Source organism: Tauraco erythrolophus, chromosome 2, assembly GCF_009769465.1.
Source record: "Tauraco erythrolophus isolate bTauEry1 chromosome 2, bTauEry1.pri, whole genome shotgun sequence".
In the NCBI taxonomy this organism is placed as follows: domain Eukaryota; kingdom Metazoa; phylum Chordata; class Aves; order Musophagiformes; family Musophagidae; genus Tauraco; species Tauraco erythrolophus.
In genome coordinates this window covers 64,073,230-64,566,697 of record NC_141466.1, presented here as the reverse complement: position 1 = coordinate 64,566,697, position 493,468 = coordinate 64,073,230, and the positions used below count along the sequence as shown (strand labels likewise).

General features: G+C 41.8%; 1 protein-coding gene across 1 annotated transcript; it reads right to left on the bottom strand.

Moving 5' to 3' along the window:
- Positions 1–9,459: 9,459 nt before the first annotated feature.
- On the bottom strand, positions 9,460–269,007 carry KLHL29 (kelch like family member 29). The gene is given in 15 exon segments (XM_086623548.1): positions 9,460–9,643; positions 23,383–23,527; positions 31,824–32,017; positions 40,901–41,081; positions 44,231–44,413; positions 47,105–47,303; positions 60,401–60,660; positions 68,400–68,599; positions 83,976–84,114; positions 150,922–151,464; positions 152,221–152,362; positions 162,622–162,735; positions 268,749–268,783; positions 268,786–268,989; positions 268,992–269,007. Coding segments are annotated over 15 exon segments (2,739 nt in total).
- Between the last annotated feature and the right edge of the window lie 224,461 nt (positions 269,008–493,468).

The window sequence follows — 493,468 nt, the reverse complement described above, 5'->3', positions numbered from 1 at the left end:
TAAAGTAGGTGGGCTATAAGGTTTGCTTGTCTGTTTTTCGTCTTTGAAGAGTAGTGATGGCCGTGTTAACGGAGAGAATAGTTTCAGACCTGATTTCTGACAGTGGCTGTGAAAATAATCGCTCAAAAGGGACAAAACTGTGCTTTATTTGGGCATTGACAAAAGGATTCTTGTAAAAATCCTTAGTGAACTGCGAGTGATGCTTCACATTAGTGAGGAGTAGTTGAATTGCATCATGTGTTGTTAATAAAGCCTTAGTAAAAGCTTGTGCAAGAAACACTCATAATTGTTAAGTGTTCACTGTTTAACGCTACTTCCTTCTGCTGTTTGGTTTCTGCCTTGAACGTAGTTTTGAAATGTAGGTTCTCATATTTCCTTAAATTTGCAGTGTTGCGCATCCCCTGTTTCTTTCTTTAAGCCCCTCAGTTAATTTAAGTAAAATACAAATGAGATCTTTTTGTTCTATATCTCTGGTAGAATTTGGATTTGGACTTGTAATATATGGGCTGTTAAGTTAGCACTGCACGTGAATAAATTCTGCAAGCTAAATCAGTAAACTGATTAATGAAGCCAAACATTTCTTTTTTTTTTTTTCACTCTTCCTTTTATGCATCACTTGTGGTCATGTAACTATTATGTAAAAATGAGGGTTTATGAACTTTAATTAATTCAGCCTCATTCCATTTCTAGGTGAGTAATTTTTTTACAGCGTGATCTTTTGCATAGGGTGTATATTTCAGTTGAACCCACTGCCAGTAAATGGCTGTGACTACTACTGAATCCCATTTATTTTAGGAATGCATTTGAGCTATGCTATATTGAGCCTTTCTTTCATAGTACAGAAAAATCCTTTTCCTTTAAAAATACGATAAGCTGCTAAGATTTAAAATGGATTCACCACTTGTAGTGTAATGTTGGTGGAAGCCTGGCCGTCTGCATTCGGGTTAGCTGATACTTGAACGCTGTGTTCGAGTTTCAGGTGCAAAAGTTATTCTGGAGTTAAGCTGTGTTAGAAGGCTCCTTCAGTTCCAAGAACGGAAGAATGGGGCAGGTTGAGAGCAGAGGAGGAGTTTTTCGGGCTCTGCATTTGGGGCATCGCTGCTGCAGCACTCGGGCTGTGTTGGCACTGCAGAAGCTGAGTCGGTTCTGCTGTGGGGGACTCCTCTCTGTGTTTTGTTTTTGTTTACTTCTGTGTCTTGGCAGTCGGGAATTTGGCAGAGTACGTGTGAGAAACGTACAGATTCCTGAGGCTGGATGGCTGCTGGGAATGCTCACGCCATTTGTCATCCTGTTTTGGTTTTGTGTTTGTTTTTTTTTTTTTTTTTGTGGAGATGAATTACATCATGATGAAAAGCCCTTTGCACCAATGTAGAATTTGAATTGTGCTATAACCCAGAGATGTGTCTGTATGGAGGTAGGAGTCCACAGAAGATATCCTGTCAGCTTTGGGACTGTAGATTGAGAGGAAGGAAAGACTTGGGGAAATTTCAGAAGAACTTCCTTTGAAATATTTCTTCAGCAAAGAAAGTAAAGCAGAAACCGAAATATTCACCCTAGAAAATATGTTAAATTTGGACTAATTAATTTGTTAAGAAATGGAATCTTTATGCTGTAGAGGGAAAGAAAATGATGCTGTTTAGTTAAGGATCTTATTTCTCATCTCCAAAACCCCAGCTCTAGTTCTGTTGTAAAGGTCTTGCGTTCTCTTGCTGACTTCGTTACACCTTGTAGAATCCCTTCTGTATGTGGAGGCTACCTGGAAGAGCAGTGATACCTGATTTTGGTGATAGGCAAGGACAAATTGCCAGTCTGTTTCAGGTTTCTAATGAATATATTTCTGAAATTAATTTTGAAGTGATGCCCACTGCGTTCTCTGTGACGTTACAAAAGGTTTAGTGAGATAAAGGAAATGTGATGTGAATAGTCACATGTTGTATGTGACTACGAACATCAGTTTAGTAATAAATTACTGTTTTGCATAGACATTTCAAGTATTGGAAATATAAACATGTAAGACTAGATTTTCACAAAGCACTGGAGATGTAATTGGTTTAAAATTAATGTCTAGCCTTTATATTGGGGTTAGGGTGCTTCAGAGTCTTTCCCTAAAAGTTAAAGCATGTCCTGAAGGCAGAAAGTTTTTTTTTTTTTTTAAATAAAAGGCTTCCTTTTCACAAGATTCAGAGGACAGCCACGAAAGCACAAGCTGAGTGTAAATTTTACAGTGTTAATCTTTTCAATACATGAGAATAAATTTTGGAAATGGAAATGAGCAGACGCCTAATGATGATTTAAATGTTTAGCAGAAAAAATCAGGTTTATGCATGGAGAATAACGTCAGCAGAAAACATTGTTTGTTGAATTTAATCTCATGCCTACACAGGGTCTACTAACTGAGGTATGGTTTAGGAGTCTTGGCAAAGGCAGGCAACTAGGCGTGATCTGTACATCTGCCCCGTTCTCTGAGCTCTTCATCGGGTCGTTACGCTCATGAGTAGAAACACGTGCCTTATTCCCCATTTGTTTTGGTCTGGCTTCTACTTCCAGGGACTGCTTCTTGTCTTCTCTTTGTGTTCTAGACTTTTCATACATAGATTTCCCCCCCTCCCCGAAGATACTAATGCACTGTGATCAAGTAGCCTCTCAGTCGTCTTTCCTGAGCAGAATGAGCTCTTTATGGCTTTCACTGCATTTTCTCCAGCCTTTAAGTCAATTTTGTGGCTCTTTCCTGCAGTAGGTCAATTTTTCAACATCATCTAAAACATTTGTTCACAGAGGAAATTGATGTGATATTCCAGCATTGGCCCCACCAGTGCCATATATAGAGCTAAAAATCACTGATTCCTATTTGCTGTTCCCCTTTTTACACATCCAGAGATCAATTTAGACCTCTTATGCCATGAAATTGGGCTGGAAGCTCTTGTTGCTTGACTCTTCTCAGGCTTACCGCTTTTCACCATGCTCTTCTCCAGCCTGTGTGTCAGCCTTCCTCATTCCCACCTCTCTGAGGTCCCGCTTAGCTGTATGAAAAGAGGTTTTGTTTTAGTGGTCCCAGCCAGCCAGAGGAGCCAGCGCGTTATGTATGACTTGTTCGGTCCTTATCACCTTCTGCTCTGCTAATCTCTTTTTCCACAGGTCTGTGACTAGTGATTTATGTCAGCGTTTTCCTTCAAGAACTTTGGAAGAAGAGGATCCCCCATTAGAAATACTCTGATAATACCAAATTGAGAATTACTTGAACGGATTAGATATTCCTCAATTAATCTGCCTATTCTTAGCCTGTTTAATATTTGCTGTCTGAATACTGTACAGTGAGAAAGTTGAAGTATTTTGTCACATGCTGTTGAAAATCTATTACCTTATCAATCAAATGTGTAATCCTGTCAGAGAATGAGATCGGGTTTGTGCGATACAGCCGATTTTCTAGAAAATCGTCGTATTTATTCTTATCTCTTTGATTCCTGATCAGTTTAGTTAGATAGCATCTTTCCATTTTTACTTGGGATTGATGTCAGGTGAATGCCCTGTAATTACCCAGTCATTTCACTTGCCCTTTTGATAACTGTCACACTATCAGCACTCTTTCTGAAATATCTACGTGTTATTAAAAATTAATGTCAGCAGGGCAGAGACTTTTGGGCTTTCTGGAGATGGTTGAGTGTTCAGTTTACCCCCTGAATTTGAAAACCTTTATCCCCTAGGGAAAGTCTGATATCCTCTCCAGGTAGAATGCAGTCTGGATGTCTTCATTCCCATAGGACGCTTCTTACCAAATAGAAAACACAAATGTGAGCCATTCCTAAGCACTCCCCGCCATGTTTCCACTCATCATTTTCCCTAGAAAAGCTGTATGTGGCATTTGTGTCCCATTACATGAATGGGCAGCTTGCAGAAAAGCTGGGCACAAATTGAAGCAGGTAAAATTGAACTCGGTGTCAACAAGTAATGGAGCACTGCCTACATTGAACGTGAAAGGAAATAACTTACAAAAAGACAATCTCTTTTAATGGAAACAGAGCGGCTACAGAAATTCCAGTGGGCTTGGAAATTTAGGCTTGCTTTGTGGGAACTGATTATTTTAACTTGAGTGGAAGGCCAGTGTTTCTGGGGGAGCATAATGCTCATAATACTCTTAAAGCATTTGGTGCATCGCCTTCACCGTTCCATTCACCAGTCCTTACTCTGATGCTGTCCACCAGCAAAAGGACATTGTATTACAAATGAGGGACTGCTTTAAGTTCCCAAGAAATGGAGAGGAATTGATTCCTTTCTACCTGTAAGAGCTATTATTTTTATAAACTTGTGTTGTTTTAATGTGTTGAGAAGAAGGGAAGAGCTGAAGCTTATGTAGGAGTGTCGCCAGTGACTTCAGTTCAGTGTCTGCTCTTCAGCCACGAAAACATGAGAAAAAAGTCACCAATGCTGGATGATGGAGAAATTGTGTATTGCCTGTGGCGTGAGGCATGACTTCAAGCAATCTTCAGTGTAGCCCCATAGTTGCCATCGCAATTCCTAGTTCTGTATAAATTTGCTTACAAGCCACATGCTGAAGTTGCCTGTCAGGCTATTAAACCCCCTGGGTTCCTAGTGCTGTTCTCTGGACAGGTCGTGAAAGAGTTTGATACCATTGCCAGTATGAATCTTGCCGTGTTAAGATCTGGGATATGAACTCCGAAGGAAGAGAGAAGGCTGTTCAAAAATAACAGATGATGAAATTAAAACCAGCAGGCAGCCTTTCAAACCTTCATTGTATAGACTGCCACTAATGAAAATTTCAGAGGCAGATTTGGCTTGATGACAGCACTGGAGCTTCCTTCTCCCAGGTAGTAACTGAGCCAAAACATTAAATTCTGTGTGTAAAGCTGCTACCGATGGAAGTAGAATTTTAGATCAAGAAAATTGCAATTTGTTACTTTTGGTTACTCTTTAAGAAATCCGCTAGCTAAACAGGAATTACGAAAAGTAGTGTGTGTTATCAAAAGAAGAAACACCGGTGACTAGCAAAGGGAGAGTTGTTTTTCAAGGTAGTCAGTCCAACACTTGCTTTTTTGTTTGGCTCGGCTAAGGAGCCTGTGATGGCAGCTCTTGCTTTCATGAATTCGAACCTCAGCGAGTGTTTAATCATGTCGCAAGCAGACTGGCTTTTCGGGGGAAAAACAGTGTTTCTGTTCTGGTATCACCGTCCAGCTTAATGTAGTGAGTGATGGAAACACTGTGCCTGAGACACATCCATCTGCTTCCCTCCAGACCATTTTCTTTCTGGCTTTTCCTGCAGTCTCAAGTTATCAACCCAGAACACTCGCCGATGATGGGAACTTAGCGCCGCCGATACGTGCTGGCGTCTCTGCTTCAGCCGAAAGCATGTTGCAGCTCCTGGTTTTGAGCCGGCTTGAAGCGGGGGAGAAGGCATTAAGGGATGAGCTCAGGGGTCTCGGGCAGTTTAACAAGCTTGTGTTAGCGTGACAGGCTGTGAAAGCGTCAGAGCGGTTACAGAGTCAGCGTCTTCCTGGGGACAGGTTGCAGCCTGCCGGGACTTGACGGCATACGCCGTCTGTAGGTTTATCCCCTGTTACATTAAATCACCTTTTCCAGTCGGTGATGGGGAGGCAGCAGGTTCTGAGACCTTGCCCTGGCGTTCGGGGCAGCGGAGAAAAGCTTCGGGATGGGTTCTGTTTTTTTCAGAGATGTTCTGCCGGAGAAGGCGGGCGAGTGGGTCAGTACTTGAAGCAGTTTGCCCCTTTGCCGACTCTGCTGGTGAAACTTACTGGTACTCGTGAAGTCGGGCGGGAGTGTCGGCTGCGGCTCCTCTCCCAGCTAATCCCCGCAGCTGCGGAAAGTGGGTGCTCGTGCTGGGGTTGGGCTCCACCAAGGGCAAGCTGAAGTGTAACGAAGGCTCTAATTAGCTTGCTCCGATTGCGCTGTGCTAAGCTCAGCCTTAACACCCAGCTGCAGTTAATTAAAAGGCGGGGTGGCTGAGGTTTTGTTAGTACAGTGTGTTTGCCTCCGGATGAAACGACGGGAGAAAGGCGGATGACTTGTGTAAATTGTCAGGGGTAGGTGATTACCTGAATGCTGTGAACAGCCCCATTTGGAGATCGCTCTCCTTCCCAGGTGCGCCAGGGGATAGGCAAACCAGCGAACAAAAGAGTTTTTATCATTATCAGGCTGCTGAGCCAGCCTGTCCCCGGAATTTCTTAAAGCTTCTAAGAAGAAAAATCTCTGAGCTGATCGTGCGCGTGATTCGTTTGGCGAAAGCGCTCAGCCAGCTTCCCAGAGGGGAACTAAAATAATTTCCACATACAAGTAAAGCAAATAGCCTGTGTCTTGTTCATCCTACCAAGTAGTATTGACTAGTGCTGAGTAAGAGATCTTTGCGGAGCGTTGATGAAAAGCTTGGCAACTCATTCCACTTGGTCTGGATTATTGCAGCGTGGTTGTGTAATACTGAATTGCAGAGCTTTTAGTAATCTTCCCAGGCTGTTCAACCTGAGACACTGAGCCTAAACCGAAATGTTTAAAAACTGCGGTTCACGCTCTTCAGTACTCGCATAGACGTGCCCTGTAACAACCCGAGACAATTTCCATGGATGTTAGATTCTTCCTGTTAATGTGTAGAACAGATATTACCTCCTCAGATCCAGCTGCAACGTTCCACTGCAGTGGTATTTGAGACCAGTTATATTTGGCTCCTCTTTGTTCCATGTCCAGTTTTACAACTACCAGATGATGCCCTAATAGAACATCAAAGAAATCGTGGACAGTTGCACTTCAGTGCTCTCCGAAAGATGCATCCGATGAGTTACAGAGCTCCTGCCCTGGCTAGGAAGGAATTTTGACCATAGGGCCAAAGTGGCTTTCATCTTTTCAACATCTCAGCAGCAGTGCGGTACAAATGCTAACTTTCATTTAAAATAAAACAAAAACACAAAAAAAAAGAAAAAAAGCCGTTTATCTCTGTTTTTTTCAAGACAGTTTCCTAAACTATCTTGAGCCCTTTTGTTCTTTACTTAATAGTAAGTTTGGGAAAACAGATGAAGAAGAAACAGTCTTGCTGAATAAAATCCAAAATCACTTCTAAGATTTTTTTTTTTTTTTTTTTCCCGAAATGAGAATGGAAGTACTTTGGAAGTTACTGAGCATTTAAACATTAGCAATAAATTTTTGGATCTGCAGGAGAAGCTACCTGGGTGGAATTAACAGATTTTCATCCATGGCTGATGAAACCTGAAGTCACCATTCATGCAGTGTTGTTTCTTGTTCAGTCATGACAAAATTAATCCAATCTGGATGCTGAATCTAGATCTATAAATATATTTATTATAATATAACAAGAACTTAACAGTAAACATAAACTATATACAATACCATTACAGATAACCCTGTTTTTAATATTATTCACAGAAATAGCCAGTTTTGTTCCAGTGTGAGAAATGAAGAAATAAGCTAAATTGGAAATGTTGAATGTGTTTAGGTCTTGTTGACAGGTAGCACCTCCTTTGGAGGTAGACACACACCAACACTAAAATTAGTCCTGCCCCAGGCAGTTAGAAACTTGTGCTCCAATCTTTAGGTTCACACTTGCACCCTGTTTGACATAAATACTTTAAATGACATACTAGTATATAATTTTGTTGTGCTTATTTTTTTTTCTTTAAAGAATAAATAAAACAACTGGATAACACAGGCTGGAACCTCACTGTCAAAATGAGAGACTTGAGTCACCCTATAGCTTGACTCAGCTGACTTGAGCACTTTTTCTTTAAATACTGCAAGATACAAATGTCTTTTTTTTCTTTTATTTTATAAATGATTATTAATAAAATAAGATGATTAGCTAACCATCTGCATTGATTTCCCCAAAGCTGTAGGCAGACCTCCCTCAGTATAAAAAGGCTAGCGTATTTGGTATGAAATTCAACTAGATATTGACTGTAAGATCTCACCCACGCCCTGTGTAGGACCCTTCTTCTTGAATTACCGGCGTGGCATTTGGGATTTGAGTCTGCAAAGGCAAGTATGGCAACTTTTTTCCCTCTACTTGGAAAGAAATCGCACAATCCTTAGCTTGGGGTTGCGTCTCATTTGCGAATTTTAAGATTCTTTCCCGTGCCCCCTCTTACGTTACCCAGTCCATCTCCCATTTGATCCTTTTATGTATAAATTTATAAAGAATTTCCACATCACAATGCTCTCTGGATAGACAATATTTTAATATATATAAAAATATAACCCCTGTGCTGTGCATATACTTACAACTCTACATAGTAATCACTTTAAGTCTCTTACACTGGGCTTAAGTCTATGCGTTCTTCTACTATGGGATTTAAACTTGTGTGTTTAAAATCTGTAAATAAGAGAAGTATAAGGTTTCCACACCTATGGGGAAACTTGAAAAATAACATAAGAAACTTCTCAGACTTTACATAAAACATAGTGGCGTGTATCCCAACATAAGGAATTTTGGTTGAGAGCCAAAACTGAGTGCGTAGCCACAACAGGAGGCATCTTCTCCATTTGCTGAGAATGTGGAAATCCCACACTATGCTGTGTGTTTTAACATGATCCCAATATGAAGCAAAGAGTGAGTTTATCAGGAGGATGCCTCTGGAATCGAAACTCCTTTCATTTTGCGGTACGGGAATCGAGCGCTGCCAAGTGTGTTCATCAGCAGAAACTGGGAGGAAAAGCTTTAGCAGCCCCCCCCGCCAGATGTGGGCATGGCCGCACGTGCCCACACAAGTATCACTGGGAGCAGAAACTCATCCAGCCCAACACAACGTTTGTTGTTTTGTTTTTCCCCTCTATCATTTTACATGGAATTTATTACTGATGGCTATTCTTCTCCCCAGCCCCCACCTCACCCCCCTTCTGGGCTCTGCTCTAGAGAACGGAAAGATTGGTTTGATCTGATGGAAGACTGACATCAGCGTAAGCCATCTGGCACACAAGATTTCTCTCAGTCATTGGTATTGAAAAGCATGTATTTGTTAAAAACAAATGTAGGAATCAAAGTGGTAAGGACACTTTGACCTTTCAAATAGATTGATGCCTAAAGTATAATAGTAAAACTAATCTGCATGGTTATTTTAAGAATCAAGCTTGAGCTCTAGAAGTAAAATGCAGATTATTTTTTTTCCTCTCTTCCCCAGCGTAAAAAATATGTGAAATTCTATTGCACCTGGGTTGACCAAAAGCCGACGTCCAGAACAAGTGCCACTATAACATCTAGTGACACCCTTGTAGTATTAAGTTACAATATCTTACATAGCACGGAGCTCTCTGCTCCTTGTTCACCAAAAGGTGAGGATGATTTTTCTACATTCAATGTAGACACTATTCAAGACTTTAGAGCAATATGTTCACTGGCTGGCTTTGCTGCTTTTGTTTCTTAAGTAGTAGTATTCTTCTCGCCTGCTTTCAACAGGTACAGACAGTTCTCCATCCAACTCCTGGCCAATGTCAGCCACTCTGAATGTACTTCTTGATTACTACACAGCCGTGTCGAAAAACAGGGCAGGGCATATTTGGTAGAAGTGTCCACGTGTTTGTTTTGGGGTCGTAGGCTTCCATGTTTCCCAGGGCAGGTCCTTCGCTGCTAACGATTCCACCAGTGGCATAAATTTTTCCATCCAGAACCACAGCACTGTATTTTAAAAAAGAAAAAAAAAAGTTTTAGTCTTCTTACCCAACAATTTTCTTTTTAGGCCCAAAACAAACCTAATAATTTGTAACAAGGAGTAAACTATGAATACACCCTTTATTCTTATCTGTATAAAGCTGTGTGGGCATTTTCTCTTCCTTCTCCCTTTCTCTCCCCCAAATGAATTCTTTTTGTGTTCCTGCCAGATAGGTAAAAATGTTGTCTCTAATTAAACAACAAAATTAGTTGAAGAAAGATGCTCTCCAGCGCACATACGGGATCTGCAGCAAATGCAGCAGGATGACATGTCTCTCTAACACCGTGCTCGTGCAAAAGCAATCGAAGCCTCCCCAGACAGTGTGAAATAAACCCTTGCTTCAGGTTACTCCTCTAATCCTCCATGAATGCTGTGAAACAGCGAATAAAAGCCCTGCAAAAAGTGCTCAATTGCCTCAGCCCCTTCCATGGTCACAAAGCCTGGAGGTCCTGTTGACTTGTCCTCCACGTGCACCTGGGAGGGGTGGTGTCAAAAGCCAACCTGGGGCACACGAATCTGATGGTTGGGATGTTCAGCTGAGGGATTGGCAGGGGAGCTATATGCTGGCCTCTCAAAACCCCCCAAAAAACCTTGCTGCTTTTGAAAAATGAAAGTGTTTAAAATCAGACATCTCTTGCAAATCAAGGGTAATGAGACTGGGCTCATCCCGTGGCGCGTAGGCTCTTCTTAGGAGGGAAGGTGCATCGGTGTGAAAGGTATTTGAAAGAAAAATTGTCCTTCGGCCTCTTCTCTTTCTCCTCCCGCTTAACCCCTCGGCCTCTCCAGCAGTCATGTGCAGGGCATGGCACTGGCTTTGGGCTGAAGACGGAAAACGAGGGGCTGGGCTCCCACGTGTGTATTTGGTAAGGGCAGAAGGAAGGCAAAGGCAGCGGACTGCTGGGTGGGATAAGCCTGTGCAGGGCTGCTGTGTTCTCCACGCTGCCTTCCCGCTGCATGAGGGGAACCCAAAAGTGCCAAAGTGGGTTTGCCCTCCAACATTTAAAGAAGTTGTTAAGCTGGATGGGGGTGGGTGGTGGCTCTTCTGGTGACTGGGGTCGATTCCAAGAGGTTTTCTTGGTGGTTGGGTCCCTTCCAAGAGCAGCCTGTGAATGGTTGTGTTGGGAAGGAAAATGGATACTTGGAGAGTGCTTACACACCAGAGGACAGCAGGGAGAAAAAGAGGGAGGAGAAGACAAGAAATTAATTGCAGCCAAGAAGATGGCCTAGATCTAAGAAGCTGGAAAAGGGTAGTAACCTTGTAGGCTTGGTTAAAGCAAAGTTATTTCTTCTAGCTAATCTTGGAGGACCGGGAAGAAGAATGAAAAGTGATACAGGCAAAAGACAGAGAGCGCTGGAAGACCCAGGATGAACCAAGGCTAAAATGGCACCGACAAAACCACGTGTTTCTGCAGAACACAAAACTCAGATGTCCTTGCGGAGAAGCAGAGCCTGAGGTTAAAAATAAACCCACAATGACAACAGTGAGGACTCAAATAAGCCTAGTCCCTGGGTACCGCCAGGAAGTAGGAAATAATGAGAATCTTGTCAAAATAACTGTTAATCTGAAAGGAGGAGGAAGGAGAGAGAGACTTGAAACACTTGATTAGAGCCTATCCACAAATCAGCAGGGCTGGATGATACATAGCCCAGGGTCCTAAGGGAGTTTGCTAATGAACTTACTGAACCACTGGTAATTATTTTTGAAACGTCAGGGAGAAATGGGGAAGAACGAGGACTTTAGTAAACCAAGTGTCATCCTGAAAGATGGCTCTGAAAGAGAACAAGCCCACTTCTGAAGGGTGGGCTCGGGTCCCTACGGCCAGGAGGGAGTGGAGGTGGCAGGACCAGCTGATGCAATAAATCAGACAAATGTGTAAATTAAGCCATGGTTTAGGACTAAGATATTTGTTGGGGGGTGAGAAGCCCATCTCTGTATTGGAATAAGTTACTATTTAAAAGCAAGACAGGCTGAGAATGACAGGTCGCAACATATGGCATAGGGAGAGGGGCAGCATGGTCCCACCCCATGCTGAAACTGTCTCCATGTGGTGGAGGGGCTTCCGAAACCAGCAGGGTGAGAGTTTAGAAATGAGGCTGTGGGGTAGTGGTTGCCCTTTGTGTTTCATTTTGTTTTCTTAATAGTGAAGCTGAAGGAGATGGAAGCTTATTTGAATTGGGATATGATTTGGGATGTGCCAGGCAGAAGAGGATCCAGTGTCAGAGGTGGACTGTGGTATAGAGCGGCTTTGCTGCCTTGGTTCTCTAATGAAATGCTGATTGGTCATTAAAAAAATGCCCCTAATGGTTTAATTTAGCAACTTAATTGAGTGAAGTGGGAAAAAACAAAGAAACTCCCAAAAAAGAAGAAAAGATCCCCAAGAAAGATCTGGCTGCAGAATTATCAATAAAAGGTAATTCAAAGAAGTGCCAGTGTGGTGCATGGAGCCGATGATCAAGGTCCACTGCCCATTACTGGCCTAAGTTTTAACTTACCGATGTAGATGACACCACCTCACACCAGCACAGAAGAGGACCTTAGTGGCTGTTACTGCTCACATTTGGGGCCTGTCTCATACTGCTTGTTACCCGAGGAACCTGCTCTGCACAGAGCTTTTGATCTGGACAGGAAGATGGGGATGGACAGAGGGAGGACTCTGTGCAGAGACCTTTCCGTCTGCAATGTAGGTGACACTGGGAAGAGGAGCCAAGCAACCACCAGCCCTTCCTAGCTGGCTGTGTGCTGCATAGCTGAAGTCTGGCCTTAAGTGCCCAGTATCCCCTTGGGCATCTAGTGTTAGGTCTTTAAACAGGGATGTGGGTGCTCTACAAATTCCACTGTAGTATCTCAGCTGCCCACGTTTCTTCTAGTAAATTCTCCTCTGGGGCATGTTTAGTAGCAGCTACTGTAAGCCAGAGCTGCTGCCACTGTAGAGCAGCCGAGTGGCCAACCCCACCTTTCTGAAACGACCTGGGTCCAGGTCCAGCCCACGCTCTGGATTAGGGGTTACAGCGGTGGGTAAACGTTGCTCTTGTTCTCCAGCACTTGGGCTACGGCACTGAAAGAAATTCATGGCCAGCACCAGAGACAAGCAGCTCAATACTGTAACTTCTCATCATGGTGCTCATGTGTGTGGGAAGAAATGGACGCTGAGTTCCACCCTCTGAAAGACTGTATGTATTTTAAACGGTGATGAGAGTAGCTTCTGCCCCCTCTGCATACAATTCCCATAGGAAAGACTGGCGTAAGGCTTCGCTTGTGAGCCATGCCTCGGGTTGAGAACGACAGGGAGCTACTCCTGCTATCAAGGACTAGGCAGTTCTAAGTACGCAGCAGGTACTTACGTGTGCAGGGGACTTTGGAGACATTCAGGCATCTCCAGCGCTAGAGGGAGAGGTAGGTACTTAAGACCAATTAGGAATTTAGTCCTAGATTGCTGCTACTTTCTAGTATTAGGACAATCACTGCTAATTTCTGGGACCTTAGGGAATAGGAAACTCAAGTAGGCTCTAAAACCTTGAGGAAAGTGAGTGGAAAAGAGTATGCTCGTTGCTCTCTCTTCATTACTGTGACAATATTTCTTTTCTCCCCTCCCTTCCATCTCGTCAGCTGTAAAAACATCGTTACCAAGGCTGACGTACAAAGAAAGAAATAATTACAATAATTAGGATGCGAGTTTATTGCTTGGTGCCATTAATCCTGAGAGATAAAATGATTACAGGCTGTCAGAGCCTGGGAAGGAGGGAAGCTCCGCACTGCAGAGCCTCACTGCGAGGACACAAAACCTGCGGCACCTTCAGGCGCAGCGAACTCCCCAGCTAAGGAGCAGCCAGACCTTCATCTCTCCAGCAGCATACCTGAGGTGAAGGTAATCGGCGTCAAAATGGAGGTCGCTTCATCCACTCCTTCCAGGAAAATATGTTTCAGCATTTTGCAAATTATTACCCGGCAGGTTAACGACCCTGCTTTCTACTCCCTGGGTAATTACTGCAGTTTACTAGAGAGGCTTCACCTATAGCCCTGCGGCCAAGTCACTCGAGGTGCCAGGGCATCCTCCCTTGCCCAAACCACGAGCAGTGTCAGAGGATCACGCTGTGACTATCCCTCGACACTGCCACCGCCAGTCCAGTCCATCTGCTGACCTCCATGAAGCTATGAATCACACTCCTAAGAAAATCCCAACAAGGCTGAGGGGCACCAAGGGCTGGTGGGGACCTGACTGTATGCGATTGGAGTGCTTGTGTAAACTGAACACCCTTTAAATCTCTCCTCTGCCTACCCACCTTGCAGTCCTTCCCCAGCTTGAATGAACAGGTGGCAGAGAAGATCCCTCTCTGACAGCTGGCCATTAAAGGACTTGATGGACAAAGGGAATAATTGAATAATTGAACCAACCAAAATAACCAAGTGGCTGGTGACAGCCAACATGGCTTCACTAGGGGCAAGTTGTGCCTGACTAATTTAGTGGCCTTCTACGACAAAGCTACAGCGCTGGTTGATGTGGGTAAAGCAACGGATGTTCTTTTCCTAGACTTGTGCAAGGCGTTTGACACTGTCCCACATGACATCCTTGTCTCTAAAATGGAGAGACACGGATTTGACAGATGGACCACTCAGTGGATAAAGAACTGGCTGGATGGTTGCACTCAAAGAGTTGTGGTCAATGGTGCGATGTCTACATGGAGACCAGTGTCAAGCGGTGTCCCTCAGGGGTCTGTTCTGGGTTCGGTGCCATTCAACTTGTGTCAGCATTGAGTATACGGCATTGAGTGCACCCTCAGTAAGTTTGCCGATGACACCAAGTTGTGTGGTGCCGTGGACTCACTTGAGGGAAGAGATGCCATCCAGATGGACCTTGATAGGCTTGAGAATGGGGCCAGTGCTAACTGCATGAGCTTCAACAAGTCAAAATGCAAGGTCCTTCACCTGGGTCAGGCCAATCCTAGGCACAAATCCAAACTGGGCACAGAGTGGGTTGAGAGTAGCCCTGAAGAGAAGGATTTGGGGGTATTTATAGATGAGAAGCTGAACATGAGCTGGGATGTATCAAGAGAAGCGCGGTCAGCAGCTCAAGAGAGGTGATTCTCCCCCTCTACTCTGCTCTCGTGAGACCCCACCTCGAATACTGCGTCCAGTTCTGGTGTCCCCACCATAAGAGAGACATAGATGTGTTGGAGCGTGTTCAGAGGAGGGCCACAAAGATGATCCAGGGTCTGGAGCACCTCTGCTACGAGGACAGGTTGCGGGAGCTGGGATTGTTCAGCCTTGAAAAGAGAAGACTTCGGGGGGACCTAATAGCTGCCTTCCAATACCTGAAGGGAACTTACAGGAAGGCTGGAGAGGGACTTTTTCCAAGAGTGTCCACTGATAGGACAAGGGGAAATGGGTTTAAGTTGAAGGAGAACAGATTTACATTAGATCTTAGGAAGAAATTCTTCAGTATGAGGGTGGTAAGACTTTGGAATAAATTGCCCAGAGAAGTTGTGGATGCCCCCTCCCTGGAGGTGTTCAAGGCCAGGTTGGACGGAGCCTTGAGTAGCCTGGTCTAGTTGAGAGACGTTCCTGCCCATGACAGGGAGGTTGGATTAGATGATCTCTTGAGGTCCCTTCCAGCCTATGCCATTCTATGATTCTATGAATCATAAAATCATAGAACAACCCAGGCTGGAAGGACCTCAAAAGATCATCTTGTCCAACCTTTAGTGGGAAAGGGACACTAGATGAGATTATTTAACACCCTGTCTAATTGCATCTTGAAAACTTCTAGTGATGGGGACTCCAGCACATCCCTGGGGGGCTTATTCCAGTGGATGATTGTTCTCACTGTAAAAAATTCTTACATTGAGATGAAACCTCTCCTGGGCAACTCGTATCCATTGCCCCTTGTTCTTCACGTGGCTTCTTGTGAAGACAGAGCCTTTGTCCTCCTTGTAGATACCCTTTAACTGCTGGAATACGGTGTGAGGTTCCCCCTGAGCCTTCTATTCTCCAGGGAGAAGAGACCTAACTCCTTCAGTTCTTCCTCCCAGGGCAGGTTCTCCAGCCCTTTGATCATCTTTGTGGCCCTCCTTTGGACCCTCTCCAGTCTGTCCATGTCTTTTTGTGAATTGTGGGGACCAGAAGTGGACACAGTGCGGCCTGACAAGCGCTGAGCAGAGTGGGATGATCACATCTCTGTCTAAGCTAGTAACGCCCCTGGTGATGCAGCCCAGCATCTGATTTGCCTTTGTTGCTGCATTTGACTTTGCACTGCTTTTAAATCCACTTTTTTTAATCACACCTGAGCATCAGCCCCGCTGTCTGCTCAATTGCTTGATGTCTCTGCAAACCCGGCCCTACCTGTGCTCCAGCTCAGGCATGGAGCACCAGGGCTTGGCACACATGAGCTGAGGCCCCTGCTCAGGTTGCTCAGCTGCCATTCACTTGGTGACCACCATCCCACCAAGAGCCTTATGGACCCTTCCCTTTTCATTCAAAATTGTCTTATAGTGAAAGTCTCCTGATGGGCAATAATTTGGAAGCAACCCAAAATGAGGGATGTCAGGGCCTCTTTTCTGTAGTGTTTGAGAGCGAAGTGCCTGGGAGCTCCTGCTCCAGTCCTTCTCTCTCCTAGTCGTGATGGCTAGACACAGCACCAAGCAGTGGGACTGCCAGCAAAGTTTGTTAATTTTGATTATTATTATTTTAAAATTTCCTGCTTAGTCCTAAAGATCACATCAGCTTTACCAGGAAATGTTAAAAAGGAAAAAAAAACCTTTAAAATCCTATCTTGTAATGTCTAGGGTTGTAAAAGAGATTTGAAGCAACTGAATTAGCATGTTGTTTTGATTCCTGGAAACTTAATATCTTCTGAGTCCACAAACAAAGCTCCTCTCCTCACTCCTGCCTATGCATGCACACATGCTCACTAATTTATTTGGAGCAGCTTCATAAAGGTTATTAAATATTATCAGTTAGACACAGAATCTGCTTAGAAGTAGAAAAAAAAAAAATCCCCACATTTATTAGACAATGGATTTCCTTCCTGGCCTAAGATTTCAGCAGGGCTTTACTGGAGGTGGAACTGAACAATGCTTGCCAAGTGGGTGGAGATGAGGAAAGCGTGCTGGGTACCAGCTACCATGGGTAGAGGCTCCAGGCAGAGCTGCAAGTGCCCTGTGTCCTGGTTTCGGCTGGGACAGAGTTAGTTCTTATTAGCAGCTAGAAGAGCTCCATGTTTTGGTTTTATTCTGGGACTCGTTGACAGCGCAGAAGAACATTGGCAGCGCACTGATGTTTATAGTTGGCACTGAGACCTCAAGGACTTTTCAGCTTCCCGTGTTCTTGCCAGTGTGTAGGAGCACAACAGGCTGGGGGGTGCATGGCCGGGACAGAGGGCCCACAACTCTCCTTATCATTTGACTTTAGACTTAGGACTGAGGGCTAAATTGGCCATTGAAGTATTCCATATCATGCAGCGTCATGTCCAGTGTATAGATGAGGGTTGACTGGAAAAGAGAGGCCTCTTCTCTTCCAGGGGTTCTCACTCTCGGAGTGCGCTCGCTCTCTCTCTCTCATTCTCTTTTCAGGCTTCTCGCTCATCCAGGATTGTGGTATCAGGACGCCAGGACAGGTGTTGGTCACCGGGTGGTGAGCAATTACACTGTGTATCCCTTCTTTGTATATATTGTTATCATGATACGTATATAGATATTCATATATTATTATTATTATTATTTGTTCTTAACTTACAAGCCTCTTTCCCTTTTCCTCTTTAATTCCCCATTCCCTGGGGGTGGGAGAGGGTGAGCGAGTGGCTGTGTGGTGTCTAGTTGCCAGCTGGGCTAAACCACGACACCCCATAAGTTTTTGGTTCGACTGGGAACCTTCAGGGAAACCTGCACGGTGGTTCGCGACACCGAAGTGAAAGGCATCGCCGCCTTCTCCGTGAGGGATGGTGTTCAGGGTGCCAAAGTGTTGTCCTGATTTTGCTCAGCAGTGCTGACAACCTCCGTGGTTATTCGCGGCCGGGTTGGCAGCCAGGTTGTTATGTTTGAGAGGGCTTGAGCTTGGGTGGCTGCGTTGTGCTGCCAGAGATGTCATCTTCACAATGAGATGGATAAATGACGGTCCAGATTAGTCATGGTCAATTAGGAGGATATCATGCCACTTCTTGGAGCGGGATTATTAGTGTGGGTGTTTTGGCCAAGCTCCAGTTATATTCTCCCCTACTCTGCGAGCACTTTCCCTTGCTAATGATCCAAAACCATCATGTGGCATTGTTACTTGTTGCTGAAAAACAGCAATGTTTTATTCCAAAGTCCGTCGCACATCAGTAACGGCCCGAGTGCCCTGTCTGTATCAGTTACGCTTTAATGCACACCGAAATCCTTCATGTCATCAACTGCTACAGAAATTATTGCTATTAGTCTGGTGCAGCAGTTCTCATCTGCTGCTTGTGAGCATAGTTCCAGCCACACGTTCCTTTCCAGATATGCTGGAAGATTTCGGTTTTTCCCTTCTGGACCACAAACACTTCCAGCTGCAAATGCTGCCTGCTGAACAGACCAGCCTTTACGTCTGCAGGCTTGAGAAATGCATGGCCATTAAGGAACTGTGCTCAGTAATAGCTTCACCTGGGAATATCCGTCCAAACAAGCTGTGCTCAAACCCCTTCCAGTGCCTGGAGTTACCACGAACTTTGCAACGAGGGAAGGAATCAGCTGGGGGAGTCTGCGGCTGGTGCTGTGTATTAGCAATGCCTGGTAGTTAAGCACAGGAGTCACCATGCTTCGCTGTTCAAGAACAAGGGCTTATTTAAAAAGAAGAGAGGGGGGAAAAAATAATCCACAGATGGACCCTGTTTTTTGTGCTGTTACAGCCTGAGTCGAAGTTTTATTAAAGATTTCCATTCGGCAGAACCATCTAATAAATCTTACTGGTTAACAGTCAGAGGAGGAGGAAGAAAATGCTTTTCTGGTGTCTGTTGGGAATTGCTGGTACTAAATTAGCTGCTCTGGAATTATTGCTGGCACCATCACGCTGCCGCTGTTGCCCCGTGGAGGCTCTCTGTAGCACTCGCCTGTTTGCACGCTGCCTGCATCCTAAACAAGCAGAATATGGAATTTTTAATCATGCACAGCAACGCGCTTGGTATTCTTTTTGCTTGTGGAAAAACAAACCCTTGAAGGGCATTGCGGGAAGGGAAAGTGCCCGCCTGTAAAGGGAGGGCCCTCCAGCGCTGGAGGAGAGGGATGAATTCGTAAATCTTTCTGGAGGGAGGTGTCCAGCAGAGCACGGTGTGATCACCTCAGCTCTGCATCCCTGTTGGCTGCCGTCTGCCGTCACCGCCTCCAAAGATCCCGCAAACCTGGAGCTGCCAAGCTGAGATGGGGTCCGTGTGGCAAACAGGACACGCTTGCCTGATGTTTGGGAAATGTCAAATATGTCCCTCACCCTCACACATTGCGTGGCAGATGTTCAAGACCTGCAAGTGAACTCTTGGTGAATTTTACAATGCTTCAGGGATATTATCGCTCTTTGTCTGCTGGACACCACCCCTCAAAGGGTTAATTCTAGGTCAACACGAATTTCTTATTGACTTCCATCAGACTGGGCTTAATCTGAAAATGATGGTCAATTTGCTCTTCTGTTGATTGTGAGCTGGAGACCTGAACCATTTCTTTTTAATTTTTCATTAAAAGTAATTTAACTTGATATTAAAACCATTTGAATGGACCTTAAATTTTGCACATGTGGGGAACATCACACGCTTTTCTTCTCCCTGTGCTCGAAGCCGTCATGCTCCCTAGTCACCAACGTGTAGAAACAGTGCGGATAGAAATAAAAGTGATGCGGTCAAGATTTTTCCCAGCAAATTCAGTATCGAGTGATTCCTGGTGAGAAGAGATCGATAGCATGCAGTTAATTTTTAAGTTGTTTATGTTGCTGCTTTTAAACCATGTTCTTTGTGATCCATGCTAATGAGTGGAATGAGGAATTTATAGATTCATAGACTAAGGTCAGAAGGGATCTCTGTGCTTAGTTAATCTGAGCTGGTGTATACACAGGCCATGGACTTTTCCCCAGGCAGCATCTCTCTTGGAAACGTATCTAATCTCCACTTAAAAACAGTGAGCGTTGGTGAGCTCGCCCCTCCCTCGCTGGTGCGCTGTTTAATTATCGCTGCTGTTGGGAAAGTGCCTCACTTCAAGGCTGAGATGTGTAACTTGACTTTCGAGCCCTCCTAACCTGCTACGCCTTTGTCTGCGAGACTGAAAGCTTTTCCACTTGCTCCCAGTGATGGAGTCACCTCTCAGCTTTTCTTTGATACACTCCTTAAATTTCATGTCAAAGATTTGATTTGCAACCCGGGTCGTTTTTGCTGCTTCCCTTTGAACTTCTGCTGATATTTCCACATGTTGATGCGTGGGCCCAAGACCTGCGTTCACCTTGCCAGCGCCGTACGCAGCAGCGCTCCCTCTTCCCAGCTTCAACTTGTTTTCGTTTCGGTGTTGTGGCTCATATTATATATCCAATATCGCATTGACCTTTCATCCACCGCATTGCGATGAGAGCTCGTGTTGTGTAGCTCTGAGCAGGCTCCTCTGTGTCCTCCTCCGAGTGCCTGACTCGTGGAGGGGAGCAGGGCTGTGCTGCAGGTACAGCCCACAATTGTGCTTCCTCCATGTATTACTTTGCATTTAAAATGCCGCTGCTGCTAGCTCGTCTGGCTGAGACATGCAGATAACTGGCTGGAATAGCTCCTTCTGCAACATTTTTTTAGCCACCAAGTGTTACACCACCTGCAACCTTTACCGGGGGACGTTTTCTATTACCTGGATTGTTGGTAGATATGTTAAATAGCATGGAAGAAGAATTGCGACTGGCGGCCGTGCTCAATGATATCTTCTCATTAACAACTACATTTTGAGATCTGTCAGTGAAGCAGATTTAATCTCTCTAATGTGTGCCTTGTTAATTCCATATAATACCAGCCAAATACCTTGGAGAAATCGCAGTACAGTATAGCATCACAGTTGTCTTTAGCAGCCAGGCGTGTTTTATTAAAAACCAAAACAAAGAACTCAATTTCCCCCCAAAAAAGCAAAAGACAACAAGCTGGCTTAACAAGACTCATTTTCCAGGAAGGCACATTGACTGCTGTTCATTATGTTATTAGTATCTAGTTATTTGTTGATGAAATCCCAAATTAAGCACTCTGGTATTTTGCAGAGGACCAACATCAGGCTAAGTGGTCTCACTTAGCCTGACGTTGGTACTTTGCAAAATTAATTGCTACGCTGCAATTCTCCCCTTCACCTTTTCAAAATACGGAAACACTTTGGAATGCCCTGATCCATCCTGAACCGTAAGAGTTATTAAAAATCAACAGTAGTGATTCAATCAGCTTCTCAGTGAAGTCTCTAAAGACGCCTGCATCTAAGACTGCCGGGTTTCCTGATTTGAGAACTTAATTTCTGACCTTTTTCATTCACATCTTTCCTTGCTGACAACAGTGACCGCTTTTGGTTCCTCACAGCAGAATATGGAACCAAACCTCCTTGCTTCCTTCCCAATATAGATGAGAAATATCCGTCCGATAGATCCGTGCTACGCTACTACCTCATCAGCCTCATCAGCAATGGTTTTATAACTGATGAAAATTATAAATTTGATCCCAAGAAGTTTAAAGTACCTTTCTTTTTGCTCCCATTAGTACTTCACTCGTTCCCTCGGCCTCCTGTAGCAGCAGCCACTTTTTAACCTATTTGTTACTGCTAACCTCCTGTTTTCCCTCTTTCCACACATACTGTTTTATTTAGGTTTTGTCATAGATTTTACATTTCCTTTTGGCTGAAATATTTTCCCTAGCACATTTAAGAGTTTTTGAAATTGTGCCTTTTTTGGCATCCAGTTGGGATGTACTGAACTATTCCTTTTTTCAGTGACTATCTCACTATAACTGTAGGTTTCCAGTCCACTGTTGTTTTAGGCTTTGGAAAAAAATATTAATTTAAAAGTTTGATGTTGCTTTTTACTGATAGGTGTCATATTCTATTTAAGCAAGTTTATTACAGTGCCTAGGCACCATCAGCTAATAGTTAGGTCACCAGTTTACTCTCCTTGGTCCATCACAAGGTCTCCCACTGGATTCCCTCTGCAGGGCGCAGAGCAAAGCATTCCTTCATGTTAGAAACCCTGGGAATTTTTCAGGTGAGATGCTCAGCCAACATCCCCTAGTTGAAATCACCCAAGCAATTTCTCTTCTAGCATGTTCCAGATACTTAATTAACAGATTTTTGTTATGTTTTACATAGAGAAATTCAAAGAGCAGTTCATCCCTCTCTATGGGATGATACAGGAATGTATCAAATGTGTAAGTCCCTCGCATTCCATTTTACTGGTTAGGGCTCTAATCCCAAGCTGCATCGTATTCTTTATTTCTGGCTTTCAGAAGAAAAATATCATTATCAGCTGCCTAAGCACTGCAGGCTTCGCCTCCTGCTAAAGCAGAGGGACAAGGAAGACTTGACCTCAGCTCGGGACACACACGACCACAGACGTCTGAGATGGAGCTGGCTGCTCCGATCCCTTTACTTACAACAAAATAGGCTTCAGCAGCCAAGGGAAGGTGCTCCCTAAATTAATAAAAGAAAGGGGGAAAAATGGACAAAACCAGATAAAACAGCAAAAAACAAAGAAACTGAGCACGCTTACTTAAAAAGGAATTTCCTCATCTCCACTAAAGTGGAAGGTTTTTCAACTGTAGGATGGGGGCTAGGGACACCCCTGGGGCAAGGAGCAGGGCTGCTGGCTGAACATTTGGGAGATACGGGTCCATTGTGGGCCCAGCTGCTGCCCCATCGATGCCATCGCTCCCATCCTGGCTGGTGTTTCACTCAGGTGCTCGCCTGGCACAACACAACCCCTCTGTCCTGATTTTGCTCAGTGCCTCCAGATGCTGCTGCATCAGACATGGATAACAAACCCACCCAGCACCCGCCGCCGCCCACCGCAGTGTTTGTGGTCCAGCGATGGCTTTTCCCCGTGAAACCAATAGCTCGGCCAGTCCCCAGCACGGGGATCGGCTCTGCAAGGGGCTGGCGCTGTACAAAGCCTGAAACGAGCCCGTCTTTCTGTAACAGCCACATACACTTTTTAAAAGGCCTTTAAGTTCTGCCAGTACCTGTGATGGGTGCCAAGTTTTATTTTTGTCAGCCAATTTGGGAAGTTTGTTAAACCTGTGAACGGGATGGGGGAAGCGAGCCCAAAAAGCAATCAAAAGCACGTAATAAATAATAATTAATATCACTGTGTGGTGCTTACTCAGTACTTTTTGCCCTTTCAAGGATCTTTTAGCTAGTCAGCAAAAACATGTTCCACGTTACGGTGCTCTCTCCTATGGCACGTATTTATCATCCTCCGGTTACACATAGCCAACTGAGGAGAACAGCGTTCCTGTAGTCACTGGAGGAGCCCAACACACGTCCCTCCCCACAACCCATCGCGCCTGAACGTGAGGAGACACGTGAACCATGGTAGGGTCCTGGATGTGCACTTTGGGAAATGCTGTGTCCCTGAACACGTACAAAAAATTGATGAGGAAAAACCCCAGATTCTACACACCTCCCTCCCCCTCTCCCCTTCACTCTTAGGTTGTATTAGCTTATTTATCAGCAGAAAATGTTAAGGCACCAGTAATTCAGTTTTAATGGTTTTTCTCACCTGCAGAACTGCCTGGAGTGGTTCATGTTGGGACCTGCTTTAATATTGCCTTTCTCTGGGTCATAGATGGTGGTTGCTCGTGCATAAGCTCCTCCAAGAATAAAGATGAACCCATTGAGAGTGACTGCAGGAGCATATTTGTTATCTGTCAATGGAAAGCAACACTGAGATCAGTTTTAGGCTCAGGTTTGGAGACTGGTTTTTTATTTATACATTCCCCTTATTTATAGATAGGTCACGTTTCTCTAAACCTCCAAGGCTAAGGAAAGAAAAATGAGGAAACCTTTCCTGGTTTTGTTCTTCTCTCTCCAAGTTCTCAAAGGCACTTTTAAAGTTCATCAGTCCTTCATCCCCCAGTACGCGCCTCCCTCTAAACTGGTAAAGTGCAATTATCCTCTCCCGAAGCCTAATGGAGTCACTGTGAAAGCTCCACTCTTACACATGAAATTAAGATGTCAAGTTGTTTCAGAATTTTGAATTGCTGCAAATTTTAACTCAGATGCGTCCCATGCCTGTGCAGCAGCTATGTACAGAAGAAACCCACAGTGCAGAGACCTGCTTAATAATATCCAGTAGTTGATTCTCTTTTGTATTCTGCTTTTGCTTGTGGGAAGGTCACCCACATAATCCACAAGATTTTCTGAGACCCCATTTATTTTCCCGTTCATCTGTCTCATAAATTCACCTGCTTTTTCACTTTCAGATGTGTGCGTACCTCCAAGCAGTCCTGTATTTTGGCAACGAACTGTGTGAGGTTGGAGTTTGAAATTGTGCAAGTCTCTTCTCCTAAGTCAAGTTTGATTGGACATTCCAAGGATGCTTTAGAATTCTTGTGTTAGCTGCGGCATTATTAGAGATATTGGTAAAACTAACCACAAATTATCGAATAAAATAATTCTAATTTAATTAGTTGAATTGCCCCGTATGCTGCTAGCACACCATATGCACATTATTAAATATGAGCCAGTTGGGCTGAAATTTCTCACGATGGTGTCTGTCTTGATGCAATACATTTTTTTTTAATCAACATTTCCGTGAAACCAATCGGCAATGTCTGGGAACAAAAGACAGGAAAATACACTGCTTTATTTGAGTTAAAATAAACCTCGCAACCAGTTCTCTAAGGAGCACGAGCCTAAGCCCTTTGGGGCATGAAGCAGACCTTTCCTGGATGGCTACCCTGGTGTGAGGGGACACTTCTATAAAAATTAACGGTATCTAGCTATATGTTAAAAGCTTCTCCAAAAATCTGCATTTTTCTATGCTCAGAAAAGGGTGATCCTCTTGCATCTCTAGTGGACAATCAGCCTGGACACAGTCCTGCTGCCTTCAGCCCCTGCAACCCTCCTCCCGAGTGCGGGGAGTCAGGGCTGCATGCTGCAGAGGTGCGATATCATCTTTACTGTGCTCTTCCATCTCTGATAACGGCCTCTACATAACATTGAAGGGGTCTTTATGTTCCTCCCAGACCTACGACTGTGTCCTTTTAGGAACACAGAAAGAGATGGGCTTAAATTAGCCCCAGCAGCTTTACTTTTAGCATTTGCTTACCTCTTGCATGGCTGGTGTTGTAACTCTGAAGTTCTTGTAAAACCACCTTATTCCACGAAATATTTAACATGAGATTTAATTTGACATGAATTAAGCAAAAGCTGATGTATTCCTCCAGAAGAGAGGTAATTTCCTTAACTGGGGTTTGAATTGGTAAACTAGAAGGAAAATAATGAGTTTGTGGTGTCTGCTTCTGTTCCAGCCTGACCATGGGATGAGTCTGGCTCAGTTCATCTCACCCTATGTCGGTGCATGGCCAGGGGGATGTATGGGGGTGCAGCACCCAGTGTGAAAACAGACAACACATGTTATGGGTTAAAGCTGGGCTTCTATTATGCTGAGTATCTACAGGCATATGTCAAAAAACCACGGATGTATTAGGAAAATGTCACTGATCCTTGGGAACAGATGGGAAGAAACTAATTCATCCAGAAAATAGAACAAGGAGTATTCAGTTTCTTCTCGGTGCCACTAAGCCACTATAATTCATCAGAAAGACTTATCTGTCCTAACAACCCGTCTCACATCCCTTTCCAAATCAGACTTGCATATGTGACATTTTTTCCAGTTGACACTCATCAGAAATTTTCCTTATTTAATTATCACATCTTCTTGTTTTTTTTTTTTTTCCTTCCACTGGCACTGTTTTGCAGAAGAATGATACTCTTTTGCATAAAAAAAAAAAACCCTCAGCTCCCAAATCTCACAGGGAAATTATTTGGGGCTCCCTCAAGGCAGAAACAGCGACGTCTCAGGAGACTGAATCACTGACTTCACATTCCTTTTTGTTAAAGAAAGAGGAGGAAACCCCTTGGTTATTTTTATAGTGACTTTCTTTTTTCTTTTCAAATAGGCAGACAGTCCGATACTCTTTTTCTTTCTTTATTTTAAGAGGCAATCATGTTTGATTCTCATCAATTTTTCAATACATCACCTATCTGCTGTCTTTTTACTGCTTTTGGCTTTTGCTACAATGTCATAAATTGGTATAAAGTAAGCCTGAGATAGATAGAGAAACTGAGAAATCTCTGCTGTTTCTTTCAGGAAGGGAGAAGTTCACAGTAAACAGTCTCCTGATCCTGATGAAGATATGGCTCAAAGACACAAGGGACACCCCTCCAGAGACAGGTAGAGAGAAAACTGTGTGTTTTGGTTTTGTTTTGTTACCATGGAGGCAGAAATTGTTCACAGATACAGGGAGCTTGGAAAACTCAAGCTGTCATTCCTGCTACCTAGGTGTGGATGACCACCTTCAGTCTTTAACCTTACTTCATCCCAGGTGCTATCCACACTCTCCCCTTGTTGTTGTCCTTTCCAGGCCTTTGGTAACCTCATGTGAAAACTCAAGAGACTCCAACTTCTGCTGCTCTAAGTCCTTAACAAGCTCATAGTGCAAGGTCAGTGGTTGGGGAGCTTAATTTTGCAAAAGCATGTTCTGGCTGGGCTTTTTGGTCAATGCCACTGGGCATGAACACGAGCTTCTATGGGTCAGAGACTGACTGTAGGATACAGCGGGGACACTGGTTATTTCTAAAGTCTGCCAGAGGGAAGGAAGAGAGGGGAGAGGAAGCATGGTAACAGAGAAGCAGCCTCCTTTCTCCTCCAAAATTCAAGTGTTGGGGCTGTTGGATACAGTAATCTATTTCAAGCTGGAAAATCTCAAATGAGATTTGTCCAGGACAACAAGCACACTTGAGTTTAAAAGGTAGAATAAATGTAAAGGAAATAATAGATAAAAGGTTCTCTTCTCTCCAAGTGGATAACATCATAGCATCACTCTCCTTTGCTCTTGCTATAGGAAAATACACAAGTATTTCTATTCTAGTGACAGGTCATTGCGGGAAGGGGTATGCACTCAACGACAACCCTTGAGCCGGGGCGTACTTCACATGGGGTAGACAATTCAACCTACCGATGTGCTCCTCACTTAGTAACGACAGTGTGCTGTCCGTGATGTGTTCGTATCTCTCGGTACATTACATGATCAAGTAGCACAGTCCTGCTTTCCTTTCCATGATTGCTTAAAGATCTTATGTTGCCTTCCAGTAAAGCACTCGGTCAGAGCCCGACGTGGCATTACAATGAATGGCGGCAGCACTTCATATGGAAACAGGTTATTAAAACCAAACTAGTCAAACATTTTAATCAAGAGAAAGATGAAATGGGTATGCCACCAGTCCAGATAGAGTGCCGACCGAAGGGTCTCCTTGCAGGCGGTCAGCGGGGGGGCTTGATGCACATGGTGAAGCAGATTGGAGAAAGGCAACTAGTTGATACAAGCTAAATCTGCTTTTAATAGTAAGTGCCTCTTCCCCCTCCCTAAATACTATGCAGACAAGCTCAGGAATGGCATAGCGATGGATGAGATGATGTCTCGTGGCAGCTGGGAGACTATGGTCTGATCCTCAACATAGCTTGTGAGGACGACATGCAGATATTGCAAATAACAGCGGGGTCTCGGGTGTCTGCCCTTCTGGCACAACACTCTCGGGCTAGTTGATTTCTTGTAACTACAGAAGCAGTTGCAGGGCCCTATGGTTTCCCCAGTGACCCTTAAGAAAACCCTCCTCAGAGGCCCCAAAGTTGAGTGTCCTCACTTGCAAACTCCATGTTTTCTGTAGGTGTGGCAGGGATCACCTGTGCCAAAGCAGAACGCTCCACCTGCCGTCATGGGGTAGTTTTGGCACCATATTTATGGGCAAAATGTTGATGGACTGAAAAGAGTTGGACAAAGCATGGTCACACAGATGAAGCAGAGGTAGGAGGTGAAAGGGAGGACATCTGGTAAAGGGCAAATACAAACCCATTGACTTTGCTGGATAGAAGGCAGAGTAAGTATGTGTAGGGGGAACACATCAAGGAGTGGAAAAAACCATTCTGAATGGAGGATATGGCATATGCAGAGGAGAAATGGGTGAGACAAGGAAAGTAAAATTCAAGCTCACTAGTGGGAAAAACACTAAGAACCAGTCATGGGAAGAAAAATATGTTGGAGGATGAGATGAAATGCTCATTGCTTTGAGACTTCTAGGTGAGAGCCGGCCAAACCCATCCATGGGTACTGAATTATTGGCCTTGGGGAGAGGGCCAAGACATACATTAGGATTTTTCTCTTAAAGTCCAAAAATAAATTCATGGGAATGATTATGCATTTTAACCAAAATAAGCCATGGGATGGTGCAGTAAAAATGCACAGATGCTGCTAACGCTGTTTTCCAGCTATTTCTTGCATTCTTAGCTTTGTGATTGTCCCACTTTGGTCGGATATCACTGCAGGAGTAAATGGTATGGTGAGGAATTAGATACTTGGATTAGAAACCAGAAATGCTCATAGATCTTTGACTTGTATTCTCATAGTTCTCACCAGATTTTAAAATTTAATAGTGATGATGATTAAATACTGGTTTTCTTACAATCCAGAAACATTAATGAAAACTGGTAATGCCACCAGAACAGACATTGACTGTTCAGGGTATCAAAAAAAGTATATTTTAGTGCCCTGGCAGAAAGGCACAAAGTGAACTAAAAGGCAGTGACAAGATAATTAGGCTTACTTACAATCACTGACTTCAGCATGTCTATGGCCTTCTTGTTAAATAAGACAAACCTCAGGAAGCTGGGCATGAAATACATTTTTAGCAGAGCTATATAGGACAGCCTGGCAAGAAACAGAAAGGCAGGTGCTGCAAGTACGTAGCCTGGGTTCGTTTACTATTAGAGGACTTTGGCTCGACTGCAGCAAACTTCTTAACAGCTCAAAAAAACAAGGAGATGTGCAAGGTGGTTTACCAAAAATACACGATGTTAAAGCTCTGCAAGGCTCTGTTACCCCAGTAACATCAATCTGTAGGCTGTGCTGCTGCAGGAACATCTGCCAACTTCAAAGGTAGGGAGGACAGATGCAGGACAAAGGATAGGGCACTGAGAAAGACCCTCTTCTCCACAGATGTGAATCTGTGTAATCAACACCTACCCAAAGGTTACCACAGCATCCCTGTGCAACATGTTGGTGAGTGTCATACCTACTGCACACAGGCATCCACATCCCAACACCTCCTGGCAGGTGAAAGCTAAAGAATAAGTGGAAACTGGCAGTGAATTCACTGCTTATTCCTGGAAGAAATCCAGGCAGAAAAGAGCAGGGATAGAGTTGCGTGGACTTACTGTTGGTCTCCATTCCATATCTCCTCTGCACAGGCAGGATGTCAGTATCCAGCCTGCTTCACCTCCATTCAAATTAGCCGAAAAATGACCCTCCCTCTTGCCATGGTTGATGCCAGTGTTGCCTTGGGTTAGGCTGGCACAGGATGCTTTGGAAGAGATGAACCTGTTGGGTTCAAACGTGTGCCATGCTGTGTTCAACTCACTACCATAAAACACCACGGTGACTTGAGACAGGTACTACTGGCCTAAAAAATTCCAGAGACCTTAGCTATTTTCAATACCTGCATCTGCTGTTGCATATCTGAGTGCACTTGAGGTGTTATTAAATAATGTGTTGTCTTACTGGAGGTGAAACAGGTTTCACTGATCTCTGGGGTGACCTTAAATAACACAGCTTGCCATCAAGTATCTCTGTTGACTTAGCTTAGGGGGACACCTTAAGAATTGACAAATCAAAACAAAAAGGCTCTGAGGCTGTCAAAGGCAGTAATCATATCAGGGTTCATCTCAGCTCCATTTTGCAAAAGCATCCCAAGTCTCCTTCTACTCCCTCTTTGTTTTAGACTGCACCATACTTGGTGTAGCATTCAGTTCTTGGACTTACTTGACAAATACAGGTGGTACCGCAGTTCTTGTACAGCTGGAGAATATACTTGTACAGTATATTTCCAATATTCCCACAGCCTTTTAGTGAAGATCAGGCATCACTTCAGCTAGTTTCCCAGGCACTCTCCACCAGGATGCAATTTTTTCAGGATCTGCGTTATTTTACTTTATTTGCAAACAAATGGATGTTATACATTTCCCAACAAAGGCACACAGTGACTCCACATTTCATCATATATTTATGCCTTCAACTTAAGTAATTAACTTTGTTTACACCAAGAAAACACAAATACCATCTTTTAACTTCACCAGTGTCTTTTGTGTATTTTTGTTAGGAAATAATAGTACATGTCCATTAGAACCATGGGTGACGAACCCAAATCTGGATGGTTTGGATGATTTTTTTCAAGCACGCATGGTGTTGACGCCTGCTAGACAGTATAACGAGCCCAGGGAATGATTTCTTAGCTCCTGTGACACTTGTACTATTTTAGTAAGGAAAAGGAATATCTCTTTGCATAATACATTCATTTTTGCAATGCGCTGTGAGTACAGGAAAACCTCATCCTGTCAGTCGGTGGATTAAATGAACAGCAGCAGCTGTAGCCACGTGGTGGAAAAAGCCCGGCAATAGGGTTGTTTGCGCTGCCATATTACATAAACATGGCTTTTGCCGGTTAACGCCCTCCCGCTGGGCGCTTCATGCTGCATCATATGCATGTCATGTTATGTTAGGCTGGACACAAACAGCAGCACGGGAGTCGGAAAGCAGCAGCGCTGTCTGCACAGGGGAGGCTACAGCCGTGGCTCTACCAGCTTCTCGTGACCTGATCTCCTAGAGAACCCCAAGAAAAGAATCATAATAATTGTAACAAGCTACAACAACAAGAGCAGCTTATTTTAGCTGTCTGAAAATGCTTAGGCCTTACCTGAATACCTTATATCTATGCTTCTTTACTCCTGTGGCTCTATCAGGCTCAATACTGAGATTGTGATTTTTTTCAAACAAAGCACCTCATCTCACAGTTTCCACGCAACTAAGAGGTTTAGGATGGTGAAACACTGGAACAGGTTGCCCAGAGAGGTGGTAGGTGCCCCATCTCTGGAAAGATTCAAGTTCAGGTTGGACGGGGCTCTGAGCAACCTGATCTAGTTGAAGATGTCCCTGCTCACTACAGGGGGGGTTGGACTAGATGACCTTTGAAGGTCCCTTGCAACCCAAACTATTCAATGATTCTGTGATTCTAGGATGCAAAAGCAAACCACTCCAAAGCAAGTTCTCTGTGATGAATGTGTGAGTGCTGTTTCTTTGGCCACCCAAGTACAACCAGACCGAAGGCTGTCCACAACCACCCCGTGCAGAGCAGGTGGCCCAGGCCAGCTGTTACCCTGCAGTAACATCCTCGTGAGGCTGAACGCTAAACCTTATTTCCAAAAGCAGCCTAAACACTCAGGGTAAAGCAAGTAAGTTGCAATCTTCTGAGTGCTATCCTAGGGCAGAAGGAAGTGTGCACCTCTGACATTGGCTGGCACGGTGGAAAGTTTGGCCTCTCATCTTGATCTTTATTCTGTAAAATGTTTGGTGAGCTTGAGGGCAACACAAACTAATAAACACAGTTTTAATAATCTATATGTCTCAGAGATTTCAGCCTCTGAAGCACATGTGGCTTTGGATAAATCCCAGTTAAGAATGACCGCCACTTCCCAAAGGACAGGCGGCATTTTAATGAAACCGCGAGTAATAATCCATTAACTCAGCAGTGTTGTAAAACCGCATGGAGCAACACATGATGCCAGGATGACGTTTCACTGCACTTTGCGATTTTTTGGATCTAAAATTACTAGTTGTCCATATCTATTACCTGCTTTAATTTCTCCTCTACTTTGAACTCATCACTTCTAGCTGATAACTAGATGTATTAATGAGTGACAATTGCCTTCAGTAAAGATCCAGATAATTGCTTCTCTGGTATGATAAACCATGCATTACCGCCAATCTGTTGTAAACATAGCTCCCCTCACCCCCAACTCATTTACTTTCTGCAAAGGCATTAAAATATCTGTAGCACAGAAATTTCTACTGTAATAATGGGTGTATTCTGCCACCGCGCATCCCTTACCGATCATCGGAGACTCTATAAAACTCCACGAATTAGTCTGAGGGATGTAGGACTGCAAGACCCCTGCGGCTCGGCCGGCTTCGTTCACCCCACCGAAGACGTAGATCTTCCCACCGCAAACGGTCGCAGCGGCCGAATGGACGGCCTTTGGCAGAGGAGCAATGGTCTCCCACTGGTTGGTTATCGTATCGTACCTAGGACGACAGCAACCGGAATGAGCTGAGATGACGCAGTGCTGGGTGGACAGTAAAGGCAGGACAGACAGGCAGAGAAAGCAGGCTGGGATACAACAGAAAGGCAGCTTGACAAGCAGAAGAAAAGCAGAGGTGGAAATGTATTTTTTAACATCCTGGTAATTCAGCCACTTGATAAACAGTGTAATTAATGCTTTTTTCTAAGCTTTTAAAATATTGAGAAAAAGCCCAGAGAAAGCTAGTTCTATTTTCTATATATGCCTCTCAAATCTCATTATAGTCCAAGCTAAAGAAACTCGGGACGTCTTTGTTGAGATGTCTTCCACTAATTAATTTCTATTAATGAGTATACAATGAGATTATTCTTGCAAATCAGTGCAGTGATATCCAATAGCAACCACAGGCAGGCAACTGCTAATATACTTCACTTGTTCAGCTTGTGGAACACATCTCACCTGCAACATAATGCAACACGATAGCTCTTTTTACTCTAGTTAACTGACCAGCAACGCACATTTTGTGCTTCCATTTAATTTTCTTTGTATGAACCAAACTACTGTGCTTCATTGCAGGATGCTGCAAACGTTAATGCTGGAATAAGATTTCACCATTGTATCCGTATTTGACATGAAGCAAACAGAAAAGAGTATGCATGAAAGTGCTAAATTAGTTTTAAGGTCGTCAGTATCTGATTTAATTAAGCCATTGACCATAAGGGATGTGCAGTTAATAATCCATGGATGAAGATTCATTTTAGACAATGTCACAAGTACAGACGTCGGGGTTTTTTTAAAGATAATGTGGCAGGGAACCAAATAGCTGCTCTAAAATGAGTCTTGGAGACAGTGGAAAATAATGTGATTTTTTCGAGGCTTCTATATTTCCATGTAATGGCACATTCAGTCAAATAGGAGTTTCCAGCATAGCCATTATTCAGAATTGTTGACTGCAAGAACAGAAGCCCTCATCACCCATTCAGGGCTTTTGCTCTTCTTATTAGTGATACGCAATATGCAAACACAAAATGAGTCCATGGCCATGAACCCATCTGTAAAAAAAGATACAGCGACAGGGGAGTTCTCCCTTTGCAACATGCCCCTCAAATTCTCACTGCCCAAAGTTGGGGAAAATAAAAGGGACAAAAGACATAAATGGTGGGAACAGCACAAAATAATGTGCTTAATGAAAATGCATTAATGAGTTTCCAAGTAATATAACTGAAAGTAATTAACACACTCATAAAAATGAAGCAAAAGCAAGAGGGAGGCAAACTTTAACTAAAAAAGATGAGGAAAGTGCCTTATAATGAGCATGGAGAACTGCCTTGTACAATGCTCTAAATTAGTTACTGAGAAATTAAATTCATCTACAAAAAAGTGATCAAAGGGGAGAAATATAACAAGATTAAACAACATGGTGCTGGGAGCATTGAAGGTGACACACTTATATTGGGCTGATTCTTAATGTTTGGTACCAAACCTGCCTGCAAATGCACGTTTGACTGCACAAGCAGCTCCTCCAGGTAAGGCACCATGTGCTGCGTCTCCTGCCTTTGCCCACAGTGCTCGGGGCAGCACTCATGCCCATCCCAGCAGATATGTAAAAATGTTGGGTAATCTAAAGTTTCAGACACTGCTTTTGGGTTACGCTTTGCTAACTGTTGTCATTTGGGGCTTGGTAATTTGCTTGTTGATGTTTTATTGTATAATAAAAGCTGGTTAAGAAATTGATTAGAATTGGTTAGAAACTGGGCAAAGAAATATAGCTGAGAACTGCCTTCATGTGCCTTTCTAGTTCCTCGGCTTCTAAGATATAAATTATATCTGTCACCTGATATATATCGTCTCACATCCTCCACTCTAACTTAGCACCACTGTTAGTCCAAACCTCAGGAAGGTTTGTGGCCAGTTGAAGTGGTCTGAGATGGGACAGTGAGCAGCCGTGCTGCCTTTTGCAGCACTGGCAGAAGTACCTGGGCAAAGCACAGTTCCCACGACTACCAATGACTTTTTGATGGTCCCAATATGTTTTTGGGAAGGAGGGGTTATACCCTTCACATTTGCTGGGGGTTGGGTGTGGTTGAGGACCACACCTATATAGGAATACTGGAGAAAGGTTCAAATTACAAAGACAATAGTCTCTTTTCTGGATGAATTTCACTATTGGGACCTCAAGTCTCCTAGACCCCATTTTTCACTGCTCTCTGTTTATGCTATATGATGACAGAACTAATCTTTCAGTCTTCTACTCTCCTTCATCTGCCACCAGAAAACCAGAAATGACCAGTTTCACTTTATCTGCTGAAAGCCAAGGGTTGCAAATCTACTTGATATAGGTGCAAGTAGGGCAACTTAAAAAACACTCTTGTCTTGAGGGTCATTTAGTTTAAAAAATCAGTGAACCGTAAAGCAGATGGAAGCTAGACCTTGTCCACCTAGCACAGGCATCTTATGTGGGTTTCACATAGGCTGCTCAGTGGAGCAATCCTCTTAAGTAAGGGTCTAACTTAACCCTGGGGCCAAAGAAGAGAAATTGGTGCCTTCAAGGCCTCCTGTTCATCAAGTCTCTCCATCCCCCAAGGAATTTGTTCCTCTGGTTCACTCCCTTGCAAAACTGTAGACCTGATTTCTAGTCCCTGTTTTGCTTCAGCTCCCACCCACCAGAAAGTAAAAGGTTTGTATTTTTTTTTTTTTTCTGTTGGATTATAAAGCTGTCTGCTATCAAATCTCTCTCTTTCACATACGGACTTGTAGAAAATAATAAAGTCACCTCTTCACTTTCTATGGGATAAACTAAGTAATCTAAGCTCCTTAAGTCTCCCACTGCAAGGCAGGTTTCCATCATTTTTGTCTATCTCAAATCAGCTCTTAATGTGTTCACACAAGAATTTGCACCAGATTAACTAAATTGGTTTTAGAAGAAATAAAGTTGAATCTTTGTAACCTTCCAGGACAGGAAATAATGACACCTGCTTTACCTCTCTGCCCTAGGGCCCTTCCATCTGTCGCGTCATCTCCAGCATTGCCATCGCTCCACTGCCACTAGTGCTGGTGGGGCTCCTCGGCTGCCTTTAACATCAGCTCTGCTCAGGGGCCAATGCAGAGGGAACTGATTTAAAGAATAATCACTTTGATCTCTTTCCATTAGTCAAGCTTTGCATTTGATTCCCCTGTTTGAAGTCATAGATGGAGAATTAATGGGAGCTGGCTTTAAGCCAAGCAAAGCTTTTTCTTCCCTCTCCTTCACTGCTCCCTCCAGTTCCGGTGTGTCCATGCCTGTCCTTGGCTACGGGCCTACCAAGTCCATCCCATTTGCTCAACCTGAAACTTCAAGGACATCTTCCACATGACTGATGCCTGGTTTTGCAGTCCTTGCATACTATGGACTCATGTGTGTCCTTACACAAGGACACCCTTACACACCTTCCTCTGCCCCCAGAGCAGTCCCTGCTGCCCTGTGGTCCATGGCCTTGCCATGCTCTGGACATCAGGCTTTCCACATGTGCAGGACACGTGTGTCCCTGCCTGTCACTTCACGTGCACTGAGCACTGTCGTCTCACCTGACCCTTGTGCAGTCACTATCTTCACGTTTATGTATTATTTATATACCCATGATGTGGGAAATGATCTGAAGCCAGCAGAAAATACAGCCCAGGCTTGAAGAGAGCAAAAGCAGAAATAACTGTGCTGGTTTTCACAACTATCCACTCATAGGATGTCATCTGTGGGCCTGATCCTCCTCTTGCTTTACTCATTTCATTCAACGCCTCCTTTCTCTCCCTACCACCTCAATATTAGCAGCAGAACACCCTTATTTCAAGCTGTGCCATTTGCTTCTCTGCCATCTTGACTTTTGATCACTTCAGTATCTGAAACCAGTATTTTTTTCCCCTCAGTCTCTTAATTTCTCTCCTTCTACATTAAACAGCCTTATGAGTATCTTCATTTATTCACATTATAAAATCCTTACATCACGGTCAGTCACTTACAGACATGCACCCTCCAGTTTCTTGTACATTATTTAGTTCTGTTTGCAGGAAAGCTGCTATTTAAAATAAAGCTGTACAGTGTAATATTGATCTGCTCTTCAGATGATTCACATGTTGTTTAAAATCATATTAATGGATTACTATTTTTTGCCTTTTTTATTTTCTTCTGACTGTTCTGAGGAGCTTAAGAAACTACCCTTGGACAAGGCTATATATTTAATTTTCTTAAGACGTCAATAAAACAGTAGGTTCTGAAGCAGTTTCTAAAGCTTATACAGCTTGTTCTTTACATCAAATTTTTTAGACTGTCGTTCCAAGTGCAAACTGCCAGCCGAAGTAATCTCCCAATTTTAGACAACCCTATTGTAAAAGTGCTGTCAGGTCAAGGGGATTCATCTTCTTCTGTCCTTCAAACAGATAATAACCGCAAAGCACCCACATTTCCACACTTTTAGTCACATACATTGTCTTGTCAGCATACGCAGTCTTCTCGGCTCTCAAATTGCATATATTACAGGGCCCATCCATTATCTCAAAACCTAGTTCGTGGATCCACTTCATTTCGCCGCCTCCCAGCTCAACTCATATCTCAGAAGAAGACAGAAAGTGTAATACCCTCTCGCCTAACACCTAATGACTCGCTCCCTGTCACACAGAAACTTGCCAGAGGGGCTTGATGGAGAAGTGCAGCCGCGCCGATATTTCCCTAAACATTCATTTCAAAAACATAACTCTCCCTGAACGTATACCCATGTACAGCCACAAAAATGGACTTATAACTCAGCCCCTCTGGCACATGCATATTGGTTTAAGATGAGCAATGAATTACTCCTACCTGTCTGGTTTTGATAGTCCTGTAATATTACCCGTCGAGCCGGAATTTTTACTGCCTCTTTACAGACAAATGGCAGATAAAGGGTAAAAAAATTTCAGCCCTATTGAAGTTGATGGGAAAACATCCACTGATTTAAGTGGCACCAGAATTTCTGGTTGAGGCTGCATCCTTCAGCATCCCAATGACACAACCAAAAGCCACGGAGAGAGGAGCACAGGAGCTGATGGCATAACCATTAGGAGTCCGGTGGTCCCTACTTGCTTTAATGCTTTCTAATGGTGCAGCAGATATGTTAGGTGCAGTCAGGTGGTAGCACGTACAGCTAAGATGGTCTGACAGATGTTTTAAAAAACAAAATGCAATAAAAAACATATTTGTAAAACGTTAACCATTTAGGATGAAATATTCCGAGAATTCTAGGAAAAACAGGTGGAGAACAAGAAGGAAACTGGGAGAAAATGTTATTTTCTCCATCTTCAAAGACCTGCTGTGATGATACCCTGCAGTCTCCATGATCCGGGGCTGCTAACTGATGAGGTCAAGGTAGGTCACTTTGGACCTACACACAGAGATGTGCCCTCCATCATGCTTGCGAAAACACATGGAAGCCTGGCCAAAGCTGGGTATGGTCACACTTGAGCTAACTGAGCAAGCAGAAAGCAAAATGTGGTTGGGAAAGATCAGCTGCATGTGCACGAAGGGAGGTGGTAGATGGCCCAGCGAGGGAGGGTGTCCAGTGCGTTGTCCTTCACACCGGTGGCACAGCCCAGGACCACATCGTGCATCAGGCCTCGCTAAGCTCTGTACCTCCATCTGGATGGGTAACAGGGCTGTAATCTCAGATGCCTCCATTGAGGTGAAAACCAAACCAAAACCCAAGAGTGTGTGACCCTGAAATGCAACACTGAGGGGAACAACTTTAACCTCAGAGGTAAATGTAATTTTTGGCATCACCTGACTTGGTGATGACAAAAATCAGGTGATCACCTGACTTGGATCATACAATTATGTAACTTTACTATGATTTTAATACAATGCTTTTGTAAGACCTGCTGGAATGACAGAGAGGTCTCCGCTCTCCCAAGAGATGGTATCTCAGTGTCCTATCCAAAGCAACACAATATTTGAAGAGGAATGTGCATCCCACAGAGAAATATGGTGGGAGAAGGCCGGTCACTTGTAGCTCTTGATGGAGGGAAAAAAGAAAGGGAGGACAAAGTCAAGAAGTAGACATTCACTGTGCATACAACTGCAGACAACTGAGCAAATAAAGGGGCTTTATATGTATGTTAATATGGTGGGGTTTTTTTTCTGAAAGTTGCAACCCAAATCCAGAAAGTCTTATCACTTGCAAAAGTTGGTGCAGCGGTCCCTGCTATTTAAATTCCTGAATGCTCACATAAATTAGCTGCCTGGTCCAAATGGGAAATGCTTTTGTCTGAAAAGGCCTGACTTGGCTCAGTACAGCTACAAGGGTCAGCTTTTTCTCACCTGCGTTTTTAACAGCAGACCCCTGGAACATCCTTTTTAAAATGCACAGCTTCAGCCACGCCATGCTCTGCTTCTGTCGTGTCTCACTGTCATTTTAATACAAAGGAGAAAAAAGAAAATGTCCAAACCCCTCTCTCTTTTCTTGGCATAACCCAAAGGAGGCCATGTTGCACTTTTTCCATAGCTGTGTTTCACAAGTCACTTTATAGACAATAGCAGAGTAATTATAACCACGGGTTTAGCAAATCCCCATGACAAGACATCCTTATTGCAGCGGAGACAGCGTGCGCTGAAATGATAGGGAGGAAATCAGCCCCTTTCTCACATAAAAGTCTCTTGGTGGGCTCGTTACAAGTGAAAGCCAGCACGGCTGCTGTCATGGAGCCATGCGGGGCACGCCGAGGGCCTGAGCGCGACTTTGCAGGCTGCAATGTCATTTGTGGCAAGGGCTTGGGTGACTTGAGATGATAAGGAAGGAGAGGGGGAGACTTTGCTTGATTTGGGGTTCACTCAACTGACTGACATTTGGATGCTTTGTTATAAAGAGAGATATGAGAATCAGAGCAAAGATTCTCTGAAATGAGACTCTGGGAAAGATAAAAAGAGATAATTTAATGTTATTAATTTCAATGACATCTATCAAGACACATATCCAGGATAGCATTATTTAGATGTTCCTGTTTACTGGGAGATGGAATGAAAGACTGCATCTCTTTCCTGGGCTCGCACCCTCTCACGTTCACAAAAACATTTCTGATAGTTAAACTGACTTAAAATACAGGACAAATACCTTCAGAAAACAGAAATAAATCTGCATAAACCATTGAGATTTCCTTCAAAGGAAATTCCAGGGCAGTGTCCACCTCAAGCTCAGAGTAAGCAGGGAAGCAACACTTGCATGTTGCATTCACCGCTAGGATTTAGCATTTGTTCTTCACTGTCTGCATCTCCACGAGTTCTCAAGCCTGTGCCCAGGCTGGGAGGAGGGAAGGTTACCTGCAGACCTTGTCCCACGGCACATGTCCTTTCCAAGGGCTATTTTGTCACGTGCTTGTCTCTTAGGCAAAATAGTGCCAAATTTGTGAAGACAGAGGAACCCAAAACTAGGGCCGTATGTGAATGGTGATCACTTAGCACAAGATAGGATCTCCCTGGCCATGCATACAGACAGCTGGTCTGTCCCATGCACTGAACTAGGCAGAAATCCTTTGGGGAAAAAAAAAGTCATTGCACGATTAAAAGTTGTACCAAAAAGCAGTTCTGTAGAAGGAAATTTTATTTTTGGCATTTCCTAATTTCCTGTGTGTTTGACTTTGAAACATTAAGAAACTTTTAATACAGGTTTTGGTATTCAGTATTTACGGTATCTACTTAAATGAAAAAATAAACACTCCCTGCGTAAACGGAACATAAATGTTCCAGTAGCAAAACCCAGAAATAACAGATTGAAAGCATCTTGAATCCAAACCATTTGAAAATATTTTTTTTTTTCTCCGAATCTTTCTTAATGACCTATCCCTTTTTGGCTCGCCTGTTAAGGCAACTTTTACTGGGAAATGCCTGCTTCAAAATGTTGCTGAAGAAGTATTCAAACTCAGCACTTTTAAAACTGACAAAAACAAAAAATCCTCATATTTTTGGTTGCCAGATTCACTAAGGAAAAATATTTCACAAAAACATATCATTACTCTATTGTCACTATGGATTTTTAAGTGTTTGGGTAAGGCTAGGGCTGTATTGATCTTTTTGGAATGGAATATTATACTGCATTTCAAAGTGGTTTCTATTTTTTAATAAAAAATTGATACGCATATAAAATTTATGGTTTTATTGAGTGTTATGGTTGACATGAAATTAGTTGGTTTTGGAATTCTACTTTGCGAAATGTTTCTTTTGTGCTTTTGTTCCTTTTTTTTTAAAGTTCCATCTGAGAACAGGAAAACTTTTATATCTGGAGTCTTCTTGAAAAGAGAAATTTCCATTCTCTTCCATCTCTATTCAGCCCCTCAGCCAGGAATTCAAAATTGTTTCCATTTATGGGTTGTTTTACTCGGAGCTTGGCAGGTTCCAGCCCCAGGCCAAGAGCACCAAAGGGAGGATCTGAAGGATCTTCCTTCCAGTCAGGTCAAGGCTGAGGTGCTTTACCAGGAGAACGCATGCGAGAAACTCACTTTGCTGTTGCCTTTTTTTTTTTTAAAAAAAAAAAGGATTAACATGGTCTGTAAAGACTTTCATCAGTACTAAATTCAAAGGAGGTTTATTAGTTCATTGTATAATCTGTGTAAAGTGTCCAAAGAAGCTTAATTCCTCTCTTCCCTCCCCTGAGCAAACCGACAAACAAACTGGCAGCTTTCGCCTTTGGTTTTGAAACAATGCTTTCCACTGATTCCACTGAAGCTTTAAAAAGAAATCTAATCCTGGATACTTTCCTCATTCCTTAACTGTTATAAAAGCTTATTTTAACAAGTACAGCCCGTTTGATGTGTCCTTTAAAAGGAAAATGGTCCTTTAGCATAGCATGAAGAAAAAGGTCCAGCAAACAGCATGGTTTTGGGTTGGTTTTTTTACCTTTCCACATGGTCAACGTTGCCTGCCACACCGACCCCTCCAATGGTATAAATTTTCCCATCGTACACCAGACTGTTATGTCGACACCTTGGGACTGTCATGCGGGACACGAGGTTCCAGTTATCGAGCAAGGACATGTAACACCAGACATCAGCGAGCGTGACACCCGACTCCATGCCGCCTGGCACCGACGGGCAGGTGGGGGAAAGAAAAGGGGAGAATTACGTGAGATCTTGGAACGGCAGCAGCTTTGCACACAGCAATCAAAGCCAGTTACAAAGTAAAAACTCTTCAAATGACATTTGACTAATTAAAATAAATCACCCTCAATACTGAGCATCTGTTCCGATGATGCATATCTGTGTCATTTATTCATGCGCCCCAAAGGCTGGTTTTTTTTAATAAGATGACATGAAGAAATCAAGATGTCAGACTACGAGGGACATGTACATAAGGGGATAGACCCTTTTCAGTGTTCATAAATAACTTCCAGTCTATTAAATTACTGCAACACTTGCAAGAAGGTGTCAGGAGGCAGAGCCTATCTTGGCTTGCATGGCACAGGCCAGTCTGAAATCTAAAATGCTTAATGCAGTGATGGATTGAAGCAACACATACAGGGGCAGAATCTAGTCAGTGCAGGCTTAATGTCGAATTTTCAGGGACAAATTTCGTATTTATTTTCATTCGCTGATAAAGGAAAGAACCAGCTGTACCGCTCCTGTAAAACAGCTCAAGGTGCTCCAGTGAAATATTTATATTGGTCATTTTTAAACTGAAGCTTCCAAGGTAGCCATTTAGTGGGTGTCTTACTATCCCCATTTTGAAGCACAAAGAGGTGAAACAATTTATTTGAGACCACACTAGGAGTCACCAGTCATGCCAGGAAAAGCCACTAGACTCAGTTCTGTGGCTTAATGAGAAAACCAGGCTTCCTCCTTGGCATTTTGCTATTCCAAATCTATACTACGCAGTGTGGGGTCCAGTACTTGGAGCTTGAAGGGGTTCATTCCCACTTCTGTTGGCTCCCCTTCCCTCTTTCGTGTGTCTTTTAGGTTTAAGCAAAGCAAAATATCCACCAACACTCAGCTAGGTTTCCAGCCATGCGGGATTTTCAGCTCTCCTATTGTAGCCACCAAATATCATCAGGTCACTTATCCAGATTCAAGGGAAAGAGCTGAAATAAGGTTTGAATTTAGGATTCAAAAGCTTTTGTTAGCAGGTATGGCACAGCCTAATATGGCTTTACACATTGGAAAGTACCTCAGCTAAGAATAACTAAAAGCCAACGTCTCACAAAAGCCTCCATAGAAGGCTTTTGCTCCAGTGGCAAAACAAGCATGGGCAAAAAAACATCAAGAAATAATTTCCAATCAATCCTTAGGGCCTCTATGCAGTATTAATGGAATTCAACACCACAGGCAGCAATTTACTGTGGAAAATGCAGTGAGAGAACTCGACAAGGGAAAGGCAACAGCTGCAACCCCTTACTGGTACTGCCTGGTGCATCTGCGCTCCCAACTACATCCTCGGATCGCACACACCTGAACCTTTCTGCCCAGGCTCTTCTTTTTATCATCAAACCTCTACTCAGCTGCCATCAGAGCAGCCTTGCATCGCCTGGTGGGAATTGCTTTTCCCCCTCCAGTCAAGCAGAGGTACCACCAGACTGCAAAAAGCAGACACTGTGCTGCTACGGGCGCAGTGTAGACAGTTACTTTGGGAGTTAAAGCCTTTTAAGGAGTGTGGTCTCAGTTTCATTGAAACTAAGAAGATTACAGGGCTAGTGACTACTGTCAAAAGAGAGGTCTCAACAAGAAGTACAAAACGTGAATGCTCCTGTAAGCAAATACTGTAAGTGTAGGTCACATATTCAGCAGTTCAGCCTGTCTGTCTCAAATTCCATAACCCACCACTTAGACTCAACTACAGCCAGTATTTTAAATTGTGTTTCTATGGCAGTGAAACCTCTTTGCATGCTTGATGGCTGTCAGCTCTATTTTCCTCATGTTGCAACTGCAAAATATTGCTGTTGACTGCTTTGAGAGAACACAGAGACATGGAGAATGATAAAAGCAGGGAAATCCCTCTCTCCCGGCCTCCCTCACACTTGTCTTTTTTTCCCCCCAGGAGCAGTTGGGTAAAACTCCCACATGTCCCTCTTTGTCTGCACTGCCTATGTTGTACAGAAGAAACTTTTCTCCTAGCCCAGTAAATCTAGGCAATGAATGGACTAAGAGTAGCCCTGTGGAGGACTATGGGATACATTGGCTGGATGGTTGCACTCAAAGAGTTGCGGTCAATGGCTCGATGTCCAAGTGGAGGCCAGTGACGAGTGGTGTTCCTCAGGAGACAGTACTGGGGCCAGTGCTATTTAACATCTTTGTTGGCGACATGGACAGTGGGATCGAGTGCACTCTCAGCAAGCTTGCTGACGACACCAAGCTGTGTGGTGTGGTCGACACGCTGGAGGAAAGGGATGCCATGCAGAGGGACTTTGACAGGCTGGAGAGATGGGCCTGTGAGAACCTAATGAAGTTCAACAAGGCCAAATGCAAGGACCTGCACATGGGTCGGGGCAATCCCAAGCACAAGTACAGGCTGGGCGGAGAATGGATTGAGAGCAGCACAGAGGAAAAGAACTTGGGGATGCTGGTGGATGAGAAGCTCAACATGAGCTGGCAATGTGCGCTGGCAGCCCAGAAAACCAACTGTATCCTGGGCTGCATCAAAAGAAATGTGGCCAGCAGGTCGAGGGAGGTGATTCTGCCCCTCTACTCTGCTCTTGTGAGACCCCACCTGGAATACTGCGTTCAGCTCTGGAGTCCCCAACACAAGAAGGACATGCAGCTGCTGGAGCGAGTCCAGAGGAGGGCCACCAAGATGATCCGAGGGGCTGGAGCACCTCTCCTCTGAAGACAGGCTGAGAGACTTGGGGCTGTTCAGCCTGAAGAAGAGAAGGCTCCAGGGTGATCTTGTTGCAGCTTTCCAGTACTTAAAGGGGGCCTACAGGAAAGCTGGAGAGGGACTTTTTCCAAGGGCATGTAGTGATAGGACAAGGGGCAATGGCTTTAAACTGAAAGAGGGCAGATTTAGATTAGATATAAGGAAGAAATTCTTTACATTGAGGGTGGTGAGGCACTGGAACAGGTTGCCCAGAGAAGTTGTGGCTTCCCCATCCCTGGAAGCGTTCAAGGCCACGTTGGATGAGGCTTTGAGCAAGCTGGTGTAGTGGAGGGTGTCCCTGCCCATAGCAGGGGGGTTGGAACTAGATGATCTTTGATCTTCCAACCCTAACCATTCTATGATTCTATGAAATCTGCTGCTTACCTGAGAGATAGATGTTGTCCCCAGCACTGACCACGCTGAAAAACTCTCGATCATAGAAGGGCAGGCTGGCCAACGGGTACCACTTGTTGTTTTGAGGATTTAAGCAAGTGACTGCTGTTAAAGCACGTTGATTCATGCCAATCATCTGACGACCCCCAACTAAGACTATTACCTCGGCTACACCTAGGATTCAAGTAAGAAAAATAATATTCTTAAAAAGTGACATCTCTCAACCAGGCAAGAGCCTATCAAAAAATTCTCAGCAGTCAGGGTAATTTTAATGTATCGTATAAAAATCTGTTTTAGACTGTGCAATCAAACCAGGAAGAGTGAGAAAAACAGGAGTGCATGTGTAAAGGAGGAGTGGTGGGTGAGGAACGACACTATCAACACGCTTGGGAGAACTTGGGAGGGAGCATGCCATCTGGGCAAAATGTGAAGGAGAAAGAAATAAAAAGGCAGTTCCATGTAAAGATGTCTATTGACTTCAACAGTCTTTGAGTGAGACCTGTGTGTAGCAAATTCCTGTTCCGCTGAAGCAAATGGGAATTTTGTTAAGGATTGTGATAGCTTTGGAGTTTGGCCATTGTCCAGGGAAAGTATGGTTGGACTTTAACCTGAAGGTGTTCTCACACTAAAAGCTAATGTCTGGAAGAGATTTAGGCTATAGTTATGGTTCTTCACTCTGATCTTTTCTCTGCATATTCTCTATTAACTTATCATTTTCTGGTGATTTTTTTTGGTGTGCGTGTGTTTTTCCCAGAGAAGGCAGGTTTTCCAGATGTAGATAATATGCTCAAGCCATGGATCAGGGTCTTTTGTGTACTAGGTGCTAGGAAACGTGACAGAGATAGCTCCTGCCCTAACACAGTTATTAACTGAGATTTATCTGTTCTTGAACAGCTCCCCCAAGACCATAATACGCAGCGTGAACAGCAAGTCAAATTCTCTTTTAGTGCAAAGGGACAAAACTTTGGCAACTGAAACCTCAGAGTTTTTATTCTCACTTTACAGCCAGAGCTGAGTCAAATCTGATCTGAGCGTTGCTCCAGACTCATCCCTGCAGTGATGGGGTTGCAGTTTAACTCTGGGACATTTTCTGGCTCCAAGGGAGCTAGGGATATTTTGGATTCAGCATTTAACAGAACTGTTAAAAATCTTTCCACAGCAATTGTAAGCTCAAGTGCAACTTGTTGCCAGGAGAGATAGGCTCAGAAGCAGGACCACGTGGCCATGAGCCGGAAGGATTTGCCATTTTGGGAGCTGTGCTCATGGCTGGACCAGTTGCTGTGATGTTTTTACGGTGCTCAGCCTAGAGATAAGTGTGCACAGGTGGGGAGTGGGGCAGAAGTGCAGAAGTGAGATTGCCAGCAAGAGAGATCAGGAGCTGCAGCGGAGAGAAACGCATCTTCAGAGTAATGGATTATCGTCATTCTTCATTAGCGTTTTCAAAAAATATATTTGTGTCATTCCAGCAAGGTTACTCTCTTAAAAGTTATTAAGTTAAAGTGCTGTACAGTTTTAAATAACTATTTCTCAGTAACAGGAGATCATTATTTTTCCGCCATACCAGAAAATCTAATCACCTGCGCAAGACATAACTTGATTATAATCAATGACCTCGAGAGGGCATGTGACATGCTGCAGCGAGTCCACAAAGGGTGTTTAGAGATCCTTTGTGCCTACATGAATGCCGTTGATATGCAAAATAACATGATTCTATATAATTAGACTCTGACCTAAAAAACTATAATCACCCTCTCTTACCCCGAGAGAATCACTTTTCCCTCATCAACAAGATTCTGGAAATGGTTCACATTACACCTACAATTTTATATACATAAAATAAGCACTTTTCAAAAATCCCTTCAAACATCACACCATTAGTCGTCTTCAATGAAAGACTTTTTAGGGTAGATTGTTATTGAAAGTCCTCTACGCTTCATCCTTCTGAAAGGTGCCTTGATGAGGCAGTCTCCAGAAGCTGCGAATGCCAAGGTTTGATATGCCATCTCCGTGCCACATTAGCATTAGTGGCAGCGACAGAAAGTTTTGCCTGACTTTGTGATTGTACTTACGGGAGACAGAAGTACAGGCAGCATGTTAAAACAATTCACCTGTTTCATCTGACTCCTTCTTGGACGCAGTAGTTCTACATGGTATTTGTGCCACTCTCTGCTCAACAAATATTTAGGGTATTTCTCACACTAACAGGATATGGGTTGTGCTGTGAGTTGGGCACCTGGGGTTTTTTTTTGTGTGTTTTTCCAAAAAGGAAAATGCATGCATTCCTCAGGTGAGAAACTTCTCGAAGCAGCACAGTTCTCCATAGTTGCTGGGTTTTTAAAAGGGAATATATCACATGTGATCCATTTGTTTTGGAGGCAGCGAACAGCCTGAACTGGTACTGTAAGACTCACCATATGAAAATAAATTTACACAGGGTTGTGAAAGTGAAGCTGTTTTATGAATATTAGTCAGATCCTCCCCACAAGAGGCTGAATGGCAAAGCAGCAAATTATTCACCTATTTTTGCAGCTAGAGAAACTGAGGCACGGAGGGCAAGGGGCTCACTTTCAGGGCAACAGGGGAACGTCACGGTCTCTGCCAAAGATAATAATTCCTAAAGATTAGGCTCCTTTTAAATCTTGTTTCAGAAGCACACATTTAAACACCCACGTCCGACCATTAGGAGAGGCTCCTAAATGCTCAAGCAAAGTAGAAATGGAAAACTGAGCCTGAGATATCACCATGGTCCGAGAAGGAGCCAAGGGAAGGAGCTAATGTCCGTGTCCCATCCCAGGGCATGTCCTGGCCATGCCCAGGAACCACCAGACCAGGAAGCTGGTGTCGTTGAAGGAAGTTTCGCTTTACCTGCAGAGAGCCTGGGCCGGGTCCTTGGCGTCTGCATCTCTTGTCTAGCGTGCGGCAGCATGTGATAACGTTTGGCTTCGTTCACTAGATCCCGGCAAGCCTCGGAAGACTTTATCAATTCCTCGTTGTCAACAACGTTTAGCAGATAGCTGGGATGGATGAAGGGGAGGCGCACCACTGCCAGCAACTCCGCGGCATACTATGGGGGGGAGAAAAAAAAAATAATATCACACTGCAGCCTTCGTGCTGGAGTTTAGACGCTCGGCATCTCCGCCTCCTTCCCTGCAAACTGTCCCCTGTCACCCAACCTGGAAAGAAGCTTGTCATGAATGCTGCATACCCCTGCCTGGCAATCCGGTGGGACAGAGACAACGCAGCCCTCAGTGCTCCCCGATCCAGGCTGGTGTTGGGGCCAGGAGACTGAAAATAATCTTCTAAAGGTGGCAATTCTTTTTATATAGCACTGTATGAAGGGATTTTTGAAATAAAAGCTCATTCTGAACTCAGGCTGCATATAACACCTTGTGCACTGGAGACACGGAGTAAGCTTTCGAGTTTTCTGAATTAACCTTGAAACGTGAGCGTGGTTGTTGCTTTGTAAAAAAACCCCAAAACAAGTCTTTTCTGGCACTATAAATGTAAAACAAAAGCTGGTAAATAGGGTGGATTTCAACAACTGCTGTGGCAGAGACTGAATAACATCAGCCAATTTGCTAAAAATCTTTTAATTAATAGGGTTTATTTGTTGGTGAAACAACTCATGTAGTTTGAGGTTTTGGGGAAGTCAGACTCCAGAGGGTGCTATACAAATACTGACAGTAAGTTTCATCTTCTAAATAAATACATTAAACCTTGGAGGGCAAAGGACATCTGAGCAAATGAAGCTGTCTGTCACTGAACACGGCTTTAAGGAGAACAAAACCCCAAGAGAGAAAACTGCAATCGAAAAACCAAGAGTCCATCCCCAGATTATTCTTTTTATATATAATTGGTTATATCACAACACAGCGCAAGAGTACAATGAAAAGCAGAGTAATAGGAAAACGTGATTCTCGAGAAGCAATGCACACAACCGGGATGCAAACTAAGGGTGCGCAGCAAGAAAATATAATCATCTGTTGTAATAAATATTCATATAGTGGCAGCATCCAAAAATCCCAACTGGGATTGAGGCCAGGATGCAAATAAATATTCCCGAGGTCCGTGCGACTGGTCCTGAGCAACACCAGGCGCCAGCAGCATCTGCTGCCCTGCAGATGCCTCCGGTCTTCCAGAAGCTACTTGGCTCTCGCTTTCTTTTTCAGCAGCGTGCCTGTCCCTGCAGCGCAGGAGAGCCAACTCACAGCAGGAGCAGGGACAGGAATGGGGCAGGAGCAAAGCGGGATGGAGGGCAGGGATGAGGCCTGAGCCAGCTAATGGGCTGGCCAGGCAGGTGATGATGCAGTGATACCTGGGACTGCTTCCAGGGCATCCCCTTTCCCCACCCAAGATGAAGAAGCAGGCTTCATTTGGGAGGAAAACAGAGGATTTCTCCTCCCAGCAGCGATTCATACCGCTTTTCTGCCGGAAAGTCATGTCAGCCTGGTGCAAGCTCAGTCAAAGCGAGGATGTGACTACCCGTGGGGAGTTAAATCCCAGACGTGCCTGTGGGGCCAGGGCAGGAGGGAGATGACCAGGGTCTCAGGCTGACTCCCAGTCCCCCGCTCACCAGCCTTCCTTGACACTGGGGACAGCAATTTTAGGTACAGCCTGAAGAGTTGAGGCCTGGCCAGCCTGCAGTCGTTTGGGGATAAAAAAGTTGTTTGGATGATGCAAAAGGGATGGAAAAATGACAATGCTCCTCTTCTGAAAAAAAAACAAACAACAAACCATGTGAGCAGCGAGACCATGGCTCCTCGTTATTACCTTCAGCATAGCATGGGGCTGAGCAGGGCTTGAGATCACTTCATCAGCCACCAAACCAGGAAAGAAGAGACTCCTCTCCTTTCTCGTGCTGAAATCCATTTCTAAGGCGCCTTCTAGGAGGTAAAACGGCTGCTCCCCTTCCCCGGAGTCACAAATGTCAGTCACTTGGCTGCAGATATCTTAATGTCATTAAACGGTACCTTGTAGGAGAGGGAGCAGTGGACATATGGCAGTGGGTGGCAAAGCTCTGATTTCAGGAAGTGCTTTTTTTAAGAAGGTTGGGGGCGTTTAACCTTACACGGGAGCCAAGACAAAATGTGGCATCGGGACACAGGAATAATGCGGATAGCGGGTATATGGGGGACGAGCCAGACAGCCCCCACGGGGGAGGTTAATCCCCACTACAGGCTGCTCAGGAAGCAGAACGAGTCACTAAAGGGCAGTTTAAATAAAGTGCAAATTATATGGAGCGTATAGCGGAGCCAGCGCCTTCCCTCAGCGTGGTGGGACACACTGGCACTGCCCCTGACGCTCTCGAGGCAGGTCTGCGCTGGAAGCATCCGTACCATGAACCAGGGCAAAACACAAACGCTAGCAGTTGTGCCACTAAATTAGGATACGGGGTCCAACGAGGCACCAGCATGTCCCAAAGTTGAGTGTGAATTTGCATTGGGAAGAGAGCTCCCAATCGCAGGGATGGATAATTCCCCCCCATGGGCCGGCAGAGCAACCGCCTCCGTCTCCCACCTTTCCCAGAATAAAGGGGGTAGCACCGCTGCCTGAGCACGGAGAGCTCTCCCTCTTGCTCGCCCACCTTGCTTTAATTAGATAAGTGAGAAAACGTGATTCTGTTTCTCTCCTGGATTTTTTTTTTTTCTCCCCATTCTCTCCTCTTTTGTCTGAACTCGTGGCTTATTTTGAAAGGGAATAACAATTAGAACCCGTTGCTCCCTTCTTCAGCTTGAAAGTTAATGTCACATATCAAAACCGATGTCACTTTTCACTCTTATTCTTCCCTTTGCTCAAACCGCTAGAAAAAGCCGGCTCTGCGTGCGTGTGCGTGTGCGTGTGCGTGTGCGTGTGCGCACGACAGCGCGCAGTCGCGGCTCATGACACGGGCTCGTCGCCGATGGCATTAAGGGTACATATAATCGGAGTGTTTTTCACCAAGGGATTTGAAGAGTATGTACCATCGCAGTGTCTCTAGAAGACAGGAGAGGCTTTTATAAACCAACAGCTTTTCGCACCAGCTCTTTTAAGCACTATAGTCAAGGGTGAATTTCATTTAGCCTCACTGATTTAAGAATATTCAAGTGATTTAGGCAATCAGCGTCCTTTTTCTTTTGGATTCTCCCTTATGAAGGCTTCCTAGCTGTGTTAGCTATGATTGTACTAAATATCCTGTTACTATTATCCTTTTCATTTAAGACTGGAATAAGCACAGTAAAGCATTTCAACCTCCTTACCATCTGTTATTTGCTCTCCATTCTCTCTCTTGTCTTTCCGTTGTTCCTTATACAGCTCTGAAATATCTGCTGCACCTACTGATGTTACTGGTTTTTATTAAAACAGCAGAATATCGTGCAGGGCACATTGCCAAATTCATCAGACAACAACCTCCAGTCCCTGGAGTTGCAGTTTATGCCTGTAACTCTGAGGGTGTTTTCTTCTCACTACTGACTGCAGGCGCTGGCTGGACAAGTAGAAATATTTCTCAGGTCTTTGCTGGGAATCACTTACAACTGCTCTACAACCTGCATCACACACCAGGGTGAAACAGAGAATATTAATGCCCCTTCTGGTTTAAAATTGGGAGTTATCAACTCATAGACATGGGAGACCATACCTCAGATCCTTGAAAATAGGACACCAATATGCAAAAATCCAAAGAATTTATTGCTTAAAATGCTAAGGAAGTTTTTGAACATCATCAGGGGTGGATTTTCAGGTGACGTGAATCTCAGCATAGCTCCTGTTGGATAAAGGGAGCTACTTGGGTTTGGCACCAGCAGAGGACCTAGTCCATAAACCCACTGCTGAGCGGTGACGCTGCGGATACCCCCGTGGTGCTGTGCACAGCTGGGGTGATGCTGCAGGATCTGCACAGGGTTTTTGGACAGTCGCTGAGGACATAGTAGAGTGGCAACATTTGAGAGATACTATCTGGCCTGCTTCAAGACACCTATTTCAGCGACACTGATTTCAGTAGCTGAACAGGGTCTTCAACCAGCTTGCAATCACAAGTAGGTTTCATAAAAAAAAGGAAAAAAGAAATTTTAAGAGATCTCATCGTTCCTTAATTCCCTAAACATTTCAGGGGAGAGATTCAGCTCTAGATTCAGACACCTAAATAGGTACATACAAGCAAGTATTTACTTGTCAGCTAGACCTGTGTAAACTCATGTTATAATTAATAGAGATTTAGTCAACACTCTTAACACAGTCCCCAGAGCGACCTGAGCTGAGCGGCTGCATCATGCACCAGGGGAAGCAGAGAATATCAATGTCCTCTCTTGGCCTAAAACGGCAAGTCATCAGCTCCTCGGCAAGCGAGTGTGTGTCTCAGCCCATGCCTCAGACCACGTCACATTGAGGTGTCTACAACTGGATGTCAACTCAAACTGGTGGGTGACTAATTCTCCTCTCTGGTGGGAATTTTTGTGTCCATGTGCCCTGGGTGCTGTACTTGGAAGGTCACAATCACACTACAAGGAAGCCTAAATGTTACCATTGGGTCAGCGTTGACTCAAGAGGAATATATGGTCGACATGATCCACTATACATTGAAGTTGATCCTTTCAAGCCTTTCCCTAATAATCTATTCATACATAAGTTTTAGCCTCGAGAAGAGAAGGCTTTGGGCAGATTTTATTGGGGTCCTTCAATACTTAAAGGATGTTTGTAAGAAAGATGGGGCTGGACTTTTTAATAGGGCCTGTAGTGACATGACAAGGGGTAATGATTATAAAGTAAAAGAAGGCAGATTCAGATGAGGTATAAGGAGGAAATTTTTTTACGATGAGGATGATGAAACACTGGAACAGGTTGCCCAGACGGTGGTAGATGCCCCATCTCTGGAAAGATTCAAGGTCAGGTTGGACGGGACTCTGAGCAACCTGATCTAGTTGAAGATGTCCCTGCTTATTGCAGGGGGTTTGGACTAGATGATCTTTAAAGGTCCCTTCCCTATAACTCTGTGATCAGTTACTCCCATCTCAGGAGGCAGGCCAGAGCTTGAGCAAACCAGATTACAAAACAGCTGAATGTTGTTTTTGTTCCTGGCTGGTGGTTTGAGTGAGAACATTTACTTTGCTAAAGTTTTTGTGACATTTCTTCTCGAACTTTTTATATCAGTATTATGAACACTTACATGCAAGTGGGCTTTGTTCTGATATCTTCTAAGTCTCAGTTACAAAACCCTCTTCAGTATCACATTAAAAATAAGCTTTTTATTCTCAAGTCTCTAATCCAGTAATACCTCACAGGTATTCTCCAAAAGGACTCTCAGTGTGCTCCTACATAGGCTTGGGCTACAACAGTATACAGTTTGTTTTAAAATGACTTTAAAAGGACTTTAAATTTGACTCCGTTTACTGCTACAGAGTCAAATTTCTTGCTCCTTAAATGCTACACTGGAAAGTGCTCAAGATTTTTAACATTTTTGAAGTAATGCCCAGAGAGGTTAAAATAATGTTTCCCTTATGCCTTATAACTCATCTGTCTCTCTAGTTTACTGTTCTTCCTACAAAGGACCCTTTGTGCTATTTGCCTACAGAAACAGGCTTCAGCTAGAAATACAAATACAGAAGTTAGATTACCCACATTACGATAGGGTTTTGCTCCAACAAACTGCTGTTTCAGCTCTTTACGCATAATTCCAAGAGAATTTTTAAAAACATTACGAAGTAGGAACATATTCGATTTATCTGAGAGCAACAAAAGAGATTTGTCATCTCACATAAACCTTGGGTTCAGACTCGGCCCCCATCTTGCACCGGCCCAATCTGAGAGCTGCAGCAAGGACCTGCTTGGATGGAGGAAGCCAGATCTGAAGCAGCATCAGTTCCTCACTGCATAAACCTCCTTCAGATGAGAAGAGGGCACTCTAATTAATAAAAACATCCAATTCTCCAAATAGCAGATGCTAGCCTTTGATGCCTATGCTGCGGCCAGGCAACGTACCACCCAGAGGGCTGTGCCGATGGTGATGGCTGGGGATGCGGCGTGGTGGCCAAGCGAGAAGGTGCACTGGAGCGGTGACGTGAGCAGTCCCTCCCCGCAACCATCTCCAGCCCAGCCCAGGCTTCCCCAGCAGGTTACTCAATCTGATATTAAAAATATTGTTGTCAGCTTCAAGTTTCCAAGAGCAAGCCCAGCAGGGAACTGGCTGGTTTGGGGAATCCAAAGTTGCTGATGCACTGCTTTGCCATTCTCAGAAATATGCCTTTTCCAGCTACCTTTTCATGGTACTGCCCTGCTATTTGGTAATAAGGGCACTTGCTTTGATACATCTAACCCCAGGTTATCACAAAGACATGCTGTGTTTCCAGTAACCTCCTGCATATTCCTACACCCAAGGTTGTATCCAAGCCCAACCTGAGCTCTCTGGTGTGCTCGGTACTTATTAATCACCCGTATTGACTTCTTGGAATTGCAATGCTGCGTTCAGATGAAACCAAAAGGTTCAGTAGCACGTCAGCCGACAGCCTCATAATATCATGAGATAAACATGTGGCAGAAAATCTGGTTTGCAGGCGCTGAGTTGACTCAGTGGCTTGGTGATGGGATGCCACATGCATAAATCTCATGCCTAGCAAGAAAGAGAGAGCAGCCTCTCTGTCTTCCTGAAATAAGGTTTCAACGTGACATCTTTATGGCAGCACAGCTGACTAAACACTGTAATGTCATCAGCGCTGCACAAAGCTAACTGCTGTCCTCTTCTCCGAACAGTTTGCAGAGCAGCACACGGTGCAGTAATACGATGCGAGATTTTTAAATACGCGGGAAGATAAATCATTGATCCATCATACTTGGAATCTACCTGATACTGAGGCTTAAAAAATCTGCGCTCTTACCATGAAATCTCTAGCTTGCTGACTAAATTCGATCAAATAAACCCCCTAAGTTCCCCCAAAGGTTACTGCAGCAGTGAGTGGCGTTTCTTCTGTTTCTGGGCAGTCACTTATTGAAACACCCATATGCACACAGATGTGCCACAAAAGCACGCTGCCAACAACAAAATGGCTCAAGCTTATAAGACGCTTCACAGAACCAAGTAAAGTCCTGATAGTTGGTTAGACCTGATACATAGATACTCCATCCCTACAACACATCGATGCACAAATCCATGCGCAGTAACTCTCCAAAATGCTTCTGCCCTACAGCGTAAAATGATTTTGTTTGTGGAGATCCATCCTGCACTCTGGGGCCACGTGCAGCACGAGGCAATGCAGGTGAGCACGTGTGAGGAGCTGCTTGTGGATGTGTGTCTTTGTGAGGCCTTTGCTTCAGAAACAGCAGAGAAATATTTTGTAAAAAATAGCAAAACATGTTGGAAAAGCCACAAATTAAGAGACCAAGAGGACCGGGAGACAAAGGAGCTCCTCAAACCAATTTAAAATTCTGAGAAATAATTCAGCAGATTTTAAGTCAAGGGTATCCCTTTAAAAAAACTTACAAGTTTAGTATGGGGGGAATTTAAGGAAGTGCATCCTCTTTTCTTTTTTTTTTTTATTTAATGCAGTTTCTTCCTTCGATATATAGCTGAGGGCATGTTCCTGCACCGATTCTGTTCCTGCTGCTGCCTTTTCTTCTCCCGCACTAAGCCTGTACAGGCTCTGAATGTGTCTGCAAAAGCTTCATTTAAATCTGAGCTCCCTGGGAAATCACAGGGGTTACCGCTCATCCCTGGTGTTTTTCACTTTCAGAGAAATTGGAGCTTCTTGCAGTTTCATTATGGCGTCTTTTGGAATGTGTCTGCTCTTCCCACAAATGGATTTCAAAGCATCACGGTAGTCTGGGCATTTCCAAGAAGCCTAATTGAACCATAATAGAGTGTTAGTGCCTAATTCACTTAGGCTCCCTTGGAAGCTTCCGTTTCATACTTATTCCAGCACTGTTTTCCTGAAGCTTAATGCCCTTAAGTACATTGATTGATCAATTAATTTCTTATTATGATGAACTTAAGAAATCTGTACATGCTGATATTGAGCATCGGCTTCTGAATATACAGAATCATAGAATGGTTTGGATTGGAATATCATTACCTCCTTGTCGCCGCAGAGCGGAGCTGGGATTGTGCTTCTTCCCTGTCAGTCTCCATTTTCTTGGAGCAAGTCGCTCTTCTGTGTAACTTTGGAGACTTTTTAAAACGTGCCTGAGAAACTATGCTACCATCTCAACAGCCTAACCGCAGAGCAGGGATCTTCCATCTGCTCTCTCACGGTTACCGACCCCTCGTCATCTGTAGGATCTTGCCTCCGAACTGCCATTCGCTGTCACTGCCAAAATATAGCTCATTGGTATTTGTAACGTTTTTGTCATAAATTCTCTTCTCTTTCTCTCCACCACTTTTCCTTACCCTCACCGACAGATACAGGGCTTTCAGGTGGGCTTTTGTGTTTGCTGAGACTAATTTGCCTAGTCTCAAATCCACCCCAGTGGTCCTTACTGTTGTTACACTCCTTGCATCCTTCCAGACAACTCGTCTCCTTGGGGCTTCAAACACTTGTAGACATTTATCCCTTTCTAGCTGTCATTAGGCCAAGTCATGCATATTCACATCTTTTAATCTTTTTTTTCTCACATCAGTTCCTTCAGTCTTTTAATCATTTGTGTTGCTCTTCTCTAAATTACCTCCAATTTGTCTATGCATCTCTGGTTCTCAGGCACCATGAAGATGCTGTTTAGACAAATCTGCCTCTGAGGACACAAGTTCATAGAAGGCTTGTTAATGCCTTTATGGTGGAGACATTTCATTTTGCTGCTGGACACTGATTTTAAACAGGGTTTATAACAGGGCACACAATTATATCCTTGCAGAGTGCAACAAAAGGTGACTGCCATTCAGCTGAGCCTCATCGCTGCAATACCTGCCTCTCTTCCCACTCTTCCAGGCAACTTGTTGAAATGTTTGCCTTCTCCTCACTTCTTGTCCCTCCTCAGGGTGAGAGGGAAGCTTCATGCAACTGGATGTCTTGTTTTCCCAGGCTTCCTGTTATTAATAAACATGCTTTTTATGTCAGAAAAGAGATACAACTTTGGACTTGGAGCAGAAGGTGGCAAAGTTTCCAATGAGTTTTGGTATGTCCATGCTCTGGGCAGGCAGCAAATTGCTGCATGTCCAACAGCTTCACATCTTCTCCATCCCATGGTGACACTGGCCATGACTGCAGCTCTGTGCAGCTCCAGCAGTCGTTAGTACCAGCAGACAATATGGCTCTTTATCCAGCGGATCCTCTCAACAGCCCACGTGGGAGGCATCACTTCCCTCCAGCTTATAGTGTAAGAAATGGGGGCAGAAAGGCGAAACAACCTGCCCAAGGCCATGCTGAGAGCTGGGGGATGAGGTCAGGTGAAGCTCAGGTGAAGACTGCTTAAGGCCTGGCAGAAATCTTTGCTTGTTTGGATGGCTCGGACCGTGCTGGTTTCCAGACAGTAAAGCCTCCATTATACAATATATTTTTTGCATGAGTTCACCAGAGTTGTAATAAGCTTATCAAGTGGATAACTCTTAGGATAAACCCTACAATCTTGTCCATCAGTCAGGAAGAGAAATAAATAGAAAAAACCCAGTAAATTCAGCTTTTTCAGATGTGTCAGTCGGCTGCAGGCTTTCCACTCAGTGACAAGCAATCAAGAGGATTCCTACAACCAGAGCTCTGTGTCCGCTGGTACAGGAAATTACCTACTCCAGACCTCGTATCACAGGCTGCTGCTTTTGGTTAGACCAATTTGATGCAACTGCACCACCAGCAGCACTAAAATAGCTCCGTAGATGTTACCATACGAGCGGGCGCACTGCTCCAACGCGCTGGATACAGTTATTTACCAAATCGTAGCTTAACACATGTTATTCTCTGAACTGCCTCTTTGTCTTATGTAGATGGATCAGTAACCTTTAAAGCACTATTATTCTCTCTTTGTAACAAGGCTCGGCTGTTGTGTTTTTGTAATGCCGCAGAGCACTTTTATAAGCACTGTAAGACGTCGTATGAGTGCAATTTGTGCAATTTGCGAAATTAAAAGTCAGCCAGAGCACAGCTTTTCAACCTGCCTTGCAAGCAAATCCTGCGTTCCTTCCCTGCCACTGCCCTCCAGCCTGGCGGGGAAAGAATTAACGAAAGCAGAAAGAATTAGATACCCAAAGAAGAGCTTTTAGAAAGGCAGAGAAGAGCTGGAAAATAACAAACTCAACACCCTTGCAGGAGAACGGGAGGCTCAGCTGAAAAATCTCCTGCCCAGAGGCTCTCAGAAAGGGATCCGGACAGAAGGGGAGGCAGCGATGGGCAGGTTGTCAGAGCTGCGGTATGGGGAACACAAGTGGAGAGATTTACTGTCCCTAGGCGTACGCTTGCACTCCAGAGTGACACGAAACCATTAAAGCAGAAGGGGTTTTGGAGGGCTGCAGCTGACCTGGGGGCAAAGGGTGCTGATTTAGAGAGAAGGCTCCTTCTCCAGTCTCCTCTTCAGGGATGTCTCTGCTGAGCTTGGCCAGGGAAGATGGACATGCAGGTGAGATAAGGAGCACAGACTTTTGCCTGTTTGTGCCAGACATCCACCTTTGGGAGAATCACTGACTCGGTTCTCGAAGAAGTTGCCAAAGAGGCATTTTAATTGTCTGCTGTTGAAGCTATTGAAAATGAAAACGTGATGATAGAGCCTGTCCTGTCAGGCAAAGGTAGATAGGGACAGGGGAGATGTAGAGAAAGTGTGGGCCCTGGAAATCCAGGCCCTGAAAGATTCAACTGCCAGGACTGCCTTTGGGATAGGGAAATAAAACCAAACCGGTCACCTGAGGAGTACAGCAGAGCAGAAGCAATGGCTTACCTGGTTAGTTATGTTTGGGGCTGTTGCAAATCATGGTTAAAACCTCTCCAACAACCCTCCCAACAGATACCACCGACCGGGTGCAGAAGCAACAATTCTGTTGCTGCACTGATGTCCTCCATGTGCGGGTTCCCCATTCCAAAGAGTCTAAAAAGAGCTGAGTGAATCTCAGCAAACTGTGAATAAAGTAAAATATCCACGCACAGCTCCTGCAAGAAAATCCACCCCACATTTGCTATTGCCATGGTCACCCAGCTCTGCAAAGCTCTGAGCAGCCTGTGCATCTCACAGGAGTTCAGGAACCTCCCAGCATGGTGGGCCTTGCTGCACACCAAGCACAAATTTTCACTCATCATCTTTATCAGAAATAAGATTATTTAGGTCTATCTTCCTTCCTATCCACCATCAGAGCTATTTGTTCCTGGGCTCTGAAAATACAGAAGTCATTATTGTAAAGATGGTACTTTTCATGGTAATTATGAGTTCCTACTTTTAGAAAATAAGTACCTATTTAACTAAGAGCTTTATAAGAGATCAAGCAGAGCACAGAGTACAAAAAAAGTGAGAGCTATGATACAAAGAAACTAGTTTAGTGGTAGAATTGGGCATGAAAACAGTTATCTGTTTGGTATCTTTAATATTAATTTATTCAAGACCCTCATTTCTGGACAAATACAAATTAAAAATTAAAAGCCCTTGTAAAGTAATGCATGAAACCAAAGCACCACAGAGAAATTTGGAGAAGCAAAGAAAACTGTAATCGTAAACAACAAAGGCACTGCAGAACCAGGACAGAGGGGAAGGAAACTTGGAAATAAAAAACCCCAGGAAACCAACCCAATCGCAACACGAAAGGAAGAGAGGAGGAGATGGTGGTGGTGGCAGTGGCGAGAGGGGGGCAAGAAAACCCACCACTTAAAAAATAAATTCATAACATCACCGCAGCAGGGCGCAGAAGGAAATATTTAAACCAGCAATTTTGAAAACGTAACCCAGACCACCTGGTGAGTGACACCTTCTGTTTGCAGCAGGCAAACAGGCTCCTGCTGCAGCACTCCCGTACTCTGGCCCCTGGGAATAATCCCTGAGGTTGCATTAGGTTCAGAGCTCAGAGCTGCACAGAGCTGACTGCTATCATCAAACTTTAAGGGAAGAGTGAAATACTCTGTAAAACAGGGTGTTTTTCAAGGCCAGTGAGAGGAGCCCGTTTCAGTAAATGAATGATATTGTGTAAATGTTTCAGGCAGTAATAATCTTGGGCAATACTAAATGGAATCCCTGGCATGTACAGGACATGGACGAGAATTGCAATTTCTCCCACTTTCCAGGTGAGGGACAGAGATACAGCTGCTCCGGATCACATCCAGTGATGTAGTTAATATCCCATTGCACATTTAGGTGTTTGAATTCCCATTTAAATCAAGAAGGTACAGCCTTCCATGAGGTGAGATGGCATCGAGAATGTGTGGCCAAGTGTTTCCCTAAGTACCAGTCTGGTCCCTATGCAACTGGACTGTCCTCCTTAAACTAGCAACTTTGACTTCCAAAGGAGGGGAAAAGGGGAAAAAACTCTTCCCCTTCTGGGGGCTATGGGGAGAACTGGCCTCCAAAATGAGAGATTTGCAGTTCAGACCACCACAATTCACTACCCACAACAGCTGACTTGCAAGGCTGCACCTGCCAGTGGCAGGTTTTTAAGTATCAGCAGGGAAATCTTCTGGTCCTAAGGACAATCATCAGCCTCCAAACAGTCATTGCTTCTAGCATTTATCTGGAGACAGTGCTGAGCAAACTAATACTCTTAGTTTCTTGAGTCAAGAGCAGACTGCATAGCTCAGATGGTTGAGGAAAGGCTAACTCTAATAAATATATAATACCCAAGGGGTTATCTAAGCAGCCAATAAAGATACAGAATCTTTTTTTTATGTACTGAAGTTACACTCATTCAGTATGTGATATCAAAAGAAATATAGATTTTCTGACAGATTTTTATTTCCCACTGTTACTAAAACGCATCCCTTCTTAAAGCAGCATCTCATACAACTCTAATCCTTCCCGATTTACCTCCAACCAAGCCTGCAGCCAACACTCAAGGCCTTCGCTTTGTACCATGCATGTCACAACCGAGATTGTGATTCTAAATGACCAGATATGGGGATCAGATTTTGAAATCACATACACTTTGTGCATAGCCTGCATTCCCTTTCTCTCTTTTTTTAAATCTTAACTGCCCATCCCATCTCCTACGCACCCTCATGCTTAAAATTGCATGGGGACAGTTTCTATTTTAAAAGAGGCATTCATGGGAACGGAACAGAGTGAGGCTGCTGAGATTATTTTTACCTGAGCTCTGATTGCAGTGTCCTTCTTAATCCACTTTATCACTGTTTCATACACCAACTCCTCCGCTTTGGTGTTCAGGCTGTCATTGGACATGTAGGAAATGAAGTCGTCTTTTGAGATATTAAGGATCTCTTCTTGGTTTGCCACCTCTGGAAAAATCTGCAGGGCGTACGCTTTGGCCATGTTGTATAGTTCAGTGCACTGCATGGCTTCAGCCATGGCTAATATTCCTAAGCAGTTGCTAGCAGTCAGCTGTTTTTCTAAAAGGAGTAAAATAAAAAAAATAAAAAAAAAGGAAGTGAGAATAATTAAAAGCAAGATTCACATTTTTACTGAGATCATGAAAAAAAGAAGTGCCATGGACAAACTTCCAGCCCTAATTAATTTCCGGGAGTTAATTACAAGCAGCACCCTGGGTTACTTTAGGATTGGGGCTTAAAGTACAAAATCAAAGTCTGTTCAACAACTGAGCTGGGGATGAGGAGAGAAATGCACTGAGTTTGCTTTCCGTGTAAGCCTTCACACGGCACTGGGGGAACCTACTGACATAATAGTATCCGGGGCTTCCCGAGGGACGGGAACCCAGCCAAGAGACGGCTGCTATTTCTACCGCCTACAATGTTGCTTTAAGAAACAGCAAAGATGTAAACGCCAGTGCAGACACTTCAGAATAAATGCAAACAGCACTAAGGACATTTCTGAGGATGCTGCAGTCGCTTTATGATAATTTTTGCCCTGTTCAGCTACTAAGCTACTTCAAATAAAACAAAAATCCTCCCCTCCCCTTTTTTTTTTCAAAGGAACTTTGTTGCTGCTGAATGTGATGACATCCTTTATGCAAAACACAGATTACACTAACGCCTTCTGTTAAACGTTGTGTAGTGGGTTTCAAAGAAAATCATGCACAGAGGAGACAGCATTATCTCCTACCCAGCAAACAGAAGTAACAGCACAGTGTGTAGCTTTGCATTAAAAGTGTGCTACACCACACATCTGACTGTACTTTTTTTCCTTTTCAGCTCTTCTGAATAAAAAACCCACCAATTTCATACATCTATAAGAGGAACTCTCAGATTCTTCTCAGCTTTTGTTAACCAAACCACTACTAATAGGCAGAATATATTCTTTTAAGATATAGGACTAAGAAAAAAAAATAAATGAGAGAGAGACAGACTGCAATAGATCACAAAAGCACCGATACCAGCGGCAGGCTTCTGCGCACTCAGAGGAGAAGTATATCACGTTTGAGCAGTGTCATATCCTAGTGCACTATTTCAGAGCACTGGACAGGAATGTGCGATATCCCCACATCTCTTCAAACAAAACTCTCATCACATTGCTTCTGCTGGAAACGCTCGTGGATTTTTCCCTACACCCAGCTTCTGCCTTCATCAGATTTAAAGCCCACACACTATCTCTATGTGGCTTTTATTAAAATAGGATTATGACCTACTTTATTTTTTTTTTTTAACCTGGCATGAGATTAGGAGTTTTGTGTTTTGTTTGTTTTGATTTGTTTTTCCTAACTTTTCTTATTTTCTTTTACAGATCCAGCAATCTTGAAACTAGGTTATCTCACTTTGCATCAGTTGATTGTACTGACTCCAAGGAGCCCGTTTCCTTAAGCAGACTGGAGCAGCGGCACTGTTTGCTGTCAGTAGATCTTGTCACTCAAAGACTGCCCAGAGACAGGCTGCAAACTGATAGCTATGAAGCACAAAGCTCCCAAAATTTCTGCTCTTCCAGAAAAGAAAAAAGAACATAAAACCTCTTCCAGGTTCCTTGGTTCTGTCTGTTGGCACAGTTTTATGTATATATACAGCTGGAGGTGAAATAATCACCTAACAGAACCCAAAACTCTCATCATCTCTTGGCAAACTCTCAAGACAAAACCAAATCTGACATGGCTCCACCTTATCCTCATAGGGGTTTATAATAAAGGCAATAATCAAGGGACTCATTAAGCAGCCATTTACTAGCACACGATGGAAAAGACTCGCAGGAATGAGTCTTCGCCTTCAAGGGGTTGGGTCTGCCTCTATCAATAGAGATTCCCAGGTCATTCCCAGCGGAGCCTGTGGTGTAGGGTAGAAAAAGCACTGGTCACAACTGCTTCTTCTGATTAGGGAAGGTTTTCCAACCTCTAACAATGGTGGGTGACTGATGTAGCCTGGTACACTGGCGTACAAGCAGCTGCATCTTGTCCCTTTGAGCTTCACTCTTTCCTCTTCCCCAAGAAACCGCTCGGTGGCAGATCCTAATGATGTTATCCATGCCCAATTCAGCAAGTATCACAAGGTCCTTTAGAGAGGGGTCCTGGGGAGATGCAGATTGTGGTACGTTCAGGAGGCTGCTGATACGCTTCTGTGCTCTTCATCACTTTTGATACGATAAGCATCACGGCAAGGTGGGCGCAACGATGTCTTAAGATGAGGGCTGGCATGTGAACTAGCGGGATTCATTGCAGGTGAGCAAGACAGAGGGTGAGGCAACAGCTATAGGACGTATGGAAAATCTCTATCTTGTGAACTCACCCTCCATTTTTCACCTCTGACTCAAAATTCCAGGGTGAGATTCATCTCTCTTGACTCCAGCTGGCCATGGTGCAACTGAGCAATCACATTAGTATCCCTGTACATTCATAAACAAACAATTCCAAGAAACAATCTGGTAGTACTTTGGATTAATCTGGTAATATTTTGGATAATGACTTCAGGATGAGCAGAACCATGCCTTATGAATGCCTGTAACTCTTCACTGACTATAAAGGGAGCCTACATGACTACTTAGATACAGACTTTTGCTATATGATATAGGTCATCCCAAGTGACTACAATCCGGGGGCGCTTCTGGATGCCGACACGACAAAGACAACTAAGGACCAGTTCTTTTGCTTCTGCTCCTGAGCTGTTTTCCTTTGGACACTGACATGTTTACAGTAATTCCTGGACTCTCCTATCCCACCCTACTCAGTGTTTTTTCAGGCCACACCTGGAATGCCGTATTGAGTTTTAGTCCCTGCTATACAAAAAACATGTGGACAGCTGGACAGGTCCAGAGAAGGGTCACAAAGATGACCAAAGGACTGGGAAGCCTGACATATGAGGAAAGGCTGTGAGAACTAGGTTTGTTCAGCCTTGAGAAAAGAAGGCTTAGGGGAGACATTCTCACCATGTTCCAGTATTTAAAGGGTGGCTACAAAGAAGATGGAGACTCTCTTTCTACAAGGAGCCACATGGAAAAGGCGAGGGGCAATGGGTACAAATTACTCCTGGAGAGATTCTGATGGGATACAAGAGGAAAATTTTTCACAATGAGAACAACCAGCCATTGGAATAATCTCCCCAGGAAATAGTGGATTCCTCAACATCGGATACTTTTAAGATTTGGCTGGACAGGGTGCTGGGCCATCTTGTCTAGAACATGTTTTTGACAAGAAAGACTGGACCAGATGAACCTTGAGGTCCCTTCCGATCTGGTATTCTATGACTCTATGACTTGTAACAAAATATTTCTGTGGAGTTTCACCTTGAGTCCGTTCAGTACATGACTGCTGACTATTAAGCTATTCCCAGTGCTCAAGGACAGATCAGAACAGACTTAGGAGTGGACTTCAGGATATCAGATGTAATCTAGTAGGTTCTCACTGGTTTGAGACACTGCTGGACAGCACATTTTTTTCTGTGTATGCCACAATATTGCAGATCAGCAGCCGGTATTCTCCACTTGTGTTAGATGTGATTTTGGAATGGGATCCTATGCAGAGTCATCATGAGATAATCAGTCAGGTAGACTGCTAAGACTGCACTTCTGGGAGTGGGATGACTTAAGATAAAGTCAGAGATAGATGGTATGTAGGAAGGATTACTCAGCAAGATTGCAGTAACAGTACGATGGAAGCTCAGTGGTTGATGATAAGCTCCCTCTGAGTGCCTCTAAGTGAAGTGTATTTTCACTTAGAGACACTTTCTAGATGATGACTTGGATATCACTAAAATTAGCATAAAATGTGCATTTCTTCATCATACTCCATGTACATTCTGATGGGGATCTTATTCCTCAGGTGTTCCTACTAGTGTCAAAAGCATGCAAAGATTGGAGATGGGTGAAAGACTTCTGGATATATTAATCATCTAAAAGATTTCACTTCCCCTCTTCCTAATTTCTCCTATTTCAGATATGTTTGATGCTTCAGTTTCTCCAGCTGGCTCCAAATTCTCTACCTTGGATGAACAAAAAAATAAGCCATAAAGCTTTCTCTCAAATTCCTAAGGACCATAAAGGCTTCTTCTTCCCTCAGGTCCATATGTCTGTGTCTCAGCACTGGTCTGTCATTCAGTTTTTCTCATTTCTCCCTCTCATACTCTTTGCAAACTTTGTCTTTGTGCTCTTTGCCCAGGAGACTAAGAAAATTCAGAGCTCCTGATCTTTCCTACTCTTCTCCATGAATCTAATAGGTTCCACCAGCTTCTTTAGACTTAAGGAAGAATAATTTTATTTTATCAGCAGCAGGCTGAAGTACAAGCTCAGATTTGTTCACTCCTGTGATGGGGGTCCCAGCATAATGGACCCAGAGATACTGATGAATCTCCTGAAATCTGATTTGAGTCATGAGTATGATAGCATAAAACAAATGAAAAACCAGAAAAAAAACACCCCAACACCCCCCTCAAGTCTTCAGCCATATGGATAGAGGAAATACCTATGACATTCTGACCGGTTTGCAAACATTTGCCCAGTTATCATATGGCATCTGCACAAACTTGTCAGCATTGTTGCATCAATTGGCACAAAATTGTTGTCATTTCTCATGGTCTAGACAAAAGCAGAGGAGACAGCATGTGCGAGAGAGAGAGAGAACGTGGCTATAATTAGCCCAGCGAAGCCGGTTAAGAAACCTGTTAAAATGAAACAATTTTCCTGACACATAGAATCATAGAATGGTTTGAGTTGGAAGGGACCTCAAAGATCATCTAGTTCCAAGCCCTCTGCCATGGGCAGGGACACCTTCCACTACACCAGGTTGCTCAAAGCCTCAGCCAACCTGGCCTTGAACACTTCCAGGGATGGGGCAGCCACAACTTCTCTGGGCAACATGTTCCAGTGCCTCACCACCCTCAATGTAAAAAATTTCTTCCTTATATCTAATCTAAATCTGCCCTCTTTCAGTTTAAAGCCATTGCCCCTTGTCTCATCACTACACGCCCTTGTAAAAAGTCCCTCTCTAGTTTTCTTGTAGGCCCCCTTCAGATACCGGAAGACTGCAGTAAGATCACCCCGGAGCCTTCTCTTCTCCAGAATAAACAGCCCCAACTCTCTCAGTCTGTCTTTATAGGAGAGGTGCTCCAGCCCTTGGATCACCTTCATGGCCCTCCTCTGGACTTGCTCCAGCAGCTCCATGTCCTTCTTGTGTTGAGGACTCAAGAACTGAATGCAGTATTCCAGGTGGAGTCTCATGAGAGCAGAGTAGAGGGGCAGAATCCCCTCCATTGACCTGCTGGCCACGCTTCTTTGGATGCAGCCCGGGATACAGTTGGCTTTCTGGGCTGCCAGTGCACATTGCCGGCTCATGTTGAGCTTCTCATCAACCAGCATCCCCAAGTCATATGTAGCATGTTTCCACCAGAAAGTGTAAGCAGATTCAGGGTGCTGCTGAAAGGTCCTGGAGAGAGATACAAGAGCCTGAACATCAACCAGTGAGGACACTGCTGGAGCTTCACAGCTAAAAAAGGATGACCTGAACTTCCCCTGAGATGGTGCTGCGCTGAACAGACCTATTAATTTGTAGCTTTTACCTCTTTGGGCCTCTTTGGACTTCCCTCAAGCTCTCTCACTATTTAGACATGGCCACTGATGAGACAGAATCATTGTTTATAGGGATGAATCCTCAAGAAACCCTGGAAAAAACCCTAATTTTTAGCATATTTTTGCTTTGTGGGAAGCAGAAGTGGCTGGGATGAAAAAAAAAACCCCACAGCTACAGAAAGAAGAAATGCCTTTCCCTAAACTCTTTAGATGGCAAATGCTCTACTATCTCTGTAGAGCAATCCAGTCACAGCTATAAATAAAAATAAGCAATTACACTCCATGAATTCTCCAAATGAGAATACAAAATTCCAGTGACTCCCCATATCACTGAACTTACAACCAACTCTACTATTTCATGCCATAACATGGTTCACTGAATTCAAATATTAACTATCGGAAAAGAGAAATCTCACATTGATTTAGTGAAATAAATGTATTTTGGTTTTGTGGCTGAGTCTTTAGAGATAGCGTAACTTAAACACATCTGTTCCTGGAAAGGCTGTAAGATGTAATCACTTTAAAAGGTGGTGAAGGGAAGCTGGGGGAAATCAATGCCAGAGGCAGAGCCCTCACTCAAGCTGCACAGCCAACATGGTGGGACTTTAAAGCATAGATTTCATTTCCTCAGTACCCACCCATTTGAGAATAGACTTTTAAACTGTGTGATGTATAAAAATCTGGAAAGAAGACAATACAATACCACAGATTCTTTACTGATGCCCGCATTGTACCAGCCTAGTCACACCCCTCATCTTGCCAGCAGGCCAGCTTAGCAGTGAGAATTAACACAGCAGTAAACTGGACTCATTTGAGTTTTTTGTTTGTTTGTTTTTTTTAATGAGTACAACACTTTCTAAACCTCATCTTTCACACTCTGCAATTCTAGATGTCAACTGTAAATGAGAACTGTCCAAGAAGAACCTATAGTTCATGGGAGTTGAAGATATATTTGGGGTCCAGAGAAAAATAACATCTCCCATATCAAGTTGAGGGAGCCTGAAGAGAAATCAGATGTCAAAAAAAGATATTTGGAACTTGGACATAGGAGTAAGTCACGTAAGATCAAGCTCACATCTTTTGTATTAACAAGTTTGTGTTAATCAAGAATTTATAAATGATTACTGTCTCATTAACCGATATGATAGCCATGTTAGTGATGAAGTGGCATGTGATACAGGCCTGAATATGAACCAACATGTGCTTCAGCTGAGCTCCAGTTCTGGCTCCTATTCTGCCACAACAGAAATGGGGCTGGCTAGTTCCAGTTCAGACCAGTAAAGATCAGTCAACTGAACTGAGAACCTTGGACTGCTATGAAATAGTTTATGTTGGAAAACATACAGAAAATGCAAGGAGCAGGATGACATGGTGCTCTGGACAAGAGCAATGGGCTTCTCCTGTGGCCATGGGAGGACAGACAGAGGCACTGGTTTATGATGTTGCTCTGAACACCTTCACTGAGGCAAATGGACCCCATGCATGCAGGGCACAACAGTTACCGGGGTGGGCATAGCAACCTTTAATTCCCATCCATCATTTGTGATGAAACATATCCATCAGAACATAACTCTGTATGAAAGAACAAATCTTGTGAACATTCAACCTGGAGTAGCTCAACCAGATCTGGTTTACAAGATCACTGGACATGTGAAGGATTTTATCATGGATGCAAGAAAATTGCAGATCTTGATTCCACTGTGGGAATCCACCTCCAACTCTTCCAGTGCTTGACCAAGCTGGCCTGGTGTAGCACCATCATTTGCTGTCACAGTTAAAAGCAACCTGTGCATTACAGCCTGGTATCTGTGCAGTGATCAACCTCTGGGAAACAAAATGTCATCATGATACCAAGTATGAACCAAGATCCAAGAAAAATGTCTTGCCAAGATGTGAAAGCACTTGCCACTCCAAGAACAGACTACACTTCTCTAGATCATTTTCCCCTGGCCAACGTGTCAGCATTTTAAATTCAAATCTGAACCCAAATAAACACTGTGGGTTTATTTTATTTTATTTTATTTTATTTTATTTTATTTTATTTTATTTTATTTTATTTTATTTTATTTTATTTTATTTTATTTTATTACATTTAATCTCTGGTTTTCTAATTATCTTTTAAGAGTTGTTAGAACGAAGGCTTACAAACCTTAAAATGAGATCTTAAAACCTCACTAGATGGAATGATTCTTACCTAGAAACGAAACGCAGACTTTACAGAAAGTATGAAACTGGAACTTGCTGGCAGCTTCCAGGAGGGTTTTTGCATTGGCTGAATCTATGATCAAAGAACCTGTATAAACAAACTCCAGGAGTAATTCCAGGACATCCGCAGTGAGGTTGGACATAGCCAATTCCAGCTTCTCCCCGCTTCTGCTACTGTCTCGTGGTGACCTGGTAACAGCAGACAATTAAATTATGGACATTACACCATCCCCATTTCGTTGGCATTTATTGATTAGTGAGGGCTAGAAAATCACTTTGCACCTCATTATATTTCTCCATTATTTTTGTTTACGGAACTGAAGAATATGAATTTTAAAATAACTGAACTTAAAAACTTTAACTGGATCTGAAAGAGAAGAGTCTTAAAGCAAGTCTTACGAAAATTTGTTTATTGCTACTCTGCATTTTCATGCAAAAACAGTTGCAAAAGAAAAGGAAAGAAAGGAAAGAAAGGAAAAGAAAAACGAATGAGCCAACATTAATGAAAATGAGGAACAAGATTAGCTTTCAAAGGGAAACAATACATTTTAACATCTTGGTTAACATCTCATCTTCTGTGCATAATGTAACTGTTAAGGAAAAAACATTCTCCAATTTCAAGAGAAAAGGTCATCTACTTTTTCAGGAATCCAGCACTGGAGTAATTTTAAATGTCACGTGCATTTAAGGATACATTTAAAGACCTTTTCATAAAAAAATAACAATAATAAATATTAATTTCTGTTCAGTTTGAACTTCTCAGTATGTTAAAGTATAGATATGATATGTGTATACAGACAGTCATATAAAATATATATATGCTTATTCTAAAAATCTATTGTTCCCTTTTAGGCACTAAAAAAAGGAAGCCCTTCATGGCAATTGCTTTGAAAACTGAAGACAAGACAAGATAGACAGACAAAATGGTTAGAGCAAAGAAGGGAGAGGGGGGAAAACAACAACCAGCTCTGCCACAGGAAGCCAGCAGCCATCCTCTAGGTTTCATGACTGTGGCCTACGGTTTTTCCTGCATGAAGTGCTGAACAATTTGGGGATCAAAGTATCTCCTGCATTTGAAGTGTGGATTAGTGCTCGTGAAATTATTGGACAAAAAGAAAATTATACTGAATTAAAGTAAGGGCCCAGTTCTTAATGCATAGTTGGCTGATGTGTCTGCAACACTAAAGACAGGTTACACCTGAAAGACAAAAGTGATAATAAATTTGGTAACATCAAGGAGGGGAGGGGAAATCTGTTGGAGTAAGAAAATAAACTCTTTTAATGGTTAGGACCATCCAGCACCTTCTCAAAGAAACATGAACTTCTCCTAGTGACTGGACAGTCAACGTCTGCTCGCTCCAATTCTGCTAGAGTACTTGCAAAAGCCATTGCACGATCGACACAAAACCGGCATACGATGCTGCGTGACTCATACGGACTGGCCAAAGCATCACTGTTCACAGGCAATGCCAGCTTTAAGCATGAGCAAGAGCACTACAAACCGCTGGGATTCACAAAGCTGCCTAGAAAGGTGATGGTCAGACCTCTACTACCACAATGGAGGAAAAGTAAACAACATATGAGGTTCAGTTTTCTTCCCTCATGACGCCCCACCCCACCCACCCCAATAACCCCTAAAATCATTTGGGGAAATGCTTAAAATTTGCAGTGGATGCTTTGTCACTGGTCTTCCATTCACTAACTCTGTTCAAGTCAAGGGTGCAGCTTTAGTTTACACAAATCTTTTCAGGACCGAAGCTTTAAAGAGGTTTTATTTTTCTACTGAAATTATTTAGGTGGCATCCGTTACCACAATGAAGGAGCAGCTAGCAGTCCTTAATTTCAGATGCTTCTCTAAGGTAGTGAACAATGGTTACTCCCATTCACAAAAGGAAACTGAGGCACAAAGATAAAAATACCCTTGTCTATGATTGTAGAGAAAGTCAGGGGCAAAGCAAGGAACTAAGCCTCATTTTTTAATTCTAAATATTGGACTATCCCTTCGCATGGGAATACAGGTGGGTGAGATCCTATTCCACAAGCAGAGGGATAAGAATATATACTGATTAAGATACCTGTGGCACCCCTACACGCACAGATGTGTATGCTACCCTGAATCCTTATGCTTTATCACACCACAATATTCTTTTCTGAACTCTCGGATATGGATCCAATTTTGTGCTCAAGGCAGAAAACCTCAGGTGTCAAAACAGAAGAGTTGGCATTTCCGAGATCCTCAAGAGGATGTCACAAAATGTTACTTTTTCTTTTTTTTTTGTTTTCTCACACTCACATACCACTAACATTCCCCATATCTGATTTATCTCCAGTTGTGCACACACCCGATGCTGCACCCTGGGCTATGGAAATGCCTCCTGGCGCCCACGTAATTCTTGTTGAATTGTTTCCAGAAGCGGTTTGTACCTGACGGTGAGCTCGTATTCATGCGGGCTGGTTAATAAGGACATCGTCTAAAATTTAAGTGTGATTTGGAAGCACCCAGCAAGCGACAGAATCAGGCTCTTTGCACTGTGGGAAGCCTCACCATAAGCAACTATTTATTTAACGCCACTAATTGCATTATGCTGGTGATGGCTGCGGGAATGACTGCGCGTGACCCGTCAGGAATCGTGTGCTCTCACCCCAGCGCAGAGACCAGGAGGCACAAAGGAAAGGATGACATGACACCAATGTCAGTGTAGACAGATACCCATGTTAGCAACAACTGCAAGCTGCTATTTTTCAGAATAATTAAGTAATAATCTCTTTTACTTTGTAATACACCAAGCAATAAACTGCTGCTGCAATTGATTAAACGCCAAAGAAAAGCTAAGGTGTTTAATCAATCACTAGAGCCACTTACAGCAAGTATAATACAAAGCTATAGAGATTATTGATATTACACAATAAACCAGAAAAGGGAAAGAAAAGTATCCCTATTCCCTCCTCTGCGATGCCCTGAATGTGTTGTGCTGGTTTGCTCGCCCTCTCTACGGAGGGAGCACCTTGGCTCCATGTTTAGCTGGACCAAATACTGAGCACAGGCTTGGTTCAGCCTGCACAGGGAAATCACAGCAACCTTGATTTCCATGCTGGGGATCTGGCTGGGTATGGGCTGCAGCAAGGATGGGGAATTGGTTGAAGCAGTTCCCAATGGATCAAAAATGAGTGCTTGAAGGAAGAGAAGAAAATAATGTAGGGAAACAGACTGATGTGATTGAAGCGGGAAATTCCATAGATTTCTTCTCGAAACGGTTTCAGTGAATCAGGTTGTAGCATCCCCCTCTAAGCTTGACTAAAGCTGTCTGTGTTCCTTGTTTTCACACGTATTAGAATATCAGTATTCTCTGTGCAGTTATACTTCATCTATTTGGGACGGAGCCTTCTCTCAGCTACTCTAGAGGAGCTGCAATGAAGTGGCTAAAGCTGTATTACAATAATAGAATATAGTCCTGTAAATGCATATGCAATGGACTGGGGAAAATGTGTATGAATGTATACAGCTGTGCCCCAAATAGCTCATCCTGTATCACATCAGGAGGAGCTTTATCAGTGGCATCGGTAGATGCAAACATTTAGAAAAGTCTGCTCTCGGAAAAGCACTGACTTATTGCCTTAAGAGTTGGGAAGAGACACAGCTCTACCCTGTGCACACACTCCTGTTCCCCCACTCCTGGCACAAACATGGGGTATTTTGGGGATGGAGATGCCTGCTTTGTGTTTCAGTCTTGCTTGAAGCCAAGCAATGTGCACTTACTGTCCGTGGACATCATTAAATGTGGCACATTCTGCTATTTGCCCTATGAACTCTAAAGTTTAACCAGAATGATGTCATTTTATTGGTCTTGTAATCATTGCTCATATTATAAAGGTCACACATTTCACATGGTGGCAGAAAATCAATAGCTCTCCCAACAGCCTCTGGGGGAAAAAGTTTTGCTTCTGAAGAATAATATATAATAAACAATTTTAGTCCTTACTTTATCATGGCTGTAATCTTGGAGAACAGCTACAGTAAAAATCTGGCTAAGGCTGATATATAAACTCATTAAAATTAGGAAGTGATTTAGAACAGGACTTTTGAAAAGATTTATCTTGAGCTAAACAGCAAAGAGGTTTGTTTAGGTCTACATTTAAACAAGCTCCAAGAGCTCTTTAACAGCTTAATTTTATGGTAGCTGTTGGGGAATTCTTTCAGATTTACAAATCATGTATTTCTCCAGCAAGGTGATAGACCTGAGCAATGTGAGCAGAACTGAACCCGCAGATAAGCAGGGAGCATAGATACACTCCAAATGGGTAAGGTGGAGTTACTGAAAAATATTTTGTATTGTCTGGAATAATTAGGTCTAACAGGGAAAAAAAAAAAAAAAAGCCAAGGCTTTTGAACATAGTCTGGCTACTTATCCTTCAACTTAATGACTTAAACTAAAGAAGACAAAGGCACAGGGAGCCTTTTAAAAGGAAAAGATGGCTCGACTGCACTCTCAAATAACAAATCAAAACCGGTGTCCCTTTCTGTTAACTAATATATAGAAAAGAGCTAAGACGTTTAAACACTGATAGCAGGCAAAATAACCCTAAAACTTCATCTGCAAGATTTAGGAGTGGAACTGACAAAAGAAAAAGTAGAGAACTTTACATTTTTGGTATTCATTTGTCCTTGAAAATCATTTCCATACATGTAATACACACAGACAAGAATCAGCACTAGTGTTTCCATGCTTAATAGTGATGCAACCGTGTTTTCCGCATCCTGAGTTATAAATTTATGTATATCTATGCATTTTCCCTGCATTATTCGTATCAACACGTTCACATAACAGAACTTCTGTGTGATTCAGTTCAAAACACTTAATAGTGAGATGCCTTCATTTGCAAAGCTGTGTTTCGAGTCTGGCTAAAGTAGCTGCGTAAGTGAAACACCGCTACCGCATCAATTTGTCAATTTATGGACAGTGCTACCGCCTCTAATTCCGTCTTCCCTCACAAAGGTTTGGATATGCTGCCTTTAAATGCCTTGCAACGTTATGTTGACTGACTAATGGTTTGGCTACAGCCTCACTCAATTTGAGATCAAATACGAAAAGCTACCTATACCCGGTGCAGATGCCAGCCAACTCTCTGTTTACAAGCTATAGTCACAAAGTCAAAACAAATTCTGGATGTTCAAAATGGAGCCATCTGCACGGAATAAACATGAAAAATGTGAAACATTTTATGTAAATGTACATTACTGCCTAGGAACAGTTGGTTCAGCTTCCTCCCAGGCTGCCTGGTTGGGAACAGGAGGACTGACAGAGTCTGTGACACCTATTTACATTCGAAGCCATATGACTCACTGTGCCATAGACTCAAAGGTATGACGTATATTTAAGCTTTGGGCTCCAAAAGGGCACAGAAATAAATGATTATATTTTAAAATAATGACACATCCAGAATTATCATTTGTGTGTTTTCCCCCACCACGTGGGAGTTGGTGTGTCTTTTTCTTTCTGTCTCTTCAAGGTCCATGACTTCTGCTTGTGGACAGAGAGCCTACCACCACTACCTGCTTCTCCCAACAGGAGACAACGGCAAAGAGCCAGCTCCATAATATAGCCTTCATTTTGTCCATATTACATTCAGATTTTTTTTTTTTCAGAAATAGGAAAATGCACTGATTCTGGTAGTGTAATAAAAAAATGTGCTATTTTTGACTATCTCTTGCTCAGGATCTCATACAACTCTGGAATCTGAGTATCCTCCACTAAAAGCACATTTGAGCTAACGGGAGGCTACGGGACTGCTGGCATGCAAGCAGCAGCTCCAACTCCACCCTGGACTGAGGCACCTGAAGCCCTTATTTTGGGGGTTGGTCCCTCCCTTCATGGACCAAAGCAATGGTCTGTCCCACCAGCCAGCTGCCTCCTGGCCTCTTCACCTCATGCCCTCCCAGGATCTGCCCCATCACCTCGACATGCTGATCTTGCTGACTTGCTTTCGTAATTAGGAATACAAATGTTTACCCTACATTAATTGTGTTACCATTCCACTAGAGCAAAATATTTGCTACCAAGATAGATAGGACAAAAAAAAAAAAAAAATCACATTAAATTGCTTTGTTGCCTGGACAGTGTTTTGGTCTCCAGAAAACAGGAAATCCAAGATTTTTATGTAAGATGAAGCACTTAAATGAAGAGAAGCTACTTCTTTTTATCTCTTGTCAAATTATTTTGATTACCAAAGAAAGGACTCCAGCCTGGGATAGGCAGCTTCTATGCGGCTTAAGAATCTGTTAGCTTTGTGCTCATTAGAAACTCCTGTTCAAGTCTATACAATTTAGACTGAACATCTTGTTTACAGTGGAACATAATCCTTAAAGCATTGAAACTCCAGGCAAAGAAGGGAGTCCAATGCCGCTGCATCTTAACTGTCCACTATTTGACTTTTCATCATCTTCAGGGTTATTAATGGTTCAAAACCCACACGTCTATTTATCTTGGGAGAAGCAACAGAGAAACTTCATTATATTGTAGCCAACCTTCAGCTATGAACAGAACAGACATGGCACTCTACACAGAAAGTCGTGTTTCGTACTGAAGAGCTTGATTTATCATAATTACATGCCCATGAGATACAAAAGCATAGATATCCAAACACACCAATGCACATTTCCACAACACACGCACCAAAACACATGTGCACACTGAGGTAACAGGTTATTTACTGAGTTATCCAAGTTTATGCAGCTGCAAGGTAATCAATCATGTAAATGATGACAGGAAGGGACATTTATACAGCAACACCATTGCAATGTGTATGTCGTAAGGCACTGAATGTTCTATTAAATAGGATTTTTAAAAAATAAATTACCCCTTAGCATCGCTTCTCCTTTGGAATTATATTATCAGCTCAGAATGTATTAACTTGCAAATCTCTGCCTTCGTTATACTATCTTGTAGATAAATATTATCTTTGAGCCTCAGCCACTATCCATCTGTCTCATGAGAGAAGAAAACATATACTGTAATGGTGCTATTGTACAATTACGATAAAGAACTAGTAAAATCACAAGATTAAATAAATTACACTGTTTAAACACAGACTTGCAAATTTGTCGTGAAAATTTACCTGACCAACAAATCCATTTGCTCACTTTTTACCAGGATGTTGATACAAATAACGTTCCTTGTTGCAGGCAAACAAAATTTGGCAAGACTAGTGTAACTTATTAGGGTCAAACGCTGCCAGTTTGCACCTGCTCTATCAGAAGAAAATCAGGAAAATTAATGGCTGTGAGCTGGGGCATGCACTAGTAGCTCCTGCTAATTCACCATCACAGAAATGATCATTACAAACCAAGACAAGCCACGGGATTAACAGCAAATGCTTTTGTTCACGGACAACACGGCCAGAATAAAATAAAACAAACAAAAGAGCCACGTCTCCTACAGACCCTTAATGCTATTCACCGACGGAACACAATCTCATTGCTCGGTCAAGACTGTTTCTAAAGGCGCGGGATCAGCGGCAGCCTGGAACGCTATAGTGTCGGAGATCACAGTCGGAGGCACAAATCTGCCTCCCTGCTGAGATTTAAGAAAGAAGATGACGAGTTTGAAGATGCTGGCTTAAACGACTAGCAAGTGAATGAAGAAGTGAATAGCAAGTGCCCTTGGAAGAACAGCCTTTCATGACCTAGACTTTTGCTAGGGACTGAGAATAAACTGAATCTCGCAAGGTACTAGCGGAGAAGTAAAAAACTGGGCCAACTTATTAGCAGTGTGGGATCTAACGTGTTTGCAACCATCTCTGGCAGCCTAATTCAGCAAATATGTGGCAAAATAGCCTGAGGTGAGAGTAACTATTTGTTAAAGGTAAATAAAAGATGCAAGCAGGTTTTGGTGGATTATATGGGAAGGAAAATTAAAAATAAAATGACAGAATAAAAAATTTATTCGCATCAAACTTAAAACTCACCACCTTAACCAACTCCTATCTGATTTGTTTTAATGATATTTATTACACCATCAAAAACCAGCTTAGCAGAGAGCTGGCATTATGCAGCTAATAAATCTGTTTCTTAGAATGTGGTGAAATTTATACAAGTAATTATCTAGGTACGTCTATCCAAGGCTTTCTCATCATTGCAACATCTAGAGGGAAAACAATAATAAAATAATGATAACCACAATTATTATTTATTATTGCTACTATGATTATGGTAGTGCCCAAAGATCCCAATCAGCATTTCAGTAATTAGAATTAATTCTGTCAGGCACTGGTTCTTTCGCACGCAGCTATAGGGTGCTGCTAGTGCTTTTCTACAGCATACATAGAGCCAGCCTGTGCTCTGGACATCAACGAAAGGTAACATATTGCATCACCTATAGCCACAGTATATACGTGAAAGGGCAGGTAGCTCTTCTCACCCCATCAATCCCTGCCCACATTATCCTGCAGAACTGCTCGGAGTATTGCAGTCATTGAAGCTCAGTGCTACGCAAGCAAAAAAGGGGGGGAGTGATCTGATATGATCATAACCTGGTCATATTAATTCAAATTCATTATCCCAATCCAGCAGTGGCTAATCTTTGATGATTTAAATGAAAGGAAGTGAACTGCTGATCCCTGGAGCTACCTGCTAGCATGTTGGAGTCAGAGATTTGATTATCCTCATTTTAGGGCAAGACTTGCTTTGGAAGTGGCCCAAAAATGACAGCTTTCAAGAACACGGCTCCAGTTTCTATGCCATGGAAGCTTTTTTCCATTATCTTTGATCCATTTAGTTTGAACTGCACCTTGTTAGATAACTGTTCCCTTTCACCCCTAAATTTCAGCACAGTCAAGCCTAGACAGGGCTGCGAGATGTAAGTAAATATAGGTAGGTCACCCACACCAGCATCTTATGAGTAGTTGTATGACAGCTGCATGGCTTGCAGATAGGTGTAGCCAGAGCAAGAGAGGTGATTAGTCTGTCATTCCTCAGATAAGATTTGCAGGATTTGTAGTTCTGTCTAGAAATTATGTGAGAAGCCCAAACTACAGTAAATAGAGATGCTGTCAATGAGGGAGAGGAGCGAGAGGTTAAGTGATTCTGCTCGGTGCCTCTGCAAGCTGCAGCCATTACGAGGCAGAAGCTTAATTTCTGTGCTGCACCTCAAGGCTTGAAAAGTAGCCCTTCTCTCCTCCTTGCCATGGCTTTTCTTCAGAGCAGGGCATTCAGAGCCAGCATCCAGCCCAATCCAGGGATGCTCCCATAGATTCACCCTCCTAATCCACGGCCACACTTGCCGGGCTGGATAGAGCTGGGCTGTGATGCCTGCTATGGGTTTTGTGGCAGTTCCTTAGCCTGGCAGCCCAGCAACACCACTGAGTATTTGGAAGCTGCAGTTCATTTAGTTGAAGACTGTACATTTTTGCTTGATGAAAAGATGTTTTCCGAGGCCTGGCAGCTGCAAAATTCGAAAGCCAGCAGGCAGCTCAGCCAGGCAGGCGGGAGTGCTCGGCCAGGCAGAGCAAGCGAAACACGCTCATGGAAAGGGGCCACCAAAAGCAGAAAGCTGCTTCCCATGCCAAGATTCTGCACCCAACATGCAGCAATTATTGGTCCCCTGTTTAAGAGAAAAATGCTGTCCAGAGCATAATTTGCACCTGCACTATGGCAGTAAAGGGTGATGAGTATTTTACACTCTTGCAACCTCCCATTCTCACAAACTCCTTTAAATGGTTTAAGAGAAACCACTGGTGCTGTCTGTCCGGGCACAATATACCTCTCCTGGCACCTGAAACAAACATTGTCTTTTTAACTCCCTACTTCTATGTTTTCAAAGAAATCTTAAAATTTGTTTCCACATTCATTCTGTTCTACAACGGAGCTGAAGCATGCAGATGTACAAATGCTGCCTGCTCCTTTCCTGGCGTTAAAAGCGAGGTTCTTAATAAGCAGGGAAACTCGAAGGGGTCACTAAGAGTAGATTTTTCTTTCATCTGCTATTTCTCATTTTGGGCTTTCTACAACGTAAACACAAACCAGACAGTCTGTTTTCCAGACACCTAAATGCTTTTGCAGTTTTGTCAGACTGTTTCAGATGGATAGCGGCAGGTTTCTCTGTCTTGCATCCAAATGCTGCCTTTCTACGCAATGGTGTAAAATGCAGAATGACATCTCTGTCTTCAGTGAGGGTGTGAAAAGAAAGAAATTTGGTCCTCTCACTCTAAATGCTCACTCTAAACGCCTTCCTGCCCTGCCTTCGAGCCCTAAGAGAGTATATAAAACCCTATTTTAGAAAAAAATAAAAAAGAAAAAAATCTGAACACTTACAAAAAGAGGCAAGGTATTGTGGAAAAGCAATCTGGCTGTGAAGTCACTGGCTCTGCTCCTTAGGAAAAGAAGGATGAACATAGCATGGCCAGATTACACTGCATCAAAAATGCTTGCTTCTTGTGACCAAATATCTTTGTGCATGTGACTCACTGCTCTGTGCTAGTGAAATTAGGCAGCCAGGATGACTTCAAGATTAGGAAGCATCATTAAAATCAAATCTTGAAAAGATTAAAGCTTGTAGGACAGGATCCGTGTATCTTTAGTAACTGACTACACAGAAATAAAACTAAAGTCTGCTTATAAAAGCCAGCATTTCGGCCAAGACGAGATTTTTATGTCAAGTGTTTCCTATTATTAATGTCATATTTGGTAGAGATTCCAGCAGTTTGGGTTGGATTAAGAAGAAAAAAGCAGCAAATTAAAATGTTCCGGTGAAACTCTCTTTGTTAAAGACATATCAGACATTCCATTTATCCTGCAGCTGTATTTGTCTATCCCAAATGCAGCTGGAAAAAAATGATGCCTCTTCATGGGATATTTCCATTCCTTCCTTCCAAAACACACACATCTTCCACCATTTCCACCACACAGAGCTCATTGCTCTCCTCCCCCAAACCAAGGAGCTGTAGCTACAAGATTGGTTTAAATAAGAAAATCTGTGCTCTAAGAAGGGCATTTTAGATATGGTGGTTTTGACGGATCCTGATTTCTTTCTGTGAACATATATGAGCACATGTATGTGACATTCAAACACCAGTTTCAGGGAGGAACCATTCATGTACTTTTAGCCAACTATGATTCAGGTGTCGAATCAGAGCTGGGTGACCAGGCTTTCTCTGAGAGCAATGAAAAATGAGCACTTCCAGAAGGCAATTCACGCTATTTATCATAAGGTGGGAAGAATCGCCCTACGGACATTCCCATCTTCCCTCACGACCGCAGAGGAAGCCTAGATAACTAGGTTAGGCTGGACCCCTGTAGGAAGCACTGTAACACTCATCGTAAGTTTACAGTCTAAGCAAATCACCTCAGCTCTCTCTTTATTAACAGTAAAGAAGGATGGTCTCCTCCTTCATCTCTTATCTTAGACATTTTATGGTGAGAGGACTTGCCTCCTGGAGAGGTCTGTCTCCCTCTCTGTGGACTATAGCAGGAGTCTAGAAGGCAAAGTTAGACTAAACTTGCCTTAGATATTGGGCCTAAATGTTGGTTGACTAACGGCAAGAGACAAGCATCTCTCCTTGCTCCAGAGGGATCTCCTACCTATCTGCACACAGGTACCTGAATTAGGAGAAAACGCTCCTTCTGGAAGTCTTCAAAGTGCTTCTCTTCATTGCCTGTGCCATAAATCAGGCCCTTGCTTTAGGAAGGCTGATTTATTAAATATTTAAAACACAGGTACAAATTAGAGGCCAAAGTCAGGCAGACTGGAAGCAACTGTGGTTGGCAGTACACTCAAAATACATAAGATGGTATTTAGGGGACTATTCCAACTGCTATTTGTCATCCATTTTTCTCCTGAAGTCCCATATTGCAGTAATCTTGTATGGGTCACAGTTTGAAGAAACTGACTAACAACGTGATTTCCCTAAGCACAGATAAAGTGCATCAACTCCTCTATATGCTCTGTGCCTGAAGGAGCAAGTAGTAAGGCCAAATACTGAACCTCATACCTGTCATAAAGTAGGCTCAAATATTTACCCCAAAAGAATACAGTTTAAAGAGGACTTTATGAAGAGAACTTAAGGAAACCTAGCACTCCCCAAATATGTTTAATATTGTATACAACTGTTGCCGAGGTTGTTAGCGAGAGCCCCACAGCCCCTGAGGTTACTGCAGTATGTCCTACTGTGGGATCAGCCGTGGGCATGCACCCATCCTCACACATCCCCATCCCTCCCCTGCACCTCACTTTCCTTCCTTCGTGGGTGCAGTGAAGTGGAACAGACGTCAGGAACATTTCACATCTGCTGTTCCTAATACATCTAATCCTAAGAAAAGGATTTCTTAGTCCTTTTCACTGAAAAGGACTAAGAGTGGTTTCTATGGTCAGCTGCTGTTGGGAGAGAGATGAACGTCGAGTCCTGGCTCAGGCTCGAGCGCTGCGCAGCTCCTGATGGGGACTGGTTGACCCATTTCAAATAGCACAGTGCTTGGTACGATGGTGAGCTTAAGCTCAGGACTGGACTAACTCAAACTCAAAAGGGTCATGTTTATACATTTAGAAGATAAATGGAACAAGAACTTTTCTGGATGAGGATCAGAATGCTCAGAACACTGCAGGATTAACCATTTTCTGAGAAACTTGTCTCAAAGTGCATTCTCATTATCAAATTTATTTCATAAAAAATAAATAACTTTAGAAATGTTTTGGTCAATCAAACTTGGTTATTATGTTTTCACTACAATGCAATAAAAACATTTTTTTCCCTGCTATGACTGATTTTCATCAAATAACCTTCCTCAAAATGGGCAATAACTCTAGTTGTATTACACTTTCTGACTATTTTTTTTGAGGAGGGCATAATTGATCTTATTTGGTTTTGAACATTTCAAACATTTCACTTTTGTTCTTTTGAGAAACTACTTGCTATTCTACCATCAGATACTGACTCCAATAGACAGTGGAATCAAGGGCAGAACATGAGGTTAACAATAACTAGCCTGTGGCAAAGAACAGTCGAAGTAAATACTTTGAAAGATATTCCTTTTCTGCATGTTTACATAGATGCACATAGCACCTTCATGAACAGATCATCTTCTCATTCACGTTTCTGGTGACCTATTGGTGCCTTCGGTTGGAATGGCATTAGAGTTTCACCCTAGCATGCACTGATTGCAGTGGCCTTTGTATTATACTTAACATAAAGAGATCTCCTTTATTCTTCAAGAATAACTGCCATTTCTTGCTTTGATTTTTAGAATAATACAAAGATAAAAATCATATAAAGCTTAAAGTACCATCTCAAAGGAGATGCTAACAAATATCAGGAGAGGATTCTAGACATGTTATATTTATAAGCATACTGACTCTGTGAACTATAATGATTTTGTATTACTAAGGGCACGATCCTACAAAACACTGAGTGCCTCTTGCAACTAGTGTCCTTGACTTTCATTGACATCATGAGGTTCCTAAAAGGACTAAGCTTTACTCTGCAAGTATCCTCTAAAAAGCAAGTCTTTAGAAATTCCACCCCACAGCCCTGAGTTTATTGCCTCGCAAAGAAATGTTTGCTCAGTTTACAGGTGAATATTTATTTTTCTCACCTGACAGTTTTGCAAACTCAACTAGACATCAAGCTGAATTTTTCCTTATTCAAGTGTCATCATTAGTAATAAAGGTATTTTTGCCTTGGATACACCTGTGCAACTCCATTAGCCTTCATCAAGGTTACATGTGTGCAACCGAGGTTATATATGGAAGACAACTGGGATGAAAAGACCTGACTGTGGACACAAATCGACCTCTGCAATATCTATTGCTGCTGATGATGTGCAAGAAGGCAAAAAGTGGTGAGGCTGGCAAATGGGCTAAACCTTTCACTATTTTTTTCTTGTACTGCTTGTGAGCCTGTGTGAGCAGCTAAAAGACAACAAATGCTGAAATCTAGAGTTTTGCTTTCATGGACTCTTTTCAGAGCATTTAAAAATGTTTTTCTTTCCATTTGTTTAAAATGAGTTCGTATCAGACCAGTGTTCAATCTAAAGTATATCTCCATTTGAGAACTAAATAATAAAGCAGCAACATTCCTCAGTGTGCTGCTAGAAATAGATGCTGCCTAGTGACTTCTGCACACAAACAGATATCTTCACAGCAAAATCCAAATGACAATCTTTGGCCAGTCAGTTATTGGATTTCTGTAAGTTGATTCTGAGATTTTTCCTTCCCTATAGATTCTACTTCTTATCACCCTAAAAAGCATATACTGTGGCCTTCACAATTAAATGATAATGAGCAGACAGAAGAGAAAGGACAGGAGAGATCTGGCATAGCTACAGCTAGCAATCATTAGATTTACAGAGGGGAAAAGACATGCTTCCTAGGCCAACATACTTTTTATGAATAATTGATAAGGCAGTCAGCACAGTTATATCATAGAAATGTAATATATATCCATAATTATAAAACCAGTTTTGTGCAAAAGGACATAATACACTGAAAGGAGATACCAGCCAATATGCCATCCTGAAATAAAATACAGTCACTATTGTGTTAGTTGGCAAAATTTAAATACAAGATCTGAAGCAAGCAAAACGTTCTTTAATCCCATTTTTTAGCACAGTCCAGGCTCAGTCTGCTCAGGAAAATACTGCAAGGCAAAATCAGCAGCTGCATTAATTTGCTGATGATTGAGAGAAAAATGAAAGTTATCCTCATGTTTTTTTTCTCCCTACTTGCTACTCTAACTTACTAATAATATGAGAGTACCAATTTATTCCTATGCAAGTATATGAAGCATACAAATTGAAAAATCAATGTAATGGAAAAAAAAGATTATCATGCACTGTTTAGAATCAATCAGCTAGAAACAGAGGGGGGAAAATGAGAAGGCGGAGACATGATGTTTAGAAAATGTACATATTGTACCTACCCTAACCTAGAGTGTTTGTAGGAAAAAACTACCCTTAGTCTAACACGCAGACTGAGCTATATCTTGACCAGAAAATTGTCTCATTTCCAATCTTTTCTAGAGAAATTCACCAGTTGTCTTTTCTTCTTTTAAAAGTCCTCAAATAATAAAAATATCAATCCCTTTGCCCATAAAAGCCACACAAAAGCATGTAACAAAGATTTCAGGGTGAAGGGATTACGGTGCTCAAAATGCTTTATTAGCACAACGTCTCAGCATCATTCACCAGAACGCTGATGGCTTATTGTAGCTCGAAGGACAGACTTTTGCTGTATGTGATGGAGTCCCTTGAAAACATTGACAGCAATAGTTTCTAGTTGTGGTCTGAATCACCATTAGCAGTTGAGTTTAAATCTTAAGAGATCTCAGTGGTGGAACACTTTCTTCGGCCAAAACCAGCCTCTACTGATCAGAAATAATTACACTGTACGAGTCAGATGTGTAACAAATGGGTCTGAGTCTCAGTTTGGAAATACATTCAGAGGAGGTGGAAAGAATGGCTACTGGCTCTGTGACAGGAGATTCAATCTTCATAAACCTGCAAGAGAGGGGAGGAAAAAAAAGCGACACAAATGCGCCCTACAAAAGAACAGAGCAGATCACAGCTGGAAGGAAGGCAAACCTTTTAATCAGGTCCTTGAAATACAAGCTGCAGGAAGCTAGAACATTTTGGTGGACTTCAAACTCTTTGCCTTCAACAATAATTTTCAGGTCTGTAAACTCTTTCGCTCTGCGTTGCTGGTTCAACTCCTTCAACATTTCTGCAGAACAGAGAAGACAGACAGTGCCAGGGTTCCCATTAAGAGTTTTTTTATTTTTACTTTTTACTTTTCTTTTTTTTTTTTGTAAAGAAGTAGAGAAACAGGAAACAACTGATATTTTTGTTGGTAAGATTGGCTCAACACAGACAGTCAGAAGTTACGAACATAATGTGTTAAAAAAGAAAAAGCAAAAGCAGGAACCAGTAGGTCTAAACAACTGAAATATATATACAGAAAAAAAGCAAAAACAATCCTAAATTTGGAAGGGTTAAAAACGAAAACAAAATATTTCAGCATCAGCAAATCAGAAACACAGAGAATGTATTATTACAGAAAAGTTAAAATAATTTGTTATAATAAAAATCAAGAGCTAATGAATTTCTATCCAAATGCAAATAAGTTTTGAACATACTAGAATAATATTAGTAAAAATATGACATTATGATGCAATATGAACTGGATATGGGTCAAAATAATAAAACCACAAAACCTGCAAAAATAACTTATCCTTAACATACGAAAAATGTGTTAAGCCTCTCACTTAACAGAATAGAAGAGTACTTCTAAATAATATATAAATTACAGTGCATAAAAAATTAGCCAAATTATCAATGCATCTTGCAACACACCTCGGCTCTATAGACTACAATTGTATATGTTTCAGAATTAGCTTAAAAGCATCCTTATGATAAAAAATAATCTCACACAGAGAATAAATTACTGCCTTTTATAGCAATTCCCATTTTTTGCACTCCAAGGATTTTTACCATCACAGCATTTTCATTTTTTAGCCTTCAATGGCTTCATTTACAGCAACAATCAACTTTCACACATCATGAAAGAATCGTAATGATTAAAATAACCTATGAAAAGTGTTTCCATCCTGCAATAAAGCACCTACCTTGCATGATGCCTCCTTTTACAAAGCCTATTGGTACTAACAGAATGAAATAATAGCATGCCACGTCTTCATGTGTGAATGTGAGCTACTAAGCAACCTACGTGTTTTATACGCTGGCTGGACTTTGAAGGGTAAGACTTCCCTCCAACTTTGCAGACCAAAGTGGCTATCAAGATGAATAATATACTTTTCACCTGGGCAATAGTCTGGCAGTTCAGAAGCCAGTGATCAAGATGATAAAAGAGCTGATTTTAAATACTAAAGGATTTTGGGTTTATTTTATGTTTGCAATAGGTCAAGGTTCTCATTTTCTCTGTGTAACACCCTGAACACATTCCTCTTCAGACAGATCTGTAAATCAACAACAGTTCTTTACCTGGAGTTCCTCCTTACCCAAAGTAAAAAGGACCTGAAGAGCGTGTAACTGTAACTGTGCTTAAGCCACTGTTGGGCTTGGGCACTGGGCTGCCAAAGCATCACCAAAGGGTCTTATGGTGAAATGAAGACACAAAAAATAACCTTTGTGCTCTCCTGCCTCCCCAGTGAAACTCAACAGGAATCATTTCAGCGAAGCACTAGCGGTTAAACAACAAGAAAGCATGCAAATATATAACTGTTGCACGAAAATAAATGGAAGATCTCCCAAGCCTCAACATCTGTGGTGCACATTTTTCAGGCCTAAGTAAATAAATGTCACCTTGCACATTTATGTCTATTTAATGGAAACACAGTAGTGTCTGAAAGGCTAATTATTCTGTGCTGAAATGGGTCAGTGCTCTCCAGAGAGCAAGCAGATCATTAGAGAGGGCACAGAAATAACAGCAGGCTTGTGTCAGATCTATAATAGGGGAAAATAAACCACTCTGTCCTGTGGGTGCTATAGCAGGGACTATTTTTAACGAATTCATCTGAGCTAAAGTACAATGATACATTTGGAGCAAAACTTAAAACAGGATCTGAATGTTCACTCTTCCGCAGGAAAGCTTCAGGCTTTTGCTGGAGGTGTGGTGCTGAAAGCCTGACTTGACCACGAACGCTTCAGGCCTGGGTTAAAGACCAAGGAAGCTTTGGACACAAGGGATGTCCTACCTGATTTAGGGCCGAAGTGGCTCAGGCCTCTGGTTTCACAGGAACAGCACCAGGTGCTTGCTTAGTTGCATATTTCTGGAGGTGACTGTAGGGGAAGTATTTTTCTGTTCCTTTCACATATGAACGACTCTTTTTTTCTATCTTGGTCCATTTTCCCCCTTTCACTTAGAGAAACTACATTTTCCTCCTGACCAATTTTCTATCATTTCATGCTTTAAAGGCAGTTACTTTTCCCTCTAAACTTTCTGATACTCTCTTATCCCCTACTTAATTTCATTTTTGTTTTCTGTCATTCCCTTTTTCAAATTTGCTCAGCTACTGTCCTCGATCCACGTCTGCACTTTTCCTATGCTCCTATTCAAGATCTTTTCCTCTAGTTTTCGTGGCAGCCCTTTACAATCTTCCTTACAGAAGCCTTTCAGGACAAGGGCTCCAATCAAGACTAAGTCATATAAATTTAAGATTACACTTACACAAGGGGTCAACCACCATCTCACCTCATTCCATTTCTTCCTTTTAAAGTTCATGATCAATTATTCTAGTGTTCAGAGAGCACAAATGTATGAACAGCAATCGCATGGACAGGTTCAGCCACTGCACCTATAGATGTTGAGCTCTCTGTGCTATCTCCAGTATTGTGAGAGCTGGTTTGAGCATCTAAGTCCCCAAATGCCTCCCCAGGTAATGAGCTGATTACTCGGACTTTACTGAGCACCCTTTAATTACAGCCAGTCCTGCAGTTCCTGGGCACGGTTTCTATCTACGCTCTTTACACACTTCGGTGTGCTTTATACTGCACGCACTCATTAAGAGATGCAAACCAGAAAACACAGGTCTGGAGCAGTGGTGCAACTTGACTCACAAAAAAAAAGAAATCAGAACAAACTAATCAGAAACTGAAGCTCCTCTTTTTTCTATAGACATTCGGAGGCCATAATTCCTTCCTTGTCCTCCTGACTTGTTACAGTGCTCTCCAGAGAGAGATGACTACGAACAGTCTTGTATTTTTTGTAGCCCAGTTTCCAAACTAGAAAGAGAAGAGGCGGGTGGAGAGGAGAAGGGAAGTCAGGAGACTGCATTGATTCATCGATCTTCCTTGCTGAGGCTCCTTTGTATTACTAAATAACTAGCAGGCATTAGTATTGGACACAAGGTTATATCAGAACGGGCCCTCACTCTCAGAGTATTTGTAATGCTCACACTGTGCTTAGCCAGGCATTAATGATTTATGAGGACTCAGGATGAGTTGCAAAACAAATTTTTTCACCAGGTAATAATGCCTGCCGATGAGTTGTAAAAGGAGAGACAACACAGTGCAGTCCTGGCAGTGAAAAATTATCTCAGCTGTCTCCTGCTAGTCCCTCTTCTGGGCTCCTCCTAATTTTCAGTGTTTCCTCCAACAAATGGAGTTTCCTGAAACCTTCAGAAAGGGATGTGCTGGGAATTTCCTAGTGGTTATTTATTCCTCTGGTTTCTTTGTTCTTACAAAGGATTTTTTCTTTATTTTATTTTTCTCACTTGATTTTATTTTTTTAAGAGATCCAGGTAAAACCGAAGTGCAAGGGCAGTTAAGGTGCAAGGTTTCAGCAGGGTGGGCACTGATGTTCGCTCTCCTCAATGAATCACAGCAAATGCTCTCGCGTCCACAGTGCAAGGGATTTTCCTTCCTGCCCCAGATGCACACACGCATTGGGACTGCAGAAACCAAGCCAGTCCTTTCTGTCTTCTTCATCATTACCGATGCTAAATCATTCCCAGTCAAAGAATAGTTGAATGTTTTCGTCATAAAGAAGTACACAACAGATACCCCCATGTTCTTCCATAATTACATGAGCCACATAGAGGTTGAACCTAAAGGGGACTTTGACCTGAAACCTGCAACTGAACATCTCTACGGAGCTTGTGAAAGGAAGCGCTTTCTGTCTTGCCATTATCAGCCTTTGTATTATTGCTTGGGGCCATTTAAACATAATTATATTGAGAGTCCCAGAGACAATATGGGCCAGAAGGTGCAAGTGACTTTCCTCAGGTCAGGAACAGAGCCAGGAAGAACTCAGAAGCTTTGACTCCTGGTCCCCAGATCCACTCATCACACTACATTTTCTCCCTTTTAATTAATGGACAAATTACAAATTAAACTGAAGAGCCCATAAGCCTTGGATCAAATATAGGACCAAGAACAACTGTGTAATTGTGTAGATCAAATAGAGGGAAGAGAAATTATATAATGAATCTTTTTTTTTTTTAAATTACTTATGATCAGAAATAAAAATGAAAAAGGAACTTATTCCCCAAGTTTATTTATTCTGTATTTCAAGCACAGAGGAGACTAGATACTCAGTCAAAGATCCTCTCTAATGCACATTGCTGTGGCATGATGGAAGCTCTCAGGTTCCTTTTCACTTAACAAAGAACTCTCTACTTAAATTCTAGTAGATAAGGCTTTAAAAAGGGGCAGCAAAAGCTAAAATATAATGAGCTGTGAAATATGGAAGAACACATTTTGCAAACAGTGTTTTTTAAAATTTGCTTGGAAAAACTAACCTATTATAGAACTGAAAAGGCTAATTGATGAAATATCACTAATTATTTTTGTGAAGAAATGTAAGAGACCAGTGCTTGCCCAGACAGCCCCATGCTTTCATGATTGGGACAGAAAATGTGGGAAAGCCAAGAAAAGCTACCAGAAAAAAAATCCAATTACTTCCTTGCCTTAAAAAGTAAGGAGATTAATTTCCAAGGTTATGCTCTAGTTATGTAAACCAAACATTTTAACCATTAAGTGCCAGCACTGCACACACTTGCTTGTTTTGATAGACAGTGGTACAGTGTGTGTAGCTCAAAGAAATTAAATTAAGAAGCAAAAGACCTAGCAGCCAAATAGGAGTTATGAGTGATGGGAAAGTGTGTAAGATGGTGAACCCATCCTATTGAACTATACCATAACTCATGATCTTTTGCCAGGTCTCTCTTTCTCTTCACCACAATGCTCCCAGACTCAAAGAGAACCCTAAAGCCTGGAGAGTGCCACAATAAACTGCTCCATCTACGCTCACGCTGTTGATACGTAGCTTGAAGCAGCTGCATAGAGGGATAACTAAATGTCTAGTTGCCTCCTTAGGCCAGTCTGATGAAGTTAAGCTGACACACTTGGTGCTGCAGTGGCTGAGGCTGTTCTCCGCTCCCCTGGGCATCTTGACACTGCAGACCAGCTGCCACTGAACATCATCCCTTAGGATCTCCCATGATTATTGGGCCGGGGGTTAGTTATTTCTCAGTTGACAAATACACCATCAGCTACAGAAGCTTCCATGTGGTGGGGAGACAAGTACACTCCTCTGGAAAACAGCTTCCTGCTTGGGACTGAGGACAAGATATAGGAACTTTATTCTCTTGTGGCCTGAAACAAAGCAGTAATAGAGAAAAAGGGGAATGAGGGAAGCCTTGTGGGAACCATAGACAGATGAGGGTATCTCAGATATTATCCTGTGATCTTCGGTTTCCTTCCTGGACCCTAAAAATTATATGTCCAGTTGTCTGGACTGTCTCTGTAGTCAAAAAGAGACAGAAACATGTCCCATGTACAACCCAGCCCCTTCTGCACACTCAAGCAGGTAGGATGCACTACCACGGGTGTCTCTCCCCAGGGTTTATCAAGGGAGGCTAGATAATTAGCTGAGACAGATGCTCATTTTTTTTTGCACAGAGGTGAGAATTTGTTGCAGATAAATAATTGAACCCTTTTTTCTTATTTGATCTCAATTCCATTTGAAATTCTTTGTCAAGAGCAGAAGGAGAAGGTGGCAGAACAAAGCTGGGACTCACCTATAAGAGGATCCTTGATTGGTGAGATGGAGGAGGCAGACAAATGGTGAAACACTCTTGCTCTGTGGAATGCCAAGGCTGCTAATGGTTTGGGATGGGTACGCAAAATACTGACTGTATGATACTGGTGTGCCCAGTCCTCCTCTCCCAGTCTGTATTGATTACAGAGCTTCCACAGGACATCATCCTGCCCCAAAGGCACCTGAAAATGCTTGACTGCTTGCGGCCATCTCCTGAACATCTTACTTTCTGCTCTTGAACCAGATAAAATGAACTGAGAAAAGCCCAATAGTGACTACAAAAGCACTAAAGCACCAAGGCGCAGCTCAGCAAGGCCGTGCTCTACTGTGTCTGTGCTACCCAGCTACACACCCTAGTGAAGATGGAGCATATGCCAACGGGGAGGTATCACTACTGGCACAGCTACACCAACCTCTGAACAAAAGGCAATGAGAGTCATCTTCTGCTGGGTTTTGTCAGCACAGCAATGTGAAATGCAAGGTGTGAAGCTGTCATACTCTGAGTTGATACAGCTATGGCAGTAGGACTTTGTAGTGTAGACCAACCTGTCTAGATCTTAGTCTCGTTGACACTGTTATACACCTGTGCTGCTAAAGAAAACAGTAACAGATGCTGGAGAGTGAGAAAATATTTTCAAATCTGATACTGAACAACACATATATGGCTGTATATGATAATTCTACTCAAAGGATTGTTGGCAATGAGATGTCCCATAGCGCTAAGTAATTTTTTGTTGTTCACACAGACAAATTCTCGCCTTATAATGAGAAAGGGTCAACAAAGTCAGCTGTGGTGATGACTCACTTGAGGAAGACAACTACAACTCTATGTGTCAATGGGACCTTTCTAAATATATTAAAAACTCTGGGAAGTCATCATATCATGTTTTGAAACCAATTTTCAGGCTATTATCATCACTAGAACTGACATTAGGCGGTACCTCAAGGATGCCTTCACACATTACAGAGTTGATATTTCCCTATATTAGGCTGTAGAACTATTTCAACATATTTTCTAACTATATTCAACGATGACCTACACCCCTAATTTCTAGAAAATCTACCTTAAATGCAACTTTGGAGAGATTTTGGTATCACAGTTATGCATAAAAATAATAAAAAGAGGACTTTGGGGACTAGAATGCCTTTGCTGATTTGATTTATAAAGTAGAGTCTTCTATGATATCCATGCCTGCTAATATATAATAATACAGGGTTACAAATGCATAGTGAGTGTATATGATTGGCTTTGAACTGCATTTAGATTACATATATGGATGCACAGAAAGAATGAGAAAAAATACAGAGACAATCTGATCTCTTTCGTTTTCCAACACAGGCTGTCATCCATGCAGGGACAAGCAGCAAGACAAACGATCCAACATAAAAATACTCACTGAGATGTTGAGATAAAGATGCAGCTTCCTATATCAGGATTTGCTGGATTTATTTTCAGGATTCACCCTTGATTAAATATAAAGTTGGCTGTAGCCTGTTCTATATTGGCCAAGGCAAACAAACCCCAGGGGATCCCAGCAAATTGCCAACTTGCCCCCCTATTCCATATATAACATGCCACTACTTCAGTTAGCACTGTAACTTGATTTCCAGGCAGACAATAATTTTCTCTGGAGACAAAATGAGAGAGAGAGACAGGTAGAAAGAGAAGGGGAAAAAAAAAAAAAATCTTTGAGCACTAGAAACGCAGAATAGCCCAGATTCAAAGAGAAATTTAGTTCTGATTGTTTTATTTACCAGCAGGCAGCCCTGAATATCAATACACACTTAAGGGAAGGCTAAAATATTTATTACTACGTGATCTGGGATGGCTTCAGTATTACCCTAATTGCTTGTAGCAGAAGACTAGCAGATAGCTTTTAGACCTTTTTGATCTCTTTATGTAGTGCAAGGCATTAGCTAAACGTTTCCTAGTTTTGAAGGCTTTGAACAAGAAGCACCCATCTGTGAAAGCGATAGTGTAATCAACAGGCTCCCCGACATGTCAGCAATAGTCAAACGCTGACCAGTTTTGGTAGTGGAAGAACAAAAGCTGTGAATTGTGTATTAACAGCAATCAGTCACAGGCGTGTGCATACGTACAGCCAGCAAACAAAACCCTTGCTTTCCGAAACGAGAAAATACGAAAAGACAGGTTTCTGAAAATAAATCAGTGATGCATCCAGGACAAATTACACGTATTAGAGTTTTTTAAAAAATAAAATAAAAATACAACTGTAAGGTCTAACACCTGACAATCAGAGACTTCAAAGCACTTAACATGCATTAATTAGCAAGGAGGCGGGAGGGGGTTCCTCTGCCCATTGAAAACGAAGGCAGTGCTGCCCAGTTTCAACAGGGGCAGGACTTGTTTTTTTTCTTCAAATGTATGTAAGTGTAATCAACACAATTCTTTGAAATATATCCATCTTTACTGACCAGTGGTAACGCACCTATTTTCTAGTATTCGTATACTGCAGTATAGGGTGCCTAATGAAAGAAAATAAAACCAACTCAAACCTCACCCTTTCAGAATACATTACACATCGTCTAGAAATAAAAAAATATTAAATCTAAGTATTTAGGCCTATATACTCAGTGGATGGCTTAGCACAGGGCATATGTTACACACTGGGTTAAATGCATGTGACAGCATCTCTTCGTCCAGTGGGCATTTCATATGATAGAGAACAGTTCTTTTGGTACAGACTGCGTGTCCGCAATGAGTCTCAGTGATTCATTACACTATCAGAACAGACAAGTGTAATCAAGTATTGCAAAATTAAAAAAAAAAAGAAAACTCTGCCAGTCAACTCTAGGCCCTCCCTCGGGGTAGTCTGCAACCCAACAACTCTGCTTCAAGAACCGGCTCCTGGCTCTACAGCTTCAGCATGTGTCGGTGGTTGCACCCATGTCCACTCACGATTACAGAAGTAACTCTAACAGTTAAATACAAGGCTGTCAACGTATCTAAGAATCACAAATGACTACAGGTTTGGAAAAAATGATAGAGAAGCTATTTTTTGTGCCCCATGAGCTTTAGGAACACAGTATCATATGTTAAAAAAGCCGTAACTTGTGTCAGATTTCCTTTGAACATTTCCCTACTTAGAACATTTTCAAATCTCTAGATTCTACCTGTCCTAAAGATGTGAAAGACTTTTAAATTTTTTTTTCTTCTTTTATAAGCACTGTAAAGTTTTCGAAGTCTAACAGCGTTGTAGCTGTTTAGGAAATGTTTTGTAAAATGTTCTCCTCACTTCTGCCTAACTCACGTTTCCCCTTAATAGAGTAAACCTTGATTTTTAAATCTTTGCTTTTAAAACAAACTTTTTGGAAGGTATTGTTGCTAATATTGAGTATTTTTGTATAAATCCTAGCAAGTCACTTCCTAGTATCTATGTTGCTTGAATAGTCAGTTTGTACAGTATGGCAAGAGAATATGAGCTGGGACTGGCTGATAATGTAAGAAACCATTTAACTGCAAATGTTGTTTATATTCATAGAGGAACAAGTTGTCAAGAAGTGTTTAAGTAGCCACCTTACCAAACTCAGAATAAATAAAAAAAAAAGACACTTTTAAGAAGTCTGTTGAGATTAAAGGACAAAGATTTACTTAATGAGTATTAAAATTTATGGGCTTTCTAAGAATTAAGCAAGCTTATAAAGACTATTTTGAGAGCTGAATGGCTTTCACATAATAAAGATGGTTGATAAGACTTGGCTAAAACATTTCAAATACAAACGAAAACAAAGGGAGACTTTGGAAAAGACAGTGATTAAGTCAAAATTTCACCTGTGAAGGCAATATACAAATTTTACAATCCGAAAATGCTACTAAGACCAACCCGCAAAGGTACTGAACCTATGAAAGGATGACAACAGGCAATTTTGAATCTAGACAAGCATGAAAGAAGCATGTTTTTCTCCTTCTGTGTAGTTATGGAAACAGAGAGATATAAACCCCCTCCTAACGGAACAAGGGCTTTTTTCCTCTCTCTGCTCCCATCCGCAACTTTACAGCTGTCACCACAAGTCATCCCGCTCGCTCCTGCAAGCCAGCAGGCAGCAAGCAGGCATCTAAGGCGAGGAGAGAACAAAAGAGGCTGCGATACAGCTTCAGTTCAAATGACAAGCCTCACCAGGGCTCCAGCTTGCAGTGGGAAGACAAAGTTGTAGAGTTTCACGAAAGAATTGAAGTAAATTTCTTTTCCAGAGGTCTTAGTGGGAAATCAAAGATCTATTTTAATTTAAAATACTAGCAGCTTCTCTTGCTAATGACCGAAATATCTAGACCAACTGCTCCCCAGTGGTAGTTTGCAGGATGACAGGGGTCCATAAAGCTACTTGCACTGTTCTGAAAAGCCATATACAGAGTGAAACATTAACTGTTTCCAGTTTTGAATCCTGGGCGTTAAAGACGGTGAAATGAAAAAATGTCGAGGGCAGACAGGTGCCTCTGAAAGGTGTTGAAACCGTGCAGATCTGGACAGGGACACGCTACAACTTTAGGTAAACTGAAAATAATGGGATCTAATTTAGACAGAAGATTCTTGATGCGAATTGATTTGTCTGTCTCGCAACGAAAATCGGAAATGCACTGGCATAGATGATGTAGAAATGTTCTTTGGTACACTGGACTTAGTGAAAGCCACATTAGTCTTCCCATTGATTCGTTTCTTGGGCTTAAACTAGAATATAATCTAGGGTGCTAAATTTAAAATGGAAAATAGATGATCATCCATAAGCTATTTTATTGATCTGTGACACACTAAAACAAGGCTACTACTACTTTGGAGAAGAGGGCTGCCTTTCAGGTCCTCTCAAAGGGCAGATGCTTTCTTGCAGCCTTAAATTCAGTGATGAGCTCTCCAAAAATGAACATACAGAACTGGAAATGAAATAACTACTGTTTATTGTCTGTGATCTTTTTAATTTTTATTTCACATTCTTCAGAAACAAAACAATTGGTGATTGTTTACTTTGTCTTCAGTGACACTTTGCCCTATGACACCGAGTAGAACCTCGTGTCTTTAACTAGTGTGAGCTGTGTGTCTGAACTGGTTTCAGGAGAGATAATTATTATAATTTCATTTATTATTTCTCATTTCTCTAGACCACTAATTTTCATATATCATATGCATATTTATGAAAATTGTGATACTTTGAATTAACTATATGGTATTAGCAGTTTATATGTACAAACGAACAACCCTGGGAATGAACTCATTAAAAATCTACGGCTAAACTTCAAAGGCTTCAGGATTTCACCTCTCGCGTACTTGCCCTCTCCCTGCTCTGGCAGTAGAAGGCTAACATGTATTTAAAAAGAACAAATATCTACCTGTGCAAAAGCTGCCCTTTACATTTCACAGGAAATGTCAATATTTCAAAAGTTGTTTTTGTCTTCCCAAGCATGTGTAACCCTTTCTGTGGACTAAAGATTTCATATACAGTGCTTTAAAACCAAAAATTGTTCTCATTTTTTCATTTGTATGCACATTTTTACATTGCTTAATAAAATGTCATTAATAGTGACAATATGGCACAACTGTCACGTCTCACTCTGCTGACGTCTTTAGGATAGTTTGGATGCATTTTTCTAGGTCATTATTTTTAATTAATACAATGAATTAGTATATTTTTATTCAAAATGTCAAATTGTTTTAATCATAACACAAATATGAAGCATTGACCTAGAAAATAAGTTTCTCTGGTACTAAATAGTAACAATGCAATTAAAAGTATGACATTCTAAATGAAAATAGAATATTTGACCATTTTACATCTTAATGAACTATTGTATCGACTTGCTATTTAAATTTTATTGAACTGGATAAGAAATGTAAAATACATTTTGAAACAACAACATCTCTCGTAACAAATTCTGGAAATATGTACCTTCTTAATGATCGTTAAATCACTTTTCTAAGTAGTGTGATTTGGCAGAAACTGACTGAAATGGTGTCTTACAACAAAATATAGTTTCAAGGACAATTTATTTCAGTGAAGGCACTGTCAGTACTATATCAGGCGGTAGCTTTTTATCTGTGAAAAGAGATTGCTTTAACTCACATACGTCTTGTGCAGTAAATAGTAGAGTTAAACTGGTACAAAGCCCTTTTATTGCCATTTCTAGCCAACATGTCGGCTTAACTGAGAACAGAATTTGGTTCCCACTACTATATTGTAAAATAAATACAGTAATACAAACACATCTTGCAATGCTATCAAAGCAACTTTGTTTCTTGATTTCCTGACACTTTTTTGATGCTGATTTTCTAGTCAGCTTAACTTATGTCTTGGGTTTTGGTTAGTTTTCCTTTTTTCCTTTAACTGTTACATCTTTGTTCCTCAACTCTCTCTTGTACACTTGCGATTTTCTCCTAGCAGAATTTTTTCAAAGGCAGTAATATATCATTGAAGAATGTGATTAAGATAATTTGGTGCATTCCTAAGGACATTAAATTGCTAGACTGAAGTGTAATTTGGATATGCTGCAACTTTTTTAAAAAAATACATAATACTGTAAGTGCAAAATAAAACTGAAGCTGAAGCATCAGCTCTGGGGTCCTTATCTGCAAGAACTCTTAAGAAATGAAAAAAACTCAGAAGATTTAGATTAAATTTTGTAAAATGCCCAAGGAACTTTTGAGCCTGGGACTTAACAGCTCTTGAAAATTGAACCTATCTATAATATGTCATAAAGAAAAACAATGATTTCTGCTGAAATAGGGTCAAACTGCTTTTGACTAATCCAAGTAATGTCAAAGGTTAAAAAGATAAAGCTGGAAGGAAAGGACCTACTCTGTAAAACAGCCATTCATCAGAGCTTCAAATCTCTGCAACGAATAGTCTGCGCTGACAACTTCACACAGAAATAAGACTTCCCCTTTTGTAGGGGACTATACAATTCTTGTCTTAATCACACAAATTTTACATAATTTTAACACCAATCTTTAATACTGGTTTAAATAAAAGAAGTCAGAGTTCAGAACTGGAAGTGTGAACTGTAGCTATTATTATGTTTTTCCTCTGTAGTTGATGGACCCAAAAAGTAGCCCAAAGGAGTTCTTTCATGGTCTTTAGTATTCAATCTATAAATGAGAAAAATGAATATAACTCTTTAAAAACAACTGTGGAGTATTGCTTAGAGCTTCTAGAAAGGAAAAAGACATTCGGTAAATGATTCGGTTTGACTCTACTTGAAGAACAATCCTTTTCAAGTCCTTTTTGAAAGTAAAAAGAGAATATGGTTGCTGTACACTCACATGTCTAGTGGTGCACCGAAACGTGTTCTTGTTGCCAAAAATTAGAAAACGACAAAGATTTCCAGTATGTTGAACTTAAAAAAAAGTTGAATCTTTTTTTAATACGTAACAAGCCAGCTGCTGTAGATTTGTATGGGATTTACTAACAAGTAAAGCTGTTGATTACATTTTTGGGTTATTTTCTTTTTTTCTTGGAAGAAAAGGGCCAAGTAGACTTACAGGCAAAATTCAGAAGAGTAAAGCTAGGAGTAAACCTAGTGAAAAGACATCTTGGAGCAGGATAACTATAAATTAAGTAAGCTCGTAAAGTGAGAAAATTAAAAAAAAAAAAAAAGAAAAAGAAAGGACCTGGAGTTTCAAGGAACTGTGCCAAACCACAGAAAATGGAAGGCATCTTCTCAAGCGTCAAAGGTAGAGGTCAAAACCATAATGAAAATCTGATACTATTCACCGGGCAAAGCAGGGTTGTTTCAGGACTGTGCCAGTGGCAGAAACCAGCCTGAAAATGATCAAAGATGTTGTTTTATATTGTGAAAAACACATACTACCTCACGTGCACATACTAAAAGTGATCCAGAAACATTAATAGTGTTATGCTGGAGTTAAATCCTCACAGACGAGGCTAACTCTAAAATAATGGAAGTATAAAAGATTTTAAAAAGTTACACAACTTCCTAAGTGACAGGTATGAAGAGAGAAACTCTGCTACATTGGACCTTCCTCAAAGAGACTTTTTTCCTCCCATGAAAACAGAATTATAACTATGCAGCTGTGGCAGATGTTAGGGTATGAATATTTATATATCCAGAGGATATTTTGGTCTACCTCACCAGGCATGTTAATATTTGAATAGATTAATCAAAGCACTGAGTTCACGAAGCAAAGTGCCCCCTCACCTCCTCATGGATGGATGCGGTTCACATTCTGAATGATGTGATGCTCCTGATGTACTGAGCCCCGAAACTCACACCTGAACCACCTCATCAGGTACCTCCAGGCCACAAAAGGGAGTGCAGGGTAGCAGCGCCAGGTTTCAAAAGGACCCAGAGCATTACAGAAAACCAGCAGGACACAGCGTGGTGATGTATGGGAATTGCTAGCTCAGGACCAAATGCAGGCTGGTGTGATGGTGCTGTGCTTAAACATATAGCTTGTCCCTCTAGGAAAGACTTCCAGCTGTCCCAATGGCTCAGACCCATAACCAGCCTGCACTTGGACCTGCGACAACAAAGTCCTCCTGGCACAGTACAGCATGGTTTGTCCCATCAACTTCAGTCTCCTTTAACTCAAACTGCTCTAAAACACCCTGCTGGCATCTAAAGCAAAGCACCACACATGCCCTGAATCATTGGCCGCGATGGGTTGATGGAGACTTCAGTAATAAACCTTGAATGCAATTTTTTTTCACGGAGCTATAGAAAATTTAGAGTCTGCATGAATAGTGGTAACACAACAAAACTTTTTTAACCAGAACTGAACTAAATGTCTTTTTTAGAAACACGTTTTGTAGACACTCACACGAAAGGTGCTGGCATTACTGTGAGAGGAATCTAAATGGCATTAAAGCAAGATTACACTTCAAATTGCTTTTCATGCCTTAAAAACCAGCAAAGGAGAACAATGTACTGTACATGCCTATTCATTTCTACTAGACTGGAAAGTAACACAACTCTTGCCCTTTTATCAGTTTCAAGTTGAAGTATTTACTTTGTATACCTACTTTCAAGTTCATAATTTCACATACACGATATACATGTGGCTGGCAATATATATTGTTAGCTCAGTCTTATTTCCCAGTATTAACGGCATCACATGCGGATCAATGATTTTAATAAGAAGAATCACAGCTGTCCTTGAGTGACAGAAAAATAACTGAGCTATCTTTATTAAAATCTTTTTCTTTTTTTTTTAAATGAGAAGTGGGTCATTCTTGGAAAATCTACAAAATATTTAAGGAAAACATCTGAGCGGGTTGCTTTTACTCAAGGCTGAGAAATGCTAGAAAGATCTTTGATGTGTCAGCTTTGACAGTTGTTTCAGTCCACCCATTAGCTTTGCAGCAGACGGCTGAGGATGCGACTGCTTTCCGTGTCCTCACCAGTCCCTCAGGTGGAGGACAGGAGAGCACTCCTCAAAATATCGCTTATTAAAGTTGCATCTTGATAAACACACTTGCATACTTTTACATTGGGTACACATTTTGGGCTGAAATTAATCAAACCTACATTTAGTGGTGTAAAAGGCATTTAGCCTGAAATTTGTTACCCAGGCTCCTTCCACAGACAGAGACAGGCATCTCCAGAGAGTGAGTCTTCTCAATTCCTTGGACACCTGTTTCAGCACAGCTGAGCTTCCCCCAGGACTGTCCATCTCTCTCTATTAAGTACAAAGGAAGGCTAGCTGATTAGCTTTGATTAGCCATCCACGTTTTTCAACTCCTTTGATCCAGCTGGGTTGACTCTTATCCACTGAAAGGCATAGATTGCTGAGGGCTGCCCACATCGCTCCCGGCAGATGGGGAGCACCCAGCACTGGAGCCACTGGCATGAAGGACACCATGTGTATGCTGGCAGCTGATTAGGACAAAAAGAGGTCTCCCGGTCTAGAGTAAATCAGCACGTGACTATTTTCACTATTCCGGAAGTCACCAGGAGGAATTGAAGAGGCTTCTGAAGCCATAAAAGCTCTGAAAGCTCTGAAAGAAAAAGCATGTGAACTGAATGCAAAGAGGGAAAGGGGAATTCAAACAGAAAGAGAAGGAAGTTTAGGGTTTAATTTTGACAACCAGGCTGCTGGTCTGGGCATAACTGAGGTGGAAAACTGTTTTAACCCAAAGGCTGGATGACTGCTTTTGAATAGTAGCTACATAAAAGCAAACCTTAATTGGTGCTGTTTCGTTCCTGGCCTATTCTAGTGCAACTTTCATTACAAAATTGCCATTCAGAGCCTAGGAATATTTGCCATCTAAAATCATGTTAAAGAAATAGAGTAATAATTCGTATATCCATAGGGACTGAGGAACCACAGTAGCATATCAAAGAGAGGCGAAAGAGTGTTAGATATGTATAGGAGGCAATTTATTTATTTAAAAGCATTCAAGAAGGCTTGTCTTTAATCTGAACTACTTCTGCCAAAAAATAATAATTTGAATGAGCACCGAATGAAGGGAAACTCAAGACTTTGATCTCTTTATTTGTTTACGCCACCCCACTGCTTGATGGCTTCACCATCCCCTGTCACATGCTGCTGGCTGATTTTCTCAGGAGCTGCTACTCATCCCTGGTCCCATCCTCTGCTGCTATGATCCTCAATGTACTGCTACCCAAGAACCCCCGATCCTGCTGGCACCAACCGGGCACCAAAGGCCCTTCCCACGACATTTTGAGGATGAGCACAGGGCAGTCTCCACTGCCTCATTTGATGATGAAATTGACAAATGACGTGTTCACTCTGGCTCTGGAAATCCAAACGTACCCTCTGTGATTTTGATCAGAGAAGCAGCACAGCTCTGTTTGCCTTCGAAACCACGCACGCATCATTTGGAACATTAAGAGCCACAGCCAGGCTGGGATTTCGTGCTCCAGCTTTACCTTGCAACCCGAATCTCCCAGCTGACAATGAAATGCTTCGTTTCTGCTCTGCCAGGACATAATTTTCTTCCCGCTCAGCAACAGGCACAGAGGCATTTGAAATCACACTGTAACCCTGACAGGCGCTCCGAAGCCTTTCAAGGCCGGCAGAAAGAAAAGACAGAAAGGGAGTGAAAGAAAGACAGAAAGAGTATGCAAGGATGGGGAAACTACACTGAATTAGAGTTAATTAAACCCAAGCTTTGACAATGTTTAAATAACAGGATTTTACACCTAGCCCCGGAACGCCTGTACGAGCTGTCATTTAATTTAAAAGAGCACAATAGCTAAATGTCAGTCTCTAGGCAGATCTTTTGCATCTTTCTGATATTGTATTAAAAAGTTATTATAAAGCAGAAGTTCAGAATTTTTTTCAGAGTTTGATAATAGCCTTCTCAAACTTCACATCGCAAACACTTGATACGGCACTTGTTCTTGTGAAACCGGGAGGAGAGTTATCCTGGCTAGCTCTAGGAAACCAAAAAAATTAAAATAACACAGTCTCCTAAGCTAAACTCACTCTAGCAAGAGAAATAATCTAATAGTAAGATGCCCCTATAATAAAATCAGTTTATAAAAAAGATCAGAATCCCCTCCCCATTTGTAAAACATTTGATCAAAACTTAGTGACTATTTTTTGCATGTTTTTATAACTTCGTGCTAACACTTGGCAGTGCTATTTTCAGCTTTTCATTTTCAACATGCTTTGGGAAGGATCTCATCAGGTCTTCCATATCCTATTCAGTGATGGTTGCAGATCTCTTCTCAACTGCAAGTTTTCAAAAATGATTTCTCAGCTTGAATTTATTTGAATTAGCATTTCTGATCAAAATCATACCAATCAGAAATTAAGTATCATATTTTAATATAAAAAATTTTCATATTTTAAGCTACTTACTTGAAAACAGTGTATCTTCAATAAAATTTGGCTACTATTTCTTCAGCTATTCAACATTTAAAATTTTGCTATATGCATACTGTGTTTTGGTATTTAATTTCATACTACTCCTAACACACTCAAAAGCAGAAACATGCAAAATGACCAAAATTGTCAAATCAGTGCACAGGAGATATATGGAAGAAAAATACACCAAGGTAATATTTAGTCTCTCAATAATCATCTTGATGCCCTGTAGTATATTAAGAATATTATTAAGAGCTTCTGATGACAAACTTGACCGTTTATTTGAACATATTTTTTACAAAATTATTAAAATGAAGTAAGGTTACAGAGGTAATCCGCGGCAGAGCTGGCAATTTAGAAGAGATGCTAATTTAGAAGCTCCTCACTCTCAAAATCAGAGAACAACCTTATTTTGCAGTAGTCAACTGGAAATATCACACTGGTGGATGCCTCTCCAGGTATGAAATCAGAGGATGGCAGCTGAGCTTCAAGTGATCTCGGTGTAGGTAACACAAATAGGATACTTTAGTTCAGCCAAAAGTACAAGCAGAAATTTAATAACCAAGGACAAGATTAAAGTCACCCAAGGACTTGGGTGGACACAAGCTATGGGGTAAGCTAGAAGGCGTGTGCATCAGCACTGCCTGACAGTGGAGCATCCAAAAACTCACTGGGCATCTCCCTTGGGAGGCTGCAGCTCCCTGGGCACTAACCCTCCAGCTTTCAGTCCCGAGTCCCAGACTACACCAAACTCCACTGTGGTCCAGAGGGTGGCATCAACCTCGTCCCGGGTCCAGAGGAGCCCAGTCTGGAGGATATCTTCTGTGAGGATGGTGAATAATAGATTTCTGGATGAATGCTGGAGCCTGAAGGTACATTCAAAGGCAGGGCAGACTGAAAGAAGGACTTCTGTAAGGGTTGTTTTTGAAACTGTTTAAATACTAGCAGAAATCAGCCAAATGAGGTGGATGTGTAGACTGTCTGAGTGCAATAGAGGCTGAATCTCTCCCTTCCAGAAAGCATTTAAGTGTCCAAATAACCCTCCCTTCCTTTTGGAGACTGTCAAATGTTAAATAAATGATCGGCTGAAATACAGAGTGCTCTTTGTGGGAGAACGTAACATCGAACTCTTTTAGCAGTTCTCCCTCTCACGCGCACCTGAAAGAATTTCAGTGTCGTATGGCAGTATGATGGGGTCGCTGAGACACAACATTATCCACACTGTGAACCACGGAGCCGAGCAAAAGGTGCCAGGAAATCAAATACTGTGATACAGGACAAATGACATTTCTAAAGACAACAAATAACTCTTTATTTCAATCTGGTCGAAGCAAAAGCAGAAAGGGACAACACACTGTGAAAAATACAGGAAATGAGAAAAGCCTGGGCTATTAATAGTCTCAGTACAAATTAAAACAGCACGGAGAGAAAGATCCCTTTTTTTCCCCCTCTGTTGGGCTCTACAGCCCTACTAAAAATCTTCTCTCTTTAAGCAGTAACCTTCATGGATCTTAACACGGGTCTAGATTTGCTTGTGTGCCTCTCTCTTGCTGCGAAATCTGTCCTTCCTAATTACTTCTAGAGCAGTGACAAAAACCTTGTTGATCCGACCAGACAAATTCTGGCAAGTAAAACATTCAGAACTGTAACTATGAACATGCCGACTGCTGAGAGACGGGGATGATAATAGCTCTGTTGATAACAATAAAAGGGACATAGGGAAGGATGAGAACCTAATTTTTGGCCGTGTTCCATTTAAAGCAACTACAAAAGACATCTAAAAGAGATGTCAGAGCCAGAGACTCTGACAAGACATCTAAGAGAAGATGTCAAAGAGGCAAGGGGCTGCTTACAGAGATTTCACTACCCGGCTGAAGTGATACAATCTTCCTTCTGGACTGTCTCCCCAGAGGCTGAATACAGGTATAATGAGATGTGATTTTTTTTTTCTTTTTTTTTTTTTTTTGTGATTGAGAAGGCAAGACAATTAGGGGATCTTGATATGCAATATATTTTTATTGCAAAAAGTCATGTTAGGAAGTGTGTTGCCATCAGAAGTGAGCACTCTCTCATCTTGAGGGAAAACATGCAGCGGTTCTCTGGTTTACAGTGGACAGATATACTAGCGGAAATGTTTTGGTGCTTTACTACATACGCTTTAAAAATAAATTTCTATCTCTTTACATCTTTGAACAGTGGGTCACTTGTGGTTGGTCTATTCTCTTTAGTCTCTTGTAGCATGGATGGTTGGACTTGATGATTTTAGAGGACCTTTCCAACCTTAATGATTCTATGATTCTATGATTGTACAGTTCATGCTCAAATACAGGTCCTTCTCTAGTAGCCTTTAAGATTTCCTTCTTTCATTCTTTCCCATTCAGAGGCATCACGGCTGTTGTCACTTGAATATTGACAGTATTTTAGATGACTTATCATTTTAATTGATCAATGTCGTGTCTCTTCTATTTCAAAACAAATGCATGAGTACCACCACCCTGCTTGAGTGGGCTTGCTGCTCTTCCAGGTCACCGTATGGCTATTTGTTTTTTTAATTTCTCCCCTGTTTTCTATCAGTGTTGATGAGTCTGGGATAATTTTGAAAAGATTTTGATCTTTATTGATCAGAAGAGTGAGACCAGAGACTAGAGAGGCCTTTTGTGAACCTCACTGTATTGCAAGAAGCTCTTTTCATCAAGAAACTCAGGAAGGGCTTGACTGTAACGGAGACTGAGTCACAGGACTATTGGCGATTTCTGGGTTTGCTCCTTAAATACTTTGCAGAGACTGGTGCCTTTCTGGATAGTTAACTAAAACTCGTTTGGAAGATTTTGAATGCTTCTTTCTTTCATTTGTTCTGGAGTCAGGTTTGTCTGCAGGACGAAGTTGATACCTTTAAAAAGCCCAGGTTAAGCACTTTCTGCACAGGAGATGCCTGTATAACCTCACAGCAGCATCTGTGTGCAGGCCAGACTGGTAAGCAGCAGTATCAGAAACAGTGCCCGAGACAAGGGGAGCAAACAGACCTTCTGGAGGATAAGAGTTACTGATACAGAGCTACATCTTTCCCACAGCGATATTGAGGGGAACTTCCCTTGCAATACAGAGCCTTTGTGTGCCCTTCGTGTACCTAAGGCAGGAACTCTCTGCTCTTTACCTGCCTCTAAAAGGGTCTTTCTGTATATTTACGGTTTCAGCTTGTCCTACAGAGTTTCTGCTGTCTTCATCCTTCATCAAGATCCTTCCAGGCAAAACGTTGATGCTTCCTGGACTCTTCTGAAATGCTAATTTTGCCAAGAAGAACAAGTTTCTTAGAAAAGCCAAAGAAAGCACTCCTACTCTCTGTTCTCCGTCTGCCAGACGAGGACATCCCATGATTCCTATTCAACTCACTCTAAGAGAGTTTTCCATATAGTATGCATGTACTATGTACAGCACATGTTTTTTTTTAATCAGAAAACTGCCTTTATTTTCAAATGTCATCTATGAGTTAACAACATGCACCCATATAGCAGAGATTCTGTTACTACACATAAGTATGCAGCACATTGGGGAGCCTCATATCACAAAGAACATTTTTTGTGGTTTTTCTTTTCAATAATTCTGCAGTTTCAACACAGAAGTCAGTATTTCAGAAAATGCAAATGCTACTGAATTAGTGGTTCTGTGGCACTTAAACCCCCCTGAGCAGCGTAACTGAGAGAACCCCCCCTGGATTTTCAGTGACTGTGTTTTACAGTAAATGAGTGATAAAAGATGCACTGCTTGGATTCTTGTCTTTGCTAATAATTTCCAATATATACGAAGAGAATGAAACGTTTAAACTCAGGGATGGGGGATTAAAGGATATCCATGATGAATGAGCTGTAGAGCTAAAGAGAATTTGTTGTACATCCTGACCAATATAGCAGTGAAAGTAATCAATCCATTACCTCTCTACTGGGAGAAATGGCAGAGAGATAAGAGGATAATGAATGCCAGGCACAATACTGATAAGGCAGACACTTAAAATGACCAGCCAGAATATATTCCATAGTTAATAGTGCTGACAAAAACAGTGACAAAGTAATAATTTATTCATGGAATAAGAGTCATTCCTGTGAAAATCAAGGTAGCATTTTAAATTAAGGCAACTATTGAAATTAGAGTAGCCTTATTAACCAGTAGCCATTAATGAAGTATTGTAGAAAAGAATACTTTTAAGGGCTCATTTTACCATTAACATATGGGCTAAATTACAAATCCTGTTACAAATGCAGATTCTTTTTTTTTTTTTTTTTTTCTCTGCCAAACCCTTCTGGCTTTTTCCTTAACCCTTTTCTTTAATGCAATAAAAATTCATATGAAGCTCTGCATATTCACATGCAGCCTGAATGGATAATGCCTTTGCCCAGTGCTGACATGCCCCCTATCCAACAATCTTATAAGAGGCTGACCTAGATTTTGAGTCCAATAATAACATTAAGTACTGCCAAGACTGAAATATAAATATATTTGACGATTCAAAACGCAACACTTAATTAAGAAACCACACCTATCTAAAAACTGCAGGTAATAAAAACTGTTTGTGTTTCTCTCTCTGTGCCTGCTGACTGTGCTGTATGAACATACTGCGCGACATGAAGTGTTGGAGATATGTAAGAACAGCAGTGACTGTGTTGAATGAAATAAAATGTGCATTTGCTCCAAATGGCTAAGGTTACAACGAAAAACCAGGCTGCTCAATCCAGATTTTCTTTTCAGATTTCTTTATACCATTTCTTAAATGCTTATACTGTTTCTAAGAATGTTTGGGGTCATTATCCACTTGGAAACTGAACCTGTGGTCAAATACACTGGTTTTCCTGGTACACAAACAAACTATCTAACCACATAACCTTCTGACCTAAAGGTCTATTATTCAAACTTTAAAACTTGCATTTTCACCAAAAATATCTTCCAATTATTCAAAGAATCTCTTTCTCATATTTCAGTCCTGGTGCCAGACAGAGATGGGTTTAGAGGGTTTATCACTTCCCACATACAATAATTTTCTCCATGTATATTCACGGCAGATACAGAGCTGTACTGTCAGATCTGTTGTCTTGGACAAAATTAAAACATAACTTTTAGTGACTTAACGGTATTCTAAGAATTCTATTTTTATATAAAATAAATTTTATGTATCTATTATAGTTAGGAAATTATCTATGCTAATAAATGTGCCTACCACAAACCTTAACTGGGCAATTACATCTTTCCTCCTTCTTTCTAATAAGGATGGTGAAAGATTTTTGTAAGCTTCGAAGTATTAGTTACTTAGCTCCTCGACTAGAAAGTGTCTGAAGGAGAAAACCATCACTAAATTAGGTAAAGGTTTCTTTGGAGGGCAGCACAGAAGCGCTTAGGGGACAGGGAAAACAGGTCTTTAATGTACATACACAATACCTTCTGTTGCAGTTGAGCTCACAGAGCAGACGGCTGCAAGACGGAGGTAACAGGCTTCAGATCCCCCAGCTGCCTGCATTAACCCACAGCCACCGAAAGCAAAAAGAGGGCTCGCTCGGTACTCTGAGCACAAAACAGACTTTTATTCAATTCCATCTGAGCTCACGCAGAGATAGTGACAGTTTTCTCAAAAGGGAACACAACTCGCCTTCTCAGCTCCTGAACGTCGGTAACGAGCCGCTCTAATCGCCTTAGAGTGGCTCAAAATAACCGGGCAAAGGCAATACTGCTAAAAAAAATTGCTGAAGCAGCCGCTGTTTTACACCGAAACGATGCTGTTTTGTCATGTTCTGTTCTGAGTTTTCCAGGTGTAATTCTGTCACGTGCCCGTGAGTAGATAGAGAATTTTGAGAGACCTGATAATTTTCTTAGGCTCCCATACCATGACTGATCACTGGTCCCTATGGCTACTGAGCCTTCAAAACCCTGAATATTTGGTCCATATCACCCTCAGTACTGGGAATTCAGAAAGCGGATGATACATCTTTCCCTCTTTCCTCCCCATCCCCTTCTTCTCTCCCTCTTTCTGCTGAGCTGCTTTCCTTCCTGTCTGCCTTTCCCTATATTTTCAAGAAATCAGTATCATTTTTGGAGGTCTTGTCCTTTCTTTCAATAACTGGCAGTAGTGGATTTTGTGGACTCCCAAGGGGAACTCTGACAGGTTTCCCTGCATTGTGGGAATACTCTCCATCAGTTCTAAAGAAGCTGCAACACGACACCATGATAACTGCTGTAAGAAGATTCTGTCAGAAGCCCATGGCAACCACCCTCCTAATATAGAGACTTGGACTAAATCATCTCTTTGAGGATTATTTAAATTCATGAGAAATGAAATAATTTTTCTAAGTGCAAGTGGTCTTTTTGGGTTTCCTTTGAACATAAGGTTTGGTATGATTGGGAAGAACGATGTTTAAAACACTCAGTGCTCATCAACACCAATCCAACTGACAATGGTTTCCAGCTTACAAAGCAAGATGAGGAATATGAGGAATAAATTAAATGAATAAAATTAAAATGTCAGCAGAGAAAGTAACTAATCTCCATCAAGTCTCTTATGTAATCCAGACCCTTTTGCTGCTGTTATTATTCAAAACCCTGAGGGAACTAAGGATCTAGGTCATCTGCAGGATAAAGAGTGTACTATCCAGGAATCAATATTCACAGTAGTAAATTAAATTATAGTCCTCTCCATGCAAAGAATTTTATTATTACAAGAAGTGTTGACAATTTAAACTCAACAGGAAAAATAAATCTAAGCTATCAGATAACTTTTTCACTATGGCATCTCCCTATATACCATGCTGTCACTTAAACTGTCAATAATTCTTTAACTTTCTGGGAAATAAGATACTGCACTTTCCCAGTAAGCACACGGCTACTGTAATGAGCGGTTTAGATAAGTCACTGCATCTGCTGGAAGGACCATTTCAATTAATACTGACAAAGTCATATTGTCATTAACACTAAAGAAACATCAGCATCACCGATAAGGCATTTGAGGAATCCTACGGCACGCCATTGTCATTTGCAATGTGATTTTTAACCACAGCTGTGTGATAATAGTATTTCTAATGCCTAAAACATGTTCGAGAAGTTAATTTACAGATATGCTGGTATTGCAGCTTTGAGAGTTGCCATTAGCTGCAATGTCTCAGTATAGTCTCCTACTGTTTCTTCCACATGTTTTTGGTGGTCAGATTGCAATTACCTATGACCAACACCCCAACTTAAGACACTGTCCAGATGCAAAGGAAAACCTCATGGTAGTTTTCAACCTAATTGAAGTTGATGGCATATGATTGGGAAGTGAAGGCAATCGTATAGCGTTTATCTAAGCAGTCACATTTCTGTTTTTAAACCTCCACAGAAAAGCTTCTCATTTCATGGTACATTATGAATCTCATTCATTGCATTAACTGATGAGGAAGGCAGACTTGTTTGATTGATTGCTTAAACTGGCAGAGCTCAGCTCATCTTCACTGCACACCCTTGGGCATTTATGTGCTGCGCTCTGCACTGCGCCAGGTGCTGGCACAACCCCTGCAGCCTCCCTTGCTCCAAAGCAAAGGGAAATGGCCCAAGTGGAAGACACAGAGCTTCTTCTACTTTCCGTCTCTAACAACATGCTGTTTCCTTGCCTAGCACTGGCCACGACTTTTGACTCAATTTCTCTTTGTAATCTGATGAGAAAAAAAGAAACGTGTAGATCAAGGAGAAATGTTGCTAAAGAAATGCAGCACTATTCATGTAGGAGAATCAGCTGATTCCCTTTCTCAGATGTATATAATCCCACACAAAAGACTCTATAAAGCCACATAACAATGCTACTTCGGGAAACTTCAGAAACCTGAAATTCAGAAAACTGTGCAAGTAAAGCATTAAAATCAGAATTAAGGAATGAGAGAAAGAATTGCTTCATTTTTAGCTCAACAGCCATGCAAGGTTCAAATACATCCAAACTCCAAAGTCACAGTTTGCTAGTTTATTACAGAACACCCGAGGCTCAGCTTGCACAGGAAATTAGGAAGGTTTTCCCTAATTGTTTCCCGAGTGTACAGATGACAACACATAACTACAATTAATATATTCTTCTGCTTAACTTGGGAGGTAGAAGGCATTACTATGAACCAGTGCTTCTCTTGCCAAATGAACCAGCAGATGCAGCAGGCCCAAGAGATGCTGAACCTTCTGATTCCAAAGACAGCCAAATTGTCATGATGCTTCAGCAGCATCAGATGCCTTTGAGGAACATGAACGCACCAGGCACTGCATACCGAGATGGGTTTTCACACGCCATTCAAGCTGAACGTGTTTGGGAAAAAAACACGCGCCTGTCCTGAGTGTGCGTGACATCCAGGTGAGGGGAAAGGATCTCCTGAGATTATCATCTCACTCTTGTTTCTGCAGTGCTCCTCCTCCATTCACAGCCAGAGGAGCGCCGAAATCGCAGGACCCACCACGCCTGTCAGAACAAAGAGCTTCTGTCAAGTGCCTCTGCTCATCATAATTAAAGTGGCACAAAAAATAATAATAAAAAAAAAGTTAGAAAAACAGAAAGACGGGAGCAGATGGATGGAAGTAGGAGCTGGTAGTTCACTTCTGGCTGCTTCTCCTCAGCAGTCAGATTGCAGCAATAACAATGGGCTTTCTTTCCTGATCCTATCCTAGCCAGATGATTAAATACCCCTTTTTGTCACTGCAGTCTCCTGGTGACTGAGATCTGCTCTGGTTACAGATGAACTATTCCTTAATCATAGTGAAAAAAATCACCAAAGCTGCTGCTACATTCTGTAGCATTCACCTATTTGCTGAGAGCAACACAAAAAAATAGTAAAAATAAAAAGCTATTGCACATTAACCTACCTGGCCCAGGAAACACATGTTTAAAAGACCATTATAAAGGGCCGTTATTATGTTTGAGCATGCAGCACAATGTATTGCCAGAAGACAACTGATGGACACAGCTGAAGAGCAGCCAGATCTGACCAGAATCCAAATCCTATCCCTGTTTTACCTTCTCTTTATCAAGCCCAGATCACACCCCCTCCAGCTTCTCTCCCTCTCTCCCTCTACACACACTGAGTTAACAAAAAATTTCTTGTAGCTGTTAATGAAAGCTTATAGCCTGCAATATACTGTTGAGCTGCCCTGATTCTATCTAATACACATTTTATTATTTCAGGATTAATAACAAGAACAACCGACAACACTACAATATACTTACATGGCACCTTAATTTGAAGACTGCAAAGGATATTACAAAAGACTGAATAAGTATTAATATGTCTTTGTCCCCAGCCAGCAGAAAACACTGATACACACACAAACAAAATTCATTTGGGATCTGAACAAAGAATCCTCACTCTGAGCAAGCGAGGAGGGTGTCCGTAAGCCTCCTCCTATGCATAACTTTAATTAAACATTCAGATATGTCGCTGCCCCACGACCGAGGTCAGTGTGCCGTGCAGAAGCTCAAGGTCAGCCTCGGGTGGCTACAGCGGACCGTGTCCCACAGCAGCCTGCACAGGGCAGTACCGTGTTGCACAGCACCACGAGCTACTGTCAGGCTCACGTTTCCCGTGGTCACTCTGGTTCACAGTTTTTTTTTTGTATATTTATGGTTGACACAGTTGAAACCAACGCTGTATTATTGCTTTACAGTTAAGAGTTAACTGCACAGCATTCATTTATTCTTCTGTTCTTTAGGTTTTATCAGAAAGGTCTGATTACTTATCGGTGCTGATATCGTATGAATTACATCAAGATGACGAATTTACATGAAAATAAGTCATCAGCTCTTCGTGTTGAGTTCCATATGACTTTAGAGAAAATTATAACCTTTCTATATGATTTAAAATTCCTCCTTTAAAATCTCTTTACAGTATTCTATAGGAGGGATGAAAACCTTGCCCATTTCTCCTCCCATTCCCTCATCATAAAAATCCAGAAAAGGATGCCATTATCTATTAAATTAGGTATCCAGATTAGCTTACAAAAGCATATATACTTTTAAAATAATCTCATAATTCTTATAATTCCATTGGATTACAATAATTTCTAATTTTATAGGCTTTATCTACAACAGTTTATGCATAATTTTAAATGCACAAATACTTGCAAGTCAAAATGACCATTCTGAGTATACAGATTGCAATATATTAGCATATGCTTAGATCACAATATGGATGAACTGCAGTTTCGTTCGCTGCGTGTAAAAGAGAAATGTAACTTATGTTCAGAATTTGAGTGCAATGTTGAAATGATCCAAAACCAAATACAAATACACGGCTTCATAATTTTTACATTGACTTTCTTCAGCTCTAACAGCATCAATATGAGGTTTATACCCAGGCAATTTCTGAGTATTTGAAACAGTGTCCCAGTACGATGTGACTCAAACATGTGCCTAACTGTGTGCTTTGCAACCCACTTCAAGTCAGCATTTAACGTTACTGTTAATGGTGGCTACTCTTTGCTAAAGCTTCCCATCAGCAGATCTCTCTCCAGTTTCCAAAAGAAGTCAGTACCATAAAGCACGGACTCCAGGCCCATTGGCTCTACAGGACGCATCAAATATGTGCATAAATCACTGCAGGATTAAAGTCCAAGTCACTTTGGAGTTACTGACTGAAAGCTTTTCTTTCTGCAATAAACTAACATTCAGCTCATCGAAAATGAATCCCAAACCAGACCAAACACATTTTGAAAAAAAGTCAGCTGGTGCAAACCAGTTGTACCACAGTATGATCACTCTAAAATGGCCATATAGAACATGGCCAATTTTAAAATGCACCACTGTAAAGAAAGCAATCACCCGCTCTTCCAGTCCAAAGCCCTGAAGGGATGTATTTTTTTCCTGCAACAATTATAAATAACTGAAAAAAAAAAAGGATTTGGTATGAAAATGCCTCCCACACAGCCATCTCCACAGATGTGTCGCTGTAACGCTTTGTGTGAGTGATTATATATTTCAGCTTTCGCATACCCGCTGAGTTCAGTCATTTACTTCGATTAATTTAAACATAGTTACAAATAAACATTCGAAAAATATAGGTAAAATGTAATTCTATTTTATTTTTCAATTTTACATTTTAAGAAGCATTTCTTCATGTCTTCCTGCTCTTCCCCTGCCAAGACACATCTCCCTTTCCCCAAATTTCAAAAACGAGCCTTGTCACTCTATTACTCTTAGTCTGAACCTGGGAGGTAATAGGGCAAATTTGACAAAACCTGTGCAGGAAATGAGGACTCATTCATTTATTAGTGAGTCTCACTGGGCACTATTAAACTCGTAATAAAAAAGTAATCTAAAGGAAGAGAACAAACCTACTAAATTAGAAACCCAGACACTGGCAATGTCTTCAGCTTTTTCAGTAATTCCCAACAGGTAGTTAATGGACAACATTGCTCCCAGCTACAGGGAATTAAGGAGTTAACACTTAAGACTGCCAGGGAGACCAAATTATGATCCCATCGTACAACATTACTTGCTCAGTATTGCTGCCAAGGGGCAGCAAAGGTTGGGGACCAGTGCACTAATCTTATTCCATAATTATAATATTACCTTTCAACCCATTTCTGGGAAATCCTGAAGCTCTGCACAAAGTGTAGGTGACTACAGCAATCTGGAGATAAGCAACGCTGACTTTGGGAGTCTCATTTCCCTAGCCTAGAAGTGATTACACAGGATAATTGGAGATGGTTAGTGGAGGTATATGCATCCCTGGTAAATTCTTGGTATGGTACTTTGTACCCTGCATTTTCAATTTATGGGATAAGTATAGGAAATATTGAGACTGGGTATCTTGGGAGATTTTATGAATATAAATACACAAAATATACTTTGGAAAGCAAGTTTGAGAATAGTTTTCATATTCGATAATAAATTACTTTTCAAATGTTCATGCATTTTATGATTAATGCTATTAGTTGTTAATTAGCTAAATAAATACGATTAACTGTGTGAATTTCTCAATCTTCCTATCTGTTGCTTAGATAAACAGTTACATAGTGAGTGCTTTATTACATACATAAAAATGTCTCATGTTATAATGCATAAGTACATATTGATGTTACATTTCCTTGCTGTGATATATGCATTAAGTCCCAGGCCACTTTGAAAAGACACTACAGATCTTAATAATTTATGTTCCAAGTTTTAGCCAGGATTATCAATGGTAGCTTTTGAGCTTTTTCTTTTAGTAACATAATATATCATAGTAAAAATGCACAGACAAGCGATGTGTCAGTTTGATTTTTTCCACCTGATTCAGCAACCCAAAATACAGACACAGCAGTTTAAGCAGAGTTGCACACTGAAGAATTTAAGTCTAAGCATTTAATCTGTTCTTTCCATAAATTTCTGCTGCTTGTGCTATTATAATGATGTTACCAGAGGAAGTTTATTTATGTCACAGATTTTCAGCATCAGCACATTCCGAATACAACAGCAATCATTCATTCAATAGCTAACAGCAATGTGATAATATCATCACTAACACTCTAAATATCAAAAGGCCATTTAGAGAAAAGACAACGGAAAATAAAGTGACTTAGAACCATCGGTAACACAGAATTCACTAAACCCAAAACGTATCTTTTAAATACATGTACTCACAAGCCAGCACAGAAATAAATAGCAATTATGCACAGCTATTTTGCAGCAACAGGTTGCATATAATTAAACAATAATAAATAAGGGGATCTTTATGGGCCCATTAATAGGAACATACACTCTAGAGAGCAGCATTTTAAGATCTTAAGCCTTGTGCATCCCAAAACACCTAACGAGATTTTGTTCACGAGCAAACTATAGCCAGCATGACTGCAAAGCAGCGGGGACAAACCTGACACCGCTCTGTCTAGACTATGCACAACAGGATCTGCCAACACCGAGGGTGACAGATATGAACCAGCCCCTTTTTTTTTTTGAGACTATGCACCGTAACTGCTTTTTTAACAGGCTCAGATCTACCATGAAAGCTGTTCTCCCTGCTGTTCCTAATGTATATTGTAAAGAGCTACTGAGAACAGCACTTTAAGAAGTCACTTGTCACTCTCTCTTCCCTCCCCTGCCCGCTTCCCCAGTATTTAGATAATAGTGGATCTGGTTAAAATCATGAAGTCCCAAGAACATCCTGCAGGAGGTTAAAAAGGCTAGACCTGTAAAAGCACAGATAAAGACTTCTATTGAAAATGACGTTAACAAAGCGATACTCTCAAAAGGTGAAGAAGTGGTCAATCCTGCGTGTACCCATGTTTTAAAAGAAAAAAGTAAGCTATTTCTCCTTATTTTTGCAGTGTGTGTGGGTGTGAGTGTGCGGTGGCGGGGGAGAAGTGCAGCTTCAGAAAATGAATGGGTGTGCACTGGGAAGGGGAAAGGCAACGCACGTCAGAATAAAGTTTGTTCAAGCAACAGGAAACGTGAACACTGAGCTTGTAATAGGTTCCTACAGGGCTGCAGTGAAAATGGAAGCGTAGATGAGGACCACTGCACATGGCCAAAACATTGCCTGGCTCAAGGGGAGAAATCATGATGACATTACACTTCCAAGGGGATAGGCAGCAGAAAGGCTCCAATGTGTGCATTAGCTATGGACATGGAAGTGTCCCAACGGTGATGCAGCTTGTGTCTAAGTACAGATCTTTTAGAGCTACCTGTGAGCCCCTGTCAAACGTGAAGGAGGAAAGTTTTCCAGATGGACTGGAAGGAGAACTATGTGGTGCTCTTAGAGATGTCTACAGGCATACTTCCCCAGTGTAAGGAACAGCATGGGAAAAGAAAGTGCTGGATTGAAAAGGAAAGGGATGGTCTCCTAAGCAGATACGATGTCTCAGGTATGATGTTTGAGCACAGCAGCTTCTTCAGTAGTTAACAGCAGTGACTAAAAATTGATAGACAGGAAAGGCATAGACATTTAATGCCTTCAGTGTGAATGCAGGGTAACATATTTGACAAAGCAGAACAAATGAGGGCAACGGAGAGATTCATAAAGTTGGGCAACCTGAAGACAGTCTACAGTCTTTCCAATAGCTTCCTTGAAAGCTCTGAAAGAACCAGGCCTGCTCATGTGAAAGCCAAATGAAATTAAGTTCGAGTGGCTGAGATATGAGATGAAGAGAGATGGGAAAAGAGCTTAGGCTTTGAGAATGACCTGGAAGGCCTGCATCATGAAAAGGCAGAAAAAACTGCAAGACTTGTGCGTTCAACCTGGCTGTGAGGAAGGAGACGTACATGTTGAACACGATACCTGGAGAAGTCAGGTGAGATGATATTGTTACTCACAGCAACTGAGTAAAGGTGGTAGGAAACCATTGGTTTTGAGTAAAAGGATCTCGAATGGCTGCTAAGACATCCACGGAGTTACAGGCTGAGACTTTAGTAGGACATAAAGGCTGAGATCCATCTGACTTGGTGTAAGCAGCTTTGGCTGGGCCAGTCGTTCACGGCTTTCTCGACAGATAGTGGAGATGTAGTCAACAGAGCCAAGGGAGTCACATGCACAATTCACATTTTGAGGATGAGACTGATTGCCCAGACTTCATTAATGCTCTTGTCTAGATCTCCAAGGACTGGAAAAAGAGCCCATGACAACTACCTAAATGTCAATATCTACCCTGTAGATGTCCTGAAGCAAGGTGAGATGAACCTTACCCCAGGAGACAGGTCTGGAGCCCAGGGGAGATCCGAAAATCATTAGACTAGATACATCTCTCAACATAGTTTTTCAATCTTGCTGCAAAGCGTAACTCTCTTCTTGGAAATCTGGGGAGCAAGTGGATAGTTATACACGAGTTCATTATTGTAGAGGGCAAAGATGATAATATATAATGTTAGAACGTCTGGTGTGGATGTGGTTCAATACATTACATGTTGTGTCTACTTAACTAATATGAATAAATCAGCCTGGCCTAGCCTAAGTATTTAAAACTATAGAACAAAATAAATAAATATAATTGTGGACAGAGAAAGCAAACTGCCTGGAAGGTACAGGCACAGTCACATTGAAAAATGCCACCTCATAAAGGCAGTAATCTCTCTCAGACAGATCTTCATTATAGCTAATCACTATTTTGCCAAAGGCACTTACGGCAACATATTTCTAGGGGAAGGAACAGGAAGGCAGTGGGGAAAAGGAAGAAATTTCTCAAGCCCCTGCCCTCTCACCCCAAAATTGCAGCCCAATGCGAAAGTCAAATATTTCACTTCAGCTGGAAAATTCTAAGATAGAGTTCAAATGGAATATTGTAGCAGGTGAAATTGAAAACGGGGCAGATAAGTGGTTGCAAGGCATATACTCCCCTCTGGCACTTTTTAATCAGGAATACAGGACTCTTAGGTGGAGGCAATATCACATACTTACACTGGATTATATGGTCCAAGTAATAACCTTGCATTGGTAATAAATTAATTTTTTTCCTATAAAAGTTGGTTTCATTTTAACACAGATATCTCCGCTGAGGGGTATGGTTGGATATTTCCACATCAGCACACATGCTTAATGCAAAATGAACAACTGTGCTCTCCCCCTCCCTCCCGATGAAGCAAAGATAGTCCAAGACAAAGCCTGGTTAATAAACCAGTTGTAAACAATCAGAGAAGACAGGTAATGCACTGAGCTGTGAATTGCCTTCATACAAACTAGGGGATTGCAAGGTAGATACGGTGCGAAAGTCATCTTAGAACCAAGATAAAAGAGACAAGAAAAAGAAAAAGATAGAGGACGGTAGACAGACAGAAAGCAGCAGGAATGTAATTTCCTTTAAAAATAATTGCATTCAATTTATGCTCTTACCTTACACTCCCAGTACTAAAGTAATCTAATCAGATGCATACAGTTTTATTCTCCAAGGTACACAAGAAACATGCAATAAAATCCCCATAAAACATGACCTGTGGTGACTCACTTCAGATTTAAGAGGATACATCTATTTTTTTCTCCTCTTGCTCCACTTAGCAAAGGTCTTTTGCAACCTTGTGGTCTCCTTCCACACCCCACCTCTCATGTAAATCTCTCCCCTTGGTTTTAAATATACTTTTGCTTACTTGCTCCTGTCATCTTTTTGGTTTAGGGGCACTGGAAATGAATCTTTCTCTTTTCTTTAGGCAAGAAAGTCTAGCTGGAGGACCTCTGCTCACTGCTGTGAAGTAGCCCTCCTTTCTGAATCTTAATTTTGCACAGCTTCCTGTGACCAGCTATTGATGACACTGAAAATTCCCTTTGATTCTCCCCTAATCCAGCCTTAATGTGGGAGATCATATAGACATTCATAAAGGACTAGCAGCAGCTGTAAAACTTTCTTCCTCTTTGCTTTGACAGTCCGAGAGGGAGAGTTTCTTCAGTAGCAACAATAAAATACCAAGTTAATGTTTTCCAGCAAGAAAGTTGGAGAGATATTTTGTGCATTGAATTCAGCAACAGAGCCTGAAAGTAGCCAGGGCAAAACTGATACTCTGTGGAATAAAGGCAACGATATTGTGGATTTACTTATTTATATATTTAGGTTGTGTATTACGTATAATTAGCAGATTTTGAGCCTTAAAAAAAGTTTAAACCGTAAAAGACTCTTTAGCAGAAAGTATGCAGATCAAGCTGTGTTTCATAAACGGATTTATAGTTGTTGCCATGCAATTGTTCAACAAGCTTTGTACCAGACCTGTTTTAACAGCTAGGATCCGACATCAGCCCAAGTACAACCCCATCATGCAGAGATGTGACATTTTGATCCCATTTCCAGTTGATATATTCCAGAAGGCAATGGTCGAGGCAACCTCCAGTGTGTCAGTGTTCTACCTCCAAAATCTTCACCAGAAACATTTCCCTTAATTTCAGCTGTTACGCCCACACATAAAAGAAAGGTCTCCTTTAGACCTGCAGAACACAAATCATGTAGTGCATCACAGATCACTACGAACGTCTTCACTCACCCCTACAAGCAAACGGAAAGCTGGGGCGCTTTTCAGAGAACTCGTAAAACCTGATTCTTCCAACTGCACGTCCAGAAAGCTGCAGCCTCCTCCCTGAGTTGCTTTGCAGTTCTCTTTATGAGTAGCCACATGTGTTTGTTTTATTTATTAATTGGGGTTATTTATTAACTCATATAAGACTCCAGACACATTATTAATTATATACACATATCTTACAATACATTAATTATACAATACATATATTAAAGTAAATCTTGTCAGCCTCAAAATTGTCACTCCTACAGGATCTCAGTCAGTTACCTAGGAGCCTATTTTATCTTCAAGGAATGATAGCCTTAGCCTTTCCCTCAAATCTTTCTTGAACACATACTGAGGATATAGAATCATAGAATCATAGAATCGTTAGGGCTGGAAGGGACCTTCAAAGGTCATCTAGTCCAACCCCCCTGCAAGGAACAGGGATATCTCCAACTAGATCAGGTTGCTCAGGGCCTCATCCAAGCTGGCCTTGAACGTCTCCAGGGATGGAGCATCCACCACCTCTCTGGGCAACCTGTTCCAGTGTTCTACAACTCTCATGGTAAAAAATTTTTTCCTAATATCCAACCTGAATCTACCTCCCTCTATTTTAAAACCATTACCCTTTGTCCTATCACAACTGGCCCTCCTGAATAGCCTCTCCCCATCTTTCTTGTAGGCCCCCTTGAGGTACTGGAAGACCGCTATAAGGTCACCCCGGAGCCTCCTCTTCTCCAGGCTGAACAGCCCCAACTCTTTCAGCCTGTCCTCATAGGAAAGGTGCTCCAGCCCTCTTATCATCTTCGTGGCCCTCCTCTGGACCCTCTCCAACTGGTCCATGTCCTTCTTATGTTGGGGACTCCAGAACTGGACGCAATACTCCAAGTGAGGTCTCACGAGGGCAGAGTAGAGGGGGAGAATCACCTCCCTCGGCCTGCTGGCCATGCTCCTCTTGATGCAGGCCAGGACGTTCAGATAAAAGATCAGAAGATCATCCTGTCAGCCTGATTTATGACAAGGGTCTCAACTAGACACACATCCAGCACACAACATAGCATGCACTAGGGGCTTGGATCATTAGTAAGGTTAAAAGTGAAATGGTACCACAGCCACAGCCATTCATGGTAATCAGCAGAATCAGGATGCCTCAATGTGTACCTAAGCACAGTTAGGTCCTTGGATGGCCAATGGAAAGGCCCACTGGCCGGAGTGACCACTGCTTCCCCACAATCATATACTGTCCCATACCTCCAAATTTCCTGCCTTGCTTGTCTCACTGCTCCAGAAGATCCCTTGGGATCTGCAGTTAAACCAAATCCTGTGCTTTTCTCCTTTGTAGGCAATGCTGCCGCCTGTGCAGCTTTCCCCTTCGCTTCTCTTGTTAGGGATGTCCCAGGACTACAGCAGTTTCAAGAGGACAGGTATCTACTATCCAACAGCTCCAAAAAGGGCATCAAAATGCAGAGCCCTTCCCATCCTCTCAGATGATTTACTGGGCCACAATAGATCTCCTTGCTTGATCTTCTAGCTCCATGACTGCCATGTAAAGCAGTCTAACTTCAAAACATGGTGTCCACACAAAGGCTATTGAGGCTGGGAACTCCCCTGAGAGGTCGGAGACATGAGTTTGAGTCCCTAACATAGAGAAGGGGACTGAGTTTGGGTTTCCTATTTGTCAGGCAAGATCTCTACCCAACAGGCTGTTCTTCCTTGCCATCTTCCCTCTACTTGGTCATACATGAATTAAAGATCTAAATGATGGAGTTTGAGGGTGTGAATCCAAGTTTCTAAAAGGAACCCAGGTCTTCAACAGAGGTGGGATTTTAGATGTATCATTTTCTTTTGTTCTTCATTACTACCTGTCCCATGTGTGATGCCTTGCTGTGCCAGCCGCCCCTTGCAATGTCTGTTCTTAAAGGCCAGCTCAGAACTGTCAACTGCAGCCCAGAGTTGAGAGTCTGACTTGGGTGCATGGCATGCTATTGCCTAAACTCCTCTGGGGACAGAGGGACAGACAACGGTTTGGGCAGAAGGAAATAAAAGCAAGCAGAGTGGATTGCAGTGCCAGGGCTGGAGGGCAGAAGTGAGACAGACTGAGGTTGGTAGGAAGCCGTGAGCAGCTCAAAGAGATTGCAGAAGTGTCATGGTGAAAGGCGGGGGAAGGCTCCAGGGATTCAGGGAAGAAAGGAATGAGCAGAGGGGTCTCCTTCAATATTTAGGCCATGCAGAGGTACTAGAATCTCTTTTTTTCACTTTTATATACTCAGCAGCTTTCTCAAGTTGTGTACTTTCATTCCAGGCTGCGTGATAAAGACTTGGGGGACGAGGGGGGGAGATTTTTTTTTCTTTGAGAAAAAAAACACTTTTAGAAAACAATCCCATTCACACGCCTTTGTAAGGATTTTAATCACTTTTCTGTAATGAGAAAAAGTGGGGGAAATACGGTGAAATACTATCATTATTTTAAATTCAATAAGTGAATTTTGTTTTTAATATGCAGAATTTCCAAGCCTTTTCTTCTACACTACTTTACCCACACACATGATTAAACCCATTGCACTCTCAACAACAGCAACAGTGAAAACTAGAGGAACCAGAGAAAAGGGTTTGCCTAATTAAAACATGCACACAACTCCATAGATTTGTGAGTGTGGCCATCATGATACTCATCTCCTGTGCTGGAATATACAGAATGGTGAATGTCTCATTTCCAGCTCAATTTGAGGGGGGCTAAGAGAGAGGCGATCACTGAGTACCTAACAGAGAGCTCTCTGCAACGTAGACTGCGGTAATGGGTCTGGAATTCCTGAGCAGTTCATAATTCAGTTCTTATGTTAAACAAAAGGAGACAGCTGAGAGATAATGCAAGGGAAACCTCACGGGGAAAGCAGACACACCACAGACATGACTGGCCACTTTGTACTCCTGTTACCCTTCAGTAAGAGAAGGCTGAATGCATTATTTTAAATTTCTGAGTAAATATTGATACTTGTAGAGGTTAAACAAGATGCTGTACTAGAACCTGCCAAGCCTTTATTTATACCTAGCCAGGGGACAGGATAGGCAGTTACAGGATGAGCATACACTGAGAACCTCTTTTAATTCAATCACAGAGAAACCACCACAGGAACGGAAAGTAATTTAGCAGGCAGGCTTGTCCGACTTGTCCTCATTCTCTACACTGAAGACTTTTTATTTGTTGCGGTTTTAGGATAAGAATATAAGCACATGATAACAACACAATACACTAGCATCACAGGCCAGCAGAAACTGTGGTATCAAACCTCAGAGAAAACAATTTTGGAGTCAGGATAATGAGAACTCATTCCCCATTCAAGACCACTCAAACTAACGCAACCTCCAGAAAAATAAGGTATGATCCCAATGAGGAATTTGCAAAGGTAACTTGTATCATTTGGTCAGTGAGATCATGAAGTGTCACCTACTTCAAGTCCCTAAACCTCCATAAACATACATCCCCTGTAGAAACCCACGTGTCAAGTTGAACACACACAGACCTATTCAGGGTTTGATGCAGGACTGTGATGGTAACATGACTCTGTCCAATACAGGGAAAAAAAGGAGTATGTGTGGCAATAATGGGAGGAGAAAATGAAATCCTGTTGGTAAATCAACATTAGGGACTGAGATCTAAATGAGTATGTGTGTTAGCATGTGTTAGGCTCATTTCAGAAGAGAGGAGCAGATTGCTGAGACCAAGTGCTGTGATTCAAAGCTGTGTGACAGATATGCTCTGTGAACCTTAGCAAGTCACCACAACTTTGTGTCTTGGCCTCCTTGTCTAAAGGGTGGGGGAATGAGTGGGAAGGGACCTGTTCCAGCCAGTGACTGTGTTGGGGCCACACATGGTGTCAGCCCTGTCAAACCGTTTGCCACCTAAGAATCTGATGGCCCATAAACCAAAAAATATTTCCTCTGCAGATACTGAAAAAAGTAAAAGTAAAATATTTCCTAAAAGTAAAATATTTCCTCTGCAGATACTGAAGTAGCTGTATTGCTCTAAGCAGCTTCCTTCACTGAGATTTCTCTGAAACCTTGCAATTAATTGTATTTTATGCTTATTAGTCAACAAGCCAAATGCCTCATTCAGTTATATCAGCATAATGCTGATATATATGTGTTGGTTGATGAGAGGCTGGACATGAGCCGGCAATGTGCGCTTGCAGCCCAGAAAGCCAACCGTGTCCTGGGCTGCATCAACAGAATCGTGGCCAGCAGGTCCAGAGAGGTGATTCTGCCCCTCTACTCTGCTCTCGTGAGACCCCACCTGGAATACTGTGTTCAGCTCTGGAGTCCCCGACACAAGAAGGACGTGGACTTGTTGGAGCAGGTCCGGAGGAGGGCCACGAAGATCCGAAGGCTGGAGCACCTCTCTCTGCTATGAAGACAGGCTGAGAGAGTTGGGGCTGTTCAGCCTGGAGAAGAGAAGGCTCTGGGGTGATCTTATTGCAGCCTTCCAGTACTTAAAGGGGGCCTACAGGAAAGCTGGAGAGGGACTTTTTACAAGGGCGTGTAGTGATAGAACAAGGGGCAACAGATTTAAACTGCAAGAGGCTAGATTTAGATTAGATATAAGGAAGATATTCTTCACTATGAGGATGGTGAGGCACTGGAACAGGTTGCCCAGAGAAGCTGTGGATGCCTCACCTCTAGAAGTGTTCCAGGTCAGGCTGGATGAGGCTTTGAGCAACCTGGTCTAGTGGAAGGTGTCCCAGTTCACACCACAGTTGTTGGAACTAGATGATCTTTAAGGTCTCTTCTAATCCAAATCATTCTATGATTCTATGCAGAGGAGAGCAACATTTGGCCACTGGACACTCATCCAAGAAAAACAAATAAGTCTGTCAGCATTCAAGGATGGTTTCCTAGGGAGGGAGTCTCGTGGTTGCATTTTCTAGTTTTCAGAAAGACTGAGCTCTGATAGAAGAAGTGAGGCCTTCCTAACGATACTGAGCTCTCAATGCAAGCTGAACTGATTTTGGATGAAAGTGAACATGCTAAAGTGACAATTGCATAGAAAACCTTTGCAAAAAAATCAACCAAATCCTCCCTACTCCCTGAGAAACCCTACTTACCTTTCCAGCTACTGCGCATAAAAGGTAAACAAAGAGAAAATCCTGTTATTCTCATCCTTCTGCCATATAGATTTCTTTCTACTTTCAAATTATGAAATATTAATAGAAGGAGATTTCCATTGAAAACCATGAGCTATATAAGCTTAGGAGAGGTCCTACAAGTGCCTCCTGTAGAATTTCTTCCACTTTTTTCTAGAAATCAGATCTTACTACTGTACAAGACATGATGGCAATGCAGGCAGCTCAGCACAGTTTCAATTTAGCTTTTTTTACCTTCCTTTACATTTTCATGTGTAACACAGGTTGATGAAAAAGAATGTTTGTTTAAAGACATGGGAGAAAAACCCCACAGCATCCTCTAAGGATCTCAGTTCCACAGGGGTAGGAGTTAATCTGGTCACATCATAGTGTGAAAACTGGGTATAAAAAAATCAGTGGATAATTTTGCATATGCCAGCAACCCTTAGGTCATTACTCATCTGCCACATGCATTACTATCAAGTTTACATACATAATTGCTGTAAATCATGCATACATTTTTGTGCACATCTGTTTCTGAGACTCATACCCATATATGCTTTGCTTCCTTCAGCTAAACAAAAATAAAATGTTTGTGTCTGTAGTTTTTCTCTCCTGAACAATTAGGTATGACTATAACAGTTCTAAGCCTTATAATTTATGCATTAAAATGCTCTCTTTGTTTCAATAACCATAAATAGTTTGGCAGACAGACAGTATATTTATTCACTCAGCTGAATGTCCAGTGTTATATGAGTTCCTAACACTTCTTTGTGATCTGCTTATATCCCATTGACATTCCTGAGCCTCTGGTATCCCGACAGACTGGGGACCTTCAGAAACTTGCTCCCATTATTCTATTTATGGTGACTTTTATTGCAACCTTTGATGAACAACAACATGGAAACTGTAATCCGAGAGCTATTTCTTCCAAATCTCTTTGTAGGAGGTGGCATGATGGGTTCTACCAAAGTAAAAATGATGGCACGGAAGGAGGAGGAGGTGGAGAAGGCAGAAGAGAAGCAGAAAGAGGAGGAGAATGAGGAGAAGAAAAAAGGAGAAGGAATCCACTGTCAGAACCCTCCAAATTAATTCAGAAAATATCCTGGCAGTCCCTTTGCTACTGTGCTTCAGGAACTTTAATCCTATTGGGGGAATTTTCTTATTCCAGACCCTACAACAGGCATCCAGGACTGATAACATTTGAGAAATCTGTCTATAGGAGCTTTTCATCTACTGTAATGAGGCAAACTAAGGCAGTAGCAGAACAGTCTCTCCATGACAGTGTATGTGGATTCCTAAGAATCTGATGGGCTAAACCAAATAGCAAATGTATCACATTTCACCACTTACCTGTACTTTCCAGTCACTGCATTACGATAATAAACGCTAATACCACTGCCGATACACATTCGTTTTCTCTTGAGTCCTTAGCATGTTGGCCCATGAGAGTAAACCTCTCTGTGTTTTAAAGGCTTTTAGGTTTGCCTTCTCCTACTGGAGCATCCTCAGATGGTCTAGGCTTCTCAGAAGTTCTCTGTAATTTTCCCAGTTGGAAATGGCTGTTTATTTTAGACTAATGGCTGACTGGAAAGCTTAGTGCATAGTGTAAGCAAACCGTCTGGTGTATGCACAGATTACAATTAGTTATTCAGAGTATATTTTGATTGCAGAACATTTTATACTTTGTTGCTCACCAGCCTGGGCTGCGGCACCAAGGACGCTGTTGCATCCTCCGCAGCCAGGAGGAAATGGCCTGCCTCTTGTAGGCAGGATAGGTACCTTGAGTTGAGTAGTAATTAGTAGTTCATTATCTCGACTCAGTCCAGCTGGGTAAGAATGATTGGTGCCATAATACTTTATGTTCATTAAAGAAGAAGCTTTTCTTATGTTTTTCCCATGTACTCATAGACAAATCCATAAAAAGTTAAGTTATTTTCTAATAATACCTAATTGCTACAGAAGTACCAATGAATTTCTTTCTAAAAGAGTAGTCTTGATCCACAGCCGTAGAATGTTTTTAATATTAAGAAGGAAAAATTGTTCTTATGAAACCTTTCATTTGTCTGATACGAAGTGGAAGACTATCACACTGACACTAAAGAAAACCGAAGATGTTCTTCAGGGAAATTTTTAGAATTAAGATAAAGCAATGATAAGAATTACTTTTTGGTTCAAGTGAAAAGTCAAGTTAACCATAGGAAGGGAAATAGCAGGAGCTGTCAGAAACTGCTAATATTCTGAAGTTTAGGGATAATCCTCTAATGACCCTTGTAAGTATAAAGGTAATAAAAAAAGAAACTTTAATACAAAACAAAAACGAGATTTAACCCAGAGATTCAAAGGAATAGTCACTAAAGGGGTTCTGAATCTATACTGAGAAATTCCAAGAGATGCTGAATCTTCCTTTCAGATGTCGAAAGATCTAAAGGTCTTTAAGGCTGTATGATAAAACCTCTTTGTGAAGATGAGAGAAGTGTACTTTATATTACATTTTGGTTTGTACATGCATCATCATGGGCCATGCTGTGAAGCTGAGAGCCCTCTGAAACCCCACCACACTTTCAAATGTCTGCTTCAAGTTTTAATGAACTGGGTGGACTTTCAAAATTTGTTTATTATCCATTTGCCTCAAATAACTTGGGACTAACAAATCACAACCCAAGCTTGCAGACTTTTTATCTATCACCAGCACTAGCCCAGGGGAAGCAAGAGAATGTCTTTGAACAAGGATTGATAAGATGTCTATTGACTGAGGATAAAGCCGAGCCATGCTGAGAAAGCAAAGCAGTGCACGGTGATTTTGTACAGCTAATGTCTGATTGGTGAAAAGACGCTTCTGAAACATTCTAAAATTAAATCTGTCTCAGTGGCACAGATGGATGCAAAGTACCATTAAACTCAAGACTGAGGCAAAGCAATGTACCCCCATAACGGTTTCTGTAAAAGAAAGCACAAAGTAAATACACAAATGCTTCGCCTTAGGTCAAAATTATTCTGCCTCCAAGACCTGGATTTTGATGATAAGTAATGTAACGAGATTGGACTGGGATCACCAAGTTGTTTTCACTCAATATTTTTGCTCTTGAGTACTCACGTACTCTACTGCTACGAAGCTCTGGCAACTTGAGTATTTACTTTATTGAATATACAAGTTTCCAGACACATAGTGTTGCCATCTACATACTTAAATTTTATTTTCACTGATCCTGGCAAACAGAAAGAGGCCAAGTGTTATTTTTGCATTTAGGATATAATCGGCAGTAGAAGACAGAAGATGAATTGAAAAAACGTGTCATTCAGGAGACGCTCTGTAGCTAGAACACACACGACTTTCTGACTTGAGGCTGTCAGTAACCCACTAAGTAGAGAAAACTGAGTCTGACACAGACATGAGACAGACTTCACTTCAGGGATTGTCACATTTAAAACTGTAACTTATTTAATTACTGGGAACAAAGAAAGCCCAAAGGAACAACGCCCTCAGAGTGGTCACCAATGTACTCCTGCTGAAAATAGGTGTTGAGGACTAAAAGAGGCATTTTAACATCTTTTCGAAGATAAAATAATGCATTAAATACTTTTTTAAAAGTCTAATAAAGTATGCTAGAAAAACCAAATGAGATGTTAAGAAGCATGCATATTTTCTTGTAGAAAAATCCTGCACATCTATTTTCTCTAATGACTTTGTCCCACTTCCTCAGGGTTGGTGCCGCGGTATTGTCAGCAACCCCAGTGCTGGGGAAGGAGAGGGAGAATAAGCATAGTCGGTGCCTGCTTTTTTTCCTGATGTAGGCACTGAAGAAAATGCTGCATTGGACAAAGCTACCTGGAACTCCAGTCTCCTCAACTCTGGGGGACAAATCTTGCTGTGTACTTGATACCGACTCCCACGTCCAGCTTGGGTTTCACTAAAGAGATGGTGAGAAGGAGAATGAAAACCAGCCTCTGCCATGTGTCAGTTTTAAAAATAAAAAAAAACAACAACAAATGAGACAGGTAAGAGTAAGTAAGCCAAGTGAGTCCCCATTCTGGCCTTTTATTGCTAGGTTTATTGCCTTGGTATTTCATGAAATGCTTTTGAAAGTGGTGTACTTTAAAGTATAGCAAAATAAAAATGCTAATCAATAGTCTCTCTATAGGAGCAACTACCTTATGCCAATTAAAGTGCCTTAGAGAAAAACAGACTTCTAAAAACCAATTTTATATCTTACAGTGGGTTTCGAGGTGGGAGAGGGACTGAAGTCCAATTTCCCCTAAGGGAAGATTAGCCAAACACGATTTAACAGCAAGGTCTGCATGTAAAAGGATGCAGCTAATATGCCTGTCTAGCTGCCATGTTGTAAGCCAAGCTAACGGCATTATGGAATCTATTAGGGCGTCACACACCAATGTTACGGTTTGATCAATTCCCACTGCTGGCAATGCTTTTTTAGTTTCGAAAGCAGCAAAAAAAAAAATAATCCTTACATGAAATAACATGCCATTGCAGTGTTTGACTGCCTGCTTCTGTTGCACTTAAAACTACCGAGGAGGAATGTTTGGAGAATTCTGGCTACTAAAATGAACTACAAAATCCACTATTTCATACTATGTGAAAATGCAATATATTTTGCAAGCATGGTGACGGTTTACTACATGCCTCATAAAAAAAAAGCCATGAGACAGTGTCTGTGATGAACAGCCCATAACCAATACCCCGATAAGGATGTAACAACTGGAGGGTTGTGTAAAAACTGGCTTTAGTTTATGGAAAAGAAAAGGACTAGAAAAACTAGATGTGTAAAGTATATAAAATTGTGTACAGTACACTGCATGTAAAAATAAAATAAGCTAAGTCTGCCATGCCCGCCTCTAGTGGTTAATTCAAATAAATAAACCATGGCAGTCAGTCTACACTCATTTATTTGATTTGGGCAAAGAGCCAAGGTTTGAAGTTAAAGGTTCAACTTCTCTACTGGCAGGTGATATTACAGAGGATGTTGTCCATCTGATGCTGTCTGTACGTGGGCTGAAGGAACAGCATGCTCTCATTCCCAGTCCTAATGAATCAGGTAGATTTGATGGAAAGCATCACAGAGACCCTATGAAGCAAGGGGTAATATGCAGAATTTGCAATAGAACTAAAATTCCACCATTTTAAGAGTGAATATGGGAGAAAGGTGAAAAAAAAAAACCAACCCAAACTCAATGAAACAACCCACAAATACATGCACCAAGAGGAAGGAAGACTGTGCAATTACTTGGAACTCATATAAGTTTGTAAGCATGTGCTTCCTGAGGATACATCTGTACTGGTAATTTCAACATTGCCAGAGAATACTCTTCTGCACCAGAACTCAGCTGTCTCTGCCACTCCTGTGGTTTTGATTTGAGCCAAATAACATTCTTCTACCAGGACAGGCACCATTCCAACAGACTATTTACACACAGGCACCCTCTCTTGATGAGTAGTTCAGTTTAACAAGAAGGACGCAGGTTGTTCTGTGCCAGCTGGATCTCTGTACCAGGGACCCATCTCATATGTACTTAAATTATTAGTGTAGATGTGGTCTGAGGGGCTTAATTCACCCAATGCATCCAGATAGTACTGACTTCATAGAATCATAGAATCATAGAATCATAGAATCATAGAATGGTTTGGGTTGGAAGGGATCTCAAAGATCATCTAGTTCCAATCCCCCTGCCATGGGCAGGGACACAGAGGATGTCTAATGGGCTTGCATACAAGAAGAGAGTGTCTATTAGAGTTGTGTTCTGGACAGAAGACAAAAGAAAAAAATATTCCCAGTATTTTTTTCATCTCTCTAAGAACCTGATTTGCCAACAGAGAGCAAATGGGTCCTGAAGGGCAAACTGTGCACAATTCAGACAGCAGCCAAAGAGAAACTTTCAAAGAAGAGATTTAAAATAGCTCTGTGACTAGTTGAAAGTTATGCTTTTCCCCACTTAATTTTAATTTTAAGGAACTGTTCAAAAATTTAGACTCATAGAACCACAGAATAATTTAGGTTGGAAGAGACCTCTGAACTGTTCAAATAACTTTTAAAAGAAACATCGAAGCCCAAGCCTTGCATTTTCAAAGATGAACTTGAAATCCAAAATAACCATAAACCATCTCTTCCCCTTAACTATGGATAAGATGAATGAGGAAACTGAGACCTGCAAGGCAGTCTGCAAAAAGTACCAGGCTTATAACTCAGCATTCAAACGTCACACCCCTATCCCAAGCCAGTCTGCTAAAGTTTGCTCTACAATCAACAGAAAAGATGGCAAGCCCTCTAGAGATGCCTCTTTCTCCCACTGATGACAGGTGGAAACAGGCTGGTGAGCTATTCAAGGGCTAACAGTATATGTGGAAAAGCTAGGACCAGCACTTAGACATAGATTCAAGACCTTAATCATAATTTTCCCTGCTGTAGCTGAAGTCTCACATAACTGTGGGGCCTGACTCTGCTTTTGCTTTTGACCAGGTATGGTAATTTAGGAAGGATACAGTCTCACCGATTTTCATGAAAGCACTCTTCCTGGCTGCAAGACCAGGGAGGCACTCATAATTCACAGACTGCTTGGTGCAGCAACCTTTTATTTTTTCTTTTCTTGTTCTAAATGTTATTTGTAAAGTACTTGCATTTAAATAAAAAGAATGTAACAACAGTACAACGAAGCAGCTGTACAAAATAAACCAAGATAACTTGCTGGCAAGGTGTAAAAGTTGGTAGAGGCTGCAATTCTGATGGCCCTGCTAGGGATTATTATATTGAAGTTTGTCTGAGTGGCTTCATAAAGAAGCTCCTAAAATACTCTAGTTTACTAAAGTCCTTGTTCCTTCCCTTATACCTGGTTCAATATATGAAGTTGTAATTTAACTCTTTCTGATGTTGTTCATGGGGTCTCTGATATGATTATGATGGATAAAATGGAAAACATTACAAATATCAGAATTAGAAGCCAGCTGTTTTGCAATTCTGCAGGCCAGCATCCAAGATATCAAAAGATTAAAAACTATGTATTTTTGAAAAGTCTTCTCCAAAGCAAACTTGGGAGAAAGACAAAAAAAAGCCATTCTGACCAACTGGGAAGTATTTTACACATTCTGGAAACCAAGCTGACGAATCGAGCTTGCAAAAGCAAACAAACCTCAACTGGGTTTATTTAAGCTTCCAAGCAGACAGATACATGCAGGCGCATCCGACTTTGGAGGAACAACAAACCAGAGATTACTACTGTTTGCATATGGCAGTGCCTCGAGGTTCAGTCAAGGATCAGACGCCCACTGTGGGAACTGCTGTCAGGACATTCAGTAGGAAGGTGGTTCTTTCCTCCCAACATTTGTCATTTATTGGCCCAAACTTGCAGCGCAGCAGATGCTGAGGAGAGCATGATGCCTGTTCAGCACTGCCCGTTCCTGGGCCCAGGTTGCGCTCAACAGCAAGGTCAAGGCATAGGGAATGATGCAACGGTAAAGTGAGATAGTCGCTGTACCTTAAGCCAGGGAATCTTTATGTCCATCTAAGTGTTGTCCTTGAAGCAGAAAGGAACATCCTGCTCTTGAGCTCTGGATGCTAGCTTGATTGTACGGCCAAGAGACAGTTAGTCAAACCCTGTACAGACAGTTGGAGACAGAGGGATCCGTGCAGTGTTGTGATGCTCCTGTCATCTGCAGGTCCTCTGTGTTAAACCGAACCCTGAGCCACCTTTAGGACCATGCTCACTATTCCCTCCCCTTGCATGCTGTTTCACACCTGGTCTGTTTTTCTCTCTTTCCCAGCTTCCTTTTTTGTCTCTTGTCTAATTGATTCCAAGCTTGACCAGCTTTGGAATTAATTTAACTGCATGATATCATCACCACGACAGGCTCAGCCAGCTTGAGCTGCCACAGCCTAAGGTGAAGGAGAAGGGGTGGGAGGAGAGGAGAGTGTGCTGGCCAGATGTCCCCCTAGAACAGAGAGGTAAGCCAGGGCCAGAGGCTGTGGCACACCTGTGTGCCATGAGCCTCTCTCTTGTGGATGTGTGCAGCACGTGAATGAAGCAAAAGAGGAGTTTCTCTCTTCCTCCCCTTTCTTTCCTCTTGCCTTCTTTCGTTGTGTTTGTCTGAAGAACAGGAATAATCTTCCAATCTGTAGCTGAGCCTCCTCAACTTCACATTGTTCTCTTTCTCTGTGAGGATGTCTGGCACCACCTGAAAGGTGGTTAAGCAAAGGGTTTTGCTTTTTTGTTCCTTTTTAACAGACCTCCAGCTAAAGCAAAGGAACACTCGGACTCTTCAATAAAGGGGCCATGTAAATGCCTCGGTGAAATTAAAGTACTGCAGATTATCAGAATGAGAAATATTATCTTTCAGGTTGTCCTTCCTTTTGCTTTACTTACTGATCTTAGTAGAAGATTAGAGAAGGTTGAATGTCCTTTTCAAACTCCATCTGTGCTAAAGCTGTATTGCTTCATATTTAAGCTTTTCACAGCATTTTCGCTATTAAAAGTGCTACAAAGAATCAAGTCAAATTAACGACAACACATCTCAGCAACTATACATGAGTTGCAGTGAGAGACAGGACCCTTGCATGCTACTCCAAAACATTCCAGAAATGACACTTATTAACACAGTCAATGCCAACAAAGTGTCTGGCATTATCCAGGGGTGACATAGTGTGTAACTGTAGGTTCAGTCACGGACAAGAGGAAAAACAGAGGGTGTAAAAGTCTCCAATTCCTCATCATGCCAGGGCTCTATTCACCAGAAGAATTTTCATTGTGACTAGATTCCCGTCTCCCCCTTTCCCTTTCCAGTTGTATGTGGCATTCTCCATTTCCTATATTTAACCACTGCTGCCCAGCAGCTGCTGCCTTTCCCCCAGGAGCCAGTCAGCTGCACAAATTCTAAGAAAAGTGTTTAGAGCCCAACAGGTGCTGGATCTCACTGACTTCCATCCTTCGGCGCCAAAGGGCTGCAGGCTGCTACCCGGCTCTCTAGTATAGACGCCTGCAGAGCTACTTTGATTTACAATTCTCTCGAGCAGGCTTTGGTTTAGGTAGGGAACTCAACAAAACTGAACAAATTCCCAGATATCCAAACAGAAAACTCTGAGGACCTAAGCTGCTGGTGATGCCCTTGAGTTTTCTTCCTGTCTTCCTTTGGCACAGTACAGCTATGAATTTCCGTCTTTTGCTACAGGTCATAAATTTCAGGAAGTATTCTGTAGCCCCTGGTATGTAATGCAAGGGATCCTTGGACTCTCCTAAACTACATGTTTCGCACACGGTTACCTGTGATGGCAGAAGATTGGACACAATGACCCAGGAGACCCCTTCTAGCCTTGCATTTCTAAAACTTGCTAAAGTCCAAACAAATAAGTAAGAATAATAACCTGGAAATCTTGAAGCTTCTTCCAAGAAAAAAAAAGTTCTTGTACCCCCCTCTCCTATTCTTTCTGTTTTGAGTGAATTTCCATATTTATACATCTATGCGTTTTAGCATACACACAGTCTTTTAATGAAGACTTCTGTCCTTCAGCAGATTTCCAGCATTTACATGATGTTTTCCACGGTGCCACCAGCTGCTTCCTCAGCTGCTTAAAAGCATTCATATTTGGGGCCACCATGGCTATGGTCCTTCTGGCCATCTCCAGGACCCACCACAGGAAGGTAGTGGCTCCCAGTATCTGTTGTTTTCTGAGATGCTACATAAGGATGAAAAGAAATCGTATTTGTATCGTCATTTGTATGAAGGTAAGTGAATCAGCATGTGTGGTTCAGAAGAAACTGAGGCTAGATACAGGCAGTTTCACAAGGGGTTCCTGGAAGACAAGCTAGGGAAAAGGAATGTCAAGTAAGACGAAATATTTTTTTCATTATTAAACAAGTTAACAATAAAGCATAGCCTTAGGAAGGCGTATGTTTGATCAATTTGGAGCAGACAAGATTCTCAGTGCAAATCAGTGAAGGTTCATTGCTTTCATTACACTGCTGATGGTTCACACCAACTGAAGAGCTGCCCACTGTGCATAATTTCTCTGGACCGGGGTGGAAAAACCATTAGGTTACATGCTCTTTTAATTGCTAATGAAACGGCAATCAAGACTACTTCCAACAGGATTGTAAAATTATCTGGTTCCTTTTTGAAATCAGCAAGGAGCTAGGCTCTTCTAGCACCACTGAGGAAAGTTTTCATAGCACCAGTAGGTTAGTCGCAACAGATACTACACTGCCAGCCACAGCAAAGATTTAACATAGGAGAAATGCTAATAGGACTATAATTCTTTGAGGTAAAAGTCCGCCATCATTTAGCACCAAGGTGATGTTACTGTACGTACTGACTGCAGCTCCTGCTGCATTGCTGTAGATAGCTACTGTACTTAAAGTGGACATTAATGCTAATTTACAATGAAATGCTGGCTGAATTACGCATCACATCCCCACGAGACTATAATGAACTCCCCATAATTAATGTTATTAATCATGGGCCTAGCGCAGGGGGCACATATCATGCATTTCATGTCAAAGGTTCTTATTAATAAACATTTCCATTTTCCCAGCTGATGAGAGCTAACAGCCTGCCAGAACTCTTCCTATCATTCAAACCTGTCCCAGCTTTATAACTCATAACTGAGCTCAGCTCCACGCAGGTATCTCTTCTCTCAGACTTGGGGTGGTCAGCACTTTGCAGGAGTCACTAGGCAACCTGCATGACGTACCAAAGCTCTGTTTTCACCTACACAATTCTACAATAAATCTGCATGGGGTCCACGGGGCCCGAGAAGTGACCCCTACAGCCCCACGTGGTGAGACATGAAACACTGAAGATCTGACTCAAACGCTGTAGAAAAAAGAAGTTCAAAACTGAGATGTTACTTTGATTTTAACTCTTGCTGATGTATATGGGTCTGTGCAGTAAGGCAGTGGCCCAAAGCTATCATACCATTGCGGCTATGCTCATTTCTGAGGTCCAGTTTTGCTGCAACAGATAACTTTTAAGTTGCTGCTATCAAAATCTTTCAATGCTAAGAAACGAACAACTCCAGATCCTTTTCTCCAAACTGCCTATAGTTCCCATCAGAGGCGAACAATATTTTTCATGTAAAGCTTTTTGTACTTTATCCTTCCTCTGGCTTCCTCTTTTTACTTTTTAATGGTGATGTGATGTTAAATAATAAAAATGTCACTGAATTCCCTGTTCTTTTATGAAAAATCATTTTAACCTCTGCTGAAGATAGCTCTACACTCCCCATCATTGACAAGATAATAGTTTCATTAACATATACTTTGGGACCCTGCACTTACATACCCGTGGCACAGCTCCTCTGGAGTTGTTATGGTCTGTGTCAATGCCTGCTTGGGGAGCTGGGAATCTGTGGAATTCAGAATGGCTCTGTGCATCAGGACCTTTCCTTATATAAATATATCACTTATGAGACCGATTAGAATTTTTTTTTCCTAAAGTTACTGCTCCAATACAGTTCCTAGTCTGGATACAATTATATCAGCTTACAGATATGATCATACTATCACTCTTAATTTTTCTTTACTCCTTATAAAATAAGTTATTCTAAGCATCTTTATAACAGTGCAATTACATCCACACTGAGGAGCTGTGCTCTTCTCACTACACAAATATAATTAATCCAAAACTTCTAGAAGACAAGTTCCTAACAGCCCTTTTAAGCACTTGAAAAGCCAGGGATGGAAGAAGTGTATTTTTTCCAGTGCACAGACTGGGAAAGATCATCCAAGCTCTTACATGAGCCACCACAAAACAAACAAACAAACAAACAAACAATTTCATTTCTGAGCCCTTTTTTGTGTCTGCTATCCATCTTTAAGATGCTATTTTTTCAGCAGCTGAGAAAGACTGTCTGACTCTGCTTCCCAATCGTAGTTTTAAATGAAGGGCCTGCTGCCGAGAAACAGGAGAGCTCTGATCTCATGCCTGCTCTATCTGAGGAATCTGCGACGGCTGTTAAGTGCTAGGACTCCTGCATTGGTGCTGAAAATGATCTGGCAGGATAAAAAAGCAGGGCTACAGTGCAGTCAGGACCAAGGAAGTACAGCCAGTCAGGCTCAGGCTTCATCTCAGGCACGCATCCTCTCACAGCGTTAAAAATGGCAACAACCCAACTCGCGGCGAGCTAAACCCTCTCCGTAAGGACCCATTGCTGACAACTGCTGTCACCCTCCTGCAGCACAAACCTCCTGGCCAGCACTTGCTTGTCTGTTGCTGCTGACCAGCGCAGTTTGCTTGTGAATTTTTGGGGGTATTTGCAGCGTTTCAAGCGTTCAAATTGGCCATTTACTCTCTACTCTCTGTCATCCTTCCAAAAAGCCAAATTGGAGAATAACCTAAAATCTGCCAGAATATACATAGAGTTTTTCTAATCTGTCCCACATCACCCAAAATGCCTCACTGAAATGAAAACCTGTTTATAAGAAGAAAAAAAAAAAGAAATCCAAATGTTGGCAAGCGAAAGTGTGAGAAAAGGGAGGGGGAGAGGGAAGTGGGTAAAGACAAGTTGTCTCTTAAAAAGTACAACTGTTATTCCTTTTTCCTTCCTTCCTTTATCCTGTCCTGTGGGCATGTGGGCTAATTAGCATGACTTGTACATGCCTGCCACCGTATTACATAGGATTTACTACACACAACTCTTTGTTGAGATTTCTGCCTGTGTGAAAAGTAGATGAATAAAAAAAAAAAAAAACAAAACATGAAAGTTGCAACTTTCAAGTCTAACTTTTCCTGCTTTACTAGGAGCTAGCACCAGCTGTAGAAGTCAATGAAAATTAACCTTCTCCTCTACCCCTTGGATATCCAGTAAACTCAGATTTGATCCGGATGTTCTGATTTCCACGCAGCTAAAATGCAATCAAATGCTTGATTTTGGGGGATAGATTTGCTTAAATTGTATTAATTCACAAGGATAAACACAATTAGTAGAGCTCATTAGCTTGCAAAATGTAATTTATTTTCTTGAATATACCCATTTCCTTGGATGAAGAGCTCCATTAGCTTTATTATATTTGCAAAGCTTATACAAAAATCCAAACCATGGCAACAAAGAGAAAATTGTTACTACACAGTCACAGCAGTCACTTTTCCATGTTAAATAAGTTTGGCATTTATTTATATTTAAATGAGAATATCTACCACTATCAAGACCAGGATACGGGGCAAGTACTCATCCAGAATATAATTAAAACTAATTCAAGCAACAAATATGGCCTGAAATTAAAATATCCCCTCAACTTCTTTAACTGAAAAAAGATTCAATGTTCTCCCTCAAAAATCCTGTTTATAATCATCTAATTATCGTAACCAGCAATAGCAAAGGGACTCTAGCCGTTTCCAGTCTCATAAGATGGGTCTGTATTCAGGCACATCTGGTTTGCTTAGTGCTGTGCTTTAATTTCGCTGTAATATAAAGGCTAGAGAGTGGAGAAAATGAATACATGGCAAAGTACCTGTCATTACTTGTATCGTATCACCGAGGTATTCTACATGCACAATATGAAAGCGAGCGGCCGGTGCAATTTTCATACTGTTATCATTTTTGATATTATACTGTCTAAAAGCAGTGACACACAAAAGAAACGCTTTTATCATTTTCAATGTGAGCATGATACTAATTACATCATCTGTCATCATTATACAGCTAAACAAAACTTTTCCTTCATAGAAAACTGCCATTTAGCAAATTAACGGGTAATGACCCATAATATACAGAAGATTGAAATTTGGGAATTACTTCCACATTAGTTTGTTTTCTGCTTTCCCCTCAATTTTATTCCCTGATACATCACAAAAAGGAAGAGAGATGAAGAATTTCTCCAACTATCTAATTTGCCAATAGCCCTACCGTCCTTTTGGAAATTGGTGCAGGGTCACCTCCGTCCATATCAATGTATAGTTTGGTTCTACTTAATGATACAGACTGTCTGCCAAGCCAGTAAAAGCCAGATGTTAGTATACTGCTGCACAAAAAAAAATCTGCTGTGGGGGCCAGATTTTCAAAATTAGACATGAAACAATGAGCTTATATTTGCTTGCAAAGAACAGATGAATGCTTGAAATCCAGGTACTGGAATGTGTGCTGCCTCCTAAAGCCTGACCAGGTCACGTAAGATGGCACATAGGAGGTACCTGAGATGTTCCAACAAGGAACCCAGTAGTGGTACCAACTTGTGAAAGGCCAGGTAGGGTAAAGATCCTCCAAGGGCCCTCCTGCTGCCCGGGTGTTACTTCGTGCCTGGTATAACGCTGTGATGAGCTGTGTTGTGGGAAATGTTAAAGTGCTACTATTGAAAGAGAGATCTGTAGTGATGACCAGAGGCACAAATCATTGTGGGTGAGCCCTTAGCTCAAAAACTCATGCTTTTGGGAAAGAAGAAGAATAAAAAGACTTCATTTTTCATTGTATCTGATCATGCTATGCTCCTCAACGTAGACGCAGAAATAAAATGTAGGATAGCATGTGGACAATAGTACAGACTTTAGGTGTGATGTACTTACTACTAAGACAATGTAGCAAATCCATCTGAATCCAGAACAAGTACATTTTAGCCACATCTTTGCTCAATCTGAACTTCTGTGGCCCGGATCGGCTGCTTCTTTTATCATTCACCAATGACAATGCGAGGAAAATTAAGAGAAGTTCCAGGGTGAATTAAGAATAAAAATAATGGCAAATCCCAGTGAATTTGCTATGATCTAGCCAAGTCAGTGGAAGTTTCAGTCATGAGTAGGTGCTTCAGATACCCAGTAAGAGCAATTGAGTATTTGGCCTTTAATTCCCATTGTCCACATCTGAGTGTTTAGGACTTTTCTCTTGCCTTTAAAATGATTTCCTGACTTAAGTGAAATTCTGAACTGAATGTATCTGTAAGTAAGGAGGAGTTCTCAGTTCCAATTTATCATTGTTAAAGTGGATTAAAGGATTTTTTATTAGTAACACTTAGAGCTCACTTGTTCCTGTACCTGGAGACTTCTACCAGAGGAAACCTTCCCCAGCAGACAGCCTGGCCAAATCAAAAGCTGAAAATGAGCGTGTGATGAGCACATTACACAGGCTGATGAGGACCGTGATGAGCTGGGAATTAGTGAGGAAACCTTTGAGAAAAGACCAAGTGCTGGTGGAAACAGTGAACACGGCACTCATTTCTTCTGAGTCACTGCTGAACCAAAAAGCTCAAGTACTCTGTGAGACACCGCAGTACTACAAATGATGTCTCCTGAATGAGGTATGTAAGCCTCTCGCTTAACCTTAACCCTCTTAGTAGGCCTCAATATATTAAACAGAATAAGATAGCATTGGAAATTATGTGAGATAAAAGCGTAAGTAGCAGTTTAACAAATGATGAATCAAAATCGTTGACAATATATGCCAAAATTACCTTTAGCTATGCTAATGAAAACGATGCCTGGTAAAACACTGGATGCATGACAGTAAGAAGTAGCTTTCCATGGACAGATAAGGAGAGTCAGCTTGATTACAAACAGGGACGAGATGTGTTTGCTTACACCACCTCGATCAACATGTTTCAGTGTTAATAGGCAAATATTGTATTAATTTTAGGTACTTTTAAATCAGTAATATTAAAACACTTTCTTAACACAAGAACAGTAAAATAATACAAGGGTTATACTTTGTTATATTGCACTTCTGACAGTGAAGCTGTGTTCACCCTGAGGTGTCCATCTACTGAGACCCCTGACCCTATTCCTGAAAAGTAGGATGAGATTCAGGTTATGATAAGATGTTTAAATCTAATTGCATTCAAATTGGTTAGGTGTATAAACTCAATATAACACCTATGGAAAGCTAATCAGTGCAGTCAATAAAGTCAAGAGTGATTCAGTTGGGCAACCGAAGGAGCTCGGTGCAGTCGCTGACCTGTTCTGGGATAGCCAAGACACCTATAAGTGGCCAGCACCTATGGAAGAGCTGTGCCCTGTCAGTACCAAGAGACCACATAGGATGTACTACGGCCCTACAATAAACATGGCCTTAGCTGCCCATGTTTAAATGGCTGACATGCTTACTTTCTCAATTTAGGTAAGTCAGGGAAGAAATGTTACCCAACAGACTTTACTGGTGAGAGTTTTTTAAAATATGACTTCAATTTTGAACAGAAATTATTTTTCTCTCTCATTTACTAACCACATAATAACATTCAAAGATGCCATCACGTCTTTTCCTACAATGTCTTTTTTTACATACTCTGTTGCACGTTTAAGATTTTAAGTCAAAGCCTCTTTATCTGTTTTTGAGAGGTGGGTTCAAGGTAGGTTCACTGAACTCTCCTGATTCTGAGTTCATGGCAGATAGACAACTACCAACCCAGCCAAACACGATCTCATTTTTCTTCCCTCCAAACTTGAAATATTAATTTCAGTGTCTTGGCATAGTTCCAGACTATGTAATTACACTCTAGATCCAGACTGGGTAATTATAAATTATATCCTTAAAACCACCTCTCTTATTTCATTCAGATGCAATATGGTTACCCCTTTTTCTGCCATAAACACAGTGTGGTCCCACTCTGCTCCAGGGCTGGCTATGTCCCACTGCAGTGTGAAGCTATCTTAAAAACTCAACATTGCTCTCAGTGCGTTCAAAGGGGTAGGAACCAGCCAGTGTTACTAACTCGATAATTGCGAAAGGACTTTGTATTTGTGAAATAGGCTCCTTCTCTTAACTGTCTATTAAAATATATTTTGATATTTTGAATTTGCCTTCTAAATATATTAACACATTATTTCCAGACACTTACATAGATCTTCAGTATATAAATAGTCCTTCTCTACTTTCTTTAAAACACAAAAAGACTCGGTCTCGGGAAATACCAAATCTTACTGCAACACTGAATCTAGCACTCCAACATCCAAGAATCTGTACAAAAATATATGCTAAAATAATTTCCTGGCTTTAGCAAAATTCTTGATTGAGTTTACCCTCAAAGCCAAGAATTGTTCTCAGCACCACTTTATCTCTATGAAAGTGAATTAAAGCATCCCTGACCAATAACACCTCGATTCACTGCAACTTGGTTTGCCTATATGGCAGTTTTCAGAGAAAGGAAAAAAAAAAAGTAAAGTAATGATGTCTTATCCAAAAGCATAAGGTGTACTTCTAGGGGAAGACTGGGGAACTCATTTAAGTTCTCATTGCAGAAAATCTTATTGGTGTGGGGCTTTAACAGATTGATTCTTCTTGTCAGGTACTCAATTTCTGCTCAGGAGCAGATTTGACTGTCCTCAAATAGCTGATCGTTGGACAGGATGGTTTTTTTTCCTGTTTTAACAAGGAAAACAGATGAAGAACCATATTATTCTGGAGCTGAAAGAAGATGAGCCCCTGTTCTTGGTACATTTATGCAACTGAAAGAGATTCCTGCATTTTTTCAGAGTGCAAGGATTCTCTACATACTGATGGTTAAGTATCTGCCTCTGTCTAAACCTGAAATCACTTGACTGATTCCTGCTGGAAGTACTCACTATCCATCCAGCAAAAGCTCTTCTGAAATGGTCCTGAAAGGTGCTTTTCTATTTGGATGCTCAATATGGCTTCCAAATCAGAGCTCTAAGCATCCTACAGAAGTATAAGAAAAAAACCTCCAAGAAATGCAACGTTCCTAAAACAGCACAGTTTGGCCAAGATGAGAGTATATCTAGCAGAAAAACATCTAAACCCCAGCAAATCCATCTAGAAAATTCACTTCTGTAACAAAGTCCGCGCAGCACACAGGAAAAGGCAAAGAGCAGAATCGCCTATTTCCTAGGTTACAGGCAATAGGAATCTCCTAGCACTGCTCCTCCATCTGTTTTCCACAGGATGGTAGTGTTTTGTGCAAAATGATCCTGGTTTTAAAGAGCACCTACAGCTTGTGGATGCAAGGAACATTTCCCTCTTCATTCCCAAGCAAAAGGTCATGTAAAGGAGCTGGGCTTGCTGTTGGGTTTGAATCCTCTATAAATCAGTCAGACTGAACAGGAGTGTCAGCCCACATTTCCCTTAAGAACTCTTCTATTTTAGCCAAGTTTGTCTTTTTCATACTTTCTTCCTCATCCTCACCTAAATACTTCAGTGTGCAGATTGATGAACAAAACACATTTTGTCTTCCTCTGAAACATCAGAGGAATCATGAATAAAAGCATAATGTTCTCTTTAGTCCTGCAGTCTTGGAGTTTTTTGATGTTGCAATGCGACTGAGCATTGTGCAAAATATAACGTACAAAGTCTTCAGGGCAGCCCTCCAATCTCCTTGGAAAGTATTAGAGTTACGCTGTGCAAACTTGTATCTTGCACCTCGTTGAGCCAAAGGCTTCTGACTTAACTGTTGGTACACACAGGTGTACGCAAACATCATTGTCTATACTCCTGGTCACATATTTACTTTGAACCTCCTGATTTTGTCAGCAGCCCAAGGATTTTTCCAGCAGAGCACTAAGCACATACAACGTACAAATTACATGCTGCATTTTTCCGAATTTACTATGACAAAACTCCATGTCGCTCTTCCTTGCACATCTAGATGATGGAAGTTTTGCCTATGAGTAATCATTCCTGCGAGCTTCTTCCTAGTGACGGTTTCGTCACCTTATGATACTTTCCAGAATATATAGACTCAGAATCTAATACAATGATTTGTAAATATTAAGATGGAACTATATATAAATTCCTTGTTACCCTCACTTGGTACAACTAGAAACCTGGATATACGTGTAACACAAAACAGGCTGAATGCAGGAAGCTGAACCATCCTACAGTGCAGAAAGAATTTAGTAGTGTAGCTTTGTGACAATGTACAGGAACACAACATACAGAAACAAGTTATGTCCATTGCTGAGAAGAGTTTTCTTGCCTGCACCATTCAAATTGTTGCTCAAATTATTTCCTACTTAAACAATGAAAGAAAAATGGAAGAAAAGAAAGCATTACTACAAATGCTTGCGAACTTACAAAACACAAATCATTCCTCTCCTCATAGTACGTATCCTGTGAACACAGAAGATGTGAAACAAGCAGATTCGTGGGACGTTCAACCAAAACTAGTTTCCTGACAGTTATGCTTGCTTTTGCTTCAGACGAAGTCCTTGTATCTTTAGTCTTACAAAATATGCACATCAGTTATTTAAAGACAAACAGTTAATTTTTTTAAAAAAATTATATCCATAAAAGCACTTTGATGATGCAAGGTGTTATGTAATCCCCTGTTATTATTATTATTGACTGCAGCACAAAGTCCAGCCTCGCCGCAGGACAGCGGAGCTTATCATCAGCAATCTCAAGGCACAGCAGGGGAAGAAAAGTCACTATTTGGAAATGTTTGTATTTCCCAAATCTGTTTAGATTTTTTTTAATCTAACATGGGACAGAATCATTCTTGTTCTGAATGCAATGAGAAATAAATGATTCTTCTTCATTCAGAGCTCAGGCACTGCTCCATGGAGGAGTGCTGATTACAAAAAAACCCCACATTTCCACTTTCTTTTAAGAAAAATCAAAAATCCTTAACAATTTAATAAATCCACTTGTCTGGAGATCTCCAGAGATCACAGAATAGACCACCTTGAGAACATTTACGTGTATACACAAACCCACAGTCTGGTTCCTGATGGACCCAGCTTGTTCAGTTTGGACTGAGCTTGAAGTCGCAATTCTCTGCTGAGTCTCTGTAGTAGCTATAACTTGACTGTTCATTTTTTATATCATGACAGCACAAGAAGTGGAATTATCCTGCTGTGAGGAGGAAGAAATCTTAGTGGGAAATTCAAGGAAAGGCCAAACTTGTGGAGAGAACTGAACGTTCAGGAAAGGTAGCTATAAGGTGGCTCTAGGCATATAAGGACAGCGTGAAAGGGAAGAGGTATGTTTCTCATTGCATCCAAAGTGTTAGATGAAGACAAGGGTTGCATCCAAATACCTGTCAGAAGTTGAACAAGACAGAGGACCAAGGGAAGACAAGGTCAGAGAAATCAGAAATTAAACATAAGGAGTTCTGAAAGGGGAACAGAGACTTTACAAGTGTTTTGGACAATTAATAACTTTCAGAATATCCAAACGAAGTTCTAGCTCTCTACCAGGGATTTTTGGAACAGCATTTGGATGGAGGGATAGATAGCCTGCCTAGAAATTTGGGCGGTATTTATAAAGAGTTGCCGCTTAGGTATCTGTGCCAAAAGAGAGCCTAGATTTTGGTTATCATCCAGCCCCTGGGAAATTTTGCACTTTGTGAGAACAGTGTCGTGTGGATGGCAGAGAAAATAGCAATTCCACAGAACTCTCCCGCCTCCCAGGCTTCTTTTGAATGCATTTAGTGGCCACTGTCATGGACAAAACCATACGTGTTAAGGAACCTCGTTCTAAGCAAACCATGTTCGCTTAGACTTCAGGGTGGGAAGAAATGCAAGATGTCTTCAAACGTATCATTGTCTAATTACCTAAGCAGATCTGCAAGTGATGACATAAGATCATGTAACAGCAAAATCAAAGTTCTTCAGCTCTGTACTTTCAAGAATAGATGAAGTACAGTTGCAAATCCAGTGCTTATTTTAAAAAACATATATAAAAAAATGCAGTATGGAGCAAGTGACTTTTAAGAGCAGTTTCACAGAGTTCTAATGCACTTTAGCAACCCCATACTTTTTTTTACAATAACCCTCATAAAATATTGGTAGTGGTGAGAGGTTCCTGCTCCAGTTGAAACTTGGAAATCTCCAGTCACTCACATACTGAGAGCTGTCAATCAAAAGAGAACTTGATGACCTTCTTTATGCTGTACGTTTAGCAAGGCAATGTTCTAGGACTATTACAAGTGTTCTTTGACTCTTCAGTGCACTAAACCACTGTCTGTCATGACCTGACCAATAGTGGCATTAAAAGACAGGGCAGGAGTTACTCAAAAATACCCCGCCTGGAACACAAAAAAGTGAAACGTGTTCCAGTCTCACTCAAGCGATGGCTTGGATACCCTCACCAACTTTTCAATTCTCTTAAGATTATTCTGATGGCAGAAGACTCTAATTAATCTTGAAAAAGATTTGATTTTAGAGGACCTGTTCAAGCAGTTTGCTTTAAGTTCATCACTGTGCATGAACATGCTAAAACATGAGCCAGCAGCGTGCCCTTGCGTCAAAGAAGGCTAAAGGTATCCTGGGCTGTATTAGGGAAAGTATTGCCAGCAGGTCAAGGGAAATTATCCTTCCCCTCTATGCAATATTGGTGAGGCCACGCTTGGGAGTGGTGTGTCCCGTTCTGGGCTCCTCAGTAGAAGAGAGACATGGACATACTGGAGAGAGTCCAACAAAGGACCACAAGAATGATGAAGGGATAAGAGCATCTCTCCTCTGAGGATAGGACTGTTCAGCCCGGAGAAGAAAAGGCTCAGGGGGATTTTATCAATGTATATAAATACCTGAAGGGAAGAAGTAAAGAGGACTGAGCCAGGCTCTTTTCAGTGGTGACCAGTGACAGGACCAGAGGCAACAGGCACAAACTGAAACAAAGGAGGTTCCCTCTGAACATAAGGAAACATGTTCTTACTGTGAGGGTGACTGAGCACTTGCACAGAGAGGTTGTGGAGTCTCCATCCCTGGAGATATTCAGAAGTCATCTGGACATGGTCCTGGGCAAACAGGTCTAGGCGGCCCTGCTTGAGCTGGAGGACTGGACCAGACAACCTCCAAAGGTCCCTTCCAACCTCAACCATTCCGTGACTCTGTGAACTCTTACGTGTCATTACCAAGTTGAGCTTAGAAACGATCACTGGCCATCTGCATCTTGGTACCATTTAGGCTGCCCCATAAAATCAAGACTATCTTAAGGAAAACACAGTAAGAAGCATGTACAACGCTAACAGATCTCCATGCTAACCTAACACTCCTGCAAAAAACAGGATAGAATGCGCTATTATTTCTATTGTAGATTTCCTTCCCCACAACTATATGCATACATATTCATATATATATGTTTATACATGTACACACACATACTAAAATTGTATGTACAATTTTACATCTATAATTTTGTATAATCTATTTATCTATCTGCCTATTTATAATTATGGATACAAAAATAAGCGAGATTTTCCTAAGGTTACACAGGCCACGAATTCTGGTGCAAGGCAAAGAACTGAAAACAGGCTTCCTAGAGTCTTCATCACACATTATCCTTTAAATAATGTTATTAGAACCCCAGATCCTAGTTTGCACTTTGAATTTAAACACCTCTCCATCCCCCAACATTCATGTCTAGAACTAGGTACACTCACAGAATTGCAGGTCAAGCTGAAACCCCTTTGAAAATTCAGCCTTTTGTGAAGAAAAAGTTGATGATTATTGACAAAATGTTGCAGTCTGCCTTGTTACTATTCATGATTAAGGAAAGTAAATGTTGTCTGAGGTCTAATGAGAATTCCAATGCAATAAAGTCAAGTGTGAAAGGTGCAATCAATAAGTGATGATGCAACAGTATTCATTTGTAGTTTTGTTATTGTTTAGTTCACGGTATTTGGCGATCCTTGAAAATGAAGTGTTAAGAAATTAGTATTACAAGGATTAACATTTAGATTTTATTTCTGATATTGTTATGTTTCTACAGTCATTACGTTCTGAACACTAATTAGCATCTGATTTCTTTTCCCACTAGTTAAGGACTGCAAACTAAAGAATTATAGAACAAAAATACTATGGAAACAAACATCAATATTATCCATGAACATCCACAAATTAAAACCCATGATGTCCATGGCTAATTTTTCACTGCAGGAGAAAGTACTGCAATGAAGAACTGTATTTTCCTCATTTTTTTTGGTGTTAGTGACTATTCTTCAAAGCATATCAAGTTTATGAAGAAAGCATCTTTTCTAATTTATAACAGATCTCAGAGTCCAAGCTGGAACGATTATGTCTACATACGGCAGGGCTATCCACCAAGGCTTCAATTTTGGATTTATTACAAGTCTTGGATATAAAGAAGCATACTGCCCTATGAGTAAGTCAAGGACTAAATCTTAGTCACTCAGTCATCTCTGCAAGGAAACCAATCTCTTCCAGTCCTTCATCAGACTGATTAATTTCTCTCCGTTTGGGCTCAACCAGATTGGCAGGCACACAGACGTTGGTCTCTGTCACTGTGCCATGGCACGGGATACCGGTACCTTGTGTCAGAAACTGAAGGGTCAATTTCCATCCCTCTCTCCTCTCTGCAGGCATGTTGTGCAAGCAACAACTTGTGCTGGCACATGATGTAGCCCGAAGATACTGAAATTATGTTTTAATATTATTTACAACTCTGCATTTTCTGAAGAAGCCACATAAAAATTTGGCTATGCAAAATTTAGTGGACCTTCACTGAATACGTTCACAATGAACACCTTCATGGTTCTGAATATTCTGCTTTATTAATTCCCCTGGCACTTAATCTTTAGATTACAGACCAAGACTTAAGACATGGATAGAAAACAAGGGCTGTTTCTGTTCTAAAATACTAGGTTACGTGTCTGTGTCAAGGTGAAGTCTTTTGAAGTCAGCTAGGAGTATTTGGCATAAATCCTATCCAAAGGGCAATTACAGGCCAAACCAGACACCTTTCAAAAACTGCTGTTGATTATGTATGGTAAAAGATCCCCTGCATTTTATAAGGCAGCTCTACAGTTCTTCACACATTGCTAAAAGCAATAATTACTTTGAAACATTATTTATGTCTCTCATAATGTGACTGCTTTATAAATTCACTAAGCAAATGGATCATGTAGCTAAACTTAACGTTCGTATTTAACACATTACAGAAGCAATAAAAAAATCCCTTCACAGAAGATAACCCATCCAGACCAAGAAGATTCTCTAATCCATGCAAAAATAATTTTCTTACAAGTAGTTTCAATGGAATTAGGTAGGAATTAGCTGTGAGACTGTAAAAATGACATATCTGGTTTACATCATAATTCCTGTTATCAAAATGTATTTTTTGCAGAGCCACGGAAATGACTTGAATCTTTCAGTCATGTAAGTGAGATCTCTTGACCTATTGCAAAAATGAGATGGCGTACTGACTGCCTTTAACTTCTGGCAACTTATTTGTTTACTTTTGTTTAGAAGTAGACAAGTAAAAAACCTAGTTCTGTGTGAATACAGTATAATATGGCCCAAACATGTACACAGCCAAATTAAAGACAATTATGGGAAATAAAACATGACGTTTCAAATCAGGTCCCTAATCAAGTGTAAAAATATAAGAAACTATCATATTAACCAGCAAGAACTGCTCTTTCACTTAAGGGATAGTCGGGTAATTATTCAAACCTGTACAAGACTGGATTGTCAAGTGAAATAATAATACAGAGTATCTCAGGATAATGAGACAGATCTTACGGCCATTAGCAGTGGCTCTTATTATAATACTGGCCAAGGTTCCCCAAGAAAGAGAGAGAAAATTTAAATGAAACTTGTAGAGAACTGGTTTGAACTTGTATATTTGAACAGTTCCGTATTGTCTCATAGTTTCCATTTCTTCCCAGGAAGGTGCCTGTCATGTAAGACTGCAAAATCAGTCAGGCTTTAGAGACCAAAATCCCTGAGGGCAGAAATTAAAAAAAAAATAATTTGAAAATCGAGCCACATTGAAATCCATACAGTTTATATTAAGAATCATATCCTAGTAAGGTTTCAAGGTCTGGTCAGACACTCAGTTGTCTTCTCTTTCCTGATTCTTTCCCTCTCTCAAAACAACCAAACCCAACATATATCTTCGCTGACTTTAGGTGTACCAAGAAGAATTATAGCTTTAGACATAAGGGTTTTTTAAGATTGGAAATGAAGAGATTACTTTTTCTCTATAAAATAGGTCCTGCTTATGAGACATTTGTATATGCATGCTTTGTTGTCTTACGTCTGTTTGGTTTTAGCTACTACAGGAACAGGAATAACTCAATAGCTGATGGTCATAGAGAAGCTAGCTAATCCCTGGGAAAACAGCTGTCTAGCTTCCAGTTTATAAGGTACAGTACGGCTAACGTGCCAGCAGTTGTCATGCATTAGAAACACTGCTTGTTTTAACATTCTCCTCAAGAGCCTCTCCTAGGTACAAAGGTTTTCAAACACCAGACCAGAGCCAGGTGTGGTATGCCCGGCCTGCTCTTGTGAGGAACTCTCCTCCTCACCTTAACGAAGGCCTCCTCGGCTGACTGCACTCAGCAGCACTTGGACAACCAGGCTGGACTAGGGTTTACAGCAGTTTAAGCAAGAATGCTGACTAAGACTTTGCAAATCAAATATTAAAAGACTGATTAAATATTTTACGATCTTTTTACTTAGGCTCTGATTTGAAGTTTACTTCATCTGTTAGCCAGAGATATGATGAAGGTTAATTGATGAAGGAAGAGTAAATAACAGCTGATGCTGCTGGCCCTAAGCATGCAAGGCATTTAAGAGTATTCCTAACCTCAAGTGTGCAGTCACTGACGTGCTCATTTGTCTCACTACGTTAGTGTCACTAGGGCTCAGATATGTGATCAAATTACCACAGTGAAAGTGGTTTAAGCTTATGTGTTTTTCCTTGTATTGTATATTTGCACATGTCTCCAATGACACCAGGTAATCCTTTAAATTGTGTTAATTTGATCATGTATCCGAGTATCCAGTGCAGTAAATTGGGATAGGTGGCTACGAAAAGCAGAGATGATGCCTTTTAGAAGACAAATAGCTTTCACGGAGAAGAGAGACATCCAGCAGAACCACTACAGCTCAGTCTACCAGGATTAGAGTATAAATCTCTCCCCTTTCTCCTTCTACAAAATCAAGGGTTTGTAACTCAAAAACCTGACCTGACAAATTGCTTTTGTGGATTTTGATTTTTTTTTTTTTTAAAGGGAAAGAGTTAACAAAACTCTTACAAAGCAATTGTTGGTCAATTTTTGGTTACTTGACTGGGATGGTATCACTTAAAGCCCATCTAGATCTTAAATAAAAATTCAGAAGCTCGCCGTCTGGCAAGCATTCTCATTGTATTTGGGGCTTCGAGCTGAAAATTTAAAAGCAGTTGGAGTTGAAAATTTTAGCTTTAGGAAAGTACTGCTGAGCTTGTGCCTGAACTCATTTTCAAGAGACATTTGGTAAGGACTTGCACATACCAAAGTACAATTTACGTAATGAGCAGGAAGAGTTATTGGACTAATCATTTTTAATAGAGATTCCTTGTCTTTAATACAGAGCTACACAACAGAACTTAATAGCTTGTGGCAAGTAAATAATTTACACATGGATTGTGTCTGAATACAAATGTATACATAAAATATCACAGACTTAATGAAGCCTTTGGGGTGTTTTTTTTTAAATCAATTTAATTGATTTCGCTGATAGGTCCGCATTTATATTTTTGTAAGCTACATTTCGCTTTACCTGCACATGTGGCACGGTCATGATTTTTAAGGGAGGCAGGGAAAACTCTGCAAATGAAATTAGAAATGAAGTACACAGAGCGTAGGTATTTTTCAAGTGTCTAGGGTAAGACACTCGGAAATAACACTCCATCGTGACCCAACGGTGTGGCTCGTTTAGAAACTACTTATCAGAAAAGGTCAACCTCTCAGGAACGCTCATGACTATTCAGGGTGTTTTGCAGCATTTGAGCCCAACGGAGCTGGTAATGAAGAGTTTTCCCCTCAACGCTGAACGTTTTGGGTTGTTCAGCTTCAGCCAGCAGTGTTACTTGCATTTGGCTTGGGCTCCTACTAGAGAGGGGAGAAGACAATGGTTGAAGAAGAAGGTTAGTGCTGTGACTAATGCACAACTAAGCCACAAGGAAAGTGGTCGGACGGAAACATGGGTGTGTGTTTCAAAGGGAGAGGCAGGGGATGATGGCTGCTTTACCATCAGGAGCACCGGATTATCATCCGACTGGTCCAAAAGCTGTTTTTCACTACAAAACACGCCCACAGCTGGTCCTGCCTCTTTCTAACGCACTGATGGTTGTCATCATTAACTCGTAAAAGCTACGCATTAAAGAAAAGCAGAGACACAGATGCCGGAGCTGGGCCGGCGGGCCGAATGGAGCGGCAGGGAGGCTCAGGGGTCCCCCGCCGCCCTCGGCCCCCCCACCCACCCGCTCCGTGCGCCCCGCGGGGCCGAGCCGGCCCGCCTTACCTTTGGGGTGCCAGGGGTCCGTGAACTCGTACTTCCCCACGCCGATCGTCCGCAGCATCTGCACCCCGTTAGTGTTGTCCGGGCCACCTGCCGTGCTGGGGGGCAGCGGGGCGGCCGCCTGCCCGTTGGTGGCGGGCGCGCTGCTGGGCAGGGCGGCCGAGGGCAGGGCCGGCGGCGGCGGCGGCAGCATGGGGCAGGCCAGGTGGCCGTTGCCCACCGCGCCGGGGCCCGGGTGGGCCACCGGCCCCACGCCGCTCATGGAGGACATGCTGAGGGGCTGGCTGTTGGTGTACAAGGGCTGGCTCTGGAGGTTGACCACCATGTTGCTGAGGGGCTGGGAGGGCTGCGGCTGGAGCTGGTAGTGTGCCGGCATCAGTGGGAGCTGGGGGGTGACGTGCGGAGGGAGGGAGGGCGTGACGCCGATGACGGGGGCCTGGACGTTGGCGGCCGGGCTGAAGGTGGGCGGCTGTGTCATCCCGTAGGAGTGCGTGATCAGGGCGGGCTGGCTGCCCGCCGCCACCGTGGTGACCCAGGGCGCTGCACCTGCGGCACGAAGGAAGGCCGGCAATGGCGGCGGGCTCGGCTCGGGGAGGGGGGGGAGACTAGAACAAAAATAAACACTCCCAGCCTCCCCCTCCCACGACCGAACAGCACTGACGCACCCTTCTGCTCCTTCACGGTGTCTAAAGCGGTTCAGGGTCTGGAACTGTTCCCGACCGGTAAGTGCATAAAATTGTTGCGGCGATGTGAGCGCAATTGTTAAAACACTCATCAGGCGACATGCGGCATGTTTGCGGTTTTATGTGTTTTGCGCTTTATGCAGCTTAAGCGCACGCTTCCAAGAAAATTAACCTCTTTCCCCACCGTGCTTTCATGGCTCCCTGACAAACACTCTGTGTGTATAATAATGGTGCTCCAGCCACTACAAAGAGATTGTAATTAGGCGTCTGGCATAGTAGCACAATGTATGATATGTGTCTGGAAGCTGGAAATCATTTCAGGTAGTTCTAGACATAAAAGAGGTCTTAAAGTATTACAGAGTGCCTTTTCCTCTAGTGAAGGCAGAGAAGGAGAAAAAAAAAACCCACTCTAATGAACTTGCAGGCATCTTAATACATTTATATTAGCCCCAGCACAGAAGAAACTCGAGGGGTCTTTACAATGAGAGAAAAACCCTGCTAAAGAATAAAGAAAGGGCTCACAATGAAGCCTAATTTGCAGAAGTAAATGGAGATAGCGCATTGAATTTGCTTTGAACGATTTTCCCTTGTAGAATTACAAATAAGATTAGAAACATACCTGGGTTTTCATTCTCCCTCATCTGTTTAGATGGAGGCTCATCAGTGTCCCAGGGTGTGGACTGATTGATGGGTGTCTGTCCCCACCTGACGCTCGTTGCAAGTCCTTGAGGCTGATTTTCAGTCTTGGAAATGCAAGGGGTCTACCAGAGAGAGAGAAAAACACAGAATAAAAATGTTTAGACTATTGGGAATAATTACTGTTTCGCATAGCTAGTAGCTTGCGTGCGTGTTTGTTTGTTACAGTCCAAGAAGATATCCTAAAATCTTTAAATATCGTTCTCCATGTTCATATGGAAAATACAATATATTTGAAAAAAAATACTTCAGGAAATTTAATAGATCCACCTTTAAAAAAAATCACAACGAACTAGCATTTTCAGAAATAAGTTGCTTCTTTTGCCTAGAAAATAAAATAAAAAAACCCTCCACATATGGTTATATCCATTCAGTCACAGCTTACATAAAATGGGACAATTTTCTATTTGCTAAACGTCTTCCAAAAATGGTGAGTTTTGTTTAGCAGAAGGCAGAACAAGAGAGACTTATTTACAACCGTAGGACAAATTACTGTAGAACACTAAAAGGAAGTCTTAGTATTTACTGTCTGTCAACCCTTAAAATTGAATGCCAATAAAAAAAAGCAGCATAGCAGTCATTGGCCGCTAAAGTGGGTATGTTGGCAGTCCTTCAGAGATGTTAAAATAACTGTAAAGCAAGGGAAGTACCGGGGCTAAATAATCATCAAAGGGGATATGACCTGAAAGAGATTTCTTGATAATGAAACTATCAGGTGGATTTAAATGCTAAGCCGGGCCCCTTCCCCCCCCCCCCCACTGCCTCCCACCCTCAGTTTTAGGAGATATTCCCAAACAATCATCCCTCTGCTGAGAAAAGGCCTGCAGAAAACAAGGGTGCTCCAACAGGTCTCATTTATTTAACTCTGCAGCATATTTCATTGCTGGAAGATTAAAAGTGGGGTTTGTTTTGTTTTGTTTTTACTGGTGTCAGAACCTCTAAACCAAGAAAACGGAACCAGCTGCCTATTGCTGAATGAGTACTAAGGACTGAAGCCATAAAGAACAGGAGACCAGTCTGAGCAATCGCTTGTTTGCCTTACATCTGGGAAGTAATTCAGCTCTGAGACGGGGGTACAGCAGCTCCATAAATGCCCTGGGTCACATAGTACCAATGAAAACTCTCTCAACACCAGCAACGTTTTTTCCCATCACCAGTACCTCAATCATCCCATGAGAAGAAGTCATTAGCAAACCCATTTGTGCCCTCTGCAAATACATGCACGCCCTTCCCAAGCCCATCACTCATTCCTCAGCTGTTTAAATCCACTGGCTTCCTCCTGCCCTCCCTTCTGCCCCACTAACATCTCCAGCAGCTCTTCTGCTCTGCTCCAAGGCTCTCCCCTTCATCCAAATTCCTCTGACCTCTATCACCCACACCCTTTTCCACCTGAGTTTTATCCTCCTTGGGCTCTGGGAGTCAGGAGTCCTGGATGCAGACCTCAATGGAGAATAGGGTTTTTGCTATGCTGCTCTCTTTGCTCCCAGAAGCCACAGTGGAAATAGTTTCCCCACTAGAAATGCTATACTTTGTTAAATGCAGATGGTCAGAAGGAAATGTGATTCTTAATGCCTTATTTTGTAGGAAATCTGGAAGTGAGAATTTTCAGCTTGTGTCCAAATTAATATTTCCTTTTTTCAAGATGCAGCAGTTTATCTTTTTTTTTTTTTTTTTTTAAGGTTAACTTCTCCAGGTTTTTTCTATTCTACTGGCAGCAGGGACAATTATATCCAGGTTCATGTTAGCAGTATCCCTTTGGATCTAGCTAAATGGTTTATTGGTGGCCAAAGCACTCTGCAGTAGAAAAAGAAAGAAGGGGAAAAAAAAAAAGCACCACCAGCATTCTCTGTCTATAAACCAGCTAAAATAGTTCCCCTAGAAACACAATTATTTATCCCAAAGAAAAGCTTTAAAACCAGTAAACACAATATAGAGAACTGGGCATCATCAAAGATGGACAGGAGGATTCCAGACTCGAATCAATCTCTGCATGTTCCGCATGTGGCATCTGCGTGTTGCATTTTTTGTGTTGTATGAACTGGGTCTTATAAGCGGGTTTGAAATACATGCTTCTCAGTTTTGTGTGGCATTGTCAAGATGTGCAGCATCTTGTGTAACTCTGTTACATCCCCAAGCTGCTTTAAAACAGTGTTGATCTAAAATAAGAAAAAGTATTCCTGTACCTTAAATAATACAGAACCACACACATGCTATAATTTTAAAAGAACCCATATGTTCTGTGCAGAATGGGTAAGAAAGGGAGTTATGTGACACAGCTCTCCTAAATCCTACAAAAATCCAGTTGCCTATTTTGCAACTGAAAAAACTAGAGCACCAGATCAGACACGTATAAAACTGGTAGAGTTTGCACTCAAATCTGGATCTAAATTCCATGCTTGGAGCATTAATAAACAGGAAATGCGTTTGCAGGTTTGCTGTCAATAAATACTTCTCCATCGCTTCCACTAAATGCTATTTTTTTCCAGGAAAACGTTTTCACTAAATATGCTCATAAACCCCGCTTCGTAGAGGCTCAGTGGGTTGAAATGCACAAGTCCAGCATGCTGCTTTCAAACTACACTCCCGAGTTCGTATTTATTTGATCAGAAAGAGCTGGAGATTAGTTGGTAGGAAATTACAACACAGCCCCATGAAACACAATTTGGACAATAATGGTGGTGGAAACAGAAAAACAGCTTCTAAAGTTCTTTTTTTTAAAAATATATATATACTTCTGGTCTCTGATCTAATTTATGCATTATTTTTCTTAATACATGAAGGGTTACATTATGAGTGTTACATGTCTCTGATCCAGTTGCAGCAATTACCGATTTGCGTATCTGGAAAGCAAAATTATTTCCAACGTTATCAAACAGAGGATCTTTCTGTCCATGTGTTCCAGCACATGACAGCGCTCTATTTGATGCTTTTAACGTACAACACAAATGACCAAAAAATGGCCTGTATTATGCGAGTTGTGCAGGGGGAAGAGATGTGTTCCATTAGTGATCCGCAGACTTCACAGGAACTAATTGTACTATGTTACACTTTTATCTTTAGCTTTCATGTCAGATGCTTGTTTGAATTAAAACACGGAACACATGAAAAAAGGAAATGCATTAAAAAATCTACTGGGTATACATTTTAAAATACTGCCAAATGTCTATTTACATGAAAAGACAAGAAGGTTTCTAAAAGGTCTGTTGAAACCCGGCTAGTCAATAGCAGCATTGGCTATTTAACTGCCTGAAATTCATGGCAGACTACAAAGATTACTAAAGCAATCCTCAGCATCTTTCTAGCACCCCTAAAATGCTCAATCTGTGCTCTTTGTCTTGGGTAGAGCACCCCAAATCCAAATCTGAGGATTTTTTTCCTCTTTTGTTTGAAATAACCAGTAAGAATAAATAAAATTTTCAGTCGAAGCTTGCATTTCATCTTGTGCCTGCCACTTTGAAGTCCAGCAGTGAGCAATCTCCCAGCTTTAAGGAAATTAACTGCAATACAGATGTACAGGCAGAATGGAGCAAGATGGAACAATTTCAGAATTACATGGGACTAACACAGACAAGTTGCCAGGTTGTCGATTTTTTGTAGCTCAAACAGTCATAAACCATGGCCCATAGGCAACAGTAATTGGTGTACAGCTGGTCCACTGAACCTTATTAAATTAAAACATTAAACCCCTTGAAATTCATGGGGCTTTGCAGAATATCCACAAGAAAGTTCGTGAGTTCACAGCAATCAGCTGGTGCTACAGATTGGGAATTAGTGATTTGGTCTATACTGCATCAGTTTACACGGTTACTAATAGTTCAGAAGGCATAGCTACAACTCAGTCTGACTTTAAGTCCGAAGCTTTACAAATCTTTGATGAAATAAGACCTAAACTTTTACTAACACCTTATTTACATCGGCAGAAACATAAAACCTACTGCACTACTACCAGCATTACAGAGCATGTTAGTGGAATTTAAAAAACCTCCAACACGCAACAGCAACCAAAATCCAACAAGAATTCCAACAGAATTTCCCCCAGGCTCAACACCACCAAATACTTCCTGGGAGGTCCTTATAAACACATTTGAGCAATTTCCCCAAAGGCTTTTAAAACAGTTGACATACATCCTGCTATGGCTCAGAGTGCTAAGACCTATTCAAACAGTTTCGTGAGCAAAAAAGAACTAATCTGGAGAGAGGGATACTATTTGTGGTTCCCAGCGACCAAAATTATTTTACTAAGACCTTCATTTAAAGTGATGGATGAGAAGTAGCGATTCTCTGCTCCAATTATCCAAAAGAGATTGGGAATGGCAGCTTAATACTGAGATAATGTATCCAATATGCAACCCACTCTATTTTCTCTCCCCATTGAAAATAAAAAGACTAAGACACACGCATGCATAGAGGCAAACATTCCCTCCCACGGATTCAGGTTTTATGGCCTGTCATGGGTAAAAGCAACTTCAATTTAATGAGGGAATTCCTTTTAAAGCTGTTAGCTATGCCTCGCTCTAACAAGTAATGACTGGTGGCCCTGGTTGGGTTTAAGCCTGAACGTGTCTGGTGCTCTAAAAAGCTCAGTGGTCTCTGCACCAAAGAGTTTATGGTCTAATTTGTAGTCACGCTGCTAAATATTGCATGAAACAGGTATTATTTTTGTGCATGAGGCATGCATGTAGAATCTGAACCACACAGGGATAGGTCTTCCCCTGGGGTAAATTCCTATACTGCGCTGGACAGAATCCCAAGCATATTTCTGAGTCTAGTTTGTGGCCAAAGAAGCTCTTAAGGATAGATGCAGAGCTTTTAAAGATGCAATAATGACAGCAATATCTCCCTAGCACCAGTTGTTGGGCTGGACTACAGAAATTAAACTGTTGTTTTAAGAGAAGGCTGTACTGTAACGTATTAAAAACCTAAGAGAGATGGACAGGCCAGTGTGCAAGAGGAACTGAATGAGCTGTCCTGCAGTAAAACCTCATTCAGGAACTTGCTCATGAGTGGAGAGAAGAACTTGTCTACCTTACAGTTCCCATCACCAGGCAATTCTGCAATGACACAGTGTTGTTTTTCTCTTTCTAAAGCTAATGTGGGAGCAGCGAGAAAGAATAATACAGTCAACTCATAGGAAAAATGTTGCTACCCTGCATAAAAGACAATTCAAGTTCCCTCTTGAATGTAGAGAATAATTCAATACTGGCATCTTAAACGCCATCCAGCGACGAGCCACGAGCCAGTGAGCTACGGAGCACTGAGGTATCGCCTCCAAGTGAGACATATGGCTCAGCAGTGGGGTACACTCTGCATCCATTCCCATTTTTCAGAGGGTTTAAAGACACCCCCCACCTTGAGATTAATGACACAGGCTTGGAAAATCCCATGAGTGCAGTGGGTCCACGTCCTACATGGGCACAGCACAACAGCCTTTACTCAGCCTTGATCCCGGCTCCATGCGTAGCAAAGCTTCTCACCACCCAGTCTGTGAGCTCCTAAAAGGCAGACATATAAAAATGTCCAGCTTCTTACCCCCAACAACATCAACCCCATCTTTCCTGGACTGAGCCTCTTTGCCACCTCATTCATGTTTGTGCCTCGGTTACCCTCCCAGATAAGGCAGACAGCCAAATTCCCAAGCTCTGACAATGCCGTAGAAGATAACTCCGTACTGGGAATGGGTCAACTGCTACTGTTTCATTAACCCCTTCTAAGGCTCCCTATCCACACTGGCTGCAGGTTTGGGGAGGCAAGAGGAGGAATGAGGTTATGCAAAAGGAGGGAGAAAGATGAGATAGAAGGCAGCTGTGAATTGACCACAGGTGATACCTATTTCCTTCTGGTGGCAGCACTGCCTGGGACAACCACTGCTCTCACATCACTGCTCCGGTTAGGTGCTCAGTGTTAGGATGAATGAATGTGGGACCATGGAATGATAAGAGCGCTTATTAACAAATTCATAGATTCATAGATTCATAGATTTCTAGGTTGGAAAAGACCTTAGAGATCATCGAGTCCAACCATCCCTAATCCCCATTAAACCATATCCTCAAGTAGCTCATCCACCCTGTTCTTAAACACATCCAGGGATGGGGACTCAACCACCTCCCTGGGCAGCCTATTCCAGTGGCTGACAACCCTTTCAGAGAAGAAATACTTCCTAACATCCAACCTGAATCTCCCCTGACTAAGCTTATGCCCATTTCCTCTTGTTCTATCACCCATCACTAATGTAAAGAGCCCTTCCCCTACCTCCCCACCATCTTTTCTCAAGTATTTATAGGCCGTAATCAGGTCTCCCCTCAGCCTCCTCTTTTCCAGGCTAAACAGCCTCAACAAACTCAGCCGCTCCTCATAAGTTTTATTTTCCAGCCCCTTGACCAGTTTAGTCGCCCTTCTTTGGACTCGCTCCAGGAGCTCAATATCTCTCTTAAAGCGAGGGGCCCAAAACTGGACACAATATTCCAGGTGCGGCCTCACCAGTGCCGAGTACAGGGGCAGGATCACTTCCCTGCTCCTGCTGGTCACACTATTCTTGATACACGCCAGTATCCCATTGGCGTTTTTGGCCACCTGGGCACACTGCTGGCTCATATCAAGCCGGTAGTCAACCAACACCCCCAGGTCCTTCTCCGCCAGGCAGCTCTCCAGCCACTCCTCCTCGAGCCTATAGCGATGCTTGGGGTTTTTATACCCCAAGTGAAGGACTCTGCACTTGGCCTTATTAAAGCTCATGCCATTGGCCTCAGCCCAACGATCCAGTCTGTTCAAATCCCTCTGAAGGGCCTCCCTACCCTCGAGCAGATCGACACAGCCTCCCAGCTTGGTGTCGTCCGCAAATTTACAGAGGGTACATTCAATCCCCTCATCCAGGTCATTGATAAAGATGTTAAACAGAACTGGACCCAGCAGTGAGCCCTGGGGAACCCCACTGGTGACCGGCCTCCAGCCGGATTTAGCCCCATTTACCACCACTCTTTGGGCCTGGCCATCCAGCCAGTTTTTAACCCAAAGGAGGGTGTGCCTATCCAGGCCAGCAGTTACCAGTTTCTCAACCAAAACACTATGAGAAACTGTATCAAAGGCTTTACTGAGGTCTAGGAAAACTACATCCACAGCCCTTCCCTCGTCAACCAGGCAGGTCACCCTGTCATAGAAGGTGATCAGGTTTGATTGGCAAGACCTGCCTTTCATAAACTCATGTTGACTGGGCCTGATCACCCAGTTAACCTGTATGTGCTCATTAATAGCACTCAAGATAACCTGTTCCATGACTTTGCCCGTCACCGAGGTCAGACTGACAGGCCTGTAGTTCCCCGGATCCTCCTTCCGCCCTTTTTTGTAAATGGGGGTAACATCCGCCAGCCTCCAGTCCAGCGGAACTTCCCCAGTGAGCCAAGACTGCCCAAAGACAATGGACAGGGGTTTGGCAATGACATCCGCCAGCTCTCTCAGGACTCTCGGGTGGATACCATCAGGCCCCATAGACTTGTGGGCATCCAGCCGAAGGAGCAGATCCTTGACCCGTTCCTCTTGGATCACAGGAGCTTCGATTTGCTCTCCCTCCCCGCACTCAGACACCGAAGGCCAGCTCACCTGGGAACTGCTGACCTTATTATTAAAGACTGAGGCAAAGAAGGCATTAAGGACCTCAGCCTTGTCCTCATCCCTAGTGACTAACGTACCCCCTGAGTCCAGTAGGGGCTGGAGGTGATCTTTAGCCCTCCTTTTGTTATTAATATATTTATAGAAAGACTTTTTGTTGTCCCTTACGGAGCTGGCTAGTCTAAGTTCCAATTGGGCTTTTGCCTCCCTGATTATCTCCCTACATGTCCTAACTTCCTCCCTGTATTGATTCCTGGATGCCTGCCCATTCTTCCAAGACTTGTAGACATCCCTTTTTCTTTTGAGATATTCCCAAATCTCCTTTGTCATCCAAGCTGGTTTTCTACCCCGGCGGCTCGATTTCCGGCACACAGGGACAGCTTGCTCCTGTGCCTCCAGAATTTCCTTTTTGAGTAGCAACCATCCCTCCTGCGCCCCCTTACCCTTGAGAGCTGTCTCCCATTGGACTTTGTTAACCAGACTTCTAAACAGCCCAAAGTCAGCTCTCCCAAAGTCCAGCTTGGCCGTTTTAGTGTTCCCCCTCCTAACTTCCCCTAGAATTGAGAATTCTATTATCTCGTGGTCACTATGCCCCAGGCGTCCTCCAACCTTCACATCTCCCACAAGACCTTCTCTGTTCACAAACAGCAGGTCTAGGGGAGCTCCTTCTCTAGTCGGTTCACTAACCAGTTGTGATAGGAAGTTGTCCTCCACACTCTGCAGGAACCGCCTAGACTGTTTCCTGACTGCCATGTTATACTTCCAACAGACATCAGGCAGGTTAAAGTCACCCATAAGGACAAGGGCTAGTGAGCGCGAGACTTCCCCCAGTTGTTTAAAGAATAGCTCATCAGTCTCACTGTCCTGATAGGGTGGCCTGTAGCAGATACCCACTACAATATCCGCCTTCATAGGCCCCTCTTTGATTTTCACCCACAGACATTCTACTAGGTCATCCCCAACATTTAACTCTAAACAGTTTAGATCTTCCCTTACATACAGGGCAACCCCACCACCCCTTCTACCTCTCCTATCCCTCCTGAAGAGCTTGTAGCCATCCATGGTAGCACTCCAGTTATACGAGTCATCCCACCATGTTTCAGTGATGGCAACTATGTCGTAGTTTCCCCGGATAGCAAGAGCTTCCAGTTCCTCTTGTTTATTGCCCATACTGCGTGCGTTCGTATAGAAGCACGTAAGTTGGGCTTTCGACCCCACAGCACCCCTAGGGGGGGAAGTTTTATTACCTGAGCTGTTATTTTTGGGATTCTCTTTAACCTCTAGGCAACTTGTGTGTTGCTCCTGACTACACATATCACCCCCTACTATCACTGAGGCAGCAGGCCGAAGGCACCTGCCTACACTCCTTTCATCAGACAATGGAGGGCCGTCCTCGGCTGTTAATCCTCTAAGTCTGACAATACCCCCCACCCCCTTCACATCTAGTTTAAAGCCCTGTTGATGATCCCAGCTAGTTCTGTAGCGAGCAGCCTTTTCCCCCGTGGAGACAAACCCGCCCTGTCCCTAGATAGAAGATCTGGCATTAAGGTCAGCCCGTGGTTAAAGAAGCCTAGGTTGTTTTCCTCACACCACTTTTGTAGCCAATTATTTAAATCCTCGATCTTTGTTTTCCATCCTGTGTCATGTCCCAGAGCCGGTATGATAGGAGAGAATATTACTTGGGCCCCCGATCCCTTCAACATTCTTCCCAATACCCTGAGATCTTTCTTAATAGTCCGGATGTTTCTTTTCCTAATGTCATCCCTACCAACTTGGAAAATAAGAAGAGGGTAGTAATCGGTGGGTCTGACTATAGATGGGAGTTTTTTTATTACATCCCTAATTGTTGCCCCAGGAAGGGAGCAGACCTCCCTGTGTAAAGGGTCAGGTCTACAAATCTGGCCCTCCACACCCCTCAAAAGGGAGTCTCCTAAAACAATCACCCGCCTTTTCTTCTTAACTGAGGCTGTCTTGATGATATGTGTGGTCCTAGGGAAGGATACTAGCGTGTGTGTATCGTCATCCTCCCTGGGTGTTGGTTCCACTTGCAGAGCTTCAAATCTGTTGTGTAATGGAACCTGGGAGGTAGTTGCAGGAGCAGAGGGGGCAGGCTTGCCGCGCCGGGCAGGGACCTGCTGCCATTGCTCATTCCCACCTGGATTCCTCTTCCCGGCCAGGTGGGGAGAGGGTGGGGGCTCCTCAGTCTGAGAAGCTGTGGTAGCCTGTTGGGTCTGCGGGAGGGAGCACAGAGTACTGGTCCATTGGTCAATCTCCCTCTCGCACTACCTGATGGCCCTCAGCCTGCTTACCTCCTCTCTGAGTTCTGTCACCAGGCGGAGGAGTTCCTCCACCCTGGCACAGCTCCCACAAGTGAGTTCCCCGGTGGTGACCTGAGCCAATACACTCGGGGAACAAGACCTGCAGCTCACCTGGGTGGCAGCGTGCACCCAGCGGGGGTCCGTCTGGGAGGCTGCGTCGGTCCTGGCTGGCACCGGGCTGGAGGCAGCCTTCGCTTTATGCCTAGTGACCACCAGTGATACCTATTTCCTTCTGGTGGCAGCACTGCCTGGGACAACCACTGCTCTCACATCACTGCTCCGGTTAGGTGCTCAGTGTTAGGATGAATGAATGTGGGACCATGGAATGATAAGAGCGCTTATTAACAAATGGCACTTTGTATTCTGTCTTGGCAAATTTCACCGGCAGAGGCTCAGGTACTCACCCAGCTGCCTTCGTTTCTCAGCGAGAACATCAGGGAACGGAGCTGAGGTATCGAACCGAGGTCCCGGCTGCGACACTTGCTGCTCCAGGACACCAGGGACATCAGCGCACGACACTGGGTTCGAGCACAGAAGCCCCACTTTAGCCTGAGCAGAACCTCCTCTGCTAACACGGTCGGCATGCAGATCAACCCCAAATCAGAGCAAAGCTAAGAATGCAAAACCATCTCACGACGGAGGAAAATGCACAACATCAGGAGCAACGCGGCGGCACGTACTACAGAGAACATGCACTGCGCAAGCAGGAGGGCTCTCAGAGATCCTGCAGGCATCCCATGGTGGAGGCAGATAAATCCAGTTCATCATAAGTGCTTTTGGTCAGAGGGCAAAAGGAAATATGAGTAATTATGGAGTAAGTGCTTGTCAGACCAGAATCCCAAGGGCGTACAAAGGATGTAACCCTTGAGAATACCTACTTGAGAATGACCTAACGGCAGATTGTTTGAAAACTAAACATTTATCTTGAATGCAAATGCCGGCCATTGATAGGTTTAGAAGTCGCTCCACACGGCATTTTTGTCCCAGATTTCCCATGAATCTCTTTTAATTATCCAAACAAGACCCTGAATTTCATTCTGGATCAGGGCCTAAAGCATTAGAAACAGAGGAATGCTTAAAAAGTAAAAGCTGTGTCACTTTAGGCTCCAATTTCTGTATTAAGTTACTTCTATAAAAGTAACTTCCCTTTTGTTGTATCAGATGCCGATATTTTACATTCAAGCCCTCTGAATTCAGTGTTTCAATTGTAGTAGGAACTCCATGGCAGGAAAGTGCATGTTCTCTGCCTACACAGCAGGCACATTAAAAAAAAAAGAAAACCAAGATATGCCTGTGAGTGTTGAACAGTGCTGCATGATATTACGGATTTATTAACTTGGCTTGATCAATAAGGGTATCATCAAGGGCACATTTAGTTTTGCACATAAATTTCACTTTCTAACAAGCACTTTTGTGTGCTCACTTTAGTTTCCATAATCTGATCCGGGTCTCAGGAAGCTTTCTTTAAGGGAGAACAGAGAATTCTTTTTCTAAAAAAAGGATCAAAGTATACTCGGTCAACTCTCAAACAAAAGGACAGTCAGTACTGTAGAAACAGCACGCTTACCTTTCACAGCAAAAAGAAAAATAAGCCTATAGGTCCAGATTTATCACTGCCTTAAGTTCATCAACATCAATTGAGCTATTAAATCGAGTCTGAATTTGGCTCGTGGCAATTTAAAAATTTCAACTTTCTTTGAGAGTCTTCCATCAGTAAGATGTTAATTTAATGCATAATTTAAACTCCACTGTCCTTTAACTCAGCGTTTGTAAATAATTAAAAAAGAACTAAAAATCCTTTTACATTTATAAAGCTGCCCCCCTTCTTCTACTGCAAAACAACAAAGACTTTCCAATCAAGAATTTATTTATTCTTTAAATCTGAAAGTAAAAGCTGTATAAAAGATAAGGAGAAACTGATTTACAAGATAAAACAATTAGCTCTGGGATATGTACATTAAGACTAATACATTTCACATCATATTTTAAGGGAGTGGAGGAGGAATCCCAGATATATTATTCAAATTCTATTGAAATGTTTGATTAAGAGCATCTTACGAAGGTAAGTCATGCAGTCACTAAAATTAAGATGTGAAAAACAGGATGAGAGAGCTGCATCTCTCAAAGAGGCTTTACACTTTAATAATCCACCCCTTTTCCTACACACAAGATAACGTCTCAAATTTGGCTATTCCTGTAATTGCTCCAGTTTTCTTAAAAGTCTGGGTTGTGCAGGAGAAACACAAATGTATTTCACAGCAAAAAATACTAAAATAATATACTGCATACCCTTTAAATCAAAAATGACATATCTCAATGGTTCTTATTAAAATCTGTTGTTTTTTTTTTTCTGTGCAGACAGATGAAAATACATTTTAAGACTCAAACAAGTCTGTGCAAAAACAGCTCGAGCCCATCAATCTCCCAGTTGGTTCTTATAAGAAGCTAAACATTCACCAAGCTGTTCCGACCAGACGTGACTGGCAGATCCTTTTTGGGAACGAGGTCTCAAGATGTAACCCTGCTTCCATTCAGATTCATAGCTTTAATAAGACAAGAAGTTCAGTGCAGGATCAGGCAGTTGGGCAGGCATTTAATTTGCTTTACGATAGAGTGCTCATATATGTGGTTGGTTTTTTTTCTGGAAACACGGTCACTGTTTTCTCCAATTTTTCTGCTCTGTAGGTTTTACATCAAAGCATTCCTGCTCGTTTTGTTTCAGCATCTCCATGCTACCGATAGGAAGCTGCCCAGTCCTCCTATTTTCCTTCAGCAGAACTGATTCGTGGACTAGCACAAACACTTCAGCTGCCTCAACCACCATCCTTCTAAAAGATTTATGGCAAATACACCGCGTACCAAGCTATAAATCTAGCAAATGGCTATTAGACATACTTTTTGGTCTGCAGCCACACAATTTAAAGTAAACCAGATACTAGTATAGCTGTGGCTAGCATTACTAGTAGCCCTGACAAAACTGTGCTACATTGCCACCCATCTCTTCCAGGAACTTGATTCTTGTTTTTGGGGTGTGAATCAGATGATGTTTCGATATCACCCTGTTCGTGGCAAATTGTGATGCTAAATAGTCCTTTGTCATTCAAGGATAATTTGGTACCATTACAATTAAGCTCTACTTACAGTCCCTTCAACAACAAATTGCTTTATGTTCTTTCACTTTTTATTCCTTTAAGATGAAATTCTTCTAAGTGTCCAGTTTGAGCCATTGGACTCATTAAGAAGAGGAATCCCAGCAGGGAGGTGGAGTTTGGCCAAAGTGTGCTTTTGAAAATTCTCTGTTATGTATCTTTTAAAGTAATTTATGCTACTAAAACCATAAAACCTCCTACTGTCTTTGCTCCCAGGAAATTAACACCAAGTAAACCACCTCTAAAAATAATCTCCCACTCAAAAAAAACTTCAGGGTGACAGAGAGAGAGAGAGAGGTTATTGTGAACCCTAAATAACACAGGTTGGTTCTGTAAGTCATGTAGGGAAGGACAAGCTAAATTAAACGACCTTTGGTAGAGACACCTCAGCTACAACAGCAAGTCATGATCTGATCTTCCTAATTCTCCTCCTCTGCTGTTGCAGGTCATGGTCCATCAGAAGCTCCTATTTCTGCTAGGATGAGTGCAGGGCAGTCAGTGCCCTCGTAACTCCTCAGGATGAACTGCCAGGGAGACCAGACCGGGGTCTTTGCAGATAAAAAGCTTTAAGAGGCAGCGTATCCCCTGCTGAACTTGCTGTGGCTTTTGGGAGAAGCAAAGGGAGTTTTAGCTGTTCTTTGTGCAATCATCGCCTCCAGAAGACAAACAGAGCCTTGGTTTGTTGTAATAAAGCTTCATTTTGAACACAAATCTATAAATATCTAACAGTGCAGATCAAAATGGCCAATTTTGGCCACAAGTATCGATCAGTGTGAGAGAAGAGTCATAACAGGACAAAATACCTACTAAAAAAAATAAAATTAAAATGGAATACTTTCCTTTCCACACAACAGTTAGAGATCAAAATAATCTTTGTTGCAAATCCAAAACCTCCTTTCCCACCCATTGCAAGTTTTTGGAGTACCCGTTAGCTTCAGACAACCACTGACTGTACACAAGACTATCCAGACCTTATTAGAACAAAGCACAGAGCCTTATCTTGTTTTAAATGTTTATTGCTGATTCTGTGCCAAATTCAAACTTAAATCACATGCTGATTCCCTTAAAATCACTGAGTCATTAAGAAAGTTGAGTCATTAAGCAAGACTCTTCACTCAACAGCTACCCAACACCCCTGCCTCAGAACGGGTCACAGAGTTTGTGAGATTAAGATGCTTTAAGAGGAGATATAAAGTTGGACTACATGATCGTTGTAGGTCCCTTCCAACTGAACTACTCCTAATCTATTCTATTCTATTCCACTCTGTTCTATTCCTGTTCTAAATAAACAACTAAATAAACGTATGTATACATACATATACACATATATACATCTCTCCTCTTATACTACTGGAACGTGGATGCTATTAAAATGTTCATCTCTGCTTCTTTCTAAAGGAAGTCAAAACTCCATGGACTGAGAAAGAAAAACAAGAGGTAAAAGCTAACAGACTAGCTGAGGATCTGCTTTTCTAATGCTGCATTTGATTAATTATGTGATTTATTTTCAATGACTGGTTCAATCAATCCTGATCAAATTAACAAAGACAACGATCAGAAATACCAGACTAAAACACAATACAAATGATTCGGTTCCAGGGGATCCAATCAAATGAAACAGGATTAAATTAACCAGTGATCAGATTACGCAGAAGTTGCTGTACAAAGTCAGAAATGTATCAGTTCTTTGGGCCATTTGCTGTGTCTGTAGGTTGCCATTTCCAGCTCTTCCTAGAGCTCTCAATAAACTTTAAACAAAATTGTTTTTCCTAGGTATCACAAATATAATGTGTAAATAATAATAATAATAATAATAATAATAATAATAATAAATCACAGTAACACAGTATCTGAGACTCTGACATAGTAGGCACCCTCTAAAGAAAAAAATACACCCCACACACCCCCCTTTCCCAAGCAGTCTCTACCTGAAGCAGTTTACAGTCTATGTGCAGAACACGGAGATCAAAAGGTGACAGAATATCAGGATACAATCAAAAAGACAGAAAAACCCATTTAATTCTACCATGTTAGCAAAGCACAAAGATGAGAAAGCTGCTGTTCAACAAGGAGCGTTAATGAAAGTTGCCAGTGATACAGCTGGAAATGTAGTTCTTACCTAAAAATCCAAGTAAATACAAGTATCACAGGAAAAGTACTTCCATTTGCTGTGCACTGACCTAAACCTTGAGCAGCCAACAAGGTCCTACAGCACCGAACAGAAATGTACCTTCAAATGCCTTAAGCTCACGCTGGTTCAGCCAGACCCATTAGTAACCAGTTGCAAAGGGACTTTGTGTCCAAAGCTGGGTAAAAGAAAGACTGGGCACATCACAGGCCAGCTCATTCAGAAGTTAACAGGAAAATGAAAATGCCGGGAGTTAGAGAGTGAAACCAAATTCAATCCCTGCCCTTTTTTTCTACTAAGAGAATCATAGAATCATAGAATCATAGAATGGTTTGGGTTGGAAGGGACCTCAAAGATCATCTAGTTCCAACCTCCCTGCCATGGGCAGGGACACCCTCCACTACACCAGGTTGCTCAAAGCCTCATCCAACCTGGTGTTTAAAAGATAAACTTGAGGCATGTGGAGAGGAATTCCCTAAGGACTTCTACTAAAGCTGCTTTAGGGTGCCGGTAGGCAGTCCTGCTGGCAAATCCCCGCCCCACATGCTACAGTGCGATGAGGAAGGACACTGGACTGCTGGATACGCCACTCACATGGCAGCGGTCCTCAGTAACACAAGATAGAGAAAAGCTACACAGCCACCAATCCTGCTGTGCACATTAGGGGCTAAAGCATAGGGTTTTCCCAGCTTTCGAATAAAAAAAGAGCGTGCCTATAATCTGAACAAAGGCCAAAGCATTTGTAAACAGGTCAGATCCCAACCAACTGTCCTACTCATCTTGTGTCTCTTACGGAAGCATTCAGGAGTTGTACGGGAAGACTCCTTCCCTATCCCTGGGCACCGTACCACTTCCATTTCAAGGTACGCACTGCCCTGTAACTGTAAGCAGAGATCATGTCTGTCCTGTGAATGGGCATCTGTCACCTGGCAGGATTTAGTCACTTGTGATCACTCTAGGACTTTTCCTACATGCAGGGAACAGACCAGGCTAAGCACTTTGGCAATCGAGAGCTGACCTCTGCAGTGTGGGTTGGTTTTTGTCCCAGATGAAACCACTGGAGACATCAGACTATCTTCTGATGGTCAGGAAGCTCGAGGTTCACCCCCAGGATCTGGTTTGTATGGCCATGGCCATGTGTCCTATCCTTGCGGCTCACTGTTTGCACAACAAAGATATTGATAGTGAAGGACTATCCTTGTAAGACTGAACGTTTGATGAGCTGCTCAGCTTACTGAGCTTGAGAAAGTATTTAGAGAAACGTCCCTCTTTCCCTTTCCACAACTTAAAGACTTAATATTTTCTCTTTGTTTGAGCTATCACGGTGAGTATATTTTAAAGCACCAGCTCTTTCCAGTCAAAAGACATTTGGCATTATGATTAAGAATGCATTACATTTTCTCTTCTGTCCCCTTAAAGAGTCTCTTATTTGTATGTGCAGGCTTTTTCTCATGCTCTGCCTTGCTACATTTCTTTTCAGTCGCATTGCAATTTTTTTTTCTTGAGTATTCTCGGTTTCATTTTCTTACTTTTTTTTCCCCATGTCTCTCTCTCTCCTCAGCCTTTCTATCATGCTCTCTCCTAACTGAAATGAGAACCCAATTATACTCCTGTTAGAACTGAACTTTCAAATCTATCATGTGCTAGTGGGCTCAAAATTAGGCAAATAAATTCCCTCAACCCTACAAATTAAATTGAGTCTTTGCATATGTTCTTTTAAGAGCACAAAGATGTCAAGTATTCACCCAGCTGTCACAAAATATGATGAGCAGGCACTTTGTATTCATATAGATTTTCTAAATCGTTTGTCAGATTTAACAGAAATGCTAATGGATCTAAAAGTAAATTCAAATCTATCCTAAATATCTGGTTATTATTTGTATTACAGTAGGACTTAGAATTGTCAGTTGAGGATCAGAGCACAATCTCAATGCATTTCACACACAAAGATCGCTTGGATGATGTGCAGGTATTATTTTGCACTTTCTCAAATTTTATCTCATTATTTTAACCAACACCTTCCTCACAGGTATACTCGACTTCATTTAAGAACAAAAGTACCATCAGCTTGTAAGCGTCGTTACTTAATGCATCTGCTATTGAAAGCCCAGTCTAAAATTCTCTAAAGCCAGCAACTGTCTCCCAGGTATAGATTTCGAAGGAAAAAAGCTATCACGAAGGTCAGACTTTGCTTGTGCTTTGTTTTGGTCAAAGATCACGCTGGAAATGGGGCTGAGCAAGATGTAGATGGGAATTTTCACAGAGCTGCCGCCACTGGCAGATGGGATATTACACAGTGCACCTGTAACTGGTCTGTGTAGGTCCAGCATATCTCAAACATGTAGGATTTGCTGTCCTGGCACTAAACGCCTGTACAATATTTTTCATGTGATCAATCTGACACATTCAGAGAACCTGTGATGTGATGAACGTATCTTGGAGAGTTGTTGTCTCCATACTACCCTGGCTGTTTGTCTAAAAACCTATTAGGGCACCGCTTAATGCAGGAGGGCAGCAGATCCTGGCTGTCAGTGATAATCCACTGCCAAAATCAATACCGTTGGCAAGCTTGCTTCATGGATATTTACGATCAAAGAGCACTTTTTCCAAGAACGCATTGTTAGTCCCATTGCCTTGGCCTAATTTCAACTTCAGTCATTACATTACAGCCTGCCTAATATTCCCCTGATGCTTTGGGGAGATGTGGGAGCCGTCTCAGCCAGTCCCACGTTGCTTCACAGCATCGCTGCACCACACTGGGCACACTTCAGCAGCGGACACAACTTCCCCTGTATGTATTGTACAGAGCGGTTACTACCTCGAAGTTATTTGGCCTGGAGAAGAGAAGGCTCCAGGAGACCTTCTGGCAGCCTTCAGTACTTAAAGGGGACCTTCAGGAAAGATGGAGAGGAACTTTTTACAAGGGCGTGTAGTGATAGGACAAGGGGCAATGGCTTTAAACTAAAAGAGGGCAGATTTAGATTAGATACAAGGAAGAAATTCTTCACTCTGAGGGTAGTGAGGCACTGGAACAGGTTGGCCAGAGAACCTGTGTCTGCCCCATCCCTGGAAGTGTTCAAGGCCAGGCTGGATGAGGCTTTGGGCAACCTGATCTATTGGAAGGTGTCCGTGCCCATGGCAGGGAGGCTAGAACTAAATGATCTTTAAAGTCCCTTCCAAACCAAGCCATTCTATGATTCTATGATACCTAAACAGCTTTGTGATTCTTAAAGAGGTGAAAAGTGTAAGATATTGTTGTTGCTGTTATTTAAAAAATGATCTGCCTCTGAAACTAGTCATCTTGAGACATCTTTTAATTTCCTTCTCTTTCATGAGGAAATTTGTACATTTAAATTATTTACCAAAAGTTGAGCTAGGTAGGTCTCAGTTTGTATTTTTTTTTATTTTGTTAATAAAAGTAAAATATCTTTAAATGAGACTGTCTACACTTTTCAATACCCAGCTTCAGGGAGTTCAAGCCCTTTCAGATCTAGTTGGAAGAGCTAACTCCATGAGCAAACTAAAAATCTGCCTTTCTCAGTGGAATAAAACTCCTGTTTACAGCTGTACAGGGCATAAAATGGGAGGTTTTAAACTTGTGACATTTCTATGTCCGGAAAAGCTGTCACACGCCCAGCACAGCATCTTACCTCGATCTGTAAGCCCAGGGGCATTAGTAGCATTAGCCCAACTGTAAGAGTACCAAAGGAGAAGAATGGTGTAACTGAAACACTTTAAAAACCTCCCAAAATCCTTATATATTCAGAAAACAGAAGTTTCTCCGATGGGAAGGAACTCCTATTTCCAGCTGTACGTGCTTGCAATCTTGCTTCTCAAAATCTTCTCGGTAGTGCCCAACTGACCAACTCCTGCCCCTTGGAAATCCTGGCTCTCATTATTGTGGGAGAGATCACTCAATGCACAAAGTGAAAGAAAGCACTGATTTAATTTTTTTTTATTATTATTTTAGTTTTAAATACTAAGCAACTGTTGGAAACTGCTCTGAGCCAGGAACTGGTGGAATCAACCCTATAAATGTGGTTTTGTGGGTAAAGAAAGATGTGCTAAATACAAGTCACCCGCCTTTGTCCGCATTCCCTGCACTCCTCCCAATTCCAAAAGGGACCATTTGGAGTGTTTAAACAACGGTAATTTTAAATAGACACCCTTAAGCATATTTCGCATTAAAATGTTAAAAGAAAGCCAAACAAAACAAGCCCAGTGAAAAAAAAGGATGAGAAAAGTATGCATATGAGAAGGAATAATGAAGTATGAGTGCACGAATGTATTCTGGAGCATTTGCATGTGTCAGAGGGAGTGGAAAGGAGGTGAGTGGAAGATGAGAAAATACGAGATGAGACACAAAGTGACAGAAAAAAGCAGCAGGCAGGGAAAAGACTGTCTTGCAGATAAGCAAAGACTCTGTGTACAACACGGGGGGAATTTTTAAATGCTGAGCTTTTAACTGCTAACATCAATAGGGTTATTGTAAGTAACTTGGTAAGATCCAGGGGCAGCAGTTAAATGATGTAATACAGGTACCTAATTTAGGTGTCATGCCTACTTCTCTCCATCGCCTCTGTTAGAAGCCGGAGTCTGGCAGCCCTGGATAACAAGTGGTCTAAATTACTCATCACTCTCCGGGAGGTAGAAGCCATTGTAAACTCTCTGACTATGCCCCCGTGTGCACTGCAGCAAAACTAGAGTGAAAAGAGGAAAAAAAAAAAATGACAAAGAACATCATCCAGCTGTATTACAAGCAGAAGAAAGAAATTCAGGAACTCTATGAAGAGAATGATGACCTAAACCAAAGAAGATGGGATACTGGAAGTTAAATTATCTGTGCAGAAAATTTAATGTGAAAAGATTCAAAAGAAAATACAGTCTGTGTAGCTGCAGCCTGATGCATCTAAAAGGAAAAAAGCCAAAAGAACCCAAAACAAACCTAAACTAAACTAAAAAATAGGGAATGCATAGGAAGGAGAAAGTTTTTTTGGTTTGGAGGAGTATCTAGTTTCTAATTTAATCTTAATCCACTCTGACATTTATCCTCATGGATAATTCAGTATACAAATTTAGGGCAGAAAAAGAATCCATAAAAATAATAAAATAAGAGCTGCTTGCAAGGGCACTATCAGAAAAAATTGCCCTTGGGTAAAAATAGTTCCTACTGCTTTGTCTTCCACTCAGCTTCAGGCGATGTACCAAGATCCCAGGAACTACTTTTTTTTTCCCTTGTGCAATCATTTGTGGCTCTCATCCAGCCTCTGATTATGCTAATTGTATTTGATGGAATTTGTATGTACTCTCCTTCGCTCTCGTCTCATTTGAACATACACAAGATGCATTTTTAATTTTTAACTCTTCAAAAATAAATAAATAACGTAACTTTCTCCCCAAGGTTGTGTAAAAGTCAACCTTATTACTAGTTCTAAACAGCAAATATACAGCCTTTATTACTAGCAAAACAAACAACCCTTTCTGTATTAATACGTTGCAACAAAGCTTTTCGTTAGTGTGAGAGGAATGTCATAATGTAGGGGTTTGCATAACACAGTCAGATCATGTCACCTAGACACAATTTCGTTTGCATGAAATTAAATCCACCATCACAGGAAGTGCAACTTTAATAAAAGGATACAGTCAAGTTGGCTGGATCAAGAGCCTACATCATTTTGAGGCAGACACTCTAAACAAGAGAGACAGTGAACTGCTGTGAAATCATTCCCAAGGGCTCGCGATAAACCCCAGGACTTAAATTCCTGAATAACTGGCTTTTTTTTTTGTTTTCCCTTTTAAAAGTGTTCTTGACCAAGTATCTAGACTTCAAAACCCACTTGATTTTGGTAGACAAAATCAGATGACCTTGATGGCCTCAATCCAAGTTCCCTGACTGTCTTTGAGGTCCCCAAACGCAGCGGTGACCGGGTTATTTTATACTTCATGGAGATCCTCTGAACCTCTAAATTATTCTTTCATTCTACTAACTGGCAGCTAAAGAGAAATGTAATTGCAAGAGTAAAGGACTTGCTTCCCCTCCCAAATCAGAACAAGACTGGCTTTTCATTTTTTTTTAAGCTCTCCTGTCGGAAACAAATCCGAACTCTTCCAAATGCAACAGTTCCAGCTGAAACAGCGGAGGAAGGTGCAAGGCCCATATGCGAGGGAGAGGGACACTGTCCGTTTGTGTAAGAGACAGAAAGCCCCTTCTTTGGTCACACGAGTCCTGTTCAGATGCACAACAGACTCCTTTGTGAAAGGCGAGAGTTTTTAGCAAAGAGTTGAAGACGAAAAGCAGACCAGGCGGCCTAGTCGTGTGCCGTTGTAGACAGAGGGGGTTTTGGGCACGCTCCCTTTCGTCTCCCAGCCCCAACGTATATGTATGCACACACGTTTTGGTGGTGACATCCGAAGGAGGCAATAGTGAGCCATTTCCCCGTACTCACCGCTACTTGTCCTAGAGCTTTCTCCAAACACATTTTTTTTTTTTTTTCCAGGCATGTGAACTGCCTGTGCAAATCACTGGTGTAAATATTAGGTCTGGAAGCTGGGTCCCCTGCCACCCACTATTTTGGACCCTGATTGAAGCAGTCAGTCCTTCTGAGATGGGCTCTTTGAGTCATTTGCTGGGAGTGAGAGCTCTCTGCATGTGAGTGCAGACGAGAAGATGCTGCCTGTCGTGTAAATCTTATCTGCCAGGGAATTGGCTCTTTTCCTTAGCTTCTGTTTCTTCATTCTCCATCCTCGTGCAATGAACTGGCTGTAAACCGCCCCTTTTTCAAGGGTGGCCACCTGTCACTCTAAAAGTAACTCGATTTTAAAAAGGAAAAAAATAGATTCCTGAAAGCTCTTGGCATCCTTGACATACTCTTAAAACACACCACCACAGAAGTTACAAAACATAAATCATCCATAATAACAAAAACACTTCTCTCCACCTCGTATCTGCCACTACTAAATTCTTTGTGATTCTTCAGGCACAGTTGTTATATACATGCAAATTTTAATTAAGGGAAAACTTGGCTGAATACTAGATAAAATTATTTGTTGTATAGTATATTTGAAAAGCAATGCATCATTCTAATAGATTATTCAATGGATATTTGCAACCTTCTATAGAAGTGTTTAGGTAATGCAAAAAAAAGATTAGTTGAATAATTTATTTGATGGACAACAGCATTATCCATCAAATACATTACTCAACTAATAGTATTCAACCAGTACTAATTAAAAGCAGAGGAGCAATTGCTTTCAAGTACAACTCTTTCAGATCTCAGTTTTGGCTCCATTAAGAAAATAGACTTTGCAGGGAAATGGCTCAGCGTACATGGTCCAATACTTTTCATGCTAAAGGAGCTATATCCTGCTTCACAGTGTCCTTGACCAAATATATCTGCATGACTGTGGTAGGATTTGCACCTCTTAATGAACTGCTTGCCTGTAATGGGGCTGGATTTGAGCATCCTCACCGTGGAGGTATTTTAACACATGGAAAAGATTAAATGAGTATATCTAATTTGTAACCTGCAGGGTGGATCCAACTTGCTAACTGCTCCAGCAACACTCTTACTTGGGAGCTTCCAGATATGAGAAAGAAATAATCTGGCATCTTCTTTGCTACTTGGTTTCCCAAGTGTTTTGCAAACCCTCTTCCATCCCATGACTAACACCTGTCATTACCTGATAAAGGTACAACTGTTTCCTTACCCAGCCTGGTGACATGCCATGCATGTGTCCCGTCATGTTGCAGGACCATGTATGTAAGCCTGAGAACATCAGAAGCATTACTGACACAAGCTGTCTTGCCATCAGGCATGCACCCAGCAAAGGCTGCTCAGCTTTGCCCTGGGAATTGGATACCACTGGGACAAGCCAGTGAAACCACCTGTCCCTTAGACACATCAGCTTCTTATGCTACAGTAACACAAATATTTTAAAATTTCTTATTTAGCAAGGAACAATGAAAAACATTAGGCTTTATGAGCAAAAGGCTGACAACAGATGAGCCCAATCCATCGAGGGAAAAGGCAAAGACCGTATCTTAAGTACCAAGTAATGATCTCCTCACAGCCCACCAGAGTGGAGAAATGCTCATTATCAGATGGTGTCATCCAGCTCACCCATTCACCCTCCCCACAGACAGGAAAACCACCAACAGAATAAAACCAGCTTTATGATAGTGGCAGAAGGCACATTTAACATAGCCTGCACATGACAAAGAAGAAATATCATGTTAGGACTTTATAGACATAATAAACCCTTGTTAAGTTCCTGTCAAACATACCGTGGAAAAGGCAGCCGTAATGGTTAGCAAATAAAGACCCTCTTAAAGTTTAGTAAGCTTTTCAAAATATTTTACTATTTAACCAAAAATGTCTCCCCTATTTTGAGAGGGTTCTAGGATAATTTTCAGGGAATAAAGTTCAAAACAGTAAAAGAAGAGTCTGGATGACACTGACTAAGTATTAACTGAAATTATTTTGCTAGTTTAATTTACGTTACTATTTTAAGCAGCCTTTCTTTTAATGATTCAAGACACATTTCCACTCTAATCCTCTACTCCCGTTTGGAAGGAAACAGATGAATGTGATGAAATGCAAGGCAGATGATAAATTCATGCCACTCGAAAAGTGGCAAATGACATTTACTGGTCTCTCAGTTCCCATTTCATGATTGATATAGAACTATAAACAAGAAAATAAGTACTGTTAAAAATCTTTCTATACAGTGGCAAGTAGGGTTTTAATGGTGGTTTGCCTGTGCTTATTAACAAGCCATGGCAGTTGCTGCACACTGATCAGTAACCGCGTAAGAGCTCAGTCTACTGTAGAAGTCCTGAGTCTATGTACTTTCAATTTTAGAGCATAACCATCATACGCTCCACAAACCAATGAAATTTCTAATAATACAAACCAATGATGTGTTAAATTGAGACACTTCTAGCTTGAATGCCAAAAACTTCACTATGATTTAAGGGATCTGTGCTTACCTTTCTCTATCAATTTACTGTTAATTTGCTACTATTGGAGCAATTTACAAAAAGGAAAAATAAAAAGGTAATATTTTATTTAATTTCTAATAGCAATCCTGGTCATTTCAAATATACACTCAAATGCCATTTATCGTACAAAACCCAACATAGTAATTCAAGAGGAGTAAGAAGATGGCATGAGAAGCATTGAGGGGGAGCCGGCAAAAAGAAATCAGTCTGCAAAATATCTGTGTTTAGAAATAGGTGGCAATCCCCGCTACTCCCCTTAGCAGAGGCATTAACAAAATTTTAGGTCATAAACGTTTGCCTGTTTCAACTGTACCAAGCATTACATATTTTGTTTATTATCTGTTACATGGTTTTGCTACTGTGCTGGTTATCATCATACTGTACCTTTACTGTATCAAACAACATGAGAATGTCCTACAAATGTGTTTTGTTTTTTTTCTAAATGTGCCTTCCAGCTTATGTCACACCAACTCCTCTAGACGGCACCTATCCATTTATTTATGACTCTGCACTTTATACCAAAATTGGACACACAGTATTTTTTTTTTCTCAGTATCCTGTTTTCACTTTCTACTCAGATACAAAGATGAATTGTAATGACCTTGCGTGAATCATGCTGACGTCATGCAGCCTAGTCCGTGGAATAATTATGAAAGCACTATTCGATCTCTGTCTCCAGGGGCTCTTTCACAATCCCTTAAAATCTTTGCCACATTTTTCCACTCTCCAACAGGCTTCTGGGGCAAATACAAAGTCACAGCTTGAAAGAGAATGGAAACTGGTCAGGGTGAATTCAGGCATCTGTAATAAAGAACATTTAAAATTGGCTTCGCGATTAAACTCTTGCCTAGCTAGGTTAGATGTGGCATTCAGCAAATCAAGATACATTGAAATCACTATAATTCTTTTTGCAGCAGTTATACCGCTAAGCAATTTGAGAATTCTCAAGCTTTGCTACTAGACAACAGCAGAGCATAGCTCAGGTCAAACTGACACCTAGTATAAACTTAGTGAAACGCAACGGCTCTACCAAGTATAGATCTGCTCCTCAGAGTTCAGGTACAAGGTTAGAAATTGATAAGTTAATTGTCCGACATCAGGACCTGCAGCAAAAGCAGTTGCAACAATTAAATGTTAACTTTATATATCAAGGGAAAGCAGGAAAGATACCTCGCCCATCAGTATCTCCCACTGACCTTCAGTTGGCTGGATATCACCACGCTCAGACTACCTTGTTATGTGCCAGATTCAGTGCACAGTGGAGAGAAAGGTTAACCAAACAAAGATCTCAGACTGCATTTGTGAGTAGAAGGTGCTAACCACTCAGTTTGCCTTGTGGACGTGGTATTTAACAACCTGCCCTGGAACACTGTTTGCTCCATCCATCCTCGGTCCAACACCCATTGCCAGCACTGCTGGAAACCCCATTAAAGCAGCACCGTTTACTGCAAGAAGGTGTCTGCAGGCACTGTGGTCCCCAACACAAAAGGAGCACAGAAGAGACTTTAAAACAGCACTTGCACTGTCAGAAAGCCAGTGGTAAGAGTGTTACATTGAAATGACGAGCTGGACTACTGGGGCTGGTTTTAAATCCTTTTTGTCCTATGGTTTATAAAATTGCAGCATAATTTAAGTTGGAAAGGCCATCTAGAGGCCATCTGGCCCAACTCCCTGATGGAAGCCAAACTTCAAAGTAGAGCCAACTTCAAAGCCAGATCAGGTTGCTCGGGGTTCTGCCCAGTGGAGTCTGGAATATCTCCAGGGATGGAGATGCTACACCTTCTCTAGGCAACCTGCTCCAATGTTTGACCACCTCATTTTGTTCTTAATATCTAATTGGAATGTCCCTTGTTGCAATTCGTGTCTGTTGACAAGTGTGTCCTTCTGCTGTGCTCCTCTGTGAAGCATCTGGCTCTGTCTGCTCTTTACCCTCCCATAGGTAGCTATACACAGTAGGAAGAGCTTTCTCGTGCTAAGGCTGAACAAAACCCACTTCCCTGAGCTTTTCCTCCTAGTCCATGTGCTCTACCTCCCTAAACAATTTAGCGGCCCTTCATTGGACTCACTCTGGTACATCCTTATGTTTCTTGTACTGGACTATCCAAAACTAGACACAGTGCTGAACAGAGAGGAAGCATGACTTCGCTGGACCTACTGGCTGCACTCCTGCTAACAAATACAGCTGGTATGCAGTTCACTTCCATTTCCAGAGGAGCACACTAATGGCTTGAGATTCAATTTGTTCTCAGGTCCTTTTCTGCAGAGCTGAACCCTGAGGAACCTCTGAGAGCCAGTCACTGGCTTCATGCCACAATCACAACCCTTCAAGACTGGTAGCCCAGTCAATTTTCCACCCACTTTACAGTATACCTATTCAAAATATATCCCCAATTTGGAAACACAGCTCCAATTTGCTAACAAGGGTACTATGGGAGGCTGTCAAAAGCCTTGCTCAGATCAAAGTGAACGACTTCCATTGGTCTCTCCTTGTCTGGTCCCACGGACTTATACATGTCCAGGTGACTAAGGGGCCCCTAGGCCAATCTTCTCCTACCATGGGTAGTACTTCAGTCCCCCAAACTCTGTCACAAGGAAGGGAGCCAGAGTGACCTGGGAGCAGACCATCCTTGGATGATAACGCTAGCTGCTCTGCTACCCATGCTCCAAGACTATGCCCTTGTGTGAGAGTTTCTTGGGGAAAATTTAAGATCAGGTTGGGCCCAGTGAGCTCCCTAATTTCCAAGGACATAACATCTGTCCGTAGAAATAAAAAATATTGGTGTTTATATCTAAAGAAAGGCACTACCATCTGCTGTCTGCTGAAGCGAAATAAGCCCTATGGGACACACATGACCTCCTCAATTCTTTCAGCGAATCACTTGAGGGTAAGGTAAATTGGTGAAAGCTCATTGTCATTTGGTGATGTCTATGCCACAGGCAATGTGGGCCCTGAGGCATAAAGATCCCATATGCTTGTCATCAATACTGTGCAACAGTAAGACCCATCCCAATGGGACACTTGGAGAAGGTGGGCTCAGGACCAAGTGGATGCAGTGGGGGAAACCTAAGCAGGAAAAAGTACGCAACAGGCTCTTAAAACTAAGGTAATTTGTGGCTGTGAATGTCATGAGCTGTGTTTTAGGTGAACTTACCTGATCTTTCATGAGGTTTGGATGTTCCACAGTTTCATGGAAGGCTCCCCTGCTCCTTTCAAGAGGAGACACAATTCAGTTCTCTGTGCTGTTTGCTACTATACTTACGCACACACACCTGTATTTATACATGCAAATGAACCTTGATAAAACTAAGCTTCTCTACAGCACGTGTTCCTTCTTTCTCAATGACAAACTTGGAACTACCGACACATTCCTTTCTGACCAATCTCTCATCATTTACCACAATTGTTGTGCTGCCTGTTGTCAACTGTCAAATCTTTCTTTGGAATGTAAAGAAACTTTGTCTTTTCTTTATTGAACACTGACAAATAATTTTGGCTTCTTACAGACAGGGAGATGAAGTCGATTGTGTACTGTAAACTATGATGCAACAGGTTTCACTTCATGCTCTACCTCCAACTAAATGCTGAGATTTTTCACAAGCTTTAGCTTTTCAGATGTCAGTTTGTGTTTTGACACACATTACTACAGATGAAAGTTTAGTCACAGATGTATAAATTCCTAATAGTTGTAATTATGTTACAAACTACAAAATTTACCACTATAAAAGCTTCTTTCTATAAAAATAATATCAATGAAAATGCCGAGAAGCAAACTGGTGGTTGCAATACGATTCAACATTTCTTTCCATTTTAAAAAAACTTAAAACTTCTTTTTATTCCCAAGGAACTTTTCATCCATCACATACCCCAAAATTTCAAAGTGACTTTGAAATAAGATCAGCCACACATATTACAAAAAAAAATCTTAACATTCTTTGAAGGAGGAAGGAAAAGTCCTTATTTCCAATGTCTTTTTGTGTATTATCTTTTTTTTACCCCCTCTAAAGAAAGCTACTGAGGAACATGGGTGTCTTGCTCAGCAGTGATGTCTGTGATGTAGAAAGCATTAAGCAGAAATACCCTGATATTTCTTTGAATGCCTTTCACACTACTTCAATCAAATATATTTCCCCCCATTCCAAACAGTAAGTTGTCTTATAGCTGGTCTTGCTGCCTGCACACGACCATCCAGTTGCCCTGATATCCCTCTGCTCTTTCCATCCTACTTCTGCAACAGGCTGTGAAAATGAGACCAGAGAGACTTACATGTGTGTGTGGGGGTCAGTTCATGGTTCTAATTTGAGGTTTCAAGAGAGATGTATTCTCTGATTAAACCATTTTGGGAGCCCTCCCTCCATGCTGAATTGAGGCTGTTCCTGAGGACGTGGACTCTGAGAACCTGGGGCAGGGGGAAGCTCAGGCTCACAGCAGGGAGCCAGCGGTGACATGGTACTCTAGGCTGCTTCGCTGTGGTCTGTTGGGAGATGCTGAGCCTTCATAGACCCATTGTCCTTCTGTCCTCAGCCAGCCTGACTGTGGGAAGCGTATCAGAAAATCATCTGGAGCTGCATCTTCTCTTGTTTTTTTCACTGACGTGAGAAAAGTTCAGGTACAGAGCAAATTCATAAATAACTTAATCTACCTTTGAAGAAACCAGTCCTTATTAAACGTGCCTGGTCTACAAGGTGATCACAGAAAAAGCTAATACCAGCTCTGAACTACCGAGGTACATGAATTGTTTTTGATCTTCATGACCATAAATGCAAACTACCCTCTGATCCACTTTCTCCTTTTACAATACTGCCCTGTCCTCCTCTCCATCACCACTTTTCTCTCTCTGGATACTTTCTTTATCTTGATAAGCACCTCCTGAGCTCTGCTTCTTCCCTATCTTTAATATCAATGTCCAGTTATCACTCTATTTGTGCATAAATCATGTTCAACACTTGCAGTACAAACTTTTCCACCTCACAAAAGCACTGAGCTCAATTTTCAGCTCATGACACCATTTGGTGACTGCATGTCATCATGCTATTCCTTAGTAGGATGCAAGACAAGATTAAGATCAGTAGCCTAGTTCATCTATACCAAACATGTCACGGGCAGCAGTTACTACTCCTGTACTCATCACAGAGCCAAGTGAAATTTATACGCGGTAGACTTCACCTGAGTGACCACTGACAGACTGCATCCCCTTTGATCCATGGACACTGAGGCTATATCCGTAACAGTGAACCAAGTAGCGCCAACTCAGCCCAATGCAATTTGGCATATTGTCAGTTGGGTGAAGACAAAATTGTACCACGAACCACTTACACAACTGAGCATTACTGAGTGACAAGGACGCTGATTGTGCCCGTTCACTGACACTGCTTAACTTGATAGTATACATGCAGCCTGTACTTACTAAAGGAGTACCTTTGCAATGGGGCAGCCTTAGTCTCTATACACAGCTTTTACCACGAGGCTGTTCTTTCTACCACAGATACTCAGTTGCAGCACCACTGGCATTTTCCAAAACGTTAACTCTCAAAACGTTAGCTGCTGTTAAATCCTAAAAATGCTTTAAATAATATGTGTTTGTAGAAGTTCAGCTTCATTTATGGACTCTGAAAAGACGATGTGTAGACCTACAGCTGTCTGAAGTGACAAAAAATAAAACCTTGAAACAAACACATCCATGGATTCTTATTAGAGCCCTAACAAGTGAAAAGACTGTAGTGCTGGCACATCTGAGGTCAGGGGAGACACAAAGGAAATACCCTGTGAGCACAAGGACCATTCAGACTCTTCAGAACAACCACAGTGCTGAAGAAGCTAAAAGGGTTTTATTATAAGCAGCTGAAGACTTATCGCACTGAGCTTGACAATGTCTTCCTAAGCTGAAACGACAGAAGGGCAGATAGTTTATGCAGTGTGCAACCAAAGACTAATTCAATGCCCCAAATTCTTCCCCGTAGCCATTTCAATGACTTCAAGGGAGCTGTTTTGCCAAAGGTATTATGAGAATATTTTTATTTCAATAAAATGGCTACTTTGCTGGAATTAATTCCGACAGATGTTTTAGCAATTACGAAATCACTTAACTAATTATCTCAAATACCTTTTTGGCCATCTCCACTATGATAAACACCTCAAACTAAATTACACTGAGTAAACTGCAGTGGGGTTGTACAAAACCTTGGCGTTGGGAGAGACAGGATGGAAGTTAGTGCTTGGCACTTAATGTCATCAGCATTATAATGATTCAGCTAGAGTATATATAATTTTGTTGCTGACCTTACATTATTATATAATTAAGGTAATTTAAGTAATTACTTGCTAAAAAGACTAATTTTGTTCATCAACATAAAGACTCTCAAAGCACAGCAATATGAGGGAATTAGATTCCAAGACAGCAATTTGGGGAGAATTAGAACCTCCAGTGAATAAAGTGAAACAGGAGCAAGCAGTAAAATAGAAGAAAGGACGGTAAAAGTTCACGAAAAGTGGTTACTACTCTCTGTTCTGTCACAGACATCCCCTGAAACTCCCCAGTAGTCTAAACATAGCAAGTATTTTTCCATTGCATGTAAAATACTCACTGTGAGACCTCTAAACTGTAAACTTAAATTTAATAAGTAAAGAATCTAAACCTCTTTCCTAAGCCAGACAAGCAAAAATCTTTCCTTAGAGATGTCTGTAATCAGAGTGACTCTTCTGAAGCCAATTCTGCCTCTCCCCTTCAAAATAAGATTATCCTAAAAGAACCTAACCAATTAACTCTTTAATTGAGTACACCAAGTATGCAGCAATCTCAGTTATTTCAAGCCATAAGCTCATCCATAAAAATAGACCACCTCATTCCTGCACAATAATGTAATTTTAAACCGTGGAGATTTTCCTCCGGAGACATATCTTATTATAAATGATCATATTAAACACTGGTGTCTTTTGCAAACATACCAAGAGTTAAAAGGAAGACTCTGATATCAAAAGAGTATTACATTTTAGAAACTTCAAGAAAGTTTTTTGAATTATTGTGAAATCATTGTTTCTTTAAGGTGACAACCTGTTTGTTTTTCTGTGTTCAGAAACTATAAAACTTTCTCTGTCTTTAAATTTTATAAAAATGAAATTCCTATAGCAGAAAATAATTTATCCAGATTTAAACCTTGATGTTGGGTTTCCTGATGCTATTTTGAACTGGATGATGACATGTACCTGCTTTTACGATAAGAGAAAGATTCTGTTACAAGTAATCAATATTTTATTTGTTTAATAACTAAGAAATTGTTTGAGTATATAACTGAGGAGTTAACTATTTGGCAGGCCTATGAAATATGCTAATTAAAATTTCAAGTTACCAGAAGTCTACAGCAGTATTTAATAGAAGAAGCTACACTTGAAGAGACTATTTTAGTACTTCAAGTGAGTGTGTCATATTAATAATATAAACTTTCAAAGTACTTTTTCTATTAAGCTAGGAGACTTTGATACAGACAATCTATATTTTTAATGCAAAGGAAAGAATTTTGCAGCACTCTTAAGAACATCAAGCTTAAGAACTTATGGAACTACAATGATACTGAGAAAAATATAGGTTTTCCAAAATAAAATTTCTAACACATTACAGAACCTGATGCATTAAGAATGGAAAGTACTGCCCAATTGAAAAACATCACTGCAAGCAGAGAAACTCACCACTGACTACATATGTAAAAGAGACAAAGCTAAAGGAGGATCCCGAAAGAGCCCCCGAAGAATCCAAGAGTATTTTGGGAACAAGCTGTCACCCAGACTCAAACATAGAGGGATGAGAGAAATTATGTCAACGGCGCTTGCAGAGGTTTACTTGTTATTGACGTTGCTTTTATTTTACATTGAAACGTTTTTGTCACTTGAGTTTCATTAAAAGCTCATTCCATTAAACCCCAAACAGCTGGACAACATAAGCCGACTAAGGTAAGACAGAGTCTGTGAGGGATTTAACTTGAATTTAAGATGCTTGATTTTCATTAAACTTTCTGTCTCAAAATATTCTTTAAACAAACTGAAGGTTAAATGACATTCAGATTTTCAGTGAATACTTTCAGAGCTGCTTCATCAAGTAATTGAATTAAAGCTTTCCTCCAGTTAGAAAGCTTCCTGGGATTTACTTTTGTCTTCTTGCAAATACTTTTAGTTTTGCTAGGTCAAAAAAAAAGACTCACCTTTCTAAATAGACTTGTCATTATAACTGGTTGGATTATCGATGATAATTACCTGTGCTCCATCTTAGGATTTAATACCACTTTCCTCCATAATAAAGGTAGGTATGATTTGCATGGATGATGTAGTTTGCATCTTCCCCAGGGAATAACTGAACCAGTTTTATTGCTTATTTTTGACACCATTTTTCATATGAAGAAAGAAAAAACCAGATTTGTGATTAATAACTTGCATTTCCTTTGTTTGCTTACTTTTGTCAGGTTTTCCTCCAGGGCATGGTAAGAATCTTTACAGTATGACACTAATAGGACCGTCACGTCTGTGAAATTGCATTGCATAAAAAATTACATGTAATTCAGTTCATGGTTTCCTCAAAGGCTACATTATTTGGCTCCTGACTCTACAATATTTTCTTCTTCCTATGTACCAACACTAAAAAGGATAAGAGGAGACTTCATCAAAGCCTCGTGCTACCCGACAATGGGAAAAAACTTTTCATTCTTTAACATAATGGACAAAGACAAAAGAGATCCAGTTGCTGGGAGCTGTAGAACGGTACACTGAGATGGGAAACAAAGTGAAGGTTTTGACATTAGTTAACCACTGGAACATTCTGTCAAGGAACAAGGAGGATTCGCCATCACAAATCAAACTAAAGATGAAGGGGATTTTCAAGTCATGTTCTTGATCCATCCTAAAGTATGAGATCTGTTCCAGGATCACTGGGTGAAACTCCATGGCCTTTCAGAAGGTAATCACAGGCATCACTGGTGGCCTTAAATTCTAGAAATACAATGGAGGAAAAAAATCTTATATGTTGGCCAAAGTGGTTATGAAGAAATAAAATGTGTCACGTAAAAAAGAAAGGCTACAGAGATATTAAATGGTAAAAGGCAAGCAACAAACTGCTAATAAACAACACGGAGTGGCTTGAAGAGAGTTCATATCCAAGTGCTTTTAATTGGAAAAAAAAGGTCGATAGGTTTGGCTTTGGGCTAACAAAGTACAGTGGAAAGTTGTGGTAGGTCTGAGGAGTAAAAAACCTGGAGAGCTGTATTTTAGCAATGGAATATTGAGAGATGAACTCCTGCTGTGGAAATGGGACCTTTTCCTTTTGCCTTCAAATAATTTTAAGCAATTTTAACAACTATGTGAAATACAGCTCAGTTTGTTTACCATAACCTGGAGAAGTAAATGCTTTTGTTTTCATTGTCTGCTTGTGAAATAGCATTACTCATTGCATGCAAAGCTCTCAGAACTTGTCTGAAAGGTCCAGCCCTTTCATGCATGTGTGAAGAACTCAAGTGGTCTGAGAAGTACAGCTATGGGTTTCATGTCAGCTATCTACAAATACTTTCATATGAGTAAACAATAGCGTTAAAAAGAACAATGAAAAAAAATCTGTAAACCCACATGCAGTCCAAGTTTTCAATGTGAGAGTATTAATGTGCTCATCATTCTTCAGAATTGAGCCACTTCTAGAGGAAGCTCAAAAATAAAATACAGTAAGCAGGATGAAATATTTTCAGTCATGAAATATTTCCATTGCACCTTACAACTTGGGAATCCGCTGGATGAAAAATGTCATTTCCAGGAGTAAAATAAAATAATATGACAACATGAGAAAATGATTGTTGTAAAATATTTACTCCAGTCCACGAGCATGTAAGCTTTTGCTGTCCTTGGTGGGGATAAATTTGATAACTACTCTAACAGGTAATGTGAACAATATGTGTATCATATCACCAGCGTGAAGAAGCGATCTTCATGACACATAGCCAGCATGTCTGCTGATGTTGATTTTTTCAGCTAATTCTGTGTTCTCCAATTGACTTGCAGCTTCCTTACTTCTGGAGCTATTAGCGTCCTCTCTACGGCTTCAAGGCTATTTCCTGAAATTGTGCTTTTTATAATATTAGTCTAGTAAGACTGGCATGAAACAAAATCCTGACAAGCAATCAAAGAAGTTACTTTCTAAAGGAGTTTCTCTAGAGAATTGGGTCAAAAGCCTACTTCTAGCCTTGAACACTTGGAATACATGAAAGAAAGCTTTGTTTTAGAAGCTTAGATGTCTACACACAAAGTTGATAATTGTTTTCTCTTTTTTTTCTGTTTATTGCTTTTGAAGAAATTCAGTCCGAGACCTGGGATGCATCAAAGAAAGATGTGTATTTGGACGAGCTTTGTTTGATGGCAAGAGCTTTTCCTTATTAAGTCATCAAAACAGCCTGGAGCGAAAAGGTAGCAAAAACCTTCTGGAAAAGAGTACCAGGCATCACTGAGGACAATCACAGGGCACAGAAACTCGACAGCTTTTATGTTCTCTCTTTTTATGTGCACACAATCAGGGAGCTAGATGTCACATGTGTGACGAGACAAGGTGTCGGATCCAAAACTCATCAAGTCAATATAAACATGTCCTTTGACTTCAAATGAGCTTGGGATAGGCCCTCAAAGATTTTAGCACTAATGAGTTAGAGCTTTTCCAACATCACTTGGATAATCTTTCAAGTGGGAGTGGTAGAGGACGGTTTCAGAAGCAGATCTGAGCTCTGTGTATCGGTTGTGATCCATCAGAGAAGATACTTTCTTTGGTCAGACAGGGACTATTTCTCTTGTACTCTATCACGGTGTAAAGTCTTTTGCAAGAATACCACCACACACTCACCTACCAAACTTCTTGCTGCTGCAACAATCTAGGACACTGATGATGTGCTTCTGTGTTATAACATTGTTTATGGCTTTTGTTCCATTTCAGAAAAGGCCTTAATTCGTACAGAGTGTTCAATATTGCTTACAACCTACGGATATTACCTATAGAGTGAACATGGACTTCACTGCCAGCATACAGAGGGACTGGGCTATTCTGTTGATTCTCTCTGGTCTTACATGTCTTCCATATTTACAAAAAATAAAAGGAATTCTACGCCTCACACCACCAACTTTCACAGTTGCATCACAACATTTGTTTTTGTTGCATTCAAACCTGAGCCAGCTCAGCTTGTACCAGTCAATCGCAGGTTTCAAACCCAGTCCATTTTAGCGGCAAGTAATGAAACTGCTATGAAGTCCTGTGGGACTGCGCCCTTGCCCTGCCTGTCCTGCTCTTACCCTTGCTCCCGGCTCTCCCTCACTTGCCAAGAAGCCTCTGCTGCTGCTTTCTGACAGTAAAGACCAGTGTAAAGATTCTCAAGCACATTTAAGTTGCTGGAAAGTATACAGAGAGGACAACGAAGGGCATGAGTGCAGAAGACGAGTCATGGAAAGAGAGAACTCAGGAGCCACCTGAGCCATCCCTGTCACTCCCCTTCTGTCCTTTTGTTCCATCATTTTGCTTTGTTATGTCTAAACCAGACCCCTTTGGATACTGATTTTCAATCTGTAACACCATGAATTCCAGACATTGGTTTCTTCAAGTTATTTGGGCTTTATGCTACTGCATGGATTATAAGGCCAGAAACGTCACTGTATTATCTGCTCTTACCTCCTGCATAACAGAGTTAAAAGGCTTTTTCTAAAGTGTTTAAGTAACAGCATCCATTAAATGGCATTTCTTCCTACTCCTTTCTGATTTTGATTTCTAAGATGCTATGAATAGAAATCTACCACAATTCTTCAGAAATTTTCCCCAAAATAATGACGTCCACAATGGAAGCAAGTTATTTAATTTCTATACACATCCAGTGTAGATTCAGATTTCATCCCCAAGTATCTAAGAAATCTTTGCTCGATTGACTGTTGAAGTTATCTTTCCCTTGCAAGACTTTTAGAGCTTGATTTTCAGCTCAGCGTCTGGAGAAAGAAGGAGGCAGGAGATCCAGGCTACATCTCCGTGAAGCCCTTGTCACAGAGTTTTGTTTCTCACTCAAAGGTCTTATTTTTATTTTCTGATTTTGTTTTTGCTTTTGAGATATAATCTCCATTATCACATTCTTTCCTGTTCAATGCTTTCTAATGCATGTATTATTTATCTTAGGAAGGTCCTTTATGCTCTTGTGAGAATTCCAATTGTTATGGCTCATTTTAATTTCCTTTAAGGCCCTTGGCCATTTTTCTGTCGGAGTATAGCTGGTTCCACTTAATAAAAGTTTTGCTATGCAGATACATGAAGCTTCTTTGCCTCACCTTTGAATCACTGAATAAACAAGACTACTCTATCAGATATCTTTTATACAGTCAAATTCAAAAGGGATGACGGAGCCTAAAGGATGGGCAAAGTTGTGCTTAACTCTAGTATGTACAACAAACAAAATAATTGGTGGTATGTGTCTACAGAAAATCTAGCAATTTAATTTCCAGTTTCTTTGAAAGTTTGAATTCTTATCTGTATTGGCAGTGAGAAACATGTATCTATCATATGGCCACATATCTGGTGTAGATAAATCCTGCTATACCTGGAAACCTTCACCAGAAGCACAATTAGCAATAACAGAATTACATAGCAAAGAAATATACTTCTCAAACTCATCTCAAGTTAACCCCAGAGGATTTGATCTCAATGCTGCTTCTGAAGAATGCTGTTGTCTGAATGTTAGATATTTTCCAAGCAAATGGTCCTGTTTGACAATACCAATGGTAATTTCAAGTGTTTTCTCATGCGTAATTTTTTTTTCTGCAGTTTATCATATCAAAACAGTTTGAATAGAGAAAATAGCCATGACTTTTCTATTTAACCAAAACCTTGTCTTCTCTTATTTATTTGTTGCCTCTAATCACGACACAATAAAGTCCATTATTTGGGAAACGGCCCTTCCTTTCATTGCATATAACATCATTAGGGACTGTGTGATTTGGATTTCCATGTCTGAATAGAAATAATTAGAAAATATGATTCAAGTATTTTATGCCTGGGAAAGATGCTGGGATAAATTCTGCCTTTCTCTGCATGAGGCGAGGAAAATCAAAATTGAGTAAATGGCTTGAAAGCAGTTTAGAAAGCTGTTTCCAAGCTAGGATATAGGACAAGAAAATGGAAGCTTCCAGGATATGGCAGAAGACAAATCAAGAGAGGGTCCCTACCTGATGTGCTGAGAGGTACATCTGCCATTGCTGCTGTTTGCCCAGCAAGAATCGCAGCAGGTATCTGCAAATGGCTACCAGCTCTTCACATGGTATCTGTCTGAGGTCTACAAGGGACAAGCCATGTTAAGTATGGTATCTATCCAGCTAATGTCATCATCCAGCTAATTGTCATCAAGCCTACCCAGAGGCACAGATATTTTGTGAAGAACATGGATTCATTTTGGCTTCCATGGGTGCTGCAAGACTTAACAGTAGGGAGCTAAGCGAGGTGCTCCTATTTTTAAAAGCACGCACAGGGCTGTGGGTTGTGTATGACCAATGGTGAAGGTATTACCTGCAGACAGTGGTGCACTAGAATAAATAGGGTCACGTTTGTTTGGTTCTTAGGGTAAAAGTTGTATGATTTGAAACCCGAGCTTTTTATAGCCATATGCAGGGGGGTTGGACTAGATGACCTTTGAAGGTCCCTTCCAGCCCTAACCATTCTATGATTCTATGATTCTATGCCTGCCTGTGCATGAAGGAATGGCCAAAAGGCAGCTGTTTTACTGTGAAGCATCCATTCCTTATCTAAATGCGTGGAAGTTTGGAGCCTACATTTATGTTCTCCAAATCTACATCTAAAATATTGTTGTAAGTGCCTCAAACCAGAAAACTGAACATATATCCTTTGTTCACCGGCAGAGGCCAAATTCAATTCAGTGTGTTCTTTATGATCTTTGAACACCACAGTCATCTTGCACCAGAGCAGAACAAGAAAAAGTGTATCATACCTCAAATCCCTGAGATTTCATCAGAAAGAAAAAGATCACAGCACTACTGAGAGCAACTTAAGTGCCAAAGTCAGGTAGAAAAGATCTCTCTTTGGGAGCCTTCAAAGCAACTGTTTCTCCCCAGTGACTTTATAAGGAATTTATGCACTTACTTTACAGGAGCCTCTGCACCAGGCACCTAAAATTTAGGGGCAAATTGGGCACCTACATTCCTACATACGATGCACTGGTGACTAGCTAGGAATAGAGAGACTTTCAAGGGATTATATAAAACAGTCTGAAGGATGTACAAAATACATGCATATAAAAATACACAGATAATTAATGTTACACCCATATACACAGATTCCTAAGACAAAATTGACTGCAGCACAAATGCTTGCAGCAGCCAGGAATACGAACACTCAAATTGAGAGTCAGGCTGGACATATCTCTCTCCACCTTCCACATGAGGATGGGTAACACTGAAGTCCTTCACAACGCTATCTGATATTCGTTAAGTCCAGATAAAAGAGAAGAGTTTGAAGTGGAGGGCTTTAACCTGCTCTCTCATGCCCAACCCCAGTGCTGCTGATTTTATAAAAAGATATCCAAAGACAGATACCGGAGCAGGGAGGGAGGAACATGCCTCAAGGCTGCCGAAATGTTCTCAGTAATAGGTTAAAAATGTGAAGCATTTAAAGTGTCTGATGTTCCCTTTGATATTCTCCAGGCGATTTCCTAAATCAGCTTCAAATTTTACTCATTTTCAGCTTTAAACCAAGCAGCGCCACAAATGATTAAAAGAAACAACAACAACAAAAAATGAACACACACCCAGATGGTAACTATTATCTGAGCCAGAAAATAGAGACAAATACATCCACTTAGGGCAAACTAACATATTGTATTATATCACTATGATGTACTGTAATGGGATATGATTTACATTAAAACTTGTTGTGAATTAGAGATTTAACTTATGGCCTTTCTCCACAAATTACAACAACAAACAAGAGCATGAAAATAAGCTCTAATAACGATATGCATCCCATCACCATTTGCTGGATTATTTCTAGACCAAAGCCATGGATAAAATATTCAAAAGTGCAGTTTCATAACACTATTCTAGAAACGTGATTTAAGTGAAAATCCTGAATCCCTGCCGTCAGCAAGGACTTTATGGCGATCTTCCCAAGAACTGGAGTGTTTTAGGTGAGATTTTGACTACCAAACACTCCAGAATAGTCAGGCAGATGGTGTGACCATGGCTTGTTATGTTAAATGTAATGGTCTCACTTGTGCTCCCTCCATTTGTTTGCTCTATCCACCTCTTGTCTTATATCATAACCTCATAAAGTACCTATTTTAGGGACTATCTTTTAGCTGTGTGTGTTGAAACATCCAGCACAAAAGGAGAAAACGCTTTGGGCTTTCCTTTGTTAATGCAACTGAGCTAAACAGATAAACAACTTGTCAGGGATGAGTTTGCCACATTTATTCTCTGTAGCAAATTGTACTTCTAATTGGATAAGGTTCTCTCGCCTGCGTGCTGTCATCTGGTTTGTAATGTGGTGCACCTTTTAAGCACTGCAAAATCTCTTGCTGAGACAGCTGCATTTTGCGATGGATACTACACAAGCATACACATAAACACAACGCATTTCAGTTCCCTAATTTATATAACTGCTTCCTACGAAGATCCTAGGGCTGAAAGTTGCTCTGAGAGGGAGAATGACATGGTAAGTAGATTCCAAACATTTGAGGTTTCTTCTCTCTAAGCCACTTGCCAGAGCCAAGCTCATCTGTATGCACCAATACTCTCTCAATAATAAAAAAAAAGGATAACGTTTCCTCTCCTGACGAATGTGCACTCAACTTTATCCACACGGTGTTTATCAGCTCTGCAAGAATGTAAAAAAGCTATCTAATTTCCTGTTTAACTTTGTCTAGAAACAATCACTGAGATCATGGAAGGCAACTTCTCCCTGCTGAATGCGTGCCTACCCGAAAGCTCGAGACTGGGAGGAGAATTATGAATACTCACCTCCAAAGTTAAAATAGTTCTATACCTTTCTGCTCTGTTGCAAAGAGAAAAAAAATAATTAACAAAATAGATGTTTGAGCCAGAATGGTTAGCAACTCCAAATGTAGCACCTCCAGCAGTACTCGAGGCAATGTTAATCTAGCTGCCTTGGGTACCAGCATGGAGCCTGATCCCCATCCACATGGTGAGCCACAGATGACATTTATCCTGCTGCACCTCCTCTGTTTTTGTTACAAGCTGTTGTGATTAAGGTTGGGACGGCATCCTGGCTTGTACCACGGTCGCAGTTCTGTTTACAGCACAGACTGACCTTTCCTTAGTGACTGAAGAAACATGAATGATATATCTGTAAATGTTAGCCTTTTTTTTTTTTTATAAAAAAGAGTGTTATTATCTAGCCATTAACAATAGGAAAGTAGGAGCAGAAAAAAAGTAAGACAAAATTGCGCTGATTATGTCCCCTTGGCTTTGGGAGAGATTCTCTCATTGGAAAGTCATTTCTGAAATGAAGATGGTAAGAAGAAAGCGATGTGCAGAGTAGGGAGAACAAAATCCCATTCAGGATGAGTGTATCAGACACCCAGGCTGGCATGACAGCTCTGCTCAGGGAAACAGCTGAGATAGCTCTGATTTTTTTGAAATATCTGGAATTTGTGCTCACTGTCAAAGGAAAATAAGGGGAACTACTATGACACAAGTAGAAGCGTTATGAGAACTATGCCAGCAATGAAATGTCAGAGAAAACAGTAACGGGAAGCAGAGTACGTCAAGGAGAGATGGCATATGATGTCACCACAGTTTATTCTGTGGCAAAGGAGAGATCAAGTTTTGTAATGCTCAGGGTCAGGCAGTAATGAGGTAGGAAGCAAAGCCACAGAAGTGATTCACAAGCAGGAGGTCACACTCTTCTATGAAAACTCGAACTTCTCATGAATTTCACCACGCCAGATACGTTTTTAGCAATTACCCTACAGGCTCATTTCTCCCTCATTTGCAACTGCCTAATATGCTTTTAGTAGCTGCAGCTATCTCTGAGTTAAAATAGTAAAACAAAAAAGGCAGAGATTTTTCTTGCTATCATTTTTAGCATTTTGTCCCTTTTGGATGAAATGAATCATGTTGTTTACTACAGTCTTTCATTTTAGTCCTCTGTCTTATACTCCAGCTGGAAGTGGGTAGGATAACCAGCACTGTGCCCAGTTACCTCACAGTTGGTGTTAAGAGAGTACGTAACACCTGAAACGAGATGGAAAACATATGTAGAAAGTCAGAAAGACAAGCTATGGGGATTGCTCCTTTGCTGTTGTGTTCAGAGGGACAAATTACTGTTCAGCAGAGCAATGCAGACCCACCAGCTCTGCCAGTATGGCATCTGCCAGCCTCAGGTCTAAACGTGGACGCTTGCAACCACCCCATGGCATCAACCTTACACCTGCTACAGGGAATTAAAAGGACAAAACCCACATAAAGTTCAGCTCTCACACAGCTTCAACTGTAAGTTCATACTTTCCCCCATGACCTACACAAGATGTTACTGAAGAGTAAGGTGTGATGTGCCCTGCCGAAGCTTTGGTACAGAAATGAACCAGACACTACACGTCTGCTAGAAAGTATCAATTTGAAAGAGCTAAAGAAAAGCAAACAGAAAGCAAAGAGATCTCAAAAAGAAACAGTAATGGTAACATGATATAAAAATATCAGATGTAACTGAGAAACACAAGCAGGATTTAAGGCATGCTGGCCTGGCTGGTGCTGTATAAATGCCTTTTTCTGTTTCATTCTGGTGTTATTCCAGGGTCAAGCATATTCAGTGTCCTTTATAATCAAGCTGTCAATATACAGTCTTGACGCTATACATTGATTTTCTGCCACAAAAAAAGAGGAAGTTATCCCTTTGTGTTCAGCAACGTCGCAGCGACTTAATATTTCTTAGACCACAATATTCATTATCACCACAAAGACCAGGGCATCTTCCTGGCCTCGCACATTTTATCTGCAGTTTTTATGCATGTAAGTTCTTTACAAACATGTCGATAACATAATGAAGCAATTTGTTTAGTGGTATCAATGGGAAATCTTTCAAGTTCCAGTTTGTACCAATAAACTAGTTATGCAAACTTCTATGAACTAAAGGGAAAAGGGCAAGAAAATCCCCATGAAATCATCTTAAGGAAGATACGAAAATGCTGGGACTTTAATAAAAAACTGTTCACAAAAAAAAATGTTTCTAACAACAATATTTAGCACTCACATAGTTCTTTCTCTCTAAGTTTCTCCAAAACTTGTCAAAAGAGATCAGACTGAGTCTCCCAGTGACTGAGTAAAGTGAAGAAGAGAGTTAAGTGACTTGCCCAAAACAGTATATAACACAGCTAACAAAATTTGCACTTTAAGTCTCATTTCTTCATATTAAGCATGTTCTTCTCGACGACTTCCCATGTCTTTTTAGCCATGAGCAGAGATGATACAAGGGCTCTTCTACCTGAACTCCCAGCTACTTAAAATGAAAATGAAAGCCCATAATGCTTTTTCTAAGAAAATTTAAATGTTAGAAAAAGCAGGTGTTGTCAGAGTGGCTCTATAAGCATAAAAATCCCATCGCCATAATTGTCAGGTGTATTTCTTTATTCTGTGTTCAGATAGTATTTGTCAAGAAATATCTTGCAAATTATAGGAAGATGTATTCCGCAGGAAAGGAGGCAGAGGGCTGAGCTCACACAATGCCAACGCTCTTCCATTACAAGATATTGATTCGGTAAGATAAGCCCAATCTGCAAGGTATTATCAGAAAACAGAGTAAGCAGAAAGCTGGAAGGAGCTCTACCAGCCAGCTCAAAAGTGGTACCCACAAACATAGCCTGCCCCTGGTGCACGTTTCATCAGTTTTCAAAGGTCTCCTAAGAAGATGATTCAAAACTCTGCCAAGGAGCCCAATCCAGTGCTTAACTGCATCTGTCACCAGATTTTCCTACCAGCTGACTTAAAGCTCCTCTTTCAGTATCGCTTTCCAGACAGCGAATTCCCCTTTTCCATTTGTGCATTTGGGCGTTTCTTTTTCCTTCCTGCTTCCACTTCTACATACAGAATTGCATTGCACTGATAAACCAGGCGATCAACTGAAAGCAGCCACGGTTTTCTCCAACCCCTTCATCTCCTCCCCACACATCTCCATCCACACGTGCCAGCACTGTGAGGGCCAGTAAGGGAAGCAGGGGACAGCCTTGGCACAGGCCAGCCCATGCAAAGCCTTGCCTTGGGCTGCTCTCTCAACTCAACAACACTTCCTTGGTTTACTTAAGAAAATGTCACATGTGACCGTATCAAAAACCTTATTTAATTCCCAACATACCCCCTGCACGTCTATTGTACAGTTTCTGACACCCTGCTACCTGTAAGCAAAATAAATTGGTGGTTAACTTTGGCAATAAACACCAATATAGTAACTTTACATTATTTTCAGTGAGAGGTTTCTTACACTAAATATTCGCTTTTTTCATCCTTATTCACTAGCCTAAAGCTTATCATTTGCTAACACCACCTCCTCAGGGAGCTGGCTGGCTCACAGTTGTCTTCTAACAGGATCCTGTAGGTCTCTGGATGCTTTTCTAATAGGTGGTTCCTGTTTCCAAAACAGACAGGGAAACTGTTTGAACAAGAGCCAGAGAAGAGTAAGATCCATCTGCTTGAACAAGATCCAGTCGAGCTGTTTCAAGTGATTACAAGATATTTCAGAGACGTTTAGTGGCCAATTTCACTCGGCTTGTGGCTAAACTTTGAGATCTACTTTTTAAACAGGAAGGCTTACGATCACAGATTTTTAGAATTTTGCTGAATCATGAAAAATGCTGGGGAAAAAAAAGAAAAGTTTGGAGAATATATATGTATTTTTCATAAAATAGGACCACACATTGGTAGCATGGGATATGTGACTTCTTGAACCACGAACTACCGACATTAAAGACGTGCTGCTTCCCCTGGGGCTGTTCTGTTCAGAGCAGGGGGATGCTGGTCCCCAGGTGCCAAGTTACCCACCCTGTCCTCCCTCTGCACATTTCTCGTGCAGTTTTTTGGCCTAAGCTGCAATTTTGATCACATTTCCATTAGGCATCACTGATTGCGAGTACCCACGCATGCTGAGCGGCACATTAAAACTACTTTTTAATGTCTCACTATAAAACTTGCTTTCAATATCAAACAAAACATTAAAGACCCATTATTTCTCCATACCAGCTAAAGACTTTTTAATGAGATTAATTACAAGAAAAGAAGAATGCATTTTTCAGAAGATCAGTTGAATAACACAATGCCTAATGTTTAGCAACTTTAAACAGCGTCTATTAGATCTGATGTTATTTGAAAAATGCCTGTGAATATTTATAGTATTTCAAGCTGTTAAACTGGACACGTTCTAAAACCGCCCAAAATAAAACTGCCTGTTTTTCTGTTACGTGTCTGTCAGAGCTCACTCTTCTTTTCAGAGCCGTTCAGAGTTTTCACATGCCTTTAAGAAATCTGTATGCACCTTGACTGGGAAATTATTTGATTTTGCAGATATGCGTAAATAAAATGTCCACCAGGATCTATACATAAAATCTGAGATAAAGCAGAAGTTATCAGCATTAACCTCTCTTGTTCTGCTTGCAGGAGTCGGTTTAAAAAGAAGTGCTTTAAAATGGCTTTGTAGGACGATGGCTCTGTCACGATGGTGACAATCTTCCCGCATAAAAGACCAGACAGCAGATGAAGGCAAGTGAAGAAAGAAATTATTACATAATGAAATTTAAAAATATGATACGCAGGCAGCAAAGAGAGAATATTTATGAATTTATTTTTTAATCTCATTTCAGGCAGGGAGAAAAGAGACCAAGGAGAGCAAGCGCAAGGGAGGTGATGCTCCACTCACTCACTGGATCTCTTTGAGGATATTACAGCCTTGTTTGACAAGGAAAGAACAGCAAAGATCAGCTATCTGGATTTCTAAACCCCCCAACCTTGTTTCTTGCTAAAGGTTAATGTGTAAGAGAGGAAGAAAATTGACATACTTCTATAAAAGCCTAAAGGTAAAAGAGAAAGGGCAGTCTCAAGTGGATACGCTTCCAGCTAGAAAAAGCTGTTGCACATCTGTGAAAGAACCAAGACTTAACTTTTGCTGTTATTTTTCTTATTAATACAAACAATGTTTATTTGCATGAAGAGTTCTAATTTTGCAAGAGATGCCAAGTGAGAGGCAAAGGAAACTATTAATGCTGAAGGATTGGGAGAAATCAAACACCTGAGCACAGGGAGCTCCATGTGAAGCAGCAGGAGACACTGCCACAATTCCTGGGAAAAAGATTCAAGGAAAGTAGCCTACATCCTCCATGCCCAACTGACCAGAAGATGTGGCTAATCTGGCTGCTCTCGTTGAGATACACAGGTGAAATACAAACTACATGAGGAAGACAAATGATATTGCTGAAATGCAGTAAGAAGATACGAAGAACCAGTTTGGGTTCATAGAATGATAGAATGGTTTGGGTTAGAAAGGACCTCAAAGATCATCTAGTTCCATCCTTCCTGCCATGGGCAGGGACACCCTCCACTGCACCAGCTTGCTCAAAGCCTCATCCAACCTGGCCTTGAACACTTCCAGGGATGGGGTAGCAACAACTTCTCTGGGCAACCTGTTCCAGTGCCTCACCACCCTCACCTTAGATCTAATCTAAATCTACCCTCTTTCAGTTTAAAGCCATTGTCCCTTGTCCTATCACTATATATCCTTGTCAAAAGTCCCTCTCCAGCTTTCCTGTAGGCTCCCTTCAGGTACTGGAAGGCTGCTATAAAATCATCCCGGAGCCTTCTCTTCTCCAGACTGAACAGCCCCAACTCTCTCAGCCTGTCTTTAGAGGAGAGGAGCTCCAGCCCTCGCATCATCTTCGTGGCCCTCCTCTGGATCCGCTCCAGCAGCTCCATGTCCTTCTTGTGTTGGGGATCCCAGAGCTGAATGCAGTATTCCAGGTGGGGTCTCACAAGAGTAGAGTAGAGGGGCAGAATCACCTCCCTCGACTTGCTGGCCACACTTCTTTGGATGCAGCCCAGGATATGGTTGGCTTTCTGGGCTGCAAGTGCACATGCATTTGTGCAATCAAATGCATACCTGTCCTCAAATACAGAAAGAACACCACAGCTCTTTGAGGGGAGCCTGGCTTCAGACTTTGCAACACAGACAGAGGTGATGGGCCCATCGGGCTCTCTGGTACCGATCCTTAGCCATAGAAATGCATTTTTTTTGGCATATGCAACTGCTTTTCCTAAGTATGTAAAAAAAAGAACACATTTGGGACGCTTTTAATAGATCTTCAGTATTAGCCAAGAAAAAAACCCAAAAAACATTCCCCCATAACTTCACAATTTCACAATTGAGATTTTCAAGCCAAATGAAAAAAAGTCACAACAACATCAACCACCGTCATTCTCTCATCACCTTTCCAAATCACACGGTACTGCAAAACTTGCAATCAAATCACAAGAATTGGCAAACCTGAAGATATTTACAACATCATGAATTACACTATGTCTCAGAGATTTAAATCCCTCACAGAGGCACGTATTGCACAGGCTAAGGACATCATGGTCACCTTACTTAAAGAGAAAGGACAGTGCCAAGGTTGACAGGCCCCCAAATTAAAACCTAGTCCAGAAAATACATTTTTCAAATGTCCTCCTGATTCTGAAAAAATCTATCAGCCTGCCAAAGCAAGGGCTGCAAGATTATTAAAGTGCCAACCACAATTTATGCCCAAGATACCTAGCTGGCCATCCCTCATGGTACATACTTCCAAGGCTCTGGGTTGCCCATCCTTTGGGGCCCCCCATTTTATTCTGATTGAGGTCAGGTCTTCTCACTCCAAGGACTCTCATGGCAGAGCCCCATCCCTGACCATGCTTCCCAGCCTCTTGCTGCTTTCTTCTCCAACAATCCAGAGTAAGATCAAGCCAGGTGGGCTATTCCTGCCTATTTTAATTTCCTTTCTTCATTAATGTCCCACTGCTCTGTTCTGGGGAGTTGCAAGAACATCTGCCACAAGAACAAACTTGTAGTAATTTCTACTTACTGCTGTACAGTGGCATGTATATGTACAGCATGTTTTATGTGTTTGGTGCATAGCAGAGTTGATGTGAAATGGGACAAATTAAGAGAAACCAACTTCAATATAGTCCTCTTGAGAGGTGGAAATGGGCTTGAGCCTTGCCACAGCCTGGCTCAGAGGTGGACGCAAATCAAGTCCTCCGCTTTTCAGGAGAAAGCGAAAGGCTGAACTCTCACACGGCTGCAACCCACTTGGCACAGCCTGCTGTGACAGAAGTATTTTGACTATTCATCAGGAAAGAGAATATGAAGGTGTGAGTAATGCCATGGCGAGGACATCCCCCTCGCTGCTGCAAGCACCCAGCAGGGACAATCGACCCAGAAGGAGGAGTAGAGTGGGTGCACGGAGCTGGCTGGTCATGGGGGGACGGATCCAGGCTGTACCAGGCAGGAAAGGGATGGCAGCCCCAGTCAGTGCCATCCTGGCTGCAGACTCGAATCACTGAGCTATCGTGTGAAAGGGAAGCCATGCAATTCTCCCCCTCAGCAAAGTCTGCCTTTCCTTCCTCCACTTTTCTTCCATGGACTAATGCTTCATTTTGAGTGCACCAGACTCCTTCATTTGACACTAAAACCTTGTTCTCCCTTTACCTTTTTTCCCCTCTCCATTTTGCTGTTGCCATGTCAATCGGAAAAAACAAACCCAGTGCTGTTCGGTCATTTATGAGCATTTAAAATGACAACTGCTTTTTTTTTTTTTTTTTTTCCCGATTTGGCAGCCTAACAGACGGATCAATTATTCACCAAGCCCTAATTTTAAACACATCTACTGTACAAACTGCAGGTCAGGACTGTAAGGGTTTGTTTTGCCATCAGCTTCTGCACACGAGCAGGATTCGTCTGTATTACAGTACTCTGGTGGCTCTTGAGCAGAGAAGGGGTTGTGATGTGCAGACACGCTCATAAGCACAAACAAACCCAGAGCCCTCGGGTGGTGGTGTTGGTTGGTCGCCTCACAGATTAGCTGCTGGTTTAACTATGCAACGTCCCTTGGAGAGAGGAATTTTTCATGTCTCAAAATATCCTGCTTGTTCAAGAAGAGCAGGGACGAAAGGTGGAAAAGCAGGACGGTGTACTAGTAACGCAGGCATCTCTAGCAACACAGCGCCGCTACCGTGGGTTTACGACATCCTTCGTCTCAAGCCCCTTCGGAGCCTTGTTTGCTTCCACACACACCTCCCCTGCAAATACAGACACTTTTACACTAAAATCAGCAGCTTTATGGAGAGGTGGAGTGGAAGGCTGTCTGATTCCACCACAGCTTATGCTCCCTTGATATGGCTGTGGTGGAATTGCTTTGCTGATTTCCACAATACCTCCCATTTCATTGCAACAGCTACCCTGGCTCCTAAAAGCCCCTGTTTTGCTTTCTTTTCCCCCATTAGGCAAAAATCCAAGGATGAATTAGGCAGCTCAACCAGTGGAGAAGGGAGATAGCAGGGAGCAAGGCAGGAGGGGATGAAGAAAACAGCATGTGGCCAATGTGCCACCACGTTGCTCAGTGCTGTACCAATGCAAGGAGTTTGGACACGGTAGCAATGAGCATGGGACGAAAACTGAGGGGTAACAGCTACGTGCTGCACACTTAGTCTAGCTCTGCTTGGCCCCAGCTCCACGACAGAAGACAGGTCCTTCCTTTCCTCATGGGGATGGTGTAAGATCCCCCACCTCCATGGTGGATTCAGGGCAGAGAAGGTGCAACACCCTTCTGCTGATCACCTCACCCTCCATCTCACCCAGCCTTCAGGCTTGGAAAAAAAAAGTGGCATTAGAGACCATAATGCCATCTCCGTCAGAAGAAATTCCACCCTTTCCAGGACGATTCCCTATAGGAAATGCGTAGCTCATTTTTAGCCCAATTTTGTGCAAGGGGAGCTCTCACACACTGGAGAACGCAATTGCAAAAGCTTTATGGAAGCGCAGCAAAAAATAACTTAAAATGCAGGGAAGAAAGCGAGGAGAGACAGTCCTCAACTGTGAAAAGTTTGGGTTGATTTTCCAATTTTACCATAGGATGCAGGAGACGAGTCTGGTGCTATTATTTATTGAGAAGTGTCCCATGTGCACAGTAGGGCTTTGCACACAAATGAGATGGTGTCTGCTCCAAGCTGAGCCACAAACAGTTTGACATCTGAATACACCAGAGACGAGCTCTCCGTGAAGTGGTGTGGATATTTTCAGAGATCATTGCTGAAAGTCTTAAGGGAAACAGGGTGTTTGCAGGCAGACGGCGTTTCATAGAGAGAGGCATTTCTTACTGAATACATAACGCAAAGGAGTTTCAACAGTAAACAGGACACAAAACGGGCCGGTAGAAGACAGATTTGAGAAAAATGTAAAGTATGAGTACGAAGTCATTAACAGAGGGAAGCTAGGAAAAAACTATGAACAGAGGGCAGAATTGAAGGAAAGACTGGAGAAGTCAGTATGACAAAACTGAAGTGGTAGCTGATGGTGACCATGGAGCTTGATTCAGACCTGCTGTCACTTACAAGCCAAGTGCATGATGGGTGAACACCACCCCAAGACCTCCATGACGACAGGCTGGTAGGCTTGGTTATTCATAAAGCTGTAGCAGTCATAGACAGGGATCCCATCAAGAGTCCTAGTACAGTTTAGAAACCCCTGGAGACCAGGATTTCATGAGCATCATCTATATTTAAACAAAGAATATGTGGAGGATGATCTGAGAGTCCTCCACCACCACTTGGTCCACAGTGGATCTGCCCATCTTGAAGTTGTTAGTCAGTGACCAGGAGATGTTAGGGGTTACAAAACTCTACAGTGCAACAGCCCTTCTCTTGAGCTCATGTTTGGCTTCTTCAAACATCAAGTGAGGATGGTGATGGCAAAAGCATCCATGTCTCTACTCAGGGCCTTGATGCCTCTCCACACACAAGAGCTCTGTGCCAAATGCTGCTTATCCCATGTCCAAGGAGTGATGCAGTCCCACCAGCCTGAGCTTGTCTCCCTGCCCAGACCCTTTGGTGAACTACGGGCAAAGCAACTACAATGACAAGGATTCCAGGGAAGCAAGCTAGGCTCACCCTTTCCTCAGGTGAAACAAGAGGTCAAACATCAGTTTGTGGCTGGTCTTCACAGCTCTGTTGAGCAGAATTAAGGCTATTTTGGTGCCCCACAGTGCACCTTAGCCAAACCTTGGGTGGTGAGTTGGGTGGAGCAGCAAGTACCACCTAGAAACTGCACAAGCAGGAACACAGAACTGTATTATGAGTGATGATGCAGTGCTGATGGGTTAACATCACCCATGTGAGACAGACAAAAGGACAGTGTGCAGCTTCCTGGAGCTCTGACATTGCAAAAGCAGAAGTTTTTTGGGATAGCCACATGTCAGCACCCTTCAAAATGTGTATATGAGGATACACATTGCCCTGGCCAGACCCCAAGTGCTGCAAAATACCTCCTCCCCAAAGAGTAACCTACAAAAGCGAGAAGCCTCAGCACAACCCTGCTGAATCATGGATCCTCTCCAACTGCCTGCAGGGAACTGCCCCAACAGCATGGCCAGCAGGACTATCAGCCCTGACCCAACTACGTTACGGGGAGTTTGAGACGTGATTCCTGACGTCCACAGCAGGACGAGGTTTGTTTACAGAGAGTGCAAAACCCTTTCTGTTTCGGAAGTGCAGAGTACTTGCAGCAGAGGGGAACGCTGTGTGAGGTTAAGCTGTTTGCCCAAGGTCACAGGGGCCAGCAGCACGGCGAGCTAGCAAATGCCAGAAATTGCTTGCTGACTCCTTGTCCTCCAAGTCAGACCATCTACTTCTTCCCGAAAGAAGCTACTTGTGCAATTGCTTCTTTCCAGCAAACTCCTTGCCAACACTCTGAAAAGTAACTCCCAGAACTAGTTGGATTTGACAGGCCCTGATGCGGCACCGCCGCCTGGGGAAGCCACCACAGCCTCCTGCCAGCCATTACCAACCACAGAGGACCCACTGTTTACAGGATGCACTATCAACAACCTAATCATAGAATCATAGAATCATAGAATCATAGAATGGTTAGGGCTGGAAGGGACCTTCGAAGGTCATCTAGTCCAACCCCCCTGCAAGGAACAGGGATATCTCCAACTAGATCAGGTTGCTCAGGGCCTTGTCCAACCTGGCCTTGAACGTCTCCAGGGATGGAGCATCCACCACCTCTCTGGGCAACCTGTTCCAGTGTTCTACCACTCTCATAGTAAAAAATTTTTTCCTAATATCCAACCTGAACCTACCTCCCTCTATTTTAAAACCATTACCCCTTGTCCTATCATAACTGGCCCTCCTGAACAGCCTCTCCCCATCTTTCCTGTAGGCCCCCTTGAGGTACTGGAAGACCGCTATAAGGTCACCCCGGAGCCTCCTCTTCTCCAGGCTGAACAGCCCCAACTCTTTCAGCCTGTCCTCATAGGAAAGGTGCTCCAGCCCTCTTATCATCTTCGTGGCCCTCCTCTGGACCCTCTCCAACTGGTCCATGTCCTTCTTATGTTGGGGGCTCCAGAACTGGACGCAGTACTCCAAGTGAGGTCTCACAAGGGCAGAGTAGAGGGGGAGAATCACCTCCCTCGACCTGCTGGCCACACTCCTCTTGATGCAGCCCAGGACGCGGTTGGCCTTCTGGGCCGCAAGAGCACATTGCCGGCTCATATTGAGCTTCTCGTCCACCAGTACTCCCAAGTCCTTCTCCTCAGGGCTGCTCTCGATCCAATCACCACCCAGTCTGTATTTATGCCTGGGATTGCCACGACCCAGATGTAGGACCTTGCATTTGGCCTGGTTAAACTTCATGAGGTTGGTACGGGCCCACCTCTCCAGCCTGTCAAGGTCCCTCTGGATGGCATCCCTCCCTTCCAGCGTGTCAACGGCACCACACAGCTTGGTGTCATCGGCGAACTTGCTGAGGGTGCACTCCATGCCACTGTCCACGTCACCGACAAAGATGTTGAAGAGGGCCGGGCCCAACACGGACCCCTGAGGGACGCCACTCGTGACCGGTCTCCACTTGGACATTGAGCCGTTGACCACTACTCTCTGAGTGCGGCCATTGAGCCAATGTGTATTAATCTCTTTAACCCCATAAAATTGAAATTAAAGCACAGGAAAAGACCATGGGAAATTCATCTCTCAGCAATGAACTTCCTTGGAAATGCACATAGTCTTAGCTCCCATTTGAATTTGGCCAGTATGTTTGTTAGCCGTAATGCACACAAATGCATTTTGCTGGAGAAATGCAGCATAAACAATTAGCTTATCAGGCTGTAGTGGAATGGGCTATACTATTCAGTTATCTCAGTGAGTGATTCTGCTAAACCTGCGTGGCGTGCTCAGGCTTCCCCAGCTTACCTCCTCATCTCCAGGGCTCTAAAGATTGCAGCCATGGTACTGGGCTTCAACTTGAAGAGCTGCTTCCTCACTACTTTTAAGCAATCCATGAAACCAAGGGTAGAAAACCTCACAAACTGACTTCCAGCCATCAACACATCTCAGTGAGTTGTGTCCTACAGGCTTTGTAGGGACCTGTTCTTCAGGGTAGAAAAGTGCATGTTCTTTCCTGTCTATGTTTCAGCAGCAAAGGCTGCACATCGCAGAAGGACCTTTTGTCTATCTGGGTGGGCTCTTCCTTCCTATGGGAGAAAATCTTTGATTAATACAGGCAATTCCTAAGTGTCAATAGATGCTTTTAAATGCATGGCCCACTTCAGTGTCAATACAGGGAACTGACGGGACATCCAATATTATTAATGAGTATTGATGTGTGAACACGTGCACACAGAGAGATGGTGGAAACCTGATGGCATGAAGCTTTGAATAAGTGTGTCATGGAAAAGAATAAATCAGTATTTAACACCGAAATAAATTATTATGGGTCTTGTATCTCGTTACATCAGGAAGACCTAACACATACTACAATCCAAGAGTGATTCTCCTCCTCCTCCTGATACAGGCAGGACAGGATGTGTGGAAGAGCGAGGCAAGGGGAGGAAGGCTTCTGGGTCACCCAGAGAGAGGGGAAGAGGAATTTTTTACCGTTCCAAGGGTAGGAACAACCTGAGCACCACTGCCATGTCTGGCAGCAGAAGACAGCTACTAGGCTGAGCACATTGTCCTTACACAGAATTTGGGACTGCTACTGCACAAGAACAGTGAAGCCAAGGAAAAGGAGAAAAGAAGTGTAAATGAGCTGCACAAATTAGAGCTCTTGGGCTAAAAATATCCATGTTGGAGGGGAAAAAAAAGAGAACAGAAAGGGTATACAGGAACACAAATGGATATAATCAGGATTTTATATTTCATCTGACAAGCAGATCCAATCACATCATTAATACATCCAAAAGGGACACGGCATCAAACAGGAATGGGTTTTTCTGTGAGATCAAAAAACAGTCACGTAAATAGCTTGAACCCTAAAACATGTGCACATGCGAGCATGAGACAGCTCAGGCAAGGTATCTTTCTTAGGCAGTGAGAAGCCACCTCTTGCCTTAATCAAAATACAATCGCTGAATACGAAGACTTGCACAGCTGGTACAGCAGTGATAAAACTGGACTTCTCCCATACTGCCAGCTTCATGTTTGCCCAAGAATGTTTGTTTTTTAATACAGTGCTTCTTCAGACTCTCAAAAGATATGGTCCAAAAAATTGAAATCATTGCCATATGGCCAGCTGTAATAACCGCAGATTTATCTGCAGTCTAGTGGTAGGTTGTTTTCCATTGAGGCACAGCTCTTGGTGTACACTGACTAACGAAGAATACGACTTTCATTAGTGATTTTTAACTGCTTTGGTTGAGAAAAACTCAGTCGCTGAAGGCTCAAAACCCAGAAGGTGATCACTTGAGTTTCAGTTTCAGGGTGTGTTTATAGTAGTAGCACAAAACCCAGTTATCTTTGGTTTTAATCCTCTACGTGTCAAAAGGATTTTTTCATCATTTTTAACTATTTATCTAAAATTAAACAGATGTACTCTGGGGGAAGAAGGGCTTCCAGTTTCAGCAGTAATACCAGGGTATCTATGGAAAGCGATGTTTGTTCATTTGTGCTAAGAATTAACACATGGATCCCATATTAAATGCATACAGTTTAATCAGTCCTATAATCTGTTTCCCTGCAAGACAGACCATTTTTGCTTTAGTTGACTATTTGGAATGTGGAGGGGAAATGACAATTTTAAGGTTGGTCACAGCTCATGTAACTGGGACAAGACTATCACTTTAGAGAATTAATTTAAAATAGCCTTTTGTCAAACACTCTTAAACGACCCCTGGGGCTAAGCCCCCCCCCAATCATATAGTTTAAACAGACATAATGAAACCCAAAGTAGGCTAATCATGTATGAAAGCACCAAAGCTGCCCATAGGAAGCTTGAACCAAAACCCACATGTGCTCTCAGCTCCTTACCATCCCGACTGAAGTCAATGCCAAAGCTCCCTGATTTCAGTTGGGTGAATTCTGTCCTCAGTTTTTGTTTGGCAGCAAGATTGCTGTACTTGATGAGGATAGAAAGAAACAAAATAGAGAAGAGGAGCTCTCCTAATATACACAGCATAGCTTGTTCCTTGTTTCATGGCTGTGCAATGGGAAGTGGAGAAACTTCTTCCAAGGTCCAGCAAAAATCTTCCCATTCCCTCTCATTTTGGGGCTTATTTTGAGGTGGGGAAAACATGGCCAAGAAGCTTGGCTGAAAGAACACCTTCAAGTATTTTCTGATCCTGCCACAGCACTGCCTACACAGACCTCAAAATCCCTTCATGCATCATTTATAAATAAACCTATCCATTGCAAAAGGCGGTGAGCATTGCCTCGGTTACACGCTGGGAGCACACTGACCAGCTCCCGGCTTTCCGCGTTGACCTGGTGGTTAACTCGGAGCTGCTGCTTGCCTGGAGCACTCTCCTCCATGCTCCATTTCACGCGGAGAGTAGAGAGAGCCGAGAGCTTTCGCTTGGGTTTGCTTTTTCCTTTTTTCATTTCTAGCGTGTGGGGTGGGAAGAAGGACAATTGGGATTCGGGTTTGCAAGCCAGGCTGTGAGCAAGCGTATTCCCACGACGCCACAGGGGCATATGCAAGTGAAAATGAGACGGTGAGGGATGTGACAAGGCATTTTTACCCAGAGCAGCTCCTTTTGAGTACATCCACGTGCCTACTACATGGTTTCGCTTCTGCTTCTTTGAGCGAGCCGTCCTACAGCTATGCTAGCTGGTGTGCACCTGTATTTACAAGGCAAACTTAGCAGGACATTAAAAGTCAGCGTTGGAGGAGACAAAACAGGAGAGGACATGCTGCCTGGTTCTCAGCCTGCTCTTGGGTAATTTTAGTACTTTCCTCGAGCACCTAGGTGGCACGACGACTTCAAACTGTGGCCACCACTGTCAGCACAAAGAATTAAGTACATAAACAACATTATCTATAATAGTGTTATAATGTACGTAACCTCTTACTAGGGAATTGAAAATTTAAGCTGATGTTTTCTTTCACAGCAGAGGTAGGAAGCCAAGACAACACATTAGGTGGTGAAAGTTAGAAGGGAAAAAGAACAATTTTTTTCAGACACTTACTGCAGAGTGCCTACAATATTGTACAATAATAAGCTGAAAATACAGACTTTATTTCCCTTTGGAATTCAAATGCCTGTACATCAACAGGGCACCTCTAATATCTAAGTAATAAGCATAGCTGCTCCGTAAGGACACTATTGAAACTCAAATTCCCTCAATACAATTTCAAATTGAGAGTGTGAGCTCAGGGAAGGAGAACTTTATTACATTTCATAAGGTTCTCTTAAGCATTTTCTGAATTTAAAGCTAAAACCACAGCCTCCAGTGGGAGAAAGTATTGCACTCTTCTCCTTTAAATCTGCATTCATTCATCTGGTACACCGCCACTGGACAAAATGCTTTTATTATTTCTGCAGACCTTGAACATTACATTGAAGAGCTCACGAAGGCTGAGAACAATGACTGTGCAATATATATTTATAATGCAACTACTAAGATGTCCCGATTTGTTTGCTTCACTTTGGTACATATAATGCACCAGCAAAGCTGATAAAAATTGTATGTTTTCCCTTTCTTCTTTTAGCTGATTATACCAGGCACGCCTGGGCAAAAAGCATTTGCTACACGGCTTGAAGAATCCAGATACAGTGCAATTTGCTGGCCATTAGGTTATGAGACATGCTAGTGAGCTGCACTGCTGAAATGGGTGCCTGCACTGTAGTAATTGAAGAGTTAACACTTCTTAACTGTCACGCGATGGGTACAGTATTTCTGTATCTTCTCAAGTTTAAGATTAAATGAGTTAGGAGTTCAAAGCAAACAAACTGCCTAATCAAACAGTAGACGCCTTGCAAGGATTCTTTAAATAAATACTATTGCATTTGATACCACTACCTTCAGTTGCACTGAACCTCTTATTTGTTTCTGGTATCCCTGGTTCAAATGGCAGAACCTCCAGATCCAATTTAAAATGCTGAAGAGGTCACTCAGAATTGTTGACTGAACCCGGATCAAACCATAAAAGAGACTTTGTAATGAAATAAATATTTACTAATCAGATTATCTACCCAGAGCAACAATCTTTGTTGGTAGGCTGCCACTTATTATGCTTTCAATCAACCCTGTGGCTTCCAATAAGCTGCGTTTTCACGTTACTCTTAATATAGAACTGCTTGTCATCCAGCGTGGTACAATGCGCCGTTGTGCTCTGGGAAAGACGCAATGCCTGGGGCGAGGCGAAGGCTGACGGCGCCGCCGCGGAGCTGCTCGGCTCCCTCTTCTCGCTGGCTTGCCAGGGGCAGCGGGCAGAAGCCGGCAGCAGCGGCGTGGCTCTGCGCTGGGCTTCGGCAGGACCTCCAGCGCCCTGCAGTGTGTCTGCGCGGAGGTCAGGGCTCTGTATGAAAAACCATCTCAAAAAAACTTTGTTAGGTTGTTCTAGAGATGCAAAGGGAAAAAAAAGACTGCTGTTGAGAGACTCCTTCTACCTGCGCAAGGATGCAAGTGTTATTATCCACATGTGGCAGGCACGGGCTGTTATTTAGAAAAATTAATAAGAAAAAAAGTTTCATGAGGTGCACGGGTAACGATCCAGGTGCTGCTAAGTATAATATACGCTGAGAAAAATGAGCCCTCACAGAGTTTGAGGAGATGGATTGGCAAAAACACACAGTTGCGCTGAAAAAACGTACGCATCTGCTTTGCCAGTACAATTAAGATGCCTGTGCTCATGAAACAAGGAGTGGGATAACTAAGTGCTTGGCTGCACATCTTTCTGATTGTTGTAAGAAAGTAGCTAATATTTAGTGTTGGTACCACATCCACAGTAAATGCATCCGTCCATTACATGGCTGCTCACTGGAGTTGGAAGATGCAAAATAGGCCACCTGAAAACACCTAAAGTCTCAGACCTGCTAGAAAAATATCTCCTACTAAGATAAAGCATTCTCCACTCAAATAACTTACTGAAAGAGGGTAGATTTACATTAGATCTAAGGAAGAAATTCTTCACTCTGAGGGTGGTGAGGCACTGGAACAGGTTGGCCAGAGAAGTTGTGGATGCCCCATTCCCAAGTGTTCAAGGCCAGGTTGGATGAGGCTTTGGGCAACCTGATGTAGTGGAGGGTGTCCTTGCCCATGGCAGGGGGGTTGGAACTAGATGATCTTTGAGGCCCCTTCCAACCCAAACCATTCTATGATTCTATGATTCTATGATTTTATGAATCCACGACTACTAGTTTCACAGAAATTCCCTGCATTTCTAAATCTTAAATCCCTGCCTCATAAAAAAGCCACAGATTCAGTAACGCAGGCTGAAGCCTACAACTGTGTCCTTAACTCACCGCCATGTGCAAAAAAAATCCTACAAGCTCATCAGCAGTTAATTCGTCCTATCAAAAGTGCCACAGTACGTTGACAAAATTAGAAATACAAGTTTGTTATTTTAATGAGTCACTGACATCTGCTGCTTATTCTTAGTTTTCAGTCGTACTCCCCTGCTCTGACATCACGGCGCATGTGATTTTTATTTGGTTACTGCTCTTAGCTCTGGCTCAGTCCTTTACATTACTTTGACAGCATTTCTCCTCATTCATTATTTAACAACAACTTTTGCTTACCAAGCACATTTCAACACAACTAACTAAACTAAAAGCATGTCCTAATCCCTAATGAAGTCCAAATGCTTCTCCTGGGAGGCAGGTTAAGTATCATCATAATTTTCTGGATGGGAAAGCAGAGATTAAGTAATTTGCCAAGGTCATGCAGTCTGTCTGTGGCACAGCTTGGAAAAAAAAACAACCGCTCTCAAGGGTCCTGACTATCCATCCTCAGGTGTAAGTAACAACCTTTACCAGTAAAGGCTACTCTGTACCCAGGGCAAAGATGCAGGGAGAGAATGTGAAGGCATGAACAGGCATTGCACCCATCCTCCTTAGCAGACTGCACCAGGCAGCAAAGAAAAACCACAACATGAGGTTTTTGCCCCACCTCTGATGAGTTTAGGATGAAAACACAAAGAAGAAGGTCCTGCAATGGGGTCATCTCATCACCAGAAGGCTGTGAGCCTCCGCAGCTGGCCAACGACAGTGTTTGTTATCAAATAATGCTGAAACAACAGCAGCCCAGTGTCCTGCTTGGGAGCCCAAAGGTCTGGAGATATTAACAGTGGATTATTTCTCTTTTTTTAAGTCCTGTATTTCTCAGTCTCTTTTCAACTCCATGTTTTTAACAATGATGTTATTTAACACATGCCAGTATGAATAAGTTTATTCTTCCTCCTGATCTGCTCCTATAAAAGGAGCTTGTGTTACACAGACTGCCTATAATTCATTAAGCCAAATTCCCTTCCATCTGGAGGCTTATACAGTTGTTGAAAAGCTGTCACTATAACCTATTGTCACTGCAACTTTTTATGAACCAACCTACATTTTTATGTCAAAATTTATTTCAACAATTTTGCAGTACTTACTTTCAATTATTTCTGTATCATCAGCCTTTAGGTAATGCCGCATTCAAGGTAATAGACTGGGATAAACTTCTCTCTCTGGCTCTGTTCATACTGAAAATAAATATGGGTTTGTATTTTAACAAGAGCTACAGAGAAGGAGATACAGCTTCATGTGCACATCCCAGTGGACGCACAAACCAATGGCATTTATTGATTTCACCCACCGCCAAATGAAACAATCATAAATAAATGCAATGGTCTACGTTAGAAGGAAAGAATGGCTACAAAAAGGGAACTCTTCTCAATGTAAAAAATGAAATTAGGCTGTCCTCATTTTGTTTTACAAGGAAAAGGCACCTATGCATGCAAATTCCACATGTTCCAAAGGGCAGATACATAAAACAATGTACAGAGGTAACAAGGCCAAAGACCAACAGCAGCTGCTTTATTTGTCTCAAGTCACAATTTATAGAAAGACACGTTCTCCTCCTAGCATCCCACTCTCTGTCAGACCCACCTGATACGTAAAAGATTAAAAATACAGCATGCAAGGAGTCAAAATATCCTGAATTCTGGCCAACTAGGGAAGGTGCCTTACTGACTGAAATTCTAGCAACCAGGACATGTCCTAAAACTCTGTACTAAAGTCCTGCAGATCACCTTTTCCTGACCTTTCATAATGGTTTTACAACAGATTATGGCATTGCCTATACTAGAGGGTTGTACTGGCATAAGCTGTGCTGACAGGACCAGGACTAATGCTGCAGCAAAGAGAACGCCAGAATGCTAACACACCAATTAGCACAGAAATATAGCTGATGGGGTGAAAAACAGGTTTTGGAAAGCCATTCTATCATAAAATTAGCCAAGGGTATATCCGTGTTTGCAATATGGCTTTATATCAGCATCACTATGGTCTTTAGTTAAATAAAAATCACGACCTCAACTAGTATGGTTGGATCAGTAGGACCGAAGTCTTGACTAAGCCCCTGAATTAAACTACTGTTTCAAAAGGTGGGGAAATACAAGCATTTTTTCGAAAGCTCAATGTTGTCCAACTGAAAGAGTTTCAAAGGCAGGACTGGAAAAGGAAGTGTCAGTTTTGGAAGCGACAAAGATCAACGTGTCTCCAATATGGTGTATCTGGCAAACCGTTGCGCAGTAAAATAAAGCGTGACATGTAACTGCTGAAGCAGTCTCAGGCCAAAACTCACGATTCTTACTCATCTCGCACTAAAGCAAAACTGTCTAATTGAAATGATGGAGAGAAGCTGAGCTGAGTAGGAACAGTAGGGCTTGGCTCATGCAATATATATATGTATGTTCTGTTGGTAGCTCAACTGCAGACCATACAAGTAATTTTATCTATCTCTTTGGTAGAAGTATGCCTGTTTGGGTGGGGAACTGAAACAGATGGAATAAATGCAATCGCTGTCAGGTCTTATGTTCATAAGACTATCTTTCTGAATATAGACAGACATCCTCCCCACGTCCCGCATTTTCCTCTTGTAGCACCTACCAGCCTATGAGCTGTGGATCAAGGATGTACTGTGTGAAGTCCTACAGAGATGAACAGCAGCAGGATGGCCTCATGCCCCCATATCTTGACTGAAAGGCAAGAGGAGGGCTGTTTAATCAAACACTCTCTACTGACTGCTGTAAAATAGTGGAATAGTCTGTAAGGGAAAAACAAAAGCCCAGTGGCTCAAATCTTATTACATTAGGCTGGACCAACACTGCAGGGCCTCATTTTATCAGAAATGGGAACATAAATTCCTTGAATCCATGGATCAGTCATATCAGCCTCTCGTGCTTACCATGGTATTGGCGATGTGTTCAAAGGCCCTTCACTTCGTGCTGACTTGGGCTTAATTGCTGTCTTTGGAACTACTTTAAATGCTGAACCTAGAGTAGCCATTTCAAGGACTGATTCAGCTACAAAAACAACAAGTGGGACTGTATTTGTAATCACATGTGTACCAGCAGCGTGCACACACACCCCTTTTGGCCTTGTGGTAGTTTCCCAGCTCGGCAGACTCTTCCCCTGGTGTAGTGGAGGGTTTACCTGCCCATGGCAGGGGGGTTGGAACTAGATGATCTTTGAGGTCCCTTCCAACCCTAACCATTCTATGATTCTATGATTCTATGATTCTGTGCCATGAGTCTGCTTGGCTTTTGCATTGAAGAGAGCAGCAATAGGGAAGGAAAAAATATCTCAGTGGTCCTGAAAGTGCATCCTCCTGGATTCTGGTTTTAGGACCTAACAGTTCTCAGTTACAGCCCGAAGAAGTTACACTTCTTCGTTTTTTACCCAGGTAGTAATTCAAAGAAGAGCATACTTGAAGGGGCACAAGCGGATTTTTCTCCCTCCGTCTTCATCCAGAGAAATCTCTAGCCAGGATATTCTGAGCAGTTCTCTTACCTCCTTCTTGACATGCTGCAGCTTTCATGCTGTGGACTCCTTTCAGGTCCAATTTTCATAACTCAGACTAACAACAAAACTGAGAGGATGCCGACAGAGAAACAAACATATTAGATATTCTATTAATATCCTCCTGGTGAGCCCACCAGGTCTGAAATATCAGTGGTTTATAACAGGTATAGTCTCAATTTAAAAGCTACAAACTGTGTTCTCCATCAGAGATAAGTTTGTCGTTCAATTTGGCACCATAGAAGGTGGATTTTGTACAGAGCACATGGATAGGAAGCCAATACGAGAGAGGTAACAGCATGAAGATGTGTAATTGCTCTCTGTTAATACAGGGGAGTAAACACAAAACAAGGTTTGCTCAATAACAAGTAGCCATGATTTGCCAGTGAACACACCAGTAGAAAAATGAAATTCTGAAAGGGCTTCCTTAGACAGTGATGAGGATCAAAACTCCGTCTGGTCTTTTGGTAGTGCTTCATCTACTTAAAATAATGTGATTCCATGTAATGTCAAAAATTTAGATTAAAAGAGCAGAAAGATCCTTTCCAGCTCTGCATCTTATGGGGAAAAAATCTTGTCCTTTAAAACACCTTTAGACCAGTTTCTGTATAAATAAATGCAGGTCCATGACCAAGGAAGCAAATCCCTTTAGATGACTTAATACTCTTAAATGCCGTAGGAACCTCAGCTTGCATGTAACATGGCTACCGGCTGGCACAATAGGCATATTAAGGATTATTCCTCAAGCCTTTTCCTGCTAGGAAAATTCTGTTTCACCACTGAAATTTTGCATAGTTTAAAATAAAAAGACATTACAAAAATCTTCTTTTAATTAGGGTAACTGACGTTCTGTGAACACAAAACCCACAGGTTTCTAAAGAATATGCAGACCTTTTTAGAAGTATAAGGGAAAAAAATCCAGTAGAGGAGTTACATGTGCTCTCGAGGGAAGGTCCCTTCTGGCAATTTAACTTCAAAAACCAAGATCAAGACCTTAAAGGAGCACGAGGAAACCATCACCCACAGCCTTCTCAACGGAGTAACCTTATCTCCAAAAATATACGATTATTCTGCAATATCTGAAGGGGATATTCAAAGGAAATAGAATAGAAAGATTTGAAAAATTATTTTCTTTTGCATTAATGATGGGAAGATCAGAAACAGTGGGGATCTCTGGGATGACCTCTGAAGGCCAGGAGCTGAAGTGGGAGCTTCTGTTGCTACCAAGAGAGAATCCCGCTCCTCTGATAGTTCAGACAGTCTGTAGAAAACGGATGTTTGCCTTTGGCACTAGACTGAGTGGCTCCTCTATGTGTCCTCTACAACTGCTAAGCAGAACTGTGGTCCTCACAGGGATGCTGGATGTTGGGAGGAGAAACAACTGATGAAATGAAGGAGATGATTTAGAGTAGCACTGGCTTCTTGTTATGTGTGATGGCCACGCATCAAGTTCTGCATGTTTTAAGAGAGTATTAATTACAGATTTTTTATCCCTTATATCCTGTCTTCAGCGGCTGCTGAAGGGTGAAGAAGTCCTGGGTCCTCTGCCAGTGGGCTCTGTTAAGATCTCTGATCTTTAGTGAGATCAAGGTCTCTAGGAAGTCACAGTCCAGCCTCTGCTCCAATTGCCAGAATCTAATCTTGTCTTGTCTTTTGGCTAAGGCTGTGGGATAGGCTACGATGGAACTACTTTGGCTTCGCCAGCATCCCCTGTGCTTTGCTGTCCTGAGTTTCAACTTCATTCCATGCAATCCATTGCAATCCCCATTGCAATCAGGCAGCTAAAATCAACTGCCACCAGCCAAACAGCTCACGAAGCACTAACTGTAGCAAGAGCCCAGAAGGCAAACCTTCTGCTTGAAACTCTCTCATGATTAGGCATAACCCCACTTCATTCACATGCAAGGGAAAATGCTATGAGATTTAATTAGGAGACAGGAACAGAGTGAATTCAGGAGGCTGGCAACAGCCAGCTTTGTGTTTCATGTAGTTTAAAAAGACTGTTCCTTGTGATGTGTCTCCACTGACTACCTCGCTGCAGGAAGGCTGAGTTGGAGGAGCTGATATTTCCTTATAAATACTCAAATAGTCCAGAATGAACGAATATGCAGGATGGGACAGTATTTCTCCAACTGGTTTCCAAGAGAAAAAGTTGTCCAGTAGAAACTTGCCTGAAATTGGAGCATATCCTGTATGTTCAGAGGAAAGAGCCCTTCCTTCTTCCCTTCTCACAAGAAACTTTTCTGGAGAGATGTATAAACATGATTAACAATAATTTTTATTACTACTGAGAAGGTTAGAAAAAGAAATGTCTTCCATGTAGGCTTATGAGCTAACCACTCTCCTAAGTTGCGACTGAAACCACTCAGATCTATTCATCTTCAGGGTATGCCACAAACCTCATCAGTTTGTCAGGTAGTTTCCACAGGCACTTCAAGTATGTTGAAACTTGGCTAATTATTGCTACTGAACAACTCTCCTCCCTTCTCCTGTTTGGACAGAATTTGTCATTGTTTTTGCTTTATTGCTGTTTTCTTTGCTAGAGATTTTGCTTGCGATGCCTGCTGGGGTGCTTCAAACATTGAAGACATTTTTTTTAATGCTGAAAGGAAACTAATAATCATAAACAAATAATTCTTTAATTTCTCCGAGGAGCTGTCCAGCAAAAAGAGAGAAATTGCTGAAGTAGTTCAAATGTACAAAACAAGACAGGATGAAGAAAAATGCTTTCCAGAATCTCCCTTCAGGCTTTCTTTCAACCACCCATTGCAAGAAAACCAGAGAAACAAAAAGGGGAAGACAAATCTGATTTTTTGTTTATACTGCAAAGGTGATCTACTCAAGTCAAAATTCAGGCTTGTTGTGTAAGATGCAAAGCAAACCGAACCCCAAGATCCCTTTTGGCTTATGCCTTAACAGACCGTTTGCAGCCAAGGCACCAACAGGACAAAGCCACTGTGGATTTGAGGTGAAAATAAAGCAACTAAAACACGGAGATGATGCCTTCAAAAGTCCTCTGACATAAATGTGATAGGAAACATGTACTATTATTACTTCATTTAATATAGTCATTCAACACAGTTTTCTTGTTTTCTAAATTCAGCATCTATCACATTAAACTTACCAAAAAAAAAAAAAAGCATGCCAGTAGTAAAAATACTCTCTTGCTAAGAGACTTCTACTACTGTCCATTATTCAGGTGGATATTTGTTTACTTCCCTGCTTGAGGATGACCAAGGATAAGACACAGGTTAAGCTGAAGAAGTACTAAGGAGTCAGCCACATGAAATGAAAGCATACTTCTCTCTGACAGATGTAGGCTGTTATAATTTTTTAAAAAATTGTACACAAAGATTTTGGTTAACATATCTTACATTCCGTGTAATGTAGATTTTATGGCACTCAACTTCCAGTAACAAGGACTTTTTTACCTGTATGACAACTTGGGTTATGCTTGATATACATTAACCAGTACTTGTCATTCCAGTTTAATTTTTCCACATCAATCCTCTGGTTTCTTACTCAACTGACAGCACAGGCATACAGTAAAATTGAAAGGGGAAGACCTTTAGACTGACACAAAATACAAGCAAAACAGAACCATAACCAGATCTACAAAGGCCGAACTGAAATGAGAATTTAATGGAATTATTTGGAATTACATTAAATTCTTCTACACGGGACTAAGGTTATACACAGATGACCGCAAGCAATTGAGTTACTGCAAAATAACAAGTAATAACCAAGCTGCATGTGTTTTCTCTTAGTGTGCCCCTCTGGAGAAGCAAAATGAGCTTAAGTCACATGTGTACATTTGAGACTTAAGCTAACACATTTTTCTTTAGAAGAGAGGCAGGTTATAAGGAGGCACACGGTCTGTTACTGCAGCTGAGCAGACAAAAAATACCTCACCACATCACGGTAATGCTGCCCGCTGTGATCAGGGGTCCACAGCACCGCTCCAACTCACAGTGGCTTTACACTCCCAAGGGAGCTAAACCAGCCTCAAGAGAAAGCCAGTGGAGCACTGGATTAGGAGGTTCTGGTATTGCCTAACTCATTCACTTGAAAAATTCTTCATTTAAAAAAGTTCGTTTACCTGCAGTGTCTATGTTTGCAAGCTCTTTATCTTACAGGGCTCTTAATTTTTTATTTATACATGCGCCTGCGGCTTGAAAAACTGGGAGGAAGAGCATCACTGACAAAAGATCTCGTCACTACAGGGAATGGACTATTGTCTCTCCCTTGGGAGAACAAGGGCTAACAAAAACCAGTCCAAAGTAAACAAAGCAAATAAGTCAAATAATTAAAATACGCCTTCCCTGATTCAGGAGCTACTTTCTCATTTTGCTCAAGTTCTCCCGGCTCCACATTGTTCTGGTGACTTTTTCCATCTACTCGGGGGCCAGATCTCACCACTGAATTTCAACAAAGGTAGCAAGGATGCCTTAATGGTTTTGAAGAGCACATTTAGTTTTACATGTGTCTCATTGAGATGGCTGTTTATGGTTGGTATTGAACAATTTTCCATCTATTTACCAGGCAATGTACTCTGAAGAAATTTCAAAACGGTAACTAGGCCAAGGCCATCCCAAAACGGAAATTTTATACGCTACTTAAGAAACCTAAAGTAGTTATTCTAAAAATTCCTGAAAACACTCAATCTATTGTCCTGAATGTGCACTCTTTAAACACATAGAGGGCTCTCTTTTCTTATCACTATGAACGATGAACTCTAAAAATCTAAATTAGTATTTCAAGCTTCCAGAAGGTTTGTCAAAATATACAATGAAGTTGTTTACTATAAATTTGCAGTAGTTATCTGCAGCTTGCATTATGTTTATACAATGTTTATAAAATGATATTATTTTAAAATGATTGCATTTAATTGTTACATCTTAAAAACACTGTAATCAAATTAACTCCAGCTTTATTCTTCAAGTGCTGCCGAGATTTTTTAAGTATTCTAAGTAGGTGCAATAAAACAAAGGATGTATGAGGATATCAATCAAGCAGTAGGATTATCTGGGTAAGAACAATAACAAACAAGAAAGAAAATAAGACAGGTGAAGCAGACAATAGCAGCCAACTTACTACTTTTTGCATTTCCTGAAAAGTAAATCATCCGAAGCTGATGCTATAAAAAAGAACATTTCTCCCATTGTTTGAAGTCATTTTGCTGCAGCTTACAGAATTCATGTAAAAGAATCTTTGTAGCCTAAAGTTGGAAGAAAAACGTTCTTATTCAAAGAATTAAGTGATTTGCTGAATTACTGGTTTTTGCCCAACATAATCTCAGTTTTGATTCACTGCAGTGGATGATAGTGTTGTTACTGTAAAAAGTGCTCTTCAGGAACCCTTTTAAAGTCATGTAACTTTTCCATAAACGTACCTCTAATACGACTATGAACAGATGTATTTTATGTAGTCGAGAAGCAGAGGCATTCTTCCTGCCCTGCTGCAGTAATTCACACTATCAGGGGTCTCTGATCTTACCCAAAGACGTGGGACGAAATTCTGACTTCTACAAAGTCATTGACTTCAGCTGTGCTGGGATTCTACTCTTACAGGTATAGGTTGCTTTTTGTCTTAGTTTGAATAAACCGTAATGAAAAGGACAACATATGCATAAAGTCTTGGAATTTTCAACTCCTCAAACCATCCCAAATATTCACAGCTCACTCTGATACACTGTACCTATCTGAGCAGCTCCCAGTAGAGCATTAAGCAGTGATGCACACTTGGTACAGGCAGGTTGTACATCTCAAGTAAAAGATGCATGTACACGGGTACATCTCCTTTCCTTGTGAGTGCGGGAGATGGTCTGGAGATTTCATTTGGTTTGCTACTTTTTTTTTTTCTTGTGTGTGGATTTCTTGTGATTATATTTGTTGCTATCTGTTTACACTAGAAAATGCAAGCAAAAGAAATGCACCTTGCTCTGCAAATAGAATAGAGAAGATCCCCTGACATACTACCAGGGAGGTATCACCTTCCCGCTACTGCCAGCAAATCGAGCCTTACTGATGAACTAAAAGAAATATCGTTCAGGGCTACCTCAAACTTTTAACTCCATGCACGTAAGGAGGTCCTGAGGTTCTGAGAAGACTCCCAAATGGATGAGGACTACAAATGTGTATTCAAATCTCACTCCTGCTGCACTAAATCCACACACGATGACCTTTAACTTTTCAGTAGTACTGAAGTGAAGGCGTATTATTGCTAAATAAATATGCAAGGCAAAAGTTCTCTGTGCATCTGCAGTAAACACTGCCTGCCCAATACTGCTCTTGCAAACACAGGATATCTTCTTTATCTTCTTGTTTGTTTTGCATTATATAAGACGAAGCCAAACAAGCATATACCCTTCCCAGAGGTTCACTAGATGCTATCTTACCTATGCAAGCGCTTTTGCAAAAAGGCCAGATAAATTCCAGCAGAGTCATGCTAATCACTGAGATTCTGGCAGAAACCTAAAGCTTGAGGGGCATTTTTGTTTCTAACATTTATATGCTCACTGCATTTTTGCAAAATAAAATGCAGCAGAGGGTGTAAGGACAAAAAGTTGTTTAGGTGCTGCTCCTTCCGTGAGCAAAACCCTAAATAGTCACAGGAAAAGTGAAAAATCCAGAGTGAACTTGCATTAGACTATTGTATCCTGGAGCTGGTAGAAATAATTGATGTATGAACAAATGTATTTGTTAACAGAATTACTTTTAATTATTCTTCTATTGCTAGGAAATTAACACTGCACTTCCTCATGCATTGCTGGGCTCATGCAGTTTGGATTTGTTGAGCCATATGGCATGTTTCAGCTATGAGCATCTCTTTTCACCAAATTGAGGTAGACCACAAGTGCCAAAGATGGTAACATCTCCTTAACCATAAAGCCAAGTTTCTTACTACACTCGCAATTACAGAGGATCCCAAACGCAATTTTGGAATTAACAGTTAATACTCTGTATCTTTTTATACCTGACCTCAAAATACTTGTATGTCTTTCTGTTACCATGGTGCTTTATGTAGATTACTTCATATGAGGCATCCTAATTACAAATCATACTATGTAGCAGGTTGGGAATCCAGAAATCATGTTGCCAATATGCAAATAAACCCACACGGGCATCTTATCAGAAAAAAAAAAACACAGCCCTCACATAAAACACGTTAGTTCGGTGGAGATAATCATAAGAACTTTATAAGATGGCTGTATGTTTGGAAAGTGCCTGGTGATAAAAAAGAATTTTAGGATCTCCTTTAGACAAGAATTATTAAAAAAGGAGGTAAGCACAGGATATACTATTAGAATGATAAACTATCCGGTGGTTTTGCCTCTTTTCTATCAGCAAGAAAAAAAAAAACCCACCTCTAATTTAAACTTCCTCCCCCAAAAGACTAGAAGAACTCTAAAGTGTTTCTACAAATATTAGGAAAAACATTTATAGGTGTAGAACTGTACTTCTCATTGGACACTAACTACTTCTACAGTGTTTGCAATGTTTAGGACTAAACAGGTTCTTCCTCCGATGTGTATTTGCAAACATTTTGGATCTGAATACAGATTTTCCATATGGTAACTGCTCAATTACATACAAACAAATGCTAAGATGTTTTATGCATATTTTTATTTTATGTTATAATCAATTTCTAATATGAGGCACGATCTCAGCATAAAATGTGTTGACTGGGAAACTAAGACAAGAGATAGTTCTGCAAGGACTAGTAAGGAAAAAGAATATTAATTTATTGAGTAAATACTTGAGTTGAAACTTGGAAAACTTTGAAATCTTATTTTGAGAGATGCGTGCTTTAATTCTAGGGAATAAAAATGGCTTTTGATTTCAGTCAGCCCTGAGAGAACTAAAAGGATAGCTCTGAAAACGACCTGATCAAAGAAATGATTAAAAGTTTTCCACTGTAACAACAAAAGCAATCCCAACTCTGCTGCTGATCCCCTCTCTAAATTTATATTCAGGAGTGGAAGAAGTCAGTGAAACCAAATGGGAGAGGTATGGAGTGAGAGAAAGGCGGCACTGGCTGGTGTCTGAATTCAACAACCACCTTGACAGATGATTTTACAGCAGAAGCTCTCTTTGAACTGGGGCAGTGAACAGCAGCTGCTTCATCAAAGCTTTCGCAGGTCGGCTCACTCCAAGCAAATCCTTAGGAACGAAAGACCCAACGGCGCTACCAAGAAACAGCAAGTCCAGCACTTCTGCAACTCCGTAACAACACGTCGGCTTCAGCATCACTAGTGAAAAGGCACTTCCCAATGTACTTCTGCTTAGTTTGCATTTTCTTTGCTTCCTCTTTTTTTCCCCACTTTTTTACAGCTTTATAAGCTTCAATAAAACATCTACTTTTAATTTCTTTTTCATTGTTTTTATAATGGAATACTGAAATATCTTTGCAATTTACAGAGTAACAGCTTTTGTTATTCTCTGTCAAACCCCAGATTGCATAGACTATTATTTCTCAAAAAGAGATAAAGAGCAGGACCTATTGAAAACATAAGATCATTAGCATTAGTGTATTGACTATTTCAAAAGCTTATTTCAGTGCTTCCCTTGAAAAACTTTCTTCAGTTTCCTTAAGTTCGCTTATCTTTACACGCTTATAACCTGTTTAAAAAACCCGAAAGATCCCAAATGAAATTTAATATGGATTAAAACAAAGCTGATTTAGAAAATATTGACCCAAAGGAAAAAAAACAAAGTGAAATTCCGTTGCCATTCTTAAGACTAAATTAATCACAGACAGTATTCTGAGGTAGCATTAACCACTGGTTGCGGAAATAAAATACTTTGATCTAATACAAGTTAATTTAGACTCTGCTTAAAGTATAATCTGTATTGGAGAATTTTTAATAAAGAGACATAAAGTGTCTCCAGTGAAGAAATGGCAACGCAAGAACCTTCTGATCTTCCACTTTAAATTCCTTTTCCTTCCTTTTTTAATAATAAAAGGTCACAGTTCAACCTGTGATCAATGTGCTGTCCTTCAGCCAGTGAGTCCCCAGGAGGATAAACAGAAATGTGAGTGACAAATAGTATGAATCACATCTTTTAATTATTACTAGTGGAGAAAATTATTGACGTTTAGCTGACCAGGTCTCCTTCCTCTGGACCACAAATGTACAGAGCAGTCATCTGAGGGGCACAATTACGGGGTATTCAACAACAGAGAAGCTCCTAATGTCTCACACCACTTCATTGCGGAAGGGACATTAGCCGGAGTCTCAGATCAATAGTGAAAAAAAAGTTTCCCTGAGAAAACTCAGTTCACATGTCAGTTCTTCCACATTCACTCACGATGAGGAGTAACTCATCCCCCCCAAGAACTCCTGCTGATTTCCAGAGTGATTAATTCTTCTGATTAAAGGTGTCTCTAGCTGCAAGGGCTACCCCTTGGTGCAAGCGATGGAGTGCTAAAATGTGTATTTTTAAAGATGCAGAGCACCCTGCTATCTCTTGGGGTTGCGGAGACACGAAAGGACTGAATATTAGATCAAAAGGCAGCAATGTTTATGTTAAGGGATGTAGATTCTTCTGGCAACCTGAACTGAAAGAAAAGTGGGTGCTATCAAGACTATTAATGTTTAGGCAATGGAAACATGTTTGTAATTCAACCTCCTGACATACCTACACAGGTAACTTAGATCTGATAGAATTGGGTGGTTAAAGTGGAGAACAAGCACATCACCTGGAATAAATGTGAAACTGACTCTCCTGCAGTATGACTGAAAGCTTCATTTCTGCTGCAAATGATTATTTGAATTTATATGGAAGAGCACCAGTAAATGTTCATAAAATTAAAAACAATGCTTTATTAATAACACGAACAAAAATGTAAAAGTTCAGTTGCTAGCAGCTATCCAGGATTACATGAATCGCACAAAAATAATTAAAACTACTTGTGTTTCAAAAATAATAAATACATGTCATGACCCTAAGCAGCAAAACAACATTAAAATCCATTTGGTATGTAAATTCACTCAAATGATAACAAGTCACATATCTCAGAAAGAAAAGAAAAGAAAAGAAAAAAGAGAAAGAGAGAAAGAAGAAAATATTTACTACATAAATTATGAAAGGAAAATCAAAGAATATAAAAAGCTCAGTTGTGTCTCTACTCGTTATTTTGCTTTAATTTCATCTAACTTTGTGAAAAGCCCCATGGGCAAGGGACATTAATTTCTTGCTTTTGCTGTTTTACTAATTCCTAATGGAGAATTACAAAAGAATTTCAATCACATGAATTGGAACCATGGGAAGGAATGGGAGAGAAAATTGAAGAAAACTGCAGGATACCCAGAAAGCTAAAAATAAATTAGTATATTATAAACATCTTTCGAAAAAGAGGAAAAATGTCCACGTCACAACCACAATCCGAGCTGATTTCAGCACCAGCGAGACAGAAAGAAAATAATCTAGAGGAACTTAAAAGCAACAAATCTCTAGGACCAGATGGAAGTTATCCCTGGGTATTAGAGAAGATCAAGAAGGAAACTTTCGGGCTACTGGCAGATATCATGGAAAGGCTGATAAGTTCCAGATGGAATACAGAAATCAGTAAACATGGTACCAGATTACAAAGTGATATGAAATAACATTTTAGTGTGAAATTAGCAATAAATACGGTTTGCAACACGGCAGCATATCACAATTTTGACATAATTTGACAAGTCGTAATATAAGACACAGTGTCAGTAGCTATCAAAGCAAAACAAAACAAATCTCCCAGGTGGTTTGCTGGGAGAAAAACAGTCTTTTGCTCAGAGTTTTCACACAGTGGTTCTCGATTTCCTCCTGCCCAAGCTGGCGGTATATAAAAGCATCATTGCTTTTAATGTGGCCAGGAGTCCAAATGGGAGTCCAACCATACCGGGCACTGGCCCAGTGCTATAGGATATCGCTTGAATCCAGGTGACCTTATGTCCTAAATGGGTGACATGGATGATTTGCAGGAGGAGGTGTCAATGCCAGAAGTCAAGCAAATTTTTCAAGGCCACAGAGCTAGTTTGGGGAAAAGAGCTTCTATTTTCTTAGTCCAGGCCCTAGCCATTAGATCACTATACCTACGTGTCATTGACTGTAAAATCAATGACAGTCCATACATTCCTCCTTTTTCATAACTATAATCATATCTCACGTCTCGTGGCACTCTTTCTACCTTAGCAACTTCTATTTCTGAATCAGATCACTTGGAAGAAAAATGGTATACTAAATTCCCACATTTTTTTTTATTCCAAATTTTTGTTTTGTTTTGTTTTCCTTTCAAAATAAGCCATTTTCAGAAATCTAATGACTTTCTTTTCTCCTGCTGGCTTCCTCATCTCTTCCTCTGCTCATCACCTGCCATAGTCTCTGGTGCCACGAGGATATCACTGCTTCCATTCCTCCTCCCATCGAGGGCAAACTCTTTAAGAACATAGAGTGTCCACCTTTCTCGAAGGCACATTTGCTTAATTCATTGAAGTCTGTAACAAAATTGATGTGAAGTTAAGCTGAGGGACATGTGTTTAAAGGGGGTGCAAGCCCTCAAGTAAGCAATTGAGATATTTTTAAATTTGGTGGCCTTCTATGATAAGGTTACAGCATTGGTGGATAAGGGAAGAACAACTGACATCATCTACTGGGACTCCTCTAAAGCATTTGACACTGCCCTGCACAATATCCTTGTCTCTAAATTGGAGAGACATGGATTTGATGGATGGACCACTTGGTGGATAAGGAATTGGCTGGGTGGTCACACTCAAAGAGTTGCAGTCAATGGCTCAGTGTCCAAGTAGAGGCCAATGACAAGTGGCACTCCTCAGGGGTTGGTATTCAGACTGGTGCTGTTTAACATTTTTGTTAGTGACATGGACAGTGGGATTGAGTGCACTCTCAGCAAGTTTGCTGATGACACCAAGCTGTCAGACATGGTGAACATGCTGGAGGGAAGGGATGCCATCCAGAGGGACCTTGACAGCCTGGAGAGGTGGGTCTGTGAGAACTTCATGAAGTTCAGCAAGGCCAAGTGCAAGGTCCTGCACATAGGTCAGGGCAATTCCAAGCACATATCTAGGATGGGAGGAGAAAAGATTGAGAGCAGCCTCAAGGAAAAGGACTTGGGGGTGCTGGCTGAGGAGAAGCTCAACATGAGCCGGCAATGTGTGCTGGCAGTCCAGACAGCCAACTGTATCCACCCGAGAGTCCTGAGAGAGCTGGCGGATGTCATTGCCAAACCCCTGTCCATTATCTTTGGACAGTCTTGGCTCACTGGGGAAGTTCCGCTGGACTGGAGGCTGGCGGATGTTACCCCCATTTACAAAAAAGGGCGGAAGGAGGATCCGGGGAACTACAGGCCTGTCAGCTTGACCTCGGTGATGGGCAAAGTCATGGAACAGGTTATCTTGAGTGCTATTAATGAGCACATACAGGTTAACTGGGGGATCAGGCCCAGTCAACATGGGTTTATGAAAGGCAGGTCTTGCCAATCAAACCTGATCACCTTCTATGACAGGGTGACCCGCCTGGTTGACGAGGGAAGGGCTGTGGATGTAGTTTTCCTTGACCTCAGTAAAGCCTTTGATACAGTTTCTCATAGTGTTCTGGTGGAGAAACTGATAACTGCTGGCCTGGATAGGCACACCCTCCTTTGGGTTAAAAACTGGCTGGATGGCCGGGCCCAAAGAGTGGTGGTAAATGGGGCTAAATCTGGCTGGAGGCCGGTCACCAGTGGGGTTCCCCAGGGCTCAGTGCTGGGTCCAGTTCTGTTTAACATCTTTATCAATGACCTGGATGAGGGAATTGAATGTACCCTCAGTAAATTTGCGGACGACACCAAGCTAGGAGGCTGTGTCGATCTGCTTGAGGGTAGGGAGGCCCTTCAGAGGGATTTGAACAGACTGGATCGTTGGGCTGAGGCCAATGGCATGAGCTTTAATAAGGCCAAGTGCAGAGTCCTTCACTTGGGGTATAAAAACCCCAAGCATCGCTATAGGCTCGGGGAAGAGTGGCTGGAGAGCTGCCTGGCGGAGAAGGACCTGGGGGTGTTGGTTGACTACCGGCTTGATATGAGCCAGCAGTGTGCCCAGGTGGCCAAAAAGGCCAATGGGATACTGGCGTGTATCAAGAATAGTGTGACCAGCAGGAATAGGGAAGTGATCCTGCCCCTGTACTTGGCACTGGTGAGGCCGCACCTGGAATATTGTGTCCAGTTTTGGGCCCCTCGCTTTAAGAGAGATATTGAGCTCCTGGAGCGTGTCCAAAGAAGGGCAACTAAACTGGTCAAGGGGCTGGAAAATAAAACTTATGAGGAGCGGCTGAGGGAGTTGGGGCTGTTTAGCCTGGAGAAGAGGAGGCTGAGTGGAGACCTGATTACAGCCTACAAATACTTGAGAAAAGATGGTGGGGAGGTAGGGGAAGGGCTCTTTACATTAGTGTTGGGTGATAGAACAAGAGGAAATGGATATAAGCTTAGTCAGGGGAGGTTCAGGTTGGATGTTAGGAAGTATTTCTTCTCTGAAAGGGTTGTCAGCCACTGGAATAGGCTGCCCAGGGAGGTGGTTGAGTCCCCATCCCTGGATGTGTTTAAGAATAGGGTGGATGAACTGCTTAGGGATATGGTTTAATGGGGATTAGGGATGGTTGGACTCGATGATCTCTAAGGTCTTTTCCAACCTAGAAATCTATGAAATCTATGAAATCCTGGGTTGCATCAAAAGAAGTGTGGCCAGCAGGTCAAGAGATGTGATTCTGCCCCTCTGCTCTGCTCTTGTGAGACCCCACCTGGAATACTGTGTTCAGCTCTGGGGTCCCCAACACAAGAAGGACATGGAGCTGTTGGAGTGAGCCCAGAGGAGGACCACAAAGATGATCCAAGGGCTGGAGCACCACTCCTATGAAGACAGGTTGAGACAGTTGGGGCTGTTCAGCCTGGAGAAGAGAAGACTTTGGGTGAGACCTTCTAGCAGTCTTCCAGTACCTGAAGGGGGCCTACAGGAAAGCTGGAGAGGGACTCTTTACAAGGGCGTGTAGTGATAAGATACGGGGCAATGGCTTTAAACTGAAAGAGGGCAGATTTAGATTAGATCTAAGGAAGAAATTCTTCCCTCTGAGGGTGGTGAGGCACTGGAACAGGTTGTCCAGAGAAGTTCTGGATTCCTCATCCCTGGAAAGTGTTCAAGGCCAGGTTGGCTGAGGCTTTGAGCAACCTGATTTAGTGGAAGGTGTCTCTGCCCATGGCAATGGAATTGGAACTAGATCATCTTTAAGGTCTTTTCCAACCCAAACCATTCTATGATTCTATGGAGATACACGACAATTTCATGTACTCCAGTACTTGAAACTGGGAATCTTCTGCTTGGATTTATTTTCCAAGCATCTGAATGAGGTCTATCAGGCACATAGTTCCCCAAGTTCCCTCTGCAGTCAGTGATGAGATGAGTCAGATCTTCACTGGACACCCTCCTCTGATTATACAGGGACCATCTTAAATCTGAAGTTAGATAGGATGCATCCGGGTCTCTCAAGGTATACTGTGAAATTCATACCACAATATGATATGAGTCACAGACAAAAGCATTAAGAATAGACGCAAAGCAATTATTCACCACCATGATAACAATGGGGTACAGGTGTTTCATCTTGACCATTTACCCTAGTCTGTGAGTGATGTCATACATATTAAAAAATAATAATTAAGGGCTATGGTGCTTGGAAACAGAAAGAGGGACAATGAAGAAGAGTCATAAAGTTTTTGTGAAACAAAGTTTGACAGAAATGTAAAGCAATGCACTGTGGTCTCTGAAGTAGGAAACACATGTCAAAAATAAATGGAATTGAATTCGACCACAAGAAGGACTTTGAAAACACCCTGGAGTAATAGCGAAATTCACTCTTGAAAACACCACAGCAATGTTAGGGAAGAGTCAAACAGCAGAGTGACTGGGAGGCAGAGGGCTTAGGCACCAATGTCAGAATAAAATAAAAGTCAAAAAACTAGTCCATCACAAAAAGGCACATTCAGAGTAATGTTATGGGCTGCGTTTAAAATGCAAGAAGAAATCCAGAGTTAAGGCTGACACTCATGCTCTCAAATTAGCTGGAAGTCGCATTTTTCAACTTACTAATTTTGAGAGGTAAAATATATACCCTAATGAAGTGAGTCACGTAGTGGTAACACTGACAGATACATTATCTGTATGACCTAGTAGGTCCTCTCTATCTCATCTTCTTTTAATAAAAGTAGCTGTATCGTACTACACTACAATATCAAGACATGATCAAACATTTGTTTTCAGTCTGAAACTTACCTCTTCCCCCTCCAAACAAATATTTTAACTGAAGTTAAGGTATGAGAGAGAACAAAGTTGCCTTCAGGATTAAAGAACAGAATCTGCGAAAATCACTCCAAGAAGCTTAATTCATGCAGCTGAGGCAATAAATGGGAAAAAAACCTACTTGATTAAAAAGGTCTTCAGTCCCAACCCTGAACCACAGGAAGGCACTGGCAGATAATATATAAGGATCAATCAACCTCATGATAAACAGAACTATGGTCTGCATAAAATATCTTTTTCAGTGATGGCAAAGTAAAGAACTAGTGACTGATTGAGAAGAAAATGCAAAGGTTAGGTCAGACCAACCCCCTCTTCTCTCTTTCCATAGGAAATGTAGGAAAAGTTACAATTTAATGTTCACCGGCAGCAAGAAATCTGTGTTTGATGGAAAAGAATAAACCAACTCCATAGCTATCAGGAGGTTCTGAACAAGTGAAATGTCCACACTGGAAATAATGGTTACAGCTTCAAGATCTACCACAGCTACTTTCAAGGCTTTTTAGCCCCATTGATAAAAAAATCACATGCAGCCATCTCATACTGAGCTACTGAAACGTTTTACGTTTGTGCTCCATTAGAAACATTGCAAATACTGCGTAACAACTAAGGTATTACGTACTGATAACGTGTTCAGCGCTTTATGTCAGAGCATCATAAATATTTACTTAGCTACAACAGTCATTCTGAGCTTGGCTATGCTATGCAGTATAAACTTTGCCTTTTCTCAAAGTAATGTTTATTCTTGGGATAGATATACATATTTCCATGCATTAAGCTTCAAGATTTTCTTCGCACTTCTCAATTAATGTATTTTATTAATTGCAGTTTTCTCAGGAGCCTGTAAATCTGACAGCTGAGCATCCTTATTTATTTTCCTTCAATGACCTTTGTGTAAGACTTGCTTAGTTTTCTCTCTGTCAGGCACCTTGGGATCCATATTTCAAGCTGGATACTTTTTTCTTCTTATCTCTAGTTATTATTATTTGTTTGTTTGTATTACAGCAGCATCTTACAATCCCAACTGGGGCTAGACATGCCAGGAATACATAAGAAAGAGCACCTGCCTCAGGAGAGAGTCTCTAGCTCAAAAAAAAAAAAAGACAAAAAAAAATAGGAGACAGGAAGAGGATGGCGGAGAAAGACGCAAAGAGCTGCTGTGATTTGCTTAACGTGACACATAGATAAGAATTGCTTGGACCCCATCCTATCGCATATACACCACACGATAAACCATCGACATGGGCAATAAAAAGAAATAATTTTTCGAATTTTTCTTAAGCACAATAGAGAGAGAAACTCAGCTTGGCTGTTCTCTAGCAGTAAGTCCTGCAAGATCAACACAAAAGGCTTGGTACTATCAGTCTGGACTCATGCAGGAGTAGGAATAATCATGATATCTTGTCTTTACTGGTGATAACAGTCCTCAGTAATACATATCCCTGCTAGTATCCCAGTATTAGGTCTTTTGTCTCCAAAAAATATGACCCAAATCATGAGCCTTAGCCTACATTATTCTCAGATTTGAGGTGGGGTTTCTGCATTGTCTTCTGAAATATCACAAAATTGTCTCTAGAAAATATTTGTTTGAGGAAGCACAAGAACAACTGGAATGAAAATAAAAATAATGCTGTGTTGCCTAACTTATTAGGTGACTACATGGTTATATAGGGGTAAAAATGAAAAGGAAGAACTTAAGACTAGTGCATCATCAGCCTAAACTCTGAAACAGATATTAAATTAAGAGATGCTGGAGCTGTAACATGTACCCTTTCCTGTTCCACACAGTATTTTGCCGGAGTTGCTGTTCCTTTCCAGCATAGAGTGACACTAAAACCACAGGGAATTCTACCAGAACTGCCGTCCTCTATCACTCTGCTCACCTTCAGGGCCTCCGTGCCATAGGGTAGCAAGGACCAGAGCAGGCATCTTTGCAGTCATTACACACTTTGAGCGAACTGCAGCAACACAAAATATTGCCAGCTGGAGACCAGCAGACTCAACGCTCCCAGGACATGGTACAATAGATGTTGTGACTGCGAGTCATGACTCAAGTTGTTGTGCATTCCCCCAACAACACCATTCAACCATCACAAGGATGGTCCAGCATATCCTCTCTGTGTCTCCTATTGTACTTTCCTAGCAAACTGGACTTTTAATGCAAGGTTTTGGCCTCTACCTAAGTTGTTCCAGAGCCTTGGTGCTGAATATTTGAAAGATTGCGCCAAGGTGTTCAATGAAGATGGCAGTCAACAGCTCACCTGTTCAGGTAAAGGCAATGTGTCATGATCAGAAAGCTGTGGAGGGGAATCCTGCCCCACTCCAGGGTAGTAAAAAGCATTGTTACTCATCCCACAGCATGCTCCACGTGGAGGGCAAATTTCTTTGACCTTGTCACAACAAAGATGATACCAAAGTAAACAGACGAAACTCATAGTACTGCACTGTTTGCTTCCCAACACACTGATCTACAGTAGACACTGCAGTGTAACCTGTACAGGACAGAAAAGAGCAATACACACTTGGATTCATTGACACAGGACTTTGAACCTCTATTCTAAAACTATGTTCTCAAAGACATAGATAGGGTGATAAATTATAACCACGTAGGTTATGAATACATATTAGAAACAAATTTCATTTGCTTACCCTCAAAATGCAGCGTGTTCTGGTGTCCAGTGTAGCGGTGACTTCTCAATCGTGTTCTGACCAGTCTGCCAGATTTCTTCAAACATGCTTTTGTAATTCATTTAGCATCAGGCAAGAGGAGAATTGTATTTTATATAAACTGTGATTTTTTTTAATGGTCTTTTTTTTTCATAGAGGAGGCCAGAAGCGACCTTTTGAAATTATCCAACCTGACCTCTTGCATGATAGAAGCCACAGAACTTCCCTGAATTGATTATTGTTTGATCTATAGCATATCTTGCAAAGAAGCATCTAATCTTCATATAAAAATCAACAGTGATGGAGATTTAGTGCAAAAATCTCTTGGTATATTGACCTCTTGGTCAATTGCCCTCACTGTTGAAAATTGAGGCTTAATTTCTGAGTTTATCTGCATTTGCCAAGCTTCAGTTTCTCAACACTTTGTCTGGCAGACGTAGCACTTTTGTATCAGAAAGATAACACGTGCATTGTTCATAATAAACACGGCAGGCAGAAAAGCACATCTTCTTTCCAAAAGCAATGTCAGCAATGATTAAAAATGAATACGTACCAAATAGCTGACTCATTCCCGCACGTCAGTCAGAGCTGGTGCTACCGATTGCCTCCCCAATACTTAATGTCAAATGATCTGCTGTATCAAACTGAAGACATGGTTCCACCTCAGTTATAGTGCCTTTAAATCAGCTAACTTGGTTCTGGTAGCAGCCTGGCCATTACAAATCAGGCTGATGGAGAAGGGAGAGAGGGATCAGTTGTCGCAGACCAAACATGGATTCAGAGTCCTGTGTGGTTGCAGAGCATTGCACAGCAAACAGAAATAACCCTGGAGGCTTTCTACAGCCCAGCTCACACAGGGCTACGAAAACCATCCAAGAAGGTGGCAAATGCTCAAGAACTTGGCAGCGGTTAGAGTACAGACATACCCATAAGCAGAGGGAAATCTGTCTCCCTGTTCTTGGCACCTTCTAACTTTCTACTCCAGCTACAGAAGACAAAGGTCCTTTGGTCACAGGATGCAAGACCCAACTGTCCTCGCCATGGAAATTTCCATAGGTACTAATGCAGCAATACCGAGTGGAATTGATCCAGCAAGGTTAGTTGGGTGCATTTTCATTATCCCTGGAAAAATTCATAATAATTACTAAATTAGTACCTAAATAGTAACATCCAGTAGAACAACCAACAAGCTACAGTGGAGAATAGACCTTTGATCTAGACCGAATAACTCTTTTGTCCATTGCCCTAAAAAGCTTCAAAATTGTCTGCCTTTACCCAGTGCTTATCTTCGAGTGATAACTGCTCTCCTCTGCCCAGTTCAGAGTAATCCTCCCTCTTTTGCTTTTATGCCATACTTTTTTGTTGTTTTTTTCTTATTTTTCCTTAGTTGGAAATCTATTTTATTTTCCACGATTAAAAGGCAAACCGGAAGGCTTTTTTACCTGCCCTGACCAGAGTTCGAGTTTCTTTATTTCCCCAGAAACTACAGATGAATCACTAACACCTGAAAACAAAGCTTGACCTGGATTCTCCGTGCAGCCTCGGGCATCGGTGATTCATCAACTCCTGCACAAGACCTGACACAACTTTCAAGTCAGTATTTTACAAACACAGAAAATGCTGCTTAAATATTTTGCTTTAAAACATACTTGCAAAGTTCAAGGCCGTACAAATACGCTGCTAACAATCCGGAATGCTAAAGTATTACTAAAAAAAAAAAAAAAAGTTATTTATTGAAGTGATTTCAGCGCATTGCTGAGGTGCTGGCTGGCTGGTTTCAGAGAAGCTTTTTCTCTTTGTGGATGTGCTGGTTTATAAATCGCTCACTCATCGTGAATCCTGCTGGATACCAGAGGAATCCTATTTAAGCTTCTGGTAAGCAATTTGCTTGGTTTACTAAATTTTCCAGTCACGCGTCCATGCAAAAGCTGCTTTCGCTTCCCATTCAAATTCTCCTTTCCACCCTCTATTTGTCTTTGCCACATCTGTGTTGATTGTGCGGCCGTGGGCAATGGCATGCCTTCGCAGCTAGGATCTGCCCGATAACCACTGCAGGACTTGGCTGCCTCTCAAAGATGACTTGCCAATCAAGTTGCCAAATTTTTTCATCCACTTTAGGCCACGGGAGCCAAACACCCCAGCAGAGAAACGAGCGGGAGGAAGAGAGCGCATCGTTTCAGATTGCCTTCTCCGTCGGCGTTGGCTGCGCCTGGCTATGGCTGGCTGGCTCCCGCTGCGGCGCGCCCCGGAGCGCAGGAGACGGAGGCTTGAAAGTACGCCGTGGCAAAACTTTAAGTTTACTACTTAAGTTTTCTCCTCATGCTGTGTGCTTCAGTGTTGACAGTTAACTCGCATTTAAAACAACCCTCTGCAACAGAGCTGTCAGCCGGAGATGTATCTGAGCCACACAGACCCTTTAAAATTCTTTCCTGGCTGAAGGGACATCAGTCAGCCAGGAGAGACCCTTACCTCTGGGTTAGGAGTCTGAGGGATATACACAGCATAACCTTTTTTTTCCAGTGTTACTATGCAGAACAACTTGAAAGCAAGGAAAATCAGGTCACGGTATGCAAAGGGAAGGGAGAGTATTGACCGTGCTCCTGGAGGAAGACTCTGCACTGAGCCCACCACCTTCACCCACATGCTAGCGACTGGCTGTGAGCCTGCCGATGGTGTGTGCAGCAGCTGGGGACTCCTCAAAGGGTCATATTTTACTGAACAGGGACATTTTCAATCCTGTTACTGCAGTCCATCTCTGCAACTAGCCTTCAGCCAGGGTTCACGCACACATCCCAGAAGTTAGAGACTTGCAAAAGGGTCCTATTTTGAGAAAGCAGCTCAGAATCTGAGTACAAAGTGTTCAAGTGGGTTTTTTTCCGTGTACTGGAAAACACATCAACATCTACTACAAATCACACCGGCCTGGCCACATTAATAATTAAATATAGGTTTTTCCCTCTCCAATTTTACCTAGCTGTCATGAAAACAGTTTGATAAAATAACTCTCTATGAATAATCAACAGCAACAACATTAACCCAGCAAGTTATAAATAAAAGAAGGAAGTGAAGACTATAGGGCTGCCTCTGACACGCACACACGCAAGCCACTTGGGAAAGACAAACTAAGACAAAGCCAGAATATATATATTTCTCTCTCTCTCAAAATACAACCTTGATAAAAGAAGGAGAATAAGATCCAGGAAAACAACAGGTATACCTTTAGCTATCTTGCACGCCAGACCTTATCTTGTCCATATAGAACAGGTGGCCTCATGCATATCACCGAGCATCCCGTAACCTTCTCTGACGTCCCGTCCCAGCCACGTCAGCCAGCAGTTTAATCCAAAACAGTACTGACAGATACTGTAGGCATTCACCGAATGCAATGAGGCTTTTTGGAGCGTCTGATCTATTTAGATCAGGGTTCTGCGCTCTGATTATTAGTTCATGTTGTCTCATCTACACTTTCTGAAGATTAAGAAATAAAACCAAACAAACACCCCTGCAACCTCAGGAAAACAAATTCTTGCATCATTGTAAAGCTTAAAAAGAGAAAACTCCCATAGCAAATTGGTGAGGGTGCTTTTGCCCGAGTGCTTTTGAACAGTCTTTTCTTCATCAAAAGGCAGGGTGATAGTAACTGGGTCTGATTTTTAATATTTCTGACTCTTTGATTTATTTTAGATGTGTATTTGATAGTTCAATGTAGAGTTGACCTAGTCTCATATCAAACCCCAGTTGGTGCCCTATGAATCTGACCCGACTGAAACAATTCCCCTGGATTTTCCTGCCAATGTTACTTTAATTTACCAAGCTTATTTCTAAGAGTAACAGCAAATTTCCAAATATAAAACATCATTTTATTCCCTGTTCACCAATTATATTCCAGAGCACTGCTGCTATACACTGTACGGACCGTACAGCACAACAGGAGCTCTGCCAGTAAACTAAAATATTCATGAGACGTAGGGTTGTGTGAGACTGTTAACATGACTTGCCTCTCATTTAGCACTCCATCGGGCAGCACCGATGGCAATGTCACCGCTTCCAGACAACTCTTCCAGGCACCAGCAAACAAGGGAAGATGGCAAGAAACCCTCCGTGCGCAAGCGCAGGGCGTGCGGAGCAGACTGGAGGCAGATGGGCGTGCGAGAATATTTAATGGATGTCTCCTCCACGCAGACCTGCAGCCACGGATCACCTTAAACGGCATTACCCAAAAGAATTCCCTACCTAAACACCGACAAAGACGATTAGAGGTGATAAACACACGACGATGACAGGGTATCAGCGTTTTGAAGATTGCAGTGGCACAAACAAACACATCAGCAGGAAACGTTGGGGGAAAAGCTAACGTCTCTAAAAGCCACATTCTGCTGCAGACATAACGGAGGAAAAATAAAACAACTGAACTGCTGGCTTTCCCAGTTGGCAGGTATTTTAGAATCTAAATGGCCCTGAAAACTTACTACAGTATAAAATTGCTGTAATTTAAAAGACTTCTAATTAAAAAGCTATAACATTAACTTTTGGTCCTCTCCCAACCCCCCACTTCTTTTCCTTAAATATTTGCCTCAACTGTACAATAAAAATGAAATAAAAAAGTGGATCTAATCACTGAAGGAACTACACCAGGCTGAAGATTCCAAAAGAGAAAAGTAAAAAATGCCAGAAAATACACACAGGTTTAGATTTACTCAAGACTACTGATATGTACAGCAACCCAAAGCCTTAATTTTCCATGAAATCCACTATGTAATTTCTTTTTCGCTCATTGCAGCAAGATTGCCATTCTGATTTGATCACAGGCACTGCATAGGAAAAACAGCCATTAGCTCATCCAGTTCATGCTGATAGTGCAGGATTCTCCCCTAATATGGTTTCTGTAGCGATATCCCATCCAATTATGCAGTCAAGAGTAATAGGACTTCCTCCACATCACTTAGCAATACAGTAAAGCTCACCACTACCAGCTGTCCTCCTGGCTTAGTCTGAAACTGTCCTCTTTTCAATTTTTATTTAAGTCCTCAAAATCCCATCATCCATTGGGGGAATCTCTGTTGCCCCTCTGTGAAGGACAGTCATGCCCATGGCGAATGGCTGGAAGACAGAACACACAGCTACCTCGCTGCTGCATGACTCACTAATCCCGACAACCTGCTGACTCATCACATTTCTGCTGCCTTTGGAAAAGGCTTCACAATTTAGTGCAAAATAAATTAACGGTAGAGGTTCAGCTGCTTAGACTTCAGTGTATAGAGCTGATTTAAACACCTGAGGTAACTCAGACATCTGCACCAGTCTGGATGATACAACACAGGTTCTACAGAAGACCTATGTCCTCATGAAGCTCAAGAGCTGGTGGGGTACCCCATTGCATCTATAATATCTGTAGTAACTTATCTTTAAGGAAACTGGGTCTCTTCCTTTCTATTTGAGGCCCAAATGTTTATTTTCAGTGGAAACTGAAACACACTACCTGTTGAATACATGTTATACTAACACAGACCTCTACTGAGGTACATGATGATACAGCCCACAACTGAGATTAGCTACATTTACAGATTGGATACTCATCGTAGCTGTGCACTGCATCCTTTCAAATGATTCACAGGGTTATTCCTCTGTTCACACTTATTCAAAGATACTTGTTTTGCAATGCACTGTCTGACCTGTCCAGGCACATCTCCATTTATTAACGCAACTGTGTTACCAGCTCTTCGCATCACCACTTTATCTGCTGCCTGGGAAAATGTGTGACTGGCTTCTGCACAAATAGCGCAGAAAGATGCCAACTTATCTTCCTTACTGCTTTGTCCACCTCAGTCCTGCACCAAACTTTTTGTGTAGTCCCTGGTCTTTTCAATATGAGAAACCACAGGAAATTGCACGGGATAGCACTACCAGGATGAGGTACAAACAGCTAGATGTTTTAATTTAATGTTGCATTTAGATGAGAAGTTCCGAAGGTTAGATACGAAAGCCTGGATCCAGAATAACTGAAAGCCAGATTTAGGTACCTAACTAAATAGTATTCTCAGCATGCACCCATCTCAGTCTCATAACACAAAAGGCATCTAGCACGGGATGCAACAAACCGTAGATTTCTACAGTGCATAGATTTCTCTGCATTTCAGCAACTCACCCTGGGCTTCCTTTGAGCTTCCCCAAACCCCTGTCTATATAGTGTATTTACTTCAGTTCTTTTCAGCTGTAGGAAAAGTCTTCTGGTGAGCCAGAGACTGTAGCCACTTGCTTGGAGAATTTTCCATTTATGAAATATTGTCCATGTCCCTAAAACATTTTAGCTGCCACGTGTGCTCCCGACAGGAACAGTAAGATGTCTGTATTGATTCTGTTATAAGTTTGGGGTTTTTCTTCCTATTGCACCAGAATTTTACTACCTGACAGTGTGCTATATATGGATTGCTTTGTCAATCCACATGGTCATCTCCTTCTAGAACAGGACTGCTAGTTGCCTCTGTTTATAAGAGATGAAAATATTAAGAATTGTAAGGATGCGGTAAAAAAACCCAAGAGTCAGGACTTCCATTTTAGATTGTTTTTTAAAACGCAAACAGCCCAGTTAATTCCTTACAATCAAAAAGCAAGTGACTGATACTGATTAATCAATTCATACTGTGGAAGCGGTGACAGCTGAAGGATAGAGGGCTGAGTAATTCAGCTGGCCTTGTATGGTCACTTGTAAACGCCACATTTTAGGCCTTTTAAAAAACACTTAAAGAGTTATTTCCTGTGCCCAGAAGTATGGACCAAGAAATGGACCTTCTTAACATCCAATTAAAAATATCCTCAAAAAAAACCCTTGAGGTCCAAATAAATCCAAGAATGATCCAAATGGAAACAACGTAAAAAATGGATCAAAAAGTCAAAGCTCACAACTTTCCACCCCAAACAAGCAGAATTTAAAAGCCAAAAGTATTCTTAACCTGTGGCTTCACAGCAGCAGCACGATTAATTCTTGTCCATTCTACCCTTCTGCATCTGGTTCCCAGTGGCACATGCTCAGCTGCCCCAGCACCACGACCTCCTACCCTGCGGTGGCATGCACCTGCATAACTGTCAGAGGGCTGCGGTGGGAACCGTAGACCTCCCTTAAAAAATACTCTGATGCTTATTTCCAGTCTGCTTTAGGCACTATTGATACGGCTGCAAACTTTGACACTTGAAACCAGAGCTTTAAAATTTCATTGCTGAAAATGTGCAGGACTGGGAATTGGAGATAACTATTTCCACGGCTTCATCTTATATGAGGGGACAGGATTTTTGGACAATTTTTGCTCTCCCCCATGCTTTCGTCGGTCCAAGAACAACCCTGAACTCTGTAGCAGGCGTTTGGACTTGATGTACCATGCACCATCCATCTGTACCCTGCGTCTCACAAAAGCCAGCAAAACCAGCAGAAAACTCCTGAAAGTATCTGCTGCTCAACAGGGAAGCTGGGGGAAGGAGCAAGTCTCAAACCCTCCTGCACTTCACTCAGGGTTGTCTGGCTCTGTGGCCCCATGGCGGGATGGGAAAATAATAGGCAGGTTCGTATCCCTGCTCTTAGAATACTGAAAATTATTTAGAAATGTTAAAGTGTTATAAAATTGTCCTGGAGACTTAGGAAGTGTAAGTCTGAATCTCCTCAAATTGAGGAGGCAACTGAAACAGGTCTTCTGTTTCATAGGTTAGTGGTCCGATACTGTGGTTATTTTGTAAAATTAAAGAATTTTCTCGTACTGCTTCAGACATGTGACAATCTAGGGCTTGACTGGTGCACTGAGAACTTCTCTGCCTCTTACAAGAGCAGCCTGACTTACATCTAAAGGGAAATGCTTCTCTCCAGAGCTCAGCAGCTTGCGATGCCAGCTCTCATAAACTCTCCTTATTCAGATCGAGATAAACCCACCTCCCAGGCTCGAAAGTTCCCCGACGCATGCCGCTGTAATTGGATTTTTCACCTCCAAAGGACACATGCATCCTGGATTTGCAAGCTTCAGACAGACTGACTTTTAATAACAGAATGACTTGAGAGAGAGTGAAAGCATCACAAGAATATTCTTGCAAGGTTGGAAGAGTTATTCTATTATTTGCAAAGTTAGAATCATATTTTAAAAACTCACCATTAGCCCACTAAAATTAAATATATAATTACAGCAAGATCCATTCTTAATCATAACATTATGAAGTTATGTTTTGTATCAGTTTGAAGGACTGAGAAGCAACTCAGTCTCCAACACTCCTATCTTCATTTCACTGTCCATAGGATCTGAACCCCAAAACTGCCCTGCAGCTCTGAAGCCTTACTCAGGACTGCATGTCTGGAGACTACTTTCTTTCCTTCTCTTGTTTTAATGAAAAATAATTTTTCCTTTTATTTTGTTCTTTTAAAGAGCAGGACTGGACCTGCTGGGCTTGCATTCGTTTTGTTGAATAAAGGACATATCCTTTCCTTCTTCGGAACTCAGCTTTTTTCTATCCCTCTTAAATATGAGCAGAGCATCCACCGCCAGGCCTTGAAGGAAAAAGCTTCTCCAGAGAACGCTCACCTGACCCGAGAGCAGAGATGATGAACCTGCCACTTGGAATGCTCTATCCAAAAATCCTCATTCCCCACAGTTTTTGACAGTTTTAAGATCTCCTGGTGCTACACTGTTTTTTAAAAAAGCAAGCTGCTGCTGACCTTACGTCTTGTATTCAGATTTCCTTAAATCCTCTCTTTTTTGTAAGGCATATTCTGAGAAACGTCACTTGGTGGATTTAGGTAAAGGAATATTTGGTTTCCATGTCCCAGACAGGTTTAGCTGTAAGCCAGGAACGGTTCTGCTACATACAAATACACAGCTGAAGATGCCCGGGGTATTCTAAACCGTCAGAAAGTAAGGCACCTATGGAGCTTGTAGGTTAGGTAGGTACCCCTGGGTTAGGTAGCAGAGATTTTTAGGTTTAAAATTCTAGATTTTAGTGTCTGAATTTTGCTTCCCTTTCTCTCCCCCTGGGAGCACCCTGTTTTATGGCTGATTCAAAGTGATATGGCTCCAAATGATTCATGGAGGTCAGCTCTACTTTCATTTAAAAAAGATAAACATTTTCCAACCTTGATTGTCACAGGGGAAAATGTGAAATGCAACCTGTCCATACTCCAAAACCTCTGAACTCGTAAAAAATAACAAAGCAACCCCAGATTTATTATGTTGTAAAAATGTTACGATTTTGGGGACTGCATCATGACATCTGAACATCTGGAGTTGGCAATACTGGAAGTCACTAATGCTAACAGGATGAAAAACGTGATAAAATAGATAAGCGATGTGTACCACGACAGAGCAGATGCTTGAGTGTTTTATAACTATATAAATATTTCATTGTTACGAGACTAAATGAGATTTGTCATGACTTTAAAGTCTGTATTTCTAACACTGTCACGATACACCTACCTAGAAGGCTCTCAGAAGTTTGGGCCTGAGAAATGTGAGATGAAATACAGAGAGGTAACGCGACAAAAGCCAAAATGCTGAGTCAAGCATTGTGAGGTGCAAACTACGCTGCCCTGTACGGACTCCTACGCCCTGTTCACCAGCAGCTCAGCAACACACCGAATGTCTTTCACTGCAGCCTTCAGAGATGTGACAGTGACTAACATCTGTCATGCAGTTTGTTTTCACATCCCTCTCCTTCTGTGCCCATGTCTTACAGAAAGACCTACATGGGTTTCCATATTGCTAGACACAAGGAATGGTCTCCCTGGTGTCCCATTGTTGAATGACTCTAAAATACTCAATGCAATCTGATTAATTGCTACATTATGTTAACAACTGAGTGTAATCCTAGTTACCGTCATTGTTATTTAGATAAAACGAGTGATATGATTAAAGGAAATATTTAAGAGCTACAAAGACAGGAAAAAACCTGGGCAGAAAGCAGCATTATAAAAATAAAAAATGGTAGAACAAAAGAAAGAAAACAAATGTGGACATTTAGCAACACAATCCAGCAGAGGACCTGACATTTGCAGTAGACCTGATAAAAAACATGATGAAGTCATAAGTAGGATTAACACAGCTAGCATCTTTCTCTAACCACAGTTTTAGATCCCAAACAGTGCTGCAGCTACAGGAGTTTCATTTTCAGTCACTTCCTCCACAAAGACTTTCATGTCACATCATCCAATAATTTTGCATTAGGAGCACTGTGCCCTAGTGCATGCACTTAAATCTCTAGAAGGAATAGTAAGAGGTTTAAAATCAAGAGTCTTCATGGAAAAAAAACCCATATATATAACTTGTTTTCCCCCAATTTCTGCAACTAAGAGAATCTACTCCAAAAAAAAATCAGCTAAGTATTTATAGCAACTGCAAAATAAATCTTTGGAGCGAAGATCTACTCAAGTTAAACCTTTTAATGGGATATCAGAAGACATCACAGTACCTAAGTGGAAGACTGTGGTCCTCTAGCCATTTAAAAGTGCAGCTTTTATCAAGCATTCTACTTTTTTTAGATTCACCACCTAAGACTGGAAGAACTTGTAGGATCATTTTGGATGACTTTATCTCCTGATACCATCTAACTGCTCCTTCCAGTCACTCAGTTTTGTTTGGAAGATTTACACAATCTCCACTTCAGCTATTTTTCCATGTGCCAGCAACTAAGCAATCATCATCCAGACCTCCTTCAGCAAACTGAATAGATTTTATGGCTTATTCTCCAGGCCTGGAGATTTTTTATCGTCCTCCTTAAGACTTGCTTTAGTATTTTTCCATCTTCTTCAATCATGGACATTAGAACTGGGCAGAGTATTAAAGCATCCGTCTTACTAATGGAATAGACTTTAATCAAAATATTTCATCTGCTTTTCCTTGATATTCCTCCTTTTATACAACCGAGGTCTTTGCTGGCTGTCTTAATTACACTATTATACTGACAGCTAATTTTGAGGTGATTATCTAGGAAACTCTGATGCCCATTCCTGAGGGCATTAAGACATAAGTCCTGGTGATTTAAACCATGAGACCTAAGACATTGCTGGCTCCAGAAGCCCATCTCATGGGACAGCAGAACAGAAGGTGCATCCAAGCTTCAACTGCAGCAGTTGAGCAGATCAGCTTTAGGCAGAAAGACAGGTTTCTATTCATAAACCAAACCAACAGCATGGGCAACCAAGATCCAGTTACATATCCTCCTCCTGCAGTCCTTGCTATAAATGAATCTTTGGCAAAGGAGTAGACAGGTGAGGCAGTCGTGTTTAAAAATGGTGCCATTGTGTCTTTCAGAGTTTGCTTTTAGAATCTCTTCCCAAAGTCTCTAAAGCCTGGAATCACATTTTTGCAAACAGAATCATCCTATAGGTGTGTCACAGTGTCTGTTTCTTGCTGTCTTATTTTGTGTTTTCCTGGTCTATGGAGTATTCAAGATCACCTTTATTTTCCTCAACTCCCTTCAGTCAGCTGTAATTTTTTCTAACAATAGTGATACACTATCATTTGATAATATTTGGCAGAATTTAAATCAATTTACCTTCATGCTGCTTAATACAATTTATTCTTGTATTGCTCTAGGAATTTTAAAACCTTGGGCCCATGCCCACACTGCTCAGGGTACAAGTACGGATGTAGCCTTGGAGTACTTCATAACCTTGAATATGTTTATCCTGAAAAATACCTCCTCTATGTGGGTGCTTTGCCCTCTTTTACAGTTACTGAAACAAACTGAAGTCCAAATCCACAGCTGTCCACACCTAAATGTTACCAAAATCACGAGGCAATAGACAGTCAAACACATGGATGATTTGCCCAAGACCAAGACCTCTGTGAAGAACACAGTCAAGAGCCAAACCCAAACCCCTCAGATGTCCCACTACTTCCCTCGTACACCATTCAGGGTCCGCCACTACCAAGTAACAGAGATGGAAAATGTTTACCTGCCTTAATAATCACAGAGATTACACATCTACAATAGAGACAGCACCTCCTGCAAGCGTTATTCATCATGGTGGGCCATCAGAGTACAGACACTCTGGAAAGAAGCACAAGCTGTGGCTTGTTGGAGCTGAGTTCCTCCCCTTAGTGCTTCAAAGCCAACACAGGCGTATTCCTTATTTTCGTCCTTCCTCGGTTTGAAAACAGTGCCCCATCTCCTCGATAGCCTCAAAACATCATTGTTCTTTGTATTCATTTTCCATCTCCCCATGGCCTCAACAAATACTCCATCATATTCCTTTATAGACTTTCCACACAACTGAAAACGAACAATTTGATCAGAGATGGTAAACTGCTTTATTTGTGTGGATTTACCTCAAAATCTTGAGGTTGAGTGCTGTCTCTGCTGAGAACATAATTTTCAGTAACAGCAAACTCCAGTGTGATAATGTCACCGACAATCCAGAATGAAATTTTCTGACACTTTTCTGTTCATGAGAAAGACCAAATACCTTGTTTATGACTAAGCTATGTGTAATGGGCCAAGTGCTTCCTACTAGTGTCACAAATGAGAAAAATTTGCATTAATGAAGAACAGCAAAAGGAAAAGGAAAATAAAAAGGGGAAACAAATGTATGCAGTGAAGCACTGGGCAAAGTTTCTGCCACTTGAACGATTCAATATAAGCAAGATATGACTTTTTTCCCTCAGCAGGTGGATAATAATAATACTTACAGTATCAATAACCATTTGCAGAACACGTATTTTTTTCACATTTAGATCTTTAAGTACTTACATAGCTTTTGCTGACACAGATGGGTAAAATAAGATACAATGTGAGGATGGGCTTTGTTTCAATATCAGATATCCAAAAGCGATCTACAGGGTTCTTCTGCAGCCAATAGGAAGAGAAAAGCACACCAAAGGAGAGCTTCAACCTACCTACTTTAGGATGAGAAAAATCCTCTTTCGGAGAGTGCTGTTCCTCTCTGCTGAACGAAGAGGAAGGCTCTCAGCTAGCTTTAAATAGATGCCTAACATTTGGATGGCTGAAGATACACAAATTGAACCAAAGCTTCATTGATTCATCAGAACCTGTCAAGTGAGATAGTATTAGGCTCCAGGTTTCCCTAACTTTTTCCTTAAGCCTCATCTGCTAGACTTTCTCTGTTCCCAGGAGTGCAACAGAGAGCTTCCAGGTAACCAACACTGTTGGAGGTAAAAATAAATGGAAAGGCATGAAAATGGATGAGAAGCAAAAAAATGTGCAATATGTATGACAAATCTGTATAGTAGGCACAAAAAATAAGGCCTTTCAGGAGCAGGAAAGAAACAAAAAATGAGCCAGTTCATTTATATCTCATCTATGTCATTTTTAGTGCTTAAGTAATAAAACAAACCAAAAAAGATCAATGAGACAATTTGAGATTTTCTGTTTTCATACAAGAAATTTCATTAAAAAGAAACAGCTTTTTCTATTTTGTTGTTTTCATTAGGAAGAGTGCAAATACAGTTGAAAGACTTGATGAGTCAGGAGAAAACTCAGCAGAGAGAAGGAATGTTTTGTCAGGATCAGGAGAGAGGATGCAGATGTGCAGAATGGCCCAATGAGCAGCAGAAAGATTGTTGTCTTCAGGAAGATCGCTTTTTCAAGGGAAGTATTGCCATGTCTGTTCTTTCGTTCCTACCATGAGACACAGTTCAGGAGCTCAGTCTTTCAGATGACTGATGTAGCCTCTCGGTCAGGCCTTGAGGGATTGGTCTTGATGACACTGTCAACTTCTTGGTTTGGTCAAGGACTGACGAGCTCAACTTCAGCAGCAGTAAACAGCATGGAGCACTGCTTCTTTGCTACTGACTTGACATCATTACATTTCCCCATATAAGAATAAATCAAAGACTTGCTGAGAACTTGCACTTTTACAGACACTTTTCTGGAAGCATCTCTATTTAGGTTTAGACAAGTCTTTTCCAAAGCTAGGCTCCAAAGTCTACAACAGCACCTAAATATTCAGAAAGAATAAGGGTAAATCCTGCCTGACTAATTTGGTGGCTTTCTATGATGAGGTTATAGCATTGATGGATAAGGGAAGAACAACTGACATCGTCTACCTGCACTTGTCCAAAGCATTTGATACTGTCCCACAGGACATCCTTGTCTCCAAACTGGAAAGACATAGATTTGACCGATGGACCACTCGATGGATAACGAATTGGCTGGACGGTCATACTCAAAGAGTTGCGGTTAACGGTTCAATGTCCAAGTGGAGGCCAGTGACGAGTGGTGTTCCTCAGGGGTCAGTACTGGGACCAGTGCTATTTAACATCTTTGTCGGTGACAGGGACAGTGGGATTGAGTGCACCGTCAGCAAGTTTGCAGATGTAACCAAGCTGTGTGGTGTGGTGGACACGCTGGAGGAAAGAGATGCCATCCAGAGGGACCTTGACAGGCTGGAGAGGTGGGTCTGTGAGAACCTAATAAAGTTCAACAAGGCCAAGTGCAAGGTCCTGCACATAGGTCGGGGCAATTCCAAGCACAAGTACAGGCTGGGCAGAGAATGGATTGAGAGCAGTTGAGAGGAAAATGACTTGGGAGTGCTGGTGGATGAGAAGATCAACATGAGCTGGAAATGTGCGCTTGCAGCCCAGAAAGCCAACTGTAGCCTGGGCTGCATCCAAGGGAGGTGATTCTGCCCCTCTACTCTGCTCTTGTGAGACCCCACCTGGAATACTGCGTTCAGCTCTGGAGTCTCCAACACAAGAAGGACATGGAGCTGCTGGAGCGAGTCCAGAGGACAGCCACAAAGATGATTCGAGGGCTGGAGCAGCTCTGCTATGAAGACAGGCTCAGAGAGTTGGGGCTGTTCAGCCTGGAGAAGAGAAGGCTCTGGGGTGATCTTCTTGCAGCCTTCCAGTACTTAAAGGTGGCCTACAGGAAAGCTGGAGAGGGACTTTTTGCAAGGATATATAGTGATAAGACAAGGGGCAATGGCTTTAAACTGAAAGAGGGTAGATTTAGACTGGATATAAGGAAGAAATTTTTCACTCTGAGGATGGTGAGGCACCGGAAAAAATTGCCCACAGAAGTTGTAGATGCCCCATCCCTGGAAGTGTTCAAGGCCACGTTGGATGAGGCCTTAAGTAACCTAGTGTAGTGGAAGGTTTCCCTGCCCATGGCAGGGGGGTTGGAATTAGATGATCTTTGAGGTCCCTTCCAACCCAAACCATTCTATGATTCTGTGAAAATTATGCGACCATGGTCCTGACCTCCGACAAGCAGAACCTTACCTCTTCCTCAAGTCAACTTTTCAAAACATTCATGTTTGTGCCAACTGACTCCTCAGGCTCTTTCAAAAGACCTTCTAAGATGGAAACACCCCATAATGGTCTGAATATCAGCAAGAACTGAACCCCTGCCTAGGCAGGAGTTTCAAAGGTGTCCATGCTTCTTCAAGGAATCCAACAGAGCCAGAATAAAGAAAAGTAAATGATATTAGTCCTGTATCTGTAGGAGGTGAAAGGGAGAAAAAATAATTAGTGGGAGTCCTGACTCTAAGAGCAGCCCAGGAATCCTCAAGGCCAGTCCCTAGCTAGTTTCCCTGAATCCCGCTGCTCCAATATTGTGTTGCGTTGCAAATTCGATTGATTTTTCATTTTCTTCCTCTGAAACTCCAAACTTGTAATATTAAATAAGATTGAGGGAATTTCATTTTGTATCCAGAATACACTAAGCAGACAGCAACCCACTATTGTCTGTCCTAGCCCATTAACTTTATTAAAAAATGCAATAGAGCTGATTTCCGAAAAAGCAATTTATCAGTCTGCAGTACAAATATGGTAGCAGTTGAATGTTATTTTATTTGAATTTACGTGTTTCTTGGCCAGGATGTACCATCCTACTTTCTGAGGCTGTCAAGACCAATAAAAACACAGGTCAAAAGTGTATGATAGGTATAATTGCCTTACTCTTACTCATCTCCCCTTTAACCAAAATGTGTAAGCTTGTATTGCATTTCTTTACAGAAGAAGATAATTATTACTGTCACTGTCACATTTGTTTCTTGGTCTTGATAACAAATGAATTAAATCTGGCATCTGACCAAAGATCCTTCAGTTACCCTGTCAATGCTAATTCACAATACAATACATTTTGCATAGATTGGTGTAGGGAAGGAAGGATGGATATACACTGTATAAAGTTCAGAATTTGTTAGACGTGAAAGACTTTGGTTCCTAGTTACACTATATGCTCCAACAGATTAGGTATGTTTCCAGAGGGAGGGGGAAAGAATTCAGGTGAAAGATTCCCTGGACATTAATGGATATCGTATCACCAAATCCTGAAACGCATTTGATAGAATTTGCCATTGCACTATTTGACCTCTTAATGCCTGAAGTCCAACAGGTAGGTTTTAGATTTGCAAAAGCAGACAGATTTCAAGAGCAGCTTGAACTGTATTATGACTTACTGTGGTTACAACAGCTAAAATAGTCTAGAGACAGAAATAATCACACCTTATGCTTCAGAGTACAAATTAATTTGAGAAGGAATTTTCCCTTTACTCAGCTTGCTGCAAATTTATTGAAAACACTGTGAGTTTTCCTCAAAAAATGTGCAGGTTCACATACAAACTACTTAGACACGATAACACATCTAATGTATCAATATTCTGTCCAGTACAGGACAAGTCCTAGTTTACTGAACAATTATAGCTAAGCTTTTGGCAGCAGCAAACTTTGTAGGCAGCTGTAAACTTTATTGACAATGCAGAACCAAATAAAGGTTTGCCTAAGAACTCCAATTCATAGCTCGATGCCAAATTAGCATAAGTGAAATATGAGTATTTAATATAATAAAACATGAGCTGCAAGCATCTAGCCCATCCCAGGAAAAATGCAAAACCAGAAGGTATTTTAATGAAAAACTGGAAGCAAATATCACAATCTAATGCTTAAAAGCCATAAGAGTTAATTTTAGTTTGAAAGGAAATCATTTTTCAAAGTTCTGTACTCTTTTTAAAAACAGATTGAGCAAGTTTATTAAATTAGCAGACCACTGCATTTATGAAATCCATAAGTCAGATCAATGGTGCATAGTCAGCTCTAGAAAGTAATTGCTGGCTTCTCTCGAAATGGACAATCCAAAAACTTCCAAGGACTAGTTTTTCCCTCCATTATTTATAACGAGCAAAACATGGTGCAATAGATTCTAATTCATAATGCCTTTTTAATGTTTTTATAGCACAACATTTGGACTCATTTCTAATCTCTGTGGATGACAGGTTGCCATTATTGAATTTCCATTAATATGAATTATGGGAACAATATATTTTACCCAATATTTTCTACCCCAGGACTAACGTGATTCTACAACAAAAAATCACATGGTCAGCAATTTTTTTTCAGAAATAGAAAGCACTAACAGCCATCAGAGATTAGTCTTGCTACAACGCTATGCATCTGACCATGACCTTGCATCCATTTGGCTCTACAGAATCACCAGCCATAATTTATATGCACATTTATGGTCGTTAAAATGCCAGTATTTAGGTAAGCGTCTAACTACGGCTTCCAAGCAGCAAGTCAAGGTTCCCTTGGTGGGCTTTCCCTCTTCTGCCCAGCTCAAAATTACTTGGTCGTTTGGGCCAGGTAATGCAAGATGAATGGACATGAGTCGAGTCCTGTCCCCCTTGTGCATGCCTCCAGACACTGATGTGTGTCTGAAGAACTCATTCTCCCTAATGAAAACAGCTCTTAAGGACCAGGCAGACTCAAGCACACTTCAGCTCCTTTTGTTTTGCTTACCAGCAGCCACCTGCCATGGATATCTCTCCGTAGGAAACTCTCGATCCATCTAAATGATTAAAAACAGTAGGCATGAAAATAGCCATCCTGAGGTCAACGGGGCTACTTGCATGCTTGAAGGCAAGCATGTACTTCATGTTTTACCAGAGAGCTGAAAGACAAAGATACAACACGTGGCTAAAGAAATCCCCAAGCTGTGGGCTGCAGGAAGTACATACGGGGGGAAGTATATATACTGCGTATTTGCAATGTAAATCTTCCACTGGAGGCAGAATATCAAGCTGTATGAATGCATAGTCTCATCTACTACGACCGTTCTTATACTTTATGGACTGAACTAGGATTACCAGCATGAAACATTACCACTTTAACATTACCACTAATACCAGCAAAGTATGGCAGCTGCTTTGGAAGAAGTCTTTTTTAATACTTGCCAGTGAACTTCACACAGACCTTGCTGCACCGGGGCAGAGAGGCAATAAAGCATTTTTCTTTGATTTTTCGAAAGACATGTAGCAATACAAATCTATTAAATGGAACAAAGAACTTCCCAAATTCCAAGAATGGCACGGTCCCTGCCCTGTGGAGCTCACATCCAAAACTGACAAGAACACGGCATGTGAAGAAAATAACACAAGAAGCAAGTAGACGACAGGGAACAACATTGAGTAATATCATATGTGTTTCTGTACACACCCTCCAAATACGTATTTGGCAAAGTCTGCACCTAAATACAGATGCATTCAGAAACATGCACAGCCCAAACATAATCGGAGGATTAGTTTTTGCCAGCATCGTCGTGGTAAATAGTTCTTTAGGAGAGATCCATGTACAAAGAGGGCAAGGGGCTTGCAAACAATCTCTGGAAGCACATGCCAGGCATAGAGGATAAACAAAACATTTATCAGAAAAGCAAACAAAAAGGTAATCAAAACCAGAGTCCTTGGGATAACAGATGGCAGGATCAGGGACACAAAAAGATACATGGGTGGAAGCCGAGTAGGGGGTTGTTTGACTGCTTCTGACATTTCTTTAAATGTCAGCTCATAATTATGACGTCTCCACCACCACCTTGTAGGTATATAGCCACTTCTAGCAGAGGCCTTGCAGCTCGCAGAGATCTGCACTTTAGCATTTTGAGCTATCCATCATGTTCCCACCTTTTATTCTGGTGAGAATGAACAAGCAAACACCAAACTCCCACTAAACACCTACTACTTCAGTTTTAATTTCAAGGTTTCCTTGCTTGCCGTTCAGTTAAATCTCTGGGTGTATTATACAGATTTATACGGAGTGCTACACACTGAGAAGCACCGTGAGATAAGTGGGAGAAAGGGCAATATTTAAAGAAGTTCGGAGAGCCCTGTGCAGGGAGCGTACTCTATAAACACTCCGCCAGAGAAGGAAAAGTGTGGTATAATCTTTTGCATAAGTTTACACGTGTAAAACCTATGTTAATAAAAATCAATCCTTGTTCACTATTTGAACACAAATCCCATTAATAATTCCATTAAGCTACCACTTGAGTTCATTATTTTACCCGTTTGCACTCCACTATATTCACTGTCAACATCTGCTGCTTTCCCCGAGAAAGAGGGCGAGCAAGGCCACGCGATCGCATTTCTGTTCGACGCTGTACCCTCGGCTTGCTGGCCAGCCGCGCTGATAGAAAGGGCATTTCAACTCGCTCCCACCCGGAGACAGAATGCATTGCCTTCTAACACAACCAGCCTCCATCCCACGACTTAACATCTCACATCCATCCCCGAATTCAAATTACCTAATTACCAGAGCTACTCAGCATGCTTGTTCAATACTTTACTAAGCAGATACTTTAAAGAGGAAAGGATGGGAAGGAAAGAAGAAAAGGAAGACTGGTACACGGAGAGTAATAGATAACAAGCAATGTAGGTTTATATTTTGAAAGTAAAAGCTCGGGGAGGGGTGGGGGCGGAGGGTGAAGACCTAAACAACAAGAAAAACTCCCCCAAACCCAAGCCCCAAAACACACCACTTTGATCACGTTAAACATTCAGGGAGGCAACAGATAACATAATCACGATGCACAGCAGGGTCCTCAGTGAAGAATGGGTACACGACTCTTAAAAGGTTATTACAGCAAATTTAAGCAAACCAATTGCACAGAGACCAGAGAGCAGCTAAACAGAGGTTTTCAGGACTTCTCTTCTGATCACTGAGGCTCATTCCAACTGGCTCAATTTGATCTAACAATCAAGAAGTCAAATGATATGAAGAAAGATATTTCCTTCAGTAAATTGAAAAAGGTGGAGTGGGAGCTTATTTAGATTCGCTTCCTGCAACTGCATTTCTTTCTTTCTTTCTTTCACTCTTTCTTTCTTTTTTTCTCCAGTCTAGCTCTTGCAAAAGGGTTTCAGCAGCAGTACACACATTTGCACATCGCTCCAACTATGTACTTTTATTCTGTCCAGGAACGCTCACCTCCAAAAGGAAAAGCGAACAGCTAGGGCACTAAACACAATGAAGCAGAAACACAAAGGGAAAAGGGCTGAGAAACAGCTCATTTCCAACAGCACTGAACAACTACCCAGTGCTAATAGTGCTACATTTCACTGCACCTGTCTGGCAAAACACCCCACTATTAACCCCTAAGCTGTTCATCAAATAGACTCATAAACTGTTCTTCTACAAAGGTATGGTAGATTTGGCAGATTTCACAGCTGATGGGATGAAGAGAGTGAGTCACCAGAGCTCTTCAAGAAGTAACACCACAGGTGAGATGCACCAAGCTTTGTTTCTACAGCCTCTTTTGAGGGAAAGTATCCCAAATATAACATATGCTCATGGATTTCTATCCAGGTATCGTCATAAATGGACCAGCAGACATATCTCGTGATAAATACTTCAGATAAAATATCTGACACTGAAAGTCTCCAAATTTGTCAGCACTGACTGAAAGCCAAGGCCAAATCCACCCCACATGGATGGACACACACCAACCATGCCACTTTGATTTGGTTTGCAGGGGCTGTGGCATGGGCAAGAGGGTGTGTGCGGTCTGTGAGAGCCACTTGGGGGAACACTGATTTTAGTTCATACGATGACTAAAATGCTGAAGGCAAAGCAAAACCTCAGGTCCCTCTTCTTTCAGCGCCACAAGGATGCGCCAACAAGGCAGTTTGGAGCTCTCTGCTCATGGAATCAGGCAACTTCTGTTAATAAAAGGTATTTATAATTTATCTCCAAAAAAGCAAGATGCATACACAATTGTACCTCAGGCAGCTGGAAATGGAAGTGTACACATGAAAACAGGCCAGGACAAAAGGATATAACCATATTCTTGGAATTTCCCCAGTCCTGGCAACTATCATAGGTTTATTGGGACTTCATTGCAAAATAAAGCATTATTATTTTCTGTTCAATGCTGTGGTGAAAAAGGAAGAAGATAGTCTACTAAGTGAAAAAACAATTGTGCAGGTAGTGAGAGGTGTTTCTACTTCAACACTTAATGGCTAACATGATCTTTCCTTCCAGCTGTATGCCAACATCCATCCAGTATCTAATATAATCGCTTATTTCCAGATCCAACAGAAAAGTTAAAAATTATCTGCACGACACATTCATCATTCTGATACAGGAACCGAACTCACCAGCAATTGGTGGCCCGTGTGCAAAACCATGACAAAGACTTCTGAAAAACAGTTGAAACAGCTCCCTTGAAGATACACTTACAGACTCCCTTAGACAATATATTTCTATTCATAATGGGAAAGTGGGTTCACAAACTATTTTAGTTGCTGTGACAATTTACAACAGGGACAGACGACACCATCTCAGTGCACAGGTATAATGGCTGAAAGAATAGATGAAGTGGAGATCTGCTCGTGCTCCTTATTGTTCAGATACAACTCAGTCAAGTATGAAACCGTAGAGTCAAGTAAAACCAATTACACTTTCCTCAAACACAAAGCCATTCCAGTAACTAGAAAACTAAACAGGGCCAGGACCTGTTATACAGCTCTGAGGCCAAATGACACGGCCTGGCCACATTCACAGGATTATATACTTTTACCCTCCAAAACAAGGTGGCTATATCCAAACTGCCGATTGGGAACGGCTGCTGGCCCTTGCTAATCCCCAAGCCATGCCTGGGAATTGTTTATGACTGAGCTAGCTGGTCCAGGCCGAACGCAAGGCAGAGCCTGTGCTAACAATTTAATGGTATAGATGGTCAAGTTCCAGCTCTTGGGCCCGTGCCCTGGCACCGCTTAATCTACTAGCGTAGACTTAGCCAAACGCAGTTGTACTGTGAGCAGAGCTGGCTGGAAAACAGGCACAAAAAATAGAAATAAGAGTATCTGACCAAATTTAAAATCTCTATGCATTTTCATGCTTGCCTTCCTTATTCTTCCGGCTTTTGTTTTGCTTTGTTTTTTTTTTCCTGAAGTTTTATTTTCCAGATAGCCTTATTTCCACAGAGGTGTTCTATTTGCCAAAACAACAGAAGGTCAGAATAGTTGTGGTAAGCACCGAATGTGTTTCAGTTCTTACCCATGATTCAGCAGTAGTTGCCAGCAAGCTACAGTGCTTCCAGTACAGTCAGATACACTGTGGGACGTGTCAGAAGAGTTTATATCAAGTGTCTGATGGAAAACAGGGGAGAAGGACAAAGATGTCGAGAGCGAAGTAGAAAGGTGAAAAGATAAATGAACAAAAGCCTGCATTGGTCCACAAACTTTGCAGCATTGCTCACCTTTCGTTTAATTTCCTAGTTCAAAGAGTTGGATGCAAAAAGGCACACTGCTCAACAACCGCTGCCATTGCCTTATCTCTCTCTGGTTTTGAACCACCTTCTTTACTCCATATCAAAAGAATGACCCAAAAGGTCTTTGCTGCAGAGCAAATCCACTTCCTCGCCAACGTGTCGCATGGCTAGGTAAGCAAGACTGGCTTTGCAGACTTATTGCCGAGGTCAAGGTAACTTCCATAACTACCTTTGCATGGCAGATGCCACCCCTCTGTTCTCTGAAGGAGACCTTTTAAGAGAGTCTAGTTTGACTTTTCTCAAAGACTCCTCTCCACAGCTGGTTGGAGGCTTTCACTGCCAGAAAATAACCAGACTGGATTTGTTGGAAGGGTCTCTTGAAAGCCACCAGGTACATCCCCTGCTCACAGCAGGCTAACACTACACTGGATTACTTGGGGCTTTGTCCATTCAAGTTTTGGATAAGTTCAGGGTATGCCACAGCATCTCTGAGCACCTATGCTTGGCTGCTCGCAACACGGGCAAATTTTTCTTTTCTTTCTTTCTCTTTCTTTCTTTCTTTCTCTTTCTTTCTTTCTCTTTCCTTCTTTCTTTCTTTCTTTCTTTCTTTCTTTCTTTCTTTCTTTCTTTCTTTCTTTCTTTCTTTCTTTCTTTCTTTCTTTCTTTCTTTCTTTCTTTCTTTCTTTCTAACTAGGATTTCTGTTGCTCACTTTTGTGTGCACCACCCTTTGTCTTTCCATTGTTCACCCCTTAGAAGATTCTGGCAGTGTCTTCTCCATAAGCATCCACTAGAAAACTGAAGAGAGCAATCACGTTCCACTCAGCCTTCCCTTCTCCAAGCTGAGCAAACCCAGCCCTCAGCCTCTCCCCCACCAAGGGCTCTGCTGAACTATTGTGCAGGACAACCACCCAGCACAACCTGAGGAGCAACGTGGCCTACAGGGAACAGGGGAGGAACACAAAGTGAAGTAGTCAGCTTGGGTCTGTCTGCATGAATTTATAGGTGTCTTGCTCTACTCTTTTACTTCCGCTTATTTTAAAAGGGTCCTCTCTCACTCCACTCGGTTCATTGCATCGACGAGCGTGCTCCGGTCTTTACAGAGCACCGACACTGAACCTTGCTGCCCTGTTCCTTTGCAAAGCAATCAGTGATGGAAACAATGGCAACCTACAGGAAAACTCAGGAAACTACATAACATGAAGATGGAAATGAAGATGGATCTATTGAAAGACTTGAAATGGCTGTACAAATCCATAGCTTAGATGACATCTAAAAAAACTTGAAATAGCATTATCCTGCACTGCTCCAGAGCTAAATGTTATTGTAAAGCAGCTCATATTTCTAAGCAGGCTGAGAAAACAAGGTGAATGGCAGCTTTGCACGTGGCAAAGTATCTGTGATCCATATCTTCAAAAACTGTACACGTGTGTATGTCTTAATCAAAGCAACACATCTTAGATAATTATGCATGTGCATGATAACCTTAAAAGCCATCAATTCTACACATCAGACACTTTGGTCACAGGAAAACTACCAGAAGAATTAAGGCAAGCAGTGGAAAAAATGTTTATGAAATGGAGCTTAAAACTTCATGACCAAGAATGGAATTAATACACTCAAATTTTTCTCTATAATCCAGCTTGAAGAACCTTGCCAAGATAAATGGTAGACCTTTAAAAGCAGGGATGATAAAGATAATTAATGGAAGCTTAGAAAGATAATAATGTCTCAAATCCATATGGGGTAAAACTGTTGCTCAGCTTTTGAGGAAAAGGAAGATAAATTATTCAGTCTTACTCCATCCCAGCATGAGACAGAAATTCTAAAGGAAACAAGCTGTTCAAAACAAACTGTGATGACTATGCCAAGATAGGAGTTAGGCTCAGAAGATCTAAAATAAATTCAAAGTTCTGGTACTTATTGGCCAATGGGGATTCTGGGTACTGTTTTAAAGCAAACTGACAAACTCTCTGTCTTGTGAAGTATATTTAAGTGGCAATTCAATTCTAGGACTATGTCAGGATCATATGAGAGAACACTTTTGGTTGGAAGGGATCTCTGCAGATCACTTGGTCCACTCTTGCTCAAAACAAGGCAACTTTGATGCTAGACCAGTGTGCTCCTGGTTGTGTCCAGCTGAGCTTGCAGTGTTTCCAATGGTGGAGATTCTGCAACTGTTTTAGGCTTTTGCTCAAGTTTTGGACTCTGTATTGAGATTTTCTTTTTTTTTTTTTTTTCCTTATATGTAATCAGAATTTCTCTTGCCACAATTTGTGTTCATTGCTGCTTCTCTTTTCACAGGGCACTTCTGAGAAGAATCTTGCTGTCTTCTTTATATTGTCCCAATTAGACAGGCATAAAGATGAATCAAGTCACAAGTGGTGTTCTCCAGGGCTCAGTATTGGGGCCAGTTCTGTTTAGTATCTTCATCAATGATCTGGACAAGGGGATCAAGTGCACCCTCAGTAAGTCTACAAATGACACCGAGTTAGGTGGGAGTGTTGACCTGCTTGAGGGAAGGAAGGCTCTACAGAGGGATCTGGACAGGCTGGCTGGATGGGCTGAGGCCAGTTGTATGAGGTTCAACAAGGCTAGGTGTCAGGTCCTGCACTTGGGTCACAATAACCCCATGCACCGCCACAGGCTTGGGGAGAAGTGGCTGGAAAGCTGCCTGGTGGAAAAGGTCCTGGCAGTATTGGTCAACAGCCCGCTGAATACGATCCAGCAGTGTGCCAGGGGGCCAAGAAGGCCAGTATCAGAAATAGTGTGGCCAGCAGGACTAGGGAAGTGACTGTCCCCCTGTGCTCAGCACTGATGAGGCTGCACCTCAAACACTGTGTTCAGTTTTGGGCCTCTCACTACAAGAAAGACCTTGAGGTGCTGGAGTGTGGCCAAATAAGGGCAATGAAGCTGATGAAGACTACCTGAAAGAGGCTGTAGCGAAGTGGGTGTTGGTCTCTTCTCCCAAGTAATAAATGATAGGACAAGAGGAAATGGCCTCAAGTTACGCCAGCGGAGGTTTAGATTGGATATAAGGAAAAATTTCTTCACTGAAAGGGTTGTCACACATTGGAACAGGCTGCCCAGAGAAGTGGTTGAGTCACCATCCCTGGAGATAATTAGAAGCCGTGTAGATGTGGTGCTTAGGGACATGGTTTAGTGGTGGACTTGGCAGTGTTAGATTAATGGTTGGACTGATGGTCTTAAAGGTCTTTTCCAACCTAAAAGATTCTATGATTCTGTGAACATCAGGAAACACTATTTTACTGAGAGGGTGACTGAGTACTGGAACAGGTTGCCCAGAGAGGTTGTGGAGTCTCCATCCTTGGAGATGTTTAAAACCCATCTGGATATGGCCCAGGGCAACTGGCTCTAGATGGCCCTGCTTGAGCAGGGGACTTGGACCAGATGACCTCCAGAGGTCCCTTCAAACTTCAACCATTCTATGATTCTCCCTATTCCCATACACCTCTTTTGTTCATTTGCACTTGCTCAGGATTTGATGACACAAGGCTGTATGGTGTTGTGGACACGCTGGAGGAAAGGTATGCCATCCAGAGAGACCTTGACAGGCTGAAGAGGTGGGCCTGTGAGAACCTAATAAAGTTCAACAAGGCCAAGTGCAAGGTCCTGCACGTGGGTCGGGACAATCCCAAGTACAAGTACAGGCTGGGTGGAGAATGGATTGAGAGCAGCCCAGACGAAAAGGACTTGGGAGTGCTGGTGGATAAGAAGCTCAACACGAGCCAGTAATGTGCGCTGGCAGCCTGGAAAGCCAACCGTATCCTGGGCTGCATCCAACGAAGCATGGCCAGCAGGTCGAAGGAGGGGATTCTGCCCCTCTGCTCTGCTCTCGTGAGACCCCACCTGGAATATTGCATGCAGCTCTGGAGTCTCCAACACAATAAGGACATGCAGCTGCTGGAGCGAGTCCAGAGGAGGGCCACGAAGGTGATCTGCGGGCTGGAGCACCTCTGCTATGAAGACAGACTGAGAGAGTTGGGGCTGTTCAGCCTGGAGAAGAGAAGGCTCTGGGGAGACCTTCTAGCAGCCTTCCAGTACCTGAAGGGGGCCTACAGGAAAGCTGGAGAGGGACTTTTTTCAAGGGTGTGTAGTGATAGGACAAGGGGCAATGGCTTTAAACTGAAAGAGGGCAGATTTTGATTAGATCTAAGGAAGAAATTTTTCACTCTGAGGACGGTGAGGCACTGGAACAGGTTGTCCAGAGAAGTTGTGGATGCCCCATCCCTGGAAGTGTTCAAGGCCAGGATGAGGCTTTGGACAACCTGGTGTAGTGGAGGATTTCTCTGCCCATGGCAGGTGGGTTGGAATTAGATGATCTTTGAGGTCCTTTCCAACCCTAATCATTGTGTGATTCTATGATTCTGTGATTTCCATGTTCAGGCAAGATGACCTCCAGCCATGCCTGCTTGGCTCTTGTACACTGGCTAAGCAATTCCTGTACCCCTACGAGTTTGTCAGAGATGAACTACTGGATCCTTCTGCAAAGTCTTGTACAACACAGCTCCTCTTACAACGACTGGTGCTTCTGAAAAAGAATATGGTTTTATAGGGGAACACGTGGTCAAATTATGACCAGCATCGCTCTGTGGGAGTGTTCCATTTACTGGCTGACAAATGTACCTTGATGCATTACTTCAGTGGTTTTGAATGCATGGACTTTGTATAACACTTTATGTTCCTTTGGGATAAAAGGATAACTTTAATTATATATGATATTATAATATAAACAGTATATAATCTTAAACATTCAAATTACATAGCCAAAAAAGCTTCTCTTTCTTGACATGTTTGTGCAACAACTTAGCAGTAGTAAATATTATTCACATACTTCTCAGTGCTTTGTTTCAGGATTACCATAAAATACCTGGGATCATAAACAGTAAGAAATAATGCTATGATATGAAGAATTTATTACTAGTTATTATTCATTATTTATACAGTGAGTGCATATCGCTTTACACACAAACACTTTACAGACGGCATATATTTCTCTGAAGAACTTCTGCAAGCTTTGTTTTCCAAAGTGAACCAGTTTGGTGATGCTAAATTGTAGTGGGTAACAACCACATCTATTTCAGCTTGACGGAAGCAGAGAACAACTGAAAACAGAAGAGGCAGACTGACTTCTGGGAGAATTCAGAATAATCAGTTCCTCCAAACCTAATTAAAATGTGCATTTTGTTTGCTGAGAAGTGCTCATTTCATCCAAGAACAGAGTGTTACAGCAGTTAACCAACACTTGGATATGTAGTAATGCTTCAAACTCCAAGAAACAACCCAATAAAATAACCTGGGTACCTTCAAGTTTATCCTTTTCTACATGCTACTTTGAAAAGTAATAGTCAATTATAAATCTTTGTCAGGGCTGCTTCTAGAGAGTGAAGCTGGAGTCGGCAAAAAGTGTGAAGAATTCCTTTCGCGGTCTCTCCCCTACAGTACTCCTGCAGGCATTGACAATAAGCCTGTGTTTTGCCCACTCACAAGAGAGTGAGTCACTGTATCTCCATTTATGCAGAAGATATCTGCACCTCGCGTGCACTGTTCAGACGGGATGGAGGGTAGTTCAGCATCGCTGATGTAACCTGACTCCTGGCATTACTTCTGCGGCATCGACAGAGCAATCCTCTGTCGAAACAGCCCAGGCTGCCTACCTTTCGTGCCATCAAGTCACAAGATCCTCGTGCTTCTCTTAAAGGTCTGTGCAGTTTTTCAAGAGGATTTTCAGGATCGTAGACAGGGCGGTGGTGCTGCTTTAATGTCAAATTGGAGTGTCAGCTCTGGCTGATCAGAGCTTCCTGGTACGCCCAGAGCGCGTCAGCCTGTGTCCAGCGTTCGCAGGTGCAATGTTCAGCAGTACAAGGAGCCAGAGAGCAGAGTTCAACGTACTGTTCATCACTCCCAGGGCCAAATTTATTTTTATGTCTGTCAGCTTCACAGACAACTGTTGTATCATGCAGGAGCTCAAGGCCCACAGAAATCACAGGGAGAGGTGAAGCTGGGCTTGCTTCTATTTCTTTCTTTCTTTTTATTCATTTGGTTCATTTGTTTTGCAAGCCACTTCTAAATTGAAAACTAAAAATCAATCAGCAACTTGAGGAAATCAATGCCATCAAGAAAATAATATGTTTGGCAAACAATTTATTTTCCTTCTGATACGCATTAAAATTGTGTTTTTAAAAATGACCACTGTTTCCCTATTACTTATAAGAAAAATTATGGTATGGAGATATCCCACCCAACCGCTTTTGCAGCCTTCTACAAACTGCATCAGGCACCTCTGCACCCAACATACACCTTAATCCACTCATCCCCTCCCTCAGTGATTTCTCTGACATGCAACGCCCAAATCAGAAATTACCTAGTTGAGAAAGGATCAGCTTCTTGAAAATAATTTCCAGGGCCTACCTGGCAAAGTTAGGCATTGACAGCAAAAATAATAGGAAACCGCCAAGTGATTCCTTGTAAAATTGTTTTTGTAGCTAGGTTGACGGTGACAATAGCAATACGTTCCTAAATGACAGCAACCAACCTTAGGATTATGCATCTACAACTCGGATAACCTGCCCTCCTTTTCAAGTACTGCTTCTTGAAAATAAAACCTCTAGTAATCAACATCAAATCATAGGCCGGGAATCTCTCAGGAAGGCTTTTGTAGCCTGACAGGAGGCTGGGACAAATTTTCTAATGAAACACTCGTGCCTCCTGAAACGCAGAAGCATATATACTCTGCTGCATTTTTAATGGATAATCTGCAACTAAAACATGTGAAATCAAAGAAGTGATGAGAAATAAATAAGAAAATAAAAAGATCTCTAAATCATTTCAAAGAAGCAAACACTTAAATCCTGGCCAACACACATTTTGTTTAGGTTACTGCTATTACTGATATTTATCCCTTTTGGAAGTCAAGATACTTTCTGATCAAAGTGCCAAAACCTAGAAATACTCCTTTTTCTTTATCCAAAGCTGTCATGCTTGTGAACTTGTAAGTATTTGGCTATGTCAATTAGTGCTTCAGAAATGCTGCCTTTCATCTTCAAATGGAACTGGGCCTAGAAACTGGCCAGACCTCTTAGCTTTTTCAGCAGACGATAAACATATTGCAAGTCAAAAAATCCAAGCAGCTTTTTATGACTTTACAGATTAATTAACAAGCCAGGGCTTTCAGACCAATTTCAATCCAATAAAGTAGCTGCAAAAGTTGACAAACTAAACCCACATTTTGTATGTTCCAATTTCTACACTATTAAAAATATGTAAAAATAAGCCTGAGAAAAACCACTAAAATAGATGATAAGAGGAAGTGACAGATCATCGGCAGAATTTAAGGCCTCTCCAGGGCCACAGATCATTAAGAATAGACTTCTACAGAGGACATGAAATCTGCCCAAGGCGTCTCTCCAGTTGTTCAAAGGAACACACATCAGTTTTGGAACCCACCACTGATCTCACTTTGCTGTCTTGTCCCTTGATGGCACAATTACCTCCCAATAGTTGTGATGTTTTCACAGTAGCTTAATATTATTACTTCAGCAGAAGTAATTGCTGAATTCGTAATAAGCAAAAAAGATGTCTCCTGGGTGTTAATGATCAAATCTCTGTGTTTCCTCCTCTCATTCCTGGTACAAGTTCCACCCATTCCTCAAAAGCAACTATCAGAGTATTTGGGGATACAAGAAGGACACTATAATGACATTTTTTTGTGGTGAACTCTGCTGGTTTCGCCCTGGCTGGGCTGGTGCGATGACACATCATCTGCAATGTCATATACTTTGGCTGTCTTTCCTTGCTTGCAAACTCCTTATAGGAGGCACAGTCTGGAAGCTGCACTCCAGTTAAACGATTGTGTCACCCTAAAAAGGCAAATTGTGCAAAGCTTATTGAACTTTCAAACCTAGAGAAGCAGGAGAATGTGATTTGGTTGCAGGGAAAACCCGTCCTTGTCTTCTCTGTTACAAACCATCGTGTTACACCAGAGTGTTATATACTCTGGGCACTGTACTGATTTCCTATACATTCATGTAATATTCTGCCCTCATTAGAGCTTCATATCTACCAGAAGTCTCTGCATAAGTGGGAACGGGCTTGCATCTCATTTACCAATGAAACTGGACATTACTCTATTTTAAGAATTTATCCATAGGTAAAAATATACTCCTGGAAAAAAAAAAAATCAGTTGCACTATTTGACATCCAGCAACTGAAGTCTCACTTATCATCACAGTAATTTGCCAAAGAATCAGGAGGATCTTTAACTCAGCTTTTGCCATTATTGCACTTGGGCTGCTACATCGTGTCCAGATCAAAGAATTGACAGACACGATCTGAAATGGTGACAAAAATATGCCAACTATCAATAAAAACCCCCAGAGGAGTGGAAGAGCAGCTTTACAGAGACAAGCTGGAAGAGCAAATCCTATATACTTCATCACTGCATGTTTTGACTGTTTTCTAGCAACCGTTGCATTCCGATATTATAATCTCTCTCTTTACGCAAGCCTCTTATGTTTTATAATAAAAAGAGTACATAAATTTCAGTTACCGTTGCAGAGCAACTTGTTGTATGTAATAGTCATGTACAACATAAGGCGTAACTTGAAAAACAATTCGTGTTTATTCTTCCTCTGCTTAATCAATATTTTAAATATTTGTGGAAGCCATATACCAGCTTAGCAAAGCATCACCTCAGAAGCGAGAGAAAGAGAACAGACAACACAAATTCCACAACGTACAGAAAATCATCTGCATATGACAGACTGCTGTTGAGGGATCTAAATTTTTTTGGACCTTAAAGGAAGGAAGCATATAACATTTTACTTCTGTGCTGTTCCACTTTATTCCTTTTTACCATGCATTACTCAGCTGTACTGACTTGTTTTAACATATGAATTTTCTTCCCTCCGCATGCATTTTTATAATGCTATTTAGTTGCAGTGATGCACAGAGACAAAGACAGCGGGGGCGATTTTTTCCCCTCCAATCCTTGCCTGACTTTCCAGAGAGGTTAACAAATGCTTTACCCATCTCTGTCTTCTCTCCCACATCATAACTGTGGCTAACCACAGTGGGATCAAAACTACAGTAGCAACAACACACAAGCCTTAAATGCTGCAGGAGTACTGTAAGTACAGGAGGCCAGGATCACATTTCAGTTATGCTAGTTAGAGACTTAAACTATACAGTTATCCCTGAGCTCAACTAGAGAAAATCTTATCCAAACTGAAGACTACCATTTTGATAAAATTTGTCATAGGTTTAACCTTGAGAATAACAAATCATTAAGTGCATGGGGCTAAGAATCAATTTATGTTCCAAGCAAAGGGTTTTTTTAAATTAAGGTTGAAAAAAAAATTAGATCTTGCCTGGTGTTGTACAGATTCTGTTGATGTATCAATCTTTTCAGGCATTTAAAAATAATATAGAGATGATAAAAGTAAATGTTCTATAACCAAAAATCTCTTGGTAATAAAATTTCAAATTACAGTCCATGGCAACACTTCTAAATTGAAGCTGTGATACAGGAGCTTTGACGGAGGAAAATTGTACAAGTAACTCGCAAAGTAATTCGGAAAAGCAACAAAGAATGAAGGTGCTGCTGAGATGAACAGAAAACATAGCTGGAATGGTGTGCAGCATCCTTAAATGAATTTTAGACTGTTTTGTTGCCAATATCTTAAGTAGTGCTGCAGACTTATATGGATTTCTTTGATAGCTTCCTTCGACCAAAAAATAACCTCACTGCAGAAAAAAAAAAAACCAAACCCAACGCACACAGACAAACCCAAATCTGAGCTCAAATCATCATACATGACTGGGCCCAGAGCGTGACAAATTGATCCCAACGCAGCAGTTTAATGGCAGGAATTGCACTCTCCTATTGACTACTTCAGGCGTTCAAGGGGTTCAGGAAGTATCTCCAGAAAAGGACTCATCCCTTCAAACTGCGCTGACTCGATGCTGGTCTGCGGATCAACACTCTGGGTATAGCACAAGGTAGGAAAGCCAAATTGAGTAAAAGAGCTGGAACTTTGCTCACAATGGAACAGAATGAGCAGAAAAAACAATGATCGCTGTTTCCAACTGCCTCAGTTTCCCTGTTGGTACACTGGGAGTGCAACATTAAACTATTTCTTATAGGCTGTTGGGGATTAAATAGTTTTTCTGATGTCTTCTGGCACCTTCTGATGAAATGGGTTACAGCAGTGTAAAGTATGATCGTCATTTTGTTCAGCAAAAAATAAAGCTCAGGAAAATACAGCTTTTTTGTTTAAATAACTCAGACAAACATCCGTAACCACTTAAATGTGGCAGATCCTCTAAGTGTGATTTGTACCAAAGCATCTGTGGTAAGAAGGTTACAGGTATGCTTTGAGAATAAATTTCAAAGGTCTGCAAAGTATAATTAGTTCTAAAGTTCTCCTACACATTAATAATTAGTAATAAAATCCTTCTAAAGCCCTCCACAGAAAGATGTAAAAAGCTCTTCCAGAGGCATAAAAACACAGACCAAACCCAACCCCCTCCTAGTTGGTGTTATATATCTCAAGCTTCCTTCTAAAAATGGTTTCACCTCTCTCCAACAGTTAATTCAATCATTTTTTTCGCTCCCTTCCAATGCTTTTTCTGTTCATATCACATAACTCGGGGTGAAGTCTTTAATCTTACATACATTTACATAATAATTTCAAGACCAAATGGTTCAGCCAGATTAGATAGTCTCGTGGTCCTTAAACCATTTATCTATGAATTCCCTCACCAATCCCATCACCAACACAGCAAGTTTCGCTGTCTAGTTACATGTCAGAGAGAAAAGAAGTGGTTGCACTCAAAGAGTTGTGGTCAATGGTTCAATGTCCAAGTGGAGGCCTCTCCTATGAAAACAGGCTGAGAGAGTTGGGGCAGTTCAGCCTGGAGAGAGAAGGCTCCAGGGGGACCTTTGAGCAGCCTCCCAGTACCTAAAAGGGACCTGCAGGAAAGCTGGAGAGGGACTTTTTGCAAGGGCATGTAGTGATAAGACAAGGGGCAATGGCTTTAAACTGAAAGAGGGCAGATTTAGATTAAGTAAAAGGAAGAAATTTTTCACTCTGAGGATGGTGAGGCATTGGCACAGGTTGCCCAAAGAAGCTGTAGATGCCCCATCCCTGGAAGTGTTCAAGGCCAGGTTGGATGAGGCTTTGAGGAACCTGGTGTAGTGGAGGGTTTCCCTGCCCATGGCAGGGGGGTTGGAACTAGATGATCTTTGAGGTCCCTTCCAACCCAAACCATTCTATGATTCTTCCTCCATTTCGAATTTGTCACTTTAGGATTCAGTTAATCGGGAGTCGAAGGACAGGGATATGACTGATGTCTGCCACTACAGGTATCCAGAAAATAGATCTTGTCAAAAAGACTTCATTTCAGTCTTTGACAAGATTATGACTCTGATAACACTTAATGGACAATGATGGCATGTAAATATGTATTTTTAATAACTACTGACTCAGCACTTTGGCAAAAAGTCTGGTGCGATTATTAGCTGTGCAGATGTAGGAAAGGAGTAAGGGAGTAGTTTTACCGTCATGGAAGGGAATGGTGACTCTGATACTGAAAGGATTCACATGGTTTTGGTACCCATATTTTCAAAGGCAAACGAAGAACGGAGAGGATGCAAAAGATACAGTTATTGAAGGCTACTAAAACTAGTAAATAGCAGGAAATTAGAGGAATCAAGGACCAAAAGTTTGAATACAGACTAAATGGTTTATAAAAAAAAAATAAACAAATTTTAACTCAGAGGATAATTAATTAGTAGGAACCCAAAATGAAGGGAGATGGACAAGTTGGCCTCTATTCTTTGAACTGGTAACAGGATGACACAGAGAGTCCTTTCTGTCCTCAGCCTGGAGGGACATTGCTGGCTGTACCTGTATCCATGGACAGCGAGACAAGGAGAACCAGGTTTTCAAACTTCTCGCTCCATAACGCCACGATACTACTTTATTCACCGTGTCACCTCTTGTGTGGGGCACCCCCTTGCCACTGCGTTTAAAGACATCTGCCATTATGTTGGGGAAGGTTCAGGCCGCAGAAGGGCAGCTAAGCAATCAATATCCCGCTCCTGACTACGCAATAGAACTAAGAAATTCAGCTTAAGATAACACTTGTCCCCCATGAGCTGGTACCCGTAAACACGCTCACAAAAAGGCAGCAGAGGATAGACTGTGAACTCTCCACAGCTCAAGACAACTCGGCACATTCTTGTTTTTTAAAATAAACCAAGCAGCCGTGTTATTCTTCTGACTTGTGATTTCCTCATTATAGCAATTTAATTTTTTATGCTTAACCATTAGCTGGATTCTACAAGGAAAGGCCCTGGCTGGTTACATCGCTAACCACAAGTGTAAATCTGCTGTGTGTGAAGGAGAGAGACAGAGTCAGGCAGGGTGAACATGAGTATGTATGAGCACCTGATGTTTTTTTCTGACACCGTTCCACATCATTAGTTGAGAGCTTGCTAGGCACCATACCCTTACATCTCTGTTTCTCCTATCTACTTCACTTTTTCCAAAGTTTTTTTTCCTCTTTCTTACATGCAATTTTGAAGTTTTAGAGCTGTTTAGCTGATTCTCAGCAGAAGTGGCTGGGGCAAAGACTGTAGACATTTTTACACATTTATTTTATGGGAGATTACACAGCTGATTAACAGTTCTCAGAATAAAAAACTGTCCCATGTTACCTCCATTCTTGTCTATTTATTGCTTTTGATCTATTCATGCCAAAACATTCTTACTAATGAAAGTCATCAGAAAATTGTCTAATAAGGTAATTTAGAAGACAGTTCACATTGAGCATATGATCAAAAGGCATTTAACTTGCTGTTCCTGCCTCCTCTCCCCAATAAACACATGGTTTACCAGCACTGCTACGCTTCAAAATGGTTTTGAACATCTGGGAGAAAGGCTGATCAGCTCCAGACAATCGTTGGACTCTAAGTAGACCCAGGAACAAAGGTCATGATAAATGAAACGACCTGCTTTGGCTCCAAAATTGCCTCAATCTTCTCCAGACAAAGCATGATTGAAATGCATCTATCTGTGGATAGCATCTGGAGAACTCTAAATACGTTTTGATCAGAATCCGATTGGCTTCTTTCAAATGAAAGTAATTTGAAGATGCCATGGAAAATTTTTAAAACCAATCACACTGTAAACTTCGGCCTCATGTTTCCTTCTGCAGCATTGACCTTGTTTTTCTACTGCGTGAAAAAAATCAATATAATAATGGTACTGCAGTAAAATTTCAGCTTGCTCTTGGCTTACTTTAAATAACTTTATTGTCTCCCTTTCCCTCTGTCTGCGTCTGCTGTATTTGGCACTTGCAGTTATTAAAATGAAACCAAGTTGAAAGAAATGTTACAATATCATAAAAAGAAAACCAGCAGTGCGTCTGGCTCACTTTGCTAACGCTGTGGTCACCTTTACAATTTGCCAGGGTTTTTTATTCCCAGCTGTTCTACCTGAATTTGCATGCAGAAAGAAACCCTAACTTTCTACTGGAATAACAACTTGTACTTTGCAGATTTAAAAGAGCTAAATGCTAAAAAAAAAAAAAAAAAAAAAGAAAGTCGCCACCTCTTTTCTCCATTATATATTAGAACAAAAAAGCCCAATGGTTTACTACTGATTTCAATTCTTTGCCACTGAACATGTTCTTACTGCGTAGTGTGCATTTTCTGCACAAATGAGAGAGCCTGGTTATAGCAGCCCCACTGTTACACTCCTGTCTGCGCTAAGAACGAAGCTTTGAAAACCTTGCAGCAAAGTACCCAACTAAAGAGAAGAAAAAACACCGTTCAGCCAAAAATATGCCCTTGGCACTTTCCACTCCCTCTGGATGAAAACCTCATCCACTTGTTGCCAACCACAGCTCTGTGCTGGTCAACAGACAAGAAGGGCATTCCCAAAAGCAAAAGTGGGAACCACACATTCCAGGGAAAGCAACAGAAAGCCCAAATGTAGGCAGTGCTGAAAGGAAAGAAGTATTTGCTCTGCTTGGGCCTCTCAGGACCATGGAAACCCTCAGTCTTGGAGCAAGAAAGACCTAATCTAGTATGTGCACAACACACAAAAGAATAAAAAAAGACGTACACTTCCCGTAGAAGTTTTCTTCCTCCTCTTGGCTATACCATGAACACAGATTTCGTAAAGGGACAGATGAGGCTCCATCTCTAACATCCCTTCAACACAACAACCCCAGAAAAAAACTAACATCTTACTTTGGTAGTTGAAGCTGGAGACGAGTTGGCCACCGGCTCGTGATCACATCGCTGTTGACGGTGGTGCAAGCAGCGGTGGCCGGGGTGGGGAGCCGGGAGGGGACGATGGGCAGTGGCAGCAGCCCGGGGCGGTTGTTGCTGTTGGCACTCGCGGCGCTGCTGCAGTTGGTGCTGCTGACGTGATTGCCGTTGGAGCTCCAGTCCCGGCGATCCCACCCAGCCCGATAATCTCTTTCAAACGGCTGTGGTGCCGTGACATCTCGATGGAGGGCAGCTTCTTCTCAAAGGGAACTTGGGAGCTTGCCTGAAGGATTTTAAACCAAAGAGGTGTTAGGAATAAGGTCCCAAAACACTGATTGTACTCTGTAATCATCAGGGCAACTCCCTGCCATGTCTCCTCTGCTTTACCGAGAGCATTGTTTCTCTCCTTTTCCCAGCTAAACGTCAGGAGGAAGAGGAGTGGTGGTGTAGTAAATGTTAATCTGGAACACAAATGAGAGAGTTTGGACAACTACAAGCATGAGGTAGAGAGACCAAGACCTCAGGCCTGACACCATCTGCCCAAACTCTCCAGCAGAATGACAAGCAACAGCACACAATCATGAAAAGCCAAGTTAGAAGAAAATCATCATTCAGATCTTCTGATAGCAGGAAAATGTTTCCAACAGCTCTGTCTTGTCGTTTTCTCAGTAGCCTTCACATCATTTCTGTAGCTCTTTTCTACACCCGATGCGTGACCAAATATTAATCCTAAAGATCACAGGGAGGAAATCCACCTGCTAGATCTATCCATTACATCTCTATTGTCAAAGCCAAATATGCTTACGCAGGCTGCTCCCCCTCCTTTTTGCTAGACCTTCTCACTGGAAGCTCCTACAGGAATGCTCATCCTGTGATGCCTGAGCTTTCCTCAGCATGGCTGCTCTCCAGGGCAGGCCAACATGTCCTGTCTCCTCCCATGCTTCTGGCTAGACTTTAAAACACTTAATATACCTAAGATGATCAAATGACCAATTCACTCTGTACGATCATCCCGTCCTTATCATTACTTACCTCCTCAGTCTTTGTTATCCATAGATTTATCTGCCAGGAGCGAGATGTCTGAACACAACGCTGGGAGTTGAGACTCCCAACATCTAATCCTAGTTCTGATAATTATATGTTACGTAGCCTAGAGCAGTTACTGAAGTCTTCCTGCCAAGGTCTCCTAACCTGCAGAGTGGTGGCAATAATGCTATTTTCCCAGCACAATTCAGAGTAAGTGAAAGTTTACAGCATTTGGAATTGAAGAACAATATAAATAAATGCTAATATGTTTACTCTCATAAATAAATAATGAGTATCCAGGTCACTTCAGCATCTGATTTATTTATTTGCATCACACGATCCACTAAGTTCTTTGTAATAATAACATCAGGTCAGCTGAAGCAATTTTTCTTTCACAAATTCTTAGATATAAAAATGGACAGGAAAAACATCTGCTTATAATGGCTGAGGAGAGAGCTGGAAACAAACTCTCCCAGAAACATAAAGATAAGAAACTAATTAAGATATACATAACTTAGAAGTGGTATAAAACAGTGCGCCTTGCACTGTTAGGTATTCACTTAGTAGAAATTAAACAAAAAAGGCAAAAAACTCGACCACTATGACTAAATAATTAAAGGTTCACCTGATTCACCAGAGAGCTACTAGCTTGAGATGAAGAAAACCCTTCCTCAGTTTAAAAATTCCATAATATAAATGTGTATTAAAAACCCCACAAAATTCCCTCCCACAAGCATTATCTTCAAGAAAAGGCTGAACCAAATCTCCCAATAAGCTGCATTTTTGATGGCTATGCTGCCGCTCTGCAGGAGCGAGCTCCTCCAGCGAGAGCGTATATTGGGGACCACACAGTAGTGTTGTAGATGTGGACCACAAAATTAGCATTCCTTTTTAATCCCACAGAGCCAGCTATTTTTTTCTTCAGTAGGATTTGATGCAAGATTTGAACTTGATGATTTCAGGGTGATGATTCACTTGATACTTACTTAGATTCTTCTTTCTTGTATTTTTGTGGCCATCTGATACTTAATTCAGAAATCTCACTTCATATTTTCTAGAGAACCACGTGGCAATGACAGCTATACACTAAACACAGCAAAATCAGAGACACGAGTGCTGTGAAGGACTCCGTAGTGAAAACAGAAACTTTTTGTCTTAGTAGAGTTGAAGAAAGCAAGTTTTTCCTCTAGTGGCAACCATCTCAGAATAAAATCAGTACCTAAAGATAGTGTCTTTAAAGGTTAGAAATTCCACAGGTATAAACCCCTCCCTTTTGCAAAGCCAATCAAAAAGGGAGACTAAACTGCAAGCTACAATTTCGAATATCCTTTATTATCCTTGCCTTTGGTCTCCACCACGGTACAAAGCTATCTTTTTTGACTGTTTGGATGGTGGCTGTCAAGTGAATGCCCTTCTCCTTCCGAGCTCAAGGATCTCCATTAGCTGTATTAGTGTACTTCTTGACAAGGCAACCAGAGAGAACCAATCACATATCCCCCACCCACCCACGCACTTGAGTATATCTGACATTTAATTCAGCGGAGAGCAGAGGCACACATGCACATAAGTCAATAGCTAGCAGTTTTTGCCACACGATCCAAGACACCATGCCCCCAGCAATTCTACTATCAGATGAGACTGACAGGCAATTACGTCAATAACAAGCAGGAAAAAAGCCTGTGACTAAGCCACGCATTAAGAAGTTTACTTAAAACCCAGCACTCTCTTCACCAGCAAATTCACTTTTTTGTCCAGCTACTGTATTTCATGGTATTTCCAATAAATTTAAAAGCCAAGGCTGAACGTCACTTTTTTTTTTTCCTGTGCATCGCATTAAATATACTGCGCTTGTTTCACCACGTCATTTTTGGCTGGGGTACAAAGATATTAGACAGCAACGAGATGTGCAGAAAAACCGGAGGGGATAACAATCTAATAAATGAGTATTCAACTGCTAGTGCTTGCTATTAATTGTTTAAAATTAGAAACAATATAAAATGTTCTCATAAATAGCTGCTGGGTGAGGTAAGAAATGGTTTGTGAACAGGCTAGCTAATTTTTAAATATATTTTTGGATCCAGAGTTTATGCTTCGTCTAGACTATTTATGTCAAGGATCATAATCATAACAATAATGCTTTCAACATATTTTGTACTCATAAGAAAAACTTCTCCAACAAAGCGTTGTCCCGAGCCAAGCATAATCATCACATTCCTCGGCACAGAACTTGACACAGGGCAGCATAAACCATCTTGAGAAACGGGCAGCGACGGAGGCCAGCAGAAACCACACACCAACAGTGAGGAGGACAGCAGTCACTGTATTCAAAGACATCATGAGCATTTTCGTTCTAACTCAGTCGTTCCCGGTTCCAAAATACCCAATTTTAGGCTAAAATTTTCCACACATGGATCCTTTTTGATTAAACAAACCGCCCTTTCTGTTGAGGAGACGGGGAGAAGGAGAAAGATTAATACCTAATACTACATATACCAGTATCAATAGTGTAATTAATTCCCATGTTTTCTTTTTTTAAGGGAAGTTTTCCTCAACATTCATATGCACGTTTTTCTCTTAAATAGCTTTAGGTCCCCCTAAACAGCCACTAAGAAAGAGAAAGGAGGTTTTTTACCTCTTTTTTCAGACTTGAGGAACTAACTCCCAGTGCGGTCCACACTGAAGTCACCACCCCATCTAAGCCTTGGCTAATTATAGATCTATCAACCTCAGTTTGGGGTCCGATTTTTCAGCTAGCACAAAGCTCCCCGCTCCCATGTCTAGAAGTCAGTTCTTGAGCAGATAAGCTTAAAGCTATCTGAGGTACGTCTGCCCCTACGTCAGAGCCATACAACAGCAATGTAGACATAGCTGGCAACAGAAAGGGCGTACGATTTGGGTATCTCGGAACAGAAGTCCATGAGGAGGCACACTGTATGCTGTTACTGCTGAAAATCACGCTGTACAGCTAATTCAGCTGACATACTATCTCATGAAGGTGGTAAAGTCAATGAGACAGGACTTCCCCCACTCTCTACTCAAGGCATAATCACTGGAGTAGCCGGGTGTCTTTAATCTTGACTAGAAAGGAACGTGTGTTCCTGTTTTTCACATAGAATCAAAGGATTTATTGTGCAGCCAAAAGGAACAAAACTCTCTTAGAAGGAAAAAAACCCACCTACTAAAGAGAGAGAAGAGAACAGAGAGAAACCCATAGTTGTTACTGGATGAACGGATAAATTCAAAGCAAAAGGAGATCAAATTGGTATTAAGGGAAAGCAGTGGAAAAGGCTATAAGCTAAAGAAGAAGACAGAGCATCCAGAGGAAATAAAAACCCACACGACAAATCTGAAACGAGATTCAGCGATATGGCAAAGCAAACAAAATGCCTATCTCAGTCCCCAAAGACTTCATCACTGTGTATGTGTTGCAAAAATCATGCCAAAACATAGACAGCCCTGTGGGTTTCAGAGAAGGGTTATGCAAAGTGCTCTGGAGCCAGGTGTGAGGATATACATGCACCCGATTCTTTCCTTTCATAATTACTTCAACAGCAAGATGGACTTGGGAGAGTAGAACAGGGAAGAGTAACGGACTAATGAAATAAAACTGAATCCCCTTCTGAGGAATGTGACGGGCATCTCTCTAGCCCTCCAAGGCCAAAATATGCAATGTAGCAGGTGAGAAAGACCATAAAAGAAACCACTTTAAATCTATCACTCTCGAGGGAAAGTACAATGTGAGAGTACCCCCGCAAGAGAAAATAACTTTTTCTACAATCAGGAGTTTTAGAAATGTTTAATATAAACAGCTTGCTCAACAATAAAATTTGAGAAAAGTTTTTCTGCAAATGTGAGTGTCTTTGGGATTAAACGTGGGGCACCTACACAGATGACTACATCCAGCCTCCAAATTTACCCAAAACACTTTGGCCATTTGGAAATCCTCCTACCTTCTTAAGTTTAAAACCACCTTCCTCCTGGTACTCAGTTTTCACCACCTCTCTTATGTGAGCTCATTTGTTCCTTGTTTCCACAGCTTCCACGCACATACACAGAGGCAAGAAAAAGACCAGAGGCATTTGAGATAACAGCGTGCTAACTACAGGCCTCTTACCAGGTTCAAACAGATCACTGCTGCAGATTATTAACTTAAGTGATTAACATTTCATTTATGCTTGATACATTTAAACACAGCCCTTCTTCCCCCAAGCCCAAAGCACTCACTGTTCTGCAGAAAAAATGTTCCCTGTTCATGTTCCTCTAAACGACAGTCCGGCTCGAGCCTTAGAGCAGCTTTTTCTCTGCTCTCCACGCTCATCTAGTCAAGGTCTCCTTAAAACGCCTGTCCTCACAGATATAAATATAAGGAAAAACAGGCTTTCAGCAGTCTGAAGCCAGAGAATCAGATTTCTTAGACTATTAGTCAACTTCATTAAGTGACTTCAAAAATAAAGGTCAACCTTTTAATTTAAATTTTTCCTGGGTAAGCATTTGTTTCTAAATTTACCTTTTAAATAATAACATTAGAGAAATATGATAGGCAAGAGAGGTTGGGAGACAGAGCAACAGAGGTAGATACGCGGTCATTAGGGAAATGGAAGAAAGGAAGAAAGAAAGAGTCTGAAACATTAAAATCAGCAGCTAAGTAGCCTTACGTGTTTTCAGACTGGATAAATGGAAGCACAGATAAAATAGCCTATTAGAGAGCTTCAAAAGCAGTTAAGTGCATGTAAAGCATAAGTATTTTATGAGATCCACACACAAAAAAAGATGAGGAAGAAGAGAGGATTTGCTGTAATCAGATCTAGCATGAAGAACTGTAACTGATAAGAAGATGTCTAAGTACCTAAGCGTGAATGATTTCAAATATATGCTGCAGGGAAAATGTTACAGTTTTATCAGAGCATACCGACACAACAACCTCTTCCTGAGGCACAGGACTGAAGACATAATTTATGCATAGAGCACCAAACCAACTGAAATATATCAATGTTACCATAAATTTTGGATATAACTCAATAGGAAGGTCACACATGCACACATATTACACACATGTAAACGTGTCTTAAGAAAATTTTACAAATAAAATAGGTGCTCGCATACCTGGCAGCTTCAGGAGCTACTCTTCACTTTAGAAGTGTGACAAACAAAATGTTTTATTTGAGCTTAACATTATTTATAACCTGCAAAGACTTTCTTAGACACATATGGAATCACTGTTATAAGCCTACATGGATCTGACTAATCCATTTTCACAATTTTACTTAACTTCTTTTTTTCCATTTGGGTGACTTCACTGAAAGACTTCTTTGTTAGACGATGGCAGTAGGAATCCAATCAACAGATTCTGTAAAGCTGAACTACAAGCAGCTGTGCAGAAAGATAAGACCCAGAAATATTTGAGGGGCAAGAAAACAACTTTATTATCAAGCAAGGTCTACTTTTGTAAACCCCTGATTTAGTCTTGTAAACAGTTGTAAAGCTCTTGTAAAATCCAAGACAAGGCAGAGAGACTTGAGCTGCTTTGCTACAATCAGATCTTAAAAAAAAAAAAAAAAAGAAGAAAAGCCGAAATCCTAACCTTGTAAGTGATAAAGGAGCAGTAGATTTAAGAGATTATATAGGATTTAATTTTCCAAATATATGCTGGAGAAGGCAATGCTTTGGGACGTATAAAAAAAAATGAAATCAGAGCAGCAACACAACAGTGTCTTCTCAGGGTAGACTTCACCATGCAACAAGTACAAATAAGACTTTTGTTTCTTTGTCTTGAATTACTGTGGAAAAGTGTGTGCACACATTATTTCTGAGTACTTAAGATGAATATGGAAATCTTCTCTTTAGGTAAGTAAAAAGATAAAACAGACTATCCAACTGAAAAAAAAAAAAACAACAAAACAGCCACAATGAGAGTGAAACCATACCTTACCAGTCTGGTTTCTTTCTCTCCAAGTTGGGAGAATACGATCTTCCTAAATAAGGGGTTACTAAAATAACTGTATGTGTATGTTTTATACTAAGTTTCTTGGAAATTTATCTTTGCTATGATCATTTCCTATATTTCGTCATTTGCTTTCAAATGCTAATTCCTTTACAATCTGAGTGGAGCAGATAACACATCCTGCAATTCACTGATCGTGAGCATTGGTAGGGCAAGAAAAATTCACAGAGGTCTGGAGGCGTCCGTAGTCCTGCTGCTCACACTGCTGGAACAGAAGGTGACAACCAGTCCCACCCTGAACCCTGCTGCATGCCAAATTTGGACACACACAAAGTTACGAGGTTCACATCAGGCACAGGGGTTCCTTTCCGGGGGAGCCTCCATCATCCAATTGTTCTGGACTATTTCGAAAGCCCTTCATCCATATCTGCAGATGTACTTATTGTCAATTATAAATTGACAGAAAATATGTCAAACGATACTGGTTTGGGATATGTATCTGGAGAAAATGCCTAACTCCATTGCTCTCTTCAGGCTTTTATCTGAAAGCTCTCCCACTTGATCTGGTTCTCCTCCTTGTCTTGTGGCAAACACCCCAAAAGCTCAGAGCAGAATTCAACCTTCACCACCCTCCATTCCCAAAAATCAAGTGTAGCTGCCATTTGCTGCAGATTCTTGGGCTTTCCAAGGTCCTTCTGCAGCAACACAACTGGAATTTTATGCAGCAGTTTTCTAAATGAAAATTCACCAGAACTTTAAACAAAGGCATAATAATTTTCTCAGATGTCTCTACGGGGTCCCAGGTATCTGGCACTGTCTGGAACCCAGCCTTGTTAAAAATGACAAGAGAGAAAAACACAACGTTCCTCTGTAACACTCCTGCTTGCAAAACACTGCCCAAAACATTGACTTCCCTAATTAAATTATCTCATTAGCATGAAAAGCAAACAAAAGAAAACCAAATGCCAAAAGCTGCTCCGTTAAAGGCCAGTTCGTGGAGAGTTTTTGCAGAAGATTCACTCGCAGAGTCAATGACCAGCACCCCGACTCCTGGCACAAGGGCTGGCTGAACGTCAACCGGTGGCCAGAGTCCAAAGATGCCCATCAGGGAGAGGCGGAGGAGGGAAGACAGGGACATGACTAGATTTCTTCCGGGGAAATGGGCCATCTTCTCCAAACGCATTAAGTGGTTGCCAGCACCTGACATACCTAATCTCGCCTAAGACTTCATAGTTAATAAAGCAGAAATGTAGAATAAGCTACTGTCAGTGTTGCCAAATGTCACAAATTAAATCTCACAAAATTTAATTACAGGATCTTGGCTCTTTTGGGGCTGGTTTCTTGTGGGGGGAAGAAGGAGGGGACTAGGTCTTCAAATTACATTTGGACAAGGCAGGAGAAGTTTCCTTTGATTTACTGCCGTTCTCAATTTTCTAGTCCTTGGGGAAGACTGATCAATCAGTCAAAACTATTAGAGGAGAAAGTTCTCTGCCAAGGAAAGGGTTAAATGCAGCCTACTTTACAGCATAAGCTCTCTGGATCACCCATACTGCTGCAAAACTGTATAATAAAGAAACTCTACTTTGAATTTTGCTCTTAGAGGATATTTTTGGGTCATCCCACCCCTGTCATTGTTCACATTTAAAAGCTTCAGCTAGCACCAGAGAAAGTAGTAAATTTTCTCTTCCAGGACTGATGTCCTCTGTCCACACAGTTTTGTTAAAAGGAGACATATATCACTCCCCCAAATCAAGACCACAAGTATACTTATAGCATGAAACGATTACTAAGTATTTGGTGTATAAAAAGAGCTTATTAGATGCAAATCTAAGTCTTGGCCCAGAAAGCCAACTGTATCCTGGGCTGCATCAAAAGAAGCATGGCCAGCAGGTCGAGGGAGGTGATTCTGCCCCTCTGCTCTCATCAGACCCCACCTGCAGTGCTGTGTTCAGCTCTGAGGTCTCCAACAAAAGAAGGACATGGAGCTGTTGGAGCGAGTCCAGAGGAGGGCCACGAAGATGATGCGAGGGCTGGAGCTCCTCTCTCTGAAGACAGGCTGAGAGAGTTGGGGCTGTTGAGCCTGGAGAAGAGAAGGATCCGGGGAGATCTTTGAGCAACCTTCCAGTACCTAAAGGGGGCCTACAGGAAAGCTGGAGAGGGAATTCTTACAAGGGCATGTAGTGATAAGACAAGGGGCAATGGCTTTAAACTGAAAGAGGGGAGATTTAGATTGGATATAAGGAAGAAAGTTTTTAAAATGACAGTGATAAAACACTGGAACAGGTTGTCCAGAGAAGTTGTGGCTGCCCCATCCCTGGAGGTATCCAAGGCCAGGTTGGATGAGGCTTTGGGCAACCTGATCTAGAGGAAGGTGTACCTGCCTGTGGCAGAGAGGTTGGAACTAGATGATCTTTAAAGTCCCTTTCAACCCAAACCATTCTATGATTCTATGATTCGAAAATGCATCAGAAAAAAACTGAAGAAACATTAAATCTACTGAACATTAGACTAGCACAGTCCATATCAACATGCATCCAAAAACATTGCAAGTTTTAACATGATTCGCTTCACACTGAGATAGGAAAGTGCAGTTATCCCAATCCTGCAATAAGAAACTGAATTTCCAAAGACTATGCAAGATCCCTGACAGAGAAAGAGAGAGAGAGAGAGAGAGATCTACACCAAGGGGAATAACTACCGTTTTTCCAATTTCTGTCACCCTAAATGTGGGACTGTCACTAACCTCCATTCACATATCCTCAAAAGCTACCTTGCTCTTCATTTAAGGAGCTACTTATATTCTTGTCACAATTTTGGAGGTCATAAAGGGCCTGGAGAGGGGAGTTTCTCTGCATATTTCCACAAGTTGTTTGCTTTCTTCGTGGCACCAGTACCATTAGTATCAGTACATCAGTACCCTGCACCCCTTTTCTTGGCTGGAAATATTGGACTTCTAGCACACCCGGCAGACACTTAGAGCTTCAAATCTAAATGTTCCCTTCCTGGTGCATGTCAGTGAAGTTGGCCAGAGTCCATGTTACCTGTCCATCTGCAGTCACAGCTCATCACCTCTTGTGGACTAACCATCTTTCATAAAATGGGTTGATTTTATTTTCAGTTGGTTCAATAGAATAAGTATCACATCCACTTGCTATTTTTGTTTTGTTTTGAAAGATGACGGTTCAAGAATTAGAGGGACAGTTCCACCATCCTCACGAATTAATACCACACCCAATATCTAAGTTAACTGCTTCTCAGCTTGCTCCTCTGCCTCTTAAAAGCTATTCCTGTTTTCACTTCTTTCACCACCCTTTATTGTTTCTCACTTAAAATTGCCACCAGTGACTCATGTTTTATCTTTTCAACTGTTGGATGAAGATTGTTTGCTGAATGCAGTAAATCAGCAACCCACCTTTTCTAGGTCAGAGGTCTGAAGCTTTTAATTAGCTGTTTTAGAAATAACATGATCAAATAAGAATCAGCTCATTTCTCAAAAGCATGAACTACTCACCATATTCCTCTTGAGATACGTTAGGTGATGTAGAACCTTTAAAAATTACAGAGAGAAATCAAATCGTGTTTCGTAAGCATCTACTTAAATATGGATTTAAGAATACCAATAATCTAGTTAAGAATGTAACTTTAGGATTCCTAGATTTGCAAGCACTGGCCAAAATGTTTGCATTTTATCCTGAATAGCAATCATTCATTTTCGTTCAACGAAAGCTGTCAAAAACTCTATATGCAGTCTTGTAGCAAGATTCTTCTATACATGCCAAATGCCTGTATAGCAAACATCTGGCCTCACTTCTGTTCCATGGATTTGCCAAAGCATAAGTCCATCAGCTGTTTTTTTCTTGCGACTTTTATTTTTCTTTCTCTCTGTTGTGCCTCAGGTCATTTTTCTTAAAATGAAATCATTAAAACAGGCAGAAAGAACGGAGGAAGGAGGAGTAAGAAGAAGAGCTGTAGCATCTGAGTAATCTTCCAGTGGGACTAATTTTACTAAGTATTTGTGCTACTGCTACCAGTCAATCACTACAAGTATTATTGAGAAGCTAAAAAAAAATATAAAAAAAATTAAACTGCATTTAGCAAAGAATATTGGCATAGAGAGAAGGAAAAACACATATGCTCTTCTATAAACTACAAGCTCAGTTTACTCGAACGTCCTCAATATCAATATAAAATGTATTAACATAAAAAAAAAAATAACTTGCTGTTCCCTCATTTTGCATTCATTTTACATCCGTACTTCTCCGAGGCAACAGATCAGAATGGTGCATTGCCTTCCCCTCAGGCCAAGTGTAATAAACAGGCAGGTGTAATATAAGGCTGCGGTGTCTCAGCTCTCCTCCCAAACAATTGATCTTCCAGGCCTACGGTGTAATTCAGTCTTGGTAGCTCCCTTCACATGCCTCATTCCTGATCGGTCAATTATTTCAAATCAAGCAGAATTAAAGTGTTATTTTTGTGAGGGGGGATGATATTCACCAGTGACCGGAGTGAAACTAATAAACTAATTTCCTTTTACTGCCTTGGGCAAAACAGAAAAATTCAAGTCTATGAAAGAAAGGCTGCAGCTGTTTCATCAGCCTGTTGCCCAAACGCGCTTGCAATTTACTATCTTTAAATTCAATTTCTGTTCACAGGACAATTTTGGAAACAGAACACAACAAAAAGAAAACAGCAAAAAGGAAGCAGCGAGGGTATATGACCGTGCAAGACAGAGCAGTGCGGTGTGAGCTTCCCGACAGGAGGGGAATAGCACTCTCCCGTTCTTTGAAACCGAGCGTATTCCTCCTGCCAGTAGCAAATTTATCCAGTAGATGTCAACACCAGCAAAAAATATGTGTAAAGCCAACCTTAACAGCGACAGTAGTCACTTCAATTTACGGGAGTGCATCAGAGCACAGTTTAATATTTGGAAGCATTGCATACTTATTTGCTACTGTCCCATGGCTGCGTCTTTCAGAACGGAACCAGTCTGGTCCGTCTGTCAACAGACATATGTAGGTCAAAATAATTTGGTTTTTGCTTTTAGAATAAGTTTGTCTGGTTTGCTGAAAAATGAAAAAATTGCTCATGAGCATGTGACTAGTTTCCGATTAGATCAGAGGAAATTTTTCAGAGGAGGAGCAGAGAGGAACGTAGGCAAAATACTATGTGGTGCAAAGCGACTACTACAAGCAAAATCTTCATAGTTACTAAATATAATCTGAAGACGTCTGTTCCCTCCTGACCTTTTGCTGCATGGTTAAGCAATGCAATGATTTCATGGATTTTGCTCTTTCCTCAAGAAGCTTCTCAGCCTACAACAGTGACCTGAGATTCCCACGCCGACCCCAGGTCAACAGATACTTGTTGTTCCTGTAAGGTTTTTTTCTTTTTTTTGCAATACACCAAGGACAGTCTGTTGTAAGCCTTTTAGTGTTATTATCACTCAAAAGACTGAATTTGCTGACAAGTTTTAACCATGCAAAAAAACAAGGCCATTGCTGTTGACACTTTTAAATCTACTATTAAGATCTGACTGTTTGAACAGCTTGTGTGCAGAATCTGAAGTACAGATTTCTGTTTCCTTTTTGTTTATTTTTAGATAAACCTTGTGTTTCTACTCTGCAATGTTTGCATTTGGCTGCTGAGCATGCAGTAATCGCATACATTACACGCACTGCTTAGAGACACTTTGCATCACAGCCCATCAGGTTTTTTTGGATAGATGAAAAGAGAAGGGAAATAACAGATCATTTTCCTGATTGATTAATCTTTCCTCACGTTGCCATTTCCCCATAAACATGGGGAGAAAAACCAAAAGTATGTTGTGACATCTAATAGCGAAACATTGAAGCAAATTATTTTATTACTGCTACAAAACTTACTAAGGAGTTTGTTTTCACAGAGATCTAAAACATGGCAAGGAGACATAAATGAATATATTACAGAGACATCACTTTGAGTAGACTTATTCTTCATGTGTAAACCTTCCGGTTCTTAAGACAAGCATACGTCCTATGTAACAGCAACGATGTAGTTGCAGCTTATCTAATCAGTTTGCCCAGGAACTCAGGCTCTTTGAGAAAGCAAAACTCATGGTCAAAAGCTGAGACTGTGAAGTACCATTATTTAAGCAATTCTCAGGCATCAACAGAAGCGGGCGCGGGAAGATCAGGCGAAGGTACTGCACTCCCAGTAAGCAATCCCAACAGACGGTGAAATGTGAGAGAATAGTCACATCTCTAAACACTCAGGAAAGGCATGGAGCGCAAACCCCGGCCCCGCGCAACGCACCCCGTTCCGGGAGGGCACGTCCTGCCCCACGCTCTGGCGCGGGCACATGCTACCCAACACGGAGCCATAAACACTTTGGAGATAAGGCGCATATCTTAGGAGGCGCACCGGCGTTTCGCAGCCTTCTATGAGCAATTCTTTTAATTACCATCAACACTTTCTCTGAATCCCTGTCTCAAAGGAGCAGTGGAAACTTTGGATTTGGTATGACACCTTGATTGCCGTGCAGATGAGTCACCGCACCATTCCTGTTAGTCTTACGAATTTATAGATTTTTAAGGCCAAAAAGCGCAGGAGGCTGTTACGATCACTCTGCTCCGACTCTGGGAACAGCGCAGCCCTCCTGCCTCATCCAGTAACCCACCTGGCTGACAGGAACAGGGAATAGGGTAAGTCACACATGCAATTATAATGTGTGTCTACGCTCGCCCATAAACACCTGAACTCCCTCTTCAAACAAAAAAAATAATAATTATTGATTATTGCAATGTACCTTTCTCATCAACATCTTTTTTCCTAGTGATTTATCCAAACTGAGAGGGGTGGCAGGGCTGGTGCCTCAGGAGGCCCTGTGCTGCTCCAGCCCATTCCAGCTGGTTCCATGACGGCCCCGCTGCAGCGCACAGCCGAGCCCGCCGCCCAGACTGGCGGTGCCTCTGGGAAACATGTCTAAGAAACAGCAAAAATACTGCACGGGCAGTAAGGAATGAGGGAAAAAAGCGTGGAAACAGCCCTGCCAACACCCAGGGCAGAGCTGGAGAAGTGGGGATGGAGCTCCAAGTGCCAGAGCAGGGATTACCCTGCAGCCTGCGGAGAAGACCAGAGCGGCAGCAGACAGCCACACTGCTGCCCATGGAGGACCTTGTGGTGCTCTCCTCATGGAGAGGAGCCCATGCTGGAGCAGGCTCCGGACAGGTTTATAGTGAAGGACTGCAGCCCGTGGGAGGGACCCTCAGAGCAGCTCATGAGGGACTATACCCCATGAGAGGGACCCATGATGGAGCAGGGAAGAAGCATGAAGAGGACGGAGTAGCAGAGAGGAGCTGTTACAGACTGACTGCAACCCCCATTCCCCTTCCTCCCATTGCAGGTAGAAGGGGGGGAAAAATTGGGAATGAAGGAGTGAACTTGGGCCTGGGAAGAGAGGACGCTGGGGGAAGTTGTTTTAACTCTTCTCTTTGTTTCTCACTATCCAGCTATATTTTAATTGGCAATAAAATAATTTTCCCCAAGTCGAGTCTGTTTTGCCCATGATGGTACTTAGTAAGAGATCTCCCTGTCCTTGTCTTGACTCATAAACTTTTTCATCTTATTTTCTCTCCCCATCTTGTTGAGGAGGGGGATTGAGAGAGCAGCTGGGTGGGGTCTGGACACTGGCCATGGCCAACCCACCATGGCGAGAGAAGTCCTGCAGCAAAAAACAACTCTTCTTTTTTTTTCTTCCAGAATCTCCCAAGGCAATTCACACACTCATTCTCTGCAGTGGTACGGAGGAGGGACTGAAGGGACTGAATACTTCTGTATCTGCAATATTTTAGTATATTTATGAAAGACACCACGGAGAAGACCTCCTACATTATTACGAAGGGTGGGTTTTTACTTTATTACTTGCTCTGAAGACATGTGCTTTATTCTTAGTTTCTTATAAAATTTTGCTCCATGCATTGTAGCATTACATTTTTGCCTATCCACTTGTAAATAATTTCTAAGCTGACGTAAGTGTATGAGCTGCTTGGAACAATCTTCACAGATGGACTGCTCTACCAATTGCTTTCCTGAATAAAGTACATAACCATTTTATTTCCTTGATCTTCCAGGTAAGTAATAACATCCACTAAGGATTGATTAGACATACACTTCAAAATAATACCTGTCTATTACTAGATGTCTTATTTCCCAGCATTCACAAAATGGCCCCATTACATGCTTGATTACTGTGGCCAGGCTAAACAGAGTAATTTGTTTAGAATTTTCCTTTCTTTTTTTCTTTACTATCAGAAAAGTCCAACTTTGTCTATTTACTGAATTCTATCATTTTCTGAAGGTTATTTTCAACGGTCCCGAAGACTGCCTCTGCTAATCCTTTAGAGACAGACTCTCCAGTGCATTTCATTCAAAATTCTTAATACACAATTTTGCAAGACGCCCTTTCTTCTCCCGCTTTGGTCTTCATTCCCAAAGTTACAGTTTCCAGCAAAATTTTCCTACACAAGGTTATCCAGTCCCTTGTATTTTAACACAATGATAAGCATTTATGTGGCACTCTTTGTCTTCAAAGCACTTTACAAACATTAAATATTTAATGCTCATGGCATCCCTCTTACGCTCAACCCCATTTTACAGGTAGGGAAACAGACTCACAGGTTAAGTGATTTTGTTTCAAGTCACATCACACTGATGGATGTGAGACCAGAATATATGAGCTCAGATTTTCAGTTCTGTACTCAAAACTAGACCAGCCTTGTTCTTTCACTTAAATAATAAAAATAATAATGAAAAACCTTGCTCTTGTTCAGGGAAAATTTATCTGTCTCTTTGGAGGTTCTAAGTGCAACTGAAAAAAACACAGGAAGAGCACCCCAAAATGACCCAAGAGGGCAGCTACCAGCATTGTAATCCATATCCTCCCTTTCCAGTGTTCTACAGGGAAATTCACAAATGTACATTATCAGAAAAGGCGACAGTATGTTTTCAAGCATTTATACACAGACGTGCACACACACACACATATATATATTCTCAACCACCACCTAAATTGAGAACAGAGACCTCCCAGCCAGAGAATTTGCAAGTTAAAAAACGAAGTATGTTTTAAAATGGCATCACTAAAGAGCTTTAGCATTTGATAAGAAGATTAAAGTGTATTGAATTGCACACAGCAAAAGCCTTTTAAAATAAAGTACAGGAATAGTGAAGCCAGCCATTTGCAACGAGATAACAAGATAACCCCAAAAGAGTTGTCAAGCACTGGAACAGGCTGCCCAGGGAAGTGGTTGAGTCACCACTGTGCCCAGAGGTATTTAAAAGCCATGTAGATGCGGTGCTTAGGGACATGCTTTAGTGGTGGACTTGGCAGCGTCAAGTTAACGGTTGGACTTAAAATTCTTCTCCAAACTAAACAATTCTATGATTCTACGATTCTAAGCTAATGGGCAAGTGGAAAAGGTGTGCTCTGCTGTAGAGAGCGTTCAGGAACCAGTCAGGTTTTGAAACACAAATAATGAGTGAGGTTGGTTTTATCTTTAACATTTTTCATAATCCAAGTGGGAGGTCTAAACACAGGCTGTATGCAGCATTAATTGTATTTCCCTTTAACAGGCTTCTGCGGGAACAAATGCTCCATGTCAGCCTGGTACTATACGTCCATTTAATTGAGCTGAGAGAATGCTCCTGCCCCCGAAGAAAGCTCATCTCTGCTCTCCATGGATGCGGCTACAGAGCTAGCAGATAATATCTGGCCCTCACTCGTTATTTATACAACCATCTAATTATCTCCCAGAGACTGCGCGCTTTGTAGAAGTTTCTTTTTGGAAACGTCATCTGTTGGCTGAATGGAAAACCAAATCCAGCCCGTGGACAGAAAGTGCCATATCCACTGCTAGTCAACACCAGAGCATCCCTCGCTACAGCACACGGGAAGCGGCACGGGAGCCTGCAGTACCACTCACATGCGAGACGTGCTCCTGGCGTTACATTCGGGTCTGTTTATGATTTCTCTTGGGAAATGCATGTACATATGCAAGATCAACAGCATGAAAACACACTTAGAGTTTAAGAGAAACAGGGTATAGGTTGGAGTCAAAGATAAACAAAAAATACATCTGCGTATTGCACGATTTCCTCCTCTGTGCCACTGAGTTCTGTTTTACTGCTTACATTGCTCCAATGCCACCGCATCCAAACACCCTTGATATCTGTTTAACTGTGACAAAATCTTCTGAGGTCAAGAACTGTTGTTATCCCACCTCTCCAGTTGATGAACTAAGGATGGAGAGATTACAGCCCAAAGCTAGAAGAAGCCCCCGGGTAGGGAGAGCAGAGCTCAGACATTATGTCCAATTTAAACACATACAAACCCCCTCAAGGCTTATGTACCTCAGAGTAGGCAGAAAACCACAGTTTTGCCAATAAAGTTATTTAGGTGCCCAATGTCCTGCTGTTGTATAAACCAAAGGGAACATCATTTGGACATTTATCACTGCAGGAATATTGGAAATTCCCAAATGAGGCAACCACTGCCCAAATCCTGTAGTGTCATCTCATAAGCCCCTCCAAAACACATGGATGCTCTGAGTCAAGCACTCAAGGGAGGTAATACAGTGTGATGCGTCCTGCTGAAGGACCTGGTTTCTAGCTTCGGCTCCCTGTATAATTCAAGCACAGGGCATTAAAGAAATCTGCTGGGCTCAGAGGTTTCCATGCCAGAAGCTGGATGCCGATGCGCCTGGCATGGCTACATTCAGCACAGCACTTGGGCTAGAGCTCTTTTTCAGGTGGTACTGCTTGTTTTTTAACTCCAGCTTTAGACCAAAGGTAAGGAGTGAGTAAAATCCTCTGCTCTCTTGAGATGTCTTGAGAAGCTCTGGGCTCAGCTCAACAGAGAGCTGGAGCTCACTGGAGCGAGATAAGAAAAACAACCAAGGACGTGTCAAATCAGCACCATGCCCACACCACTTGGCTAACAGAGCTTTTGGGCAGACTTGGCCAAACCCCACATCTCAGCCAAAGCCCATAAGGGAGGGCACTGGTGTTTCTGCTGCCGCCACTCTTTGGGACTGAAGCCACCGCAATTTAACAACTGTGCCATTATCTTCCTCAGGCATCAACATGCTCAGCTACTGCATGAAGTACATGCTTCTGCCTCCCTGGTCAGAGGGAGGCTTTCTCTTTTTTTTTTTTTTAATTGCCATTTCATTTTTAAGATTATAGGATTTACACAAACATTGGTAAAATATTTTGCAGCACTGCCATAAAACAGCAGAGTGGAGGCAACACACACGTATTATGAAAGCCATATCATTATAATATGTAGCTTTTCTGTTATAAATTACATTGACCAGCTAAAGTACAGGTTACAGTACAGTCTGCACAAGTCATGTTGCGTCAGTAATATGCATATGGAGGGAAAAAGAAATTACAATTTCCCCATGGATTTTAATACACTTGGAAAAATGGCCAATATTAAATTCCTTGGGGAGGGGGAGCCAAACCCTAGTCATGAAGTCACTGTGTTTTTTTTAACTGAAAAATACATCTATGCAGTTGTCACAGCTATGGAAGTATCAAATAACAGGGAATTTAAGCCCTTTTCAGAACGTGCAAAACACAGCTTGCTGTTACTGTCCGGTTTTTAATCTTGAACCCCTGGCTCTCTGAAGCAGCCAAGAAAACTTGACTATCTATTCGCTTGCCATACAAGCCATTTAAAAAGTACTGTGCTAATCCCTCCACCCTTCCAATATCACGACTTGGGGGCAGCTCAGAACTCTTGGCCCTCGCAGCAGTGGGTCTTGGGATGATGAGAAAGGCTCCAGGGAAGCTCACTGAAGGAGATTCCGAGTCAGCTTGAGGGAGAAGGGGCAACCACAGACCACCTTCAGAGGCAGCTTACAGCTGGAACTGTGGCATGGAGGAAGACCCCTTGCAGTCTTTCCCAGTTTTCTCCTCCAATGTCAATCATTCGTTCAATCAACATTTTCCTCTATCCATTTTGTCTCCTGTTTCTAATCACCACTTCCCCTTCCCCCACATGCCCCTGTTCAGGTTCCTTCCCCTCTTTGATTCGTGTCACAGTAAGAATTCATCCAAGACCTTCCCCTCTCCCCAAACAAGACCAACCCAAACAGGTGGTTTACACAACTTTATTTTCTTTACTTGGCTACTCTTATCTTTTTGACCTTTCTTTTTTCACCTGTAAATCCCTAGATGAAATCATTAGGTGGACAATGCACCTGATGCACCAATATTTTGGCAAGCTGACACCATTATAAAGAAAGAAATGACTCGTATCCTATTCTCAGATGTAGAGAGGAGAAAATAGAGGTGAAGAAGTAGGTAGGAATTTAGTGGTGGTGAAATGGAAGTGACAAACTTATAATTTATTAAGCTCTGAAGCATAGTTTCATCCAAAAAACAGAGGGAAAAAAAGTTCCCTCCTAAACAAGGTATTTAGCTGAAATCTTTAAGAGAACCAACAATTCCTTTCTCTCTTAATTCAGCTATCTACTGCTAACCCCTTGCAGAAGACCTTCGTTTTGGAAAATTAATTTTTTTATCTTAGAGGGGAAAATTTCAGCGGCCAGCAGGAAAACCTGCCAATCGACCAACTATTTCTACTTGCGATGGAATTCATGGAGTTAAATCCCACAGTGCAGTTTGCTCCAGGAGCATCACTGCCACATCCTAGTGCCTGGGTGCAAAAGTTAGGCCAAACCCGGTGATTATCATTTTGTAAGTGAAAACAAAGTATTGGCTCTCAATAGAATCGTTTTAAGGATGGCATACATGAATTTCTTCTTTTCTGCATTGCCTCTGCATACCCGCCGCTGGCAACGTGACAACATATAAGCACTGAACATTGTGCTTAGTAGCTTAAGAGCTCCAAGACAGATTTTCATTTCGCTCATTCTTCCTAGGTCAAAATGTGTTTTCCCAGAAAAAAAAAAAAAATCCCCTCTTCCCCCCTGCAGTCATCTTCAGATTTCAAGAAGAATTAGAGAGGCACCATCCTCAGCGGAGGCAAAGGAGGGAACATGTCCTCGAGAGGTTTTTATTCTAGACAGAGAGGCTCTCCCCGAGACAGCTTTTTGCCAACTCATGGAGAGTTTGGAAAAGGCAGGCAAAAGCCTCCCATTCGGCCGAATTCAATGGGAAGGCAGCGCGGCGCACGGAGCACCGGGGCAATTTGCTTTTGGCAGCCTACTTTGCTAAGTAGGTGGGCTGCATTCAGAGTCAATTAGAGGCTGACGTTTTCTTCCTTAGGTACAATGCGCGGCGACACAGCTCGGACTGTTCTTCCCTCCCTGCGTCTGTGTTTACTGTGGCTGTTCATTTTTACTGTTGGCAGGGGGGATGTTTAATAAAGCAGGCCATTCCCTGGTTACAAACATGGTATATCATCGTTTGGTGTATGTACACATATGGTATGAAATAGAACGCTGTTAAAAGTCAAAGCAACTCCTGCCAGAAATTTTTGATGGCAGCATTGTAAAAAGAGCGTTGGGGCACAACGCAGTTCTCTGTTTTCCGATACCGAGGGGAGAAAGGGGAGAAACAGCATGGTGGGTTTAGATCTAAAGTTAAAAGGGGATCGTAAGAGTGAAGAAAAAAGAGCGATATCCAGATTTCAAAATTCTTCATTGCCAGTTCAAGGTCTAAGCTTTGTTTTGGCTTGTGCTGCTCTACAAATGGAGCCAAAGAGGTTCTTGATCCAGCTTTTTATTTCCTGCAGTGCTAAGCTACAGGAATGTTCACATCTAGGGTCTGCTTTAGTCCCGTCTCTAATTAAGGTAGTTTATTTTTTCAAACATGCTACCGAAGACCTGCTGATGTTGCTTCAGGTCATGTAGCCATGCTTCAAACCGCTTTCTAATATACCTAATAGTGCCACAGTGATATCTTCGGCTTATTACTGTTACAGAAGCGGTAGGGTCATGGTATTCTCTGCAAAATACTTCTGTAATGGAGTGGATTAATTTAATGAATGCCATTTACTGCAGCAGAAGTGACAATGATTTGATGTTTTGTTACAATTAAGACTCATTAGCCAGTGACTTTTTTCTTAGTTGTCTGACACCATAATAGATATAACACATATCAGATACAAAAGTTCTGAACTTCTTTCTAGCCATTTTTAATAAACATGAAGGAAGGGAGAAAGAAAGTCTCAGCACTTAGCTGCTTAGAAGTGGTCTGCTTGAGGGATGTCACCTACACCTCCTCGCACAAGCTACGGGGAGAACGCGAAAGTGCACATAGCTTCTAGGATATCACAGGATGATACTCGGCATTTAAGCTTTCAGCCAAACAACTGAAAGTTTAATCCAAGACATCCCATCACCTGGCTAAGATGCAAAAAGTCTTTTACGAAAGCAGGCATAGCCAGGTCTTTATGCTTCACTTTTAACAAAATCCCAGAGCTTCGCCAAGACAGGAGTCCCTGCATCTGAGAACCTGCTTGTGGAGGGTCCAGCGTGCCCCACCATGAGACTGATGGAAAACTCAAACCCTGTTTTAATAATGATCCCTTCTTCCTCAAACAGCTTTTGAATGCTGAGGAATGAACCCATTTTGTTCCTTCGGAACACAACTCGTTCACTTTTCACAAATCTTGAACAGCAGTATGCTGAATGCTCAGAAACTAAGACAAAATCCCCTACTAAATAAAAACATACATTGCCAAGTTAAAACAATATTGATCAAACCAATGTCACTAGAATCCAGATTAAGTTTTCAGACAACGAGACAAAAGCCAAAATAGTATTTTTGTGAATGCAGCGTTCCCCAGCATTGCTGGGGACACAAGATCATGCTCAGCTGCACAGCCCGCAAACACATCTTACTCAGCAGAGAAGTGAAGCTACCAAACTAATTTAATTGGCCAAGTCAGTAGCATTTAAAATCTGGATTGCACAAATGGTGTGTGCATATATACACGAAAAACCGTAACACTCCACAGATATTCCCTAAATCCTCAGAAAGGCCCACAAATTTAAAAGATTTCATTTAAAAAATAAACTTAGGTATTAACTGAAAGAAAAAAAAATAATCTTAAACATACAATTATAAACTATTTTTTTTTTATATTCGGCAATGCTACTTCAAAAAATGTTTTCTGAGTCACCGATACCTTTTCTTTAATCAAAAAATGAAACTTAAAATGTTTAGCTTTTAGTTAAACCTAACTCATAATCTGGTCGTGCTAAGGTGCTGTATAGAAAATCATTTCAGAATACAAGGTTCTGAGTGAAAATAATTCAGTGACAGCAAAATGAACACCCTCAAAAACAAGTACAAAAGAAACATGAAAAGTGACTTGTTTGCCTTTGAAACCTAGAATAAGAAACCCCCCAAAAGTATAAAAACAGGGAAATAAAGAAAAAATCAATACCATATCTTACTCTTCTTGCACAAATTCAGCATCATTCACTTCCATTCTTGCCTGGGATGGACACACGTACGCTTGCCAAGACAGATGTAAAACCACATTGTATTGTCAAAATTTCCAGCTGATGCTGCCGATGACTTCTTCTTGATCAGTGGCTCAAGTCATGGCAGTCTTGAGATGTAAGAAGAGAGGAAAAAGTAGGAAAGAGGGAGGAGGTGACTCAGCAGGCAGGACTGGGAGCCCCAGGCTCAGATGAGACTCAGATGTTTGACAGCAAAAAGCATCCTGGGGGAAACTCTTTGAAGCTTCCCCCACCTTTAGGCTTCTCCAGCTCTTCTGAGCACATCTTTGGTAGGAAAGACTCTCCCTAAAACTACTCGTAGAACCTGATATTTAGACACCACTGATCGCAACCTGAAATCGAGCCATCCATGCAAATTCCGAGTTCCCTCCCACCTACATGCAATCTCTGTTAACTCTCCCATGCGGATGCAAACCTGAGCAGGAATGTGCTAATGAACGGAATACAAAATCTGTTTTTGCCTTCTTTTGTAGAGTGAGGATAAAAATCACACTCCTACTCCCTTATCCCATGCCAGAAGAGTTACAACCCCATGAAAATCACTTCAGTTAAAGATAAGCTGGGAGCTTCGACTTTATATTCATTTTTATCAAATCCTTGAAACTGCTTCATGGGGTTTATTTTAATAGGTATTTCTACTAACAATAACCACCCCCCTTATCTGCACTAAAGAAGAGAAAAAAAAGCAGATTGCATCATAAATCTTAGTCATACCAGCTAACAATCTTCAAAATCATCCTTTTAACATGGATGGCACCTGTTAAGTCAAAGCTCTTTTTTTCTGTCGGTTTAGGAATACAGTCTCATCCCAGCTCCCATTATGAAAATGGAAGGTTTTCAAGAAACTGCACTGGCAGCTGCAGGATCGTAAAATCCTTCAAGGGTCTCTGAAGCCAAGCTGTAAGCACGGCATCCCTTATCTATAATTAGGGAAAGGGGAATAAAATCTCTAAAATGCTATGTTTAACCCCCCAGCCCCTCACTGCAGGGCATTGTCCTTGGGTGTTTCTAATAAAAGAGTTTCAAGTGTCAGCTGCAATGTAATTTTGTTTATTAAAAGCAGAAGAGTTATGGCAATGAGTATGTCAAACCTGAACCACAAAAAGGACCATGTATTTGCAATCTTTTTACATAAGGCACGCTGATAAACATCATTTATTTCACAATTGCCTATGATATGCCATACAATGTACCTTTATATATGTTTAAAGCTATTTTATTCCAAGAGATGCACATCTGATTTCAGTGGAGGGTATGTTTTCTAAGATGCATTAAGGTCCAACTAAATTTATTTTTTAAAAGAAGAAGTGGTGTAACTTATTACAACAATGCAAACTATTATTGTCATAACAATGTAAAGTACCCATGGATTTAATACTACAAATGCTCTATTCATCACAATCTCATTTGGCAATAGTGCCGTTTCACAGTATTTTATTATACAAACATTTCTCCAAGAGCGATGCCATCTCACAGAAGAGGTGCAAAAACCAGAGCACTTTCACGCCAAAGTATCTGAATTGTAGTTCTTTATCAAATTCTTTGAAAATAAATACAGTCACTCCACTAGCGATTCATTCTTCTTCCAAATATAGTAAGGATGCAAACCTTTCAGCTCTACAGCATGGAATATAACAGAAAACTAGACTAAATTATGATCGTGGCTGGATGGAAAATTGAAGCAGGGAGTGACCTACTCAAAGTCACAAACTGTCATGAACAGAGTGAAAGGAAAGGTTTGAGATGCTGACGCAGGTCTGCAGTCCAGCCACTGGGCCACACTCGCTGCTTCTCCAACTCTTAGGTGGCCCTTAGATGGTACCAGCGGTATTTACATTAGTTATTTCTAATTAATGGATTAGCAGGAATAGACTAACATCAAATTCTTATCTGTAATGGGGTCACACTGTACATGCAGGTAAAGAGGGGATACGTGACATAAAAAGCTTTCAGTATTTCGATGGTTCTCTGTGTACTGACTTTCTCCCGTGCCACACGGTGAGACACTTGGTAAGATTCCAGAGTAGAGATTACAGATATCGCCCATCTATCCCCTTGGGAATTATCGCTGATGCTCAGCTCCTGCTACACCCTAACTACCAGTCCTCCCAACTCATAAAAGAGTCTAAACACAAGGCAGCCGTTTGAGCGCAATTCTATAGAGTAAGCAGGTGGGTGGTGACTTTCCATCGCCCGTCTAACTTTCCGATGTAAAAGAGAAGTCCAGTATCGCTCAGGTGTAAATCAAACTGTATCATATGTCATAAGACTTATTCCAAATGACTCAAAAGCATTTTCCACCATAAGGGAGAAAAATTGGATCAAGACATATTGACAGCAAAGTGAATGCAAATACCTGAGTTTGAAAGCATAAACTCCCAGATATCTTCTAAATGCATCTTTTCAAAATCCTGGGGTTTAATAGTTTTGGCTCTATAAACTATAGTGTCTAAACTACTGAACTGTATGTTACTGCCTTTCTTCCAGCCTTAAAAACTCCACTGACATACATGACGTACATCTCCCAGCTCAGACCATGCCACCCTCTCCTGCAAAACCCTCCTCGAGGCTGCAGCTCCCCAGTCTCACCTTTGGGGACCCGCACCCTTCGCCCCCGCCTCAGTCTCCACTTCTTTCCCTTCTCGCCGGCTGCTGTTGTCTTCGCTGTTCTCCAGCACTGCCCTTCTCCACGTTCCCCTCTTTCAAATCTCCCTGCGATCATGGAGCCTAGCAACGTTAATCTGCCACTCATTTATCATATTTCAAGCTCAGATGTACAAATCCGCTTCCCTTTGTCCGTTTGGATCATTGTGATTCCATTTTATGGTCTCGATTCCTCTTTTCTGGTCCTTTGCTTACAGGCTGTTGTTTATTATTATTTGCCTATCTGGAAGTTAATCTCTCTGAAGCCGGAGTCCTTGCCGCTGCCTTCCTCCGTTCAGCATGAAGCCGGGTGCTCTGTCAGTGCTTGATAAACCATTTGTCATTCAGGCAGCGGATAATGCGGCGGCACACATGTCCATTTTAAGAAGCATATACTAAAGTCCTGAGAATAAAAGTGTTAAAATAGCACTGAAGGATTTATAAATATATCTGTTTTTTTTTTTCTCCATGAGAAACACAGAAGGCAGGAGTTGCATTGCTGGGCCAGGCTTGAAGAAGTATTTAAAACTTGCAGATCCTTCCTATTTCAACAAGGGCTTCAATGACCCTGGACTTGTGCAGAAACTCCCCTTCTGATTTCTCTGGCTGGACAACAATAACTAAAAACACATCTTGAAAGCCAGGGTCTTCAATTCTCTTTCTCAGCTTTCTTATACATGCCATAAAGCTAACCTTTCTCTTTCTTGTCCACCCACTATCAGAGGTGGATTTAATGAAATGGTTTGGAGAGGACAAGCGTTAAGGACTAAGCAGAACTACAATCACTTCTCCCTCTGCATCCTGGCAGCAGTGAGGGTGACAGCAGTAACTACCCGCACGTTAAATAGAAACTTCCCTTTGGTACAAATAATTCAGTTGTTCTCTATATTCTTTGGACTTCACAATGTGTGTCATGTCACCATCGAAGGAATTTTTTTTTACTTTCACACCTTATCTGCTTTCTGACGTGGTCAATGTTTATATGTTACAATCTCACAACACAAGAGAGACTTCACAGAGAAGATGAAGAGCTCCTTGCTTTATTTCCTGCTGTGCAGGAGAATTGCATCTCTGTTTGGAGATTTCTGAGGTGCCAAATAAAGGGAATTTTCCAAAACACCTGTTGAAGACTTTCCCAGCAGCTTAGCCCAGAAGGACCTGGAGCTGAACCATCCCCCTGCCTCAGCTGTCCCCTGCAGCCAGTCCAGCTAACAGGTTTTTAAGATACTTTTAAGAACAAAACGAAATAAACAGAAACCTCAAACCTAAACCGGAGGCAGCTAAAGCAAACGACATGTAAACGAGAGTTTTAACTTGAGTCACCTGGTCACTTTTTCACAGGCGTTTTGGGACAGCTATGGGTAAATATTGCCATAAACTAGGATACAGCTGGATAAAACAAATAACTTTATTTTCAGAGATATCAGGTTTGTGGTGAGCAGAGGCTGCTCAAGACCTCTGGGGAGAAAAAAAGAAATCAAACCAACTACATTCACAGGTTATAAAGTTCTCCTTGACATTATCACCCACAAACAGAAACCTTCCCAAACCAGAGGCTGTGGGGAAAGCGCTATGAGGTCTGGAAAAAAGCGAGACTAGCACAAGTGCAGACGTTTCATACTGGCTGCTTTAATTTCACTAAGCAAGAGTTTGGGATTTCATCAAAACAAGATATGCAATATATTCAAGTATTTTTTTTTAATTTTTAATAACTTCTTGCCTTTCCTTTTCCTTTTTTCTTGAGACAACCTGAGAAAAATGACTATGAGGTCTAAGAGTGTTTCTATGTCCTTCTAACACTTTACCTGACAGAGTAAAATGGCAAATGTTTGAGGCATGTTTTTCAGTTAGTACACTAGAACTAGCATAGAAAAAAAAATTATTTGAAAATAAATCATCTCTCGCCCTTATTACTGCTGAATAAATGTCTTTGAACATTCAGATTTCAAAACCAAATCGGTCACAATTTTTTTGTTTGGAAAATGGGTTTTTGCTACCTCAATACAGGCTATATTCATGCTGATATTAAGGCCATCTATACACAAACTTGCACAACAATAATTAAACCCATTTTTTGAAGTCTGGTTTAATTACTTTGGTGACAATACTTGCAGATCAGCTTTTAGTTTTATAACTAATTAAAAATTAAAAATTTACCTTTTAAAAACCTCTTTCCTTAAAGTAATTTGCATTTACAACAGGCATTCAGTTAGAGTTTCTAGTATGGGTTAGCTATCCACTTCTGCCATGGAAAGCCACTAAAAATATCTGCTTTAAACAAAAATATAACTTTCCCTCAAACCATTCTTATATGCCTTTTCTCAAGATCGTTGAATTATCCAGTTTTACTTTGTATTTGTGACATTCCCATATATTACAACATACATCAGGGGCACCCAGAGCTTTGGACGGGCACTCTGGTTGACATTTATAAGAGACTGAAAGCTAAACAATAAAGCAAATGAAGAAGCAAAAATACAACATATATCCCACTTTATCCTGCTTGCAGGTTTCATGGGAGAATTGGAGTATAAAACCCAATTTGATTAATTTTCTTTGAAATCTGAAGACAAATTCTAGTAATTTTTCAAAGTGAGCCTGGCAGTTTTCACAATAATAATTTATTTTCCTAGTAAAAGCTATAGGGGCTTGTGGAAGAAGAGGGTTAGATTTGGTCTGTGGAACCAAGATGCAGCTTTGGCTATAACAAGCCTACTTTTCTCTCTGTATCACACCAGCGTATCTCACGCTTTCTTCCCTAAGTGCATTAAAAATGAGTTCTCATGCTACCACTGCACTGTGCCAATTATATCTATTTTGTCCGAGTGTTGTAGAAGTGATATTGCTATTTCTGATCTGTTTTTTTTTTTTTAAAGTGTTTTTTAGTTTCTTCTCTTCAAAGTAATTTTCTGCTTATTTCTCAGTTAGTACTTGTGAAACCTAGAGTAGGAGAGAAAGACTGGGGAACAGGTCTAACGTATGCACATCAATATTTAAATAGTTTTTTTTATGTTCCCTGGGATGAAAATGCATGCACCCTGGCTCAATTAGGAAAGTCACAACATCCCACAAAGTCTCGTTCCCCATCGCAGATATGGCTGTGTCACTCGGCTGTCTCACTGGAAATCTCAATCCTTATCAAGGTCAAGTGCTGCAAGGAGGGAGCCTGGCGACCTCTTCAAACGGCTGCTACAGGGATTATTTTCCCAGACTGTTTGCCTTCTCCCTTCTCCATTGCATCAATGTGTGCATCTTTGCTCTCCGTGCCCTTTCAGACTGTCATCCCTTCTGCGCTCCTGGCACACTGTCTCCCACCTTTGATCAGCAATGTCAGCCCTCACCATCCCAGCGCAACGCTCCAACACCACTCATCTGTAGCCGGCAATCCCTGTAAATATTCACAGAACAGCTTGTAAGAGGGCAGAACAAAGCAAATCTCCTTTCAAAACATTTGGTGCCACGCACAGAAGACGCGACCATTTGACAGAGTGCGCTCCGACTCCTGCTTATCCCTCTGAATAATTGCCTTGCTGTGTTTCATCTCACGTGTCACTCTTTGCCACCGTCCAGCCCATCTTTCCCGCATTACACTTTGCATGCAGGATACTTGGAGTGAGTTCCAACACTGGTTTTACTCTGTGTGCACACACCTCCTAACATAAGGAGATATTAGTGCACGATCCTGGCTTGGGGGATTTTCTGGAGGATTAAGTAAAGAAAAAATATTGTCAATTATTTGATCGTTTGCTACTAACAAAAAAACATTGAACAAGAGCAGGCGACACCTTTCTCTGACCCTTTTGTACAACACTGTTACCTTTTTCTCTGTACTCAGCATGCATTCTGGCAGTTGGAGTTTTGGCTACTCCAATTCCATCAGCAGCTGACTGAATACAGTGCTCTCTGCTGCTCACCTAAATCTAACTTTGTGCTGTTCCATGGCATTAAACAGCTGTCTTATTCTACCTCAGGAGCCCCTATGTGTCTGTTGTGGATGGAAAGTCTCATCTACAGAGTTTCCAAAATGTATCAGCATCTCCCTCGATAAAAGAAAACAAAGAGGAGTCAGAGAGCTCAGGGGCTGGGGGATCACAGTGCCTCCCACCACAGCTCTCCTTGGTGCTACACAGGAAGGTAAGACATTTGGGATGTGACAGCATGGGGCTCAGAAGGGTAAGCTGAGCTTTGGGTAAGAAGATGAATAGCTGACATGATACTCAACCTCAATATCAGCAGCTTTTATCAGAAACAAAGCTTGAAGATGACTACAACTGCTGGTTTCTTCAACAAAAGTGACTTTCATCCCGTTGTGAAAGTACGTACGCGCATTCATCTCTATTTGGCCAACCAACGGCAGCAAATTCATCTACATGGAAGTTTTATCCAACAACACTGAAGGCTTCATTTTGATGGTTAAACAACCATCTTGTAAGGAAGAATAGCTGCAAGCCAACAAAGATCAGCCATTAGGCCAGCGTCATCCTACCTTCAGCGTGCCAGGCTAAAGCCAGGGAGAATAAAGATTAAACCTATAAAACATTGCAAAGTACAATGACTATCTGCTATGTGCTAAATTCAGTTCTGTCATATTTGGTTTTCTCTTGCAGGAAGACAACCCCTCAGCAATATGCTCCGAAGTAGAACCAAACTGCTGTCACTTCTGAGGCTTCCTACCGCTTATCTGGTGTCCTGTTTCAAGGTGAATAATTGTAAATCAGAAATAACTTATTGCACTGTTAAGTGCTGGAAGTGTCTAAGCGTTTTATGCTTCTTGTCTAAACAAAGACGGTATAATTCCTGTCTTCGAATTCAAAAAGCAGAGCAGAAACTCACACAAAGTGAACGGAAGCTTGTCTGTCTCAGTACTATACTGTGGCACCCAAAACAAACTCAGATTTACTGAATACATATATTAAGTTCTTCTCTTTAAAATATTATGCTAAGTTTACCTGGTGGGGTTTTGGTAGCTGAGGAGGGGCTGCAGAGATGGCCCTTGTAAGTAGCTGCGAAAAAAATTTCCCGGGCTCCAAAACCAGTCCGAGTGGCCTCTGGCAGGATGGGCAACCCATCCCCTCAGGCCAGGGCTGAGCTAATCAGCACCTCTGCGAATGCCCTATTTAAGACGGGGATAAATGAGCCCAAACTGAGGCTGGACCAAGAGTGAAGAGAGGGGAGAGATGGAGGGTTGCCCCCATCAGCCTCCTGAGTGGGCGGCTGCCCATGCTGGGCCACCACCACCTGACTGGAGGTAGCCACAGTGGTGCGGCTTTGAGAGCTCCGACACATCCCGCTCCCAGGGCACCCACTGGGCAGAGGTTATCCTGCCGGGCTGCCGAGGGTCGTCACGCTTGGCACGGTTGCAGCAGAGAGAGGACTGAGACTTGAGAGAAACGGCTATGCAGACACCAAGGACAGTGAAGATGGAGCAGGAGGAGGTGTGCCGGAGCTGAGATTCCCCTGCAGCCCATAGTGAGATGGCAGCGGCGCCCCTGCCGCCAGGATAGACTCGATGGAGCAGAGATCCACCCACAGCCCATGGAGAAGCCCGCACTGGAGCGGAGATGCCTGTGCCTGAAGGAGGTCATAGAGAATTGTCTCAGAAGGCTGCTGGAAACTGACAAAGTAGAGACGCATCTGAAGTCTGTGGAAAACCCCACGCTGGAGCAGGTGGTAGCTCCCTAAGAAGCTGTGACTTTTGTGGAAGAAGCCCGCGCTGGAGCAATCTGATGGGTAAGGACTGCATCCTGCGGGAAGGACTCATGATGGAGAAGTCTGTGGACTGTCCCACAAGGAGGGAATCCATGGGAGCAGGAAAAAATAGTGTCAGGAGTCCTCCTCCTTTAAGAAAGGAGCTGCAGAAACAATGTGTGACCTGCAACTCCCCCATTCCCTGTCCCCCTGTGCCTCTGGAGAGAAGAGGTAGAGCGGGAAAGAAGGGAGGGGTGGGGGGATGGTGTTTTTAAGATCTGGTTTTGTTTCTTGTTATCCTCTCAAGTAACTCTTAATGAATTAAACTGATTTGTCCCCAAGCCGAGTCTGTTTTGCGCAGGACCATGGTTGGTGGGTGATCCCTCCCTGTTCTTATCTCACACTCAGCCCTTTGGGTTTTCTTTTTCTCCTCTCCACCCCGCGGAGGGGAGGAGTGAGTGAGCGGCTGAGTGGTGGCTCAGCTTCCAGCTGGGCTGAACCACAACAAATACTCTGGGATGGGTACACACAGATTATTAAAAGTAAACATGATTCTGGGGTAACTACTGATTAGCTGTTTTATTTCTGCACTTCACTCTGCTTGGAAAGTACACTAGTCTGCTCCAATTCTGTTCATAAGTGGTTTCAGTTTCTGCCTTTTATGCAATGGAACAGCTCTACAGTCATTAATTTTTTTTAAATATTTAATGTAGCTGAAGTGCCATAATATGAAAGAGGTTTCCAAAGTGAAACAACGATTGTAAATATTTTCCTAAAGGAAACTGGAGGAGAGCTCTCCCTCAGTGACAGAAGGCACTTCTTCAGTATGTGGAAAAACTGTTGAAGTCCAAACAAAGTATCTTCCATTGGGTCAATTTTTCCATTTTGGTAAAAATTTGTTTTTACAGCATGAGTGGGAAGAGGAACTTTCAGTGATTAAACATACACTTGGAGGCCAAAATACTGAACAATGCTGTTTCAATACTCCAGCGTAGACATTTTTGTGCCTCCCCCACTAAATGAAGGAAGTCTTTCCTGGATTGTAGGCCAGAGCATTGCTACAGATTGACAAAAGTAGAATTTCTCCAACTACAGCTTACATTATTTGTGAAGAAGAGGAGGATCACTGCAATTCTTGGTGAGTCCCACAGACGCTGGCAGGTAATTATACCAAAGATCACAGCATCTTTTGCATGAACTGAACTCCATACATCTGGATGTAGAAAAGCCTGAATTGCTGCCACATCACTGGAACAACCTCTGATGTACGGCAGTACCTATTAAACTCCAAATTCTTTATTTGATTGAGCCCAAAGAGTCACAGAATCACACACGACACAGAACTGCTGAGGCTGAAAGGCACCTCTGGAGATAGTTTAGCCCAATCCTGCTTCAGAGCCAGGCCAACTACAGCAGGTTGCCCAGTCAGGTTTTGCATATCTCCAAGGATGGAGACTCCACAACCTCTCTAGGTAACCTGTTCCAGGATTTGACCCTTGTCACAGTAAAAAAGTTTTCTTTTATGTTTAAATGGAATTTCTCACATTTCAGTTAGTGCCATTGTCTCTTGTCTTCTCACTGAGCATCACAAAGAGGAGTATGACTCTGTGCTCCTTACTCCTCCCCTCAGATATTTACCCGTCTTGCTAAGATCCCTCCCGAGCCTTCTCTTCTCCAGGCTGAACAGTCACAGGTCTCTCAAGTGTCTCCCCATTCAAGAGATGCTTCAGTCCCTTAACCATTTTGCTGGACTTATTCCAGTAAGTCCACATCCCCCTTGTACTGGGGAGCTAACTGGACCCAGCACCTCAGATGGGTCTCATCAGGGCTGAGTAGAGGGGAAGGATCACCTCCCTTGACCTGCTGGCAATGCTCTTTCCCATGCAGCCAGGAGGCTGTTAGCCACCTTTGCCACAAAGGCACACTGATGGCACGTGCTGAGCTCATTTTTCACCAGCACCACCGAGTCATTCTCTGCAGAGCTGCTTTCTAAGTGGTCAGCTCCAGCCTGTATAGGTGTGTGGGGTTATTTCTCTCCCTGGGGCACACCACTAGTTTTAGATCCACCTCACTGTTCATTTGTCTAGCCCGTACTTCATCAACCTGTCATTGAGGATGCCAAAACCATGTCCAGAACCATAACAACACTTAGGTGGTTGTAGGACAGTACTTAAGCCCAGGTCCTGGTGTTGTTCAGTTTACTGCAAGGAAGTAGCCTCTGACTGGCTGACATGGCTCTGTTGTACCTCCCAGTGGAAATAATCCAATATTAACATTTCTCTGGCCAAAAGCAAGCCACCAGTACTGTGGATCTGAAATTAGAAAGTTTCCTTTACGTTGAGTATATAGGAACAGCTGAGATTGGCTGCTCTGCTCTCCAACATGAAGGGCTGATTCAGTTGCCTAAACACAGGCATTTAGCACCATTTGAGCCCGGGGTATACGAGACATCTTCACAGAGCCGGCAAGGCAAATACGACAACAGACGTCCAGGAAACCCATACCCATCTGGCATGGCAAGCTGGAGGCACAACGGGAGACCCTGAGGCATCTTAAATGGCACTGGATGCCTATGTTGAGCCAACTGAATTGAGACCCAAGCATTCAGATTCAGAAACTTTATTCATTTATTTATTTCAAATGCTCTTATGCTTATAATATTTACAGGGTGATATTTTCAAGTTCCACTTCATGACCACATGGCTACAAACCAACAATCCCAGCTTTCACCAACATGTTTTTAGCACCAAGTCACAGGAATCCAGGAGAGTGAACAACAGCAACAACAAATACACCCAATACTGCGACTCAGTTAAGCATCCTGAGCCGAGTCCTCCAACACATTCTGCTTAAACATGTTGACTAAAGTTTATCACCGCTATATTTCCCTTTAATTAGCTTTCTGCAGATTGCCTTTTGAGTAAGTGCCACGGCCTACCGGCAGGCCCAGCAGCCCATACTGCGACTATCTGTGACTTGGGATTTTTTCACCCATTCCCTTCAGAAGCAAACATCATGAAAACCTGTAACATGATCAGTGTGCTACGTGTGGGGTTAAGAAATATGTATAAGCTTCACGACCTCACCTTCAAGGTAATATACATCTCTACATTGAGAAACCACAGGTCTACCTTTCTTTTTGTTTCTGCATTAAGTCAAAACAATTTCTCTGATCTAGTGGATAACATGGTTGTGCAAAACAGGAGAAGTTGCACAGGAGAGGTGAGAGGGCAGAGGAGGAAGGAGGACAGGCTGTAAACTGCAAGATAGGAGCTGCAGGAACCTCTGAAACTGGGACTTCCCTAGAGAAAATGCAATGCAGAAATACACCTTAAATAATTCTGTAGGGCTTAGTTAGGGACATATCTTTACCCGAGTTTGATTTAGAAAGCCGGCTTCTTATGGAAGGGCTATGCCTGCCTCTGTAAAACACACATTAAATGCGTTGCTCCAAATTAATAGTACTTGCTTCTCAGTTGGATGAAAAGACCTTTTTTTACTACGCTTCTGCCTGGAGATATTTTTCCCTCCCCCCGTGCTTTCCTTTTAATGTAAACATTACTTGAAATTATTGCAGTACAGATGAACAACTATTAATTAAAAGTGAGGAAGATTTATTGCATCAGACAGCACTGCTGTAACAGATCAAATAGCAAGGATATGAAGCACAATGTGCTGCAATTAGCTGCTTAATGCCTCTTAGATCACAGCCCTATATGTTTCATAGGCGTCCCGGTGGTTTTGCAACCCACCAGGATTTGGTTGTCTGCCTGCGCTTCAGCTATACCTATAACATATGATCACGATTTTTGAAGAGGAGTCAGATAAAAGCAGTCTTGCAAGGAGGCTACAAGAAAAAGTATCCCAGCTGATACTGGAGCGCTTTTTTTTTGTCCTTGTGTTAACTCCTACACTTTGAGTTACAAGGCATTAGGAGCAGGGCCCATTGTTTCATGACCTGGGGTTTTCGACAGCGTTATCCACCCTGTGCCGCAGAGAGCTAAGAAAGATTTGCTTTGAGCTCAAGTGACAGATGCTTCTAGTCCAAAAGCATGGGGCTTTGGAGCCGTAGCCCTACCGCTGCTGTGAATGTGCAAATGGCTCTGTGCGCAGGTAATGAGAACTTGGATGGCCAGATTTTTTAGTACATTGTTTCTGCAAAACTACTGCAAGATCTATCAAGAGGTTTTAAGCAGCTCCAATGCCTGCAAACATACAGGAGTGCTGGCACATGGAAACAGTCCTCTCTTGGCAAAAGGCAGCAAGTACCTCACCGTGAAGAACGCTGTACTGCCTCAGTGAGATCTGCGCTCAAACCCTCAGAATCGGTTGTCAAACTCCATCTACACAGAGTGTGCAGGACAAAACAAAAACCCTGAAATTAGGTATTTATTAATCAACAAAACAGGAATTCAGATGATGCAAATTTCTGATTATATCTCACGTAAAGAAGCAATAAGCCACATGGAAAAAATCAATTTCCAAGATTAGTAAAATGATCTATTCAGGTCATTAGCAGCAGTTACTTTCTTAAGACAGATACTAGGAACTGAACTGAGACCAAACTCATTACCCAAATGGTTGCCTATCAGCCATGAAATGGCAACACTCTATTGTTGATTCAGTTCAGATCTGGGGCTAATGATTTGGGGGTAAAGAGTTATCAATCTCATGACGAGTTCATTGAGCTATTCTTTGACAGTCATGTGTGTAGGGAAAAAAAAAAATCCTATTTCTATTTCTAGCAAAAACAATGGAAGACATTTTCTACAGCCCTTTTTTCCCTGACTGACGCCAAGCACTGGAAAGCCAGGACCTGTTTCCAACCTGTGTGCTCACATACTTATTGTGGTGACAACTCTGAAGCTCCTTTTCCAAGTGTAAGAAAATGTCTGCACATATGCGAGGCAAAGAGTTATTAATTCTTCACAGCTTCGGCTTCGCTATTTTAAAGCTCACACCAGTTTCAAGCTTGGGCATGCTGATGGCAAATGAGAGTTACATTTCTAATTATCTTCTTCCTTACCAAAATAAATAAAATTTACAGATTCAGGGCTATGTATGCACAAAAAAGATACTGCTATTAAGAGACAGGAAGGCTGTGCTAGAACACCCCTAGGCAAACGATACAATTCCTTTCTCATCCCCCTCTCCTCCTTCCAAAGACCTTCCCATTTATAGCCTGTCACTTACAGACACACTTCCAGCATTTAAAAATACTCCCCGTGTTTGTGAAACCATTTTCCAGAACAAAACGTTATCATTCATCAGGAGCAGAGCTGTTTGCAGTGTGAACAATTCGCTTTCGTTAAGTACCATATGGCCGCCCGTAGGAAAATGCCAACATGTTTCAACTCTACAGCTGGGCCACGGTTCCTTTATTCATCGTGCAGATGGTTGTAATTGACACCACTACTAAAACAGGTCTCGAGCACTTCTGTAGGATCATTAGAGTAATTAGTTATTAAATACAGTTACCATTTTTAGAAAGAAGGTTTTAAGGCTTGGCATGTAAAATGCAATATTTTGCTATAATGAAATAGACAGGCTAAATGTTACGGGGAGGGGTAAAGCTCATGTGATCCTTTTTTGTATTTTATCGGAGAGGCTATGGAAATTGCTAGAGCAAAGCGAAGCACACAAAATTATTTGCTAAGGAAATCAGTTGAAACCAGGAGTATTCGTAAATAACCTCCTAGCGCAACTAGGAGGTTAACACTCAAACTTCTGCAAAAAACAAATCCAAAATTCAGGGAGGGGAAAAGTGAAACTTCACCTATCACCAAATTTCAAGGCTGAATCCAACGTTAAATGTGGGATGTTAACATTTTTGTTAAGTACAGAAAAGACGAATATCAATCCTGTATTCTTGCTACTCTGATGCACGTATTTTCAGGGTTAAAATCCAAATGCATGGTTTATTTTACTGCAGTTGCAGAGTGAAATTAATACATATTATGACAAAAGTCCTGCTCAGCTCCATGAATTGTAGATAAGAAGTAGAAGGTTTGCAACTTGAGCTGTGTAGCAAGACAAATTGGCTAAAGCACCTTTTACTCATATAACAGCAAAGAAAACTCCTTGTAATAAAAACAGGGTTTGCTTTTGTATAAAATGTCTGGGTAAAGCCTTATGATAAAGAGTAGTGTGAAATGCCGCCATTAGAGTCACAAAGTCATATCTAAAAACTCAGAACTCCAGCAAGGAGATAGTCAGCCTTAAAAAACAGAATGAGACACGGCTTCTGAGTGCTGGTCTTCAGAAAGGAGAGGAGTAGAACAAGCATGCTAGGATAGCAAAACTATTACTGGAAATTGTATTAGCTTCTACTTCAACGAAAAGTCAAGTTTTTCATTACAAACCGAGTGCGTGGTGTTCCAGACTATTTTAAACATTCATTGCAGACATAAGGCTGGTAAGGATTACCAGACATGAAACAGTATTTTCCTTCATGGTTGATGAAAATAATCTAGACTTGAGGTACCTAACAGTAGTCTACAAGAGATACTGAAAAATTACATTGACAAATAGTGGTACAAACCTCCTCTGAATAGAACAAGGATAGAAATCACGAAATGACTTCTAACCATGAGAAAGGAGAAGAGGGGAATAGCTTTCCAACAGCAGGTTTATGCTAAAGAGTTTCACAAGTGAGCACAGTAAGTTTATGACATGGCATATCTCTTACCTGGGACTCGGGAGACTTAGGAGCTCTCCTTGGGTAGCATGTTCCCAAGCATTTCACTTCTCAAATTAGATTCGGTTAAAATACATTACATACAACTTTAATAATGAATATCAGAAAGCCTGTATATAGCACAGCAGACATTAAAGCCGTTTACAAAGAAAAATAGATGCCATTAAAGTGAAGTTATTTATCTCAGGTGGCTGCTGTTGTGTGCTTACAGCTGAATCTGTTTTTATGACTCTTTTTCAGATGAGCTGTCGAGCAGAGATCCTGAATGCTACGGTCAGGCTGATGGCAATTATCCCAGGAACAGCAGCACTAATCCCAGGTGTCATGGCCAAATTTCACTTCTGATGATAACCTTCTGCCCACCTTCGTTCCCCATAGAGTTTCAATTAGAGGTGGTGTTTTTGCCCTACGGAGTAGTGCAGGGTGGCTGGGTGCTGCCCAAGGGATTGCTGTGTTGCTCCTTGATGGGAGCTCTAAGTCTCCCATATTATGCTGCCGAGCAAAAGGATTGCCACCTATACAATTTATATAGTTTGTGCAAATTTTTCTTAAAGTTATACATTCACTTATTAAAAATTGCTAATTTTTTTGCATCTTTGCATAAAAACGGCTTTTAAATGTAGATTTTCAGCTTTGCATATTAAACTTTGTTAGCAAGTCTGAAGTCCCCAAACAGAAAATTATGGCAGGATTTTTAGCATAAACACATATTTCTCACACACAGGAGCTGAATTGCCTAATCTAAGAAGTTTCAGTTCTGGGTATTCTACTATTTACTTGGAAGCTATTATGTGTTTTTTAAAGTTTCTAGCAACTTTCTATCAAATAGATCTCAAGAGCTTATATGGTTATGACAATCAATATTAAACAGAGCTATCATGGTAGAAGAATTTTAATATTCAAGCCACCCTTTTCTCCCTTAGAAGAGGCTAGGGAAATCAATACACTATCGCTAAGAAGGGGTTATCATAAATTACCAACTGAGCATTAGATTTCTATGCAATGTCGCAGTTATGAGGTTGAATAAAATCCTCCAGCATGTAGGAAAAGCATAGAGAACTAGTAAAGCTGTACTAGCGTCTCTGTTTTAAAATAGAGAAATTAAATCAAAAAATATTCACTAAAAATCTGCAAATACACGGAAAACTTACCTTATAAATGACACGCTTAAGAAACACAATCTATCTTATCCAGAAGGTTAACAGTGGAGTTGATCACTGTCTCTAAAGAGAGCTCTAATCTATCAGAAAATTCAATGGGAAAGCAAAACTAAAATTAAAACCCAGACAGAAATGGTTAACACACATCAAACACCAGTTGGTTTCATATGGTAATTAATCACCAGGAAAAAAATGCCAGGATGGTATGGATTTTTGATCGCTCAGAACTTGTAAACCAGACAAGTTAATGTCCTAAAAGATCTGCTATAGCTCAGATAGAAATTAAGGGTTTGAGGCAGAGATTACCAGGAAAGTACATTAGACTTTCTAATCATTATGAATTTGATTAGGTTTGTGCTTTGGGATTTGGATCAGGCCCTCAAAAATAGATTGTGAGGCATTTTGTTGTTATTGGGGTTTTGGGGTTGGTTTTTCTTTTTGGTCTTTATTATTCCTATTGGGAAGTTAATGCAGAAACCTGCTAAATGTCTGCTTTCCAATCCTATTTCCCATTTCCAGCCTGAATTTTACTCATGATACATTTATACCCATCTCCGTACCGCGAACACAGACTTAATTCACATGGTGCAAAAATAGATGCGATCAAGAGAAAAAGCAAACCAGGCAGTAAGCTGAGATTTGAATGGTTTATTAAAAGATGGAGATCCACCAGCAGTGACCAGACATAGAGACCCAAGAGCTCTTACCAATCCAGGCATTACAGCCTGAAAACATCATGAAGAATTTCAACGTCTCTCTGCTCTCTTAAACTTATGTCTACCCCATTAGACACAAAGCAGCGAGGCATATTCACCTTTGCATCTTCAGGTTGTTGAAGTATAATTGACAATTAGACTACCTGCAGAACAGCACTCAGACTATGGAGGAGGAGATAAGAAGGGTAAGGAAAAAGATCACGTCTCAAGCAAGCAAGTTAGTAGAGGAAATAATAGGGAAGGAGCCCAAATTTAGACCCTTGTTACCTGAAGATCCAGGCTTAGTATTCTGACATTATTAATTTCAGGTTCGAGGTCTAATTGACTCCCAGGTGGGGCAACCTTCTTATTGATTGATGAGAGTGAACAAGGCTTGAAATCAGCAGGGAAATGAAAGAGTTAACACAAAAAAAAGCCAACTAAAAAAAAAAAAACTACATAGTACCATTATGGCCCCTTTATAATGTCAGAAGGAAGTTGTTAGGCTGTCATTCCACAGATGTTCATCCACACATATACAAGAACACAAACAAATCTCATGGGATCCCTAACTTCATGTGTGGCATACATAAACGTTAAAATTCTTCCATCATCACACATTTCCCCTTCCTCCTGCTGCGATAACAACACAGGGAATAAAAGCACACCACTTCCAAAAAAAGGATTAATCTAGCCGAGGAAACATGGACCAGCCTATGAAAAAGCTTATGAAAAAGCACTGCTGTCCCAGAAACGCACAAGAAAAACTATGCTGAAATTACAGAGGAAAAAAATACTAGCTTATATCGGGTACAGCAATTATTCTTAAATACTACAGGTCTGCAGATTCACATCTGTTCTGTTGGATTTTTCTTTGTCTTTAAAAGAAGAGAATAGCAACAATTTTACTATATAATTATCTTCTTTCCCTTCAACAAATGTTGATTTTTTTTAATTGCAGGTAAAAAGACAAAGCTCAGCCATTTAGGCAAAATAGCTTAGAATTAATTTCCTATTTTAAAACACTAGCAAACAGTAATAAGCTTCTCTGCAAAAGTTTCTGGAGACTAATGTATCTTTGTCCTCACGATACTGCAAAGATCATCAGAGAAAGAAAATGCTTTCCATTGCACTTAGGACATAAGTAGAATTAAGGAGAATTTCTCATCAGGGAAAGGTTGGAAGCAGTTTTTGTACTTTCTAATGTTGGAAATTAGGTAGGACAGTTGTAAATCATATCTCCAAATTCGGCCATTTCATCAAGTCGTGTGGTTGCTCATGAGAGCAGACTGCAAGAGTAAGTCCTCAAATTACTTCAGCTACCCTGTCACAAAACCCCCACTATTTCTAGATAGCAAAAGATGCTCTCATCAGTGAAACAAAAGCTGCACCTGGAAAAAAATTTCCCTGTAGGAAGGTTCAAAGAAAAGAATGCAACAACAGTTGACTGGAAAACGCGAAACATATTTTGATAAAGAAAGCTCTCCATTGCCTGGGATCAAAAAGCAGCTGAACCCCAAACCTGCTGCTTCTTTGCTTCCCATACTCCAGTCATACTATATATACTACGTATGTCATTTTGATCTGGCATAAATTTCGCACTGCCTGTCCTTACGAGTTTATTAACTTCAAATCCTGTAGCAGTTGGGGCTGTATCAATACTCAGGTTTAGAAAAAAAATTGGTGGCTGACCAAAATAAAATATAAGGCAAAACAATATTTTGTTTTTTATCAGAAAATGTTTGGTTAGGGCTCAGTTTTAGTAAAACTAGAGATGCTCCTGGGTAACTCCTACCCTTTCTCAAGTGGGTCCTTCCCAGTTTTCTTGTTTGGATGCATCTGTTCTCCCTGCTTTCCTGTTTTGGATCCTCCCTGTGCTCCCTGCTGAGAAACAGCCAGCAGCATCGCTGATGGCCCTAATCCTGAGGCACTGAAGACTCTCATTCACTCCAACCCTATAAATGCAGAAACACCTTATGGAAAGCAAAGTAGAACAGCTTTACTAGCAGAGATTGACAGAGGCTGTCTGGTGCTCACAGTGCTCTGCCGAGAGGTGCGAGATGTCCCTTCACATCCCATCACAGACCCACACGGAGCAACCACCTCCATCTGGCTGTTTGTTTTTTTTTATGAATGGCACTGAAACTGCTTTTTTGTCAGAGATTTTGCTCAACCCAGTGGTGTCGACAGTATCCACACCAATTTCTAGAGATGCAAGGCCAGGCAAGGAGGCACTGGCTTGCTCTGCGGCATGAAAGTCAAATTTGTAATCTCCCTCCTTTCAGCAAGAGTGCAGAGATGTGAGCTCAGCATACCCTCAGAGCAGCTGGAAAAGCTGAACATCCAACTAACCCAAAATCTCTAACAAAAGCTAATAAGGTCTGGAAAAACTCTGATGTGGGGCTGGTGATGTTGTACATGTTTTTGTCTAAGTGAAGGTAATAGTCTTGCAGACCGAGATGCTCAGCATCAGGGAGAGACCATGAATTTTACTTGGCGAGAGGCTGGACTAGAGAGGACCAAATCCCTTCATAGTGGCTCGCAACAGTGTGCTAGGCTTGAGCAACAACAGTGTTTGTTTTCATGTCTTGCGATAAAGACCTACTGGTCCATGTCAAACCTCCAAACTTAGTGAAAAGGAAAAAAAAACCACCCTGAAAAAGGGGATTAGAGACTGCAGTCCTTCTGCAATGCTGCCTAAAGCTATTTGGAAGTTACAATTGTAACTAATCAATGACTGCAAAAAACTTTCTCCTTAAGAAGAATGATGAGCTCAGGAGAGCTAAAAATAATGCTCAGATGTTTTAAATCTGAATTTTCACTTTAAAAGGCCATTACTGAAAGTCAGCACCACACAGACCGGAGAAAAATCTTCTCACGGTCTAACAACTTGATGAGTCTTTTAACGAATGACCAAGTCTACTGTTTGCTAGAAATTAAATCTTCCTTTTAATGTTTCACTTTTCTTGAAGCAGTGGAGATGAGACTGAAAATAACAATAATAAAATAAAAAAAGGCAGAGCAGAAAATATCTGGGAAACATGAGTAAGAGAAAAACTACTGGATAGTTCACTGCTTTTAATTCACAGTGAAGTATTTATAGGTGCTAAGGGTCACTGGTAGTCTCACTAGTAAACAACAACAGCTGGTTGAAATTGTACCTCCAGAATGTCATTCATTTTACTGCTGACAAATAAACTCAGTGAATCAATGCCAATGTAATATAGTGTCGGCACAGAAACATTAAAAAACCCCACCAGTTTAACAAAACCCAACTCTCAGGAATTACAAAGGGAAAACGCCATTAAGAACAGATCTGACCCCATCCACGTCTCACTCGGATTTGACACCCTCTATATTTAAAGGCTTACTGGTAGCCAGTCTTCTGCCTTGCAGTTGTTTTGGTTTTTTAAAGCAGCCACAAAAATATATATTACTGCCTGTATTTTTTGTACAAGAATTAAACCGCCAACGTTGCTGACCGTTCCTTTGCTGCTTACTCACTCGTACCTCCTTATAACCTGCGTTCATGACCTCACCGTCTCTCTCGCACCCAAATTAGCAGCACAACGTTATCTGATAGGGAATCTCACGTTTCATTATTTAATAGGTTTGTCTTCATCATCCACTACAGCCACTTGCAGTAAGGCCCTAAGAGCAGTGATATAGTCCCTTCTGGAAGCACTTGGCCTCTCACCAGTGAAAAAAAAACACCCTATAACGTACACCTGAAACACAAATATGTGAGCAAGGAAGTAGTGAGACCAGTGGCTGCCACCACTGCTACACACATAGCTAAAGCACGTGAAAACAGTGGCTTAATAGATATGGGATGCCTTACTCTGACATTGATGCTCATGGAGTTTTCTAAAAATGACCTGAGGCTTAAAGCACTTGTTTTCAGATGGAAGAGAAAAACAACCATCAGAGAGTCTCTCTCCAATGTAATTTTCTTGGCAGAGTTTGGGTTTTTTTATATGTTTGAGTGCATGTGTGTGTGCATATGACAAAAGATAAACTAAAAATAAATAAAAATCAGTCATTTATATAGCTTGAAACAGTTATTAAAAAGCAGAAATCTCCTTTGAGCGGCTCTATCATCACCTCTGTGAGAAGCAGCGGTGTAAGTCTGACCACCACTTAGATCCTTACTCAGCTCAGGGAAATCTGATCCGGCAATTTGGCATTGCCTGAGCCCGTCACAAGAGGTTTCCCCCTGGAAGCAGCTTCCCCGCATCAAATCACAGTGCTTCATGGCAGGACAGCATCTATCCATAAGATGCTGAGCAAATGGATATTTTTCTTTCACAGGAGAAAAAAAAAGATGCTTCTGTGTACGTGAATGAATGGAATGTGAATTAAGGTCAGATTACATCTATGGTTTGCAGCCTTCAAGCTGTGAAGTCTTGCAGACAGACCAGCTGCAGAGCACTGAAAAGTTTTCCTGGGATGCCCAGACCAACCCATCCCATCCCACTAGTTTGAGGCTACCACACACAGGATTTTGGCAGGAGGCAAGGTGCTGCCAGAAAGCTTGGCACCAGGAAAACCTCATGAGAAAGTGGCACAACCACACAGTGCTGCACATGCCCTGCTAGCTCTGACCAGTCTGCATCACTCCCAGCAGTGCAAGGAGCAACAATGCCCTAACTTTTGCTTTTACAGACATCAGCTTCTGGAAAAGTCTGGCATTGCTCTCCCATCTTTTCAAGTAAGCCACTTTTTAGGTTTGGAGGTTTTTTTCCTTGCTTTGTTTTCCTCCTGTCCTTCCCAGAGCTTGTTCCTAGAGATATGAACTCGAGGTTTGACTGCCCACAAATTCACAGTGCTCTGCCCAAGCAAGCAGGCACAAAAACAATTGGTTTTACAGGTGCACAGCCAGGGTGGTGCACAGGGTAGACCTGTTGGTTCTGCACACTTTAGGCCATCCCTCTAGCCTCTCTCTTGTGTAAATCTGGCAGAGAGCAGGAAAGGAGCAACAACGGCACTACCAGGCTGCCTGTGGCTGCAGCACAGCAAGTCTCCCCATGGCACCAGGGAAATGACAGTGGGAACAGCAATGGGCCACCCCATCCTATACAGGCATTGGCTTCCCCACAGCACCCACACCTCCTTTGCTGCAGTGAACCCATTGCATCAACACTGTCCTCTCTGCCAAGAGCGAGAACTGGTCCGGCTTGCACCAAGCAAGCCCTGGGGCTTCCCTTTATTCCCATGCAGCAAGCGCCCTGTAAAATCAGGCCCCAGGCACAGGCAGACAGCAGCGAGGTTAAAGGCTGCGCAGCTGCACTACGGCCATATGGTGACCGATTCCCACCACAGAACAGGCTGCAGGACCCGACAGGCGCAGAGAGAATCAGCGTCACGCTGCAGATTATTCCCTGGCTCACAGGATTTTAGATCACTAGACCACGCTGGGTCTGGTATTACTAAACTGCTCCTGAGGTGGCCTGAGGTCAGAGGGTGCACTGGTTTCTCAGCTGTCCCAGTGGCAGGAGGCAATTGGTACAGAGCAAGCACCAGCTCTGCACTGCTAATACCCAGTGTACAGTCTTCTGAAAAACATTATCTAAACTAAGGGATCAAGGGCAGATTCCATGGTTCTCACAGAATCACAAAACAGTTTAGGTTGGAATGAGACCTTTGAAGATCAGCTAGTCCAATCCCTCAGCCATGGGTAGGAACATCTTTCACTAGATCAGAATGCTCAATGCCCCATCCAACCTTACAGTGAACACTTTCCTCATAGCAATGGTCCTACACTGGATCAGATGCAGCTTTATAGAATGATAGAATGATTTGGGTTGGAAGGGACCTCAAAGATCATCTAGTTCCAATCCCCCTGCCATGGGCAGGGACACCCTCCACTACACCTGTTGAGGCCCTGAGCAACCTGATCTAGTTGGAGATATCCCTGTTCCTTGCAGGGGGGTTGTACTAGATGGCCTTTGAAGGTCCCTTCCAGCCCTAACAATTCTATGATTCTATGATTCTACACCAGGCTGCCCAAAGCCTCATCCAACCCGGCCTTGAACACTTCCAGGGATGGGGCAGCCACAACTTCTCTGGGCAACCTGTTCCACTGCCTCACCACCCTCAATGTAAAGAATTTCTTCCTTATATCTAATCGAAATCTCCCCTTTCAGTTTAAATCCATTGCCCCTTGTCCTATCACTACACGCCCTTGGAAAAAGCCCCTCTCCAGCTTTCCTGTAGGCCCCCTTCAGGAACTGGAAGGCTGCTATAAGACCACCCCGGAGCCTTCTCTTCTCCAGGCTGAACAGCCCCAACTTTCTCAGCCCGTCTTCACCGGAGAGGTGCTCCAGCCCTCGAATTATCTTTGTGGCCCTCCTCTGGACCCGCTCCAGCAGCTCTATGTCCTTCCTGTATTGACGACTCCAGAGCTGAATACAGGGTCAGACATGCACATTAGATGGGACAGCATACACATACAAGCAAGACCATCTCTGATGAAGGTTAATCAAGATTAAAAAATTCTCAGTTGCAAGAATTTTCCTTCTTTTTCTTAGAGAAGCAAAGTTCCAACACAATTCTTCATTTTCACACTTTTCAAATACCTCATGGGTCGTACCATGTGCTATAGCTGCCTCTGGATCGCAGTGCACCATGCTACCACAGGTCCCCAGTGGGCCTCTGTTCCTTTGCATGGAAAACATGGCACACAAGGGATGGTGAACATAGTGCCGAGCTGCCTCCAGGACAGGAACTTCATGTGAGAGCTGGGAAATGCCACTACATCCTACAAAGCAGACAGTGCCCAGGACAGCTCACCACCCATCTAAGCCGTGAGTGTGTTGGCAGCAGACTAGGCACTGCCACTCAGGAGACCAACCCTGACAGTGGTACCATTCACCTAGAAGTTGTCGCTTCTGGTGAAAAGCAGGATTTACAATTGGATTTCACCTTGTGCAACGGTTCCATTTGTGGAAAAAAATCCAGTATTTGCCATTTTTCAAATTCTATTATATTCGCAATTTTGCCATACGCACATTACTTATTTATTTGTTTATTTATCTACAAGGTATAGCATGTGTCGGAAGCTCTCTGGCCTGCGTACTCCCTCTGGAGAAACACCCATCACAGCCTCCAGTACACTTCTCCTGGCTATGGCTGAAAAGCTGTAATTCATCCCTACTTTTCTTGACCTTCCTGCTACTTTACTGCCTCTAATATTTTGTTCTCCCTTGCCTTGCTTCCCCTCCTAGGGCTGCTTTTACAGCATCTTCCCAAAGAAAGATGAGCAGGGGAGGCTCTTTAGAGCCAGAATCCAGGGGGATCAGAGGGGACCAAAAGCAGATCATAGGCAGCCACCATGGCTTGGGTGTGGGCTCAATGCTTCCAAATGATGAGAGAAGGGATGTCTGTAGCCACACAGATGGGGTATGGTGTGGCTCATGTGTATGCAACTCCCGGCCCATGTGTACAGCAGCCAGGTGTGTGCTTCAACATATGCTAAGGAGGACTTGAGCTCAAAGACTCTCATTTTTCATATTCCCACTCTGCCTAACCTCAGCACGGCTAGTGCCTCCTTCTCATGTTTACAAGGAAAAAGGGACAACAGAAATATAAATGGCCACTTGTGGGATGCTTCAAAGCTACCAGACTCAGCTTTTATATGGAAAATACAGAAAAGAAGACAGGTTGAAAGTGGACGGGAAATGGAAGGAAGCAAAATCAGGAGCAGGAAAAGATATGGAAAAAAAAGTTGGGAGAAGGTGGTCAAGCAGAGCATGAACTACAGCTGGGGGAAATACTCTCCAAATCTGTCAGCATAGTGGGCAAGACCATGAATTTGAGAGAAGTTTCTGGAGACTGCTGAAAGTGCAGGACTGCATGCGATGAGAAAGTAGATTTGTTGTTAAAAGTAGCTGCCAAGAACATGAAAAGCGGGAAACCAGTGGGGGATCTGCAGCTTGTGCCTCATGGCTTCACAGCAACAGGGTAGTAGGAGAGGAAAAAGGGGAAAATCTGGTTAAGGATGAATGTGAAGAGGAAGTTATGTCAAGCAAAACAGAGAAAAATAGACCAGGATGTTTAAGTCACAGAATACGTAGCAAAGAAACCTATAGCATGGAATAAAGCAGTAATCAGAGAATGACACAGAAAGAAAGAGTGCTAAAACACCCAGGTCCAAGAAGTGGCCATTTTCAAACAAGACAAAACTCATTCAGGTTTGAAGGTCGTATCAAGGTCAAAGAGTAAAACCAGAAGACAATAGAGGAGAAACGACAGTGAAAATCAGCAGAAAGCCAAGAGGGAAACTGGTGCCAATGGAAAAAGCTACAAGAAAACGAGAAGGAAGAGGAACCAAGTGTGGTGCTAAGGAGGAGGAGAAATGGGATGCTGAAAGCAAGCAGCAGTATGAGCTTCTGAACGGAGCAAGAGCTAGAGAGAGACAGAAGCTCACCGACATCTGCACGCAGCACAAACCTCAGCCTGTGTCAGAGAAATATTTCATTGTTCCAGAAGTGAGAATTTCTTCTGGTGCCTGATATTATTTGCTTCTCTTCTGAATAAAAACGCTTTTAAATAGGATTTAAATCTAGCAGTAGAAAGTGTTAATATTTATATAACTAAGTGGCCTTAAGCCAATGGAAAAACTATACACCGGAAAATGTGTGATTATCTGATATTTGATAAAGATATTAGAGGTTACCAAGTTTTTAAAATGACTTCATGTCATTAAGTAATGATCCTTTCAAAATGAATGAAGAGCAGACGCTAGCTGAGGACATTAATTAGCACGGTCGTCTTTGAAGTACAGAAATAATCTGTGGTCCACCTTCCAGAATTGGCCGTGGGTACTTACAGACTAACCTGCATGCAGGCAGTAGCTCCAGTGGCAGTTGGCAAGTGCCCAGCAAAACCCAGCCAGGCTCACTGGAAACCAGACAAGCGGCAAGCTTAGTTTTAGTTCTCATACTAGACTGTTTTCCAAACTACTTGTATCATCCAAAGCCCTTGAAGAAGAGACCAGGATCTAGAACAAATTGCTACAGCAGTAATGTGAGCTTGCAATTCTACGGGAACAAGAGGAAAAATATCTATCCTTCTCAGCTTCTGGAAAGATGAAAAAGCTAAATATAGCAAAGGAAAAGAAAGAATGAGGATGTACATACAAGAATATGTGGAAAATCTTGCCATAAAAACTTTTTTTTGTTGTTTTATTAGTAAGACCTTCTTTTCTTAATAGTAGATATGTTTTGGATCAAAAAGCTCTCAACCTGCCTCTGGATATCTCTCTTCGTCTACTGAGTAAACTCAAGCTCCTCCACGCATATGCTCCCCAAAATGTTTTGCAGGAGGAGAAGTGCAAAGTGCTTTGTGTAGAGGGACCGGGGCTACGGCTCCAAGTCAGAACTCCCACTCCAGCATTGTCTTTCCTTGTCACACCGCTCTGCTCTGCCGGCAGCTGAGTATAATGCACTAAAATCCTAATCTCTAAAGCACTGTGTGCCAGTGCTTCGGAGATCAGCATTTCAGTCGATTTTACTTTGCTGCTGCCATTGCACACAAGAGAGTGGCACAGCAGGGGAAAAGCAACACAATACACAGAGATGGAGAGGCACACACGGCCGAGGAGGGGTAGGGGGCAAGAGCATGGTAATGCAATTTAAAGGGGAGAAAAAAATAAAAGAAAGAAATAGGGGAAAATAGGACTATTGTGCATGAATAGGAACCTCGGGCCCTCTCCTTCTCAGCAACCCTAACAGCAGGATGTCTCCAGTCACAATAAATCCACTGTTTTCTGAGTGAGGGTTTGAGTGACCTGTAGAATTTTTACTATTTCTTTCCATGAAAAGGGAAAGATTACGAAATCTCCATTACAACCCTCCTGTGCATCTGAGTATCCGTGAATATTTTGCAATGACTTCCCTCCTGCCTCTATGATGTGCTTGAAAATCAAAACCAAAATGATGCTGCAGAGGCTCGAAGAGCTGAAATCTGACCCAGTACTATCTGAGTGTAGGCTACAGTGTCCCCAAGACCCAGTCTGGCACTTCACACACAGGGATACAAGCACTCGACTGACCGAGCAGAGCACTGCTTTATCTGGTCACAGATAAAGGAAAAAAAAACAACCCCTCAAAACAGTAAAACAAATGCTACAACCAAATACTAAAAAAGTCAAGAGCATAAAAAATAACTGGGCAGTAATTTTAATATTACAGAGTTCACATCATGTTAACTATTGATAACTGCTCGGGGCAAAGACTCATTGTCATCAATCAGAAAAGCAATGTAATTTAAGAAAGTATTTTGGCCTGTCGACTTTGACAGCATCTTAATGTCTTTCCTAAACTGGTAAGGGCAACGTACGTCACCAAAATCCACTTCACGGTACCTGTGTCAGGCTAGAGTATCGTTACATAGGATTAGTGTTATACACTGATAATGCTCTTTGGAGTGAAAGCTGATTGAACTTTGCCCCTTAAGAGTGTTTAGACAGTCTAGTGGTCTGCTAACCCACACGGGTTTGCCCATGGTTCTTCCATCACAAACAGGCAGAGAGCACCTCGGCCTCCTGAGCCTCTTCTGCAAACTCCTCACTTCTCTGTCACGTAGGTAGGGAAATACTCATCATCCTCACCCCAGAAGCCATTTAGTCACTGATTTAGAAGTCGTTGTGTAAATTCTGTATCAGCCGATGTCCCTTTTGAGTAACGCTGCAGAAGGGGAAGCTTACATTACCTTTTATGTTTGGGCGTTTTGACAGATGTGCTCTTGCAGATTTAGTGGCTGTGGTCTAATACATTATTGCTCTGGCCTTCTGCAAAGGTTACTGTTCTCAGATCAACAGCAGCAAAATGGGACGTGTGTCTCTGCCTCAGCAACCACAGCAACTGCGAGTAAAGGTGGGCTTGCACTGACATACCGACTACAGAGCACCTGGCACTGAGATACCCATACAGCAGCTGCTGCAAGAGCAAAAAGTATTACAGAGAAGTATGGTGAAAACATCTGAAAACTTTTGCAGCAAGGTGCATTAATACCCAGCTGCCAGGTGGGAAGTCAAAATTTCTGAGGGAAAGTTGCTTTACAGCATTCCTACCTCTCCCTAGTCTCTAGTGTCTTGTTTCCATCCTCACAAATCACAATGTTGTCTCTCAGTTTGAGCCGCTGCAACCATCTGTGGGATTACCCTGCAAAGCAGTGAACCGAGGCAGGTAGAAAAAACTCCACCACTCCACTCCTTCTCCTTATGCTGAAGGATTATTTTTAGCCCAGACCAGTTGATAATCTGGTTCATGGCATGTCTCAAACTACAGCATCAGCACAACTGAACAGGCAGCCTGAAAAGGCTGCAGGGAGAATGAATACACAGAAACAGAGTGAAGTCTTTAAACCACTGCTGCTGCTGAGGCTTTTGGACTGCAAAATCGCAGCTTGACTGGTACCCCTAAATTGTCAAATAATCCATTACCCCATAATAATCTCAACAATCCAATCAAAAGTTCCAAAATTTCCTCAACTCTTGGTGGTCTTCATTCTGTGTAGATTTTTTTGAGATCCAAGACTACAACCAGCGGTGGAGACAGTAAGCACAAACCAAGATGACCTTATAGGGAAAGAATTAGCCAGCCGTCTAACGCTGAAGGAGATGGATTTACATTTGAAGGCTTCTCACACATGGTATAACTGTCACTCCTTCCTTGCCGCCCCCCTTCCTCCCAAAGTCACTGGAAAACAAAACAAAACACAAAAAAATTTGAAGAGAGGAAGTTAAAAGTAGAACCAAAGTAAACCTAAAGTAAATAAAAATGTTCTACCTGACTCCCCTGGGCACGGAACGGCAAGCCTCGCAATAATGACAGTGAGGAATGAAATTTTAAAATGAATGCAAGTGGGAGAAACTGCAGAGAAAATTGAGACTGAGTTTCACTGTTATTTATCCCAGACAAAGCGTACATGCTCAGCTCTGAGCAATCCATGGCACAGGAACGGCACCAGGATGGAGCTCCAACACAACTGATCTTACCTTTTCTATTCCCTTCTGTGCTTTTGAGGAGGAAAGGGGAGAGAAAGCAATTTAGTGTAGTGATGCAACTTGTTTACTTCTCTCTACCCGCTCAGATATGTTGGCTGAAAAATGTCTTGGGAGGTGCAAGAGGGAAGGAAAGAGAGAGGGAAGAAAAGAGAGGGAGAATTACAGGAGTAGAAAGAAGACAAAATTGTAAGACAGACCTCCAAATTTTGCCATTACCCAGTGGTCCATGCAAGCGGCATCCATATGGCCAACAGCATGCCAACAAAACTACACACACTACTCAAGACTTACTGTGCTTGAACTGTTTAAGCTCTGGCTCATTTTAACACAGTGGAAATGCTCAAATGAGCAGCTTAGATGACAGATCTAACAGGGCACTGTGTGCCTGGCCCGATTTACAGCCTCGAAAAGCCAGTCCGCTCCACCGCCGGGGCCCTAATTCCGTCGGCTGAGATGGGACACGCTCAAGTAGTTGGGCGATTCAGCTTACGGCATGGCCGTGCATGTGCGCATCCGCACCCTTTGCGGCAGGGGACACGGAGGGAGGCTTCGGGTCATGCTCCACTCCCAGCTCAGATCCCTGTGACTGCAAAGGGAAGGAGGGGACAGAGAAGATGGAGGAGAGGGGCATTTGTTAGCAAATACCGGCTCATTTCTCCTGTTACTCTTGAAAGCCTTTTCCTTGTCCCTAATGAAACTTAAATGGTACTACAAAGGCAGAGATGGTCCCTTAGGTTAAGAAAACAACAAAATATACCCAGTCGCCAACTTCTTACTGCTTTATAACCCCCTCATTAGAGCTAATACATCAACATTTACATGACAGAGCCCTTTTTATTAGAAGCAAACTGTTTTTAAAATACATTAACAACATCACCTAGATACTCAGTGGCTCTTTGTAGTTTGTCTAACACTTCAGAATGTGTTAAAATCACACATAAAAGTTAGAGTAGCCTAACGCTCAGGAAATAAGAGTCTTTTAAAGGTTTAATTCAACCACTAATGGATTTTCTCCCAGGTTAGGAAACATTTATATATTGCTGATTTACTGCAGGTGTGGTAACTGAATTTGGACTTACACATACCAGCTGCAAGCAAATCAAGGAAAAGGCTTCATAAATCAGTTTAAGGCACTGTAGGCTTCATGGTGCTTGGACTGAGACAGAATTTCCCCACACAAGCACACAAAACAAATGGGAGTTTATAATTTTCTCTGTCACAGCTCATAACTTTTAAAGGTTAGAAATCAAAGCACCACAGTAGTGGAATTTCATACATTTGAATGGGATGGACATAAGGTATCCCAGAAAATGATTTACATCATCCCCTCTTCACAAAACGAAAGAATGAAGAAGGCAACCATTGTGACAAAGGCATTGACTAATTACGTTATTTGGTAAATACCTTCCCTTGAAATTTCTCTGAATAGATCAAGATTTTTGACTTTCTCTTTGTTTTACAGAGATTATTCTCCAGCAACTATTCTGCCTAACTGAATCTTCCAACACATACTGTGTTTTGCAGCTCTTTTTTTTTTTTTTCAACAAGTTGCACTGGCTCAGAGTCAGCCATTGTAAGACAAGAAGCCACAGTGACTTTATCCAAGAAATATGAGGTGGCAGAGATCCAGTACGCCCAGCACTCAAGGTGAAAGAACAGCATGGAAAAAGATTCACAAATTAATTGTCAATTATGGAAGACTGCCGGAGTGAATACTAGATGCATGCATGGGATAATTTACCCAGGCACCTGCACAACTGAGCTGTAGATAGTGCTGAAGCAATTACTCTATTTTTAAAAAGAATGAGACACCATCATCGGAAAAGGACATTAAAAAAAGAGGAGCAAGTTTAAGTGTTTCCATACACATAAATTCAGCAGAGTTAAGCTCCAAAGACCCAAACAGACGAAGGGGGAGTCAGAGTACCTAACTGAAGGAAGCTGCCTGTAAGGAAGTCAAGGAAGAGAAATGAATTGCTCTTACAGTTTTTCCACTGTGTACACGCAACCAAAAAGACGTTGTTGTACCCATACCTACAGTATGGTCATCTGTGGCAAGAGATGGAACATGCTAGGAACTCATTTCCAATACCATGTCGCAGAAGAGTCACCAGGTGCTGAGGAAGGACTTCCACCTTCTCGGACACAGGTGGTTTTGGCAAAGAGTCTGGGAGTGCTCCACACCAAGTCATATCAGGAACTCCCTGGATACGCTACACAAACTCTTGATCCTTCCTGAACAAACACCACTGAACCACTCCTTGGCTTGCGAGACTCAAGGATGACACAGCAAATTCACTTTTTTGTCCGCGTTCTCCACGCATCTCCTTGGTCCTAGCTCCCATTGGCATGCCACAGGAGTGCAGGAAGAACTAGAGATTAGAGTCAGAGCAGCAGCTGCTCCTCCTGGCTCTTTGAATAGAGGGAAAACAGCTTTTGCCCAATGCATGGGGAGTGATATCATCAAGTTAGCAAGCCAAGAACAGAAGGGATACATCAGAAAGGAAACGGGAACAAGAGCTTCCCCTTACAAAGCAAACAGTCACGCTTTTTTAGAGCAAAATCTTTGCCTAAAAAGCTCTCACAAAGTACCTCATGGGAGGTTCAGACCATTTTCAAGTGCTGGAAGAAAAACAGTCCTGGGGTTAGAGTAGTAACCTGGATCTGGGGAGACCCACTTCAGTTCTTTGCTCTGCCAAGCGTTCTTGCATGACCTTAGGCAAAAACACTGAAGCTGTAGTTAGCGGATACCTTGGCTTCAAAAGCAAAGTCAGCCTAAGAAGTTCTTGCCTTCCCCCTGCCTGCCATTTGCTGCCTCCACACTTGCGCTGCCCTGAGAGCCCATAGGCACTACCCTGTAAACCAAGTTACTGAACAGAAAGATGTTAAAAGCAGTTTTTTTGTTGTATTTTGGGGGTAGGGGGGTAATTTTGCATTGGGCTGTTTAAAGGATCTGCAATCGATCAGCTACAGTAGTGAAACTGCAGAAGAGGGGATGCTGGGGAAGCCCGTGGTAGCGCAGGGGCTGGAATAAGCAACCAAGAGGAAGGCTGCAAAGCCAATGTGCTGTCCAAGCCAGGTGGAAGAACCTTCTTGGTGGTGCCAGATGCACTTGGACAGCGTTAGCCGCTGCTGTTGGAGATGGATGCAGCTCCCCCTCCCCAGTTGCCTCTCCAGCCCCCTTTGCAGGGATGGCTGCCCTCCTAGCAGGGGTGGCACAAGGAAACATATGTCAGCACTTCACCTGCTGCTGTTTGGAGGAAGAAACAGCCAGGAATTTGCTTAAGCCAGCACCGCTACTGACTGCAACACACTAAACCCTGCGCTCCCAGGCAGTATCTCTTGGCTGGGGATGGCAGCACCACTCACACTCCCAGGCTGCTGCGAGGATAAATAAAGGTACCGAGACACCCCAGGTAAATGGGGGCCATGGGGAGACCAACAGCAGAAAGCAGCAGCCAGTCTCATTTTGGTAAACTCCAATCAAACCCCGGCTCCTGATTAACTCAGCACATCACTTGCCAACGCTATCTGAATGAGCCTGTGAGCCCAATTAGCAGCAGATGCAGCACTAACACTCCTCACCTGCTGTGCTTACCAGTCTTCAGATCAGGAAGGGAAGGGAATATATCAAAGACTTGGGGAGGGAAGGAAGCTTAAAAAAGGGCTCAGAAAGGATGAGGGAAATAGATGTCTGCAACTGTTCCTCAGGCAAGGAAGCAGAGTCCTATACAAAAGGGAAAACATATGGGCCTAGGGAAAACATTGCTACAGATCAGGAAAAACATCCAAAGGGCTGCTCTAGCACGCCGGGAGTGCGGCATAGTTGTGTAGCCGGGAGTGCTGCCAAGGCTTGGGGGACCTCCTGGCCTTGCCTGAACCCCACGGAGCTTTGCCGCATGCAGAGCTTCTCTCCATGAGCTTTGGTACATTACTACGGGCACCTAAGTCATCCCACCTTTTCCATGAGTTCTCCTTGACCTGTCTGTGTTTCCTTAGTGCCTCAGACAATAAGTAAATAGCCTCTACTGCCTGCAGCTGCAATACTAATACAACCCAGACAGGTGCCACTTAACTAAATTTTTCTGAACTCCCAAACTCCAAATCTACCGGCAAGTTTTACTTCTGAACCTCCACACCAATGAATTGACTGCTTTTACCCATCCAACCATCTGTCAGCTTCTGCCCTTCTACTGTTGGCACTGTTTTCTAACAAAAGACAAAAAGAACATCATGTGCCAGTTTGGATTTTTGGTCAGAGGAATGGAGAACATGCCTTTGGAAGGAGGTCCTAAAATAAAAGTTAAGAGCAGATAGACATAAATCCTGAAGCTTTGAGCTGTTTGGGGAAATCAGATTTAATGCTATATTTAATGCTATAATTTTCTATCAACCCACAGAAGGCAGCTGTGTACTGTGTATGCTGGATGCTTGCATCTCATTCCAAGAAGCCTAAAACTCTCCAACGTGATGGCCAAGGAGAGTCTGGGCATGCCACACAAATCGGTACCGCTTTAGCAGTAACTCCTACATGTCCATCCATTCTAAGCTTCAGCAGTCTCAGCAGTAAAAGGATAATAGATTTATTTTAGAATAGTAAACACGTATCTTTTACATATATAGCAGTCACATATCTGGTGAACCTTTTTTGTTGTTACCTTCAAGTTAGTCATTCTGGCTGTAGGGTATGATGCAACAGAAATACTTTAAAAGAATAGACCAATTCAAGATGCAGTCAAACAGGCCATCTAGGATCGCAGGACCATTTCTGTACACTTTTACTGGTGTCTAGATACCAAATTTGTGGCCTTCAGTGATTGCTGACCAGCCCCCAAATGTCACCCACATATCACCCACTGATTTGATAGCAGTCTCAGTGGAGGGAGACGGAGATCACCCAGTCCAAGCCAACCGGATTGTGCAACACAGAAAAGCTTCCTGCAGTTTCTGACAGTAGTTTCTATAAAAAGCCCTTCATTCTCTAAAATATGTCACAAATGGCCAATGTTTCCAAACAATGCTCCTGACAGAAACACAATTAAATAGATGGTTTTGTTTCCTAAGGACACATTCCCTTATCTTTGAAATGGAAACGATAACGCATTTTCAGAAAGAGGAAATTAATGTCTCTTTCACCGGGCTTTACAACTGTATTTGCTTTTTACACATTTACTCCTCATCTACAGCATGAGACACCACTGCTACAGGTTGACAGAGAAAGCTGTCTGTGGTGACCACACTGGCATGGTGAGACAACCAAAATTGCATCCAAATTCCACTCTCGCAGGTCAGGTGCACAGATCAGAGGCAGAAACATAGATGCAAAAGATGCGGAGCAGTAGAAAAGATTTTTTAGCCAACGTGACTAAAGTTTTTAAATTACTTTTCTATTCTAGCCTTTCAAAGCAGAAGATGTAAATCATGCAAGAATTCTAATTTAAACTGAAAAATGAAGGAAAAGTCTCTCCTTAACACAGAAAATAAAAGAGAAGAGCTGAGGTAGCAGCCTGCTTTTCAGTTCTCTAGAGGACAAATACTAGAGCGGCGTACAGCAGGTCCAGCCCCAGGTCTACCATGGGACCTCCAGTCAGCTCCTGGTTATTACAGGAGCCTCAAGACTTGTCAATGCCCATGATGGCTCCTCCCCTTTCCCAGGAGGATTCTGTGCTCTGGCTTTTAGGTTTCACATTCTTCCAGAGCATTGGGATACATTTACCAGCTTGTGATATGGAAAGAGGGACACAGAGTAGATCTTTGTGGGCATCTCTGTACTGCATCTGCAGTACAGCTGCTGTCTGTCCTTGCAGAGAACTGAATCTGCACAGCCCCTTGTGATCTTATGTTTCTTGACATACCTGTCAGGTACCTGAGAAGCTTGTCATTTTTTAGATCCTATCCACCAAATACCACTTCATTTTTATGGCATAACAAGATGTATAAGCATCTGTAAAGTGAATTCCCTCCAGTTGAGCAAATATCATCACTGTGCCATGCATCCATCCTAAACCATTAGTTTTAGCTGGAAGAGGAGGACCTGCAATTTCAAAAGACATAAGTAGGCTGAGTCATCCCTGGTAAGAGTCTCAATCAACCTGCTCCTATTGCTCTTCAACATCCCAGTACATTTGTTTTTTTGACCCAGCATCATAATTCTATTTATTCAATGTAATTTGTGTTACTACAAGGCACGTGTGGGTCTGAGAAATGAATACAGAAAAAAATAGATTTCACAGATCCGGCATTCAAATACACTCCTACATATACATTCTGTAAGACTGAACATTCAGATTAAGTTCCATAAAAACACTGCTTTTCAAGACAAGCAATCACAATGGTCCAAAGCTTGTAGCATGATGCAGTATTCTGGGTTAAAAGGAATTTGGGTCACAAAACTCTGAGGAGGAAAATTTTCTTTCACAGGGCCTACCCTCCGCTGCTTTTGATTCAAAAGCAGAGAAGTGCTTTCGGTGTGTTCTCAAAGTGGTCTTTTCAAAACCGATCCTCCCCTTCCCTCCCCTGCTTTTGCAGAGGGTAAAGGTGTTGCCCTCATGACTGTCCAGCGTGCACTCACGCCAAGGTTAGCTCCTACCTAGTCAAACACACATATCCTGACTTCCCCAGTACAGATACAGCTTTAACAGAGGAAAATCACAGATCAAATCCCTCTTTTGGGAGTAACCTCATTCCTTGTATACAGGCATTGCAACATCTAGGCATAATCGATAACTAAAACCATTTCTCCTGGCCAACAGCAGGCAGCTCTCATTGAGTCAATATCTCAAATTCTCATGGTTTCACTTAATTGGGTCTAGATGGCATGAACATGGTCGACTGACGCAGCCAGCAGAAGTGTCACGGCCACCAGCCTTGGCCAGCACCACCAGTACCCAAAATCCGAACAGGGCAGCAGTGAGCATCACTTAATATCAACCCAAAGCCTGCGTGTGGTGGATCACACTTGCCTGCTCTTGACTCTTGGGACTGTTAGGAGGATTGGGTTGTTGAGTGCTCTCAAAGGATGAAGCGCGACACTATTTGACAAAATCAAAAGGTGTAAATAATATATGCGTATTTTTCTATCCCCAGAGAAAAAGCTAGTGTATTATAAACTATAAATAAAATAATACAGACATAAGCCAAGAGCACCCAAAAATATAGAGGAATGTATCTGAGCTGTGACTTTACAGCTGCAACTTGGGATTTTATACACAATTCGGGCTTTTCCGTTCTTCATTCCTCATGGGGAAGAGGGGGAAGGAAAAATGAGCTCTAAAGAGGACTGACAGAACATGGAAGCAAATGAACTGTAAGATCCATTTGCACTTGGCTTGTTGGTGGTTGTTTTGTTTTTTGATTTGTTGTTGTTTTGGGTTTTTTTTAATCAGAGGGGGGAAAAAGACCCAATTACTGTGCTGAAATGAAAGATTCACTCCAGATAGTCATTGACACTTGTCAAACTGCACTTTATAGCTTTCCTTCATGACCACCAGTACCATAAGAACCCAGTGTCTGACTTTCAGTGCAAACATTTCAAAACATCAAGTACATGAAAACAGTCTGTACAGAGTATCTTCGTGATAGTTCCTAAATGTCTTCCAATGCTATTCAAAGAATGAGAAAAATATTTGTTCCAAGATATGCAAAAAAATGGAAAATTTGATGTGATGCTACTTCAGATTAAACCCAACAATTTCATTTTACGCTTTATACGCTCTCCAATCCCACTAAGTATAATTATAGACGTCTGTCTCCTTACAAATCTCTCTGTACAATGGAAAAAGGAATACAATTTTTAGTTGTCCAAATTACAAGAGACTGTAATACACAAAAGCAATAAACACAGGTTCTGCCAGCAATCAGATAACACTTATCGTAAACAATAGCTTTTGCGATTTATTTGAAACAGGTTCAGCTGCTACAACTTAAGATTTGGTTATTCTTGTTTTCATGCTGGATTTCCAGCAGGTGGTGAGGACATGATAGAAGTGTTTAACCACAAGAGGTTTCGAAAAGGGACTAGTATTGCATTGCATATGAAATATACCAGATTTATTTTGCAAAATCAGTTTTTCATCTCCCAGTGGCCTCTACTAATTTGTAGAGGCTACTTCTGAAACTTTCTTTTTCATGATTTTAGCTCTCCTGGCACCACGTACAGCTTGATGCCATAGAAAAGGTGACCCACGTTCAGAAGTGACTCCAAACCACATCAGTTCTGTGTGCTAGTTTCTTATACAAGTTGGAAACTGTACATGCACTGGAGTAATTGTTAATTGCAGACGCGAGCCCAGAAAAGATGGACTAAATTTCCTGCAGCAGTATTCAGAGGAATGTGATTTATTGTAGCTCTGGGAACCAGGGAAGAAGCCCTCAGAAGTCTTAACATCCTGCTTTGAGCAAACACCGCACTGTGAAAATGCCACACAACACCGCTGTGTGAGTATTGTGTCAGAATAGTGATCCCCGCACGTGTTCGGTTAACATGATGAGAATGTACCTGCAATGAGGATGCTGACTTAGTAAGCATCTTAAAGGCTGGTTGGGACAGGGTAGTCCCCTCGATGGATCCTACCTCTAGAGAGATGCAATGGATCAGCCATGCTCCACCTTCTCCTACCCATCTCCTCGCTCCTGGAATCCCCAGAGGTCATGGGGGACACAGAAAAATGCTTTATGGACTCTCCAAACATGTAACTGTTTTCCGTCACATTTTCCCAGTCTCAGGGAGATCAGATCAAACAGGTTCATTGATAATTTCCATGAACAAGGAATGTTTTAGCATTAACATCAGTGGCCAGGGATTCGACACTGACACAGCCACAAAAAAAAAATTGCTGCAATCTAACAGCATCTCTCTCCCTCCAGGTATACATCACTTTGAGTTGCAAGATACTTAAGGTTTGTACTTTGCTTATTTTCCTAAAGCAGATTAGCAAGAAAATGGAAGGTTAACAGAACATTAAGGTTGAGAATTTAAATGAACTAGTTAGGAAAAACAAGGCTGTAATTCTCATAACTACTCTACGTCAACCATCTTGTGCATATTCAGAATTCAATATTGCTGTAGAGGCTGGGAAATTTATGTTGCAGTATACCTGTAATATGACAGAGTCGCATTTATTGCAGGAACTTTTAATTTCCTAACTTGTACATTAAATTCCCAATGCAGTTTTGTGCTAAGTCTCTTCTGTTGGTGGTGGGTTTTTTAAACACTCATTTCCCACGCTTTAAAAATAAACGAATGAAACAGTGTTTGAATACTGAAATAAATGCAGATGACTTTTGCCAATTTCTACATACACTTTACAGACTAAATATATCAATCCACCTCACACCTATACCTTTAGAATCAATTACTGAAATAACCATATTTAGTGTGCAGAATCCCACAGCACATGTAATTGGAGCCTTGCACATTAAAAGTTTAGAGAAACGTTATGTATCTGTGACTAGAATTTCAACGACCTACAGAATTACTTCAAACAACTCAAAAAGACACAACATGGGGATCAGGCTGGGAGAAGGGGACTTGGAAGTCTTTAAAACTCCTCCCAGAGGGAACTAGTTTATGTTGCGTTAGTCTTCCTCCTCACTCTTCCAAAAACCCCTCTTCAAAACCATGACTAATACAACTCCATTTGACAAGTTTTTTTCTGTAACTGAGTTAATAAAAGTTTGTGGGCCAAGAACACAGCAGCAGCCATCCCAGCCAAGATGCCACCTACACTTGCTTGAGAAGTGCGTGGTGCCTTTAGTGGCCATAGCTTTGACTTGAGTTTTTCCCATCCAACTTGAACAAAGCCCCTTCCTGAATGATGCACTTAGTAAGGAATTTCTGCCCTGACTAAATTTTTTGACTCTTCTGCAAATGGCCAGCAAAAAATCAGTTAAAAATATCTCTTTTTCTACCAACTCAGTAAGCAAGCTTTCTTCAGCAAAACATCAAATGCACTTATTTAGCAGAAACCATTTCTACTCTGACTTGTGTGAGCAAGAGGAGAGAAAACACCATGGTTGCCCCAGCCAAGGCTTCCCTTCAGTTCGTGTCCTTGCCAGTGTGGCCCTTGTTGGCAGTCCTACACACACATTTCTTAAGTTCACATCTGTTTCAGGGAGGGAAAGATGCATTGAAAGAGAGATCCAGGACAAACACAAGACCTCATAGCTGATGTAACTCAACAACCATCTTCAAAGCTTTGTCCTTCCAAAATTGAGACTGAAGAACAAACCTATTTAAAACTATTCTTCTTCTGCCCGTAATTTGCAAGCTAGTCCAAACAGCAATAGAAGGATGACCATCTCTCCTCTTGCAAGAGCATATTTCAGACAAGGCGGCTAGCAAATGACATAGACATTTTTATTTTTGCAGCCTCGAGATGTAGAGCAGATCCTAAACACCATTTAACATTGCCACATTAGACATTTTTATTTTTGCAGCCTCGAGATGTAGAGCAGATCCTAAACACCATTTAACATTGCCACATTCGTTCACAGTTCAGTCCATCTTCAACAGAGGCTGAACCTTTGAAACGGCTGCAGTGGCTCATCCAAGCAGACATACTGTACTTTCCCGGACCAAAGTTTAAAAATCCCAAAATAGCTATAGCGAATGTGCTTGGTACAGACGCTGAGGAAGGGCAATCTGGGTCGTCTTCTCCTCACAAAACTATGCTGAAGTCTGGCCAGTCTCCAGGATTGCACATTTCTCTGCAGATGGCTAGAGCAACATTTAACAGCAGTGCCGTGGTTTAGCCCAGCCAGCAGCTAAGCCACCATGGGGCCACTTGTTCACTCCTTCCCCCTGATGGGATGGAGAGAAAAAAAATATAACAAAGGCTTAAGGGCTGAGATAAGAACAGGGAGGGATCACTCACCAATCATGGCCACAGGCAAAACAGACTCAATTTGGGACAAACCAATTTAATTCGTTACCAGTCACATTCAGAGAGGACAATAAGAAACAAAGCCAGATCTTAAATACACCTTCAGCCATCCTTCCCTTGTTCCCAGCTCTGTCTCCCTCCCCTGCAGTGGCGCAGGGGGATGGGGAATGAGGGTTGCAGTCAGTCAAACACTGTTTATGCCATTCCAGAAAGGAGAGGACTCCTTATACTCTTCCTCTGCTCCCATGTGGAGTCCCTTCCCATCAGAGACAAATCTCCACCAACTTCTCCAATGTAAGTCCTTTCCACAGGATGCAATCCTTTGCCATCAGACTGTTCCAGCACGGGTTTTTCCCACGAAGTCACGGCCTTCTAGAGTGCAGCCACCCACTCCAGTATGGAGTCCTCCCCGGGCTGCAGGTGTACCTCTACTCCACCGTTAATCTCTATCAGCATAGGGTCCTTTCCCACAGGAGAGAGTCCTCTACAACCCCTTCGGCACAGCTACCCACTCTGGCATGAGGTCCTCCACAGGCTGCAGGTAGATCTCTGCTCCACCATTTCTCTCATGGCAGCGGGGGAGGCTGCTGCCATCTCACCGCAGGCTGCAGGGGAATCCCAGCTCCAGCACATCTCCTCTTGCTCCATCTTCACTGACCTTGGTGCCTGCGTAGTTGTTTCTCTCAGATCTCAGTCCTTTCTCTGCTGCAGCCTGACAAGCCTCGGCAGTCCCAGCCGGACAAACTCCGTGGGTGCTTCCCGGGAGCAGGGCCCTTTAGAGTGCTCCAAGCTGCACCACAGCAGCTATCACTAGTTGAGGGGCAGTGGCCCAGCATGGGCAGTCACTCCTGTGAGAGGCTGGGGGCCAGGGCCCCCATCTCCCCCTCTTCACTGCAGGTCCTGCAACGGTGCAGGTTTCTTTGTCCCTTCTTAAATATGTTTATTCCAGGGATGCTGAATGGCTCAGCCCTAGCCAGAAGTGGGTCCAACCTGGCCAAAACCAGGTCCGACTTGGAGCCGAGGAAGCTTCTAGCAGCTCCTACAGGGGCTATCCTGTAGCCCCTCCCCTGCTACCAAAAGCCCATCAAATAAACCTAGCACAAGAAGGAACCATAAGAGACTTCCACTTCTGATTATGAATATTATGATTTTTATTTATTTCTGTTTTTTAAATGAGGGTGGGCTTCCCCCCTTTCCTTTTTTTAACCTATTAAAGGTAGCCATCACATGCTTAGATTTCCCCCTCCAGCCTTTATTTAGCTTTAAGCCATCTCAGGCCAAAATTATTTTATCTGTTCAATATATTACAGTCCTGTACACTGCAAAGCAGTCTGAATTACTGCTAGAGTACTATTTAAATCAAACCCACATGTTAAGTAAAACAGTAATGCAATGCAATGAGTGCCCATCCACAATCATTCAGCTATAGGTGTCACTTCCCACGTTTACCATATGAATAGATGAAGATTCCCTCAAAGCGACAGAAACTTAATTCTCCCCCCAGATTCAAAAGTATGCATTAAGGAAACACTTCAAACATCAGTATCTTTTTCTCCTAAGGCATGCCTCTCATCTGTAATTAGCTTCCATTGGTCAAGTGGTTTTGCTTCTATATACCAGGCAACAGTAATGTTTTAAGTGATGCTCTGTGGTTCACCCTACACTAATATGATTTCCCCCCCTCCCCACCCCCCTTAACCCAGAATAAGAAGGAATGGAGAGAAAAGGAGAGAAGGGGACGGGGCGGGGGAGATTGCCTGCAATCATATTGTTACACTGTGCACAGTTTATGGCTGGCACACATCCAGTTTGCGGTTGTGATAAGAAACACGTAATCCTATTATATGGAGAGGAGTCAGAATGTACAAATAGGTCCCTGGAAATAGGAACTTTTCCTGTAAGATTATTCTTTTCCCTCCATAATAGTTCTGCAAGTAGGTCTAGACAGTAGCTCTCCGCATTGCTAATGGAAAGCCAACTGTCAAAACAATTCGCCACACATGAGCTGGGATTTTTGCAGAAGACAAAAAGAAGTGGTGCTGTACGTTCGCATACAAGAGTAATGTTAATTAGAACAACGGCTACGAGTCCTCGCAGCCCGGCACGGGAAGAGCGTATCGCGTTGCACAAAGAGAGCCCGGTTTGCCCCGACGCTGCCACATTCCCGCAAGGCTGTCAAATCCTGCACACTAAGCAGTTTTTTTAAGAAACATTAACTGCTTACCAGCGACAAAAGCTGGTTCTCATGGCATTTTGCATCACTGTTTCCTTAGTAAGACAATACAGAAACCCTCTCCCAAGCACAGGGTTATTGGGCTGCTAAAAGCACGTTCTTGCACTGAAAGTAGAAAACCAAATACCACCTACCATGTAAGTCAGCATCCCCGTGGAGTTAAATTCCTGGATAATTCCAACCCGATTATCTATTTTTCTCATTTCCTTTGCCTGACAATACTGCATTACTGTGGTTATGATTCAAAAAAGCGGCTACGCGTTCCTTGACTTCCCCCCATGTGCATAAGTGCTTTTGAATTAAGCTAGATAAGTTCAAACACAGGACATGTTCTCTTGAAAGACAGTTATTTTCTGCATAAGGACCCTTGCAGCAGGGAGGTGACGAGATCCATGCCAGAAGCGGCTGCGCTCCCCAGTGAACCAGGTCACCGCTCAACCTTACTCTCGTCTGACCAAAGAATAAGTTCCTCGGAGGGATAGGCTTCTGACGTGCAAAATATTAAGAAAGAAGGGCTTCTTCCTAGGAAAAAGAATGAAACAACCCATCTACAAGAATGTCATGCAGGAGTAAAGAACATGGTCACATGGTTGCAAGGTAAACATGAGCACTATAAATTAGCTGAAACAGCAGCAGGGTACACTAGCTTGTTATGAACCTCATCAGACTGTAGCTAGAGTATTATCATCAGCTTGTGAACAACCTGGTTTGGTGTTTTTGTATATACCAAGCTAGACAGGGTGTATTTGCATGACACGGCAATTACTTCTGTGACTGCAACACAGACATACTCAATAAGCACCAACAAGTGCCTTCAGCATCCTGTCTTCCAACTTGCTGCAGCAGTAGAGCTCACAGGTAGGAAATGTAATTCTCCTCAGGGTAGAAAGGGAAGCAGTGATGAGAAAGGAGAAAAAAGCAAACTAAATAGTTATATTAAATGTAGCATATCTTGATTTTACAGGTGTAGAGAGACAGTGACTAAATGATGTCCTAGGTCAGAGGAGTACACACCCGTTTCCATTAAGTTCCGCAGCAGGATACGTGCATATAAACCAGAATTTAAACATACTAAATAACTAAGGTGTGGGGTTTTCTTTTTTCCACCTTAAGTAGTACTCTCACATTAAGATGAATTCTGGATTTTCCTTACTACTCTACGATCCAAGCATCAGGCCACGCGGAGACTGAGGGTGCCTCAGGTCTGACTGGATGAAGTGCCTTCCAACCTCAGCAGTTCTGTGACGGTGATAATTAAATAATATTTATTTCTTGCAAAAAGGGTTGAATGTCACAAATTCTAAGTGTAAAATAACAGTGAGGGAATCAGATTAAAGTGATTCTGTGGAGTTAAAGTGGACAGTAACACATGTATTGCAATCCAATTAGCAAAGAAGCTTTTCCACATGTTAAAGTGCCTTTTGCACCAAACTACCTTCACCTGACCTGACAAGCTGCGAATTATCTGTTGTAGCTGGACTCTGTTGCAGATTAATTAAAAGAAAAAAGCAGAAGAGATGGACGTGAGCTGCTACAAAACTGCATAATTTTCCTATCAATATGAACCTAGCATATTAATACAAATCCAGCAGCTGGCAAATACTCCAATAACAGGAAAGTGATAAGTAATTCAAAGTAGTGAAAGACAACAAAACCAACTAGAAATCAGTCCCTTAAAAAAAAATCATTAGACTTGTTAAAATATATGGATTCTCTGCTTCTTTTAAGAGTTTTAAGAGTTTGTTGGTTGTTTTTTTTTCCCCCAGCTTTTTCTCACTACAGCTAGTGTTCTCATTACAGAACGCAGCAGAAGACACTGTTGTGTGTGCATGCAGACACAAATCCACAGCGATTACTCTGCAAACAAAAGCAACAACATAGCTGCACTGTGTGTAGCAGGGCCAAGCCATTTAATCAAAATAGCTTTAAAAAGAAAAACAACTCTTAATCATCTTCTGAGGGTCACTCAAGGTTTCCTGCAAGAAGCACATGACTATTTGTTAATCCAGTGCTACTTTGGAGTCAGTTCAGGAAGACCAAGAAGGAGATTGGCAGCTCTGGGAAGGACCAATGGACTGACTTATGTGGTCAACGCCCAGCATGACAGCAGCACGGTGATGATGCCCTTTTGCTATTCAACACTGGCCACCCGTTCTGCAACTGACCCCCACATACAAAACGGGTATGACCCCACACATGCTCCCTAACTTTGAGAGCAATAGCAATGCAGGGTGAGAAATTCTTCTCCACCACCCCTAAATGTTACGTTTTAGACTCAAACTGCTCCTCCGTATTCATGTAACATCATCTCCAGTGCACAACCCTGGCCATGTAGCTAGCACTAAAAGGCATGTTGCTCCCAGCCAAGCTGAATACCCCTACAGCTGGATCCCCTAGCCTCCCCTGTACTTTCTCCTTTCCATGAATCATCTCCTGGACACCATTATGTACCTTCAAAGAGATGCTGTCACAGTGACAGAGAAGAAGTTGTCACCTGTGGGGAATGTACAGGAGTAGTACTTTTGGATAGAAGCCACCATACTTTGCTGATATTTTCTTTAAAACACTCCTATTTTGCTTGGGATATACAAGCACGATTTAAGAGCCATCCCCTGACTTCTGCTGGTTCCTGCACTGAAATCACATTGTGTTTTTTGATATCTGGCTGAAGTGTGAGTAACTGATGTCATTATAGACTCAGAGCTATAGAGAAAATGGAGTCTGCTCTTCTGCAAATATCCTTCAGCTAGGATAAATCAGATTGCCTCTATGTTTTACATAACAAAATGCACATAGACAAAAATAAACCAACAGCTGGGGCATCAGCATAGTCCACTCCTAAGGGACAAAATCTCTCCATCATCTCTTGACAAAGAAGCAGGCAGATTACTGGAAAATTTTGTCTGCCAACTTCTTGCCAACTCCAAAGGGGTTCCTGGTACTGCAACACTGCTTAAACTTGCACAAACAATAATACTCCTCTTGTACAGTTTGTGGCTGATAACATCACATATACCTTTTCATACGAATGATTAAGGTTGGAAGGGACCTCAAAGATCAGCTAGTTCCAAACTCCCCTGCCATGGGCAGGGACACCAGGTTTGCTCAACAGCCTCATCCAGTCTGGCCTTGACACTTCCAGGATGGGGCATCCACAACTTCTCTGGACAAACTGTTTCCAGTGCCTCACCACACTCATCATAAAAAAATTTCTTCCTTATATTTCTTCCTTTCAGTACGAGGGTGGGTGAGACGGAATAGATTGCCCAGAGAGGTTGGTGATGCCCCCTCCCTGGAGGTGTCAAGGCTAGGTTGGACAGAGCCTTGAGTAGCCTGATCTAGTTGAGAGTGTCCCTGCCCATGACAGGGAGGTTGGATTAGATGATCTCTAAGGTCCCTTCCAGCCTATGCCATTCTATGATTCTTTATCTAATCTAAATCTCCCCTCTTTCAGTTTAAAGCTATTGCCACTTGTCCTATCACTACATCCTTGTGTATTTTAGAAAAGACCATTTACTTAACTCTTAGTCCATACAAAGGTGAGAAAAAAGATGTTTGCATAACAACAGGTTATTCAACAAGTCATGTTACAGAAGGAAAGCGTGAAGAAAGGCAAAAAGGCATCACATACTCCAACAGTATGTGTGACACTTCCCTCTTCTGTGATTTCTGTGATTTCTTATCTCATATTCTGTAAGTATTTTGATCATTGTTTTAACTGTACAGAAAGCAAAAAGGAAGAGAGGAAAATAAACAGCATGAAACAAGTAGAGAGGTGCTGTACTAAATGAAAAGATAGATAGGTAGTCACTGGTGTAGGGAAAAGACAAAAATTGTACTTATCCAGGAACAAAAGCACCATACATGAGCTAAGAAAATGATGAAAGGAAGTAATTAATTAACAGCAGATTTCCTACTGACCAGTTATGATCTGAACAATTATAGTAGTCATATACAGCTGAGTTATTCATTTTATATATATGGAGGAAAAAAAAAAAGGATTTAAAAAAAGAGCAGAGAAATACAGGAAAAAAAAAAAATCTTCAGATGAAAGTACTTTTTCCCCCTCCAAGTTCTATTTCCTCTGAGAAACAGTAAAAACAGAGGTAGCCTATTAAAAAGCCTACTCCTGTTCAAATTCCCAATTTAAAGACTTCAGTCCAAGAAAACTGAAGTAAGAAGAAACACTTCCCCCCTGCAAGCCCAACAAATCCCCTCCCCATCAGTCTCCAACCAAACACAAACTGCACGAGCCTACACCACAGATGCATTCAGTTGCATTAAGTCCCAACACAGTTTCATACGGTTCATTGTTTGAGCTAATTTAATTAAAAGAGGATCCAGATGATTATTATCCTGGCAAAAGGAAACTGCATAGACAATACAGTGGCAGATTGCCATGATCATTGTATCTTAACTGAAAACTCAGCTAAAGAAGAGGATAAAACCAGCCCACTTTGCTGATCAGCAAAAAAGTGACACCTTCCAACCATTTCCTCAGGTGTGTCCAACGTGCCAACTTTTGGCAAACAGGTGGTGCTGTGAACATGACCATGATCAGTTTAAGCAGGAAAATTTACCATCACAGTATGCTACAGGGACAACTTAGTGAACCCCCGAGTACTGAAGGAAGCATTATTTATGGTCCAAAACACCAATCTGGGGCTCAGGTGGTCTGGGATCCACTCCCAACCCCATCATACAAATTCCTTGTGTCCTTAGTGCTTGCTCCATGTATATAGCCAATATCATATCAGGTGATAAGGACTGTATAAATATCTAAGTAGAATAAAATGATACTATTTTAAGGACTATATAAACAGCTAAGGGCTTGAAGTCCAGCTATCTACACAGCTCCACTCAAATCAGAAGCGACAAGCCTTCTATGGAAGCCTTTCTGAAAAGCACTCTTGGATTAGAAATATTCCTTAAAACCCTGTAGGGACATAAATCAGGGCTGCTGATCTGCTACTACTTATAGTTTGAAGTCTAGTAATACTGAACTGAATTTCATTGGCTGAAAACAAATATTCCATGAGCAGACATTTCTAAATTAGGGATGCCTTTTTTTTTTTAATGACTGGAAGATATTTTTGCATGCAACTTCAATTCTGATCTACTAAGTCCCAACTGAAAGTTTTCTGTTAGTATTGTGCAAGAACATAAAAAGAAAAGGAACAAACAAATAAATCCACTCTCTGCCCAGCAGATGAATGTTTTTAATAGAAAAGCAAAGACATAAGAAAAAGGTCTGGTCATTTGACCAAGGTCAAAAAAACAAGCCAGTAGAAAAGCTAGGAGTAAGTCAAGCACGTGATTTCACCTGTGGATTTTAGAGTTTGAGGCCAATGGCTATCTGATAGACCTCCTCTAGTTTCTTGGTTATCTAGGTATCTAAATGCATACCCCAACCTTAGAAATAAGTAAATCTTCCTAAACTGGAATAAGACATTCAGGTTTAATGTCCGAGAGGAAAGATGTTTCAGTGACTAGGAAACTAGCTGTAACAGGTGAGACGACGCTCAAACCTCTTCCTTCTCCAACAGCCCTTGAGACACCGCACAAATGACGGGAAGTTAGGTAGCCAAAGAGATTCGGTAAGGCAGCCTCGATAAGTCTCTCAGTTGCAACTCCTGCAAACAGATTAAACAGTCCAGTATCCCTAGATTAGGTTTGCAAGGGGTACATAGAGAAGTCTAGCATGCTTCTCTTGGCTACTCTAAATGATGACAGAAATTAAAATACTACTTCTTTATTTGGCCACAGTCATGCAGAAGAATGCATTTTGAAGTGAAAATAGAAATACAGTCCTTTCGGACTGGCATACTCATCCTCTCTGCTTGTTTCCAGTACAGAAGAACACAAAAATAGGGAGAACCTAATGCACCAGAAGTAGGCCACCACTCATCTTCACACCCCAGCTGTTCCTCCTCCTAGTTTCAAGCATTTTCTGTGCTAATAACACACACTCCCACTACGGACAGCTGCTACACCACCATTAAGTGATATGGCGACAAGAGAAAAGCCTTCTGCAGACATGGTCTTTCCAAAGCACACCTTTCATACCGCAGAAGTTCGAGACTTTCCCAGCCCGGACAACTCTGACACGGTGTAATAAAAACCCCATCCACACAGTCAAGGATCTGCCCTCAACAGCAGTAATTAAAATTAATCATTCACAATTATTTTCATGGGCATATTCAAAAAGAGACGCTGCCAGCTCGCTGAATCCTCAAAGTTGACAGACCTTGAAATAGGCTGTGGTCAGGTACAGCGCGTTCCTGGGTTTCAAGCAGTTAAAAACATGCTTTGCATATCGATTCACCATCCCACTTACAGGACCTGCAGTGTTGATGGTCAGAGCCACCTCGGTCCTGCAGTCAAACACCTGAGGTGGCATCAATGAGTGGGACTGGTAAAGAAAGATTTTTCGGATAAATATTGTATGTCTATAATTATTGCTGCCCAGCTGGGATTCAGGGCTGTGTCAGTGTTAAAATTTCTTGTTCTCAAATCTTATGTCTTCTGAACTTGAGACGCTTCTCCAATTTTCCACACATTTGTATTAAGTTTTTAATCACTATCTTCTTCTATTTCAGCTTCACTGGTCACTGCTTATGCTATTTTGAGGGAGGGAAAGAGGTTTCTAAGGTACAGAGTAGCCTGAAGGTTATCAGTTTCCGAGCTTCAAAACTACTGAAAAATTACATTTACGGATGTAGAAGAATGAATAAAATTCGATGTAAGGGATTAGGACTGTCACTTTCTAGAACACTATTTACTTACACAAGCAATTTTTATGGGAGTGAACATCTACTATTCATGACAGCAGCTTTAATCAATCCTGTCCCTTTGAAACTTGTCATAAAATGTAAAAGTGCATGTCTTATGTATATAAACCCCAAATTTGTAGGCAGTATGCAAGAACAAGACTGTAACCATCGCAGAAAGAAAGCAATCTCACACCTAACAGACTGCAGATCCCTAGGTACCAACCTGCACATAGCTCCCTCCTTCCCATCAACTAGAATATTGATTGTTACAATACATGCCAGGAAAAAAGTTTTCACTGGATATACCAAAGGAGGAGCAAGGTAATGGATCACCTGCCTCCCACCATCCGTGTTCTGTAGTTGAAGCTCAAAACTGGAACTAAAAGCAAGAGTTGGTAGAAGATCCAGCTTCTTACATTAATCAACTCTCAGCATGGCTTTCAGTCAGAAGACTTGAAAGGAACAGATATTCTCTCTGCTGAAATAGAGAAATGCCTGATAAATACGTTTTGTTGGTGGTGGTGGTGTGTTTTGTTTTGTTTTGTTGGGGTTTTTTTTACAATCTAGAGTGATTTTTCTATACGGTATGCAGGTATGATGCTGTGCAGGAAACAGGGGCACTGAATGGAAAGGTAACAGCTATAAAGGCAGGGCTCAGGAAATCTCTCTCTTTAGGAAATTCAGCCAGAGAAGAGGTAAACAGTGTAAAAAGAAGCACAGCACTCAAGCTCAAAATCTCCATTGCCATTAGTGACACTGCAGTGAGTCTCAAAATGTCACCCCAGACTTCTTCACATTTTATCCAGGGTACCAACTTTTTTTCCTATGCTGTGTATTTACCCCAAGCTTCTCTTGCATTGTTCACCTCAATTTTTAATGATCATAGTTTCCTAATTCGCAATATATCCTTATTAAGCCAGTTTCCAGCTGAAGATGGCAGTAAAGGTATTGAGACCCTAAAATTTAGGGCTCCCCCCTCCCCAATCTCTCTTTTCTACACAAGCCCTGCACTTGCATCGAGGCATCCCAGGATGTAACTTTAGACCCAGGAAGAACATTGCCAGCTCCCAGATCAGCTCTGACTTCATCCCCTCCTTCTACAGCCGTGTTTGTGGCTCAGAAGAGCAGGAGGGTTCGGTGTCTCCTGCTGAGCTGCCAGGGAGAGCCCAGCCAACATCCCAGCTTCCCTCTCCAGGCATTTGAACACAAAGCCTAATACTGACTTGTGCAATTCATCAGGATTTTTGCTCCCCACCCCTCAAAGTTTTAGAGTTCTCTGGAGGAAGAACTCTCAAAGGTGTGCAGCAGAGAAACTACTAAAAAGCCTGGCAGTCCCATTTCATCATATATTATGGTCCCCTCTCCCTTTGGAAAGTCAAGCCTAAATTATCACAGCTAAAACATTTTACAAGCTTGTAAAAACTCATAGGGACCTTGGCTGAACCCTGGCACACACAGAGTAAAAAGAAAAAAAAAAAAAACAAACACAAACAAAACAGAGAAAGAGGGAAAGTAAAGGGAGAGGGAACTGTTAGAAGAGGCACGAGGAGCCCCCAAACCACCTTGGGAGACCAGAAACAGGCAGCACAGGCAGGGGCAGTGTGGGTGCACACACACGTGCATGGGGAGGCTGCAGCTCCCCGAAGTTTCCTGGCTGTTGAACACAAAACACCAAGACAGCCCAAATAACCCGCCACTGACACGCTCTCCCCTGCGCAGAGATTTGGAGCAGTTCGGTCCGAGAAGAAATGAAAGCCCAGTTTCCTCTTCCAACCACCAGACTGTCTTGCTAGTAATGGATTAAAGTGATTTAAGTAACACCACATTTTGTAAGGTCAGAAAGGCACGGACACAGTTACATTTTGTTTGTTTTGAACTGCACACTGCTTTGCATTTTTGTTTCTGTTTTAAATACAAAGTAGCAATTTTTTGCAGACCTAACACAGTCCAAGCATACAAGAAGGGCAAAGCGCACAGGGAGAACTATCATCTTTTATTAGTGTGTTGACAGGGAAAACAGATGAACTTTCAGACACTAAAATCTTCAGACATGAAATCTTCATAAAGCGAAGACCATTGCTCTTTAAATACATAAACACATAAATACACATGTATATATCATAGAATCATTTTGGTTGGAAAAGACGTTTAAGATCACAGAGTCCAACTGTTAACCTGGCACTGCCAAGTCCACCACTAAACCATACCCCTAAGCACCACATCTACACGGCTTTCAATTACCTCCAGGGATGGTGACTCAAACACTTCCTGGGCAGCCTCTTCCAATGCTTGACAACCCTTCCCGTGAAGAAATTTTTCTCAATATCCAACCTAAGCCTCCCCTGGTGCAACCTGAGGCTGTTCCTCTCGTCCTATCACCCACCTCACTATACCCTCTTTTCAGGTAGCTGTAGAGAGCCTCCTTTTCTCCGGGCTAAACAATTCCAGTTCTTCAGCCGCTCATCATAAGACTTGTGCTCCAGACCCTTCACCAGTTTCATTGTCCTTCTCTGGACATGCTCCAGCACCTCAATGTCTTTCCTATAGTGAGGGGCCCAAAAACTGAACACAGTATTTGAGCTGGGGCCTCACCAGTGCTGAGCACAGGAGGACAATCGCTTCCCTAGTCCTGCTGGCCACACTATTTCTGATACAAGCCAGGATGCTATTGGCCTTCTTGGCCACCTGGGCACACTGCTGGATCATATTCAGCCAGCAGGTCGAGGGAGGTGATTCTCCCCCTCTACTCTGCCCTCGTGAGACCTCACTTGGAGTATTGCGTCCAGTTCTGGAGTCCCCAACATAAGAAGGACATGGATCAGTTGGAGAGGGTCCAGAGGAGGGCCACGAAGATGATAAGAGGGCTGGAGCACCTTTCCTATGAGGACAGGCTGAAAGAGTTGGGGCTGTTCAGCCTGGAGAAGAGGAGGCTCCGGGTGACCTTATAGCGGTCTTCCAGTACCTCAAGGGGGCCTACAGAAAGATGGGGAGAGGCTGTTCAAAAGGGCAGTTGTGATAGGGACAAGGGGTAATGGTTTTAAAATAGAGGGAGGTAGATTCAGGTTGGATATTAGGAAAAAATTTTTACCATGAGAGTTGTAAAACACTGGAACAGGTTGCCCAGAGAGGTGGTGGATGCTCCATCCCTGGAGACGTTCAAGGCCAGGTTGATGAGGCCCTGAGCAACCTGATCTAGTTGGAGATATCCCTGTTCCTTGCAGGGGGGTGGACTAGATGACCTTTGAAGGTCCCTTCCAGCCCTAACGATTCTATGATTCTGTGATTCTAATATCCCCAGGGTCCTTTCTTGCCAGACAACCTTCCAGTCACTCTTCCCCAAGCCTGTCGCAATGCATGAGGCTGTTGTGACCCAAGTGCAGGACTCTACACTTGGCCTTCTTGAATCTCACACAATTGGCCACAGCCCATCGATCCAGCCTGTCCAGATCCTTCTGTAGAGCCTTCCTACACAAGCAGGTCAACAGTCTCACTCAACTTGGTGCCATCTGCAATTTACTGAGGGGGCCCTTGTCCAGATCATTGATGAAGATATTAAAGAGAACTGGCCCCAATACTGAGCCCTGTAGGAACACCACTCGTCATCGGCTGCCAACTGGATTGAACTCCATACACCACAGCTCTTTGTGTCTGGCCATCCAGACATTATTTTTTTTTCCCAGTAGAGAATACTCCTGTCCAAGCCATGAACAGCCAGTTTTTCAGGAGAATGCTGTGGGAAAAGGTGTCAAAGGCTTTACTGAAGCCTAGACAGACAACATTCACAGCCTTTCCCTCATCCACTAAGTGGGTCATCTTGTCATAGAAGGAGATCAGGTCAGTCAAGCAGGACCTGCCTTTCATAAACCTGTGCTACTGGCTTGATCACTTGGTTGTCCTCTACATGTCACATGATGGCACTCATGATGATCTGCTCCATAACTTTCCCCAGCACCAAGGTCAGACTGACAGGCTCTAGTTCCCCAGATCCTCCTTCTGGACTTTCTTGTAGATGGGCGTCACATTTGCTAGCTTCAGGTCAACTGGGACCTCCCTGGTTAGCCAGGACTGCTGATAAATGATGGAAAGTGGCTTGGTGAGCACTTCTGCCAGCTCCCTCAGTACTCTTGGGTAGATCCCACCTGGCTCCATGGACTTGTGTGCGTCTAAGTGGTGTAGCAGGTCACTAATCATTTTCTCTTGGATTCTGGGGGCTTCATTCTGCTCCTCATCCTTTTGTTCCAGCTCAAGAGGCTGGGTGCCTGGAGAACAACTGGTCTTACGAATAAGGACTGAGGCAAAGGCAGCATTCAGTACCTCAGCCTTTTCCTCATCCTTTGTCACTATGTTCCCCTCTGTATCTAATAAGTATGGAGATTCTCCTTAGCCCTCCTTTTGTTGCTAATGTATTTATAGAAACATTTTTTATTTTTTACAGCAGTAGCCAATGAAGTTCTAGTTGGGCTTTGGCCCTTCTGGTTTTCTCCTGCATAACCTCATGACATCCTTGTAGTCCTCCCGAGTTCCCTGCCCCTTCTTCCAAGGTCATAAGCTCTCCATTTTTTCCCTGAGTTCCAGTCAAAGTTCTCTGTCCAGCCAGGACAGTGGTCTTCCCTGATGGCTCATCTTTAGGCACATGGAGACAGGCCTGCTCCTGCGCCTTCAGAATTTCCTTCTTGAAGAATGTCCAGCCTTCCTGGACTCCTTCACCCTTCAGAACTGCCTCCCAAGGGACTTTGTCAACCAGGCTCCTAAACAGGCCAAAGTCTGCCCTCTGGAAGTCCAAGGTAGCAGTTCTGTTGACCTCCCTCCTTGCTTCTCCAAGAATCAAAAACTATCATTTTGTGATCACTATGCCAAGACCACAGCCCCCATTCCTCATCCCCCTGTGCCACTGCAGGGAGGAGGTAGAGAACTTCGAAGCAAAGTTAAGCCTGGGAAGAAGGGAGGAGTGGGGAGAAGGTGTTTCTAAGATTTGGTTTTATTTCTCATTATCCTTCTCTGATTTAATTGGTAACCAATTAAATTGATTTTTTTCCCCAAATCAGTCTGTTTTGCCTGTGATCATAGCTGGTGAGTGATCCCTCCCTGACCTTATCTGGACCCATGAGTCTTTCATTATATTTTTCTACCCTCCTGATATGATGGAGAGAAGGAGTGGAGTGAGCAGTCCCCATGGTGCGTAGTGGCCAGCTGGGCCTAAAACACGACACTGAGAAGAACAGACTGTGGGAAGACCCCAGCAGCAGAAGACAAGACGACGCAATTAGCTGTTACCTACCGTGATTACAGAAAGGTGCTACTTCTTAATCTGCGCCTCACTCCTCTTTGCCATTCTTTTCATCCACTTTAAAAATTATTTTAGGATTTAAACAAATAGGTTCTTTGAGAGGATTTTATACTTCTGGCTAAAGCCTTTCCTGACCCTCCCTTGGGGGGGGAAAAAAAAATAGAAATCCGGCAGCCACAAAAGAGAAGTAAGTTTGCAGTTCTTCAGCATTCCTTTTCCCCTTTTCTTCCTGATTCAGTCATTCCTGTAGAGACTGTAAACACCCACACAACTTTCCAGGTGGTGGAAAAAAAACCACACCCACACCAGTAAATATGTAAGAGCAATTTCCTTACCCTTTCTTTGCTAAGTGACTGGATATAAAATCTGTTGCAGCCTCATGGACAAAAACACACTCAGAGCCTTTGGCAGAATGGAAAGATGTTTTTGGGGCACTGTGAGGATTTGATGGCTGTCTTATCTTTCCTGGTACACTGAACAGTCTGCATAACCTAATAGCATTAGCTTACTAACAGATATATTAATAGGTGTGGGGGGAGGGAAAAGGAGGGGGGAAAAAAGCCACTAAAAACACATTCCACCTACCAGTTTCACTACTAATCATAAACTCAGGTAGAAAGCAAATTACTTCTCCTGGACCAGGAGATGAAGAAGGAAAAAAAAAAAGAGACTGAAAGAGAAAGGTGGAGGAAGCACCTATTTTTGTCTTTTTCTGGAAAACCATCATATATAAAAAAATATAACCTTATACTAATCACTGCATTTATCAATTCATGGCAAAAAGAGAAAGAAAAAAACCCACCACAACTCAAGAACTGCCACAACATCTTACAGTTGGTAATTTCAGAGTGATAAATTTAATGCTGGCCTCAGACTGCTAGAAGGATTAGATTTAGCTGTAAAACAAGAAGTGCGGTAACAGTTGGTGTTGGGTCTGGTGTTAGGATTAGAAAGCACTGCTAATCACAAGAAACGTAAAAAGATTAAGAGGTGATGGTTGCCAGTAAGGTTTTTAAGAGTATGTAAGTGCTGGAATTCATTTTGGGATTAAAATTCCTCAAGGTAGTAAAAAAAAATATCATAAAAGCAACAGTCAGTTTCACTCGCAGTTTCCACAAGCCATTCTCAAGCATCAGAAGACTTAAAAAAAAAAAAAGAGTGGAAGAGTGAAATGTATGGCTTGCACCAGAGGGTCCTAGGAGAGCTTTAGTGAGGAGAAACAAGCATTTGTATTCTGGTACATAGGAATCAACTACTGTAACCTAAACCTATTAGAATAGAAGATTTAAGAGATTTTGCTTACCAAAAACCTGCCTGAAAACAGTGGATTGTCAGCTTTTAAAAGACACTAACAGAAATGATGACAGCATCTAGTATCTGTGTCTTTTCAGCAGGAAGAATGAGACAACACCTTTATTTCCTCATTTGTTTCCAGCTGGTTTAGATTTACCTATATGATCTATTTATGTTCCTAGTTATCAATGACAAGTAAAGCTCCTCATATAAAATACTCAATCTGGAGCATGTAAAGAATCCTCCCCAGGGCAAAAAAAAAAAAAAAGAAAAAAGTCAGCTTCCAACCCCTCAAAATAAATACTATCTTTTAAAAACCAAATCTGAATTTTGGATGGAAAATTTTACTCAAAAGGCATTTGAACCAGTGCAGGCCAACGCATCATGCGGCCAGATTCCCTCACTCACTGATGACAGAGCTCTCCATCAGCAACAACTGCAAAGTTCATCACTGTCACCCTCAGCCACCACCGTCCTGAACGGCACAGTTCATAGTACAACACCTCAGGGGGAAAGCAGATGTCCCAGAGCCCATCGGCTCCCCCACAGACCTGACGGACTGTCAACAGTTGTTTAGAGGTGAGGCCAACCAAAACTTGCCTCTCTCCAGAGTGTCCCAGATTCATCCAATGATTCAGAGTAAAATTCAAGTGCCACCACATGATTTCACGAGCATTCGCTCTGCTCAGCTGTATTTCCTCCTGGGCCTCCAAGGAGCTCAAATGTTGATTCAGACCAATCTCTTCATTCATTAATTTTACCTTCTGCAAATCTGGAACTTGCTATTCAAGGGGTTGGGGAGTGGTGTGGAATAAAGACCATTTCATCATTTTCTAGCATTTTTCAGTCAAGTGCTCCTGGTGCATCTGTCTGGATTTTCAACTCTGTAAGACTACTTTTCTGTTTCCCCCAAATGAACAATTTTTCCACATGCCTGTAGCAGAAGCAGAAATAACCATCTTCCAAGAGTTATAAAACAGTCGTATTAAATAATAGAGGTGAGAGCACTGTGTAGGATTTCTGCAGAAGTCTTTCAGTAGAACAGATAAATTTATTCACTGCATTATGGAACAGTTTGAGAAAACAAGATCATACAATGTACACTGCCTCTATTTAAATTGTTTCATTTCTATTCATGAGTGCTCTGATTAGATACACTGAAAATATCATCAGTAAGAAATAAATAATTCTGCCAAATTAATAGTTGTTGATTTCTTTTACCTGAAAACGTAAGCAGCATCTCATTCACACTAGATAAAGCCACTATAATTTAGATGCATCGATCTTGTTGGTTCAAGTCTACACAGCACACCGAGACAGGTATTCATCTACGTTTTCTTAATATTAAACACCTTCTTTCAAAATGATAAGTTCTTTAGCAAGTTAAGACAGGCCAGTATATGCTTTGCTTGGTGAGGTTTAGTAGGCAACTAGTTGGTTTCTTCCTGTAGTTGTTTTCCCCAAATACAGCGTTGAGAGAAATAAATCACTTCAAATGTAGAAAATGGTTTACAAATCCTATTTTAGGGAATATAGTTCAACTTTCTGTATTGGACAAATTGATCTCAACCTCAGCAAACGCTCTTTAATTAACAACACCTTCCTGCCTCAGAAAGGAAGCAGCCAGAAGAAATCATCACTAACATCATTAGACTAACCAGCCTCAAACCAAGGGCTCTCCAGTACCTTTCTCCCTGTAAAGTATTTTTGCTGCAGAAAAGTGGGGAGCGGTGGATTTGTGCAAATGGAGCAGAAAAAGGTATTATTTAGCATTATTTAGAAAGACCAGACTACTGTTTTTTTTGTTGTTTTGTTTTTTTTTTTTTAAAAAAGAAGACTAAAACCAGAGCTAATATATGGTTTAGACATCGCAGAATGATGAATGGGGTATGTCTGCTCAGCATATGAACGTATGAGGAAGAAGTCCTCTACCATTCTTGAAAAATTCCTCCAGTTTGACTCGACAATGAATTCTTCTTCTAAAAATCAAATATAATTGCTGTAACATTTCGAAAAAATCTAAAGGCACAGCTGAGTATCTTAAGAGCACTCTGTTTGCAAAGCAGCCAAGTGATACACCTCAGAGAGCGACTGTTAGCTACTGCAGGCAAGATAAATCAAGAAAATGCTGAGTTGAGGTGCAATTTGACAGTTATTAGCAGAACAGGAGTAATTTGATGAAGAAAAAAAAATCTGTCAAAATCTCAGTTCACAGCAACAGATTTTGGAAGCCTATTTGCACCTAAATTGGAAAAAAACAATTCTTGCATTAGAAACTGATGAAGATGAAACAATATACCCTAAATCCTAAACATATTTGAAATTATTTTCTTTGGTTCAAAGCTGATAATCCTGTAACAGGCAGTGACTAAACAGGGCTTACCAGACTTGCTCTGCATGTTGAAGAGACTGCACAGTCAGATCCTGATCTAGGGCCATTCAGCTATCAGGAATAACCGGATTTACTGCTACACGCACCTTTGTTTTGCCATTTGAAGCGTCTACAGCGCACAGAACATTCGGCTGCGTTTTTAAGCATTAGCGACATAAATATCCCCTCGTTGTACGTATACTTCACCACTTCTGGCTTCCCATAAATCAAGCATACAACCAATCATCTTTTTTATGTTGGACATTAATGGCCAACTCTATTATTCAAATCCAGGGCTCTGTAGATTTGCCTTTCACAGGGATGTAAAGCAGCTCATGAGCATGCTCACGACTGAGCAAGAGAAGATTCAAATCTGGCCATGATCTTCCCACTACAACCCCACCGCCGTCTGAGACATGGTATCTGCATCTTTCAATTTATCTCATCCGTGCAAAAGGCTTTTAAAAAAAAACTCCTATAAGCAAGGGGAAAAAAATTAGAAAGCTCAAGAACTGCCTCTGTGTCCTCATAAACATTCAGCGGTAAACGTTTTTCACTCACGTACTCGTAAGCAGAGATGCTGTTCTTTACTGCATACAATCAGACACACAGATTAAGAGATATCTTTTGTGTCATTATATCAAACTCTTCTACGAACGTACGAAGGGATTTTAGAGATTGTCGTCTTTTCTGCTTACCACTGGATTTTCATGCTCAGCAGAAATGCTGTAAAAGTGAAAGATACCTTTCCCTGTGTTTACAGTGCCCACCAAGAACCATTTCAAAACCAAATAAGACAACTTAGCTATGATTTAAGCAGCACCAAACTCTTCTCCCACGGGGCTCTTTTTTTTTCCCCTCTCCCTTTCCCTCATCTTTCAGTTCATGAGGATAGGGAACATGAAACCTAAATGGATTTATGCTTAAATAATTCATCTTTTCAGGCACATCAAACCAAGTACTAGAGTTCATCCACGGGGCTGGCCAGATTTAGCTGATTCCAGCAGTATTTTAAACAGCATTCTGGAGAGCTAGTCACAAAAGGTTGTGAGGAAATGCTGAACAGCTGTGTCGATAGAGTTGTTTAGAAATAACATGTGTCGAAACTCTACCTATTCTTACCAAAGACAGCTGACAGGGAAACATTACCCGCCATCCTGAATTGCCACTGCATTTTAGAGAATCGTGACCACACAAAAGATGTTCTTTGAGTGGGGTGAGCTCTGGCACATCCCAGGAAGACAAAGAGAATTACAAAGGCTGAGCATCGTTTTCCTGCCAAGTGGTAAAGCATCTTTAGGAGCACAAGTCCCACAGCATAGAGTTGATTCTACGAGCCAAGTTGCCTTAAAGTAAGGTCCCACGGGGACTGGGAAGTGAAGCAATGGTAGTTAACTCTCCTCCTCTTTAAGTAATGGAAGAAAATGGAGAGGTTTTTTTTGTATATTTTTAAACATCCTAAAAAGTAAAAAACAACGGATTTACTCTTGCAGGAAGTCTAGCAATATTTCCCTGTAACCTTTACTACACTTGCATTTCAAGTCATGTTTATTGTGCTTAATAACCATATCAAATTCTTCCAGCTAAAGGGGGAAAAAAATATCCTTGGGACTGGAGTTTTGTTTTGGTTATTTTTACTCCTTAAAAAGCCAGAATCTAAACCTTTCAATTCTTAATAGTAACTATTTGCTTTAATAATACAAGTGGTCTCTCTCCTGCACATGGCTATCAACGCGACAGAAGTCTGCAAACGGGGACCAGGACAAGACACAAAACTTCTCATTGTCCAAACTAAACTAGGAAAAGCAGCAAAGGAATAATTAAATTTTAAGATTCGACAACAATTTTAGCAACACTGCTTTCCCTGTGTAGAAAATAGTTGGTTGAAGTGAAGAAATGATTTTGCCACGTGGAAACCTTGAGTGGGTTAGTAACCAGAGATGAATTTTTGCAGTCAGGTTATGTCTTCAAATTCACTGGAGATTTATTGCAACAGAGACAGAGGAAAAAAAAAAAAATCACTGGAGGGATGTGTTGGAAATGGAGCAGGACAAAAGAAAAACAAACACAGAAAATACAATACTCTTAGATCTTCAGTGCAGCCCTCACTGACATACTCAAAATGACTTTGTGTTTGCAGTCTAAGTTAACATGGCTCATATATCATAACCTAAATCACTCAAAAAAGATTTGGTAAAGAGTTAAGTTTTGCAGAATGTGTTCTGGATGAGTTTCATTAGAAACAGCTCAAAATACCTTTAAAGAAGTATCATCTTAATGACGTGCTTACTCTTGAGGGTAAATTTTAAGCCCTACAGCAGAAAGCAATCCCACTGCAAGTAGGACCTTAATGGCTTAGAGTCACTTTTTACGCAATGGGTTTTTACGCAATGGGAGCCCACTTTAAATTAAGCATGTTTAAAAGTGTCTTTGTTGTAAGCTGTCTGTACAGGGCATCCCATCACAAATTTACGTCCTCATGCTTTGCAGAGCAATGATGTCCATATACCCACATAAGCTGTCTGTGAGCAACGCAGACTCTTCCACTTGGCTAATCTTCCCACATTAAGTGGGAAAATAATGTCTCAGTCCTCGTGTGTGGAAGCCGCTCTAAAACAAGATGTGCAACATTTTCTGTCTATAACACAAGCCTATAAATAACTTTATGATGAGAAAATGTGGGTTAATTGATTCTGACAAAGAACCACCACAATAGAGTCCACCATCATAACAAAATGCTTATAGTAATGCCTATCAAATTACAAGTTCTGACCTTTGGTGATGTGGAAAACAGCATTCGTTTCCTTCCTTCATATAACAAAAAACTTGCTCTAACCTTTTTTTAAAGTTTAAAATTGAAATTGTTCTTAGCCTAGCCCAGCTGACAGCATTAGTTGTGGAGAAGCTCGCTTCCAGAGGAAGTGGAATGTAAAAACAAAGTTGCCGTGACCTTAACAATAATCCTGTTTGCATATTACAATACATTTTCCTACTATAACAAGGCAAAGTCCCTTGTGTTCCGGTCAGAAAAAGTCATCTTCCAGTAAAAGCATACTGTGATCAATAACATTTTCTTAATATATTATATTATCTCTCGCTGAAACACTTTTTCACTTGGCATTTCAGGCTGCCGAGTAGGGGAAATTCATGACAAAACTCAAGATGGTAAATGAGATACTGCAAATTAATTCCATCCAAGAGCAATCTTTTCGTTCGTGAACAATTTGACAAGCCTGTGTCGTCTGACTTCTAGCAGAAGCTTTCTCAGCTTTCAAATATACATGAAACAGAAGAATCTGCTCCACTACCATACCAATCTTCACTTTAGCCTGCATAATTTTGTGTTGAAATACATTATAGTTTCAACACCCAACCAGAATTGGTAGGGCATACTTTAAATATTAGCTTAGAAAATAGACTCAGAAGTCTGCAATATCAATTGTGAATCCTGTTTTCAAGTCACAGCCCAGAGCATGGCAGAGTGCAGGAATCCTGCACTTTTGAAGCCGTTTTGCCAGAGTCACCTGCAATCTGATCCTGAAAAGGCCTGAGTGATGAAAATACCAGCTGAAGGATCTCAATTTGGTACCGACAAAGTTCAAAGACAGCTTCGTCACAATGGACATTATAGTAAAGTACTTCTCTATCCAGCATGTCTGAAATTACTTTTGCTACGATGAGTAGTAGCTTCATTCCCCGCTTGGAGCTAATGTCCTCCTGCAGACTGAGACTGTGACCTGGTGGCACACAGCCAGGAGCAGAGCCCACGCTCGCCTTCAGCATGAAAGCCCATCATCATTTTAGCAGCAGCAGCTGTAGGTCCAGCTGCATTACTGAGAGTAATTGGTGTTCACCATGGTCCAGAAAGGCACGATCCTGCAAAAAGGCTTGGGTGCATGCAGGATGTTGTCAGTAGGATTACTTATGTGCAACTGATCTCGGCAAGATTACGTGCGGAATCACTGCTGTATTAATATTTCAGCATAAGGAATAAGGGACAGGCAGTTGTTGAATATTCATGCTGTAGCAATGCTCTCTGTATGAATTCTCTAGCAGGAGCATGTAAAGGCTGTACCCACACTCTGAAGAGTTTACCATTTAATGCTTCGATTAAAGAGATACTAAAGCATGTAACCTGTTTTAAGCTTACAGGGCAGGAACACTGACTAACTGTATTCCTACAGTGAAGAATGTGCTCAATCTCTTTACTTAATCAAGACTCATGTTGGAAACAACATAAAAGAAGTGGGAGAAAATGGATGAAAGTTTAATTTACATTTGCAAATCCCAACACCTCATAAGATCAGAAACACGTAAAGGGCCAAACAACTCATCTACCTAAGAAGTAATTCATAAAAGATAAACATCCTTTTTAATTGTGGAGGAAATGCATGTAGGGCAGATGCACAGTACTCAGCTGATGGAATAAATCCAAGCAGCACCAGATATGTTTATGAGAGAGAAGGGGCAAAAATAAGATTAATCCCACTGATAAGCAGGAGCACAGTCAACATAAGCAAGCTGGATAGGAAGGACAAAATCAAAGTTTTGAAGGAAAGGACAAATTTATGAGTTTTTTTTGGGTTGTGGGTTGGTTGGTTTGGTTATTTTTAAACAAAATAAATTAGGCAGCAAGTCTTCATGTAAATGAGCACTTATAAAATTGCCTTTCTAGGTGAATAATTTCTTTTACGATTAATAAAATCTGCAATCTGAGTAACAACGTTCTGATGACTTTTTGCCATTTGCAATTATTGCTCATCCCAGCACCAAAAACTCATTATTATTAAAGCTGAGAAAATAAATACTTAACTGCTTCTATGAAAGGACTTAATTTTTAAAAGCATCTCAAGTTTCTAAGCTTTGTTCTGCTTCCAAATCTTGAATGTTAAAAATGAGGCCATCCTAGCAAACCTTGTGTATGTCTCCACTGATTTCCAACAAGTTTAGCTCTGGGGTCCCCAATATAAGGACAAGGACCTGTTGGAGTGAGTTCAGAGGAAGGTGACAAAGATGACCCGAGGGCTGGAGCACCTCTTCTGTGAAGACAGGCTGAGAGTTGGGGTTTTTCAGCCTGAGGAAGACAAGGCTCTGGGGAGACCTTCTAGCAGCCTTCCAGTACTTAAAGGGGGCCTACAGGAGAGCTGGAGAGGGACTTTTTACAAGGGCGTGTAGTGATAGGACAAGGGGCAATGGCTTTAAACTTAAAGAGGGGAGATTTCCATTAGGCAAAAGGAAGAAATTATTCACTCTGAGGGTGGTGAGGCACTGGAACAGGTTGTCCAGAGGAGCAACCTGATTCAGGTTGCCCAGAGGATGCCCCATCCCTGGAAGTGTTCAAGGCCAGGTTGGATGGGGCTTTAAGCAACCTGTTGTAGTAGAGGGTGTCTCTGCCCATGGCAGGGGGGTTGAAACTAGATGATCTTTAAGGTCCCTTCCAACCCAAACCATTCTATGATTCTAAGTGATTTGGATAAAAGCATTTAATTTGTATAGTAACACAACATATTACAAAAAGTATGCTTCCTTGGTTTAAAAGGAACCTACAAAGATTATGGAGTTAACATAACCCTGTGTAACTACAAGCATGTAGTTACACTATAAACATGCTTTTTTTTTTTTTTCCTTTTTTTAGCAGTTTTCTCCCAAGGAACTAAAAGCATTTAATGGTTACTGTAGCATTTGCAGCTCTCATGAAGAAAATCTCTGTTTTAATGGCATGGAAGCTGAGGTACAACTACTACAAAGGTGGCTGCGGCAGATAGGAACAGGAACGATATCCAACTCTTGAGCTCTGTGAGTAAATCCAGGCCTACCTGACATGTATTATCATAGGCAGAAATGAATATGGGTATTAATGTGTTGGCACCTATAGAGATGTTAGTAGGAACGTTGCCTATGTCTCACTCCATCCTTCCTCCCTGATGTAACAGCACAGCAAAATCAGCCCTGTTAAGAAACCCTCAATACAGATGGTGTTAAATGGACTCAAACACACACAAAAAAAACACAGCCTGATGCATGGGTGCTTGACAAACATTGATCCAAGCTCTTTATAAACACAGATCTCCAGTTTATCATGATTTAGTGAATGGTTAAAGATCTGGAGCACACAGCGAGGCAGACTTCCCAGGGCACGCAATAAAAGATGCAACAGGCATAAGCTGCAACAAGGGAAAATCTGGTAAGATAAGGAAGAAAAATTCAGAGCAAGTGCTTAACCAGTAGAACAGCTGACCAGGGGGGCTGCAGAACCCTGTTCTAGGGGGTATTAAAGGACTTGCCTGCCACAGATACGGCCCTGAATGACCTGCCCTGCCTCTACAGTTGGCCTGCTTTGAGTAGGAGGTTGGACAAGATGACCTCCTGAAGTCTCTCCCAAACCGAATTACTCCATGAGTATCATAATAAAGACAAGTGAGGTTATTCCTCAGTTTCCCTGCTGCATCCCAAGCTTATCACAAATCCATACAAAAAGTGTGACCCCAGGCTTTTGTGACTAACTTTTTCTACTTCAATTGGCTTGCTCCTTCTATTGAAAAGAATTTAATGGAACAAACCCAAATCTTTGCTTTCACACATCTAAACACTACGAAAATGAAAAGCAAAATGCAATCATTCTGTTACAGCAAGTAAACACACGTGGTCATTTGAGGTCTCGATTTGAGCTTCCATACCTTCCTGATCCTCTCTTCTCCTAAGAAATACTACAAAAAGCTGTGCTGAGACATCCAAGATTACTAAAATAACTGCATCACAGAAACAGCTCTCAACTTCTTAATTTTAAATTCCTCCCCCCAACCCATACTTTCATATGGAGGTGCTACATATGGTGAAAACTAATTCAGTTTGAACCAGAAAAAACTGGGGTTAAGTACTTCCCAGCTGGAATACAAAATTTGCAACCACACGTGATTATCAAGATACACTGGGCTATAGTCAACATGCATAAATTCTTTTTACATCCTTCAGAAAGACTCAGTGAGTTAAAAGGCCTTTAAAAGGGAAAAGCTGAGCCAGGAATATCTAAAAATGGGTAAGACAGACAAGTGTGCAACTCCTACAGGCAGCCTGTTTCCAGAGGGAGACAAGTCTATCCTGGAATTCAAGCCCCTTTCAAATAACTTCTCATACGTAACAGAAGCCTTCAAGAGGAAGCCTGGACACAACTGGCTTCTCTTTTCCAAATTTGTGTTGGTGTTTTTTGGGGGTTTTTTTCCCCCCTTTTGTTACAACCTGATCACAGCCATGGTGGCAGAATATCCACAGGCATACCATAAGCTAACAGAATAAGTTTACAATACTTCGATATTCAGTCTAAGACTACCCTCAGCATTTCATGTTGATATGAACTAAGCAATGCTGCAACTTATCACAAGCCGGATTTGCTAGACATTCCCCACCACAGAAAGTGAATTAAACTGTCGCTCATCACTGTACAAGTTGCTCTGGTATAACCACTTCTTTATGAGCTGGACAACATTTCTCTGAATTAAAAACAAACACTATGTTGCAAGTTAAAAGCCTTCATCCTGGTTTCTGTACATTTTATTTTCCACTTCTCTTACCTATTTTCTGCTCAACTATTTTTCCCCTGACTCAGTATGTTTAACCCTCTCTGCTCCATTTGTCCACTTAATGCTTTCTTTTGCTCCCCTCCTCGGTGAATATAAACCAAGGAACTTGCATGTGAGCTCCAGCCACATTGGCCAAACCAATAATTATGATCTGAGCATGGAACGACTGACATCCTCTCGGTCCTTTCCTTAGTCCACTTACAAGCAAACTAGTCAGAAAAGTTTGCAGGAGCACAGGAGCATGTCTCCCTTCCTCAAGAACCATCTTATCAGCTATCAAGCTAAGACTGAGACTGTATTCCTGAGTTTCCATTCTCTGGCATATCTCCCAACATACAATATTCATCGTGAGGGCTACTAAAAAAATTTAATTTGGAGAATGTTTGATTTAACTATAATTACAATTACAGTAGTTGGCATCTGCAATTTGCAGCATTGCACACACATGCAGGGACAAACAAAGAACGGATATAAAATAAAAGCCTTATCCATAGTTCAGACTCAATTTCCAGCAACAGTTTCATATATGTATTATTATTATATAAACTATTTATGACTGTGTACTAACAGCACAGGACAAAAGGATTCAATACACCCTGCCATACACACTTGTACACACCCAAGCATATACACAATTTCCTGTTTTACCGTGATCATACTAATGATAGGAATTGAAAAAGATTTTTAAATCATCAAAGCTACATTGAAAGCTTTAAGCTAGCTACTCTGGAAAATACATCCATTTCCAAGAGTGAAAGACTAGGAAATGGGCTTTCACTGTTTCCATTTATTGAAACAGGCTGCCAGAAACCTTACGATCAGGATGCACTTGGGATACTGAGGTGTTCAATAAGGAATTCTGCAAATGAACAGCAAGCACTGGAAGTAAGGATTGCACAACAGTGGATGAGAGAGTAAATAGACTAAAACCAGGAAAGAACAAAAAATAGGACTCAGTGGTCTTGGCAGACAACAAGAAGCACTTGAGCCAGCAATATGCCCTTGCAACAAAGAGCAAGTGCATCCTTCCTGGCTGTGTTCGCAAGACCACAGCCAGCAGGTGCAGAGAAGCGATCCTTCCCTTTCCTGAAGGACTTGTGAGCCCTCCAGAAAAAGAATGCTTTGACATACTGAAGTAAGTCCAGTGGAGGATATTGGTGGCTGGAACACAGGCTAAGCTCCTGCAGACCTCACCATGTTTTCCAGTTCCCCAAAGGGAAGGTGCAGAGAAAATAGAATGGAAGGGCACAGATATGACAAGAAGAAAGAAACTGTAACAACAAAAATTTAGATTATAGACGAGGAAAATATCCTTCATGAGGTAGTGAACACAGCAACAGGGGCCCATACAAGTTTTGGAGTCTGCATCCTTGGAGATACTCAAAATCAAAGGTGATGTGGACTGTGCAATCTGCTCTAGGCAACCTTGTTCTGAGCAAGAGGTTGAACTAGATGATCTCCACAGGTGCCTTCCAGCCTGAACTATCCCACAAATCTACATATCTGGTTGGAAAAAGTCAGAAAGCTGGCCAAAGAAAGGCAAGAGAACAAGAAAGATCTCAAACAGCATCAAGGGCCAGGATTAGCTTAATGAAGAAAAAACACCAAGGATTGTAAAAAGGAGCTGGGAAAGTGGCAACACAAGAAAAACAGCAGGTTGAAAGAGAAAGTGGAAGGAGAGAATCAAGACTAAGGAAGAGGCAAAAAAAACCACTCAAAACAACAACTAAATCTGTGTTCACTAAATTACACTTTCCTCCAGTAAACAGGAGGTGCAAAATTCCACAAAAGTTATTCAGCAATGAAGCCAAATATTTTAAGTTTCTACTCTGATATGCATAGTCGAATTGGGTAAGAGAGGGAGCCATTTCTTTCTTTCTCCTCCCCATGCCCCCAGGAAGCCAGGTAACCTTGAATCTCCCTTTTCCAAATATTTAAGCTTTATCTTGAAACTTCACAGATACTCATAACTGTGGACCTTACAAAGAATGTTTCATTTTTAATACAAAAACACATGCACATTTGTCAGCTTAAAACTCAAAGTGTTCCCTATACCCAAGTAAGAGTCTTACAGATTTCTACAATTTTACAAGAATAGATCTATGAGTCTGTAGACATAAAAACTTTGCTCCCTTTTGGAGCTGTAACACCAAATTCAAAAGCTCCTGATCAGGTTTACAGCATTAGTGTTCATCCTACGACATTATTTTTCTACTGTAACACAGATGCTCAGTTGCACATGCTCTGATAGAGACTTCCTGCAGTCACTGGAAGGGAAATCACAGCCCAAACTGCGATTGTGTAAGCAAATAAGAGACCATGAAAGAAAAACAAACCACAAAAAGAACAGATATTTGCACACTTACCCTGCAATATCCAGAATCTGTATCACAATCAGCCTCAGGTGTAACAGTCAGTAAACAGGACAGCACTCCTTTGCATTTACCAGGAGATTTCTGGGAAGCCAGATTACCTAGAAAGAGTTGAAAAGAGTTATTTTAATACATGAAGATGAAGTCACCTATGTTCAGTAAGAATAGGTTTCAAATGAGCCACAGTACAACAACGAAAAAAAAAACTGCACAATGGGAGACATGACATGCCACCATGATCGGCATGAAGAATTTAATCCCCCGAAGGTGACAGAAATTTGTTACGAAGTACAGGGAGTTAGATACTGGCAGATACTTAGGGTTTAGCAAAGAACATCTAATACCCAAGATAACATGGTGTTAACCCTCTAATCAAGGATGCAGAGGAGACCAGAAAGAGCACGATGTTTTGCTTAATTAGTTGCTATCAAAGAGAGGATGAGTTCAAGCACTTGCAAAAACAAGGCAAGTCAAGATTATTTAAAAGTTTAATAGCGTTCTAGAGTCTTCGGTAACACAGGGTTTGCCTGTGAAATAAAAATAATCGCTAGAGATTAGATTTAAAGAAATACATCTCATTTTAATGTCCAAAGTAAAATGACTATTCATTAAAGCAAAGCAGTTTTATACCTATGTTCTCCATCTCAGATGCAATAGATATGTAATATATGAAAGTAATCATCATGACAGGAAGTGGCATGTAATTCTGCAAGAATGAACTGCTGTCATTATCTGCAAATCAATACAATTTTTTTTTTAAGTGGATGTAACAGTACCTATTGATTTCATGGGTTTTTTTAGCACTGAAGCTTCGGTTTCTACAAAGAAAATTCTTACAATGACAAGAGTGCTGCATGCAAGTAATTGAGTTGATACAAACTCATTAGAAGTTTTCAGTGTACTTCCCTTGAACAATGCAATCAGGGCTTCCCTCACATTACATCAGCTTAAGCTTTTCTCATGATATATAAACCTTATGGTTTTCGTAATTATAATATGTGGAGGTGGCAGAATAACACTTCACTAATCCTACCTGCAAGCTGTAGAAAGTTTACCGTGCAAAATATCTCCTTGGAAGGTAACTCCCTATCCTGCTAGCGTATTTTTACAGAATATTTGTATGACTTTTGCTACATTTAAATAGCCTGACCAACTAATTTCCCTTGTGAAAACGTAAAACTAGTTCAGTGCTCGGGAGCTTACAGTTCAAAGAGGTGTAGTGAAGGTGAGGATGGTGAAAGGAACAGGAAACAGAAGCACATGGAAGAGCTAAAGGATTATCCAAGGTCACTTGGTGGATCAGTCAAGCAATGAGCTCCATTGGGTCATGCTCTATTCCTTTAAGACAGATTAATAAAAACAGTAAATTCTTACTATATTTCTGCAAATGAAGCATATGGCAACTTTGGCTTGCCTAGCTGATCAAATAGCTCATGCTGCAATGAATGATCTGTAATGAGAGTTGGCTGCAAGGCAAGATGTACCATCACACAGAGGAAGAAAAAAAAGTCAGACCACTATAAAAAAACGAGTTTAAAGGCATGAGATTAGGGCCAGCTGACATCTCAAAATTAATCTCATAAAGCAAACAGACAAACAGTTACAATTTTTACTCCTTACTTCACGCAGAAAAAAACAGAGCCCTACGTAGTTACTAACCAGCTGCAGGCTGGATTCTTGAAAATGTAAAGTAAGACAAGGAATAAGCACATGAAAGGCCTGGGGAAGGCACAGATACACAAACATCTCATTCACATTACCCCCCATCATTCTTGTCCTCTCTGCCATAAAAGCTCCATCCTCCCCCTTAGCCTGCTTTGTTTACAGGGTTAGACTCATTTTGGAGTTAAGGCTTTTCAAATAGCTGGTCTACTTATTTATCTGTTTAACACCTCTCAAATGCATTGTTGAGACATTTCAACCAAGTATTTCTGGCTTTCACGACATGACTAAAGAATTTAGCACGGACTGCCTGGAAAAGCTCAAACAAAAATAGAAATATTTTATTTATTTGCTTTTTGTTTGTCAAGAAAGAGCACTGTTTTCACGAAGCAGTTTATGGAAAGGAAAGAAAAAACTCAAGGGAGGCATTTCTCTCATAGCGATTCATCAGATCGTAGTTACCCCATCATCTCCAAGGGTAACACTAGGCCAGAACTGCACTGGACGATCTCCTTAGGGAAACATTCACTTTTCAAAGTCGTCTCAGGACTCTTGTTCCAGGACCTTGCAGAACAGAAGAAGAGCCTTTGATAGCAATAAAAAATAAAATGGGTTTCTGATAGGGAAGAAGCCTGAGAGGCCAATGACAGCTCTACATGAATATTTACAAAGTGTATTGTAGACTCTAGACGGCAGTGCCATAGGGAAAGGCAAAACAGACCTCACAGCTGGATACGGGACATCTGAAGAAAGAAGGATCAGAAGCAAAAAAGGAGCAAGAAAAGCAATAATCCATCACCATGAAAATGGTACACAAAGACAGGCTTAAGTTAAAAATCTGTTCGCTTGCTCCTGGACATGCAGTCCCAAAGAAGAGTCAAAGTTATTACTTGGGGCTATACAAAGACAGGATTAATGGTCTTTACTGTTTAACGTATTGCAATTTACATTATTTACTAGTATTTAGGTGGGTTTTTCTTCACCGCTTTAGTAAATCTTGAATGTTTATAGGAAAGTATTTTTATCTTACAAAAACTTTACTGCAGTTGCCATTGAGGAGGAGCGAGGAGAGCAACACCTGCCAGGGAGCTCTGAACCAATAGAATAAAATACTGAAATGGGAAAGCAAGGAGCTTTAAACACCAAAACCAAGAGTTGCTATCTCTCATCATAACATACTATCTGTAAAGGTAAAGCCTCAATTCCTCATCTCAAGGTATCTTACCGAAGCCCATAATAGCAGCCCCATCTCTCCTTTGGAAGCCTAACAACCTCAATACAGACAGATCATATATCCTATATTGTACCTAAGCTTCTAAATTAAATTATTTGAACCAACCTGATGGAAACCAAGCAACTGTTTTACATATTGCATCGTTGTAGTAGCAAGCTTCATGAAGTAGGCAGTTCATTCTTCAAGGTAAAACTAGCAGGAGGTCAAATAGAACATGGTATAAGAATGTGGTGTCAGCTCACCTAGCTCATCAACACAGGCATCTTCATGAAGGGATGGAATAATCAGAAGTGTCTTTGTCTCAAAAGATCTGGTCAGTGAAAAGCAGGTCTGGATCTTCAGGAGAAAGCAACTATAATTGAATTCTCCTGAACTTCTGCAGTTCTGGGTTGGACAACATAGAGCTACCCTACACCGGCAAATAATGTAATGCAGTGACAGCACAAGCAGCTGATGAAAAGCTCACCATGCTTCAGCTTTTAGTAGTAAATGAGAAAACAGGTTTCCAAAAGGCAAGAAAGGATGAGGGGGAGAACAATTTCATACAATGTCAAGTCAAACCCACAATTTTCTTATGCAGCAAAACACTGTTTCAGAGCTTCTCTGTTACAGATTAAGTATCCAGGGGCAATACAGCAGGTCTGCTCATCAACTAAGAGCTGCACAGGGTGTGAGAAGCATATAGAGATTTAAACAACACCCTCCCCATCTGAAGTAAGGTAAGGAGCAGGCAGCAACGTCTGGCAACTCAGTACTGCAATGAGGGACTGTTCCAGAACTCCTCCAAGTGGAGATCACCCAACAGCAGAGGGGCACAACACGGACCTCAGTGAAGATGCAACACATCATACAGTGCCTGCCCACAGCGTCTCGCTTGAAGTTGAGAACAAGTATTTGGAAAGGAAGAAGGATAAAGCCAAGGACAGAGACAGTTATTGTAGGTCTATTTATCAGAAAAAGTTTAATGTAAAATATTCTATGAAAGCCCGCCCATGAAGACAACTTATAAATCAATTGTGAAGCACAAAGTACTTGAAAATTGCCCTTTACAAGCTGCTCCACACTGCAAACCTCCCCCACGTCAGGTATCACAGCTTGGGGCAGGGGCTGAAGAAAGGGAACGAAACACTCAACGGAGGCGCAGCTGGAGCACGCTCTCTTTGCAAATAAACAAGGCAAAGGAAGAGTAAATTGGAGGGGGAAAGACTCCAATGTAAGGTATAAACATTCACTAGGCAGGCTAAGTAGATGTTTCATAAGCAGTACAAGAAGGGTGCTTACAGGCAGTGTATCTGGCAAATCAAATTTGGTCACTGCCAACAGCCAAGCTTAGCACAACCGTGAAGCTGTACGGACACAGAAGCACAGACTGACGTACCCAAAGCTCTCAGTGCTGCGCACATTAGGGACCATTGCTGTGCTGTCCCAGTTATCTTTAGTGTATTTAGATTGGGGCTATTCCAGCTCTACACGGAAAAATCTCTAACGCCTGGTGTGACCTATTATCCTAACATTGCCAAAAACTGAGTAAGTGGTCTGAGAAGGGAGCAATTATGGATCCCACAAGAAGCTCCGCAGTCTCTGAAGCTGGATGAAGCTACAGTCAAGTGTTGTAGGCTGGGATAGAAAAAAAAAAAATAACACACAGGGCTGGAAGTGAAGGATGCATCCATTTTCACAGCCCCGCTAGACACAGAATGCTATTACGAATGTTGACCCTAATCTATCATTTATTACAGAATTTACAGATCTCTCTCTCCCCCATGTGAGAACTGGCCAACTACTAATTTGCAGGCTAAAACGCTGCAAGGTCTGCAGACCCCAGAGCATTTGCAAGCCAAAAGGATTCTGAAATGCATGGAAAGAGCCTGGCAATGCTGCTGGTCGTCATCAAGGTCCAAAGGAATTTAAGCTGCTGCCACTGAGACTAAAGAATCACCTGAGAAAGATGACCAGAGAGGAGGATGTCTGAACATGTTTGAAGTACAAGTTATTTATATAAATCATTTAACAGCAATAAATGAGAGCATCGCTGGATGTACTAACAGCTCTGGGTTTGAAATGATAATTGCTGGATTCCTAAGACTACTTGGTATGTTTTACTCATAATGTTTCTTGCAATCACACTCATCTCTTTGAAAGCAGGCTGGGAACCATTAACATCTCTGTATCAAAGGTTTAGACAGACTGACAGTAACCCTGAGGTTATTCTGTGTAATACTTTTTCAGAAGTCCTCAAAACTCAAATGCTGGCCTCTGCTTCTTAAGCAGAAGAAGGAGAAGGGGAGAATAATTTCAGCTCAGTATCCCTCTGTTCCATTACATCAACAAATTAACTCCTCCTATGACATTACGTAGCTTTTGAGAAAACATTTGTGGTTTAGAACTGACTGTTCAGCTTGTATTCCTGCATGGATAATCACTTCTTTAAAAGGAACTATACATCAATAATATTCATGGGGAGCTTTATAAGAGCTTGGCAAACATTTCTGACAAAACAAAAAACTCAAACAGAAGGATTACTCATAAAATGCTACATCAACAGCTCTTTTGACAGGCATCTGGATTATGCTGCTCTTTAAAAGGGAAAAACAAAGATGTCACTTCGAAGTTTAAATGGAAACAGTGAAATATGCCATTAAAAATACCAGATCATAAACAAAGCTATTTTGCAAACTCAAATGCAATGAGCAATTATGACAAAGTTTGCCAAGATAATTTACAGACACTTATTTTTTAAAAAAATACTTTTAAAACACTGCAAGACGTAGAGAGATCACAGGTTAGTAACGAGTTTATAGAGCTAGAAGATCACACATGCAGCATTGTTAATTAATTGTCTATTAAGCCTCATCTTTTTCTTCAAATGGCCTTTAGTTGATGCTCTAAATGAAGTTAAAGCATACACACCTGCCCAACTGAACAAAACTCCAGAAGAAAATGTCAACAGACACATTAGGAGCCCATGCTCAAAGAATGTATTTTATTATCCTTCCCCTAAATCATGTTAAACATAGAATTGCATTATCCAGATAACATCCGTTTCTGTGGTATTCTGTAGAAAGACTCACGACCAGATGACTGTCATGATGTAAACAGGAATTTCTTACTCATTCTAAATTTATTTAATTTTTATTTCCCAGGTAAAGCTCAAGGAAAGCTACTGAGATGTGTGGGGCTCAAGAGATAAGTAAAATATTCACATGCAAAAAGAGATTGCTGAAAAGACTGCTTATTCAAACAAATGCAAAGTTCTAATGGATCTGCAGCTTTCAGTTCAAAATTGTTCACCCGAATAGCAAGGCTTCTTTGAAGACAAATACATCCAGTCTAGTAAAAGGGGTAGATTTCCTTAAAGTGGAGTCAGCTTCTTCACAATTCATTGAAGTCCACTGGCTTTGCTGGCAATTCAATGAAGGTAATAGGCAAGTACATGTGCTGAAAGGTCTTTTCTTTCTTTATTGAAGCAAAGACTAGCAAAGATACCTTCTTCTGAAATGGTCTGAAGGCACTAGGATTAAAAGGCTGAAAAGTTTTAGGATAGCTTGACTAATATATCTTCCCAACTCCATTGCTTCACCAAAGCAGCTGGAGAGACTTGTGTTCAAAGCACTGAAGCATTTGAGACTGAAAAGACCTCAACTTCTTTGACATCATGAAATTACTTTCTGCAGTTCAAGGTCTTTTCCACGTTTTTGTCAAAAAAGTCAATAGAAAAGTAGAGACAGAACAAATCTATTGGTTTGTCATTTGCAGATGGTTTTTAATAGAAAGTCCTACTCTTCTAGTAAGACTTTCAGGGACTATCATGGAAATACACCAACTCCAGGTGATGTGAAGACAGCCGCATCGTGATTTTTGTAGTGTGGGAGGAATGCTATTACAGGCAGCTGGAGAGCAGCAGAATAGGAACAGGCTGCTGGAAAAGCCAAGGCAGCAAAGCAAGTATGTGGCTCTTAAGTTTTCTGTGTCCCTCCTCGTCTTATGCGAAGCCTTGCACAATGCAAAGACAGGCTGAGCGGAGAACAGGAACCGCACTTGGTTCACGATGTACCGGTGACAGCAGGGACAAGAGGAAAAACCTAAAAGCTCGTCCTGTCGGGTCTGATGCTGCAAAGTGGGAAGGGAGAGCACAGTATCATTAGCTCAGAAAGAACAGCCTGTGCTCGAAAGGGCAAAAGCAGCTGTTTCTGTTTGATCTGAACTAACACTGCCATATCGCAAGAGAAGGTAATATGCTTATGCAATATTTAGGTTCAAAGTAGTCTGAAAGGGGAAAAAAAATACAGCCAGGGTAATAACATTGCTACAGTTCAGTACAGCCCACAACATACTACATCCCAAAAAGCTTTTCAAAGCTTTGAGTGTCTACCTAGAGGAGTTACCTACCCTGTGGGTAACTGTACCCTGGAGGGACTGACACCTCTGATCCCCTAGATATAGTCTCCATTTTCTCTCTGAACCCTACTCTCCTCACAGGCTCCAACACGCTATGTACTGACTCCATCCTAACAGTCTCTTTTGACCTTAGTCCGATTCTCTTGCATATTATAAGACTCAATTTCTTGCCTTGCTCAGGAAGAAAACAATAAAATATCCTGTCATGATTACCAAATTTCTAGTGATGTCTTAGAGGTGCTGGTGAAAGTTTTTAGTGATTAATTATTCCTACTGTCAAAATCTATTTGTTTTTTCTATTATGAGTTCTCTTGGTTTTCACTTCTAGACAATGAATCTTGCTACATTTTTGTTCCACAGACTGAAGAACCTTCCTTTCTTAAAGTGTCCCATGTAAAAGATTTAATGAATTCTTTCCATCTCTGGATTAGGGGAATGAACGATTGCAAGAAACCCCAGTGGCTTAAAGGCATGTCTTTCCACCCCATAGCCACCATCACTCTTCAGCCTCCCTGAAGTTCTTCTACGGATGTGCACAAAGACTGCCAACACAAGCAACCCAACAGCTTTGTCTGACAAGCTCATGTTCCCCTGGTGTCAACTCTGGGGTGGAGCAATAGCCCTCTCTTCTCCACTGACTTCAGAGGGAGCCGAGGACAACTAGTTTAGAGTAGGACACCACACTGTAAATGGGTAGGAAACCACACTGTAAATGGCTGAAGTTGGGCAAACTCCGTTTTCATCCTTCAGTTATGCCAAATCAAATAATTTTGTTCAAGTTTCTCAATCAAAACAGTGTCACCAAGCTAAATGCCTTGTAGAAGCCATAAATACCAAACTTGCAATCAGATTAAAAACACTTAATAGATATCAGGTTAGCTTGACAAGATCTATCTTCTATAAGCTCGTGTTGATTGGCATTAATTATATTTCTTACTCAATCCTTTACCAGCTGTCCCATTCATTATACCCCAGATCAATATCAGAGTGAGTGACAAGACTCAAAATCTCACACCTTTGAGGCACAGATCTTGGCCACTTTTCCAAAGCAATGAACCAAATTTCCAAAGCTGACTGCCAGCAGCACACTGGCATAACAGAGCTCTTAATCTCCTCTCTCCACCTCCCAATTATAACACTAAAAAAAGATCTGTAGCTTAATTTGTCATCCCCAAAGAAACAGAATAAACAGATCAGTTACAAAAGATCCCCTTTAGAGGAAAGGGAAGAAAGCATGCGAAGACAGAAGAGGAAGTGTGGGAGGTGAGCAGGTTACAGTCAATCAAATTTTTGATTCCATGAGAATAATTAGAAAAAGAAGCAATTCCTTCACAGCAAGAATTTGTTCTCCTGATGTAAATTGTTGATTTCAGCACGTATGACCATCACAGAATTCATTCAATTGCATGAGGAGATCATGCTGTTAAAATTGAGCTGCTAGATTTAACTTAAGAATTAGGTTATGTCAAAACATAGGGTTTAGGCTCTTTACATATGGTGCTGAGAAACTTTCATCAGTGGGTAGCCTGAGAGCTAACCTTCCCCAAGAAGATTCAGTGCTGCTTGCAATCATCCCAATGCCTACATACGAGATAAGCGGAAGGAAAGCATTTTCAAAGAGGATCCATATTTTCCTGGCAATCACGTATTTTCTGTTGCATGCTTGGTGGGTGGCACATTAGTCCTACCTCCAGCACCTCCCATCTAGCAAGCTTTCTCAATAAGCTTGTGGACAGTCTCCACGCAACTACTTTGAATTAGGCATTCCAGTAAGTCCTTTCACATCATTAACTTAGTACCATCTTCATGACGCTTTGATCGTATCTGGAGAGACATGAATACTCCAGGTGGAGAACTGCAGTGCTTCCCTTGACACACTTGTTTACAGCTCTGAAACACGTGCAAGTTCAGCAGCTACATAGATAGCTGAGAACCTGTTTGTGTCTTACGAACCAGCACCAGCACTGTCAGGAAGGTATTCATTTTTAAAAAGTCAGATAGCACCCATGGAGAAGACTACTGTTATTTGTCTTACAGTGTCCTGCAGCCTGTCATCAAAGGCTTTGAATAAGACTATCCCACACCCATTTCTTGACATAGAGAATATGCTGATGACAGAGTATGTACAATGATTATGCTTCAGAGCCAGAGATGCTGTTGTTTACTCCCAGTTTTCTCCTCATGGCCTAACAGTGATGTCAGGATTAGTACAAAAGCCTTCTCCACAGCTCCAGCTCTCTGACGATGTACTTGCCAGGCACAAGTTAAGTTCTCCATCTCATCTGACACCTCTATTCAAATTCTTCTCACTCAGTGTCGTCTCTTATGGTCCTCATTTGTCATATGCATAACTCACAGTCTCTCAAAACACTGACTGCCTTCATGTGATTAGTCCAGACAACTGTCTGGTCCCAGACCACTTCCACAAGCTACACAACATGAACACGATGCTACAGGCACACACTGTCGAGGAAAAGGTCTATCAAAATCCTTTGAGTGTGCTGCATGGCTTCTGCAATGACTCAGAGATGCTCGAGGCCTGTACAAAATAATGAAGTTTTGCAACAATCCAAGATAAATCAACTGAAAATGTCCATGCTCCAAAGAACCTCAAATATGTCGGTTTCTCATGATCCATTAAATGGGGAAATCAAGTTACCAGTATAAAATAAAATGCTTACCGTCACATATCTAACCAATTCCTCCCTTCTTTGCATCAAATCCCACTGGGTGTGTCATCACATCAGTCACTAACTCCTGACTACATTACTGCAATTCACATGGAAACGTGGGCATGACCTAACACACAATGGGAAAAAGTCAAATTATCTTTGGATTCTCATGCATGGAGGTTAGAGTCTGGCATCAGGCCCTCAATGAGGTGCAAATAGTGCAAGCACTCCCTCACCTTCAGAGAAAAGCAGTCTTGTTCCAATTTCCAGCACTGTGGCTGCAAAAAAAGGCCATTTTAATCAAATAGCACAGGATCCTAATCTGTAGTTCAGTTTATATGGATCTCTGTTCAGCACTTAACACGACTCACCTGTTTCTTTGGACTCTTTCTCTCAAACTACAATAGACAGCCCCAGAACTGATCTATTATTGCAAGGGTAACTTCTCACCACAAGAACAGTGTGGCCATGGGTTCTTAATGAGGGTCCTGATCAAGTGCACATTCAGTCCAAATCATTTGCTAAAAGTCATCCTCCTATAGGCTATATAAATACATAATACATCTACATTAACCTGCGTGACACTGAAGCAGCCTTTTCAGCAATCTGGCCTACTTTATCTCAAAAGTAGACTCTTATACTTCATTTGAGTGAGTGAGCACACATTTTAAATAATGATGAGAGACTCCAATTTTCACATTTTCATGGATGCCGTGTCAAATTTATTTGTAATAGGATCATCTATTATCTGTCAGTACTGAGCAAACTAGGTGAGAAAAATAATGGTTAGTAGTATATTATCTGGAATCCTGATGAAAATTAGCATGAGGTAAGTGGAGTTGTTGAAAACAAAAGTGTTACTTGTTGATTGCTTAATGCCTGCTGCCTTGAATTAAGCTATTTCTAATATAAGATCAGAAGTTTTTGAGGGTTTTTTTTTGTTCAAAAAAGTTAATTTCCTCCACCCATTCAATTTTCAACATGGAATATTTAATCCACTGAAGCACTTATTACAGTAGATCTGTTCACAGCAAAACTTACATCAGTGCCAGAGAGAAAGAAAACAAAGTTTTGTTACCAACTCATGAAAGAGGTACTGAAGCTGGGAGTTTCATCCCTTTGATCCTGACTTTATGACTCCATGTGGACAGATACGCTACCCTTTATCCAGCTGCCCCATAGGTTATACAGGAAGAGCTAGAAGGCTAGCACATCTCCTTGTTTATTTTCTTACCTCCAGTCTATAAACTGAGGTGAGCAAAACCCAGTTAGGCTTACTGTCCTACTGTCTTCCTATCTTTTAAAGCACAGAAGCTTTTCCTTCTTGAAGAAAAAAACAAAAACACAGCATATATTTGTGTGTATATTTGGGGATCAGCAATACAACCAGATTACAGACCACTACAGTGCTCAATATAGCAGCAGCCTCTTCTGAAACTAGATGAAAGAAATACCTGGCGGTAAGAATGTCACCTCTCCATAACTCACTTGGTCCCTTATCCCTTCTTCACTTCTCCAAACTGTATTCAGGTGTGAGTTGAAGATCACTTCTGCGGCAAGAGGACACATTATCAACCACTACCACATCTTGACAAGCCTGTTTTGATACCACAGCACAAGGCTTCATCAGTAGATGCCTTCAGTCCTGCTGCTGAAAGAAGTGCTAGAGAAGCTGCTGAGTGCCAACAGACTGAGATTGAGAAACTGAGATTTGCTTCACCCGATCCACCCAAAGCTTCGGTTGTCCAATGGAAAGAGGATACAGAATCAACACTGAGGGGAAGGACAGGTCTTTTGTTGAAGTTAACAGTGGAAACAGTATCTGAAGACAACCATATGGTCTTTTCTTTGGTTTGCTCACAACATATTCAAGGGTGGGGGGAAAAACGAGTAACCAAAAATAACTGGATAGCAAATGGAAACATCATGCTTTGAAGATGATATGAAATTATAATGGAATTTTGTTTGTCAAGCCCATTAACATGATCCTCTGATTTATGGAAGAAATACTTTAATTTTTTAGTGCCTATAAATGAAATAGTTTTACGTGTCCACTAAATGGAAATACTCTTACAAGAGAGTAAAACGTTTTTTTCCCCTTAAGAAAGCTTAATGAAATTCATACTAAGCTGTATTAAAATAAACATTTCTCAGTTATATGGGATTAAAATGTAGTAATTTCAAATTTAATTTAAAAAGCAAAGTATTAAAACTTAGGTTTAATATAAGGGCTTAAATAGGCTAAAGTTTAAAAGAATGTTAAACAATATCAGTGAATTCTCTTCAAGATATGAGTAAAAGGATAACACCTTGAAATCATACAAAAAATATCCATGGAAGATCTCCTTGCCATCTCAGGTCAATTCAAGCATGTTTGTGTATTTAAACACTATAAAGCTCAACTACATAGCTATAGTATTACTTTTATAATTGCTTAAGTGGCACTATTTTTATCTTTTCCTTCTGTAACCTTTCCCAGGAAGTCAGGTTTTTCAGCCTGGGCTGTCCAGAATTACATTTTTCTTTGTTTCAACATACCTAGCAGTTACTCAGAAAGTATTTTCTTTACTGGGACCAATTCACTGAAAATAAGACCAAGAAAAGATTTTTCCAGCCTGTGACTGAGAAAGTGAGAACGAAGTGGGAGAGAAAGATAACTATGGCCTAATATTACAGTTTTATAGGCATGGGGCTATATAATTACTAGTTTAGGCCCCTAGAAGTACATGCAAACTTTTTTGAAAACCTCATTACAGCACCTAAGCACATGGACACCAGAAGACTGCATATATGTAATATCTTCGACATCAATAACACTGAAAAACTGAAAGCCTAGATACACACAGGTTATGGGGCACATTGTGACCAAAGGAGAATGTTAGCATCCAACACACTGTTTTGGCAAGCTTTATAAGCTTACATCCATGGTATTAAAGATTTAAAGGCTACTTCTGTGTGGGTCTTTCTCTTCTTGGCCTGAAAGCTTTCAAGACTGTTATGTTTTAACACGTACCAGAACTGTGCTAGTCAGAGATTGCAATCTGGCTCTGTAATCTGGAAACTAAACGTAGCAGCACCTAAACATTGCTACAGATTCACACTTTGCTCTGCGTAAAACATCAAAACCCTCATGAGAAGAGGCAGTGTAAGTCCTACCTCTACAGGTAGGACACACACAAGAAGCCAGGGAGCACTACAGTTCTTGTTCCTTCCAGGTGGCTGGTGGCCAGGTGACCACAGGCCAGAGCCATAACCATCAGGTCCTGTGAATCATAACCATCAGTTCCACCTCAATCTCTCATCTCTACTCAAAACAAGGAGCTTCACTGATTGTAGGTGTTCAGAAAAATAACAGAAGTATGGCTTGCCACGAATTAATCTGTTAAAAATTTAATAAAGCTACCGTATTTATTACTTAAAGAATATAATGCTTTAAAACCTAATAGTGTGCAGAGATAAAAGTATTATTATTATGATTAGCAAAGAGCGGTATAAATTTAAGGTGTTTAGTTGCAAGTCATAACATTTCAGTTATTACTAAGTGGATATTATGGAAATAAGTTATATGTAATATGGAACAAAAATAAATCAATTACTTAAATGAGTATTCCTTGTTTGAAACCCTAAATAATTTAAATCCAAAAGACTGCAGTCATTTTGATTTAGAGCATTTCACCCTGACATACACTTGGAGTAAAAACAGAAACATGTAGTAAATCACCTCCAGAATAACTGGGTATACCAGGACAGAGAGAGAATGGAGCTGTGCTAGAAGAGGACAAAAGCTTCAAGAAACCATCAAGGCAAAGAAGAAAGTGATGGACGGGATGCCACTGAGAAGTACCTTCATGCTAAGAGGTACAGAAGCACCTTAATCACTGGAGCAAAGGCAGGAGGGAGAGATGCTTCTGGATGAGCTGGCACTGGAGCGCAAGTGGCCTGTGTCAAATTCTGGGGGTTCTTCACCCTCCTAATCACATACCCAAGAGGAACAAAATGTGCTTTTGCTCAGTGCACACAACTGACAGGTGAAAGGAGGTATGCAGCTTTATTTTGAAGGTTTACATGAACGCTTAATGGGCTGGAAAAACACCCATTCGTGGAGTTTTGCATTATTCAGTAATTTCTCTAATTATAAAGTGACTTTGAGCACCGCTATTGTTGCAGACAGTCCTTTCCTATTAGGGCCCATTGTTTAAGAAGCAGTGCGTGAGCACCAAGAACCCCCGCATGCCAAAGCGAGCATCTCCTAAGTGTCACTTCTACCCAACCATACTTCCTCCAGTAGGTAACACGCACATTATCTATGCTGACCTCTCCTTAATTTATAATACCTCTATGTCATAAACCAATTATCAGCATTTGACACGAGCAGCACTTGCTAGTTTGAAAAGCAATTAAAATTTAGGAGCTGTCTCTTGCAACAAAAAAGCATTCACCGAAGAAGCGCTAGAGAAAAGTTGATGGCATGGAAGCCATCAGTCTAATTCTGCCTCTATCAATCACGCGAGGTCTCGCTGAACAGCGACGCGCAGGCAAGCAAACAGCAATGTTTACGAGGTGCAGCTGGTGGTACTTACGTTAACAGCAAAAGCAGCATCAGTTAAATTAACATTCTTCATTCTTTCATTGCTCATTATGGTTTGACAGACATACCCGCAGTCCACATAAATGACTTAGAGCAAGAGAGCTGTCTAGCATCCTGCCATGAAACAAGACCACCTAATGGGAGCAGCCACTGTAATTAAAACTCTGGAAACCAAGATTTATACCAGTTTAAGGATGCAGTGGTGGGTATTATGACCTACTTTAAGTTTATTAAAGGAATCGTGAAAGCCTGTGCTGTTACTCAAGTGAAAAATAAGAGCCTACCGTTTGTGATATTTGTCCGATAAAAGGGACTGGAGCGTTCTTTTGATCTAGAAATCGTTTGTGTTGTTTCAGGTCTGGAGATGCAGGGGGAGAGGAAAGAAAAAGATATTACTTAAGTATTAACTAATCAGCTTCCCCAGGAGAACACTCTCCCTAAGTCTTATTCGTTCAAGTCCACAAGATTTTCTTTGATGGGGAATTGCAGCAACTGGTTCTGCTTAAAAATTTACAGCCACATTTAATCTCTCGGATCAAGAAAAGTTAATTTCATCAATTTAAGGCTGCATTTCATGGAACTGTAAGCGTCAGAGATGAATATAGTACCAAGAAGAGGGTGAAAACCCACCAGTTTATAAAAGCATCTCCAAAGCCCCAGAATTAGACTTGATCAAGTTACAGAATCTGTTCAGACTGGAACTCAAGTGCATTAAGGAGGAATTAACATTAACATCAGAAAAAGCATGTTTTAAAAAAGAATACAAAAATCAATCACATGGACCTGTAGTTACACATCAACTTTAAACCACTGTGTGAACGAGTCTTAATGCTCTTAGTTATTAATCTCAGATTAGACCATGAAAGACAATTCAGCATCTGCAGAAGGTGGGACCCACCAAGAAACATGCCACGCCACAGCACGGTGCCCCTGCTCCCTGCTGGCACACAGCACCGCAAGGCATGCCAGGAGCAGGACTCGACAAAGATGGAACACTGGACAGGCAGGAGTCCAGTGTAAGCCTGGGAAATGCTGTGGAGAGGAAGCAATTCTAAAAATCTGTCTCTCTGTGGAAAGGTAAAACCCTCACTTCAGCTTCCCAGGTGTGATCTCCCTACCAGGCTTTGCTTTTTGTTTCATCTTCCTTCCACTCTGCTAAGAGCAATAAAAAGGAGGAGCTTTTTTCACCTCTTCCCCTTAAGCAGCTCAAAAGCGTCGTTCTCTTTCTCTCCAATGGCTTGAATGGTTGAAGCACTTGTCCTAAATACAAACGTCTGTGGTTTAATCCCCTCCATTGTCTGAGATCTGAAATCCCACCTTCAGCTCCCAGGAGGCAGCTATAACCACCAGCTACCAAGGCATGGTTTGGGATGGGAGCAGACATGGAGGACTCTTTCTGCCTCTCGAAGCAGGGTGCCTCTCCTGCTCCCTGCCACAGTACAGGAGGAAGGCCAGCCTGCTCCTCACCACTGCAATCCCAGACAGGGCAGAAACAGCTCTGTCATCTCATACCATACATCTGTATGTACATACACAGAGCTTGTAAGCTCCAAGCATCCAAAAAAAACCAAAACAGAACATCAAAAAGGCTTTTCACCTTAATAAATATATTATATCAGTAAATAACATCAGCAAGTCAGTGCCAATTCACTGGCACAACCTAGCTCCAACTTACATGCCCAAATTCCCCTCCAGAGATCTATTTCTGTCCATCCTGCCTCCAGAGTCATGCCCACACCCGGGCACAGTTCACAGAAAGCCCTCAGCTAAAACCTTGCCCAGGAGCATGTAAAGATCACCCAAATGCACAGTTACACTCTAGTCGAGCCCTATTTAGGTTACTAATATGGATGTAGCCATACAGAATCAAGCTAAAATTAAAATTCGATCTTTATAGCATTTAAAGCAACCTCAGGTATGCAGAGCCTAAAGGAGGCCGTAAGTGGCAGGTACCTGGATGGTCTAGGCTACAGCCAGGACTTCAGCACCTGCTGCTTCAACTGGCAGCTTAATGCAGCCGGCATTGAGGGAAGAACAAAAATCCTCAAACCCTGAACCTCACATTTGCTGTGATCAGTTGATCTATATCCTGTGAAATATTCCCACTTCTTGCAAGATGTACGAGTTTGGGAAGCGAGTTGATTAGCTAAGGGCATATCTACATTTAAGAGCTTTCCCATGAGGACCCCACCACTCTCACCCACTGCCCCGGCAGCCTGGGGGCTTGCTGCTCCTCACCCTGAAGACTGTTTTACAACAACCAGCTTCCTGACACAGAGGGCTGAACAGAAACCCCCTGGGGAACTAGTTAGCACTGATCTTGTTTTCTTCCTTGGTACCTCCAAACAGCTGGGCAAGGGCTTTGATTGCCCAGAGGGAGCATACACAGCATCTCCCCAGCACCCCAGCCCAGGGACCGCACTCCCAACCTGCCAAGGTGACAGACTCTTCTGCCCAGACGGGACTCCTGGCCAACCTCCATGTGAAACAAATACACAAGTTAATTCACCAAGAAAAGCTTCTTTTTTCAGGAAGTTTAGCAGGTGCTAGGAAGTCTCTTGCGATATTCACAAGGGCTGCAAACAAAAATGGATCCAGAGTTCCTCACTCCCACTCGCATCACTGAAATGCCAACATCAAGGGCTTTGCTGTATGAGTAGAGCTTTGCTTGTCCTACAATGAAATTACAGGAATATCTATAGAGGAATGCTATTTGGGACACATGGCAGGGGTAGGAATGGCTGGAAAACACAAGTTTGAGTTAGTTTTGGTATACAGTTCATCTATAGTTTAACACAGGTAATTCTGTTAGAAGGATGTTGCCTATCACAGAAAGACAGGAAGAAACAATGTTCTCCGTTTTATTATTTTGTTGGTTGCTTTTTGTTTTGTTTTCAAAGAGATAGTTAAGAACAACTTAACCTGAACAACTGACATAGCATAACTCCTCTTGTGTATTCTTCAGCCAGAACAGATACACTCTGCTTCCTAAAAACATGTTTACTTGGAACAATGCTGGAACATGAAGACATTACTTATTGTCAATGAGAAGACTAAGCACAGAGTCAGATATGTAAACACTGGAGATTTAAGCTTTCTGCAGATGACATGCTGAACTTTCAGAGGTCGTGCCAGAAAACCATTCCATATATTTTTTCCTCCCTACATCAGTTTTTAATATTAGAGTTCCCTCTAGAACTCTGCCTCACTGGCATCATAGCAGCTCTTGGAAATACTGTCAAAGACAAGAATCTCATACAAAACCAATATGGTTTCTATTAGTAGAATTAAGACAGTCCAAGCCGAGTGGTGGGGTGGGTGGTAGGGAACAAGCAGAACACATGCCGAGTTGTTAAATCACCTCATTGTTTCTAGTGCCACAGGACCCGATCCAAAGTTCACAAACATAGAACACCCTTTTCATTGATTGTAAGGAATGTTGGATTCAGCTTAAACAGTCTTTTTTTGTCTGCAGAAGAGCTGCTGGGAAGGACCTCAGTAACTGCTTCATGGATATTCACACGGTTGATTTAATAACTCAAGCTCTAATCAAGCAGTTAACTGATTAAGGCTACAAAGATTCTCTCTCAAGCAAGATTTATTTTTTTATTTCTTACAAAAAAATCCTCATAACTACAGTGGCAACACAGCTTCTGCCTTCCGTTCATTCCAACTAAATCATTACTGCTTAACAGGGCTGAAAATCTCTGCGTTTAAAACTTCTCCAGGTTACTTAATTTAGTGAAATGCAAGCCCAACAAAACACATTATAGCTTCTCACAGAGCTGAAGTACTAGGTATCCAAGTACGGAACATGAATCAGCTATTCAAATTGAACCCTTATAACCTAAGAGACAAAGCTTTCGTGCAAAGCAGCACATGTTCCTTTTTTTTAAAAAAAAAAAAACAAACAGGTGCAAGCTTGTGAAAACGTGTTATCTTGTTGCTAATAGCAATCACCAACTGGGATTTGATAAAAGGACAACTAGGCTTAGCCTACTTCAGAAAGGGGCTCATTAAAAAACAGGAGAAGAAAAGAAAAAGCACTCAACGTAACAAACAACAAGAGATTATCCCTTCCAGCACAGTCTCCACCCGTGATTACATGCAGTGGCAGTAATATGTAACACTGTCCAAGATCCCAAGGAAAGCTGGAGATCCATGCCTACATGTTTTTTCACTATAATTCCATGTCACATAAATGAAGGTAACATTCAGATAATACTCATGTTGCATTTGGAAGACATGGTTCATTTATTTCTTTTATACAGCTACATGTGTATAGTTTAATATATAGTTACAGACATAGTAGGAAGGCAAAGAAACCCACACATGGTAGTAGACTGAAGATTACAGGTCAGCATGCCATACTACATGACAACAAGTCAAGTATAATTTTGGACTTCCTATACAGACAAGTTTCACTACTGCAATAAAAAGGGCTATTTCCCTACCATGCACACAAAACTGGATCTAGAAGTAAAAATGAAGTAGAACCATTTTATCATCATGGGAACTCTCAGAAGTGCATCTCTTTAGTGTAAAAGGACTGAGCAGAACTAGGAATGGGAAAGCATCCATTTTTAAGTAGAGAAAGGTATCATTTAAATTTTAACATAGTCTGGGCCAGTGGCTTCTTCCTTAGGATCTGCATGTTGACACAGCAGAAGAGAGTTGAGACATCATGAGAACCTTGCAAGCTACACCAAGAGTTGCAGCTTTCAGTTGCAACAGTATAGGCCAAGTCAGGACAGGCAGGTGTAGAAGAGAAAGGATCACATAAAAAGCCAGATGTTTGCTGTTTTACAGACCCACTGACTTCTCCGTTACCCTCAGCAGTGAGCTGCAGACTTCACAAGCAGACAGAGGCACCCAAGTACGGTGGTTAAGTCAGTAAGTCAAACAAGGTTGCCACTACAACAAACTGTATGCTAAGAACATGCCTCAAAATTGAGCTTTTAGAGAAATTATCTGGATTATCAAGGCTCTGACAAGCCAGCTCTGCCCACGGATATATCAGGAGCAGCTGAAGATGGCTACAATGCTCTGCCACTTGTAATCGTTACCTGCCAAGTACTAGTTTCAGCTCTACTGCACTTTGCGAGCCTCTCCTTGCCTGGGTTAGTCAAATCCTCTTTGATGATTTCTCAGGCTAGGCTGGCTGACAAAAGAGGATACTGGAGGGCTCCCATCTCCCCTTTTACCAGCAGCACAGCACCAGGCAGCTGGGGAAGGCATGGAGAAGCTGCAGTAACATATTCCAAATGCAACAGCAATTTCTAAAATGAACGCTTCTCTACCAGCTACAATTATAGCTTTCCGAGACACTACAAATCAGCAGGGTCAAAAGCTATACAAGTAACAGAAAACAGATGAGCATGTTCTCAAAATCCACAGCTTATGTCGATGTTGAGGAGTGGGTTAAAAGATGTAACTAAATATAAGAATTTATCACAGACATGATGAACCAAGACGGGAAAATGCTTTTCCCTCCCCGCAGAAAGAGCAACATTAAATTAGGATTTCTAATGCTGAGAAACTGCTGAAGGACTGGAAGCCAATTAACAGCCAATTTCTGCAAGCTGCATTTCAAATGTGATATAGGAAAATGACAATTATAGGATACTGCACACCAACAGACAACTGTGCTGCTGAACTCACAGCTTGCTACAAACTGTGACAGTGTCCTCAGCCATGACATCTGCTTACATTGGAGAGTCCCTGCAACAACCAGAGAGAATAATGAAATTGGTAAGTCTGCTTGGAAATAAATAAAAATAATAACAAAAAGAGTCAGGATGGCAAAAGATTGACAGAATCGCTCTGGGGTTTCTTGTTGGTAGGAATATTCATTCCTCTAGTAAGATATCTACCCATAGATCAGATTAAAAACCTGTCTACTGGAATGAAAACGTAGCTCAACTTACCCAGGATATTAAAGTGTGTAGTGCAGCTGACATCTGATCTGATCACTTATCATGCAAAGCAAGAACAAAAAACAAACTTTAAAAAGGCGAAACAAAAAGTATCGAGAAAAATCCACGTTGGAGGACTAGACACGATTACAGTGGCAATTTCAGATCAATATCAATGAGAGATTTTATGGACTGTAAGATGCGTATCCAACACAATTCAAAATTGACATGTTATAGGCTATACACCAACTGCTTCCCACAACAGAAGGTAATTCAGGAGATGCAGAAATCAGAGGCAGAGGATATTCTCTGTAAGAAAGACGATACTCTCTTTACATTTAACTTCTCACACACAGCTTCAGAGAAATAAGCAGCTGACATTACGAATAAAATGAAAAGGAAAAAAGATCCTGAAAATAAGAATTATGCAATTAATGATATTAAACAGGTAGGTTTCAAAAGTAGCTAAAATGAAATACCTTCTAATTTCAGGGGCCTGACCCAGAAAGCTGCTATCACCTACCAACACAGTAAAAACCTGCACCAAAAGAGTGTAATGGGAGGATATCCACAAACTTTGGAGAGGTGCTAAGCAGGCCAACTCTATTTAAAAACACCGGCTTCAACAGAGAAATTAAAGTCATGGCTAAGCTGCTTAACATTTCACACCACAGACAATGGCATGAAAGATACAATAACAGCAGCTTAGGGGAAAGCTGCCAGTGAAAACTAACTCGGAGAAAAATGTTGAAACTCTGGGATAAAGAGATGACTGATAAAAAGAAATCCCCAAATTCTTCCAGACCTGGAAAAGCACACAGAGGAAAAACAGGAAAATTAGATTATACTCAAAATACCAGATAAAGACGACTTAAAGAGACACATTATGCTCCTTCCAATAGCAAACAATAAGTTTCCTCCAGCATCATCTTTACCATGAAAAAAGACAGCAGCAAACCTACAGTTAACGCACTGTCTTCTAGCTCAAAGTCTAACAATAGCGTTATCAAATGGAAAATTCTTTCCCAGTCTCTTTTCCTTAATGATGGGGGCAGGATAAACCCCCTGTGAAGCCCTTGCAGAAGTCTTAAGTGTTATAACAGGGAACAAAAGTAAAATATCACCATCTGCAGGCATCCTGCACAGTTAAACTAAACAAATGGTCCTAAACCAGTTACCAGTGCCAAAACAAACCAAACAAAAAAAACCAAACCAGACAAAAAACTCACCACACAACAAACTCAACACCACCTTCTCCCACCAGAAAGGTACCATTATCACAGACCTCACTCCAAAACACATGAAGAATTACCAATTACTGCAATCAGTAATACATTAAGCGAGACACTGGAACAGGCTGCCCAGAAAAGCTGTGGATGAGCCATCATTGAAAGTGTTCAAGGTCAGGTTGGAAGAGTCTTTGGACAACCTACTCTTGTGGAAGGTGTCCCTGCCCATGGCAGGGGGGTTGGACTAGGTGATCTTCAAAAGGGTCTTCCAACCCAAACCATTCTCTGATTCTGATTAGAATCTAGCTTACTGATAAATGTATCTCCTCTGAGGAGTAACTCAGCCAACATACAAGTGAAAATTGAAGTGTGCAAGGGAGGGGATCCCATCCAGTATTAAATATTACTTGGATTTTTTTATTATTTGTATTTTGGATTTATTTTTTTTTAATATTAACTGGCTGTAAAACTCAAGCATCAACAGTTCCAAGTCAAACATTTCGTAAGAAGGGAGAAGAATACAAAGACACAAACAATTCACCCAACTTGTCAAGAAGAAACAAACTCTTGGAGCAGAGACAAGACTCATGCTGGCATGACCTGGTCACAAGACGAAGGGGAGGAGAGATGACTTGAAAATTATTTCCAGCTTACTGTATGGCAATGAAAACAAAATCTGTAACTGCAGCTGGACATTTGAATACCTTCAAAACACCCTCCCGGAAGGCCCAAGTATTAAAAAAAAGTGAAGTCAGTGAATAAACAAGAGTCATCAAAATTGAGGCTTCTCAGGAAAAGATGAAAATATTTCAGATCTATCATACTGATGAGGCTAAAACATCTGCCAACACCTACACAGGTCATTAAGCCACAGGAGAAAAATGCAGAAGAGACTGAAAAAATAAAACCCCTGTTGTGCTTGAGAAGTGACCATTATTTGGCAAGTAAGTGAGACTAGATCACACCAAAGACTGTTGGGCCTTGATGGCATAGGAAAGAAGCAGACTTAGGTAACCCTGAAAGTATGGTATGATTCACATCAGGAAAATTTATCTGGAGCTTCAGGTATGTGGTAGGTCTCTGGTTCCCTTCTCCATACATTTAATTTGCTCACTTAGGGGAAGGATTGCCTTCAGAAGCTTGAGCAGTGCCTAGGACAGCAGGATGCACAATGGTGGTTGCGGTTCCTAATTGCCCCTCTGATAGATATCAAAATATTAGCCCTTTGCAAAAAAGAAAAGTAGTACACTCTGGTATCTATAGCTCACATTCACAACTGAGGACAAACCAAGAGCATATACTTTTTAAGACTAATTTTAACCTGTCAACAACAGGGAAAACAAAGGGCATCCCTTTGCTTCCAGAAATTTCAGTTCATAATTAGTGAGCAGATACCAGATCAGATTTAACAACTTTCTTCAAAGATGTGATGCAAGCCTCGGTGTTTCCAAGGGTTGTTCTACTTCTTACCAGGACATCTTTGCCAAAACATAATTTTTTTTTCCTATTAATGTAAGAATGTCTGTTTAAAAACATCCCAGGCCATTTCTTAACTAAACAGAAGATGCTTTGATCAGATAACATCTCTCATCACTGAGCTATACCAATTGGTGAATCATAGAATGGTTAGGGTTAGAAGGGACCGCAAAGATCATCAAGTTCCAACCCCCCTGCCATGGGCAGGGAAATCCTCCACTACACCAGGTTGCCCAAAGCCTCATCCAACCTGGCCTTGAACACTTCCAGGGATGGGGCATCCACAACTTCTCTGGGCAACGTGTTCTAGTACCTCACCACCCTCAAGGTAAAGAATTTCTTTCTTATATCTAACCTAAATCTGCCCTCTTTCAGTTTAAATCCGTTGCCCCTTGTCCTATCACTACACACCCTTGGAAAAAGTCCCTCTCCAGCTTTCCTGTAGGCCCCCTTTAAGTACTGGAAGGCTGCTATAAGGCTGCCTTTTCTTCTCCAGGCTGAACAGCCCCAACTCTCTCAGCCTCTCTTCACAGGAAAGGTGCTCCAGCCCTCTGATCATCTTCGTGGCCCTCCTCTGGACTCGTTCCAGTAGCTCCATGTCCTTCTTGTGCTGGGGACTCCAGAGCTGAACACAGTATTCCAGGTGGGGTCTCACAAGAGCAGAATCACTTCCTTTGACCTGCTGCCCATGCTCCTTTTGATACAGCCCAGGATATGGCTGGCTTTCTGGGCTGCCAGCGCACATTGCCGGCTCATGTTGAGCTTCTCATACACCAGCACTCCCAAGTCCTTTTCCTCAGGGCTGCTCTCAATCCATTCTCCGCCCAGCCTGTACTTGTGCTTGGGATTGCCCCGACCCATGTGCAGGACCTTGCACTTGGCCTTGTTGAACTTCATGAGGTTCTCACAGGCCCATCTCTCCAGCCTGTCAAGGTCCCTCTGGATGGCATCCCTTCCCTCCAGCATGTCCACAACACCACACAACTTGGTGTCATCTGCAAACTTGCAGAGGGTGCACTCGATCCCACTGTCCATGTCTCCAACAAAGATGTTAAATAGCACTGGCCCCAGTACTGACCCCTGAGGAACACCACTCGTCACTGGCCTCCATGTGGACATTGAACTGTTGACCACAACTCTTTGTGAGCGACCATCCAGCCAATTCCTTATCCACCGAGTGGTCCATCCATCAAAATCACGTCTTTCCAGTTTAGAGACAAGGACGTCGTGTGGGTCAGTATCAAATGCTTTGGATAAGTCCAGGTAGATGATCTTAGTTGCTCTTCCCCTATCCATCAATGCTGTAACCTCATCATAGAAGGCCACCAAATTAGTCAGGCAGGATTTGCCCTTAGTGAAGCCATGTTGGCTGTCACCAATCACCTCCCTGTTTTCTATGTGCCTTAGCATAGTCGCCAGGAGGATAAGAAGGGCAAATTGCTCAGTGAAATTAGAGTGCCATGTCAGAAGAAAGTCAGTTGTAAGGAAGTGTGAGCTCTCATACCTTTCAGATTTCCATCACACCTTTAGTTTTTTTTAGGAGAAGAGACCAACAGCAAAATACTTTTTCTGCTTTAACTCACACCACACCTTTCCCTTTTTTGCCTCCATTCTTCCTGTGCCACAGTTATAAATTGGAAGGCAGGGGCTGAACTGCAGGTAGGTGCATCCTGCACCCACGCAGAGCCCGACAGCTCACGTACCGCTGCACGTTCATCAGTAGTTATTCAGTAGCATCAGTGACAGGACTCCATTTCCAGCCTATGATTATTTGTTACTGTTGAAAATTATTTTCAAAAAGGACAGGTAAAGAGTAGACCCCAGAGTTGTCTGATAAAATGATTACTTATAAAAATGGATCAAAAGTTGAAAAAAATAGTTATCTGTGACAATACAGTGGCCCATTTCTGCAATTTATATAAGCCCGTCCAAAGATTTCCCTCTGAGCATCTCATTAAATCTCAGCTCAAAAGCTAGAATTGAGTGCATTTATATATTTCAGCTGCTGAATGCTGTCAGGATTCTAAGATAAACTACTTCTTCCAGACAATTTAGATTTTATAATATTTGTTGGCTTCACCAAAGATGAAAGACTGTTGTTGTTTTAAATCATTGCTTTGCACAATCTGGTTTGCATACATTTAACAGAGAGTCATTTACAATCCCATCAACGTTTGGAGTGCGGCAACAGAAAGGTAAGCCACAACTGGATACCCACCCTGTGACACCAGAGCTCCATTTTCACATAATCTTGTTTTTCCTGCATTCTTTCCCCAATTAGATCATTTAGGGGCAGGAAGGATTTTGTTTTAGAGTTCCCCACCCACCTGCTTTACTGAAAGCATGCTTCAACCTATTCATTTTTCAGTCCCATAAGCTCTTGCTTTATAGCACTCTTAGCAGGTACTGAAAAAAAACAAACAACCAAAAAAACCCACACCACAGCTCAGCAACTTCTCCTGCAAAACAGAACTTCAGTTCAAAATCAACCCACTAACATACCACTTGGACACATCTGAATAGCAAGTGATAAACAAATCTAATTGCTTTTCAAAGGACTTGGAGTCTGCTTCATCTACTCCATGTGCCCAATCCACCAGCTACCAAGGTTGTCCAGGGAGCTTCATGCTGAACAACAGGAGTCTGAAGACAGGCAAGATGAAGGCAAGCTGTAGGGTATCAAATCTTTTTCCTTCTCCTCCTCTGAAGGAAAGAGCAGCAGAAGTGCAGACTTAATACTGCCTCAACCCCTCTGTAATGACACTAGTGTGACATGATGATAATAGGAAAAGAAAGGGGAGGAAAATCTCTCTGCTTCTCACCTCTCACATCGTTTCTTCAAACAGTGATCAACCACAGAGAAATACCACTTCACAAGCACTCCATCCTTGCTTCTATCTGCTACCTACAACTGCCAGAGACTAATCAAAGTGTCAAAACGCAGGATGCTGAAGACTCCATCTCCACCCTAGTTATCAGTGGCCTGAAAGCTAGTGGTGGCCAAATTCCAACTGTCCACTTTTCCTCAGGACCATACTTTGGGCTGGCCTCAGGCAAAACCGCTCAAGGAAAAGTTCTTGTGCACCCAAGACAGGGACACCTTCTCTGCCCAGCCAGCTGCAAGTCTGCAGAACACTGTCTGGGTCTTCTCTACAACGGTGGCCTCAGAGACATTCAAGAGCTCATGTAGCCCCCTTGTCTGGCGACGGTGGGGCAATACAGTGTGCAAGTGCCTCTTCTAGCTCAACTTAACCTTCTCTGAACTGGCATAGTCACAAAACCTCAGAGAAGGTCTCTTCCAAGCCCTTGAAAAGTGATACTAGCAGCTCCCAGCTGCTAATGAGTGCCTACCCATGAGCCAAAGTGTAACATTTGATAGTTTGTCATAGAGAAGAGATTAGCTTCTTAATTTGACCAAATGCCACTGTGGGACTCTCTGTACACAACCGAACCCTCATCTAAGCCAGTTTTTAATGCTCTTTTTTGATGCTGCATGACTTTGGTGTAAACAATTAAAAAAAACTATTTATTAATTCTTACCAATTTCTGTCAAGTCATTCCCAGGCTTTCAAAAAAAAACAACTTTTCTGATATACGAAAACATATTACATTCAGACAGCTTTTTGTGTCCACACTCAAATTTTTATTTACCCTTGCAGATCCCTCAGCACTACAATGTGAGTATGTCTGGATGGCACATGCAGCACTTCCAAGCTCTTGAGTCCAAAAGATTTTGATTGTCCACTAAAGAGCTACAGAGTCTCTTCTGATGGACAACAGAACTATTCTTTTTCTTCTCTAATTTATTCAATTTAAAAAAAAAAATCCAGCTTTACTCTTCCCACATTTACTTCTCTTGGATGGTTACTTCTCTTTGATAGACAGTCTTATGGGTTCATTCACACAGCCTAATGTGGCACTACACTGCATTTCATATAGTTTTAATAGCTTAGCTGAGCTACTCGATGTTTACTACTGTAAGAGGTGACTATCTTCCTTCTTTCATAGCTGTTGCTATGATATTTACAGTATATTTGAAGTAAATCTCCAGCAGTTTACTACATTATGACCTAAATATTATCCTTTCTCTAAAATTCTAGGAACTGGCTCACTGAAAATAGTTGGAGGAAAGAACACTTTCCCTATTTCCAAAACAGAAAAAGAGTCCAGATATTGTTATGAAGAGTCTGTCTTTGAAAGGGTTAGCTCAACATCTCAAAAAAAAAATTAACTCATGATTCTCTTTATTGTAATGCATTCATTTCAACTTGCACTTCTGGTGAGAAGTTGCTCCCTCCCCATCATATACATCAATATAAATATAAATCTCTTAAATTAGCATTATTTGAATCGGAAAGAGATCTGTAGAAGGTTACCAGCACTAAAATAATGCTCATCTAAAACACTGTCAAAGAATGATAGACCTTGAGAGCTCCAGTGATTGTGCTGCAATATACTTATGTGTCAGATCCGATCCTAGAGGGAAAAACCATACACAGCAACCAACCAAGCTCACTGTACATTTACTACCGATGTTTCCACTCAGACTCCATGTCAGACAGATGCAGTGTTCAGACCCAGCAGGATCACTCTCAACAGCCACAAGAAGAAGAAACCTAAAATACAAACATCTGGATAACGTTAAATAATCAAATGAAAGACAGGATCTGCAGGACCTCCCTGATGACCTTGCAGATGAGTAAGAGAGGTTGAATTGAGAAGCAGCAAACATCTAAGAGGAAGAGCCTCCTGTTCCTCAATGGGTATTTAGATTTTAGTTAGCACTCTGTGCTTATTATTTTCATATTAAAATCATTTGGGACCAACCACTGTCAAAGCTCTATCTGCAATGCACGACTGGCACTGCCTGCTCTTAAAAGTCAGCCAAAATAGCAGAGATAGAAGTAGGTGGAGAAAGGGAGGTAGATTATGCAAAAAAAAAATGGCAATAAGCATTATGTGGCTGATTTATCATTTCTTAATCCCTGTTAAATTCTGTCTTGCTGTTTCTGAGGCAAAATAAAGGGCGGGGGGGGAATGACACAGCAGGAGGGATGAGGGAAGGTCTGAAACCCATGGTCACAAATGAGAGCCAGCAAAGGACATTGTGTGAGGAGGAGATTAGAGGAAAGGACTCCAGAGCAGCATCGTCTCCCCTGCGCACAGCCTCCAGGCAGTACGTCCATCTGCTCCCGTTAGCCCTTGCTGGGACAGCCCACCCCCAGGATAATTCGCTACCCACAACCTAAACGCTTTTTTAGTGCACAATCAACCTCATGTAGTTCTTGGTCCTCTTCTCTCTAAGTCACAGTACTTTCACATGCTTTGGAAAAAAAAAATTACGTCACTACAGCATCCTTGCAACAAGCACTTCCCCTGGGACCTTCCTATGGTAGCATTTAATGCCATGCAACCCTTCCCACAGTTTCCTCTGGAAGGGATTACGAACTTACCCATTTCACAGCTTCAAAGCTAAATGAATTATTGGAGGCAACAGTGGATTAAGACTCATGAGCTAACATCTCAGTTGCGTGCTCATTCCATTAAAATGCAGAGTCCTGTTTAATATTAAAACCAGCCTCACCCAGAGATTTACGGTCAGCATCACCAGAGGTGGACTATGGAGCAAGACTCCTGTGCTTATTCCCATTTAACTCCGTTATTCTCCACCATAGACATTACACTTGGGGCTTCTGTTTGTTGCAATAACATCGTAAGTCTATAGCAAGGGCAGTACATGTCACTTTAGTTCTGTAAGAAGAGTTGAGTATCACCCAACTCATTACTAAGACTCTGGCTTCATGTCCCAGCCTCAATTGCCAGAAGTTAAGCTTGGTTGCTTGCCAAACTGGTACCCTAAGGTAGAAATATAAGGCGACACATGTAAAGAGTAAGCCATGAAGAATCCTGCCTGATCACTCACTTTGGAGACAGCATCTCCTCCATATGCTTCCCAACAAGCAAACCCATCATCTTGTAAGTGGGTCTCACGCAGTCAGTTTTGCAAGGACTCTTGCCAAAGAGTCCCATTAAATTCATGTCAATCATGCCACAACCCTGCAGTGGCTGCACACAGGAGCTTCGCCACATCTCCAACAGCATTTTTCTACACAGAGTGACAGTAGAGACTACTTCTCACACTTTTCAAAATTATTGCAAGTCCCCAGATGGTGGTATAATCAACAGTTTTTTAAAAAAATCCCTTAACAGAATGGGAAGATAGTTAGAAACCCCATGTTCACAGCAATGCAGTTAAGTTTTAGAAGCTGTTCCCTGTCTGAAGCTTTGATTAGAAGTATTCCCTGCCACATCTTCGGGTGCTCTACTGCAACCTGTAGAATACAATTACTGTAGGCTAAAGTTACGATATAAAACCAAATCATAATTGCTACAACTGAACATTGGTAATTTCATAGCACTGTATTCAAGTGAGATGATGGAATCTAGCAAAACAGCGTTTTAAAAAAAATACTAATTATTAAAAACAGTTTTCCTTTTTTTTTTATACAATCTAGAGCATTTGTTGCCAAAATACTGTTAACACCTACCAACCATCACAGCTTGAGAAGGTGCTTTCTTTTCCAGTTGAAAGGTAGGCTTTCAAAGCCTCTGTTTATGCTTCCACTTTGACAAGTTATTTTATTTCCCCAGTTACTGCAGCAGTGAAATTATTTTAAGTTAAGGCAAAGTTTCCTATGTTTTAGCTGAAGAGAAAGTCCTTCAACCTTTCCATGGCATTTTAATGAAAGAACAAAAGAATTTCAAAATAACTACAAAACGAGATGCTATAAACTAAACCCCATGTATTGAGGGGGAGATGGGGTGAGAAAAGGGCACTGAGAACAGAGGTAAATGCAACAATAAATACATACTTAAGGCTGTGGTCCCTTTTCTAGCTGTCTGCAGACACTTAAAATTATAATCTATGGGCTCAACTTCTTTAGTTACCTTGAAAATCTTAGCTCAGCTCGATGACATCCTTTCCTTGTCATAAAGTTGTGTCCTACTTAAAATCTACTTTGTTTTGCCCCAGAGACATCTGTATTTCAGTTTTCTGGCTAATGACCACAGGGACTGGGTTGTATTGTATGACCTCCATTTGTAGCTTGCAAAGTGCTTTGGGCTTGTTTAGAATAGGCGGAAAAAATAAAAGGAGGAAGGGGCTCTGCTTAATTGCTATGCTCAAGTTTTCAAAATTCCAATATTTAATTGGATGGTTGAATTTATTTTTATTATTATTTTCTTTGCTTCTTGGGGGAGAAGCCTTTAAGGCACAAAATGGCCTGAATTCACAGAGAATTTGTTCCGCAGCCTGACTGGTTCAAGGTATTTTTCACAAAATGGAATATTCAATACAGAAGAAACTAGAGTTTTAGCTTCTTTTCTGCTTTTCTTTCCCACACTTCAAGCAAGTAGCTTTCTTCTAAGTGGATTGAAAACAAAAGTTTCCTTTGAGTGGATACGGAAGGGAAGGGGGAGAGGAGGTAAAAGACACTTTAAGAAGCCCTGCAATATTCAAGATCTACTGTACTTCCGTGCTTCTACCTCAAGTCTCCGTGTACAAATAAAAGATATTCTCCCAACATTCCCATCTGCCAACCCCGCAATACACTCCTGAGTCATCTTGGGCTCTTTTCTCATCGCCCAGCACTACCAGGAATACAGGGATCGCATGCCAAGCCCATGCGCAGGGACACCTGTGTGTTCCCGCTGTCCCCAACGAGCTTGCACAGCTGTCAGAGATGTAGAATTTGGCAAAGCAGTCAATATTTCTGACTGCTGCATCTGCCAGCCCTGCTCCATCACCACTGTGCTAGCTCGGCAAAACCAGAAGCAGCAAAAGCATTCATCAGGAGGACAGAAGAAAAGAAAATAAGGAAAACAGACTCCGAAACACAGGCTAGAAACAGACCTGATGAGCAAGACGTCACCCTTTTACAGTCATTTTTCTGACAGTAGAGTTAGGGTAATGCTTTTTTTCCACTTTCTAGAAACTAAAGCTAATATTTTTTTTCTTCTAAACAAGCATCTGGTTTGAGTTATAGGCTAAGCAGTTTTATCAAGGGCTTTTAATTTTTATTTTGCAACTTAAAACATATGTTTATGCAACATTTTCTGCACATTGCTTGGACTTCATCAGTGTACTTAGATTTATCTAAGTTTAACAGCATTTCATGTACAGCAAAACTAACTTGATCTTAAGAGTCCTTCATAGGTCAGCAGGTAAAATTCTGCTTCGGTAGAAGTAAACAATAGTATGCTTAAAGTTCTTCCTGCCTTTCAGGCAGTAACTGAATTATGTATCAGGAAAGAGATTTATCAAAATTATAGACCAAGAATATATAATTCCCTTGAACATGCTGCGACTCACAGAGTGAACAGCCATAGGCCAGATGATGCTGTTACTTGACATTTGTAACAGCCAGCATCACTTGGACTTTGTCAGAATCAACAAATGCCCACGGTGTCTCAAAGCCATGCCCCTCTGCACACTCAAGTTCAGTGTCCTGTTTCTCAACAACATGGTAGGGAATAGGACTCAGATTCAGGAGTACTGGGTTGTTGCTGCCTCTTTTACCAAGATCTGTGGGATTCTGGGCAAAGCCATAGTCTCCCTGCAGGCCCCCAATTCAATTATAAAATCATAGAATGGTCTGGATTGGAAGGGACCTTCAAGATCATCTAGTTCCAATCCCCTGCCATGGGCAGGGACACCTTCCACTACACCAGGATGCTCAAAGCCTCATCCAGCCTGGCCTTGAACACTTTCAGGGATGGGACATTCACAATTAGGGACAGAAATACTTCCTTAACACCTCAAATCAAAGGATGAACTGATGTGTTCATATTCTTAGTGATGCTGACCTACAAATAAAAGCATCATAAAAATTCCTATCATCCAAACACCTTTAGCATTTCCTTCCCCAAAATACACACTTTTAAGACAAATCAGATCAAATGTTTCTCTAGACATTACATTCAATGCTTGCATTTTAAGAGATGTTGCTCTTTAGATTCTGTGGTAAGGATAGGAAAGGGAAATAACTACTGTGTCATCTCCTGAAACTAAAGGGCTAGGAGACAGACTTGTATATTGGAGAGACATCAACCTGCCAAAATACAACTATTTGCAAGTTACTGCATTTGGCTTCCTCATTAGTTAAATTGATAGCATTTCCCGCAATAAGTAGAGAGAGGGAAAAAGTTGGATGCAGTGGTCCTATTAGGCTGTCACGCTGGCATGTAACAACATAATGTGGTATTTTATTTTTTTTTTAAGACAAAACTTTGATGTTAATTCACACTGCAGACAGGGGCACAAGCCAGAGAAAGCATTTATGCACACTCTCTCCTATTGCATTCAAAACAGAAGCACTGGAAACTGATATTTTTGTTTAAAATGAAGTGTCAAGCTTTTACCCAGCAGAGAGCACCGAGGAGGCTCGCTGGAAGCAAACAGCAGCACAGAGGCAGCCAGAGCCAAGAACGTCAGGCTGAATTTGCAACGAATGCAGCAGCAGCAGCCGCCCTATCCCCACCACAGACACAAACCAACACCAAAGTGGTTTTCTCTGAATCATTCTAAGCACGTACATGAAGATTATGGCTGGCACAAACCCTACCAGCGCAAGCCATCTGAGAGATGGACCCTCAGTCCTGGCACAGACAGTGGGATCCATCTCACACACATTCATTGTGAAGGAATCCTAAAATGGTTTTTGGTTGGAAGGGACCTTTGAAAATCATCTAGCCCAAGCCCCCTGCCATGGGCAAGGCCATCTTCCACTAGACCTGGCTGTTCAAAGCCCCATCCAGCCTGACCTTGAAGACTTCCAAAGATGGGCCATCCATAAATTCTCTGGGAAACCTGTTCCAGTGCCTCACCACCCTCATTGTAAAAAATTTCTTCTCTATGTCCAATCCAAACCTACCCTCTTTCGGTTTAAAATCATTACTTCTGTCCTATCTTGGTAAAAAGTCTTGGTAAAAAGCCTCTTGCCATCTTTCCTGTAAACATCCTTTAAGCATTGAATGGCTGCTCTAAGGTCTCACCAGAGCCTTCTCTTCTCCAGGCTGAACAACCCCAACTCTCTCAGCCTTTCCTCATAGGAGAGGTGCTCCAGCCCTTGGATCATCTTTGTGGTCCTCCTTTGGACTTGCTCCAACAGCTCCACATCCTTCTTATGTTCAAGGTCCCAGGGCTGGACACAGCACTCCAGGTGAGGTCTCATGAGAGCAGAGTAGAAGGGGAGAATCATCTCCCTCGACCTGCTGGCCGTGCTTTGTTTGATGCAGCCCAGGACACAATTGGCTTTCTGGGCTGCAAGTGCACATAACTGGCTCATGTCCAATTTTTTCTATCTACCAATATCCTTGAGTCCATCACCCAGTCTGTACTGATACTGGTGACCACACCAACACAGGGCAGTGCCTTGCACTTGGCTGTGTCGAGCTTCATGAGGTAAGGGAACAAGTCATAAGCACGAACCAGCCAAGAGAGAAGCTAACCCCAGCCTAGGCTTAGCGCCTACAATACTCAAAACAAGCACATTCAGAAGGCAATCTATTTCTTTCTCCTGACTGCACAGTCACCCCGGGGGCAAGGAGCTTAAACTTAGACGTCTGAAGTAAGGGGAGACGAATCCCACCCTCACTGCCATGAACGCAAGCAGCTTTTATTTTAAGAAAGGCTATCAATGCTAGAATGTGCTTGAGTCACCCTCGCCCATCCGCCATGGCCACCTCTCACATTCTTCTCTTTCGGACCTCCAGTGTTGATACAGACCTCCCCCAGCCTGCCTGTGCGTCCTACCATGAGACATTATTACTGCCCTGTGCATTGCCATGACCATCACCTGCTTTACCAGGACAAACCACCTGCAGCTGGTGCTGAATGCCAGAAAAAGAAAAAGTTTTTGTTTGTTTGGGGCTTTTTAAAAAGTATTTTATTTGAGATCTGTCAGCTACAAAACTGTAAGCATCATTTACGTACAGTGTTTACCTGAGGCATCAGAACAAGGGAGCTGGAGCAGACTCTCACTGATACACAATTACAAAACACATTACTTACCACTAGTGATACTTTCATAGTTCCATTTCTAGTAGAGGTTTAATCTCTTTGCCAATTACAGAGAGATACATGCTCTCCCCAGGCAGGTCCCTACCATCCAGGCTGTAGTTTGTACAACCAGCAATGCAAAAGACTCCGCTCTAGAATAATATTAGTGAGACCAATCAGGATGACTAAGTATATCCGCAAGACTTCATTCGTGCAGAAATCATCAACACCTGAGGAATATATTCCAGGTACCTTTATTTCTCCAGATATAGTACCAGATTGGTTTGCTCTAAAAATCCAAGGTTTGCTCCTGCTGTGCAGGTTTTGGTCAGACTGTAAACCAAACAGGAGCTTAGCAGGGAGAGGTGTAGGGGAGCAGGTCTCAAAATTTGACTTAAGTATTGAGAAATAAACACAACAAAAAAAAAGTAGTAAGAGTTCTCATTGAGAATTAGTACAGAACTAGCCTGATAAAATAGCTAAGGGGCATCATCTAGCCAGAACAGCCCAGAGAGCCGGTGAGACTGCCTGGGCACAGTGAGTGCACCTGAACTAATTCTGCATAGCATCTTGCACTAGCAGTACCCATTATGGGAGCAAATATCCTATTTATCCACAACCAAAACCACCAACACATCTGCCCCACTCTTTGTACCGCTATTTCACCACACCAGCCAGTACCTAAATCTTTATAGGTATTTCTAATAATTTCTTTCAGCTTCACACTCTTGGGGGGTGGGGAGGTGCAGAGGGGTGGAGAGATAAGGGAATAAATCTGCAATCTAAATTGCGACTCAGTGAAGAGGACACTCCAGTTTGGATTGCTGTTAGCACTTAGGAAGCTCCATGGCAGGTGGAGCTGTCATTAATCACACACAGTGACAAGCTGCTACTCTCAATCACACTTTCTGATCAAATTCTGTGCTAATCAGGAACTTCAGAGCAGGCTGGCTGTTCAGCAAGGTTAAAAATGCAGATGATATTTTCCTTAAGTTTCCTAATGTTCAGTAACAGAAACAGAGACAAAAAAAATGTCCAAACAATCTCGCACCACACTGTTAAACATCCTACATATGAAAAGGAGCAGCCACACCACCTGCTTTCAGCTGGACTGTTTTCTGACATGCACATGAATTTAAGCGGACCAAAATGTCTTGCAGGTTTAAGGGTATAATATTCAACAATCCCCTTTCAAAAGTGTATTATAAAAAATACAGCTGCACTCATAAATACGTTTGCTTAAGAACACCTCAAAAAGTGCCACATTCTTCTAAGTCAAAGTTGCAACAAAAGTATTTTTGGTCAAGTCAGTATAAAGAGTTGTTTACCTGCTATTTCACAGTAATTAGGTACGTCAGGAATCATGCTCAACACAATACACAAACACTCAGTTAGCAAGTTAACTGTCAAAAGGTATTTATTTGCCTCGGGGGGGGGGGGGGGGGGGGGGGGAGGTGGAGAAGATGCTAGTCTTTGCTGTTCTCAATAGCAGGCCACATTTTAGTCGACAAGATACATGTATTGTGTATTGGCAGGAGCAGCCTTGTCCAGCTTTCCCATCAAAGGTGGTTCACAGAAACCAAGAGCATACAGGTTTCAATAGATCAATACTTAAGTTTCAAAGAATAGCCAGAGTAAAAAGCAAAAAGGAAAAAAAAGATCAAGGTATCTTAGCTTGTGGAAAGCCGATGCAATGTGTCCTCTGACAAAGCTGCTCAGAAGGTGCCTTCTTTGCTACCTGTGGCAACCGACTGCCTGCATGCACTGAGACCAGGGTAAGCTGAGCCTTCACAGAAACAAAACTTCATTAACTAAACACACTGAATGAGGAATCAGGAAGGCAACATGGACACGAATGCCAGGATATACTGCTGCCAAAGTCACCCTGCAGGTAGTGACGACAGTTAAGGCATAAAACTCTCCCTTTTACAGTGGTTCTCTCCGCTACTGATTTTGGGCCCATCACAGATGCAAACCAGAAAGAGCTCAATGTCTCAAACACTGTTCTCTCTACCTCTCCATCTAAAGGGCATCACGCCACTGTCCAGTCTCTGACACCCACACAACTCAGGCAGGAAGGACAGAAAACTTGCAGCTTCAATAATTTTTCTGCTCATTAGTTCCCTCAGGAAGCACAGTCCAGCCAGAGACAAGTTTTACACCAGACACTGCCAAGGTTTCTGCTATTTATTATCTCTAATTTAACTGAAAAGGCAGAAATTGAGTGACTTAAGATTCATTAACAGCTTCCTTATAAAATTTAATTTTGGCTACTTACTTCTGTATAGGGAACATAAAGTAAGATAATTAAAGCCGATGATTGCACTGATTGTAAAAGGCTGCCTGCTCCGTTTTCACTGATCACTCCATCTCGAGTCACACTAACGAGCTGTAGGTTAAAACCCTCTGCAAGATCTTGAGTGACCACTCACCGACTCTTCTTTCCAAGTAATTAAATTAAAGCCCTCCTCTGGTGTATTATGTCTTGAGGGGAAAAAAGCGAAACAAAAACACCACGGACAGTAATGACATGAGGACAGGACTCAAGATCATTTACCTGATCAGCTAGTTACTGTTAGCTAACACAGCACACGGATGACTAGGGGGAAAATAAAATCCTTCAGTATTGAAACTGACTTTCAGACTACAAAAAAAAATTACATATAAAAGAAAGGACTTCATTTAATGCAACACTCACCTATTTGGTTTGCAAAGCAGTTGTTGGTCACATCCTACTGGTTTTGCTTCTAATTTCAAGCTACCAAACCACACTTAGACACTTATTTAGCATGCTTGCTTATGCATCCTCAGTAGCTACAGACATATTCACAGATGGAAGCTGAAGAGGACAACAGGACCACAAAAGTGAGGGCAGGCTACACCACAAGTATAATGTGGAAAGAAAAAACAAACCACAGATATCCATCATAGGGAGGAAGACTTTGAAGGAAAGAAGCGAGTATACAGCAACACACAGAACCAGACAGTGAGAGATGTGAGGAAATAAATACCTTTGGAAATTCAGTTCAGTAGCAATGAGTTGCTTTGTTGTTTTTTTTTTTTTAAAAAAAAGCTGCTGATCATGGTCTCTGGACCCATGAACAGAGACCACTTAATAACTGAGACCCAGATAGCTTTTTATTCAAGTGAGTCTTATTTCTCTAAGACTTGGTGGGGCTGTGTCCTCTGAACTGGAGGAACTTCAGAGATCTGCCAGGGAGGAAATGCCAGGGAAGCAGGGTGGGAGGCAGGAGGCAGCCTGGATGTGGCCCTTGGAGAAATAAAGAGACCCGTTCGCACACACTGCATACACAGGTCTTCCATGAGAAGTTTACGTCTCACCTTACAAGTAAGTTCTGCTAGCTTGCATTTTCAGAAAACCTCAGTTCTACTTAAGATATTTGGCTTTCCTTCTATTTTGGGGAAAATCAGCTACAGATTGTTTTTGAAGAGATGGAAAAGGGAAAGACATCAACAAAATCTACAGTACTACAGCAAGGACAGCAACAGGGACATTGCTGAAATGTCTGAGGGAGTTTGTAAGTCAACAGGATACCAGGAGATGCCATGAGGTAAAGGTCCGAAACGTCTTAACTCGTTTGGGTCAAAGCTTCCTTAGGCCTCCTATAAGCTCCTCTTGGGATCATCTACAATACAACACTAATACAGGTTTCTATGTGAAGCCTCTGAAATATGTACAGGCTCCTTTCCACTTTGCAGAACTCCAATTAGTGTCTAATCAATAAGTTTATTTGCCTGGCTGAAAGTATGATCCAACTTCTGGTTTACGTGGGAAGCATTTTTAATTAGTCAGGCTGAGGCAGGTACTCTTTCTGGAAGGTAAAATTGGTTCTTGGAAGCTTTCCATTAAGAGACAGTGGAAACTCCACCACTAACTCTTAATTAAGTGCTCTATTGCTTTGGGTTTGTTTTTAATTATTTTTCTTTGTAGATAAGTCATTAATAATTGAGTATCTGCTTGCCTGAGTCATGACACTGAATGTACTAAGAAAACCAGTGGCAGTTGTCCATCCGAGCAGCAGTCAGTAGAGCTATTAAAGTGGTCTAGAAGGCATCTGTTCCTACAAACTAATTTTAATAACTTGGGGGAGGGAACTAAGCAGCCTAGAGAGGCTTGTGCTTTGAAAACAAACTCACCTTGTCCAGCAACGCATACTGCCACCACTAAATATTTATTTTTGCCTCTATGCAACAACAGACATTCACAATCTGACGAGATACTAGATGAGCTCTGAAGATAGGTGTGCAAACATAGTGACATCCCCATGTCAGCCATCTGAGAAAGACACCCCAGGAGCAGGTGCTACTGTTGCATGAATAGAAATGCACCTTTTTCGTATTGCACGACCTCCCTTGCTGTCCAGATAAAAAAAATTCTCTAATTAGGACCTAAGCATCTATGCAAGAAAAATGTTTCTTCTCTTTAATAACCTACTCCCAGATTTTAGTCTATGCAGGACTGTACATCCACAGCTCGATCACAAAATTGCTGTGCAACAGAAAAAACTGTGACATGCTCTTTTTGTAAGAGACAGTGAATTTTGGGTACTGCTGCTTTTTAAAATTAATATTCTCCTGTAAGTAAAACAGCCTCCCTCTCCAACAGCCAAAAAAAATATTTTCAAATCACCCTTTCTGGTCAGCCCTACTAAGCTGTTGACTCTAATGAGTTTAAACAGCCTCCTGGAGACAGGCCTGCAGGTTTGGGTAAGGCAAAGGAAGAGAGGAAGATGCTGCTTCAGTCTCTTTTTACTGGCTGTATCATTTGACACATTGGTACTCAAAATGCTATCTATTCAACACAGTATGCAGCTAATCTAATCTAAAGCAGCACCGAGAGCACTGCTGTGCTATGGAAATGTTTAACAATGCAAGCATGATTAGCCACATAGGTGGAGCTTTACACGCAATTGTTTTGGGAGAGAGATTTAACAGTGCCACAGTGACAACATGGCCTTCCTCTTCAAATCTATCTTATCAACACTCACTTCAGACTAGGCTGTAATCTTGCCAGCTGCAATTTTCTTCCCCCTTTTGCTAAGATGTAGGCTCATCTTGCACCAATTATGATAATTTAATGAAGAGAAAAAAATATTAATAAAAGAATCTGCTGTTTGTTATGGTTTGGGCCAGTCAAACTGCACTAAAAGACGTTTAGATAATGTTAAGAAGCTATAAAGCACACGAACCTGTTTTTACCACATAACAACAACAGACTTGAATTGAAAACAATCAAACAGTAATCGACAACTCAAAAACCTCAATCAGACCTAGAAATTAAGCAAATGTGTTTAGTAAAACACTCAAGGCTCTGATTCTGGAATATCCCAGAAATATCGGAGAAGTTAAAGATTTTCCTTCCAAAAAAGTTTGACCATGGTAAGGCAAAACCTAAGGATGTCCAAAGTCCGAAATGCAAAAAATTACAGTGTCCCTTTGCAACTGTGCTCATCTGCCACCATTTCGAGATGTGCCCACCAGCTGTTAGCTCTCCAAGTTTTCTCAAATTACTTTTGTAAAAAGTGCTGGAAGGGTTGGGTGGTATTTAGCTGAGTCCACTTCAGACCAGCTAAGGCAATAATGTTAGTCAATCTAATACTATGCAATGCCAGCGTTAAGCCTTTTGGCATACCCGCTGTGAACGAAGTATTTCCAGAAGTACAAACACTTTTATACAAGGTGAATGCATGTGCATTTAAGGGCTGTTCCTAAGGTCTAACCAGCCTCTGTCCTGAGGGCTTACTAAATACACCAGCATCCACATCTCAATCATCATGAGACAGGTTGTGCTCGCCTTCCTAAAACGCAAGTGTCTCAGCAGTTGTGAGTAGTGTTGTTCCGCAGATCGACTTTAAAATATTAAATAAAAAAGATTAAAAGTTCTCAAAGAGGATTTAAATACAGGCAGCAAGTCAGCACTTCACTTCCTACAATCCCTTCCGAGAGAGATTAGGGCACAAGGGCTCAATACCTTGAAAGTAAAATAGCTACAAAGAATGTTGATTTTCTTTCTTAGAACAGTGGCCGCAGACGATAAGAGGCACAAGTACTTAGGTTTTAAAACCGAATACGGGAAGTATTTAGGAGATACTGTCAGTGCAAGTATTAAAGTGATACTGTCAACTTCACATCTAGATTCTTCAAATAAATCTGAAAAACTTCAAAGTAGAGTTTGGGTCTTTTTTATTAGTAGTTTTGTGGGCCTTCAATAAATATATATACACAGAAACACATGTACATGTGTATATAAGCATGTAAATATGTATGTATGTGTATATATACACATACAAATTGGTATCAATGATGCCTGCAATACAAAACCAAGTCCTGGAGCAGACTGACATTACTGGGGTTTGAGTCTCATTCCAAAGTAGTAAGTCTCTCTCCTGAATTTCCACAGAAACAAATCTCAAAAATATCAATGCTTACTGCTTTATCTTTGTTGCTTAGAAAAAATTGGACATAAATAAAAAGTAGCCTCTTGTCTTACAGGTTAAATGGGACATTTTTCTAAGAAAGGAGGCAACATCAGTCCCTGAATGTCCAGTGAAAATTCTTTAAAATACTTGCAGAGTTCTGCCAACCCAGCATTAATACTGAAGTGGTGCATGCAAGCGGTGTGTACTTTTATTACTCCAAATCCTCCCTTGAGACCTTTGCCATTCCAACAGCTCCATTCACTACCCTTTTATGCCAACAGACCCACAGGAGGGCAGCTTTAGGAAAAAGGTGACCTAAAACATCTCTCTCATTTCCTCCGTCTGCATTTCCACAATGACCTACCACCAGCTCTGCTGTCCCCATCCTGCAAACAGCGACAGCAAAACTCCAACTCCTTCCCTCAGTCACACCACAAATAAAATAAATAAAGCGGGAATTACGCGTTCCCTCTGCCACCAGACTAAGCCTGCGGCAAAGAAGTTCTAAGATACCTTAATCCTTCTGGCTGCCTTTCGTCACGCTGTGCCTCCTCGATGCTCAGAGCTCTCCTGTATTACTCTGCAATAATGCCAGCTGGCCTCTCTTAGCCAGCCTTAAAAAAAAAAAAAGAAAGAAAAAAGCCAACTCAAATTAAAAAAAGGCAGAAAACCAAACCCCTGAATATAGTATTTCATTCATGGGTTGATTTTTACCAAGTTGTGACTTGTATAATTAATCATAATTCAAGAAGGCATAGCATACGAACAATTATTTAAACATTTAAAAACAAAGTGGGTTGCTGGCTCTTTACAATGCTGACATATTTAGCACCCAAAACAAATCCTTTTACTGCTGTCTTTAAAACAAAGGCACACATTTTTCTGCAAGCGAGATCTCATATTGCAGCCCTCTCCATCCTCCTGCAGGAAAAAGGCTATTTTCAGTAGTAGAAAGTGATGGGACAGACAATTATAAAAGTGGGTTTACTGGGTGGAAAAAATACTTTTTGTTGCATCCCTGGTTGATGACAATCTTCTTACACCATTCAATAAGAATTTTTAAACCAAATAATGGAGGAAAAAATAAAGTGGAAAATTGATAAATGTTTCCCTTCCACCCACCACACAACATCAGGAATGAGCACTTATTTTTAGCTGATTTTCTTTTAATGCCGATAGCTCTACGAATATATTTCCTCATGGTTCAACTACCATCACTCCAGCTTCTTTGCTTACACTGGCAACTATTTATTTAGGCATTCTGTCACCACGGGGAAGGCAGACCTCTATTCTTCACGTCGCACAGTCTTCTGAAGCAAGTATGTTTATTTCATATCCAATAGGGCACAATCATGTAGAAATAAAAAGTTGTGAGATGGGGTAGAGGGTAGAAAGGGAAGAACACATCACGCACTCCTGCAGGTAAACTCAAAGCACATAGCACGATTTAAATAATTGTGGAAAAGTCCCAACACTATATTCCTGGTACAGAGGTTGAAAGCATAATTTTAGAAGGCCAGTAGCACTCTGCTCAATTCCACAGGGTCTAATCATTTCCTCAAAATCAGTTTGGTCTCAGTTTTGCTTTTATTTACACAGAATGAAGTCAGCTTAAAAAAATCCTGGAGACTAGCTCAAGATAGGAACTGATGTGCCCCTAGTGACTGGGTTTTAGGAATCCAAACACCAACGGCATTTATTAGAATAATGCCAATATAATACTCTTGCAATTATGCCCCTTGTCAAAGTTTTAAGTTTTCCATGATAGGCACAAAAATAAAAGCCTGGCTAAGCCCAAAACATTGCCAGAAGGCTGATGCAACAGCACATACCATAGAAGAGTCTCATCTCTACCCTTTCACTTACTGACTGGACCAAGACAGGCAGCTTCAGCGTTTCCACAGCACAATATGAGAACTTCATATTTAACTGTTCCTCTGACCCATTTACCCAAGTACCTGAGCTCAGGACTCCTTATGAACTTTATTCAGTACGAAGGCATTGAATTTGAATCTTTGTATTCTAATGGTTGGCAGTGCACCTGACAGCTCAGCATTCAAACATTAAGCACTGCGTAACCAAAGATGCTTCACAAGCCCAGCTGAACCAACCTGGCAATTAGACACACAATTAAGTGCTGGCCATCAATCACAGCAAAATAAAAATACTCACATGGAAATAATGCAAGAAATCTTCTGTTGTGCAGGAATATTAACTTTAATACAGCTCTTGGCTTTGCTGATAAACCTTCCTAAATAAAATATATTTCCAGCAAGCCTGAAAAAATTCTCAGCCAGAGACCAAAAGGGTCAAGCAAGTTCCAGTCTGGAGTTGACCCAGGTGATTCTCCATGACAAAGCGAAAATCCATCTCTGTAGCCTTCATTGATCACAGAGTGGTTTGAGATATGACATCATCTTGAGCTCAGTTAGACGTAGATGACTATTCCAAAGAGTTATGACACTCCATCACTCTTTGTGCTCTAGCTATCCCAAGTTACTAATCAATCTGCTTTATCTGAAATTAACTTGGGTCTCTTCTAAAACCACTGGAAGTACTTGAGTGTTCTACAGTGAGATTGTAATATCCCTGAAAATAAGGAGTTCAGCATGAAAGATAGCCATTTGTAACCCTCCAAAGTTGCCAGCAGTTTGTAGTTAATGGAGCACTGGAGACGACACATAACCAATGCCTTCAATCTGGTTTTGCTTATTGTGTTTCTCTGGATAAAAAAATTCTTAAGAAAACCCACAAAAACAGATGATAGGCCAACTATATCTCCAATAGAAGTAAAAGAGTTTGGAGACAAGATTTAGGACAAAATTATTAGAAGCACATTTCAGACTAGATTAATTTAAAGTATGCAGGAGAGCACCACGTCTGTATCAAGCTTATCAGGCCAATACAAAGGAATAGATCTCTGACCACAAACTTTACAAACATCTATGCCAAGCATGGGAGACACTCTTTAACAGGTGCTTCACAAAGAGAATAGCAAGCTCTTTACCTGCTACCTAAGATTAAGGAATAACACTCAGGTACAAGGAAAAACAGCTTCTTCCTTGGCATCCTGGATCCTAGAAACACTAAGGAGCATCTACTATGTCACATCACCAGGGTTTCTTTCTCATTTTCAGCTAAAAGCCTCTGGGGCTCTTTGGCTCAGTATCACTTTAACTGACCTCCTCATTTGAGTCCTGCCTGGTGAAGCAAGAAAAGATAAGAGTGACATGGTTCGTGTTTTACTGTTATCCAAAAAAACTTGCTGAGATAGCTAGGAAGACACAGATCTGGAACTGCAAAGTGCTAACATCTGATTAAAACACAGTTCAATGAATTATGCAGTTTCTTTCCTGTACCTCTAACATGTACAAAATTCACCAGTCAAACGAGAAACCTCCTTGATACAGAGAGGAAGAACCCCACACAATCATTCTCTAAGAATTAACACATTTGCTGAAACATCTCCTCTGCCACCTTCACACACATGCAGAAGCCTCCTCTGTTGCAGGGGTTCCGCTTGTGACTGTGACAAACTAGTGCTTCATTCCCAATGTCAGTAGCATGGAAAACCTTCAGACACAGCCATTAACTCCCAACAGCAACACGAGAATTTCTTCTACAGTTTTCACTAATGCTATTCACAGCCTCACAGACAGCAAAGGAGATGGCAAGACTCACCCCAATTTCATTTTGTGTCTTCTGGGAAAGCTAGAGTAACAGCAGAACTAGCTGCAGCTCCAACGGGTGGAATACAAAAATGCTCCAGCTGCACCCCTCACCTCCCAGCACAACAGGGAGAGATGAAGGGAAGAACGTGGCCCGGGTTTGGTACCACAAGAGGTTCTGCAATACCTCTAACATCTTCCCAAAAAAAAAAATCAAACCTGAATCACAGAGCAACTGGGCTGTGACTGACAACACAACTGCAAGTTTGCTGCCATCCTGGTGGGTTGCAGGCAGCTGCTTCTCCCCTGTCATAAGGAAAGCTTAAACTATGCCTTTAAATTCAGATCAAGTCAACAAGTACTTAGCAGTGCATTGGTCCCAGACCCAACAATTCTTGTTTCCTTTTCTTTCCCTATTCTCAAATTCACCAATAAGTATCACAATAGAATCTAATTAATGCTCACTAATGAGTGGGAGACCAATTGCTAATCCAAAAGAATTTGGTTATCTGCAAGTAAGCAAACAAGTTAATGTACCATAAACTGTGTTTTGTTCATTTATTTTGACAACTGTACTTTGCTTTTAATTATGATACTTCCTAGCAGACTAGTTTGCTTGTCTACTTTGCAGAAGTACTGAACTCTCTCATGCTACTATTTCAAACAACAACAAAAAAGAAAAAGCCCAAAACCAACTGATACAGCAAACACTGGCTGCCCTGTCACTAGAAATGATGAAAAAGTAGTAAAAAACCTCAAGAAACTTGCTTGATCTATGTTTTCTGCTCCTGAACCTCCTTGTGGGAAAGAATCCACCAGTGGTACTTAAAGCTGTTGGAGAAGTTTTCATTTCAAGCATCCTTCCAGCAGGACTAACAGCTCTTTGCAGAACAGATTTGGTATCTAACTGTGTTGCTGATTTTCTTTTCAAGCTAAAGATGGCCAGTTGGATTCAAAAGGACATCCCTTTCTACACCACATCTGTAAACTAAGGCATTTCAATATTTTTCTCATTCTTAAGTTAGATATTTCACCAGTTTAAGTCTTTGAATAGTTTAAGCAAGCTCTCCATCAGTGGGAGTTTCCCTATTATTGTCCTGCATTCCACCAGTGCTTAGAACATTGCTTAACTGCTGAACTTGCCAGAAGTGGCATAAGCCAATAACACATGCAGCCATTTGTGAAGACACCCAGCACTTTATTTCATGAGTGCATAACAGGCTTTTTTTGACTGTCAAAAGCATTTTTAAAGGATGCTTTCTTACAGTGTTGAACTACTGATTTGTTTTGTTGGTTTTTGTTTTGTGGTTTGTTGGTTTTTTTTTTTTTCTAAACAAAAAGGAAGCAAACAGTTAACTGTGTAATCACAAGCTTTTACAGGACAAAGGAAACCCTGACCCTTCTCATGTTCAAAGCACAAACCTTTTTCTCTTAGGTAGGATGCAGGTTAATAATTGGTCTGTGCAAGTTTTCGTGACAGATGTTGTGTGCGCCTTGCCGGGTAGTAGACAGTTATAGGGGAACTGTCTCCTCAGTTCCTGGGTTTGTTCCCATGCTAAGAAAAGACTGGACTCTGGAGCTACTCAACAAGCGCATAATTTGGCGCATGCAGTTTTGCTGGTTGAGTGATACATTAGTGCCAGATGAAAAAAGTACATCACTTCAAGAAAAGCTGCACTAGGACAGTCTCTCAATGTAGTTCTCACGTGGCAGTCAAATATCAAAGCCAGCAGAGACTCCTCATTCCCAAAGCAATAGCCATGGAAAGCTGAAAAGCAAAATGAGATCTCATGACCTCTTGATCCTCAGGTCAGAGAAAGTTCCATCAGACCACAGCAGAGTTGGCTTGGTTACAGAAAGAAAGAAGGTGGCCCATCCAGTTTGTTACAAAGTAACACGTTCCTCCAAAGGGTTGAATACTTTTAACTATTTTCTGCTAAAACCACTATTTCAAGCTTAAAGTCTTGTCCTACCACCCGCGTAAGTATGTTCATGACTGATAGGGAGAAACCCCATCAAGGCAAGAACTAAGAGACAAGGAATTAAAGCCCTTAACTTTTTTTTTTTTTAAAAAAGGAGGCAATTGGCAACTCACTCTCAGGCTGGAAGCATGGTCAAGCTCTATGAGACTGTAACTGGAAGATAGCTGGACAGTAATTTCCTTCTCAGTTTTCAAATATGGAAACAAAATATCAGGAACAATTTGAATAACTCAAGGCCTCAAGCACCTAAAAGCTCTCAGCGACACGGTTAGTACAAACAACTGTTTCGGTTGCTACTTTCTGCTTTCTTGAGCGTTTTCAGGATTGCATAAGCAACACCACAGCCTATCTTTAGCTGGTAATCATTCATTCCAAGCAGAAAGGAAGAGCTTGGCTTATGGGGAGAAGAAGAGCAACTTCAGAGAGCAAAGTTCTTCCTTCTTCCAAACAGAAGGAATGTCTCTACTTGGCCTATCCATGGCTACATCCCTCTATCAGCCACCAGCAGCCACAGGTGCTAGGAAAGGACTGCTGCATCACTAATACGGCAGTACAGTAGCTACCTGGCAGCTGTCACAGCAGATTATCCTCTTAATTCTCCTTTAAGCTCAAACAAGAAAAGCTCTATCATCTCCTTCCTGCACATCCCACTTTCTTTCCACGGATGTTGCCCTTCTGGACAGTGCTTCAGATTTCCAACACCCTACTCGCTCTGATACCTGCTGCTTGTACCACTCATCTCTGCAGCAGCATTACCCACTGCTGCTCTGATCCTGGCCTGAGTCCCAGCTCTATACTCCAAGGATATTCTCCTGCTGAAGAGTTTCAGCCCAGTCCACAGCCCTACTTTCCCTATGCTACTGAGAAAGACACACCTGACTGCTACTGTTGGTGTCTGGGCATCAGATGCCCAGAACAGTATAAAAGGCTCTTCCTACCTCCTGAGTCATTGTTTTCACAAGCAAAAAACCCACCTGCAGGCAATATAGAGTAATCCTCAGAGCATCCAGCAGCAATAGTATGAGGACTATCCATCAAGACAGCCTTCTGACAGATCGCAGCCCTACACACAAGTCTATCGCTCTGTTCATCACTGCCCTAACACAAAGGCTCACTGCACAGCACTGGTGCCGGAGGTACCACTTTGCACTGTATTGCAGATCAGTTACCCACATTCTTCCAGGCAACCAGAACATCGCTGCCTCCTGCTACCCAACCTTACAAGAGGCATCTCACTTAAGGAAACTGGCAATTAGAAGTAGCTGCCCCAATTCAGCTACTCATGCTCAGCAAAAATCAGCACAGAAAATCCAACAACCATTTAGGACTCTGCAGCTCTAATCTATGCTAGCATCCCATAATCATCAAAACAAAGATACATGCATCTCCCTCCAGCATGATGGCTCTTCCACCTTCCCTAAGCCACTCATATCATCTACAGAAACTCAACCTCCAGCCTCCAAAGAGGCTGTTGCAAGGCACAGTCAACTTCTGATTTTTTCTCCCAGGTTTGTTCACATGAGCTCTCTTGTGCAGATTCCCAGGCAGCTCTGAAGCAATCACCATCACAGCCTCCTTTGCCAGGCTCAGAAAACTCTGCCTCAGACTCAGCTTTGAAATCATGCTAGAGCTCCAGTCCCTTCTTTTTTGCTTCTCCTCTGCATACTGTGTTCACCAGCTCTCTGGCAAGGTCTCCAGGGCTGTCAGCTATCCTGGAGGCACACTGGAGCAGACTGAGGCTCTTGCTAAGGAGCCCATAGTGTCCCACAGCCCAGTACGACTGAAACAAAGAACAGAAAATTCACAAAATAAAGTGACAAAATTCAAGCACTGAAAGCCACAGGCACTGCTGTGGCAGCATATGACAGAAAAGATTTCTCAATCTTTGAGGTGAAGGACCACTTTGCCTTCGGAGGAAATATAAAGTATCACTGTCTTGTGTCCATCTATTCTATAAGGACTAGGCTAGACAGTCATACTAGAATTAAATTTTACCTTTATAAGACCAACCGAGTCCTTAGCAGCTGGGCAGATGTGGTTTTATTATCACCGCTACAGCTTGCCTGAAGCACAGGCAAAGCTTCACCTTCCTGCTGCAGCTGAGAGCCGCCAACCCCTGAGGGCAGGTCACCTTCGAGACTGCCCAGGCACAAATAAATAGCGCTGGCCTACAGGACAACAGATTACTTGAGCCTAGAGAGAAACGTGCTATTCACAATTTTTGCCACCAGAAGTGGGAACACATTTGATCTGAGCGCCTCAGGCAAATCCCTTCTCCTCTCTGCATCTCAGCTTCCCCAACCGTACAGCTTTGCAAAGTCTGACATACACAAGTGAAAGGCACTGCAGAAATGCAGAAAGTCACTGAGCAGAATGGCAAGACGGGGGCCAAACAGACACGATCATCTCCGATTTTCCAAAGATGGTTATTTATTCATTCTCACATTGTTTCAGGAGCACTGAGAAGCTTTAACTGTGATAAAGGTCCAACGGATGCCAACTGAGTATTTTTCTTTAATCACATTTGATGTTGTTCTTAAAGCAGTCTGCCAGCTTCTGGAGTCATTTGATTATACACAAGTATTACTTCAAAGCAAACAAGCAAGGGATGCGTTTTTATTTGTTTGTTTCAGTGTTTATAAGTGATATTTTCTTAGAATTTGCAGCGTGAAGGAAATTCATGGTACTTATGTTTGGATCTAATTTTCATGAAAATTGAATAAAAACAGAAAAACACCAGCCACCTAAATCCTTCATACCCCCCCATAATTAAGTTCCCATGAATTGGAAAAATAAAAACCTTGCTAGTCAGCCAACTTTGTTTAGGATATATTTCATAAATCATCCACGTTCAGCTTAAATCAGCAAAAAATGAACAGAGAAGCAGCAGCCTTGCGGCAACTGTTCAGACACCCAAGAAGTGACAGCCAGAAGCTGAAGCCACATTTGTTGGAGAGAGGGAGGCTGAGTTTGAGGGGTATTTGATCAAGTTTTCAAAAGTGATTTAACTTGATTCATTATAAAGGCAGCATGGGAGAACGGGTGGGATGAGGATGAGGCACACAAAGCAGAGACGGGCATTGCTCAGTTGAGGGAATTCAACACACACCCATGTCCTGCAGTGTAGACCTGGAGAACTCAAACACGACTGTCAGCAGGAAACATACTATTGCTCCAGCTTGTGCCAACAGATACCTCAGGGGCTGTATAGCTTGTCAAACAAGAGGCACGATGTACACTGAATCATACAGCTCATTCTTCCCCTCCTCTTTATGTTCTATTCATGAGAGTCAAAAAAAAAAAAGAGACAAAAGTTAGTGTCTAATCCTGAAAACAGCAAGGGAAATGCTAAGCTTTAACAAATCACCATCTCCTACTGATGTAAGGCTTGGTAAAGAAAGGAAACCTATGTAACTCCAGGACTCTTGATAGAATACACATCCTTGATATACACATGAGAAATCAGCATCCATTCACAAATTTCTTGACGTTAGCCCAATTCCAAAGATAGGAAAATATCCAATTTAGATTCCCAAAATGTCTTAATCTGCAGAACTGCTCAAAAGAGCTTCTGATTTAAGAAAAGGGCAACTCCCATCCTTAAAAACACCAATGATAATCTGTATTGAAATAAGCAGAATAAATTAAGTCATTTCATCTCAGAGAGATCAAACTAGGCTTCTTTTAAGTATTTCAGCTAGATTCATATGGTCACCATTCTGGACAGATCATGGAAAATCCTGAAACAACTGCTCAATGAGAGAGGGAAAACAATAACAAAAAACCTTCAGTGTGTTAAGCTTGAGCAATAATGTAGTTTTGAAGTGCCACTATCAAATCAATAGTATTGCTTCCTTGCTCTCTGTGCTAGACACCCAAATCCAAGAGAAATACTGCAGACAGAGAGGGCTCAGAGGACCATAACAACAATATTTTGGATGTGGAGACACTTATTTGAAGGCAGACTGAAGACTGAATAGCAGACTTTAGAGACGAAATAAAAATGTAAAATCGTGACTAGCAAGAGAAGTCATAACTTCAGTTTCTCTCCTCTTGGTCTCATAACAAAAGGGAATTCAATAAAAGCTACAAGTTATAAAACAGATAAAAATAAGATAGTCTCAAAAAACGTCTAACCAGACTGCAGAGCATGAAGCCAGAAGAAGCTGTCGAGGTCCAAAAAGCAAGAATCTCCCACAAAGCAATCAGACACATTCATATGGTTAAGAACACCAAGAGATTTAAGGGTCATGATACAAATTCTTGGTGCAAGGTATTTAGCTTCTGGAATAATCCCTGAAAGATAGCAAGAGCCAAAGATAATTACAACTGCTCAAATCAAAACACCATATCTCCTTTTATAAATGGTTGGCCATGGGAACCACTGGAAATAGGTACTTGATTAGATGGACCAAAAGTCTGGCAGCTCCACGGTCAATCTGTTTTTAAGCTTCATTTAGATAAAACACATGTAGCCCTTGAAAATGGTGTTTTTTTCAGAAAAAAAACATCCACTAAGTTAAACAAACATTCTTAAAAAAAGGAATTCATATGAACTTAAATTCAGACCAAAAAACATTATCATATTTCCCATCTTCTTTCTGAGGGCACAACAGAACCATAAGATCCACAAGATGAACACGCCCTTCCTTCCCTAATGCCTATCAGTTAACCACTTTAGCCACTCAAGAGGGCACAAAAAAAGGAAATGTTAAAAACTAGGTTCTAAAAACACATCCAGTTTTCCAGAAGTAGAATTTACTTACTGCTTCCTAAAATTATATTTTGTTTTAACAGTCTTAAACCCTACCAAATTCCTACTTATAATAACAAACAGTACATGCAGTCAGCACCACACAAAGTTACTTTCAGTGCAGGAGAAGCTACAAACCAACCGATGTAAAAAGTTCTTGGGTTGTTGAGGAGTTGGGGGGGTGGGTGGTGTATTCGCTTTTTGTTTTTAATTTGGAGGGTTTCTTGTTAGCGACTTGGTTTAACACACCAAACGTCCAACCACACAATCGATTTTCTATTAGCAATTAATCAAATACACTGATCATCACTTTTTAACCTACTTATTAGCAGAAGCCCCGTCAGAAGTAAGCCTCGGGGGAGCTGCAGAACAGACACACTGAAGTAACAATTCCTCCTAAGAGGCTTTTTTGCTGTTTTTTAAAATCCTAAGGATAGATTGAAAAACAACCAGGCCGTTTCCTGAACTCCTGCCTGGCTAAAGCCACCAGGAGCAAGAGGCACGTGGCAGCCGAGCAGCAGCTCCGAGGAACGGAGGCACCCGCTGCCGAGCTCAGCCCTTGGCCAGGGAGGGATCCTTTAGGGCAGCACATGGGTTTCAGTCAAGTACAGAGGGAAGCTCACCTTCTGCACCATCAGCAGGCTCTCCTGTCAGAGAAAATTTGGAAACAGCTGGTTTTGTGCTCATGTCAAAATTAAACCACATGGATTATCCTCAGTTCTGTTCAAAGCTGGATGTCCTGAAGGTATCCAAATCTCTTCTCTCCCCCAGGCACATGCTGCCAAATCCTCTGAATACTGGTGGGCAGGCTGCCTCGAAGCACAAGAACAATAACGAAACACTGAACTTTTTTTGCCTTTATTTTGAAGTTCACAAAACAGAAAGATAGCCTTTCCCTGCTCAAAAATATTTTTCAAGCCAGGTGGTCACCTGGCTCCAATGCAACCACTTCTTCCCCCCTCCAGAGATGCCTTAAATCAGTGTTCAACACCAGACTGAGCGAAGCAAGCAAAAGATGACAAGTAGTTTGTTTTGATATGACAGGTTTCTGCTGAAGCACATCAAAATACTAATTCAAACTGGATAATCAGCATGTTGATAAGATTTCAGTCTGGTACAGGCTACTTCTGTCAAAGAATGCTGTTGGCTACATGGTCCTCCTAACTGAGTAAATAACTCCCAAAACTTCACCACAGACCTGTATGCCAAAATGAAAATATATTGAAATTAAGTATGCTTTTGCATATACTTTGGAAGCCAAGGAATTGTTTCTGATACAACAGCAATAGTGCTAATAAGTTACCACCAAGATACAAACAGCAGCCAGGTCAAATCCTTAAGTCACTCTGTAGGAAACCCAGATATGAGCTTGTTTTAGCTCAGAATTACACTGAGACCTCATATGGTCCTTGCTAATGAAATGAGAGGAAGCAGTAGTATCTATTCCCAGTGTAACAGCAGGGAAACCAGATTGCAAGGTTCTTCTGCTAATATGAGTTACTATAGTGTTGCTGGAGCTTTGCACTGTTGCAATAATTGCAGATTTAACAGGCTTTTTCATCCTTTCACCTTCAAATCCTCTCTCCCTCAGAACAGCTTAGTGCTGCCATCTACTTTTTTTTCACCCTAACAGGGTTTTTTTTATCCTAACAAAGTTCTTAGCAGACTAACTCACCCACTACAACACTGGCTCTTTACACTTGGGTCTTTACAGCTGAGTCCCCACATTTATACTTAGTCCAGCTCATCACCACAGGCAAAATTAAAAGCAAAGGAAATGAAATATAGGATCTGATCCAAAGTCCTTTTAATGTTACTTCACACTTGAGCATTCAAATATGACTAATGGAAAAAAACACCAACACCCAACTCCCTCAACTCTTAACTACAAGGTATCTTTTACAACCCTTACAGGCATTAAGCTGGTAAACTCAGAGATGACAAGGTTGCAATGACATAGGTCTTATCAAATCATCAAGACAGTTCTGGAAAGCAAAGTTATCTAGCTAAAAAATGTTACTCAAAGTTTCAGTACTAGAGGATTAATAAAAATCTTTTGTAAGTCATTTATTTGCACAGACACTAAAACCACTGGAAAAAGAAAAATTCCTGGCTAAAGGATCTATCTTCTGAATAAAGAGGCTGAAAAACATTCAGGCATTTTACTAGGAGACTGCCTGCTGCTGATCAAGCAGGAGCTAGTCTTGATTAATTCTCCACCTCACTTTTTCATTGCAAACTTTTTAACATCTGAGCAATTGTTTCCACACAATTCCCCAACCACCATTTGTTGAGGGTCTTAACCCTATTTTGAGTAAAGGAAGAGCCCTTCAGACCACAGCGCTGCTCCCACTCTTGTCTTCCCACAAATCCCCAAGAATAAGGAGAGGCCACAGCACCCTCTGCCTCCCCACTAACACCACACAAGATAGTGCATCCATCTTCAATAAGTATCTCCCCAGACATTGTGCTCCACAGAACTACGCTGTTGGCTTGTGTCTTTGCTTCCCTTCATCCCAAACAAGGTAAGTCTAAAAATTGGTGGATTGGAGACTGATTCTCAAAGAAACCACAAGGCCTCTATATGGGCTTCATTCAGGGTGGAGTGATGGGAGGCCTGCAGGTCAGCATTTGCTTCACCCCAGCAAGGTGCAGCCTTTTGACCTGAACAGTTTGGAGAACAAGCAAAAAAATTTCCTATATTTCATCACTATCCATCCTCATAGCATCAGCGACTTTTGGCAAACAACAGACATGCTCTGAATAATTCCCATCTTTATCCAGATGGCCACAAACACAACATGGGGTCCTAACCACAGGTCCCAGAGCTGCACTTATGATGGGTATCCAAATCTCTACTCAAATCATTCACAGCATGTCCCACACACATGCAGAGAGGATCCTGCATAGGAAGGAAGGCTTTTACCATTGCTTTGCCCACATGTCACAGCACAGGCTGTTCAGATGACCCCAGGCCTCTGCTGAGGCTGCAAACAAGTCATGGGGGCTCTGGTGAAGTGAATGTATTTGTCCACAGGGAACTGAAGGGAATTAATCACATTATGTGTGCTGTACCAGGCTGACGAAGGTCACACATCTGAACTGGGGCAGCCCAACCTTCAGCACAGATGTCAACTTTACAAGGAAGCACCCTGAAATGCAGCAAGAGAAGGTATTTTCAGCAGTGGATTTTCTTTTTCCTTCCTGCAGTGGCTTTATTTCATAATGGAAGACGGATGGGAGAAGAGAAAAAACAAAACCAAACCAAAATACAGTTTTTAAAATAAAAATTCGTTTCCTAGCTGTCATTTTTGGGGTTTACATATCATGCCTTAGCTTTGACTGCTGCCAAACGCAAGACGTCAGGTCCATCTGGCAGATGTACACTTCCCCAGCTGCCAAGTGTTTCCTTAAGATTTAGGGGCTTTGCTATTAAGTATATTTGCAAATTCCAGCTTCCTAAATGAGTAGGGCTCTTAAACAGCAGCCTCTGCTTCTGAGTGCCCTGGAAAGGGAGGAGTAGACGTACGCTGCAATCATCCAGAGTATCTGCCACGCTTGTTTGGTAGGGAGGCCAGTTTCCTGGTAACCAATGGCTATACCAGCTGTGGGAGAGCTTTAAGGAATTCCTTTTTCTCCAGATTATCCCTAAGTAAAATTAGAAAGTATTTAGGAAGCAGAGGGGAAACCCAACCATTCAAGCTGACATCATTACTTATTTACATATAAATACAGCCAGGAAATAAGCATATGTATTTACATATAAACAAAAAAAGCTCTCTGTACAATGTTTCATACACTGCTTCTCCATCCAATATTTACTACTTTATTCATGACTTAAGAAAACACTTGCGCCCCAAGAAATTGGTGATAAAATGCCCTCTGGTGGGCGTGACTGCGGACCTCTACAGCAACAGCCACCTCCTAAACAGTTCAGAGCCTTCAATATATCCTTGGGATTACTATTTTTAACGGAGTGAGACAAAGCACATACTTGCTTTCCAGAAGAAACAGATACACCCGTGACTAGCAAGCCCATGGTTTACTGCTCAGTATCTCTGAATTAGAATATGAGCTAGAAGTATAGAAAAAATCCTATCAAAGCATTCTATAATTCCTAAAATTATTTTAATGTTTGTTTTACCTCTATAGGATACTTACTCCTCAAAAATAAGTAATTAAGAGAAACCGAAAAGGAAAGAGGCACAAAGTTCTACTTTGCCTTAGCATAACACAATCTTTGTAGACTAAAACAGAGAAAGGAGGGGTGGAGAAGAGCAGCATTTTCAGAGCTTATGAATCATCTCTGTCCTATTAAAGCACAAGGCACAGCTAGGAAGGAGGCCCTAATTGTACAGGCGAAAAATAGCAGCCCTTGTCCCAGAAGAGTTTGCTGCCTAAACAAAGGCAAAGATGGAAAAACCCCTCAAAAACAAACTGAAGTTAACAGGACGTGTTTCATCCTTTCAATGCTCAATAATTGTGACTGGTGCTTTCATTAATCTAAACCAAGATAAATCTAAAAAAAAAAACCACACACTGAAGGCTTAAGATACAGTGACAGAAGAGGTAATGCAGCAACTTGGGGGAAGAGTACACCAGCAACTACTTTGAGAATATATATATATGTGTATGTAAAATAGACTGCTTTGACAACACAGCCAAACTGGAAAAGAACCACCATGCAGATCAGACCCTAACATAGCAAAAAAAAAAGCTGCAGTTACACACAGAAATGAAGTTGACCCCACAGAGTTTCTAGTGGTCTGTGTTTCAGGCTTTGGGGTTGTTTTTTTTATTATTTCAACAGAAAAGCTTCAGAGCCACAGCTAAGTAAGGATAAGGAAAATAAAACATTCATATCACATGAAGAAAAAGGAAAGAGTTCCACTGCTTTCCCCGAGTTCCTTCGGAAGCCTTTGCGCTTCCATTTCATACAGGACATGGCACTTTCTCTGTTCACCTGGACGGTCAGAATTTTGTTTCCAGCTTCCACAGTACAATTTACAGTTAATTGTTGCTTTATGCTAAGAATATTAGTGAGTTTGATCTGTATGTGGAATGTGAAGCATTTCTGTCTTTTTAAAGATGTTTCTGCGCAACAAAACTTTGCTTGTGAAATCATTCCTGGGTATAAACAATGGTATGATTTAACATTCACCCTCTCCTTTTCTCCCTCAGAAAGGAAAACACTACTGTCCAAAAAATGCTCATTTATTTGAAATCTGCCCTGTATATAAGTTATGCACCCCTGCTCTGTATAGAGCTCCGTCCCTCTCTAGTGGCAGCCAGGTCACATACCAATTGGTAAGTCTGCTCCGGGCCTGGCTAACAGATGGTTTTTAGCTCAAAGATCAGAAACTTTCAGTTGAAGAGTCAAAGATTCTCTGTTTATTCCTCTTTGCCAACAGCCCATCCAGAGGTTCAGAGTTACATTTACAATGTTCTCTGAGGACAGAGGCCAAAGGTTTCAGAGCAATGCTGTCGCTTGGTGTTGTACTGTATAAAATCCATCACCGCTTCATGATCATCCTTTTGCAAGCATCTCTAGACATTGTGCTGACTGCAGCTACAGCAAAACAAATTTCCCATATTAGATACAGTATGCCAAAATTAATTGGTGTTTGTTATACTTACAACACACATGCACCTAAATTTTTGCCTAAAATTAAGAGTAACAGATTATCTAGGTAAGATTAGTACTGACGTTTCTCAGCTCTCACTCTGATGGCCAGTCTTTTCTCTAGAGCAGCTTTGCTGTTACAGTAGCAATTACAGGTGTAAGTTCATTATTTCCCCCACCCTTCCTGGCCCCTTAAAACAAATATATACAATATTTATAGTACATAAAAATAAAATACATACTAATAGGCATGACAAGCACAGAAGAGAAAAAAGCATTTCTTTTTTGTTGGTGTTTTTCTTGTATCTTTCAGTTTTCTAATCAAGAAGATAGCTCAAGGCTGTACAATTCTGACTGTTGTCAAATTCACAATCTTTACATACAAAAATAAGGGGAGTCTGTATGTACTTTATTTTTTAGAGTAAAACTATCCTTTTAAGCAAACTCAGAAATGGCTATAGTAGAATTCAAGACTTTACAGGTCTACTCAAAAACAAGAACTGCTATGCTCTAATTTTACAAGGTAATATTTAGACAGGGGAAGGCTTATAACCTGCTGTCGCATGCAATGTCATTTTAGTAAGTATCTTGATGAAACCTGAGCCTGTTCATGTTTTGCTAAAGATGAATAACTGCATGATAAACAGCATAGACTGAAAATAAGAGGAAGGAAATGGTTAACCAGGACTTCCACTCAGATTACATGCAGCAAAAGTCTAACCAGCCCACAAGCTTCTCCAGATCAAAAGCACAGAGGTACCCAATGCCCTGATTAACCATCACCTCAAGCAACAGACACCAGGGTTCAAGCTCCACCTGCATTTCCATCATAAATTAGAGTTTAAGCTTCTCAACTTTACCCAATTGGGTGTCATCCTTGATCTGCAGCCCAGACCACCTTAACTCGGCCATCGGAGCGCTGCAGCAGTATGAGGTTCTTTATTCAAAGAAGCCAGCATGGCACAGGTTTTTTGTTTTACTTGTATTATTCTTGAAACACAATAGTTCAGTAACTTAGCTGTTGCAACCACAAGATTTGTCTAAGAACAGTTTTTAGAAGCATTTGAAGGATGCTGCTGTGAACTGTTCAAGTGTGATATTGAAACAGCGAGTTTAAGGAAAACTTGCTGCAATTTCTCTTTTAGCAGGAGCATCCCCTCCCCACATACACAAATGGGCTTTCAAAATTTCTTTCTGAGACAAACCAAAATAAGGAGTATTATCGCAGCAAGTGAACCAAAATTGTCCTCTTTGTCTTTGGCTGTGTTTCTGTATCTGAGTACCACTTTTAAAGTCAGTCCTGTATTTTATAGGCTTCAGGCAAGACTTTTTGTTTCCTTATTTTTATACCATTTCTATGCTCTATTTTTCCCTCCTATAAATAACAACTCCAATATCAGCCACAACTTCCCATTTAGTTCACAGAGAGATAAGGTTGTGATGTTGCAAAACTAGAACTGCCCAGAAGTTTAATCATAAAATTACACACTTTTCTTCCCAAAAGAAAAAATGTACTAGAAAATAGGTTTTACTTTGGGGATTTGATAATCTTAAAGAACAGGCAGAACATTTATCTAAGATTTTCAAGGTACCAAATGTAACTTAATTTAACTCAACAAATTTGGTTCAAGGACAAATTTGGCCCATTTTATGTACTACAGAACTGTGAGGGGGAAAGAAAAAAGGTATTGAAGCATCCGGACCACACAAACAAGAGAGACCAGAAAATATGCCTACTCTTCAACTGGCCACCCCCTCTTTTGCAGTTGCTGTCATCTACTGAGATTTGCAGACTCTTTCTTTGACCTTAAGACCTTCACAGTTGAATTTCACAAGTGATTCGTTGCGCAGTGCTTCTGTACCCTGAGGAGCATCAGATACATACTGGAACATGTCAGCTCCACAGGTGTTAACTAGATCAGGATTTGGTCCACAGTTCAGCAGCTCTTCTGACAATCCACACATCAAGATCAACTGAGAGGTTCCCCAGAAGGTCCCACACAGCCACATCCCACGCTCTTACGTGCTACAGGCAGCTTTTAATCAAATCTCATTACCTTCGTTTGCAGTCTCAAGGCTTAGACTTCAGAAAGCAAAAAAAAAAGAGTGGTTTTTACTTTCAGACTTGTACAGAGCCCATAAGACATAAAGCTTTAGCACAGACAGCAAAAATCTCACAACTTCTGAATTTGAGACATTCAAGCCAGCCTGTAAAAAAATGCAGACTAGCATCAGTGTAAATGAGATAAGAGTTAACTCACAAAAGATCAAATCCAACTTTCATTTATGTCTATGCAACATTGATTTCTGTTAACTACGTGTGTAACCAAGAGCAACATTTGATCTGCAGCCTAGTACCTTGATGTCCAGCTATTGTAAAACAGAAGCAAAAAAGTAGCTACAAACATTTGACTGATGTTGCCAGCAAGCAGGGCATTGCAGAAGGCTGCACCAGCAATTCATATTGACAGAATTAAGATGGGGCATGGCAAACCTCGCTGTTAGAAGTAATTGCACAAATATCTAGAGTGTTCTTTAAAAAAGATGACATGGGGAAAGGCAACACAAAGCCACAAGACCAAGAAATAAGCTACTACATGCAAATACATGCAAGCTTCTCCCAAGTTAATTCTCCTCTTAATGGAATATTGATTGGTACGCTCAATGTTTAGAAATGTGAAATAATGGGGGGGAGAGAAGGAAGGGAAGACACACTCAGAATAGTGCATTTTGTTTAAATAATATATATTTTCCTCATATGATCAGCCAAAAACAGCATAATCAAGAGTGCAGTGCAGTATATTTAACATTTTGCCTTGCATTTTATTAGCAAATCTGACAGAGATGACCTGGAAGTGTTAACCATGCAATTTTTTCACCCTTCTCCTAAAGAAGCAAAGTACAGCATTTTTCATAACCTCTCACCACACAATATCCTTACCTCATCTGGTATTTCTCTACTCCAAACAGAACAGACTACAAAGCATCTGTGGTAGTATCTAGGCTTTTCAGACATAATCTATCAAGCTATTTGTGAATTGTGGGGGGAACCCACTGTTTGAGGACACAGCGGAACAGTTCAGTCATGACAGAGAACATCTGGATAAGCTTTGTTGCATCTACTGCTATGCCCCAGTGAGAAAGGAGGATGAGAAAGACAAAATTCACATCTTCGAAGCAGTTATTTATATTACTCTCTCATTTCTTAAAGAGAACCCTTAAAAATAAAACTGGTGTCATATAATCAAGCAGTCACTTATTCCTACCTTCCAGAAATCTTCCTTCCAGGGACTACTACCATCTGTACAATTTTAGAGAAAAGTTTCTTCTATTTGTTTCCTTCTGAGATATCCCTTATAGCCTCCAACACATTTCACTAAAACAAGCTACTGAAAAAATAGCAAAAGGGAAAAAACTCAAAAAAAAAAAAGAGAATCAACTTCCATTGCCATCAGAGTTCTAAATCTTGATACTCCAAGCAACAACAGCATCATGCTCAACAGCTCTGCTGACCCATCCCGCCAGCAATACATTAAGGATATACTTAAGATTATACGCACTGTCAAGGAGCTGTTTCATAGTGTATCAGTTGATACAGTTGAATTAGTTGATACTTTTTACATACACATGTATTTTTATGCTCTTCCCCTCCTTCCAAAACAGAAGAAATTTCATCCAAAAATCGGCAACTTCTTTCCTCCCAGCTCTCCTGCCTCCCAAGCTTTATGAAGGAATAAGTTATTCTGTAGCATTTCATATCGTTTCAAACGCATTTCCCAGACATTTATATACCCGACAACATTTTGTAATATGAAGTGTTCCAACTTGGCATTTTTCCACTCTTGGCAAGCAAGAGACAATAAAAAAAAAATCAACAGAAAGTTAAAATTGAAGTTTTTTTGAAGTATACAATATGTTAGGAATCATTTAATGAATTCAGGTGTTCAACAAGCTACAAGTCAACTAAAATTTACAATACATATATATTTCAAAGCATAGGTAAACACAGCTGCATCCACTTTAAAGTTACTCCATGTTGTGTGATTATTACAATGAACTTTCTGAACTCTTTCACCTCTCTTCTTTTGATCTGCGGTTTACCTGTGGCTGGAAAAACTAAGAGCATTTAAATCCTTCTCCCTCTAATTAAGGGAAACAGCATGTTTAAGCCTCAGACTGAGAAGAGAAACTTTTCTTTGAGTAGTTACAGCATGCTGTGATCTGCAAATCCACCAGCATCACATTCACAGACCAAAAAAAAAAATCCTACAACAAGGTCTGACAAAGCACATCTCACAGCAGAATTATCTGATTTAAATATTAATTACTCATCAGCACGGACTTTAAGAAGTGTCTGAAGCAAAAGCTCTTAAGTCACACTTTAAACCCAGGATTTCTACTGTCTGCATTGTTATGCGGATCATGGTTATAAGGTGGGGGGGTTTTGTTGTTTGGGGTTTGGTTTTTTTTTTTACACAACAAAACAAACCACAAAAAGTGATAACACGTCTCTGTCTCTCTCTCAAGGTCCAAAAATATCAAGATACATATGAATAAAAGCCCAGCTCAACAAAGTAGACACATCTTGAGTTTATAAGACCTACTACAGGACACCATTATTGCCTCAGGTACCTCTACGCGAACTTGAGAGTTTCTTAACGGTACCTTTCAACTACATTGGAAGCCCAAAACCACTCCTACCGTGTGCACACCCAATAGTGTTTAGTTAACAGCATCACTGCAGAGGAACTGTATCAGTGGCAGATTTTCTTACAAACTGCTGCACTGAATGAGTTCCAGAACATGCCCTTATAAATAATTTGGTTCTCAATCAAATTGTGTTTCACCTGTATTTATGTAGAGTTTAGTCCTAGAATTGGAGACAAATCCAAGAACTCGAGTCTTCCAGTAAGCCAAACCTGAACAGAAGTCCTAGCATTTAGTATCACAAGTCATATAGCATATTGTAATGGATGGCAAGGAATTAAAAAAACAAAACCACAGAACACTGCAAAAGGAACGTTGAATTAGTTATAAAAATCTGGTTTTGTCTGTAGTTCAAGCAGACTGCTTCAGTGCATCAGTACCACCATCGCAAGCCAGCACTGAAAGTTACCTGAAGTTTAAGACTACCAAAAAACTATGTGTTTTTCTGACCTCAATGTCAGTTACAGGAAAAAAAAATGCAAGTTGAGGATATTTGAAAACCTAGACCCAAGCATCACTGATGAAAAAAGCAGCACATAAAAATTAAGGAAAGTGGTCCCATGTTCCAGATATCCTAAGCCACAACATAAAATTATTTATAGAAGAGTGTGACCAGGAATTCAGTTACTGTCATTTATCAAATGGTCAGTACAGCACAGAGGTAACCAGCTGCATGACAACAGCACCAGGACAGCTTCTCAGGGCATCTCTTGTATCAGGTCTGCTCAGTTCTAGTTTAACCATAACAGGTAAACTGCATATATTTGCCACCTGTGAAGTGCACTGACTTCTAAAAATCCAACAGAAAGGCGTTCCCATAAGAGATTTCTAATCTATTTCCTTTTAATCTTTCTTTATAGCTGAGGAAGAATTCTTTGTACTTCTGCTAACAAAGGAAACATAGAAGTGATAGAAGCATGTCAAAGCTGTTCATGTTCCATACAGCCTCACACTCCAGAGTTGCTGTTGGCAGGTTACTTCTTGAGAAGACCATGTTCAGTCTTTGCATAGGAGCTCTGTCTTCCTACAAGTAACTTTATAAAAGAGTTAACTGCATAGAAGGATGCTAAAACACTTCCCCACACAGGGTAAGCTAACGCAAAACCAGAAAGGAAATAAAAATGTGACAAAGGGTTAATACAATAATTTCAAGTACCCATAAGTATATTCAAGGCAATGTTATCTAATTTGTATGTTTGTGGGCTTTAGGATACATTATTTCTTCTGTGGACAGATGAGTGCATTAAGAAAGTGATTAAATATACAAGTAAATCACAGAATCTAATGATAATGTGTCATATTTAAGGTTATTGAATCAGCACACTGCAAAGCCAAAATATTGCAAAATGGATGATCTGGAAAGGAAGAAAAAGCTGAAGGACCAACTAAGTTGCTAACCCATGCTGAGATTTCAGCTAGCTAAAAGCCTCGATTACGGCACAAAGAATTAATGATCTGAAAACGATGTAGACCTCTGTGGTGCACTCTGAAGCTGATGCTCTGCGAACTGAGCAGCTTCAGGATCAGGCCTTCAGCTGCCCAGGCTCCCTGGCTCCGTAGCCTCTGGCAGCAAACCCAAGCTCATCGGTGTAACAAGTGGACATGTCACTGCAAGAGCCTCTGTAACACCTGAAGAGCCCAACCTAAAGTTAAAGAAGGGATGCTAAAAAAATTAACAAAAATAATAGAGAGACTCCAAAACTTAAAAGTGTAGCAAAAACACCCCTTCAGATCAGTCTTAAAATTAAAAAAGAAATTCCATAACAGGGATATAATAGAAGGGATGGGGGTTAAGCAAGACAGGACAGACTACCATTTCCCTCTCCGTTTATAGATCCAGGGGTACCTTTCTCCCTCCCTTAAAGCTGTGTCTGAGTTTCTACCACAGCACACAGAGAAGAACAGAAGGGAAAAAAATATATTAATTCCCTCCCCTCAATTTTTTTTTTTTTTGCTGTTCTTCAGAAGAACTGGGTCCATAGGTTTTCAGAACTAAATTAAAAGGTCAGGAAAACAAGTAGGCATGGACAAGACTGAATTGCAGATGAGCATGGAGAAGCAGAGAAAACTGCATTAGGCTGAGCGCTAACGACTGCAAACAGTTATGGCCCCGATTCTGGTGGCCGTTAGCACAGCACCCAACTGGAGCGGCTCCAATGGAAACAACGGATCGCAACCTGGGAGAAGAAGGATGCATGGGAGGGAAGCAGTTATCGCTGGCGAGATGAGCACAGCTGACCTGGGGATAATGAATTCTCCTCAAACCGGCACTAAGAGCGATAGCACCAGATACGGTGCACCGTAAACCCAAAAATTATAAAATCAAATCTAACTTTGGGATCCGTGTCTTCCTCTCCCTTCATTGAGAGGATTTCCAGTCAACATATGCAGTATATACTTTTTATTATTGTTCGAAGAGGAGGAGCAGCAACCCTGGCAGCATGCTAATCTACAAGAGGAGACAACACAGAGGTGTTACTTTCCTGTCTCAAGATTTCTGCTTCGAAAAAAAACAAACAAACAAGAAAGGGTTTGCTCCAGCACACCACCACTTTTTGTCTCGTTTCAGCAAGACTTTGACAAAAATCTAATTCACTATTCCGTGGATCTAATATATTGGGTACTTGAAGTATGACCATCACTCATTAGAAATGTAATTAAAAAGTGACAAAAGTAGATTCCCCCTCCCCAGCACACAGATGAAAACCAGTAACCCTGCCTCTATTTGTAACCATGACAACTATAGAATATTTATTTCAGTAATATAATTCACACTGAACATTTGCTCATAGGTTTTGTTGTTAAGGGAAAGGTTGACACACTGTGCACGCATTTCATAAGCTGCTGGCGACAACAAATACAGGAAAGTCAGGCAGTTTTTGAGACCGAGATACCCAGTATGTATTTCATAGTTCATTTAAGACCCTCTACAGGAAGCTAAATGAACATGAACAAAAATTCACCCAAATTAAGTGTTACTGGTCATTACTTAAAGACAACCACTTGGTATGACCGGATGTTTTTTGACTTGAATAAACCACAATGATACTCTCGTATTTCAGAAGAGGTGGTAACTCAAATCCCAAACTTGAATTTTCAATTAAAATACCACAGGCTTTATTCAGTTTCTGTGAGGAAATAACAAAATAGATGGTATGGGGAAGATATCTATACGAAACAAGGCAATGAAAGATGTAGTTTACATATGCTGGCTAAGTATTTTTCTGGATGGGTCACTAAATTATTTGCATAGCTCCCATATTTCATTTTAAATTGAACACAACTTCTATAAATACACACAATGAAGACAGGTTATAAGAAAAAAACTGTACATTATTCAGAGAAGATTAAACAACCTCCTGAGCATAACTAAAGTTTGACGCAGATAAATGTCAGTGTAAAATATGGCTGTACTTTATTTTTCTCCGCATGGGAAAAAAAAAAATAAAGCCATTAGCAGTTTAAACCAGAAGACAACAATAACAAGAGACAGACACACTGTTGCTTTGTTTTGAAGGCAAAAAAAAATAACCAAAATAATAAAGCTTGCTGGAATACTATTCTTTCTCTCACACAGATCATGGTATCTCTCAAGGAGTATTTAAAGTTTCAGCAGATTGCTAATTATAAGAGACAGGAACACTGTTATCTGCAGTCACCTTAAAGCTACAGTAGTTTGGTTTTTAAGTACCTCAAAACTGACCTCAAAAAGGAGAGCCCAATAAATTGGGTTTAAATCGGTGCAAGAGGCTCACACGTGCCTACACGTACACACACACACTTGCTCAGTTGTTTTAAAGAAATATCAGAGAAAGTTTCTTCATTAATCAGAAATATGATCTATATAATCTTCCGTTAAAACAAATAATAAGCCTGCAGCAAACAAGCATGTCTTTTTTCCTTCATTGACGGAAAAAGTGATTAAATCCCCCTTAATCTAGTTACTAGAACACTCTATATTTTCTAAACAGTTTTCATATACAATAAACAAAAGATAAGCAGCCAACTACATGACCAGGGCTCCATAATTTCTGCTGGTGGTGGGGAGATAAATCCATCTCCAACGTTCCAGGAATATCTTCAGTTTAATAAATGAAGCCAGAGGAGAAAAAAAATAAAATAATCTCGGTAACTACGAGCACGCACTATTTATGAAGTGTATAAAAAACACCACCATCCATCCCCAGAACTCCCTTCCTCCAGACCTTTCTCCACCCTCCGGGAAGGCAAAGGAACCTGAACCCAAAATCCCAAGGACCACAGACCCGCATCTTGACACGCCAAGGACAGCTACTCACAGCCACTCAATGTCAAGGAAAAAAAAAGTAGTAGCCTTTCCCTCCCATCCTAAGCGAGACCTTCCGAAAACAGGTACCCAGGGAATGCGCCTCTGTGCTCCTAACGGCACCAGACAGCACTTCGGCTCAAAGCTAACTTAAAAGAAAACAACCCGAGAAAAAAAAAAAAAAAAGCATCAATAGAAAGAACACGCCGGCAGCAGCCAAACAAAACCTCACACGGGCGAGGAATGTCACCCGGCGTGGCACGGCACGGCGTGGGGACTGCGTACGGAGTGCTCTTTTCAAACAAAAAAATACATGTATTTAAGCAATATCGTGCCGAGAAGTTCCTCGCACACATCACGCGTGGGGAGAGGGAGAAAAAGGAGGAGGGGAGGAATGGAAACGCATTCCAGGCACAGGGAGTCGAAGAGGCTGACAGAGGCATTTGGGAAGGGAGAGAGGCAGGCTGCCTGCCGGGGGGGGGAGCGCCGATCCATTCCCAGGCAGTTTCGGGGGCGGCTGCGGGGATGGAAGGGGCAGATCCACCAGGACAGCCTCCCCCCAGGAGGGCTCGGGGTCCGCGGGGACACAGCCACCCCCCGGGGGTGTGTGGGGGGGGGGGAGCTGCGCGGCCGACCCCGCTCCCCGCCGCGGCGCGGGCGAGCGCCTGAAGTTGTGGGTGCGCGGCGGGGTTGGGCACCCCCACGCCAACGTGAAAAAGAAAAAAAAAAAAACTGGGAAAAAGGAAAATCACCATCGTAACATTACGATCCCCCGCTGGCTCCCCGCACAGCACCCCCCAGGCAGCAGGAGGCACGCAGGAAGTTTTTAATGCGGGCAGCGAGCGCAGGCGCAGGGCAGCCGCCAGCCCGGCGATGCCCGGCACGGCTGGCGGCGGCGGCGGAGAGCTCCGCGGGCGCGCAGCCGCCGCGCCGCTTACCTCCCTCCGCGGGGGCGCAGGCAGCCCTGGGCCGGCAGCGCGGGTGCGCGGCCGCGTCCTCAGGCGGCGGGAGGATGCGCGGCGGCGGCGGGAGGCGGCGGCGGCGGCTTGTGCATTGCAGCCTCCGCCGCTAACGCAGAGCTCCGCGCGGCTGCGGGCGCCGGGAGCCGCGCTGGAGGCCGGGCAGGGGGGCGCGGCGCGGCGGAGGCTGCTGCGGAGCCGCGACCATGCTCCCGTCTGGCCGCCTTCCCCTCACCTACTGCCCGCTTTAGCCGGGGAGGGAGGCGGCCTGGGCGCCGGGGCGAGGGGCGGGCCGGGCCAATCACCGCGGCGGCGGGAGGCGGTGGAGCCCGGCCCGCCCCGCCCCGCACGCCGCGCCGCCACGCCCCGCGGCCGCCCCCGCGGGAGGCTGCCCCGGCCCCGCCGCTTCCACCGCCGCCGCCGTCGTCGCCGCCCGGGCCCCGCGGGGGCCGCCCCGCGGAGCTTCCCCCCGCCGCGGGTGCGGGCGCGGGCGCGGGCGCAGGTGCGGGCGCGGCGCCTCCGCCCCGCGTCCCCGGAGCGCTCAGCTGTGTGCCGAGCGCTCCCCCTCGGTAGGCGGCAAGGACGTTGCGGGGTGGGGGGGGTGGGGGGGAGCCTGTTTCCGAAAAGGTCATCGGTCTCCCAGCTGTCTTCAAAAAGTAGCGTGTAGTTGAAAAGAAATATTACCCCGCTTTATTAAATCATCTCTCTCCGGGGGCGTGATCCAAAGCCTCTCGAAGTCCACGGGAGTCTGTGAATAGGTTGGTACGATTCGCTCCCGACACCGCTTTTTTTTTTTTTTTCCAGTAAAAATTATTTATTTATTTTAATCCCCGTCGTGCTTGGGAGTCACTACGGATTTTACGCGTGGAAGTCTGCATCTGTCTCTCTATTCTGTATAATCTTGTCTCTGTGCGTGGTGCTTTGTAGAGATCTCTCTGATGTGCACAGAAGCTGCATATGCTGTAGTTTTAAACACGGAACACTTTGTCTATTATATTTCCTCCGAGCGTAAAAATAAGCTTAATCAAATTCCTTTCTCCTTACTTTGCCAGTTAAAAATGCATCATGGAGAAATACACGCTGTAACGTGGTGAAAGTGAGGCAGTTGTGCCAAATGACAGCTGAGCAAAGCGAAGGGAAGGGAGGGAAGCACAAAACCCCCAGCAATAGGCAAATGCACGTTTTTTTTGAAAAAGGGACTCACGCTGCCCGATGCCTGGGAGGAGGCAGGGTGCAGCGTTAAAAGGGCAATTTCATTTTCTCGCTTCCCGACCTCACAAACAAATGAAAAGACGTTCTCGCAGTGAACTAAAACCCATTTCTAAAACCAGCCATCATAATTAATATTAGAATGCTTTTAGCAGAATATGGCCTCGCTCTGGAACGGGAAGGCTCCACACATTGTTGTCGTTAATATATCGTGGATTAACGTTGAAACCTCCAGTCCTGCACATCGCAGTGGAGTGCGAGGGTCAGAAGTTCAGAACAGTTTAAATCTGAATTATTTAGCAAGCGCACACACGACACACGCTCTTCTGATTTCCACCCCGTTGTTATTTTTTCCCCTTAGTTTTCTCCCTTTTAAACAGGAGAGCCCCGTTCGCTGTTATTTGCCCTGGTGCGGTGTTATTTGCCCAGCATATATAGTTGACCCAGAATTCGACAAAGCCGATGAGAAGAAGTCTCAATGGGACTGTTGACCTAACAAGTAGCATGTCAGTCTCCCGGTGGCATTTGAATGTTCTCGCAGCGAATGCTTCGAGACAGGAGAGAGCAAAAAGCAGAGATTCTTTGGAATCCTTAATTAGACACAGTGATTTTGGAGTACTGGTTTCTGCCGCTATCCTCTAGTGCCTAGTACTTTGTTTGGTGACCTTGAGGTTAAGGATACCAACCAGCCCTGTTTATTTTTAATAAAATCTTACAGTTATATGAGACAGTTCTAGGTTTTATTTATTTTTAGCATAAGTGCTTCCATCTTATCTGCCTCACAGGTTTATAGTAAGGATTTAGCTAATATTTGGACAGCACTTTTAAGCTGTGACGCTCTATACGTCTATTATACTGACCATTTTTTGAGTTTTTCCATTTTAGGAAGGTACTTTCGTACTCTTTCACTTCGGGAAGATAGAGTTCAAATCTTGACCTTAGTTTTCCCCTCAAATTTTATTAAATAGCTCATTTGCAAATGCTGACATAGGGCCAGATTCTGATTTCACTTACAGGTAATGAATTTCAAAGATTTTCTTGATCCTCAGTGACTTTATTCTAGACCTAAATCAGTTTAACTCAGTATCTGAGTTACAATTTTCATGAAGAATAAGCATACAGTTACATTAAATACAGTATTCTACATTAATTTGCTTGCTTGGATTTTCTTATTTTAGTAACTTCAGTAATTTCAGAAGAAACTGCTTCGTTTTATTAAAAATTTTTTAATGCCTTTTTTTGTCTGCTCAGCTTCTTAGAGAAAGGCATCTACAGGTGGGCTTTGTAGAGAGGGGCAGGTAGCTGAAAAATAATTTGAGGGTGTCCTGCTCATGGTTCAGTGGAGTCACAGTGTGCAAGAAGTTGTTTAAAAAATAAGGCTAATACCTAGGTCTGGAGAAATTCCTCTGTGCTTGGCACGCTATTCCTGGCGCTGGGAACCATGCACTGCCACTCACATCCTTTCTCAGCAGTCGGGAAATCCTGTCCTCTCATTTACTGTGTGTTTTAAGGAAGGCAAAACCTCTGTCCAAGTAATAGCACTGAAAATAAGGATCCTTAAAATGCTGGTGAAACAAAAGATCTATTTACAGAAAAACAAATACTCCGCGGTGAGGGTTTTATTTGGAGGGGTGGATGTTTTTTTAAATAGAATCTGTTACAAGGTTGTACTTGACAGGCTGAGGATTGTTTGTGAGAATCCCGATTTCGGATTAAGCAGCCGATAGCCTGCAAGACTTTGGTGGCTGGTAAAGCTTGCTCCACTGAAAGAAGAGATTTCCTCCTTCAGCAATAGATCATTATGTTACAAGGCGTGTATTAGAATGAGAATAATACAACTTTCCCTCTCTTTGCTGATCATATCAAAACTAATGGCATCTTGAATTGTCAGAGCATCAAGCCCATCTTCTGATAAAATATTAGAAGACACACAGATCTATTCATCTTATTGGAGATTGCATTTTAGTCTGAAAAATATTTGATGGTGATGCCGCTAGATTAGCTGTGGGCATAGCACAGGGACCTACGTAGTAATCAGGTACCAGGAGCTTGCAAAGGGGTTCCCATCAATATTTCCCACTTACTTTGTAGTAAAACCTTATCTCCTACATTTGGACATGCTCCAGGGAGTGAAATTCTTGTTTAATTTAAGGAATTTAAAATATAATTCTTTAAATTGTTACTAAAAAATTATCACTTTTTGGTGCAGGTTGAGCCATTTCAAAGGTAATGAAATTTCATCTCCAGAATTGTTGCATGAGATTTTTCTCAGCCATAACCAAAGAGGAATGTCTGCTACCCGAACTTTAACTGCAAGGTTTGACTCCTGCTTTCAGCTAGTGAAGATCTCTGTAATTACAGGCTAATAACTTGGATGTTCATGTTAATGGTTTCATTTTCTGCTGCCTTAAAATGGTAAAAGATATGGTAGAATATCTAAAAAATGTAGTAATAGATATTTTGTAAATTTCCAGGGTTTAAGCATTCTGAAAAAAAAGTCAGTGGAGATCAGGAAGATGTCTTAGTTTTTTTTCAATCATGCATTTTTATTTATTTGAAGTATTAAGACTGTTCACTTTTAGCATTCATCTGTACGTGTCTCTTACAATTATCCTTAGCGTTTAGCGGAAAGATAATCCCCAGAGGAAGCAGGAAGAGACATTTAAAGTAATTTTTAGATGTGCAGCTTGAGTTTATTGCCAAAATATAAATTTAAGATGGATTAAAACTACTAAAACCTGCTAACCTGTGGAATTTAGTGAAAAACATCATTGACTTCTCTGGACACACCACGTTCAATGAAACACCTCCTTCCCTGAGCAAACCTTCTCTCTTCTGCTGAGTGACCAAAGCTGGTTTCAGGGGCGGGGAGGCAGAGGCGGCAGGTACAACGTCCTGTCACTGGGAGCTGGTTACAAAGGGGTCCTCTACTTCCCAAACCATGCACACCTCCAAGTTGTTTATAGATATGATGACTGTAGGGTAGTCATAAAGGCAGACAACAATTCTTGTGAAATGAATCAATCATCAGACAAGAAGAAGAGTGCCAGGTCATCACTGTTTGTTTGGTGACCTGTAGAGGGAATAAAATAATTTTACCAAGAGATTAGGAAGATATTAATAATCTTGTGACTATCAGACCATTCTTCACATATTTTTTCACAAGAGGATTATATTCTGACTCTCAGATTTTACGTATTCCTGAGTTTCTTAGGCGTTTAGCTGTTTAATGTGAGCACAAACTGTCTGCAGATACAGACGTGGCTCTGTGGGCAAAGGTTATGGAGTCATTTGCTTGGAACTGGCGAAAGAAAGATTTGTGTGATTTTAGGTGTGTGAGCCGAAACTTCCTTGTCCCTGACTTGTCAAGGGAATGAGAACAGCCTGATCCTCTAAGAGCAAGCAGTATATTGAGTTCATTTCTCGTAGCTATGACAGAACCATTTGCTAAAACTTCCCCCAGAAGACAGCAGTGGGTTCTGCTGGAGTCATGATTCTGATTTCTGGTGGACAGTAATAAAAGTAAGACCTATTTCACTATATTGGCAGAGTCTAGATCTCTGTCTTGAATTTTCTGAAAATCTCTGATGGTTAGGGGATAGCAGAAAAGTCAGACTTTTGTTGGGACTTTTTGAAAGTTTATGAACATTTTGTTTGACAACTTTCTTTCCAAGTCACCTCTCGTCCCACTCAATCATACAGAGAGACATTTTCATTGCCATTGAAGTCATTGCATCAGTTGCTTGAGTTTGTCAAAGTAACCCCACTACGATGGTTTGGGGGGGGGCGGGGGGCGCTACGGGATGGTGTAGGAGGAATTAGACTTTCAGGGTGATTTTGAAGGGAGTTGCATTGCTTGATTTGTTTGTCTAAAACAGTAACAATATGTTTCCACCTATTCCTCATAATTATACAGGGAAAACTAAAATACATGCCATTTTGAACTGAATGTCTATATTAAATTGGTTTGACTCCTGTTTTCTGCCATCTGTGGCATAACTAGAACAGAGAGTGAGAACAAAAAATATAAATGACTCAGTCACATTTTCTTTTAGGAGACACATCATGCCCCCCATTCTTGTCAAATAATTCATTTCATGCTGGGATGTAATTCAGCTTAATTAAATACTGAATTTTCCTGTCAATGTTGTGTACCTCGTAAGCTAGACTGGAAAGAACCAGAAGTAGGTTCACAGAGGAAGAAAATGAGTCAAGTAGGTGCTGCTGAAGCCTCCTGGAAGACTTAGTTGCCACATGAATTAGTTGCCACTGACTCTTCATGGAACCATATCTGGGCTCTGGAGTGAGATGGAGACAGTGCTGCACCCCACAGTCTTTGTTTTCTTTCTATCCAGACTGACCATAGCAGGTCCCTTCAGACCCATAGAAACCTTGATAGAGGGAAGCTGATGATGCCTGGAGCTTCCCTAAGCATGGATCTGAGGTACAGCCAGGTGTGCCAGCATACTTTGGAGCCTGGATGCCTTCAGAGGTCTCATATACCTATAGACATCTATTTTAGAAGGACTGATTTACCCCTGTTGTGGGTTAGGCCGCTCCGGCAACCAAACTGCCCCCCCCACAGTCGTTGACTCCCCCTCCCCCAGCCCCAGGGATGAGGGAGAGAATTAAAGGATAAATGGGATACCCGTGGGTTGAGATAAGAACAATTTAATACAGATGATTTAATACACAGTGTAGATGCTCACCACCCCCTCGTATGCGAAGCCCGTCTTGTCCCGAAGCTGCAATCCCGGACGAATGCGAGGCCCCGAAATAGAGAGGGGCAGAGAGGGAGAGAGATAGTACTCCAAGAGTGGGAGTACTGGGACAGAGGGGGGGGGGTGGAAAAAGGCAATAGAGCAAAAGTGCAGCAAGCGCAAAAGAGCAAAAGCAGCGAAAGAGCCAAAGTGCAAAAGCCCTTCTTCCCGGCTGACCCTCACTTTTATACTGGGCATGACGCTGCATGATATGGAATACTAATTGGCCAGTTTGGCCCTCAATCTTAAGTTCCACCACAAATCACAAGGAGAATCGTGTTCCCCTTGTCCCGGCTGTGCTCCCCCCTTATCCCGCCGTGCTTCTGCACTCCGGCACACTGAAAAGTCCTTGGAGTCTCACGTCCAACCACAAACATCAACTTGCTATCAGCATTCTTCTCAGAGTGAGCCTCTGAGTAAAACCAAAACACGGAGCTCTTCTAGCTGCTAAAAAGAAGAGCTAACTGTCCCAGCTAAAACCAGGACAACCCCAAAGTTTATGTATGACATAGGTGCTTCCGATGTGAAGACTGTTCTTCCAGCATCTTAGATGTGTTAGGGAATTCATCATCACAACACCCTGGGAGGAGGTGGCATCGTTGCTCTAACTATAATGAGACATTTTCCTCCTATATACTTTATGCATGGTAAAAGTCAGGTTGAAAATGGTGGTGGTGCTCCTGATTTTGAGTTGGTTAATGCTTTGCACAGACTCTGAATGCTATATAAAACTCTCTTTTAATGGATTCCTCTAGGAATCAAGTTTTGACTAAAGGCCAAATGTTTTTATCACTGATCAAAGAAATGTACAGAATCAGGTTTACACATGGCACAGGTTAACAGTGAACAAATGGAAAAGTAAGTGATAAAGGGGCAAATTATTATTGCTCAGTGACCTGAAGTGCTTAATGAAGAGGTCAAAATAAAAAAAAAGTTTGAATATTAGCTAGGTGCAAGGCAATGTCATAAAGAATGAAGACAAGAGGCTGTGCAGGTCAGGAAGCTCTTTTGGAAAGCAAGGACTTTGAGAAAGATTTAGGATTCTTTTTGGATAAGCACTTCAAAATGAAATCTCACTGTAATTCTGTGGCTAAAAGGCCAATGCAACTCTGAGATGTAAAAAAGAGTAATATCAAGCAGATAAGAGGATTTGATGTTGCCTGTGTGCATGACAGTGGTAAGGCTACTTTTAGGAACTGTATCCGGGTTTGGTGTTCACAGTTCAAAAGCAATGTGGAAATACTAAGGTAAGTTCAAAGGAAAGGTATGAAAAAGGATTCAGAAAACAAGCGTGACAACATGAAGCATAAGCAGCTCAACTTACTTAGCTCATCAGGGAAGAAGCTGGGAAGTGACTTGGTCACCACAGGTAGGTACTGACCCATGGAAAAGATATCCAAGAGTGAGTAGCCACTTTATCTACCTGACAGGGCATTACAGGACCTGGTGGTTACAAGCTTAAGTTAGACAAATCCGCCCTTAAAAGACACGATTTCCTATCCCACAGAGCCCTAAATAATAAAACTGTCCTGTAAAAGCTGTCACAGGTAGGGATGTTTAAGACGATGTTAAGTATGTATTTTTAAATACAGGCTTTCATCCACTTTGTGGAAAAATCTGTACATGTTTCTGTGCATGTGTGAGTGGGAGCTTTGTCAGGAGACTGGTGGCAGTTCCTTGTCTCGCAGTCTGAGAACCTGTTAGTCCTCCTGTTACTCAGTCCCTCATGAGGCTCCGGGGACCAGCACTGCCGCTGTTGCTCTCAGCATCCTCGTAACACTTGCAGTTTGGAAAGAGAATAATTATTATCAAATAATCATTCTCTTGTTTCGTGGCTTCGGTGAGGTCTTGCAGACTGTCAGGAAGGATTTATTTTTTCTCTTGGATGAAATTGGCCACATATATCTTGGTTATTTGGGAGTTGTTTCATTTTTCTGCGTTCCCCTGGAGCATCAGAGATGAACGAGTGGCCTTGGATGGCTCTTTGCCAGCGTTCTGCACTGGTGCGAACCCACCCTTCCCCAGTCATAGGTGCCTGGGTGCTGTATTTTGCTTTTATATTTATGGTCATACTAATTCCAAAAGTGAAATTGGTTAGGACTTTTGCCTCGTGTCAGATTCACAGGGAGTCTTGAAGGTTACACCGCTTCTTCAGTACATCAGGCACAATGGTGCACACTGGGATCATCTAGGTGTTTCTCATCTAGTCCATTTGTTCTTTTGCAGAGATCTTGGACATGAGTGACAGGTTCTTTTCCTTTTATACATAAATCTACTCTCCCAAGGACTAAACTGCTGCGATTCAATTTTGGGGTTTAAAATAGGGATAAAACATACTGCTTTGAGATATGTAAGAGATCAGGCTCTCAGCTCTGTTTTTAAATTCTGTGAAACATTCTATAAATGGTTTCTATAGTCAATAAGGATATGATTAACAATATCGTGATGAATATTCTGCACAAAATTTTGGCATTTGGAAATTCAGAGGCTTTTGTATCCAAAAGGAGAGATGTGGTGATCTATCTGCCCTCTTTCATTGAACACATTTACCCTGGTAATTCTGGTGTGGAATGTAAATCTTATGGATGAGCTAATGAGAACATTTACAAACAAACAAATGCAAACACCGAAATCTTGGTTCTCTTGTAGTATTTCCTGGAGAGCCTATTGCATTGCTTTCTCAGTTATTTGGAGGAATAATTAGCCAGGTTGATTTTCATAATGTTCTCTAGTACTAATCACAGCCCCGTGAGCACAGAGTAAAATCCGGGCACTGGCTGAGGTGTACGAGGGTTTGGTTATGAATAACCCTATTCAGTTATATCCCTTGTGCGGAGCACGGGGTAGTAAGCTGTGGTATGTACACAGCTATATACATGTAAACAATAAGAATGGTGCCAGAGAAGTTGAATTCCTTAGTATTTAGGAGAGAAAAACATTAGTGAGGGGAATGTTTTTCCTGCCCATCCCTTTTGAAGCTTTGTTTTACGGTAGCCAGAGGGAGAAAAAAAACCACACGTTATATGAGTAAATTGGCTGGAGAATGTAACCAGGGCCCCAGTAAACACTAAGAATGAAAACCCATACGAATGTGTATTCAAGCAAGTATGCACAAAGATGGTGTTTTCTCCAAGCACTCTCTTGGAGGAAAATGCTGTTCTGTAACTAAATAGCTGGGAAGAAGTCGGGGTTTGGCTGAAGTGCCTTGTGTTTAGATTTTCACTGAGGTTCCCCAATTTCCCCTTTCGTTCCCCTTCCCCTATGCCCCAGTGTAATTTGTGTGGTGGTACTCAATACTCTGAATAATTCATCTGAAAGCTGAGGTCCCTGATGACCAACACCAATTTTCAAATGATCAGACTCAGACAGCATGATTTTGGAGTGATAGAGTTGGGGTATTTTAAATTCTATTCTGTCAAGGAATGATTAGGACATTAATTTGGGCCATATTAGTACATCTCCCCTGTGCTAATGGGAGGATAGACCCCCTTTCATGTTTAATCTAAAGAGGGATTGATGACTGGTGAGGTTGCCTCACATAGGGATGTCTGCCACCGAAATAAATGATGAGTTCAGTGAGTGAAAATGTTTAGGCTGCACTCTCTAAATGTGGATTCCTTCTGTGCCGAAGGCAATGAAAGCCCTTAGGTGGCAGCTCTGTAGATTTTTCTCATTGTGGGCAAAAATGAGGATTTTTAAAATTATTTGTTAGCCCAAGGCTTCTTCCTTGAAGTTGCTACCGGTTGTTGATGCTGATTTCACGTTTCATAAACAGCCAAGTCATGTTCAAGAAGCAGAAAACTGATCTGAGGGATGACATAACCACTGGAGGTGGACAAAAAAGACAGCATTGCCACTGCCTGACAGTGAAAGAAAAGGGCACCTTTCCTCAGAGTTTGCCAGCAACTTTTACTTGACGTGTGAGTTTCGTACTTCGGTGTTAGAAGAACAATAAAGTACCTTTGAATTAGAACAGACTAGAAAAGTTGCCTAATGTGCTTTTTTTACTCTATTACTTTTAACTCACCGCTGCAAAATTCCTCCTACCTGTAACGAGTAATTTGGAAAGGCAAATAAGAGCTCATTAGCTGATGCACTGCTACAAAGTGAGTGAGCAAAATTTATGTCTGAGAACAGACTTTTACAACCATTTTGACATGGGACAATATAACACAATAAATCCTGTAGCCTTTTCAGAGAGGAAGAGGAGAATACCCTCCTTCCATTACTTGGAATGCAAGTTTTCTTCACCTTAAAACCCTTTGTATTTGAATATTATGGAAACAGATGTATTGCAGGGGATCACATACAAATAAGTTAAACGTGAGTTTTCCCAAAAACTAGTTCTATCTGTTGTGTTTTCCGTTACATTCCCTGTGTGTTGTAGCTGGACAGAATTGCCATATCTGAGAATTCTCCATCACACTCCTCGAAGTGCAGTAATATTTCTGCAAAGTATATTTCCTTGTATCTCATGCTATGCCTGGGTATTTTGGGAGATGTTAGGTTTCCTTCTGTCTCGAAAAGATGATTTGTTACTAGTCTCACTGTTTTAGAGAACGTGTTTATTATAGAACTATCTTGTAACTTCTCTAATAATACGAGATTTCCTACCAGGACTTTGCCTTTTATGTTACTCATCTTAATGAATTTCAGAAGTCATCTCAATGATTTTTGTGAACACCTACCTTAGTTTCTGGCAATGAATGCATGTAGATGTAAAGCCCAGGCAGAGAGCCCTCCACATCAATGGGTAACCACAGCTCAGGGCTTTTTGTATTTCACAGCATCGGGCTTGTATATATTATGACTAAAAATTTTCTGTGCTCAAAGGATAGATCTGGAGACTCAGTAATCATATTCTTGTCTTCTAAAAGTTGCCTTTAATTCAAGTTTTGATTTAGTAAAGCATAAGATACTTGAACTACAGTGAATTATCACTCATTGGCAGTGGCTGAAATCCTTGCAGTTTCCACCTTCAGTGGTTGTTTTATGGTTGCTCCAGAACCACGTGAGTGAAGCAGATTTATGACTTGTAAAACAAATATCAGCACGGAGCCCATCAGTCACTTGGCGCAGCCTGGAACATGTTTTCTCCCAGTTGGGAAACCAGACAAGTATCATCGTGGGGCAACTCTGCTCACAGGTGTCATCCCTTTGGCTTGAATGGAGAGTTTTGTATGTGAGCAGGTGTTTGCTGGGTGAAGCCCAAGAAGGAACCTCTGGGAACCCTTTATTTCACGTAGTACCGGGGCTTTAGGCTTGCAGACCCTTACTCAGCATTAAGTAATAACCATAATAACCTCTCATATTCCTGGAAACAGCGCATGTTTGGCTGCTCTGTCAGGTGTTATGATTGGCAGGCTTTCCAGGCGTGTGACAGCGTCACCTCTGGACTTAGGGCCAGCACAGGCAAATGGCAGACGCTGGCTTCAAAACAGCCCAAGGGAGTTGTTCTGCTTGCGGTTTGCACTGGACAACTTCTCCATACAGGACATTCACAAAACTGAGTGCTCTGAATGCCAAAAGTTTATGTGGGTTCAGAAAGGTCTAGGATGAATTCCCGAAGGAAAAACATCTGTGATAGAGAGCTGCTAAACACAGAGGCACCAGCACTGGCTTAAGAAACCCATTTACTGTAATTAGCTGGAGTCAAGGAATATGAGCTAGCAAGGTACTGCTGCGTAACCTCTCCAGTTTACGTTCTTCCCTAGACATCCTCCCCTGGCACATGCCAGGTAGGATACAGGTGGACTTCTGGTTTTAGATGGTAATCATAAACCTGGGAGAAGCTTTGGGTGATTGGATTCTTCTGGGGAGAACTTAACTCTCCAGCCAAGTTGTGGATGCTGCCTCCCTAGAAGTATTCAAGGCCAGGTTGGATGAGGCTTTGAGCAACCTGATCTAGTGGAAGGTGTCGCTGTACATGGCAGAGAGGTTGGAACTAGATGATCTTTAAGGTCCCTTCCAACGCAAACCGTTCTATGATGGACCTTTCTAACAGCACCCCACAAGGACAGCGCAGGCTCTCCGGAAGTGCAGGTGGGGCAGCAGGTCTGCGCTGCAGGCACATGGGATGCAGATACTACAGCAACAGAAGTTGAGGAGTGAGGGTTGTTCCTAGCTGGTACGCTTCACAGCTCTACAAAAAGCAGTTTCATGGAGACAACTTGTTTTTCTGGACAGGAACTACCACCACCCCTAAAAATATCTCAGGAATTCTCAGTAGGAAAGATGGCCCCTCCAGAAAGAGACAGTGAAATTATCTTCCAGATCACCTCTTGCGTAAGGTGTGACTTTTCTAGACGTTTTGAAGCATAAGAAACTGAGGCATACTTCCACCTAAATACGGCTGTCAAACCTTATTCCAGAAAAACCAATAGGGAACATGTTGAGTCTTATCCTTACTTTAAGGTCAAACATTCACTGTAGTTTAACTACAGAAAATTCCTCCAGTTTATTTCCCTTTCTGTAGGAAACTTAACATATGAATAACGTGCCTAAATTACTGTGGAAATGCAGCTAGAGGCATACTAGAGTAACTGCTTTGAATGTGATTTGATTGGAGATACACAGTGATTCCAGTTTAAAAAGACAACTTCAGCACAGTTGGCGAAGAAAAAAAGAAAATCACCTACTTTGATATTTGTCCTATGTCAAAATCTTATTTCCATTCTTTTCCTCCCCTCCGTGGCTTCTTCCCCTGCACCTTGACATCACACAATTCCCAAATAATCCCCACCGCTTTCAAAAACTGTTTAAAAACGGGAATGCTCCACTCGCTATTGAATTATGGGCTCACAATTTGAAGACAAATCTGCAGCCCTTAACAGAGATAAAATGCGTATTGACCCTAGGCTCTTTGATGGCATATGGCAAATGTCACCTGAGTTATTAACAGCCAAACAGAATAATGGGCTCTGTTTAGTATTTGAGGAAGCCTTTACCAATGAATTGGAGGAGATTTCTTCCTAATCCCAGATACTGATTAGTTTATATTCCGATCCACACAGTTTGCTAACCTTTATGATTTTTATACTAGCTGAAATGAGTGCAGAAGCTGTTATTCAACCTGTAAATGGCTAATCTTTTTAGAAATTTAAGATTAGAAATGTACATTAAGAATGTTGAATTTAAATGTAATCCTCTGTTCACTCACCAGTGCAGACTGTTTCGGGATATTTGTTACTGCATTGAAAACATTTTTGCCTCTCTTGGAAATGGCATTTATATTTCCTATTCCTGTGCACCGATGACTGTTTTAAAGAGCAATATCTTGTTAGGCACTAGGGATAAAAACTAATCCTTGCATCCTGGGGAGCTGGGACTCCTTTGTGTCAGAAACCCTCAGCCAGAAACACATATGTGCTTCACTTGACTTCCAGGAGTAATCCCTTGGTCTTCAGCTACTCACGTGGAGTTAGGCATGTGGGTTAGTGCGTCCAGGGCTGGAGTCCCAAAATTAGTCGCTTCTGAACACTGCCTTTCTCAGGGTAGTGGTGCTGGTGAAGGCAACGTGGTAATGGCGATGCTCTCTCTGATATGAAGCTGAGGGAAGAGGAAACATTTTGGCATTAGAGTCAGTGAAAACTACTGTGTTATCTTGTCCTTGTGATTCGCATTCATTATTTATCACAACTCCAAATCAAACAGGCTCATCATTGTCTTTCCTTTTAACGCAGCCTTTCCATCCCTGCCTGGTGTCAGGGGCTACTGTCCTGCAAACTGCAGGAGCTGCAACCCCGAGCTGTTCAGTCGTTCACTCAAAACCTTCCATTTTTTTTCCAGCTGATGTCAAGCTGGAAGCGTTCCCATAAAATTTGGGTGTTCCTCTCTGGGAAAAAAAAGAAAGAAAATCATACATTAAATGATGCCAAATCCTGATTGTCCAGCATTTTTTTCTGCCAGCTCATGGTAATATTTTGATAGACACTGATAAAAATATTTTTCAAATCAGTGCCTTTCAGTGCAGAATATCCCGATGATGATTTCATGCCACCCGTGCCCACATGAGGGCACAGAGAGAAGGTCAGCTGTGAAATGTGTGATCAATTCGAGCGTGGGCAGTGAATCCTGCAGACCAGTATCGGGTCCCTGAGCTCTGAGTGGTCTGCTGAGCACAGGCGGTGGGACGGTGGTTGCAAAGGAGGAACTTTGTGTGTGTCCCAGATGTGTGTGTGCCTCTGCACAGCCCACATGGTCCCAGCAGCATCCCACATGCCAGTGCTGGCTGTGCGAGGGAGGGGCTGGCAGCAGGAGCCTGCAAGTTCGCTGCTTATATGGAGTAAAAAGTTGTATCTACTGTTAGAGCGGTTTTATGAACCAGCCTGTCCACCCCTGTTATACTTTGATTACTCTTCAGTAACTAGATCGATTGCTGCTCTTTGTGAACGGTCTCCATGCCCCGAAAACACCAGGTATGGTGCAGTTGTAGGATAGCAAAACATCTGCCTGGCAATGTAAGGTACTGCACATAAATTGCGTAGAGGCACATCCTGCTTTGTCTTTTGCCGATTTGAATGACCTTTGTTTTTATGGAATGAGTCACTTCTGCTAACAGCACGTCAGGATTTATAGCACAAGGAGCACCGTGTCGGGGTGCCTTGGAAGGATGCTGTCCCGTCTGTGTTTCCCAGGGTGTGTGAGGGGTTAAGGTTAAGGTTAAGAGGTTAAGACAGACCCCTCTTGTTGCCTGCACCATTCATCTGCAAAACCCTTTGGTGAATGGGAATTCCTCTCTTGGAGCAGATCAGCAGGGTTCCCTTAGGTAAGTTATGTGTTTGCAGATGATTATACATATCGTATAATTGCATATGATATACAGAATATTTTCCCCATCGTTGTTCTTTGAACGCACTATGCACATGACCCTACCATGTGAGATAGAAACAGACTTGTTCTTACTCAGAACAGCAGGATGTGAAATGCTTTTGTGATCTCCTTTCCATAACGGACAAATACCCTGCATAGGGTTTCATCAGCTTGTGATTCCTTCAAAGTAGTCTACTGGGGGGGAAAAAAAGAAAGACCTGCTGGAAATACTGAATTATAAAATATTTTAAAATCAGAGAATTAATTAAAATGAGTGTTTAAAAAAATTAGAGATGTCAGGATGCTTTCAAGCTTTTTCTGTTGGATTCCAGAGAATCCAGAGGGAATAATTTGGGAGAAAATCACATTCACTAAACAATAACCAAATGTTGGGTCACTACATGCAAGGCAAGCCAGATGTAATCTGAACCAACATGTGGCCTGATCCAAATTACCTGATGTGGTTTAGTCCAGCTGGCAGCTAAGCCACCATGAAGCTGCTCGCACACTCCTCCCCATCCATGGGGTGGAGAGAAGAAAAAAAACAAACCAAAAGGCCTGAGGGTCGAGATAAGAACAGGGAGGGATCACCCACCAACCATGGCCCCGGGCAAAACAGACTCAGCTTGGGGACAAATCAATTTAGTTCATTAACAGTTAGTTGAGAGGATAAGGAGGAACAAAAACAGATCTCAAAACCACCTTCCTCTCACCCCTCCCTTCTTCCCCGCTTCAACTGTGCAGGCGGACAGAGAATAGGCAGGTTGCAGGTGAGTTCCTCACACGTTGTTTCTGCCACTCCTTCCTTAAAGGGGAGGACTCCTTACACTCTGCCCCTGCTTCAACGTGGGTCCCCTCCTCACAGGAAATAGTCCACAGACTTCTACAACATGAGTCCTTCTCGCAGGATGCAATCTTTACCCATCAGATTGCTCCAGCGTAGGCTTTTCCCACAGAGTCATGGCTTCTTAGGATGCAGCCATCCGCTCCGGTGGGGAGTCCCTTCTCATGGACTTCAGATGCATCTCTGCTCCACCATCAGTCTCCAGCAGTGTGTCCTTCCCACGGAGACAGTATTCTACAAACTCCCTCAGGCACAGGCATCTCTGCTCCAGCGTCGGGTTCTTCACAGCTGTGGGTGGATCTCTGCTCCACTGTTAATCTCCATGGCTGCAGGGGGGGCGCTGCTGTCTCACCACGGGCTGCAGGGGAATCAGCTCCGGCACAGCTCCTCCCACTCCATCCTCACTGACCTGGGTGTCTATGTGGCCATTTCTTTCAGATCTCAGTCCTCTCTCCGCTGCAGCTGTGCCGGGCGTGACAAACCTCGGCAGTCCTAGCAGGACAGACTCTGCCCAGCAGAGTGCTTTGGAGCACTCCAAGCCACGCCACGGCGGCCATCTCCAGCCAAGTAGCGCAGGAGGCTGGGGGAGAGCGCCCCACCTTCCCCCTTTCTTCACTGTAGATTCAGCCCCGTTCATGTTCCATTGTCCCCATTCACAGAGGTGCTGACTGGCTCAGCCCCGGCCTGAGGGGATGTGGGGTCCAGCCTGGCCAGAGGCTGATCCAACCAGTTTTGGAGCCCAGGAAGCTTTTGGCATCTCCTTACAGGGGCCATCTCTGCAGCCCCTCCTCTGCTACCAAACCCCCCACACACAAACCCAGCACACCTCAGTACACCTCAATAGTAGCCTACCGCAGTGCTACTACGGCTTTCAATAAAAGCTTTGACTGCTGGGAAATTCTCTTACGTGCAAATATTTTTTTTGAATGAGAATAATAGCAGAAGGGTTTCAAAGTTATGCAGGTTTTGAAGTTTCTAATTAAATAATTCATATCTAAGTCAAAGATGAAAAATCCAATAACTGTAATGGTATATAAAGCTGCTGAAAGGTGTTTTAAATATATGCATCTATAAAGCTTCATAGCTGGATTTCTAGTCCAGCCGCCTTCTGTACTCTAATAAATCCTTCTCTTTCTTATATGTGTTTTCCCATCTTATGTCTGTCACAGAGCACTGGGCTGAGAGGCAGGCACTGGGATCCTCCCTATGGACACAGGCAATAAAAGCACTAATATCTAATCTTTTTTTTTTTTTTTTTAAGGCTCCAAAGTCACAGAAATGTGGAGCTGGAAGTCTAGTGACTGACGAGTAAGTGGGCAGAAAGACTATGTGTGCATCCAAAGATTATATATTTTAAAATACTTTCCTGGCTCTATTGGTAGCTTAGAATTTAAACTAGTCACGTATTTGGTATTGAAAACAATTTCTGCCAGAAAAAAAAAAAAAAAAATAAATATTTTGAAATAAATGGGAAAGTGTCTGCTTTTACCAAAAACTTTCTTTTTTTTTTTTTACTTTTCAGCATTGACTTACTTGGAAAATTTTCCAGTTCCTTTCCTTCAGAACATTGTTATGATGAAAACTATAAAAATTGAAAACAAATACTAAAAGACAGAGGTTTTCTTTTCCTTTTGGTATTTTTCATCTACTGCAATATATGGTATATCTCGATTCCTTTGAAGTCATTGGGAACCTTTTCATTGATTTCAATGGCAGCTGGATCAGACCTTTAGTGAAAAGCAACGTACAAAGGCGCCGTGCTAACTTCAAACTGGAAACAAATCCTTTTAGGCAGGTAGCACCTAATAGCAGCCCAGGCTTTGCTGGAGGAGGCTGATGCCTGGTATGGCACTATTTGTTTCCTATTTCAGTGCTGAGCTATATGCAACCAACCTTTTGCTGCCTAGACCGTGCTTATTTGTGGTAGAAGATGGAAAAGGATATATTTTGGAGCGACTTGAGAGTAAGTCTTGAAATAAAGTAGATGCAGGAGACTAGTAGGGTTACAGTGAGGGCGGCTGTATGGGGAGAGGCTGCCTATAATTGAGAAAGCTTTACCACATTTGATTCTGGGAAGGGTGTTCTTTCAATGTGGTGTGTTTTGATAAGCGGTATGAGAATTTTTAAAGTCAATAACTTGGTTTATAAACTTCAGCTCAGCTGGACTTAATCCTGCAGCTAGCAAATCCACAGACCAAGTAGCCCAGCTGTGTCCTCATTTGTTAAGATCTTAAACCCAAGAAGATGTCTGGGATGCTGAATTTTATTTTTTTTTTTTCTTACACGTTTATAAAAAGCCTAATAAAGGCAGATATAGGCATAAGATGTGCAGCAAACCCAGCTCTTTCAGTAGCAAAAAAGAGAGAGAGGAAAGAGATGCATTTAAATTATCTTTAGAATGGCCCAAATTTGGGTCTTGTGTCTGTAAACCTTATCTCTGCCTCAGGGAAAATACTTACAGCAATCAGGCTGATTCAAGGAAGCACATAAGCACATGCCTAAGGCTTCTTGTCTTAGGTATATTTTCCTAAACAGGGATACTTTGCTGATTTGGAGCCTGTGCCACACCATTGTATTTTGTAGAGTGAGAGCCTCAGCCTGTTACTCCTGAGTGAAATCTCTGGGGATAAATCCCAGGGCTTGTATGGTTCTCCGTTAAATGAAACTGCAAATTTGGGCATGCACGCAGCCCATAGCAGGACTGGGGTTGTGATGAAGAAATCTTTCTCCTTGCAGGAATGAAAAATTATCAATAATTTAGAATGTTTTATATTGCTATCTATACTGTTAATGAATATTATAGATTATTTTATACATTGTATTAATAAACGCAATACTCACTAAAGAAAGAGCCTCAACATGGGACTGCTTAAGAAAGTCATATATATAGCGCAGCTGTAACTTCTTTTAAAAAGCCATACATTATTTGTAACACATTTAAAAACTGTTTATTGCTTTATATTTAGCAGTTGCTGGTATTTCCTTCTCTCCTTCTGTTTCCAGCTGAGCTTGATTTTAATATGGCTTTTTTTGTTTACTTCAGCACAGATGGCGAGATGTATAAGGAGAGCTTATAGAGAGAACCTGCTCTTGTTCCCTGAGAAATCCATATGAATTTTGGCCACTGACTACAATGAGTGCAGAAGTGGACCTGGCATAAGAAATTGCAGTGTTGGATTGTTTCCCTTGTAAGAGGGAGACTGAATGCAGATATTTATGATTACAGAGAACATAAATAACACCAGAGCAGCCATTTCTTTTTTCTTTTTCCCCCTCTGTTTTCCCACGGGGAAGAGAAAATAAGTGTGCTTCATTGAAGTAGGTTGCATATAAATTTTAAGTCAGTAGAAGGAAATACTTCCTCACACTGCACTGTAGACAGGCTGTTAAGATCACGGCTGCTGTGGGTCATAGACCCAAAGTAGTTTTAAAAAGTATTCAGTAATTTTGGGGCTTGTGGTCACAAATACTCAGATCTTAAACTGAAGAGCACTGAATAATTCCTGCGGCAAAAGTACAGTGTTTCTGCACTTCCAAGAGAGACATCATACACTTCTTTATGAACTGAGGATGAAACCTGGCTCCCAGACAGGTCACAATTTTCTTTCTTCTCCATGAGATAACAGTTTCATGCCCAAAAGTTGCCAGTGCAGGTCAGAGCACTACTAGCATAGGACTAACATGATTTGCTTGGAAAGAAGCTCCAAAACGCCATGAACCAGGCTGTTGGAAGCAGCGTTGTATTGACTTGGGCAATCTGTCTATGGATGATTTAGGATTTCTGTCTGAAGTTGCAAAGATGACCCCATGAACTTCTCCAGTAGACAAGCAATTAGCTATTTGCTCATTAAACATACCTCCATCAGACTAGGGACTAGGGACAATAATTATTGGGAATTAATGATTGCTAGCCAGGTGCAGATGGCGGTTTGGCAATGTAAAACTCTCCACAGGCAGGGCAAAACTACAGTCCTGGCTGAGGTCTTAGAGTATGCTGCTGCAGTGAGTCAACAAGAGCTGTGCAGAGCCTTGGTGGAAAGGTGTTTTGGCCAACTTGGCCAATAATCTCTTTTGGTCAACTTGGCCGACTTGACCAAAGGTTGGATTAAACAGTTTAAATAGGCGGTTGTTGCTCATCTCCTCCAGCTCATACAAAGTGCTGTTGGTTAGGGCGTATTCACCTGAGGGGTGAGGTGGGCAGAGCTGCCCAGACAAGGCTGATGGAGGGTGATGGAGCAAGCTGGAGATAACAGCTCTGTCCGGAGGGACCATTGTGCTAGAAGAGGACGTTTGGATCTTACTGGAGAATCCTATACAAATCTCTGTACTAATTATGTGCTGCCACGTGGACTTCAAACACCAGGCTTTGAACCTGGAGCATCAACATGGCTGACATTTGTTAGAAATTGTGCTTTTCATTGTCTACATGTGGAGAATTGCTGGTGTCAAAATAATTTGGGGTGAAGGTTGAGGCCAACAGGTTTATTAATTTCTGGTACAGAGAGAGAGGGAGATGGGCAGAGTGAGTGCACTTACTCTGTGAATCATTGTCCATATACTTGGCCATTTTACATATCCCAGCAAAAAGGCCAGTGGGTTCATAAAAGAGAGAGAAATGGAGATTATAGCACACTGTTGGTCAGATTATAGATATTTTATTCAAGTAGGTCAAATTTTCCGACTTATCTACTTATCAGTGTCTCTCAGAAAATCAAGCATAGCTTTAAAAGTTACAATATTTGCGCTAATGTACCAGTCACTGGAAGATCACTGGCTTTTATTTCACCACCTCACAGAAATTATAATCGCCACAAAACCCTCCTGTCTCAACAAGTCGTTCCAGGATCTTGTTACCCCGTTCTTGATGCTGCCACAAGCGATGCTCAGATAGCTCTCCCGGGAGGCCGTACTGAAATCCGTGTTTGCACAGGGGTCCGCACACAGGGAGCTCATTGTAGGGCTGGGGTCTGAAGCCTCATTATATTTTAAAAAATCCAAGGTGTTACGCTATCAAATATCACCAGAATGAGACTCAGCTGTATTTCCCAGGATAAATGAGCACAGTTGCTTTAATAGTACAATGTTCACATTTAGATTTTCTTTCTGCAGTTTATTCACTTATTTTCTAATTCAGAAAATGCACTAATTTGCAGGTTTGCCCGTTACTGTATGAATTAGGATGCTTTTACTGTATAGTAAAATTAAAACCCACAGACTAGCAATAATATCTGTACTGCAAAACACCCTCCTTAATTAAGCAATAGGACATGAAAGGCTGTATATTTCTGAGTGATTATAGCACACCTCATGTTGTTTTATAAGGCATGAAATCTAATGCAGAGTGACCACCCGAGAATTGTAGTAATTGCCCTAAAAACACTGCCTGGAGTGCCTGGTTGCTATTGTGAAATGCAATCAAGATGTAAAAATAAGGATTAGAGAGAGACCTGTGCATGAAAAAAAACCCTCTCAGATATGGCTGTTGCTCTCCGTGATAGCCTCTCATTCCAGCTGTGTCTTGTGCAAAGTTTTAAAGAATGCAACTGAATGGTGAAAGTGCAATTAAAGATTTGTAAACTTGTTGTAAACAGCATATTCTTGACGTAAAAATTGTTTAAGGGAATTATAGACAGAATCTCACATGCTCGCCTGAATTCTCTAGGTTTATGTTTAGCTTTTTACAGACCGTACTTGTTTTCAAGTTTTAACTAGGATTTTTTCGGCGTTTAGTTAATCACTTCCACATAAACAATAATCAAATGGCCATCACCTTGGAAACTGGCTGCAACATTAATCTTGGATTCAAATATAGGGTCTGTTACAGCCAACGAAACAAATAACCCAATTTGTTCAGACCATTAATACAAAAGATAAAACATTAAAAAATCAAACCTTAGTGGAGGCAAACATAAGCCACATTTTGCAAGCAGTTGTGTTCTTTGCTAACCCAGGAAGCGCTCTGGTTTTGTATGTCAATGTGCATAAAATAGTGGGAAAAAAAAATTCTACTGGGCTGTTCGGTTTAGATAAGGATATAGATAAGGATATACAGAGTCCCGCGTGGTTGTGGTAGGTACCTCAGGGTTTTTTAACCAGACTAGGAGTTAGGAAAAATAGTGATTACAGCCTGCTATGGACTGAATAACAACTTTTGATATATCCTAGTAGCATCCTGCGGTGATGCAGCCAAGAGTGAATACAGGTAAATGTAGTTTACCCTGTACTGACTTGGGTAATACTGAGTTTATACCAAACGGGTAAGGATATCTATTTTTTATTTATTACCACACCACTGGAACGATGCCATTTGTGCTTCTCCCAAGAACTCCGCAAAACAAATGCCTGTTGAAATGGACACTTCAGACTACCCTTCAGGAGAGAGGAAGAAAAAACAGAGGGGGTGACAGCGAGCCATAAATACCTTTGCTGGAAACTTTCAACCCAACCTTTTTTTTTTTCTTTTTTCTATTTTCATTTTGAATTTTCTTTAATTGAAACCTCAGTGGCAATTCTAGCCTTCATTGAACATTGAAATGCCAATAGAACTGCTCTATAATGGAGGGCTGTGTAGCAAGACTGTACAATAATATCCTGGTGCAATATAACAGTAGGTAGCTGGGGAATGTAATCGATTTCCAAAAGAACTGGAATGACCCTCCTCGCAGACACGCAGCGCTCCAAAACTCCGCTGACTCCAGCTCCGATCAGTTCTGGTTCGCTTCCTTCCTTAAGAGGAGGGTGTTTAATCTTACCAAGAGCTGGTACGAAGCTGTTTTTTCTCCCTTTTTGCTTTAAATAGTGTGTGCACCATTATGTTGTCACCTTTATTTACCTGCCACACTTTACCCACATGCCATTCTTAGGGTATACTTACATAAAGTTGTAAATGTCAATACTGGTATTATTTCTTTGTGGGACAGTGATTGTGATCTAATGCTGGATGCCATCAGCTGAAAGCGGGAGAATGGAGCAAGTACTGAGAAAGGGAATGATTCAATTTAGGAGAACCCAGGATTTCTACCGGAGGCATCCTGCGTTTCTGTATGAAGGTGTTCTGATCGGGAGAGCTGTGCTTCCACTGGAAAAGATCCTTGATTGTGCATTAAAATGTAATCGTACCATGTGTATACAGTAGTTGTGAAACTGTCCTGCTAGTTTTTTTCTGCACCTTTCAGTTTTTGAGAACTTTCTTTCCTTCTGAGATGCACTTGCTGTGGGAAACACACATGAATATTTACAGTCCTGAAAGGAAATTCTTCTCCTGTGTATGTATCTGTATGTAGAATCAGGATCTAAGTAAAGTTAAGGGACTGTGTTTTTGTTGGTTTTTGCTTTCTTGATCTCTTCACATCCTATAAAGGTCTTCTGAGGGGTAACACAACACTGGGCTTGATGTTCACAAAAACATGACAGGCTTTAGGATGTATTTTGAAATATTTCTCATTTGAATTACAGGAAGCGATGCAAATTATCACAGCTCAGTCAACATTCTGGCCTTGTAAATACTCATTGTTTTATAGCAGATACAGCACTGTCTCTCTTTAAACGAAAGATTTCTTTATGAAACAGTGTTCCTGATTTAGCAAAGATTTTACACTTGCCTTTCTGTTTCGCAAACATGATCTTCAGGTTTCGAAAACTTCCCTTTACAGGCAGGAGCATGATCGGTTCCCTTTTACAAACAATTAAATGTATTTGCATTTCAGATGAAACTGTAGGCAAAGCAAACTCTCCTCTTTAGATCCTTCTTTTCCTCCTTACCTGTGCCAAAACCAGTGTTTATTACTTCCCTCTCCGTTTTATTTGCCTTGTTTCACGCCACAGCCACCACTGCCTGTCTCAGCTCTGCTTCCTCAGCCTCTGGTAGGTTCAGTGCTATTTAAATCACTTAATACACTATCAGTTTTTTATAAAAACCCAATTCAGTCAAAGACTTCGCCTTCAAAAGCGTGAACATTAAGTACTCAAAAGGAACGTCGTTTGCCTTAATTCAGCTGCATCAATACAGGCTTGCCGTCCTGCAGAAATACGAAAACCTGAGGGATTAGTCTTTTTTTTTTTTTTTTGCAATTTTTGCGCACATTCTGCAATGTTAAAAGCCAACGCTTTAGTTTAAAAAGGGTGACACAGCCCTTAGCGACGACGTTCCTCGCTTCGTTCCCGTTGCCCGCCCCGGCAGGGCGGTCGGGCGGTCGGGCGGTTTTCCGCGGGGGGGGGGTGGTTTGGCCGCCAGGGGGCGCTGCGCCGCGCGCACGCCCGGCCGCTGCCAGCCCCCGCCGCCGCCGCCTCGCGCCCGGCGCCCCGCGGCTGCCGCGCGCGCGCGCGCGCGCAGTGCGCGCGGTGAGGGGGGGCGCGGGAAGCGGCTGCCTGCGGGCGTGAGGGGCCGCGGGGCCGCGGCGCGTCCCTGTGCGCGTTCGGCGTTAGAGGCGCGACGCGATCCCTCGGGTCGCTGCCGTGAGGAAGGCGCTGAACGACCCCGCAGCCTCTTTCTTCTTCACGCTGCTGTTAATCGGGCGTTAATGAGTCCGGCTGTGTATTTTTCTCGTAATAAATAGAGAAGCTCAGGGCTGGAGGGCCTTTGCAAACCCTTATCACCTCCCGCTTTCCTGGATGCCTGCCTCTTCCACCTGCTTTCTCCAGAACAAGAATGGACAATTACATTAATCTCCTCCTTTCTCGCCTGAAAATCCCAAGTCCTTTTAAAACAAAATGTTATGCTGCACACACAGTTCACCTTAATAACAAGAAGGAGAAGATGAATGATACCTGAGAGGTATTTATCATGTCACTGATAGTACTATTGGTGAGCAAGGTGCACTAAAAAACTGCCTTGACTAGAACAGAATTAAAATGTGCAAATTTCCCTGTGTTTAGGGAAACGGGGGAGCACAGGGGAGCTGCTGGGGAAGACTGGGGAGTGTCTTAAGAATCCAGTTGCAAACAACTGTTAGAATTGCAAGTACATGTTTTGTAGCTTTAATTCAGTCTTTGAATCTCCCAGGATTCGTGGGTCAGTTAATAAACTTCTATGCGTTTATCTTCAGAATTAAACCTGAAAACTGAGGTTTGGCCACTCCTGTATAGAAAGGTCCCAGTCCTGCACCTGCCCTCTTGTAGTGGCATATCCAGGGTTGCACAGACCTTGATGATGTGGCTATGTAGCTCTTTGCCAATGATCTTTGTGTTATAAAACCAGGGTTTCAGTCCCAAATGTCAGTATTGTCCGAATCTTCCTTTCTTTCTGCAGGTGGCCAACACTCTGTTTTCTGGGTTTTCTGTCTTCTGCATCCAGAGATGGCCTTGTGGGTATAAAGCCTGTGAAGCATTTTGGAAATGAATATCGTGATGCAAATTGTTGCTAGAAACAGAGCACAGACCTCTGCGTTGTAGATTCAGACTGAGCTCTCACAGAGATCAACTATAATGTTTGTCTAAATAACGGAACGGTTCGCAGAATCGGACAGGTATGCTGCATTTATTTGTGTAAGCTTTTGGAGACCAAAAGGTGAATTTTGGCATGGAAAATTGTCAGTACGATGGCAGCTGAACCCTATTCTGTCTGTCGAAAGTCGTCTTGGATTTAAATTATTTCTTTTTAGCATGCTTAAGTTCCTCCCCAACCTGCTGGAGCCCCCATTTTAGCTGACCACTAGAGCATGAAAAATTACATCTCCAGGTAAGAGAAGCCTTAGCCTCATCGGCCAGAAAGGATATAAAAAGTGTTTGACATTATTAAACTAAGCAGCCTTAGTTGTCGTGTGGCAACAAAGCACTTGGAGGAATTAAGTTTTGAAACAAAATAAGGTTAATAAAAAAATACTTGAGGTAGAGCATACAAAAGGGTAGAGGCTGTACTAGTTAGAGTTGCTTGCAATCTTGTATCAGTGCACTCGGAAAGGACTGGCTTTCATATTTCTTCAGCTGATGTAATCAAAAAAGCAGAGCATCAGTCAGTCTTGTACTGATGTGGTCTAGCTTCAGTAGGGTGGAACACATAGTTGTATCCTAAAGATGCAGCCCAGTGACTTCTTGTGAAACCATGTTTACTTAAAGCAATGAAGGGAACAGTGTTGTGTAGGGAAATGCAAAGATTTGGTGAAAAAACCTCAAAATAGTGTGTTTCTGGCCCTGTTCATTTAAATTTTACCTCTTCCCGGAGTCATAATCTTTATTAACAGTTCAGATACTAATTTTGACCAGATACAAAGAGTTGTCCTGGAACAGGAAGTCCTATTCGGGATGATTTGTAAGAATAAAGACCAGGGCTGTGTTGGCCAGGCAGTGTCTGAGGTGTGGATAGGCACTGGGCTGGGATTTTCCAAAGCAGCCAGTGATTGCTTACCTGCCTCTAAAACAGGTTTACAAAGGACAGTTCCTGAACATTGCCTGGAAAAGGTTGCTCTGCAAAAACATTCAAGTCAGTTTTAGGACATCGTGGCTGCGTGTAGGAAACCTCATGTGAGAGTGGAGTAGGTCTGCTTTTAGGAGATTTGTTGGATATATTGCCATTTACAGTAGTTGATACAGCTGATTACCATGGTTACCACACAGAAGCATTATGCACCTTGTTTGTAATTTTGGTTGCATGCTCAGAGAAAGGGAGAGGGAGGGATAAAAAGCGTATTTGAGAAGTGTAGCCTGTACTTAACTCATAGGGGTCTTGTAAGGTTGAATTAGCTTATATTTTCTGCTTTGCTTTGGAGATGTTAAAACTACTTATGTTTTATTACTGTTATTTTTTTTTTATTTGGACAAATCTTGCCAGGTTTAAGAAGTCACGTTTCCTAAATAGCTTAACTTTTAGACCTGCAGGAAGAATTTTATATTATGGGAAAACCTTTGCTCCTAAGGAGAAAGGAAGATAGATGATCCAGTAATTAAGGTGCTGAGCTGCGCCTTCAAAGATCTCAGTTGAATTCGTGGCTCTGAGAAATCCTTCCTGGTAGTAAGTCATTTCGTCTAACTAGGACTCAGTTTACCCTCATCTGGTCTACTTAGATTGTGAATTTATTATCTAGAGACTGCCCTTGACTACATGTTTACATCTAGCGTGGATGTAATAAAAAGCTGGTCCTAACTGCAGCTTGTGTTTCCTTGAATAACCATGTCAACCATGAACAATGGTTTAAGGATGGGAGAGCTGTTCTGCCTAGGTTGTTTAGGTGTCTTGAGCGGACAGTCGAAAAGATGAAGGAGATATCATTGTAAATTAGCTACTTTTTCTGACTTTACCTGTACAAACATTCATAGTCAATGGACTGCAGTTTTATTACAGAGTCATGGGACCTATTTTACTCTGGTATCTTTAAATTAAGCAAGGTGTTAACTAGAGTAGTAAAGATAATGGCTTTTTTAGACTTACTGAAGCTCCACGAGACTGGGAAGCCAGAACCTCTACTTGCAAATGCTCATGTAGAAACAGTGTCATCATTTTACATCATTTGGACAGCTGGCTCAGTATCCTGATACTAAAGGGTAGTTTCCCACTTCAAAACCTTAAGGAAGGTGGAGAAGGGATGTCTCAATTACTCTGATTCATCTTGAAATTGATAATCAGGAGAGTAATGAAAGCTTTAGTAGATGTGAATGGGAAGATAGAGACATAAGTTTTTCCTCAACCCCTTTTGTGACAGGGTTATGTTAGAGAGCCACGACACATTATCCTATCTTGGAGCTGCTGGGTAGTATTGATGTGAAACATCAGGAATATAGTCTGTCCAGATTCCAGAGGACTTGCTTATGCTGAGCTCTGAAAAAGTAAAATACAGGCAGAACATGAGCCAGCAGCTTTGGGTGCAAATTTTAAGTGCATGGAATAAACTGGAAAGCATGTCAACTCTCTCTGCCGTGCAGAATGGTTACAAATATTGCATAAATCCAAACTGAATGCTGGAGGTCTTTTATTCTTTTTCCTCCTAAGCAGATCTCGGGTAAAAATAATTTCTGTGCCACTAGAGAGCTCCTGCAAGAATGTACTCTAAAGGCTGATGGGGTGGGCTAGTTGAAGATATTATTTCTCAGAACATTTTTTAAAATATGTTTTTATTTGGTTTTGTTAAAGTAATGTGAAAGTAATAAGTGCTTTGTGTCTCTTTGGTCTGTAACCTTGCCACCAGACTGTGCTGACCAGGTCTCCAAAACAAAGAAGGTGACTACATCTATATGATCTCTGTAAAAAGCACAAATGTATTATCCCTGATGCAAATTATTCCAAAGAATAAAATATTTTTTTCCCGTGTTGGTAAGTATAACGTTATATATGGCACTTCTCGTAAGAGTTTCTAAAATAGCTATGCTGCATAAAAAGGTGAGAGGGATGAATAATTAGGTCTAGGGAAAAAAGAAGTATTTCAAAACGTTAATCTTAGAGCTGCATCTCTTAATCTTAGATGCAGCATTAATGTTGCATCACAACAGAAATGACATCCGAATTCTAATTTGTCAGTAAACTGGACAATTGAACGCGAAGAGCTCACTCTCACAGAACACGAATAGTCCAGCTGCCTTTCCCTGCACACGTGCAGTGAAACGCCTTTTCTTCTTTTCTCTCTGCTGCAGATGCAGCTGAGTCTTTGTTTCAATTACATTATTTAAAATTAATTGCACTTATAAAGATCCGTAGACGTGAAGCAGAGGGTATACTGCAAACCCCATGAATGAAGATATTAATAAAGTATTCTACATAAATGTGCCCAGACTTAGTCTGAGAAGGAAAAGATACCTGATCAGAGGGTTTTCTTGGGCTAGAAGAAGTGATTCAGGCCTCTGAGCAGTGCAGTGGTGGCTAAGCCCTTGGCTTCAATGTCTTTAGTTTTGTCTCAGGAAAGAGGTGACAGAAGGTACTGTAGATCTGATAGCAGAGAGAGACTGGTTTGGGTCGCATCACCTCTTGTTTTAACTGGAGACTGGTTCTTCTCATTTGCCGTTCAGAACTGCGGTTTTATAAGAACTGTGAGGACCCATGGGTCAGCAGAGCAGTGAAAAGGCGGGCTGTCCCAGCGCAGTATGCCTGCAGCGAGTTCACTGGTGCTCCTCTCTGGCAGCCTGTCTTGCCTTGGCCATCAGCTCTTTAGCCAATTGTGCAGTCAGGGCCTCGGACAGCAGAGGTGTGGAGGCAATTCCATCCAGCACTGGGTGCCTACAGTATATTGCCTGTGATTTAGTCCAGACTATTTCACACTAAGGGCCCTCTTCTAAACACTGAATTAGGTGGACTCTTTCAAAACTTCATGGGTGATAGCTCTGGAAGTAGAAAGTCTTCATGACTCACTGAGTATTGTCAGTGAGGAATGATTGAAGCCATCTACTCACAATCCCTCTAATCCCCTGCCATGTCTCCGAGACGGGACATCAGAATTCCTCCAACGGCTGTATCGAATACCATGCTCGAGTCCTGCACGAGGAGTTATTTTTCTGAGTTACGATAAAGGGAAATGTAGGTTATTATGAGAAATGGGTATAAATTTAATAACAAGGTCTGATATAAGCAGGCAGGCTTTTTACGTTGTCTGTTCTACTAAGATTACGGACAGCCTCTATAATGTGATGTGCCAGCAAAGCAGAAAAATGTTTTATGCTATTACAGCCTGGTGTTGGGAGTGTGGATCTTCCCTTTTCAGTGATTCAAGTATAGTGGAAAAGATTTGTGTGCAAATAGCAGAAACGAGCAAACAAACATAAATTCAGTAGCTGAGAAAATCTTTGGAGTGCTATGACTGTTTTCCCAGAAAAGCTAGTAAAGTGTGTCAAAGCAAATGCTCCAAAAATCTAACTGTCCTTTTAGAGTTAATTCAGGAATTTCACTGATTTAAATAGAGAGCTCTGTAAGTGGGACATGGCCTCTTAATATAGGGCTTGAGCAGTTTGCTACCTGATGCTTCGCAATCATTTGCAACCTTGAGGAAGTTAATCACAGTAAGGGGAACAGATGCTGTTGGAGGGTTTGCACAATTGGGCTTTTTGAGGAAGAACTGCTGTTGAAGTAAGAAGGAATAGCACTCCTTTTGTGAAAAGCCCGAGTTACATTTAAGTCAGTAACCATTGCATTGACAATTGCTACAGAACATAGGTGTAGTGGTTATGCTGAGTGTAGAATTAATTAGCAAATGCTTTCAAGGTTATGAGGTATCGGACCAGTGTTTCTAGTTTGAATTCAAAGGATTCGACGGCAGAACACAGCTGGGTTAAATGCAGGAATGAATCCACCTCAAGAACATCACAAAAATGATGACCAAGTTTCAAGCAAAGAGATCAGCTGGGAGACATTCGATAAATGCGTAGACATCCTTCACTTGCTGCTGTACAGTGAATTGGTTTTTGTTACAGTCTGAATGAAACAATGGCAGAACATTATGTAGTTTCATAGCAGAGGAACATCCCAAAGTGTTTCAAAAGAACGTGAAGACTGCAAGGTGAAGTACCCAACACTCAGAGCTGGCAACTCTGTTTCTTCAACTGTTTGTCTTATTATGTCACAGTGTCTTTCAGCAGGACTCATTTTTCAGAGCGTGCAAGAAAGGGCACAGGTCACTGAGTCAAGGAGCCTGGTCCATACGTTTATCCTCAGTGCTCAGAAATAAGGTCCTCATCTCTTTTACTAAACACTAGTCAAATCTTGTTTTGAATAGAATGTTTTCCTTGCCTTGTAGAGGGATGCTTGTCACCATGGTATCTGAGTGCCTGATGTATGTTGACAATTTTACCCTTTCCATGTCCCGGTGAGCACAGGATGTGGTATTAGGAGTATTTCATATATGAAGGGCACAGACATAGAGAAGCAAAGTGATTTATGTGAGTCCATATAGGAAGTCTGCAGCAAAATTGGAAAAAATACCACCACGGCTGAGCTTACATTCGCAAGTAGTGGGGCACTGTAGAAGGAGGGCTGTGACAACTGACAGGAGTGGTGCTGAAGACCCGACATCCACACTAAATTTGTTTTGGAGGCTTTACTTCAGACTGGGTCTACTCTCATCCAGGGAAACGAACTCTCATTGGCAGCTGGAGTGCAGCCAGGGTGCACCTGGCGCACTTCCTTTGGTTTAATTTAACCCAACCCCCAAACCAGTCTAGTTTGCTTACTTCGAGATCATTCGTGGTATGAGCCTACAGGTGATGATCAGGGCATTTGCTTCTAGTGCACAGTCCTGACCAGAGCTGAAGTGCTGCTGTAGACACACTTTCTGTCTCCTTCCACACTCAGTTCCTCTACCGTATTTAAGTTGAATCCCAGGAGACACTTTCTACGGCATCTCTGACATCATCTGTAAAACTGGGCAATTATTTGCAGATTATTGATACTGTCCTTGGCTCACTTTTCTAATTTAAAACCTTCCTCTCAGCAAGCTCTCTGTCTCACATGGCTTCAGCTATCTGCTTTGCATCGATGACTTACAAATCTACCTGTTCTTTCCTGACCTCTCTACCTCCGTCAAGTCCAGCAGCTTGTCATGTTTCTCTCTGAAATTTACCTCTGAATGTCTTGCCCTCCATTTAAACTTCACATGGTAAAAACATCATAGCTCAGTGAGCTCCTTGAAGTCATTACAGCAGGAGCCCAGACAGCCATTAAACATAATAGAATTTTACATATGTCTTAAGTTAGTGGTAGAAAGAAAAATGTTTCAGCTAATTGAGCTAATTTTTTATTAGGTATTTTATTTCAGTATTGTATTAAATAGGTGTACTTCTGTAACTGTGCTTCAAGTATTTTATAAATGACAGAACAAGGTTTATCTGATATAATGTTTAGTTGTGCTTTGGAAATAAATTTCTCGGGCATCACGGAAGGCAAACATCCGCTCTCATACTTGTGGATCTCTCCATCATGTTTGACACTGTTGGCCACAAGATACATTTGCTTGATTCAGGGAGCCCCAGGGTAATGAGCTTAAAAGGTGTGAGACCTGCTTGGAGGCATAGTTGCAGCAGGCAGTGATAGGAAACAGCACTGCTGTCAGGAGACCTCTCACTGATGTGATCCCACACAGATTCCTCTCTCTACAGTGTTATTCAATACACAAGTCAGTAGAATTGAGGTGTCTCTGAATCTGGAATCTGGGATAACTAAGTTCTCATCTCTGTGATGCTGACCAAGGCTGTGTTGCCATGGAAAGGCTGCTCACACCTTTTCACCAGAGGGCAGGGCCATTAAATGACTCAAACTGGGAGTTATGTATCTTGATGCTGTCAATGGTAACAGGCATGTCTGGGTCAATGACAGCTGTTCTGTGACCCACAGTGAGCCCAAAATGGAGATTAGGAAAGAGGAGGGGACACAGAAGTCCCATGTCCTGGGGTAGCAGCTATGCACAACCACTCAACTCTCCTGCTTCCTTGGGAAACCCTGCCAGAACCTCCCCAAACTGAGTGGACATATTTGCTATCTATATTTCTCTTCTTATTCTGTCTTATTAAAACAGTTATTAATCTGCCTTACTCAGCAGCTTGATCATCACAGAACTTTCAACCCACATTGTGTACTGGCAGCGTTGTCAGTTTTGGATAACTTCTGAAATGAAAGATTTTGGGCAATCTTTTCCCATTTCTACGTAAAACGTCTCTAGACCATCATAACATGGCCAATTAAAACTGAAGTTGAGATCTCACTTCACCTCGTGAGACAGCAAGGAGTGCTGCTCTCCACCAGTCCCTGGGAGACTTACCTTGCCCAACCATTGTGGACAATGCATGTCTCTGGGTACTTCTGTTCGTCAGTCCCACAACTTACTGGTCTTTTCCTCAGCAAGAGAATGTCTGCTGCGATTATTAAGGAGAGGAGCAGAAAAATCTCTGATTTGGCAGAAGTCCCCCTTGATTGATTTCCAGATCACAAAAGATAACCAGCTGCCAAGCCTCGGGAACACTCCAAGTAAGCATTCACATAAGCAGACACCAGGCGTTTAACAGATGTTATTCACATTTCTTAATGCTTCACTGGATGCTACAGATGTGAGTGTGGTGTAAGAACCTACAGAGGAAAGAAAGGGATAAAAAAAAAAAAAAGGCAAATGACAATTTCCCTGAAGAGATCGTTTCCACACTTCCTTCTCTAGATTCTAAATGCAAGTTCTGTTGTATAATTAATAGCATATCACCTTTATTCCCATACCAGTCTTACGCCTTACAGTCTGTCATCCGAAAATACAGGCATAGATTTTGTGCTGTGCTGGATTTCATCCTGCAAAAGGTTATGGGAAAATGTTGTAACAGAGTCAGTTATAGAATTTTAATTTCAGGTTATTAACCTTTCTCTATATATAGCCATAGGTTAACTCACCCCATAGTCCTCTCTAACCTTTGCCTGCTAGAGACACCCAAAGTGCTGTCCCTAAGCTACAGGTAGGAAGGTGGAGGAAGGCAGAAACAGCACATATCTACTTTGGTTATCAGAGTTATATGGCAAGAAGGCTGAGCCGTAGGAAATGGATCTTTACTGGTATTGTGTCCTGGGAGTTCTCTGAAGCTCCACACCACAATTTATATTCCTAAAGTCATGAGAAATAACGCCTAACCTGAAACCAGCTCTTGGCTGTCTGTGGTTGTACTTGCCATACTTTGAAATATGCCTGAGCTGTGAACTCTACCATGCAGGACAGAGCTTCCAGCTGTTGATATCCAGCCATCTGCTGCGTCCTTCTCCTTATGAGCTCAGAACAAGGGCTGTAACAACATAGCCCAAGATGTCTGGAAGAAAGGATGGCTGATGTTGCATGCTCAGAAGATTAACAGGTTTGAGAACATAAGTTCAGCTATAGAGATATTACTCGGGGCTGAACATATCCCTAAATTTTTTACCTCATGCCATCATTACAAGACACTGTGAAATCTCACTGTTAAATATTTTGTTCTGTTATCTGTGTTACATAAGGCTCTGGAATAAAATCTTGAACAATTTAGCTCGCTTGTGTGTACAGACCAGTAAACAGATACAAATTCGAAAGGAAAAGGAGAAAAAAATGCCCTCGAGAAACGTATGAATGAGCTTGAAAAGGGCAAATAAAACAGCAGAGACATTTATATTGGTCTCTCCTACTGCTCTGAACAAAACAATTATGAGATAAGAGAGGCAAGAATGGGAGGAAATTCTTTCATTTTTCACGTTGGAAGTTCGAAGGATCCAATAGCCTGTTTATGAAGAGCAATAAAGAAGATACATGAACTCGGTAAAGATGTTGTTACAAATATGTCGGCCTATTTGGAAAGGCCAGGAGTTTGTGTTTTGTTGGGGTTTTTTTTGGTGGGGGTGTTGATTTTTGATAGTGTTTTTGGTTTTTATATGGAGCTATCAGTGAAGTTTTTAAAGGTTTGTTTTGTTTGTTGTGTTTTGGTTTTTTTTTTTTTAAAGAGAGCAAAAAGTGAAAGAATGGTTTGTTATAACTAGCACAGAGGACTAATGCTTTTAGTTAAGGTTTGGAAATGGTATGAAAGAGAGGCAGATGGGAACCTGAATTTAATGAAGCTCAACTAAGCAAATAAAACATCGGCCAGCTTTTAAACAAAGTTAAAAGCAACTATTCCTTGTTCCTAATTTGAAGCTTTAAAAAACAGAAAGCATTTGCCTGATACAATGATGCTAAAAATGGTGGCTGATGTTCAGAAGGGAGATTTATGGCTTTTTTGCTTTCTAGTCTGAAATGTGTGTTCTTTTGAAATAGTGCAAGGAAGCCCGTCTTTCTACCAGTTAAAGGATGATGTTCACAGCATTATGGAACTTAAAAAACAATAAAATTAATTTATGTATATTTTTTTCCCCTGAATTTTCTTTCTCTTGTCTAAAGAAAACAAAATCTCTTATTCCAATAGAGAAATGTGAATTTGTTACCAGCCTACTAGTGACTGTATTATCCTGTGGAAGAAAATCCAGGCTTAGGAACAACCGTAAGGTCTCCACAACCCTTCCACTGTCCCCCCTACCAACAAACTTCCTTTTTTAGCAAAATCTGACAGTCTGAGTGATGTGTGTGCTGCAATAACTTTTACTAATGCTGTATTCTGCTATCATAATTAGACATCAAAAAATATTTAGACCAGAAATCTCTCCAAGTCAAGAAATCAAAAATTAAGTAATTCCATAATCTTTTAAAATTATTATTGGTGTAATAACCCCCTCTGGGGATTAACTACAGCAGCAAAGCCTGTGATTAAGGTTGCTCAGCCCTTATCATTGTTGAATTCTGTTTTCAGCAGTTTATAACTTTGCCAGACTGTAATAATTTGGATTAAAACTTTCCTAAAATGTGAAAAGCATCTGTGTTTAGCTGAATATTTTAGAAAGCTTTCAAGAAAAATGAATCAGCACTTTTGAAAACTGGGTCAGGGAAAATATGTTTTTCTGCCAGTATTAAAACACAAATCTTACAGTTGTTTTATTAACAAGTTTTTGCCTGTTCTGTTTTTAACTGTTATTTCAGGCCAGGACTTGAAATTTGGCAGGTAGATTGCCTGTGTGTCAGGGAAGTGCTGTCCCTGCACACAGCTACCTCCGTTTAGACAAACTGTTAGTCTCTTTAACATCTTTATATGCATTTTTGTCACTGAAGCGTTATTCTAGGTCCTAAAGGTTTCAAATCCAGTGAGTACCCTGAGAAGGTGAGGCAAGTTGGGGACTGCTGCAGCATGAACAGCTGGGATGTGAAGCACAGGAGGAGGAGGAAAATGGATGTGGCAGTAGCGGTTGGGATTGGGACCTCAGAAGTGGGTCTGTGGTTTGGAGGTGGAGGAGAAAAGTGGCCAAATCCTGTTAAAGAACTGGGGGGAAGATGTGTGAGCAGTACCTGGAATAAGTAGGGGAGCTCTAGGACTGATACTTGCACAAGATCAGACTGTAGCTACATCTGTATGAGTAAGACAATGTCAGGGCATGTGTCCCAGCACTGGACTACTATAGTTTATTTTGTTAAATTTATTATATATATTTGTTGTTACAGTTTTGACCTGCATAAACCATTACACTCCCAGATGATGCTCAGGCATGGTCCTGGCATTAGCATGTGTCAGGGACTATTTGCAAGAGGTGGTTTAGGTGTAGGCTCCCTGTTTTGGGTGATGGGGAAAGCTAGCTGTTTTGAAATGAACCATCCCATTCCATCTGGCTTTAGTTGTAAATCAGTTTGGAAAAATACCCATTTTTTCCCCCCATCTGCATCCATAGGAGAAAGATGAGAAAGAGTGGCTACTGTCAGCTTTTCTCTCATGTCTGCTGGCAGGGTCTGTAGAGCAGATCTAGAGGTTTCTGTCAGGTGGCGAGAGAAGACAGGAGGAAATGTAATGCTATGTTATTTTACAGTTCTTTTAAAGATTCATGTTCATAAATGCTCCAGAAGTTACGTACAAAACCCACAGCGAAAGAATATTTGGCTGTCAAAGGGAGGTGATGTGGCATGAGAGAATGGAAGAGGCTGTGCCATGCTAGACCGTTTGGTATGACTCTGACTCTCTTCCCTCCCCAGTTAAAGCAGAGCTGCCTTAGGACAACAGTTAGTCCAATGCTCGCATTTTTGTGAGCTGCAGACCTCAGGACATATCCCATTAGGGAGCATCAGCCACTGGGTTTTTGCTCCGAGAGCAGACCTGAGCCCAGGCAGCCCCCCAGGCTGCATGCTTTGTGTTGGCATTGCTGGCATGGGCTCACAGCCTCCTGGCAGGGCTTAGTTCAGGCTCTCAGTGAATGGACTACAAAATGGGTGGCCGATAAATAAGAGAGTGTGTTGGTACTTGGTTACTGACTGGCTTGGCATCTTCTGCAAAGCTCTTCCCCAGGCTTGAAACAGATCAATCGATCATGTACGTGCATGTAAATTGCACGGTTGGGAAGTGGCCCACAGAGCTGCTACCCTAGGAGTTTCTTGGCTCATTATATTATTGAAATGCCAACTCTGAGGAGAGACGTTCCATTCAGAATTCTCTGAGCAGTCCAAATGAATGTCCATCTAGTTTAAGGAGAACTAGCTTTGAGTGTCAAAGAGGTGGTGGCCTAGGATGGATGGGGTGGTGTGAATCAGTACTTTGCAAATGTTTTTAACTATGAGGTGTTTGCACGTAGAAGCTTGTGAAGTCAGAGATGGACTTTAGCTTTGCTTAAGGACAAGTTAGTTGTTTTTTCCCTTTACAAAAATCCCAGCAGAGATTCCAGTCAATTTGTAAGCTGCTCTGTTCCACATATGCCCAGACAGAGCCTTTTCCACTTTGCAGCGTAGGTCTACCTTGCAGATGGTTTGTGACAAAATTTATTACGGTCCCCAAGAACAGCGTACAATCAAATGAAAACTGACATAGGAGATGAAACAAGGAGGCAGGAGCAGAGTCTTGACCTTGCTTGCAGTGATGGGTGGAACTGAAAGGGTTTGGACAGCAGGTCTTTCCTCTTTCCAAGAGGAAAGAGCTTACCTTTCCTACGCTTTCCTCAGTTGTTCGTAAGTGAGCTAACGTTGTTGTGGATAAGGCTAAAATATAAGCAAAGCAAAGGAAATACTTTTATTTCCTATGATGATTATATAGGTCTTCTTGTTTCCAGCAAAGTGGAAGAACCTCAATAGGTTCTTCAACCTCAACAAGATCCTCAACCTCAATAAGCAGAACAGTTTGCATATTGATAATACATGTGTGCTAGAAGTGCTAGTACTGCCTTAGGCTGACTGTACCTATCGATGGGATTTGCCACTCCTCTGACAAAACAGAGACAACAATGTCATTTCCATCTCTTGTTTTATCTATTTGGATTTTAAATTATAAATTATTAACTCAGGCATTGGCTGCTTGGTCTGTGTGCGCATGCACATGCAGGTGTGAACACATCTGACCATCTTTTGCATCTAATCAGAAACCAGAAAACTTGTGTGTTATTTGTGATCAAAGTACAGTAGCAATATTTTTATAATTGTAGTTGTGCACAGAAAGGACTACAGTGCCCAAAAGTGACAGCAGAAGAATTAATGCTTTCTCCAGGTCCTTTTTCTCTTAGAAATGATTGACAAAGTAATTTTCTTCTTGTACTTTAATAAAAGTGTATACATTATACACACCAATAAATCCTCACCGGGCCATTTACACATCATATGACTTATCTTGTCACAGCACCTAATATCCAAGCAATAAATTAAAAGGTACACTTTATATGCAGATTTGCATATGAGGATGTTTTCCAGTCCCCAGACTCAATTGTCTTATGAACAATACAACATACAAGAGAAAGAAACAAGCTGGCTAGGATTTGTGATTAATAAATCCTGCCTGGTGGAACAAACTACATCTGTATGACTTACAAGAGTGTGCTGTATAAGTAACATTTGTTTTACATATTGAAATTATATTGGGAGATGAAATACTGAACAAATATTGAAGCGCTTCCTTTCACACAAGATACTCTGCACACATGCAAAGACATATTAGCTATATATATGCAACACAATATATTTGATTCCTATTCATACTACTTTGCAATGTAAAGGGACCTTTCTATAAATGAGATTCTCACTTGTTTTTCATTTCCAGGTGAGGAATTTAATGGCAGGTGGAAATTTCAAAATTTGCTTGTGTCCTGGTGGTACCTGCTGAGCTTTTGAAAAGCTCTGATTAGATCTGAATGCATGGTTTCTAAGAATGTTTCTGGTCTAAAAGCATAGGCATGGCTGTGGATTTTCCTCAGTGATGGCTATCAGCCTGTTTTATCCTAAACTAAACTCTTTAATAGTATGGAGGCAAAAAAGGGAGGCATTCATCTTTATTCCTGCTGTCCTAAAGCACATTGATTCATAACATCCAGTGCAACATGTGCAGCGTTCCTCCCAGTTTCTGGTGTGAGGTGACCCATGCATTGTGGCGAGCAGCTTCGTTGGAGGAGTGACCTCCCTGTGGACATGTGGTGGTGATAGATTAGGTCATGGTTCTGCACCTCCAGCAGCTTGGGCAGTGCAAGTGCCTGAAGGGAAACAAGCTGTTCAAAATAATGGAGCTGAGATGGTTGTGCTGGATGGAAATGGGGAAAATTTTATGTCCTCTGAAACAGAGTCTGTTTCTCATTCTCCTCCTGGGCAGTGAATCATCCTGCTGTCCCCTCCTCTGAGCTCCTGGTGAAGCCACAGTTTAGCTCTTTGTGAGTCCATGAATAGCATTGCCCACCTTGTTGCACTCTTGTTGGTCAGGATAGTTGCCTGAAAGTCAATAATTTGTTGGCCAGGTTTTTAGCATATATGTGATATCATTATGAAAGTATGCCCACATTTGGTATTGGAGAGTGCCTAGGCTTTGCTGAGGACTGCAATTGTATAGCACCTAGAAACCCAGCTGGCACATCACCCTCAATAGACATCAATAATCACCCTAGAAAACAAGCCACAATGGATCAGTCTTCTTATTATTGCCCCTTTAATTAATAGAGTCTGATAGTTCAGACTCAAAATGTGTTTAAATTACTATGGCTTTCAATTTTTTTTAGACTGGTAAGATATGTTCTTCTGGGTCTAAATATTTTATTTAAACTACTGCTTTCACAGAGACAACATTAGGCCTTAAATATTTCAGTGCAGAAGAGCCTAGAAATAATTAGTTAAAATTTATTGCTCTAGCCTGGGTTCTTAGTTGCCCAACATTTAGTTGTTTCATCAAAACTGCTACAAATGCAGACTGAGCCTGAGTGATGTGTATGAGACCTCACCTTTCATGAAGCGTGGATCATCATCACTTGAGCTCCATTTTCTCAGAGCCAGCAAAAGGAACTGTGGTCAACTATTACACCTCCTCCATAGACTAGTGCAAAGGAATGCGTGATGCTGGTGTTCCAAGAAGAAAATAAACAAATGAAGAGTTTTTGCTTTATGTGCCATTAAAGAGAAGAAGAAATAGAAAGGAAGAATGTTAAAAATTAAATGGAAGAATGTTAAAAGAATGTTGGAAGTATTCGAGACCAGGTTGGATGAGGCTTTGAGCAACCTGGTGTAGTGGAGGGTGTCCCTGCCCATGGCAGGAGGGTTGGAACTAGAAGGTCTTTGAGGTCCCTTCCAACCCAACCCATTCTATGATTCTATGATTCTAAAAGAACCCAGTTGTTTTGCAAGCATTTTAAAGTGCAGTGATGTTTCTTCCTAACTTTAGACACCAATCTTTGGAGCTTAAGTTAGGAGATGAGTACCATAAGCCCGTTTCGCTGTTCAATAGAGAGTTAGAAACTCTTTCAAAGGATGAATCAACACAGCGGCTGCTTTGAGATGCTCTTCAGAAGAGCCAGTCTTTCTCCAGCATCATCAGCCATAGGCTAGGATGACCAGCCTTCTACCTTGGGCACTTCCAGCAAGGTGTCTGACTTCATACCAAGTGAAAATCACCAAAGACTTCAAATGTTTAAGGCCAGTCTTAGAGAGGAGCTACAAACCCACGTTTCCCATTTGTAATGACAGCCACTGGATCACAGAACAGTAATCCTTGTCAGATCACGCAGACACTACTTTATTACATGTTGGCTTCCAACATCTACTTGAGGGAAGTGAATAGAGTTAAGTGTGCTGCTAACTCTGCGATGTGTCTCCTTCTTATTGCTCCGTTGACTTCAACAAGCAGTCAGCACTTCACGGGCTGTAACGTGGTGGTGAAATCTCATTCCATTGCACTTGGCAAGGATAATGCATTTTTGTTTATCATGGGAGCATTGTAGAATTTATGATGTCTTTTGCTCTTCATTTTCTTGCTTTTAAGGTTTGATATTTTTAGCCAGGTTTGCTAAGGAAACAAGGCTTACGCCATCGTGCTGTCAGCTCCCTCCTTATAGCTTCTGAACCTGGGGGCCAATTTCAGCTCTATTTGACAGAGGAGTAAAGGCTTCAAAGATATTACATTCCCACAAGTTTTGTGAAAATCAACAGCTTAGTAGATGAGAGAATATTTCATTGCTCCAGCTGAAGTCATGTCAAGGACACTTCAACACTTAATTTATTCTGTTTGGCAATGGCCACTTGGCCAGTTCCTCTGCAGCGGTCAGTCAGCACTAAGTAGTGCTGAGCTAGCTGAAGCCTAAGTCATCTTTCACTCATCTAGCAAGCAAAGTGGAGAAAGAGGATCTGGAAGTGGCTTTGGGGAGCTGGGTGGGGTTTTATGCCATAGGGAATGGTGTGGAGTTGTAATAGTGGTAGTGGTATGTTTCAGAAGATGGAGAGGAACTGCAAACTTTCTGATGGGAGGGATTTTGGAAATGAGACACAATTAAATTCTTTATTCACCAAACAACTTCTCCTCTTCTGTCTGTGTTTTGTTTTGTGTAATTAACTGAAGAGATAATGGATATCCTGATGGCTTAAAAATGAGGGTAGGAAGAACCACTGAAATAGAATGAGATGCAAACACACCTCTGTGTTAGTAAAAAAAAAAAAAAAGTCTTTAAGAGTGGATTGTAAACAAATTCATACAATGATCTAGTGATCTACCAGTCTAAAATCTTTTCTTTACCCATGCATGGAATTAATTAGCAAATGATCCATATGGAAAATATTTCCTATTAGGTTTTGCTTATTCTTTAGCCTCCAGTAATGATCTTCATATAAGTTTTCTAACAGTGACATGTTAGGAACAGAGGAACAGCAGCACAGAACCTGTTAAATTATTAGTCTGTTCCAGTATCCAGTCTCCAAAAGTCATCATAATGAGATACATCTAGGGAGGGTGCAACTAATCTCCTAATGAATAACTGTAACAACCAGACCTTTGGGGAGATTTCTTCTTAACCCCAAACAGTCAGTGATGTGCCTATGCCCTGCAGCAAGAGGGCTTATGTCCATAATGAATCTATTTTTCAGTCATTTAGCTAGGGACAGTCCTATTAATAATACAAATGCAATAACTCAATGTTGGGGTTAAAAAAAAGAAAAGGAGAAGAAAGTGTAGGAAAGAAACTGTTACTGCTCAGTGAGCACAAGGATGGAAAAATTGGAGTTTGCAGATGTGACAAAAACACCAGTGTCTAATAAAATTGCTTTTATTAGCTTAATTTGCCACATATAGCGCAAATATTTAACTTGAATGAGGCATGAATTAGTAAAAAAATATGCGCTGTACCATTTAAAGTGCTATACTTGAATAAAATAATGTATATCTTTTCATATGCAGTCCTTGAAGTCACACTACATACATCTTTAATTTCTTCAATTAAGAAAAAAAAGAACAAATGGAGTTAGATTTTAATTATTCATAGTTCATTTGAGAAAAATCTTTGTAAATGAGAGGAAGGAGAGTTGTGCTATCTATCACAACGAGAAAAAGAATAGATAGAAAATCCACTCTATGAACTATTTGACAATACATAAGCTTCTGCCTTCATTACTACTGCTACTGCAGCCTGGTGTGTAAAGAAAGAAGCATTGTAGGAAGAGCTATTTAGGAGGCCATATCATGGAAACTGCTCCCCCAAAAACTGAACTTGTGGTAGACATGTAATTACAGTGCAGATTTGATGGAGTCCTACTGAGGGATGTATCTACAGGAGTGTTCTTGGAGCTTATTTATAAAAAGATAGGAATATAAGGAACTGCCATATTGGATCAGACTTACAGTCCATTCAGGCCATCTTTGTCTTTGGCGAGGACCAAAGCCAGCTGAGTCAATGAACACACATGAAAGTTGTAGATCATAGAATCATAGAATGGTTTGGGTTGGGAAGTCCATAATCACCAGAGTTTGATTTAAACCTTGGAATATTTATTTCTTCCAGCATACTTTTTTATGTTGCTGTTAAAAGGAGGGATATTTTTGTTGTCAATAAGAAAGCAAGTTCCTCTTTGGGTTTTACTAGACTGTTGATCTCAAGACTGCTTTGCTGCAGTGAGTTCCACAGTCTTATCATGTACTGGATGAAAAATGATTACTTTCTATCAGCTTTGAATTGATTATCTTTCATTTTCATTGAATGTCTCCTTGGCAAAGGAGAACAGAGCTAGCAATCTGCCTTTTTGAGCAATTCATTATTTTATACACTTTTATGTAGGCTTTCTAGGTCTTCTAATTTGCAAAGTCAACAGTTGGAGTCTTTTCATTCTGATTTTACGTAAGTGACCTCTGTGCTCTTAATGATTTTCAACCTGTCTCTGAACATATAATTTTCAATAACTTTTTTGAGATGACAGGGTCTGATTTGGATACAATGCTATAATGGCACATCATTATTTCATGTACTGGCATTATGATTTTTCTTGTTATTAAATTATATTTGCTTGTTTAATTGCAATTGCAGTCTTTGTTACATGGTCACAATTGTAACCAGTCCCTTTCCTAACATAGTTTAAATCAGTGTGTGTTGTATCTATAACTCGATTTCTTTCAGTTTGATGCATAATACTTTCCATTTTTCAATGGTGAACTTTATTTGCTATTGCGTTCATTAAGCTAAGATCTGTATAGGTTAAGTTTCTTTGAGAATCCTTGAAATGGTTCCTGGTGCTCAGTTGTGTAAATAATATATTGTCATCTGCAAATTCAGATGCTTCACTGCTCATCTTCCTGTTCCAGGTGTTAATAGGTATGTTAAATAATGCCAGTGACAATGTAAAATCTCAAGGCATCTGCTGCTAAATTTTTAACTCGACCATTAATTCTTACTTTGTTTTCTGTCTCTTAGCCATTTCTTAATTCGTACTGATACTTTGCCTCTATATGACTTTCTAAGTTCAGTAGTAACATGTTGTTAGCAACCCTGTCAAAAACTTTGTGTAATCAAAGGAATTCTCTCTCCTTTACCTGCTAATTTATCAACACATTCAAAGAATATTAATAGAGTAGTAAGGCATGGTTTCTCTTTGCAGAAGTTATGCTAATTAGATATTGTCTTATCATGATTTATCAGGTAGCATGTTATTCTATATGTAAAGATTATTTAAAAAAAATAAAGATGTAAGATGTAACAGTAAAGATGTAACACTTCCCAGCGTATAAGCCAAGCCTTTTTTAAAGTATAGGGGCAGTGTCTGCAATCCCACAAAACTGTAATAGCGTGGCTACCTTGAAAGAGAGATTGTATATATTGCCATCAGCTCAGCTACTTTATTCTTAAAATCCTTGGAAGACTTGAACTATAACCTCTTTTGTCCAGAAAGTCAATCAGTACAAAGAGAGAATCAGTACAAAAAGGAGTTTATCACACTGGTTCTCAAAAAGCAAAATGCACCTACAATAAAGCTAAGGCCTTGAGCAGAGCCCAAGATAATAGAATCTATTCCTGATGAGATAAATGTGATAATTTCTTTGATACATCCCGTGCATCAGCCACCTTAAGAAAGGGCAATTGTAGCATCTCCTGTGGGAGAGCCTGGGAGCAAGAGCTCGTGCAAAATGCACAAGTCCACTTAGCAACCAACGCCTTCAGCTGAGAGCACGTACATCGCTGCCCTGCAGACTGCCGAGTCTGCCTACTAACCGCGGCGGAGAATTCGGAAAGCTGGTGCTAACGGCAGAGCACTAACCTGTTTCCTTGGGTGAATATTTTCTCCTCACCTTCCCTGAACCGGCACAATCTCGGTTAGCCATGAAGTTCTATCTGGACTACATCATCCAAGATGCGATGGAGCATCCTTCTGGCTGGTTTTTGTCAGAAATGCTCTGCTCTCCTCTTCGGCTCAGATTTCTTAATCTGTTTGGCCTTCTACTTTACTCTTTGTCCTGGAGAGGCCAAAGAGCTAAATTTGTACTTGCTGTGAATGGTATTTGAGAGGAATGTTTTAAGATGACCTACTGGATCCAGATATTGGGTCTAATCAAAAAAATTTTTGTTGAATTCCTTTTTAATCTTTCTTTCTATATTTTAATTAATGTATATGGTGCCTAGAGCAAAGGAGGCCAGGCCCTTCCAATTAAATTGAAATTAATAGTAATAAAAAAAAATACAGAAGACAGGAAATAAATCAAAAGCATGAGGATGGAAATATATCACATTCTTCTTGGCTTTCTCTTACCATATGAAGGAGTGCTAAGTCCATGCATAACTTAAAATATATTCTGGAACTCTGTCAGTTTTTTACTAATGGAAAACTGTAGAACACCGCAACTCTGTGGTGGTCCCATGGCCACATGAAGCTAGATAATTATGACTTTCTCCAGCTGAGCTAGCCACTAGAAGGAAGATACAGCTGCGTTTTAAATTTGCCACATCGTGTTTATTTTCTTGAAGTTTTGTTTTGTTTCCCCAATGACTTTTTTTTTGACAGAAATTATGCTGTTTCAATCCAAAGGCCACCCTCGTGTCTGAGAAGAGCCTCTCTGGCATGAGTGGATCATCTTGTATGAATAAGAACATCTATTACAAACATTTATTTGTCATATTGGATCCTAAATGCTATTGAAGAAACAGTTGTTCCAATTTTGAAGAGAGGAGATTTGAAGTAAAGTAGTGGGACAAAAGACTGTATAAAAATAGAAAACCTTCTGCGTGAAGTAAGTGTGCCAGAGGATTATTGCTCCTTTTACACAGACCTTGACTTGTACAGACACGTAAACATACAAGTGATCACTCACAGTGTCATAGGCTACTGGCAATGGGATACTGAAAAAGACATTAACAAAAATTAGTAACATCACAAAAAACAAAATAAGGTTTTCAGAACAAAATATTGTGAAAACTATTTTGCAATAATGTAAATTGTGGGTCTTCATGCCCCAAAGTAAAAAGAAATGTTCATTTTTAAATCAGTGTAATAGAGCTTTTTAAAATCTTAAGTAAAAGACAGTGGTGATAGGAGTTACGAAACAGTAACTTAATTTAAAAATGTTCGTATCTCACTACCTGAAATGATCACATGAATCTGTTTTTAGGAATATAGAAGTAACTTGTTTTTCAGATTTGCTGAAAATGTAAGACCTAGTGAAGCGTGTATGTATTCCCAAAAAGGTACAGCAGATTTTTTGGGCCCCTCACTACAAGAAAGACATTGAGGTGCTGGAGTGTGTCCAAAGAAGAGCAATGAAGCTGGTGAAGGGTCTGGAGCACAAGTCTTATGAGGAGCAGCTGAGGGAACTGGGGTTGATTAGCCTGGAGAAAAGGAGGCTGAGGGGAGACCTTATTGCTCTCTGCAACTACCTGAAAGGAGGTTGTAGGGAGGTGGGAGTTGGTGTCTTCTCCCAAGTAACAAGCGATAAGACAAAAGGAAGTGGCCTCAAGTTGCACCAGAGGAGGTTTAGATTGGATATTAGGAAAAATGTCTTCACGGAAAGGGTTGTAATGCTTTGGAACAAGCTGCCCAGGGAAGTATTTGAGTCACCATCCCTGGAGGTATTTAAAAACCATGTAGGTGTGGTGCTTAGGGACATGGTTTAGTGGTGGACTTGGCAGTGCCAGGTTAATGGTTGGATTTGATGATCTTAAAGGTCTTTTCCAACCTAAACAATTCTATGATTCTATGATTCTATGACCTGTGTTGTGGAAGAGCATATTCTTTGATGAGGAACATAAATTGCGAATTGCTACCTCTCAAAGCAATGTTTCTCAAGATTGTTACACCAAGCCCTGCACGTACTGGAACCTGAGAGGCTGAAGTTTGGGAATACCTGGAGCAGAGGCAGATGGACTAGGAGTTGTTTGCAGATTTTCCATACTTTAACTGGTATTGCAGCTACTGATATTAGATTTATGTGACTCCATCACAGACTGAGAAAATATAATACAAAGATGATATCAAAATTTGGTTCTTTTTTACACATTGTCTATGTACACACCTCTGAATTTCTTCTGCCTTACTTATGACCTCTTTCTTTCTTTACAGGCTTCTTAAACTCCTTTCATGCTGTCTTAGAATCATAGAATCATAGAATCGTTAGGGCTGGAAGGGACCTTCAAAGGTCATCTAGTCCAACCCCCCTGCAAGGAACAGGGATATCTCCAACTAGATCAGGTTGCTCAGGGCCTCATCCAACCGGGCCTTGAACGTCTCCAGGGATGGAGCATCCACCACCTCTCTGGGTAACCTGTTCCAGTGTTCTACAACTCTCATGGTAAAAAATGTTTTCCTAATATCCAACCTGAATCTACCTCCCTCTATTTTAAAACCATTACCCCTTGTCCTATCACAACTGGCCCTCCTGAACAGCCTCTCCCCATCTTTCTTATAGGCCCCCTTGAGGTACTGGAAGACCGCTATAAGGTCACCCCGGAGCCTCCTCTTCTCCAGGCTGAACAGCCCCAACTCCTTCAGCCTGTCCTCATAGGAAAGGTGCTCCAGCCCTCTTATCATCTTCGTGGCCCTCCTCTGGACCCTCTCCAACTGGTCCATGTCCTTCTTATGTTGGGGACTCCAGAACTGGACGCAATACTCCAAGTGAGGTCTCACGAGGGCAGAGTAGAGGGGGAGAATCACCTCACTCGACCTGCTGGCCACGCTCCTCTTGATGCAGCCCAGGATGCGGTTGGCCTTCTGGGCCGCAAGAGCACATTGCCGGCTCATATTGAGCTTCTCGTCCACCAGTACTCCCAAGTCCTTCTCCTCAGGGCTGCTCACGATCCATTCACCACCCAGTCTGTATTTGTGCCTGGGATTGCCATGACCCAGATGTAGGACCTTGCACTTGGCCTGGTTAAACTTCATGAGATTGGTACGGGCCCACCTCTCCAGCCTGTCGAGGTCCCTCTGGATGGCATCCCTCCCTTCCAGCGTGTCGACGGCACCACACAGCTTGGTGTCATCGGCGAACTTGCTGAGGGTGCACTCCATGCCACTGTCCACGTCACCGACAAAGATGTTGAAGAGGGCCGGGCCCAACACGGACCCCTGAGGGACGCCACTCGTGACCGGTCTCCACATGGACATCGAGCCGTTGACCACTACTCTCTGAGTGCGGCCATTGAGCCAATTCCTTATCCACTGAGTGGTCCATCCATCAAACCCATGCCTCTCTAGTTTAGAGAGAAGAATGTCGTGCGGGACAGTGTCAAAAGCTTTGCACAAGTCCAGGTAGATGACATCTGTTGGTCGACCCTTGTCCACCGATGCTGTCACCCCATCGTAAAAGGCCACCAAGTTGGTCAGGCACGATCTGCCTTTGGTGAAGCCATGTTGGCTGTCACCCACCACCTCCTTGCTCTCCATGTGCCTTAGCATGGTTCCCAGGAGAATCTGCTCCATGACCTTGCCAGGCACAGAGGTGAGGCTGACCGGCCTGTAGTTGCCCGGGTCCTCCTTGTTCCCCTTTTTAAAAATGGGGGTTATGTTCCCTCTCTTCCAGTCATCGGGGACCTCGCCAGACCGCCACGACTTCTCAAATACAATGGCCAGTGGCTTGGCAACTTCATCCGCCAGTTCCTTCAGGACCCGCGGATGGATCTCATCAGGTCCCATGGACTTGTCTTAGCAATACAAACATGAGATTTTCTGTCTCTGTAGCTCTTGTCACTTAGAGCATCTTTCTTATATCTCTTTGTCTTCTTGTTGCTTCATCTAATTGGAAAAACATATATTTTCTCCAGGCTCAGAAAAGCCTATTGTTCAGCCACCCAGGACAACTTAACAACCAGCTTGGACAAATGTAATTTAATTACTTCTTCCTCACTGGCTAAGGTGCTGACCTGCATTTAAAGATCTTGGGCATTTTCCAACCTCATGCTGAAAAGAAAACTAGCTTCCACCTCAGTTTCTTTTAAGTGCTGCCTAACAGTAGGAAAAGAAAGGATGGCTTTGTTCAACCAACCATTTCTCAGCTTCTACCTATGTCTTGTTCTCCCAGTGCGTCTCCTTAGCAGAATAATGACAGTGCTGACATACGTTGCAGAAGAACCAGGAAAGCTACAGTTCTTTGCCAGGAAGCAAATTTACAGATATTTTCTTTGGGAAAATCACCTGAAAAGAACACACCTAGCTTTTAAGTGGTCTTTAATTCTCTTTCAAAATGCAGATTATTTTTGCAACTTCATTTAACTCCAAAATGGGTTTTAAAACATCATTTCCTTCTGGCCTTTTCCACCAGTGGTGACTGCTCAGGGACCTTTCCTAGAGTTTCAAGATCTAGCGGGAAGAAATCAGTGCCCTTATTTCCTTGTCCCTGTCAGATCCACTAAGGACATAGAGGTAGTCCTCTTCCAATTCCTCCTCTCTACAACCAAGGCAACAGTTATAAGGTACTTATTCCTAAAAATATGGATTCAATTGTACAGTTAGTTGAGCAAAACCTATTCCTGAAATGAGCAACTACTTAATCTGTGGTGACCACTTTATTTCCATAAACTGCAAGACAACTTGTCTGGTCAATTATCTTCAAGATGGGAAGATGGTATTTGGAAAAGAAAATTCTGATTCCCTCATTCAGTCACCCAGGAGGGAAATTATATCTAAAAGGAAAAATAGCTTAGAGGTTGCAGAGTCTGCCTTGGACTTTTTGGAGAAATGGTATTCCCTGTCAGTAATGTCCTCTGTGGCCTTGGTCAGCGCCTTTGGCTTTGTCCACCCCACAACTCATGCAGACAATTGTACTCAAACTCAATTTGTAGCTATCATGAGTAAACTATTTTGCATGACAATCAGATCCAACTATAATTTAAGAGCACAGATCCGTCTCAGCCTGGGTTTATAGGTGCATTTAAAATCAACCTTATTGAAATCAGTGGCATTTAGACTTCCAAATGACTTAGTCTCACTGTCTAGCTCCAGACAGTTGGAGAAATGTGCTCCCCAGTGCACTCAGCGATCCCAGTCCTCCACCCTGCCACATTTGGGATCTGGATAGGATATGCCATAGTCCCTTCCAGCCTCCAGGCTGGGATTCCCTTCATTGCGAGGGTGTTGGGGCAAAGGGACAGTGGCAATGAGACTATGCAGTATACTTCCCAAGCTGCCAGGCTCCCTCAGTTCAGATACAGGTCTCACAGACTGCTGTAAAAGGGGGATGCTAATGCTGCCTTCTCAGTCTCACAGCTGCATGGGGAGGAAAAATCCATTAAAGTTTGTGAAATGCTGATATACTATGGTTCTGGGAGCCACAGAAGTATCTAAGATAGACAGCTAATTGTTACAATTCTGGCAGTACATCCCATGATAAGGCACACTGTGAGCTCTATGAAAACTCTTTTTTTAATAGATGATTTACTAAAGCTATTCAAAATATACAGCTTTATTGTTTCGTGTATTCCAGAAGCCTAGAGGCCCAAATTCAGAGCGAGAGCCTGTTGAGCTTCATGCTGTCCAAAATGATATTAAGAGATGTACACACACTGCCCTGATGAGCTTAGTATATCAGTCGAGAACTGAAAATGTTTTGTCATTGCAGTTTTATTGATGAGCTGAGACTCAGGAATATGAAGTCTAACTCAATGCAGCTAGGACCTGAATCCACTGCCATGCCAGATCCGTGGTCAGGCACAAGACTATCCTCCCAGTACTCTTTTATTTTTTAAAAACTGTAAATAAATAAGTGCTGAATTCTAGTGTCTCCCAGCTGTTGTCAAGAGTAGGCATAACTAATCATTGCTTTTCACTGTATTTTCCTGGTTCTTTTGCTTGGAGTATCTGTAGTGTGTGATGTGTTAAAAAGCATTAGAGGAGCCTGTAGTCATGCCTTGGTGACTTGATGAACTGGCTACATCTATATGGCAAACTAAACAGTGCCAAGGCCTTTGGCTATGGATATGGCAAGATAGTACCGGTTCTCTAAAACAGGGTAACTGCATCCAACGTGCCTACTGGGAATGGACCGTAGCCCATGCTCACTCCTAAACTGTGTCTGCAAGGCTTTTTTGGGAGAAAGCTACTTAGCTTTGTGAAAAAGCATGCCACACACTGTTCAAACTGTTTGACAGGACAGACATTTGGGCTCCAGGGCTTATGCCCTCACACTGTTTGAGGTACAGATGTAGCCAATAGAGTGAGTTTAGGTATCTTGAATGTGAATTCTTTTTGTCCTATGTGTATGCCATCCTTAGGCAGCTCCTGTTGGGTTTCTGTACTTTGGATGAAGATAATGGCTGAAGGAGTCAATGCTGAGATTCATTCATATTCTCCCGGTGGCTTTGGAAAGCCAACTCGGTTCCTTGGACAGAAAAAACATTCTAAAGAAAAAGAATACCAGATAATTTTACACCTTTGGCACTATATTTGCTTCAAGTTGTGTAAATTTGTATTGAAAAACTATTTTCTCTTGCGCTCACATGCAGGCATAGATAACATGCAGAGAAAGTATGTAACAGGTATAGCAAGAAGCTTAGTGCTGGCTGGTAAAAAAATGTCACATTTCATAGCTTTCACATAATAGCCGCATTTTTGAAACTGAAATACAACATCCAAATGTCAGCCTACTCTGGGTATCTTCAAATCCCCTTCTGATTTTTTTACGTGTTATTGTTCGCTATATTGCATTTTTCATTTCCACTTGCAGTGGTATCATGGCATTTGATTCTGTTCTGGCCAAGAGGCCAAGAAGCTTAATTCAGTGTCAGGTGTCTCATTGGTCCGTGGATTTGCCACTGAGACACTGTGGATCATTGATGTAGCAAGTGTCCCACCTTGCATGCAGTAGGAACCCCTAACCCCCGCTAGGAACTCATTCTCCACCTGATTTGCGACCAGGAGTACATATTTGTTCTCATGCTGATGTCTTCTGGCTCTGTGACCGAAAGCCTTAGTACATCTTCGTTTGGGGTTTTTAAGGTTGGTTTGGGTTTTTTTTCCCCTTAAAGTTTTAATGTCAGGGGACCTTCTTTAATATATTTCTTTCATAGATGAAAGAAGTGAGCTCCTTATTTATTTTTATGAGAATGTATGTAGCTTTTTCATCTTCAGTTTTTCAGCTGTGACTAGTACCTTTATATATAAAGCAGCACGGCACTCCCCTCCTTCTACCCTTCTTAATGGAAAAGTAAATGCTTATTCTTTCCTTCTACCTGATGCATGCCTTCAAAATACTATAAAGATATGAACCCGATGGAGTTTCTAAATTATAAAGCAGGAGTTCTTTTATATTACCGTGAATAACAACTGGAAATCTAGTTCTTTATAATAAGTTATTTATTCTCCATTTTGAGGTTTTATCCACACCCCAGGAGGTGGCCATGTATATTTCAACAGGTGCTGCATCAAGATTGCTATGATACTCTCAAACCATATTAGATTGTATCCAGTGGAAAGAAATGAATTTGAGAGCAAGACTTACAGGCTGATGAAAAACGAAAATCTTTTCTCTTGTTGAATGCAAAATTTTCTATTAGGTTCATAGCTGTTATCAGCATCAGCCTCATGTAAATACATATTTATGATCTAATACACAGCACTGACAGTATGTCTGGGAGAACAGGTATCTGTGTAGCATACTCTGGCCAGAAAATTTACAGAAGCTTTCCAAATCTTCTGCAAAATGTAACAATAGAGTTCAAAAGGGACTAAGGTGGTGGGCAGGAGGAGGCGTTGCAGTAGGATCACCATACGCCATAGTTATTTCCTTGCTTTTAAGGAAAAGTAAGCACACTTGTTTCTGATTCATGATAGGAAATCAGGAGGGACAGAGGCATGGAAAAGAAATAGTATGTTATATTAAGGGGAGAGAGGGCATGTGATGTTGAAGGAAAATTTTTTTTCTAGACTGAGTGGTCCTCGGTTTCCAGCAAATGCAATCCCTCTAAACCATAACACTGCTATATTAAGAAAGAAGAAGTATGTTATTTTGAAACAGCCTCTAAATGAGATGTGTGTTAAAGTTTCTGTGTAAGGCTCGTATAACCTGCCTTACCCAAGTACATGAACACTTCATAATCTTCAATGCTCTTTTCCTTTCAAACTGGGAAAAACTTTTGTCCTCATCACTGTAGATGAAGCACACGGACTGAAGGGGCTATTTCCACGCAGACTTCAGATGGAGTGTCTAATGCTCTTTACCCTGTGTACCTCATCCATGCTCCTCTCGAAGTCCTAATTCTTCTCATGAAGTTGTCTCTTTCTCATATACCCATAACATGACTTGTAGAAGAGAATAATCTCTTAGAAAACAAGTCTTTTTTCAAATAAAGGTTTGGCCCAGCACCTTTAAACTTCTATCCAGAAAGGACATAGCAAAGTCTACTTCTGAGCCTGCTGAGGCTAAGCATAGAATCATAGAATCATAGAATGGTTAGGGTTGGAAGGGACCTCAAAGATCATCTAGTTCCAACTCCCCTGCCATGGGCAGGAACACTCTCCACTACACCAGGTTGCTGGATATGCACAAATTTATATTATAGTAGAAACGTGGAAAGGACTATTGCAAAATGAGATTGGTGAGACCTTTCAGTCCTCCCACCAATACAGTAAGATTTTCTGCTCTTTCTTCTTTTATAGTTAGCTGGTTTTTATACATACATCTTTCCACATACATATAAAATATGAAATGTATAATCTAATTTTGATTTTAATTTGGTAAGTGCAGATGGCTCTGTTTCACAACAGCTAAGATCACAAGAATGATAATAGCAAAAGCCGTATGTCTCTGTCTGTTTGACAGAGTACAGGAACTCCTGTTTCTAGAGACCATTTTCTCCAACTGCTTACCTCTTTCTCAACAAATTTCTCAAACTGTATTGGACAGCGGGGACAGACTTCAGGATTAAGAATCAGACTAGGCACCAGTAGGCAGATGCCTATAGATACTGGGTCAACCCTTATAATCAGAGCAGAGGTAATCAGTGCAATCAGTGCAGCCTGCAGAGCCAATGAGATGACCAGCAACAGGAAGAGTGATTCTGTTGCCTGCGCAGTCATTCGGTAACATCTGAAATGGCCCAGGGTATTGCACCTGCATAGGAAGGCTATGAGACTGCTTCGGGTCTTGTGCCAGCTCAATGACAATCTCTTGTATGGCATTAGATTCCAATATGTATGCCTGTTCGGCTGCCTAAGCATAGGTGTTTGATGTCATCTCAGGTGTGATGGGCTACCCTGAACTCCTCTTTCCCATCACTAGTCTTATGGTATGAGGGTCCTCACCAACTTAGATGAGGTGTCTTGGATTGCAAGCTCTCTGAGAAATCTCTGCTATAAGAAGCGGCAGCAGCAGCTCCCCACCCTTCTCTTGGGAGCTGCATTTAAGTAATCTCTGCTTAACCTATGTTGACCTACACGACCATGAGCAGCCATGCCTGTGACTGGCCATGTAATCTGTTGATTCGGTCCCTGCCCTATTGTTATCTACCTAATCACTGTGGTGTCGTCTGGCAATCTGGGCTCTAGACTAGCCCTAGTTACCATTGCTGGACCTGCTATCCTAACCTTGCTGGGGTACCATGGGGCTGCCCCTTTGCTGGTGAGGTCTTTGCCTTATCTGTCCTGCTGCCATACTTGCTCCCAGCTCCTCTTCTCTTATGAGACAGCATCAGCCTTGCTGCTCCCTGATGCATGTGATGTATTGAATCCCTGGGACAACCATGTTGTCTCTAAAAGTGGGCAGGCAAGATCAAATTTAGGGAATGACTGAAAGGTGACAAACAGCAGAAGCTTGGAAGTGCACTCTGAGAGAGTACACCAAGTGAACATTTTTGAGAGACTTTTAAAATTAATTACAATCTTTTCTTCTCTTGCAAGAAATCTAGGAGATATGCTGAAACTTTACATAAATTATAGGCAGAATTAATTTTTTCTTTGGGTCAAGGAATCTTTTTCCCTACTCATCTGAAATATGCAAGGTAATAAAATATAGGATTAATGTGTCTTAATGAAACTTCTGGCATACATATTTATGCATAGATTTTAGCATAATGATATACAAAAGAAAATTTCCAGTGAAATAATAATAATAAAAAACCAGCTAATCTTTGCATTGTTTTTCTTTCCATTTCTCTTTTCTTTTCTCTTACTTTTGTTCTGTACCTCGAGGCACTTATCCAGCAATTATTTAAGCTTCATGCCTATTAATGTCGTTGAGACTACTCATATGAATAAAATTAAGTGAATACCTAAGTGTTCTTCAGGACTGAGTCTTCGATAGCCAGAAACCCCATATGCATGAATATTTGTTTCCATTCTGAGCATCTGCTCTACTTGGCCATATCACCCATAGTATTTGTGGGAAAGGGATTTCCTTTGCTAAAATACTTGAGGAAAAGCAATACTTGTTGAAGCACTGATGATCCATTTCAGTTTTGACAAGTGAACAGATTTTCAAAATATCTCTTGAATGGCCATACACATGGAGATGGCCTGGTTAAGAACAGTGGGCTTGAAGCTTGGGGTGACCGTGTTTGAGGCAGTAGTGTACATCTGCTTTACTGTGTATTGTAGCCTCCCCAAGCATCACTCCAAAAGAGATTGAAGGGAAGATATAAAATATGCCTGGGGCTTCCTGCATACTAACCCTACAGGAAATTGATAAGGAAATTTCACTGTCCTTTATAGGGTCTGAAAACCCATCACTACCCTCTTCCCTTGCCCTACTAGGAGATCTCCAAAATGCTGTTCAGTTACGGATCCTAGAGATCCTATCCTGATTTGTCTCCCTGTATTCATGTCCTGTGGGAGGTATACCCTCCTGTGCCTTTTAGGATGCTAGAAAGGTCTGAAGAAGCAAAAGCCACAAAAGGGTTCCACTGTGCCATGTGCAAAAACCCATCAAAATCAAGAGAGACCACTAAACAGTATAGTACAGACCCGGTTTCTAGACAGGTTTGTCTGGTAAAGGAGCAAAGGGAGAGGGAAGGAAGCAGAGAATATGAGTTGGAGGTGGGTATTTGTGACAAATACTGCAACGGACAGGTTAAAATCAAATCCCAATTCGGTTAGGGCTTGGCAATTCCTTGTTCCTCCTTTATGTAAATACCCAGATCTACATACAAAGAACAATAATCACATAGAAAGATATCTGCTATTCACCAGGGGTTAATTTTTGTTGGCACAATTAAATTTTTAAAAAAGTGCAAGCCATCCAGTCAGGAAACAGTGTCGAGTGATATTAATGCCCTTCAAATCCTGTGAGAAAAGAATTGCAAATAATGAAGGAGCTAAGTCAGCTTCCCTCATCTTGGGGAATTTTTTTCACAGAGATGACTTAGGGAATATTTGCCAGCAATGGATATGTTTGTAGGAATCAGGGCTCATTTGCCTGCTGTTAGGAACTATGCTTGTAAAACACAAGAGTCACTAAATCGCAAGGATCCTGTTCTCAGTTTGTAGGCAAAGCTGTTCCCCACACAGCCTGCAAGGTCATAAAACTGCAAAAGACTGTTCGTGTCTAGTCTGACCTCCGTCACACAGACAGACCATAGAATTTTATTCAGCAGTTTCTACTTTTAGTCCATAACTTCACAAGTAAGTGGAGTATAGTGGCCTCTTGTTAGTTTTAGGTTGACCACAGAGGTCACTAAGCTGCCTGAGGCTGAGGAAGATCTGTCAGGGAGGAACTAGTTAGAAGTATGGATTAAATGTACTTAATCTCCTTTGCAGCAAGGGAATGGTTAGACTGAGGTCTATTCCAGCTGCTGGCTTCTTTAATGTAGAGCCATGGTTATAATTCAATTTAGAGACACGTATCAAATCTCAGCACTTCATTTCAAGACCAAGAATGGGACCAAGTCTTTGCTTCAATTCCATTTATTTTAATGATGAATTGAGGTTTCTGAATATCAAATCTGCCTGAACTACTTCTGATGTGACCTAGAAGAGACGACAAGGGAAGACAGGCAATGCCAAGTAACAGGTAGCTAGAGTTTATCCAAAACAGGACACATCTGAAAAGATGAATACACTCTGGCCGTGCTTTAGCTGGGTGGGTGCAAGCTGGGTGTACCTGGGAGTTGGTGCTGTGCCTGAACTTCTATATCCTTGGACCCTTAGGGTCAGCTCTGTGCTGCAGCAACAAAACTGGGTACATGACTTTCCAAAGCCACAGGGCTAAATTGTGTTCTATAAAACTCCTTTAGCTCCATATATTTAACTGATGTTACTGCTTCAGATTTACAGTGCTGTAATTTAGTCTAAATTAAATATCTGATCAAAAGTCTATGTTTAGAGAAAGAAAATGCTGACGTTTGTCTCTAAGCCTGGACCATTCTATTTAACTGTGAAAAGTTTTATCCAGGCATGTTTGGCATTATGCATGAATTTCAGCTGTTAGCACTGTGGAGTTAGGATAAGTCTTAAAGAAGGAAGCACAGGGCTTTTTTTCTGCTTGCTCACCACAGTTCATAGACATCTCCCGACACATGAGCAAGTGTACCTTGAAGTTAATAACGATGAGGGGATCGTGACCTGAATCTCTAGGCTTCTCAGGTGAATGATTTACCAGATGAGTCCAAGAGATAATTCTGAAAACCAGTGAAAGGTTTTTCAGGAGTGTTGCTTTGCATCCTATCCAAAGCTTTTTCACAAGGCAGGAAAGTACAGTGATAGACTTCGCTGTACTGTTACACTAAGGCTGTCAGGGTTTAAGCATCACTATAATGTATCATGAGGAACGCTGTACCACTTGCATTGGAAATGTGTCAAAGCTCTTTCTTTCTCTCTCTTTTTTTTCTCTTGAGCTGCAAAAGACAGGAGCATTTGTAAGCCATGAAACACAAAAGGCAAAACAAAAGCATTTTTATTACTATAATTGAGAATTTGGAAGAGAGGAGTTAAGTGCTTGTACCTAATTGTACTGCAATTACCCTGTTTAATCCGGCAACAGGCTTCTTTCAAGCCTCATCACTACACCTGAGTAGAAGAATCTTATTTCACCACTTACGAAAGACTTGTCACTTTGGATATTAAGCACAATAAAGCTTCCCATTTCCTCTCCCTCAATTTTCCATACATCTGGGATGTCAGAAAGATAAAGACAGACAGTGCAGAATGTGGCCTTGTTAATGAGATTGTGCCAAGAATGAATGGGACTTAATGTCCCATTTACCCATTTTGTAAACGGTATTTACAAACAAGTAAGACACAAGTTATTAGTGTCTGATTGCTTACCTTACCTTCATTGCTCATATGTTCTTTGCTACTATTGTAAGCAAACTCGTCATCATCTTTAATGTGTTTCTCTTCTTAAAACCCAGGCAGAGTGAGGTGCTGCTATCCCTGTTTTATAGATGGAGAAATGAAGTTCAGAAAGATTGTATCTGTTTTTTTGAGGATATTACCTTCTATTTAAATCAGCAGAAATGAGGTACCCATGTTGCTCTGAGAATCCAAGCGACTTGACCAAGGTCACGTACAAACTGAGCAGGATGGGACCTGAGTTCCAAGAAAGTCCTTTAGTGACTGGTCTGACCATCTTAGATGTTACTTATACAAGCTCTGATTTTGTTTTCACTGTCTGCCTGAACAATACAGCCCCCTTTACTCCCTTTGGTATTATATATCTTTTTAGGAGTACCTCATATGATCTGCCCTTTCATCCTTTGCTTCTGCATGTAAAGAATATAAGCATGTCTGTGTTTCATGATTCCCTTGATGCCCTAGTCATGCTCTAGCACCTTCTTTGCCTGTGCTGTGCGATGTCTCCACCCACCTCCCAAGAGCTGCTATAAAGGACTCTGGAATACTTTGCTATTTGTATCATGATGCAGGCTGCTGCCTGTCTCATTTCTAATGGTTCAAATTATTCTGTCCTCTCAAGATCATGGAGCAACTTGAGGTATACATAGGATTTTCTGTTACTCTACTTGCGTGTTTTAAACCTTTCCTCTCTGTCTGTGCTCAGTTTTCCTTGTTAGATAATGCTCTGTTTGAGCATGATGAGACAAACTGTGGTGTTCCTCAGCAGTCTATGCTGGCTCCTACCCTCTTTAGTATTTATGTGCTGGGATCCTTTTTCCCTCTGTTATAAAAATTTGATATAACCTAAGTGCTCCTCCCAGATGAGAAGGCAGTTAGGTCCTTTATGTTTTTCCTATGATAACATATCCAGGCAGTGTCATCTTTACACCTCTTCAATGTATGCTGGATATTTGAGGCTGTACATTTAAAAACTGGCTCAAACTCGCTTCCATAAAATAGGGATTCTGGTAATTGACAAACAAACAAACTCCCAGCCTGTTGGTTATTTCTGCATTCTAATGGTAAATCAGTTAATCACTTTAATGATAATACAGAACCTTGCATTTTTATAATGTCTTGTTTCCCAAAAGATACTAAAGCGTTTTGCAAACTCAGTGTAATCTAATCTATCTCTTCCTCCAATGCTGAACTGCAGATTCCTTTGGAGTGGAAAGAAGTGGCTGTCTAAGAATATAGAACAGTGTTGTTGAAGAATTTGGGATGGAAACTCTATACAAGCAGAAAGAATTGCCATATACTCATTCCTGTCTTTTGATGGGAAGTGGGGTGCAAAGGCAGCCAGAGAAAAAGCTGATATTTGGTCACTGTTGATGCTGATAACCCAGTTATTGCTGCAGGGTTAAGAAAGAGGACAGAGCAGCCTGGGAGGAAGAGAGGTCACAGGGAGGCAAAGCTGATATCTTGAAGCAATGGGAGGTAGAGGTTAATCCTGCAAAGTGCCAATTATTGCCAGTTTTCTGAAGTGATTTGCTTATGGTAAGATGCACTGGACTAGAGTAATTGGGAATAATTCATTGGGACATTCATTCTCCAGCTTACAAACAAACAGTCCTTTTTTGTTCAAATTGACTCCAATCCAGTAATTTCCCTCTTTCCTGGGGGAAATGTAAACTGCTGTCATTTTATCTTCTTGTCTCTGATCTTTTGCACTGCCAGATACTAACCATACTCAGACTGTGTGTACCTAACCTTACTTCTATCAATATGCTATATTTTTACAAAGATGACTCATATATCAGAATTTGGGTAAACAATGATCTCATGTTCATGGACGAGTGATAAAGGCACAACATAGTTGGACTGTATTTTACTCTGCAGTTTGTAAGCAGCTTATTTCCCACCACTGTTCCTTGGAGCTCAAGTAAGTTAATTTTTGTTGATTATTTATGGCCTTCTCAGGGATCTGCTTGGCAGAATACCATGGGATAAAGCCCTGGAGGGAAGAGGGGCCCAAGAAAGCTGGTTCATATTCAAGGATCACCTGCTCTAAGCTCAGCAATGATGCATCCCAACAAAGAGGAAGTCAGGCAAAAAGACCAGGAGGCCTGCATGGATGAACAAGTTGCTCCTGGACAAACTCAGACACAAAAGGAAGCCTACAGAAGGTGGAAGGACAAGTATGCTGGGAGGAATACAGAGAAATTGTCTGAGCAGCCAGGGATCAGGTTAGGAAAGCTAAAGCCCTGATAGAATTAAACCTGGCCAGGGATGTAAAGAACAACAAGAAAAGTTTCTTCAGGTATGTCACAGATAAAAGGCAGACTAGGGAAAATGTGGGCCCTCTCCAGAAGGAAATGAGAGACCTAGTTGCCTGGGATATGGAGAATGCTGAGGTACTCAATGATTTCTTTGCCTCAGTCTTCACTGGCATGAGCTTTAGCCACACTGCTCAAGTCACAGAAGGCAAAACAGGGACTGGGAGAATGAACTGCTCACTGTAGAAGAAGATCAGGTTTGAGACCATCTAAGGAACCTGAAGGTGCACAAGTCCATGGGACCTTATAAGATGCATCCATGGGTCCTGAGGTAACTGGCAGATGAAGTTTCTAAGCCACTATGCATCACATTTGAGAAGTCGTGGCAGTCCAATGAAGTTCCCACCAACTGGAAAAGGGGAAACGTAAACCCCATTTTTAAAAAGAGAAAAAGGAAGACTAGAGAACTACAGGTCAGTCGGTCTCACCTCTGTGCCCAGCAAGATCATGGAGCAGATCCTCCTGGCAACTGTGCTAAGGCATGTGGGAAAAAAGGAGGTGAATTGTGACAGCCAATATGGCTTCACTAGGGGAAAATAATGCCTGACAAATTTGTTGGCTTTCTTCGATGGGGTTACAGCATTGGTGGATAATGGAAGAGGAACTGACATCGTCTACCTGGATTTGTCCAAAGCTTTTGACACTGCCCCACACAACATCCTTGTCTCTAAATTGGAGAGACATGGATTTGATGGATGGACCACTTGGTGGATAAGGAATTGGCTGATGGTCACACTTGAAGAGTTGTGATCAAGAGCTCGATGTCCAAGTGGAGACTAGTGACAAGTTGGGAGTCCTCAGGGGTCAGTACTAGGGCCGGTGCTATTTAACATCTTTGTTGGAGACATGGACAGTGGGATTGAGTGCACCCTCAGCAAGTTTGCAGATGACACCAAGTTGTGTGGTGTTGTGGACATGCTGGAGGGAAGGGATGCCATCCAGAGGGACGTTGACAGGCTTGAGAGGTGGACCTGTGAGAACCTCAGAAACTTCAGCAAGGCCAAGTGCAAGGTCCTGCACGTGATTTGGGGCAATCCCAAATCACAAGTACAGGCTGAGTGGATAATGGATTGAGAGCAGCCCTGAGGAAAAGGACTTGGGAGTGCTGATTGATGAGAAGCTCAACATGAGCCGGCAATGTGCGCTGGCAGCCCAGAAAGCCAACCATGTCCTGGGCTGCATCAAAAGAAGCGTGGCCAGCAGGTCGAGGGAGGTGATTCTACTCTGCTCTTGTGAGACCTCACCTGGAATATTGCATTCAGCTCTGGAGTTCCTGACATACCAAGGACATGGAGTTGTTGGAGTGTGTCCAGAGGAGGGCCATGAAGATGATCCGAGGGCTGGAGCACCTTTCCTGTGAAGACAGGCTGAGAGAGTTGGGGCTGTTCAGCCTGGAGAAGAGAAGGCTCCAGGGAGACCTCCTAGCAGTCTTCCAGTACCTAAAGGGGGCCTGCAAGAAAGCTGGAGAGGGACTTTTTCAAGGGTGTGTACTAATAGGACAAGGGACAATGGCTTTAAATGGAAAGAAGGTAGATTTCGATTAGATGTAAGGAAGAAATTCTTCACTATGAGGGTGGTGAAGCACTGGAAGAGATTTCCCAGAGAAGCTGTGGCTGCCCCATCCCTGGAAGTGTTCAAGGCCAGGTTGACTGAGGCTTTGAACAACCTGATCTAGTGGAAGGTGTCCCTGTCCATGGCAGGGGGGTTGGAACTAGATGATTTTTAAAAGGTCCCTTCCAACCCTAACCATTCTAGGATTCTATGATTCTGTGATTAGCTGTTAGTATCTGTGGCTTATGCTTACCCTATAAAAAGGGTTAATTCATCAATGAATGATGCTCCAAACATATGTTTAGAATGTTGTTTAATGTAGCTATAGTTATCTGCCCAAGAAAGTATCAACAAACAAGACAGGTAATCACTATTCATCTTAATTACTGTAATAATACATCCAATATTCAAGAACAGTCTGCCTGCACTGTCCTGTATTTATTTTATTACTGACAGTGACACAAATCTTTAAAGTTGTGTGATTAATTAATGCTTTTACCAATAACTTCAGTATGTCTGCTGCTGGGAAGGGAATTTGTGGCACTGAGTTTTCAATCACTTAGCTTCTGAGATATTGTAATTTTCCTTTTTTTTTTCTAACACTGAAAAGTTTGCTATAAAAACTACCTTCTCCATGTTAACATTAAGGAAGAGTATGTGGTCTGAGCCCTAGAAACCCCTTAGTGTCTTTCATTGAGGCACAAAATGGGCAATGAGGAATTCTAGTGTAGGAAAGGAGGTGCTGATGCTTCCCTCTCTCTCAAGACAGGCTGTAAGGTCTGGAGTCCATGAAGATGTGGTGCTGCTAAGCAGGTTACAAGAAGCCCTGGGTAGTTCAGGCAGTCATGGGACTATTTTAGAGTGCTCTTGAGACCATTCACATCCCTGTTTGTCTCCCTTCACTCCAGGTCATATAGGTGTAGCAAGATACCATCTTTGTTCTTTCTCTGTCATCAGGTGACATAGCATACAGTCTACAGGTCTGCAGCCCACCCTACATCCACACTGTGTTTTAGTGACAATTATATAGTTTTGCCTTTTCAGACACACTTTCAGTTCCTCCTTTGATGCTCTCACTTGGTTTTGTATGCGGGTAAATGCGCCCGGCACCATTTTGTGGCCTAGCAGCCAGGTAGCACAGGAAAGACCATAGTTGCACTATCAAACTTTCTGTCTATGCAAAATAAGGTTGCTGTGTCCAAACAGCTTTCCAGGAGTGGTTCCTGGATCATGCTAATGCCTTCACTGTGCCTAGGAGTTATTTGAGCTTGTTAGCCCAAGCCAAAACCATGCCAGCAACTAGTGTAACAATTTAAAAGTATAGATTTAGTAGCATAGGTAATTATTGTAGACATAGTCATTAAGTACATAGAGACAATGATCAAGATTTATTAGTATAAATCACTCCACTACTTCAAACACAGTTTATAACAGGGAACTTGGTTCAGAATAATCTTCTGAATTGCAAAGGAGGCAAAATATGCAAGAAACAAAATTGAATTGCTTAAGGATAGTTTGGTTCAAAATATGATATTAGAAAATCGGGAAAAAGTACAGAGGGCAGTGGGAAATGTCAGGGGGCATCTGGTCATTCTTACCGCCATCCAAATAAGGATATCGGTAAAATTAATTTCCAGTACAGACTGAGACAAACTGAAGGGATTATCAGGGAAATTAGTTTTTGGAAAGAAGGGTTATTTTGTATTAAAGTCTTGTTTTATCTGAAATGCTGAGCTTTGTGAGATGGCATAGATAAATGCTTTCAGTCTGGACACGTCCTTCAATGCTGGTTGATAGCCCCACAGGAGGAGAAAGTAAAGTATCAATGCAGAACAGAAAATGGCACTCATTAGTTTGTAATTAATGACAAGTGAGATAGGATAGCAAATGGAAGTGTGGGAGTGCTCAAGGGAATTCTACGTCTCTTCCAAAAATATCGTTTAAGTCTTTATCTTTCTGAGTTACAGTGAAGCAATAGCATTGGCTAAATCACCAAATTTACCATGATGTTGATGATTCATCATCGGCTATATTGAAAGAATGACCGGAAACCTCGATTAAAATTTGTTCCCAGTGTGCTTGGTCTCGTGTGTAACAAAAGGCAAGGTCAGCAAAAGGGGAAGAGAAAGCATTTATTTCCTGATTTTACAGATGCACAGGGGGACTAATGTGGTTTTTCCAAGGTCAGGCTGGAAGTCTGTGGAAGTGCTTGAGAGAGACTTTCTCTCTGGGGACTATTCAGTCCTGTACCTGTAAGACCATCCTTCTTTCCTACACTAACGGTTGAACACCATAACCTGTGTTTTCAGTGTCACACTAAGAAACACTGACCCAGTTAAGTGAAAAAAAAAGGTGCCTCAGAATGATTGAAGCTGAGCATTATCTTTGTCTCGATCAAGGACAAAATGTAAATCTTCACTGAAGGTGTGAATTCATAGCAACAAACACTCACGGTGAGAAAAGCATTCAGGAGATAAATGGAATTTATCTGACAGTGTAAGTTCAAACTAAAATCTAAAGTAATGCAGTGAACAATGTTTAACAAGATTTCAGTGACTCCTGGTGCCTTTATAATCTGCCTAGTCTTTTGAAAATGTTTCCTTTATAAATGTTTATCCCAGCTGTCTAGTGAGATTAAGAGCTTTTCTCCTTGAGTGCCATGTTTGCCAATAGTCCAGGATTTATTTGCATTGGCAGTTCCTCTGGCATCAAAGGTGTGGTCACTGCTCCAAGCTGTGGTCTTCAAGGGGTCATCCAGCTACTTCCCACAGGAACCGCCATGTCTTATCTCTTCATTTTGGGAGAGCTAAATCTTAATGCCTATGAAAGCGTGCACTTGGTTGGTGGTCAGTTAGGCCTGTTGCCCTTTACAGTTTGTTCACACATTGTACTTGAATCTTGAGCTATGGAGCTGGTTGCCTTGCATGAGGTTCCTTAATGCCATCTGAGATGCCCAGCAGCATCCATGGCTACTGCACAGGCTGGCAGATGTGATGCAATCTACAGGAAACCTGTGTCTTCCTGGAGTGGCAGGTGGACCCCAGGGAGGGCACTTGACAGTGCCTGAAATAACACAAGATATTTATGTTTGAGTGGCCCAGGGGCTGGACATCTGAATGTCTTTTTAGATTTCATTGACTGTACTGAGTAGCAGCTTGATTCAGTTATCTAACCAGGACCTATAATTACACTTTGAGAGACCATAGTAGGTCCTGACTGGTTTCCAGCTACTGCTTCTGAAAATTGAGCTCTTGTAGGACATGTGCAAAGCAGAATCAATTTTGAAATTTCCTTTTTACAAACTGCTGTGGTGGGACACCAAAGTGGGACTTAAACATGGAATTTCAGCAACTGCACAAGACACTGGAATAAGTATCTCCAAAATTCAGATTCATCTTATTCTCTATTCTCCTCCCCTACTGTGACTGGAGAGCTATTATTCAACAGTAAAATACTGTACAGCAGAGCTGCATATTATCACTGGAAGATCATAGAATCATAGAATGGTTTGGTATAGAAGGGACCTTTTAAAAATCATCTAGTCCACCCCTCTTCCATGGGCAGGGACATCTGTCACTGGATCAGGTTGCTCAAAGCCCCCTCCAAACTGACCTTGAACACTTACAGGAATGGGGCATCCACAACTTCTCTGGGTCACCTGTTCCAGAGTCTCACCACTCTTATAGTAAAAAATTTCTTCCTTATATCCAATCTAAATTTACTGTCTTGATACTCTTGGGGATAAGAAACTTTCTTGCCCATGATATCCAGAAGTTAGGACCAACTCTTGACTGGATGGATCTCTTTCTGAAGTATATCCTTGATTCAGGCATGAGTTATTGGGTTGGGTGCTGGACTTGCCGGTTAAAATGCTGTTCAGTATCTTAAGTGGGATGTTGGACTAGATTATTATAATCATCTGCTCTAGCTTTGATAGCTCTTCAAGGGTAGAACGGATGCTAATATAGAGGTTTTTAGCATCGTAGGTTGAAAGTTGCCATGTAAATGCAAAACAAAATTGTCAGCATTTTAATCACATGCTTATGTGAAGACAGACACTGTTAAATATCAAGTAATGATGTTACTAATGTGGACAGGAAGACTATGCATAAATGTCATACCAAAAATTGAATTTTAGCTCCCAACAACAGTAGTTAAAGAAAGACTTTTCGATAATGCCAACATCTTGGTAACTTGGAGCATAAATTGATTTATAGCATACATAAGAAGGAATTTCACTGGGGCAGGTTATTGCATCAAAACTATTAAAAGATATCTTATTCTTTCTCCAAAACAGGTGATGCTCTTTACTGTCATTGGGGATCCAGAATTAGATGGTCCTCTGACTAGATCAGGAAAGCAATTCTTCTATCAAATATCCAAGATGGAGAATCTTTCCTTAGGCTTTGTACAGAATTCACTCCTGTGTCTGAGCAATGATTAAGTTTAAAATGTACTTTTCTATGTTATGAGTTAGAAATTGGCTGGTATCTTCAGAAATAAGTCACTCTTGCATTCATCAATTCTACCTTGCCAATGGCATTTACAGGGTTAATGTTTTTTGGATACTCCACCTGGTAAATTACTGTTCCTACACTCAGTTCAAACTCAATTTCATTCCTTCAAGGTTTCAGTAATCGTATCGCTAGGCAATAGCTGAGCTGAAGTTTCCTTTGAATCTGAAATTGTATAATTGAACTTTTGAACTGAGTCCACCCATCACTTTCTAGCCACACTCCTTGGTGACAGAGATATTTTTTTTTTTTAGTTTGATGATAGCTGATTACTAAATCCTGTTGTGTTTTTTTTTCCTTTACTTTTAATGCACCACGCTGCATATTTGTTTGTGATTTTACCTCAATCAAAAATATCTGTTATTGTTGGTACTACTCCTTCCATTTATAACCCACCTTTCACTGCAGGCTTTCTAAGCACTTCAGAAGCATTAAGCTCCATAAGAGGTCTATAATGAAGATAAACAATTTTAAGATCTGAGGCAGAGGCTGTAATTTTCCGTATCTTACCAAAGCACAATGGGATGCTTAGCTGGTTGGCCTCTGGGCGCTATTGCTATATAAGGAACAATAATGTGCTAACATATTATAGGTGAGGAAACTGAGGTACCAAAAGCCACCACAGAAATTTTCAGAATCTGCAGCTTCACAAATCCTAGAGAATAAATACAAGACATGTAAAGAGAAGAAACAGTGTCTGATGTGTATAGATACACTTTTACCATTGCAGTAGTAGAGTATATTAAGAAGGAACTCTATTAGTCTGAGACATTATTCTACTTTAAAACATCTTTGCAATAGTTCTATATCTGTTACCTCATTTTTATTTAAATTCATCAGTGTCCTTTCCCTGTCATTAGGAAGATCAGATATCCTTGGAATCTGAATAATCTGTTTATAGTAGGTACATGATATTAAACCCCAGCTTTTAGTTTCCAGTCGTATTAGGTGCTGTACATAAGAAGAGATGTTTTTCTATCTAGATAGGCCATCAAGAAGTCTACTTGCACATGCAGGTTCAGAACCTCAGGTAGGGAGAAGAGGGAAGGTTGCTTGACTCAATACAGAGCCCGGCCTGGTCCATGCAATTACTCACACAGGCCGATATCAGAGAAGATTCCTCATTGCATTCTTAAGGTAGAAGAAACGCACAGACCATTGGGATTTTGGGGTTAGGATCCAGGTGTAGTCTCTGACGGAGGGGCTCAGTGCTAATAAACAATGTACTTTTTTGTTGGTTATAAAAATCTTTTGAGCTTATTTCTTTCAAAGACTTTTCAAAAGAAATCTTCAGCTATTGCATGGTTTGCTTGTTTTTTCTCCTGGGTTATACCTGATATAGCATACTGATCACAGAAGGCAGCTGAAAAATGCTGATGCTTTCAGCTGCTGCTCAGGGAGACTTTTTAACACTGCCTGAGTACTATACATCCAAAAATGGTTCTTTACAACACAGCGATTATTAAAATGCCTCATCAACAAATGTTTTGCATATACATAAGGAAGCACGATCTCATTGGCCAGGTCACTTGTGAAGTTAAGGAAGCTATTTGTTACAGGACAGAGAGAAGACTGTAGAAGTAACCTCCTTATATTTGTAATTGTACTCATAGATCTCAGCTACAAATAGGCAGTAAGGTAACATGAGGGTTAAGGAAGCTACAGGCCTCTTCGCAGGGAAGAAGGATACTCTACAGTGGGAAATACATTAAAAAACAGCAGCAAAAGCATTGGCTCGTCAACATGATGCTACAAATTAAGCTAGCAATGCTTCCCCTCATTTGTTATTTGGATCTACAGCGGTCTTGACTCACCATCTTTAGATGATACAGTTGTCCTAGACTATATAGGACTCAATGAGAAGGTTGAGCTTTAAGCAGCCTCTTCTGAGTTAGTCATTGGTTTGATGATGATAGCTCGTAGATGGGCGTTTTCTTTTGCTTCTTCAAATTTGCTTAAGCCAGATAGAGACCATGGAATCATCTAAATGAAGAGGAACTCTGTTGATTTCCCAGTGATGCTAACTTTGAATTTT